A 447,319-nucleotide genomic window follows, 5' to 3' on the forward strand; every position below is an offset into this window, starting at 1 on the left:
CTGAGTATCTGTCGGTCTGTCCTCCATTAAAATCCCAGGGTGCCCAAAGGCCACGGAGCAGAGATGACACTGGGCGTGTCTTCCAAGACCTCTCATTACTTCTCCCGTTTTTAAAACCAGCTAGGGATGCCAGGTGCTGGGAACTGAAAAATCGCTCCCTCAGCCTACCCAGGTGGGAAGAGAGGCAGTCATACACAGAATTCCACCCTGAAAGTCCTGGATGAGAGAAGTCTGCGTCCGGGAGCGTCGGAGGAGAAAGAACATGGGAAATACCTGCTCTGGCCGCGCCGCACCTACGCGGGTGTCCAGGTGGGACGTGGGCAGGTGCGTGTGCGCAGTGTGTGCCTGTGTGTATTTGTGTCTGTGTGCGTATGTGTGTGCGTGCGTGCAGCGGGCTGGCTCCAGGGCAGCCGAGGACTCCTGGACCGAGCCGCGTATCTCTGCCCGTGCTGCCCTCGCCCGCCCGCTCGTCGGCTCCTTACCTGGAAGCGCCGCTTTCGCCTCCTTCAGCGGGAGCGCCGCATTGACACTGCAGATGGTGCCTGTGCCGTTGCCTCTCGCCCTCCTCTGAACGTGTGCGTGTGCGCGCGTGTGGCTGCCTCCTCCAGCCCCAGCCCCGAACGCAAATACTCCACCGAGGCACAGGGAGCCCGGGAGGAGGCAAGGAAAACCGAGGGCGAAATCAGAGCCTGCGGGGCTTGACAGCTCCTCTTGCAGTGTCCAAGGTGGGCAGAATGTCCAACAAAAAGGTCGGAAAATGTGGATCGATTCCAAGCACCGCTTTCCTCCACCCAGCCCCGGAGCCGCCGCAGCCGCCGCGGCTCTCGGGGGCTGCGGTGGCGACGCGGGGCTGCCCCCCTTCGTCCCCACCCCCGCGGGCTGAATGTCCTTGATGCCAAGCGGGCACGGCGGCGTCACTCCGCGCCGCCCATGCTCGCCCGGTCGGGCTGCTGCCCGGGCGCGGCGAGTGCGCGGTGGACCCGCCGGGGAGCGCTCTAGGCACCTCTGCGCGCCTCCCTGGGCAGCGGCGGCCGCCCCCCGGCAGCCCGCGGCCGGCCGCGCCGCTGCTGCCCCCGCCCCTGCAGGGGGACTGCCCGGGCAGTGCCGAGGGGCCGGGGCTGGGGAGCCGCGGGAGCCGCCGGCTGCTCCCCGGGGAGGCACAGGGCTGCGGCGCTGGCGGCGGCGGCCGCTGGCGCTGCGGCGGCGGAGAGCGCGGCCGCGGGCCGAGCCGGGCCTCCCGGGCGCGCCCCCGGCCCCCCGGGCGGGCTGCTCGCAAAGTTTGCAGGGGGCAGGGAGCGGGGCCGCCGCTGGCTCGGCCGCCGCCGGAGCTCCCGGGCTGCCTGCTGCCGCCGCGGCTCGCTGCTGCTGTGCATTGAAGCCCGGCCAAGCGCTGCAAAAACTCCAGCTGCCTGGCGCTCTCTGGGTCCTCCTCTCCTCCCTCCCGCCCTCCCTGCTTCCCTTCCTCCCTCCCTCCCTCGCCTCCTCCCTCCCCGCTGCCCGCCGCCTCTCCCTCTCTGGCTCGCTCTCGCTGGTTCGGAGCTCGCGGCTGACATCTAGACCGACCGAGAGCGGCCGGCAGAGGGGGCAGGGGGCGCCTTCCCCACGCTCCGCGCCCGCCGCCGCCCGCCTCGCCTGCGCTCCCCTGCACGCACGTTTGCGGACACCCCGCCTTGTCCCCTCGGCCCGCACCGAGCGACCCTGACAGTGGCGATGTGGGGCAGAGAGAAAGGCGCAAGCAGGGTAACACGGAGGCAGGGCGCACACTCGGAATGAGGCACACTCAACCTCCTCGGAAGGCGGAGATGCGGGCGCTGACGGTCGGAGGGACCCTCAGGAGTTCAGAACTCACGTACTCATTCCTAATCAGAACCCCAGGACCCCACCAACGGCACCTAAGGACGCAAGGCCGGGGTGAGAGCATGAACGGCCACGTGCCCTAGAGCTTGCTTGGTAACCTGACGTGTCTAGTCCTGTGTAGATTAAGAGGCTGACCTGGCTCCTCCCTTCTCGGAAAGCCTAGATCCCAGACCACAGCAAAAACAGACAATGCCAACATCGGAGTAGTTTCTGAAGTCCAAAGAAAGAAATCACGATGTTCCTCTGGTTTAGACAGCCGTCTGGCAGGTAGGAATGGTGCAGGATGTGAAGCGGGCAGCACTGCCTCTTACACCTCTGCCTAGATCCTCCTAGCAATGTGCCCCACCCACCAAGAGAAGCCTGAGGGATTCCCACACTCATGTACCCAACTCTATCATAACCCCCACATCCCCATCCCCACTATAGTCCCAGGGACGAGGCAGCATCATCTATGCCCACTAAGTACCTCCTCGCATGGCCAACAATCAAGGATGACCCTCTAGAGGAGCTCAGGGTTTTTGGCTCCTCCCTCACGGCTCTTCTTCAACTTTCCTTGTCTCCTTACCCAGCAACTTCCTGGGCATCACTGTCCCTACCATCAAAACATCTTCTCAGAATCTTCCTATTAGGTGGACATGATTGACAGAGGCATATTCCTACACCTTCCTGTAGGGGTTATATTTTCACAGAAATCAGAGTTGTAAACTGCGAACGCTTTGAGACGAGCTGTGAGCTGACGGCTATACAAGCCCCAAGGTGGGCAGCACAAGTGCAGGAGGCAGGACCCACCCAGATAGGGCCTTGCCAAAGCTCTGCTCTCAAGAGGTGGGTGCTTCAATGAGAAGGAGACGAGCAGAGCCAAAGCCAGGAGGAAACCAGACGATCGGTCGTTGGTTAAAGGGTACTCCGGGAGACAGAGCGGAGCCCTTTTAGCCTCTGGTCCTCTGCTGAGGATTGCGTGGCCCAGAAAGCAGCAAGGAGTTATCTTGTTAGCTTGCGTTAATACATTGATCTGGCTCCTCTCTTCTCAGACACCCTGGATCCCAGACTCTAGATAAAGCACACAATATCAGGTTAGTTTCGGAAGTCCGGAGAAACACATAACAAAATAACTCAATGCTGCTGTTTCTTGGACCTCCATCCGGGCTGAGGATGCCCAGGGCCATCTGTCTCTCTAGGCAGGACTGAGACGAGGGTGAGACTAGCAAGGTGCCCAGGATGCAAAATTTAAGGGGTGCTCGTGCCGAGGCTCCTGTAAGGCTGTCCTCACTCTGGTCCTGGCCCCTCTTCGAAGTATCTTCTCTAAAATTGCTGTCCAGGACCATCATAAGACTTTTTCAGAGGTGACAGCCCAGATAGCCCCGTGGAAAACCCTAATGGGTTACTTAAGAAATATGGTTCAATAAAAGCGGGGCGGGGAGATCCTTTCAAATGTCTGCTTTCAAATGTCTGTGTGCCACTCAGCTTTCAGGGTCTGCCATCAAAATGCTGAAAGGGAGGGGAAGTGAGAAAACAGCTCTGCCTCCATGCTCAGCCATTCTAGCATATATTTTTAATACAACTTGGTTTTTTTTTCCCTTGTAGCCTCTGGGTGTACATGCATGCATGTGTGTGTGAATATTGCCGGTGAGCCCCAGGTCCGTTTTCTGATGGATGGATGGGAAGTCAAAGACCTTCTTTTTTCAGAGGTGGCAAATAAAATGTATTTATTAGTCTTTATCTCCTGCCTAGTATGTGGTGTCATTTATTTTCCTTCAGAGAAATGAGTGCCATGTGTTGCCTGAAGAGAAATAACAGAGCCAAATGGCAGGGAAGAGGTGAGGCAAAAGCTGGCCCAACAATGGGCAGGTGAGGGCCCCAGCCGATTCTCCTATTGTTAGTGGGGCCATATGGCCAAAGGCACTTTCCTTCTTTCACCATCCATTTAATAACACAGGTGAAAGGTGTGCTGAAGAAGCGGTTATAATGTCCTTGTAAGGAAGAACAGAAAGAGTCAAATTAGCAACAGCGTGGAACTTGATTTTTTTTTTTTTAATTATGATGGCCCCTTGTATTTGCTCTCCCAAGGTTGGAGAGTGGGATGGGGTGGGATGAGTCGGGATCTAGACTGGCAGCTAGAAGACCAGGGTCCTAGTCCTGCTCTACCACCCCCCAGATCTATAATTTGGGGCAGATCACATAGTCTCAGTGACACTCTGTCTTCTCACTTGCCCCATTTATCTCTTAGAGATAGTGACATTCAGGGGAGACACCACCTATTCATGCACTTGGAAACTCAAGTGCAACACACACCTACGGGATGAGCATTGCTTCTCAGAAGAACACATCTTTTTTTAAACGGCACAGTACAATGAGGGCCAGAAGGTCCTCTGTTGTCTTGACCCTTCTCTACGAAAAGACACATTGGGAAAGACAGCCTCTGTAACGGTTCAAAGTGGGCTTCTGCATCAGGTACAAACCTTCTAGTTTTCACACCTCCCCACCCCCTGCTAGCTGATGAGGGGCGGAGAGAGACACAAGCTTGCTCCTGCTAACAGCGGGTCTGTAAGTCACCCACTCTACCCCAGGCTAGTGGGGAAGCTGGGTAGTCATTGCCTGGCCTGTGGCCACAAGAGGGAGAAGCTAAATGGCATATTATTTTGTCAAGTCCTGTTTTCCAAGGAGGCTACTTTTGCGGCAATTTGGTGGTTTATTGGGGGGTGTGAGAAGAAAAGTATTGGCTCATCTCTCACGGCTGAGTAAAAGGGCGAGATTTAATACGAGAGAGAAGAAATCCTTACGTTTTCCCTCACTTAGCTACCACCATTTTATTAGCCTAGGAACAGAGCTGCTATTTAAGTTGATAAAAGCCAGATTTGCTCGTTAAATAAATCACCAGAGCCTGGTGGTGCTACAGAGAAATTTTTTCCCCCAAGAGCTGGCCCCATGGCTGGGTTTTAGACAGACCACGGTGCGCTGAACGGAAACCGCGGGCAGTCAGCAGCTTAAAAACCTAAATTGTGGCGCCACCTGCAGGAGAGTAGAAATATCGACATTATCCCAACTCGCAGCAGAGCCTGGGAGGGAAAAGAGCCTTCTGCGGTGACACTGCGCTGGATGCGGAGGCCAGGGTTGCAGACAGAAGAAAGGGCCCCAACTCTCCCCTGACGCTTGCTTCCTGGGTGTGTCACCAGGTGTCCCCCGTACACTCCAGCAGCCTTCAATATGCCTCCTCCTGAAAGCTGCCATTTCAAGGTATCAACAGCAGCTCTCAAGATTCTCAGTTCATTCAAGCAAAGATATTCTTTCCTCTGTTTCCTAAGGGGTTAAGTAAGGCTCTAGGCCAAGGGTTAGATAAATGACTGCCTTGGAGGAGGGTGGGGGAGGAGCATCCTTGTGTCACCACAGTTCCTAATTGTAGCTTGAACTTGGTGGCTGGGTACTGTTAGCCAATCAAAGCCGTCCCAGGCTTCTCTAGCCTGTGGGTGCTAGTGAGGACACAGCAATATTAACATCTGAATTTCAACTCTCAGCCTTCTTCTGCTCATGCAAACTTGGCCTCCATTGACAACCCCCTCCTTGTCTCCTCCCATTATGTCAGATACCCGCAATGGTCGTTGTGCTTAGGAACAAGCCTGATCATGTTATCCTCCACATGTCTCGTCATGGAAGTCCACTACCCACAAGCCATTTGATGGAAGGACATTGCATTGCCTCTGCCTGCCTGTACTGCTGGAAGTGGCCAGCGCTGCTGCTCTGCTGTGGCTTCCCAGGCCACACCGGGGGGCTGGTGCCAAGGTGGGGAGGATGCCCGCCCCACTCACACACTGTGTGGATCTTGCTCATCTGGGCCCCGAAGCAGTTCTCATATCCCTCATGCTCCAGTCTTCCTCCCCAGACCCCTTCATCCACCACCCCCTCTCCAGAATTCTTCCTTGTCTTTCAGCTAACAAACCAACTTCCCTTTTCAACTGCAAGAACCAGACATTAGAGGAAGTAGAGTTGGGGGAAAAATGGGAGAGGGAATGTGACCTAACTCCACTGGCCAGAAACAGCTGAGTCCCAGCTCTGGCCAGTTCCATATCTTGCTACAACAAGAAAATGTAAACCTTTCAGCATGACCCTTCTTGGGAGTTCAGTTCCAGGAGGCACAAGGTCCCACTGTATGCCTGAATTCCAAGAACCAGATGCAGTCCATGGCTCCCACATGAAGGCTCCATCTTGCCTCTGCCTAGTTCACTTGCCAAGTAGCTTAAGAGAGTCACTTGGCCCCTCTGACTGGGATACAAAGATCACAAGGGCCTCAGGTTGTTTTCCTTGTAATGAAGATGGGTTTGTGCTGATGGGTTGAACACTCTTGTCTGGTAACGCTCATTTCCAAGATGATTGCCAGGTGGTCTGAGTATACTCTTCTAAGTGACTGTGATAGCAGCCTTCAAAATGGCCCTAAAGATCCTTGCCAACTGGTATTCATGCCCTCCTGCAGTTGCCTCCTACACTGAATCAGAGCTAACTTAGGTACCAAGAAGAATAACAGTGTGTGACTTCCAAGGCAGGGTCATAAAAGACATCACAGCTTCCAGCCTGGTCTCTTGGATCTCAGTCTGGGGGAAGTGAGCTGCTATGTGGTGAGGACCCTCAAGCAGCCTTGTGGAGAGGAACTGAAGTTTCCCACCAACAGCCAGCACAACTGGGCACCCCATGAGTGAGCCACCTTGGAAGCAGATCCTCTAGCCCCCAGTCATGTCTTCAGATGATTGCAGCTCTGAGTCTTCCAACTGAGGCCCCAGACATCGTGGAGTAGAGACAAGATCTTGTAGGAGGTGATTTGTTATGCAGCCGTAGATAACTAACGCGGTGACTTACAGAGAGGGAATCATTCCCCTGACCTCAGCCTCATTAGCCTCTTACTCTTATTATTTGAGCCCACTTGGCTTTAGAATAAGAAAGACAGAGGGGGACATGCTTGATGAATGATGTTGACCACACTGGGCAGGATTGGGCACCAGTATGAGCCCTGCCAGGAACTCCTTTCAGAGCTCCTGGGTCAAGCCTCTTAGCATATCTCCATGTGTCGAATGAAAATGAGAAAAACCAGCCAGGAGGCTAGAAAGCATCAACACACAGAACGCTTGAGTCCAGCGCCCATGCGGATGGGTGCAGTCAGTTCCAGAGTCTCAGGCTCAGAGACAGCCCACAGTGAAGCGCAGAGCGGTGCTGGATCCTGTCTATTTTAACAAGCTGTCTGGCACCTGCCTTCATGAGGAGCCTCTTGGAGGTGAGGCTGAGTGGACTCCAGTGTGAGCACCAGTCCCTATGGTACTAAAAAAGCTTCCTGCACCTGATCCTGACCCTTACCGACTGCAGGCAGGAGGGAGGTCCAAGGACTCTTCTTGTTGATAGAAGGCACAGCAAGAAGACACTGGAAACAAGAAGCTGCTGGAAGCTGATAGTGCAGTTTCCCCTCCACTCAGTGTCCTGTGAGGACTTTCTCACATCACCTTCTCTCGGGCTTCTAGGAATCTCCTCAGCCCTCAGCAGCCTCCGGAGAACTAAGCAGTGCCTAAGGGTGGTCGGCAGGGCCAAGGCATGCACAAGGGTAGGAAGAAAGGAGGAAGGGAAGAAGCAACGAGGAAGAGTAAGGAGGGAAAGAGGCACCTCTGCTGAGTCAGAGTAGCAAGAGAGCCACAGACAATGGCTCCGGGAGTTTCCGGGGACAGGGCGCAGAACCAGGGTGACCTCTTTCCCAGCAAACACGCCACCACCCTCCGCCCAATATAGTGTCGTACAGCCAGAGTAAGGGTTCCCTTCTGCCCACATCCCACCTTTAGATGATAAGAAAATGTTCGTACATACCCTTTCTAGTAGCTGTTTTTCACAAGTACTGTATTTAAGGAGTCTTGACTCATCTTTTTTGACACTAGAGTCAAGAAGGAAAGTGACTTTCTTCCCTTGCTAGGCAAACTGAGGCGAGGGGCGTTGAAGTGACATATCTCATGTTACTCAGGAATCCGAAATGTAAACCTGTTAACACCTGTCCTTTACTCCCTCCACTTCAAACTTAAGATTAATACTCTGGGCTTGGCAACAATTCTATTTTCATCCCCTCAAAGCACTGCTGTTAAAATTTTGGTACACCCATACAATAGCACACAGTGTAGATCTTAAACAAATGAAGTAAATCTATGTATTCTATGCTCTGAAAAAAAAACCAATAAAGTGCAGAACAGTGTATTTGTATATATATTTGCATATTTTTTAATATACAGAATAGTGCGTACATATCTATATAGGCTTATATATACATAGAACATTTTGGAAGGATACACAAAAATTCTACCAGCAGAAACCTCCGAGTAGGAGCCAGGGTGATATATATTTTATTGTTTAACTGTACATCTTTTGTTCTTTTTGACATTTTACCATGTGCAAGGATTACGTTCTCCATTTTTTCAAAAAGCTAGTTAAAAAGGAACAAAAAAACACTGCTGCTAAAAGCATCTTCATCACACCACTAGTTCTCTGCTCTCTCTCTTCTTGAATCCAGCCAACCACTCCTCCACCCCATCTGTATCATATTCAAGCGTTGCCTTTGTTCTAGTTTCCAACTATCTGCTCCATCTTGCTCCTCTTTTGTGGGCTGCCATGAAGGTCACACAGCAGCCTGTCTGCCTGGCATGATGGGGTGAACATCCTAGAGACTGAGTCCTCATCTCTCATTTCCTAAAGACCAGCCAGTGTCCTACTTGGCCTGAGGACCTCTGTTTGGTACTAACTGATTAGAGGGGGATCCCAGGAATGATCCAGAACATCCTTTCCATGCTAAAGCAAGTAACTTTTGATCAAATCAAAGGCAATATTCTTCTACACTAGAGTCAGTAAACTCATGGAAACTAACACCCAGAAATGATACAGGCTAAAAATATGATGATGCCAGGAAGCATTTGGAAATTAACGAGTGAAAGCTCCATATTGAGTTATTAATCTCATCAGGAACTGTGTAGGGAGAGGTGAAGAAAGACTAGAGACAGGCAAATGTCAAAGGTGACAGGCAATGCAAAAGGTGAAAATAACGTAAGTTCTGAAAAATACAAACAAATGAGCTTGGCCTAGATATTGACCATTGGTTCAGTAAAAGGTAGATGTGTGATTATTTTAAAAATGATATAGTGATCATTAGGATAAGCCTGGGCTCACAAAGAACAAACCTCGTCAGGCCCTTCTTGTTCCCTAACTCAACAGGGTGATAGGAAGGAAATGTAAGACAAAGGACATGTAAGAGAGAATATTTGAATTGCATCAAGGCATTTGATAGACTCTTTGATAAAATCCTTGTAGAACATGGATAATGTGGGCTGGATGGATTAACTGACTGAATGGTTAAATCCCAAAAGTGTTCATTAATGAATCAAGACAACCTGGAGGAAGGTTTTCCTGGGACATGCATCAGAGCTCTGTTCTCAGACTAATCCTGTTCAACAGATTTACTAATAACTTGGATAAAGATGGAAGCTATATGGTCATCAAATTTGTCTATGACTGCAATAAAAATAAATAAATATAAGTACTTATAATCTTCCTCTTTTCTAAGAAGAAAGAAACCTTTGCTTAATATTGGGCATTTTTGGTATTAATAAGACATTTTGCTGTTGACTTGGGGCACCAGGCTGAGGAATAAAAAAGGTGAGAGAAGCTTAGCTGATCTACATTTGAAAATATATGGAGCTTTCCAGAAAGAAAAAAGATTTGGTAAGAGGGAGAAGAATGGAGCAGCAGCCTGGAAGAGAAGGGGAGAGTGAGGGTGAGGGCTGCCAGGTGGGAGAAAGGCTGTGAAGATGGGGACCGTGGAGGGACATGAGCATCAGTTACAAAAAGACGGGTTTTCAGGAAGTCTTTCAGAGTGTATGATCTAATTGCTTCTTTTGATTCCTCCTCAAGAGACCATCAGTATAAAACTTTGTAATTTTTCAATGATTTGAAAAGGTTGATTTTGCATTTCTTTTGGATATTTCATCAAGTTGTGATGGATCTTAAGGCAGAATCAAGAAGACCCTGTTTTATTCAGGCTATAAGCACATGATCAAAGCCTAGCAACATAGAGTATACTATCTGTATTCAAAAATAATTTTGCATGCTGAAATTATGGGAAAATTTTAACAAAATAAAATGTACTATGGATGCAACCAAAGTCCTGTATATGGGTATGGAAAACAACTTTGCAAATGTAGGATCAGGGAGATGTGACCACATTTTTTTTTTACAGTACAAGCTAAAGTTGCCAATAAGCTATCGATGTGAATCAACGGTGAGATGCTACCAAAATCAATGGAATCACAAGCTGGATGAATAGACTATGGAGTCCCAAAGGGAGAGGTGATCATCCTGCTCTGCTTTGAGCTAGCTAGACCATACCTGGATTATTGTGTATGGTGCAAGGCCCCACACTTTAAGAGTGGCCAAGCCCAAGAGGGACTTCAAACTCCGTTATATTTGGAACAATCCAAGGAACAGGTGATGTTCAGCCTTGAGAAAGTAAGACTCAAGAGAATATGACAGCCTCAAATATTTGAAGGGCTGTCAAGGAGAAGAGTTGCTGCATTAGCTCTACACAACTTCAAGATATCAAATTAGGATCAATGACTAGAATTTATTTTATGTAGAGATATTCTGGCCCAATATAAAGAATACCTGTCTAGCAGAGCTCTCTAAAGACAGAATAGATTTCCTTGGGTGGTAGTAAGTTCTCCATTGTTTGATGTGCTCTAGCAGGAACTAGGTGATGCTTAGGTGAAAACTGGAGTTTGGATGAAATGACCTCAAATGGCTGTGAGGGTCTGAGGTTTTAGTTGTGTTATGTTTATTGTTCTATCCTCAACGGCACCATGGGCTTTCCTTTGACTCAGTAAATGTTTATTGAATTGAACTGGAATGCTTTGGGGGTAATATCTAGGGAAGATAACCAATGTCCCCCCCAAGGCCATCACTAAGGAGAGAAGTCAAGGATGAAGTCAGAAATAGTCAAGTCGAAGAGGAAGATGAAAGGAGTGAGTAGACCCAGAGCTAAATTAAGCCCTGCCTCTTCCCTGCTCTGTATTGTTCACCTCATTCACCAGATAAACCATCCTTTGCCCAGCACAGGCCTGTATGGAACCAGTTCCTTATCATTCACCCACTGGATGCTCATACAATCCAGGGTTCTGAATTTTCATTTTTTTCCTTTGGTTTTCAAACTTTCCCCCCATTTCTCAATCCCCCGAGTCCTAGTCTTTTTTTTTCCTGTGCCCAGATTGCTTCTGTCTTCCTTTCCACTATGCAGCCTCTCCCTACTCCAGAGGGCGATCCTTGCTGTTCTTCTATTCCTACCCGGTTAGCCTCAGAAACTTTCTACACTGCTAAGGGCCTGAAAACCAGGCCAGGGATCCTAGTGCCTCAGAGACAGGTTGCAGGTAATGGGCTCAATGTCACCTTGTGTCATCTCGTCCCATGGACTGTAAGGGGGCTGGACAGGCTTTTGTCCTACATCTCTCTACACTGTGGACATTCAACAAACTATAAATAATGACTGCTCTTTCATCCTCTCGTTTGTCTTAAATGACCTGAACAATGGCTTTCTCATCTCTTCCCTGGAGGAAATTATTCCATCATCAACTGCACCTCTCTGTGAAGGAATATGTGTTGGCTTCTTCTACGGGAGTTCCAGATTTTCAGTCTAAATGTCCCTTTACTATTCCTAAGTATCCCTCCTCCCTTATTACCATCAGTATCATTGATACTCTCATCATTTTCTTCTGCAAATAAAACTAAAGCATCCCATCTCTGCCTCTCCGGTGATTTCGTCAACACCTTTTGGCCATAGTCGTGATTTCCCTTCCTGACTCTTCATGCTTGCTCAGGCATAAAACTACAGGAGGAGAGAATACATCTTAAGCAAGAAAGACTGAAGTGATAATGATGGTAACAATGATAAAGACATCTTCCAAAGACCAAAACCAGATATAACAGATTTTCATGAGACTCTAAAGGTTGTCTTTTTTTTTTCAATTTCATTGTTATTGTAGAGTGAAATACGCCAGGGGGATACTTTGTGTAACTCATATCATGTTTAGAATCATCCATTTAAAAAACATTATGAAGCGCCTACCATATGTCACTATGTCACTGTGCTGTGGATCTAAGCTATTTCAGGCATAGTCCCTACCTTTAGAGGTTTTCAGGTGAAAGGAGATGAAACAATCAACTAATAAGTGCAGCAACATGTTATCGATGCTAAGATATAAGTATTCCCCAGGCAGTGGGAGATTATAAGGGAGAGAGCATCAATTCAGAAAGCAACTCTCCTTAATTCTGATCATAACACCATATTCAAATTATAACTATTCATTTTTTTATTAATAGTGTCTCTGCTATTACAATATTTTAAAATAAGGCTCATCTCAGTGATAAATAATAACAACAATAATGTATGTTACTTCTAAGTTGAAACTTTAAATTATAGAAAGTTGATGATGGTACAATATTTACCTACCACTTGCATAGAATTGCTGATTGTTTTACCTTTTAGTATCCCTTTCATAAACACTGAAATATTCCCCTGGAGAACAAAACCAAGGATTCACATGAACAAGTACTGCATAACCATTAAGTCTTTCTTTTTTAATTTTTTTTTTTAATTTTAAGGATCATATTGGCTTTATTCAGTGATTTATGAATCGGACAGCATCCAATCTAACAGATAGAAAGGAGCTCCCTGTACTTTCTTTCTTTTATTCATTTGTTATATTAACATATTCTGAGCTCCTACTATGCGCCAAGTTCTAGGGCCTGGGGATAAAGTGGAGCTGAGGACAGACTAGGTCCCTGCTCTTGTGCAGTGTGCATTGTGAATGGAGGCAAGAATGAACAAGTTAAATGAATGAACAAGATAATTTCCAGTAGTAGTTAGTTCTAGGAAAAAAATTAAAACATGGCATTGCGAGGAGAGGAAGCACACAGATTAGGAAAGATTTCCTGGAGGTGGTAACATCTGGGCTGAGGCTTGAAGGACAAGAAGGAGCTAGCCAGGTGAAGACATGGGGAGAGGAAGCGGCCAGTACAAGGGCCCTGAGGCAGGACAGAGAGGAGGAATAATACTTGCTTCCAAAGAAGGCAAGCTATGGAAACCATGAAAGGGTTGGTGTGGGCAGAACTGTGCAAGGGAAAGAAATGGAACAAGCCATTGTAAACATACAAACACACACATAGTAATACAATCGGGAAAGATAAAATGGAAAAAAGTTAGGAAAATAATGCATAGCTCTAAAAAGAACTTTGGGTCACGTGACTTCTTACACCATATGGACCAACCCTCGTTCCATAAAAGTTAGTATGTAGACTAAGGAGCAGAAGGAAACTGGCAAAGTGATGAAATAATGATGGAAGATGCTGATTAGAAATGTAGAAATCGAGGCTGTGTCAGCGAGGAAGGCTTTTGTCTGCAAATAACAAAATTCTCACCTAGCTACTTAAGTAGTAAGGACATTTAATATCTCACATGAGTAACTTGGAGGTAGGTGGTTCCTGGTCTCCTGCAGGGACTCAGTAAGGTTATCAAAGACCCAGTCTCTCTCTACTTTGTGTCTCATTCTTAGCAGTTGGTTTTTTGCCCTTAGACTCTTTTCCTCATGGCCAAAACCACTCCAAGCATCCCCTGCACACAATCATATCTAAGACCCAAATAGAAGAGAAGAAGTTCTGTGAGGGAGCTCTTCTGGAGTGACTCTCCCTTCTAACAGCAAGTGAAATCTCTCAGAATGCTCCTGTATGTCTGATTGGCCAGAACTGGGTCACGTGGCCACTCCAAGCTGCAAGGGAAGTTGGGAAAATGAGTGTCTGGCAAAGGGGAGTGGAAATACTAACACTGATTTGGATTATTCAAGATTCAAAGAGTCATTCCCTGCAGATTCCATCAACACGGAGAGCCTTGGAACAAAAGAAGGAGGGGCTAGTGGGCCGTAGGAGGGCAGGGCCATTCATGGGGGCCGGCATGGGGGTACGAGGGGAAAAGGAGAGAACACAGTGTAACGGAAAGACCCGGGATCTGGAAGCAGCAGTCGTGGGTTAGAATCCCAGCTCTGAGCAAACTATTAAAACAGTCTCAGCCACAGTTTCTTCATCTATTACACGGAAGTGACAACACCTACCTGTCAGGCAGGCTGTGAGGAGTGGAAATTGTCAGAGTGGCTTGTGAGTACCCAGTGTATCCCCAAGACTCTATGGGGATGCAGAGAAAGAGCATTATAACATCTATTTCTATTTATTTTTCTCACTCTCTTAAAATATATACAGCTGTGCATATTGTTATAATATACATAATACATTAAACAATAGCATATGTATCATACATACATAAATGTGCATATGGTGGGAGCGCTCAAAAAATTTACTGCTAAGGCTCCAGATTTTTTTAAAAAACAGTTTGGATACACTTTTTAAAGAACATAATGCATATAAAGCACTTCGCACAGGATTGGGAGTATACTGAGCCCTCAACAAAAGCTGATCCCTGAGCTGCCTTTCAGATGTGTTAGAATCATGATTTTCAATGGCAAGGGCAGGCATCTGTCACAGTCCCTCCCATCTTTACTCTCAAAATGCTGCATATCACGTGCTCTTTTGGCAACTCAAATCCCTCTCCCAGAAAACAGGATTATAAGCACCACACCACGCAAGCAGCTCCTGGGAGTCCTTATCACGTGGCTTCCCAACCTCTAGTATCTTCTCTTTCCACCTGCTGTCCATCCCTTCAGTGTTTTGGGCTTTCAATGTTTGGGAACTGTCCAATGGTGGACACTTCTGTGAAGGGGTGAACGAGGGCAAGAAGGAAGGGAAGCCAAGCCAGCCAGGGAGGGGACCCGCCAGCATGTGAGGTAAAAGGCCTCTCTGGGTGGGGAGGGTTAAAACTCAAATGGGGTCTGGGGATTTTCTGTGCTATTCATTTCTCCCCGTGAACCCTGCCTCCCATTAGCACGGACAAATGAGAAGTGCCCGTATCTCCTTCCCATTTGCCCTCATCTTCCTTTGCAGGTACTCAAGGCACTCTAGGAAGATCGTCTCTTCTCCCAACGTCACCTCTGTGGTGTGCAAGAGACAAGGATGGGAGTGGGGCACAGATAGAGAAATAGAGTCACAAGGTCACTTAGTGGCTCGGCCAGAGTACACCCAGGTGTCCTGACACTGATCCAAATCACTTTTCTCATTAAAAGCACAAAGATAAAGCCTCCTTCATAAAAATGAGGCCCATAAATATTATCCGTTACCATCAGTTATACCAGCTGGGGAAGCATCGTTCGCTTATTTAATTTAACTTTTTTTTTTCCCCAAAAAGCTTTTGGGTTTGCCTGTAAAAACCCACACTAAATTCTCACTTAACGATTTGACCGGCTCCCCTGTAGTTCCCTTTAAATGAGCTGCCAATAAAGGAATAAACTTGCTGAAGTAATAAGAAATAAGCCTCCCGAACGCTGTAGCCCTTTATGCCACTGCTGTCCAGGCTGAAGCCCCTCTCAAATGAATTGAGAGATAATGCTAATGGAATTACACATTGTGACTGGATCAGGGGCTGCCACAGGTAGATAAATACCACAGCAAGGCTAAGGCATTTAATCAAAAATAAACCCCCTACATGTCCTTTTTTTCCCTTCAGGAAAAAAAAAAAAAACACAAGAACCCGAGACCTTGGCTTGCCATGTATATTACTTCACTTGTCTTGATGCTATTATTCCAAATAATTTGGTTTAAGGGAGGTCCCACAGAAACACATCTGAAAGCAAATTAAATTAGCAAGAGTGACCCACCCATCGTATGTTTACAGTGACACAAATGACACCACGGCAAACCTCTCAGAAGATAAACTGTATGTAGATTAATTTGGGAGATGATATGGCGCTTATCTGTTTTGTTTAGCTCAATTTTAACAAGATAAAATCACCGGGCCCTGTGATCTGCCACTGGTGAAGCTGTTTACCACACAATTGACATGCAGTGTGGGCTGTTCCAGAATATAGATGAGCGTGTGGTGGCTGGCAGTCGCCTCCTTCACCCACTCACCCCTGCTCCACCCAGTTTGGGTTAGTGATGCCCACAGAGCACAGGTCTGAGCTCCTAGCTCAGACCAGGGTCCAAAAAAATATCCACATAATGGTAATTTGTCATCTTTTGGGTTTCATGATGTGTCTGATTCATTCTAAAATTAAAATTAATTTAGTGACACCTCTCTAGGTAACCAGTGACACCCTGGTGTATCAGTCAGAGCTTGTTTCTGTAAGTAACAGAAATGCATTCCGCCTCTCTTAAACAAAAATGGGACTCACTGGAAGAACATCAGGACTCACAAGAGCAAGAAGCCAGGAGTTCTGGAGGATGACCAGGAGGAGGCCCAGTAAGGCCCCCTATTGGAATGGAGCAGGCTGGTTGCTGCTGTGGCCTCCACATCGTGGCATTGCTCACTCAGGGGACAAGGCCCAGGAGCATGGGTCCGACAGGCTGAGTCTAAGACATGTGTCCACCCTGGCTCACTGGAGGTAGAAGGAGAGTCTGCCCTTTCAGTTCTGAGTGTGGGAAACAAGTACTATCTGCCTCAGAGGTGCCACACAATAGGAGACTCCCCAAGAGGGAGATCACATGCTAATAAAAAGAGGTTGAATGACGGGCACCCCAAAACTGGCAAACGACTCCTACTCTAGGGCTAAGAAAAGCATGCTTGGGATCCCTTGTTGAGTCTGAGCATCAGGTAGGAGACAGCTTACAGTAATGAAAAGAGCTCTTGATGACAAATCAGGAGACCCAGACCTAGGCCTGGGTGCCTGTACCAGCAAGTCTATTTGAGCTGAGGCAAGTCCATTTCCCTCTCACTCACTGTTGTGGGTTGAATTGTGTACCTCCAAAATTCATATGTTAAAGTCTTAACCACCAGTACCTCAGAATGTGACCTTAATTGGAAATAGGGGCATTACAAATGCAATTTGTCAAGACGAGGTCATCCTGGAGTAGAGTGGGCCCCTAATCTAATTTTACTGGTGTCCTTACAGGGGAAATTTGGACACAGACATACACACTGGGAAAATGCCATGGGCTCCACAATCGGAGTTATGTTGTCACAAGTCAAAGAACTAGCAGAAGCTAAGAGAGAGGCCTGGAATAGATCTTTCTCCAGTGCCTTCAGAGGGAGCATGGCCCTGCTGACACCTGGATCTCAGACGTCTAGCCTCCAGAACTGTGAGACAATAAATTTCTGTTAAGCCTTGCAGTTGGTGGTACTTTGTTACAGTAGCCCTAGGAAGCTAATAATGCACTCGTCTCCTATAAGGGGAATGAGTTAGACTAGGTTTGTGACTTTCAAACTGAGTCTTGACTTGATTTGAACTTCCTCAGAGTCCCAGAATTTCTTGGCAGCACTCTTTGAACACCGTGAGGCCAGGTGATCGCCAGGGTCCCTCCAGCTCTCTCTAAATTAAAGCCCTTTTCAGTTTGACACAGGAGTGCTCAATATTTTGGAGAGGATGTTCCAGGGACGTTTTCTTCTCTAGCTGTGTGGGTAGGCTAGTCCCTTAATTGGCCCATGCAGATCTCCATACCACACACATCCACCCTGATGATGGCCACCAAGCTCTAGGAGAACGAGGCTACTTCATCCAGGGGCTAGAAAGTTTGCAGATTTCTTGGTCTAGTCCAGTGACATTTCCACTCAGACACATATATCTTTTCTGGCCTTGGATCCTGGAAACTCAGTCCCAGTCTAGACCCTGGTCATCACCTCGAGTTCCACAGTGGATCCAGCCAGTCAAAATGTTCTGGGACCTACCACTGCCTTACTACATCGACCACCAGCATCCAGTGGCTGTGTCTAATGCCTCACAAAACAATAGACACCACTTTGTTTCTATCTTTAAACAGAGAAAGAAGGATCATGATGTCACAAATATTTGGGGGGGTACCAGGCACCATGCCAGCTCAATCATATACATGTCAGAAGCCTCTACATGAGATCATTACACTGTGGGGACTGACTGATTATTTATCTGTCTCCCATTCCAGACCAAGAGCTCCAGGAGAGTGGGGACTGCTGTGTTTATCAGTTTTGAATCCTCAGATCCAAGTGGATAAACTTAAGTGCTCCAGCATAAAGACTTGAATAGCTACCTTCTTCCTTTACAAGTCCATATTATTTTAAAAACTGGAAAGGGGTATGTTCACAACATCCAGATACCATGACACAGCAGAGAGGAAAACTTGTCCAGCTGTACTTGCCCAGCCTGATTCTGCTGGCACATCAGTAGATTTGTGACTCACCTGTAGAGGGAGATCTCTAAGAAACAAAGAAAAAGAGGCTGCCATTCTTTCTTCCCCCGAGTTTTGTTATAAAATTGTTTCATACATACATAAACAGTTTAAAATTACTAAAATGAACACACAGATGCCCTCTACTTGCACCTAATAATTGTTAATATTTCGGCACATTTGTAGACATCCTGAAATTTCACTTCCAGATACTTCAGCATACCTCTCTTGAGAATAAAACATTATCCTACTTAACTGCAATACCATTGTTACACATAATAAAATTAATAATAATTCCATAATATTATCTAACATCAAGTCTATATTCAATTTTTTCCATCATCCCAAGGAATGTCTTTCATAGTTTGTTTCTAATCAGGATCCAAGGGAAGTTCACACATTGCATTTGGTGGTTGTGTCTCTTCAGCCTCCTTTAATCCAGTATCGTCCTCCACTTCCTCCCTTTCATGACACTGACTTTTTGAGGAACGCAGGCTGATGGTTTTATGAAATGTTTTATGTTCTCCACCTGTCTGCTTGTTTCCCAGTGGTGGTGTTTGACTTGTCCCTCTATCCCCTGGAGGTGGCTGCCATCTTGATCTACCAGAAACTGAGTGTGGACCTAGGTTAAGAGAGAAACAGGGATGAACGCTCTTGTCTCAAGGTCCTCTGATCTGTCTCTCCCCCCAGTGCAGGCTCCATGCCAGCATCTCCAGCGTGGCCCTGCCACTGAATGTTTGGTCTGCCGAGCCACATCTCCAGGACCACTGAAAAACAATGCTGTCCCTCTTTGTACCCTCTTGCTGCTGAGGTTGGAGTGAATACAGCTGGAAACACATGCGGTGCCACAAAAGATTACAAAGATTTAAAGGTTTCTCGGTGATTTACGTCTTAATTAAGGGCTTTTATGCTTTAATTAAAAAGTTACAGAAGTTGTCTTTACTTCTGAAAAATATGTTTATGGTTGACTGCCTGAGTGAATTAAACAGTGTCAGATCCCTGGGTTGGCTCCAGGTTAGACTCCTAGAGCTCATTTTCAGGGTAGGGGGAAAGGAGGTCAGTGAGAAATGCCATTAAGAAGAGAGGCTGTAACAACTTTCATTACTTTTTGACGATCATGCAATAATTTTCCATGATAAATCATCTCATTACATCTACAAATTTGGAAGCAGAGTCTAAATGCCACAGTCCTGAAAAAAAAGAAGGAGAAAAAACAGCCCTGGGACCTGGTTTTAAAGGAATTCACCTCCTAGCTGAGTAAGCGGAATAAAAGTTTACGTTTTATCACTAATCCTTTGATTGGTTCTCAGGTCATGTTAACTATGTGTGGTGCATGATTGCACAGAGCTTTCATTTGGGTTCCACGGATTGTCTAGAGCCAACATCAGCATCCACTTCTGAACCTAGATGTGGCCCCACATTGGCTAATTGTCTTGGTCTCTTGCCCAGTTCTGTGAGCCCAGCTCAGGTATCAAGACACCTTCTTTAATTCCCTATACAGGATTATCATTCCTTGCCTTTGCATCCCAATTGGACTTGTTTTATAATTCACTTTTAATTTTTTTCTCTCCATTCTTTGAATTATGTTATTTATGCCCAGGTCAGTCTCCCCCACTACTGTGTTGTTGGCTCCTCTACAGCCTCATCACCCTAGCCCCCACCTGTAGCAGTTACTACACCATCATTTGCGTCCCACTCTACCATGAGCAGAACTGTTCCAAAATATCTAAATCTCTTGATTCCACTTTTAAAATGAAATATGACTATCTCCTTCTACTAAATTTTAAGCCCTAATAACCATAATTTGATCATCTTTTTTCTTTTCTGCTCTACTAGACCTTAGGTCAGACGTTTGAGTCAACCATACTCCCAGTTCATGACACATTCATTCATGTGTAGTCTCTCTCCATTCATTCATTCATTTTTTTTAATTCCCTTTTATTCCCCTTTCCCAATCTTGTTACCTTGATCGTTGGCTACCATTCTAAAGAAGTTAATGAGATTCTTTTGTTTATATACATTCTTACAAAGTGTGTATATTTTTGTGCACATGTAATTTTTATTTATATAAATATATAATGTCATATGTTTCATCCTGTTTCTTACTTTTTTCACTCAGTGTTATGTTTTGAAGATCTACCCATGTTGCCGTATGTACATATATCCAATCTATAACTTTTCTTTTTTTTTTTTGGTGAGGAAGATTAGCTTAGCCTTGAGCTAACATCCAATGCCAATCCTCCTCTTTGCTGAGGAAGATTGGCCCTGGGTTAACATCCATGCCCATCTTCCTCTACTTTATATGGGACACTGCCACAGCACGGCTTGACAAGCGGTAGGGTGGTGCGCGCCCGGGATCCGAACCTGCAAACCCCGGGCCAAACGTTCGCACTTAACTGCTACGCCACGGGGCCAGCCCCCAAATTTATAACTTTTAACTACTGGATAGCACTCCAATGGGATGCTTCTACCACATTTTACATTTTTCACTCCCTATTGACAGGCACCCATTTTGCTTCTAACTCCCCTTAGGGACCTATGATATATATACCCAGGAATGGAATTTTTGGGTCATAGGGTTAGCAAATATTTATGACTATGTTGTGCTATGTTGCTCTTCAGAATTTCTGAACAATATACACTCTTCCTGACAGAACGTGAAGTTTCCCATATTCCCACGGTCCCACTGAACATGACATTATCTAACTTTCAAATTCTCGTCAGTCTAATAGGTTAAAGTGGTATCTTATTTTAACTTGCATTTTAAAAGGGGATTTTGATTCTCTCTGCATGTGCTTGTTAGTGGTTGGGTTTCCTCTTCTGTAAGTTGCCTATTCATCACCTCTGTCTATATTTCATTTGGGATTCTTATCTTTTGCTTGTTGATTTGCAAGAGTTATTAATTCAGATAGCAGTCCTTTGTCAGTTTTAGACACAGTAAATATCTTCCCTCAATTGTCATCTGCCTGCTAACTGTCCATAGAGTCCTTCATCCAATAGAAATCCTGAATATTGATGAGTATAGTTAAATTCAACAATTTTTCCCTTACAGTTCATGCTTTTTAAATTTTGTTTAAGAAGTCCCTCTTTATCCTAGGTCTCAAAGGTATTCTTCTTCGTCATCTATTAACCTTATAGTTCAGCCTTTCCCATTTAGGTCTTTAATCCATCCCTAATTCATCTTTATATGTGATAGTAGAGAGGGATCTAGTGCAATCTTTCTCTGTATGGTAAGACTGACCCAAATTATTAATTAATCCGTCTTTCCTTCCATTGATTTGTCCGCCACCTTCATTGTATATTTAGCTGCCGTAGTGACACAGGAGTCTCTCTGACTTATCTACTCTGTTCCATTGATGTTTCTGTCTGTTCTCGCCCTACTACCACACTATTTTTACTGCTGTGTCTTTCTAAAATATCTGAATGTCTGATAGGATCGGTATCCCTATTCCTCCTCCTTTTCAAAGCTGATCTTTCTTTGTTGGTGCACCTTTATCCTTCAATATCAATTTTAGAGTAGGTATACTGAGTACCTTAAATCAAATGGAATTTTGATCCAAAATTACAATAAATTTATTGATTATTTTGAGAAGAATTATACTGAAATTCCATATTTAAGCATGGCAAGTATCTCCAACTTCTATGGACTTTATTACAGTATATACATACTCTTTTTATATAAAGGCCTCAGATATTTTTGATTAAGTTAATTCCTGGTTAGTTTTTGTCACTAATGAGAATATACCCTATTTTTTATATTTTACATTTTTTTATTGTTATTGTAGAAAAATGCTATTTTGTTTTAGGTAGATCTGATATCCAGAAATCTTTCATTTATTCTAATAGTCTATCTTGTATTTTCTAGGTAAATGATCATATCCTCTGCAAACAATAACATTTTTGTCTCTTATCTTCCAGACCTTTAACCTCTAATTTCTTTTTCTTTTTTTATTGTCAGACCCTGCTGGATTGTCTTAAACAGTAACAGTGATAATGGCACTTTTATCCTAGTCTCAGTCTTAAAGGAAAAGCATCCAAGTATTTTCCAATAAAGACAATGTTTACAATATGTATTTTTGGTATATAACTTTTATTACCAATTTAAGACATTTCCATTCTATTCCTAGTTTGCTAAGAATTTTGTCACAAACAGCTGTTGAACTTTATCAAATACTTTTTCTGCATCAATTGAGATAATTGTATGAATTTTATCCTTTAGTCTATTAATATGCTAAGTTACATTGATAGATTTCCTGTTGTTGAACCATCCTTGCTCTCCTGGAATAAATTCTACTTGATCATGATATATTTTAATATACTGCTGAATTTGGTTGGCTGATATTTTAGTTATTATTTTTGTACCTATGTTCATAAGTGAAATATGCCTATAGTTTGCTTTTCTTATATTGCCCTTATATCATTTTAAAATAAATATTACACTAGCCTCAGGAACCAGACTGGGCAGATTTCATTCTTTTTCTCTTTTCTAGAATAATATATATATAAGGTAGGAATTCACTGTTTCTTATAAGTTTGGTAGAATAAAACTTTAAAACTATCTGGGCCTGGATTTGGGGGGGATAAGAAGTCTCTGATTACCGTTGCAATTTCTGTGACATTTACTGGTGTTATTACCTTCTCTAATTTTTTTGCTTGTACTAATTTTGGCAAGTTATATTTCCTAACAATGTATCCATTATATGTATTGTTATATCTAGTGCTAGTCATAATATGCTTATTATTCTAATCTCTCCTTTGTCTGTAGTTATTCCTTTTTTCATTCCACATTTTAAATCTGTATTTTTCTCTTTTGTCTTGATCAATCTTTTCAAAAGTCTAACTATTTTGCCAATGATATCAAAGAATCAGCTTTTGGTTTTGTTAATCTTTTCTATTATTTTTTCTGTTCTCAACTTTTTTATTTCTTGTATTTATTATTTCATTTACTCTTGTTTCTTTCTTTCTTTTTTTTTTTGTTGCTGAGGAAGATTTGCCCTGAGCTAACATCTGCTGCCAATCTTCCTCTTTTTGTATGTGAGCCACCACCACAGCATGGCCACTGACAGACAAGTAGCGTAGGTCCGCGCCTGGGAACTGAACCTGGGCCGCTGAAGCAGAATATGCTGAACTTAACCACTAGACCACCAGGGCTGGCCCCATTCTTGTTTCTTTGGGTTAGCTCCATACTTCTTTTTTGACTTTATGTCTCCAGAGCTGAGTACATACTTAATACATAGAAGCTTTTTAATCAAATGTTTATTGAATAAATGAATGAATTTTAAATACCTTGAAGTCAGATAATATGTCTTGTCAATACTCATGGTCCCCAAAGCACCTATTACACCACCTAGCACATGAGAGCATTCTCTCAATATTCTCTCAATATTTACTGAGGGAATAGTTAGTATAAAGAAATATACCCTCCCTAAAGGGACATGTAGGACAAAGAATCTAAAGTCCTCACTAAACCCTGCCTTTGGGGATTGGTAGGGAAGGAAGGGAGTTCAAAGGAGTCAGGATGACTTTGTGCTCTTAAAAGTGGGCTGGATCCAGAGCAGCCTGTGACCCACATCTCACCACAGAGAGGAAGAGAAAGAAGACGAATATTAACTGAGAGCTCTCTATGTGCCAGGCACTGTAGCAGGCACTTTCACATACATCTCTCATTGAATCTCTTGTTCAGTTGAAAGGCAGTACAGTGCAATGGTTAAGCATAATTATTAGCGATATGATCTTGGGTGAGTAACTAACTTCTCTGAGATTCATGTAAAAAGGAGATAAAATAGTTCCTCCCTCATAGGGCTGACATAATCAAGGTATTTAGAACGGTGCCTATCACATAATAACTCTCAATAACTGTTTGGGGGCTATCATCGCTAATCATCACAATGACACTCTGAAATGGGTTTTATTATGCCGATTTTGAAAGTATGGAATATGAGAGTCAGAGGCTTAAAATAACCTTCTTAAAGTCAACTGCTAATAAGTGAAGGAACAAGGATTCAAATCTTAGTTTATCTAACTCCCCTCCATGCTCTTTGCCCCAGCCATTTTCCAGAAAGCCCGTCCTTCCCTAGATGATTGTGCTAGGCACAATTTAGCATCCCTATGAAAAAGTGCCTACTACCAGGGTCACTAGTATGGTTAGTAGTTGTGGCACTCCATGAAAATGGACTGTTGGCCTTTGAAGAGAGGCCTACTGATCATAGCCCTCCCCCCTCGGACTTCAAAATCAGCTGAGAGAGAGTTAAAGAGGGGTTAAATAGGAATAAAAATATTGGGTTTGTTTACTAGTGAAAGTAGAGGACACAGTTTAGACCCAAGATCAAAATGAGCTTCCTACTCTTTCTTCCCAAGACCCAACCTTGGTCCTCACACAGAGGGGAGGTTTGGATCTGCAGAACAAACATGTACCTAGCCACCAGGACCGTTACCAGGGACAACAAGGGCCTGTCTCCCATCTTAGCAGGGAAGAGAGGACAAGAGAGACCAGAGACATGAGAATCAGCCTCTGATGCAGATCCCACCCCATGAGGACACATGGACAAAGGATGTCAGACTCTCATCATCTCACCTGCCAGTGGAATCCCCCTTCACCCTTGGAAGAGTCAGTGAGAGGCAAAAAGAAGCTTCTTCCTGTTACTGTCAGAAAGTGTTGGTACAATTCTATGAACCAGAAGAAACATGGAGAAAGAGAATCTCTCCCCTACCCCCAACATAACCAAAAATTCCCAATATATATGCCCATCACCATTTACAATAAATCAATCAATAAAAAGTGAAGAAATCCCACAAGTACCCAGAAAAAAGCTGCTAGCTTTGAAATGAAATTCTCAAAAAATTTTCCTTCCCTTCTACTCCATGTTTTTATTTTTCTCATAGCCAGTTTGCTGGTTTCAACCTTCCTTCAGATAGCTCCTGCACGAATGCAATTGGTAGTTTAAATGTCTCAAAGAAACAGCACAGACTTCTGGGATCTTATTCTTTTTCTTGAAAAAAAAAAAAATCAAATGGACTGCAGAGAGTTAGGTGGAATTAATTCCACCCTGGGGAGAGAGGAGCCAAGCTGCTTCAGTCTCTTGGTTTATAAGGTCACCAGAATCCCTTGTCAGGAATTATTCCTCCGTAAATCACTTCTGCCTGGCTCCTCTGCGGCCCGGAGTTACAGATAATCCAGACAGTGATTGTGTCTGGTCTCCAAGCAGAAGCTTCACTGACCTCCCCTAAGAGGATTCTGGTACCAGCTTTGGCTGCAGGAAGAAGTCGGGGAGCTCAGCCCCAACACGAACCAGCTCTCTGACCACCTTCGGGCCAGGATTCAGCCTTACAGGTAAACACCTTGGGTAGAGAAGCCACTGCTCCAAGTATAGTCTCTGCTGTAGGAGAGGGGCTCCATGCCCCAGAGCCCAGCTCATCAGCATGTAGGACAGCAGGGCTACATTAGAACTAGGCAGATTGGACACCCAGCATACCAGACTCCCAGCTGTGAGGCTGCTGTCTATTGATATGTTTTCCTTGGGTGTGTTTTCATATTTTTTAGAATATATCACACCAATTAGTCCATCTTTGGCTACTAATTAATTCTGGCCTCAGTTTTGAGCCTCAGTTTCATACAGATCTAAATTAAAATCCTGCATCCGCTTCATATTAATGATGTCTTTGAGCAAATTACGTGATCTTCTGAGTCTCAGTTTCTACACCAGTATATTGGGAATGCTAATGCATATTTTGCAAAGTTGTGCTGAGGATTTAAAAGATAACATATATAAAGTGCATGGCAGACTATCTGGTTCTATTAGGCTCTGACTGGGTTCTTTGCCCAGCTGTGTCCATCATTGTGCACTGCCCTCTTCTGAGAAGTCTCCCTGTGTCTCCAGTCTGCATAGTCTCAGGGGTGGGTGTCAGGATACCTGACTCCACTGCCACTCTGTGGTCCAGGATAGGTACCTAACCCAAGCCAGGCAATACGAGTCCCTTCCTCCAAGTTTTGGCATTGGATGTGTGCTGAGAGAGTTCGGTCTCCCTGTGGATAGAGGACTGTGAACATCCACAAGCTCGGGAGCTGATGGGCACCCTGTGCTCTGCCAAGCAGCCTGGAGCAGCTAGAGAAGCTAGTCTTCAAATGGAGAGAGAGGAGGGACACATATACAGAGAGGAGAAAAGGGCAGAATGCAGATAACATTCCAACCTCTGCCTCTAGTTCATCTCTGCCCTTGGGCTCCGTGAAACTCATACCCCTGTATCCTCAGAATAAAGTTCTTTTCTTGTTAAAGTTAGTTTGAGCTGGTTTTTGTTACATGCAATATGGAAGAATCTTAATAATCTGGTAAGCAGTTGTTATTCAATAAACAGTAAACACCAACTTATATAAAACGAGAGAACTGGCCAAGTGATACCACAGAGTCACCACACTCTTACTCTCTGACTTGAAATAATTATTTACTGGAAGCTGCCCCCCCCCGCCCCCCTGCAATCTATAGCTCTTTCTACAATAACCTTGACCCACACTCATCAGTATTCAATAATTTGTTTATTTGGTGAGCTGTTTCTCTATATAGGGGCAAGGACCATGACAGACTCCCATTTCCGTGTGCTGATGGTCACATCTCTCATCCCTTTCCCCTGCACGTGACCTTGCTCACACCAGGCTCTGCCCCTCGCCAAAGTGACTTCTTGAGACCCAGCCCACGTAGTCCTGTGATTTCCTCCTGTCCCAGCCCTTGATGGCCCTTCCTTTGTTGATTCCAGCCCTGGCACTGCAAGCAGCCCAGCCTGAGCACCAGGGAGAAACGGGCACTTTTAAAAGGCAAGCTCCCCAGGTACTCGAAATAAAAATAGCTAATGTGTGGTCCCCACACCGAGCACTCCACAGGAATCACCTTTTTTAATTCCCACAACAACCTATGAGATTGACACTGCTATTATTCACATTTTACTGACAAAGGAGCTGAGGCACAGAGAGGAGAAGTAATTTATTCAAGGTCACACAGTTAGGAAATGACAGAGCTAAATCCGAATACATGTCAAGGTCCACGCACTTTACCTCTTAACCACACTAGGCTAGAATTTCAAAATAGGCTTTGATTTTTTTTATGTACTATAAAGATGAAGCTAGTCTGAGCAATGGCTATAAGAATTCAGAGATGGGATTCAATACGATAGAGTGATAGAATCATCTGAGAGGATTTGCGGACAAGGCACAACTGTAATTTGGCCCTGGAGAATGGATGGGGGACATGATGGACAGCGGAAAGGTCCAAGGCCCAGGGGTGTGACTATGCATAGAGGGCTTGTTGGGAAGTAGGCAGGTGACATTGGAAGATTTAGGCCAGTTCTGGGGACACAGGAAGCCAGGCAGAGAGTTGGGACTTGGTTTGGTCATTGCTAATACATTGAATTGTGCCCCCTCAAAGATATATTGAAGACCTAACTCCCAGCACTTCTGAATGTGACTTTATTTAGAAATAAGGTCTTTGCAGATATAATCAAGTAGGCCCTAATCTGATATGACTGGTGTCCTTATAAGAAGAGGAAAATTTGGACACAGAGAGACACATAGGAAGAACGCCATGTGAAGATGGAGGCAGAGATTCGAGTGACGCAGCTGCAAGCCCAGAAACACCAAAGATTGATGGCCACCACCGGAAGCTGGAAAGAGACAAGGAAGAATCCTCCTCTAGAACCTCCAGAGGGAGCATGGTCCTAGTGACACCTTGATTTCTAAGTTCTAGCCTCTAGAACTGTGAGACAATAAATTTCTGTAGTTTTAAGCCACCTAGTTTGCAAAGCTTTGTTATGTCAGCCTGTGAAATAATGAAGAATATATATATTGGTCTCTGCCCCTGGTTCCTGGCACAGAGCTCCTAAAACCCTTGTAATTTACTAAGTGATAGGAGCATTAGGATCATCTTTTGTTCTAATGTTTGGTCTTTGACGCTGGTTCTTGACATTGAGCTCCTAAATCTGTTGGAACTTCATGGGTGATAGGAGTGTCTTTTGTTCTAATGAGGTGACTCTTGGTGGGCTCCTGGATGGCTGCAGGATGGGGGCTGGTCAGCAGAAAGACCAAGCTGTGATTAGAAGCTTGGAACTTTCAGTCTGACTCCCCATCCTTAAGGAAGGGGAGAGGGGCTGGAGATTGAGTTAATGATCAATCCTGCCCACATGATGAAGCCTCCATAAAAATCCAAGAGGATGGGTTCAGAGACCTTCTGGGTTGCTGAACGCATGGAGGTGCTGGGAGGGTGGCACACCAAGAAAGTGCGTGGAAGCTTCATGCCCCTTCCCCATAACTCACCCTATGTAGCTCTCCATCTGGCTGCTCATCTGTATCCTCTATCATATCCTTTATAATAAACTGCTAAACATAAGTGTTTCCCTGAGTTCTGTGAGCCATTCTAGTAAATTATCGAACCCAAGGAGGCAGTCATGGGAACTCTGATTTATAACAGGTCGCTCAGAAGTACAAGTGACAATCGATTGACGTCTGAAGTGGGGGCATTCTTGTGGGACTGAGCCCCTAACTCCAGGTTGATAGTATCAGAACAGAATTAAATTGTAGGGCGCCCAGCTGGTGTCGGAGAATTTCTTGATGTGTGGAAAACTCAGAAGTGAAGTGAAGTGTGAGAGTAAAGGAAAACACATAGAGTTTTTTCTAGACACAACCCTAGGAAACTAATACAGTCGTCATCAGAGAAGCCTCTGAGGTCTCTGGGCAAGATTGGGGTAACGAGAGGGAAGCCGTGTTTTAGGAAGAGCGAGCTTAAACAGTGGAAACTACTCAGAAAGAAACTGTGTAGAAAGAAAATGGACTTTGAAGTAAAATTAGATTCAGTCCAGTCCTCTCTATACTTTCTACTGCTCCCTACAGAGCAGGGAACAAATTCTACCCTCCTTCCTTTCCTCCCCCTACCTCTCAATTGGCCGACCAAAGGCTCTGAGCAATTTGGCCCTTCTTTCTCTACTTCAGTTTCTTCACCTGCAGATATGGAGATGACGGTCCTGCCTACTCCCTGCTCAGTGCCCCCTCACAGTTGTCCCTCTTGTTCCCTCTGTCCCCAGTACTCTTTCCCCTGCACTATCTTTCTCCATAGCACCCACCACCCCACGGCCGAGGGTAGGTTGATTTGTTAGCTTACTGTCTCTCTCCACCAGAGGTTCAGCTCCTGGAGAACAGCAATGTGCTCTGTCCCCTGGTATAACCCTGCGCCCAGATTAGCAGCGAATACATGCAGGAGTTCAACAAATACTTGAAGAATATGGGAACGATGTGGTATGAAGACTAAATGAGATGATGTATGTAGAGCATCTATTCCATAGTAAGGGCTTAGTCTGTGCCAGTCCTGCCCCGTATGTCCCTGCACGTTTCCCATATTTCATGAAGAAATTGTATGCGTAATTGAGAGAACGTGTGCTCTATGCTTTGGATATCATATAAGTAAAGTTGAAGTGATACCACCGTATATATATACATTTTAAAATTTTGTTCAGTTTTTTTCTTTAAACTGGAAGATATACTCAGCCTTTTAGAAATGTTCTTTATAAGTTATGTTTCTTTGGTGAGTAACCAAAGTGGCCTGTGGTAAGGAGATCAAATGTTTCTTGCATATCTAGTAAGGTCCCTTCTCTCCAAAATGAAGGCTATCTTCCTTTCCCAGCTGGCGAGAGTGAGGCTCAGAGCCCCCAGTCACAGCCAGTTGTGCTATAACCTAACATACGCACTCCTAAAAATCACCACGATGTGCAAAAGTGCACAATAAAAACCACAGGGCCTATGAAAAAAACGGGGTTAGAGGCACAACACCCAAAAACTTCATCAGTGACACGTTACAAAAAGGAGAGAAATCTAATAAAAATGGTGGCACAATCTTACACATGTAAAACGGTTAAGGAATCCATAAACACTACAATAAATATGGTACTTTACCCTGAAAAAGTCCTGAAGTTTGCTTGTGGAAATTGACACCAGAGAGGTTGTAAAGTTATTGTGATGTGGTGGAAGGAGGGTTATCTGAAGTCGACAGAAAGTTGTAACAACAGATGTGGGTGGGTGCTGCTCATAATACACTCCACGAACTGAAGTAGCCGGTAGATATCTGAGGCGTGTGTGCATGCGTTCTATCCTACGTTGCTCAGTTTAGCCGTGTGCATTTTTCTGCATTAATCTAGTGTGTCTCACAGGCTAAATCGCACATAAGTAAATGTGAAATTCGTGTTATCCTCAAATTTTTCTCTAAGACATCAATTGTGTTGGAACAAATTTGCATTACCAAAACAAGCATTATAGCAGAATGGACTATATATCCAAACTCACATAGAGAGTTCACAGTAAGGCTGCGTGCAGTTTATGCTAAACTCTCCTGATTCGCAGGCCACGTCTCATTTTAGCCTGAGAAAAAAGAGGGAGGAGAGAGCATCTGATCTGCGGTAAAACTTTCATTAACCAGAAAGCAAATCGAACCTCGTATTTATAGAATTATCTGTCTTCAACTTTTAGAAGAAGCCAATCACAAGAAACAAGCTGATATCTGGACGTTAGCCAAATAAAATAAAGAATGTGTCCTGGAATGAGATTCACCCAGTCCCCTGAGCCTTCCACACCTGTGGTTATGTGTAATAAAAACTGGCATTTCAGAATGGGGATTCTGAATCATGATCCTGAACACTTTCTGATTCACGAAATCAGGAGTAAACAGTGTTCAGTGTTCAAACAGCTTAAGAAAGGAAAACAGACCGAAGCTTTTGAAAAAGAGTTTAACAAAGCTAACCAAAACAAGGATTTTTTATAATCCTCAGTTAACCAGAAAACTCATGCTCCGAGTATTCTGCTTTCCAGAGGCTGGCCTGCGCATGCCCACAGGAGATGTGTACGCTGAATGTGTAAGATGTATCACAGCTTCAAAACCTGGAGAAATTGCTCGAGCGGTTCAAATTATCTGGGGTGAAACTGCTCCTCTCCTCCCTTCCCCCCTCCACCAACCCTTGATGTCTTCCTGCTTCCCTGAGGGCTCCCCCCACCCAGCCAGGAGCAGCACAGAACACAGCAGAAGAGCAGCTGCAAATCTATATTGAGCAGATGAAGAATCAAGGGAAAATTTTATAGATGGAGAGATAGATAGTTCTGAAGTGTAATAACCAGGATAAGGGGATCGGAGTTTTATCTTCCTTTGATAGAAGAGCCTTAACGGGGTCCCTCACAAGCCATGAGAGCCATGATCACTGCATAAAGGCAATGTTTCCTGAGTCTATGACTTCTTCCAGCCAAGAAGTTCCAATCAGGACACTGCTCACGTTAAATAATTAGGCCTCCTGTGTTCCCTATGGAAGCTCAGAACCATTGTGTTCTGGAAAGGGAAAGGTAAATGGCATTGCATCACCACCATCATCACTATAATCATCATCATCATCATCATCACCCTCGTTATCATCACCATCATCATCATCATCATCCCAGGGGCTTTGACAGGCATCTATCAGACCCCAAGCTGGGAGCTATAATAAGCCACTTGGGCACACGTCCTACCCCCATAGTGTGCAGTACAAAGCAGAATGAAGAGTTCATTCATTCATTCATTCATTCATTTCTCAACATATTAATTCTATGGTTATTGGGTCCCCATTCTGTACTGCTTGAGGGGTACAGGTGGAATGAATAAGATGTAGTCCCTGCACTCAAGGGACACCCAGTCTAATGGCAAACGAGAAATAAATTACAAACATTATAACTTAAGTGCCATAAGAGAAAGTTGGCCCAAGATTCTAATTACTCAAGAAAGCAATAAGGTAATCATCCTCAGCCTCTTGTCACTTATCGCCCATGTCCAACTCATCACCAAGGTGGCCTAGTCTCTCTTCTCACAGTGACTTAAATCTGTCCCTCTGCCGCTGCCTTCATTCAGGCCTCCCAACACTTGCAGTAGCTGAAAAACTGGTCTCCCTGCCTTCACTCTTGCCTCTCATGGTCCGTCTTCCCCAGTGCAGCCAAACTGATCCTCCCAAAATGCAAACCTGATGGAGTCACCCACTCCACTGACTAAAGACCCTCCTCATCTCCAGGCCCACGTTCAGGGTCAGACCCCGCCTCGCTCAGCAGCTCATGTCCAACACTCTCAATTGGGCCTGATACTTGTCACCCTGCAGTGCTCACTGCTCCCTGGGAGAGCCAGGCCCTGCCACACCCCAAAGCCTTGCTCACATGTTGTCCCTTCTGCCCCCTCAGCTACCTGCCGAAATCCCCATCCTCCCTAAAGATCCAGCTCAGAGTCCACATGAGTGACCTCTCCCAAAGCCTTCCTTCTCATGCCAAGTAGGATTCATCACACTTTGATTATAGCATCTTAAAAGTTTTTTCATAATTATAGGGGCCAGCCCGGTGGCATAGTGGTTAAGTTCTCGTGCTCCCCTTCGGCCCCAGATCCCGGGCATGGACCTACACACTGCTTATCAAGCCATGCTGTGGCAGCCATCCCACACATATAAAATAGAGGAAGATGGGCACGGATGTCAGCTCAAGGTCAATCTTCCTCACGAAAAAGAGGAGGATTGGCAATGGAGGTTAGCTCAGGGCTAATCTTCCTCACCAAAAAAAAAAAAAGTTTTGTCATAATTATTTGTCTGAATATCTATCATCCTTCCTAGACTTTGAATTCCTTGAGGGCAGGGCCTGCCACCAAGTAGGGGATGCAGTAATGGTTGGTGGAAGGAATGGTGAATTACAAAGGTCCTGTTTCAAAACAGAGCCAATGGCTCTCTCAGAGTACATGAGACATGCCACAATGTGACTGTAAGCCCTGTGGTATAAAACCCCCATCCTTCCTCCACTTGAGGCTGACCACAAGAACTTGTGGTTTGTGGGGATATCTTGGAGTAAGAACAAATCTGTTCTGGGCCAGCCACAGTCCTCAGTCCCCCCACCACTCTTCTTGTGACCATCTTCATATGTAGAGGAAGGCTGGGTGGGGTCAGAGTGTGATTGGCAGCCATTACTAACAGGCTCTCGCTGTAGAAGGCCTACACATACTGCTCATTTTACTTCTGTTTACTTCATTAGATTAATAGGTATTATTATCCCTGTTTCATAGGTGAGCAAACAGCCTCTCTGGGGTTAAGTTGCCCCAGGTCACACTAGCCGTGGTAAGTACCAGAGCTGGGATGTGAACCTACGACTATCGAACTCCACAGTCTGAGCTCTTTCCATCCCTCTGGGCTGCCTCCCACTGCAGTAGGAGGGAGAAACGTGTGGCCAATAGAGGGGCAGCTTGGATATCATTGCCTCTGCATCCGTGAGCACTGGTTTTTATTTACCTTATATGGTGAAAAGAGAGCTGCCCATTTTTCCCCCACTTCTGCAGACTAACAGACGGGTGCTAATTTGGTAAGTGCAAATTGTCTGGCTTCAATTCTATCCACCATCTGCCTGCTTGAACTAGTGAAACCAGGGTGACTTGTAATGATGCCCAGTTCTCTTCACAAGGTCCTTCCATCCCTTTGGAGGAGTTTATCCTTTTCCTATTTTAAGAAAGAGCTTCACATAGCAGGGCATTTATGGCTCATGTCCAAGGAGCAGAGGAGAAAGTGATATTATGAAGCAAAGCAATCACACAGACAAAACTCTCAAACTAGATGCCGGGGGACCCGAGCGGGCCCCGTTCCTCCCAGGGAATTGCTGGGCAACAGGACACAGGTCACTGCAACACTCTGTGCCTGAGTTTCTCCTCCAGGGCACGGGCATTTGGAGTCCCCAAGAGGAAGTGGTGCTTTGCCGTTTGTGTGGCAGGCCTGCCCCTGTTGCAGCCATGCTGGTGCTTCAGGTGGGTTTTTGGAGCGACTGTCCCAACCTCCTCATCCTCATTGTCCAGAAGAAGCTCCTCAAACCCCTCATCCAAGAGTCTCCCTGCTCCCCCACCCCTGCTAAGAATAAAAAGCTGCATTTCATCTTATTCATCACAGCTAGGATACAGCTGCCCAAAGTTCCACTTCCCCGCTCTCTGCAACACCTCCCTCAACATCCGGCCCCCACCTGATTTTAAAAACTAAAGTGCAGAAATGACTTAAGGCTAAGAGAGGCAATTTACCCAGCCCAAAGCCCATCATTTAAACCTGGGCATCACTCATTCCAATCCGAAGAACTGTTTTCCATTCATTTACCTAAGGCTGTCTTCTCCTGCCAGCCTCTCCCTTCCTGGAGGGCGCATCTTTCAGGAGATAACCTCCCGTTAGGCAAAGGGTGGGTTTCCCCTTCCGTGTGACGGTACCACCTCTTGGAGAAGCAGAGGTTTGCCACTGGGGAGGTGAGTGAGCAGGAGTGTGCACGGCCCATGGCAGCAGTTCCCTGTCTGTCCCACATGGGAGCAAGGCCTCTCTGTGCACCAAGGCACCTCCCTCCCCCCTCACCTCCCTGTCCCTCCTCTCCCCGACCCCAGCCACACATCCACCCCACTCCCCCATCCCCGAGACTGGCAAATGAGCCAGTCCCACCGCCAGCAGCCAAGTTAATTTTTTAAAGTCTCTCTTTGACAAAACTAAGAGGGAAAGTCGGCTGTTTAATTTGGTGGTTTTCTTTAGCAACACTGAAATGTCTAACATCTAAATGTGTGGTGTTTGCGAACTTAAATATGTCGCCTCTGGACCAGCCATTCCTCAAGGAACATCTGCTCTCCAGAAGATCAGAAGTGAGAAACCGCAAAGTTGCATTACTTATCTTTCCTTAAAGAAATGAAAGGTGTTTTTCTCCCCCTCAAAGTAACAGCTATGTCTCCACTCCACATCAAAACTCCAGCCTTTGGCAAACATGCCTTAGCGCTTCCAAATCCAAGCTCCGGCACAGAATTTCAGACTTCAAAAGTGACAGTGCAGTGCCGGCGCTGCTCACATCCCTCAGTACCCAACCCGCGACAACTTCTGAAGGTCTCGAGGGAGGGATCAGAGGGCAAGGAGGCTACTCTATGGGCCCGCACAATAATGTACACCCAAAGGTGGGGAATTCATTAAACAACACATTGGCATGAGCCTGGAAAATGGGCTACACAAAAATCTCCCCATTAGGGAGATTCTGGCCTAGAACTTGAAAAATTGTGAAAATTGCATCTGAGGCTGGCTGACAATTTAGCACACAAGGAGACCTGTGCCAAAAGAGAAGTGCAGATGCCCGTGGTGAGAAATGAGTCCCTGAGATGTAGTAGAAAGAGCCTCTCAGGTAGAAGTCGATTCAACTGTACATTAAAGTCAACAACAGAGATTTTAACACACAGGTTCATTTGTTTATGGAAAAGGTGTCTGGAGGGAGGGAGTGCAGGGGCTCCGTGAAGCCAGTGGAGACCAAGGCTCCTTCTGTCTTTGTGCTCTGCCATCTTCAAGGTCACTTCAAGGTCACGCCATGGCTTCCATCCTCAAGGTCTTTGGTATTCCAAGATGGCTGCTTGAGCTCCTGCTATCACACTACACTCTATGTAGCAAAAAGGAAGTAAAAGAAGAGCAAAATGTCTCCAGGATACCACTGCAAGCCAAGTCAGCTCCATGTCAGCAACCTTCCCCAAAGGATGAAACATTTCTGCTGACATCTCAGTGTCCAGGACTTAGTCACATGGCCACACCTAACTGCATGGGACACTGGGAAATAGTGCCCTTTACCTGGGTGCATTGAGACACTGAAAAAAATCAGCCTTCTTCTACTGGATATGAAATGGCAACAGGCAGCCTCTGTCACACACCCAGCTTTCTCTCTATCAGAGGAATGTGTCTATCCTGACTATGTCTATATCAGGATATCTCAACCTCAGCACCAGTGACATTTTGGGCCAGATAAATCTTTTTGTTGCACGGGGGCTCTCCTGTATATCATAAGATGTTTTTCAGCATCCCTGACCTCTACCCACTAGATGCCAACAGCACCACCACAATTCCCAGCAGTGTGATGACCAAAAATGTCTCCAGACATTGTCAAATGTCCCCGGGATTGAAATCACACCTGGCTGAGAACCACTGATATATATCAAAAGGGCATTAAAATGAGATTATAGACATGATTTTCACACAGAAAGAGTATGAATTTCACACCTGTTCACCTAGGGGTAACACCACGAGAAGAAATGGAATTAATCTTTATGCTTTTTTGAAAAGCACCTTAAGAAATTTTAAGAGTCAAGTGTACTCAAAGATGCTCCCCGAGTTCCAAAGATTAAACTTAGAACAGAGAGAGGAAACTGACCCCTAGCGACTCCCCTCACCCATCCAGAGCTTGGAACTACGGAGATAATGTCCTTTGGCCTCATGCGACTCTCCTCCTCCTCCCCAGGTCTCTCCACACCAGAGTCCCTCTGCCCGGGCCCCTCCTCCTGCTCTGTACACAGCTGACTCCTCTGCTGAAATGTCACTGCCTCAAATCGAGGAAGAATCTAAGTCAACCGGCCCTCACCACTGACTGGTTCCTCTTCTGAATCCACCACATCTCAGTTCATAAGTACAGACTAATCTATTCACATCGTTATCACTCAACCCGTTAGACTATAACTTCTATTAAGGCAAGGACTATGTTTCTTTACTCACCTGTACACCAGCACCTGGCACAGCAAAGTGCCACTAAATATTTGATGAATGAATGAATGAGTGACTATGATAACAGAGGTGAGAGAGAGTGCACGTGCCGTGTATGAGGAAGCGAGCAAGGCGGTGTTGGAGAGAACTGGAGCACAGACCAGGGCAGAGGCCTCACCCAAGCTCACAATAATCAATCAGTGGCAAGTGCAATTTTCTTTCACAAGACTTAGTGTTTACAGTCAGTTATAGGCACTTATTGGGTATCTATACCTGGAGTAGACAAATAAATCAAGCATGGCCACAATGACCTATAATACAATATAGGAGATAATGCATACATATTAATAATTATAATAAAGGTAAAGTGTGCCAAAAGTGTATGCAAAATACAAAATAAGTAAAAGAAAAAAGAGTTTAACAGTTCTGTCTGTGGGCATAGGGCTTCAAAGGGCAGCATTAGAGGGAGGTTTTGCAGGATGAGTAGGAGTTGGGTAGGTAGAAGATAGGGAAACCCTCCAGGAAGAACAAACAGCTTGAATAAAGGCAGTGAGTGAGAAAGCCCAGGCTTTTCCTGAGAATGTGGTTCAGCCCAGTGCTGCCAGTAGAAATGTAATGTGAGTCACGCAGGTAATGTTAAATTTTCTAGTAACCACACTAAAAAAGTGGTTATTATAATATCATTATGTGTACACTTGAAACTAATATAATATGTTGATTGTATCTCAATAAAAAAGTAGAAACAAGGGACTGGTCCAGTGGCACAAGCGGTTAAGTGCACACCCTCCGCTGCGGCTGCCCAGGGTTCGTCGGTTCGGATCCCAGGCGTGCACCTATGCACCACTTGGCTAGCCATGCTGTGGCTGCATCCCATGTAAAGTGGAGGAAGATGGTCATGGATGTTAGCCCAGGGCCAGTTTTCCTCAGCAAAAAAAAAAAGGAGGAGGATTGTCAGATGTTAGCACAGGGCTGATCTCCTCACAAAAAAAAAAAAAAAAAAAAAAGTAGAAACAGGCAAAATTTTTAATATTATGTTTTATTTAACTCAGTATATCCAAAATATTACCATTATAACCATATGATCAATGTAACACATGATCAATACAAACAATTAGTGAGATATTTTACATTCTATTTTCCTAAGTGTTAAGAACATAGTGTGTATTTGACTGCACATCTCAATTTGGACTGGCCACATTTCAAGTCCTCAGTAGCCACAGGTGGCCAGAGGCCACAGTACTGGACCAGTCTAGTCCACTTAGGGGGAGTGGGCTTCAGCAGGCCCACCCTGGGAAGATAACGGAATGTGGCAGACAGAGATGAAGTTCAAACAGGCATATTTAATACTGTTTTCATAATGTAAGTTACCAAAACAAAGCTCAAAGGAGGGAGGGACAGAAGACTGCGGGAGCGTGGTCGAGAGCAGAGGTTATAAATGTGAGACCCACAGGGACGGCACCGAGGCAAGGCTGGGAGGTCACAGATATGGACCCCCAGCAGCGACGATTGTGGGTAATGACCTGTCCCTTCAGAGGCACCTGGCCCAACTCAGCAAATAAGAAATTTCCAAGGGACTAGTTCCAAGGGACTAGTTCAGTTTATTCAGGTCTCTTGAATGCAGGAGATGTAAATACCAAGGAGATGTAAATACCAGGGAGATTCAAGGAGGCACCTCCCACCGTGAACTGAGCAGGAGAGAAAAGCAAGCTGCAGTGAAAGAAGAAGCAGAAGTGCAGAGAGAGACTGAGTCAAGGAGCTGTGAGAAGGCTGCCTGTGTCCCACTAGCTTTCAAATTCCAGCTTCCAGACTCTTCTGAGCCTCCCTTGAAATGCTGCCCTTGGACTCCTTGAGATGTCTCTTACTCTTAAGCTAAAATCTCTCTCTCCCTCGCCCTCTCTCTTCTCTTCTAGAATGCTGGTTTCTGTTCCATGAATCTAAAGATTTAGAAGTCCTAAGATACACTATTAGTACAGGGCTTTATAACATGCACTGTTTTTTTCCTCCTGATCTGGGAGAAGGAAGAGGGAGGAAGTGGAGGGGATCCACATGAGAGGTGACATTGCCAGGATTTGACAACTGATTGAATGCGAAGTGGGTGTGAGGGAGATGGCTGAATGTTTAAGCCCAAATGGCTGGAAGACTGATGGTGTCCTTCACACAGATGGGAGGGAGATGGGAGGGGGATGGGAGGGGGATGGGAGGGGGAGCAGATCTCTAAGGGAAGGTGATGCTTCATTATGCACAGACACTGAGTTCTCGGCTTCTCTCACCTGGCTGGGACCGTGGAGACATCGTGTTCTTGACTGAGTGTGAGACACAGGAGTTGAGGCTGCTCCTGCCCATTGGCAGGCTGTCAAGAGTAGCCTGGTCTGAGTGGTCCCCCAAGGGCTCTGGATTACAGGCTTTCATCTCCTGGTCTACTGAAGGCTTTAGATACAATAGTCATTTCCAGCGTTCGCTTTCAGATCTGTCTTCTGACACTTTCTCTCCACACTTCTCCCACTGGCACCTGCCCCTTATTCCCTGTGCCAGTCTCCCCCTGCCTTGTCTTCCTTCCCTTCTTTTCATGTGCCAAAGCTGAGAGACCCTATTTTAACCAGAGGAAGAAAAACTAACAGACTCTGTCTAAGTCAGCTTCCAGCAACGCATGCACAAATACGTGCGCGCGCACACACACACACAGACGCATGCAAACACACACATACACACATACGTGCATTTTTTTCTCTCTTTCTTTCTCCCTCCCTGTGTCCCTCCTTCCCTCTCTCCCCCTCTCTCCCCCTCTCTCCCCCCTCTCTCCCCCTCTCTCCCCCTCTCTCTCTCTCTCCTTGCCCCTCTCCCCCTCTCTCTCCCTGTTTCTCTCTCTGTCTCTCTCTCTGTCTCTCTCTCTCTCTCTCCATCAGCCACACTTATCTAGTAACACTTTTCACCTAGACTGAACCTTTCAAAGATTGTCAGCCCCTCAGGGAAAGCAATGGCAGATCACATGTGGATTCCCTTGTTGCTTCCTTCCTTGGCTCTCCAGCATTCTATACCTACCACTGATCGTCACCACACACCAGCGTGCCTGCACCATGAACCATGCACCATGCTCCACGCTCAGCCAGGAATGCACATTGCCGCTTTGCAGCCCTTCTGCAAAGTGCTGCAGCTGCTTTTGTGTTTGCTGGCTATAGGCAAGAGAGGAGAAAATGTATTCAACCTAATCCTACGCTGTCTCAGCCTCTGTTCTCTAAGGACCTTTTGGATATCAATCCTAGAAGCTTCTGAGAAAAGAATCTTGATCAGGATTTCACAGCCAAGGAAACAGAGTCACCTTGGGGTTAAGGACTCCAGGTCCTATTTTCAAGGAGCCTTCAGTACTCACAGCCTAAGGGTCTTTGGGTCCTATTCTCTGGCCCAAACATAAGTGATTGCTTGCCCCATCCACAAAACTTTTCTGGAGCATCCACCCCCAGTATATGCATATTTATTTACTTATAAATTATACTCATGTATAACCACATATACATTATGCATCTTATAAATAGACATACTCATTATAATAGATATAATAGACATACTCAAAAAATAGAAATTTAAAAAGGAGAAGATAAAGAATAAGTATAACTGAAGTTCCATTATGGTCTTCCCACACCCAGTGGATCATCTCGTGCACCTCCTGGTGCACATGTCTGCTTTGAAGACACTGTGTTCGCCCATCAGTGTTCTCACGATGTAATCTCCATGGTAGACATTGCCGCTGCTCGCCAATACTCCCAGCTCCTCTTCTCATCGAGACACACAAGAGGATTGCACACCCCAGCCCCTGAAGGTAGGAGTGGCTATGAGACCTGCATGTCTAATAAATGGCTCACTTTTGCTTGAAAGCCTCAAGAAACATGATTCTCTATGTCCTCTCTTCTCTTGCTACAACAAAGCCTGAAGCCTCATGTTGAAACATGGTGTCATAAGATGGTCATCCGGAAACCCTCAAGTGGTTAAATTAGCAGACGCTGCGCAGCCATGTTGGATCTGAGGTTGGGGAGTTATTTGTTACTGCAGCACAACCTAACTTACCTTGAGTGATAGTATTTGTGAAGAACCAGATGCCATCACAGTCATGAGTTTGTCTCTGAGGGCTAGTCTCTCCCAACTCACATTGCTGAGACAGTGTTCCTTGAGAGTGACAGCCAGCCGTAGTGCCGTGGAAGGAGGACGAGCAGGGAACTGAGCACAGGGTGGAATCAAGACATGAGAAATGGTCCAGAGTCTAAAGAGCAAACCTGGATACCAAGAAGGCACCATCTGGGTAGACTTGCCCAGGAATTGATGGGCAGTCATTTGGACTTAATCCAAAGTCCATCCTGAACTCTGGACTGAAGATCTTCAAGCCAGAGAGTGAAAAATGACTCTCTATCCTGGTTTCTCCATGTCCTGTGTCTTCCTAATAGAAAGGAGTTCAATTTCAGGCCGAATACATAAATCCTTCTCTTTTAGACTACTCTTTTAGCTCCTAAGGCAGGGGATCTCTGTCTTTAAGAAAGTTTCACGGGAATTAAATTGGAAAAGTACTTATATCACTGAAGCTACCTCTCCACTGAATCTAGGACATCAACAGGCCATTTCCCAAATGCCTCCCAGACTGGCTGATACAAAGACAGCTCCTGAATTACACCATGGGCTCTCAAGAGGTTAAGAAGAGGGGGTTAGAAATTTGGAATTCTCCTTTAAACCTGATATATGGCTTAATATATTGGCCCAGCTGCCCCAACAGAGACTAAGTAATAATAACTTATACCAGATAGAATTTTCTTTTTCTTTCTCACATAACAGTCTGCAGGTCTTGGGTTGGTCCAGCAACTCTGCTGCACAATATTGTTTCTGGTTCATTCCGTCCTTCTCCCCTGCCACCTTTACCACTGAGCTTCCGTATCACGGTCTAGGATGGCTGCTCCAGCTGCCACCTCCAGGTCCCCTTTCCAGGCGATAGGAATAGGAGAAGGAGAAGGTTTAATCCCTTCATCTCAGGGGAATAAACCAGAAGTTGCACACATCGCTTCTGCTCAGATCTCATGACCAGAATTTAGTCACATGGCTGAACTTAGTTGCAAGGAAAGCTGCGAAATATAGTCTCTAGTTGGGCAGCCACTGACCAGCTAAATTTTGGAGATGCTTTTATTAAAGGAAAAAGAGGAGAAGGGACATTAGTGGACGATAGCAGCCTCTGTCTTCTTGGTGTGCTCCCTGGCCTTCTTCAGGAAGCTTTTCCTCCTACCTAGCCCATGAACTCCCATAGTACCCTGCGCTGCTGGCCATAGCATTCATGCCAGTGCACTACAAATGCCCACTTACTCTTCTCTATGTCCCAATAGGTGAAGCTTCATGAACGCAGAGGTTGTGTTCATTCTGTTTACCCTTGTAAGGCTCTGGCACTTAGTAGGTGCTCAATCAATATTTATTGACTAAGTGAATGAACAGACGATCATGTGAAAGGACAGTAAGTATGAACTCAGGACTCTTCTCTGCCTTTCCTCCCTGCTGCCCTCCCGTTCTGCCTGCTTTGCCTGCCTCTCGGCCCCTGCTTTCTCTCCTCTAGGCCAGGCTCACTCTGGCCAGACCAGTGCTTTGGGCTTTTGTGATGCACGATTGTGAGGAAAAGAGGAGGGGAGAAAAGAAGCAGAAGGCTAAGGTCGGAGGGGCGGATTTGAGTAACTGTCCTGCGTGGGAGAAGTGGCCAGGAAAGAAAAGTACGTTTAAGAAGTCTCACTGTGGACGTTGTGGCACTAAGAAATGCACGGAGAGAACAGAAATTATTTGGAAAATAAAATTGGTTAGACTGTGTTTCTACTACCCAGACACTGCCTTGTGACTAGACAAGCTGTGGCTCAGGAGGAAATGACTCAGAACACCAGGAAAATGTCAGAGAAGTATAAATCCCAGAAAACCTTCTTAACAACGATTGCTGCCTGTTTTGAATCCCTAGGAAAAATAAACAACCCTGCAAAAGATCAAAGTATATGTCAGTGATTTTCAAACTTTTTCAGGTAGTCTCTAAGCCTAGAAATCATGATGTCCTCTGTATAACCCCAAGAGATATTTATAATTTTAATTCCATTTTATAAATAAATGATTTTAGTAAGAGACAATATGATTATATCCTATGTATGAAATATAATATCACAAGCAGGCATACATGCCCAAAAAGATTAGTTGTCCAATTAAAGGTAAAAAAATCTATTTCTGAATTCTCCTGTTAATACTCATTTGCCACTGGTTCATCTTTATTGCTGTTGTCTATACTTGCTGCTATATAAGCAATATCAAAAATCAAAGGGAAAGTGAAGGGGAGAAAAACTGAAAATGGAGACAATTCTATGCATTAACTAAATGTTTTCTGTAAATTAGGAGAATCTCTCTAGGCTGTAAGTTCCACATGGGAAGCAGCAATGGCTGTCTTATTCATTGCTCTGTTTCAGTTCCTAGTACAGTGTCTGACATGTTCTAGAAATATGTGTGACCAACTCTTTCATTTTAGCTATGGAACATCTCGCTCCAACTGGAACACAGTTTGGGAACTACTGGACAACAGCAGCTCTCCTTCTCATCAGTCTTTCTCAATAAGCTCTTTTTTCTTGGTAAACGTGTTCAAGGCTACAGAGCCACATTAGCTCCCGCTGGTCCTGAAAGATTGAATGACACCCGCGATATGCCTGAGATCATAATCCCAAGCACTCCTACGATTTTGGAAGTGACCTTGGACAAGTGGCCTGCTTCTGAGAAGGATTTGTGGGAAGGTTCTTACTGTTTTGTTTAGTTTTTGTTTCTTTGTTCAAGATCTTAAAACATTAAGATAACAATAAAACATAATATATAACACTGTTATATCAAAGTCCAATATACTTGGATTTTTGTTTTCTTTTTAGTTTTTTATTTACTTAGTTTATTTCTATTATTTTTAATTAATAAGTAGTACATTAATGATGCTTTACAATGTTTAAAATCCAAACAATAAAACTAAAGTCCCCTTGATTACCACCTCAAACCCAGTGCTTTCCCGAAAAGTAACGACTTTTCCCCAGTTTGTATCCTTCTAGATCTTTCTCTACACTTTTACATATATAAGTACCTAGAGACCTTTATAGTTTTATCTTGTTCTCGTTTTTATTTCTATAAGTGGTATATTATGGTAACTTTTTTCTGTGATTTGCTTTTTTCTTTTGGAATGTGTCTTAAAGCCCTTACCACGTTCATCCATGTAAATCTGCCTTACATTTGTAACCATTCATGGTATGTTCCACAATTCAAGTGTACCGTAGCTTACCTACCTAGTCCCCTACAGTTGGACATTTAGATGGTCTTTAATCTTTTGGTTTATGTACATTGCTGGCAATCGGCATCTTATTTACGCTTCACTGTATACAGATGAGAGTGTTACTCTAGGAGAGATAGTGAGAAATGGAATTACTGTGTCAAAGGGCACGAACACTTAAGGTTTTCATAAACACTGACAAATAACTCTCCAGAGTGGCTGCACCAATTTACTCTCCCACAAGCATTGCAAGAGAAAACTCGCTTCTCTAAACTCCTGTCATCAGCTTCAAGCTTGGAAATGATTGCCAACCAGATGACTGAAAACCGTTTCCCACTCTTGTTTTATTTTGCTCTGTAGTGTTTTGAATGTGGAAGGTCAACTACATTGCTGCTATTTGGACCATTTTCCCCACTCTGCTTTATTTCCTGCCCCCTGACAAACAGGGAGACATAATCTAAGCAGATGGGAGTGGCAGAGACTGCTCGCTGCCCACCAAAGCTCTTCTTTTTGGGCACACAGTTAGACTACATTTCCCAGACTTCTTTGCAGTTAGATGGAGCCTTGGTACTGGGTTCTAGCCATGGAAACGTAAGTGGAGTGATGTGTACTACTTCCTAGACTGGCCTATAAAAACCTTCCACATGCTATCTTCCCTGCTCTTTTCCCCTCCACTGGCTTGACGCAAACAAGCATGGTGAGCCTAGAAGCCACATGTTGAAGATAGCAGAACCATGGGAGGACAGATGCGTGGGTCTTTGAATAACCACTTGGAGGAGAGATACCCACCAATCTGAACACCCTTTTTGGATTTAGTGTGAACAAGAAACAAACTTCTAGCATGTTTGAGCATTTTGTGGTTTATTACAGCAGCCACTAGTATGCTAATACAATGTAGTGAGGATTACCTCATTTAAATGATCGTGGGTGCTAAAAAAAATCAGGGAACAGGTCCCTGGGCATTTAGGGATATCTCCCAGGGCAGAATAATCCATCTTGAAAAATCTCTAAATAATTAGGAGCTAGCTGAAGGCAGAAAACCCTGGAATATTCCACAGTTTGGCTAGCAAAGGGATTTCATCCATTTTCTAGTTCCCGTCGTGGCCTAAGAAGGACCATTCACCGGGGAGATTCTAGTTGTTGGTCAGCATTTGGCCTGAGGGACTCTGTGCCCTTGGAAATATTCTGTCAGCTATCAGGGTCAATTACTACAGATGGTCTAGATGCTGCAGACTTGTTTCACACAAGTTCAAAGACTACCCAGACTGCCATCTGCTGTTAGAATGCCACCTACGAGCTTGGGGCCAGAGGTGAAGCTACCACATGTTTACCAGGTTACCCGTTGAGGTTGACTGTCTGCGGAGAAGAGAAATTGCCTTAGGTAGAGTCATACCCAACATTTCTTATGAAACACAGCAGTCCCAGCTGGGTGGCTGTCAAAGCTATTTGTGTAGTCTGTTGTCCTACAGCTATGAAAGGAAACCAACCCACTCCTTCAGGTGACTTGTCACCCACGCAGCCCCTCCCCCATTCTATATAAGAATTGAGATTAAAGTCTTCACATCCTGGTTACATTCCAATAATGGCAATAAGCAGTCTCTGCCTCTGGCTACCACTGGAGGGGAGGAAAGAGACTTTGAAAGAGGCTCACATGTGAGTCAGAGGTAAAAGTTAGAAAAGATCAAGGAGCCGGGCTCTCCAGCTCCTTGCACCAAAGCAGTAGTTTTCAAACAACCAAATAAAGCAGGAGAAGAGAAGCAAAGCTGGCTGAAGGCAGGGAGGAGGAGCCGGAGTCCCTGCTGCCTGCTCTGCCCCTCACCCATGTGAATTTCTCCCTGGGAACCTTGGGCTTCCAGAGCACAGTTTGAAAAGCACCTCTCTAAAAGCCCTTCCAGATGGCCCATCCAAATGTCTAGCAGGAAGCAACCCCCAGAGATAATAGCAGCATGCCCAAAGGTGGCAGACCAGCATTTATGGACCTGGGAATCTTTTTGGGGGGGGGGGGCAGGGGGGGAGATTGGCCCTGTGTTAATACCTGTTGCCAATCTTCCTCTTTTTCTTTTTTTCCTCCCCAAAGCCCCAGTACATTGTTGTATATCATAGTTGTAGAGTTGCAGCTCTTCTATGTGGGATACTGCCTCAGCCTGGCTTGATGAGCGGTGAGTAGGTCTGCACCCAAAATCCAAACCAGCGAACCCCGGGGCGCCGAAGCTGAATGTGCAAACTTAACGGCAATGCCACCAAGCCAGCCCCAGGACATGGGAATCTTAACTCTGGGTCATAAAGACATGAAGTCAGAGACCTTGTTGGTTTTTGCCTGTTGTATTCCCAGTACCTGGCTTAGCATCAGGCACATAGTAGGCACTTAATATCCAGGGAATGAGAGAATAAAGGAAGCTTTGTCTTCACATTGCAATCAGCAACAGTTATAGCCTATTGGCCACATAGCACTTTACAGTTTACAAAGCATTTTCCCTTATAGCGTTTCATCTGATCCTCAGAACCTACTGTGATATAGTCAAGACAGTGATTACCATCCTTTTAATAGAAACTAAATTTCAGGAGGTTAGTGACATGCTCAAAGTCACGTCACTAGCGAAGGGCAGTTGCAGGACTGGAACCACATCTTCAGGCTCCAAGTGCTAATGCGGTTTCTACTACCCTCACCACTGAGATTCTATGATGTTCCCACTATAATGGCAGTAACCATTGGTGGTGATGGTGGTATAATGTTCATTAAGATCACAGCAATGTGCAAAGCAAGTAAAGACTCCAGTCCCTGACCATAAGCACAAGCCTGTGATTAGCGCTCATGGCTGCAGGTTCTGTCTCTTCACACTGAGAAGGGTAATCCTTGCTCCACGAGCACAGATCACAGACCCCACACCAAACAGTCATCCTAAACGTTCGTGCCAGGGACCTCCAGGGGCATGAAGAGTATGGGATGAAGAGTTGGTTCCATGGCCTGGAAAATCAACTCAAACTCCAAATCCTACTTTATCTGGGAAGTCGCATCTGGGAGTTACTCAATCTTGGTAAAGGAAGCATGAGTCTGGAAACTGCAATTCTTGGGACCTGGTATAAACCATGAACTGGGTCCATATAACTCACAGGTGTCTGATTTGGTGTTTAATGACTTAAAGGTTAAACATGAGTTCCCACTTGCAAATTGTTGAGAGCTACCCTATTTAGCTTGCCACAACCTGTCCACTACTCTTAGAATCATCCTCACTATAAACCCTCAGAAGTTCACGTAACCTCTCAGTCCATCCATGAGCAAGCACGAACAGTAAGATGCATACAGAGGAGTCCATGTAAGAGAGAACAAACAGCCCAAGTCAGGGGACTTTCTACTTTTAGGTTGCCCAATATATTCTCCTCGTATAAAATAGGTAAAATAATTCCTCCTCACGAATGGCAAATGCTATGAATGCGTTTTTGCCTACAGAAAACTAAGACCTAACAATAAAGCAGTACATTTGGCCTTCGAAGTCTTTCCTTTTTTTGTTCTTCAAATTCCTGCTCTACTTACTTTTTCCAACTCAAAAGTGAGGGCTAGGCTTTGCAAGAGCCTAAAAATTTGTGATGGGGTGCAGATCAATGATTTAAGCCCAGGAGAGATGGAGGGTGCTGAATTGAGCCTCCCTGGGTTGAGGGTTGTATGACCACATAATAAGAGACCACCCCCCAGCCCAGCACAAGGGTAAAGCTTGAAGGAGCAGAGTTATAGTGATCAGGGGATCCCTAACTTTGCCTTTCTGACTTTTGTAGCCCTAAAATACAACCATCTCTCTGTCCTGCTAATGTACATAATCTGAGCTCATCTGCAATAAAACTGGCTAATTCTGCAATATTTTAAGTGGATTTTCCCTTCTCTCTGGGCATCAACTTTTCACACCATTCACATGGATCCTGCAGAGCATCTGTCCAGAGAGAACATCATGGAAGGTGGGAATGGGTTGGAAGGCAGAGAGTGTGTGGAGTTCTAGAGAGTTAGTGACCTGAGATCCCCTGGCTGCCCACCAATCAGTTGCATTTGGCGTGTGCGTGTTTGTGCCCAGCGCTGTGCTGTGTGCTGTGGGATGGATAGAGGTAAAATAATATGTGACATCAGGCAGCAAAAGTCTTGCACTCTCATTGAGGACGCCAGACACAAAGAGACTATAATAGGAACAGTACACTGGCTCATCAGCAAGTATCTACGTGTATCACATACTCAATACCAGGGTTTGCTCTAGGTACTGGAATATAGAAAAAAATCCCTGCTCTCACGGAGTTTACCCTCTAGTAGGAAATATAACTCAAGATTTGATTGTGGAGGTCAGAAAATAAGTCATCTATAATTAAGAGATCTGGGCAGGCTGAGGTAGAAGCTTCAAGAAGGCCTTCTCCCCCACTGGCCTCTCTATTCAGCTTATCCCAAACTGAATTGATCACCTCTTCTCTTATACAGTCATGCGCTGCATAACAACGTTTTGGTTAATGATGGACCGCATAGATGACAGTGGTCCCATAAGATTAGTACCACGTAGTTTAGGCGTATAGTAGACTATACTATCTAGGTTTAGGTACACTCTATGATGTCCACACAACTACAAAATTGCCTGAGGATGCATTTCTCAGAATGTATCCGCATTGTTGAGCAATGCATGACTGTATAAGAGGCCCTCTCTGTGAACCCAGTCACCACCACTATTTACCCAGCCTTACAGGCAAGAAGCCTGGAGGTACACCAGGTGGTCCTAGGTCACTTCTCCTTCCTTTCACTCATCATAGCCAATCAATCAGTATGTCATGTAGATTTTGTCTCCTAATTGCCTCCAAAATCTGTTCCTTCGTCCATATTCCCACTGCCAGAACCTAGTTCGACCCTTCCTCACTTCTTGCTTTCTGTAGAAAGGTAAGTAGTGGATACTGTCATGCAAAGTCCAGATTCCCCTTCAGTGGAAGCCTTGTGGTCTCAGCTCTGGGAATGCTGTCAGTGCCCAGCCTTCAGCTCTTAACCCCCTCAGGAGTTGCTTCAACTGCAGAGAGCTGTCTTATCCAAGGCCCATCCACTTCAGCCCAACCCAGGACAACTCTGAAGGGCTCTTCTAGCTCAAGAGCTCCCTGTGGGATCAGCTGAGGCTGTTCTTGGGCCTGCATCGCAGCACGACATTTTCCTCTGCCCACTCCCTCTTCTGTCCCCTCGTATCCACAGGTGTCAACACCAACGACCCTCCTCAATTAACAGTCTGCATGCTGGAACCCAACCTGTGATGCCCAGATTATTGCGGTGGCTCCTACCACCTTCTCTGCTTCTGCTTAAGCCTTCACCAATCCCATCTCTGAATAGCTACAAAAGTGATATTTCTGATTTTTTAAATTGCCTTTTACTTTTACCAAAGTACTACAAAGTTTATGAAATCAAATGTTACTCAAGACTCATAACGAGGAATGACATTCCCTTTCCCTCTCATCACCACCACCTTCTGGTATTTGCTTTGATATTTGTAAATAACCTGCTTATGCTTCTATTTTGTTGATGCTTTTGATTTTTAGATATTTATTGACTTCCTACTATGAAAAATGAGAGTTTAGGTCTTTTACACACACACACACTTTTCCCCTCTTCATTCTCCCAAGACTGTTATATCACAATTTTCATTGTTTTTCTTGTTTTGACTCTGTTTTTCATTCACAGGTGATCCATGTGGTGTACTATGATTACATTTCTTTTCCCACATAAGTTTTTTGTTTTCCCTAGAATAAATAATTGCCATGTTTTCTTATTTGCTGAGTTTTTACGTACCCCTCACTAATTCCTTTCCAAACCAGAATATATCTTCTCAATATATTTAAGCACATCTGGTAATCAATCCACTTAATATTTTTCTTCTTGGAGATTTCCCTCCTGAAACTCTCCCTCATCTTTATCCAATATGGACGGAAGCTATCTAATCCTGCTCGAATATCCTCATCCTTGTGGAATACATTTTCTAGTAGCTTCCTGATAAAGGGTACATGGGAGGTAATTTTTTAATACTTGCATTTCTAAAAATTTATTCTATTTTATATTAGGGTTCTCCAGGGAAACAGAATGAATAGGATACATATATATTTTTTTTCTATACATCCTGTATGTGTGTGTGTGTGTGTGTGTGTGTGTATAACACATGTATATATTTATATAAAAAGAGATTTATTACGACAGGTTGGGTCACATGAGTATGGAGGCTGAGAAGTCTCATAATCTGCTATCTGCAAGCTGGAGGCCCAGGGAAGCCAGTCCAAAAGGCCCTAGAACCAGGAATGATGTCCAAGGGCAGGAGAAGATGGATGTCCTAGCTCCAGAAAGAGCAAATTTGCCCTTCCTCTACCTTTTTGTTCTATTCAGGCCCTTAATGGATTGGAAGATGCCCATCTGCATTGGTGAGGGTGATCTTTACTCAGTCTACGGATTCAAATGCTTCTGGAAACACCTCACTCTCACACTCAGAAACAGTGCTTTACCAGCTCTCTGGGCATCCCCTAGCCCAGTCAAGTTGACACATAAAACTAACCATCACATATCCTCATACTAGCAGTAGTTTGGCTAGGTATAGAATTCTAGGTTCAAAAACAGTTTCTCTCAGAATTCTGAGGTCATGGCTTCACAGTCTTCTAACTTTTACTGTTGTTGATGAGAAGACCTATACCATGTTGACTCCTGCTCTTTTATATGCTCTCCTCTCTCCATCCCTCCCCTGTTTCTCTCTGTCTCTCTCAGCTTTCAGGCTCTTTACCTATGGCATTTTGAAAATTCATGATGTTGTGCTTTAGTGTGTCTTAGTCAGCTCAAGTTTCATAACAAAATACCATAGACTGGGCAGCTTAAACAATAGAAATGCATTTTCTCACAGTTCTGAAGGCTGGAAGTCCAAGATCAAGGTTCCTATTGAGACCTTTTTTCCTGGCTTGCAGATGGTAGATGGCCGCCTTCTCACTGTGTCCTCACACAGCCTTTCTTCAGTATGCAGGAGAGGAGGGAGGATGGGGGAGAGCACGAACTCTCTGGTGTTTCTTCCTATAAGGATTCTAATCCTATCAGAGTAGGATCCCACCCTTACGATCTCACTTAACTTTAATTACCTCCTAAAGGCCCTATATCCAAATACATTCACATTGGGGGTTAGGGCTTCAACGTAGGAATTTAGGGGACACAATCCAGTCCATAGCACACAGTCTGCAGCAGAGGACTTCAGAAGAAACCATTACCTCCGATTCTTGGTTCTTTCTGCAAACCAGTTTGCTTCTTGGTTTCTCCCCAATAACATTTTTTTCTGCAGAGTAAGTCATTTGTCATAGCCCATTGTTTTCCAGTTTCCACAATTTTGTAGACTTCTTTTGCCTTTTGTTATCTCCTTTCTTATCCTTTGTCCTTTTTTCCTCCCAACTCTTCATGGTCATTTTAGTGGGGTTTTGAGAGGGAGTAAAAATAAATGCTAGTTTGATCTGTAGGTTTACCTGGTATTCTTTGAGAGTGACATTTCTAAACTGCAACCTTTATTATGACTCTTCCCTAACTGAAACTCTTCAACTTCTCCCCATGACACACAGTAAGTACTTTCAAATTTTTCAACCAATGCACCCATAGTGGCAGAGGAGAATTAACATGTGTACTCCCAATTTTCTGGGATGTAATCCAAAGAAGTTAACCACTTGCATGCGATTTCCTTGAAATCTCAAGTTTTATTTTTTAAATATATGCAAATTTTGCCCCTATTCCATAATAGATCTGTTTGTTTTAATATAAGAATAGTATTTTAAATTATTGGCATTTAAATTGCTTTACTTTCCTTCCTTTCCCCAATCTTCACATAAAGTAGATGCTTTGGGAAGACATCCTGTTTATCTCATTGCTTTGTGTATCCATGAGACACACACCTCAATTTAAGAGGCCCAGATCTCATTCTTATTGTGTCCTCAACACCAAGCACAGTATTTGGCTTGTAGAAGATACTTAATAAGTGTCTGATGAATGAACTGAACTGAATGATCTTGAAGGAAGGGGATCATTTGGATGGGGAATAGGGAGGGGGCATGTGGCACATCAAGTAGACCATTTAGCTAAGCCAAGTTCTAAAGCGAGGAATGAAGACAGTCTGGTGAGTATGTTCTGCATGGTACCACAGGCTGGGAGCTTTTCCAAATGCTCTTATGTCTGACCTTTGAGATCTGAGGGTAGCTGTGTCCCTGGATGAGCCTTGTAATTGAGGTGTCTTCACTCTAACTTGGAACTGCACTGAACTTCCCCCTGTCCCATTCTCTCACCCACTCCTCACTCACTCCATCTTATAGCTCCTGGCAACATCAAATCTACGTCCAAGCCAATGCTAGACGCTGCATTCTTGGGAGCAGAGTTGGTCTTACCCTGAGGGGCACAGACAGATGCTTCAACTTCAAGCATTGGAGGGACAGTCACTTAACCTAAGCAATCTCACACTGAAGTCAGAAATACTTCCCCCAAATCACTGTCCTCTCAGCGTGCACAGGGCCCTGGGAGGGGTGCCACAGGAAGTCTTTAACATCCCTGAGTGAATGGATGTGAAATCAACTACTTATCTTTTAGGAGTAACAAGAGATATTAAAGGCGCTTGAAGGGGAGAAATTCCTGTTGGAGTTGGTGCAAACTTTTTCGACTTTCTAATACAGCCAACAGCCAGGTCTAGTGGTACCAAAAAAAAATAGTGCTAAATAACTTCTAGTAAGAGAAGGCAGCTATTTACAGTCCTTTTGGTTCTCCTTTCTGAGTCTTTTATTTTGGCCCTGTAATTTTAAGTGCACACTCCAGAGCATCTTCTCACATTTTTCTCCTTTCCATCGTTTTTTCTTTCTGTCCCTTCCTTTCACCAAAGCCCTGAATGACAAAGGAACATGAGAGAGATTGAACTAAGCTGTGGGAAAACACTCCAAGTTTCTTGGGTAGAATTTCTGGAATTAAAACTCTTGGTAGACAAGGAAATCATATCTTGTATGGAAATCTTTAGAAGTAATAATAAAAGAGAAAACATATTAACTCATTTAATCCTCATGACCCTACAAGGTAGGTACTATATTATTCCCATTTCACAGACCAGGAACCTGAAGCCCAGAAGTCACAAACTCGTAAATGCTGGAGCTGAGCGTGAACTTAGACTGTCTGGTTCCAGGGTTAGGCTTGTAGGGGAGGGAAAATATCTTTCTTTCCTCTACCCACCTTAGGATCTCTGCTGGGTCTCTATAACAAGACAGATTAAGAAAAGAAAAGCATACAAATTTATTTAATATAAGTTTTACATGATACAGGAGCCTTCATAAGGAAATGAAGACCTGCAGAAGTACTTAAACCTGTTTTCATGCTTGATTTGTTGGAGAGTGGAAAGTCATGGCAAACTGTGATAAGAAAAAACGATATGAGCTAAGGGTAGTCAACTGGGGGAAACTTAGCAAGGCCTGTTCTTCCGGATTCTTCTTGGCATCCCTCGGTCTTTAAAGAGAACTTCTCTGTAGGGAGAACACCTCCCACATGAGGGTCTATGACCTGCTACAGGGGACGGTCAAAGAGTCCTTCCCGCACCTGCCATTTTTCAAATTCCTTCAGTTTGAAATATTCACTATGCCAAGACGCCATATTTGGGGGTGGCGTGTCCTGAACCCCATCAGGCTCTTACCCATTATACGTCCTACCTCCTGAAGTAGAAATGTAGCATATATCTCAACAGCTCCCAGACTCTGACTTTTCATATGCCAAGAAAATTTCAAAATAATTTGGGGGAGGGTAGATCAACACAGGATTGCCAACTTTATGTTTTGCCAAATAAGCACATTAAAAATAAATCCTATTATCACTGTCATGTCATTTTTTTAAATGACTTGTGAACACCACAAAATGGGAAGAAGATAATCTCAGGATAAAAGCAGAAATCTAAACCAAATAAATTTAGACTTAAGGGAAACAGTACATACCCCTTGTTTTCTCCATTTTGCTGAAGATCAGTGAAAACTCCCAGGGACCTCCGTGACTCTTTCACAGCATTTGGAGCCAGGGATCAGCTCGCCTGACCCATTCTCTCAGGACCCAGAGCTGAGTCTCTAGCTCCTCTTGGTGTGAGGGGTCTGAGGGGGGGGCACAGACCCACAGCTTCACTCATGAGGACATTAAAAAAAGGAAAGCCTGTGCCTGGTCCTATTCAAGGCTCCCCCCATCCTAACCAGACTTTCCACATGCCCTTCAACCCAAAATACTCCCAGGCCAAGAGCAGTCAGTGTGCTGGGGTAGATGGGCGAGGAGATGAAGAGAGAAACCGAACCAGTGAAGCCAGTGTTCTGAGTGGGCTGCAGAGAGCAAAGGTCTAAAAATGAAATGGGGTAGTTAATTGCCCAAATCAGAGGAAGACAAACACAATTTGCTCAAGGTGATTGAGAAAACAGTAGGGCTGATCTTCTCATTCTTGTGCTTATTATTCCTTCCTCCATTTGAGACTGCCAAGAAGTATTCACTTAGTAATTAAATCATTCAAGGTGAGCTCCTGGTCCTGACGATTTTACATCCTAATTATGTTTCACATTTCTCCCAGCTGCTTCCCTGGCTCGGGCCCTTGTCATCTCTTTGGTCAACCATGGCAATAGCCTTGCCCAGTGTCCCCACAGCCCATCCAGCTTCCTGCAGGCCATGCTTTCTGAAATGCATGCCCTGTCATTCACCCTCCTCCCTTCAATGCCTCCTCACTTGTCACCAACGGGGTCAAGTCAATCAGGTCTGAGCTCCTGAGCACAGCACACACCGCAACTCACAGCAACAGTGCCCCAACATGCAGACAGACACACACATACACACACAAACACACACAGCAACAGTGCCCCAACACACACACACAGCAAAAGTGCCCCAACACACACACACAGCAAAAGTGCCCCAACACACAGATACATACATACACACACAGACACACACAGCAATAGTGCCCCAACACAGACTCACACAGAGACACACACACCCAGCAACAGCGCCCCAACACACAGACACACACACAGCAAAACACACAGACACACAACAGCAAAAGTGTCACAACACACAGACACACACATACAGAGCAACAGTGCCCCAACATACAGACACACACACACACACTCACCCATGCCATCCTATGCCACTCCCCACCTTACACTCAATACTCTAGAAACATAGACTTCCTTCTAGATTGCCAGACAAATAACTCAGGGCTCTGCTCAGGCTGTTCTATCTGGATTGCCATCTCCTTTTTCCACCTAATTCCTATTCACCCTTTAAGACCTCACTGAGGTCTCAGCTTCTCAAGTAACCACTCTGGGATCCTTCCTGGCCACCCGCAACACACCTCGGCCGGGGCACGTGGAGGTACGCGCGTGCCTTGGTCATGGGTCACTGTGCTACACTGAATCATGTTTCCATTGCTTCCCCCTTGGGCGCAAAGCTCTTATCATGCTTATCTTTGCACTCTCGATGCCAGCACAGCACACGGCCCAGAGCAGACGTTTAAAATAGGTTTTTTGAACCATATATTTTAATATATAGAACCAGATGAGTCATGTTCCGTGTCCCAAGAGTGTGTAAGTTAGCTGGAGAAATGACACACCCACAGGTATGAAGAGTTGTGAGACAAGCTATGGCGCTGGATTCGAGATAATCCGGAGCTGGAATGCATGGTGTAGTGTGTTCCTAGCAACTGGAAAAAGAAGAAAACAAGGTGAGTTGACACTGCTAAGAAAGTTTTCATGGTGATTGAGGAAGAACGAATGCCTAGACAATTCCTCAGCACCTCAGGACTGGCTCTTTCTGACCGCACTGCACCTTGCCCCAGGCCTCCACCAGGCTGGCCCCAAATCCCCCCTCAGCTCAGGAGGCTGCAAACCACAGCAACAGCATCAGAAGCCTCCAGCATTTACACCTGACAGCGCAAGAATTTTCTGAGCGCCAGGTTATTGAACTTGAAATAGGTAAATGAAAGACTCTTTGAATTAATGTTTCTGGCAACTTTTAAAGAGAAGAACAGCAAGTATTTATCTGCAGGCAGTGAGGATGGGATGCCCCTCTGCCAGGAGGCTGGGCGATGGAGGAGAAAGTTGTGGGGTGCTGTTAGAAGGAGTCCTTTCACCAGAACTCAGGGTGCAGAGCTTCAGGAGTGGGCATCCGCTGTGGAAAGCTCTGATGTGCAGAGGGAGATGTGAGGGAGGGCAGCCAGCATCCCTGTAATAAGGGTGGGAAACGAGTGCCGCAAACCTCTAAAGCTCAAAGCCGCAGATCTAAGACCCAGATTGGCTCAGCTTTGCATGAGAACCCCAAGCCAACTGGGGCTTCAGAACTAGAAAGCTGGGGGAGCTCCTAAGAAATGTTCCCCGAGCTGTGAGTGGAGAGGCTTCTATGAGTGCAGGGGCCTGGGAGTGGGGGACTAGGAGAAACAGGGTCAGAGCAGAGGAGAGAAAGGGTCTCTGCAAGTCAGGGAGGGGAGGTGAGGTGCTGGCAGCCTGGACTCCTAGCTCCATGGGTTGGGAGACACCCCCTTCGAGTCTGATGTTCTAGATGTGGGCTTCTGGGGAATAGGTTTTCCAGTAATCTGTGAGATTTAGAGACACTACCAAGAAACTGCACCCCAGGGGTGATAGAACTTTGCACCCAGTGGCTATTGTCCCACACCCTCGCCTCCATCCCACGGTCACTGTGCAAATGCCCAAGCGCCCTTTGTGCACGTGGGCTTCAAAGGAAGACATAGCAAGCCCGGGGGGTAGCAGCAGTTCACCTGTGAAAATCCTGCCCTGGCTGCTGCCCTTCCAGATTCACTTAAAGCCTGAAAGGGTCAGGTTTTACATGACTGCCACCCACACCTTTCCCCCACTGGACCCCAATAAGGTGGGCTTCTCTGAGCTCAGCCTAGCAACTCCCTGTGACTCACTCTCTTCCCAAAATGCAACTGGCCTCAGTCACTGAATCATTCAGGTCTCCCTCGGAGGCACCCAAGCCAGCTCTCACCTTTGGTATTTGAATAAGGTTGCAAAAACCACAGCTGGCTAAACCAAAGGATGCAAGAGGTGGTGAGGTGGGAAGAATTCTGCTCCATCCAGCAGGCCCAACACACACTCCCACCTCCCCCCACCCCCACCACCACCACCGCAGGAAGCAATCACCTCAAGCCTTCTTGGTATTATTTGATGCAAAAATAGTCCTTGGTGGAAATGCCCAGAATGATGGGATTGAGTGAGAGAGAATGCAAAGATGGATGGTTCTACAAGTCCATTCCCAAAAATCCTTTGTATCATTCTCTCAGCTTTTAGTTCCCCTTGTCTGTCTCTCTGTTTGTCTGTCTGTCTCTCTCTCTCTTTCTTTCTCTCAGGCCAAGGCCACAATCTGTATGCACAATCCTCTCTCAGTCCTGCAGGTGTAAAAAGGATGAATTACCTCCTTGATCTCGACGTGATGGCCCCTGCCCAAGCACCCCTCACCTGCTGGGTACATAATTGAAGTGTGGTCTCTGAGTCTGCGGGTGTCACGGAGGAACTGACCAAGAGACGAGAACAGGGCCCCGCGCAAACCGAGTTCTCCTTGGCCACCTTCAGCTGACAAGAATGCGATTTTCCACATCCTGCACAAGGGGAAGACCATACAAAGTTCTGAGATACCGGAAGTGCCCTTTAACCAGGAGTGAAAAATTAGCTCAGATGCCCCCAGACTTTCTTTCAGCTGCCCCTCACCCTCTGCCCCACTTCTGCCTCAGAAGATTCTAGAAGGCTGACAGTGGCCAGGCTTGTTTTCCAAGTCTGTGAGAAAACTTTGGCAGAATTAGCATTGGCTTGTCCTGTGCCTCAGTTTCCCTACCCCTGCTATGTTGTAGCTAATCTGGCAGCAAACACATAAGCAAATAAATAGAAATAAGGAAAGGACTCCTCAAAACCTGGAGTGCGAGGTCTTCCCTCATATCTGCTGCTTCCATCTCCCCCCTCCTATAGTCTGAGTACTGGGGCTCCCCCCACCCTCTTCCCAGATCCTGAACCAATCCCAACAGAGACAGGAAGCTGACAGGTGGCTCCATCTCTTTTCCCCCACTATAAAGCTTTCCACCTTGGTTCTGACTCCTAAATCCAAAAACGGATGCTAAACAGGGGTTCCCCTGGCCTCCTTCAGTCCTGGAGTCTGCCTGGAGCCCCCCAGTCAGCCGGGCTCCACTGTCCTCCACAGCAGCACTGTCTGAGTGACTAGGCCCCAACCAGGAGCAGAGACTGCATCTCGGTTCCCCCATCTCTGGCCCTCTATCAGGGGTAGCTCTCATGCCAGGTACAGCCCTGTCCCCCACTGCCTGCCCCATGGTGTCATGAGCAGATCACACTATCCTGGCAAGTCCAGGCCTGGGACAGGTGGAGACTAAATAAGATTATCTGGGTAAAACTCATACAAAGAAGACGCTGGGCATCAGGACCCATGGTTACTGAGCTATCAGAGCTCCTCTGTCTTTTAACCTGATAATGAGAAAGAAAAATAAATAAATAAAAAAATGATGTTAGGGAAGCGTTTTGAGCCAAGAGGGAGCAAGAGATGCTCTGGTGTGTGTGTAACTGGAATGTCTCAGCCATGAGGACAAATGCTTGTTGTGCACAAATAGCAATGTCTCTGAGCCTGCCTGCTTGATGAGCAGGACGTCTCAACTTTTCCAAGTCGCCAACTATTCCTAAGGTCCTAGGGGACCCAGTCTATGTGTTCAGCACTTTCCAGTTCCAGTGGGCACCCCTCCCGTGTGTTCTATGGGGTTGGCGTCCTCGGGCAGCAACCTTGCTGCACCCTGGTCCTTGTCCAAGTTCACCTCCAGGGATAGTGAGGTCAGAACTGAGTGCAGCACATGGCTCCATCCTGTGGACCTTGGACATTATCCGAGGTCGGTGAAACCAGACTAGCAACTCGCTGCTGAGATCCAGCCTCCAACCCTGGGCGCCCAGTGCAGGCTCCCCTTTCTGAATGGGCAGTGATGGTGCTTCACCCCTTAGGTGTTTTATGCTCATTTTCTATAGCAGGTAGCCTGTGCCTCAGTTTCCATTTCCACCCCAAGATGAAGATCAAACTTCACGTTCTTGAGTCTTTGCCTCTCTGCTTCCATTTTCCTGAAAACAACTCCCAACCATGCCCACCTCCTCACCGCCGTGACCCTATATCACTAACATCATTTATTTGTATAAGAAAAAGTAAGAACTCAGCCTCACCCTCAACCTCTACTACCCCCCAAACCCCCACTCCAATTACCAACAAAAAAAATGTTCCTAAAATGGACATTTATCTTTTTGAGCTTTACCCCTACATTAAGTCAATACTGCCCCCAGTTTCCCCAGCATGGGTGGGTGCTGTTCCACATAACTGAAGGAACCATTCAGAGGATCTTGCAGAACAAAAAACTAATCTTCCTAAAAATAATATTAAAGCTTTCATCTCTAACTAGGCAAAAAACTGCATGCAATTTTCAAACAACAAATTTCCTTGCTTCTACACATCAAATTGCAAAAGCCTTAGGGCCAGGACACCCAGTTTCATGTGACATTTGTGAATTTCCAGCCCGATGGCCAGTCACGGGGTGGAAAGGACCTGAGACCTGAGCTCGGGCTCCTGCCCTGGCTTATATTAGCTTTGGGCTGGGATTTGCTCAGTTTCCTCATCTGCGATTTGAGAGGATTTGGCTAGATTTCTAAGGATTGCCAAGCTCTGATGTTCTTGCATTGCACTGTCTTCCATGATGAGTGACCACAATCTATGGGAGTCTTCACACAGTGTCTGAAGCACGTATGGGAGAGCTCTGGCATTCTTTCCCAAAGCAGAAATGTGCTCGGCTCTTAAGAGAGGATCACAAAAAGTTGTCAGTGAGGCAACACACACTCATGGAGCATGTACTGAGGGCCAGACCGTGTGCTAGGTGCTGGGGGACCTATGATGATCAAAGAAAACATGGTCACTGTGGAAATAACACTCGAAGAAGTTATGGTCCTCAGAGATCCCTCAAATGGTAGGAGAGACTTAGACGAAATAAATATGTATCACCATATGTTATGGACTGAATTGTGTCTCCCCAAATGAAGTCATATGAATGAAGTTCATTCATATCTTGAAGCTCTAACCACCAATGTGACTATATTTGGAGGTAGGGCCCTTTAAATGAGGTCAAAAGGGTGGGGCCCTAATATGTGTCCTTATAAGAAGAGGAAGAGAGAGAGAGATTTCTCTCTCCGCTCACGCACAGAGGAAAGGCTATGTGAAGACACAGTAAGAAGGTAGCCATCTGCAAGCCAGGAAAAGAGGTTTCACCAGAAACTGAATTTTCCAGCACTGATATGGACTTCTAGGCCTCCAGAACCATGAGGAAATAAATCTCTGTTGTTTAAGCCACCCAGTATATCGTGTTTTATTATGGCAGCCAGAGCTGACTGATACACCATATTTCATCAAATCTAGGATGCCATTGACTTTGTGACACACCTTTATTTTATGAGCCAATAAAGAAAAAGAAACACCACCAATTAAATATAATGCTTTATTATCACTTGGAACAATTAGACTTAATGGAACATTCTTTTAGAATCATTTAAGTGGTTCTAAATGCAGCCAAAAAGGGGAATATCAGCAAAATAATTCCTAAAACTTCTTATTCAGAGTCCAACTCCTCTAAATCACTTTTCAACTCAGAGTTGAAAATGGCGCCGTGGATGGATGATGGATGAGGCAGCATTTCTTAAAAGTATGCTCCACTAATGTCTCCAAGACTCTTCCAAGCCATTGACACCCATTATGCAAGATGGATGTGGCTGCTTTCACACTTGCCCTGTGATAGACAATTCTTTCACACTAATGTCAGTAACAGAATGTAACATAGCTTCATCTACTTGTGAGTCTTTCTTTATTAGGTCCTTGTGTTAGTTTGCTAAGGCTGCCATAACAAAATGCCACAGATTGAGTGGCTTAAATAAGCGAAGTTTATTTTCTCACAGTTCTGGAGGCTAGAGGTCCAAGATCAAGGTACTGGCAGGGTTGGTTTCTCCTGAGGCCTCTCTCCTTGGCTTGTAGATGACCATTTTCTTGCTATGTCCTCACATAGCCTTTCCTCTGTGCATGCATTCCTGGTGTCTCTTCTTCTTCTCATAAAGATACCAGTCATATTGGATTAGGACCCCACTTTTATCACGTCATTTAACCTTAATCACCTCTTAGAGGCCCTATCTCCAAATAGAGTCAGATCAAGGGCTAGGGCTTCAACATACGGATTTTGAAGGGACACAAGTCAGCCCATAACAGTCTTGGAAAGCATTTGATGGTTACACTGCAAGAATATATTGAGTTAATATTATCTTTCTAATGATAAAAATTTGCTTTTCTAATATTAAATTGACAACCTTCTGTTCTGTCTCCTTGCCTTTCTGCATAAAGTTTTTGTTTCAGTGCCAAATCAGAGTGTGATCTTTCTGAAGATATTTTAAATATAAATTAAACCCAAAATATGTAATGTCAATAATGAACCTAACTCAATTGAAGTGATGACAGTATGAACAACCGTGACCAAGTCTATGCTTGCTTAGACTATGATAACAGCATCAAGACTGCTGCCTGGCCCACAACATTGCAAGACAGTTCATAATAAGAGATATCCCAATTTCAGAAATGTTAAATGTGGACAAAAGCATGTGTGTGTTAGATGAAATACAGTACAGCAAATTTAATTAGGACAGCCATAAAGTTCTCGTGCAGCTTGAGTTTTTTTAATAAATTCACTTCTAGATAATATATAAACAATTTGCAAAATGCAACAGAGAAGGAATTTACTCAAGATTTCAATGAAATTTTTAATGATTCATTGGTTCTAATTTCTTTCTTTCATTTTCTAGGTAATAAACCCTACGCTACATGGAAGGGTTATACCCAAATGTATCTAAAATGGTGTTGAATATGTCAAAAGCCAACATTTCTATAATTAAATGTAGTAAATTATGAATAAATTCTTGCCCTGTTTCATCTTGCGAATTGTTTATATCATATATAAAAGTAAATTTATTAAAATTTGAAACTGTGTAAGGACTTTAGGGCCATCGTGTACAGTATCAAGCGATTGATTATAGAGTGTTTTGAGGATGAGCAGAGCTGCCCTGAGAAAATATTTCTCAAGCTGACCCGGAAGGTGAGTTGGGTGTCATCAGGGGAGAAGGGGGTATTCCAAGGAGAAGGAGAGCATGCAGAGGCCTAGACGTTGGAGAGACCAACTGAGAAGATGGCTGATAGACTTGGAACTAAAAAAGTGACAGAGGGAGAGCATGACAGGAGGTGAGAGCAGAGACGCAGGCAGAGGCCCCATGAGTTCCGCCTTGTTGGGCCATGGTCTTTCATTGCTTCATTTTTTATAACGGCAAAAGGTTAGAAATAATGCCAATGTTTCATCAATAAAAGACTGGTTAAATAAATTATGGTCCACCCAAACAAGAATTTCTAGAGAGTTGCAAAAAAAGAAGGTAGAACTCTTTATCTATTGATATGCAGTGATCTCCAAGATATATTAAGGCTATATGCAAAACAGTGAGTATAAAGATATAATTTATGTTTTAAAAAAGAAAAATTAATTTACACTTTCTTATAGGTGCTAAGCTATTTCTGGGAAGCTCCACAAGAAACTAGAAAAGTTGGTTACCTCCAGAGATGGGCGTTCAGTGTCTGAGGATAGGGATGGAAAAGAGAATTATAATGGTCTGCCCTTTGGGATCTTTTAAGTCTTGAATCTTGCAAATGTAGTGCCTATTAAGAAGAAGAGGAAGAAGATGATGAAACAGAGGAAAGTTGTTGTAAGCGTAAGGGGAGCTCAGTGAGGACTGTGGCTATTTCCAAAAGGCTTGTATGTGGACAAATACTGGTGGGCGTCCTTCAGGTTCCTTCAGGATTCTATCTGTCTGGTATTATTCTCCAGTTATTTCACATGAGGACGCTCTTTGAGAAAGATTACAAACTCCCCAAGGGCAGGAACCTGAATGTGCTGGTTCAGAATCCCCACAGTGCCCAATACCATGCTAGACACAGCAAAGGGTATCTTAATTATAGCTGCCAGAGTGGCTGGTTCATCTCCCTCCCCACAAAATGGCCTCTGGAGTCTGCCCCAACCTGAATACAGCATTAACAAACTGAGGAACTTCTCTTCCCCTGGTTATGCCAGCCTGGTCTCAGGTTCAGAGAAATAGGCCCTTATCAGAATTGTTCTTTGTGGTTAAAACTACTCTCACAGACATCAAGAGGAAGAGTCTACAAACTGAGGGTTTCCAGTCCATTGGTGAGTTGTGGAATCAATTTAGTGGGTCCAATTAGCCTTTAAAAAAAAAAGAATGGAATAACAAAACAGATGGAATCATACGCTAGTAAGGATAAGTATTGTTTTGTGAAACTTTCTGATTTCAAATATGTATGTGGATAGTGGGTCATGAGGTAAAATATACTTCTTACTGTGGGTTGCAGCCAAAAGTTTTTGAAAACCAGTGGTCTAGAGGAGTAAGTGAGCACAAGGACTCTGGAGCCAAGCAAAGCGTGGCTCAAATCCCACTTCTACAACTTCCAGTCCCCTAGAAGGTCACTCAACCTCCTCTCATGGGTAAAATGTAGATAGTAGCAATGCATCATGGGAATACTGTAAGGTGCTTAGCACAATGGGCAACATTCAGAAATTACTATCATTCAAGAATATTACTATCACCACCAAGAAACATGCCCTTCATCTGGTCAAGCCTCCTCAGCCCGCCAGCAGACCACAGACTTGGCCATGGTCTGAGCTGAGACGAGAGCATAGGGCGGCCTGTGTTCTGAGGAAGGGCCATCTTCCTGGTTGCCTCAGAATGCTCCTGACTAGCGGCTCCTCTTCAGCTTCCCCTCCTCGACCATCTAGGCAGCAGTTGGCTCCACAGCTTCCTGCCTCTGGACCATCAAAGGGGCTGGGTGACCGGAAGGGCACGTCTCAATTCAGCAGAGAACATTACTCTGCCCTAATAGGACATTTGTTATCCTGGCCCCCTTTCAGCCTCAACGCCACGGAAATAGATGGTCCCCAGCCACTATAATTCTTTCATGGTAGATTTAAAGAGGGAGACGATGAAGAAAAAGACGGCAGTGATTTGCGGTTTGGAAGAATATATGATATGCATGTCCTTGTCCAATATTAAAGATGACGAATCAATGTCCAAGAGTGAAAGAAAGTGCTTCATACTGGGGCTTTTGAGGATAAAGCTTCCCTTCTTCTGGCTCCCAGTTTCAGCCTTTGAACAATGGGGAGGGTTTGTTCTGAGTCACCTCTTCTATTAAAAATCCCAAAGCCCTCCTCCTTCCCTCTCTCACACTTCCCAAACAACTGCCAACCCTGTGTGCCCACCCAGGGCAAAGGTAAGGACAGGTGGGTGTAGCAGCCTGAGGATGCAGGGAAACCACTAGATGCTTCCTATTGAGTTAGGACGGTGCCTGATGCCTATGGGCCAGGGAGGACCGGAATGCCCTCTCACTTATGTGTGGCTTAGCTTGCAGAGTTGAGCGTGGGCCACAAGGGTGACCCATCCATTGCTAAGGATGCCCATTGAGGGTGCACACCATGATCGGGTACCAGGTCTTCACTATCTGCTTCCTTTGCTCTCATTTCATGGTTTCTGCAAGAATACTAGGGGACAGGAGGGGACCAGAAAAAATTTTTTTGTCCATGTGCCCAAGTCTCATGAATGGAACAGAGTTTGGGTGGAGGAGGAGCTTGGTCAGTCTGGCCCATTAGTGATATCTTCATATGACTTAGCCCTAGAGAGTTCGTGGCTCTTCCAGGGAGAAAAGTACCAGGGGCCTGACAGAGGGAAGATTTCTGTGTTCTGTGAAGCTCATCACCTTAATGACCTGATGAAAGGAGGGTGACAGAGATGGATCAGAATAATACTGCAGATTACTTACTGGATCGCCATCATCATTAACAGCCTTAATTAGTCTATAATATACTGTACCTCAGCTGCAAGCACCACTGTTAGAAATGGAAACTAGGCCAGCAAGTGGGAAGACAAGGAACAGGAATGCAAAAGTCCAGGGCTCCTCAGATCTACACAGAATGCTTGCCTGACCTTGGAATTCAAGGCACTGACTCAAGCACAAAATTTAGACTTGAGTTTCTAATCAAGCCTGTGTTTCTGGAGCCTCACTCTCTTTTCACTCCCTCTTCTCTCTTTCTTGCCTCTCTGACCAGCAACTGGTCAGTTCCTACCCCTTTTACTGTCCTTGGTGATGACGCCACCCTACATGTGCGTGTCACCTTACACTTTTCCCCAGCTGTTTACACTTGTTTCTTCCTTGCAGTAGTTTTGTGGGGCTGGGAGGGGCAGGTCTTCTATCCTCATCTCACGGATGGAGGAAATTGAGACACGAGTTGTTGAATAAAAGCAAACCAGGACTAGGATCCAGGCTAGGACTAGGACCTAATTCCCAACCCATTTCCAGCTCCACAATCACACACGCACACATACACTCACATACACACATTCATACGGTCACACACTCACACACTTACACACAGATACACACTCACACACTTACACAGGCTCACTGTCACACACCCACATACACACTCACACATATACTCACCTACACACTCATACACACTCACAATCTCTCACATACTTTTATACACTCACACACACACCTTGACTGTCCTTCTGATCAAACTTGCTTTTCATTTCCCACAGTATCAAGTAATTCCTAATTATTGAGATGAGTGACTTACTTACAGATCCTACCCCTCATCCAACTCTTGCCAATGTTTCAGTGGCATAAAATATAGAATTTGGCTGTTTCCTATGGGGCCTCAGCCAAGGTCTCAGGGACATTACTAAGAGCTGTTTCTCAAGCTTCCCTCTGCCTCCACACTCTCAACAGTAACACTGCTCAACACTCCCCATGGTTCTAAATGAGGGGCCTCCCCCACACAATCCTTTTCCTATCTTTTTGGGGAATTAAAGCAGAATCATTCAAGTTTTAGCCTCTCTGTTCATTCCTCCTCGATCCTGCTCAAGAAGAGGAAATACTAATCTGGCTACTAGTGGACAAAACCTCTGTGCATTAAAATGGTCAGCCCGTGGATCTGCTTCCCCAAATCCCATAACCTCAGTCTAATCATGAGAAAACATCGGACACACTGAGGGAGATTCTACAAAAGACGTGACCAGTAGTCTTTCAGTGTCAAGATCACGAAAAATAAGGAAAGACTGAAAACTTGTCACAGAGTGGAGGAGACTAAGGAGACATGACAACCAAATGCAATGTGGAATCCTGGCTGGGCTGCTAGAACGAGAAAGGACAGGAGTAGAAGAACTGGGGACATCTAAATAAAGTCTCCTTTGGTTTATGGTATTGCACAAGTGTTCATTTGCCGTCTGACAACGGTACCCTGGGGATGTAAGAGGTTAACACTGTGGGAAGCCTGGTGAAATGTATATGGGAATTCCCTGTACTATCTTGGCAACTTTTCTGTAAACATAAAATTTTTCCAAAATAAAACGTTAATTAAAGAAAAAACAGGCCCACCCTACATCACAACAAAGCAGCATGTTACACGTTCACTCAGCCTTGCAAAGCTGATGGTTACATGTGACAAGAGCATGCCTACAGCACGTGAGTCTGAGCCTCGCCTGGCGGGGAATTGCTCATGGAGGGATGAGGGGGCATGTGCTGCAGTAATTTATTCACTGGTACTACTTATTGGGTGCAGATATGCCAAGGCCTGAATTTTAGACAAATCAGTACAGAGTTACAGCCTTCCAAATCAATGACATGTTAATAAATAGTTCATATACACACACACATATACACACACAAAGATGGCAGAAAAAGCTTTATTCTCAGATCTGTGCAACATGAGTTAGCCTAGCAAAACAAATTAACATGTTGGTTTTTAATATGTTGATAGTTGGCATATAATCCATCAGAGTTGTGTTCTTCTATTACAGCTATAAAAATAGTTTTTGAATAAGGTTCAAATCTCTTCTGCAGAGAGAGGCCTGGCGTCCCACAGAACAGTTGAGAATCGCTGGAGCAATCCTCTGACTTTACAGGTGTGCTTCCTGACAGGCTTACCCAAGGTCACACAGTAGATTGGAATGAGAGCCCAGGTCTCCTGGCTTCCTGTCCTGGGCTCTCTGTACCACAGACAGGTCAAGAGCAGGCCCAGAAATGGAGCCCTGAATCCACGGACAGCCTGGAGCATGACAGCAAAATGGGGAAGGCCAGGCTGGCTGGGGTGGCGGAGAGCATGCGGTTCCGGGGTTCATACAGATGGGGCTGAGCCTGGAAGAATATGGTGGGCAGCTCTGAAGAGGGAGTGTCAAACAGACAGCTTACTAAGGAGGGCATTGCGGTCAGCAGCAGGGTATTGGATGGTGGGGGACAGGTTGTGAGGCCCCTGATGAGTGAAAGCCCACCTGTGAGAGCATGAAGACAACTCCAGCCCCTCCCCAGCCAGGACAAGGGAGCAGAGATGCTGGCAGCTGAGCCCAGCTGCTCCATTCATGGGCTTTTGTTGAGGGACCAAGTTATCAGCTGTGGTATTATCTCTGCAAAGAGGAGGGAGAAAATATCGATGGCTGGATGTTCAGGGAAAATCACAGGCCGTGGGAGGATCACCCTGATGTTGTAAGAGGATAATCAGGGATAGGCAGACATGGGGGAAACGACACTCCAAATTCTATAAAAAATTGAATAATTCCTTGATAAATACTCCAATCGATCCAAACAAACCCTCTGTAAAAGACAGGCATGATAAAATACACACAAGCATTCAAAATCCACACCCATTGGGCTGGCCCAGTGGCCTAGCGCTTAGGCGCGCGCTCCACTTTGGCGGCCTGGGGTTCGGATCCCGGGCACGGACCAATACACCACTTGTCAAGCCATGCTGTGGCTGTGTCCCATATAAAGTGGAGGAAGATGGGCATGGATGTTAGCCCAGGACCAGTCTTCCTCAGCAAAAAAAAGGAAGATTGGTGACAGATGTTAGCTCAGGGCTAATCTTCCTCAAAAAAAAAAAAAAAAAACTACACCCATCTAAGCTTGAATCATTCCATTCCTGTGGCCCCAAGCCCCTCCTGGAAGACAAGTCAGCATTTGATTTTCTGCTATGAGCCTCCAGGCAAACGGAGAGACAGACCAACAGAGGGAATGATGCTGGAGACGGCATGCCGTGCTCCAAGATGACCGGGCCTGGAGAGCCTAGTTCTGGTGCTTCTGCTGCTTTTCAGCTGAGTGGACTCAGCTCAGTCTTTCATAGTCCCCACAAATCTGTTTCCTCATTTTTTGAAGAAGATAATCACTTTCCAACTCTAAGCCATAGCACATCACTTCCCTGTTTAAAACCCTCCAGTGGCTTCCCATTCAATTAAAATAAAATCCAAACTCCTGACCATGGCCTGCAAGTCCCCATAGGATCTGGCCACTCTCTATCTTTTTAACCTCACCTTATACTTCTTCCTCTTTCTATTCTTTTTCAGGCCTCATGAGTCTTCTCCACATCCCGCAAACAGCACCTCATCCCCAGCTGGTCCAGGACTAGAACATCAGCCTCCTGACCTTCCCCTGGCTCCCTTCCTGCCATTTACACTTCCTCGGAGAAACCTTCTCTGAGCGCCGTGCAGTTTTCGTTTCTAGATAAGCGTTCTCCATATCTCAGATTATCTTGTTTATCTGTTCACTCATTTATCGGCTGTATCCCCCCATTAGAATGTCAGCAACTTGTCTGTCTCGTTTGGGCTTTATCTTCAGTGCCTAGAACAGTGGCTGGACGATGGCAGATGCTCAATAAAGAATCATTGTACGGATAAGTGAATGGACTCTTCCCTCACCCGATGCGTCTCTGACCTCGGATACTTCTACATAAGAGACATTCCCTAGATGCGTCTTAGAGTCTGCTGGTCAAGAAGCAGAGGCTTTAACAAAACAACGCCTCGCTGAGAGTATCCCGGGCAGTGGTTTTCTGTTTCATTCTCTTCCCAATGCGTGACAGCACACCACCACGGTCTGCGAGCCACCCTGAGAGCACGCTGCTTCCCTCCAGGGACTTTCACATCCAGTGCGTCTAGTTTACAAGCCAAACGCTGAGATTATTCCTGTCCTTGGGTAAACTCTAACATTTATGTCAGATGGTCCTTCTGTCTTAGGAATTCAGGACTCAGAAGCATATTGTAAGTGTAGCCCAAGGCAAAAAGAGATTCAGAATTTCCTGCGTGGAAGAGAGGAGCTCGGCACCGCAGGCAGATATTCTTGGCTTAGTCTACTGGGTGCAGTCCTCATAAGCAAGTTGCACACACAAACTGAGCTCCAAGTCCCCGGTATTTGTGACCTCGGGCATGGCACCATCATCTTTGCTCAGATCGTTGAGAATGAGAGAAAGACACTCCTTAAAAAGAAGAATAAAGTAGAGGGACTTGCCTTACCAGATTTCAAGATTTATTATGCAGACCCATATCCTTGATCCAGAAGTGGCATCTCAGGTCACTGGGGAAAGGATGAATGTACAATAAATGGTATCAAGACAAGTGACTATCGAGGCAAGGAAGGGGAAGACAAGGGAAATAGATACATTCCTACTCTCATCTCACATAAAAATCAACTCCAGGTGGATTGAAGACAAATATGAAAGGCAAATATTAAAACAATTAGAAGGTAATAGAGGGGAGTCTTTTTATAAACTCAAGATAAAGATGGGTTTCTTAAGAAACAAAAAGAAAAAATTGATAAATATTTCCTACTCTAAAATCAAGAACTCTGTTCAAAAATAAAAAAAGAATTTTGAATTATCAAAAGATACCACGAAGTAAGTAAATCACAACCAAGAGAAAACATTTGAAAGATATTTAATCAGCAAAGGATTAGTATCCAGAACACAGAAATAATTCTTACAAGTCAATTTAGAAAAAGGCAATAACCCAATAGAGAAAGAGCAGAAGACATGAATCAGAACGTCACTAGAGAGAAATATGAAAAAACAGGACACATACAAAAAGATGATCCACCTCATTAGTGATCAGGAGAATATAAACTAGGAGCACAATGAGATAGCACAGAATACTCACCAGATTGGCAAAAATTAAGAAAATGAGGGGCCAGCCCGGTGGCATAGCTGTTAAGTTTGCGCACTCTGCTTCAATGGCCTAGGGTTTGCTGGTTCGGATCCTGAGCACGGACCTACAGACCGCTCACCAAGCCATGCTGAGGCAGTGTCCCATATAGAAGAACTAGAAGGACATACAACTAGGACATACAACTATGCACTGGGGCTTTGGGGAGAAAAAAGGAGGAAGATTGGCAACAGATGTTAGCTCAGAGCCAATCTTCCTCAAAAATAAAAAGAAGTTTATCTTAAAAAAATAGAAATCTGAGAATAACAAGTGGGGGTGAGGATGTGGAGCAACAGGAACTCTGTTGCTGGGAGTATAAGTTAATGCAATCATTTTGGAAAGCAATATGGAAACATCTTGAAAGTTAAAACTGTACTCACCATCAGTGAGTGATTATCCTCCAGGTATACATCCTAGAGAAATTCTTGCACATATGTACAAGGAGAGTGCAAGATGTTTGCAACCATAATATTATAATCAAAAGACTGAAACAACCCAAATGTCCATTAGCAAGAGAGTGAATACATAAAATGTGGTATATTCACATGAAGGGAATATTAAGTAGCAGTGAAAAATGAATGTCATACATCTACTCATAGCCACGAGGATAACCTTAGAAACAGAATGTTGAATAAAGTAAGTTCAGAGGACTATAACCAATATCTTTTAAAACTCAAAAGCAAGCAGAATGAAATACATTGTTTAATAATCACACAGACAAGGAGGTGAAACTATATTTCAAAAGTCCAGGGAATGGTAAACAAAATTGAAAACTGTGGTTATCTTTGTGGGCCAGCAGGGCCATGCAATCCGGGGGTAGAACGCAGGTGGCATCCATGGTATCAGTAAAACTCTGGTTCTTAATTTTGGTAGTGGCTTCACCATTGTGTATTTCATTACCATGCTTTATTTATTTTAATACATAGACACTACATATATTTTTGTATGTATTAAGTATTATATAATAAAAAATTTTAAGATTAAGGAAGAATATGAGGAAAAACCATTTGCGGTCCCAAATCTCATAATCTCCCCTGGAATACATTTATTTGTCCTTTGGAACACGTTGAAACTGATGAAGATCAGATGAACTGGAGTTGTAAAATCATGTTGCTCATTCATTCAACACATGTTAGGGAGCACCCACACTGTGCCTGCCCTGGGGACTCATCCCTGAGCAAGACAAGCTTGGTCCTTGCTCTTGTCTTCTGGATCTGAGAGTCCAGTGGCTAATCTGAGGCCTGGGGAGGTGAGACGCCTCCATTTTCTTTTCCACTGAGCTAATGTCCTCTGAGAAGAGGCCGTGGACAAGGGAGGAGGGCTTATGTTGGGTCTTTGAACACAGTCTCCTCTGGGGCTAGATTCTGCCTCCCAAACCACCATTAGTCTGCAACAAGACTTTCTTTGGCCACCAGACTGTCTTCACAGTAAGTTCAGCCTGTAGGCCTTTCTACACAGATAGCTGATGCCATTTGCTTGGAAGACACAGTTTGAACTCAGATGCTGGCGCTAGGGTTGAAATGTGAATGTAAATGGCTTGGAGCTGTGTTCCTCACAAGCATTGGTGTGTGTCTCACGTCCCAAGCCCTATCCTTCTCAATTACCTGATTTAAGCAACTCACCCCTAAACACTCGTTCTCCCCTGATGCGTCAGGCCTCTCAGTCCCTGCAGGCCTGCCGCTCGCTATCTGTCGGAGTCTGATAACACACAGCTAGTCCTACACGAAGGGAAGGCATGGCTGATGGCCTGACTCTACCCAAGTTGCTGCTGTCAAACCTGCCCTGGCAGCACTGACAGAACTTCTGTCCATCGTCTGTGCTGAGGAGAAAGGGTCCACCCAGCCCTCTAAGAGCCATAACATCCTCTTCGGCTAGAGGTCTCCACTTTCTTCCCCACCGAGTCTCCAGATTTCCAGGGGGTGGGGTATCATTCTGGTCTCAGGGTAAATTCGCACTCATCTAGAGAGAAAAAGAACCTGCTCGAAGCTCCACTTTTGTGTGAAAATTTAGTTATTAATCAAACTAAGAGAAGGCTGAAATATGGCTTGTCTGAGGAGAGGGTAGGAGAGGATCGTGAGCAGAGCCTGAAAGCCCACACTTCGCCTTAGAGGAGAGGGGCTCAAAAGGGGTGGCAAGCTCAGAGAGGCCCCACGACAAGAAAACCAGGCATGAGGGCCCTGGCATGATCTATCCTCCAGTGCTGTCCTATAGAACTTTCTGTGACAATGGAAATGTTCTGTATCTTTACTGTCCAATATGGTAGCCATGAGCCCTGTGCATCTTTTGAGCACTTGAAATGTAGCTGGTGTAATCAAGAAACTGAATTTCTAATTTTATTTCCTTTTAATTAATTTAAATTTGAAGGGCCACATACAGCTAGTGGCTATGTGTTAATGCATTAGACGGCAAAGCTTTACAAAAACACCTAACCAAACTAAAAAAAAGATGTTTTTAATAAAAAATAATGAGAGTTGTTAGAGGGAAACCACCACCAATGGAGGTTTCCAGAGGTTCTGAGCCAAATTCAGGGACTTTGGATGGGCAGAGCTTCAGTGGGCTATAAGAATGGGAGTTTCTACCTGAAGCTGAGGGAAAAAACCCAGACCCACCTCCAAAAGGTAATCTTTTTTTCTAGGTACCAAGAGACAGGAGGTTAAAGACAGATGTAAAGAAAGCCATCACTGTGTTATTTATAATAATCAAAACATTGGAAATAATAGTGGATCAGTTGAATAAAGACTGGTGTACACATATGATAGAATATTATACTGACATTAAAAATCATGATTTAAAACAATTTTAATGATATAAGTGAAAAAACAGAACATAAAAAACTATACACACTTCATGATCAAAATTTCCTGGAGGAAAATACTATATATATGTATGCATAGAAAAAAGCTTAGAATGAAATGTACTAAAATATCAGGAGGACTCATTTCTGGGTGGCAAAATTATGAGTATGTTACTTCCTTTTTAATAGTTTTTATATTTTTCCAAATTTTCTATAATGGTCATTTATTATTTTATGCCAAAAAAAAGTCTTTCTCAAAGCAAGCTCTAAAGAGCTTTCAATAATGTGGGAAATGCATTTTACAGACAAGCAAAAACAAAAAAAAGCAAGATATGATATGGGACATGTAGTTCTACCATAACCATATAAACCACATGTAGGGAAAAGATTGGAAGAGTTGCAACACTCTGGTGAAATTACACATTTTTCTACCATATTTCTCTTTTCTGTAGCCATCTTTTCTGCAATTATATGTGTATTATTTTCTAAAACGGGGGGAAAAAATCTAATCCATCTGGATGAGACTCCAACCACAAACGTTAAAACAAGCATCCTCAGGCCCGTTCCGCCCAATCCTGGATAGACTTGAGTGATGTCCCCTCCGCGTCTTCTGGGGGACACAGTAGGCAGGTTCCAGTCCAGCGACCTCAGTGGCCTTGTGGCACTCCCACTACCACAGTGGATGGCTACTCAGTCCCCCTTAGAGGCTGACCCTATCTCCTCCGTGCCCCTCCCACTCCATTACCACAGAGATTCGTTGAAGGAGATCAATAAATACGAAAAACAATTGATTTCCCCGCCCCACCCCCTTCTCTGAATGATTCTGTCTGCCATGTGTAACGGGAATCACTCCAGAAAGGAAGTGCTGCGGCTCCCCTGTTGGGACATTGGGCTCCCTCTCCTCTCCATTGTCTCCCTCCTTCCGCACTTTCAGCCATTTCAAGATCGGTGGCAGTGCTCTTTATCAACTTGGCGGATGCTATTGCCTCTTCGGCTTGGCTCACAGGCATCCGTGCTGGGCTCTCCCTGTCTGCTGCCTCCCCCCTGCTAAGATCCCAACGCCAGCATCCCTCTCAGAGCCAGCTGAGACTCAGGCTGCAGCTGCACCACCTCGTCCCAGGAGGACAGGAAACCATAGCAGCTGGCTCACCAGACTGGACGGTACACCCCAGAGCCTTAAGAAAGGAGAGTTCTCAGAGAGATTCACATCTCAGTGAAGAACCACCTTCCCTTCATCTCAAAACAGAGCAAGTTGGAGCTTCAAATGGACCCAAGTCTAGTGGAAAACTCACCAAAGCACTTCTCCAGGGAGCCTACTTCCACACTGTAGGCAGAATCTTGACATTTACAGGTTTAATCTTCACTATTTTGACCCAGGAAGTCCATCCTCCAATGTGATTGGCAATTTTATTAAGGCATGAATTTGGATTGTTTGTGCTATATGGTTGATATGGCCAAGCAAAGTTGAAATAAAAAATTGAATACGACTATGAAATACTCATTTGAAAAGGAAACTGAGGCACCAAGCAATGAAGATATTTGCCTAACATGCCCTTAAAGGGTCTGATTTCAGACTCATTGAGGAGCACTCAGCATGGTTAGACTAGAAGCTGATCTAGACTTATAAAAACATCATAGTTTCTTGACATAGCAGGCTCTTCAACAAAATCTCAATGGCTAGACTTCCATCCATTTGGAAAACACACACAATTTGGTTTATTCATTCGCTTAAACTACACTGCTTGCCCTTAAAACTCTCCATTCAGCCATCATTGTATTCTGTGGAATTCAAATTATTCCTATTGGGTCCTAATTACCTGCTCTCAGATCACCAAAATAGGAACAGGGACCCCGCTCCTGGTGGACATCTGCAAGTATCTGGTGACATCTCACCACTGTGACCAGATGGACCCATCCTCATCCCATTAACTTTCCTCTCTTTCTTCTTATTCCCATCCACCTCAATCTGGCCCCTTCTTAACCTTTTTTCCTAAAATTTCCTCCCATGCCATGTGTCTGTCTATGACACTGGTGAGCACTTAACTACATCTCAAGGAGGGAGGACATGCCATATGGGGCCCAAAGTAAATCCACTTATACCAGGAGCAGGCTCAGTTGGTTTTGAGAAGAGGAACACCTCACATTCTGTATGAACAGTACACATCCCATTAGAATGGAGCAAACATCCTTTCTCTGTGTGTGCTTGGGACTAGAACTCCTTAATGTTTGGCTCACCAGCCAGGTAGTAACCAGGGAGGACACTGAACAGACAGAAGACAAGGCATGCCCAGGTGGGTGGAGGAGGGTTGGGTCAGGAAGTAGGACAAGGACGGATGTTTGGTGAAGAAGCAGGAAGAGACCGGGAGAGTCAATCAGTGAGATTCATCTCAGGCACCAAGTGAAACTTTGCCAGTCCTCTGGCTGATGATCTTATTCCATCATTGCAAAGTCAGTCCTGTGGGTCAAGGTTTAAATCTGTTGAATCACAAAGGTCTTGGTGACACTTTCAGAAGAGGTCATTGTTTTATTTGGCTATGAAAGCGTCTCTGCTTCCAGGAGGCTGGTTTTGATCTAGAACAGGAGATAGTGGGCACCCTGGGCGAGGAGAGAGGCCAAAAAGCCATGTGGAGAAAGGGGAGCACCACAGTGAGGAGGGTGGCCCAGCACACAGCACCACCATGCCACCAGGTCCCCAGGTCACCCTCAACCTCTTCCTCTTCTGTTTTGATTTCTCTTTTCCCTCATCACTTCTCCTTCTCTGCCTCTTTTCCTTCTCCTGTGGATTAGTCCCCATTTCAGCCACAGTGGCTACAGGTTTCCCAACTTGTCTGCCTCATAAGTTAACCTGGGCCTGTGTCCCAAGGACTTCATGGGACAGTTTTCAACTGAGCACTCATTGAATAGTCTCTGCTTTGGCACTTTGAGTTCTTCCCTCCTTCTTTCTTTCTTTTCCTTCCTTCCTCCTTCCTCTCCTCTCTCCCTCCCTCCATTCATTTTTCCTTCAATATTTACTAGGCACCTATTTATGCACTAGGCACTGGGAGAATAAAGATAAATAATACACAAATGAAACCACCTTTCTCGTCTCATTCAAAATACACTGCAAAAGCTAAGCCCAGGCTCCGAGAGCAACAAACATATGAGTTTTCATTCTGCTGCATCCCTTGACCCCCCCCCATTCCTCCCTTCAATGAACCTTGAGCGATTAAATGAGCTCAGTTCCTTGGTTTCTCTGTTGATAAAATGGGGAAAGAAGTAAAATAGAAAATCCTGATTTTTTCTATCACAACCTTGAAGAAAATCTTCTTCATTTGTCTGTAGTGCAATGATTTGCATCCCTCCAGGAACTCATAGAAAATGAAGTGGTATTATTAAACACATCAGTGAAAGATCTTTCAAAATTCAGAGAATGTCTTTCTGTTTTGTATATTAATGCTTAGGTAAATCTACCCTAGAGATTGTGTTATAATAATATCTCATTTTAAAGTAAACTGAATCCATTATTCTTCAAGGTAACAGAGCATTTAGGTGTATGTGTGATTTTTGTTTTCTCTAACTCATAATTTAAAAAAGAGCTTTCAATAAGGACTCCCAAAAAGTTGCTTTTTTTCTAGAACTTCCACTGTCTAATAATTGTCATACTATTCAAAGTATGAGTTATACCAAGGATTTATAGATTATTTTTTGAGTTGTAGCATGTTGTGCAAGATAAATCATTAAAGTCCTGAGACCTGGGTTCTAACACCAATATTGCTATTTACTAATAGCAATTGCATAGTATTAGTATTTACATAGCAATACTGTGTCTCTTTTAGTTACAGTTCTTTTGGTTGCCAGCAACAGAAATCAACTCTAAATGATCTTTATATTTCTTAGGAAGAATTCTTTGGAAGGACACTGGAATAGCTAACGAAATTGAAGAGAGAGTTGAACAACCAAAACACATGGAGAGAAGGCACAAGGGTGGCTCCAGGCACTCAGCATCAGGAGAATGTGGAATTCCTTCCAATCATGCTGCCCTTCACAGACATAGCCTCAAGAACCCTCAGGCTCTGTTTTGAATGTCAAATGCTTAAGAAAGAGACTGATAGCTCAGCTTTAGACCAGGATCCAGAGCTCGCTGTCGCTGAGGTCTAACTCAGGAGGGGCCCACCAGAATAGGATGACAGCCAAGACACAGCCCCAGGGACCTCCCCCTATAGCAGCCATTCCCAGAGAAGAGGGACATTAGCAGGGTTGGAGCCACTCCAAGAGGCCTCTGCCAGGGTCTTTGGGCAATTAACCCAATCCCTGGGCCTCCGTTCCTTCTTCCATAAAGTCAGAAGTTGGGCTCTATGATTCCTAAGATCCCTTCTGACTTCTTTATCCTGTAGTTAAAAGTGGTGATTCCTAGTGCTTCTGGAACATGGTAATGGGCATCTTTAGATTATTTTCAATATTTCCAAAAATGTAACAGAAATTGTTTGTTGGAGATAAGTTTGCCCAGACACGCAAAAAATCATGTTTCAATTTATGGCCTAGAATTATTTCAACATAGTGGAATAGCAATGGTCATATACAGACCAAAGCTCTGATTGGCAGATAATAATAATATAAGATGGGTAAATAATCATCCTTTAATCAATGAAGCTTAATGAAGAAATGTCTTGTGAGAGTGCTCAGAAGAAAAAGCATTGGCACTCTTAATCGATGCTGTAAAAGGAAGCTTAATTTATTTCTGGGAAGTTAGAATAAATTTTCTCACACACGCCCACAACTACATATAAGAGAACTTTAGAAAAGAAGGAACTTGTGGCTGCCCCTACTCCGCCGCCAGAAGAAAAGCCCTTATACATTTAGCCATCAATATTACCACCCAAAGTGAGCAAGAAGGTAAACTTGAGCAGGAGGCCTCTGAAAGAAGAGCTTCGTGTTTCATCTCAGAAAAGCTGTCATAAATGCACTTACCCTCTTGTAAGGAACTCAGAAGGAGAACTTGAAACCTAATAGACTTGCGACCACTTTTTCTTAGTGTGTGGACATTAACAATTAAAATATGTTAAAATAACAGGCAACCATAATATATTCTTATGTCTTAATTATTCCGGATCAATTTTGGCCTAGAAAATTACACCTTCATTTGAGAAAATATACAACAGAAAAGAAGTTGATCTCCACTCAGCACCAAGTTGGATGTAAGAATACCGGGCTCTAATTAGTCCTACTCTTCCTGTGAATAGTTTTGTGTCCGTGGACCAGTCACTTCTCCTTCTGAGCTTCAGTTTCCTCCTCTGTACACTGAGAAGCTCAATACAAGGCCCTCTAAGATTCTTTCTAGTCCTTGTTTTCTGCGTTATTAAAACAGCATCTGTTGCTTGAGCTCCTTCTATGTGGCAGGCACTACTCTAGGTGATTAACATGTATTATGTCCTTTAATCCCCAACAGCATACCATTTTCACTCCAGTTTTATAGAAGAGGAAACTGATGCATAGAGAGATCAAGCTAGGGAGAAACAGAGTCAGGGGTCTGTATTCAGAAAGACAAGCTTAGCCTTATTCAATCAGGCACTGGATGTTTCCCCACATCCTCTTCCTCCAATTTCTTCAACACAATCTGAGCAGACGCTTGAATATGCACTTCTTTTCATCTCTCCCCCGACATCACCCCAATCACCTAAGTTACTTGTCTCCAAATTGCCTGCAATTTGTCTTCATCTTTCCAGAACTGAAGAGATGATGGCAATACGTCTTCCAGGTGCAGTTTCCTTGTGGACCCCCCAAACAAGGAGGTGAATTTCTTTCACGGAAGTCCCCACGACGTCCCCTACTTCAGAGTAGCAGGTCTGTCTGGATGGTGCTGTCCCAGAAGATAGGAAACCACAGAACTCAAAGATAGCCAGAGCCCCAGTGGGGATAACTGTTTAACAAATGAAGGGGTTGGAAGATAGGCCAGAGGGTTAAAGAAACTGGAATTTGTTCACTTAAACATAATAAAACTGATAAACATTGGGAGACACTTCTCCATGGGACTCTCACATTTTGCATGTCTTGTAAGCAGGGTGTAGACTGTCCTTAGTTCCAGACCACCTTTTCAAGAATATTTGCATAGCAAACAGCCCTGGAAGATAGAGATAGGGTCTTGCTTCAGAGCAAAGGGCAGGCATGTTTACTGTCTATTATAAAAGATTTGGGCCCCCTAAGCTCAGGGTTCCTCTCCTGGAATGGAACTCCCTGTGTGTAGAGATGTCATCCTGCCATCTTCATCTTGACCTGTGGGAACTGGGGCTCAGGGCACCAACACAAATATGCTGATAATGTGGTTACTGCCTTTGCTGTGAGTAATAAAGTCTTTCTTCTCTGATCTAGGAATCTCATGTCTTCTGCCAACTTGAAACAATAAAAGGCTAACTTATTAAGTTGCAAGTAGAATAAAATTTCAGACTCTCCACAATTCTTGACATTAATAGACTTGAGAACAAGTTTCAATAAAAAGAATGGTGTATATTCAAAGAGAGGTCAACAAATTTTATTTTCCCATTCTGAGAACCCAAGAATATTCTCTTAGGTTGCAGGAAAGAAAATATGGATCCAGGCTTTTAGATTGTCAAATTTGCTAATACTTGTATGGCTTGCCTAGGGCAATTTTGGACTCTCCTCTCCCAGAAGATTTTAAAAGATAGTCTGATACCTATCCACGTTGTATACAGCAGGCCAAGACACACCTGAGCGCAAAGGCACAGGCAGGCACCAGCATGGCCTTCGTATTGCAAGTAACGGCATAAAAAGCAACTCCATCTGTGCACAGGCCCTCAGCCTGGTTCTTTTCCCATATGAAATATCCACAGCATATGAAGCTGTCTTCAACGAATTAGCTCAGAGTTAGTCAACCCTAGCGCAAAGTCTCCATGATACCTGTGGATCTCCATGGATAACAGTTAGGACCCATGACCCAGTTTTTAGGACCTAATTCTGAAACAAGCCTTTTTAAGAACTGGGTCTTCCCACCGTAGCTTTAGGCCTGTTTTGGGAAGCTGCAGGTGAATTCAGAAGATCAGCAGGGTGGGAAGGTGATCTCCAGGTACCAGAAGCTTGGATGGTTCTTATCCTCTTCATTTACTCTATTCTCCTCTCTTCTCTTCTCTGTGGGATGGCTTGAGGAATGACTAGATAAGGGATTGGGAAGTCCTAATGATTCATTGTTTCCCAGATGCCAGCAGATAATGAAGGGTATGATAATGATAGCACAGAGCCCTGAGAAACATAGAAGAAAGTCTAACATGCTCACTTCCTTGCTAAACACAGAACTTCCAATGGCCACAACCTTATACACATCCTTTCTGATGAAGAACTAAAAGCATTTCATATGAAATTTTACACATATCTCCACACCATTAGCACTACTTTACGTTTGTGTGGGACTTTTCCTCTTTCAAAGCGCTGTTATCTCATTTAATTCAAACAAAACCCTATAGTCATGGCAAATATTATTAAACTCATCTTACAGATGAATAAATTGAAACTTACAGAGGTTAAAAGTGTTACTTGATGTCACAAGGTGGTTATGTGGCCAAGATGAACTGGAACCCAGCTGCCTGACTCCACATCCATGATCACTGCTATGCCATGCAGGAAGGGAATACAGGCCACAGCCAGGGGTGAGATATTGTTCCTATTTTACAGAAAGACAAGAATCAAGTGATTTGTCCAAGGTTATACATCATGTGAGTTGCAGTGGAGCCAGAACTAAAGAATCTATGCTCTTTCCCAATGACCACTTGACCTTGCCAGAATGGATGGGAACTCATCTTTAGAAGGAAAGTCATCATTGAGAGGCTGAGCTTGTGGCTCAGTTGGTCAGTGTGCTCCCCAAGTGTGGACACCAGAGACCTACATAGGCATATTTATCCTTGGTCTCTTGCAATGTAGGTTCCCATCTTTGCTACAGTGTAGTGGCAAAGACATGGGCTTTGCATCAGACCAACCAAAGTTTGAGTCCTACCTCTGCTATTTGCTCTCTGTAAGACCTGGGACAAGTGACTTCACATTTCCTGGTCCTTAGTATCTTCCTCTGTAAAACGGGATAATAATAATGAACATCTCATAGAGATATCATGAAGAAAAGCAATCTTGTACATAGAGCAATAAGTAAATTGGAGCTGGTATTACCAACCATGAGGTGGAGAGCTGGCAGATGGCAGATGTTCCAAGGGAAAAGAAGAGGGAAGGCAAATAAAATTGGGGGCACAGACAAAGAAGCTTGCCCTAAGAGTCCTGAGCCACAATGCCCAGAGCATTCTACAGAGAGCAGGGAACAGGAATGCCATCCTCAGCCCTCTGGCCATCCCTTGCTCCTGACTTACCCGGAGGATCTGGCTCAGCTTCTAGGAAATCCACAGCTCTGGGAAACAGCCACGAGTCAACCTGGTCTCTCCCGTGCCTTTGCCCCTGGGGTAGGTGTCAGATTTGCAGCACTGTCTGGCAAGCTGCAGGCCTCCAAGCCTGCTCCAGCCTCCATCACTAGAAGAAAGCTGAATTTTCTCTGTTAGCTGGAGGTCGTGGGCTGAGCCCAGGAGAGACAGGAGGCAGGGAGATGAGCCTACTGCTCTGTAAGATGCAGTGGACACTCTGCTCACCAGGGTCCAAGACATTAAAGCATGCAACCATGTCAAAGAGGTTAGGGAAAATGTTTCTACAGACACAGAAAATAGGGTCTTGATCCTTCTTCAAATCACTCCAGTTCCTGTGTCTAACACAACACTTCCATGACATTAGGAGAGAAAAGGGAGTGGAAAATAACGGTTGTTGGATCCCTTTGCTAGGAAAGGCTGGCTTGGAACTGGCAAGGTTTTATTATCAATCTGCAAGATGAGCCCAGTCCTTAAACAGATCTCTTCTTCTGGCGGCTGACCAGGCAGAGAGGAACCTTGCAAAACACAGGGGTCTCCTGATGATCTGGACGATCTTCAAACATGGGCTATAGGCACAGGAGAGTCACCAGTTGGAGGTCGGTGCTATGAACAGCACTGTGGAAGTGGGCTGCACCTTCTAGAATAATAAGGAAGAGATTTAAACTATCCTGGCACACTTGGTCCTGACCACCCCACACACACACATCACATATGAGCCTCCCAAATCGACACCATCTCTCTCAGTTTTCCCCGTCATCACTCTCTCTCACTGTTTCACTGGAGCCCCATTTGTCCACAGTCCTTCAGCAGTACCGTCCCAGATCACCAGTGTCCCTTACCCCACATCCTTCATGACCCAGTCCACATCCTGCTCTCTGGGCATTCCTTTATGAGGCTCTTCATTCATAAATGTCAGACCTAGAGAGGACTTTAGAATTCATTTGCTCCGATTTCCTCGTTTTCTAGACAGAGACACTGGGACCTAGAGAGGTAGAGTGCCTTGTCCATGGTTACCCAGCCAAACTTGAGAGAGTTGGACCTAGAACCCGAGCATCCTGGATATAAACCCAGTATTCTTCCTACCACAGCCCTGCCTCCTCTGTGAAGCCCTCATTTATGAAGCTAAGATGGGAGAACCAGCTTCTGAAAACCCATACTTCCACCAAAGCTATTCGCCTCTGCCCTGTCCTTAAGAAAAAAAAAAAATGAAGTATGATGACTGATTGCCCATCCTACGATTCTAGAAGGAAAGCTTGAGAGAACAAAAATCCCTGTTTAAAGTATTCACCTTGGCCCCCAGTACTGCATAGGCCATTAGAAACAGAAGCTGACCCCCCACATGTTTAAGTCATGCAGAGAAACTGGACAGGATCAAAAGAAAGTCACTCATATGCATAACCAAAGGGCAATAAAGTCAAGCTGAAGAGAGCTGAGTAAAGGAAATCTTTCTAGCTTTTAAGTTACATGATTCTATGACTCTTGGAATTGGGGTGATTTGGGCTGGAGAAGAGAAGACCAAAGGAGGAGAAATAAGACCTTCATAACTGACTTCAAGTTTTAAAAGAGTTATAGATGGAGGCGACCAGATGAAGATGAACCAAAAAGATGTACGTTTCTATTATGTAAGGAAGATTCAGAACAGACATCTCTGAGAACTTCCAGACTGTAAAAGCAGCAAGGCAGGAAGTCAAGAGAGAACACAGGGCAGGGCAATCAGTTGCCTTGACCTCAGAGGCTTTCTTTCAGCCCAAGGCTGCTAAGATGAGTTGGTCCTATGAGGACAGTGTTGATGGTAACAGGAAAAAAAGTGATTGTTTTAGGGTCATCATGCAGTTGACTCTACAGTCCTGCTCAAATGACCACACTAGGACCATGTGTCCCCCGGACCAAGCTCCCCCAGCTCCTCCCTGGGAGAGATAAAAAAGATGGTGAGATGGAGCATCTCCTCCTTCAAGCATGACTTTGCTGGAGGGGAGCACAGGTTTAGATCTCCTTCCACCGTGGACTTGTTAAGTCATAAGTTTAATGGGGTGAGTGGTCCGCACCAATAAGATCCAAGGTCTCAGCAGAAGATTTGGGCACACTGGCATGGCCTGTTTCCTGCATGGAAGGAGGAATTTGTGTGCAGAGGAGCTGGGAGGAGTAGGGTAGGGGGTGGGGAACACAGAAAACTCTGGAAACAGAATCTTCTCTTCTCTTTTCCTCTTTTCTCTCCCTCTCTCCCTGCTCAGTGTCCACGCTAATGAAAATAAGCCTGCACAGCTTCTTCTGCAGCCCAAGAATTCATTCAGAGCAATTTGGAGCCAACTGAAGGAACGGGAATAAATGAGCAGATACTGCAGTTCATGGCTGGCTGCTCCAAGGCTCCAGGCAGTGATTAGAGGCCCACGGTCCTTTTTACGCCCACAGCAAGGAGACGGGTGAAATTTGGTCCAGTTAAGAGCTCTAAACAGGAGGTGCGGTGGTGAGGAATAGGATGGGTAATTATATTCTGGGTTAATACCCGGGTGGTGGCCGGGTTCCCCAGACCTGAGGAACAATTAGTGATTGAGTAAAAGATTGAAACAGTGGGAGGCAGTGACGGCTTTGTTAGGCACACAGATATAAAGAGATAATGTGTCCTCGTGGGAGGAAAAACCAATTGCTACTCCTGGTAGACCTTGTCTGCCATTGGACTCTCTGTCCCAACACTAATTCACTCTCCCTAAGCAGCAGGGAAAACAAGTGTGCAAGTGTGTCACACAAACACACACTTCCCCGAAATGGCACTTACCCTCTGTCTCCCTTCCTCCCCCACCATTGCTGGGAAGCAAACAGAGATACTGAGGGCCTCCCTGGAGTGTTATGGTTCTCCTCCCCAGTAGAAAGGACGGGTTTGCGTTGGTCTCTCCATGATCTTTCACCAGCTCTTCCTCATGGTCAAGGACACAGATTTCCAAGCTGGCTGTCTAGTGTCACGGGAACATGTGTGGCTTTGGAATAGAGGTTTTTCTCTAGGCCAAGTAAATAGCTCCCTTTGGGGAGTGGAGTCCACAACCATAAACTCAGAACCAGAGAAATTGCTGAGCAGATCTAGTTGACCTTGACTGAGCATCTGCACCTCAGTGAAGCATTTAGGAAAAGACCCCTGGGATCAGTACAGAGAAGCACTCCATCTTATGAGGACACCCTACCTCCTTGGGCATTTTGCTTCCCACCACTATTCTGAGAATAAAACCAAAGATAGTGTTTTCTCTAAAACCCCCACCACACACATTTTTTGGCTTTGTAGTAGCAGCACTAAAGCTATAAAAATGAACAAGATATGGTTCCTGTTCTCAAAAAATTAAAGTCTTATAGTGAAGATATATATGTAAACATTATTTCTATCTATAACACAGAAAATCCCGTGTTGGAGATGGGTATGGGATGTCACACAAGCAAAGAAGGGTGGCACTTAATCCAGCCACAGGGCAGGTGGAGTGTCATTGTGTCATGTGAACTAAGTCTTGAAAGACAAGGACCAGGAATTAGCCAAGCAAAGAGTAGGACTGCATTGGCTGTTCTAGGCAGAGAGAACAGCACAAGCAAAGGCAAGGATGTAGAAAACTGTGTGGCTCATTTGGAGAATTACCGTTGGCCCGGTACTATTAAAACAGAAGGTATGGCACAGATAGACTTTACCCAGTCAGTAATGAGTGCCAGTGAAGGGTTTCAAATTCTGTGGGAGGGGTGGGGGAAGAGGTGGGATGTAGCCAGTTTTAAATTTTTGGAGAATGGATTTGAGGGAGAGAGACTGGAGGCAAGAAGACCAGTTAGGAAGCCACGGCAAAAGTCCAGTCCAGATGAGATGTGATGGACGTTTGACCCAGGGCAGTTGACTTTAGGGCGGAGAGAAGGGGAAGGATTTGAGAACTCCTCAGGAGAGTAGGTTGGTGCTTGAATGGATGCGGATCATGACGAAATCACAAAAACAAAGATGGCTACCAGATTCCTGGCCTGGATGAGACTGAGTGGGGATGACCAGGCAGAAGAACAGACTTGGGAGAGAAGTCTGTTCTCTCCAAATGGAGTTGGGCTCCATTTGGCCATGTGAAGCCCATGAGCTTGGGGAGTATCTTAGTGGAAAATATCCAGGAAACGTTAAGTCCAAGCCCCAGCTCTCTGTTACCATGCGGCTCGGTCACTTAGGGGAAGGCATTTAGCCTCTCTGTAAACTGGAATACTCACTTTCCTCAACTCACCTTCTGGAAATATTGTGAAGGCCAAATGTGAAAACATATTTCAGGCACTTTGGAAATAAAGCTGCTATATAAATATAAGGGATTTATACAGTCTTCACGTTGGATGTTCTAAGGTTTCCTAGTGCTGCAATTCAAACAATAAACTCATTTTGTGATAGGTCTGCTCTTTGTGACTTTTAAAGTGTGTTTGAAAGATCTAAAGTCAACAAGTGCTATTTGCTCACTTTCGACTCTTTTCCTCTTTGGTGCTGTGGAAGGGCAGGGAGGCATGTCACAGCACGTGTGCTTGAAGGCACCCCAGAGGCCCCACAGTCTGATGCCCTCACTTCACAGATGAGGACACCACCACCAGAGAGAGGAAGGGATTCACTGGAGGAACACAGGTAGTTAGTAGCAAAGCTAGGATCAGCATCCAGATCATCCAACCTTCACCAGTGTCCTCTGAAACCACAGAGGAGCCCTGCTTGGCAGAGTCGGTATCAGCAGTAACACCACAGTCAAGGCCTCCCACCTCTGCCCACTGGGCCTCCTGTGGGCCTCTGCTCTTCTAAATGAAGAAAGAGTCATTGGGATAATGGTTGTAAAGCTCTCTGAAGTTCCAAAGAGTTAGAAATAAATACATAAGGCCCATATTAATGAGTCTCTCCCTCTCCGTTTCAAGCCCAGAACATTTTCTAGATTTAAATAATGCAAGACTGAATATGGATGGAATCGGTGACTGAGAGCAGCGGGGTGGAGATGTGGAAGTGTGAATAAATTCGAGCACTGGGGCCAGAGTGGAGGCAAGAGGGAACAGGAGAAGCGCAGAAGACAAGATGAAGAGGCTTCAGGTGGGAGGGGCCTGAGGCTGGGGAACGGGAAGACAGGCCAAGCCCATAGCCCACCCAGTGTGAGCCAGGACAGGATGGTACCCAGTGAGGAAGGTGGAGGGACCAGATTTAACCAAGACCCTGAGTCCTCCAGGGCCTGGGCCCAATGTGAGGATGTGGATCCTTCAGTCCTCTAAGTGGAACCCCCAGATATAGGGGGTTCCCCGAGAGTGAGCCATGAAACCCAGCTCCCAGGAAATGATTCCCCCAAAAGAGACTACTGGTGACATCAGTGTGGGAAGCAGCACGTACTACATGGGCCTCTTGGAGATCCACATGCACGCTCGTATTTTAAAGGACCTGAGAACTCCCACTATAGACAAACCTGTTTAACTTGGCTTACACTGTTTCCCAAAGCTCCCGGACCCCAGAACCCCTTCATCCCAGACCTTACCTTGGGAAACACAACTGGAGACCACGCCCAGCACTCCTCTCTCTGTCTTCAGGTGGCCTCCTCTCCTGAGATGGCACTACATTTGCCTCTTCTATGATAGCTCTGAGTCCTGAAGTTCCAGGGGCCTTAATAACGGCTTAAGTTGTTTCAACCTGTTCCGTCAAATGTGTAGGCCACCCCAACGACTCAAAGCGAAAAGTCTAGTGTTCTAGTAAGGATTCAGACCGGAATTCAGTGTACTCCAACGCAGCAAGTACATCCTGAAGACTAAGTCCTCAGCACCGTAGTGGACCCAAGATAATTATAAAAGCAGAGTCTCTGACTTGACCGCAATCTAGCGGAACAGACAAGGCTCAAAAGCAAAACTGGCAGCTCCAGTGTCCAGATGGTATTCAAGTAGGTGCTGAAATTGGGCGTCCAGGGGGCATATTCTATAGATTCTCAGAGAAGAGACAGAGAAGTCAAGGAAATCTTGCAGAGGGCCAGGGGTGAGGTTTAAAAGGGCAGAGGAGAGAGGGTGTCAATGCAGGTGTGGAGAGAACAGGTGGGGGGTGGGGAGCTGGATGGCTGAGTGTGCGCTCCACGTGGGGCGGGTGGAGAAGAGCTGGCTGAGGAGGCTGCTCATGTACAAGCGTGTGATGGTGTCCACAAGATCCTGGATCCACTGGTGACTGAGGAGGTGGCGGGGTCCCCTGGCTTCGGGTACTGTAGCCTGGTAAGGATACCTATTCCTTTGGATTAGCTCAAGAAGAAAGACCCAACTACTTATGGATGGAGGAACAGACCTCCCTCCTGCTCTTGGGAGCCTCTGATTCTAAGGCAGTTTCTGGAAGGAGAATTGCTCGATTGAAAGCAATCAAGGGAAGATAAAGTGACCCAGTATCCAGGGCCATCCCCTGCCAACAGACCAGCTTCTCAGAATCTGGCCCCTGAAGGAAGTCACTCTTGCTTGGTAACAAAATAACACAACCATCAAGGCTCGTTTCTTTTCCACAGAGCATTCTCCAGTGAGGGCCTGGAAGTTTGTCACCTCACGGAGGGGACCAGCCGCTTCCACGATGAAGGCATTTCAAATGCAACTTGACCACAAGCCCTGCTGACCCCTCCCCACTGTCCCAGGCCAGGTGATCCAATGGACTTTCTCCATCTTCCCTCAGGGGAGCGTGGCTCCTGGAGCCCTGGCTCTCTCTCCTCGCCCACTTCTCCTCATCACCGAACAATGGCTCTCTCATTAGTCGGCCTCCTCCCTGTCCATAGGCCTTTATTACAGGAACTATGGAGTCAGCCTTCTGACAAGAAGGAAAAGAGCAATTAGAGGCTTTTGTCTCTGCCGGGCAGCCTGGCTGACATCATCTCCATTCCCCCGCATGCTGGGCTCATGGTTAACCCCCTTCTCTCCCGCTGCCTGCTGGTCAGGAAGTCAAGCCAGGGACACACAGAGAAACAGAGTAATGAGTTGCAGCCCCCATGCCCAGAGAGGTCAGGGCTCAGGGGATACTGCGAGAGAGAGGAAATGTGCCGGACAGCCCAGAATCTACAAAGAGGCCCAGATAATCACTGGGGCAACTCACTACCCCTCCTCTGCCTGGCCCGGTTCCACGGCCATCACCTCTCCTGGATTCTAGCCCAGTGGAGAAGACTGCAGGGCTGGGGCCAGTGGCTGCTGCTGCTCTCTGCTGCCCTATTCCCACAGCACGGCCCATGCAGAACCCACCCAGCCCAGTCCCAGGCCCGGCATAGTGCTGGGAAGACAGAGGCAAGATGGAAAACCCAATGGACGTTGGCTGTTCCCATGGCACCAAAATAATCACCAGATCTTAGAAGATGTCATGAATTCTCCAAGCTTTTTTGGAGTACCTACTGTGCTAGGCACTGAGGACAGAGCAGAATATAAGACAGACCCTGTCCCTGCCCCAGTCCCTGTCCTCATGGAGCCCCAGTTCATCAAAGAAGACTGACATTGAACCAGCCAGTGACTGGGTACTCAGCGCTCCCATGGAGAGGGTGGGAGGCAGGAGAGGCTCTGCTAGGGGCACCTAATCCAGTGTCACACATCAGAGACAGCTTCCTACAGAAAGTGATATTTTGGTTAAGACCACAAAGATGGGCAGAAGTTAGCTATGGGAAGTGGGTGCTGGGGTTGACGTGTGAAAAGGCCCCAGCACGGGTACGAAGATGGCATATTTGAGGAACTCTCAGGGCCCAGTGTGGCTAGAAAGTAGCAGATGAGGCCAGAGACAAAGAGACAGAGCCTGTGCCACCCAAACCTACCTTCCTCTTCCCCTCCCACCTCTCAGGGGCTGATGGAGAAGCCCCTTATGGCACATCCCAGGAGACTGTCATCCAGCTTCTGCTAAAACACTCCCAGTGAAGGAAGCACACTGTGGTCCACTTACGCACAGCTGCAGTTGGTGGAAACTTCTTCCTTAAATTAAGATGAAATATGCGTCAGGGTGGTGAATGGGAAAGAACGCAGGCCTTTGAATTCAGACAGGTGGGTTCAGATCCACTTTTAGCCACTTGCCAGCTCTGTGAGCACGTCCAAGTTGCATTAACCTCTCTGAGCATTTGTTTCCTCATCTGTGAAATGAGGAAATACTGTCTACCTTAGAGAACGGTTGAGAGGATTAAATGAAAGAACAAGTGTACAGTGCCTCGCCCAGAACTCAACAAGCATCAGACACGTTTTCTGAGCCATTGGTCCTCTCTCTCCCTCTGAAATGTGTAGCATTCATTCGAGGGGATGACCCTTCATATTTTGAAGCTTCCTTAAATCTCATCATTCCTGGTTCCTTGGACGGTTCCTCCTACCACATGGTTTCTAAGCCTTTACTATCCAGTTGCATATAGGAAGCGAAGGAGGAAGGTGTCAAAGCTACTTAGCACAGAGCTCAGGATAATTCTGTCCCTAAATGTCATCTTCACGAGGGCAGGGTTTGTCTGTCCTGTTCACTGCTCTGTCCGCAGCGTCCAGCACAACGCCCTGACCACAGTGAGCACTCAATATACACTGGAGGGAGTGACCAAAGTCTGGGCCTGATGCTCCTACTAACGCAGCTAAGGTGGTCTTCATTTTCAAAGAGGCTGTGCTGTTCTCTTGACTCATATCAGGCTAACAGACGACGAGAACCCCAGGACTTCCACACACGAGCCGCTTCTGTGGTGAGCCTCCCTCGTCCTGGCTTCATTCAGTCAGTTTTTGAACTAAAGGCAGGACTTTGATTTATCCCTCCCGCCTTTTATCTTGTTAGTTTCAGTCCATTGTTCTGGCCTGCCCAGACCTTTTTGGAATCTTCACTCTGTCATCCAGCCTATTAGCTCTCCCATCTAGCTCTGCTCCATCTATCAATTTGTTAAGCATGACTCCTATGTCTTCATGTATCTGAGGATAAAATGTCAAAGAAGACAGACACGTTGTATGGTTCTTTAGGGAAATGGACAAGCCTCCCGTCACCCAGCACTGGGGACTTCCTCGTTGACATCGGTCCATTAATCAATACATCTTGTAGACGATTGTGCAACTAGTGAGGAAGCCACCATTCAGCCCATTTTGTCCACAATGACACTATAAGAGGCACTGTCAAATCCCTGGCCCAAATAAAATCTTTGCTACAGTAATAACTATCATGTATGGGGGCCTACCAGTGCCAAGCCTACTACTCACCTACCCCTCACAACAACGCCACAGGCAGCTGCTATGCGGGGCAGGGTAATGCCAAGCAAGCTGGGCTGCCTGGGTATGAGTCCTGACTCTGCCCCTGCTGGCTGGGCAGTCTGGGACAGTGATTAGTCCCAGAGGCCATCTACTACAACAGAAATCTCAGTGGCCCCACACCATCAAGGTTTACTTCTTTCTCACATCGTAGTGTAATCACATGGGTGCCCTTCCACAGGACGGCTTGGGGCCCAGCCTTCCGACATCTAGTGGTTCCTCTTCAGAGGCCTCCACTGAATCTTCTCCATTCAGCCAACCAAAGCACAAAAAGAGGGTGAGGAAGTCCAAGGCAGGTGCAGTTCTGATGTACGTCACTCTGCCCACATTCCACTGGCCAGAACTAGTCACATGGTCTAGTCATAATCTCAATGTGCCAGAGGCTGGGGAATGTAGAGGAATGAGTTACAGATGGCAAATAGTCTGTCTCACTTACTCATCTATGACATGACACTATTCCCTGTCTCATAATGTCTGTATTAGTCACAAGTTCTCCAGAGAAACAGAACCAATAGGAGATACATATAGATATAGATAGACATAGACATAGATATAAATATAGATATATAGATAATAGATATACAGGCATACTTCATTTTATTGTGCTTAGTTTTATTGCACTTTGCAGATATTGTATTTTTTAAAAGACCCTCCACAAGCAAAAAGATTACAACTTGCTGAAGGCTCAGAGGGTGGTTAGCATTTTTTAGAAATAAAGTATTTTTTAATTAAGGTATGTACATTGTTTTTTTAGACGTAATGCCATTGCACATTTAATAGACTACAGTATAATGTAAGCATAACTTTTACATGCACTGGGTAGCCAAAAAGTTCATGTGACTTGCTTTGTTGTGATATTTGCTTTATTGCAGTGGTTTGGAACTGAACCCACAATATTTCCAAAGTATGTCTCTATAGGTACTTTAAGGAATTGCTAGTGTGATTGTGGCAACTGGTAAGTCTGAAATCTACAGGGCACGTGGCAGGCTGGAAATTCTGGCAGGAATTGATGTTGCAGACTTGAGTCTGAAGGCAGTCTGGAGGTAGAATCCCTTCCTTTTGGGGACCTCAGTCTTTTCTCTTAAGTTAAGGCCTTCGACTGATTTGATAAGGCCCACTCATATTATGGAGGGTAATCTGCTTTACTCAGTGTCTACTGATTTCAATATTAATCTCATTGATCTCAAAAAAAATACTTTCACAACAACATCTAGACTGGTGTTTGATCAAACAACTGAGCACTATAGCCAAGCCAAATTGACACATAAAATTAACCATCACAATGTCACTGTGAGAATTAAATGAGCTATCCCTAAAAACTGCATATAACTTCAGTTTGACCAGTTCCTGATACATAATCAATACTCAGTAAACTCTTGCAATTATTGTTGTCCCATTTTACAAATAAGGACATTCGGGCTCAAACAACTAAAGTAAATTGCCCAAGACCACCGCTGCCAGACTCCAGAGCCAATTTGCTTTCCACTCCTCCCCACAGCTCCCCGGGACCAGTTAGTTAGGTGCAGCTGCAGTCTCTGGGCAGAAGTGAGGACAGAGGGTAGGTATGGGGTACAAGCTAGTTGGAGGGCAGGATACATGCTGGTGGAGTGCCCAACATGTGAGCATGTCACGTGTGCTCATAAATACTTGCAAACTAAAACATAAGTGCACCTCTGACAAGACAGTGCAGACATGATACCAGAGATAGAGCTAGTTCCTCACTGGAGAAGAAGCCCAGAGAAACAGTTTTCTTTCCCGTGGTCACATATACCTCCATGTTCACCAGCATCAGTCTAGGTCAGTGCGATCTGACCTGGAAGGTTCTCAGTGGCAAGGCTGGGCTTGCTCACAAGGATCTGCTCTGCTGCATACAGGAGGCTGTCCTGCAAGCATTGGTCAAGAGTCAGCTGATGAGAGGATGGTAAAGGTGAGCCTGAGACCCCAGATTCAGTGCCCAGGCAAGTCACAACACAAGCCCACAGAAAGGCTAGCCAGTGGCCTGCAAATGCATGTGCAAATGCATCACAGCATGCAGGACCCAGCAAGAGAGTATGACTGGTGGTACATGAACCTCCTCTACAAGGGAGCAACAGAAATCCCATCTTGGGGCAGCAAGCCAGAGCACAGAAAGCAGAGAACTATGAGGGGAGTTTGAGGTTGAAGCTGTTCTCTGCTCTCTGCCGTTGCACACAGTTCTCTATCTGCCCTGCTGAGCTCTTATCCAAGCCAAGCCATTCTCACCATCTCCAGGTGCTCCCTCCAGCTGAGCAGGGAACTGGACCACAAATGAGAAGTCCTGGATCCAGGTCATCATGCCATCAATGACACTGGGGAAATCACTGGCCCATCTTGAGGCCTCAGTTTTGCTCTCTGCAACATGGGTCTAATCTCCACTAGTCCAACCAGCTGCACGCTACCCAGTTTCAGTATGTCTTTGAAAGCCATAAAGCACTATACAAAAGTGTAGCATTATCAATGGCATCACTGTTTTCAGGAAAAAGACACAAAGCAGCTCCCATCTAATAGGCCTCTCTCTCCCCTCATCCCAGCTGGTGCAGACCCTGGCAGTGATGCTCGCAGACACGGGTTCCACAGTGTTGTCTACCCATGGCCATGGCACTCAGATCGCATCTGGCTCCATCCCGGTCACCAGGCATTTCAGCCAAATGAAAGGAATTTGAGGAACAAGGCTTCAATTCATGCATCAGTGGGAGGCAAAATGATGCCTCCTGCAAAGATGTCCACGTGCTAACCCCCAGAACCTGCAATAATGTCACCTTATGTGTCAAAAGGGACTCTGCAGATGTAATTAAGGTTAAGGCCCTTAAGACGGGGAGATTATCCTAGATTACCTAGGTGGACCTGACCTTCCCATCCGAGTCCTTACAGTGGAGAACCTTTCCTGGCTGTGGTGAGAGGGAGATACGACTATAGAAGAAGGGTCAGAGAGATGCGACAACATCGGCTTTGAAGATGGAGGAAGGGAGCTAAGAGCCAAGCAATGAGGCGGCCTCTAGAAGCCAGAAAAGGCAAGGAAGCAGACCCTCCCCTAGAGCCTCCAGAAAGGGAGGCGGCCCTACGCACACCTTGATCTTAGTCTGCTGAGACCCATGTCAGACTTGTGACTTAAAATCATAAGATAATACATTCGTGTTGTTTAAGTCACTAAGTGTGTGGTTACTTGTTACACAGCAGTAGGAAACTAGTATACACACCAAGAAGAAGATGGAAGCAGCTCACATGACCTGGAGTAAAGGTCGAGGAGTAAACAGAAATGACAGGCCCCAGACAAATTCCTGACAGGCTCTGCTATCCCTCCTCTTTAAGTCATCACCGTCTAGGCTTGAGGAGTTCAGGAAAGTGGGGTAGGAGGGGGGGGAGGGAGTGATGGGGAAGTAGTTGCCAGATTAGAGTTTAGACTTTATATCCACATCTGGGTTGGCCCTACCTTCATGATCCCAGTGTGTTTCTAGTTTTTTCGTGTGTAAAATAGAAAGGAGGCTCTGAATGCCTTTCCTCCATCCATCGCCATTCTAGGAATGAAGAGCATGCCTTCTTTGCCTCCTTTTTCCTCCCTCCTTCCAGCCAGCGTCCACCCAGGGACAGTACCACGACCACGGCCTCTCCCCAGCGCCTCCTTCCCACCCCAGCCAGAGCCAGCAGCCATCCATTCTCAGCTTTTAGCCCTCTCCTTACAGCGATGAACGCCATCATTAGGAGCCTTTCATTATCAGCGGCTTGCACGCAGCTGATGTTGATTCGATAGAATCCAATTTAGCATCCCACTCTGGGCTTAGCTCCATAAGCACTTGGGTTTAGCATGTACAGGCAGTTTGATGCTGTCTTGATGGCCTTTTAAGCGGCTGAGAAAATTGCTGGCATGGCAATTTGGTGGCAGCCAGGCTCCCGACGGGTGAGGCTGGAGAAATGGGGGCAGGGGCAGCAGACCAAGGGGATGTCTCAGCCGGTGTCTGTAAGAGCAGCTAAGTGTTCGGGAATCATACATTTAAAGAGAAGAGAGAACAAACCAAACCACCAAGGTGTCTGAGGGGCTCCGCCTGGTGAGATGTCACCATGGTGCCACCTTCCGATGGGCACGGTGCTGCCTGCAAAGCCAATCAAAATTCTCATCACCCTGCGCCCACAAAGGGCATGTCGCTATTCACAAAATGCTGTCCTACGTTATCCCGTTTTTATGTTGAGCCCCCGACAGTCAAGCTAACTCCCGAGGATGTTATTACCCCCGTCTTGCAGATGCAAAACCAAGGCTCAGGTTCACGTGCCTGAGGGGAGTAGAGATGCTGGTGGCGGAGAGAGGGTGGGGCTCAAGGCACAGCGATAATTATTGAAAGAGTGCAAGACTGGGTGTCAGTTCCTGATTCCCCCAATGACCCACTGAGCCTCACCCCTGCCCCTTAACACCAAGGGAGCCGTTTACCCTATTCCTTCCTTAGAGGCTACCCAAGGGCCAATGGGGTTCAAGGGCTGCCAGTTCCTTGAATGGATCGAGTTCCTGGAGTGTAGTGGTGTGCTGGTAAATGCTCAGCCTCTGGCTCTCCAAATAAAAAAGCCCTGATTTGTAGTATTTGCCCATTTGCCTGTGTCAGTACTCCCACCATGCTAATTTCAAGATGTCACCAAACACGGACGTGGGAAGGGGTGTCCTCCACGGGCTCTGCGGGTGTGAGCAGGCTCAACCACACCGGCACCAGCAAGTCGTGATGTTATTCTGAATTTGTGCCCATTTTACAACTGAACAAACTGAGGCCCGGCGTAGTTCTGAGGCTAAAGCCTTTGCCCCCATCAATGGGCCGTGGGATGCCAAGGATGCTACGCCACACTGCCTGAGATCCAAAAGAGTCCAGCACAGGCCAGACTCAGGGACAAGGCAGACAGGCAGCCCTCGGCCATGGCCCACATGCCATGTTCAACATGTGCCTTCCGAGAAGAGAGTGAGAAGTGGGGTCGGGTGAGGGCAGGCCAGCAGCTCCCAGGGGACAGGGGAGGAGAAGGAGGAGAGCTCTTCTCTCCAGTGCAGTCTGATTTTAGTGCAGGAGGCTGAACGGCCTGTGAAGTCTTTTCTCTATTTCCTTCCCACCTGGCTCTTTTCTCTCTCCTCCTAGAGACCACAGAAAATCACTGCCTTGAAATCTCCCTCCTGAGTCTGTGTTGTATCAGAGCCTGACTCTCTCCTCTCCTCTGATGGTCTGCTAGGCCTTTTTCCTCTGAGGCCAGAGGCGGCCCTGGCGGGATGCAGCAGAAACCCCGTGTCCTGTGTCACATGCTTGGCCCCCTCTTATTTTAGCCACAGCTGCAGTGCAGAGTTTGGGGTGAGCTCCGACTCACCCCACACTGACAGTGTCCTACCTCAAGAACACACAGTCTGGCCCCTCTTTCTGCCCCCAGGGCCTTCTCTGTCCTAGTGGTTTTGACTTGCAAGCGAGCAGCAGCCTGAAGCACAGGGGAGTGGGTGCCCCCAGGGGTAATTCAACCAGCGGGGACAGAGCTGGTGGGAACTCCCCTGTCCCCCAGCCCTCAGGCAGACAACTCCAGGAGTCCTCACTGAGCTGCTCAGCAGGCCCCCGCAGGACAGAACTCCATGGCCCTCCTTCCCTCTGAGGCCTCTCCCCGATTCCCGGGGAGGAGAAACTACCTGCTCCCAACTCCTTGTCTCGGGAACTGTTTTCAGATATAAATGCAAACCCTCTGAGATGGGTACCATTATTATCCCCATTTTACAGATGAGGAAACCGAGGCTGTGTCTGCCTGACTTGGGCTAGATGGGTCACTGGTCAAGGCTGCCCATAAGGACGGTGGTTCTTGGGGATGCAACCACAGCCCACCTCCACTGAGATGGCCGGGCGGGGCGCCCCATGCCTGGGAGCTGGAATATCATCTGGCTCAAGAAGAGGCACCTTGGCCCACGGGCAGTTGTTCTCTCTGTTTATCCTTGAACCGTTCTCTTTGAAAAGAAAAACTCCTGACGTTTGACTTCATTTTTGTTTTGCTTTTATTAATATATATATAATATATATTATATATATACACATACATATATGTATATAAATATATGTAAATATATGTGTGTATATAAATATATATTAATAAAATATATGTATAAATGTATGTGTGTATGTATGTGTGTATATATATACACTATGTACGTGTGTATATATTATATATATTCAAAAGGTTGGAAAGAAATTCACTAAAATGTTAACCGTAGTTATTCCTGGATAGTGGCAGATGATATTTCTATTTTGTATGTGCCTTTCTGTCTTTTCTAATTTTTTCCACGATAAAATATTGTAAGAAGAGGCAAAAGTACTATTTTTTTTAAAAGAAAGATCAAGACTCTTTGAAGGAATTCATCGTTGACTTAAAACACTGACTGTCAGGCAGCAGGGCCCCTAGGAGGCATGAAAAACTCCGTTCCTAGCAGCAAGCTCCATCACTTCCTGGGAAACCCAAACAGGGCAGAGAAGTGAAGGCCGAGAAGACAGAAAAGGTGAAAGAGGAGGAAGGGCAGATTTACAAGTCAGACAAAGTGCCTTCCCAGGGACACACAGATGCACTGGGGCAGAGAAGGGGGCTAGCAGAAAAGGGGGACCCCACCTACTATACACGGCAGGGGCAGTGTTTACCAATTGGGTGACATTATGATTTGAGGACAGAAAGGCCTCAGATCTCAATAAGATGCCAGTAAAGGGCTCTGGAGGGAATGGGCAAGATCTTAGCCTTCACACACAGCAGTAAATACATTAGACAACATTCATCACCCTCCCATTTTGGGGGGATTGCCATTCACTCTGGAGTGTTGAGAAAAGAAGTATTTGTCCCAAGTTGGCCAATTCCCCTTTGTTTGTTAATTCCACAAATTTGAATGGGGCACCCCTGTTCCAGCCATCACGCTGTACACTCCATGAATTCAGGGACCATGATGGCCTTGCTCACCGTTGTCCTCCCACCAGCTGTCAGCACAGGGACTGGTAGGCATCCAATAAATGAATTGAATGACAGTGAATCCAACCCCCATCCCATCTCATACCAGAAGAGGTTGCTGAGCTGGATGGAAAGAAAATTAAGCAGAAGACCTGAGTGTTTGTCCCTCACCTTCCACAACCCACCTCATGACCTTTGGGAGGTGAGCTTTTTACTTTGTGATTCGATTTCCCCATAACTACCAGAGCTTTCCTTAAAAGAAAATCCAGAGATGAAATAACACATCATCTATTATAAACATTTTATTCCTTAGGATAAAGAACTGGCATAAACGGAGGGCATACATCAGTCCTGCCCTCAAATCCTAGAGCTACAGGAAGTCTAAAGTCATCAGCCATGGGGTCCAGGGGCTCTCCTAAGACTACTGAGACTAAGGAGGTGGTGTTGGGGGCTGGGAGGATGCTTGGCTGGGTGTGGATCTTTCTGCTTCTCTTCAATGGCCTCTCCTCTGGGATCTTGCTGTCTTAATGGAGGCTACATTAGCTAATCTAGTGATTCAATTAGCTCTAAATGCTCCTGGCCTGAGAAGGAGGGATGGCAAGGTGGGGATTTGCTGACTCCTATTTGCCGGAAAGGGTTTCCCAAGACAGTGGAGCTCAATTTGAATTCCCAAGTCTCCCCCGACCCTCTCCATTCATGAGCCCAGGGTCATCAACCCGAGTGAGATCACTCACGTGAAAGCACTTTGTAAGCTATTTTTATTACTCATTCTCCCTTGAGGGGAGGGCCCCCGATGCCTTCTCCAGCCACCTTCTGTCCCAGAGGTAAGGGGGCTGCCCTGGAACAGAGGGACCAGGCAGTTTTCAAGGGCAAGATCTGGTCCTAACCCTGAGGAATCCCAGCCAGTGGTTCTTCTGACTTTGCAGAATGGAAATGATCCTCTGCAGCAAAGGTCCATTCTTTCTCAGTGACAGCTCTGTTCAGTTCTGGGCCACTCTGCTCCTATTGGAAACTCTGCACCTCTCATGTAGGGACACAATCACAGGCTGCCCCTGCCATCTTCTACTGTTACCGAACCAGGTTCGTTTTGCCCACTGTCCAGAAAGCCAATCACCGAGAAGACAAGATCGCAGAGAGGGTTTAATCACAAGGCAGCCAAGTGTGGAAACGGGAGAATGAGTCTCAAATCCACTTCCCCGAAAATAGGGACTAAGGGATATTCATGGGGTAGAGGGCAAGGTGGTCTGAAATGTGGAGATATAGATGATTGAAGGTGAGGAGAGGTGAGGTAATTGATGATCTGCGCAAGCATAGTCAGACTTCACAGGATGCATGTTCACAAAATGGCAGCGTTGGCATGACCCGAGGGTGGAGTTTTTAGCCTCTTGACATCAAAAGGTCACTCATCAGATATCTGCACAGGCCCAGTTGATAGGTTGGTGGTCTCAACCAGCCTGAAGTAGACAAGGGGCTGTAATTCCTGAAAAACAGCTGAAATCTCCATTACCATGGTGACCCAGGCTTCAAGGAGATATTATCTAGTGGGAGTCAGATAGCATATTGCATAAACAGCACAGTAACAATGGGTGGGGGAACAACTAAAAGCTATAATCCGTAATTGCAAAATAGAAAAAAACTTTAGTTCCTAGCTACTTAATCATCAATGGCTAACTGTTGCCGGTGTCACTACTTCCTCTAGGGACCTTGTCTTGCTGGAGAGACCTAACTCTCAGGACAAGAACCACATCTTAGGTGTCAGTTCCCAGGTCCCAGGTCCCAGGTCCTTCCTTCTCAGTCCCCCGCAGGAAGAGCCAGGAAAAGGGAAATGTGGAAGAAGGGAGGACAGCAGAAGAGAGGACAAAATGGCACAGAGGCGAGTCTCTACCATCTCGAGGTCCTTTTTCTCTCCAGAGGAAGGTGTGCTTTTTCTAAAGTCCAGGAATTGCTACTAACTCCTGGGAAGTTGGAATTGGAAGGAGTCACTGGACCTCTTTGAGCTCAATTCCTCCCATTCCGTGTAAAATGGGAGCGTTGGATTGGAATAGCGATTCCAACTTTGACTGCACTTTGGCGTCACCTGGGAAGCCTTAAAAAGCTTCATGCCTCAGCTCCATTACACAAAGATTCTAGTTTAATTGGTCTGGCTGTGCAGTCCGGACGTGGAATTATTTTCATTTCCCTAGGCAGTAGCAGCTGGTAAACCAGCTTTCAAAATAAAAAAGCTCTGATTTGTAGCACTTGCCAATTTCCATGGTGTAAATACTCTCACTATGGCCTATTTCAAGCAACCAATAGTGTAACAACTGGCTCCAGTACACCACTGTCTCCCAGTGATACTAAATTGCAGCTAAGAGGAGAACCACTACAACTGACCCCATGAGCTACTTTATGAAGAGCCATTTACCTAGAACCAGAGAGCTCCAAGTCCCCAGAGCAGAGGTGAAAAGGAAGGATCTGGTCATAACTCACAGAGACATCCCCACCCACCCCACCTTTCTCCACCATCCCTGGAGGCCATCCTCTCATCCCATTCTCCCCACCAAGGCACTCTGCAGTGGTTTGTTGAAATAAAGGGCAAAGAAGGAAAGCAAGTTCCAGTGGCTTCCAAAGGCTGTCAAGTCCCCTTCCAGAAAGAAAGCTCTCAGTTGTTCACCTCCCGTCTTTTCCATCAGGAAAGTGTCTTCAATACTGAAAGCTGTCAGCCAGACATCTGAGAGGTCACTTTTTGGAACTTTATCCACTTTCACTGACAGTAAGACCAAGGATCATTTCCCCAGAAGACACTCAGAACCTTTGTTGGAGCCAGCGTGGGAGGAGGAGGGGGAGACAAGGGGGCCAACAGGTAGAAGGAAGACATCTGCTTCTCCTGACAATAGTGGGGTCTTGAGTGTTTTAGTTAATGCCAAGTCTAAGCCACCCTTCTTCCTTTCCTTTGAGGATGATCATCTTACTTTCAACTAAATTCAATAGCATTTGTTAAATACATTCAGGAATTCAGCTCTGGGCTAGCCATTTTCAGAATGTGGTTTTTTAAGTGGAAAATCCTGTCCTTTGAGGTGCTTAGCTAATAGAAGAGTCAAGATTCAAGGAAGAAACAAGCTTAGGAACTCTAAGTCATGTGTAAACTAGCCTAACAGCTGGATACGGGCGTTATACGTGAGCACTGGTGGAATCCAGAGTATGTTTTATAAATGTATTTTTTTATACCCCACCAATTTCCAAAAAGGACTATCAGAGGCTGAGATCCAGAAAAGGGCAAAGATCCAATCCGGCTCAAACTGGAAGTCTTCATGGAGGGGAGATTTGACACGATACATAAAGCCATCCAGCAGTCCCACGGGTAAGGCAAGCCCAGGTTGATTGGGAAGTAAGAGAACTCAACCGTCTCAGGCAATAACAAAATGGCAGATGGTCCTTGGTTTGGGCAGACGTCCTGTGCGGGGCCACCATTTAGACCTGTCAAGCCACGATCAATGGGTGGATCTGCATCCACTCGGAGAGGACATCTTTTTCTAATTTGCTCAAAAACATCCAGTTGGCCAAAAAGAGCCCCAGAATGAGTCCATTCTGCCAACAGCCCAGGGCCAAGCTTTGCCTCACCAGCGTTCAATCAGATCTGAGGCCTGAGTTACAGTCCCCTACTCCACAATGAACATGCTGAGTGAACCTGGGTAAGTTGCTCTAAGATTGAAGGATGCCCTAAAGGGGGAGGGGAGCACACACTTGGATCATAAATCAAAGAATCAATAACCACAGCGTTTGGATCTTTGGTCATTGCTGTCTTGGACTTCTCTTAGATTTAGGCCCACATTTTACATTCCCTAAGCCCACACCGGCCTGGTGGTGGTTAGATGCCTGGGGAAGTCACCATGACATACAAACTTAGATACAGAGGCTCTCTGTGTAGGTAGTTATGAGTAGATTATTTTCTCATGTATAAAAATAGAGTGAATATTTGACATCAGCCCAGGCCCCTGAACCATAGAATTGAATAATATTAAAGCTACAGGGGAGCTTAGAGATGATCAGATCATCTAATTTCACAGATGATGAAACCAAGACTAAAGAAGTAAAGTGTCTGGGTCAGGTCACACAGCTTCTAGAGGTGGACCTTCATCTTGGTGTGTCTGAGAGAGAGAGGGCATGGCATGGGCAATCACCACCATTCACAAGCCCAGGTGCTGGGCCTGAAAGGATATGACAGGAAGAAAAGGCTGAATTGCAAAAGAAATATAGAAATTGACAGTAATACTGATACAATTCAGTGGCAGATTGGGGGTGAGGAGAGGAAAAAATAGATTTTAGAATTAGGAGAGAGCCACATCAGTCAAGGGTAAAAAAAAAGAACTTGAATGATAGACAAATGGGGCAGAGAACCATGGGGGAGACGAAGTCAGCGAAGTATGAAATCAGCCCTCCTCTGGCTGTGCTTTGCAGGGCAGCCTTGAAGCATGCCTGTGGCTTGCAGGTGGAGGAGAGGGAAGGTTGGCGGTAAGTTGGGTGTCATTGGGCATGGCATCCTGTGTGTGGCCAGCACACAGCAGAGTCTGCAGGGGTGAGGGCTTTCCGGAAGGAGTGTGGCTCCCAGAGACTACGGGGTGAAACTCAGTTGGAGGATGAGAGTCTCTTCTCCACCAGCCACATGGGACAGTGTCAGCCCTTCCTCATCCTCTGCTGAGCCTCTTTCAGCCACACCCTGTCTCCCTCCTCTGACATTGTTCTTGCCTCCTGGAGTCCTGGGTTCGAGCGCCAGGTCAAGAACCCAGTGCAAAATCTGCCTCTTCCCCGTCTCCTGTTCACACACTCAGACACACACACAGACACACACACACACACACACACACAAGCGCGTGTAGGCCTGAGGGTCCACTTTGCCTTGGAATGAGGTCCTGGTGATTCCTTAGTAATGAAAACCTCTATCCTCACCCCTCCCTGTCCTCCCCTGTCCCCTCACTGCCCAGGTCTGAGAACAGACCCTCCCTGATGCTGAATCCTACTTGACAGAAGCAGCATGCAGCAAACTGGGAGTTGAAGCCTCCACTTTGGGGCAGACACTGTTCAAAAAGTGAGACGTCTCACCCATCCCTGTTGACCCACGAAAGGCTCCCTCCAGCTGCACAGCTACACACGGCTTCACCTTTCAGAGAAAGGTACAGACTTGATGAAAACTAGCGCTACAGCCCAGGAAGACTGAAGACAAAACCAGCCGGGCCTCGCTCCATGGATCACATCCCTCTCCTGGGTGTGGGGTGAGGCCCCAAGGCACAGAGAGCTCAAGGGACTAGGCAATGTCACACAGCAAGCCTGAGGCTATGCTGGGCCCAAATGGTGTTTCCCAAGTCAGTACTCTATCTCCCAGAATGAGGCCCTGCAAACTTTCTAAAGGGGCCAGCCAAGGTGGGGTTGACACACTTTTGATTTGTCAAACTGAAGGAAAAGCAGGCGGTTAGGGGGTTGTTACCTCCGTAGAAGGGGGAGCCAGGCCTGGCCAGAGATTCCCACAGTTGGTTGGCCACCTGCAAGAAACAGACAAATGAACACAAACACCCATACGCTCCCTTCGGCCCCTCTTCCCCACCCCCCAAAGAAGAGAAACGGGGGGCTCTGCCAGTGAGTTGAAAGAAGAGCTGCAAAGCATGGATATAAGAATTATCCAGGGAGCAAACTGAAAATGCAGACGCCTGGCCTCCCGGCTCCCCGGATTCTGGTTCCGTAGGCCCAGGGTAGGGTCCAGCAATTGTATTTCTAACAAACTCCCCCTGTCATCTCCAATGAGCTTGGTCCCTGGACTACAATTTGAAAAAGCCTGGCAAGAATATTATTTAAGGCAAACTTGTCAGGAGGAAAGAGGAAGATGTGAGATAAAATTTAATCATTTGTCTCCGCACCTGCTTTATTTGATTTTGGCAATAATGATGCTCCAGTTTCCAAGTCACTTCCCAACTCATCTGACCTGATCTTCCCAGCTACTCGGGGATGTAGTGCAGACACTTGAATCGTCTCAGTCCTTCCAAGAGGAAGCAGGCTTTGAAAGAAATTGAGGGGTTGCCTGGGGCCACATGTTTAGCTAAATAGTGGTGGGGACTTGAAACCAGGATAGATCCATCTCTTTTTTGACTTCACCAGGGACCCCCAAAAATGCCTGGACATGGATGGAGGTGAATTTATAAGAGTATCTCGTTTGTCCTCAGAGGCCCCAACCAGTACCATCCCTGACACCCCACAGGCATGAGCCCCAACCAGTACCGTCCCTGACACCCCACAGGTGTGAGCTAGTGGGGTGCTACTGCCCCTCCAGGCACCCTAAGTTGCCTCTGCCCCGTAGCTTCTGCTGTGATGCCATGCTGCTCTGCCCACCCCCCAAGTCAATGTCAGAGTGGCCAAGGGGCATGGGGTGAGGGAAAGAGTGGCATGTGAAAGGACATCTAAGTTTAAATCTGCCACTCTGCAACCTAATCCCTGTGTGACCTTGACCACGGTTTAACCTCTTCCAGCCTCACTTTCTTCATCAGCACTATGGGGATTATAACACAGACCTGTTAGGATTATTCTAAAGAGTGTATGTGATAGTGAGTGAAAACCCCATCCATAGAGATCTCTGTTGTGTCCCTTCCCTTCTCCCTCCTATGGGACACAATGGGGCTATCTTGGTGTTTCCCTAAAATAGGGACTGGCGTTGCCCTAAAGGAAAGAGCCAGGGACGCTGTATGCTGGACCACGCTGATTCTCTTGTTTAGGAAGGCCTTCTCCCCACTTACACCAGGACTCCTGCCCCCACTCCCCCAACAACCACCACCAAACAGGATAATTGGGAATCTGTGCCACAAGATGCCAGCTCAGCAGAGGCCCCATATATAAAAATTGTACTCGATGGCTTCTATGGAGTTTGCACTGTTCAGGCCAAAATGAAATATGAAGATTGGACAGTGGAGGATAACTGGGTGACACTGGGAGCAGTGATTGACTACAGCCCATGAGTTACATTCAATACTTATTGAGGTATAAAGATGAGGCTATGTGCCGGGGGGTTATTTCTCCTTGGGTCCTCCAGATATTGTCTCCAGTGTCACATTATGCGATGCCCTTTTTCTCTGCCCACTCCCTCCCTCTCAGGGACTGAAACAAGTTGGAAGCTGCCCAGCAGGTAAGAATCTCCTTATAGCTCTTGCTCCTGGTCTGATGGATTCGCCTGAGTGAGGGCACACTGCAGGGCATGGGTGGAGGCTGGGGAAGGTTTAGCGGGGGAGGCAGGCAACCTAGGTCCCCCATCCCTCCCCTGCCTGATTCTGGGACCCCAGGCAAGCCACTCACCATCCCTGGGCCTCAGTTTCCTCATCTACAAAATAAGAATACTACTATTTGCTTTATTTAAGTCCCAGGGATTAGCAGGTAAAAATTTCTCAATTCAGCTAATGCAGCGAAAGTTTATTGAGACACTTGGAAAAAACTAATTGGTCCCACAATGGTTCATTTTCACAATGGCTCTGAAAGAGGCTACCATCAAGGCAGGGGCAGGGCCTAGGAGAATCTTCCAAGAGGAAGCCTCTTTTTCCTCAGCGCGCTGTGGGTATGTTAAAAAGAAAGGGGACTCTTTTCTCTCCCCGCCCACCGACAGATCAGAGGTGATGATCATTAATTTCGGAGGTTTTGTTTGTTCAAAAACAAGAAGCCTTTTGCCTAATGAAGAACTCTTAATAGGTGTTGTTTTTCCTAAATTATCATATTAACCACAGATAATTAACAAGCGTATCCTTTATGCCGCAGGATACTGACAAACCCACTGAAGGCATCTCGCTGCCTATAAATCATCCAGCCATCCTTCAAGGCAGCTGTTTAATTACTCCTGCATTTGGGAGGAGCAATGTTGAGGCTCTCTCTAAATTTGGTTGCCAGTGAAAATAAAGTCAGCAACATTTCAGCTCTTTATCATCATTGTTCCATCTTAAGATCTTGCTGCTGGTTCTATTTATAATGGTGAAAAACTGGAAACAACTCAAATGTCCAGCAGTAGGGAATAGCTTGGCTAAACAAATTAAAGGGTATCAATTTAATGGGATGTCATGCAACTACCTAAAAGGCAGGACTGAAACTATGTCAATACACGGAAAACACACATTCTAAATCATGTTAAGTGGGAAAGCAACATAAAGTACTGTGTACACAGTGATTACAACTACATAAAAAGGTATATAATTATTGACAAATCACGGACAAGAATTGAGAGGGATATAAAGTGTTGTGTTTAATGCTTGTTTTCAATCTAAAGTGGATTAAGTTCATTTTTTAAAACAAAATAGAACACTGCTGGTGGCATTTGCCCAGGCTGTTCTGACTCTGGCCAGCACTGCTGAGGTTCCCATAATCTGGAGAAAAAGTGGCGCCTCAGCCTGAGGTCTGGCTATGGGAGGCTTGGAGAAGTCGGGAGTAAGAGGGGGAAGAGGGGCATCCTTGTGCTCCCACCCCACCCCCCAAAAAATACCCAGCAAAGCGTAAGCTGGGGGCTCGGCCCTGGAGGGAGGGCAAGGAAACCTTTGCTCGGGCCCTGAATTTGGTGGAGCACTTCCTTCTCAAAGTTTACAGGAACTGAATCTGTCCTTTAAAACCAACATTTCACCAGGACTTTTTTTCATTTGACACTCTCTTTTTTCCCCAAGGGTAGGAGAGAGGGAGCAGTGGAAGAAAGCAGCTGGGGGCAAAAGGAGCATCTTGGGGTGGGGGGAAGCCACACTTTGGTTAACATCTGGTGCTGAATGGCAGAGGACCTGCTAGTTGGCAGCTTGGATTCTCTGCCTGCTCTTTCCCCATGTCCGTGCACAGTCTCTTTGGCTCTCTGGGTCAGGCCACCAGAACATGCAAGGGGAAGAGAAAGAGACAGAGAACCCAAGGCCTTGGCCAGCCCAGTGGTCCCAGCACCCAGGCTCAGGTCTCCGCCTCCCTGCAGCAGTTAATTTGAAAGGAGGAAGCTCAATCACCGACCAGCAAGGCTGGGAACGCATTTCATCACCGCGACTGATGCTCGGTGAGTCGCCGAACACGTGCCCCTCTGCGGGGCAGATGGAGGATGGTGCCTTCTCCCTCCCACCACCCCTGGTGCTCGGGAGAGGTCTCCGTCTCGCTTCCCACTCACATCTGCTTGCAGCCCATTATCTCATTGGCCCTATCTATTGCTTTTCGCCTCCTACTTCTCGTTTTGAAATTTTATTTCTGGTTCTCATTAACATGTTTAAGCAGAGCTGGGGATGGAGTCCTGAGCTGACCTGAGTCACTCTGTTGTGTTCACTGCTGTCCCTTACGGTCCCTGCGTGAAGCATGTAAACCAAAGCACTGTGATGAGCTCCTTAAACCAAGAGGACCCATAAGCACGGTTACACAGAGGAGGGCCAAGTCATGACGTGCACGTTGCCCAAGTCTGAAAAGTTGTGCTGATGAGAGAGGACGGTGGGAAACCAGGTTGATGGACACTCCCTTTGATCTGAACTTGGCCATGAAAATACTCAAAGCACCTGTGTGGTACGGAAACTATTAGTATCCTCATTTTACAGAGGAAGACTCTTCAAATAACTCTTCCAGTGCCACACAGCTGGGAGGTAATGAAGCCAGGATGTGAAGCCGGGTGGACTCCAGACCCCGTGCTCTCACAGAGTGATACATTCTGCCATACTGATGACCATTACAGGAAGGAGTGAGGGTGAAGGAAGGACAAGTGAGAAGGAATGATTAAAATGAACTCAAAGACCAGTCAGGGAGAATACTGAAGTGTCAAAACTGTAAACCTCTCCTCAGCATAGAATCTAGGAAATTATTTTCTAATACCTTTTGTTCTGGTTCCATGTCCATAAAAGAAGCTTCTAAGCTACCGTTTGGTTTTCAGAAAGCACCTGTTTACTGGGGAAAATGTGCTGGAGCAAAGAACCCGGCAGGTTCTCAGGCCAGGATCATTTATCCACTTCATTTCCTCGTTGGCAATGCAGCCTCCTGGGGCTTTGGGGGAGTGAAGTGTGACCACCTCAGGCAGGACCAAGTAACCATCAGGGCATCTGCCCAACAGAACAGGGGCCAGAGACTGTCCCGAGATGCAGGTGGGCATGCCGCTAGCCAGTGGGTCCCCTAAAAGCTCATGGAGGGGAAAGATTGGATGAGTTTGCATTGTGCTTGGGAAGGAGGGTCAGGAGAAGGGGGAGGCTATTCAGTTCTTCACAGGATCATCTACCTTTGTCTTTTTCTTACCTGCCTCCTTGTCTCCAACTCAACCTACATCTTCACTTGAAACTCCATCAAGAACTTATTCTACATCATCCCCAGGCTTCAACTCCAGCTGCAGAACTGTTGCCCACCAGACCGCTCCTTCCAGCCATTCAAGTGGCTGCCCCAATGCCGTCCCCATGGGAGCCACGCAAAGGAATGTGGTGTGGACAGTATAGAGGACGAGGCATGTCTATAGTCACCAACAAGACAAAATTCTACAAATAAAAAAGAGGCTGCAAAAGAAAGAGAGAGAAGAGAAACTAAAAAGAAGGCATGTTCAGCATAATGGGATCCCATTTGCGTAAAACTTCTAATTGCTTGTGACTATATGCCCCCAAGGGAAGCCTGGAAACTGTGGTTGTGGGGGGGGGGGGGGATCTCGGAGTGACTTTGCTTTCTTTTTATCCTTCTCTGTATCATTTGAATGTTCTATAATGAACATACATTACCTCTCTAAACAGAAGATATATAAAAAGCCATAAATTTCAACTAAAACCTCCTCTCCTTGACAAAAGATTGGCCCAAGGAGAACCAACAACTTGGAAAGATTGTCGGGAAATGGTTATTTTCCATTCCGTTGGGGCTATTACACTCCCCTCCCACAAACCATGGCATTTTACACTCTTAGAAGCCTAAGGGGGTCAAGGCCAGCTTGGAGGAGAACCAGCCTGCACTTCTCCAGGTGCCTCCTGGGGGTGTCTTTATTTAGTTGCTCAGATCCAGTGTGTAGACTTTCTTCAGACTGCTAACTTACTCTAAGGAGGAATATAACATCTGTGTATTTTCTAGAAGTTTGTAAATTTTAATTAAGAGAACAGCATATATTTTAGCTAACTTCCTTTCCCTCTCAGCAGCCTCAGGAACGCTCACAGGTCGTGTTCCTCCCTGGAGGCTCTGCTGAGAAAAGGCAATATCCATCTTCCCACCCTGTCCCCACCACGCGCTGACAATGACGTTTCTCTTCACCGAAGCTGAGCTTTGGCCAGAGGTCTGAGCTTCCGTCTCTCTTCTCCGGATCTTGTGTCTCTGAACTGGACTTCTCAAAAGGTACATACATATTCCTACGTCTACTGGTCACTTCAGACTCCTTCACTCAGAAGCCCTCCCTTCTGGCACATGGTTCCTCTGCATTCCACCCAAGTTCCAGAAGGATGTATGAGTCAGAAATGTGGTCAGTTACAAGTAATAGGAAACCTGACTTACAATGGTTTAAACAAATAGGGTTTTATTTTTCTCAAACAACAAGAATTCTGAGGGTAGGTAGCTAATGACATTGACTCAGCAGCTGAATGATGTCAGGGCGAGTGGTCTCTGTAATTTTATTGACCATTGCTTTCATGGGCCCAAAATGGCTGCCCCAGCTCTAGACATCACATCTAAAGTCAAGGCAGGATGATGGGGAATTGGCAGCATGCAACCATGCTGTCTCTTTTATTAGGAAAGCAAAAGCTTTCCCAGAATACACAGAGCAGACTTCCATTTATGTCTAATTGGCCAGACTGTATCATATGGCCATTCGTGGATGCAAGGGAGACTGGGAAAGTAAATATTTAGCTTTCCTAGCCTCTAAAGTAGCATATTGGGAGGATCCATAGGGTTAGCAAACCAGCAATCTCTGTCACAGCAACCAAACTCTTTTCCTTAAGAAGCTTAACAAACAGAATAAAAACAACGAACACTTACTGAACACTTATTCTGTACCAGGGCCTTTGCTAAGTACTTTCTTTACATCTGCTGTGGTAGTAAATCCTAACAACCCATGATGCAGGTGTTACTAATATCTCTATTTTATAGATGGGAAACCTTTGGATTACGAAGGCCAGGGAACTGGCCCAAGGTTGTACAGTCGGTGTTAGAGCTTAGATTTAAATCCCTCTTAGCCAGGGGTCAACAATCCCTGTGAAGGGCCAGATAATAACTATTTTAGGGTTTGTGGACCATAAGGTCTGTTGCCACCACCCATCTCAGCTACTATCGTACAAAAGCCACCACAGCCAGTAGGGAGACAAAACAGCTGTGTTCCAATAAAACTTTATCTACGGACACTAAAATTTGAATTTCATATCATTTCACCTGCCACAAAATATTCTTTTCATTTTTTTTCCCACTGTTTACAAATGTGAAAACCATGCTTAGCTCAAGGGCCATGCAACATCAGGCCTTGAGTCGGATTTGGCCCGTGGCGTCTGAGTTTGCCAGCTCGTGCTGTTAGCTAGTGCTGTAAACGTTTTGGATTCTAAGCGCATAGCGGTTGTAATGTTTGTGCCCACCCCACCCCCTGCTTGCCTCACGCTCCTGCTTTGGTTTAGATCTTTCCATTTGGCTGCCTTCAGCTCCTGCACCCGTGTGCCTGGATCCGTGAGGACTACGCAACAGGGGCTCGCCCCGCCACATTTCACAGGAGCCTCAGTAAATGCCCTTGGATATTGGTGTTGCCCGCGATGCTGACTTTTATCACTAGGGAGAGTTGGCACTGCCCTGGCCTGCCAGACGTAGAGCAAGTACCAGAGCAATCACAGGGTGCTTAGCACTGTCCAGTTTTAGAGTTTCAGGTGATTTCCTTCTCCTCTTAACAGCAGGCACTCCACAAGCTCTCAGGAAAGGAGGAAAATAGAAATGAGAGCCCAGATTGCTTTTCTATCTTGTCTAAGTAATCTTAGGTCTCTCTTTCAACTGAACACTTAAGGACGTGTGGAGGGAGTGAGAGGAACAGTGAGGCACCCATTTGCTCTATTTCCTCCTTCCTCTCAGGCACCCACGCCCTCTAGGCGCAGCCCCACCTAATCACCTCACAGAAAGCAACGGAATTTCTCTAGGCTGTATAATAACCCCCACAGAAGGTGCGTTCCTCCACAAAAGTTGCTGCTGCTTTGAACCGCTTAGCAAACACTTCCCTTCTCTCTGTGGCTCCTCTGCCATGGCAGTGATGGGCCTGCTTGCTGAGGACTTCCAGAAGGTTCCACTGGCCAGGGAGATCATAAACGCTGGGAACAGTTTCCCTGGCTGTAGGTGCCGCCTCCTCTCCTACCCCTAAAGGCGCTGATGCGTAATTCCCTCGGGGTTGTTAAAGAAAAAACTATTCAGGACGCTTGTTAAAGAAGAGGAAAGGCCAACTTAAGACTATCACCATGTGATACGCATAGGGACCACTGCAATGGGGTTTTGCAGTGGGCAAGAGAGATTGGGCTCAACTCCCAACATAACAACAAAAAGTGGGAATTTATAGCCAAGGAGCAGGGTGGGAGTCTGTGGATGGAAAATTGCTAAGAGGAAATATCAGGGGTGAGGGGGGATTTTGGCTAAACCAACCTTACAGGATTCTTGCTGAAGGCAGTCTAGGTGATCAGACATCAGTGGGGATGGTGGGGGATGAGAAACTCGATCAGATTCCAGGGTGATCGGAATTGGAGGGTGGGGATCCTGGCTAAAATGACTTGAGCGGGATTCTTGCTAAAACTGGACAATGAGGAAACAAACATGGAAGCCCAAAAGTCAGGGCTGAATTGAGAGGAGAGTTCAGAGGAGGCTGATTAGAGCTTGTTCAAAGAGAGACTCTTCGTCAGGGCGATTGCCAAAACAGTGTTGTGATTTTAATTGAACGCTGACCTTTTGCGGCCAGTGAACATTTTAAAGCTCCCCCAGGCAATTCTAGTGCCTTGTGTAGCCTCCTCTGTAAAAATGATGGTGACCAGATCCGCTGCCCAGAATTACTGTGAGAAATAAATGAGATCATGTCTGTGACGACACTGATGCAACTGTAGCTTACAGCAGGTGCCCCGTCAATGGTCCACTCCTTCCTGCTCTAAAGTCTGTGACTCTGTAACTGAGAGAACTCTGGAGACTGTGTCTGATACCCCCACAAGCACTTTAGATTGGTTCCTGTCCATTGATTCCTCCAGCCATGAGGGGGACTGGGCAAGAGTGTAGACCAACCAGTGTCACCAGCCTCTCTCTGAGATAAACAGCTCAGTGAGCGCGGAAGGCTCACCGACAGTCACGTTGGCTTGGCACAGGGAAAATGGTAGCTTTAGTCAAAGGCTTTGGGGAGAGCTGGTTAACTGGCCCTGGTCTCAGGCTTAGAGGCTGGTCTGGTTCCTAATGTGTTGGTAACAGAGTTATGAATAGGATAAAAATGGAAACAAAGAGTTGAAGAGAGCAAACCAAGGAACCTCTCACTTTCCTTGGGCAGACAGTCTTGAGGATGAGGAAGAGAATGAACACCGAGTACATTTCTTAGATTTCCGTCCTCCCAACAACCTCTCACCCACATTCTCAAGACGCACAGCCATGGCCCAGCTTCATGCAGCACCCTTACTCCTTGAAGTAGGGCCCAGACCAGGTCTGTGGCTCTGAAGAGCAGCTCTAGAAGGGAGTCCTTGGAAAGGACTTATGTCCTTTTGGCCTTGGAGACAAAAAAGAACAGGGACAGAGTTATCTTGAAGCCTAGACAGCTTTGGTTTCATTGCACATTCATTCCAACAAGAGGATGGGTGGGCAGCACTGTCTACAGGGCAAAGGAGCACAGGTGCCCATTTTCCTGTGGTCTGTGGGGCCTGGTCATTCTTTGAGGTGATCAGATTCCTTCTCTCAAGGGACACAGCCTCACAACAAGACAAGGCCGAGGGAAACAGGACAACGTCACTTGTCTCCATTCTCCCTGTTTCCAGCCTCCACATTTAACCCCTCAGCACCTAGCTTTGGGCTCCCACATGCTTTCCAGCACAGCTTTCTGCCATCCTAATGGGTGTGAGGTACTAAAGCTTCCTTAAAAGCAGCCAGGTGTGTGTGTGTGTGTGTGTGTGTGTGTGTGTGTGTGTGTGTGCATATGATGAGATGGGTAAGAACAAGCTAGACTATGTGTTTATCACTCTTTTGAATGTTAAAATGACCTGGTATTTCTTACTCCCTGAAAGTGGCCTCCCCATAAACATTAGCAGAGGTCTAAAAGAAGTTTATGAGGTTGTTATGGGTTGAATCCTGTCCCCCAAAATTAATATGTTACAGTCTTCACACCCAGAACCTCAGAATGTGATGTAATTTGGAAATAGGAAACAGATGTAATTAGTTAAGATGAGGTCATACTGGAGTAGGGTGGGCCCTAATCCAATATGACTGGTGCCCTTATAAAAAATAATGCCATATGAAGAGACAGAGACATGCACAGAGAGAAGAGACATAAAGATACACAGGAAGAAAACAATCATCTACAAGCCAAGGAAGGTCTGAGGCTACCAGAAGCTAGAAGAAAAGCCTGGAACAGATCCTTCCCAGCACCTTCAGGGAGAGCGTGGCCCTGCCGACACCTTGATTTTGGACCTCTAACCTCCAGAACTGTGAGACAATATATTTCAGTTGTTGTAAGCCACCCAGTTTGTGGTATTTGTTACAGCAGCCCTACGAAACTAATACGGAGGCCAACAGATAAAGGTGACAGGGGGCCATACAAAAGGGGGGAATGCCTCAGCAGCACTGGGACAGGGAGGAAGTCTCTCAGCCTTGGGCTCATGTTGAAGCCATTTCCATGATATCAACCCAGGAGGCCCTTGGCATTCAAAGGCTTAGCATTCATACTTTTAACTATTCATGAACAATCCCATAACTGATGACACATGATGTGCAGTCATTTGTCATTTTGCCAAGGCACAGACTTGAATCATGCGCTCTGAGCCTGGTGCACAGACAGGGCACTTGGCTGCTGGCTTTGTTCTTCTCTGTTTGTCATCCGTGGGCAGGAACACACAGGAGGTGATAAAGCCTGTGCTTCTTTGTGGGAAGCTGGATCTGAAAAGAAAGGCTGTAGCTAGCATGGAGGAGGAAAGAGAAGAGCTCTAATCCTGGGATGGTCTAGGCCAGAAAGTAGCCTTATAAATGACCTGACTTCTATATTTATGGAATCTTCATGGATCTGAAAGAGGCACTGGATTTTTCGATTTTACTTTATTACTTTGTGAGGGTAGGAATTATATGACTTAGTGTCATTCTCAAATTTGGTAATTCACTAAGGGACGAGGCCATATACTTTAAGAATGTCAAGGGTCTAGCATATAGCAACAAGATTCCACTATATTTTCCAAACCTCCTTTTTCCTTTAGGTATCAGGCTTTCTACAGACTATAACTGCTGCTATAACCTTAAACCACTGGTGGAGTAAAGGTCATTTGTGTGGTATAATTTGGAGATATTCTGAGACGAGTCCTGCAAATAAATCACCCTCTTCCCTTTTCCCTGCCACAGCATATACCTAAGGCCTGAAATTCTGTCATTATAGACTCATTCCTTTGCATGAAGGCAGTGCCTCAACTTTAGAAAGCACCCATAGTTGGGAGAGGCCAAACTTTAGATTTCTGATAATCACGTACTCCTCAGTGTGAATGGGCTCAGCAGTGTCTTTTAAATTAACCTGACCAGAGTTGTTAAGAGGGAAAGTGGGAAGAACACTGGCATTCTGGCAGGAGGGTGCTAGAGAGTCTTTTATACTTTGCCAAGGTCAGCCCTGACTGACCTCATGCGTAAGAATAGGATGGATGAAGGCTTGTATGCCAAGTGGAAGTGTCTGATCCTCTCTCTGAGAAACTTATGTGGTTTCAGAAGAGGGAATCCCTCCAGTGACACCCAAGCATTAGAGCTGTGAATTTTTTTTTCTTTTCAAATAAACTCTCATAACCACACAAATTAGCTGTAATATAATCATCCACTGTGGAGAAAAAACTTACCAGAGATCTCTGAGTCTTGACTTCCAAGATAATGCTCATGTATGATGGGTCTCTAGAGCTCTTACTTTGATGCCCCTCAATTCCCTCTTGGTTTCCCACCTCCTTTTAGAGTTCCGTCCTTCCCTACCATCTCTGGGAAGCTTTTAAGATAACTCTAAAAAAACCGGAGCAATGTCAGTAAGGGCCATTGCACTGTTCGGTTAACAGATAACCATATCACTCTTCCCCGAGATAGCTACAAAGACAGTTTTTGAAACATTCTTGGGTTTGTGAAAATAAGATGGATTAAGTTCAACACAAAATAGACAGCCAGGGCGCGCAGCGTGAGCCATGTTGCTGAGCCTGTTGGTATAACACAACTGAGGTAGCATACCCTTAAAATTCAGGTGGTTTTGTCTGCATGTTCAAAGAGGTTTCTTTCTTTACACATTTGTGATTGACTCCAGAACCTACACCCTTTTCTAGAATCACCATTAAAACTCTTTATACTCGTCCTACAACATGGGATTCTTTGACCAACTGACATTATTTATTATTAAATGTATATATTATAGCAGCTGACATTGGTCAAGTTCTTAACTGTAGGCCAGGTACTACACTAAGGAGATAGGTACCATTATCTCCACTTTACAGCACAGAAAACCAAAGCTGAAAGAGGATAGGGGACTGGTGGTGAGGGGTGGAGTCCCAAGTTCTAACTTGGGAACTGAGCTCCACATATGTGGAAGCCACTAAGGAGACAGTCTCAGAAAGAATGGAGCTGAAGTTTGAGGGGGATAGAGAGACGAACATGATTGTGTGGTTAAGATGTATTGAGAAGGTGAAAGACCTTGAAAGCTGAGTTCACGTGTCTTGTGGCCCAAAATAGGGTGTTAACATAGGTTTTCTAGAACAAGAGTGATATGACAATTCTGCTCTCAGGGAGGATGTATTTGGTAGTAACCTGTGGACAGAGGTCTGGAGAAGTTCTCTCTTTACCTTCTAGGGCTCTTCTCCTTGTTTCCAACTGGAGATCGCATCCAGTTTGGAAAGCTGATACTCCCTGGGACAAACACTCCACCACCACATCTCTATGTAGAGTCCTCCTAGCAAAGCCTGGTGGCCCCACTCTTCCTAGAGGAACCCATAACAACATCCTTAAAGGTCAGTGGTTCCTGGGTTGTTGGGGGTCCCACGGCCATCTGCCCCTCCTCTTGGCTCACCTCTGAGGGGCAGGCAGGGTCCTGGAGGGTCAGAGCCATGTGGACCTGGCAGCAGCTTAAGTATTGCAAAGTTGATCTGACCTTGGCAAGGGGAGTAGAGCACCTTGGTTTCCTTATCCAACTTGTGTTGGTATGTCTTTTTCCACTAAACTGTGTTCCAAAAGTCTAAACTTGCATATAGGGATAGTTAATGAGAACTGAGGAGACGAGGGGCCCCAAGGGTCTCCATGAGGTCTATCACTCATGGGGCTGCACCCAAGTCCACTGAGCCCGAGGTTCCCTAAGAGGACAACCCAGTTCTCACAGCTCCCTCCACTTGGGGAACCCAGGTGCAAAGCACCCCCAAATTGTGCAGGGCCCCAAGACTAAAAACATTATGAGCCCCCTCATGTGTAATTCAAAATAAAAATAGCACTAAACCACAAGGGTAAGAAAGTCCAACCTGGGTTAGATTTTTTGCCCGGATAACTACCTCATACTATCAAATATCTACATCTTTTGTAAGAGTTTGTGTGTGTGTGTGTGCGTGGGCATGCACATACTTAGTCGGCCCTGTGGGTTACCCAGGACTGAGAGCTGTCCTCCCAGCCGCCAAGGCTTGGTTGCGTGGTTGTGTTCTCTACTCCAGAGCTCCCAGGTTTCACGGCAGACTGCTATGTCACTTTGGGAAACAGTCCATTTAGTTGGGAGAAAAATTCCCCGGGTACAGCTATTCTCAGACCCACTGAAGTCAGAGAAACCCTCTATTAATATCCTCAGCACTCTAGGATACAGAGAAGTACCTGAGGTCTCAGACACAGCCATGTTCAAGCCCAAGTGGTTAAAGCTAGTTCTGCTTTGGGGTCCAACTGACAACTCCACCACTCTGCCCCACTCCAGCCCTCTGTCAATATAGAGGGGCACAGTTCCACAGAGCCAAGCTGACACAAGGTCACTAACCCACCAATAACTTGCCTTAGGAGGAGAGAGTTTCCCACGATCTTTAAAGCTACCTTAGTTCTGAGGTGAGGGAGGCTCTCCCCCAAGACTGCTATCAAGTGTGCTTTGAGGCTTTTAGAGAGTCTGAGACCCCTGCACTAACCACCCCTTCCTCAGCAACCCTTTCCCCTGCATGGATGTACCAGATGTCTGAAATTCCACATGATCGATTCCCCCTCCCGTCCTCCCTACTTTAGGGAAGACATATTGAGTCTGACAAGAGCCCTTTAGTCTCACTCCTTAAGCCCTAAAGGCCTTGGTCTACTACACCCTTTCCACGCCTTTCCCTAACAGCATCTCATTTCTACTGCAACCCCCTGAGGAGGGCCCCAGGAGAGACGCTTGATTTTCCACGTGAGTGCTGGAACTCCATCAACTAATATTAATGAAATTTCCTATCTTCCTCTGTCAAAAATCTTTGCCCATGCACACTCACACACTCACGCACTCTCACACTCACACACATCTCTATACCCCACTCCAGCGGGAGCATTCATTTTCCCTATAATGCTCTTCCATTGTGAGTGGTGATGGGCAATAGAGATGATATAATAATAATTTTATCGTATCAATATATCATTTAGAAAACAAAAGCTCTCCCCTTCATCGGGTGATGACCAAGAGGGGAAATGCCTGTGTCTGGTCAGTAATTTATGTCTGTCACGCAGAATGGATGAGCTCTCCAGTTCAATGCACTTGTGTCTCTGTGTTTTACTGTATCCCCTATGTTTTCAGCAGTGCCCATAAAACCTCACTCTGAAGGGCTCTCCTCTGGGCAGGAAGCAGCTCCCTCCCATAGGGGTTAAGATATCAGTCAAAAGGGAAGCCAGCCTTGCCACGGCTTTGCTTTTTGGCTTTCATTTCTTTGCATGGTGGCTGATGAGGTCAGTTTCATTAGGCTGGTGTTTGCCAGGACACCTCTTTGCCTTCCTCAGCAAGCAAATATTGGGAGTTCCATTTTACAGATGGGAAAATAGAGGACCAAGAGAGTAAATTTTTTCCTCCAGCCCTTAAAGGCAAAAAAAATGTCTTCATCTTCAACTGCAATAAAGCACTGCCCTGCCTCTCTACTACTTTGTGGGTGGGATCAGAGCAGGAGAAGGTGAGCAGGGAACTGCGTCACTTCACAGTGTAGCTGCATCCGAGTCAGGAGGACAGAGCAGCTTGGCGATCTCTCCCTTCCCCAAGCCCTGTCTGATCCTGCTCTCTCCCCATGACCCATGGCCTGCCCTGCTGACAGCCCCTCCTCTCTATGACAACTCGGGACCCGGTCCCATCAGTGGCAGACACTTTGGAGCTGGCCGCGGGTGACCCTGAAACAACCATGCCCCATGCCTGGGTCTGAGTGTGTTCTTTGCTCTGGCTCGAGCCAGCTCCCTGCATCATAAAATTAGAGTGCTGGGGCCTGGGGAGGAGCAAAGGGCAGGACGCAGTCAGACATTTGGTCAATCAGCAGCGTACTGAAAAAGCAAAGAAAAAATGAGAGAAGGAATAACACCATTATTTAATGTGTGTTGAGCACTACATTAGACCCCTGAAATACAGAAACAAAACCCCAAGGGAAGTTAATTTTGTCGAAATGGTATTGACAATAAAATAGATGCTATCTTTCTCTTATTTATATGGTATCGCTACTCCTCTGTCTGCTGAATGGGCTTATATAGTTTTGCCCACATCAGACAGGGGTTTGAGCTAAAACTTCTGCATTCTCACAGCAGATGTCCACTTCTGAACAAGGGCATCCATGCGTCTACCCATTCACTCAGCTTTTTTAGGGAGCAGAGGGGATGGGCCATATATTTTATATTTTCAGGACCAAATCTTACAACTGATAAAATTTATTAGTGAATTATTTGTTGGCACCTTTTATTTTAATATATAGTACAAATTTCTTTTTATTTAACAATAATTTTTTGAGCACTTATGAAACCAGCAAACAGTTAGCCATTGATGATTAAGCAGCTAGTAATTAGGGGAGATTGGAATTGGCCACCTCAAAATATGTCTCTGCCTGAAAGACATTTTGACTCCCACCCCTACTAACTGACCAAAAAAGTTTGGGATGGGAGGCCTGCCCCCAGAACAGGCCATTACCATAGACATCTCAGGGTATCCGGGTGGGTCCTTGCGCAAAAGCCCATTCTTAGTTCTGGTTACCCTGTGTAAGAGACATTTACATTCGTAAAGGAAATCTCCATTTGTGAAGGTATCTTCTTCCCTGTACCAGGAAGAAGTGGGGGATGGCCTTATCTAGAAACTTATCAGAACAGAAGTCGAGGACTTAAATCTGCATGATAAACTTACGCATTGTTAACTATGCTTGTTGAGGCAATATGCTATCTGACTCCCACTAGGTTACTATAGATAACATCTCCCTGGAGCCTGGGTCACCATGGTAATGGGTGTTGGAGCTATTTTTTTTCAGGAATTGGAACCCCTTATCCACTTCAGGCCAGTTGAGACCACCAACCCATCAACTGGGCCCACACAGACATATGTCCGATAAGCGACCTTTTGACGTCAAGAGGTTAAACCTCCACCTTCAGGGCACGCTGATGCCACTGTTCTGTGAACAAGCATCCTACAAAGAGGCAGGAAACCTGCCTACGCATGTGCAGATCATCAATTACCTCACCTCTCCCAACATCCAATCATTTCAGACCACCTTGCCCCTGCCCCATAAATATCCCTGAGTCCCTATTTTCGGGGAAGCAGATTTGAGATTCATTCACCCGTTTCCTCACTTGGCTGCCTTGTGATTAACAAACCCCCCCCCCCCCGTTGTCTTGGTGTTTGGCTTTCTGGGCAGTGGGCAAAAATGGACCTGGCGCGGTAACGCTTACTATGTGCTCGGCACTATCCAGAGTGTCACGGGTTCCAGGACAAATAAGATCCAGTCCTGGCCCTCCAGGGATCTGACTAGTGGCCCAGGCACAGAACACAGGGGTTGAATTCATCACCTTGGCCCCATTGACCCCAACTGTCTCAACTATTCCAGAACAAAAATGGTTGGAATTGGGTTTGTCTGTTTTGCTTCTGGTTTTGTTTTGAAAAAGGTAGTCAAGCTTAGAAGGACAGCAAGCCACTCAGACAAAAAAGGCAAACCCAAATCCTGCCCTTGCATCAGCATGCACATCCCTCCTTCGACCCAGACACACATTGTCAGCTTGAATCTCTGATTGCTACAAATCTCTGGCCGTTTTCAGAACTTCCTCAAGGCTGGTCAAAGATGTACACAAATGGAAAGTTCAGTCACTTTAGAAGCCCCTCACCCTCGGTCCTTAGCAAAGAGCTTTTTCCACGGGAAGGCAAAGGGCACAGATGTTTGAGTTGAATTCACAGATTTCTTTTCATGTTAGTTAAGTTCTATGAAACACAGATTTTAGATCTTCAGTCATTCAAAATGTATTTTAGTACCTATTATTTGTTTACCTTCCTATCCTCAGTCCCCAGTACTGTGTCTATTACACAGTAGAAACTCAATAGATGTTTTTTTCAGCCTTAATTTTTCTCAAAAGAGCCTGCATACAGTGACAAATCAAATCTCGCAGGAGTGCTCTTGTGTGCAAGGCGGGCTTGGAGACATAAACGGCTAGTGCCAGGTGGTATAAATATAACAAAGGGATTATTGAGGGAACATTTACCACAAGTCAGAGCAGTAGTAGAGTGCACAGTCCCCTGGGCTCCCATCATCCCCAAAGAGGTGGGCTAAATGGCCTGGCTGGACTGGACACTGGGTAGGGAGGGTAGGATGAGCCCCAAAGCTATTAGCAGCTGTTGCTCCTCAAGCTTTGGATGACCTGACCCCTCCACTCATCCTCTTCTCCCTTCCAGAGGCAGTTTCTAAAACCGATCCATTTTGAGCTCTTTTGGTGGCTATTATCTTTTTTTTAATGCTATCACACTTTAATAAGAGCAACTGTAGCATCAATTAAATAACAGTAGTTAAACTAAAAAGAGGAAAATCAAAATTACTTTAACAGAGAGAAAACACAGGCAAATGTCTTGCTGTGGTTGGCTGCTGTGAAAGTTGAATCAAATCTGCTTGAGACCCCAGACCCCTGAGCCCCCACAGCTGAACTCTCTTCTCTCCTGGGCGACCTGATAACCCAGGGGAACCCCTGACACTCCCAGGCCCCACAGGCTCCGTGGGGAACAGCAGGAGCAGAACAGCCACTTGGGAAAGCCTGGCACAGAAAGTCGACATTAGCCAACAATGACAGTGAGCATGTTCTCTTCTTAGCTCATTGAGCTTCTCTCTGCTGACAGAGCTACCACCCGACTTCCTGGAGCACTCTCTCACAGAAGAGAGTCTGGTTTTGATAGAAGGAAGTGGTTCTTTCCAATTCTTCCTCCGTGTCTTCGGCCGTCTTCCTGTAGAGGTTGCAATTCTGATATGTGTAGTTCTTGTTTCTATGCACTTTGGGACGTCTCTTCTCTATTTCCAAGCAGTGTATTTCTTTTTCGATGGGTTTTCTCTGAATGTGCATTACATGTTCGTGATGTACTTCAAGATCCAGCTGAAGCTTCTGAATCTCACTTTCAAGCTATGCATTTTCAGACTGCAAAGATGCTTGCCCCATTTGGAGACTTTTTAATTGTCCTGTAAGCGCTTCTTTCATTTGATTTTCTTCACATATTTTTTTGGATATTTTTTGTTTTTCTCCAAGTCTTTTAAAGGACACTTTTAAGTTAACAGATCAATGAGTCTCTTCAACCTCTGACTGAGACGCTGGGAGAGCTCCATTTTCTGCTTCACTCTTTTTCTCTAATTCCAAGCTGCCATCATCCATGTGATCTTCTCTAAAGAGAGCAGGCAAACCTATGACCTCTGGCACGGTTGCAGCCAGAGATTTTAACTGGCTCTCATTCTTCTCCACGACCTATTTCATTTGTGTGCTTGTGTTTTCCAGTGTTCTTCTCTGATCCTTCAGTTTCCACACTCTTTGCTTCCGTCATTCAGTTTCTTGGGCAAGCAGTTCTAGACTCTCTTGAAGATTAGTGTTTTCATTCAAACCCTCTGTTATTTTCTTCTGGAAGTCATTCTCCATTGTTCTGAGATGCTTTTAAGGTGTGTACGTGTGTGTGTGTGTGTGTGTGTGTGTGTGTGTGTTTGCTCCAGTCGCTTGGGATTGGAGGGATTTTGATGTATCTATAGTGGCGGTGTCCGTCTTTGAAGGTGAACTATCCTCAGTCCGTGAAGCAAAAGTTTAGAGGGCTCACTTTTCTGTCCTTTTCCAAGAAAGTCTACTGAGTCCTCAAGTGAAGACTTGTTCTGATTTTTATGAAGTGCTGCCAAACCCGGCACCTGTAACTGCAAAGGATGGGCCCCACCACAGGCGGCTGGAGGACCTCACAGGCTTGAGTCGTTAGCCCAGTCTTCTCCCTGGCTCTTCCACACACTTTAACGGGAGCAGCAAACCTTTTGGCCAGCTCTTTTTCCCTCCTTCAAGTATGCCAGCTCTTTACTATAAAAACTACCGCAGCAGTACACTGCAGGATCTCCCAGGGAAACCCAGAGACCTGGGCCTGTCTCAAGCACGCAGACAGCACCAGCAGAGCACCGCACAGCGGCTCCAGGACTGGCTGGGAAGACATTTTTGTGGCGCTCAGCAGGCCCTCCATGGCTCCAAAGAGCACTGCCACTCTGCCTCTGATTGCCAGTCTCCTGCAGGCCACAACTGACCACATGGAACCCTGTGGAGTGTTCCATCTCTAATGCAAATACACACTCAGCTACCAGGACAGACCATCAGCTGAGATGGGAAAGGGCCAGCGCTGCCAGGTTCTATAAAACAATGCCCCTAAAATCGCTCTGCTGAGCGCACAAACAGAAAGTGACATCACTTATACAGAGCATTCGGGGAAGCGGAAAGGGTTGATTGTAGCCAGAGACCAGCCTGGAGCTTGGTCACTCTAGGCCCCACCCGACCCTACAGCAAACCCAGAGGATCAAAGCAGTGCCTGTCGGTGGTTATTGTCTTAATCTAAATGGTGCCTATAACTATACTTCTTGGTTTATCAATTGTAAACAATATCCATTGACTCCCCTCTGTAAAATATAAGGATTTAAACTGCCCTCCTTTAAGACCTAACTCAACTTTTGTGGTTTCATATTATTTTTTATAGATATACTTGGTTACTTTCATAACATTAAATAACATAGACTGTGCCTTCATTGCTGATTCCATCAGCTTTAGTCAGTATTTTGATTCCCCCTCATGTAAGATGGGAATGTTTATGCCCCTACCCTTCCTCCTCCCTCTGTCTTCAACCTACTTTCAGATAAACTGTCACATTAAATTGACAAGGTTAACATTCACATTCTGCAACCACAACTCATCTTCTAAGCTGCCATAGATTGACTCTAAATGTTTTTCTTTAACAGTGTTTACATTATTTTCACTATATACATATTGCTCCCTGCCCAAACACATAGGGCTACTGTATCACTTCCCTTTCTACAAATCTGAGGTTATAATCTCTAGGACACTCAAAAAAGAATGGTCCAATGAATTCCCTTTCTTATATTTCAGCAATTGCTTAAAATCATGATACTTTTTTTTTACTATTTGGATGATGACTTTCTAGTACAGCCTCTTGTTTTTCCAAGAGTTTCCAATTACATTATTTTTTTCTTTGAATAATGGGCATTTTTCATATCCTCAGGATTTTCCATTCTCTCAAGGATATCACCCACCACACAGAGTTGCCTTTTTTCTCACTCTCCCTTGCAGAGCACTCTGTTCTGCTCCATCTGGACTGGTTGTCCTCCAGATCAGTTGTCCTGCAGACTTGTGCCTGGAAGGTACTCGAGGATCCTCTTCTCTGCTCTCCTTGATTGGGCTGCTCTCCTGTCTCCTGGATCCCATCTCTTTCTCTTCCTTTGTTTATTTCCCCATGCTGCTAGGATACATCCTCAAATAATTTCCTAAGAAAGGGTATATGGAAATTAAATGTCCTTATTTTGCCCTGATATGTAATTGACAATTAAGCTCAGTAAAAAAATTAAAAAGTCAGGTCTTAGTCTCTCGGAACTTTGAAGGCATTATTATATTGTCTTCTAGCTCTGAGGGTTACAGATGAAAAGTCAGCTGCCAGTTTGAATTTAGTTCCTTTGAGGTCACTTGTTTGCTCTCTCTGAGAGATTTTAAGATCTATCATTTATCTTCAGTGCTCTAGAATTTTTGCGGAAAAGTGTCTAAGTGTTGGGTTGTGTTGTTGTTGTTTCTTCCATTTATTTTGCTGGATACTCTGAGCCTTTTAAAATTAAGGTCCTTCTTCAGCTCTGAGAAATTTTCTTCTGCTGCTCCTTTGCTAATTTCATTTTCTCTATTCTCTCTTTGATTCTTTTCCCTTTTGTGTTTGACTTCAGGATGAGTTCTCATGTCTCTTACCTTTTCTCCAATACTTCTCTTCTCTTTATAGTTCTGTTTTACATTCTGAAAGATTCCCTTGACTTTATATTCCAAGCTTGTTTTGAATTTTTTATTTTGATAATCATGATTTGTTGATCTCTAAGAACTGTTATTCTCTTTCTGCTCTCTTTTTTACTGCATCTTATCTTATTTTACAGATATAATATACTCTTGAATCTGAGTGTACAAATTATATGATTTTTTTCTGAATTAATTTCCACTGGGTCATCTTAGTCTGTCTTTATCTTAGTCTGTCTCTTTCGAGTGCTGGTTCTTCTATAATTCTTGTGATCTTTGGTTGTCTTTCCATAGTTAAAAAGGACTAAGCAGCTGATGTGGGTTTTTTCTGCATTGTGCTGGAATCCAAGGGATCTATTTCTTCACCAGGTCTCTGCCTTAGAACTTGGATTAGGAGCTCTCTGTGGGGTGTGAAGGGCACCTAGTTGCTTACTGGCTGGCAGGTTTGGCATTAGGGTGAGTGGATAAGGAGCTGACTTGACAGTCAAGCTACAGACTCCCAAATGCCAGAATGGGGAGGCTCTGTTCCGGAACACCAAATTCTGCACTAGATGCCTTAGCCTTCTCCAGAGGGCTGGTTTAAACTTAGAGATATACCTTTTATACTTTGTCTTGGAGCAGAAACCAGGTTACCTGTACCAAAGTATGGCAGGTGGACCATTCCTCCTCTACAAGCCCTATTTCTTCCTCCTGCCTCTCATTGTACCTGCTAACTCTGCGCCCAGAACCTTTTAGATTTCTAACAGGCATATGGGTTCCCACGTCCATTGCAGCCCCCTTCTATTCCTAGTTATGCCTTTTTGACTATTGCACGCATCACACCTCCCATTCATTCTATCTTCCAGAAAAATGTTGAGCTTTCTTGCCTTGTGGCAATCTTCCTCCCCAATCTCTTTGCCATGATAGACATTATTTATAGTTTCACTCCAGTGAAATCTAAGAAGTGAATGGATGAAAGCATGTGCTCAAGCCACCATCTTGAGCCAGAAGTTCTCATTAAAAATTTGTTTGAGGGGCCGGCCTAGTGGCGCAAGCGGTTAAGTGCGCGCGCTCCGCTGCGGCGGCCCGGGGTTCGCTGGTTCGGATCCCGGGCGCGCACCGAAGTACTGCTTGGTAAGCCATGCTGTGGCGGCGTCCCATATAAAGTGGAGGAAGATGGGCATCGATGTTAGCCCAGGGCCGTCTTCCTCAGCAAAAAAAGAGGAGGATTGGCGGATGTTAGCTCAGGGCTGATCTCCTCACAAAAAAAAAAAAAATTTGTTTGAATTCTACTATGAATTGGAACTATGCATGCTGTTCTATTATGTGCCAAACATTGTGTTTGACTTTAATAGGCTGCCAGTGTAAGACGTGTTGAACAAAAGATTACATTTGAGTCAGTTTTTATTAAAAGTTACAAAAGGAAATTCAAGGTGGACCTGAGAGAAATGTTTCAAAGGGTTCAAGGGCAGAGAGGCCAGGGATGGCAGTGCCCGGCACCTCCCCTGACTGCAGATGTTGTAGCGCACAAGGTTTAGAGGCTGCTCCAGCTCCTGCCGGGAGGACACAGTGGCTGTCAGTCAAGAGCAAGAGGCCATGCTCTGGGGCTCTGATCCTGGGCTCCTCACCAACAACTTTTTCTCTGTGTCAGCTCAGCTGCCAACCTTTGTACGCACCTGCTTCCCCGGCAGGGCCAGGAGAGACTCACCATCTCTCAGAAGGATGGAGGGGAGGCCGATCTCTGGACTAAGTGTGATGTGCTGGTCCACGACTGATCTGTGAGTAGCGGGATGCACAGAGCCTCTCCAGAGTATCCATTGGGACTCTAGTTGCCAAAACCAGAAACCAATTTGAGCTAGCTTAAGCAAAAAAAGATGATTTTATCAAAAGGGTCTGGGAGGAACTAATGAAATCCAGTAATCTCAGGGAGGGCATAGAGCTGAGCCTCAGGGACTATTGGGTGTTGTCCTCCTTGTCCCATCTCCCTTCCCCAGTATCTCTGCTTCCTGTTTCTCTCTTCCTCCAGGCTGGCTTTCTCTTCTCCTCCATCTCCATGGCAGAGTGTGGCTGCCCCATAGATAAGGGGTTCACATACACTGTTCACAGAGATTAACTGACTTTCCCTTAGACCGAGGGTTGGCAAACCCTCTTCTATCTGTTCTTCTGTAAAAGCCAGATAGAAAATGTTTTCAGCTTTGTGGGTCTTAGGTCTCTGGTGCAACTACTCAACTCTACATGGCCACCGCAAAAGCAGCCCCAGCCAATATGTAAATGAAAGGTGTGATTGTGTGCCAATAAAACTTTATTTACAGGCAAGTGGTGTGCAGGATTTGGCTAGTTTGCTGACCTCTGCCTTAAACATAACCCGAAATTTTCAGAAGAATCTGAATGGTTCAGCGTGGGACAGTAGTCAATCCTTTAGTCATTAACCAGACAGGCAGGGAAACACAGCAGAAACATGGCTGCTCAGAGCCAAAGCCTGGAGGTGGGGCACACAGTTCCAAGAGAAGAGAGTCTGAGAGGACACCCCAATAGGGCCCACTATACCGCATCTCATTACAGTCACAAATTGGGAATATTAATTCTTGCATCTTCCTACTTCAAGGTCATCTCATGGAACTGAGTAGCAAAACAGTCCTTGCAGTCTCTTGAGATCCTCAGAAATGAAGTCCTGTTCACAATGAGACATTCTGAAATTTCCCATAATCAAAAAGGGAAACCAATAAAGGATGTGAGGCAATTAGCCCTATAAACAACCTAGAGCTCTATAACTCAGAAAGCTTATTTAAAACTTTTATCGTTTCTTAAATGGACATTTAGGAAAAACTTTTACATTTAAACCCATAGCTCTGAAATTGAACAAAAGTAATCTTGAGCTGAGTTGGCTGAGAGATTTCCCCACTCCCTGCCCCCCACTCCCAGGGCTCCCGAGTGTGCTGTGGTGTGGTTAAGGGTTGAATTATGTGCCCAGCATGGCTATAACTCAGTCTGTGTCCTTGCCTCCTATGGTGGCCTTGTAGCTTACAGGCATGTCATAAAAAGACAGTAGTGGCTGTTAGTAGGAATGTAAAATGAGGCAGCCACTGGGGAAAGCAGTACGGTGGTTCCTCAAAAAATTAAAAGTAGAATTACCATATCATCCCGCAATTTCACTTCTGGGTATATACCCAAAAGAACTGAAAAGCAGGGTCTCAAAGAGATATTTGTACACTCATGTTCATAGCAGCATTATACACAGTAGCCAAAAGGTAGAAGCAATCTGAGTATCTATTGACAGACAAATAGATAAACAAAATGTGGTATATAGAGACAATGGAATATTATTCAGCCTTAAAAAGGAAGGAAATTCTGACACACTACATGGATGAACCTTGAGGACATTACGCTAAGTGAAATAAGCCAGTCACAAAAAGACACATACGGTATGATTCCACTTATCAGAGGTACCTAGAGTGGTCAAATTCATAGAAATAGACAATAGAATGGTGGTGACCAGAAGCTGGGGAGAGGGGAGATAGGAGTTGTTGTCTTATGGGTACAGAGGTTCAGTTTTGCAAGATGAAAAGACTTCTGGAGACTGGTTGGACAACAATGTGAATACACCTAACACTAATGGACTGTACATAGAAATGGTTAACATGGTAAATTTGATGTTATGTATATTTTACTACAATTAAAAAAAAAAAGTCTGTGGTGGGACAGGGCTGGGTTTCCATGGTCCACCAGATAAAGGCTGTGCACGGACCACAGCCACTGCCCCCAAAGGCTTCTCTGGGATGATCTTCAGCCTCTGAAGATGAAAGCAGAGTTGTGGATTTCTTGTTTCTGTTAACAGAAACCAGAGAGCAGCTATAGAAACACCCTGCTCTTGCACCTCCGTGAACCATTCCCAGAGCTTCTCCCCTGAAGGGACCCTGGAATTCTCTGCAGTAGGGAGCTGGCCTTCCCAGCAGCCCTGGGACCCAGATGCTGGAGTATCTGCAGCATCCAGAGAGCACCAAGGGAGTCGACATGGGCTCTCAGATGGGCACTGTGTTCAGGACAGCAGTTCGACAGATGACCAGACCCCAGGCGACCCATTGCAGGAGCAGAGCACCCTCCACTGACAGGGGTCTACAGGCAACCCCCCTCCATCTCCCACAGCCACACCCTGCACCTCCTCTGAGGTCAGGGCCCACGCAACCCCCAGAGCCTCTCTGTAGCCCCATGGAAGAGCCGAAAGTTTCTGCTTTTGGTGCAGGCAGACACTGCCCTAGCCATCTAGGGCCCTTCTTGCCTCTAAACTTGTCCCCTCCGAGCCCTCCTCCACACGGCCTCCTACTGGCCTCTGAACACACATCTAAGCAGGTTGCTACCATGCATTGACCTTCACTGGCCGCCTACCGCCCTCAAGACCAAACTCCCTAGCATGACCTTCAGCCTGTGTGCCTCAGTCCCTGTCTATCTCTCCAGCCACATTCCAACAGCTCCCTATCTTTGTGCTTCTAATCCCCAGGCATCTCTGCATTTTCCCAAATGTACTCCTTTGAAACCCCAATCAATAAGTCAAATCCCTTTTCCACAGAATTCAGACTGTTGGGTTGTTCTCAATGTGGCATGGTGGCCTGTCCACTCCATGTCCTGCTCACTCTCCTCGAAAGGCCTCCAGTTTGTCCACATCCTTGATACAGCAGGACACCCAGAACTGACCGTACATTTCAAGGATAACACATACGGGACAAAGAACAGCCCATAGGTTCAGAGAATGACTTTACAGGTTTGAAACATCATAACAGGACACAGACCAAGCAAAGACCATGGACCAAAATTATGGAAAGAGGGATTTAGGATGTACTGCCAAACGGGGGCTTGGAAAAGCACTAGGATAAGCTCCAGAAGAAGGTCATCTCCTTTCCTTTCCTGGAAATACCCAAGGAGAAGTCAGAAGCATACCTGGCTGGGATGGTGTGGACACAGCCTAAAGTGGGAAGATGGACAAGACATCCTCTAGGAGCTCTTCTGCCCCCTCTGCTCTTCTGCTCTTCTGAGTTATATGGTCCCTTTGCTGGGGGCCCTCCAATCCTGTCTCTATTCTGATGGCTGGAGATAGAATTGTTCTTTCAGTTTTGAGTCACTGGGGCAGAGGGCATTCTTAGAAAATAACCATCTTTTACTCTGGCCAAATTCCTAGCCTACTAAGGTACAGGGGCTAATGCCCAGGTCTGCTGGCCCTGCTGCCACATGGTGAGAACTCACCAAGATGAGGTCAGAAACCATAAGAATAGAAGGGAAGGATAGAGTTGCTAACCCTTCCCCAGATGCTCCGTGGAAGCCCAGATGAATAGAGTCTTCTCGCCAGAGTCCAGCTTCTGTGGTCAAGGGCTTGAGAAACGCAACATAACTAAAATTTCACATTCCTATAAGATTTTTCCTTCTGGTAGCCTGGTCATAGCATTCAACCTCCCTGAGCCTCAATCTCCTCTCCTGTTAAATGGAATTGATACTCAACCAGGTACATGAAAAGACTTTGCAAACTTTGAGGCATGCTATAAATATAAACTATGTTTATTCACCTCCTCTACCAGTTAAGAAACTTCTAGAATAAGGTTGATATAAAGTTAAGAACTTGATTTCAATGGCAGAAATGGTCCAAGGTAGACAGTGTAATTACTTAGAGAAGGGAAGAAAGAAGTGAGTGACCCCAGATGGGCAGAGGGTAGGAGGAATGGGGCTAGAATGACAGCTGAGGAGCCATCCACGTTCACTGCAGCATTATCCATAACAGCCAAGACATGGGAACAACCTAAGTGTCTGTCATTGGATGAATGGATAAAGAAGATGTAATATATAGATAGATGGATAGAGTTACAGAGAGAGATAAACACACACACAGTGGACTATTATTCAGCCTTAAAAAAGAAGGAGATCTTACCATTTGCAAGAACATGGAGGATGTTATGCTAAGTGAAATAAGCCAGACACAGAAAGACAAATATTGCATGATTTCACTTATATGTGAAATCTGAAAAAGTCAAATACATAGAAGAGAGTAGAAGAGTGTTCCCAGAGGCAGTGGGGTGGGCAAAATGGGGAGATGTTGGTCAAAGGGTACGAAGTGGCAGTTATGTAGGATAAATAAGCTAGAGATCTATGTGCAGTATGATGACTACAGTTAATAACACTGTATTGAATACTAGACAGTTGTGAAGAGAGTAGATTTCAGGACCCCCTAACCACACCCACAAAAAAAGTAACTATGTGAGGTGATGGATATGTTAATTAGCTTAACTGTTGTCACCATTTCACTATGTATATGTGTACCAAAACACCATGATTCACACCTTAAATATATATAATTTTTATTAAAAATAAAGACATATGTATTTTATTTTTTTAGAAAACTTTTTTTTTGGTGAGGAAGATTAGCCCTGACCTAACATCTGTTGCCAATCCTCCTCTTTTTGCTAAGGAAGATTGGCCCTGGGCTAACATCCATGCCCATTTTCCTCTACTTTATATGGGACACCTGCTACAGCATGGCTTGACAAGCGGTGCATCGGTCCGCACCCAGGATCCGAACCTGTGAACCCCAGGCCGCCGAAGTGGAGCGGGCAAACTTAACCACTACACCACAGGGCCGGCCCTGATACAGGTGTATTTTAAGAAATGCCCAGGAGAACCAAACAGTGTTAGCTGATCACAGGTCCCCATGCTGTTTGGTTCCCAGTCACCGTGAGTTGAGACCAACACTTTTGCACCATCACCAGCACAAGGCCTGGGAGCTACCACGCCCCTCAGGCCCCTGATCCAATGGCCACCACAAATGTGGGGCCCCTCTGTGAGTGGCCAGTGGGGGAACAAAGAGACAAGGGGCTGCAGCTCTTCCTATCCAGGAGTGGTACATGGCCAGGGCCAGGAACTCCTTCCCATTTACCCATTTCAAGCCATACTGCGGCCCATGCTCAGGAGGGAGATGCTGAATCAGGCTGTCAGTTCCCAGAGACAGAGTTTCCTTCCCCAGGGCCGTGGGGACTCAGGCAATTGCCAAACTCCATGGCCCCCTCTTCCCCTTAAGTGTGATAGATGGGCTGAGTTTTCCTGGCAGTTTAAACACTTTGCATTGATTTGTGTATTAGTTTGTATATTGTTTTGAGAGACCAATTTCAAGACGAGCTTTGCCTGTCGTCCATCAAAGCTCACTGGTGCTTTATCTTCATTCTGAGTTGGCTGCTCATCAGACTCCAGGCAGGCTGCCGCCAAAAGATCCCGTTGCCTGGACCTCCATCCATCACAGCTCAGGGATCACTCTGCCTCAGGTATGTTAAAACAGGTGCAGACACTGGCCGCTGGGCAACAACACCCACACTCACCCACTTTGCTCCTTGGAGAAGATCTGAGCAACTGCTCTTTGGGACTTGTAACATTTCCAGAGATGAAATGTTACAGGAACTCCACAAGCATTTTACAGATATGGAAACTGAGTCAAGCATCATGGAATAGAAATATATATAAACCACAGCTGTATCAACAGTGTTTTGAAATGGACAGAGTGGAAGCGACCATTGAGAATGGGCACTTTTCCTCTTACTTGCCAAGCATCTATGCTTAGGCACAGCTTCGATGGAGGGACATGGGGATCAAGTGTGAGGCCAATCACCCTTCTGGCAGCATCTTGCTCCCTCAAAGGGGACTGGACCCTGCCCTCCATCCATGCAGAAGGGGCCAGTTCCTTGTCCTCCAGGAACAGATGTGTGACACCTGGGATGGGTGGGCAGGGTCCCCTCTCCGGAACAGCTCACTCTCTCCTGGTTGCCAGGACTGCTTCCTACACTCCACCAGGAAGAGACAAAACCTCCAAGCATCTCCCACACACACTGTGCTTTTCCTGGTGCCTGTCGGCAGCTGCACATCCTGGAATGAGTGGCCTCTGGACATAAATGGATCTGTACTGACTGGAGCTGACAGCGAACATCAGTTCCCAGGATGGCATTACTATCTCCCTCTCTTTCTCTGTCTCTCCTCTTCCCACTGTTTCAAGGACTGGAGAGTCTTCCTGATTGTTCTGTTCCTATCTTGGATATGCACAAGGTCCCTGCCCCCCACAATAGCTCCACCCTCCAGTGTCAACAGCAAGGTGGAGACAGGAGCTGGGTGAGGCCAGGGCTCTCCTCATCCTGGAACTGTGCTTCTCGCAGGACACCAGAACACGGTGATCAGTGAAACACAGCTGGGCCTTGGCAGGTCATTTGATCTACCCCAGGAACCTCATCCAGGAGGATCTGCCAGGGGCCTGAGATGTCCTAACCGTGGAAGTATGACTGCCTTACTCAGACGGTGACTCACTCACTAATAAAAATGTGTAAGGAAAAAAATCAGTGACTTTCAGTCCATTTCTGACCCTTCGTGTCCCCATTTGCAGGACCCTACAGCCCCTCCTCTCACCTTCCCTCTGGACCTTTCTATTCTCCTCTCCTCAAAACTAATCCATTCAAAATACATTTGGCTCTCTAATACATGAAATATATGAAAAGATGCTCAGCCTCACTCAGAATAAAAGAAATACAAATTACTCTAAGATTCCATGTATCACCATCAAGGTGGCAAAAGGCCCAAATCTCATAACACGCTGTGTTGGCGATGCTGTGGGGACCCAGGCTCTCTCATTCACTAATGGGAGGAATGGGAGTGTAAACTGATAGAGTAGGATATTTTGACTTCATCTTTCTGTAATATACTAAAAAATATATTTGGTCTTTGTTCCCGGTTCCCGGCACAGAGCTCCTAAAACCCTTGGAATTTCCTGAGCGATGAGTGTTACTTTTGTTATTCATAAGGAGACACTGTCAACAATACCTGAGTTTATGCTAAAGAGGTGACTCAAGATGGGGCCCCTAGGCAGCTTCAGCAATAGGGCCTGGTCACCAAAAAGACCAAACTCATCATGATTAGAGGGTGGGGACTTTCAGCCCCAATCCCTGAACCCTGGGGGGGGGGGGGGGCTGGAGATTGAGCTATAAGAACTTGAGCAATGAGATCTGGAGAGCTTCCAGGTTGGTGGATACATTCAGGTGCTAGGAGGGTGGTTCCTGGAGAGAGTGTGAAAGCTCCCCCCTCCCACCCCACCCCCGCATTTACCTTGCCCTTCCATTTGGCTGTTCCAGAGTTGCAGCCTTTCTAACAAACCAGTAATCACAGTAAAGCATTGTTCTGAGTTCTGTGAGTCATTCTAGCAAATTATCAAATGGGGATGGGGGGGATTGTCATGGGAGTCCCCAAATTTGTAGTCAGAACGCACCCCATTTGTGGCTGGCCTCTGACGTGGGGGCAGTTTTGTGGGACCGAGCCCTTGAACCTGTGGAGTCTGACACCAACTCCAGGTAAATAGTGTCAGAATTGAATTGAACTGTTGGATACCCAGTTGGTGTCAGAGAATCAGAGAATTGGTGTTGGAAAAGATACCACACATTTGGTGTCAGAAAAAAGACATCACGCTTCCAAAATTACCAATGTGTATATCTTTGATTCACCCAGAAACTCCACGCCTAGGAATTATCTTACTGATATACTCACCAGCATGCACAATGATATAAATACATCCTTACACATTTTGGCACTGTTTGGAATAGCAAAAGAATGGAAATAGCCAAACGGCCATCTATATGGGAAGTGGTTATATTGTTGAACATGCAAGCAATTCTATATAGCTATTAAAGAAAAAAGGTTGAAGAAGCTCTCTCTGTACTGACTTAGAAAGATCTCCAAGATATCTTGTTAATTGGAAAAAAAGCAAGGTGCAGTGTTGATCGCATGCTATATCTTATGTTCAATGCAGGAGGAATAAAGAATACAGATTTGCACTGGCTACTATGTACACTTTTTTAAATCTCTGAAAGGATAAGCAAAAAACTAACACCAATGGTGACCTGCTTGAATAGGAAGATGGAACTGGGCAGAGGAGGCACAAGGGAGGGAGGGAGATTCTCTACTGTTGATGTCTGCACCAGGTGAACGTCATACCTGTTCTGCTCACAGCGGGCCAGACCTGGGAGGAACCTGAGAAATCCTATTCCACCCTCTCCCCACTTTAAAGTTAAAAATGTGGAAATTGTGGCCCAAAGGGACTCCCTGGCTCACCCAGCTCTCAGATCTAGTAGAGGATTGGTATAAGAATCTGAGTCCCGTGGCCCCAGGTCAGTGCTCTTTTGGAGACACCGCTAGACTATGTGCTCCTCTGGGGCAGGACACAGCAGGCAAAGGCCATACCCGTGAATCCCTGGACCCTAACAGAGCACCTGGCACATGCTCACTGTTTATTACAAGTTTTCTGAGTGAATGAATGTTGTGTTGTACTCCCTGTGAGCCCCAAATCTCTGGCTGAGCTTAATTAATTAATCATGGCCTGAGAGTAACAATGACTTACATCTCCCAACTATGACAGAGTCACATTTTCCCAGGGGCCACCAATGGTGGGACCTCAGGCACCTCAGCAGAGGAAACATGTCTGGTGAGGGGGGCCCTTAATACCCGTCAAGTGAGATGCCATAAGCAACTGCCCACATTGTAACTTCTTGCATTATTAGCCTATGCACAGAATAAGAAAAGGAAGAGAATGATTAGGTAAATACAGTAAATGTTTAATATACTTAATATAGCACTCAGGAGAAGATAATTTATTTATTTGCATGTAGATTGTCCAACAAAACCAATGCCCACGAGGCGTAGCTTTTGAGTTGCGGCCTCCTCCTTCTAGGCCAAAATTAGTAATTAAACTCCAAACCTTGTTGCAAGGTGGATGGCAGGTGTGCCTTCATTCAAAACCTGATAGGAGGCTTGTTAGCATCATCCTTTAACTGACTGCTACCCCGCCCAGACATACATGGTACTCACACCAGCCAGGGGCAAAAACTCAGGACTCTCCAGAACATAAACGTTCATCATCCATAATGTGTGGCAAACTCAAGTTGTGTCTGAACAGGCTGGGAGGGTTCAGAAGGAAATAAGCTAAGTAAGACGATAAACACTTTTTGGGAAAGCAGATTGAGTAAGGCCGTCAATGATGGATGAACATTCGGTAAATCAAAGCGATCTGGGGCTTACGAGGAGAGCCCTGTTGGAGAGCTTTTGGTCACAAATTAGAGGCACGTTTGGCTCCTTAGACATGGCTGGGCTGACTGCTGCAAAGGAAGTGAGGATATCAAAGCCGCCAGAGGGAGAATGGGTAAGTGAGATGAATGGAGATCAAATCCCATTATAACCAATTCCATTACAAAGAAAATTTCACCTTAACAAAAATATATCCAAGCCCCAGGCATCAGCCCATAGTAATCGTATATTGTTCAAATAACCCATTGTGAAGCATGCTGTTCTTCAGTCCTTCTAGGTAATAGTTTCTAGTTATAACAACGCCCTAGCACATCCCCACCTACCACAGGATGAATTATTTACCGTACATGAAAATACCTGCTTGCCTTTCCAAACCTCTGACTGTGGGAGGTAACTTTTGAGATGCCCTATTGGAGGTTGATGTTTTGAAAAATTGTAAGGAATTGGTCTTAATAAGAATCTTTTCCTCATCCCATAGTTTCCCATCAAACCAGCCATGTAGCTCTAGTATCATTAGGTAGACCATTAAAAATGTTAGATGATCGCCTCCAAATATGCAGAACAAAAATATTTGACAAAGCTCAACAACCACTCACGGTTTTATTTAAAAAAAATCATTAAAAAAATAAGACTAGTAACTTCCTTAATCCAATAAACAACATCTGTCAAGAACCTATAGTAAACATCCTATTGAACACTGAAATGTTTAAATCACTCCCTTAAAAATCTGGAATCAGACAAATGCCCACTATATCAGAGATGGGCAAAAGCTAAAAGGTCTGGAAAATACTGTGTGTAGACAAGAATTTGGAATAAGTAACTCTCCTACAGTGCTGATAGGAGTATAAATTGGTATAATCCCTTTGAGAGCATTTTGGCAATAACAAGTCAAGTTGAAGATATACATATTCTTTGATCCAGAAACTCCATGTGCTCAAGAAGACATGCATAAAAATACGCATTGTAGCTTTGCTTTTAATAGAAAAAGGATTGGAAACAACATACATGTCCATCAACAGAAGAATACACAAATAGTGATATATTCTTACAATAGAAAGGTACATAGTAGTTAAAATGAATCAGCTAGAGCTACATGTATCAACATGGATCCATGGCAAAAAAAAAAAACAGAAGCAAGTCTCAGAAAGATACGTGCAGGATGATACCTTTATATAAAATTTTAAAAGGATACAAGGACCTGGGAGTCCAAGGGTGGTAAATTTAGTCTCCCCAAGCAGACAGGATGCCCACATTTTTCCTTGAAACTGACTGATTTGGGGGATCACTCCAGCCCTGAATTGGGGCAGAAGCAGATTCACACTCTGTGTTTTGGATGGTACCAGTGTCTTAGTCCACTCAGACTGCCACAACAACAACAACAACATTGACTGGTTGGCTTAAATAACAAATAACAAACATTTATTTCTCACAGTTCTGGAGGCTGGCTGGGTGCCATTATGGTTGGTTTCTTGGTAAAGGCCCCTCTTCCTGTTTTACAGATAGTCATCTTCTTTTAATCTGATATGGCGGAGAGAGAAAGGGCTAGCTCTCTTCCTCTTCTTATAAGGACATTAATCCCATCATGGGGACTTTATTTTCCTGATCTAATCATCTCCCAAAGGCCCCACCTCGAAATACCTTAGACATCCAGACAGCTACCCCAGAATAGTTCCCCTCTTGTCACCACTTCTCCAGATCAACAGAAACATTAGGAGACCAAGAAAAAATTGTAGAGCCCTTGGTGACGGGGTCACATTATCTCATAGCACTCAGTAGAACCTTGGAGCTTTAAGGAAATTAAGATGATCCAATGCTTCTTCTCTGAGGTCCAGCAGGGTAAGAGGGCTTGCCCAAGGTCACACAACTAGTTAGTAAAAGAGCAAGACCCCAACTCAGGTCTCTGTCTTCAAGAACGGTGTTGTTTCTACTGCACCACAGATGTCTACAATGTATATTCATTACACAAAATCCACAAAGCTTCAGCTTGAGTCCTCTCATCCCTGTGGGGTTCCAAAAATATCAGCTCATGGTTTATGCTACTTTCAAGCTCACAGAGGGTCATTTTCAGAATGCCGTTCCCCACCCATGAGGTGGGGGTCAAGCTTACCACCATGTGCTGGGATGGTACCCAAGCACGCACAGTTATGCATGCAGCATGACAGTCTCCACATTTAGACACTGACTCATCATTTTGAATGTCACTGGGCTTGGAACAACTTGAAAGAGAAGGAAGGAAGGATAGTGACATTGCATTCTCAGGGGAGTGTGCTGATGAAGACATGCTTCTGCTAATCAAAGGCACAAATGGATGTTTCCATTCCCTCCCTCGCTGGTTGATACTCAATTATTAGTAAGACTTTGGTAGCCAAAAATTGTTTTAACAAGGGAAGGACTGAACTATAAATGCAGGAAAAATGTCTACAAACATCCCAAACTTGACTGCTTTCTGGGTGATCTTGATTTGTGAAGATCAGTGAGAAACGCAAATCAGATGTGAAAAGAAGTTAGTGGTCCACAGTAATGGAGAGAAGTTTCATAGTGATCAGTGTTGCAAAGCTGAGAGAAATCTCCAGTCGCTATCCCCCAAAAACTTACAATCTAATGCAAATTCAGAATGAACACTTGGGACAAATTTAAGACACCTTACAGAAACATACAAGTAAATGGCACTTAATTTAAAGAGAACACCACATTCTTCCGGCACTGGAGAAAACCAAAAAGGATGATCCGAGTGAGTTGGGGTTAATCAAGAACTTCCTGAAGAAATGTGAGGTTTGTGCCATGAGATTTGGAAGGAAGGAAAGGCCTGATGGTGAGAAGGCAGGAAACAGATGTCTGGGGCAGATGAATGGCTTCTGCATATGCCCAGAGGAGGGGATATGATGAGGGCAGCAAGTCTTTACATCAGCAAGATAAGGCAGTTTACATTCACTCATTTCTCTATAGACAATGACCTCGGGAAAGAGGTCAGGCAGGGATCCTCTCCGCTTTACAGAGGGAGAAACAGACTCAGTAGATTGCGTGGCTTGCCCTGGGACCTCCAGCCAACAAGCTATGGGGCTAAATCTTGAACCGAGGACTTTGCACTCCAACTATAGAGCATTTGTGGGTTCCTTTAATGATCCTAATAGTCAGAAATAGAAACACAGACAAAATGATAGCTTTTAAAAGAACCCAGTTAGGTGCAGGTATAGGGTGAGGGAATATGCTGTGTACTTCCAAAGGACTCAATAGTTACGAATTTGACGTGTTTGATTTGTGGTCAAGAGTCATGGAAAATGAATTAATGAGATTAAAGTGGCAATTTCAGTGTCTCAAGGAAGCAGGGTTAAGAACACAGCTGCAAACCCTTGTTCTTTTAGCTCACTCAGGTATACCAGTTTGCCAAAGTGTGAGGTGAGGGGGAGTAACAAAGGGAGCCTCAATACCAGAAAATGAATCTCTCAATGCATGAATTCCCACAGACGGAAAAACATCTCCAGACACCTACTCAACAATGGATTGCCCCAAGATCTATCTGCATGCAAAGATCAGCATGTTACTATCATTAATTTCAAGTTAAACTGGGCTGGACACTTAATTCATTTCCCTTGCAGCCTGGCTTCAGGAGCTTCCAGCTGAAACCCAGCCACATCTCTGCACAGAATCAACCACCTTTTAAAGAGTGTCAGGTTCAAATTTACTTAACTTTTATCCTTAATTAAAAAGGCCAGAGGAATACCTGGTAAATACTATGGGTCTAATTATGTCTGATTGCATTACGAAATGGAATCAGTGTATTCAACTTTTTACATTTTGAAATTCCAAAGTGATCCTGCACTCTCCATTGGCCACAGTTGATAGCCCTTTCCACATGGAGTGCACAAACTCTTCTCACCAGCTGGTCAGCAGCTCAACCACAAAATCAACCATTTCTTAGGCACTGCAAAAGAAGCTGTGCCTTGTGCCATAACGTTCTCTGGAGCACTGTCATCCTCTACCCTCACACACAAGCAAGGGTTCTGGGTTCCCTTCTCTCCTCATTGCCATTTTCGCCCTTGTCAGTGGTTCTCAACCTTGGCTGCACGTTGGAATCACTGGGGAGCTGTGTTACATTCAAGCTGTTGACTGTAACTAAGTGATCTTGTCCAGTGCCTAGGTTGTAAATCCCATCCATAGGCTATAGTTAGCAAATTTAATCTCCTGTCTTGAGCTGTGCCCTGAACTCCAGAATCATTCATTCAAACTGCTTATTGACTTATCCACTTGGATGTCTAAAAGGCAGAAGTTGAAAGTAGACCTCTTGATTTCTCCCCACCTTCAACATGTTTCTCTTCCAATAGTCCTCATTGTAGTAAGTAGCTCAAACCCAAAATCTAGAAGCCATCGTTATTTTCTACCTTTTCCTCATATACAACATCAAATTCATTAGCAAAGTCTTGTTTGTTCTGCAGCCAAAGTAGATCTTATATCTGTTATGGTAGGCAGCTTCCAAGATGATCCTCAAGATTCCCACTTCCAGGTATTCATACCCTTGTGTAGTTCCCTCCCACATTGTACCAGGGTTGGTCTGTATGCCCAATAACATACGGCAGAATTGATGGTATGTTACTTCAGAGATGAGGTATAAACAGGCTATGATTTCCATCTTGTGCTCCTCCCTCCTTCCCTTCCCCACCTGAGGGAGCTGCAAGCTGCAAGCTGCCATGTTGTGAATTGCCCTTGGACAGGCCCATGTGGTAGGGAACACAAGTCTCTGGTCAACAGCCAGCAACAAATTGAGCCTTCCAACAACCACATGAGTGACCTTGAAAGTGGATTCTCCAGCCCAGTAGAGCCTTGAGATGACTGCAGCCCCAGGCAAGAGCTTGAATATAACCTTATGAGAGACCCTGAGACCCAGAAACACCGAGTTAAGTCACTCCCAGATTCCTAATCCTCAGAAACTGTGTAAAACAACAAGTGTTTATTGTTTTAAGTTGCTAAATTTTGGAGTAACTAGTTACACAACAATAGATACTATACTCATCCACATTTTTGCATTCCATGGCTACTATGCGACTCCAAGCTACTTCCTTTTCTTATCTGGACTATTGCAGTAGCCTCCCAGCAGGTCTCCCTTTTTCTACTTCTGCACTCCAACAATCTGTCATCTTAATTTATATTCTTTAAATAAAATTAGTTCACACCCCTTCCTTGTTTAATATCCTTCAATGACTTCCTATTTGACTTAGAATAAAACTCAGTTCTCCACTATAGTCCTTCACAATCTGACTCCAATCTATATCTCCAACTTATTCTCATAACTCTCTTCCCATTTCATATTGTGTTCCAACCACATTGGCACTTTATTTTATAGAAGACCTTGCTTTTCTTTCATGATTAGAGGGGCTGGTGAAAGAGGGACATTTTTAATATCAGGAGAACAGGATCCTGGTAACATTGCTTAAAACAGAAATGACTTTTTGCTATGTCTCTGACAAGTATGTGTCAAGCTTGGAGGCCAAGTAGAGTAGTGTGGAAAAAGAATAGGTGCTTTTGCTTCTGGCAATATGTTGGACTAAATGAGGAAAGAACACCTTCACAGTACAGAACCATCTAATGTTTCTTTTTTTTTTTTTTGAGGAAGATTGGCCCTGAGCTAACATCTGTTGCCAATCTTCCTCTTTTTTTTCTTTTTTTTTCTCCTCAAAGCCCCAGTACATAGATGTATATCCTAGTTGTAAGTCTTCTAGTTCCTCTATGTGGGATGCCACCTCAGCTCGGCTTGATGAACGCTGCATAGGTCCACACCCAGGATCTGAACCAATGAATCCTGGACTGCCAAAGCAGAACATGCGAACTTAACTGCTATGCCACTGGGCTGGCCCCGAGAACATCTAAAAATGCTAGATAAACCAGGAAACATATTTTAAAGCATGGCTGAGCTAGGAGAAAAACAATCAGAGGAAATAAAGGTAAGGAAGTACAATTCAACAGGGATAAGTAAGCTACAGAGGCATTTTCCTTGTGAGAATCTGTGGATTTCCTGGTAGTCTAGAGCCATACATAAGAGACTAGAGAAAAAATCCTAGGTCCCAAGCAGAATGAAACTTTTATTAGCTGGAACTCCTAAAGGGTGACATCCCAGTGGTCCTACTACAAGAGGCTCAGCCTTGACCCTTAGAGCAAGAAAGTGGCAGGGAGAAAGAAGTCTCCCCTAATATTTCCCACCACAAACTAATAAATATATAAGGATTTGGGGCTGGAATTCACACCACCTGTGGGGCCAGAAGGACAACATGAAGAAAAAATGCCAAACTTAGGTTAAAGTGGTCCCAGATTGACAGTGCTCCAAACACCTGGCAGATGAAATACAAATGCTCTCTGAAGGAACAGACCCTTAACTCAGGCCTCTTGTTACTTTCACAAATGATGAACAAAATCACTAAACACATGGGAGTACAAGCCAACATGAGTAAGAGTCAACAGAAAAAATAAATTGCAGAATCAGACCCATAGAGCCTGCAGGTACTGAATTATCAGAGAAAGATTTTTAAATAAGTAGGTTTAAGACAGTTAAAGAAATAAGAGGGAATTTATAGTATTATAAAGGAGCAAAAGATTATCAAAGTTGAACATGTCTATTTTAAAGAACCAAATATAACTTCATGAAATGAAAATTATCATATATGAAATTTAAAATTCACTGGGTAGGTTAAACAGCAGGCTAGACACAGGAAAAGTGTACTTAGTTGACTGGAGGATATAGCTGAAAAATTATTCAGAATATCAGCAAAAAAAGAAAAATACAAATAAGAGATATAAGATACAGGAACAAAAGAAAGAAGAGATGCAACTTAAGTATAATTAGGGTTCCCAAAGATGTAATAGAGAGAAAGTGAAAGAAGAAATATTCAAAAAGATAATGGCTTAGAATTTTCCAGAGTTGACACCACTTCTCAGTTTAAGGGAACCTAACCAATTCCAGGCAGGACACATAATAATGAAACTATAGAAAACCGAAGTAAAAAACAAGATCTTAAAAACAGCCAGGGAAAAATGGAGGGAAAAAGCACTATCCAAGGAACAGTGATGAGACTGACAGCCAACCTCAACAGCAACAATGAAAGCCAGAAGGCAGTGGAATGAGATCTTCAAAATGCTGAGAGGAAATCACCGTCAACATAGAATTGTATTAAACATATGCATTGAAACTATATTTCAAGAACAAAGGGAAATAAAGCATTTTCAGACACACAAAGTCAAAGTTCCATATAACAGACTTTCATTAAAAGAATGTCTGATCTAAAGAATACACTTTAAGAAGGAAAATGATACCAGAAAAAAAGGACAAACACAAGAAGGACTACTGAGCAATAAGAAACGATAAATTTGTGTGTAAATAAAAATAAATGACTATATAAAATGTAAGTATCTGATGTGTGAGATGAAAATAAAATCAAGTTGAGAATTGAAAAAAAGAGAAAAAGAAAACTCTTTCAGTCATGAGATTTACTGTCTAGTGGAGAGATATTGATAATTAGCAATTAGTGCAGTTTAAAGAAAAAAAAAAAACAGATCATCCAAACAGTGACAAGTGCTACATAAAGAATTTAAAAGGGATGATGTGAGAGCCTAAGAACTGGGAACCACTTTAGACTTGGTGATGAGGGAAGGTAACATCTCAGTTGAGGTCTGAATGACAGGAAGGAGCCAGCCACATAAAGCCATGGGAAACTGCATTCCAGCAGGGAAGAGTTAATTCAAAAGTCCTGTATCTGTCTGACTCAACTTCTCTGACCCTCAGTTTCTTCATCTATAAAATGGGGATAATATTTTTCTCATATTTGTTGTGAGGCTTGAATGAGTTTTTGTATGTAAAGTACTTTAAAATCTTTGAATTGTAATATACATGGTAGTTTTACGGAGGCAGCCTAGCTTCCTGTGAAGAATACAGACTGTGGACCAGCTAGACCAAGATTTAAATTCTCGGCTTGACAATTCCTGTGTGAACGCTCTGAGACCCAGTGTCCTCATTTGTTAAATGGGAATGATGCAGTTGCCATAAGGATTAAAGGGTGGAACATTCCCACAGAGCCGATTATGGTGCCTGGCACAGAAGCAGAACTCAGTAATAACTATTAGTTTACTTCCTTTCCCTCTGCTAAAATGTTACCTTTTCTATAAAGGTTCCAGTGGCCTCCTCAATCCTCCACATCTTGACTCCAGCCAGAAGTTCTCTTTCTTCTGGCTTCCCACTGCGCTTTATCTGTATCTCTCAATGACTCTTTTCTCCCCCCATTTCTCCCAGTGGTCTGTAAAATTCATTCTGCAGACTTTATTCTATCCATCTTTACCACTCCCAGTACCTAATGCAGCATCTTTCACATCATAGGTATTTAATAAAATGTTTAAATGAGTGGAAATTGAGTATATATAAATTAGAGTTGGAATATCCCCACCACCAAGGAGCCAACTATCTCACAAAGCAGCTAATTGCATGGCTATTGGTGTTTAAAACTTCTCTCATATCAAGTCAAAATCTGCCAGTGGTAGATTTTTATACTAAAGGCCCTCAGTGAATCACATCTCTGGTATCTATATACTGATATTGCATCCTCCCCCCTTGACCTGGGCTCGGCCATATGACTCACTTTGGCCAATGGGACAAACATGATGCAAGCAGAGGCTTGATAATCCTTGTGCCCTGGGATGGCCCTCTTGGATCATTGTTATTACCATGTGAGGAAACCCAATTTCACCTCCTTGAAGAAGAAAGACCACATGGTCTGAAGGGACCCAGCTGACCCCAGAGCCTTGCCAATCCACCATCAGAGTACAGTCATATCAGCCCAGGCAAATCCAGCAGATGAACCACCCAACCAACCCACAAAATTGTGAGAAATAATAAATTATTGCATTAAACCAATACATTTTGGGGGTGGTTTGTTATATAGAAATAGATAACTGAAACACTTCCCGCTTTAACTTCTACCCTCAATCTATAAAAGCAAGTATGATCCCTCTTCCACAAGACAATCCTTCAAATGGCTAAAGCCCTCTTGGGTCTTCTCCAAGCTGAATGCCTTTAGTTCTTAAACAAATTTTCACTATCGTGAAGATTTTTCTAAAGGCCCTCTGGTTCTTTCCTCTCTTTTATAAGAGTGGGGCTCAGTAAAGAAATACATTCACCCATGCTCTGGCAGTGTACCTCTCAGAGAGACTGCAACCCCATCAGTCTAGATGCTTTGCTTCCATCCACATGGCAAAATCAGTGTTAGCATGGGTTTTTTGACATTCCCATCACGTAGTGGTGCCTGTGGCACTCAGGGGCATAAATCCCAGGCCTCTTCTCATTAACTATTGTGAACCCACATCTTCCAAATCCTGTACATGAAAACTTGACACATTTGAACCTATGCGTGGTTTCCTATCAAATTGATTATGATAGTTTGGGCCTGTTGGGGACTTTCTACACCTAAATTCTATACACCAATGGACCTCCATATCATTAAATTCAATCGTCAAGTCTCAGTCTTCATCTTACTTGATGTATCAGTAACATCTGACCTAGTTGATCACTCTGTCCTCCTGGAGATGCTTTCTTTCCTTGGCCTCACAGGAATCCCTCTCTCTTGGTTTTTGTCTTATCCCCTGGGCTGCTCCTTCATTCTTTGCTGGGTCCTTAGACTTCCCTTCTTTACCTACTGTCACTCCTTAAAGCCATCTATAGGCTGAACAACTCCCAACACTATTTCTCCAGTCCTAATGTCTCCCCCGAATTTCAGACTCCTATATCCAACTGCCTATTGAATATCTCTAATGCAGAATGGGTACCTTAAATTTAATCTATCCAAAATGGAACCCTTGGCTTTCGACTCCCACCTCTCCCCAAACTTCTTCCCCCATCCCCATAAATAGTGACTCTATTCTCAATTTTCCTGACTGCTCAGTCCAAAATCTTTGGAATAATAGACTCCCCTCTCACATTCCACATCTGATTTATCAGCAGACCCTGACAACTCTACCCTCAAAGTATCTCCAGAATCCTACCATCTTCACCACCTCCATCACTCATATCCTAATCTAAACCACCACTGTCCCCAACCTAGACTACTAGAATAACCTCCTAATTGGTCTCCCAGCTTCCACCCTTGACCCCCACAGTAGCCTGTTCTGCATATGGCAACCAGAGTAATCATTTAAGACACATGTCAATCATACTTCTCATCTGCTCAAAACCTTCTAGTGGCTTCCCATGTCACCCAGAGTAAAATCCAAAGCCATTACCACAGCCAGAATGCCCTATATGATTTGGCCTTCACTACCTCTCTGATCTCACCTCCTACAATTCTCGCCTTCACTCACTCCACCACAGTCACAACCGGCCTTCTTGTTGCACAAACATTGCAAGCCTACTCCAGCCCCTGAGTCTGCATTTGCTCTTCCCACTGCCTGACAACATCATTCTCCTGAATCTTAGTTGGTGCTCTCCTTTTTTTTCATACAGCTATCTGCTCAAAGATCACCTTATCAGAGGAGCCGCCCTTCTGTGGCCAGCTATAACCCCCATCACAAGCTGCTTGGTCTCTCTTGTTACCCACCCCCCCTTGACACATGGTCTGTCTCCCTCACTCGTATGCAAGCTCCACAAGAGCAGGGGCTGTGTTTTGTCTTTGCTGTATCCTACTGTGCTCTAGAACCAAGCCCAACCCAGCCGAGGTGTTCAATATTAGTGGAATAAATGAATTCACTATCTCTTCCAGCTTTGGACCACCCACAAATTAGATGTGCATGTCAATTACATATTTGTCTAAGAAACTGATTTTTTCACATGGTCAAAAAGATACAACCAAAAATAAGCTTGGTGGTACAAGCAATGGAAGTCATAGTCTTAAAGATGAATAATACTAGGTCTAAACTATGGAAGGCCTTGAATGACCAGCCAGAATCTAGATTGTTCACCGCAGGCAATAGGATGCCATTGAGTGTAAAATGATAGAACCTGTCTCACAAATAACTTTCATTGGGTACATTAAAAAAAAGTCCTACTTAGATCAATTTGGAAGCAACTTGACATTTTCTTTTTCTATTAACTGGCTTTTAGAACACGCTGACGAGTACGGTTCATTTTGAATGATCCTAAGTAACTCTCTGGACTATGGTAGGGACCACTGGGTCATTTGCAAACAGATGCACGTGTCTGTGAATAAATAGATTTATGCATCTGGGTCTTACAACCACACTTTACACTCTTAACAAGTGTACTTCTTATCTAACACCTGTGTACAGCTATATATAGCATATACAGAATCTTGTTTTCATATCATATATGTAGATTCTTGCCAGAGCTTTCTTCCTAGCCAGGGAGTCTCAGAAAAAAGCTAAGGGAACAGAGTGGAAGCTCTGCCACACACACCAGGCTCCCAGTGAACCCACATGTGTAACAAAGACACTGCCTGACAGCTGCCTGCTTTGACAGGTCAGGGCTAGGGAGCAGCCAAGACAACAGAAGTCTTTTCAGCGTGGACAGGCTTGGGGTTTAGAAGTAAGGGAGCAGTGGGGGCCATTCTGAGCATTTGTTCACTAACTTCTTCAAAGTCAAGGAGAAAACAGCGGTGGCTGGGGCGATGCCCTAAACACGGCCAGCCGTCCCTCCAGCCATCACGGACAGCACCAACAGGGGCTGGTGGGCGGCAGCACCAGGACTCAGAAGGGGCCTATGCAGGTAAAAGCAGAACCAGGTCTTCCTCAGTTGCTGCCACAGAGGCGGCCCTCAGCAGCCACCCACCCTGGAGGCCCTGGTGCTCGGGAACTGAAACCAAAATTGGTTCCTTAATGTAACTAGGAAGTTATTCACATTCAGTTTTCCCCTAATTAAATTGTACCTATTCTTGCCTCTAATTTTCTCACCTCCCTTCCAGAACAGCAACAATCCTTCACCCCTTGACACTCTTTTTCTCTCTCTCTCCCTCCCCTCCCCTCCTCTCCAGCTACCTGGTTTCTCTGGGTGATTCCCTCTCTGACCTCCCTTTCCCTTTTCTATCCAGTCCTTATACCTCAGCACAGATCTCTGCCCATTCCAGAAATTTCTTCCTATGATACTGGTGCCAGCTCATGTACATGATTTATCATAGAAACAATTTATACTAAGGCTAACTGTTCTGTTGATGTGCAGGCTTTAACAGTTGATAAACCTTAAGAATACTTACACACATATAATGCACACCAGTACCGACATACATGCTGAGGGAATTCAGAGAAGGGACAGGGCCACGAGGGGTTAATCGCTGAGGGCCCCTCAGAGCAGGTGGGCTTTGAATCTTCAAAGACAGATTGAGAGGCATAAGGAAGCTGGTTCTCGGATGTAGCAATGCTTCGATGTGCTATATGATGTGCTGGCGCCGGGCCCCTCCTCTGTGGATCGTGTTCAGACGAGGAGCTGCAGGATGATTTGTGGGAACTCACTTGTATCCCCATGTGGCTCCCAATATTTGTCCCCTCCCATCAGAAAAGACAAGAGGCCAGAGAGGGAAAAATCAACAGGTCTGGAGCACACGCATTTCCGTGTTGCCATGGCAACTCCCTTACCGCACACCCCCCCCTGCCTCCTCACCAAATGTTTGTCCCAGAGATACTTCCGAGAGATGGAATAAGCCCTTAGACCTCGCCCGGCCCCGGGCACACTGCCTCCCTTCCCCGCCCACACCGTCCAGGCACAGCCAGGGCCCGCTGAGAGGCGGGAGGGCACAAAGCTTCGGTTTCAGGCGAAGCTCGAGGTGATCCTCCAATTTTGATTGCCCCGGTTTCCCTCTCCTGAACAACTGAGCGGTACCTGGAGTAGCTCACAGTGTGAGCTGGCTGTGATTTCAGGAAGCTGGATGGAACAGGAAGCAATAAAACTTCCACATTTTAAAACCTGTACATGTTACAGATTTAAAAAACTGAGGTTCAGAGAAAAGAAGTAGGGGCAAACTGTGAACTGAAGCCCTATTGATCCATAGCTGATTTTGGTTCTTAACTATTAAGTAAATTAAAAAAAAAAAAAAAAAAACGCTAGTTAAAGACATTCTTTAACTAGAGAGGAGTAGACTTAACTAGGGGTGTGAACTCTAAAATAGTTACTAGAAAAACGCCTGGACAGAGACTGACCTTGATCTTCACATGCCAGAACTGAGGCTTCTGGGGGTCCTTTCAGGTTCTTTTTCTATTCCAGGTTGCTTTTATTTCAGAATCTACATGGATTGATAAAACTGTGATTTTTCTCTCCATCAGTATATCTTTAAAATCGCTAGTCAAGGATTAGTACTGCTTTTCATTGGTAAAATATATTTTTTACTTATTCCTACATTTCAAGGTAAAAACATCATTCTAGTTACAACCTTTGAGCTCAAAGGTGGCACTCCTGAGAACAGTGGCTCATCCATGACACTATAGGTGAATAGACGACAGAAGTTTGCCCCCATATCTCTCCAAACACGAGACAACTTACCCAGTTAACACACCGTCCTTAGAATAGGGCATCTTCCCAAATGGAATGCGAGTCATTCAGGCAAGAGAAGAGTCTTTAAGTTCACCCATGTAACATTTCCTCTGCTATGTTCATCCCCATTGGTGAAAGTTTGATTATTAGCGTCTGGCATTTAAGAAAACCAGTCTTGCATAATGACACTCCTCATTTCTATTCCTTCTTTCCTCTCTTTGGTGAAGCTCATTGTTGAGTTTCAGCTCAGATCTTTCATTAGCATTTCTTCTGGGGTTCCGGAGATTTTACAGGTGGTCAAGCAATTGATATACTTCTTAAACTTTTGAGCAAATAAATGCTCAGAATGCATGCAATCTTTAGTCACTACCATGCTGACAATTAAGACAACGATATCATTTTCATAGGATCTCGGGAAGCTCGTACATTCAGTGGCTACAATGAGCATGTAAAAACAGAGCCAGAATTTTCCAGTATCAAAGGCACTTTCCAGACATTTGCTCATCTTATCATAATCTTCTCAAGATCGGCTAGACTGAGCAACTCACACAGGTCTGTGTCTTAGCCATAATCCATCCCCAGTCTTTATCAGAATGCCTGGTACATCATAAACACTTAATAGACTTTGTTGAATGAAGGGATGCATTCCTTGAACCACTCAGTGGAGATTCAAACTTAGAGGTTAAGAGGTAGTTGGTAAGTATCCGAGTCTGACATAAGGACAACTCTCTGGCTGCTAATAAGTTTCCAGGCTCCTAGTAGATCGTTACCTTGTTAAAAAAAGAAAGGGAGGGGGCAACCCTAGCAGCTCTTTTGGGGGTGGGGACAATAGGAAAAATGGAGTCTGTTGTTTTGTTTACCAAGAGTTTAAATGTCCCAGTTGGAAGATCTTGGGGATTATCTGTTAGATACAGCATGGTATCACGCGAAGATGGAGCCAGAACCCCTTAGACCCAGGCCCGTTGCTCGTCTTTACTGCTGCTGCCTGCTTCACACTGTTGCTGTGAGCATCAAGAGAAAAAGCACGAGAGTTAATTTTTTGTGTCGACTTGACTAGGCTACAGCACCCGGTTGTTTGGTGAAAAAGCAGTCTAGGTGTCGTGCTGTGAAGATATTTTCAAGATGTGATTAACATGCAATTCAGTATACTTTGAGTAAAACAGATTACCCTCCATATGTGGGTGGGCCTCATCTAATCAGTTGAAACCCTTAAGAGCAAAAACTAGATTTCCTGAAGAGGAAGAGATTCTTCTCAAGATTGCAACATAGACAACTTGTCTGAGTTTTCTAGCCTGCTGAGGAATTCAGATTCAAGACTGCAACATCAACTCTTCCCTGAGTTTCCAGACTGCTGGCCTGCCCTACAGATTTCAGACTTGCCAGCCCCCGTGATCACGAGCCAGTTCCTATGTATATTTAAGTGCGTGTGTGTGTGTGTGTGCACGCATGCATGAACATGCTTTGGTTCTGTTTCTATGAAGAATCCTGATTAATATAGTAAGTCAAGCCCCCGTACAGACAGAGAAAGTACCCAAATGTTCATTCTCTTCCATGATCCTCCCTGAATCTAGCACCATCATTCTATCAAATATATGAATGCCTGCTTGCAAGATGCCAAATAGGGCAAAGACCCAGCAACATCAATGACATGCCCAAGGTCATGACCAGTCTGTAACAATATTAGGATCCAAATCCCCATCTTCTGACTCATAATCTGTTTCTTCCTCTCCTTCCTGTTACCAACCCACCTTTCCATCCCCAATTCACCCAGATGCTATCCCCACTAAAATCTAGAATCAGAGCTCCCCTCCAGCAAGAATGTACTACAGTCATTCGGGTCATAATTACACTTTAAACTTGCATATTTACTTGGGGTTTCTCCTCATCCTGGCAGCGGAAAGCACTTCAATGAGAGCCCAGCTAGCTCAGTTTGTATCCACACTCACAGCTCACATGGCCCGTCGTGCAGTGAGCTGGGCCCATTGCCAGTGGCACTGCTGTGACATCTGCCTCTAAGAGCCTGTGTCTCTAGCACTTTTTTCTTGATTTTAATGTTCAACTTGGTATGTCTGTGGTCACTCAGCTTAGTCACATGTGCCAGCATTAAAAAGACAATCAGATGGTAAAGCATTCTACCCTCCTGTGTAATTACCGACTACAAGGTTTGGGGGTGGGAGGACTCCAAGACCACCCTGAGGTTCAATAATTCACTAGCAAGACTCACAGAACTCACTGAAAGCTATTATACTCACAGTTATGGTTTATTACAGCTAAAGGATACAGATTAAAATCAGCCAAGGGAAAAAGCCCATAGGACCGAGTCCAGGAAAGTTCCACATGCAGAGCTTCCACGGAGTCATGGACAGCATTAACTGCTCCCAGCAATGATGTGTGACATACACACAAAGCACTGCCAACCAGGAAGCTCACCTGAGCCTTGGTGTGCAGAGGTTTTATTGAGGCTCTGTGGTTGACCCCTCTGGAGGTGGAGTGGATGCTCTGTGGCCCAAAGTCCCCATCATAAATCACATCGTCCAGTGTGGCTCAAGGTCCCCAGGTAAAGAAAGACACTCCTATCAAATGGGACACTCAAAGGGCCTAGAGATCACCTCCCAGTCGCTGAGGGTAAAGGCTAGACGTTTCTTTGGGTAAGCTTAATTTCTTTAATGTACACATCCCTATGTTGGGGGGTGCAACTCAACTCTGCAGTATTCTACAGCCTCCTACCACATTCCTAACTCTGATGAAAATGAAAGCTTCTTTTCTCAGAGGGGACCAAGAGAGGGACTGAGGATGCCTCCATGCTCCCCATCCCCACTGCTGATGTTAATGACATGGCAGGTCCACGTGAGGTCCACCAGGGGGTGCTGCAGTTTGCCCCTTGGCCTCCTTCACTGGGACACTCAGGCAGGGGTTAGCCCCAAATCTGGGATTTGCCCAGAATCCTTCGGCCCCAGTGAACTAGCCAACACATTTCTTTCTGCTTTTTGCAACCCCAGATCAAACAGACAGGGGCATCTTCACTTATGGAAAAATGCCTCTTCTTTCAAATGCCTAGATTACCACATTTGTTATGTCAGAAGGAATTCACCAAATTTGCAAAATCTATAGGTTACTGACATTAGGTGATGAAACCACTTAAGTTTTACAAATGAAGGCCCCAGAACTCCTTGGGGGCTTAAGCCATGCAGCCCTTTTCCCACATTGTAAGGTGGAGAATCCGGACTAAGAAGAACACAGCTGGAGGGAGGAGGACTTCAGTCACACGAGAAAAGCCGGAACTGGTGACTGACAGACAGGTGTGGCAAGGGAGGATGTGAGGGAGGCAGGTGGGTGGCGAGTGTGTGGGAGTTCAGCCCGAGAGGCCACAGGTGCAGGGATGAATAAGCAGGTAAAAGCACCGCGATCTGGTCCACCTCAGACGGTGGGCGCTGGGTGGTCCCGACAAGGCGTGTGGGCTCCTCCAGCCCCAGGCAGGCATCGGCACAGCGTCCTTGAGGAAACTTCCTTACTACATGAGGAACATGGCATTTAGGTCAGCTCACCTTCCTGGTTCCCTCCCTCCACCTCACGCCTGATTAAAACAGGACCTGTCCCAAGTCCCACCTCTCCGGGCCCTGGTCGGGAAGTAGCGAATCTGCTTTGCTACATGGCACTAAGGCGTTACAACTAATAACATTTTCCCTCTAACAAGGGCTCCAGTGACTTCACTGAGAAGAGCCCAGCGGCAGAAGAGATGCTCTAATTTCATAGGTAGTTGTCTTAGCCCAGCACCAACCCTGCCCACAGAAGCAGAGAGACTCAAAGAAGTTGGCAAGCTCGATATCTTGATGGCATGACGACCCTCCAAGAATCATACAGATGTAAAATAAACTAAAGAGATTCCACAAGTAACCTGGGTTTGCCATGTTTCAGACGTAGCAGAAGCTGATTCTAGAAGCCTGGAGAGGCCGCTTACCCCTGCCTTACCCCAGCTGTGTCCCTCTGCAGCAAATGGGCCCTTCCTCCCTCATGGTTCCCATAGAACCCCACTTGAGCAGATCCAGCCCTTGTGTCCCTCTGCCTGGCGTTACCCTGTGAAGCTTGGGGTGGGGGAAGGATCTGGTCCCTCGTCCTTTCCATCTCTGAGTCCTATATGCTCACTGGGTCACAATGGAATTGCCAGCACCCTCCTGGCGGCACCAGCCCTGGTTCTGATTCCCGAGCTGCAGGAAAAGAAGAAAGCAGGAATCCTTGCTCTCACTTCCTGACTAGGTCATAGGTCAGGTCCACTCCTGTTCTCTTCCAGAGTGGGGAGGGCATGTGGGTGACCTAGGAAAAGGCCAGGTGCAGAGCTCCAGAAATAAAATGTAAACCGTGACAATCTGTGAAGACCGGACGTTCAGGATTGAAATCTCATCTTGCCAAATACTGAAGGGGCCAGCTGATCAGGCACACCTGTCCCCAGGGGTGCCCTGACAGCTGAGCTCAGCACTGTCTCTCCCACCTGTTACCACGAAGGCAGCAACAACTAATATCCAGGGACCAGGAGGACGTGGCACGGGACTGGAAGGCACTTTACACAGGTGATTACCTTTTAAACGCTCCTTGTTAATCATCGTAACAAAGACAAGCCCAGCTGACTGGAGTCCTGTTCCTGGTTCCTGAGGCCATGCACTCAGTCCTCCTCCTCAGCCCCACCTCCAAGGTCCAGGAACCAAGACTTGACCTGGTCATAGCTAAAAATGCCATCCACATTTTCACATCAACTCCATGACCAATTTTCTGTGACCTTGAGCCATCTAACTTCTTCCCCTCCCATATCTTCTCTCTAAAATAAGAGCAAACTAACTCCCCAGAGATGTCCTATGGAGGAGTAGGCGACACGTGCCAAGAAGAGCCGGGAGCACCTGCAGACGCCGCAGGCACTATTTTTATGTCCTACCTGAAAGCAACAGTCTCTCCACGGAGTCTGCCGTGTTGGCTTTTCTGCCCATAATATTTGTGGTCGGATCATGTCTGTATTTAAACCAAACACAATATTTAAGCCACCAGAAATAAGAAAACAAAGAGGGGAAAATTCCATCACACAGTTTTTTGGGGTTTTTTTAGTCTATTCATCCAGATGGTGATAATTAGTGGGATCGCCTATCTGCACCTGCTATGGTTTACGTACACATTCCACCTATAGGAATGTGCTAGGAACTTTCTGGATGAGTCTAACGAGTGATGCTATGGGATCAGACACCACCCATAGCTCTAGGAATCACCCTTTAGTTCTTTGGTGGCATCAAGAATAGAGCTTTTAGTACTACAGGGACATGCAAAGCCAGTGACAACTTGGCCTGAAAGCCTCGGGGACTCATACCCCTGCCTTCAATAAAGTGGCTGCACACCCTGAATGTACAAACCTGGTCTGTGCAAAAGCAGCCACATTGGTCACTTGGTGTTTCTCAAAAATCCCCAGACCAGGGCCCCACTCTAGACCTACTGAAGTGAATTCTTTGGAGTAGTGCCTGAAAAAAAACATCTATTTTAAACACCCAAGTGATTCTGACACTCAGTTGACTACGGGGTCTTCTGGACTGGAAGGAACTCAAGGCTTTGAGTGGAGATGTTTCTGTTCCAGGCTTGGCGATAACCTCCTGTCCTTCTTGTGTAACTTTGGGCAAGTCACTTTCTTCTGGGCCTGTCTCTAAAATCGGGATGTTGGACTAGAGTAAGTGAATTCCTATTTGTGTCCTGGGAGCCCTAGGGCTTCCTTGGAGGCTACAGAAGTTTCTAAGGGGAAAGTGGCAGGAAGAGAGTAGTTTGGGCTCTGGGTTCCTGCCTCAAGAGTTAATCATGGGGCTGCTAAAAATCTCTTGACAATGGCCTGATGTTAAGCAAGATCAACTGGGAACATCTGCCTGGGATGTGGGAAATTGCCCCAGAAGTGGTTTAGGATGGCTTAAATGGGCATGGTTATTCTAGAAATCACACTTTTAAAAAGTTAATCCCTGAAGGAGTCAAGGATTTGGACTGTGGGATCTTGAGAGAATCATTTGATTTCTGGGAGTCATGATTTCCTCATCTTTCAAATTAAGGGGGAAACTAGACTCCATTTGTGGGTCTAACATTTTGCCATTCCAGTAGTTAGGAGGGTCTACATGGAATCCACACATTACAGTGTGAACACACCTTGGTAAGATGTTACCTGTGCCTAGAACCAGAGTGAGTCAGCTGACTTCCTGGGAAAATGATGCACAGCCTTGGGCTCATTACCATCTGCTATGGACTGAATTGTGTTCCCCCCAAATTCATATGCTGAAGCCCTAACCCCAATGTGACTATATTTGGAGATAGGATTTTAGGAAGTAATTAAGATTAAATGAGGTCATAAGAGTAGGGTTCTAATCTGATAGGATTGGTGGCCTTATAGGAAGAGTCACCAGAGAGCTCTCTCATTGAGGAAAGGCCATGAGAGGACACAGACAGAAGGCAGCCGTCTACATGCCAGGAAGGGAGTCCTCACCAGAACCTGACCATGCTGGCACCCTGATCTCAGACTTCTCACCTCCAGAAGTGTGAGAAAACAAATGTCTGTTGTTTAAGCTACCCAGTCTGTGGTATTTCGTTACGGCATCTCAAGCTGAGACACCATCACACCATGACCAGTTAGGTTCCATGGTCACGCAGCTGTGTGTGGATGTCACATTGTGCCTCACAGCAGGTACTTCATCATAAGAAAGTCATTTGCTCTTATTTAGAATGTGTGTCTTGTCTCCCACACTAAAACTCAGGCCCCTCGAGGGCCAGGAGTTTGACATCTTTTTTCTTGTCTGCAAAACTCTCACGGAGACGCCATTGTCAGACACTTCACCAGATGAAGACATGGAGACTTTGAAGTTGGCGGCTTGTGCCCAGTCCCACCACACGGAGAGGACCCTTGGCAGGAGGAGTGCCTCTAATTTCTAGGTCGGGGTGTTTGCTATTGTGCTGTTTTCCTTCCGGGCCTTGGCTCAATGAAGACCTGTTGATGGGGTGGGAGTGGGAGGGAAGCAATGGCTCCCTGGCGCTCTGGCTGCTGCTTACCCTCCAGGACAGATGGAGCCGCCATTCTCACGGCCCCCAGTTGGGCGTCCTTGTGCTGTAGGACTTCCAGCATGAATGGAGTGGGTTCCCACTGTGGACCGGGGTGAGTTGGGCACAGCAGAGCCGGTGCTTCTGTGTTTCTCTCCAGAAAGTCCTAGGGAGTGAGGATGCTGTTTGCCAGGTTAGAGAGGCCTGTGGATTCTGGAGCACCAGGCATGAGCCAAGTTGATTGATAGAACACATTATTAACAAGGTTACAATTTTTGGGTTTGTTCCTATACTAATAAACACCTTAAAATTACTTGTCTAGAGCATTTATATTTAAGCACTTTCGTAAACAATGTCATTTCCTCTTTACAACAACCGTGGGAGGAAGATCTTATCCCCGGTTTGTAGGCAAGGAAGGAGCCTCAGCTGTGATTAACCAAATTCACACAGTTTTTGAGCAGCAATGCCAAGACATGGACCGCCATGTTCTGTTCCATGTCCAGTGTTTTACTTCGTCAAGCTTTACTTTACACAGAAAGCAGTAATAGCTACCAGCTGCTCCTCAACTCAGCCCCACACCTTGTAATCCTGTGCTATTGGCTTTGGGGTGTGAAGTGAACCAGGTGAAAACATGGATGGCTCCATGGAAAGTGGTGTTTCCAAAGTGGGGTTCCAGGGAACCCTAACTCCTAGAGACATGTGAAAATGTACTTTTTTTTTTAAGTGTGGGACTGTTCTATAGTCAAGTTTGTGCAATGTTACATACAGTCTTTAATTCCTTGGAAATTATGTTAACAATTAAAGGCTCTCAAAAGTCCTGCAATAGAGAAGCTGGTGTAAATTTAATTCAGGATTTGACAACACAACTGATTTTTCTAGCAACATCTTGGTCCAAGAGAAAGTGATGCAGGATGTAGAAATATCAGTGGCTAAGACTACAGTGGACATTTGTTGACTATGCCAGAAATAAAGGATTATTGAACTAAAAGGAATTAAAACTACAATCATTGTCAAATAAACACGTTTAACTCTTCTCTTAAAACTTGTCATTATAAATACTTTAGCTAAGCCTCTTTAAAGTATTAAATCATGTCATTTTTTATGTATAAGTGTATTTTCACTTATAGGATTAGTAAACAAAACATTGCTTTTGTTTTTACTTTATCTCATATTTTCTGTATTTTCCAAGTTTACAAATAGGTATCATTTATAAACTAATACAAAACAAATAATTCAAAATAATCTACCACCCAACAGCTAAAGATTTAGGAAAAAGAGTGGACAGCAGAGGATGGAGGGAAGAGAGGGAAGACACCTCAGTGCGCGGTCTGCCAGATATAGATATAACATAACACAAGGCTTTTAAAACCATGGGATAAGGAGTGAGTTTGTAGGTATGGAAATGCTGGTTTTAGATATGCAGATTTCTGGACAGAGAAGCCCCAAGGCTCTGGGTCTGACCTCTGTGTGTCCCTGTGTGGACTAGAGACCCCGGAAGGAGGGCAGAGGCCAGGGAGATCAGAGAGGAGACACAAGAAAGAGCGGAGTCAGTTCACAAAGTGGGGAGTGGGGAGCAGGACAGCAGCATGATTGGATGCTCTGCAACACTTCCATGGTAGACAGGGAGAGCATCTGTGCAGGATCTGCTAGAAACAGAGAGAAGCCGTGGTAGTGGTAATGGAGTCCATGTGTAGCCCTTACCCCTGCTGGGCACTGTTCAAAGAGCGTTATGATTGACGCGTTTTATCCTCACAACAACCCTGTGAGGGAAGGTCTACCATCCCCATTATAGAGACGGGGAAGCTGAGGCAACTTGGGCTAAATAGCTTGCCCAAGTTCACAGAACTAGCAGATGCTGACCCAGCACCTGTCTCCCCTGAGAGATACACAGGGTACAGGACCTGGGAGGGCAGGCCCCACATGCCCTGCAAATGGAGGAAGAGAAAGGCACAGACATCCATTTAGGAACAAGGAGACTGGCTGTGGAAGCCCAGTGCAGGACGAAGAGCAGTCAGCTCTGCCTGGGAGAATGATATGGAAAATCAGAGGTGGGGTTGGAGACCCGGGGGTGGAGGGGTCCTAGTCAAATCCCTCACGTTACCTGGGAGGATGAGGCCAGGCGGGGAGTTCATTCCCAGGGCACATAGGTAGTTGGTGCTCAGCAGAGCTGCAGCCCCCACATCCCGGCCCCTGGTTCAGTGCTCCTTCCATTGCTTACATCTCCTGTCAACTCCAGGTGGGGGCCGATTCATGATGAAAGCAGAGCCTAGAGTCTGGGGGAACATCAGGAAGATATGCTCTGCGGTGGGGAGCCTGGCTCAGCCCATTGGGGGTCACAAGCGAAGTGCTGAGACAGAAAGGCCACTGAGGTTTGAGCAACAAGGAAAAAAATCCTCTTCTCTACCATGTGTTCCCCTCTCCCTCCCCAACCCGGTGAGGGACTGGACCCTGACATTGGTCTCTTCAAAGTTAAAGCATTTTGAAGGCTGAGAAACCAAAATGCAAATAAATCACCTGGCACAAACATTGGAGACCACTTAACATTCAGTATTTTTTAAAAGGCCGAGGTGTCCCGCACGGTCATGTTGCTCCCATTCAACAACCAGGAGAGGAGTGGGCAGCTGCAAAAGAGATGCTGCCAGTTCAGATCCAAAGCTGGTTCTTCAGTCTGTTGGTTCTTTAATTTCATACTTTCCATGCTCGCCTTTCCCGAAATAGCATCTCAGGTACCACGACATTCACCCCGAGGTGCCCTGGGAGGTGGGAATGGGCAGGGCACGAGGTGCAGCCTGACAGCACAAGGCTAGAAAGGGGGTCTGAGTTCTTTTCACTATTTCAAAAAGACCACACGTGTAAAAGAATGAAATTGGATCCCTTCCTCATGCCATATAAAAATCAGCTTCAAATGCATCATAGATCTAAATGTAAAAGCTAAAACTATAAACCTCTTAGAAGAAAATACAGGAGTAAGTTTTCATGACCTTGGTTTAGGCAATGGTTTCTTAGATATGACACCAAAACCACAAGCAACAAAGAAAAATTGATTTAGAAATACATTGGCCTACATAAAAATTAAAACCTTTTGTGCTGTACATGACACCAAATACAAATAAATGAAAAGGCAACCCACAGAATGGGAGAAAATATTTGAAAATCCTGCATCTTACAATGGATTTGTTTCCAGAATGTATAAAAAACTCTTACAACAACAAAAAGTAACAATTTTTAAAATGGGCAAAGATCTGAACAGATATTTATTTCTCCAAAGAAGATATACAAATGGCTAATAAGCAGACAAAAAGATGCTCAAGATTATTAGCCATCAGGGAAATGTAAATCAAAATCACAGTGTAATACCACCTTACACCAATTAGGATGGCTGTGATCAAAAAGATAGACAATAAGCATGGATGAGGATACAGAAAAATTAGAACCCTCATATACTGCTGGTAGGAATGTAAAATAGTGCAGCCACTTTGGAAAACGGTTTGGCAGTTCCACAAAATTTTAAGCACAGGTACCATAGGACCCAGCTTCTAGGTATAATTCCACTCCTAAGTATATACTCAAGAGAAATGAAAGCAAAAGTCCACACAGAAACTTACACAGCAATGTTCATAGCAGTATTATTCATAATAGCCAAAAAGAGGAAACAACCCAAATCTCCATCAACGAAATGTGGTATATTCATACAATGGATTACTATTTGAAAATAAAAAGGAATGAAGTTCTGACTCATGTGACATGGGTGAACCTTGAAAACACTGTGCTAAGCAAAAGAAGCCAGTCACAAAAGACCACATATTGTATGATTCCATTTATATGAACTGTCCAGAACTGGCAAGTCTATAGAGACAGAAAATAAATTAGTGGTTGCCAGGGGCTAAGGATTGGGGGTAAATGATGCTGATGGCCACAGGGTTTCTTTTTGGGGTGATGAAAATGTTCTAGAATTAGATTGTGGTGATGGTTTCACAACTCTGTGAATATAGTAAAAGACATTGAAATGTAAACTTGAAAGGAGTGAACAGTACGGTATATGAATTATATTTTAATAAACTTTTTTTAAAAAAAATTAATGAACTTGGTGTAACCCCCTTTTGAAACTGAATAGGCCAATTTGTATGTCAAGTTCTGTTTTTGACTGGAATCCCTCATTTTGGCAACACAGATGGTCTCATAATGGCTACAAGTTGATTAATAGAACTATCTGCTTTTCACTCAAACATTTGCGTGCTTACCTTTTGCCAGGTCTTCTGCTAACATCAGTGAAATAAAGTAATCAAGAAATGCATTAGGAAGCAAGAGTTTGACTAGACAATTCCCTAGGGCCATGATGAAGACATAGCGGGGAGAAAAAGCTCTTAGCTGGGTGGGAACATCTGAGCCCAGAAGACAGCCAGGACGTGTGGCCTCTCACCTCACCAACAGGAGCAAGGGATGGCATGATGCCTCTGAGGCCCCAGCTCAGGCCTGGGCAGAGCTTCTCAGACCGAGAAAAGGGCCAGGCCACCTGGCGTCCAGGAGTCCTCTCTTATCACCCACTGTTGCCTCTGTGATCTCCCAACCAGCTTCTGAAGTGTCCTGAGATTTTCTTCTTCTAGACAAGTGCTGTCTCCATCTCAGCAAAGGGCTACAGCTCCTGGCACTGGGGGCAGCTCCCCTCAGACTCATGGCAGCACGGCTCTCTCTCCTGCCGTGATGAACAGTGTCTTACATTTCTACGCCTGTTAATGAGCCGGAAGAAGCGGGGTAAACAGTGTGCGATGAAATTCATAGATGATGCTAATTTGGGAAGTGCAGGAAACACCAGCTCAAAGAGAGAATGCAAACAATCTGTGGAGGGCGAGGTTCGAAACCCAGGCAAACAATCATCAAGCGAAGTGTGTTGGAAAACAATGCCTGTTAATGAACATGGAACACTGCTGGCAGACAGAAGCAGCAGAAGCAAGTTCCTTGAGGCCTGGGAGGCACAAGTGTTGACTTCGGCTCATGGCAATAATCTACAGCAAATGAGACGAGGATATGCCAATGGAAAAGGCCACGCAATTTGGAGCCATTAGCTCAGCCAATCAAAGCAGAGCATGCCAACTCTTCTAGCAAAGACCTTGGTCCTATCATGATTGGAGCAAAAACCTTCCTTTTCAAAGATATTTCTATGTCTGCTGGCATTCTCCTGGGTGGCATTCACAGGACTTTTGAGAACATAAAGATTTATGGGGACTGACAAGAGGCTCTACAAATGTTGCCCACTGCAGGTTTATAGATGACGATCTGGGTCAGCTGAGCAGAGCAGAGCACAGCACAGATGATCGACATCAACAGGTCCCATAATAGGAAGACAAGCTGGCCAGGGCTGGGGGAGGGGTGTGGAGTCAAGGGTACTCACAGGAGGAGGAGTGGGCAGAAGCAGAAAAGCAGGTCTCTGGCAGGTATAGCTGGGGGGTTGAAGCAGCACAGATACGTGCCGGTGAGTTGGGGCTGGAGGAGGAATGCCAGGTGCTATGGACTTACCTGTGTCCCCCTAAAACTCATATGAAGCCTAACCCCCAATGTGGTGGTAACTGGAGATGGGCCTTTGGAAGGTAATTACAATTAGATGATTCTCATAATAGATTAGTGCTTTATAAGAAGAGAGACACAGCTGTGAGGATGTAGTGAGAAAGCAGCTATCGCCACGCCAGGAAGAGATTCCTTACTAGGAATTGAATCTGCCTTGATCTGGGACTTCCCAGTCTCCAGAACTATGAGAAATAAGTGTCTGTTGTTTAAGCCACCCAGTCTATGGTATTTTGTTATGGCGGCCTGTGCCTACTAAGACACCAGGTGTCCACAGTCAGGCAAATAGAGTTACTCATATTATGGCAAAGGACTCAGGGAACATCAACTCACAACAATTGCTGGAAAACCCTGGATCCCTCATGCACTCAACAAACATTTGAGAACCAACTATCCTCCAGACACTGATAACACAGCATGGAGCCAAAAACAGAGCCTTGCTCTCATGGGGTTTATCTTCATACGGATTTCACCATACAGCTAGCAGTTCAATAAAGGCATTTCTGTGTGCCCTTGAGCTAATGTCCTTCAAATACGTTTTCCTAAGACTTAAGTTGATATGAGGATAGACTTTAGACTATATCAACCCTTTCATGCCACTCAGATAAAATCTTATTAGGTGCCAGACACTATATGAAGCACTTCAGATTTTTAAGTCTTGTTATTACATCAGCCCCTTGGGATGATATTTTTATCCCCATTTTACAGATTATGAAAGAGACAAAGAGGCTTAAAGAACTTACCCGAGTTCACACAGGTTTTAGTTAACAGAGCCAGGACTCAACATAAGGTCTGTGTTACTCTAAAACTTTGCCATAGCCGTGTACTCATGATGTACTGTATTATGGTCATGTACGCAACATTCGGTATCCTTTCTGCAAATAAGCACCTTCCACTAGTTGGGAACCATTATTTTGAAGGCCAGAACTCTCTTCTGGTCTCCTGGTTGGTGAACTTTAGCATGAGGAGCATCTCTGGGGAGCTGTGCATCCCCAGACCTCACTCCCAGAGGGTCCGCTCCATAGGTGTCAGGTGATGCCAGGGACTCTATAATCTAAAAAGTCCCCAAGTGATTTTTTTTAGATGCATACAAGTCACATTTACTATTATTCTATATAGCAATTATTTTTGCCTATATTGTTACTTTTTAATAAATGGATGGAAGCGATTCTAATTCTTGGAAATTCAGAAAGCAAAAGTAGTTTAACTGGATTTCTTTTTTAAACATCTTTATTGGGATATAATTCAGATATAAAATTCACCCATTTAAAGTGCACAGTTCCGGGGGCCGGCCTGGTGGTGCAAGTGGTTAAGTGCGCGCGCTCTGCTGTGGTGGCCAGGGGTTCGCCAGTTCGGAACCCGGCTGTGCACCGACCCACTGCTTGGCAAGCCATGCTGTGGCGGCATCCCATACATATAAAGTGGAGGAAGATGGGCACGGATGTTAGCCCAGGGCCAGTCTTCCTCAGCAAAAAAAAAAAAAAAAAAAGAGGAGGATTGGCAGATGTTAGCACAGGGCTGATTTTCCTCACAAAAATAAATAAATAAATGAAGTGCACATTTCCATGGTTTTAGTATATTCAGAGTTGTGCAACCATTACCACAATGGGGAGGAATATTTTCTTTATACCCAAAAGAAACCCTGTTCCTTTCAGCATTCATTCCCCATTCCCCCTAAACACAACTCCTGACAATCATGAATCCACTTTCTGTCTCTATGGATTTGCCTATTCTGGACATTTCATATAAATGGAATCACACATGTGGTCTTTTATGACTGGCTTCTTTCACTTCATCTAATGTTTTCAAGGCTCATCCATATTGTAGCATGCATCAGAACTTTATTCCTTTTTATTATCAAATAATATTCCATTATATGGATAGGCCAAATTTTTTGTTTACTTATTCATCAGTTGACGGAGATTTGGGTTGTTTCCTCTTTTTGGCTATTGTGATTAATGGCCTATGAACATTCATATACCAGATTTTGTGGGGGCCTATGTTTCCATTTCTCTTGGGTATATTCCTAGGGGTGGAATTACTGGGTTATATAGTCACTCTATGTTTAACCTTTTGAGAAACTGCCAGACTCTTTTCCAAAGCAGCTGCACCTTTTCATTCCCACCAGCAGTGTATGACAGTTCTCCTTTCCCCACATCCTCGTCAATACTTGTTATTGTCATTCTTCTTGATCACAGCCATCCTCGTGGGTGTGCAGTGGTATCTCACTGTGGTTTTGATTTGCATTTCCTTAATGATAGTGATGTTGAATGTCTTTTCATGTGCCTGTTGGCCATTTATATGTCTTCTTTGGAGAAATGTCTATTCAGATCTTTTGCCCATTTCCTATGTGACTCTGATGTACCTGATTGGGGACTTCATTTAACACCGTTCTATTCCATGACTAGAGATTAAAAGTCTAACCTTGACCAAGCATTTGATGAGAAAGAGACTCAGGTGAGAGATTATGAGGATATCATTAAAAACCCAACTCCTGCTAGGAAAAAAGCTAGCCTGAAGTTGGTGCCCTCACGATGGAAGAAGTACAGGGTGTGTGAGGGTGAAAACACAGACATATCAGTTAAGAGGTTTTCAACCACAAGTAACAGCACACCCAATTCAACTACACAAATGAAAAGGAGAACTGCATCGCCTCTCACAGCAAGAAATCCAATGGCAGAACAGTTTGAGCTGACCCACTTTTTACCTCTGCTATCCCCCACGTCTTGGTTTCTGTCCTTAGGCCTGTCCCTACATGATCACAAGGTGGGCACCAAAGCTCCAGATCCCCACCCACACAGCAACACTGAAGGCCACCAGGGGAACTCAGTTCCCAGCCTCACCCGTATCCCTTTTTAATTTTCCCAGAAGCACCTAGAAAACTCCCCTCACACTTCATTGGCCAGAATTAGGTCACAAGTCCACTCCTAAACCAATCACTGACAAGGAAAGTAGAATTACTATGACAGGCTTAGGTTAATCAAGATTCATCCCTGGGGCTGGGAAGGGAAGGCAAGTTCCCCCTGAAAGACTTGGCGGCTGACACTTGAACAAACTCAAGGTTCTATCAGTCAGGAAGGATATTAACTCTTAGGTAGGCCACAGTGAACATTATTTATTACATTCTGGGGTGAGAGATTATGGAAAGGGAACTGGAAGAGACCATGACCCTTTTACATCACCCTCTACAGACTGATGGAGATTTTCCTGGAGGATATTATAGACCACCTGTAAGCTCTTTAGTGTCTAGTAATCCTCACTCTGAGGACGTTATTTATGTGGCTTCAAGGTGTCTGTAAGACAAAGCATTGGCCCAAGTTCTCCTGGCTCTAAAGGACTGTCAGGCCCAAATGGATGATACTCATAGGTGGGTGAGGGAGGAGGCCATGGACTCCTAGACTTCAGGCTCAGGTGAGGGGAACACGAGGCGGGTGGGTGGGCTGTCATCAAGTCAGGTGCAGGAGCCAGTTTGGGAGAGGTGAGGGGTAGGTGGAGGAATTGTAAATAATTAGCTGTTTTGGACAACTTGAGATTGTGTCAAAATCATCCAGGAAATTATGTACAGAGTTCTTAACATTTGATTTCTTGTTGTTGTTGTTGTTGTTGTTGATTTTCAATCTTCTAGCGACAGGAAAAGGGCAAACAGTGAAGGAAGGAGGCAAAGGCTGAGCTGGTGACACATCACGAAGCCCCATGCAGCTGCTTTGTACCCGCGTTACTGAGCAGCTCTCGCCTCCAAGCCAGTGACAAATTGCCACGGAATAGGGCCTGAAATTTCCAGCTACTTTCCTTCCAAAGTCTTTTTGCCTTAAAAGACCTTGGGAGCGCAGCAGCAATGCGGAACTAGGAGATTTATTTAGAATGGCGGGGCTCTGAGCCCTGCACCCTCCTTGCCCACCTAGGACACACTCCGGAGGCAGAAGCAGCGGGCACGCACAGCCTGGCTGTGTCTCCATCTACCGCTTCCCGGGTGGCAGGCCGAGGGAGGGAACACGAAGTAGTTAGGCAGATGTCTTGGAGCTCAGGGAAAGTAAAAAAGGAAGTAGGGAATTTGTCTGACAGACTCCAGCCAGCAAAACTAGCATCAGCCACAGACAGGAAGCTTTCCTGTTATTTTTCCTCTGCTTGAAACCTCAGCAACTTTGCACAGAGAAGATCCTGTACTGCTGCACCCAGTATGTAAGAGGAAGCGATGAAAAGAATGGGGCTTTTATTCGTTATTCATTCAACTCAACGTTTATTGAAGGCTTCTACTGTACAATGCACTGGACCAGATGCCATGGGGATTTGGAGGTTTACAATAAACAGGGGTTCCCCTACAGATCTAGTAGCAGGATGAGGCTGGTGCAGAGAAGAGACCACACAGCAAGAGCCAGACTTCTGGGGAGGACAGGTCTGGGTTGCTGTTTACTAGCTATATGACCCTTGGCAAGTTACTTAATGCCTCTAAGCCTCAGTTTCCTTATCTGTAAAATGGGAATAATAAAAGTAACTAATTTATAGGATTACTGAAATAAGAGATAAATGTATATAAAATGCTCAGTACAGTGCCTGGCTCAGAACACCCCTCAACAAATGTCAGTTACTAGGATATATTATCCAGGGAACAGAAATGACTTTGCCCTAGGGATAACCTTGAACCTGTTTAAATTTATTTCTAACCTTTTTTATTGTGAAGTATAAGACTCAGTGAAATACACAAAACAAATGTACAGCTCAATGAATTATCATAAATTAAATAGATCCATTAACCACTCAGAAAAAGAAACAGAATATTACCAGGATCCTAGAAGACCCATTTGTGTCCCTTCTAATCAGAACCCCCTCCAACCTCCAGAAAGGTAACTGCTATCCATTTATGATAACACTTCCTTGTTTTTCTTTATAGTTTTACCACATAAGCATCCATTCATAAACAGTATCGTTTATTTTGCCTTTTTAAGTTTATAAGAGTGGAATTATACAACATGTATTCTTTAGTACTTTTTTTGCTCAACGGTTTGTGAGAATCATCCATTTTTACATGCAGCCATAATTTATTCATTTGTATTATTGTATAATATTCCATACGCCTCAAAATATTTATGCTTTTACTATGATGCACATTTTGTTGTTTTTGCTCTGTGGCTATTATGAATGCTACTGAACATCCTCTAATGATGGACCTATGAATGGTTTTGCTGGGTCATCAGTTATGGATATGTGCTATCCACATATACATATGTGAATTCTCGTGTCTCCCCAAAGTTCACATGTTGAAACCTACTGCCCAAGGTGATGGTATTTGAAGGTGGGGTCTTTGGGAGGTGATTAGGTCATGAGGGTGGATTAGTACCCCTATAATAGAGACCCCAGGAAGCTCCCTCACCTCTTCTACCATGCGAAAATATAGCAAAAAGACGGCCATCTATACATGAGGAGCAGGGCTGCACCAGACACCAGCCTCCAGAACTGTGAGAAATAAATTTCTGTTTATAAGCCATCCAGTCATCTACAGTAATTTTGTTATAACTAAGACAATATGTTCAGCTTTAATAGATAACGCCAAATCATTCTCCAAATTGGTTGTACCCATTTGCACTTTCACCGGCAATGTATTGGAAGCTAGTTGCTTCACATCCTTGTCAACACTCAGTATTTTCCATCTTTTTGATTTTTGCCATTCTGGTGGATAAATGGTGGCATCTCATTGTGAATTTAACTTGCATTTCCCTAATTAGTAATGCTGTTGAGTACGTTTCATATGCTTATTGGCCATTTAGATCTTTACTTTCTGTCAAGTGCTTATTTCAGTCTCCTGCTCATTTTTCTGTTTAGTTGTCTTTTTCTTCCTGATTTGTAGTTCTTTATATAGTCTGGATACGAGCCCTTGTTGGCTGTATGCTTCACAAATATCTTCTCTCTAAGGCTTGCCTTCTCACTCTCTTCATGGCCTCTTGATGAACAGAAATTCTTAATTTTAAAGTAATCCAATTTATCAACTTTTTCTCTTATAGTGTTTTTGTATCCTGTTTAAGAAATATTTGTTTCTGCTGAGGTCATGAAGCTATTCTTCTATACTGTATTCCAGCAGCTCTAGTGTTCTACTAACTCATTTAAATGACAATCCAATTAAAATTGACTTCTGAGTACAGAATGAGGTACAGTCCAGTTTCCTTGTCGTTCCATATGAATATCCAATTGACCCAGCACCATATATATTTTTTTAAAGACCAGTCTTTCCCCTCTGACTGCATTATCACCTTGGCTATAAACCAACCATCCACCTATGCATCAGCCTGTTTCTGGACTCTCTATGCTGTTCCATTGGCCCATCTGTGTCATACTTGTTACTGGTGTAACTTTATAATGATGCTCGTAGAGCAAGTCCTCCTATCTAGCTCCTCTTCAAGAGTTTCTTACCTATTCCTTATTTTTTACAGTAAATTCCTTTTACCCTTGACAACTTTATAATTCTTTTTGATTTTGAAATAATTTCAAACTTAGAGAAAAGTTTCAAGATTAGTACAAGTAACTTTTTTCCCTAAACCATTTGAGAGTGAGCTGCTGACACAATGCCCCATCACCCCAAGTACCCCAAACAAGAACAAAAACATAACCACCACAGAGCCATCAAAATTTTTAAAAATAACATTGCCATATTACTATCATCTAACCCACAGTCCCTGTTCAAGTTCTGCCTAGTGTCCCAATGACATCTTTTATAGCAAAAGGATCCAGTCTAGGATCACGTACAGTATTCAGTTATTGTGTCTCTTTTCTTTCCTTCAATTTGGAGTAGTTGTTCAGTTTTTTCTTGGCTTTCAGGATTTTGACATTTCGGAAAGTCACAAGCGAGTTCTTTTGTATAATGTCCCTCACTATGGGTTTGTCTGATAGTTCCTCATGATTAGATTCAAGCTATATATTTTTGGTAGGAATATCACAGAAGTGACGCTGTTGTGTTTGTCTCACTGCATCCCATCAGATCTTGATTTGACCTATTACTGGAAACTTAATGTTGATCACCTGATTAAGGTGGTGTCAATTAGGTTTCTTTACTGTAAGGTTACTCTTTTTACTTTTACAATTCAAAAATGGGTAAACATCCTGTTTTTTAAAAAACTTTCACTCCTAGTCTCAACATCCATTGATGTTTCCTGATGAATTATCACCATGATGGTTGCCAAATAATGATTTTATAATTCTATCATTCCTTTTCCATTTATTAGTTTGCATGGTAGCCTAAGAAAAAAGCTTTCCCTTTTGCCCGTCTATTTATTCATTTATTTATATATCAGTATGGACTCTGCTTATGTTATTTAATGGATTACTCTCATTATTTATTTTGATGCTTAAACTGTCCCAGAGGTGGACAGTGATAGCCCCTTCAAGTTGGCTCTGCCCTTTCGATATGTTCCCATCTTGCACTTTCTTTGCCCCAGCCCTGGGGTTAGTCATTTCTTCAAGAAGTTATGGCTCCTTTTAGTGGAGGATGGTATTTAGAAACCAAGATCTGGGCACCTGGTGTGCTCATCGCTATTAGGATGTTGTTGCTCCCTGGTCCTCTCAGTGACAGAGCTAAGGAATATATGCATGAACATACATACATATATATGTACTTAATACATACATGGGTATGAATATGTACATATACACATGCACACAGGTTTATATCTATACTTATTTATGTATCTATTTATATATATTTAAAACCACAATCACATCAATATCTCCAATTCTAAACCAACACCACAGAGGTCATTTTAATTTTCTCTTTTCCATATCTGTAACTCCCTTATCTGACAGTAAGAAATCAGCCTCCCATTATCATCAATATATTTCTTTATCGGATCAGTATCCTCTGTATGTAACCATTTTCCTATTGTTACTGCCACCGTTTTTCCCCCACCAATGCAGCCACTCTCCTCCCATCGCTTAGGTTCTAACACCACACTGTAAGGTCCTCCACCACAAATGGACCCCTTCCTCATCCTGCTCAGGTATCCCACTCTGGGCCACCATCACCTCCACCTCCTGCATGGAGGCGTACCATGCATGGTCCCACCTAATGGCTTTTGGAATGAATTATTCAAGAAGGAAGACAGGCAGAGAGAAAGGAAGGCACTCAGCTGATTTTAATTATTACTAGTGAACTTTAACTTGGGACACTCCTCATGGCTGATCAGAAAATAGAAGCCATCAGAAGAGAATGACCTCATCCTCTCATGACCAAATTCACTAGCTTGCCTCATCTATATTCATGAACTCAACCTTCTCTCCTATCACAATGGATGAACTATCTGTGTTATATCTAAGACTGGATCCCCTGCCTCTTGGCCTGCTTAAGGACTTTTCACTGATCTTCTCCTCTCTTTCTGGTTATTTCCATTGGCATACAAAATGGGCTGTAATATCTCCAATCTTAAAAAGAAATCTCCCTAGAACCTCACATCTCCTCCACCTACTTCCCCCTACTTCTCCCCTTTTTAGAAAAACTTCTCAAAGTGCTGCCTCTCTTCACTGTCTCCATTTCCCAAACCTATTCTTTTCTCAACCCCGTTGTGACCAGGCTTTCATTGTCATCAGCCACCAAAACTGTGCTTGTCCAGTGGCTTTCACGTTGCCAAATCCATTGGCTAATTCTGTCTTCATCTTATTCAATCCACCAGCAGCATTTAACACAGCTGGGCATTCCCTCCTCCTTGAAACACTTTCTTTCCTTGGCCTCCAAGTGAGCCTTGGTTTGTCTTCCACCTCAATGGCCATTCTCTCATTCCTTTTGCTTGCTCCTCTCCTGAGAGCCATAGGGCTAAGTCCTGAACCCTTTTCACTCTCCACATTCACTCCCTAGGTGTGCATAATCAGTGCCAAGGCTCTATACCATCTCGACAGTGATGACTCAATCTTGTATCTAGCCCCAGCATACATCTAATGGCCTACTCAGCTTTTCTGCTAGGAATTGTAATTTATACATTAAACTTAACATGATCAAAATTGAACCCTTGATTCCTGCCCCTCACCCCAAATCTTGCTAGTGTTGTGTCTCCATCACAGTAAATGGTACCACCATTTAGCTAGTTGCTCAGGCAAATCTTGGGGTTCTTATGCTTTTCTTCTCTTTCCCTCACACCCCACATCTAATTCAACAGTCAGTCTTATTGGGCCTACTTTTATCTATAGGTATCCTAAATCCGATGACTTCTCACCTTCTCTACCGCTAACACCCTAGTTCAAGTTGCCACCTCTTACTTACATCATTGATGTAATAGTCTCCTAAGTTCTCCCTGCTTCCACTTTACCCATACTTCAGAAAATTCTTCACACGGCAGCCAGAATGATCTTTTAAAAATGTAAATCAGATCAACTGATGGCCCTGCACCAAACACTCCAATGGTTTTTTTTCTTTTCTTTCTTTTTTTATCACACTCAGAATAAACTTAAATTCTTACCACGGACAAAAAGGTCCTATGTGTTGGGACTCTGCCTACCTCTCTGAACTCATCTCCCAACACTATTTTCCTTTTTCACTATACTCAAGCCCCAAGGACCTCCGTGCTGTTCCCCTAATACACCCAACTTGTTCCTGCCTCACCATCTTTGTGCTTACCACTCCCTCAGCCTGGAATGCACTTCGGCAGATCTTCATATGCATGGTTCTCTCGCTACACTCAAGAACCTGCTCAAATATCACCTCCTTATAGACGTCTGTCTTCACTGCCTAATCTAATATAGCCTAATCTCCCCTAAAGCCTTATTCCCTCTCCCTGAACTCTTCCCTTTGCCCTGCTTTAATTTTCTGCATAGCATTTATTACTCCCTGACATTGTATTTATTGCTCATGCCCCCTAGAATGAGGTCAGGACCTTGTCCACCATGTTGATCACTGTACCCGTGATTCCTGGAACAGTGCCTGGGGCACAGAGGCATGCTCTGCTATCTGATGAATTAACACATGTATGATTCAGGCGATGCCAGTGTGACACGGTTCTGGGGCTGAAAACCACCTCTCCTATGTACAAGAGAATGTGGGAGTGGCGAGCTAAGTGGTACAAGTTGAACCATAAGGCGATGAACAAGCCACTCCTATACTGAGGAAGTTGAAGTGGTTACAAAATTCAGGACAATAACTTGTGATGTTCCTGACACAGCATCACCTTAATGGTGATTCATAACCCCTCTTCTGCTTCTATACAATAACATCTTTCTAACTTCATTGATAAATTCAGTTCCGGTGGAAGAGAAACACTTTCTGCCTTAGTTACTGAGATTTCCAAGTTCTGTGTTAAGCACCTGTGGGTGAGGAGCGTGAGCTCTTTTATTTCGGGTTCGCATTTAACATGTGGCTGCTGCAAAGGCATTTTAAGAGCACCGAGGTAACTCAAAATAAACTCCCAACAGCAGGTTAGCCAACATCCTATTTACCCTCTGCTAAAGCAGAGTTCCCAGCTTTTGCTCTGCAGCTTGAAATGAAATGACATTGCCACTTCAACTCTACGTTGAATAATATTTTCAATGACTTTGTGGTCATGCTTCCGAGATGAGGGTACACCTTACCTTAGGGAGATGCAAAGCAAAGCTAAAATGTGCATGCTGGCATTGCGTTTCTGGTTTGATGCTGACTGAGGAACATAGCCTGTGGCTATGAAATGAAGAATACAGTTTTACCCTTGTTTCTTGGACTGCACAGGCCGCAGATAATAAGCAGTTGGCCCCAGTCATCTGGCCCTGGACCCCTGTTTTATATATTCGCCAGGGATGGGCAGAGCGAGAGTGAGGACAGGCTTTCACCCTGTGCTGTGGGCATTGATGAGGCCCAGCACCAGCCTGGCCAAAGGGACGACTGCAGAGAAGGGCATTGCAGGAGACTCCCCAAATATGGTCCACTTGGGGTCCAGCTCAGGCAGGCCACTACCTGTGCCAGGACCAAGTCTGGGAAGGAAAGGTGCAGCTAGACCAGAGTGGTACCCTGCAACTTGGCCACTGACCTCAGGCTTCCACGTTTGCATTTAAAAGCCATTATGGAAATGCAATTTACTTTGAAGGCAGGGTTATATTCAAAGCAGACTGCCCTCTCAGCAAAGTGACACTGTCCACAGCCCAGTAAGGATCCTCCCAAGAGAGGCAGAAGAGGGACTATGTTGGAGGACTATGTAGGGGGACCAGAGACGTGAGGGAAGTCAAGCTTTTCTGCATGGGAAAATCTTTGAAGTGTATGGAGGCCTCCCCTAATCAAACTCACTTCAAGAGGTTTGAAGAATTTCATTAAATTGAGGCATAGCTGTTTTCCATTTAGAGTTGACTTGGTTTGAGGGAGTTTCGGGGACTAAACTTAATATATTGTTTCAATTTTCAGTTTCCAACTGCCTTAAGTGAAAGGCATAAATATAGTGACCATATTTTCTGAATCCAAATTGGGTTTAACACTCCATGGACTGTCCCCTAAAATATGGGACATATCATCATGGTCTAGAGAAGCCAGTGGGTCTATTTGGAAGGTTCAAGACAACTGATAGAAAAGTGGAAGACACTTTTGATTTGGAAGATGACTTTTGCTTTCTCCCCTAAAGCAATTCACGTCTTTTTTTAGGGGTTCTGCCAGCAATATTGAGGCTGGAGGCACCAAGAGAAAGTGGGCACACAACATGAAATACAAAATTTTATCATCTTCAAACATCAGCCTGAAGGTAGAAGAAGGTATTAGGTGGCTGGTCATTCTTCTCCCAAACTTAGGATGCAACGACTTCAGCCTTTGGAAGGCAATGGAATTGAAAGTTCCTGAAGTTACCTAGTTCTTTGGCCAAAATTCTCAGTGTAAGGGACCTTGTCAGATGAGCAAGGTGACTCTTGTTCCAGGTATGGGGGAACAAATCTACTTTGTCCTTGGTGCTTATCAATTCAATCCACCATCATTCATAAAGGAGTACTGGGGAGCAGCACCAGCTGGGCTCTCCAAGGTAGATCGGGCAGCAGTCAACCTTCTTGGTACATAAGGGCGGCCTTGAAGCTTTCCATTTCGCTGAACCTGAAAAATTACTGACTACTCCAATCTCCCCAGGTCATGAACAGGCTGGGGATGACAGTAAAATGGATATAGTTCTAGATCATCTAAATTGGAATAAAAATGACTTTCCATATTACAGTGGATTTGGAATGACCGAGGCTAGAGAATGAAAAGGAATTTATGCGAATAATGTCGAGCCCTTCTCTCCATACAGCCTTGATCACCAAGAGCCAGTGTTCCATCTTATGGATAGTAAGTGTGTCCTTATCCCCTCCATTAATTCTCCTTACATCGATTGTTTCAGTCACTGATGGCACCTTCCACATTAGGTGGGCCAAGGGAAAGAGAGCGAGCAAAAACCAAAATTCCCAACATTTTGCATCCTTTTAAGGACCCAGTGCGAGAAGAGGCTAAAACAAATGTCTATGATAAATTTAAAAATAAACCGTGGACATGAGTTATCCAGCATGTGTATTGTTCAGACTGGTGCAGGTAACAGCATCAGCACCAAGGTCTCCTGTTGTGTGGGTGGTTTGGATTGTGGGTCTCATTGGCACAAACTGGCTACACGTCCTAGGGAGACATTTCAGAATGGACACAGCCTGTCCCCAGAATAAACTCCCCGGGGCAAGTGACGGGAAACCACTTTTTTGTTCTAATGAGGATCATAAACTATATGAAAAATACAATCCAAGGCCACAGAGAACTAAATACAAATTTATTTCTCTTTTTTCAGAGAATTTAAAAAGCTTAATTTACCTGGTTTATAAATTAAGAACTGCAAATATAAGACACCACTCAATGATAAGAAGTACTAAATACATAACTAGTTTAAGATTTAGGAGGCTGGGTAAGAAAAGGAAGTATCGAAAATCACTTGCTATAATGCAGAAGAACCAGGGCAGGCTACTGGGCAATGAGAAGCTGGAGGGGAAGCGACTTGGCCCAAGAGGCAACAGCATGGAACCCAGAGCAAGAGCCCAGGATCCTGCACCCAAGACAACGCCCTCTGCACTCCCATGTTACCTCTCAGGAGGTGGGCCTGAAAGGCCGAGAAGGGTGAGAAAAATTCAAACACCCAGAAGACAACGAGGGGGAGATAAAGATGGGAGAGACCGAGAGGGAGAAGCTGAGAAATGGATGAGAACTTGGGGGAGTGAGAGAGAGAAAATGAATGAACATTAACTCCTCATTCAAAGTATTGGCTTTTCAAGAATATTAACTCAAAACAGAATAATCACAGTAAGTTACTGTTACCCTTTCAATTGTTCAACTGCTTTAATTCTTAAATCATGAGAAGGTCAGTGCCTATGGCTCCCTGAAACGGGGGAAAGACAATTATCCTATGGGTTTCTGGCAAAAGCAGTTAAATCTGTGAACTGAAAGATATCAAGCTAAGAACCACAGGTTCCCAACTCCTAAGCCAGAGAAGCTGAGGACATCTGGCTGCTTGTTCAGTTCTAAGCAAAATACCGCTTAGAGCTGCTGTAGAGGCGAGTCTCATTGGTTGACCAGCAGTTCACAAGCATCTGGCTTTTAGCAGTCCACATTTGCTAATAATAACAATTAGTCAATAATTTTTTAAACCATTGCACATTAGCAAATTTTCTGTAATAAGTTATTGACTTTTCAAAGAAAGGCCTTTGTGCTGTTTCGACCCAGCTGTCTTCTAGAAGTTCACCAGACATTTGTTTAGTGTGACAACATCTGACCAGCTTTCAAGATACTTTATTCTTCTTGGCTTCATGAGCTAAACTTTTTGTGGTTCAAGGTGTGTTCTACTTATTGGAGAAACTAACTGATGGGAACGTGTCACTCCCATGAGCCTCATATAAATCACCATGTTCTTCCCAGTACTTGTCCTAAAGTTAGCAGTGACCTGGACAGGATTGTGATGCAATCAGCAGGAAGGACTCCAAAGGTGCAGAAAAAGGCATCATCTCACCCTTATTTCTCCAAAGGTGCTGCCTTTCCCCCTTGTACCCATCATGTTTATCAGAATAATAAGTTAATAACCCGTGCTGGGAGAGAGATGTCCTGACAAGCCATCCTCCCATTCTGGTGGCCTTTAAATGCCTGACTCTTCAGTGCTGCATTTCTCTGGCAGTGACAAGACTGGCAGCCTGGGAATGTGCCAAGATCTTGGCTTTAAATCGCAAAACAAAACAGTATAGGAAGGAATCTGTGAGTTAGCTTATTTGCAAACACTACAGCAAGTCACCGCGTAAACATGTGTTTTTGTGTACCTATTATTTCTCCCAGGCAGTTACCTGGATGCCATTCTGATAGTGCCAAAATGTGCTGCTCCTCGAGTTACCAATGCTTCCTTCGTTCACACTTAAATGAAAGCAGTCTATTTTGCACCATTAAAAAAACAAAAACAAAACCAAAAACTTTCATTAAAGAGTAATCACAGAGCCTCTCAGTAATTATGGTAGGAGTGTCCCCAATGTCATTCAGAATCAACATCAGGTTTACAGGTATGTCCACAAGTGTACATGAAGATGCCATTCAAATGGAGCCAACTTGGGAATTTAGATGAATAAGAAGCCACACTTACATTTAAGCGGGTTGGTTGAAATTTTCCCAATATAAGCTATATTCCATCCCGATGTTCTCTAAGTAAAAGTTACGTGGATATTCTTTTTCCATGCCCCCAACTCCAAATACAGGTTTACTGAATACTCACACAAACCAACAACAACATACACTGGACCTGACCAAATGTACATGGAAAGCATTTTGACTCTTTGCCATTAGCCTACAAAGCAGGTTCTTCCATTTTCCCCCCAACTGACAGCTGAAGCAGCCGAGGCTGGTATGGTAAGGTGGCCTGGTTAGGCCCCACAGCAGAGCCACAGTCTGAACACAGATGCACCTGACTCCAGAGCCTGTATTCTTAATCATGTTGCTAAATTCTCTCTCTCTGTAACAAAATAAAAATAAAATAAAAATTCTACATGACAAAAGATATTTAGATGACATCATGGAGCACTGGCATTTTCTCCTCCATCTATTTCCGGGAAAGACCTTTCCATGTAGCTTCAATGTGAATACTGATTTCCAATTTACCAAAGTCCAAGAGTGAAGCACCAATCTTGGGAGTTATAACCAGAAAGTTTCAATGGAATTGGAAAGAGGAAAAACTTTTTATTTTTTATTTTTTTTTTAACATTATCATAGTATTGCAGGGTCAGAAGTTCCTAACCAAGGTTATCTAATCTAATTCTCGTCCCTGGCAGGATGACTTAAGCCATCCCAAAGAAAGGAAGGTTCAAGCAATTCGTAAAGATCTTAGTGAATCCACCCTACCTGAGAGGCAAGTTGTAAGCATCGCTTGCCTGTCTGAGGCTCTGGAAAGTGTTATGGAGCTTTTTAGAGGAACAGTACAGCACAAATGCAAATTAGTAACGATATAAATCAACGCTGTTCCCCTAAGTATAACCACCTAACCCAGAGAAAGGAACACGCGAGGCCCCAGGCTACAACGCCAGTCTTTGTCAGAAAATATATTTATTATTGATAGTGAGTGAAGTAAAGATGTCACTATTCATGATGGAGAAGAGGTTGTATAAGCCAAGGCTGCCTTTATGTTGATAAAAAATGCCTTATTTCACTTGTAATCATAAACATTATTCCAGTAAAAGAGGTACATTTTCTCTCCTTTTTGTCTTCTTACTTACATGATCACCATAATAAGTTAAAAATGAAACAGCTCTCATACAGTCAAGGGAGAAAAGAAAAAGAGAGAAACCCAACATGCCACACCCCACAGCCTAGACAATTCCACCCAACACCGCTGGCACAAGACTGAGGTTTTCTGCCCTCTCCTCTCCCCACTCCAAGTACCTTAGCCCCCAGCCCAGCCCCCAAGCTTTGTTGGAGTGCGTTCACCAAATGATGGAGCTTGATTAGAAGAGAAAATTGCACAGAAAGTACAAAAGGTGGAGAGGGCCACCTTTCTCTTTTCATCATCATGGATGGGGTTTACTGACACTGTGGCCTGCCCTTGATGGCTGATCCCTGATCTAGCCTGTGGCTTTTCAAATCGTTGCTGATCAAATTGTGATAGGCTTCTGTCGAATCTGCTCTCTGGTGCTTCTCCGTAATGGTCTTCTCTTTAAATGGATTACTTTCTCACTAGGAAAAAAAAATGTTCCACCTCTGGAATTAACGTTGAAGGAGTTTTGCTTGTTCTACAAGTTGGTTTTATCCTCCCTTCTCAAGCATGCTCTGCAAGAGAAATAGAAAACATAAGTTTTACCACCAGAAGCAGAAGACCAAAAAACGGCAGTAACAATTTAGTACTATTTGAATTGCTTTTCAAAGATCTACTTCAAAAACACATAAAGCAAGGCATATGCTTCTTGGTCTCGAAATATTACTACCTTTAACGAACACTGTTGCTTAATCATGTATAATCTCCAAATGACCCCTCACCCCACCATACCAACCCTGAATCCTAAGGGTGAGCACGGCCTGGATCGTGGGGGCTGGGGGGAGTGTGTGCGCCATCTCACTACCCTGGACAATTGGAAATGTGTGGAAGCACTTCTGGTGGCCACAGGGACTGGGGGAAAGCTACCACCAAGGTGGCAGGGGTTGGGGGTGGGGGGTGGAGTGGAGGTTAAACCCCAAAGGCTCTGGGAGGTGAAGTCAAGATTCTCTCCCAGAAACCTCTGCTCACACTAGGCAGAATGTAGATGTTCATGAGCTCATAATGCCCAGCTACAAAGATAAACATCTATTCTCAAATTGCAGAAATAGCCCCTACATTCTATTTAGTGAGTTATTTTTGTGGGTGGTGTGGGGAATGGTAGACAGGAAGAATTCTTCTATTTTCCTTCCAGTTTTATTGAGAAATAATTGACATACATCACTGTACAAGGTTTAAGGTCTACAGCATACCTTAGGTTTGATTTACATATATTGTGAAATGATTACCACAATAGGTTTAGTTAATATCCATCATCTCATATAGATATAATAAAAAGAAAAGAAAAAAAATTCTCCTTGTGATGAGAACTCTTAGGATATACTCTCAACAACTTTCCTATATATCATACAGCAGTGTTAACTATAGCCATCATGTTGTACAATACATCCCTATGACTTATTTATCTTATAACTGGAAGTTCGTGCCTTTTGACCATCTCCCTTCAATTCCCCCTCCTCCCACCTCGCCTCTGGTAACCACAAATCTGATTTCTTGTCCTATGAGTTTCGTAGAGTTTTTTAAATTTTTGTTTTTAGATTCCACATATAAATGAAGATCATATAGTATTTGTCTTTCTGTGTCTGACTTATTTCACTTAGCATAATGTCATCAAGGTCCATCCATGTTGTTGCACATGGTAGGATTTCCTTGCTTTTTCGTGGCTGAATGATATTCCCATGTGTGTGTATGTGTGTGTATCTCATAACTTCTTTATTCATTTATCCATTGATAATGCTGCTATGAATGTGGCAGTGTAGATATCTTTTCAGTTAGTGTTTTCATTTCCTTTGGATATATTCCCTGAAGAGGAATTGCTGGATCATATAGTAGCTCTGTTCTCAATTTTTTGAGAATCTTCCATACTGTTTTCCATAGTGGTTGTACCAATTTCTCCATAGTGCACAAGGATTCCTTCTTCTCCACACCCACGCCAGCATTTGTTATTTCTCGTCTTTTTGATGATGGCCATTCTAACAGGTGAGAGGTGATATCTCGTTGTAGTTTTAATTTGCACATTCCTAATGACTACTGCTATTAAGCATCTTTTCAAGTACTTGTTGGCCATTCGTATGTCTTTTTTTGGAAAAATGTCTATTCAGGTCCTTTTGCCCATTTTTTAATTGGATTTTTTTTTCCCCTATTGAGTTGTATTTCTTTATACATTTTGGATATTAGATATCCCTTATCAGATATATGGTTTGCAAATATTTCTTCCCATTCTGTAGGTTGTCTTTCTTTTGTTGTGCAGAAGCTTTTTAGTTTGATGTAGTCCCACTTATTTATTTTTTATTTTGTTGCTTGTGTTCTAGGTGTGATTTCCAAAAAATCATTACCAAGACCCATGTCAAGGAGCTTTTTTTCCTATGTTTTCTTCTAGGAGTTTCATGGTTTCAGGTCTTAAACATTTAAGTCTTTAATCTATTTCGAGTTAAATTTTGTGAGTGGCGTAAGACAGGGGTCTAGTTTCAGTCTTTCCTAGCACCATTTACTGAAAGGATTGTCTTTTCTCCATTGAGTATTCTTGGCTCCCTTTTCAAATATTAGTTGACTGTTTAAGCTTGGGTTTATTTCTGGGCTCTCGATTCTGTTCCACTGGTCTATTTGTCTGTTTTTATGCCAGTACCATACTGTTTTAATGTCTGTAGCTTTATAATATAGCTTGAAATCAGGAAATGTGATGCCTCCTGCTTTGTTCTTCTTTTGCAGGATTCCCTTGGCTATTCGAGGTCTTTCGTGGTTCTATAAATTTTAGGAATGTTTTTTCTACTTCTGTAAAAAAATGCCAGTGGGATCTTGATAAGGATTGCATTGAATCTATACATAGCTTTTGGTAGTATTGACATTTTAACAATATTAATTCTTCTAATCCATGAACACAGGATACCTTTTCATTTATTTGTGTCTTCTTTGATTTCTTTCATCAGTATCTTACAGTTTTCAGAGTAGAGATCTTTTACCTCCTTGGTCAAATTTATTCCTAAGCATTTTACTGTTTTTGGTGCTGTTGTAAATGGGATTGCTTTCTTTTTCAGAAAATTTGTTTTTAGTGTGTAGAAAGGCTATTGATTTTTTTATGTTAATTTTGTATCCTGCAACTTTACTAAATTCATTAATTAGTTCTAACAGTTCTTTGGTTGAGTCTTTAGGATTTTCTATATATAAAATCCTAGACAGGAAGAATTCTTAACTATCAGATTAAAATTCTATAGCTGGGGCATGGGGTATACTGTCTCCTTTCTTAGAAATCTTTAAGAAGACAAAAGCAATCTTTTCCCCTTTAGTTTTGAAATTACTCAGGAAGAGGAGGCTAGCTCAGGCCTAAGGTTGCCTCTAATCTGCTTATACCTTCTCCCCTCCATCCCTCATCCTTCCAGCCACTTATTCACCCAGCTCTTAACTGAGCTCCCAACTAGGTTCTCACTGCATTGAGTTGGGTGCTTTGGGATAACCAACACACACACACATGGAAAATTAAGGCATAATACAGAGTAATAATTTGTTATTTTTAAAAATATATTTGCTAAATAAATGCTAAAAATTTATTTTATTGAATAAGTAATACATACACACAATATAAAATTCAAGAACAGAAAGATATACAGGAAAAAGTCATTATTTCCTTCCTCCTATTTCCCAGTTTCTTATGTACTCTTCCAGGTAATAGCTCAAAAGAGGAGTGGTTGTGCCTAGTTCAGAAGGAGTGAACTGTCTACAGCTGGAGTGATCAGAGAAGGCTCCTCAGATGATCGTTCACTATGGAGAGAACATAGACAGAAGGATTGGGGGTGGGGTTGGGGAGGGGCAAGGGTGGGAAGCAGTGGCAAAGATTCAGAGGTAGGAACAAGCCCAATATGTATGGAGGACAGAGGAGGGAGACAGGCCTAGCCAGAGGAAAGGATGGGCACTCAGGAGGGTACCAAGGAAAAGAGTGTAAAAAGGGCCCAGAAAGAATGCCAGGCTGACATACTTCCTGTTGGCCACTGAAAAAACCTGGGAATCCAATATATGTCTTTAAATAGGAGAACGTCATTTAGGAAGGTTACCCTGACATCCTTAGCATAATGGACCCAATAGAGGAGAGTATGGAGGCTGGAACACCAGGGAGAAGGCAGATTAGAAACCAAGCAAGGGCGGGGACAAGAAATAGACAGAGCCACAAAAAGACACAGGAAGAAAAAGAGTGATGGTGAGACCTAAGGGACGGTGGATCCTCAGTGACAGGGAGAATGATGGTGTCACCAAGTGAAGCAGGTAAGTCAGTGGGAGAAGTCAGCCTGGGAATGAGGAAGATGACTTAAATTTTGGGTTTGTGAGTCTGGGATGATGGTGAGACATCCCAGAAGGAAATGTCTAGAAGGAAGTTGCAGCCTTGGGAAGAGAGATCAAAGGTCTTTAGAGATAAAGATTTAAGGTCAAAAATGAAGAAAAATGATTGAAATAAAGGCGCAGAACAGAAAGAGTAGAAGGACATATAAGTATGTTGGGTCACAGAAGCACAAGATGGATAGATGATCCTAAAGAATCCATGGTGATAGGTTCCTAAGAAGTCTATGTCCATAGGGTACAAAAGAAGAATAGATATAAAAGCAAGCAAACTAGTTTGGAGAGAATACAGATAGAAATGGTCAGAAAAGATAACGATTCAGTCAAGGAAATCAGAAAAGCTAGATGCATGTAAGAGAAAACAGGAAAGAAAAAGCAGATTAAGCGGAAGACTCCGCTCAACAGAGTTGTCTTGTGGAACCAACACTGGGATGGAGGCTTCTCTTAAAAACATCATTCATATTAGCTCTTGTTTTGTTGGAAAAATTAAAAATTGAGCACCTACCATGGAGAATCAGACCAGGAAATGTTACAGTATCATTTATCCTCACACCATTGTGACCTGATCTGTGTAAAAGTCTCTCCAACTCCAAGGACAGGAAGCTCTATAAATGCCAGATATTTAGACAACCTTGCCACAACATAACTTACTAGTACAAAAGACAAGTCACTGTAAAGCAGATCTATACTGAGCCCACCTAAGGGCAGTTAGTTACTAAAGAAAATGATCATTTTATGAATGATGCCATTTTGTACGTTATGTGTTAACTAGTTTCTTCAACATACCAACAGAAACTTGAAGCTGTTATCTGCCTGGTCAAGATTACCTGGCTGCGCCTCACTCTATAGTTTAGGTCCTTTGGTTATAGAGATAGCCATGTGACAACAAGAACCTCTTTTCAAATGCTGCAAAATAATCTGCAGTGACCACAACATAATGAGAGCAGTACTGAATGTTTCTCGAGTCTAGAGAATCTTCTTACTATTCCTCTCCCTGCAGCCTCAACCAAATCCAGAAAGGTAATTTTTCAGCCAGATTATACAATGCTGAGAATGTCAGACTCTCTTTAAGAGAGACGAGCTGGCCCCTGGCTGGTTTGAAGAACAGTGGGCCAGTCTAACATAAAGACACTAAAAGAATACTTCGGAAAAAATATAAAAGAGAAGTAACCACATTCACAAAATACCCTGCTACATGTTTTATAATTCTAATCCTCAAAGATAGCATGGCAGTTCAGCTGATTCATGGGTGACTCTTTGAAGACACAAGGGACAAGCTTGTGTCTTCCGGGACTGGTCTATACACAGGTTGTCAAACTGCACTCAGTTGTCACCGAAGGGTGCCAGAGGTGGTACAAAACTGCCTCGCTTCTGTCAGAGACATTAACAAATACAATGTCAAGTCCAATTTTAAAAAAGATGAATTAACTGGTAAAACATTCTGTGCTATTACTATATCACAAGTATGCAATAAAATCTGCTCACACTCAGACCTAAGGGCCCTTGGCTGGAGGGATCCTGAGGCCTGGTAGGGTCTATGTCATTTAGCGTCCACCTTATAGGTTCTCCTACCATCTCTGCATCAGTTCTGTAAGTAGCTGCTGTTGGGCTGAATTGCAACACTGCATAAATTTACCACTGCATAAATTAACATAGGAAATTCCCCAAAGAATCAGGGAGAAGATTTGCAAGTTATAAAAAATTGCTTCCTTCATTTAAGGAACTGCTAATACTTAATCTTAATGTGGAGAAAGAAATTCCTTGCATTTGCTCATCAATTCACGTATTTGAGCCTGCAGAAACTCCTTTTATAAACAGCTGGGTTAATTTTACCTAAAGGAGAGAACAGTTCAGACATCGACACTGCTCTTTTCCCAAGTCTCTTTCTGATTCCACCCACTGAGGAAGGAACAACTGGCAGCTCACACTGTCAGACAGAACAGTGCCCCCGGAGACCAGAGATTGTGTGTCATTTCCATTTATTAAAACCATCTTAACTGTTTTCCTCCAATACGTTTGTTACACAGTAATCTCATCAACTGAGTTTTGAATTATAGCTTTCTTGGAGGGGTTGACTATCACAGCAGTGTGTCAGCTACTGGTTGTCTCAATATATTTAAGAGAAATTATGGCAACCCTGGATTGCTAAACAATCATGACGAGAATAAAAATAGTTTTCTTTTTTCTAAAAAGATACCACTCAGAGTGCTGGTCTCTGGCTAAGCTTACCCAGAATCTCAGCAAGATTTCAAAAGACCTAATAAGGCTGGGGATGCAAGTAGGAAGGTTTACAGAGGCAAGGTTTAGGGGGGGAAACTAAAATGGGAACAGGTCCTGGGTGTACCTTTTTACTAAAGAGGGACAGGAAAAATGGAGAGTGGAAGAGAATGGAGCTGTGATGAGGAATAGGGAGTGGGAAAGACAGAATGAGAAGAGGGTGAGATAGAAGCAAAAGTAACCAATAAATTCAATTTATGAGTAGCACAAAGCGAGCTTTGCCCGTGTACCCAGTACTACCCGTGACCCCATGAAAATCTGATTAGCTAATTCATTTTGTTTTCAATATCTGTCTATTTCCCTCAGCAAGTGCTGTTCTTTATTGTTCCTACTTTGGAGGAAACAAAAGTTAACTTTTTTTATGCCTGGATCTTGTTTCATATTTTCTATGACAAACGCTCTGTGTAATATTCAAATTAAGCTACAAGTAAAACTGTTTATACAACTTGCCGCAATAAGAGACAAAACACTAACATACAGCAGTTCTAACTCTTGAAGGATAAGCACCAGAAAAGAAATACCTATTAAGAAAAATGAAAGTCTATTACCATGGTAATATTTCTTCTATTAAACCTGGATTAAAGAAAATGTCATAAAGCAACTATTACTCTCAGAAAGTGGTTTAGAAAAGGATTCCTAAGATGGAAGAGGCTGGGGTGACAAATTTAAAGTTTGGCATTTAGTTTGCTTTGATGTGACTCCAAACTCAAAGGGCCGCCCCACTTAAGCATGAGAAACCTATTATGGAACGCACATGTGTCATCCTAAGGATGAGCGGCCCAGCTGGGTGATTAATAAATGTCATCAGGTGGTGATGATAAAGAAGCCTTCAAACACAATAAAAACATGCTCCCGTAGGTCTTCCCAGAAAGTTAACCTTCTAGATTTATCTTTGTGCTCCCCGAAGGTGGCTGTCTGTGTGCATCAGAAGCAACTATGTAAGGAGACGGACCCTGATGTGGGTCAGGGGATGGGAGCAGCAGAGCCAAGGGAGGGTCTCATCACAATTGTGAGCCGGCCAGGGGACCCTGTAACTTTGGCTGAGTGCCTCTTTCCTCCCTCCCACCCATGAAAACCAGGAGTGGCTCCTCAGCCAGGAGCACCTACAGTTTCAATGGGGGCAAGAGGAGGGGAGAAGAGAACTTCTTTTTTAGGGACTCCCGCCCTCTGTCCAAGACCTCTTCTGATTTGTTCCCGAGGCTGAACTAGGAACCAGTTCCTGAGGTTAGTCTGATTAGACCTCTGCCAGATGGCTCAGACCCGGTAGGCAGTGACAGATAGTGGCAGCTCCTCATCTCCTGAAACAGGCAAAACAAAGACCCAGCAGGACCTCCGAAAGGTTGAAGGCCTTGAAGGCAGTTCAGGTCAATGGGCTCTAGAGCTATGGTTCTCAAACTCTGTGTACAGTTACCTAGGGAATGTGTTGCAAGTTCAGATGGCCAGGTCCCTCCTCAGACCTTCTGAATCAGAATCTCCAGGGATGGGGCCAGGCATGTGCATTTAAAATAAACTCCCCAGGTGATTCTGATGCTCACCCACATCTGAGACCTGATATTACAGGGAAGAGAGCACTGGGTTTGGCATCAGGAGCAGGCGATACTGATCTGGACTCTGCCCCATCTACAGATCACTGAAACTCTCTGGGTGCTCATTTTTCCAAGGGAAACGATGCAATCAGGTTACATGATCTCTAAGGTCCTTCTAGCTCCAATAGCCTATGAGTCTATTAAATCATTTGCATATAATTTATAGTGCATCTGAAAACAACGATAAAATACAGCTTGCTCTGGCACTAGGTTCTTTCAAGTATTCTTATTTCTAAAGCGACAGCTACTACTATGTTTTTAAGTATTTAAGCCCTGGTCTAACACAAATCCAAGTTATCGGGGAGACAATGTCCTTAAGAAGGCTGACAAATTCTCCCACAGTAAATTCCTCCATATACACTGATCTTAAGGTCTTCTGTTTCAGAGGTTAACTATAGACTTGGAGGCGTCATTTATATTTTCAAAATGAAGAACTGGGTGCACTAGCCTTCGGATGGAGTAACTTCATATTAGGATTTAGCCTCATTTATCAGGGTCTTGACCCCATGTTCCCCACTACAACCAGGTGACTTTTTGGTCTCCTCTAAGAGACCAGCACGAAGCATACAGGCGTAAGAGGAGGCTGCCTCATTTATATGATGTCCTAGTTTTGGTCCTTCCTTCAGCTGGACTTGCTGATTTAAACCTCTGCTATGGTTTATCAACCCCTAACTGGCCTCCATCCTCTGACTCCAGGCTCCATGCTGAACTCTGTCCTTTGGGCATCTTCTGGGTGTGGCCTTTGCCTCTCAAGGAAAGTCCTGGTCTTTCCTTGGCTCTTGATCCAGCTTCCTGCTCTGTCTCCACAATTCCTCACCACCCAAGGTCCATGGTGCATATGGTGAAAGCCATCATAGTACAAAGGGGCCTAGGGCTGGCTAGAGGTAGACAGCCTGCATTTTCTAATGCAGTTTATTAGCTGGCAGGCTACATTCTGACAAGGAGCGGTCATACAGGCATTTTTCACTTCGCTGACTTTGGAGAAACCGTGAAACCGTTTTCACCCTCTCCCAGTTCATTCTGCCACGTTGGCTTCCTCAGAGCTGTCAGGAGTACAAGCTTCAAAAAAAGTGTATGTAGTTGTGGGAGGCCAGGCAATAGGCAGACCAATCAGAAGTACAGTTATTCTTCTGAAGTGAAAGCTTCAGGCTGACAGCAAAATCTAAGAGGCAGAGGCACAAACGCTGGAGGTCCCCAGAGCAGGGGTGCTGCCTGTCCCAAATAGCTCATGTCTCTTAATTTAAAGGTGCTCACGACGTGTCTGCCTATGCACACTGCCTTGCTCTCATACACAGATACAGAATCAGTCCTAGACTAACAGAGCTGGAAGGCCCTTGTGGATCACCTAGTTCAAACCCTTTATTTACTAAAGAAGAAACTGAAGCCCAGGTCACCACGACTAGACTGGAATGTTAGCTATAGCATTTCCCATAAACCCCACCCTCCAGTGAACACACAATGTTCCCCAAGAGTCCAGACGGCTTCTGTACCTTTCCGTCAATAGCAGCAGGGCCAGGAAAAGGGCTATAATGCTTAGAATTGCTACCTCCTAAGCAGCTGGATTCTGCAAGTAAATTGAGGGGCAGTGGGGTATCCCAGGGAACAAAGGCAATGCAGATCTGACACAAAGCCCTTTCTTCATATTCCCCTTTTATAAATAAAACTTGGGCACATTTTGATCCTCTAGTGGGCAAATACTATTAGCTTCCCATTTCCCCCCTCTCTTCCATGGTCTCCTGTAAGGTAGGTGAGGCAAGACTGAATGGGAATCAGATTTTAACGGTAAAAACAGGTAATTCAATCTTGGGGAGTTTATAGAAAGCTACGAGGCTAAGCAGATATGAGAAATAAAAGACACAGAAGTCTATCAACCAATGTCTTCCTACATTTTTAAATACTGTATCTCATATAGCTAGCCAGTAGCTTTTAAGTCTTAGAAATAATAATTATAGCAATTTAATATCTCTTTACCCTTATGAAGAACACATAACTTAATATACTGGAAGTAACAGTCTAAATGTCTCATGTCAACCCATGAGGAATTGTTTAAGAATAGCTGAAGAAAGATTGATGTGAATAAGTGGATGAATAACGAAGAAAAAAAGTAAGGCTAAGGAACATCCGGAAATTTTCCTACCGGTAAAACCTATTAGTCTACGGAACAGTGCCCCAAGGGAACCAGTGAAAGCCCAATCTATGAGTCATTCAAAAGTGGATGGATTTGGCTCCTGGAATTATTCCAAGGGGAAAACTCTTGCACTGCGCCGGAAATGGACAACACGACCTAATGTGTCGTTGTTGTGTTTAGTATTTTCCACGTTAGCATGTCCAGCTGGTTCTTTGGATTTAAAGGAAACACAAGAAGGGGAGTTGACCAGTCAGAAACTGCTATAAACGACCATCAGGACCATGTATACTGCAGAAGTCTCTTCTACAACAGGCAGAGTTGGGGTCTCGAGGTTAGAGTGACTTCACAAGGGAAAAAGGAAAACATGGTATTCGAGGAGAAGTGACTACTCATGAAATACTCATATAAACCCCCAGTGGCTGCTCTGATGAGGTCTTAAAATGGGGCAGAGCTAACCTACACCTTTGCTTATGACCTTCATCATCTCACTTTCCTATGTTACCTTCAGTCTCCATCACTACTGAATTTGATCTCCACATTTTCTCCCATCACTTCATAACCACTGTTCACATTTTCTCTCACTGCTTTATTTCCGTATTAGTGGGTAATGGATGTCCTTTCACACACCCAACTCAAAAAACAAACACTATTTATTTTTAAGTTTTTTGTTTTTATGGCAAGGTATATCTTGGTCTAGCTGTTAAATTTACCGTTAGTACTTCCCTGGGCTTCAATTCTCTCAACTGTAAAATGGTGAAAATAAAACTTCTCTATTTACATTTCAGGTTGTCATAAAAAACAAGTAAGAGAATGGACATGAAATCACCTTGAAAGCTAAAGTACTATAAAAATACAAGGTATTGTTTCTTGGCTCTTGCCCATTTCAGTGTTGGCCATCTTAGGATAAAAAGGTTTTGGGGACATGAATCTTTTTAATACGACCTGGTGTTATACACTCTCTAATACTTGAAAATGAGAGTCACGAAACAATAGGCACCTGAAACATACTCGCTGAAAGTAGTAATAAATTATATTGCAAATGGGGGGCAAGAAAGTCTTTTGTGGAATCACGGGTAATAATTTGATGCTTTTGGCTGATCTGTTTAGTTGGTTTCAGCATGAAATAATACAACTGAGGAAATAAAGAAAAATACAAGATTTATTGAATACTTTATATAAATGTAATCTCCTCACAACAACACTGGAGATAACATTACCCCAATTCACAGATGAGAAAAATCAAGGCCCAAGGTCAGAGCTAGTAAAAGCAGGGCTTGGATACAAACTCAGATCTGCACAATTTGAACTCTATATTACACCATGTGGCATATTTGATTTTGTCACAGGTTAACTTTGTTTTATTCTATAAGCATATGCCATTGATCTCATGGGGTACGTGTAGACGACACAATACAAGCTAGACAGGCAGGAGAGAGTCAACACTCCAGACGCCCTTGCAGTTTGCTACTGCAGGTAATGTTACAAACCACACCATGGAAATAGGCACCGGTGTTAGATCCCAGCGTTGCAGCCATTCTTTGCACTGACTGCACCCCCACCTCAATATGGAACTAATATCAAGGTAGAAAAATCCAAGAGTCCAACTTACAGGTCCCAAGTGCTTCAGTTAGTATTAATATTGAAGGTTGGGGCTTGTTAAGAGCATATCAGAAGCTGTTTTTGACAAATAAAATGTACTAACTTAACATTAGCAACATTACTTCCACCAAAGACCTTTAAAGAAAAGAATCTCTGGCATACTACTAAGAGTTATACAAGTGCTGCGACAAGCAAGAAACAGAAAAAACCCTCAAGCCACTAGGCCTTTAAAGACAACACAGGCTTTCCATAAATCTTGATTATATTTTTCTGCTAGTGTTGCTGTTATTTTCCAGCTATCCAGACAACGCCAACCCTCCCAACAGATATTTATAGAGTGTTGGAAACTTACGCTAAGTGGTATTATTATAACTACAGCAAATTAGGCTGCAGAAAGGCATGCTGTGTTAACTCAAATGCTAGATTTGTTGGGTTAGAAGGTCAACTCTAGGGAGTTTGTCAGCAGAAAGAACTAAGATTTTCAACAATTTCCATTTCTCAGAACAACCTACATCCAACTGTTAAATCAGTTAAATGACAGGCAATTATGTGACCTGCCAGCTTCAGGCTTTATCATCAGCTTTCTAAAGTATATAAATTAGAGAAAATACATGTCCTGTGAACATCATATTATTCTGATATGAAGGATTAAGAGAAGAATATGGCTATGGTATATAAAAGCAATGGAAATTGTTTCCTAAATCCCATCTCTGGCTTCTCTTTCCCTGCCCAATTGAGTGGACTCTACCAACCAGCAGAAGATTGAACGGTGCTCGAAGGGTGGATTTTTGTTTGTCTTTTGTTTTTCTAAACGAAGCCCTCTGACTACTCGCTGTTTATGGACCTGAAGCTGCTGGTCCCTTAGCTTGTATCCTTCTTCCTTGCTGGCTTTGAGTATTGGCCCAGAAATAGGGGGCACTGACCTTGAGGACACAATTATTATAGAACAGAGGACGAAAGTTCAGAGCAACTGGAAAAAGTATTCTTTTAGTAAGAATCTTTTTTTCCTGCAAGTAAATGATTTGAATACAAGGAGAATATGCGTTCTTCCTACAACCACCTAGATGGAAGTTGATTATGACCCAATCAGCTCGTTACAGTCATTCTTGACGATGATGAGTAATTTGGTTTATAACGTTTTTTCACACACATTAGCCCTTAAGTCCTTACCACTGCGCCATGATGTTGGGCTTTCTATTCTTCTGGTGCCCCAGCAGCTTGGCTTGTACACCCACCTGTTTGGCCTGATTGACGCAGCGCATGTACTGGTTGGCCAGAGCGGAGCAGCTGAGGGTCTGCTGGACATTCTGGCGGTAACACTGGAGAATTTGGGCCTGCAGATCAGCACAGACTGGATGAAACTCATACCGCCTGAAAACAAACACAGGGACCACTGAGACAAATGGTGTTCAGTCACAATAAAGATCAAGGCTAAAGAATGTATAAACCATTAAATAAGAGTGAATGTTGCAAATGTAGAAAAAAGGTTAAGAGAAATAATTTTCTTTAATCTTTAAAGAAAGATATCATATAAGGTAAATGATTTCTGTGAAATTAGTTACATTAATTGACATCACCACAAGCCTCTCTGGACACTGTAATGTTCCCACCCAAACCCAAACCTAAATCCTGTGAACGGTGCCAATACTCTTCAGTCCAGCCAGACGCATCAGAAATCTGGGAGCCCTAACTTCTCTCTTTCATTCCCATGTCCAGTTGGTCACAAAGTTTGAGACCCTGCAGTCTGGTCCTCTTTTTCCACAGTCACTGTCATTACATTAATTCCTAATCATTTTTGTCCTGGTTTCCAGCGGTGACCTCCAAATTGGTCTCTCTGTCTCTTAACTCTCACCCTCTATTCCTACATTCCAGAAGAAGGTTCTTCCAGACGGTTCTTTCTAATACACAAATCTGAGACAGTATCTCTCCCTCCTGCTTTCTAAATAAAATACAAGGTCAACAGGCAGGTCCTTCTGAATCAAATTCTTCCCCACTCGCTAGTCTTAATTCCTCACCTTGTGCAATGCTGCAGCCTAACCAAACCACTTTCAGGGTTTGGTTCTTACATGTCTCCTTCAAATCTTTGCTCACGCTGCTCTTGATTTTGGAAGTGCTTTGCACCCAAACTCCCACCCATTCCTATATAACTGGAAAATACTTACTCATCTTTCAATTCCTGAGCTAAGTATGGAAGTGGAACCTTCTCTATACAGCTTTCACCAGCTCTCCCCATTGTGGTACAGTATATCATTCCCCTTATGGTGACTCCACTGATCCTGTATTAACTTCTTGCACCATGCACTTAGTAGTGAAAACACTATAGTCTAGCGCAATTTACTAGTCTACATTTACTAGAATACAAATCTCAAGAAGTAAGGACTATGTCTTATTTTCTTTGTGAGCTCAGCTATTGATATGAATTCCTCTTACAGAAATCATGCAATAAATTGTTGAGAATACAAACAGGTGGAGAGAAAAATTTTTTAAATTCCCTGAGCTACAATTTTACTAATTATACTTACAAATCTCCGATTTTAGTTCGATTTCTTTCAATGAATATGCAGTACCAAACAAATGCTTCCAAAAAGCTTATAATATACATTTGAAAAATGATAATAAAAAAATAAACCAAATGAATTACACAAATGAAAATGAAGTATTCTTGTTAAGATGGTAGAGGAACTTGGATTATAAGGGGTAAACACACAGAGGAAATATGTAATATTATCACTTTTAATCTAGAAATTCATGTATATTTTTCAAATTAGTTTTGCTTAATGCACAAGGTTGCCAGTCTTTCATATCAGTTCTTTTTTTGAAATTTAAATTTTGTTATTTCCATAGTAATCTTGAAATAGCATTATTTTAAATTTAATGGGTTCTAAAAAACCCCTAGAGAACACAGGAGCAATATTTCTCATCAATAAGGAAACCCCTGGGTGACAATTTGTCTCCTCATTACTTTTATCCAACACACTAAGCTAATATATATTTTGCCAGAGTAGAAACTGAAATGCAAACTATGTTAGTGGCCCCTGAGGGAATTTACTTTCTACTACCATTTAAAGAAAGCAGACATACAGGGAAAAAATAATTCCACAAATTTTACCTAACATTGCTTTTACTTTTTCATTCATTACCTTACTGCTTTACCAAATACCTAAGAACAGGATTAAATCCAATCTCAGGAGTTTTAATTCTCTTTAAGATTTCAAAGTTCAGATGTCTGCGAATCTTTCTAGACACAGATTTCCCCAATCCTCTACCATGAACATCAGCATCTAGAAGTAGTCAGCTGTGCTTCGAAGAGTAGAAGCACAGACACCAATGACTGATTATAGTAAGCCACACATGTGGATAAATATTGAATAAAATACGATTAAGCATTAGGTCAACTGAACCTAGCAAATATATGACTAATGCCTGTATTAGCTCATGGGAAATCAGGGTTACATTCTATCCTAGTGTTGAGGACCATCGTCCCTCCAATATACCTTAGATTTAAGAGCAGGGGGAAGGAAGCAGGGGGAGGGAGAGAAGACTAGAACAATTCTGACCAGATAATGTGGCCCTTCCCCATTAACATACAGGAAAAGAGTGTAAAGAATGAGCTTCCATATACTGCACATCATAGAGAAGATGCTGTTTTTTTTTCTTTTAAAAAGACTATTCACAATGGGATTCATTCATCTAATACTATGGACTCCTTAGAAAGAGGTCATTTAAGTTGTATATAAGCATTTACCCTGAGTTGAGCTATTAGTCATGCAAGTTAAAGTCCATGAGTTATTTATGATTTGAAATGTGTCAAAATATACTTTTATCACCACAAATCAATACTACTCACTTCCAGGGCCCTTGATTTCCTGACTGGTAGTCTGTTCTGTGTTTGTGTGTGTGTGTGTGTGTGTGTGTGTACACACACATGCACGCAGACATCTTCTGAAATGCTTTTTGGATACATTTCGAGGCTGTATTGATGATTAGATGGTAGAAAGGGGGAAAGAGGAGTGGAAATCAACATAATTGTCTCCCAGTTCCTGAAGCACACTGTGGTATATTTTGCTTGGATTAATCTGTACGGGCAAAGCTCTGCCTCCGTATTGATCTGCAATGCTTGTTATGCTGCCCTAATGCACTGTTTTCACTTTGGGAAAATGCTAAATGAGATTACCGCCTAACATTAGAAGGCCATAAAACACAAGCCATGGCACCCTCCATTGAGGAAAACAGTTTCAAAGACATTTCCAATATGCATTATGGTAAACCCTCCATACAGTCATTGAGTCAGCAATTGATTTTTATTGACTGCTTCCATTCCTGCTGATGGAAAAAGCCACTCTTAGGCAAAAATAACAAAAGGCAGAATTTCAAGATACCTGAGAAGGAAAATTAAATCTTAGCTGCAAAAGATATTTAAACAATTTAATTTCTTCATATGGAAAGAAGATTAAAAGAGAAAGGGTGAGGACAAAAGTTAAAAGAAAGATACACTATAAATGTGGAGAACTTGGAACAATAATATAAAAGTGAGAGATAGAACAGTTGTCCACAAACATATTTAGTAGAAAGGAATTGGCGGAAGAAAGTCGACACTTGAAAATATATATTGATCAAAAACAACTAAGGAAAAACCAGTTGAGTAGTCACTTGAAATTATTGGGGACTCTTAACAGATCCCATCATGTGTACCTCTGTCTCTACTTGTCTTTTCCTTCTTGTTCCCTTCTTCTGCCCTCATTCCCTCAAGCACTAGCAGCTGGCCCTCTGCCCTTCCTACCCACCCCCCACTCCTCCCCACAGTGGCACTTAAGGCCAAGAAGGTTGCTGAGACTATTCAACAGCAGAATTGGAGACTCAAAGATTTGAACAGAGAACAAAATCAAAAGCAGCACTTCTGGTAGGTATTCTGCAGGCGGTAAAACAATTTTTGCTAATGTTGAATGCTAATATTCACTGAACAGGCAGCTAAGAAAATATATCCAAGTATTTTTCTCATGACACTGACAGGTCCATTGTAGAAACTTTGGAAAATAATGAAAAAGAATTAAGATACACATTTAAGCTGTTTCTAATTTTTCAATGTTTAAAATAACATGGTGATAGACATAAATTATTACCATTGTTTCTGATTATTTCCTTGGGATAGTTTCCTATAAATTGAATTACTTGGTCAAAGAGAAATGAAAACATTTTGGTAAAAATGAAGCGGGGATGAGCAGTATTCAGAACGCTGCTCTAAAGACTCTATAACACATTTATAGTCGATTATCTGTTTTAGAACTATCTGTTGGTTTCGCTGCTGCCTTTCCTATGTTCATGTCTTAGAAACTTCTTTGATGTGGGTCTGAGCTTTATATTTGGAGGAAATTACTAATCCAATTTTTTAGTCCTGTTAACATAAATGGCAAGGATAATAAGGTAACTTCAGGGAAGGAAAAAAAATATGGCGACAGCTCTCTCTCACCACTCTCCACTCAGAAGGCTAAGGAAGTCATGTAATGGCAATGAGTTAGTGGCCACAATTCCTAAAGCTCTTGGGAACACAAAAATCATTCATTATGAGTGCAGGTGCACAAAAAAGGATCCTTTCCCTGTATGTGGACCAGTAAGTACCCTGAGAGACAGAGAAGAAGGAGGGAGGGAGGGAGAGAGGGGAGGGAAGAAGTAGGGAGGGGAGGAGATGGATAGAAGGATAGATATGAGACAGGCTGATGCTAAAAAGAGAATTCTGATTTTTTCACAGGTTCCAACAATGCATCCTTCATGGGATCTGCTGGTCTCAAAAAAAGATATCTACCACACTAAAAGCAGGCACACAACACAGCCGTGGAGTCAAATCTTGAGCTCTAATTCCTATGGCACAATGCAAACAGCTCCAATTTTATCTGTACTAAATGTTTCGTTAGATGTTAAGCCCAGAGTCAGGATTTCCACTTTCCTTTTACAACACAAAACTAAACCTACCAAGCAAATTGCCAATATTTAAAAATATGTAATAATTCACTCATTTTTCTTATTATTTATAATAAAGCTATCATAAAATGCAATATAAAGGAAGAAAGTTATTTCATTATCTTCTATTAAAATTTTTTTCATTTTTCATTTTACCTTAAATTATAATATCCTAATATTAGTTTTCACAATAAAATATAAACAGCCTCTAACAGTGCAAGATCTGAAAAACAACTCAATTTCAAGCTTTTCTGACATTCTTAATAACTGCTAAGCATTTTTATTAATGATGTTTCTATTTGATCTGCAATCAAATTTCCACAATTACACTCTGCAGGCCAAACATCTCCAAAAGTTGCCTGCTTGCTTTGTTTCAATTTTTCTTCATATAGACTTTGCTATATAATCTTAAAAAATAAAATGAAATAAAAACAGAAGACTTTATTTTACATGTATTTCCTAAAATGATGAATGTTAACTACTATGTTGTCTATCATCTCAACACAAAAGATGCCAGGAGGCTCCAGTGTTACCAGAGGAGGAGATACCGACCTTGATTACATCTGGTCCAGCACTTACTGCAATGAACCACTCAATCTGATAAAGCAGATCCTTACCCATAATGAGCACTGTGCTACTCAACCAACAGATTCAACTTGGTGTTGTAACAGAAACACTCATTTGGCCAGAGATACAAGACAGTGTATGGAATTCTATCCTATAAACTCAAGGCTTCCAAGAGCAGTATCTATCTGAAAATATTTAATATTTTAATTTTAATGTACTGTTGACTTTGGAAAAAGATGTCAGGATCACAACTCAGTAATCTGGATCCACGAGAGGAGAGTGATCTGCAAGGAGGAAGGGGAAAGCATTGCTAGTCTTCCCCTAGATTTTAGGATCCTGAGTAAAAGCCCTAAAATCAGGAAAATCCCAAAGACAGGACCCCTGGTCACCTATCCCAGATAAAATGAATAACGCAGCGCCTTACACATACAGGTACACCCTTCTTAGACCAATAGGCCTCACATACCTTAGTATATGAGCACAAACACACCAGAATATAAGGTCAACAAAAACTTTCCAATTTTGCAATATGTTTTTCTTCCTTATTCAGTAATATTGGGTATTTGGAAATGATGGGGGAAGTTAGGGCAAACCTAAGAGGAGAGTGGGAACTTAGTAACTTGTGACCACATGAAGGCTGGTGGGATTGGCTGGCTCTCTCTCCTCATGCTGCTCAGTGGGCAATAATACACTGTCACAGTACAGGACTCCACGAAGTCTGGTTTCTTTTCCTGAGCAGGCAGCTCTTCCTCTACTCTTCACAGAGAAGCCTCGAGGCATCTTGCCAACCTCACCAAACCCTAGGTGGGATCCTGCTATACGGGCTCACCCACCAAGGGTATGGACTTAGAAAAATGGGGCCATCTTCTGCTGCATCTCCGAAGAACAAGGGCCCCAATTCTTTTGTTTTGTAAATAATTTCTTAAAATCTGGTGACCTAGAGAGGCTAAAGGCAACAATGTCAGTAAAAAAATTTTTTCCAGAAAATTTTTCCAAGTAATCATGTCTTTGACGAGAAATATTTATACAGTTGAAAAGATCTGTCAGTCAGGCATCTGGTATAAGGCAGAAAAAACAATCAGTTGGCCGATTTTTATTTTCCACCATATCATGGTACCCTTGGCCTATCTGGGCTATGTGCTGCAAGGTTTGTATCTCTAAAAAGGGAGATAAAATAATTCTTACTTACATAAAATATATCTGTAATAAGAGGCAATAACTATACAGAGTTTGGGGACACAGAACATCTTTGATGTCAACATTAACTCAACCTGGAAGGACCCCAAATCAACTTCCAGATCACGCTTACTTTAGGATAACCAAGTACTCATGGGATGTTCCTTTCTCAAGCTCACGCAAAGTCTTCTCATTAGATGGAATTCTACAGCTAACATGTTGCACTTTAGTCTGGGTGAGCCTTAATTCAGAGAGGTATAAGCCATCCTTCCTCCTCTCCCTTTCTTTCTTAACGATGCTTGGAATATTGTTATTGCTTAATAAATGTCAAGTAATCATGCTGTAATAAGAACGGGCACTGGTGGGTTAACAATGCAGCTCTTTGCCTTAACAGTGCGGGAGACAGCAGCAGTTTATATAGAGTATCCTGGATAGACACATCACCTCCTGCTATGCAAACAGTAGGAACAAATAAGATCACAGTTCACAGAAGTGGCCCTTGGTTACAAGAATCGAAACATCTGGAGAAGTATTCGCTTTCTCCCTTTAAAAGACCTCCAAGCTGTGGAATGAGGAGATGTCCAGGGCCAAATGTTAAATTTGAATCTCCAAAGGATATATCAATGTGTGAATGAGACCAAGTAATCCTAACACACACCAAATTATTTTCATTTGAAATCTCAACAGGGCTTCAACAAAACCATTACTATTATTATTATTATTAAAGAAAAGTGTGGCATTTACTCTCGCCTGACTTTGTAAAGTAGCTTTAATTAAACAACTTAGAAAATGTTAATCTTGAACATGCACAATGCATCACCCTTGGATTTCTTTTACTTTAAATATGTGTATCTATATAACATATTGAACTTCTGCCGACACAAATTAAAAGTTATTTTACCCTCTAGGCTCTGAGTTATTTCCATTTCTCTTATCCTGCTACTTTGGAATGTTCACTAAAATTGGCCTAAGGATGGAAAATATGAGGGTTGGCTGGTTCATTCATTCTTTTATCCCTTCAGTCACTCCCACAACAAGTATATTAAGCCACAGACATTAAGCATTCATTACATGCCATCCACTTAATGATAGGTGCTGAATAAGATGTGAACCTTGACTTCAGCGAGCTCACTGTCTAGTAGCGTGAGACAGAGGTGTATACAAGGTCTTATAATGAGACCAGGAAGCAATAATGTTGCCAACTTAACGCTAAGCAAACACAGACATCTGTTTTGGATGCGACGGAAATGGAATACAGTGTTCCAGACAAGAGGACATACAACACTAGAGAATAGGAGCGAGAACTGGCTTTAGGATTCTCTCAAAACAACTTTCAAGCCAGCAGAACAATCCGTCCAGTGTACCTAGACTATAGAGAAAGACTCAGTGATGGAGAGGAAAGACCTCCTTTGACCTTGGGGACATGAATACACCCACAAGCTGGTGACCCCAAGCCTTCTGAACGCCTCTGCTTTCCCTCAGAGAAAAGGTCAGTGCTTGTGTTCATGACATTTGCTAATACAGGTTTGGTTTGGAGAGGTGGGAGTTGCTGCTTGTAGTAAGAGCTTAAAAATTCTTTGAGTCAACTAGGGAATCCACAAGGAAATAATCAGAGACCAGCAGCCCCATGTCAGACCCAGCAACAATAAGCGGATGTTGAGACAAGCTCCCCGCTGCTAACATTTGGTAGGAGGGCTCCAGTGGTAACTTTCAATTGGTGCCCAAATTACTCATCAGCCTTCATTGTTCTCCCTATTCAGGAGTGCCTTTTGTAACAACTCTTGCTTTATTACCTGATATGGCCAAGGAGGAAAAAACTGGGTAATTTGGTCCCGGATCAGTGCCCAGACTTGGAGGCAGGAGGGAGATAGAAGGAACCGGGAAGAGATGGAGAAGGTAGACAGAGAAATAGAAGAATCTACCAGAATTAGAGAGGCATCCTGGAGAAGAAAGGGAAGGTGTTATGGACCAGATTAGGTCAGATGGAGAGAAAGCAGAGGGCCTGGCTGAGCACCTCAGACAACCCATGGGGAAGGACAAGGCAAAGGGGAGACTGCATATTCTAGGCAGACAGTGGCATCTGTTTTCAAAGATAGCTTTAATTCCAAGTTCTCAAAGGGGCATTAAGCCCTTCATCACCCATTCTTGCTGCAGAAAGTCCTTAATTTCAGACCTGGATGTGGTCAATGTGGTTGTCCCCAGCATAGCCAAGGGGCAGGGCACCAGTCCTGTCAATTTAGCAGGTTTTTCTGACAGAGGATACTTGCAATGAACCTAAGATCTTCCAAACAAATTTAATGGAACACTGAACACAACCTCCCAGAGATAATCCTTCCATATTTTGAGAAATATTTATTTCATAGGCCTTATTATATCATTTTCATCGATTCAACCTAACTATTGTAATAGCACAGAATCACAGAATCTTTCAGTTGAGTAGTATGGTACCAGCAGCCTGTGCAGAAATATGGTTGAGCACACACACATTCATGTTAGGCTCCTATTTTTAGGTGCTTACAGTTTTTCAAAAAGAATTGCCCTTTGGGATGAATTTCTTATGCTCCTTCTCAGCTGAGGGGTGATTTGGGGGGTGAGAAGTTTGGTGAAATTCCATTTAAGTAACCCAAGCATAAAAATACAATCCAGTACCCCTGCCTCTTTCCTGCTGTGATCAAATTTAAGAGAGTGCTTTTAATACTAAGATAAGTCAAGAACAGCTTAATTTAAAAAATTTCAAAACTGTCACATATCTCAATGAGGGCTGTGACACACTCTAAAAAACTAGGTTAAGATGAAATTTTAAGTCTGTAGTAAGAGAGCGTGTTGCACTGCTTTAGACGATACTCTTTTTCCTACTACATTTTGAAAGCAAGATCCAAATACCAGATATGCCCAGGAAGGGATGTGTCTGGCTCCCTTAGCTGAAAAAATTGCAAATGTATTTATTTTAGTGAAAGTGAAGGAAGAAATTATCCATACTGATTTGTCCTCTAAGTGTGCGAGTGCTAGAAATGAGGGAGGGAGGGAGCAGTAGTTGGGAAGATGGGTAGAGTTAAGCTTTTTGTTTGTTTTCTATCCCTTTGGTGACTTGAAGGGGAGAATGCTCAGGTACCACCACTGGCAGAGGGAAATCCCCAAATGGGTGCAAAGGCCACAACAGTAAACCTCCAGGGACGCAGGGCTGCTAGGTAGAAAATTGCCACATGGATATCATAGTGGTGGCCACTGGGTATACACTGTGAAGAAGCAGTATAGGGTGTGTAGAAACAAAAGGAGGGAGAAAAACACACACTCGTAGAGGTCATAGGTAACACAAGGCAATATGGTGTCAAGGAAACAGTGCAGCAGTAGGCACTACAACTGTTCTGAGGAGGCAGGGATCATTTCTAGTGGGGGGTAGTCTGAGGAGTCCATGGAGGAGGGGAGATGGGATTTTAAAACACCCTGAATGAAGAGGCAGAGAAGACATTTGAGAGGGTCTCTGTGAGCCAAGGCCCAGGCTCAGTCACGCTGGGGATGTTCAGGGGACGCAGGTTGTAAGGAAGGCCTTGCAAAGGTGAGAGATGGTGCTGAAAAGGGAGGGAATGGGATACGCACAGTCTTCCAACAAAAGATAGCATGGTTAGATTCTATTCCGCAGGTGATGGCAAGCCACTGGCCTTTCCAAATGAGAGAGTAAAGTTATGAAGGTGCCCCCTTAAAAAGACTGATCTGATGTGAATAGACCAGATGGATGGAAGTGGGAACTATCTAGGTTGGGAGGCCAGTGGAGCAGTACCCACCTATGAAAATAGGCAAGAATGGAGGCACTGGAAAGCAAGAACAGAAGAATGTGGTAACTGACAGGACAAGGAGAGGAGAGAATAGAGAAGACTGGGTGATATACATGTGGCTTGGGCCTGGGGATTTACAGAATGAAGGTGCCACAGCAGTGACCCACCACGATCCACAGTGTGGAGCTGAAGCTCAGCACACGGCAGTGCTACAATCACAGACTGGGAATCTCCAGCAAGACATGGTGGGGAGTGCTCAGACAGAAGGCAGAAAGGACAGCTGAGCCCTGGGAAACAGCCTCGTGTGGGAGAGTAACAGCGAGGGAAGATGGAACAGTCAGAGAACTGAGAGTGGAGAGAAGAGCCAAGATAATGCAACGTCACAAGGCTGGGGAAACCAGAGTTTCATGAAAGAGAAGACCATCAGAAAAAATCAACACTGATGAAAGCCCATGGAATTTGATCCCTGGCATTTTGGAGAAACGATTTCAGTATAGCACATAAGGTACAGGCCAGATAGCAGGAAACTGGAAATAAGAAAATGGGCAGTAAAGAAACGGAGGCAGTGGGATTAGGTCAGTTCAATATCCTTTACTGAATGCCTATTACATACCAGGCACTGCATGTGTGTGTGTGTGTGTGTGTATGCAGGAGAGAGGGAGAGACACCCATCCCATAAGAGCTGCTTTAATGGGGTACATCTGGCAATGGTAAAAATACAAAAGTAAAGGATTAAATTTGGCTGGAGATGATTGGGAAAGGTCCTAGATGAGAAGAAAGAATTTCAGCAGGGTCTTAAAGAATGGGAAGGGCTTAGGCAGGTAGAGAAGGGACGGAAAGGCATGCCAGACAGAAAGGGGAAAGGAGGAAAGGACATGGAAGGAGAGAGAAGAAAAGGTTGGAGCTAGAGGTAGTGCCGTCACTGACAGACTTTTTTTTTTTTTTCACATTTATATGGAAATTTACATACAACCCAGAAAGCCAAAACACTTTCAGCAAGGTCATATTCTATAGGCAGATGAAGGAATTCCCATAAAGTATAGTAATGAGGAAAGGTGTGCTCAGAAACTGGGTAAATGGTGAAGGTCGTGTGAAAAAAGGTGAGTTTTCAACAGTCTTTTAAAGACAGACAAGAAGGACAGAAAGGAGGACGTGGTCCATACAGACACAGTGTGATTAAGGAGAAACACAGACTTCATGGTTAAAGCATATGAAGTCCACAGTGAAGAATATAAAAACTGAGGTTGGTGAGATGCAGGAGGAGTGGAAGGAAATTGTTTGTTTGGTGGGAAACCTCAAAAGCCAGATGAATCATCTGACAGCAATAGGAATGCTCGTGAGTAAGCCCCCTTATAAGGAAAGCAGCAGTGCGAGAAGGATTCTCCTCCTTATAGTATTAACAAGTGGCTCCAGGAGCTGGGGACGGAAGAGCAGAGACAGGAGTGTAAACCCAGAGAGAGGCTGAGCCGCCAAGCATGCAGGTATCTTAGAAGGCTTAGGGGATTCCATCCCAGGAGATGCTTAACGCCAGCAAGGGATGGGCCAGAGACTCTCCTATATTCCCCAAGCTGTACTTCCCACTACAGTACATACTTTTATACATAAAGCAAATGTATTCAAGTCAGGGACATATTTATGTGTTTACTGTAGGACTTGTCCTCACACTTACACCGTGCCTACTACTTTCAGTTTGAGCCCCTTCTTTTTGCTCTCCAAAATAGACGTGCACTAAAATTAACGGTTGATTAATGGTTAATGGAAAATGGAGAAAGCTTGGCATGAAATATATTTGAAAAATAGGAGTTTATGGATGTTGGCCAACTATAATTATTTATTAATATAAACTCATGATGTACTCAAGTTCAATTTCAATTTAAAATCACATAATATGTATATGCTGATATATGCATAAAATACATCTGAAAAAATACACAATTGGTAACAGCAGTTGCTTCCAAGGAGAAGACTTGGATAGGTGGTCATAGAGTTAAGGAGATTTACTTTTGCCTGTGATATTTAAATTTTCTGTTATGAGCATATGTTGCTTATCAAGAAATAATTCATTTTAAAGATTACACTGTCCTATTCTTTATACATATTTTGTATGCCCTGAGAAATTGCTATAAGAAAGTTTGCTTTCCCTCTAGATGCCGAGGCACCAAAACCCATCTCTATGGGTTCTGTGGCACTAAATAGAAAACTGATTGAAAACTTAAGACAACACCAAGACACCAGATATGAAATCCCACATACAAAGTCTACAAAAAGACAAAAATGTCAATTGTGGGGGCTGGCCCCAGGGCGTAGCGGTTAAGTGCGCACGCTCCGCTGCTGGCGGCCCGGGTTTGGATCCCGGGTGCGCACTGACGCACCACTTGTCAGGCCATGTGGTGGCGTCCCACATAAAGTGGAGCAGAATGGGCACGGATGTTAGCTCAGGGCCAGTCTTCCTTAGCAAAAAAAAAAAAAAAAAAAAGGAGGATTGGCATGAATGTTAGCTCAGGGCTGATCTTCCTCACACAAAAAAATAATAAAATAAAAAATAAATAAAAAGGAAACTTTAAAAAAAGGTCAATTGGGAAATAATTCAAAATGCCTTCATACACGTCAACCTTTGGCACAAGCTCTTCTGATCTGATATCTCAGCAACCTTGTGAGAAAAAAAGACAAGGAAACTACCCAAATATTTTAAGTCACAGGGCAAGCCACTGGGAGTAAAATGTAACATGAGTGTTTGAAAAAGCCTAGAAACTTTCTCCATCCATGGAATTCTTGTCTGTCAGAGAGGCTGGTCCCTTCTCTGTCTTTTCCATTGATCCCTCCCAACCTCCTTCTCTTTCTTAATTGTGAGTCATCTCCAAAGCTCAGGTCTTTGTCCCCACTATTCTTCTAGGGTTCCTGGTGAAGTTCTTCTGCCCTCTTTGGGGGTTCTCCTAGTGCTTTGTGGGTGACTGACAGGTTTTCTAGTTGCTCTCCATCAGTTAGTAGCTGTGTGATCTCAACGTTTCTTTGGGCTTCACTTCTTCATAAAATACACGGAAAGTAACCTTACCCACCTGAGCCAAGGACTAGATCTGATGGTCCTCTTATATCTTTTCTGACTCTAAGACCTCTAAACTAAGCGTCAACTGGATATTTTTAATTTATTTTATTTTCATTTTCTTATCCAAACGAAATTTTCCTTCCATTTTTTACCAATAGCAATATTGGTAGCTCATCATCATGCATTAAATTTTGGCTCTTTTGCTCTTAATACTTTATATTCAAGAAGTCATTAAGATTGTTAGTTCTTCCTTTGAAAATTCTTTCAACCCTTCCTCAGTTCCCCCTATCATCACTCTAGGCCAAGTTATCAGTTCATGCATAGACTACTGTTATTATTAGTCTCCAGATAGTCTTTGTGCCCTCAGCTGCCTCTTTTTCAAGCTCATGGACATGAATCCTACTAAATGTATGCCCTGCAAAATGCCAACCTTCCCTAGGAGTCAATCAAGATTCTTCCTTCTCCCTCTCCACCTCCGATAATTAATTTTACATCTAAAATATTTCTCATATCCCTGGCCTCCTCACAAGCTACTACTTGTGGTGCTGGGAGAAAGAGAACTCACTGAAACTTCTACTAAACCACTAATTACCTATTCTGGCCTCAAAGTGAAGGACAGATGGTGACATTTGCAAGGTTGTTTTCAAACACAATCTAAGATGAACCAGTATAATAGCCAAAGAGCACAACGACACATATTTCTAATGTCCACTTACCAAGCCATGTTATAAAATTATAAAATCATTCTCTGAATTGATTTTATTTTTCACTCATGGGTAAGAGCACTATCTATAACAGCAATAAGTTTCCATAGGAACTAAATTCATTTAAAAGGGTTTGAAGATAGAAGCTTAAAAAAAAAAGTGCTCAAACAACATGATTTTGTACACAGTGCCCTGCATCTTTGAAACTCACACAGTATTATAAATATTAACCTCTTAATTTTCTGAAAGTCCCTGGAAATGAGAAGAAAGTCTTTTTGCATTTGGGAAGTGGATGTGTTTAAGGTAGGGAACTGAGAGGGAAAAGCAGAACTTAGAAGGTGACTTGCTAACTCGTAATCTGTTATAACTCATATCTGTTACTCATAATCTCCAGCTTTTAAGCACGACTAATCACACATGGTAACACTATCTGCCAATTTTTGGAAGACAGGTACACTGTGAATTCAAGCACCTAATATTTCCCTACTTAATACCTCATAAATGAGGGATACATCTTTAAAGCACTTTATAGCTAATAAAAGTGAAAAGCTTATAAGGGATGTATAATTACACTGAACTACATGTGTGCCTATGGAATATATACACAATTACTCTTTAACTTTAAAATTCTGATATCTTTCGTTTTTGGGTTCTGATTAACTAAAATATTTAGTACTGATGTCACAGAGGTATTAAATTCCAACACATCATATAATTTCAACACCCTGTGTTACATAAATGGACTTAAGCATTTTTCAGAAGATAGACAAGATTTAGTAAACTGGCTTAACATTCTAGGCTGCTGTTAGACACTGAAATTAACAAGACCAACCATGAAGTATAGAAAACAACAACCTACTACACAAATTCTCCAAATGATTATGAGCTGCCTCATACACGAGTATTTCAGAGGTTGAATCTCAATGTTTTCCATGGAAAGGGATAATGATGTATTACTGCAAGACCAAACAATGCATTTCTCAATTCACGTCCTGGATTGGATTCACCATGCTGAGCTCCATTAGTTTTATATCTCCCTAAGGGTTCCAATTCAGCAGTATTAATCTAAGCCATTACACACAGCCCCAATCCACGAATGTCTGCTTTACAAATGTCCCTTAATACAGCTCTCCAGTTGAGTGTTTTTGTAGAAAAATCACATAATTAGGGAAACTTGAATCACTATAAATTCATAAGTATACACTAAATCCTGCCATGTTTTTACATTTCTGTGGTTAACTCACCCTCATCCTCTTTACAATGATTATTTCATGGCATCTCCAACCTCCTCAAAAATCTCACTCCTTTCATTCCCCATCCACCCTTGGCCATTTTTCTATTTTTCATTGAGAAAAACAGAAACCAAGAGATAACTCCTCATCTTCCATCTTCCATAAAACCTAGATTTGCACCTGTTCTATTGTTACTTTGGAGGAAGAGGGCCTCTTTTACAAAAAAAAATAAAAGGCAATTCCTACACATGGATCCAATTCTTACCTTCCTCCTACCCTGATTTCTAGTGGGATTTTTTCCTCCTATCTTCAATCTCTTTCTCTACTAAGTCATTTTCACTAGGATTCCAACATTCTCTCAAACGGTGCTATCCAGTAGAGCTTTCTGCAATGATGGAAATGTTCATATCTATGCAGTTCAACACAGTAGTCACAGCCACATATTGTTATTGAGCATCTGAAATGTGACTAATGAAGAGGTGATGCATTTTAAATTTTACTTAATTTTAATAAATTTAAATCTCAACAGTTACACATGGCTAGTGGCTATCACATTGTTGAAAGCACAGCTCTAGCAAATACTATCCTCACAAGAGCCATCTCCACTTTACCTTCCATCCATTCTCTTCTCTCCATACCAAAGTAGCTTTCCCTCAACCATTCAACAAAACCGCCCCTGCTAAAGTCAGATACCTCCAGGTGGTCCAATCCAGTGATTCTTAGTAGACATCTTATAGGACCAATCAGCACAGATTTGTTCGAGTAAATTACTCTGCTTTCTGGAAAGGAGTTTCCTGGCTTCTGTAACACTGCACTCTCCTGCTTTTCCTCCTAGCTCTCTAGCTTATCTTCTTCTAACTGATTTCTAAATGTGGGAGTTCCTCAGGGCCATGTCCTGGAGGTCTCTCTGCTCTTCTCTCTCTATACTCTCTCCACCATTATCTCAACCATTCTCATGGCTTTAACGCCTCTTGCGTGCTGACAGCTATCAAATTTTTATCTCTAGCCCAGCCTTCTTACAGAACTGCCTACTGCTGTGTACATTGAGGGTTTTTACAGGTACTGCGTGTTTGAACTGAATTCCCTCCTCTACTCCCAATTTGTTCTTTCTTTCCCATCTCAGTAAATGGACCCTCCAAAATCAGGGAGTCATCCTCGGGATCTCCTCTTCTCTCATTTCCAATATCCAATCTGTCACCAAGTCCTGTCAACTAAACTTTTAAAACAGATCCGGAATCGACCTGTTTCTCTCCATCTCCATTGTCATTATCGTAGTTCAAGCCACCATACCCACCGCCTGGAATATTTTAGAGGTCTCCTAAGTAGTCTCCTGGTTTCCACTCTGAGTGCCCCACCATCACCTCTACCGCAATTCATTATCAATACAACAACTAGAGGGCCCCTTTTAAATTATCTTATAACTTCCAGGTTACAACTCTAATCCTTCAAACACTTCCTACTGCTTTGGGGATAAAATTCAAAATACTAACTATGGCCTAGGAGGTCCCACAAGATGTAGCCCATGCCTCCATCTCCAGCCTCATCTCTCTCCACTATGCTTTCCTGCATGTTTCCTTTCCTAAGCTCCTTCCCTCAGGGTCTTAACATATTATGGTCTTGCGGCTTAAATGCCCTTCCTTTACAAAGCTTACCCTAACACTTACTATTTTAGCCTTCAGATCTCAGCCTAAAGAAAGGTTGTCCCTGACCCCTCAGAGTCAATTCCCACGTTACACGCTCTCATAGCCCTCAACAGCACTTTGCACAACTACAATTGTGGAGTTATTTGGGTGACTAGCCATTTCTCCCTTTATAAGCTCCAAGAGGGCAAGGCTCATGTCCGTTTAGTCTACCACAGTGTTCCCAGTGCCAGCACGACATCTGCCAACCACCACCTGCTGCTCAGACCTCTCACTGTGGGGCCCCTGGGGCACCCTCTCCGCCACTGCGTTAGCCTGTGTATATGTGTGGGCGTAAGGTGGCTGTGCTACACTGGGGAGACAAATATTCCTAACATCCAATCTGCAATCGAGAATGAGTTTTTCAATAAGGTAGTATGATCAAGGTTGGTTAGGTTCCATAACACAGTCACTGCTTATACTTTAGCTGTTGCCAAGATGGTTAACACAGGATCTGGCATCTAAAACACATATGTCCAAACCTGGGCTCTACCTTTTACTTGCTATGAAAGCTTGGGCAAGTTGCTTCGTCTCTCTAAGAGGCAGCTTTTTCATCAGCTCTCAGTGTTTAAGACTGTCGTAAAGATTAGTGAGATAATGTTTAAGCTCTCAACACAATGCCTGGCACATAGTAAGCTTTTGATAACCAGTAGCTGCTGTTATTATTATTATATTTCAACTAATAAACTTCAGTAGGTTATTCTGGGAACCTCTTAGTTATTATCTTATTTCCAAAGGAAAATGGGTTTCCACTTTCAACAGCCAACTTAAAAACTAAGTTTTAGAATACAATCCATGTGAGAGTTGGTGACTATTCACATACTTGAAGGCGCCCACGAAGTGTTCAGGTGGTGGCAACAGAAGGTTCTTGCATGTGTTTTTGATAAAGGGGTTAAAAAGCTGCACTCATGTTAAAACTAAACCTCCAGCATGGGGTATATAATTAACATAAACCTATCCTCTATCATTTCTTTCCTCGACTAAGTTCTCATAGGGAGCAACAGTCCTCCCTATGAATAAATGGAACTGTTTTTGAAGTAATTACACTTGGCACAGATTTGCCCACTGCTGGTGGCAGGGCTGCTACTTGTGACCAGGCAGTGAGGGGAACTGATGGCAAACTGCTTTAATAGTAGCAAAATCAAGTCTAAAACAAGTTGGACATTTTAAGAATAATCAACACTACACAGCTAGAGTTCTGTTACCATTAAACCAGTACTCAAACAGGCCAGAAACTGGTTTTCAGCCTCTTTCAGTGAGTTTCTCTCTCTTTAGTGTCATAAATGTCACTTTGTAAGTCAAGCTGGCAGTCCTCAGCAGGAGCCCCAGAAGTGCCAGTGTTAATTAAAAATGTCAGATAACTTTTCAGTTCATTCATGCTGTGAGATCTGTTCGCTCTACCCCACCCTCAAAAACTTTAACCACCAAAGGACATTCAGGAACAGGGAGAAATATGAGAGTAAAGATGATTTCATTTTCAAATGGTTTGAAACAGACAGGCAATGACAACATTGACTGTAATGGCCCTGCAGCCCGGTCCACCAGCAGGGACAGGGGAAAACGATGAGATAGAAGGATTCTCTTTTCTATAATACTGGATGCAAGGAAAACCCAGATCAGAAATTAAAGATGGTGTTCCCTGTGCCTGAATGAGTAGCCCTCATGAAGGATAAATGAGAACCTGGAACCCTACATATCATAAAACCACAATAGACATTTGTGGATTGATTACTGCTCAGAAGTTAATTGCATATGATTAACTTATTATGTAAAAAGCTTGTAAAATTTGAAGTGTTGCTATATATATCATTTCATATCATGGTAACAAGTATATAATGGCCGTGGCTATATAGCATCTCACGAAGTAGAAATTTTAGACTAATCTGCCTAATTTGATCAACATAAACTGCCAAGAACTGGCTGATCACAGCCAGCAGCTCCAGTCTGAGTTAAGACTGAAGAGTCTTGAAAGAGCATGATCTTAAGTACTGGCCAGCATTATAACTTCAATTTAAGTTCTGAATAACTGGTTTGATTATCTAAATTGGATACATTACTGAGATTATTTCATTATGTGTGGTTGTGATAAAAATTAAGCACTGAGGGCTTTTATTAAAACTTTTCAACATGATGATAAATCAATTAAAACATTCATTTCTATCAAATACTATCAATTTTTTACCACTTTCAGATCTCCAATATTAGCTATGGGCACCAATATTGAGCCTGAAGGAAGAACCGTTTAACATATGGAGTTTGGGGAGAGGTCATTTGACTGAAGCCGTATTTCCCTCCCTGTAAACTAAGGTTCTGCCCATGAGACGTGATTTCAGGAATGCACTGAAGGTTAATATCTCTGCTTTATTACAAATGCTAATCAAAGTGGAATGTTAATATATTCTCTTATTCATTACAAAGAAAATGGCAGAGACGATTGCACATTGAGGACATTTTACCAACAGTTGTCTCTATCCTGATTATGTCTCAGGTCCCTGCAAATGCCAGTCACAGGGTCACTAATGCTCAGGTGGCCTGAAAGTAGGGAAAAGAAATGGGTTCTCCTACCAGGAGCCATGTCAGGACAAAAGGGAACAAAGAGTCCTGTTTTCTAATATTCCATTTCACCAAACCTGCTGTAGGAGAAAAGGTGAAAAGAGAACAGAGAAAAGATATAATAATTGTACTATACAGCCTTCCTTCCTTCCTTTCTCCTCCCCTTCCCCCATACTTTCTATTTCTGGTTTAGGCACTGTCGATTAACGGGTAAACAGAGATTTTTATACATGCTTCTAAAGCAGGGGTAGCAAATATAAAGGAAAAGTGCCAACTCTCTCAATGCTTGCGCTGACGACAGACATCACTAATCAATCATGACGCTCCAGGCTGAGCCTTGACACAGCCTCAGAATCCTTCTCAACAGAACGCTGCAGGGAGGTCACTACAATGAGTTGGTCTCTGAAACCAAATTTATTTGCCTTCCTTTGCACTAAAGTCTCCCTCGGTGTTCTAGCTTTAGCGCTGGGTTTGACTCTCGTGCTTTTGCTCTCTCCTGTGGGCCTGCGGTTAAGGCCGAGTATTTTGTGATGTTGAAATTCATAAGGCCGGGCTTTCTTCCAATGAGCACTTTGCCGTACAAAACCCAAGGCTTCTGAAAGTAAGAAAGAGACCAGATAATACCCCTTTCTGACTCATTCCATATCCCTCTAAAAAGCAAGCAAAGCTAGGAAAAATCATCTGGGCTTAGCACTCTGTCTCTTTACTTTCTGAAGAAAAAAAGTGGGCCCTATCAATGTTTAAGCCTTATCTTAATGATACCTGTTTTTAAAGCTGATTTGAGGTCCAGATTCACCATTTACCCTTTTTAAAAGTATGTGTTTAAAACAGTTTCATGACAGTCACTAGATCGCCTGCATGAGCCTTTTAGGAGTACCTTCCCCATATATTAACATACTCCTTCATTTGGCTTCGAATTTGATTGCTCTATCTCTCCAGAAAGCCCTTAATGACACTATCTTGCATCCAACCATCATAATTTGGCTCCCCCCACCCCGGAGAGCAGGGCTTCCCGGGCACTGTCTTACTGCCTGCCATTGTGGGCCAAATGTGATTCTCCCCAGCTGCTGCTATGCTGTCTGCTTTATGATGGGCCCGCCTGATCACTCCGAGCCATTCCAGGAACAGAAGCCTTCCAGTCAACAAGAAGCTATTAGATGCAACCTGCTTGGGCCAGGGCCACATTCTGCTCCCAAGGATAACTCTATATGCTTCCGCCTGTATTCTTTCATTCTATGGCTTAAGAGAGGATTGTCTCCCACACTTGCACAAAGGATCTCCCTGGATAAAGAAGTTAACAGAAGATCAGAGAACGGCAAAATCTTGCCAGAATTTAATTCGATTAAATGACACATAAAAGCCTCAAAATAATTTGGAACATCAAAATGGAGGTAGGTTCAACTATGACAAGAAATGTGGCTGCCTGAAAAACACACAGAAGCCAGGAGAGACACACAGGGCATCTGTCTATACCTGGGAACCGAAAGAAAGGTGGTGATTTCTCCCGTGCATGTGTTTGTCCCTAGCCCTCCACAGTTGCTGGCTCTAAAGAAAATGCTGGTTGTAGGAGGTGGCCACATAAAGGGCAGCACTCACCTGCTTTATAGAGAGTTGAAAAGATTTATGTAATTTTTCTGGGGTCCCAGGCTTGTTTTTTTTGGCATTACCCATAATGTATTTGTCCATGGGATATACAGAGACGCCTTCTCCCACAATTATATTTGCTTAAAGGAAAACACAGCTGCCTTTCTTGCATATTAAGAAGCAACTGGAACTAGAGAGACCAAAGAAAGATTTCAAAGTGAAGGAAAAAGTTTTTACAGCATAAAAGACACTCCAAATACCAAAAAGACACTCCAACATACCAAAGTGCATTGAAACTAAAAAACCGAGGCAAAGTAATGACTATTCTCCTTGGGGACAAAAGTCGTATTGAGCAAGAAACTATAGGTGCCATTTTCCAGCAGAGCCACCTGCTACTCCTTGGAGCTACTGCAGATATTCAGGAGGCAGAATTTCAGAGTCCTTCCATCTGTGGGGTTTGTGTAGGAGAGTGCGCCTGCACGTGCGCCCTGTGGCAAAACCAATAGGTAATTGCTTGATGCTGTCACTGGGGGATAACTGAACATCAAGTCGACTACTTAATGATCCCCTGGCTGCTGCTAATGCATGCAAGGTAGTGACCCACTAGGTTAATGGGACTTGACAATCAGTACAGTTTTAATTGAGCCAGAAAAAGAAAGAGCTCTCTTATCCTTTTCCTAAAGTATATGAGTTTCCTCCTCCATGCCTTGGTTCCATCAGTGCCTTGCCTCAGAAAATGCCTATAATCATGTTTAATACAGACTCGCATAGCAGACAATAGAGACCTCACAGAGAAAGCAGGTAAGTTGGCTTTCATAAGAAGATAACTTGTTATAAAGTATTTAATTGGCTTTCTTGGCAGAGAGCTACCTGACTTGAAGATGTCATGTTTCCAAGTTCCACTAGAAAATGTTAATGAGATGTACTTCGGTTTTGGAAAATATATAAATCTGTCTACATTAACAGAAGTGAAAAACAGTCCTCAAAAATAGCAAAGAAATTTTCAAGTATCAATAATCCTTCCTTAACAAAAAGTTACACTGTACAGAAATCTGAACTGAAGGAATTCCCAATTAACGACAAATCTTAATGCAATAATTCTCCATTATATTTTGAATTTTGCTATAGTCTTATCTACTGTATTGATACTGTTAAAAGGAAAGCTCGCCTTCTCTCTGGCATGTATTGGAGATGAATTCTGGCAATTAGCTCATGTCCAACAGAAATAAGCCCTGTATTAACAGCCTGTAATGAAGACCATCAACAGCTAGATAAATCAAGCCATTAGGCTGGACAGAGATGTCACAGAGCCATAGTCTTCTAATTTCCTAAGTGAATTTATTTCAGCATGTATTTATTAAGTGCAGTACATGTGCTAGGTGCTGGGGGAGATCTATAAACAGAATAAAATACAACTCCTGCCCTCAAGGTGGTTTCATTTCAACTGGAATGAGGTCCACACACTCTAACTTGATATACGACATTGGTAATGGACCCTTCAAACTCCCAAGAGTCTGCAATTCTTACTTAGCTTTTCAGACCATGATTTCTTCTACCTTAAATTCAAGGTCCCTTCTAGATGAGAACATTCTGAGAGTCAAATTTAAAAAAGCAGGAAAAAGTTTTTGTAAGAGTTTAATTCAATTTAGTAAATAACAATATTGATTCTAATTGAGCACCTGTGCTACTGAGTACTCCTGCTGTAAAGATGGCTAAGATACAGCTCATGCCTTAAGGGGCTCTTGTTCTAGAAGGGAGAGAGGTACAGACAAATATGATACAAACTGGGTTGTAATGAGTTAAATGAACATAGAGGGAGTAATTAATTTTTTGGGCGGAGGGAGTGGGAAGTGTCAGGAAGACTTCACTAACAGAGGCAGGCCTTGACAAATGGACAAGTTTGCTAGGAGGAAGATGGTGAAGGTGTGCTGTGCTATGGAGGCAGCATGAGCAGAGCTGCAGAAGCATCAAGGTATAAGGCATGTTCTCTCTTTAACAAATGATCTCTGAGGTCCATGAGAGAGCACAGCAAAAGATGAGGCAGAGGAGGTGTCAAAGGTTATTTTCATATTGTTCTTTAATACTGTAAGTTTTGGGTGTTTGTCCCAACTTCTATATTATGATTTATTAGATATTGTCAATTATCCAGCTTTGAAGCAGAAACTTATTTCGTTTTTAATCATATGGATCAGACTGATGGATGAGTATTCTGAGATTGCAAGGCAAGCTGTTAAAAAAAAACTACTATCATTTGCTGCTACTTATCACTGCAAATCAGGATTATCCCAACACTGGGCAACCAAATAAATAAATTTGGGTGCTGAGACTGATATAAGACTGTGGCCATCATCCTTAGCCTCTGATTTTTAAATGCTGTATTCATGAAAGTAAGCTTCATTGTTTTCTTGATAATAAGCAAAGGTTGTAAATAAGCTTATAAACTACCATTACATTAATAAAGTAGCATATTATCAGTTGTGTTAGGATTCCACACAAGATTTCATTTGAAAACAGGATTCCACTCACTGCTTAAAAAAAAAAAAAAGTTTGAAAACTACCAGAGCGACTAGGAGATGAGGAGGGGGCTGCTCTTTCCAAGGTTTCTGCATTCCTTTTCACTCTCCACAGGGGTCTACATTTTTTCACACAAACAAGGTTTTACCTGTGATGAGGTTAACTTTTAAAATCCAGAATGTAGTTTACACACACACACACACACACGCGCGAGCACACACATGTAGACAAATGCACTATTTCTGAGAAAAATTACAGTCCAAATGCCAAGCAACTGACTTCAGAACAAATTTTAGGAAGAATTTGGTTCATTCATTATAGACTACCAACCTACAATTGCCTGTGACATTAAATTAATATAAATATTCTAAAGGTATGACAAGTTATTAGATGAGAACTATACCATAAACTAACAATAGCTGCATTCATCCAAGCACAGCCTCCCATATGCATTTCTAACTAAATTACGTACTTCCTAGCATGTTGAAATATAATTATTATTTTGAGTAGTGTTGCTAACTGTTGGTTAATGATTTGACAGAAAACATTTGTCTTTAAACACGTGTTTTTAGAGGCATGGTATATTCTCATTTGCAATTTTATATGCCCAGAGATTATCCTCTTGGGAAATATATATTGGACTATATGATGGGCATCAATTTAAAAACACACAAAATTCACTCAACAGAAACTTAACTATCGATGACTATAATAATTAGCTAACTATTGACTGCTTAGGATGTGCCAAGAACTTGAATGGATTGCATTTAATTCTTATATAACATCTCTGTGATTATCACATTTTACACATGTAGAAAACTAAGACTGGAGGTTAGGGGGAGTGGCGGGGGTGTAACTTGGAGAACTGAAAAGTACTTGCTAAACAAGTCTATTGCATTACGTGAAGGATATCTATCAAGATTATGCCCAGTAAAAATTTTGCTCACATGGGTATTTAGTATTTCATTATAGCTATACTGACATTATGGAAGGGAAAAATTAAGAGAAGTGCTAATAAGTTAAAAAAAAAATAGGGAAAACCAAGAACCACAAATAAGAGAAAATTAGCATATTTTCTGGTAGTTGCTATAGCAAAACCTGTAGCATATTAAACATTCCCTTTTACTTAAATCTACTTCCCAGATACTATATCATACAAAAGGGGAATTTTATGGCATCAAGTACAAATAGACGTATCATTAATAAGAATGGATCAGCTTTCTCAAGAACGTGGCCAAAGCTTAGCACTCAAATCTTTTAAAGACCTAGCCTTAATGCACTCTCTGGAGCAACAATCCTATTTTCTTTGCATCATCAGGTTCTGAGAGCTTATTTTTCATTTGTCTTGTCAGTTAGAAAAGGTGAAGATGTGTATACATTTTGGTTTTCAATTCTCCCATTAAATCAGCTTCTCAGCGCTTCAGTTTCCAAATGCTCCAAAAGAGGTATGGATTGACATTTCTGCCAAAGGACAATTTTTTGCTCTGTAGTTTTTCCCAGAGTTAATGGAAAAAGTTCTACCACTAATCTTCTCTATTCACCTCTAGGGAATTACAAACTAGCAGCAAAAACTGCAAAGGTTGTGCCAAAATGTAATATTTTTAAATTACACAAGTCAAAAAAGCTGAAATTTTTCACAAAATGTGCTTTCCTTTTCTTAAAAAAAAAAAAAAGAGTCTTGGAAAGCCAGAATTTGATTCACGCTGCAATAAAACCTCCTAGGTTAAGTAACCCGGGCCTTGCCAACTCAAACCCCACCAGATCCCTACAGAAGTTGACCCGATGTAGGGTTGAGAGTGCTTACTATATGCCCAGAATTCCACCTACATTATTCATCACCCCTTATAACAACTACATGAGGTATTACACAGACATTTCCTACACCAGCAAAAAGAAGGCCAAGATAAGCAGCCCAATGCCACATAGTTAGGAAGACTGGTCACAATTCAAATCCCATTCATGCTATGGAGGCAAAAGTACCAGTTCCAGGGTTTATGTGCAAGTTTGTTTCACTGCAGGCTTTTTTTTTTACTTGTCAAAAAAAAAAATCATTTGAAACAGAACCTGAGCACCTGTCAGTAGGGGATGGGCTCAGTAAGTTACGGCAGATCAATGCCATGGGATACTCTGCGGGTATTTAAAAGAATGAGTTGGATTTATTATGTGTTGACCGGGGGGATATTTCTATAATAAATGTAAATTTCAGAAAATACGTATGGTGTAACCTCATATTTTTTGTACAAATAAAACAAAATCTATGTTTATTAACATTTAATAGAGATAAATGTGGAAGGAAGACTATCAAACTACAACTTCACACACTTTACTTTTAAGGAGATGACCTGGAAGAAACGAGAGGAAAAAATAACATTTGCCTTGTTAGATACATACAAAAAAGTACTACCTTGATAATTTAAAAAAATACAATAGCATTTATTAATTTCATATTCTTTTCACTACACTAAGCCTCCAGGAAGGATATCAAAAGGCAAAAGTTGATCACAAAATGCAATGGGAAGGAGAAAGAATACTTCAAAGGTTCATTTAATAATACTATGACCTTCAAGTAGACTAGCAATAGAAAGTTTACCTACGATGTGAGCTAATTTTACATATCTTGGGTACATACAATCACAATTACAGATAGAAACCAAAAATCATACATCCAGACAGACCACATCTGAATAAACCACATACAACTTGCCTCTAACACATTCTTTGCAACAACACGCAGAATTTGGTACCATGTGAATTCTTAGGACACCATTCAAAGAGATCATCACTAGGAGTATTTTTAAAAGTTCACCACTATACCAGTTCAATTCAAAGACGATCCCATAACATGGATTGCAGGGACAGTGCTAAAATGAGGGACCAGAATACCGGCTTTTGGTGTCTTATCTCCTTGAGGCTTTCTCTCTAATAAAATGCTCTAAGACTCCCCCAGATATCGTTCCACGAACCAAAATTTTCCTGAACTCTCCTCTCTCCACTTTTTCAATTAAAAATTATTATTTCCTGTGTCCCGTTCTCTCAAGGCCCTGAACTTTGCTAAGAGACAATTAATACAGTAAGCTAATATGTGCTTTTTTGAATGGATATTATAATGTTAACATAACAATAATAATATTATATAGCCAATTGTGATTATAACATACACACATATATATGCACCAAATATCATACTTGTATATTTAACATAAGACATCTAGAAACAACGACCAACTCAAAAGCCGTAATTCTAATAGTGAGAATTACAGGCACCAGAGATAAGTGATAGAAAAAAATATTCCTAAGTAGGTAGAACTTTTGGTTGAATCCTCACACTCTATTAATTCTGCCTTTCAAAACACGGCATTTAAAGTTCTTCAAAGTCTGAATGCAATCTTCCTTTATGGCCTCATACTCCATCACACCTCCCTCCATGTTCTTTCCAACCATTTCTAGCATTTGATTCCCTCTTTACGGAAAGCCATTCTCCATCTTCTTACCTTAAGAACATCTCAAGGTGAGAAAACCCAAGCTTATGCTAGTCACCTCTCCATACAAACTAGATCCCCCTCCTTATTCCTACAGCATTTTGTTTGCAGCTTTATATCACCATGTACCACATTTTAGTCACTTTTGTATTAATCTGTCCCCCCCATGTATACTGCCAGTGTTTTGAGGTCAGGGATCATGTCTTCTTCATCTCTGTATTTCCAGTTTATAAAAACCACCTGGAATGTCTGAGATACTCAACAATTTTCCTTGAACAAATGTTAAAAGTTATAATTCCTGTATCAGGTTTTGACACCTCTACAGTAGAGCTAAATGATTTCAAGTATAAGACTTCTCAGGCAGGGACTCAAACTTATATTTCTGTATTTACAGTGTCCATAGAGCATGGAGCAAAGAGAAACTTGATGGATGGCTGCATTGATATTAACAAAGATTAAGTTCTCCAAAGCAAAGTTGTCACATTCATACCTTTCAAAGTAAACATATGACACTGAGCTCTTCATTGGGGGAAGAAACCAAACAAATGAGGACAGTGTGTCAGAATCCACTAACTGAAAAGAACTCCCAGGATAGGGGAGTCGATGAAATGGGTCTGCTGGCAAAATCCAATATCTCAAATTCAAAGACTTCAAAAATACCCTCAAACCAACACTCAGCTAACCAAACCCAAACCACAAACGATTTAAGTAGTGACAAAGCATTTGATTCCTGCCTCTTGTCAACCAATCAAGACATCTGCAAGATGCATTCTACACCTAGTAATGTTATTTTCTTCTTTACATTAGCGTCTTTTGTATTGGAGAAACACTATCACGAAAAGAAAAGAACTGGTTAATTATGAGTAGTACCAAATGAGCTGTAATGGAAGTGTTATGAATGTAAATCAGCGAAGCCTGATGCAGAAAACAGCAGCATCTGGGCGTGCAGCTTGCAAAGTAATGAGACTGTGATGATGCGCTGGCACCCGGCTTTGATCACTTCATCTTGTTCAAGAGCTCTGCTGGGGAAACAAAGGTGAGAGGCACTGACCTCCTTCCCACAGCTTGCATAAGCACAAAAAAACAGTAACGAATCAAGGATTGATCCCCTTCTCTCTTCTCCTTGCCAACACACCCCTTTTTCAGAACTGATGGTTTCATAGTTGGGGGCCCAGCATAAAGCAGGCTGAGCAAGTTTCTACCATATGAAGTGTCATGTCTGAACATGTCTACAGTAATTGGCAATTCATTTTTCATCATGAAAGCAGAAACAGGTGTATGCTACCTTCAAAATCCCAATCATAAACCACGCTGAATGAGCCTCTCACACAGGCAGCTTTGTTGAGATCTATGCCAGTGGCAGGCTGGTGGACTTCAGAGTCTCCATAGATGGATCTGTCTCACAAATAAATGGGTATTTGTGTAATCTCAGAAGCACAAGAGAACAAAATGAAGAGCAAATGACAGCACATAAAAAAAAAAATCCCACCACACAAGAGCAGCCTTTAGTCTTTCTTCTGTTAATACTGTAATTGGCAAACAGCTGACTTCTTTGTGCTTGTAAGATCTCTACAAAACATGTTTAACATACTGAAAAAGGAGGTTTTAGTCTCTGAAAAGGAGTATAAAGCTCGAGGTATCACTGCACAGTATTTCTTGCCAGCTTCATCTAGAAATGGTAGCTGAGGTGACTTGTGAGAGGAGCCAAGAGCAAGAACTCCCCTTAATGAGCACATCTATCAATTTTCAGGAGATGCAGTTGATTACCAGCATTTAGACACACACACTCACACAAGGAACATGGCAATTTAACCGTTGGCCACTGAATGAGAAAGCACATAAAACAGCTTAAGGCAGCCATGTGAGCAAGTTGGGGATGCTTGGCGACACTTGAACATGAGAACATGTGTGCTTTCATTTCAACATGCAGGGAAGGGCCAAGACGCAAGCTTTTACAAGTTTCCAAGCATTCTGCCAGGACTCAGTACATAGCATGCACGAGTTGCTGCCTGAGAGTATTATATTAAAAAGTGCCAGTGTTACTGTATAAATGCTTCATTTACAAATTTATTACTAGTACTGGCAGGTTGATTTCCACTTTCAGTGACCCTGTCTACAGCAGAGAGGAGCCCTGCCTAGTCTTTTTGCACCATCCTCTCACCTTCCAGCACTATATCGGACAATGCTTCGCTGCTATTCATGGGGTTTTCATGGCCAATTTCTTTGGAAGTGGGTGGCCAGGTCCTTCTTCCTAATCTGTCTTAGTCGGGAAGCTCCGCTGAAACCTGTCCACCGTGGGTGACCCTGGCATAGCTTTCAGCATCACAGCAACACTCAGCCACCACAGTCTGACAACCAACAGATGGGTGGTGTGGTTCCCTGATCGGGAAATGAACCCGGGCCGTGGCGATAAGAGCACCGAACCTTAACCACTAGACCACCTTCATTTACAAATACTAACTTCAAAATCCCTTTATCAAAAATAACTTTCAAAACGTAACCAGGCCAATCTACAAGACTCTAGGCTACCAAGGAGGAGAGTAAATAAGCAAGCATAATTTAATAAGAAAGGAAAAAACTAATTCTTAAATAAATAAATCAAATAAGACAAGGTTTACTCCTATTTCTACAGCAGTGAAACATACTGAATGAACAGCCCTGACTTTGAGATAAGGGATTCAAATTCTAATGAAAAAATATGATTATGGATAGAACTAGTTAAGACTGTGATTAAATTGAAGAAATTTATTTTACCTAGGACAAATTATAGTCAGAAGTTGGGTATTTCCAATATTCTGAGCATTTTTTCCTAATTAAAATTAATTAACAATGAATTTGTTGTTTTAAGTATAATGAACATTAAAAAAATGCACTGATCTTAAGTGTTCATATTGTAGTAAAAACTGTATATACCTGTGTAACTATAACCCAGGGACCAAATATTCTCAGTGTCTCAGAAAGTTCGCTGGTGTCTGTTTCCAATCATGTCCCCCTCTATCCTCATCAACTATTTTCTGATTTCTATCAGTATAGACTAATTTTTCCTATTTTTGAACTTGATATAAATGGAATCACACAATAGGCACTGTTTTGTGTCTGGCTTCTTTTTGCTTAACATAATGTTCTTGTTCTTGAGATTTCTCCATGTTATTACACGTATCAATAGTTTGTTTTTTAACTGCTGAATAGTATTTGACTGTATGAATATACCATTATTATTATTTTTTTTTTGTGAGGGAGATTAGCCTGAGCTAACATCCATGCTAATCCTCTTCTTTTTGCTGAGGAAGACCAGCTCTGAACTAACATCTATTGCCAATCCTCCTTTTTTTTTCTTCCCCAAAGCCCCAGTAGATAGTTGTATGTCATAGTTGCACATCCTTCTAGTTGCTGTATGTGGGACGCAGCCTCAGCATGGCTGGAGAAGCAGTGCGTCGGTGCGCACCTGGGATCCGAACCCGGGCCGCCAGTAGCGGAGCGCGTGCACTTAACCGCTAAGCCACAGGGCCGGCCCTACCATAATTTGTTTATCCATTCTCTCATTGATGACCATTTGGGGTTTGTTTTAGGTTTTGACTACTATGAATAACCTGATATGCACATATGTGTTCAAATCCTTTTGTGGATGTATATTTTCTTTTCTCTTGGGTAAATACCTAAGATTGGAATTGCTTAGTCATACAGCAAATTATGTTTAAATTTACAAGCAATTGCCGAACTTTTTTAAAGTGACTTTGCCATTTTGTACCCCCACTAACAAAGCATGAGAATTCTGGTTTCTCCACATCTTTTCAGACAATTAGTATTGTCAGCCTTTTTGATTTTCACCATTCCAACGGTTTTAATTTTCATTTCCCTGATAACTAATGATGTTATTAGCACTTTTCATGTGCTAATTGGCCGTTCTTATATCTTCCTTTGAAGTGTCTGTTCAAGTCTTTCGCCTATTTTAAAAATTTTCTTAATAGTGTCTTAAGATGAACAGAACTTTTTAATTATGATAAGGTCCAATTTATCAATCTTTCTATTTTGTTTGTTTTTGTCTTAAGAAAAACCAAAAGAGCTAGAAATAGGAATCCTTGATAGACTGAAACCATGAGAGATGATTTGGTAATTATAGACTCAAATGAGCAACAAGAAAACATGTTTAAGTACAATTATCCTGAAATTTCTGGTTTCAATTTTGGTAAAACAGTTTTACCCCCTAGGCATAGTAAAAGGGCAACCACATACATATATAAGTTAATTATCTGGCTGAAAGCAGGGAAGGTTGATAGCATTTGGAACAGGCTTACCAAACTATGGAGAGATAAAACAGGTATCACAATAAGGCTGAACCGGGGCCGGCCCCGTGGCTTAGCGGTTGAGTGCGCGTGCTCTGCTGCTGGCGGCCCAGGTTCGGATCCTGGGCACGCACAGGCGCACGGCTTCTCTGGCCATGCTGAGGCCGCATCCCACATACAGCAACTAGAAGGATGTGCAGGTATGACATACAACTATCTACTGGGGCTTTGGGGGAAAAAAAATAAATAAAATTATTAAAACAAAAAACAATAAGGCTGAACCTATGCAACTTCCCAGAGAATATCCTGAGAGTTATCATTTTTATGTGTAGGTAATTTCTTTGACACAATTTTTAACCGTGATCAAGACTTAAGATGGTTAACTCTGTAACTTTGATACAAGGAAAGAATTAAAAATCTACCTCTTAGAAGTCTTCCTGGACATTTTAAAACACGACAGGTCAGTCAGACAATAATTAACTCTAATTGGCCCTCCTACAAGCTTCACTGCTTTCTACCTGTAGCTGAGTGGCACTCAAAAAGCAAAATAATTTTTTCTTATCTTTGAAAACATCAAAGGAAAATCAACGAAGTTATTTCCAACTGGATCCTTTAAAAAGTAAATGAACCTAGCTGCACTCTGTGAGAGGAAAAAACTTAGTAGTCCTAGTTAGATATATCTTTGGGGAACTATGAGCTGTGTAGTTAGTTAATTACTCAAATAAGCAAGGATCAATAAACAAATTCCAAAATACCATGCACCCTAGAACTCAAAATGTTCTCATTTAAAGTATTATAATACAAGGAAAGAAACAAGCTATCATTTTGGCAGAATCTTCATTTACCGAACTAACAGTGTGCAATTAATATTTCATATAACTATGTAGGGTATGCTAGATTCTTAATGGATTATATTGATTAAGGAAGAAAGTTCAATGCTAATGTTCCTGTAGGAGAAAACAGAACGATTTGTTATACCATACAGAACAAATCATGAATTCAGGAGCTTATGGCCCCAATCTAAGGGCTGCAACAAGCCTGGTTTTGATAATTTACATGTAACACATAAATAGATTATATTAAAGGAAAAAGCATGCCCAGAGCAACCCAGACAAACCCTGACTGACACGGCTGGAAAAGAGAAGAGAATTCCAGGTGGAGGATTTATGATAGGATGTGGCTAATCTGGCTGTACCTTCGGTAGCTTGTGTTGCCACTTGAGGTTCCTTCATATACTATGTTGAAGAGATGAGGAATTTTCTGTAGTGATCCTCTTGACCTTGCGACCAACTGCTGATGTTCATGCAATGGCTGCAGTTTGTGTTCTCTTTTGTCAAACAGAAAATACTGTTTATGGTTCACGCCCCTGCTCCTGCCCTTTTGAGCCCTATATTCCAATCAACTTTGCCATTCCGCCCTGCCCCTTTCTGCGGACACCTTTGGATTGAGTGGAATGCTGTGAGGAACAGTCAGGAAATAGAGAAATGATGCAGATGGAAACCTAACTCCCAAGTGGTGTTAGTGTTTCTTGGCATTTACTTACTTTCTAAGAAGTCTAGAGATCCAACCCAAGAAATAAAAAGAAACTAAATAACTATCTAGACAGATTTGATTAGAAGGACTGCAATCTTCAAGGGGGGGAAAAGCATTGATTGCCTAAAGTTTCTTTACAAATCCAAATCTACATGCCCATCATAAGAAATATTGTCAAATACTGGGGTGTTCCACAGCAGGTCTCAGTTTCCTTGGAACTAATTTGTTGCTGGTGGGGTGGGGGCAGGGATGGGGGAGACAGATTCACAGCTTGAGGGGTAGCCGAGTACTCTCTATATATCCCCTGATGAGCTACAAAAGGGGCTGCCACACCATCTAGAACATACCTAAAATGGCAGCCAGTGTCTTAGAACTGAATAAAACAACACTTAAGTCCATTTTCAGATAAGGATCAATGATAATTTTTTCTTTCTTTTTTAACTTTTATACCTTCTCGGCTAGGATGCCCTAAAGAGAGTGGCAGTTACAATTTACATTTTACAGACGGAAGAGACAAGTCAAAGATGTAATAAATAACCTGCCTGAGGAAGTGGGTGTTCTAAATAACTAAGACTATGTTTTAGCCAAATGTGCACTTGCTGTTAGCTTCACATACAAAGTATATTCTTAAGCTTATAAACATTGTTCTTCAGTTTCAGAAGTGAAATCCTCCTCCAGCAACACATCCACAAACTCTAGAGGGTACATGAAATACTGTGGCAGCTGACATAGGTGAGCTGATGTTTAAAAAATAAAAGACAACAAATAAACCAAAACTTCTAAACAGGTAATAACCAAGCTTATGCACAAAGGGTACAGGTATATTTACTTTATCTGAATTTTGTCTCTTCAATTACTAACTCTCTTACTGAATAATCAAGATGTTCCTTGGCTCCAAGGACCATAGGGAATAAAATGTCACCACCACAGCTGCTATATGTCCTGCTCACAGCCCTTCAAATTAAAAAAGGGGGAAGAAAGGCCCAATACAAATGCAGAATTTAATTAGTTAGTAAAAGCCCAAATCCTTGCCTGAAGCCCTGTTCTTCCTGTAATATAGCATTCTTTTCTTCTTGTGTAAACTTTCCATTATAAAGGAGACATCTTTATAATACAATAACTCTAGTTATAATGTCACTGCTGGTAACATAACTCCTGCATTAGAAAAGGCAGCATGTACAAGTAATGTTGTTTTAATACAATTTGTGTTCAGCAGAAACCAAGTCAACTTGGTCATTTAGAATTGGATCAATGTGAATTAGTGTCTGACTGAGATAAACCATTTGATCATTTAGAAATTGATCAACGAGAATCAGAGATAAAACATTTATCATGTACATTTGGTATATGAGAGCCATTCACGCAGCACTAAAGTAGGTTATAAGTAGACATCAATAAGTGTTAGAGATGATGTGCAGGGTACCTGTCAGCTGCAGATACAAATACATGTACAACAGAATATAATTTTAATCCTTTTGATAAGGCAAGTTATTCAATAAGGCAGCTGGAGTCACTGAAAAATTGCAGGAGCTCAACTTTGGAGAAACTGGAAAGAGAAGCACAGTGAAACTGAACAGCTCAAACTTCCGAAATAAGTTTTAATTAAAAGTTTAAGCAGAAAGTTAAGTAACATAAATTTACTTGACTAAACTTCTAAAAGAGTTTTAAGACTATTAATCAGAGTAAACTTTGTACCTGCAGTACAATTAGTTCTATTAATCTAATATTTCCAAATTGAAGTCACATTGACATTCAGGCGCACTGGCTTATGCATCTAACAGAATTATAAATTTGCCAGTCAAAACCTTATTTAATTATTTTACAGGCAATTAAGCAGGATCTTTAAACACTGTTGCTTAAAACTGTCTATGATCCACATGTGTAATTACAGAGAGCATGAGGAACACCTGCTGACGCCACTGCAGCACCATGCTCAGCTTCACTGATTCATTCCTAGTACAGCTATTAAAATCACATAGGCAAAAGAGAAGCAAAACAGTACTGCCAGTCAAAGTGAAACCCTAATAAAACCAAGGACATTTTAAAGTTAAAGGATTTTACATTGAAGAAAACCTTTGAACATATAGTAATACTTACAAAATCCATTTTATCTGTCAGAGTTTTGCATAGCATTCCTCAGATACTCTCAAATCACCTAAACTTCTTCCACAGGGTAACTAATCTTTTAATACGTTATAAGGATAACCCAGGCTTCTAACATGAGCCTAAATTTATAAGTCAGGTTTCAACAACTTTGTTCAAGGATAAAAGTGAAAACCCCTTCTAAAGTCTGGCACACAAAGGAGAATTACCAGCATTCATATACGATTTCATAGAGTCATACTCCTTGACAAGTGCTTCATCTCTCACAGAAACTGAAGCCAAGTTGAAAAGTGAGACCTCTCATAAAAGCATTCCAAAAATATTTTCAATAGATCTATGTCACTTCCCATATATATATTTTCTCCTTTATAGAAGGTAGAAACCGGGCACTTCATTATCTAAAGGACAGCATGGGAATGAAATATTAATTGTCTTTAAAATGCTTTTCATTTGTTTGATATTACATTGTCTTCACAAGGTTTACATTGCCTTTAAAATATTTCACATTTCTTTGATATTCACCCTACATTTCCTTGATACTTGTTTTTATACTTTACAAACAATTTGTGAGTACATAACACTCTGGCAACAACATTTCCTTTCTGTAGGTGTGGTATACTGGCTCCAATCCACCCAAAGAGATCTGATTCTGATGCTGACCAATCCTGTCTGTATTGCTCCGACGCAGCTCTTCCTGTGCTGTCCTGTCATAGGTGCTTTATATGCTGTCTCCTGGCTGCACTGGCAGCTCCCTAAGGATAAGAACTCATCCTAATGTTTTTTTTGGGGGGTTTAACATCATCTAGATTTTGTTTGGAAATACAAACAGAAATTTATCCTAATGGTTCATAGTTTCATAACTTGAGTTGGAAACAATAATAAAATAATAATATTATAACAATACATATCATATATAATAATAAAAATAAAATCTAATATTAAGTATTAACCTTATGCTAGACCTGTGCTAAGCACTATCAATGTAACACTATTTAATATAATATTTTGCTTAATTATCTATAAGGTGGTAAATAAGGATCAATATGGGACATAATTTTCAAGAGCTATAACATGGTCCTAGCACCATATAACTAGGAACCAGCACCCTAAGTTGCTCTATTTAACAGATAATAACAAAGAGTGATAAAGGCAATATGAAGTGCTAATAATGGTTGTTTTAGTTGGATTAGGAAAATCAAAGGTATATCTTTTGAGTAAAAGGTAGAAGTAAAAAATGCTGGATTTTGCTCAGTGATTTGGGTTTCATAGCTAAAATTCTAAAGCTATTGTGGGGAAAAAAAGTTCTTGTGGGAAAATAAACAGGGCAAATTCATCTCCAAATTGTTTAATTCCAACTGAAAAAAAAGTGCATAGTATTTTTAATAATTTGATATTTATTAGGGATGCAATTATCCCACCACAGTAGAACTAACTTTGGATTTTTAAAAAGCTCTTTATTTTAAGGTTCTGTCTTCCTCTTGCTCTCCTGTGATGAACTCTAAGTTCCATGCTGGGAAGACCCGACCTGTCTCCTTCATAGCTGTGTATTCAGAACTCAGCAGAGGGCATGCCACATAGGAGTGCTATGAATGAATGACGTGCTGATAAAATAGGAAAAAAATATTCCATTAAATCTAAAGTGTTTTAATCATTTACTGACAACATTATATACTGAAGGATTGAAGTGTGAGTTAATATTAAAGCATTCCTAAAATAATTGCATTAGCTGTCCTGGCAGGATGCATCATGTGACTGGGGTTCATCATGGGCTGCCTCAAATGCTCTTAGCTTCCTTTCTCTTTACAGTGATTTTGTGTGACCCCCTATTAGGCGTATAATATTGCCCTTGAAATTGCAATTTAAAAAGCTTCCATCTCCTGTAACCAAGATGCACCCAAATGAATCCTTCCATCAGATAAAATTACCTAAATCTTCCTCAAAGTCCTTTAGAGCTTGTTACCTAAGAGGGAGTGCTGAGATCAGCTCTGTCACACAATGGAAAGAATATCATATATTAACTTGCAAAAGATTGAAGCTGTCATGATTATGTGAGCTGGCCAAATCTCTAAGGAGGAACAAGGTTCCACTGAGTGATCTCGGTGCCTTCAAAGACGGTAAGCAACTCTTACAGCCAAAGCACTATCGCTTCTTAGGTGTGCAGCTAATGAACTCACTGCAAATCAAAATACAGCTTTCTAGGAAGTTCTGTCTAGCAGGTAGTAGCTGAAAAAAATGATATAATGAAAGCCACTCTCTAAAAAACTTGCTCTTGTGTTTTCCACTGTGTGTAAAACCTGGGTTTTTGTTTGTACTGGAGTTAGCCAAACTGCAAAGTCTGAAGGCAGACTCCCCAAGACCATCCTCACAAGTGACATCATCTGCAAGCTCAAAGGGTTCCCAAAATCACGCTAAGCTTTGATAATTTAAAAGGACTCACAGAACTCACAGAAAGCTATTCAACTCAGTTACTGCTTAGTATGGAAAATAATACAGAGAATCAGCCAGAGGAAAAGATACACAGGACAAAGTCTGAGAGGGTTCCAAATGCAAAGTTTCTATTGTCCCCAGGATGCACTACCCTCCTGGTATCAATGTGTGACAATATGCACAGAGTATTATCAACCAGAGAGGCTGGTTCGGGAAGTCACCCGACTTCCATGTCCAGAGTTTCACTGGGGCCTCATTACACAGGCTTGCTTGATTACCCACGTGTTGAATTCAGTCTCTAGCACCACTTCCCACAGGTCGGGCTGACACCAGATGGCCCAAGGAGCCCATCATGAATAATAAGACAGGGGCTGGCCCGGTGGCCCAAGCTGTTAAGTGCGCGCACTCTGCTGCGGTGGCCCTGGGTTCGCCAGTTCGGATCCTGGGCATGCACCAACGCACCGCTTGTCAAGCCATGCTGCTGCGGTGTCCCTTATAAAGTGGAGGAAGATGGGCACGGATGTTAGCCCAGGGCCAGTCTTCCTCAGCGCAAAAAGAGGAGGAGGATTGGCAGATGTTAGCTCAGGGCTGATCTTCCTCACCAAAAAAAAAAAAAAAAAAAGAAGAAGAATAAGACACTATCACTCAGAAATTCCAAGGGTTTAGAGGTTATTTCCCAGGAGCTGGGTCCAAAGGCTGGACCTCTCTTTGAGAAAGGTCAAACTCTTTACTACACCAGATGAGAGTAGGATCTAATAAAGAATATCTTATAAAGATGAGAGAGAATGATGCTGCTGAGGCTTTGCTGAAAACTAAGTCTAAGGTACAGGTTCACGCTGTGTTGCAGAAGGTAAGTCATCACAACATTTACGTTTGTGCTCCACGTAGCCTCTCCCTCTCCAGTAGGCTAGCCCAGGCTGAAAGACATGGCAGCTGGGCAAGACTTCAGAAAAGAGATTCTTGTTCTCATCTAAAATTAGATTTCTCTCTATATATAAAATCCAGTTTCCACCAATTTTCCAATCCGCTATACTCATACTTCTGGTTCTTCTTTGCCTCTTCGATCCAAGTGTTACGGGCTGTACTGTATTCCCCAAAATTTGTATGTTGAAGTCCTAATGCCCAGTACTTGAAAAGTGTATTTGGACAGAGGGTTTTCAAAGAGGTAATTAAGTTAAAATGAAGTCATTAGAGTGGGCCTTAATCCAATGTGATGTATAAGAAAAGGAGATTAGGACACAGACATAGAGAAGGAAGACCATGATGTGAAGACCCAGGGAGAAGATGGCCATCTGCAAGCCAAGGAGAGAAGCCTCAGAAGAAACCAACCCTGCCAACACCTTGATCTTGAACTTCCAGCCACCAGAATTGTGAGAAAATTAATTTCTGTTGTTCAAGCCACCCAGTCTGTGGTACTTTGTTATGGCAGCACTAGCAAACTAACACACCAGTCAATCGCTAATTCATGTCTAATCTGTCAATGACTTTTTTGCATCGGTCTCTTTCTTTTCTCTTTCACTTGTAGAGACTTCTCATCTGGTACTTCCAGTTCTTGTTTCTCACGTCTCCAATCAAACCTCACATCCACTGTCAGTTAAATTAACACTCCTAAAGGAGCACAGAAATCAGGGTACGTACCTGGTCCAACACCTTCCAATGACTTCTTGTTAAATGAAGAACAACTTGTTAGCCCAGCAGCTAATGAATGACTCTACCGACCTGTCCAACTTTATCTTGCACTAGTCTCCCTGAGTCAAACCATTGATCTTGACTAATCTGTCACCCACCCACTGTGGAGCACGATTTTCCTTCTGAATACCTTTCCTTTCTACCTACTCAATATCCTTCTTCAAGCTTAAATTAAAATATCTTCTTTATGGGGCTGGCCCGGTGGCACAAGTGGTTAAGTATGCACGTTCCGCTGCGGCGGCCCGGGTTTCGCCGGTTCGGATCCTGGGTGCGCACCGACGCACTGCTTGTCAGGCCATGCTGTGGCAGCATCCCATATAAAGTGGAGGAAGATGGGCATGGATGTTAGCCCAGGGCCAGTCTTCCTCAGCGAAAAGAGGAGGATTGGCAGATGTTAGCTCAGGGCTGATCTTCCTCACAAAAAAAAAATCTTTATGATGACTTCATAGATCATTCTAGTCAGAACTGATCTCCTTTGATTTATCTTAAATTTTAATTATCTCTATAGTTATCATCCTACAATGAAGAAATGCCCAGGGTACCAAGAGACAAAAAGATTTAAAAAATGTTACTTAATCATTAGGGGGAAAGATAAAAACATAACTTTAAAATACAAATGTAGAGTACCTTTTAAAATCAAGTCTACATCCAATTCCATCTCTAAATTCTTGGGCTAGCATATTGATATTTAAGTGTGAGATCTGCGGCCCATTCTTAGAAAGTCTCTCCCAGCTGCCCCTAACGAGATAATTTACTAAGGAAGGCTGGAGGTTTTTGTCTGTTTAAATATACCGCAAACCATCTTTAAAAAAACATCTTTTTTTTAATCAACATTAAAATAACACTAATATCCATTACCAGACAAATTGCACTACAGCAGAAAGTAATAACGTTCCACCTTAGGGTTTAATCATTCTATCAAATGCTTATAAACATGTGCAAGGAAAGGTCAGAGCCCAATGCAATCTTTTAACTAAATCTGTCACAACACCTTTTTTTGCTTTGCTAATTTACACATGTGCTACTAACGGGGGTTACACAATAGAACTATTTATACACCCAGGAAAATTCTGAATGATGTCTTCTTACCTAATGTGAGAAGTGGCAGCAAAGAGAGAGTACAGGGCTATGGGTCATGGACACTTTGATCCATCAATTACGGAACATTCATTTAAACATTCCAAGGATTAATAGAGGTAGCAATTTAACACTGCCTTCATTATCAAGAGCAAGATAAAGTCTGTGATTTAAATGCTTTCAAGGTACATATGAAGAAATGAAAACAGCTTAAAGATGAGAAAGGTGGATACCCAAATCTGGACATGCCCAACACTTCACCATACAAAAGTGAATGGTTTCTAGGTTTTCATTAATAGTGATAGCAATTTTTATTTATTTTTTTATTTTTTATTTTTCGTGAGGAAGATTGGCCCTGAGCTAACACCTATTGCCAATCTTCTTCTTTGTGCTTGAGGAAGAGTGGCCCTGAGCTAAGATCTGCGCCCATCTTCCTTTTTTTGTACGTGGGTCACTGCCACAGCATGGCTTGATGAGTGGTGTAGATTTACGCCCAGGATCCAAACCCGTGAACCTGGGCCGCCAAGGGGAGCGTGCCAAACTTAACCACCATGCCACTGGGCCGGCCCCAACAGTGATAGCAATTTAACATCACCTTCATAACCCAGGAAAACCTATCTTATATATTATTCCAAATGAAAATTCTATTACTATTGCTTTCAATTTCCCCTTAGTTCATAAAATTGAGTTGCAACAAGCTTTCATCAAATGCCTTTTCTTTGCATCTGAATTCCATTACAGCAGGTAACATGGCTCCATTTCAACCACCCAACACACTTTCAAGTATTCTAGAGGGCTACATAAACTGTCTTCTGTTCAAAAAGTAATAAAGTCATACTGTCATCTTGTCAAGAAGAGTAAAATAGTTATAATACCATTAAAAACTTACTTGAACTTTGCTTCCACTTCTTCAGCAGCTTTCTGATATTGTTCAGTGGTGACTTTGTAGAACTCTGAGCTCTGTGGATAAAGATTAATAGTACAAGTTTTCACTATTCAAGAGGACAAAATGTGTACAAGACTTAGAATTACAAAAAATACACAAAATCTTGTTTCAGCCACTCAAGCAGGGGACAGATTTCTCATATAAGTGGCATGGAAACTTATAAAAATACATGTAAAGGTATCCATTTAAATAACAGTACAGTTGTTGGAATACAGGTTGTAATTACAGAGTAAATTTTCCTAACTATAATTCATCATTATTTGATCCTTCTGAGAAAATTCCTAACATATTTTTGAAAAATTACTTAGATCTCCCTTAGTTGGAATCTATCACTGCAACATCAAAAGATGCTTGAGACTGAATGAACAATGAAATTCACACATATCACATTTGCCTATTATTCCAGTGTTCTATGTAGGATATTAAATAATCATTTCTTTTTACACAGTATTTTTGTACTCAAGATGGATACTCCATGGAATAGAATGTATTCTATCACCTCAACATCACCACAAGAGCATCAACATTATAACAAATTAATCAGCAAAACAAGGGGGCAGATTTAGGTAATTTTTACATAAAAAATATTTCCACTATTACATGAATGAACAGACAAAGCAACATAAATGAAGTCGCAACAGCAAAGTAATGCCTTTCCTGGGGCAGCAAAATTATCCATTCTGGCTGGCTACTCTGAAACCTGTCTTACTGTAGGAGATGGCCTAAATGACCCCATGAACCCCCAGACTCAATGAAATATCCTGCAAAATGCATTGCAGCACAAAAGAACTCAACACAATACAGTGGTTTATTGTGCACCTTCATTCCCTAATCACTCAGGTTTCACATGCATGACTTGGGGTAGTTTATTTTTTAATAAATCATTGTTGGTTGGTGAGAAAATGAAAATGAAATCTTCTTCACACCAGTGACCCCTTTGCATTTAACAATCCGGGTTGCCCAATGACAGTCACATCCAGGTTTGTTGGATGTAGATAAAATCAATAGGTATGTGATTAGACAGCAGACTCAGGGTGACTGCAGCAATGGACAGGTCACCATTTGAGATGATGAATGGCTCTCTATCAACCTAGAGTCCCCTACGATGCTAACATTTACTATAATCTTATTTGGATTGCGATTTATCTTTCTTGCACCTGATCAATAAAGATGAACAGAACAGTTGTAAAGATCGATTGTAATTTTTTATCATTTTCAAGCACAAAAGTGCATTTCTAACATGAAGACAATATTCTAAGCGTGCTGCTTCTGTATTTTTTAAAATTGCAATTTGAGTGATCAACTGCACTAGTCCATATGCCGAGAGGCTTTAATTCATCTGTGGGTCTCAAGCTATCAAAAAGCCATTTGTCTTCTCAGATATTTTAACTTTAGGTTGTGTCACGCCTTCCTATCAGTTCCACTTATGAGATTTCTCTTTCCTTTAAAATACACACCAGTCATGACATGCTGTTTTGCAATGTTTGGTTTAAGCTTTTCTTCGAACCCTTCTAAAAAAGAGGGCAGCAAAAAGGCAGTCCCTGCCACTAACATTGATGAGAAACTCCCCATCTTACTATGATGAACTGTCAAGTGGGCATTATGTTGCTGAATTATCTAACAAAATGCTGGCAAAAAAACAACACCTTGATTAATACTTCCACTTATTGTAAGCATTGAACCTGTAACGTCTGGGCAGACAGGACTAGGTTAAAAGATCTGGTTTCTGGTTCTGTTCTGCGAAGCTGAACAGGTCCTCCAACTTCTTCCAGCCTCCTTTCCAGGGCTCCTAATCTGTGAAATACAGATGACACTAGCCCTGCTTATCTCTGCCAAAGCTGTCGTAACAAACCAAACAAGAGAGGCAAGAGAGCTCTGAATCCTGTTCAGGGTTTTTGCAGAGTAAGATCAACATTCAAATAAGATAGATTTTGGAGGAAAAGAACTAATTCGCACAATTCCATTCTGGGTACAAATTCGAAATGATCAAAAGTAAATACTACGCTTTCTAACAATAATGATGCACAAAAGCAAGAGTTCTGCCGTAATATAAATTAGTGAGCTCCCCTCTGCTTGGTAATGCCAAATGCAGGCAAAATTATTACTGATTTTGTCAAACTTTCCCCTAGGATGTTAAACAAACAAAAACAAAAAACCTGTACCTGTGTTGGCTGCAGACTTAGAATATAATTTCTCAAATTAAAGTTTTAATCTTTATTCATGCTCCATATTTCCACCTCAGTGGCCAGTTTCCCACACTGCATAGATCTTTCTAACAACAAAAGTCCCCATGAGGCAATGCCACATAACAACTAAGGGAATAAACACAAATGTGCCCAAGATCTGTATGTAGACATTATTTAATTCATTTCAGTATTTACTTATTAAATCAACAAAATTAAATCCTTATTATCCCGATAATGTTCATCTTGGGGAATTGGATCCTCAAGAAGTTTTCCATATGATATAAGAGAAAAGAAAAATAATTATAATGGAAGGTTATGAAGGCTAAGTTAGAAGTTGTGCATAGTGTTACTGGAGTTCAGGAAAGAGCAGAGATCTCTTTTGGTCTCATAAAATACTTTTAAAAATGAACCACTATTAAAAAAATTAAAACAAAATAAAAAATACCCTCAATGTGCTTGCCAGCAGGAGAATGGATAAATACTGGTATTCATACAGTGGAAATCTATACAGTGGTGAAAAAGAATGCATTAGACACACATGTGGAACAAAAAAAGCAAGTTGTAGATACGGTAGGGTACAATTTATGTCAAGTTTGGAAAAGTGCAAAATAAAGAAACAGGATTAGTAAATAGCAAATTCCATTGATTATCTCCAAGCGGTGGCAGTTTGGTGGTTGTGATGGAAGGGGACGAGAGGGGCAGAATGCCATAAAGGAACAGAAAACAGTAGGGCTTCATTGCACTGTTATATTTCTCAAAATGAGGTGTACACAGCTAGTTGTTACATTGGTTATAAATACTTTGTAATACTTACAAAAATTGTATTACTCTACTCCCTCTCCCCAAAGGAGCTAATTAACAATAACAAATAATTTAGTTTGGCTAGAACATAAAAGTATGTGTGTGGGGGGGACACATGCTGAAGAGATTGGCTAAGTCAAGATTTTATATATATTCTTGAATGCTAAGCTATTGCAGAAAGTCCACACATTACTAAATAAAAGTACTTTTTTTCTATTTTGTATTGTGAAATAATTTTAGACACAGAAAACGGGCAAAAATAGAAGGTTCCTGTATACCCTTCATCCTCCTTCCCCTCATGTCAACATCTTAGATAATCATAGTACAATTATCAAAACTAGTAAGTTAACAATGTTATACAATACTGGTAACTAGTAGTAACTAAACTACAGACTTTATTTGGATTTCTCCAGTTCTACTAATGTTCTTTTTCTCTTCCAGGATTCAATCCCAGATCCCATATTGCATTAGTTGTCATGGCACCTTAGTCTCCTCTAATCTATGACAGTTCCTCAGTCTTTCCTTGCCTTTTACGACCTTGACACTCCTGAAGAACACTGATCAGATATTTTGTAGAATGACTCACGATTTGGGTTTACCTGATGTTTTCTCATGATTAGACTGATACTATTACACATTATTGGGATGAATACCACAGAAGCAATGTTCCCTTCTCCAAACTGGACCCCAAACTGCCCCAGGAACTCCAGCTTCACACATTGCCTACCAATGTGCAATGTTCCTACTCTGAACAGGTACTCATAGGTAGGAGACATACCATAACTTTCAGAAGGGATGCTTCTGTTACCTGTCTTGTCTGGAGATGGTACTAGGTTGTATATACTGCTATTCCTGTTTACTAATTATAAATTACTCTTATTTTAATGTATCATTACAACCAAGTTTGTTGTTATTTGGTCAGCCCTACAGTTTGCAGCAGTACACACTTACATCAATTGTATTTCTGTCTGATCATTTTCTAATAGCAAAATTTTAAGACCTGTGTGGTCTGTGCTTCAAATAAGTAACATCCACATTCCTATTTCCAAAGAAGGTGGAGATTATACTATTTACGTATATAAATATGGCCATACACAAAGCAACGATATATACATATATATCCCCTCCAAACTTTGTTGATATACTAAGTCATCATACTGCATGGGGTGTGGGAGAAACAACCTGGTGAGATGACCTTCAAAAGAGAACCAAGGGGCTGGCCCCGTGGCCAAGTGGTTAAGTCCAGCACGCTCCACTTCGGTGGCCCAGGTTCGCAGGTTTGGATCCTGGGCGCGGACCTACACCACTTGTCAGTCATGCTGTGGCAGTGCAAAATAGAGGAAGATTTGCACAGATGTTAGCTCAGGGCGAATCTTCCTCAGCAAAAAAAAAAAAAAAAAAAAAACCAAGAAGAACAGGTAGAGAAAGGTGCTCATGATCTGACAAAGCGGTCTTTCAATGAATGTTCACTGCTTTGTGTAGAGCCATATTGTTTTTATGCCTGTAAGGTCCTTCAGAACCTAAAATTCAAAAAATATCTTCATTCATATTCATTCTGCTTGGTTTCCTGTTCCATCAACAGCAGGTAAAATACTTGACATGATTTGTCCAGTGAGACTGTGGATTTGTGGCAGGTAAATGTTATTTAAATCAGATATTAAAAGTCTAATTTATTATTTTCTTCCTTTAAAACAAATTTTTACTGTTTGATGTAAGCATAAAACACACTTTCCACCAAGATTTTCTTTAAGACAATAGATAGAATGACAGTATCTTTTAGATGTTTAAACACTACCAAAAATCTGATACAGGCTTGTCGTTTTTTGTCAAAGATAAGTGAAACAGGAGTCCCTAGGAGGTGAACTATCTCCAAAATAACAACATAATTCCAGATCTGGGAGATGTTTCTGTCACCTATATTAGAGGACAAGACATCATTGGAAACAAGAGGCATTTTCATTTTCTATATTAAAACATCTTCCAACCTAAGGCACTAGGGATCAATTACTACAAATACAGGCAACAAACTGAGTTGGGGAGATTGAAAGTTCCACTGTACACAATTTTTAATATATTTCATTTACAACATGAATATGTTATCCACAGCACTCTGCACTTAGGTGAGCAATTCTTAGCAGAACCGGGTGGTAGTTAAGAGCATGACTTGGGAGCCAGACTGCCGAATAATGGCTCCATCCTTTTGGAATAGAACACGTACTCCACCCCACCAGTTGCTTCACATCTGTAAACTGGGGACAGAGTAACAACAATGACCTGATAGGATTCTTTGGTGGATTAAATATGATAATTCATGCAAAGCTCTTTGAATAGTACCTGGGACTATATATAGTAAGCATTATAGGAATGTTACCTATTATTATTAAAAATTATTGAGCAGTAAAAAAAGGGTATATAGTGTTTGGTAATTTTTTTCAAAAGCCATTTTAATAAAAATTTAAATCTTTAAAAAACAAAAATCTTTTCTTCCTTAAGGCAATCATCACTGAATTTTGCTTACAGTGCTCATCTGTTCTATTCTTCTGTCCCTTAAGAAAAATGGGAAATGTGAAGACAATGGCTGAGCAGTGTTGGGAATGTTAATGGCTATGGGGGGAAAAACAAAATATATATATATAGTGTAGTGACACTAACTAGTCCATATAAAAATCAAACCAGTAATATTTTATCACCAGTGAAATCCAATTAATTATATTAAATAGCAAAAGTACTTTAACGCCAGGACTTCCTAGGGCCTTAATTCTTACTATGCATTGTATCTCCAAGATGAGAAATCCTACTCATGATGATTCTCAAAATGATTTCCTCATGGAACCTTTTAATTATGGAGCATCTTTAGGGAAAGAGAATCCCCTTAAATGGTCCAGGAAAAATGTTAGATTAAAGAAAAGTCCAACCACTATTTCAATCCTGTACTTCTTAACATGCAACTTTTCCTTTCTCAGAACAACATTTTCTTATGGGTTATTTTTAAAACTAATGTTCGATAGATAAGAAGAATAGAAATTGGCAATATTGGAAAATGATGCCAGAACTGATGATGGCTGATGGCATCACTTTTTATTAAGTGCTAACAAAAAAGAGCATGCTATTATCTTCAACTTTAAAATGTTGAGATGAACTCCTTTCAGAAAATTGTTGCTGAACCTCTCTCTTGTTCCCTCGGAGCCCTGCTGCAGATTGCAAAACTGGCCACAATTCTTGACTCTTTTCTGTATTCACGCCCATTGGTGACATGACCTCACAGCTTCTCTCATCATGAAAGAGTGGAGTCCATTTCCTCACCTCTTCAATCTGGGCTGTGCTTGTAACTTGCTCTGGCCAACAGAATGTGACAGAAGTGACAATGTGCCAGTTCCAAACGTAAGCCTCTCTTAGAAGCCTGCCCAGGTGCCATGTCAATAAGCCCAGGCTGGAGAAGAAGAGACAACAAGTCATCCCGGCTGATGCCATCCTAGACCAGCCAACTCACCACAAGCAAGCCCAGCCAACTCCACCACAAGCAAGCCCAGCCGAGACCAGAAGTGCCCAGCTGTTAGCAGCCCAAATTGGTGACCTGCAGAATCATGAGGTGGTTGTTTTAAGCCACTAAGTTTGGGGTAGTTTGTTATACAGTAAAAGCTTCCATGTTCTCACAGGCTTTTATCATAGCACTTACCATGTTGTACCAACAATATATGTCTTTGGGTGGTCTCCCCAACTAGTCCATATGATCCCTAAAAGCAAGTATATCGTCCTATTTATCATTATATTTAGAGCACTCTGCCAAGTATGCGACACGAAACTTACTGAAATAAGTTAAAGTAACACTAAACTGCATTCCAACTTTTGCTCTTACTTAAAACAGGATGGGACAGAGACAAGTCTAAAGTAAATGAAATAACATAACACAGAGAAGGAGCAACACCACCTTTATTATATGTCTCCTACAAATCGACAAACACTTTAGTCTGCTATGCCACATAAAAAGGAAATGGGTACCACTTAAGATTGTGTTCAATTGCAATAACAGCACAATAAGGGGTTTATTTGTCTCATGTAATAAGAAGTCTGGACGTTGGAACCCAGGGCTGATACAGGTGCCAAGGATATCATCAAACCACTGGGCCCTTTTCTGTATTCCTTCCAGGCACCCTGGGCATTTAGCTGTTGTCCTCATGGTCTCAAGACAGCTACAACATCTCTAGTCGCCATGCCCATGTTCTAAGGAAGGAAGATGAGGAAGGTAAAGAAGAGAGGCCTCTTTAGAGATTTCCACTCACATCTCTTTGGCCAGAATTATACATCATGCACAACCCTGGCTGCAAAAGAGACTGGGAAATTGAGTATTTTTGTTTTCTCACTTCTCGAGTAAAGAAAGAGAAGGACGGAGTTTGGAATTGGTGTTTATTGAGCCAATTTATCATACCTGTTACAGATAGTTGAACTGACAGCATAAAATCATGCACAAAACAGCATGGTTGATTTTAGATGCAAGCATTCTAATATTTCTTTCCAATCTCCTTTGAACTTCTAATTTGGAGTGGGGGGGGGGATTTACCCATCTGGTACTCTGATACTCAAGAACAAAGTTTTTAGATGGTATAAGAAGGAAATGGGAATCAACAAGAGTGGGCATCATTCCCAAGTCTTCAGGCTGGCTATAGCCCAAGTTTTTGAATGTGTGATACACTGCCATTTTCCATTTTCAGAGAGTCTCCCTTTAAAAGTATATTTTAAAATGCACATGCACAGACACACTTTATTGCTAGATTTGAAAAGTATCTATTTTCAAGTTCTAAATTAGATCAAAAGAAAACATGCACATACAGTATTCTGGCAATATTTTCTCAGGTTCTGAACCTTATTTCTGTTCTATTATAACTAATATGATCATACCTGTAGCATATGAGACAAGAACAAATCAGAAAGGTCACAAGGAAAATTTGTTAACTAGCTCTTGTCAGTTCTTTTACAAAACGCTTCATATGGAGATTTGGGCATGACTACATAACACATCATACTGAGGTACGATTTAAATTCTGGTAGCCAGACACTATTTCTCAGAGGAGAATAATACTCCTACTCACTGTCCATTCAAGGATTGTGGTAACTGCTGATGTTTAGCAAGAGTGAATAGGAGAAGGATACAAGTCTGACCTTGGATGTCAGCAAACTAGCTGAAGGTGCGGCTCTTCTCTTTCTGAACTGATCTATAATTACCGCTAACAACCGTAGGTCTCTATTCCTCCTACAACGCACCCAAGCACAAGTGTTACTCTATCTGGCTAGCTATTTCAAACAAAGGTCTAGTGTGTACAAACACCAATAAAAGCCTTCCTACTGACAATGTTCTTATTGAGCATTCCCATTGTTAAGTAGTTGGATTCAAAACAGACTTATTTACACTTTTTGTTATAACACTCACCCAGGAAATATGTTACAATATGTAATCAGCTAGAGGCAAGTACACTTCCCCCAAGTTGAGAGCCAAGCATTTGGGGACCCAATTTAATGCTACAAACGCAGCATGAATACAATTCCAGGCACAGAAGCCTTGAAACAGTTGCTTACTGAATAGCATTAGATGGCCAAAAAGAGTTCATGCTTCCTCAACCATCCTGTCTTTTTATACAATCAGACAGAATCAAGAGACTGACTTTACAATGTAACTAAATTTTTACCACAACAATTTTAAGAGCTATAAAATTAAAAAAATATATCACTAATGGTCTAAATTTAGTTGACCTTGGTTTCAGTATTTCTCCTGACAAAGCTTCTAGCAGAAAGCCTAATGGCTGGTTTAAATTTTGCCTTCTCTGTGTTCCTGTACACTCTGAAATCTGTTATAAGTGGGCAGAGGAGCAGTGAAAGGAATGTGATAATTCTCAGTGGGAAAAGTGGCCCTTGAATAGAGTAGCTGGCATCTTAAAGAACCTTTCATTATTGGCACTCCTTAAACCCATAGCCTTGATTCCATTGTCTCTGGACTCTCTCCTTTTATCCCCTTCCCTCCCCTTAATCCCCTGCTCAGGAGAATGCTGTCTAAATAAATACGCTGTGTATTTAAACAGCTTGCAAACTGCCAACACTGGTTCAGATTCATGGTATATCAGATTCAGTATTCCGTTTCTAAAAGGTACACCAAGAAATGGTTTGGGTTCTTTAAACTGAGTCTCACTTTTTAACACCTAAAATGAGGACCTTATCTTTTGGGGTGATTGTATTAATGGGACAATGTGAGTTTAGCACTGGGCATAGAGCCTGGCTTCTCCTTGTGAAAGGCAGAGGTTCCCGATCACAGTACCACTCCCACCAACAACCCTTGGCTCCCCAGCCAAGCCAAGAGAGCCTGGATCTCCATCAGTTATCTACACAACTGCACAAACCTGAAGAATGATCATCAAAGGGGTGGATTTAAACTGTCTCTCCATTTTTCTAACATTGAGTAATGCTATTTGTTTTGTGTAAGTGATAAACTCAAAAGGCTAGGCTAGGTATTCATCTTAAGTACCCCTAAATTTATGCTAATAACTATTTGTGTACGTCTGTTAAGTGTATCTTAATTATTCTCAGCCCTATTTTTTTCAAATCCATATCACCAGTGATCAATAATAAATTACTAATTTAGCAGTTTTTAATGAAGCAGAAATTCTGACTATTAAGTTCTATAGGAAAGACAAATGAAGATTCCCTGTGGAAAAGATTATCAGTAGCTTATCCCAACATCTTTCCCTCCTCCTTAGATAACCCGAGTTTTAAGCTAGACATATGGTCAAGTAAACTAAAATTTTCAGCTTGCTTCTACTTAGGCTGAGCTGTAAGAGAACTGCTGTGTGGGACTTCCAGGTAGGCTGCTTAAAGGGAGCTGAGCTCAGGTGGCAGGGAATCTTTTCAGCCCTTTTGCCTTTTCTCTTTTTTCCAGTCTGCAATGTAGATGTGATGGCCAGAGCTCCAGCAGCCGTCCTGGAACATAAGCTGACCTTAAAGAGGAAAACCCTATGCCAGGATGCTGGATTAAATAGGAGCTGCCTGGGTCTCTGATGACACTGAAGCCACCACGCCAGCCCTAGACTGCCCACGTCTAGACTTTTATTAAATAAGAAAAACAAATTTCTTTCTAATTTAAGCCATTCCATTTGCATGATATAGAGAGTCAAATTAACCAGGAATAGACCTTCCTTCAGCGCTGATATGTTTACTTCTTCTAAATCTCATGAATAACTTTAATAAAGTCAGATGCAATGACACACTAGGAGCATCTTTTTTCTTTGCAGTAATGCTTTACTTCCACTTGTCAGAAATCTGTTTCCTTCTGCCCCTCTCCTTTTCTGACAAAGAACAGGAAAAATTTAAAAATTTTAAGGCCATGTTGAACTCTAGCATCAAATCTTACCATCTCTAAGAAGCCACATTTCACGAAAACCCTATTATTTCCTGGGCAGCTTGGCAAAATTAATAAACTGCTTTTGTACTTTCTCTTTCATTCCATCTTGACTATTTCTTCTACAAAGAAACAGAACTATTCAGAGCTTCTTCTGGCATTTCTATTTTATTCTAAGCACTTTAGAAACTTCACTAATTAGAGTCTCAGGTTTTTTCTTGATTTAGTTTTCTAATTAGAATAGGAATCCTAGAGTCATCAACAGCCTTGCCACTACACAAGTTATATTAGTTATATATTAGTTATATTATCTCATGCCTCAGTTTCTTCATCTGAGCAATTGAAATAAACAACTGCACCAAACACTCACTCGGCATTCTAAGTTTCCTTTCATTTGTTCATTTCTTCATTCTACAACTTCTGAAGGTCTGTGCCAGACACTAGACCAGGAACTTGGAACATAAGGGTGAAAGAACAAGATGCTTGGCCCCGTTTTTATGGAGATTATGGTATACTAGAAGAGACAGACATAAATTTAAAAATCACACAAATAAATGTATAATTAATAAAGAATTACAGTGCCATAGGATCACTGTACGGAATCTTTTATCTCTAGGAAGTGGTTTTTCTAATGACTCTCTAAAGCCCTGTATTTCTCTGAAGTACCTCACTCTCTCTCACATTCAGTTCTTAAATCAGTTGTGTTTTCATTTCCTTTCAATTTCTCTAGCTTTTTCTGTCAGACATTTCAAATTTCCTATCAGAGTTCTCTCCACTTGTAAAACTTTAGTCGCAGCCCTTTAGAAATAAGGAAGATCTATTTGTGTTGATATGGATGGAAAGGGGTCCAAGTAGTACGGAAAACAGAAAATTGTAAAATAATTTCAATAGTATATTTCATAAAACGATAAGTATACGTACATGTACACAAACACCCAGAAATGTTCTGCAAGGAACAGCTGTTATCCCTAGAGAGGGGACGTGAGGAGGATATATTTTTCCTTCTTATTTAATAGTCTTCTGAACAATTTAAGTTTTTACCACGGCTTGTATCATTTTTATAAGAAAATGAATTATGCCTTAATCTCCAACAGGCATTACATCTAAATTCATATCATACAAAAAAGTAAAGTTATGTAGATATTACTAGAAAAGTGACTCTCACCCTTTCCTGCCCACAGCTCCCATTAACCACGCTTATTTACAAGTTCCCATTTATCTTAAATATCAGGTACTAATTTTTCTCACTGTTATTCTTTTCTATAATAACGTCAATAAAAGGTCTTCAATCTTTCTGTTGTTTATGGCTCTTCTACCTGAGGTAAAACAGTATCACCCTTCTACGCTCACCTTTTAAAAGACTTCTATATTACACACCTGAGACCCTTCTGCTCCTGACACGGTTGTGCGTCTCACCGTATCTTCTACAATGGTGAGACAAAGCAATTTCACAGTTATAAAAGGGTTATCACAAGAATTTACCATGACGTCTTGCAAGACCTGTTAGTAACTCTTACATTACTGCATGTTACCAGCACAGGAACCTCTCATTCTCTTGAGGGCTGTCTATTGTGACAGCCATTCTCAAGGTCGTAAGTCTTACTTGTGAAGTGCTCAATGAGGTGATGCTACATGCACGTTTAACAGCACACCCACTGGATGGCTCTGCACAAAAAGTGTCGCATTTGTCTTGCCAACACATTTCAGGCTGGTGTTCCATTTTACCCTAGCTGGTCTTATACCAGAGACTCACGTCTCCTGTGGAAAGGAACTCTATAAACCTAACAAACTCTTCTGCACTTGCTCAGCACATACACTGACGTGCATGCATGCACACAGTGTCCTCTTGAAAACTGTGGGCTAAACAGAAAGCTGTAAACAATATTCTTTACTGTAGAGAAGCAGGCAAACATTAGCTCTTTTATCACCAACTCTCTTTAGTTCTTCATTCACAATTTTACACAAAGAATCTGAAGGATTTACACAGATGCTCACTTTGATGATATTAGTTTACCCATTTCACCTCCTTTTCCAGCCCTCCAAGAGGCCAATCTAAAATTCACTCACTCAAAAGCACTTATTGTTGAAGAGCTAATATGGGCTGGGCCCACGGTGGGCCCTAGGGATGGGAGGATGAAGACATTGTTAAAGGCTAGTGGGAAGAGAAACATAAGCAACACTCATCCGAGGACACAAAGATAACTGCCTTCAGTTTTGTGGTCCTTTAGCCTCCAAGAGCTCCATGTTACAACGCAAATGCCATGGAAGCTAGCAAGCTCTGTCATCCAACCCAGCACTCCTCAAACTTGTAAGATCCACTCTATTGACTGAAAATGTGGTTATATTAATCATAGAAATAATCATAGAAATCATAGAACAGAAAACACAAATTTTAAAGATTTTCATAGAGATTAGAAGACCTTCTGAGATTATTTCCTGGGAATCCACATTGAGAAACTCTAAGCTAATCCATTTATTACCCTTTGGCTTATTATCAGTTAACTTCCTAATAGGGACTCATAACCAAACACGTGGGAGCAAGACTAATGCTTCCAAAGGCAAAAGATAAGTGTGTAGAGTAAAAAAAAATGAAACCTACAAGGAAGAAGCGTCAGGGAAGAAAGGGGTCCCGAAAGAAGAAGTTGGAGGCCAAGACAAAGTTTGCCTTTCTCCCACTTGTGCCCAGCACCTGAAGTTTTAAAATACGATAGAGGCCAACACCAATAACTCATTCTGATCCAGAAAACCTACTTAAAAAAAGCTTTCCTGAAAACTGAGCAAACCTTTGAACTCTTTTACAGACATGACATAGCTGATCTCTTTGCTCCTCGGCGCCAGCTGAGCATCAACTCTGAACGGACTCAAATCTATTTGTTCAGAGGTAATACCTTTCCAGCACCACGGAAAATAAGCCGCTCCCGTAAAGGGAGAGCGCCACAGACAAGCTCAGAATCCCAGACCGTGCACAGTTCCCAGGTGAGTGAGATGGTGAAAACATTCTGACTGACCTCTGCAGAGTTAGAGCTGAAAGCCTTAACAAGGGTGCTCCAAAGATGCAGATATGGCAAAGCATTCTTAAGCTTCAGAAGATAATTTCATCACTATGCTTAGAAAACTGTGTGTGTCACCTCTGAGATTTACTCATGAAGAGCTAGGGTGCTCACCCTTTTAACACCTATATTGAATAGTCCTGCATGTGGTGCAGGTGAGGGGCATGGAATTACCATCCACGACAGTTTCTCATTTGTGGATCTACCTTTGTCCCTGGCATTGTGCACCATCAGAGGTCTAGGAGAAAAACTATGTAAAACCCAACTAAAGCCAAAATTGCAGAAACAATTTTATTATTTTCTAAGTAAAACTTTCACCTAAGAGAAAATGCCATTCTTCAAAATCTCTTGATTGGAAAAAAGGTCTAGAGTACAGGGATTTGGTACATATGTTTCCCTGAAAGTAGCATTTGATAGGTTATAGAAAATTTGTGAGACCAAGATTGGTAAAATCATTTCATTTTACCATTATCAAATTGGCTGTTTTGTTTGCTTTTTGTTTTGTTCTGTTTACACAGATGTATCAAGTGTTAATGAATATATGAGGAAAGAGGCTCTCATAATTTGCTGGTGAGAGTATAAATTGGTACAATTTATGGCAACACGTTTCAAATGCCTTTGACTCAGTTTCATTTCTAGAAATATTTCTAGAAATATCTGAAATAATCATGGGTGTGTATAAAAATTTAGCTAAAATTTTTTCCTCACAGAGTTTATTATATTGAAAAATGAAAAGCAACTTAAGTATTCAACTACAGAGGACAGCTAAAATAAGTAATAGATCATCCATACAATGCAAAGATAGGAGTCGTTTAGGCTTTTTTTCCTCTCCTGAAGAGGGAAAAGGAGAGAAGAAATATTTAAATTCCTTTAAGCTTTAGTCCTTGGTGAATCCATTTAAGAATGACAGTTACACAACAGTTTCTTATAATGTTCTAAACTGTACCAGCTCTCCTCCAAAACCAAAAAAATAAAAACAAAAACCTGGCAGTTCCATAAGCTACAAATGTACCCAGCCATGAGCCAATACAGATAATACAGTACGGATTAATTTTAAAAGAAGGAGAAAATCTATTTTAAATTATGACGGTTAAAACCCTATTTATTGTTAGTGTCTAGGAAATTCTTCTGCCATTTGTTAAGTGGGTCAATGTTCATTTTTTATTCACTCATATTTACGGACACCCATCTCCTAAGAGCAAGGCACTAGTAACTAAGGGGACTATTTTTTCTAAAAGTAGTTATGCGAGTCCAGTGCTTACAATCTATGGGAATGTGATAGTCATATGAAAAAGTCCCTGGAAAGAGCAGAGGCTCTGGGGATTCCACCTTTACAAGTGATCTTGAAACTGTTGGGAGGCTGGTGGATATCTGGACTCTCCACCAGCAAATATGGTTAGGAAACAATGATTTATCTCAATTGATTTTTTGGGGGGAAAAAACAGCCAAGGAGGAAGTTAAGGTGGGAGGCTATTGTCATCATTTTATCTACAGGAATGGTATGTTTAACCAAGGTTACACATTTGCTTGATGTCCCATGGGCAGTAAGTGCTAGAACCAAATCAGCCCAGGTCTTATGCTCTAAGTCCAGGGCTGTAAGGCCTTAGGTCTTGAGACTTTAAAATAGTGTAGTTTTATACTCTGTACAGTACTTGACAAATTCATGATTTTCTTTGACCACGGAGGTATTATATTTAACAGTCACAAAAGAATGAACCGCAATACCCAAGCAAAATAAGATCCAATGCAGACGAAACACCTATCTCAAGTTTAATTTCCTTTCATCGATTTTGAGCCCAAACTCAGATGTGAATAATGACTGTGACATGGTTCTCTCAAATGCTGGCAATGTGCACAAAGCTACTCAGGTGAAGAGAAGAGTCAGTCTTCATTTAAGGGTTAAAATCTCAGATATGAAATGGAGAAAGATTTCAAAAGAGCCAAAGGGATCACCTATCCATTTCAAAGACATGTTTATCTTTTTGTATTTCAAAGGAAGGGCCTTTTGAAAGATTTGGCATAGAAATATGCATGTGAATAGAAGCACATTGAAAAGTCTTAGCTTTCAGGTATAATGGCTCTCCCTTAGAAAGCACTGTGCAGGATTCCCGAGTCTCTAAGGCGCATTCGTATGCTGCCAAGTACACCCAGGGCCCTGTAGTATGGCCTCTGCCCAGCTTTTATCTGATGACTCATTAACATTTCCGTGCATTATGGCCCTAAACCCTACTACTACTGAAAAGTTTCACTCTACTGCAGAAATGCATTCACTCATGTGGTACTAAAACAGGCCAGAATGTGTCTTACTTGTAAAAGAAAAAAAAAGAGAGAGAGAGAGAGAGAGGCGGGATGGAGAAGAAAAGATAATTATGGAAGACCCAGTAAGCAAATTTGATAGTCTTCTTCTAGAAATATTCATGAAAATCTGTCCCTGAAAACTGCTGGTATTTAGTAGCCAATCTTTTCCACATGACTTTTCTGAGAAATGTTCTTAGAGAGATCCTGCAAAGGAGTGATAATAAAATGCATCTCATCAAATGATCTTTAGGTCTGGCATGGAGTCTTTCTCTCACATCTTCAATGTGGATTGCGACTCCTTCTTCCAAGGCCTCATTTACTCCATCTTAATCACACTGTGCCTTCTGCCTAGTGCAAGTCCTTCCAACAAGACCTGTAAGCAAGAACGCAGCCATCCACCAGCGACAAAGCAGACTGTATTCTGTTAGTTTCCACAAAGGCACACCCTGGGGATTTAGAGAGTTGAGGTCTACAAAAGTGCTTTATAGAATAGCATATTCACTCCACAGGAAAGAAGTTCTTGTGAAACCCCTGTGATCTGAATACATCTCAGGGGAAAGAGACTAGATCTTTACTTTTGAAAAAGGTCTTTATTAAAAAGACAAATGTGAAATATAAATGTAATCTGGGGTAAGCAATGTGAATTAGGCCTTGAAATGATTCTTTTTCCTAGTGCACATTCACAGAAATTACAGAGCAAGGGAAGTCTGCAATAACCAAGCTGTGCTTGAATCGAGGCTTATTGCTCAGTGTGACCCAGATGTAACCAGATTAAATCCATCAGCAGCTAGATGTAAACGGCCTTGTGCTAGGCTTACTTTCAACAGGCATTCTCTTTGCCTGGTGAAAGCCCTCTCTCCAACTAGAGGCCAAGTTATTAAGAAATTGTTTGTCATCTTAGATTGGATGGATCATTTGTTTCCCTGAATTCTTTTTCTCATCATTTACTCATTACACACCTCCTCCTGATAGAAGTAGACATTTATTAGCTTCTGCATTTATTGCATTGGCAAACAGAAACATTCTGCCACATTTCCTGGGGGTTCACTCATTTATCTATTGGATAAGAGACTGCAGTTTTCTACAGGGAAGAAAAATTAAAATATCAGTCAGGTTGACAGCTGGGAAAATGAGGGTCTCTCTGTGACAAGAAGCTTTCTTGAGCTTTGGTTTAGTGAGGAGCTGCAATGTTATTTCAGCAAACCACCACTTCATATATAACTAAAATTGTGGGCTATTAGCTGGCGAACTAATATTGCAAATGAATGACACACATGGTACACCGTAAAGCATCTGAGATGCAAAGCTAATTGCTATTTTAAATAGAAAATGTGACAAAATGCTTTTAAAGATCTATTTCTATAAGAAGCTGAGCAGCCGAGGAGAGAACACTGTCTTATTAAAACAGACAGTGGAGCTAGAATCATAGACTTGCAAGTTGTAAGGGACCTAACAGGTTGTTGAATCCTTTCGCAGAAATCTTTACAGCATCCCTGACAAATGATCACTCTCATTCTGCCTAAAACACTGATGGTGACGGGGAGACCGGCATATCCCACAAGGCAGTTTATTTTAGAGCTGAAGACCTCTAGTCGACAGGGGTCACTTCCCAAGGCTGGCCTGACTCCTTGTGACCCTGAGCAAGCCATTCAACCTCTCTGAGTCTCAAGGTCCTTGTTTTAAAAATTAGGCTGCCCCTATGTTGAAAGAATCAGAGTTGAAGGAGAAGGAAGTCATTTAGAGGCTCAACTATCTCATTCCAGCCAAAAGACTATTTGGTCCAGAGGGCAATGGGATCCCCTCACTGTCTTCTGAGGCAGTGTCACTCCATACACAGAGCCAGCATGCTTGTCTATAATTCTCTATGTGGAGACGCAAGTCATTCCAATCAGGAGGTTGGAGCTCATTTAGAGTCCATCTGTCTTCAATACTTTTTTCCTCCTTCCTCTTTGGCTTCACTTCCCTTGAACCAACTTTTGTTATACACTTTTCATTCTTAACAAAAAGCAGAAGCAATAATGCACAGAAAGTTGTGTTGAGGCTGTCAGCCACTAACACAACCCCTCAAGCGGCTGGCCTATCCCAGCCCTGCCTTGATCTTCCTAATTCTCTGATATCAACTTTCTGGGGTTTAGTCCCCAGTTCAACAAAGCTTGAATAGCCTAGTATTGTGCCAGTGCTGATTATACAAACAAAAATCGGTTTTTAATCTTTTGCCCACTTAGAGTTAGTACATTAGAGAACTCCAGCCTTCCTGATACAATACTGCCTAAAATAGTGTTCAAGTCCCATTGAATCATTTTGGGGATAATAAAAAGTATAAATGCTAGTAAGAATATTACCTTTACAAATCTGTATCATCTTTTAGCTAAGTGTTCAGCTAAACTGTTAGAAAAAATTGTCATTTTTTCTAAATAACTCCTAAATCTGACCTCAGAGCTGCCTGGGTAGCCAGACTGCCCTGTAGGATATTTAGACTCAACACTGATCAGTTCAATCATTACCCTGAAGCCTCAGTTTACCATCTAGAAGAGATCCTCTTCATCACTATGAAAGCCTTAGTTTTCAGTGACCTCAATGGAAGGAAGTGATGCAGCAACGTACTCAATAACTTCACTAAAAGCCCCCTTAAATGTTCAACCACAGCTTAGAAGCCTGTGGAACACAGCAATATAACTTTCCAAAGATTAATTCATGTTCTGTCTCCCAACATAGTTAATGTCAACATAAAGCCAGAGGACACTTCGTTAAAAAAAAAAAAAATTATAGCTGAGCTACAATGACTTAGATGCTCGAGTTTCCCTTATTTGTACTATCTTTTACATAACCAGCTTGGCTAAAAAGCAATATAGATTCTTTAGGGATGGTTCACAGGTTAACAACCCCTACAGATTCCATTACACAACATGGGATGAAAAATAAGATTTTTCAATTTAGTTAAATCACTTACTTTATACAAGTAAAAGTCTTTCTGGGACTTCCTTACAGAGATAAAGTAAAATCTTTCAAATGCTTCACTATATATAAGGAGCTATAGGAGAGGGCCATAAAAATCTATACCACACAATCTCTGTCCTCAACTAATATAGAATCTGCCAGGGAGTTTAGATGTGTTAATAGTAATATTTAACATTTATTAACACAAACCTATATGCCAGGCACTATGCTGTGTGCTTTATATGGATTATCTAATTTAAACCTTACAATAACACCATTAGGTTGGTACTATTATCTCCACTTTCCAGAGGAGGAAATTGAGGTCCAAAAAAGTTGAGTAATTAACAGATCATTTGAGCTTGTCAGTGGCACAGCCAGGATTGAATCCAAGCAGCCTGGCCCCAGAGATAATATTCTTAACGGCTGTACTATAGTGATTTCCAAATAGCAACATAAAAACTTAAATACCTATGAAAAGAGATCGCACGTAAACAGAACGATCAGAAGACTTCATGTAGGAGGTGGCATTTAGCCTCTAATTAAATCCCATTACCTTGCCTCAATAGACTATTATTTAAGTTATTATATTTAAAAAAATTTCTAATTATTTATTTTACTTAGCTTAAAAAAGGGAGGAGGGGTGATAAGTCTATTGTAATTACAAACAAAAGCAGATATAGGTGCTAAGAGGCTGTGATGCCTGTATGGGTATCTAGACACTGTTTCTAAATCTCTACGTCACAAACTGAAGCCAAATAACGGAAGAAACATCATAGAAACATCATAGAGGGGAACGGGGTAACAAATTGATGAACATGTGACCTTTCTGACACAGCAATTATAAAGGACAAAACTTATTTTCACCCTATACAAATGAAATTAAAATGAACTCCTAAGCTGCATATTACGAATTAAACTTATTTGAATTAAATTTTGACTGCTCAAAGACGTTGCTTATAGAAAACTCTCTTAATAATCTTTTCCTTTTTTCTAGTCCAAATTCTCATTTCCTCCATGATGATGGAGAAATACTTCCCTGAATAAATTAGCACAAGTCCTCTGTTATCTGGCACCATCCAATATAGTCCTGCACCATCCTATCCAGTGTTCCTCTGCCAGACTTTGTCCTCCCCAGAGTTAACCACCCTGAACCCAGTTCAGACAACAGGGCTTGGTTCCAAGTCCTCTTCTCTTCTGCACCTACCTTTGATCTCTAAGGGAGCTCCTCCAGTCTCATGGCTTTAAAATTCCCCCCACAGGCTGACAACTCCCAAATTTATACACCCAGCCAAGCCCTTGCGCCTATGACTCCACACTCACTAGTCTAAACATTTTGTTGACAACTCACCTGGCTATCACAAAGGCATCCCAAATTTAAATGGATAAAACACAATTTGTGACTTGCACCCCCATAGTCATTTCCTTGCTTCAATGAGCCAACTTATTCCTTTTGGTCTTCCTAGGCTCAGTAAACAGTTCTACCTTTTACCCAGAGGCTGAAGCCAGAAACACAGGAATCACCCTTCTTTCTTTCTTTTCTCTTTCCTCATTTTATTTCTAGTCCATCACATCAAGGGCTCTCAGCTCCCTACTCTCAGGTCATACTTTCCTCCTTTCTTCTTCTTTAACAGGTAGTTTACGGTTTGGGATTTTATTATAAGGGCAATGGGGAAGCAACAAAGGGTTTTAAGCAAACAAATTATATAATCTGACTCAAGTTCTTAAAAGATCACTGTAGCTCTTGGTTGGAGAATAGTCAGTGGTGGTGGGTGGGGCTGAGAATGGAAGTAGGAGACAAATGATTACAAGAGTTTAGATGAGAGATGATAGAGGCTTGGTCTATGCTGGCAATAGAATTAGAAAATAGACAAAATTGAGCTGTGTTTTGGAGGTAGAAATCAACAGAACTTTCTGATGAATTGAAAGGAGAAGGGAGAGAATGTGAGAATCAAAACTATGTCTTGGATTTTTAGCTTCAATCATTGAATAGACAACGGTGCCACTTCCCGAGAAGGAAGAAAACTGGAAGAAGCCGGAGAGGGGGCTGGGGGGAGGGGGGGTGGTGTGTGTGTGTGCGCGTGTGCATGCGTGTGCGTGTGAAGGGAGTGAGATCCTACTTGCTTGCCTCTGCCTTTCCCAAACTTCTGTGTAGACTGTTCTTGTTCTTCCTCTTAACTGTTTCATTCTCAGAACACCTCCTCTAAAACAGCACTTCTCCAATCTATTTTCTTTCACAGTATTCATGTTTCTTTAATCGTACTTTTCATAATCTAATTATTTTGGCTAATTTTGTCTTTGTTAATTGTCTTCCATTCACTGGACTATGATCTCGAAGAGGGAAGGAATATGCCCTCCATGTTTATTCCTGTTTCGTGTGCCTAGCACAGGTCCCGTCACATAGCTGAAACTCAACAAATCTTTGCTCTATCATTCATCCTCAGCAATTTCTAGGGGGAAAAAAAAAGATGCGTAAAGGAAGGCTTGGCAAACTTTTTCCATAAAGGGCCAGATAGTAAATATTTTAAGCTTTGCGGGCCATACGGTCTCTCGTGACTACTCAACTCTGTTTTAGTGTGAAAGTAGCCACAGAGAATATGCAAACAAATGAGCATGGCTGAGTTCCCATAAAACTATTTATGGAGACTGAAATTTGAATTTCATATAAATTTTGTGTGTCATGAAATTATTCTTTTGATTTCTTTCCAACCATTTAAAAATGTAAAAAGCATTCTTAGTATGTGGGCCATAGTATGCTAACCCTTGGTCTATCTAAAATTCGAGCATCTGGTCTCAAGGAATGGGAAGGTGAGGCAATGTTAAACTAAATGATTGGTATAACTTTCACTAAAGAATTTATCATACTGTAAACCAACCCCTGTATTTACATATCCATTACCCTCCCGCTAGCCTACTGGCTCCTTAAGAAAAAGGAATGATGTCCATGAATCTTGTCACCCAGCATTTAATGTCTCTTGAATGAAAGGTGGGAGGGAGGGAAGGAATAGCAGAAATGTATCCCAGTCTGAAAGAAACACAAAGCTTATTTTCTCTTGATTCTGGTACTATCTGGCCATGTTGAGAAATACATCAATTTCAAAAGATGAGTGGCAATATTATAAACCTAAACTTCAAACTACAATAATGACTCAACAAACTAAAGACCCTAAAAAGAATATAAGAAGTTCTGAAAACTCTCGTATTATTCTGTAGATATCCTGCTCAGAACAAATACTATTTTCAAATACAAAGTCAGCAATACCTCTATTAATTACAAGGATGTGTCCCAATTATATACCTCTGTCATTATCACTGCATTATCTACAGTCAGAAATGGTAAGACAGACCATTAAAATGAATTTTAATTTATCAGATAAAAGGGGTTACAGTACAAAGATGCCTTTAAATACCTAATAAAATTATACGAAATGGAATGGAAAGCAATATCATTTAACTGAGTGTCTTAAGAAAAATATCACAGGAAGGGGAAAAAGAGAGTGATGACCCATGCTAGGAGAGTGAACATGTCCCCCCCCAAAGCTCCAGGACGGTCACTTTAACACTGACGGTTGTGCCCAACTACTGCAGTTTCAGCAGACTCTCCACGGCAAAGAAACCTTTGGGGAGTCCAACCCTTTCCTGTTTTAATGATAGGGAGGACGTCAGAGGGCAGTGGGGGCACTAGGAACCCTAAAAGTGAAGACGGTAATTCCTTCTAAGGTGAAAGAGAAAAAACAAACCAACCAACCAACCCAAAACTGGAGACTCAGTACAAAGACAGGTGCAAATGGTAGCTCCGAAAGCAGGAAAGGGAACATGGAGGTGGTGAAAACAGGTCTGCCAACCTTGCGGACAGGCTAACAATGTCCAATCTATGGACGCGGTTAGAGGAGGAATTTCTGACCATCTAATATTAAAACATCTATGTGGATAATCTACATACGGTTTAGCTTCGGTAGGGGGACTCTGAGTCAAAGAGGTCCACTTAGCTCCTTTGTGTCTATAACTCAATCCCATCCCAACTCTAACCTCCCATGAGTCTGTGTAGTATAGAGGTTGAGAATGTGGGCTTAGATTGCCAGGGTTCAAATCCTGGCTCCACCACTCACTATCTCTGAGACCTCAGATAAAGTACACACCATTACTCTGGCTCACTTTCCTTGTCTGTAAAATGAGGATAACAGTCCTAAACAGCCAGAAACAGTAAATGAAATAACGCGTATAAAGTGCGCAGCACAGTGCTGGCAAATCGTGAGCTCACAATAAATGTTGCCACTCTTCGTTTCAAATAGTTAGGTAGGATTATTCAGGTTGACTTGGATTGTGGGGTGAGAGAGTATTGAGGAAAGGAGTGCAAGGTCACAGGGAGACTCAGGGGCACATTTGCACTCGATAAGGAACTTAAAAAAATACTTCAGTATTTGCTTACCAGATCCACAGTGCCTATTTACTATTCCTGTAGGAGAACAAGGGTTAGAATCACTCTTGAAATCAGAGTGCCATTTGAACTCGACACAGAAGTGATCTGCTAACAAAGCGCAGACCACAATAAGCACCGTCTGCCAGGCCTGGAAAGACACATATTGTACTTGAGAAGCAAACCTGGCACTTTCTGAAAAGATAGTGAAGAATCCACTACAGCAATAAATGGCATGGAATCAAGGCAAGAGATCTGGGCAAATGGCGTTCAGCAGGACTTGCCAGAAGGCTCTTCCCCGATAGGCATGGCTCATGCCAGGTGTTCAAGTCCCTGCTCAAGTGGCACCTAACCAGAGGCCTCCCTATAATAAAATAGCATCTCCATCCGTCCGCCTAACGCACTGTCATTTTCTCTCTCTTATTTTATGAGTTATTTTTCTTCATAAAGCTCATCATCACTTGACATAAAATAATTTGATGCTGACTGTCTTATATTAACAGAGTGTTAACTCTATGAAAACAGGAATTTGTGTCTGTTTTCCTCTCTTCTATATCCCCAGGGCCTAAAATGGATCTTGCCACACGGTACACTCTAAATAAATATTAAACAAATGATGGAGCCTGGTAAGCAGCTCATGGTGACAAATAAAGCAAAGAAAATAAAAAGACGTTCAGCAAAAGTTCTAAATTGTTGGTAATAAAGGTACTAAAATGCTTGTTTTAAAAAAGTAATAAAAATATTGTCAGTTAAAGCAGTAATTACTTTTCAAAAGTTTACAAAAATCCAAGCAAATTATAAAAGTATTCTAAATCACAGATGGGACTAAGAAATTGGAGGACAGTCATCAAATCACTCTTGAAATGAACAAAACTGACTGAGGAACATACAGGGTAGGTTTAATATTATTTACTAAAGAACCGTTACAACCATTAACATCATCAACCTCCATATTTATCATTGCACCAATTCTATATATATTTTAGAATTTTTATTTCACTTGTTAACTGAAATCAGCAAACATTTCTCTCTCCCTTAAAATGTGCAGAGATAAAGTTACTACTAAAAATACGTTAAATAAAAGTCAATATTTAAGTTCCTTAAAATATTTACCATGAACACAGAGTATTTTATCTCCACTACTGATTTTAGGATAAAGGAACAATGAGAACTATAGAGCATAAAGAGTAACTACCAATACCCTGTTTTCCTATGTGGATAAACTTTAAGAGCTATAATTTTCTCAAAAGAAAAATGATTTTCTTCAGATAACAGGAAGATCCAGAAAGTACATTATATAAAATAGGCTATGGGAAATTTTTTAAACTGCAGTGTGGGTGTTCAAGGTGGCGAGTTAGCAGGCTTTTTACCATATTTTGTACAACAGAGAAAATGAGAAAGAAAAAACAACTTACAACAGTTGCTTATGCTTTTAAACTGTAGCATATTCAAATAAAAAAAGGCATTAATCTGGAATTGAGAAACTGGGTTTAATCCTTATAATTCCCATAATTTCTATTGTTAACAACTGAATACTTCAGTCATTAAAATATACTTTCAAAAACACAAGACCTGAACTTATAAAAGATAATTTAAGATGCCGAACCAATATTAGTTGGGCTTTTGGTTTGTTTTTTGAGGCAGAAGCAGTAAAGACACCAGGAAGTTACGGGAGAAATACAAAAATGAATTTAAATGAATTTAAATTACATGAGAAAGACATTAGAGGTTCATACAGATAGATTTTTTTGAAAGGTTACTGTTTGGTGATTTTGTTTTTTAGACTGAAGTATTTAATCATTTGATTTTATAAAAATTCTCTAATCTCAGAAAGCCTTTCGAGCAATCTAGTCAAAAAAGGTACATTCTTACGGAAGGTAACACCACATACTGTGATTTTTTTACACACTAAGAGAATTGTAAAACTCTTAGTTTTACAATTAAAAGGACTTTGATGATTTTGCTCTTTGGTGAGCACTTTTAATAGATTCTTGCATAAGCTGCACAAAATGATGAGGCATGCCAGAATAAAGTCTGACCCAGTGCATTTTTCTGTAGAAATGAAATCTACAATATTGATATCAACATCCCACTGCCATTTTCCTGAAGCCATAACCCCAACAGAAATGTTTCTGCCTCTCAGGAATACAACCCAAAATAAAAGCCTCATTTTTTAAAACAAGACCCTTATACCCAGGAATATTCTTAACTGTGAAATCCATCATTAGAAGACGAGTGTCTGTCAAGGAATCACCCCTCTGATTCTTCACTGCATGTCTCCTTGCTCTTGCCCCAACACAACCCAGGACCTGTCCTCATCCATACTTTCATGCTTTCTCTTCTTTATCACCCATTCCATTTTAATGGATAATAGAGAAGGTGAAAAAAAAAAAAAACCTCATTCTGTACTTACTAGTTAAATTAAAAAACTCTGGCAGACTGACCCAAAAATCAGGATGAAAAACTGAATCCTTGTTCTGCATTGATATCCTAAGTCAGAGACTTCCAATGGAAAATTAAAACAAAACACACACACACAGACAAAAAAAACCAGACACGTGCTCACAGCACATTATTAAATGGGTCCCTGTATAATACTTCTTCCAGATTCTACAGTCTCCTCCATCCCTACTTAGGCTCCTCACATCCCAGGAACTTCCTTCAAGCTATACCCCCTAAACTTCACAACCCCACATCTCCAGAACCTAGTCTTTTTGTCTTGGTGTTTTTAGACCCTGGTCCTGAGGAGGTGGACTCCAATATTACAATATCTCAAGGTTTAATAAACAGAACATTTTTTAACCTGGAGAAGTGAAAGTTCAACCAGTTCTGTTTTGTTGTGTTTTTTTTTTAAATTTCCCACCCATCTGCTGGGCTTATATGCATTCACCTAGATGGACAAAGATTCTAACCAGTCTCTGCTCAAAAGATGAAGGATGAAAAAGAGACATAAGCTGAAGTACACTAAAGTGACCAGATTACCATCTCTGATATTTAGTCTGCCAAGTTTGAAGGGAAATACATACAAGAAAAATCCCATTTTATCTAATAAAATGAAGTATATTAAAGAGCCCTGAAAATCTGAAACATTATGTAGGCCTAATGGTAGCATTTTCATTATTTCTATATTACAAAAGAGTTCCACAATTGAGCCAATGATTCCATTCCTTCTGGCAAAATTCAATATAACATTTCAATATAACAAAATAATGGGTAAATGTTTTTTTCTAGGGTTTTTTTTTCCCCAACAAGTTACCTCAAAGAGCGTGTAATTATCAACCTCTTAGATGGTGGAGACTGATGATGATAGCTGATGTTATCCTAATTTAACATCCATACAAATAAATTCACATATTTATTTCATCGCCACACCCTCAAGAAGTATGTTACAAAAGCCACATTACAGATGAAGGCTCTGAGGGTGAAATGGGTTACATGGTGTTTCCACAGACAAATAGCCAATAAGTAGGAAGTCTAACATTTGAATCCATATCCCCTTGTTGTTAACGTCATATTTATGTTGAGGTCTTCTGAGGCCAGGGCCGCAAGCCTTTGATGCATTCCAGAATCATCTAAGCCCATCCTCCCTAACATTCTGAAGTCTGGGGTTATTAAATATCTCAGGTAATTACGAAGTGACCAAGAGACAAGCCTTTGGGAATTACTGCTTTACAACATTGTGGGTATGTAGAAACTAGCAACTGGAACAAATCAGCAGGTTAGCTGTCGTTTCTTTTGACAGAACAAATCAAGTGAGTTCTACTGAAAATTTCTTTCATTCAGTACAGCAATTAATTAAAAAACTACTGCATGACTGCTTTGTACCATGGTATCAACAAAGCTAGTGAATGTCATTGTTTGAGTTTCATAAAACCTAAGGGATGGTACCCAAGTGTTCGTTATATTTCAATCACCTCTGCAATATTTGGGATGACCACCCCAATGCAAATCAGTTCTAGGAAACTAAATAAACAAATACTCATTCACTGACTTAGAAACTATTTGATGAGACAATAAAACGACTAGGTAAACACTGCCACCACTCCCTTCACTGACTACATAAAACCAATTTTTAAACCTCCAGGTTTCTGTTTCCCTGTCTGAAAAAGTATACCTCTATACCGAATGAATGTTCAAGTTCCAAGGAGCAGTCAACTTTTATGTGTCTATAAAATATTCCATTTCACTAATATAGCATCCAGGCTGTTGTGTTAATACTGGTTTTAATCACCAGTGAGCACAGGCTTAAAACATCAGCAATCTTGTTTTGTTGCCTGGCAAGGCTTGAAATACAGAATTTCATCATAATCACTGTTTCCATTTGGCTACTTCTAGAGTAATATTCATTCAAAAACTATCTTTTGCATAATTACTCTTAAATAGCTAGAGTATAACCGATATTTCTGTAAATGTAGTTACTTTATATAACTTGTGCCTCTATTTAGACTAAAATATTTACCCTTTTGTCTTTCTGGCATTATTCTTTTGGGAACCAAGTTCAGGGTCAAATCCAAATAATATACAATATAATTTTTAATGTACCCAACAGAGAAATGGCTGTCTCTGTCTTTAATTACATGCTACTGAATTTTAACAAATAGTTCTAGGAATGTCTGCCAAATTTCTACAATTTAGAGCAACTACATCACAAGAGAATAGACAGTTCACAATTTATTATGCATTATTTTTCCTGAAGCACAGAAACACTCATTGTAGTTCTAGTTACATTTTCATTTTAATAATAGTTAGATAAACAGAAAAACAGACCTTCTCAACACGTGGACTGCCCACCCAAGGAGATAACCTAAGGATCTTAACTCTCAGCCTTGAACTACTCTTCTCTCATGTATCTCTTCTCTCATGTATCACAGGTACCTACCATGCAGATACCTGGGGACATAGTAGGTGGTCACCACCACCCAATAATGGGATGTCTAACACAGGGCAGAGGAATGTACACACAGAGAGACAGCAAGCTTGGGGATTTCCTGGTAAGCAACACTGAAGCAGCAGACGGAAAGCCATCACGGGAGGTTAAACACAGGAATGACTCAAGGGTAGTTGACTGAGTGGTGTATTTCTGAGATTTATTAATTACTCAGGTTCATTCTGAGTATATAGGATAGGAGGAATATCTCTGGCCTTTGGCCTTAAATTAGAGAAAGGAAACTGACAGTAAACTCCTATTTATGTGACTATAATCTAAACGTGCAGGAAGTTTATGCCCTAATATTGCATATGCATACAATCTAAGCAGCAGGCTAATACGCAGGCTGGGCCGGCTATGGATATAGTGGTTCAAGAGCTACATCCGAGACCTACTAGAAATGATTCTGCAAAGAGGGCTAAGGTAAAGGAATATGGTGGGGGCAAAAGTGCCCAAGTGGCAGTGGGAGCTAGAAGAGGATCATTCTCGACACCACATCCCCTTCTCTTGGTGTTGCCATCACACTAAGTCTCACCATTACCTTGGCTGATCTGGCTTGGCTTGTAACTTTGATTTCCGGTTATTTCTCCCCAGGGATTTCTCGGACCACCTTCTTTTCTCTCCATCCCCTCAGAGGAATAAGGTCCAATCCACAGATCCTTTACTGTTTCCTTACTTTCAGCACCTCTCCTATCAATTTAGCCTGTGTACTTTGCCTTACGATAGCTATCATCTGATCATGCCCTATAATGAAATTAGTGTAATTTCTCTCTACTGTGGAACACAATCCACTATTAAGTAAGACTACTGGTATTTAGCTTCCAAAGAAGTCAAGTACAAAAATTGCGAAGGGAAACTCGGCCGAGAATCTGTTACTTCACTCTTGGGGCTCTAAACAAAACATGTCATGCTTATTTCCACCAAAAATCTTCTTAAAATGGGGGAAGGGGAGTGCAACTGCCTAATAAATATAAGGCCAGAAAGCTTCATGGGAGTATTACAGTCTACCACTGGTCACACAGAAGGAGAGGCTGTTAGTGAGGAAGAAGAGAGAGGCCTGGCTGCACTGGCTGGGTAGTGAGGAAGAAGAGAGAGGCCTGGCTGCACTGGCTGGGAAACTCAGGGCAAGTTACAAGCCCCAGCAACAAAATCAGCAACTGACTGGGTGATAGAGAGAGAAAATACCTTCCCCTAAAGGTTTGTGCTGGGGTTAAAATGATGGTCCTATATCATTTCATACACTGTCTGGATTATAATAATCCTTCAATAGATGGTAGCTGTTTCAATGATAACACTGAGGATACTGACAACAATATATTTCTTGGCCAATATCAAGGATGTCCACAGTGTAAAGTACCCAGGAGCACTGTCACCCAAAGCTAAGTTTTAGGATAATACATGAAGTTGGGCATTCGATTTAGGACAGGGCTTGTGGATGACATTGATTACTTCCCCACTAAAGTCATATAAAAGTAATGGATAAGAACATCACTTAGGTAATATGATTTAATTTACTTTAAAAGTTTGTTCAAAAAGTAGTATCTGCACTGATGATGTTGAAGTTTCTGTAAATAAGATATGCAGTTGCATTAATATCAGTAGCTGGCATGACTCAACCAGAAGGACTCTCACCCTGAATCTCTGCAAAAGCCTGTAGAATAAGGTGTAACACGAGGTAAGGGGCACACTGAGCAACCCAGAAGATGCATATCTAAATTACCTGGGCTGTTTTCGAGATCAAAGCTTTTCACCTGCTGAAAACTCCTTTATTCAACAAAGATTTGTAAAGCATCTATGCGTCAGGCACTGTTCCAGGGCTGGGGATACAGCAGTGAACAGACAAGGTTCCTGCTCTCACAGATCTTCTGCGAAAACTACAAGTGGTGAGGACACAGTGCTGTGACCACACTATCCCCTGAACTCTTGTTCTTAACTGTCTCCGAAGGCAAATAAAATTCCAGAGCACGTGGTTGTTGACCTTCATTCAACTTAACTCATCAGATGCAAAGACCTCACTCTCTGACCTATGCAAGCAAACCTTACTGCTTCCTCGCCAAATAATAGTCAATCCTATAAACTCTTTCTGAAGGGTCACAGAAAACTTGAGGCTCTGAAGGAATGGAAGGTGTCGATACATCTTTTTTGCTTATTCCTCCAGCTCTATCTAGATCTTGGTAAACACTTGTGGGATGATTTTTAAGGATCCACAGTAATAATTAAATATTTATTTAATTTGATTACCATCCTACTTCATTTTATGAAAGGGAAGAAAATTCCTACTTGGACCCTAGATCCTTGGTGGCATTCTGCTGAGCCCCTGTGCCTGATTCCTCATATAAAGCTGTACAACTCTTGGGTTAATGGGTGTGATTCTGGGTCCTGAGGTGGGCCCAGTGAAACCCTACTACCCATCACCCCCAATTGTGAGAGCCTGGAATAATGCAAGCTTGAATGAGGAATGGGAATGTAAATATAAAACTGAGATATTATGGGTATAGTTTCCTAAAAGACTCTTAGAGAGACCAGAGATTATGAAGAGAATAAAGAGTGAGAATAAGAGTCCCACTCTAGGGGCCGCCCGGTGGCACAGGCAGTTAAGTGCATGTGCTGCACTTCGGCGGCCCGGGCATGCACCGACACACTGCTTGTCAAGCCATGCTGTGGTGACGTCCCATATAAAGTAGAGGAAGATGGGCACGGATGTTAGCTCAGGACCAATCTTCCTCAGCAAAAAAAGAAGAGGATTGGCATCAGATGTTAGCTCAGGGCTGATCTTCTTCACAAAAAAAAAAAAAAAAAAAAAAGAGTCCCACTCCAGACGACCTTTAGAATCCTTAGGCCTCTTTCTCATCTGTCTACCCTTTTGCAACACAGGGCAAGGGAAGGCAATTCCAGGATGGTTGCAGGTCCTCAGAAGCCCTCAAATTAGGTACTCTATTAATGAAATCCTATGGCTTCTTGACCTCTGCATCCTAGGATAGAAATCAGGAAGGACTCAAAAAACGTAGGTACTGGCATTATGCAGTGCACAGCAAATCTCAGATGGTGTGCTGGGATAAGTTAATGTTCCTTGAAAAAAGATTCTATGGTTTGAGTATAATGCTAAAACATGGCATGCAGTATCCTCATCTTGGAAGCTCTGAATGTATATAAACTCTGAGAAGGCCTACAGTAAAGAAATCTGTTGAGCTTAGTAAAACCTAACATTCCTCTAAATTATTTGGCCATCCCCCTCCTTAACACACACATTAATTTAAAAACTTATCTAGGGCCGGCCCCGTGGCTTAGCGGTTAAGTGCGCGCGCTCCCCTGCTGGTGGCCCGGGTTCGGATTCCGGGCGCGCACCAACGCACTGCTTCTCCGGCCATGCTGAGGCCGCGTCCCACATACAGCAACTGGAAGGCTGTGCAACTATGACATACAACTATCTACTGGGGCTTTGGGGGGAGGGGGGGAATTAAAAAAAAAAAAACTTATCTAGTGCCTTTTATGTGCTAGGTACTATCATGGTGCTCAAAGGGGAAATAGTTCTGGTCTTCATGGAACTTACATATTTAATATTTATTTTCAAAGAGAGCTATTTGAGGCAACCAGTTCATTGCGTCTTTATCTGAGCATTTAACCTGATGGATCTCTCCAACCCACTAAATTCCCCTCTAAATCCCACAATCTTTAGACCTTTCAGGGACAAAAGTAGCCACTACTCCTCACGAAACACTTCTGCTCTGGAAATTAACAGTCTAGCATAGCCCCCATGGGTCCACTGTAGCAATTAGAGCTCTGTAACAGATGCCAACAGGTATTTGTACCATTTGTATTTATCACTATATCTATGTACAGTGCCTGGCTCACTGGAGGAGATTAATAAATGTGTTTTTGAGTGAACGGTGAATGCCAATGACTCCCTCTAGCCTCCCAAAATTCTAATAAGAATGACCAAGGTCAAAATCTGATCTTAGTCTCCGTGGCCCTACTGGATTTGGGTTCCTTTCACTAAATGCTGACCTACTGTACAAACGTGCTTTACATGTCAAATTCAGATGTGGACACTTCTTATTTGATGATGCTATGAGCTAATAATATTTGCAAATGTTTTAATGAACACATATATCTTTCTAACTGAAGCTAATGTGTTGAAATGTAATCCCTTATAGAGATACAGCTGGCTCATGGTTTGAACATAAAACTCGGATTGAAGAGCATTTTCTAACAAGAGCCCTGCAATTTCCTTTAAAAAAAATTAATATTCATGCATTTTAATTTTTCAGTCAGTAAAATAGGGAAATAAGCATTGGCTGGTCAGCCTAAATGGAGTACATTTGAAATTTATAAATAAGCAAATATCAAGAAGCAAAACAATCACTAATTATAAAACTGAATGCAAAGAAAAATCAAGAAATTTAGCCCATTTCCAATCACATACACAGGAAACACACAATGACTTCCTGGCTGCAATACTCTTATCAATAGCAAGAAAAGATCCCAAAGAAAGGAAAGGGGGTATTAATTGTTTTTCAAATAAAACAGCCTGCTGAGCCTCCCCAGACAAAATGAACAGAATCTTTAAAAGTAGAATTAATTTTCCATGGATTTCATAACACTTTAGTTCTTACCTTGTCCTTACACAATCAAGTGGCATACTGTTTTAAAAAACTGGCATGGTAAACAGAACCTAATTATTTTACTGTATAGTCTTTCACAAGGTAAAGGAAATGTGAAAAGCTGAGAAAGTATGCAACCCATATTGCTGGCATCTTAGCACATATGATCATTACAAGCACTCACAAAAAGGCCATACTGGGCTTTAAAGCTGAACTGTACACTATCTCTTTCTCAGAGTCCTGGGGCTATCACTGCAAAGCACAGTGGTCCATTCTAAGCTCTGCACAGAGAAAAGGAAGAGATCATTAAATTATAATTTCCATGCACAATTGATACAAGTATTTCCTACCAACAGGATTAATATGAAAGCAAGATCCCAGAGAGGATGGCAGTTTAGTGTCTTGTAAATTTGATTTCACTGAAAGCCCTGACACATCATAATAGTGAAATCCTATTTACTGTAGCAAGCAGGATGGATAATGCTATTTAATACCTGGTGTACTGTGTGCCATCAGCTCATAGCTTTGTACTCCATGTTCTCATCTTACCTTAAGGTTAATACTTCTTGACAGCCTACATGATAAATAGAGCCCCAAATTAAGTGCTGATCCCGTGATTTGCAAATCTTTCCTCTAAAGTTAGGCACAGAAAAACTGGCTCCAGTTAAGGGGATCATTTTAACGGGATGTACTTTTAACAGCTCACCCTAGAAAAAAATCTCATATCCCTAAAGCCAGATTAAAAAAGCATTTCAAGGTTACCCAAACCACATTTCCCATTAGAAAATTCAGAGAGGTTAAGAGAAAAGCCAATGCGTTTAGAGGACTTGTTGAATAATGAATTAAGGATAAGACCCCCATATCCACTATACTGTATTGACTTTTTTTTCCCTAGAGAACAGAATAGAAAAACAAGGCCATCCTGCTTGCTACTTTTGGAATATCTGCAATAATAAACTTCCTTTAGGGAGGCAGGTAAGAGTGCAAAAGGGTTCAGTCTTCAAACCTAAGTTATAAATGTCAACTATATTAACAAAAGATATGGTGATATTGGGCCTTATTAATTTCTCTATCTAACAGGTAACATCTGAGTGCATTTATTTGAACTATCATTACTTGTTAATGATAAAAAATTGAGAACAACTCAAGGTACACGCTGCAAACCACATTCCTGAAACCTCTGTCATTTGTAACGGCATTACAATTAAAAGTGACATTGGCTTCTATTGCCTTTAATGTCCAAACTCCTGGACCAGAGAATCTTGTCTATTTCTGTAACTCTCGGTCACTACTGAAACCACAGGGAATCTGCCTTGATTTCAAGATGAATGAGGAAGCCAGTACAAAATTTCCAAGTGTCAAAGCAATACTAATCTCTCTAGGTTGACAAATGCAAACTAGCATAACCGAGACATATCTACCACAAAGTTATGCTTCTAACTATTGTTAATTTTGCTATATCACATTGCATGGCCAAAGCATACATAATAGTTTAGTGTATATGAGCTACCCATATGACCCAGAATCATTGACAACTGTTTAGAAAGCACCTGAGGGGCAAAATATCAAAGGGTTTTTTATCCCATAAATTGAGTTTATTAAGTTATCTCCCTACCCCCAAAAAGATTGTTCATGTTTTAGTGTCTCAGATGTTATGGTCTAACTGTGATTCTATCCTGTATTAATCCCTTGAAAAGGCTGACCCAGCTTCACTAAACGAAATATTTTTACAACAGACTTCATCTGGTAGTAAAAATGCATAATAATTTCTTCCCATAAGAAGCACACTGGGCTGACAATAATCTGTTCTGTTGTCATTTCTCTTTATTATCATTGTTGGCATTATTTTTCCCCCAAGCTTTGCACAGAGGAATACAGAAACGAAGGTACTAATTGACAAAGAAGAAGTAAAGCAATCAAAAAAGCCAATTAATCATACAGATGAGCCCGACACTTTATGACACAACAGAAGATATGCCACCCACTATAAGTAAAAGGCTTTTAAAAATTGCTCATTTGATGTAAGCATGACCTTAGAATTTAATTAGCAATTCTCTCCACAGGTGATGAACTAGTAAAGTACTTTTCTTCTCAATGACAATTTATTTTTCACCATTTTCTTGCATTATTCTCTTTTGCCCAGCTTGTACAATTCCCTCTCCTTCTTAATTGTATGGAATTGACTGCAGTGTGTATGCAAATAGCTGCTGACACCCAGAGGAGCCTGTAAACTGAAAGCAATACATGCCCACTATCCTGTTGATCTGAACATGGTAACCATATCTAACTAAGCTCTCTAATCTCCTTCAGCTCCTCAAGCCACCAGGGCTTTTAGAGCTCTCTTCATGCTGCACCAAACCCCACCATTCTCATGAATGCCAGGAACAAAGTGGATTCAGTAGAGTAAATCAATTCAAGTTCATAATTGAGAAGTCAGACATGCAAGACACACTAATCACCAAAGAACTCACGTCTCCAAGATGTCCCGGGGAGAAAGGGATCCTTCATCCTGGAAGATCCCAGGGAGAATCTGGACTTCGCCCTCTTACTACTACGACTTTGGTCCTTCCTTTCACTTCCCTCCCATACGGCTAACAGACTACTGGAAAATACACATTTTCCAGAAGAACATGCAGACATCTAGACTCTTAACGAAATAACCATCGAAACAGTTTATTGAAAGTAACAAAGTTTGGGCCGCCCCCCTGGCATAGCGGTTAAGTGCGCGCACTCCGCTGCTGGCGGCCCAGGTTCGGATCCCGGGCGCACACCGACGCACCACTTCTCTGGCCATGCTGTGGTAGTGACCCACATAAAGTGGAGGAAGATGGGCACGGATGTTAGCTCAGGGCCAGTCTTCCTCGGCAAAAAGAGGTGGACTGGCATGGATGTTAGCTCAGGGCTGATCTTCCTCGCAAAAAAAAAAAAAAAAAAAGTAACAAAGTTTGTTTTCTTTCCTGTAGCAATGCTATGAACCTATGAACAAATGCCTCAAAAACATTTCTCAACGGCTTGATTGACGATGAATTTCTTACTTCAAAGTAAAAGAAGCACAACTAGATATTAAAATAACTCTTAGGGGTATCCTGCTATAGTTGCTAGGTAATAAGACCTTATTTATTCCCTTTTGGTCAAATTTTCCCAGGAAGTGCCAAATCCTGGAGAGAAAGTTATGCAGTTTGAATGCTTAACACTTCAGGGTTATGAAGTACCATTAATCAAATTTTAACGTCTGGACCTTAAAAGTTGTACTAGAAGCCAGAAAGAGCTAACTTATCACTCAAGGAACTAACAAAACAATCAGCAGGATTTAACTACTTAAGTGCAGAACTGATGAACATTAAAGATAGTACTGGATAATGGCTTAAAGTTCAGGTGTTGGAGCTGGCTCAAATCCAGATCACATTTCGGCTGCACATTCTTGGGCAAGTTACTTGAACTGCTAGGACCTCCATCTAAACAACAAGGTTGACAGCCTCATAGGGCCATTTGTGAGAATAAAAAGACATAATCCATGCCAAGTGCCCAGCACAACGTAAATACTCAATAGATGTTACTGTGAGATACTATGATGATGATGATGCTATAAGTAACATCAAGATATTCAAACAAAATTGATTTTCTCACAGATTTAAATTATGAAAAGACTAGTGAAGAAGATACTATGTGTTTTGTGGATATTTAAAAACTGTACACTAGTTGCTTAGAAATAACTTTATGGTCTAAGCTTAGTAAATCTAGGATACATTCACTGAACTCTTACTATGTGAGTTGTGGAAAATACAGAAATAAGAAAATAACCTTTGCCCTCGAGGAGTTTACAAGATAAACACAGATAACAAACTACAATTATCATAAATGTGACATCATAAAGAGAGGTGTATAAAGCACCATGGAGAATTCCCTGAGGGACTTGGGTAAGGCTTCTTAAAAACATTTAAGAACCTTCTCTTTGAAGCTGCCCCGGGGGTTCCTCTCATCAAATCACCAATCAGGAATTAATACTCTCCAAGTCTCTAACATCAACAACTAGCAATCAATACTCAAGTCTCATTCAGTTAAGCCACACACCTAAATGTGACCCTTCTAATGTTCTTAAAATATAAAGGTTTATTTCACATCTATGTCAATGTTGTTTGACAAAGCTGGAAATATTTACAATGAAATAAGGACTTGAAAAAATTTTCAAATGGCTTTGACCTTCCTTCTCAGTAGAGCTGCTGCTTTGGAATACTGGTTCTAAGACGGGTGAAATTGGTGTCCAGTTGAATAATACATTACTCCCCACGAGTTAGTGAAAGAAGAAAATTATCTCAGACTCCTGGTGACCTAGCCAATATAAATACCTGGGAAGAGAAACTTCTATTCACACAGAGAACATCTAATTGATAAACAGTTTATTGAAACAGATCCAAGAAGCAAACCAAGCTGCGTTACAGAACTGAACGTGTTTCACATGCTCAGGAGACTTGGGTTTATAGTCTCAAAAGAAATTGGCCTCAAGGCAATAACAATGAATAGTTCAAGTAATAAGATGATGAGTCACTAAAAAATGATAATGTATATAATTACTGTTTGTTAATCTTGTTGATTGGCAGATGGTAAGGTGATCTTAGAAATCATCCTTGGAATGATTCTGTAAAAGACTCGATGTCCCCTCTCTAGTAGTGATATACCACCTGGTATCTAGTTTATGGTTTCATCACTTCACTTGGTTATAATAGAGAAAGATATGTACTTATCTCCACTTTTAAATCACAGGCAACCTGGATTTCATAGTAAGTGAAATGATTCTGCAAGTTATCATAATATTATAATCATTATTTTTTCTTACATTATGCAAATTGGATTCAGCACTTTCACATCTTCTAACACAACATGTGTAGAATTCCTAATAGAAATGGTTAGAGACACTGGACTTTTCACTGTCATCACAAGAAAAACCCCTTTTATAATTTTTTGCATTAAGTCTAGAAAATGCTTCATCATTGGAGACCTAAATGCCTCTCAAATATTCCTAGATGAAACCCAATTGGACAAAATTCAATTTAGGTACTTTAGGAATGGCAGTAATATACAAAAACAGGATTGTACAGAAATAGGCAGAAGACACCAGGAAGTTGAATAATACTAAAGTAATTTTATGATTATTAGTATCTTATACAGAATGAAAAGTAAATAAATATTCTTTAATGGCAACAGCTTATATTTGTTAAGTTCTTTCCAATTTTCAAGGGGCTTTTGAATGTATCATCTTATCTGGTCCCCCCAATAACTCACAAAGGTGAGCAAGGAACAGAGTATTATTTCTATTTTATAGATGAAGAACCAGAGACCACAAGAGATTAGGTGAATTGTCATATAACTTGATGACAAAGCCATGCCGTCTGACTCCTAGTCCAGCATTCTTTCTATACACATTATTAAATGGAGTTATGAAGTACTAACTAATAGTAGTGTGATTATTCCACCTCAGAATTCTTCTAAGCCCACTGGTGCTTCTCAGCTTTCAGTTAAAATTCCAAAATAACACCACTTTCCAGTCTTATCATCAAAAAAGGAAAAAAATACATATTTTCCCTATATACAAAGACAGTAATCACAATGATCTAATATCATCATACTATATCCATCTGATCTTCCACCACTTCTTTTAACCTGAGGCCAAAAACAATAGTCAGCTGGTGAACAGACTAGTTTAATCTGCCAAGAATAAATCCTCTCAGCCCCTCACCCCCAACACTGCATTGTCTCCAGCAAATTGGTGGATCTATGACAAATGGGTAAATATTTTTCAGTGCTTTTCATTGTACCCAACAGTGATCAATGGCGAATTCACCTGGCATAGTAACATCTGATGGCAAAGAAAACAATCGCTGGGTGCTGGGGGAAATCGCCTCCAAAACTTTCACTCATTCATTTTATTCAGCTAACGTTTACTAACTCCGTCAGGTACAGTGCTCTGGAAGGACAGAAGTAAAATGAGAGCTACTGTTTATTTGAGTGGCTGCTCTGTGCTGGACACTATTATAAGGAGCTTCATGAGAACTAGCTCATTCAACAAATTAGCAAGGTGAGTACTATTACATTCTCATTTTATAGCTGAGGAAACAAAGTTTAAGTAAGACGCTCCAAGATACTGAGAGGTAAATGCCAGCTCAGGGACTTGAATCCAAGCCAACCGATGTCACAGCCCATGCTCTAAAATAGGGTTCTGCAGACTACAACTCATGGGTCAAATCCAGCCCGCCACCTGTTTTTACACAGCCCTAAGAATGGTTTTAGGTTTTTCAGTGGTTGGGGGGTCGGGGGGGATCAAAAGAAGAGTATTTCAAGACATGAAAATTATATGAAATTCAAACTTCAGTGTTCATAAACTGGAACACAGTCACACTTGCTCAGTGACATATTGGCTATGGCTGCTTTCACGTTAAAATGGCAGAATTGAGTAGTTACAACACAAATCATACATGGCCTGCAAAGTCTAAATTGTTTACTATCTAGCCCTTTACAGAAAAATTTGCTGACTTCTGCTCTAAGTCATTCCACTTTAGGCTTATTTAACATCTTTACTTAGAAGTCTTAAGAAATACCCCAAACTTAACATATCCAAAATCAAATTCCCGATTGCCTCTACTATGCACATCCAGATCCATATTTTAATAGTCTTCCCCTATGGAAAATCCATCCTTCCACTTGTAAAAGCCATAGACCTAGGGTATCTTTGAGTTCTTTCTTTGACTCATGTTCAAAACTATTAGCTAACCTGGTTAGCTCTGCCTTTGAAATACCCAACCACATTTCACCCCCTCCAGAGCTACCAACCATGGCCCAAGCCCTTACTACGCCTTTTCTGAATTATTGCCATTACCTCTTACTAAGTCTCTCTTGCTTCGGCTCTTGCTCAAGACAGCAGCTAGAACGCTCTCCTGCTCACAAACCCTCTGGCCTTTCCAAACATGCCAAGCACACTCCTGTTTCAGGGCTCTGCTGCTGGCTTGTTTCCCCATTACTGCAGAACTCTTCCCAAATGCTGTCCTATTTGACAAGCCCTCCCTCTCCACCCAACTCCAAGCCTACCCTCCTGGGCCCTCGGACCCCCTTTTCTCTGCTTCATTGTTCACCATATTATCACAACCTGCCATACAGTATATATATGCTGGGTTTTAATTGATTTTAAGCTCCATGAGAGCAGAAGTTTAGTTCAGTTTTTTCCCTAGTATGTCTCTGGCACTAGACCAGAGTCTGACATATATTAGGTGCTTAGATATCTGCTGCATGAATAAGAAAACAGTCTCTACATTTTAGAAGCCCTCAGTCCACTGACATACAGAGACAGATGAACATGTTTAACATAAATAATTGTACTGAATGGGGCTTAATCATGTATTTATTTTATCTACTTCTTTATTAAATATCCAATTCTGAACAAATCAAACTTTGGGGGTCTCAATCAGAGAAGAGAGAGTTAGCTTTGTAACCTCAAGGTCTATGTATGAAATTATTCTAGACAAATCTACTTTATTGAACAGGGGCACTGATCAGGTGCTCAAACTCCCATTCTTAATTTCAGCCTTAATTCCCTCCTTTGCACTTCTGTCAAATTCCAGGTCCATGTTGACTAGAGGTAGGTACTGCCTCTACTCCTCCTCCTAACTCTTCTCCCTAAGTCCTACTATTCAGTTTCTGACCACCACTCTTGAAAAAGACATTCGTTTCTTAGCCACAAATGCAGTGAAACTGAGTTTTCACAAAGACAATATAGCCTTTAAATACATTTCTAAGAACGTACTCAAGTTTAGTCAATGTTTGCGAGAGTTAAGAGTAGCACTCTACAGTTTGACCTGGAGGCAATGCAGTTTCTAAATATGTAAGGAAAAATATTTGGGGGAGTTTCTGAGTGGTAAAATGCATCTAGGAACCAATGACACAACCATACCCCAAACTACGAAAGTAGGAATGACATTCCCTTTGAGAATGATCTCCCTGCTTGGCTTCTTCACTTCCTGGCCACTTTTTATGTAGGAAAAGCAGTTACAGTTCTAATTTATTGATTTTTGAATAAATATATGGGAAAGCTGCAGATGTGGTAATAGAAGAGAGTCAGTGACAGGAAACAGTCATACCCTCTCCTCCAGTCTAGCCAGCTGCTCCTTGTAGAACGCATCCTGCTTCTTTATCACTCGATCTTTCTCTTCCAGCTGCTTAGCCTAAAAAAAGAAATGAAGAATATACAATATCAAGAAAAAGCAGCAACAGCAAAGCAAAAGTCAAGTATAAACTGCATTAGAAATAAGTATACAAGGCTGAAGATTTTTGCAATCTATTAGGTCTCTGCCATAGAAAAACATTAATAAGATGATGATTGCTGTATTTAAATGTAAGGAATGAGTCTACATTGTGTTTTTTTTTTTTTTTACTGTAACAGCTGTGTCCTACTTTGTCCAAATGTATTTGGAAATGCCAGAATACAGCACAGACAGACAGTTTTATTTAACTTCTCTTTCAAAGAGTAATTTCAAGGATTAATATTTTGCATAACAAAACTTTGATTTTATTCTGGGCATAAGATACATGGTTACTAACCTTTTTTCTTAAAGAACAACAACAAAAAAGCTTATACAACTTTTTGTACATAAACCTTATATTTGAGATCCCTTAAATTACCCACTGAAACCTGCATATAAATACACGTATTGGTCTACTTTTTTTATAAAGTCATCTTTGGAGGAAGGGGCAAAAACAACTGTAATTGTTTATTTGAGTAATTAAAAATAATTAATAATAAAAATAAAAGTAATTTAAAAACTCTTAGGTATCCCACTTCTAATTTACAAGATCTTTCTTTACAAAATTAAAAAACAAGTAATAAAGTATTTTTGATTCTTGACAAAGATAATGACAAAGATAGTTACTTATGAATATTTTTCAAGATTAGTAAAAAAAAATGTATTTCTCAAGGCAAAAATGCTTCATTTCTATCTTGATTCTTATGTTTAAGTGACACTTATCTCTGAGGGAACAGACCTCCTGATATCACCGCAAGCTAAAAAAGTTTGTAACATATTTTTTGTTCAGTGAATTCTGAATACATGCTTGACTAGGAATTTTAAGAAATAAAGCAAGCATATATTTTGGCATTCCCATCCTTGTGCCATGCACCATGTTTTTCACAAGGTCATCAAGCGTCACCTGACTCATCCTGTATAAGGGTGACTGTTCACTATCTGCTTAGCTTGGGTGAACCATCTGCACATTTGTAGGTCGCTGTTTTGCTATACTTACCTTGACTTCAATGTCCTGCAGCATGTTAAAAACAAACAAACAGTTATTCAACAATATAAGGACTGTTTTTTTCTAATGTGACAGAGCAATCTGATGGATAATATTTATCTAAAATGCAAACCAAAGAAGGCAACATAAGAGGACTTGCTTAACTTGTGTCAGATTTAAATGTCACCATGCTGTTACAGTTTGAACAGAAGATTTCAATGAAAAGTTCATGCTACTTGAAAGCATATGGATAAATAAAAACAAGTACAATACTAAGATTAGATAAAAATACCTTCATATGCAAGTACATAATCTATGGCTCCTTGGTACAACACAGTAAAAACCTCACTAGTCTGTCAGGTACATAAAGGAAAAAGTAAATGGAGAAAGAATTTTTAACATAGCTACGTGCGAAGAAAATGTGCATGACTATATGATTTAAAGAGAAAAGAATTTCTAAATTCAACACAAAACCCCAAAATATAAAGCATATGCAGTTATGAGACCCTTCACAAAAGTAAAAATACATTAAATCAAATGAATAAGCAAATAACAAAAAGAAATTCCAACGTGTAACTGTGAGTGTTATTAACATATAGAGCACTTAGAAAATAAGCCCTTCACCTCACCCCTCCCTCCCAAAAAAAGCCAAAAGAAAAATACACAAATGACATGAACTGACAATTCACACAAAAAGATACAAATAATAAACACATGAAAAAAAATCCAATCCCATAAGAAATCAAACATGAAAATTGAAATAATGAAGTTCCATTATTTACCTATCAAATTGACAAAAATATAAAATGATAATAATATTGGCAAGGATACAGGAAAACAGGTTCTTCTATATACTCTTGGTCAGAATGAAAATTGGTATAACCATTTTTAAGTCAATTTGACAGGACGTAATAAGTTTTAAAAATGTATATATGCACTGAGATCTAAACACTCTACTTCTAGGACTTTTCTTAAGTAATTATAGCAAATATGCAAAGATGTCTCTGATGTGGTTGTTTAGAACTGCAAAGAAACAAAACCAAAAACCAATCTAATGATTACATAAAAATATACTAAGTTAAAAAAGAAACAGACTATAACCAGGAAGGACACTGTGATCTCTTTTTTTGTGGGAAAGAAAAGAAAAAGGCCAGGAGGATATTCAACAAAATGTCAACAGAGGTTACAGCAGTGTGGTAGGCTTATGGGTGTTTTCTAATTATTTTTGTTTCTTTGTATTTTCCAAATTAAAAATAAATATATTTTGCAGTCAAGGGACAAAGGAGGGAATTTTTTCAGGTGCGGGAACTATTCTGCTTCTTGATTATGGCGTTGGGTTGCACAATTCCATGTATTTGTCAAAACTCATAGAACTATATATCACAAAGAATAAATTTAACTAAATGTTTTAAAGTGAATACAAATTAAGCATCCTAAAATTTATGAAAATAACTACACGTAAATATATGGATTATGTGTGTGTATATAACTTTACTAGTTAATCCACTTATCATTTGGCCGATTTTACTTCCAGGCATTTAATCCCAGGAAATATTATGAAAAGCACATAAGGATTTATATCTAAGAAAATGAAGCCAGCATTATTTAAAGTAACAGAAAGATGGGAACAACAGAGGTTTGTGTAAATAAGATATGGTCCAAGAATAGAACATTGATTATAAAGATTTTAATCCAGCCATAATGATCAAACATTAAGAGCCATTAAAAAATGTTTTAATAGAATAATTTTTTAAAAACTGAAATATTAAATGGGGAAAAAAACATGTCACAAAATAACATGTACAGTAAGTTCCTAATTTTGGTTAAGGAAGGCAGGGGTGAGGGCAAAGGCTGAATGGTTCTGTAGACATGGAAAGAGTACACAGTATGCTAAGATGTTAACAGTTGATATGATGTGCATGGTGGGATATTTTCCTTATTTGGACTGTTCTCTGTTTTCCAAATTTTTTACAATGAACAGTTACTACTTCTGTAAAATAATATAAAATATAAAAATATTTTTAAACATTAATATCACACACATTTATCCCTATATGATGGAAACTTAATATGGCACAGAAGATAAAAGAGTGAACTATTAAGCAATTAACAACCAAAAAATTTTCTTTTAACAACTTGAAAAGTTCTTTATAGCATGGAAATTATTTTAACTACTAAATCCTTAATGTATTACCACTTGATTCTCTCTCCCATTCAATGTATGACATTAAGAACCTTTGTTCTTAAACACTTGCACTAAATAATGTTCCTTTTGTTCACGCATAGTTGCACAGTGAGATTTTTTAAAATGCAAAGAAAATGCAATGGATATTCTATTACAACTATTTAGAAAACGGTAAGATAATTCAATACTACAATAATTCAATACACCAACCATCAAATTTAATTTTGAGGAGCTGATTACAACCTAAATAAAGAATATACAGAAATATCCTCATTCACTTTTCTGAGATGGAATGCTTGAAAATTTTTAAAGCAACATGCCAAAAGCCCAGATATGCACACTGAAGTGGCACTACCTCCAAAGATGGGAAAACACCACTCTACAGGCTAATCACGTCACAACCCTTTCCCTAGATGGTCAACAGAATCAACAGCTTGAGATCCACTGGGGAGAATAAGAAAGCAAGAAACATGGCCACAGCGCCTTAATGGCACACTGCTTTGAAACAGTTAATGTGATGCTGGGAGGGAAAGTCACACAATATGAATCCTGAAACTTAAATAAGCCTGGAATACACTGACTAAGCTAATAGCTGCCGAGGATGGAGAGTCACATTCAACTTAAGAAAAAGCAGTAAACCAAATGCAAGGAAATAAAACATCTATGTATATATAACTCCCTAATAGATAGAGAATCACTGTAAATGAGCAAATAAAAACAAAGAGGATTACAACATTATTTATCGTTACAGTAGAATTATTTCTTAGGAAAAAAGGAATATAAAAAGCTCTCCCCCATCTCCGGTTTACTATTCCTCCCACTATAAGAAATGTGCACTGATTAGTTTTCAGATCCTGTGAGATCTGGGATAACGTGATTGGGCTTGAAAACATGAAAGTGCCTAAGTGGATCATTATGGAAAACCAGAGCGTCCCACACACAAGAGACACAAAGAAAATAAGGAAATCAAGTTTTCTTTTAAGAAACCCAACACGTAAATGTTTTGATGTTTTCACTCAGTGTTGGTAGCTAGATTCAAAATGAAGTATACATGTGTTTATTTCCTTAAAGGCTTGCCTCTTTTCAGAAAGGACTTGAAGGTACTTCCAATAAAGGATACAATAAAGTCAACAGAAGAAGAAACTGGGGTTATGGATACGACATATTGTGCTGGTAGGAACTTTACCTTCCCACGTAGGTTCCCAGGTAAATCTTCATAAGAAAAACTTTTTGGCATAACAGCTCAGCCCTCTTAGGCCTGGTTGCTCCTGAGGACTGAGGTATGGCACAGTGTGCATGGCACTGGGAACACAGTGACATCACAATCATTTAGCTCAGAGGTAGTACTGTTAATCATACATCAAGCACAGGGCATGTTAAGGAAAGATTCTGTGCTCTGAGAAAGCATGCACATTTTAAATGACAAAGTTCCTTGAAATGCCAATTTTAATAGCTCAAGGTAGAAAACAAAGCAGGTATCTGCTCTGTTTTCCATGGGATGATATTATAAAGCCAGAGATTACTAGGATTGAGAAACGGCCAACAACTGTAAATCAATCTAAATAGGAAATGTAGGGATTTCTTATCACTCTAAATCCTATAACAAATCTGAAACACACATATAATGGACTGGGAAAGATTTAGTCATTCACAATGATATGGATAATCTGTGGTAGGCAAAATCAATCCCTATCTATCTATCTATCTATCTATCTATGTATCTATGTATCTATTATCTATCTGTCTAACAACGCACATAGACAAATAAGAGCAGGGAAAAGAGCTTTATTCCTTGTCAGAATTACACATGAAGCACAATATATAGGAACCTAATGAAATTACATGCTGATGTAAACCAGAGAGAAAGAACTGAAATATCCAAGGGGGCTGAACAATAAACTTATAAGGTAATATTACATTAGGAGCTGTAGAACATGATCACTGTGAATATCAATTAGCTGTAATAAACTAATTAAAGTAGCCATGTATTCAATTAGCTGAATACTAGACTTTTGTTATAAATGAGAAATTACATAGTGTTCACTGAGCCTTTATCAAGTGGCATTAATAAACAAAGAATCATACTCAAAGCTCTGTTTTCTAAACCACACCAGAGGGTGACCTTCAAAAGGGTAACTCGTCCAGGTGAACTTAAATGATACCCAACCTATTATCAACTTGAGCATACTTTTCAACCACTGCTTTAGAGGCATAAGCAATAAGCAAGCCCAGCTTGAAACGTTAAACTATACTTATGTCCACTAACACAGTAAGTTGAATACAGACCAAGAGGTGAAACACAAAGACCACTCTTCAGTAGACTTCTTAATCCTAAGTCTGGAACTCACACCCACACCCCCAGGATTTAATCAAGTCCATTTGTTCTTGTCTGTTTTGTCTTCCCAAGAAGAGCTTCAAGAACCCTGGTCTATACTTTAGCTTTTTCATACTGACAACACACTGGAAACAGCCTACTGAATATGTCCTTTGCCATTTGAGGACATATCTGCATATTTTCTTGAAAAAAGAAAGCAGAGGCAGATAAATGGCTTTTGAAATTAAAAAGTAAAGCCAACAATGAATGAAGAGAGGAGGTTGTTAGGTACATAAATTTAGAACAGAAAGCAACCTAGTGATGTTTTGCTTTAAATTTTTCCAGAAGTTGTCTCATAACATTTGCACAGAACATGGTATTCGACAAAAGAAGAAAAATTAAGTGCTAAATGAAATCAGAAACAATTTTACAAACTTTCTTCTATTGCTTTAGAGAGGTGGAAAAAAATCTTTTTTTCTTATCACTATGACATACTAGGAAACCGACTTGATGGCGGTCAGATGGCGGTCAGGAGACCCAGATGCCCATTCTAGCTTTGCTGAACCACCTGTGACCATGCACTGAGTCACCCCAGCCCCCATCCATGCTCCAAAACCACTGTCAAACATTACTTCTTTCACGTAGCTTTTGCCAAGTCATACCTCTGCTGCCTCTCCCACTTTGGCATCTAATAAAACTTTTCAACATGTCTTTTATGGCACCTGTTTTTTGACTTTGCCTTGTATTATAGATGTGAACATACCCACTGTCTCTCTCCTCAACTGTAAACTCACTGAGACAGGAAGAGAGATTTACTCCCTTCTGTCTGTATCTTTGGCTTGACTTAGGTCTGCACCTTCCACAAAGGAAACACTCAGGACATGGTAGGTAAAACGAAACAAAGTGCATCGAGGGGAAGAGTTTGTAGGAAGTAAGTAGACACAGCTTCTGGGAAGCAAATCTGTCACAGCATCAGCGATTTACTTCAAAATACTACAGCATATACAGTGTGATATTATGTGTCCTACTTTAAGTTAAGCTCTGAACTGGGTGCTGCCAGCATGTTACTCAAGAATGCATAAGCCAGGAGCAATCAGCAAGTATTCTCATTGGAAGCTCAAAAAGTAGAGGCGGTTCTACAAGCGCTTCACTCATCCATGTCTTGATCAATAATGATGTTCTGTTAGCACTGTGACTGTTGGAATGACATTTTTATTAGTGACAATGGTTTATTACCTACCATGGTAAGTGTTAGATATAGGTTCTTACTAGTAAAATGAAAACTACCAGAAAGATATTAGGGTTAGCTAACATTATAAAGATACTCTGATATCTGCTGCGTGAACAGGTTATGAGCAAATGAGAGGTAATGACAATGAGGCTTGCGGCTTTAACTTTAGAGGTAGTGCCTCAGGCTTGATCCCTAAACAGTCCTATATCCAGACACTGGTTTAACACAAAGAGTCTACCTTCAGCACTACTAACATTTGGGCCACATAATTCTTTGCTGTGGAGAGCTGTTCTGTGCAGTGTAGAATGTAGCACACTTGGCCTCTTTGACGCCAGTAGCACCACCTTCTACTCTGAGTTGTGACAACCAAAAATGCTTCCAGAGATGGCCAAATGTCCCCTGGGAGGCAAAACTGCCCCCAGTTTTGAACCATTGGTTTAAGAGGATTGTTGGTCGTCTGAGGCCAACTATAAGCAGCACCGTCTGCCTCAGGTGAACCTTTCCTGCAAAGAAAGCACTTAAAAGAACAGAGAACTGTGACTTCTTTAAGTTTTACAGAACAGGTTATACGAATCATTTTGTACCGGCTTGCTAATTAATTTTTGTTCAATAAATGTCTGTGTGCGTTGGAGAACCAGGCTGGAGACTTGCTCGCATTATAAGCTGGTAGCAGCATTGCACTGCAAAGGTATAAGGTATAAAAGCAACGAGAGTGGCTCACACACGTGTAAAGTAATGAATCATATCCCAGTGAGAGAGGAAATTGGAAACTGTAATTCACTGTTTTTTGAACTAAGTAGGAGAAGCATAAAACAGGTACATAAGTTCTATCTTTTCTATGGCTCCCTGTAAAAACAGCATCAATGTCCATAGAACATATAAGATTTTGAATCCATGTAACTGACGTTCAGTTCAGGCAGAACTGATATTCAGTTGACATGAACAGGTACTGATTGTTTAACATTTGTTCTGCTTGGGCAGTGACAATGTCAGACCCGTTGTTAAATATTTTATATATCATTGCTGAGAACAGGCATATTGTGATTCCACTATAATTTACAAGTTTCATGTTACACAGTAATGAGATATTTCAACATGAAATTTCAACATGAAAAGTGCTGAAACATATCACCTCATCAGCTCAGTGTTACATATTCTGTGCTCCTCTCCCAACATCCATTTTAAAAAAAGAACGCCCATCACAATACCCAGTAATGAGAAACATTAAATAAACGCTGAATCGAAAGTGAAATGAACTGTTAGGGTTTCGGAGTTCTCCAATGAGCAGCTTTGTCTTCTCTAATGACACAGGTTTCAGCTACCACATGTTTACGGAAGACAGAGTGAACGCAAACAGGCGTCAGGTCCAAAAGGAAAGACCATGTTGAATCAAATTCAACAACTGAATAAAAGACAAAGTTCCAGAAGACCATGTTCTGTAAAATAAGTAAGGACTCTATGTCAAAGAATCATTAGTAAGCTTAGAAACTTTAAGGATAAGAATTATACAGTCACACGTTGTTTAACGACAGAGATACATTCTGAGAAATGTGTTGTTAGGTGATTTTGTCACTGTGTGAACATCACACAGTATACTTACACAAACCTAGATGGTTTAGCCTACTACACACCTCGGCTCTACGGTGCTAATCTTATGGGCCCACCATTGTAGACATGGTCCGTCACTGACAGAAATGTCATTAGTGGCACATGACTGTAATTGAAAGAGAAAAAGCAGTAAAAAGGGCCACATATGTGATTACGTGGACTTAGAGCAGGAAGAAGCTTTTATTATCAAATTCAGTTGCAGAATAGATTAGTGTTATAAACCATTGAATGTTACCATTACATGTAAAAGCAGAGTGGTCTCAACTCTAGACCACAGCCAATACAGTACAGAGTGGAAAGGAGCACTAAGCATTTGGAATTATGTAACTTAAGGAGCAATTATACTAAAATGTTTCTATCTTCTTATTCCATATTGTGGGGAATGATACTTCCATTTCCAGGCTCTTATATATAATCTTGTTTTACCATGGAGATTAACAATCTCAGAAGCACTCTAACAGAGAGATGCTAAACTGCACTGTCTGTGCCAAGGTATTTGGTGTCACTGATCTGACAAATAAACTGGACATCAACATGGAGACAATTACTGCACAACTTCCAAATTCCTTTTCTTTGTATTAACTTGTATTTGTTCAATTTAAATTTAGACTTAATGTTCACACTATTGGGACCAATTGGCCAGAGTCAATCTCTTTTCTTGCAATCTATTTCACATTCAGAGCTGGAGAAAACATCCAAAGATCATCCAGCTCATTTTATAAGAAGTGAGGCTCCAAGTTCCTTGCTGACTAAGGGAATTCTTTAAGGTCAGGGAGAGGGTTGGTTCTGGGATCCCTGCCTCTTGACAGTAGTGCACTTCCCATCACTCTCTGACCTTATTTCTTTTCCTGTTGACTTAACTTTAAGGGAAGACAAAGCAAAAATGACTAACCAAACATTTATAGTTATTTTCAACACTCCTTAACATAAAGAGATTTTTAAAGATTTCCTGCAACAGTTAACACAGAACATTCTAAAACTGTCTTCAAAATCACCTATGTACCATGTCAGTTCAGACCCTCTGGGATACAGATACTGAGATACAATCAGAAGTACAAGAGATATATTAGGGGGAAAGATAAAGGAGAAAAGGAGCAGGAGAAGGCAGAGAGCCCCCAACTGTGCTGTAGCTCTGACACCTGTGACAAGAGACAAGGAAGGAGACAAGAGTGCAGCTCTGAGAAAACCACGGCCAAGCTGATGGGGAGCCCCAGAGCAGAGGTTGCCCATAAGAGGAATCCTGTGTTAAGTACAATGGCCCAGTTCTAGTACCCCTGCCTTGTACTGTCAGCCTGGAGAGAGCATGGCCTGGGAGCAAACACTGCGGTGGATACCAAAGCTGCAGCTTCCTGCTAACCGCATCCTTTGCAGCAGGGTCTCTCCTAAGGAGAGAGCTGAAGGGCGCACTCCCATAGGTGCCACATAATCTGATTTGCTAATTAACACAAAACAAATGACCATAACAACACACTTTGAGCAGGTCTTCAACTTCAACTTCCAGTTCAAACAGAAAGTAAACCAGCAAACCAAGAATGAGATCATATCTGTTTGTATATATCAATCCCATTTAGAATTGCTTCACTTACGTAGGGCGGGCTGAGTAAATCCACTTGGACCTATGGAATACAACTTGATCCAGAAGTGCTGTGTAGTCGAAAAAGCAGCAAAACAGATATCTGACAATTAAAGCTTTAATTCCAGTTTGGCTACTAATTCATGATCTTGTGCAAGTTACTTAACCTTTTGGGGTCTGTTTTCTTCTTTGTAAATTTAAGGGGATGGACTAAATAAAACCTAAGATCCCTCTAACATTCACCTTTTATGCATTACATTTACCACAACATTTCTTCTATTATTCATTTTGAATCTACTCTATAGCTAGGCCAGAGGAAATTCAATAAATGTGTATGTTTTGCTGCCAAATTGCTAGGATGCTACAAGCACACATTAAAAACACTCGGAAATAACCACGTATATGTGACACCTGGTTGCCAGGGGCAGACACTGCATGGCAGCAGCGATGCTCCCTCTCTGCCTGACTTGGCACCAATGGTGGGTTTGCAACTGCTGGAGAAGTGACAGGGCCTTGGTTTACTCTGTCGCTTAGCAATATTCACAGGGCTGCTTTCTGAACCTAACACCACCCTGCAGATCCAAATACGTAAGACTGAGGGTGACATGGGCCCTTTCTACAACAAGTTCAACTCACTGCTACTAACCAAATCACACAAACTCTTATTTTCTGCCTAAAATTGACTAAGGTCACAAGATAACAACGTTCTCATCTCACTCATAGTGCCTTGAAGAGGACAGTGCAGTGGAATTACATCATATGCGCATTTAGCTTATGCAGATTCAACTCTTCAGGTTGAAGGGGGAGAGAGAAAAATTTACGTGGTGTGCAGGATTCCACCTACTCCGCGAGGGAGCCTGGGACAGCTCTGTTCTCAGCCCGTCTCATTTCCCCCATGCCCTCATAGAGAGGGCATCTCTTCCCAGTGAATGGAATTCTAGTGGTTCAAGATATATAGTTTTCATTCACACATCCTTAAATGAAAGCCAACATTTCACCTAGTGCTCAACTAAAGAAATCTACTGACCCAATAATGAAAGAAAAACTAGCAGTGCTGGACTCTTAAGAATAAACCAGAACAAAAGAAATCTTTGCCTCACATACTGATTTTATTTTTTTTCCCAGCTTTATCGAGGTATAATTGACAAATAAAACTCAAGCGCGCCCAGGATCTGAACTAGCGAACCCCGGGCCGCCGCAGCAGAGCGCGCGCACTCAACCGATTGCGCCACCGGGCCGGCCCAAGTAGTACAGTTTTACACCCACCTTTTCTATTTTTATTTTGTACAGTTAAGGAAACAGTTGCAGACAGGAGACTTTCCTAAAATCCCCAGCTGGAAGAGCTGTCTAGTGAATACAGAATCTCTGACTCTTCCCACGAGAGCTCACCAGGCAGATCCTTCTCTATGTTTGGACCCAACAATAAAAAGCAACCTTGTGATTTTGATTTGGTTTTGCCTGCTGGGAAGTCAGAGTATTATTAACTATTTGACATGATATCCTGTGTGCTTTATGGTTATGGCTATCATTTTAGTTATATATTATCTTTCTGGCTTAAAAATCATCCTCCTGTGAGTATGATTTTCATTCATCCATCATTTGATCAGATGCTCCTAGCAACTGCTCAGACTGAGGAGCTAAGTGATCAGATTCCAGCCCAGAGGAAACTGACCCCCACCCTCAAGCCTCTTACACCAAGTGTAAGTTTACTGCAAATAAAAGGATGATCTTAATGACAAACCATGAATGACATTTCATGCCATATTTATCAGCTATCAAAAATACTCAGATGAAAGGAGAAAGAATCATATACATTTGAGGCAGGAATGTACCTTAGAAACCAAGGTCCTCAGGTGTTAAAGATCTAATCCGAGGCCAGCTCTACTTTCATAAGATCACAAAGCTAGTTAGTCATGAGTTAAGAATAGAACACAGGTTATCTTGACTCACATTTTAAAGTTGGCATACTAAACAACACCTCAGATATTCTTAAAAACCTGCCTATGACTAAGAAAAGAGAATGCAAAACTAAAATTCTTATTATTCCAAATATAATGTCACCTACCCCCACCCCCCAAAACACACACGCACACTAAAAAGCCTGCATTTGCATGGGTGATAATCTACCAAGTTTCTAAGATGCCATGCCTTTCCAGGGCGTTTACTATCTGAGATGAGCACTGTAGAAGTGGACAAAGATATTACAGACCACAAATCAAAGAGCTGCATGAAAATATATTCAATGAAAGTAATAGATATGTTAAGCATAAATATCAAGATGTGTAACTCAATTAGTATGGTAAAAGAAATATTTTGCTGAAAGCTCCGGTTTGGTCCTTTAAAAATTTACAATATTAGCCAGCTATGCTATTTTTTTAAATGTTGAATGCTTTGTGATCCTTGCCATTTGTCACCTAGCACAGAATATTCCAGGCTACAGTAAAGAATTAGTGCTTTTTTTCTAACTGAACTAAAAAGACAGCCTGTTTGCTTTGAAAAATGGCTACCACCTGCTATTAATCTGAAGCTGAAAACAAGGAGTATAATGACATTTAGCAAGTTAATACCCCCTCCACCACTTTCCTGAAAGAACATAAGTGACATTGCATAATCTTCTCAAAAATAAAAAAAAAAATTCTAAGAAATAGGTTTATATTTTACTACTAATAAACTACAAATGACATATGAGATTATTAAAACCAGACACTGTGCCCCTGCAGTGTGACAAGCCTGGTTTAAGTGCTGAAGGAATTCCCTCCCAAGTCCCCCTATCTTTTTCCTTTATTCTTTTTGTCTGGTGTCACATGAACCCAAGCAGTAACGATGACATGATCAAGGAAGAGCTGACAACGGGCTGAATATTTGTAAAAAGACTGCTTAGCTGGTCTTTGCAGCAAGCTATCTTTTGTCCTATCAGAGCCTTCTGTCACCTGAGGTAAGCTGCAACCTCAAGAGATGAAATGCAACATAAAACTGTTAATTGATCTATTCTCCAAATAGTACCTGGGACACTTTGGAGAACTTTTCCAATTTGGTTGGTAGAATGACCTGGCCACCAATTTACTCAGCTCTAACTAAGCATATAGCCATCATTAAGCAGACTACACAACTCATGACAGTCCATTAATGACTCTGGAGCATTCCGAATGTGTCTCTCCCTGCCCAGAATAAACCAGACCTTATACACATGCTAACATTGAATTTAAATGCCAAAATAATTTACCCATCTGAAGAACAAAATAAACTTAATGTACCTATTCATTTATTCAACAAGCACTCAATGAAACCTATTTTATGAAGATTCTCCGACACTGTGTTAGACATGGTAGAATACAATAAATAACTAGCCAACTGCATCTCTCTCAATGACCATAAACCACAGTTTAGAGCTATAAAACTAGCAACAATCCATTCCTGTCGACAAATGCTGTGTTTTTCAAGAAATTACAAATTGGGATGGAGGGCAGTGCACAGGTTGTATAAACAACCAACTATAATAAAAGATAATATATGATAAGGATAGTGAATGCTGCAAGGGAAATAAAGGATCTGATCAGCTGGACTGGAACTTGAAAGCTGGATGAGTAGGATTTAGATGGTCAGAGACAGAGTCTAAGGCCACTGCAAGAAAGGGGACAAGAAACAGAGGGACAGAAGAGGGAAGACGCGAGGCCTCAGCGAGTATATCAGTTGAAGAGGGAATTACAGTAAGAGGGCCAGAAAGTAAGTGGGAACTGTGCTGCAGGAAGACTTAACTGTCTGTCTAAGAGGTCTGGACTTCAACCTGTAGGCCATGCGGGGGCCTCCAAAGGTTTTTGAGTGCAATGAAAACGGTATTTTAGGAAGATTAATCTTGGTGTATAGGATGGATTAGAAAGAAGGGAGAATACCAGTGGGGAAACCATTAAGGGGGCTATTGAAAGGATCCAGGCGTGAGATAACAGGGGCTACATGTGCTGAATGGCAGTTCTGTTTCCACCAGCACTTTCTCATTACCATCTAAAGTAAGTGTATAAATTCTAGTGAGAGGACAGTGAGCTACAAAACCGAAAAAACCAACCATGCTCCAAAACACAGGGGAGGTGTGCAAGAATTAACACAATGCATACCACTAGCCATGCCAGGGAAAATCTCCAAAGAAAAATAACCACTGAAACCATGTAATTTGAAGATAGGGCACTGATACATGTAAGATATCAAACACTCTATTGTAAAATAAAATCAAAGAGGAAAGCATAACTAATGAAAGAGGAGGAAGATTGGGATATATCATGAGGTATGGGAATTATTTCCTTTTTTTATTGAGGTATAACTGACATATAACATTATAAAAGTTTCAGGGGTACAACACAAAGATCCAATATTTGTATATATTGTGAAATGATCACCACAATAAGTCTAGTTAACATCCATCATCATACATAGTTACAAATTTTTTTTCTTGTGATGAAGAACTTGTAAGATCTACTCTTAGCAACTTTCAAATATACAATACAGTATTATTAACTATAGTGACCACAGGAATTGTTTTCTTTAACCACTAGTGTCAGTCTGATTGAAAATCTGGTGTTAAAGAGAATTATGCTGCCATCACATGGGAAAACATAACTGGGAGTTTTCCCTATGTCCAGTTTAACACAAGTACAAATGTCCTTCCATCGGAGAGTTCAAATTTGCTATAGTCTAACACTAAATTTTAAGTCCTTTATCCTAAACAAATGACTACTATATAAAATCTCCACCTTAGAAAAATCATGATATAAATCTTATACAGATATACAGAAGATGTAAGTTTTAAAATATCTTAATTTTAATATTTGTTCCAATATTTCACTGAGATGTTGTTTAGTATGCCACCTTTAAGATATGAGTCAAGATAACCTGTATTTCATTCTTAACTCGTGATTTAACTAGGTTTCAGGTCTTAAAAGCATCCGTTAACATCTAAGGACTTTGGTTTCTAGGATATGGTTGAAAAGTTAAAACTTTAGACTCTCCTCCAATGGAGGGATCAATCTTTTCAATACATGGCTAAGATGCCCCAAGAAGTGGGTCAGAAGCATAAGCCCTTGTCCTGAGTGCCGGATCCAGGCCAGGCTGGCTCCTTTAAGCTTCTGTGGACACTTCAACAAAAGGGAAGACAGACCAAAGGGATAGATCCCTGAACTCAGGAATTTGGAGAGAGCCACTTCAAATAACAAAGATTAATAAAAATTAATAGTTGAATAGTACTTCAGTTTATAAAGTTCTTTCATATTCATTATATCATTTAATTTAATTCTCAAAACAATGCCAGGACTACATTAAATTCCCAAAGCTATACCTAGAATACTGCATAGCATAGGAATAGTAAAATAAACAAACCCTGCCAAAATTATCACCCCATTTTATAGCAGAGCACAATAAGGGTCAGAAAGTGAAATGAGTCAGTCAAGTCACTGGACAATACATGGTCCAGATTTTTTTTTTTTATCAACTCCTCTTTCATTATTACACATCCACTTTTATCACTTTCTCTGCAAAGCCATGCCAAGGCTCTATTGACCATTCCTTTGTATAAACGCGCAGGGCACTTGCAGCCTACAGCACACAATTCACTCAGCAATAGTTACAAAGAAAACTCCTACGTACGAGGCAGTGTACAAAGTGCTGCTGCTTAGGGGTGTTATTAGTCAGGTTTCTCCAGAGAAACAGAACCAATAGGCTATATACACAGAATTATATATAAAAGGAGATTTAGGGGCCGGCCCCGTGGCTTAGCGGTTAAGTGCGTGCGCTCCGCTACTGGCGGCCCGGGTTCGGATCCCGGGCACGCATCGACACACGGCTTCTCCGGCCATGCTGAGGCGGTGTCCCACATACAGCAACTAGAAGGATGTGCAACTATGACATACAACTATCTGCTGGGGCTTTGGGGGGGAAAAAAAAAGGAGGAGGATTGGCAATACATGTTAGCTCAGAGCCGGTCTTCCTCAGCAAAAAGAGGAGGATTGGCATGGATGTTAGCTCAGGGCTGATCTTCCTCACACAATCAATCAATCAATCAATCAATCAATAAAAATAAATTAAAAAAAAAGATAAGAGGAGATTTATCACAGAAATTGGCTCACACAGTTATGGAAGCTGCAAAGTCCCACGATCTGCTGTCGGCAAGCTGGAGAACCAGGAAAGCCAGTGGGGTAACACCAGTTAGAGGCAGTGGTGTAAGTCCTGGAGTCCAAAGGCCCAAGAACCAGGAGCTGCAACGTTCGAGGGCAGAAGATGGACATTCCAGCTCAAGGAGAGAGAGAGAATTCGCCCTTCCTTCACCTTTTGGTTCCAGTAGGGAGCCCAATGGATTGGATGATGCCCACCCACACTGATGAGGGCAGATATCTTTACTCAGTCTACTGATTCAAATGTTAATCTCTTCCCAAAACACCCTCACAGACACACCCAGGAAATAATGTTTTACCAGCTCTCTGGGCATTCCTTAGTCTAGTCAAGTTGACACATAAAATTAACCATCACAGGGCAGGAGCAAGGATAAGAAAATAATTAGATACAGGTTTTCCTATGAAAAACTTGCATCAAGAAATAAGACAAGCATATAAATAACTATAAAAATAAATGTAAAATTTGCAGACTGTGAACTCCTCAAGGGCAGGGAGTATGTCTTTTGATGCTGTATGACCAGAGCCTAGCAAGTCCATAACAGAAGCTCCATAGAGGCTTGGTGGGTGGATGGATGACTGGTAAGATTTCCTCTGGAATCTAAATTTGTCCACATTGTTCAGGTTCCTGACAGACACACGGAAGTTTAGCTAAATGTATGCTCTTTATTCCTCAACTTTCCAATACTTACCAATTTTTAGGATTTTGAGGATTGAATTTTTGACAGAAAAAGTATAGTTCTCATGTCCCCCTTTGTAGATCCATCTCCCAATCTGATACTGTGCAATTCTAAGCATCATTTTCTCCATTTGTCTTGTACCAAGAGACAGGTCTGGGTATTTCCATTTCTCTTGATCCAACCTGACCCCCTCTACTTTATCGCACTGAATATCGTAGTGCATTCTAGACCAGTGAAGGGCTAGCAATTACGTGGTTCCAAGACACTCTACAGGATGGCAGATAGAAGCAAGCGTGTCACCATCCCTTATTCCCATGCCCACGGTAGACATTACTCAGCCATCAACACCCTTTACTCACTGAGTCTGAATGGGGCTACACAATCCTCCTCCACCCAGTGCTCTAGGCAGGCATCACTAATCAACTGGAGTTGGCTGAGAGTTTCCCAGACTACTATCTTGGTTGTCAGACATGGTATGGATGAAAGAAGAGTGACTCAACTAGGAGAAAAAATGAACAAAAAACTAAGAGGAGTAAAGGAGAATAACTAAGGGGCTGCAGATGCAATCATAGATCAGGCCCACAAAGACGCATAGACCATGCTAAGTCATAAAGAATCAAAAGTTAAAAAGGGCATGGAGAAAACAGACATAAAAGCTGGAGGAGATGAGAGTTCTACAAATACAGAGCAATGATTCAGCAGTCTTAGGAGGCATGCCCAGTATCTAAATGAACACATCAAAGCTGAAGCAGGTAGAAAGAAAGCAGCTCACACTCTGGGAATCAGGGACTGACAGGGACAATATGGGAAGGGATCCCAGCCCAGCAAGTGGCCAGAAGATGACTTGCCACCCCCATCCAAACAGAACTAGGAGCCACCCCAGAGCATCACTGAAGTACCTGTCAATGTCACCTGCAGGCACAGAGCAGCAAAGACTACTTTCAGATCTTATGGGGAGAAAGGACAAGGGCTATTTATGTGGTGTCCTAATGTGCCCAGCAACCATCAGAATGCAAATGGGTCAATGCAAACACTGACAAGAGAACCCTAGAAAGGCCCAAGGAATCCAAAGGCGTGGGCAACTCAAATTATTTTCATTTTCCTTCTTCCCATAAAAGTCCTGTGAGAAACCAAAAGTGTATTGTAGAAGTGAATAAAAACCAATGTGGGAAAATACAAGTTGTGTGTGCTGTTGGGTATAAAACTTATCTTGGCTCATGCCAACTGCAGCCTACTTGCACCTTCCAGACAAACTCTTGCTCCCCCCAACCCCCAATGATTTAGTGCCTTTGGATTCACTTCACAGGGCTGATTTTTGGCTCTCCATAACCCTCCTTTTCTAAACTGCCCCCACCTCCCTCACCCCAAGCAGGTTAAATTTTTAAAACTTTAAACTACCCAGCAGAACACTTTTGGCTTGAGTGAGTTTACTTATAAACCTAATCTGAGCAAAATAACTGAAAATACATGTAATGTGAATAAATTGATAATTGAACATTAATGTGTCCTCCCACGTCCTTTTTATTCCCTCTTCTCCCTTCAGTTGCTAGCTTTTCATCTTTAGCTTCTCTTATCTTTGTTAATAAACGTCAATTACATCAGCCAAACTAGAAACTTGTCCTATGCATAACTCTTCTTCATCCTCTATATACAACTAATCACAATATCCTATCAATTAGTATTTCATGTACCACCTCCAGGATTTTTGTTTTGTTAATTTACCACCATTTAAGACCTACTGCTATCTACCTGATACTTTTCTTTAAATTAGTTCACTTTTAAAAGTTGAATAATTATAAGAGAAAACTTTATATAACTATCATAATTGGAAAACCAGATTCAACTCTCATAAATAGAAGATAACATTGGGAAAACACAATGAAAAGAATTTCTGGTTGGAACCTGTTGCCTAACCCAAGGTTCTCAGCTGAGACATGCTCCCTTCTCTTTGTTAAAAAGGTAGATTAACAATGCCGAGTAGTTAAAAACAAAGTAGTACCAATGATCTTGGCAGTAAAGTGCAGGGATTAACTATATGCAATCCAAAACTGGAACTCTTGGGCTGGAATTTTAGGTCCTCTACCTACTAGTTATGTTGTAGTGGGCAAGTTACTTTAACCCCTCTGTGCATTAGCTTCCTCATCTATGAAATGGGAATATTAACAGTACCTCCTTCCTAAAGTTGTTATGAGATTGCATGGGTTAATATTTGCAAAACGCTCAAATCTTTACTACACTTTTGTTAAACAAAGAGCATAACCACCATGATGACACCACTAGGTTCTGCTGAAGAGCACATGAGCAGAGTAATAAAGCAAGTGTCACAACAAATTAGATTGTCTATGACGTGATGAAAATTCCAGAACATTGATCTGGAATCCAGAACATCAAGACCCCAGCTGTGTCAAGGACACATGCCAAAGGAGGCCAGAGAACGAGAACAGGGAGATTCCAACCAAAGTAAAGGGAATGCACCTTGCATCTCCACTGCTTCGACTCTAGGCCAGAGATTTGGCCACTCTCCAAGTTCAACAACCTTTGGTAACTGTACTAGGTATGCCAATGACGACAAAACCCTACTTCAAGGATCTAGAAATCTAATGAGGGACAAACAGATGATTTTTAAAAATCACAATGTAATACGATGATAAAGGTGACATGGGACTTCAGAGAAGAGGGAAATTATGCCTATGGGGTCAGAAAAGGCTTCACCAGGAGAGGTCAACTTTGAGATGGGTGAGCAGCTATTCATCCACCAGACGAGAGAAAGGACACTTGGGGCTCAGGGAACAGGACGCATGAAGCCCTGAGGGTGGAAGAGCGGACAGCAGTCAAAGATGGGCCACACCTGTGAGCACCTGAGCAGTTTCCTCTACGCTATCTACGCCAAGAAAGAAAATCCTCATGTATACAACTCCTTGCACAAGAGAGGTGTGCTGATGTGGACGCAATGCTTTCCTGCCACGTCATGCCCAGGCTGAACAAACGTGGAGAATGAATGACAACAGAATCTGCAGAGGGACATCCTAGTGAGCTGAGGCCAGGCGGCCAGTAGCACAGGAAGGGGAGAAAGAGTAAAGACAGCCTGAAAGATAACTGAGAACAATGTGACATCACTAGGATCTACTTGGAAGCAACCACAGAGCGAGATCACGCTGGTGAGCAGCAAACCAAGCCAAACGGGTGTTTCTGAACAATGTATTTAGAATGATGTCTCGGGGCCAGCCCCGTGGCTTAGCAGTTAAGTGCGCGCGCTCCGCTGCTGGCGGCCCGGGTTCAGATCCCTGGCACGCACCGACGCACCGCTTGTCCGGCCATGCTGAGGCCGCATCCCACATACAGCAGTTAGAAGGATGTGCAGCTATGACATACAACAATCTACTGGGGCTTTGGGGGGAAAAAATAAATAAATAAAATCTTTAGAATGATGTCTGGATGAAAATCAGGGCTTTAAACAGCAAAAAGCTCTCTAACTTCTAGTTAATTTAGGATAAGGCATCCAATCAAAGAAAGGGGTTATGCAGGTCAGTTTACTTGAACTGGATTTCTACTCACGTCTCCAATATCCAGAAATGAGATTACAGCCTCCATCATCTAGGGCTGGGCATACAATTGTGTTCATCCCAGGTGCTCCCGAAATTAGTACTATCATGTGTGTAATCGATAGGAAATATATTTTCCCACAGAATGGGAAAAGCAATTATTAAACTTAAAAAGTATGACCTGGTTTATTTATTGTGATAGATATGTCCCAAGATTCAACGAAATATAAAAACACTGTCCTTTTCCAGATAACAGCCTTCAAATGTTCTGTACCAGTGAAGCCTGAAAGCAAGAGAAAGGGGTGCAGCTATGCCAAACCCAGGGCACCCTACTTGACAAAGATGTATGTGTGAGTGTGTGCTGGGGTGGGGGGAACACGGACCTTAAAATGATATATATCAGATTACTTAAATACATCAATTTAGAAACAAGAAGGAGGAAGCCTTCACTGGCGATGCCAAAAGAGAGAAGAGAAAGATAAATTCAACAAAAAGACACTCTGAAGTCCTATATATCTCACAGGCTTTCAAGGGCATCCATGGGGAGAGAGGGACAAGGAACCAAAGCTAAGGTAAGGTGGCGTGGACTTCAGGTAAGACAGGTGGCATGAGCAAGCTTCTGGGAAACGTGAGATGAGGAAAGGGACAATTCTGACAAAACTTCAACCAGATCGAGCCATGTTTAGCAGGCAGAAGCAAGGAGCAGGAAGCCTGAGAAAGTACTGGAATTGGCATGTTGGGGGCAGATGGGGATGCTCCCTCATTCTCTTTCCTCTAGTGTTTTCTTTTGGACTCTTTGCCATATTCTTTCCCTCCCTTATCTATCTTTCCATTCACCAGAATTTCTTTCTTCTCTAGTCTTTTTCTCTTTGTTCATCTCTTCTTCCTCATTTTTACTTCCTCACTTTTCTTCTTGCCCTTAATGAGCTAAAATGTGTGTGATGCGTTAGAGTTTGTTGTTGTTGTTGTTTTGTTTTGAAGTTCAAAAGAGGTCAAGTTGAATAGTTCCTTTTTCTGACTCTAAAAACCCCTAAGCATTAGTCCTACCCCTACCACCTTATTTGTGGTCTGATTTTTTTTTTTTCCTCCAGAAAATTAGTAGCACTTTGGAGGAAAAAATTCCTTATTCCTGATTCAGCAAATACATTCTTTGTTCTCTTAATCTTTGCTCATATTGCTGCCTCGCCAATTTCTTCTCTAATTTTTGATTTTGTGAGCACGGGGAACAAAGCACACCAAGGATACAATAGAGTTGGCCCATGTAATATTGTGGTGCTTTGTGGTGAGTTATAAATAACTAATTTTTCCCCAGAAGTAAAATGTTTTTCTCTGTTAAGTCAAAATTAGCACTGTCGTTCTGGAACCTTAGACTGCAAAATTAACACATATGGGTGATAGTCCAGTGAATCCCTGAGCCGCCTCCTGAAAGTAGATTTCTAAGTGTCTCTTGTCTATTGATTACCTACTTTTCTAATTATTTCCCAATGATCCAGTTCTTATCCCTGAATTTCACATACTTCTAACTTTTAAATTCATTATCTCTTCTTCACTCTTCATCCTGACCAGTTTATTGCTGTCTGGATCTACCATTAAAGTGTTCTTTCGGAGAATTAGGAATAACAACTAAATCACTCAGTAGGAAGAGAGATAAACTGACATAAGTGAAACTTTGTTGAGAAGCCTCTTTCTACCTAAATACATTGTTTCATATCACCATTCTTTTATCTTTTTCTAGAATGAAAAGAAGATGGTAGGAAATTATTTACAATTAAGTTTAAGTATATAATTTATTTTGAGTGCATTCAAATGTTACAGGCTGCATCCAAATTTGTGATTCCACTGTTGCTAAAAAAAAAAAAAAAGAGTAAAATCAATACATATAACTGTAGAATTTAGTACTTGGTTGGCTAGTTTATTATTCTCAATCTGGACAGAATCTAAAACTGTTCTATACAATCCCACAGAGAAGATTAACCAATAGACTTTCCTTCTACCAGAACTAGTTCCCATCTTTAAACTAAATCCCTCCCGTTGAAATTGAATCCTTAAAAAAAATTAATCCCATACTCAGATGTAGCTAGAAAAGAGCCAGTCATAATCCTCTATATCATACCTCTACACATACTAGGAGAAGGTAATCCCCTCAACCTTCTCCTATTTTAACTAAATACCTGTATTATACAGCAAAATATTTCTTTATCCAACTTTTCAACTGCAATGTGGATCTTTTCTATATGTTACTCAAACTCTACATCCCTCTCAGTTCTTTTAAATTCTATGAACCTTAGTTTTTTCATCTAAAAAAATGGAGCTAGTGATACCTGCCCTATTACTTCTCTTTTAAGAATCAAATTAAATCATATATGTACCAAAAAGCATTTTTAAGAAGTAAAAGCAACATACTCGTTCCAAGTAGGTACGTGAGCAAAGAGAGGAAAGAGGACCAGAATGCAGAGAAGACGTAAGAACAACATGGTTAACATTTAAGTCACGCTTTGTCTCTATTTCCTGTACTAACTAAAGTTAATTCATCCTGTGACAACATCCAGGTTTGATTCTAAGAAAGACTAGCTTAGTGATTCATAACAAGTTAAGATCTTACCAACCACCATATTCAAAAAAATTTATTGCATTCAAAAATCTTGAGTTGGCTGCTGGCAGGGGCATGGTAAAGTGAGGGAGGCAAGGACAGTGAATCTCAGATCTAGCATTTACTAGCTTTAGGACTTTGGGGAAATTACACAGGTTATCTAAGCCTTACATCCCCACCACTAAAATGAAGATAATAATCAGACCCTCCTCAAATGAGCTGCTGTGAGGATTAAATCTGAGCACAGTGTGTGAGGAAGCACTCAGATCACTCATTTGGGAAGCACTCAGATACAATGAGGACCAGCAAATGATACATTTAAAACACAAAGTGAAAAACAAAAGATACGTATGTACTTTATATATCAAGTTGCAATAATATATCAAAATACAAATTCTTTGCCAATTCTCTAAGAATGAGCTCTTTTCTTCGAGTATGGCTATGATAAATTCCCTGTAATCTTCATAATGGATTATCTACAATTTCAACTGGTTTCTTTAAAGGTGAGTGAGAACTAAAGACCCTTACAGAGTAATCAGAGTGCAGGATCCCTAGATTCCCCCCTAATCTGTCCCACAGTTCCTTCACCAATACCTATACCTAATTCAACAGCAAGATTTTAGTAAATCACCTTTACAAGTCTTTTCAAAGCATTCACCTTATTTTTCATACAAATACCAACAGATGACATGACATTTAATTAAATTATGCAATAGCAATAACAACTGATATAAATAGGTTTGCAAACAAACACAACTGACTCTTGGTAAGAATCCAACTTAACTGACGGTTCCTACACAGAAGTGTCAGAAAGTCTATTAGTGATAAGCACCAATGAGCCATGGACATCAAAGCACAAGTTTCATGAGGGAATAGAAGTTGTTTATGCTACCAAGTGGATTCTGTGGAAGTCAGATAAGAGTTATACTATATGTGATTCATCATCATCAACATCACCTTTCGTTTCATTCTAATCCCATATATTTAGGTTTGTTCTTGGAAGATCCCACATAAACTGTTTACCCTTTGTTGACCAAACAATACCCTAAAACAAGTTGATCTAATCCCCTTCCAGAAAGCTGTAAAACAAACTTTCAAGTTGGCCAAATCCAGCCACGTTTTCAAGATTAGTCTGCAGTAATTCTAGCTTGCAGGAGGCAGAGACAGGGAAGATCTAAGAATATTAAATGCAAGGTATATTACTACTTAGCTCACCTTATTCACATACCTCTATGAACAACAAATGAGAGCATTCTGTGCACACTACGCTCTGCGTGGCCCACGTGTACCCTACTGGATGAGCAAAGATGTTTTGGTTCAGCTTTGACAAATTATGTTCTATGCGACCTAAACTGTTAACTCCAAAGAATTAACCTTCTAAAACTGGCACTTCTCAAAGATGTAGAGCCACAATCTGATGTGTCACACAGCTATGAGGAGGAAGACAAGTACTCTGATACTAATAAACGACTGAAGATTCTGACTGATGTACATGTTTCACAACCAGAGAATATTCAAGGTTATCCCTGTGATAAGCTGCTCTCATTCCTTGGACTTCTGGGATGTTTTCTTAAGTGAGAGAGAAAGGGGTAGAGCTACAGCTACCATACTAGGAATACACATAGTCATCAACCTCCTTATATATTCCTTTATTTATAATACGGGTATATCCATAGAGCAGTGTTATATTTATGAATATATAGAGAGCAGGAATTGTCATTCTAACACTGGGGTCAGTAAACTATGACCCAAGGGCCAAATCTTGTGTACCACCCGTTTTGGAAATAAAGTTTTATTGGAACACAGCCCCATCCATTCATTCATGTATTATCCATGGCTGTTTTCATGCTACAATGACAGAGTTAAGTAGTTTTAAGAGAAACTCTATGGTATGCAAAGCCTAAAATATTTACCACTTGGTAATATTTACCTTCATAGAAAAAGTTTATTGACCCCTGCTCGAATAGAAAATGTGGTGCCTTAACCAAAAGACCTAGAAAACCTAGTCTTCCTCAATACTTTGGGGAAGAAAATGAATAGCTATACAAAGAAAATGCTTATCTGACACGCAAGTCCTACCAAAAAGCAGAAAAACAGGCGATTTAAATATAGTACTAATTTTCTGAATGACCAAACACACACAATGAAGATCAACAAGTTCTCTCAACTTATTATTATTAAATACAAGAAATATGAGTCATAAATAGAGAGGATATTGTTTCCTAAGTTGTGTTTTATTGTTTGTTTACTTGCTTGTTGTCATGAAAAAGAGAAGCAGAAACAGTCATGGAGTTCCAGGATGTTGGCAGGTGCTTTTGTATGTTTTAGAGGCAAGTTGTTTATAATGCTCAATACGGCTGCCCAACAAATGGCCCATCTGACACAAGTTCAAGTGGTTGGCACTTTGCTCAGAATCACAAGCTTGCAATGTCCCAAAATCAGATTATAATCATTGTTGACTTGTTTCATTGTTTTATGCATCAACATTTTTAAAATGTTCTCGGGTTTAAAAAAAAAAAAAAAAGCTATTCACAGATTACCTTTTTAAAAATCTGGCCCTGTAGTTTATAATGAAAATAGCTTTTCAAATCATATATCCAAGCTTCTTTGTTGAATGCTTATAAGAAAGATCATCCTCAACATGATTTCTTTTGTGCCCACTTACCCACACTTACTGGCCGGGGAAGAAGTAATAGGTGCCGCTTGGGCTAACACAGCATCTGCATGTCATATCCTCCCCTGGGCTCCCTCGGAGAGAGGTGATCCCACCTACTACTCCCAGTTTCTCATGACACATCACCACCATGGAGAAGCAAAAACCACGTAAGTCATTAAATGGAGAACAAAAAGGAGGAAATACTCATAGATGTAAACTGAACAATAATTTAGCTTTAATATTATATTTGAGTAAATTATGATTCCAATTTTTAAAAGATCTGAGGGTCTTTATATACACAAGCAAAAAGCTAAACTGTACTCATAATGACACTCTAATTTTATAAAATTCTTCCCTACCAAAGAATTCAAACCAATTATATATTCCTGAAATATACTTAACCACTACTTTCCTCCAGGCTCTGCAATTTCATATAAGAAATGTAATAAAACCAAGTAAACTCCAAGTACTAGGGCAAGTTTCAGTACTCACCCCTCGAAACAGCTCTTTTCCAAGGTAATAGTAATAATATACAAGTCTCTGCATATTAGGCTCATCCTAAGGATAAATAGTAAATAAACCAAATACTTGCTTGAAGGAGGTGTCAAAAATCTCAATTTATAGATAAACAAACCGAAATTAAGAAGAGTTTGAGACCTTTACTAAACATAAAACAAAAAAATATGACACATATACAAATAAATTGTACAAAAAAGGCTTGTATATAAGTCATCTTCCAAAGACTAAATTCGAAGGCAAGTGTTTGCAATTCTGAAGGTATCTTTCCATCAGAAAATGGTCCTAAAGCAGTTGCAAAGCCTAAAGGGGACTTCTTATCCATCTCAGAGGTTGATGACACTGGGCTAGTGAGAGGTCTAATTTCCCTACAGAACATATGACTTTCACAGACACAGAATTTTACACTATTAAAGGACTTGAGAAATCCTTCCTTTCAAGCCACGTCTGTGTTCAGAGGAGAAAACAAAGGTCCAGCAAGAATAAATGACTGCCAAGGACCCACAGCTAGAAAAAAGATACAGGAATCTGGACAAAGAAGCGCTGCCTCACTTCTGCATCTTTTCCTTGATGAGTATAACTGAGCTAGACTTGATTGGCTTTCTTTAGCTCACAAAGAGAATGCAGAACGTAAAGGGAAAAACCTGTTGTCAACGTGGTAGGCAAGAATTAGGAAAGTGGAAAAGGAGGAAATGGCTTAAGGTGGGTATGGGTGGGCACATGAAACTGCCTGAGATGGTCAAGAGGCGCCCTGAGCATGAACGCAAAGACAAAGGGTGGGTACAGTGTGGGCCCTATACCCTTAAGAAGAAAGAAAGAGGTTGGCCAAATCTCTCCTGACTCCACAATCTGTTCACAGACATTAAATGTGACCTCTCCCAAACAAAACTACTAATATTAACACTAAGTACCTCTGCTCATTAATCATCAGTATTTGGTTCACCTCCTCCAAAGCATAAACACTAAAGAGAGCACCACGTAGTTTTAGAAAATTGCCACAACCCATTGATGTGAGTCCATGCCAGGTCCATATCCCATATTCTGCTTACTCATTAAAAGAGGTCTCAATACTACAGCCCGGCTTCTCTTCTTCTCAATACTAAAGAGGGGAAAAAAATAGCAAACTTTACTAGCAGGTACTATTGATATATTTAAACTTTGATCAAATGTCTGTTATGGCTTTGAAAGACATTAAGTCATATTTTCACTTGAGCATGAAATTATTCTGATTATTTGAGTTTGCTATCCAAGTGAGTTTTATTTTTAGAGAGTTTTATTCACTTTCAGGGTTTTAGCCACAGTTGAGATTCTCAACCTTATAGGTCCACTTATAAATATCTACCCTGTGTTTTAAGCATGGAGCAATCTACCGGCAAAGCAACTACTTCCCAGTTTTCTAAATCATATCCCTCAGCCAATAATGAGGAAACATCATTCCAAATAGTCTTGCTTCATCAAACCTACCCCATCCATGATTATGCTGTTATTGGATAAACATGCTAAGGTGTATCTTATACAGAGTTTACATGTAAACCTTCACGCGGAAATTTATTCATTCCCACACAAGGCAGAATCTAAAAATAGTCAAGAAAGAAAAGCAAAATGAAAAAACCATTTAGAATATGAATTCAAGACAATCAGAATAACGTCTTGTTCAAATGAGAACAAAACATATACCTTTCAAACACGTCATAACAGACATTGTCAGAACAATGTCATAACAGACAGTCAATCAAAGTTCAAATACACCAATAGAATCTTCTAATAAATTTGTCGTGTTGTTTAGTTACTAAAAAAATTTACAGTAATAATCCTTTTTGAAAGTTCAGTTGATATTTTAGTTGATTTTAAATGTCTATGTGTTTCAACATAGTTAGACAGAGTGTGGCTATAAATCCATTTATAGACAGATTTATGTGTGGACACTCCAAACTCACTTTTTCCATACGGACAGAATAGACAGAAATAAATATGTAAAATATTCAGAGAGAAGAAAAAAAAAATTTAATTATTCCATTTATGCAATGGCCAGATTTCTGGCCAAGTGCAACCAGCTAGAATATAGTATTGACTTCGAATAAATTTTTTTTTTAATTCCTAGCAACAGGGGTGTCAGGGTCTATAAACCTGACTCTACACAAGGGTTTCACATACCTTCAGATCCTCACCCATAAATTTCATGTAAAGCAAGACAAAATCTTACAAGTTCTACATCCAAATACACAAATTTTTTCAAATATGCCTTGTCAATGAGAGAGAAACTGGAAAATAGAACCCACTCACCAATCAGAAACATTTTTAGCCTTTAGTCTCTGAAAAATTTATTTAAACACTTTTGCCACCCAAAGGTAAAAAAGAAATGGATACACAGGAATCAACTTGATTTAGGAAAGGACCAGGAGTAATTAAGCACAAAAATACATAGATGAATTGTTTAAATATTTATTAGTTCTATGTAATAAGCGAATGAGTACTAGACTTCTAAAGAATAGTGCATTCATTTGTAAACAACACTGATAAACTGTGCAATTCATCATAACCCTAAGAATAACATTTGGCTTATAAATCTTGGAGGAGATACTCAATGCAACTGAAGGAGAATGGGACTTGGACCATAAGTGGAGAAATAAGGGATGGGAGCAAAAGAAATTTTGGTGTTTAGATGAGAGTAAGATCAGTGATAGCGGTGAGATTAGGTGACAATAATGAGACTCGGGGAAAGAGGCCTGGTTTAAAGGAAATACAGCATACATCATAAGGAAATTCTTAGGACTAAGAATAATCAGACAGTAAGCCTACTTTAAGGCTACTTTAAGGCTCTGGTCTAACATTACCCAACCATGGTCTCACAATAACACTACAACATAAATACATGATTCACAGAATGAAGTACAAATCAGGGTGTTCAAAAATAGCTCAGTTGTTTTTAGTTTATAAATCTGTCAATGTCTCACAGTTATTTAAAATGCAATTCATTGCTCCTGGTTTTAAATATTAGTAACGATTGATCTTGCCTCATCTCAGCATACCAATACTTTGAAACAACTCAGAGTTCATTGCTTCAAAGGGACATACTGTTTCTGGTCATAGTAAGGGACTGAAATTCTTTTTTTTTTTTTAACCTCTCAAAAATAAAAGCCAAGCAAGTATGGAATATTCAAAATTCATATGACACTAGAGTTCAAACTCTAGTGTATTCAAACTCTAGAGTATTTTTGAATAGGAATCTTTAAAGGACTCAACTTGATTTAAATAGAAACAAGTAATATTTCAACACAAATACATTCCTTTGAGATGTGTATCTTTGGGATATGCATTGCAAAGCATATGAAATACCAAATTTCCAGCTCTCTCACTTTTTTAAAACACTCACACACACAGCACGTAGTAATACCCAGCCATCTGAGTGCCACATGCCTTGAGAAGATCTAAGGCTGCAACAAATTAAACTAGATCCTATTTCTTCAAGGTCCAGAACTGAAAAGAACTGCTGAACACTTGTGGTGAACCTGTATCCCTTTGATCTCCATTGTAACAAAAAAGCAAGATGACACGCTCAAATGAAAAATCATTTATAATGGATGAAAGAAGGGCTATTTTTCTTTGAATTTGTCTGTTTGGAAGGGAGAAAGGTAGGGGAGTTTTGAGGAGAAAAATAAATTCTCAAAACACAAAACAGTCCGTATGAGATAATAATACCAATAATGGAGTGGAGGGGATAGCAGAGTAGGAAAAAAGGACGTGGGAAAAATCACTTCAGTCTCCATTAGAAAGGAGAGACATTCTTATCTTTTAAAGAATGGGCAGGAGACAATTTCTTAAATTTAAGTAAGGCTAATTTTTAAAAAACCTGATTATACGGCAAAGTTGCAAGTGCAAACCACAAGTACACCACAGATTAGCCCCGTACTATTGTGACTCTAGAATTCATTTCCAAATGACTAAATTTCATTACTGCTTTTCAGCAACAATTTACTACTTTATAAGATACAAATATTGGGAGTAACAAATTCGTCTACTTGCTATCTTTAAACATTAAAATTGAACTTAATTAAATGTATTATTCACAGGGGACATAGTTCCTCTATTTACACATTCAGGATGGTAATGTGAAGTTTTTACTGAGTTTGTTTTATTTACAGAAAATTTTTAAAAGATCAGTGGCTGATATTTTTCACCTATGGCACAACCCACCAGCACCTAGCCATACTAACGAGCTATTTTAACATCAACACTCCTTTTTTTTAAACCAAGAAGGATAACTCAACCAAGACCAAAGCTTTGGTAAGCTGAACCATGACTTATTATTTTAAGAACTGGTATATATAAAAGCTGAATAGTAGAAGTTCTATAGTAGAAGAACTTTAGCCCTGGAGTTAGCTGTAGTTAATTCTAATCCTGTAACCCTGAAGAAGTCATTTAGTTATTTAATATTTGTGCAGACTCAGATCTGTGCAATGTTCAGCAAACATCCAGTGCACACTTATGTGTTTCAGACATGATAAAAGGTGTTGGAGAAACAGATGAATGCGCCACATTGCCCTTGTCCACTAAGAGCTCACTGTCTACTGAGGAAGTGGAACAGGAACAGAGAGGAAGGACGACAAACTTCAGAGTGGATGGAGAACGTTAACAAAAATGTTCCCAAAAGATGGGGCTCAAGAAAGAGTTACGTGGAAAAGATGTAGACAGATATTCACAGGCAAAGGCATTAAAGCGTGGAGGGCTGGCAGCATGAAAGAGCACAGTAGGTTCAGCAACCTACCGATGGTTCAGAGCAGTGGAGTCTAAGCTGTACTTAGAAATATGGCCAGAGACGAGGCAGCAAAAGCAAGCATGGGCAGACTATGAAGATGGGCCCTCAGTACCACACTGAAGCTCCAGCTTTACCTGAAGACTAAGGCAGGCCACTGTAAGATTTCTTGCATGGGAGTGACACATCAGAGTTTCATTTGAGATAAACCACTCCAGAGGTGATGTGGAACGCAGAGGCCAGTAGACTAGTCGAGACATGCTCGAAGCACTACAGGCTAAGAGTCGCGAAGGCCAGAACAATGTCTCCGGCAGCAGGTTTGGATTCCAGAGTTATAAGGAATTGGAATCAGCAGGGTTTGGAAAAGGAGAGAAGGACAGCACAGAGGATAGCTGATTTCTGATGTGGATGGTGGTCTCACTAAGAAAGAGAACACCAGTTTCTGATGAAGTTAGGAGGTGGGAAGAGAAGATTGGTTAAGTGTTACATGTTAAAAAATACAGCCTAGGAATAAAGATTCTGGGATTGTTGGTTCACAGCTGATGGCTAGAGTCATGAATGTGGATGAGACTGTCTATGGAGAGCATAGAGGTTGAAAGGAAGAATGCCTATTTCAGGGGAATCTGTGACAAGCAAATGAGATGATGCATGTGAATGCGTTCTGTAGGCTGTACCTTTGATACATAGGTATTTTTCTTTTAACAAGACATCAGTGTCCATCCGCTTATCAAGAATCTCTACTGATTTGTCTTTTTATGAACAGCTCTATATGGGATACAAGTGCAATAATCAGAATCCAAAGAATGACAGAACTTTAAGGAGTAAACTTTATTCAAACATATCTTTACACAGATTACATATAAACCCATGACTCCTGGATTAGAACCACATATAGTTAAGAGCCCACTATAACAAAGCCTGTGAAACAGATGATAGGTCATTCCCCAAAATGCAGTATAAACAGTGGTTTCATGGGAAATCATAAATGTTCTGCAAATTACTGATGCTTCTGGCCCCGTCCTCAGCTGCCTTTATTAACCACAATGAAGAGAAATGGCAGCGTTCCTTCTCTTTTAATATACACACCAAGTCTCTGGAGCCGTTGTATTCATTTCTAACTTCTCACCAGCCATCAACCAGCTCTGCTCCTACCCAGATTGGTAGATAATAAACAATCTACACATATCTGTAAATGCAGGCAAAGCTGGTAATTTGACAAAATATGTAACAAACTTCAGACCTTCCAAGTTTACAATATTGAACCTTGCCCATGCCATTTATAATAGTGTTTAACTGTTGCCAAGTTGGATGGAAGCAATTGGTTAAAAACAGCTTGAACTTATAAAACAAGTATTATTTTTCAAAAAATGAAAGACTGTTAAAATAGCTCTATCACTTACATATCAAACTATTTTAAATTGGCAATCTTTAATTTAAGGCTATTCTTGGAACTGGGTGTCCATTTCTACTGTCAGAAAGTCAGAATAGATTTCAGAAACACTGGAAGAACTCAACCTTAAGACTCCAAAGTAGGTTTCAGCGAGAAAAAATTAATCTGATGGAAAACAAATCTGTGAGACATATTAAAGACTTCATTCTAACTTTTTTAACAAGTCCCATCTTTCCTAAGAAGTATCTTAATGTACCCCTGAAGTCCAGGATATCCATACCCTGAAGGACCTTCTAACATACTCATGTGTTCATATAACAAATGCATTGATTAATACAGTTGAGAAAAGGGCCCATAAGGCAACCTCAGTCTCCTTCTCTCTCAGTAGCACAGAACCTAGTCAGGTTCCAGAAGAGGCCTACCAAGTCCCAGTGAAAGACTAGGCTGCGGTCTTTAGTTGGAGGTCTGAGGAGAAAGGAATCCTGCTAAGGGAGGAGGGCAGACCCAGGCAAGAAGGAAGACCTGTCACATGATATCAGGGATAAACGGTAAAAACTAAAAGAAGTCCAGCAGAGCTGTGTGAAAGCTGAAGTTTGGGTAGATGTGCCAGGTAAGAGGTACCAACATCTGATTAGCAATGACGATGCACCTAGTGAGGACACCGGACTGGGAACTCCATCACATCCGTCTAATCTGACTTATTCACCTTGGGTTGCCTCAGTCCCCTATTCTGAAGAATAAATTGACTCAGCATTTACACAGAGGAACGCAGAATCTCAGTAAATCCTATAACTGAGAAAATGGAGGCCATTAGGATGCAAATTTCTCTCTCTCCTGCTTAAATTTCCTCAAATCATCCTTCCTTTCCTTCTTCTCTCACTCTGAAGAGGAAGGGTTCTCCTTTCCCTTCCAAAGACCCTCATTTCTACCCTTGAACGTATTCCCTCCCAAAATTTTCTGAAATTTTGCTCTATCAATTTATTACCACCTCTTACCTGCATTTTCCATCTTTCTCTTGCCATTGGATTTTTTTCTCCAACTCTCAAACACATTTATCTCTTTAAAGAAAACCTCCTGCAAAACTGCTTCTTCTTCAAGGTGCATATTTGTTATCATCTTTCTTGCAAAGATTGAAGTCTTGACAGAATAATAACTACCTCAGGTTTTTCCTTTTCCCCTTCTTTAACCATCTGAAATCTGGGTTCTGATTCCAGTGCTGTTTCTTTATGCACATTATGTAAGGTAGCTACTGATCAATAATTGCCTAATTCAATGGCCTCTCATGGGTGCTCATCCCACTGGCCCTCTCTGGAAACTTCACCTCTGACAGACCACCCCACTTCTTGAAACTCTCTTTTCTGCTGGCTGCCTGACAGTCCTCAGTCTCTCCATGCCTTGCTGATGGCTCCTCTGTAGTCTCCTCCGCAACTCTTCCTCCATCTGCTGCTTAAAGGTGAGTATTTCCCAAAATTCTGCCTTTCCTCTCTTTTGTCTTCTCTCCACATTCTATTCTTTGGAGATCTCACCCATTCCCAGATCTTTATCTCTTTGAGAAAGATTTCCAGAATTCTCTCCACCCTTGGCCGCCCTCCCCAGTTCCAGACCTGTGTGTCCAATTTATTTAATGAACAGATCTACATGGATGTCTTAGAGGTACTTCAAACATAGCAATCTATAACACAGCTTGTCATTAACCCAATCTAAAGCTGTCACTATCCTGCTAGTTACTGAGCTTCACACTGCAGTAACTTTTTACTTCCTGGCAGGGGCCATGCCCAGGTCTATGGTGGGCCCAATGACACAGTAAGAAGGAGGACACAGGACTAAGCATAGGAAGGCTTTCCTCTTGTGGTATGAGGTAGATGCTGGAGGGCTAAGAGGGGCCCTTCCTCAGCTTCATATAGGAAAAGCAGAGAACCTCTAGTTCTGACTGCCACTAATATGGCAGATTACTTCCTCCGTGACTGCTATAATGACCACAGAACTTTAGGTTTGCTCATGAGGAACTAAAGGTGGCAAGAGGAAGACCCACCCAATCACTTGGGTCTTTAACTCATTAGATACCCTTAGAATTGCTCATTTGCTGGTTCAGTAATAAACCAACGTTTATTAAACTGAAATCTGAAACTGAAATGTGATTCCTGCCAGTCTTCAAAGCCAGAGTAATCTTTATGGTATGGCCCAGCTCACTTCTCCTTTCTGACCTCCCACTTCTAATTCTACTCTAACTTCAGCAATGTCTACCATATATAATCTCCCCCTTTGAATTCCACCGAACAATCCCCTAATTCAAAGTGCTTCCTCTTGTTGGGAACCCTGCACCACATTCCTAACAGATTTCACCCTTTTTTCTCTCTTATCCTTTAACCCATCCTCAAAATGGCCACCAGAGTGGCACTTTGGCTGCTCCCTGCCTCCCAAGCCTGTCAACCATTACTTACCCTCCCTTACCCAGCACCCTAAGACCTAACCACATTCATTTACTCAACGTCCTGAAACGGAACCTATGTTCACCCATCTCCGTACCTTTTTGTTCCAACTGTTCTCTCAGTTTGGAGGGTAAATATCCTTCACATCCCTATGCCTCTCCTTTTTTAAAGTTCCAGCTCAGATACTCACTCTTCTAAGAAATTGTGGCAGGTTCTCTCCTCATTCACCCCTATGGCCCAATCCCATCTCCAGAGCCTGAATTACTCACTCAGCTCTTTAGCACTCTGTGTTCCTATCTGTGCATGTGTCAATCTTCTGAACTAGAATTTATGACTGAGAGAGTCTGAGTCATCTTTGTTGCCCCCAAAGCACTAACATAACACTCATCACGTAGAGGGCAGGATACTATTGTGGGAAAACATTAGACTAGGGGTCATAAGGACTGGTTCAAGTCATGACTCAGTCACATACGTGGTAGCAGTGATTTCTATCAAGTTACTTAACTTTTTTTTTTTTTTTTGCTGAGTGAGATTAGCCCTGAGCTAACATCTGTTGCCAATCTTCCTTCTTTTTTGCTTGACAAAGATTAGCCCTGAGCTAATCTGTGCCAATCTTCCTCTATTTTCTATGTGGGTTGCTGCCACAGCATGGCCAACGAGTGGTGTAGGTCTGCGCCTGGGATCTGAACCGGTGAACCTGGGCCGCCAAAGTGGAGCACACCGAACTCAACCACTAGGCCATGGGGCCAACCCCTCAAGTTACTTAATTTGTAATTCTCAGTCCACTCATCAATAAAATGTAAAATAGTAATTCTTAACTTTGGGATATTCAAAGAACCAAGTGAGATGGTATATATGGAAGTTCTCTTGCAAACCAGTATAATGCAAATAAATGTAAGACAGTATTATCAGAATATTTTACACAATGTTTGTTGATAAAGATTGACTCAAACTTGTCTTTCTACAAAAGACATGCTGCTATAAATGATTAAGTGCTAGCTATAGAAATTAGATGAGACAAAAATGTCAAAGAGGTTTGCTCACTAGTAATATTTGATCTCTTTAAGATCACTGCATTGTTTTATTATACTGGAATGTAATATGCTAATCAAAGTATTAAAATTAGATTTTAAAATACAATATTTTGTAGCCTTCTGTAACTTTAGGCATTAATTTGAATAAACAGTCATTATATTACACTGAAATGCCTAAATGCTCAGTTATATCTTCAACATAAATGTCAATTACATGAAAAGCTCTTAACAAAGAACTTGTATCTTTTTTTTCTTATGCTTCACCAATGACACAACAATCTACATTCTCACTGACCAATGTAAATGAGCTTGGAAATTTCAAATTCTGGAAGAAGAATATTTTCAATGCTACCCTCCCCTATCCCTTAACTCCCCTGTCCCTTTAACCCCTTCCCCCCCCACACACACATGCACATTTAACACCATGTCTGCATTACTTCTGAAAAGAAGAAACCCACTGTGCAGCAGGCAGTGTGAAATATAATGCAGCTTTACACGGCATTATGAAAGCAAGAAAACAGCCAGCTGTGAGGTAGAAATAGAACAAAATTTTGAGTTGCAAACCCAAGGGACCTTCAGGTAACATTAAAAGTGCTCCTTAATGATGAATAGCTGATTTTCGTTCAGATTCACTATGAACACTGTAGCATATATTTAACATTTTAATTTTAGTTTCAAAAGTAATAAACCTGTTGGTCAGACAGAAGCTTGGCAGTCACAGTGGCTGATCTATCAATCAATCCAACATGGCTGGGCTCCACCAGCAGCCCCTGACACCAATTAGGAAACTGAAATAGTGAACTGCTGCTACCAGGTTACAGTTTTGCCAATTAGAGCACATCCTGGGTGAGAGCGACCAACGAACACTGGAACCCAGGGTCAGAAAAGAGAGGTGAAAAGCACCTCATGTAATGTGACATGAAAAAGAAAGATTGCAGGAGGGACACAGAAAAGAAGCAAGACAGTCTGGAATCAAACAGTACATTTTATTGTTCGCTTGTCAAAGACATGCAGACACTAAGACAAAGCAAAAGCAAGCTGCTTCCCTTGGTCTCTATCCTGGAAGGAACTACTTATTGGCCTCCGCAACTTGGGAGCCAATCGCTGTCATATGCGACCACTGAACCTGCCATCTCCAGCTGTTTCCTTTTAGTCAGCATTCACAAGTTAAGCCAGCTCATACAGGGTCTGAACGTCAAAGACAGACCACCGATAGACACACATCAAAGTGCTGGAAGGACAATATTTCAAATCAGGTTCATTATTAGCACGCAACCCTTTTCTGCTAAAATTTCTCTTTTTCACATCCTACAAAATTTTAGGGACCTCCTTTCAATTTTTCCACCTGAGTTTCTCTTCCCAACCATGGCTTATAGCCCTGGCTTATCAAACTTCATAAAATCTAAGGACCTCAAAACCTTTCCCTTGGGTCCCTTCATCTAACCTCTGTTTCCTGCCTCAGAATACCTTCTCTCAATTCCATTTAATCTTCTGGCTTTGAGGGACTCCCAGCTGATCTTTTCTGCTCTGTGTCATCTGAAAAAGCCAAAGGCAAAAGCAAGGCTGACACAAAAACCTTCCAGGGTTTTTGGTATGGAAGTTTGGGACTACAGGTGTCATTTTCAGAAACAGACAGAAACCTAGGTCTTGATCAGTTTCATAAATGGTAAGCAGATTCTGGTCTGAGTTAGATGACAATGACAGGCTAAAATGGCCTAAACTTTAAAAGAAACTGTTATTTTTCAAATGCAAAAATGCTATTATTCATTTACCAACTGAGTCACATTTGTGGCAACATCTTTTCCACAGGATCTGATGTCAACCTCACTGCAGTGACTCAAATTCAACTCTCGTAGCTCTCTGTTCTGCTGCCGTCAGTTCTGCCATAGTCCTCTAAGAATGGGACCAAGCAAGGCTGATGGTATACTCAGCATGCTGTACACACACACATCTGCCCCAGAAGGGTGTATTTCAGTGACTGACATTTAAAACATCAGTCAGACAAACACTGTATGATCTCACTCATATGTGGAATATAAACCAACACATGGACAGAGAAAACTGGACTGTGGTTACCCGGGAAGTGGGGGTGGGGGGTGGGCACAAGGGGTGAAGGGAGTCATATATGGGGTGATGGACAAACAAAAATGTACAACCCAAAATTTCACAATGTTAGAAACCATTAAAATATCAATAAAAAAAAAAAAAAAAAAAAACATCAGTCAGAATTTATCCTAAGTAGCTTCCAAATGTTCTAGGGCCCTGACAACATAAAGATTATTTTCCTCTAGAGTGGAGATTGTCAACCTTGGCTGCCCTTTTAAATCACCTGGGAGCTTTGAAAAATGCTATGGCCTAGGTCCCAGCCTGCAGAGATACTGATTTCATTGGTTTGGAGTGGTGTCTGAAAATCAAGTCTCTTTTTTTTTTTAAAGATCTCTAGTTCAACTTGGCCCACACCTGGGTCTGCAGGTACCTCCCTCTAAAGGTACCAGAAGTCAAAACACGCCACAGCTGAGCCAGTGATCACACATAATCTAACGGTTTATTACGCACTCAGGCACATGGTGAGGGGAATCCCTGGGCAAGGGGGCTACAGGCAAAAGGGCTCTCATGTTGGAGGGAGGGGGACACAAAAAATGCCTGGTGCTGGGATATACATATAGGACTGGAGTGCATCAGTGGGACTTCTGAATAATGCTGGGAGAGGACTAATTTCAGGTGCTCCACTTGGGCTGGGGGAGGGAGGAGTCAAAAGGGCAGGACAGGTTCCTTCGCATGGACGTACTGGGCGTAGCAGGGGCACCTGATGATTTCCACCCTGGTAGATGCTTTACGGTTTGGCCAAATGTCATTTCACTGGAGTGACTTATCGTGTCTAACTCTATTTCTCTACAGTAGCTAAGTAGAGATCCACTACTCTAGCTGTACTTCTCAAACTTTAATTTGCATAAGGATTCACCTGGGGATCTTGTTAAAATGCAGATCCTGCTTCAGTAGGTCCAAGCTGGGCCAGAGAGTCTGCACTTTTGACAAGCTTCCAAGTGCTACCAATGCCACTGCTCCACAAACCACATCAGTCCTATTCTTCACAACATTCTCCCCTTGAGTTACAGGCCTCTCACAAATGAAAATCCTACGGTGGTCTTGGGCTTACACATTCTGCATCTCTTTGGAGGATTATGTAGGTCCTGGGGAAACTAACAACCTTGAGTGTGGGGCCCACATAAGCGGAGAAAATGCTGCAGTCTCTAACAAATCTCTAACATCTTACTCCACATTATTGTTCCCTATATACTTACTGCATTTGGAAAATAAATAAGTAAATAAATAAAGCTTTCTGCTTATTTTATTGTCTGTCTTCCCTACTAGAATAAACACTCAAAGAGAGCAGTGACTGATGTATGCCACGTTCCCCATTGTAACCCTAGAGCCTTCCAGCACAGAGCAGGCACTCAAATTTGCTAGCTCAAGGAGGGACTGATGAGATGACATGGAGACCTCACGTCAAGATGGTGCTAAGTTACCCCAGTCCTGTGCTACCAGTTCATTCCAGGCAAAGACAAGCAGGGCAATAACTTCAGTTTAGTCTTCTGGCCAATACTCATGTAGGTCTGCCTGGCAAGAGGCACAAGATGACAAAGACAAGAGACCATGCTGCATCTTCTCAATTCTATTTAAAACACATTTGGTACAGTGTGTTCAACACCACATGAGACAAAATGGAAGAGGCATAACTGAGGGGAGAACATTCCTCTACTTCAGTTTCCTTCAATTGCCATAATGAACCTGCCTGGCATAGAAGAACTTCAGAAAGAAAGTGAGGCAGCTTCTGGAAACTCAAGTTCTGAAGATAACTCTGTAATCTAAACTCCATGGGAGCCCCAAAGGATCATGGTGAAATAGCAAAGGAGAAATTCTCTGGGCCTTGGAAAAAGTATTAATCCATCCTCAGAATTCAATCACTCACAAATGCCTACTGGCAAAACTATTCAAGGTCTCACAAAATTAGAAAACTGACAAAATTAGAAGTGCAAGTCCCCGAGGCAGCATATAAGCAAGAGTAAAACCAGTGGAACGGAGATTTCACTGACCAACACAAACCCCACAGGCCGGCAATGATTTTCAAACTATAGGTTGCTACCTACTAGTGGACAGTGAAATCATTTTAGTAGGTCACAACCAGCATTTTTTAAATGAAAATAGAATAAAATAGAACATAGGAGGGCAGAAAATAGAATAAATTACAAGCAGTATTCTTTCTTATGTTTTAATTAATATATGTGTGTGCATTGGGTCATAATATAAAATGTATTATTGTGGGTTGTAATTTTTAAAAAAATTCTAAATACCCATCCTACCAAGAAGGGATATATTTCATATAGTGATTCACCTGAGTAAGTAATGCTCACAATTCAACTAAGAGTACACATTTATACTAAAGAGGTGGTATGGCATAGTAGCCCAGAGCATGGGTCTGGAGCCAAATTGACTGCCTAGTGACTCTGGGTAAATTACTTAACCTCTCTAAGCCTCAGTTATTCCTATCACAGGGACAATAATATTACCATCTCATGCTATAACAATTTAATAAAATGTATGTGGAATTCTTGGCATAGTGCCTGGCATGAGTAAGCGCTCAATAAAATACTCAGCATTACTACCACTGCTTAAATGCAGGTCTGATGTGTTTCTTTTATATTATTTCAATGGTAAAATACTAAAGAAGAGGGGTTAAGATAATTCTCATGTGAGCAAAACATTGCAGCTGCTACATAAGAACTGAGAAACTCATCTAATTCCGGAAGAATCCGTTTGAAATAAAGAGCTTGCCCTTGCAAAAGGGCAAGATGGAAGAGCCACGTACTCACAGAAATGCCGCAAAGTTAAGGCACTCTGAGGAAAGAGAGCACAGGTCAACAAAGGCACAAATTAAATTTTCCCACCAGGATACCTGATTGCCTTCCAACAACTTGCTCTTCTTTTAAACTGCCACTAGGAGTTCTGACTCTGCCCTGTAAAAGTAAGGAGGACCTTAAGTTTGCCCTGTTTCCAGTCTTCTTCAAACTGTGAGGAACCACACGCTGTGTTCTTAAGAACCAATTATTAATTAGAAGCCCTGGAAAGCTGGACAGTGCTCGTGATTATTAAATCCAGTGTCAAAAAGGGATGTGGATAATGACTATATTTGTTTCTCCAACTGGTCTCGAGAAAACATGCTAAAGTTATTCTTGACACAAGTGTCACCACTCGTAAAGTGCTCAATTTGCTGGCATCTCATCAATGGCACGCTTGAAACTCCTAGTGCTTGCTGTTAAACTAACAGTTTATGTTAGGCTAAACACAGTTTGGTAGCCATTGTCGGGAAAATTGGAGTTGCTCAGGCACGGCAGCAGCTACCGATGTTATTTGTTTGGAAGCCTTGTGATTTAGTGAATCACTAGCAATTGTTAAGCAAGTAATTAAACTATAAAGCCAAGACCTGTGATTTTCAGTCTTTTCAAAGCAATAATCATCAAAATTCCAAGTACCATTTAACAGATTCCCTTCTAAACATGCTGGCAACATTTATGTTGTTGTCATTCATCCAGTTGTATAGATTATAAAAACTAGATTATGGTCTTTATAGAAATTATATGCTGCTCAACTACTCTGCTAAATGTGAGAGGTTTAAAGGAAAAACTCACAAAAATTATTAAATGAGAACTGGACATAGAAAGATTTGCATTTGCTCATGTATATGGCTATTTTAGGTTTAATAACAATTCAGAAAGTCCTATTTTTAGGACTGAAATACTAAAATAACCGGACTATTGTTCTTACAACCTTCTCCAAACAGAAGAATGCATTATATAAATTTCACAATTCCTCTAAGTGCCTTTAAAATTACAAGCAATTTAGTCTATGATTCATGTACCATACTAAGTGCATGCAATTTTTTTTTACTTTGCATCTCAATTATATCTTAATATTATGGGGGCTGAAATGCATTAAATAAATCATATTTCATAGACTCCTGGTAAAGTAATAATACTTACATGCATTTTAGAAGAAACTGGCCTGCATTATAAATGAATTCTTAATGTCATTACCTGTCTTTCCACACTGACTGAAATATTAGGCAGCAGTGCCTACTTCAAGCTACTGATGAAAGCTTTTAGCAACCCTTATGCTTATTCTGCAGCTGGCAATTAGCTGGGTTAGTTAATATAATCCAATGTTTACAAACAGCAATTTACCCAATATATAAACCAGCTCTTATAATTAGTGAAACATTGTTACTGATTAAGATTTAATATGGTGGCTGTTATTTCTGTACTAAGCTACATAAAGAGACTCACTGATCTTTTATTTGTCAAAGGATATCTCCTTTTCAAAGTACCTTACTACTATGAGGTGTTTTACTTACAAACATACTGCTGTTAAGAAAATTAAATCATTACAAATCTGTATTACTTAAAAAGCATATATCACTGGTGTTATAAAACGGCAGGAATAAAAGAATCCTAGCAAGTACCTTCAACTTAAGAAGGTTTATAATATTTTACAGAGACTTGCCAAACACAGCTATTTATCTTTCCAATTATTATATATTAAATAATTGTACCTTTCATTTACATCACTTCCTAACAACTTACAAGGCACTGTCAAACATTATCTCATAAAATGTTCCCGATTATTTTGTGAAGTAGGTCTCAGAAACATACATGTCGAATGGAAACAGGAATGCCAGAATGCTGTCCCCATAGGCCACAGTCCGGAGTGACAGGGTTCCTCCACTGTCTTCTCACGCAGTATCTTGAAGGTGTCCCCCCAAGCCCCTGGCCAGAAGTGAGGGACTAGGAAAGGAGAAGGCTCTCTAGGCCAAAAGTTTAGATCTCTTTGCTCTGGGGAGAAGAGAGCAAGAATGTCCCAAAAAGGAGCTGGAGCTGTGAGGACTACACAGCCACTGTCCTCACTGGGTGTGGAGAGTGAGTGCGTGCGTGTGTGTGTATGCATGAGTGTGTGGTGGGGGGGCTGTGGGAAGCTGGGTAGCAGCAGGCAGTCCTGGGCAGATCCCATTTTGGATTTCTCACAAAAGAAACCGAGTATTTGCTAAGGTGGTGGAGAGAATACAATAACCAAACGTACCAGCCCCTAACATGAGTATTCACAAAAAGAAGATGGCTTTACACGGTTTCAAATACTAAGAACTGTTCAGTCACTCTTTGAAACATTAAGGAGTCCTTTGAACAAACAGGAAGATTTGGAGAGGAGGAATGAAGAGGGTATATTCAAGCACCAAAGTCAAGAATCTGGGAAGAAACCTTGAAATCTCATAAACTAGGAAGAAAAAAAAAAAAACTGAAAGAAGTATAGGAACAAATGAGTGTGTGGTATCCCCATTTATACTAATTGTCATCATAATTTCTTCTATGGTTCAAATTGATTAATTCAAACTTCTTTTCCCCAGAGCCCATCAACTAGTAAGCAGTCCCTATGGACATATTCTCTTTTGAGGAAAACTATTAAACACACAGCTCCATAAATGTATCACATGGAAAATTACCTCCTCTAAGGAGCTAGCTATCTAAGAGGTGTGAGTGATAGAAAGCAAAAACATAATACATTTGTCACTCCCATTAGCGATATTAGTGCTAATGAGAAAGTACATGAACAAGCACATACACCTCTTAATTTGAATGTGTTACAAATAAAAACTAGATTAGTCACAGCTACTCAGATTAAATTTTAGCACTTAACGCTGAAATACTACATGAGGCAATGGTTATAGTGACTGTGCAGCACAATTTCAGCTATTTAATAACAGTTTTCAAACCATTTAACACCTCTCGGCACACAGAAGCTAGATGTGTACGCATGTGCATTAGTCAGGCGGTTCAAGATTCTAGGTGTAACTCAGTTATCAATGGCATCCCTGGGAAATAAAGTGCTCCATTTACCTGCATTTTCTATATAACTGAGGCTTACCCTTCACGCTTCCTAAGTCCCTGATTAAATCTGTAGCCATCTGTAAGGGAAATCTTTCCTCAGAGTATTTCATTTCCCTGTATCCTTACCGGCAATTGGATAGACAGTAGTGAAGTGCTTCAGAGTTTTTCGCTTTGTTTTATGGATGAATCAAGGCCATCATTAGGAACATTCATCACTGAAGTACTTTAATACAGTTCCTACTTTTTATATTTTGTCTCTTCCTTCAATGTCAGGCTTTTAGCAGTCATTTCTCCCACAATTACTGGGAAAGCTTCTAATTTACAGACTTGACTATTCACTCCAGTCTAAGAGTTTGTTGTATCTTCCACGAACTGAGGGGGGAATAAGCAACTTGTTAAGAATTATATTCAATAGGTGTTAATAAGGCTAGGTATGGCTGCATAAGGAGAAAAGTGCATAGTTTTATTATTCTCATTATTACTCAGAAATGGAATGAGTATGGTACTGTTGCATTCACCCTGTCAGTTTCCATTTTTAGTAGATGACAGCAGGGGAAATCGTAGACTCCAGACTCCACATCCAAGATCCAAGTTCCAGTATAACCAAAGAAGCCACTTCTCGATGGCCAATGTCCTCTCAAAATTACTTTAAAGTGGATGCTTCTCAATTTTACAGGTGCCTTGTTTTAAGGCACACCTGTTTTATCCAATCTTACACATGATTCTACCTGCTAAGGCATTATGATCTGTGTGTTCAAATGTACCAAAAAGGTTACGGTGGGGCAGCAGTTCTTTGAATTCTGTCCTCAAGTTTGTGACTGTATCCAACATAAGAAGCAGCCAAGGTCACTACTTATGACAACAGTTCTTGGATTCGTAGTCATCTTTGAAGACCGTATTTAAAACGAGGCACTGGAGTTCTTACAGCTTCATGCAAGGCTAGTTCCCTGCAAGGCTGCAGTTACTGCCTAGGCATCCATATCTATGCTCCATTCCCAAGGCCATCCTCAGCTATGCTCCACTGATACTCTCCCTGCTGCTCAGCATAATCACACTGCAGCTCACAACAATGGCCTTCCTTGTCCTCTTCAAAACATCCCCTCTAAGACCATCAGCCACTCACTGGAACAGCTACTCCTAGGCTGCAGTCCTACAGGCTCTGCTCCCCTAAATAGATTTATAACTTGAGATTCCAGCTCTTCAACCACAGCCTTCTTATTTCCTATCTTTCTACCAACCTTAACAACCTATAATTGTCAAACCTTCCACCTTTATCAATCAATTGCCCACTTCCTGGTGATGGGTTCCCTACGTCGCTGGAGACACCAAAAATGAGGAACTCAATCCTGTTCTTTTCAATGCCACCATTTCCCCTGCTTTTCCAACTGCTCTTCTGCCAAACCCCTGTGATAGGTGGGTGATCAGACAGGGCAGAAATCTAGCCAGGGAGGCATGAGATGTTTATAAAAAGAAGAGAACAAGGTGGGAGATAGCTAACAACAGCTCTTGCCTTCCCATGTCCAGCTGTGGAAATCTGCATGTAGATTTGCCAATCCTTGTTACCAATGTCAAAAATAACTATGGGAATAGGTAACTATAGGAATTTAATATGAGAATAGTAATCACAGTTTACAAAGTACTTTCCCATATATTATCTCCCTGAATTCTCAAAACAACTCTCTGAACTACCTATGCTCATTTGAAAGATGAAGAAACAGACTCAGAAAGACTGGATTGTGGCCAAAATAATATATTTAAGAAGATGGCGAGTAAGGGAGCAAAACACCTTGAGTCATGTGACTTGCTGAAGCATCCTGTCTGGATCCCTATACAAGTCCAGGCCTATAACTTGTTGGCTGTGACCACTCAGGAGGCATACACCTCTTTCCAATGAGAAGGAGAGCCTGGGAGAGGGAAAAGGTGGGAAGTAACCCAAGGCAGGAGAAGAGGGGAATACTGTTACATTCATTAAGAAAATCCTTATAGTAACTAGTTTATCATCCTTGATACAGACGAGAACAAGGGTTGATATAAATTATTTAGGATGTGTAACAGTTTAATGGAGTATAAAACTGATTCCTTTTTTCACAGTTAGTAAAAGTTGTGAGGTTCTTAATGTTGTCATATCCAGAATGAACCTGTATCCTACTCATCCAGACTTTTGACAGAAGCATCAATTTTCTAAATTGTTCTCTAACCACTACAAGTTAAGAAAGAAAGAAAATTACTCATAGTGTTAATAATTGCAATTCTCTGAAGATACTAAAGAACCCACTATAATTTCACATCATTGAAGCCTGTGGCTTTATACATCCAAAGAATTTTCAGACAGTTTCTCCTGTGCGTTTTTAATATTAAAAGAAGATATCTATATGAAATACATTGAAGAGCTAAAGATGATATGATGGGATCTAGACTGGTATTATAGACTTGAAAATGCTATATGACAACATCCATAAAACATGAGGAGAGAAAAACAGGACAAAAATGCCCTCTGAAAGAGCAAACAAGTAATTCTCTTTGTTCATAAGGAAAACAGGAAGAGTAAGCTAAACGCAATTCACAGGTAAACTTCAATAAATAACAAACTAATATTATTTATTAATAGCAAAATCCACACTGCATGTGCTGTCTACCACTAGGCACCTGACTGGCTGCAAGGGTTACAAAACATCCAACCATGCACGAGTAACAATGCGTGTGGCAGCAAATAAAGAGATGGGACTCAAGCAAACAAGGTGAAAAGAAAAGAGAAAGGATAAACAATGAGCATGAATATTTATATATTTATATATATATTATTCCTTTAAGGAATAAACCACCTGGTATATCTAAAGTAATACTAGAAGCACAAAAAGTTCTATTTACACATACATTCCAAATACTGTATAAAGGTATTTCCAAGCACAAAGAATAACAAAGGGACTTGAGTATTAAAATGCTTAATGAAAGGAAATTAAAGTTCATTTTGAAAAATAGATGCATCTTATCAGTAAAAAAAAAAAATTTGAAAATTTACAGTCACGACTGGGAAATTGCCTTGACAAATATTTTTTCAAAATGTAAATCTACAATAATTTAAATGATGCGGTATGGGTTCAAGAATTGGTAAATCTACCAAATGAACAGAATTCAAAGGCCAGAGACAACTACAATTCTACATTAGAACTCAGTATAAACTAGCTAAGATACCTCTAAGGAGAATGGATAAATTATTTATTAAAAAAACTGATATTGGCAAAACTGGCTAGAACTAGGAAGTGAGATAACATATGCCAAAATAAACACAAGATTAAATAAAAATTTCATTTTTAAACCAAAAACATAAAAGTAGAAATAAAATTGACTATTTAAATAAATCTTACAGAAGGACAAACCTTTCTAGGCATATAATTACTATAAAAAGACTGATAGGTTTGACTATCTAAAAATTAAAACTTACACATGTAAAAAATGGGAGACAAAAAATATTTTAAAACAATACTGGAAAACAAAAAAAGTTATGAATGGGCAATTCAAATTAGCCTTGTATGCATGTGTGTCTCTGTCTCTCTCTCCATCTAAGAATCATAAATAGAAATAAGATCCTCTTTTTCATTTTCAAATTGATGAATGATCAAAGAAATTATAATAACCAACACTGGTAAGTGAGCAAGGAACTTGGCATACTCACGTATTGCTAGAATGAGTATAAACTGGTACAAACTGAGAGAAAAGTGTGTAAGTGTGTGTGCATGTGTGTGTTAAAATATACTCTTTCACCCAACAAATTTGCTTCTAGAAATTTATCAAAAAACAGAAAATTAGGGGCTGGCCCCATGACCTAGTGGTTAAGTTCAGCACACTCCGCTTCAGCAGCCCAGGTTCGTTTCCCAGGCACGGACCTACACTACTCGTCAGCGGCCATGCTGTGGTGGCGACCCACAAACAAAATAGAGGAAGATTGGCACAGATGTTAGCTCAGGGCAAATCTTCCTCAGCAAAAAACAAAAAGAAGTTATGGATCAGCAAAGATGTAGCCAAGAGGATATTCTTCTTCCTAGCATTATTGATAATATTGAAAAAGTAGAAACAATATAACCATCCAAAACTAGAGAAATGATCAAATATCCAAACTATACGTTCATAAGACTACCATAGAAGAGTATTAGTGAGGAAAAAATATTCAAAATATCCTGTTGCATTAAAAAAGATTCTAAAATGGTAGCACAATACGAGCCCACATTTGTACCTCCTCCACCCTACCTACACACTCCCAAAAAGTATATATATGTATGGTAAAAACAGAAATCATACATAACAAAATATTAACAGTAGTCATCAGGAGTGGTAGGATTACAGATGTTTTATATTTTCAATATACTGGTACAAATTTTTCTACAATAAACATTTGCTTTTGTTTTATTTTAATGTGACTGTCTGCATGTTACATAATTGTTTTTCCAAAATGGAAGCCTAATCTAAACTTTCTTCATTGCTCTCATTTCTTATCAGGACATAAAGAACTTCTTCATTGACTTCATAGGCAGTTACTGTAACTGAATTCTCTTAGCCTGTAAAAATTTATCAGTTGATTTATTTGGTTTCCATGTACACAGTCTGCAAATAATGGAAATTTTACTTCCTCTTTTCCATTTTTTTCTCTTGTCTAATGGCGTTGATTAGTACCACCAGAATAATATAAATATAGTCATGTGCCACATAACGATGTTTTGGTCAATGACAGATCACATACACAATGATGGTCCCATAAGATTATAATGGACCTGAAAACTTCCTATTGCCTAGTGACGTCGTAGCTGTCATAATATCAGAGCAAGAGAAAAGGAAACTGCAGGAGGAGAAAAAGAAGAAGAACCCTCAAGAAAATTCACAGTGAAGAGTTTAGCAGAAGCTTTTGCAGACCTCAACAAGCTCCTTAAAGAGTCTGAAGACATGGACCCCAATATCAAAAGGTTTTCATAAAGAGAGAAGAATGTTCGTGGTAAATTATCTGCTTACAAGCAAATCTATGATGAAAAAAAGAAACAAACCAAGCAAACCACCATGGACATATTTCTGAAAAGAGTGACACCTCCTTAAGAGCCTCAGGCAGGTCCTTCAGGAGGTATTCCAGAAGAAGCATCGTTGTCATAGGAGATGACAGCTCCATGCGTATTACTGCCCCTCAAGACCTTCCAGTGGGACAAGATGTGGAGGTAGAAGACAGCAATATTGGTCATCCTGACCCTGTGTAGGCCTAGGCTAATGTGTGTGTTTATGTCTTAACTTTTATTTTATTTTTTTAATTTTTTTGTGAGGAACATCAGCCCTGAGCTAACATCTGCCAATCCCCCTCTTTTTGCTGAGGAAGACTGACCCTGGGCTGACACCCATGCCCATCCTCCTCCACCTTATATGGGACACCGACACAGCATGGCTCGACAAGCGGTGCACCGGCGCATGCCCGGGATCCAAACCGGTGAACCCCGGGCCGCTGCAGCAGAGCGCACACACCCAACCGCTTGCGCCATCGGGCCGGCCCTGTGTCTTAGTTTTTAACAAGAAAGTTTAAAAAGTAAAAAAAAATAAAAATTTTAAAAACAAAGAAGCTTACAGAATAAGACTATAGAAAAAATTATTTTTGTACAGCTGTACAATGTGTTTGTGTTTTAAGCAAAGTGTTATTACAAAAGAATCAAAATGTTAAAAAAAAATTTTGTTTATAAAGTAAAAAAGTTACAGTAAGCTAAAGTTAATTCATTATTGAAGAAAGAAAAATATTTTGTATAGATTTAGTGTAGCCTAAGTGTACAGTGTTGATAAAGTCTACAGTAGTGTACAGTGATGTCCTAGGCCTTCACGTTCGCTCACCACTCACGCACTGCCTCCCCGGAGCAACGTCCAGTCCTGCAAGCTCCATTCATGCTAAGTACCCAATACAGGTGTACCATTTTTTATCTTTTAGACCATATTTTTACTGTACCTTTTCTATGTTTAGATACACAAATACCATTGTAAGTATTCAGTACAGTAACATGCTGTACAGGTTTGTAGCCTAGGAGCAAGAGGCTCTACCACATAGCCTAGGTGTGTAGTAGGCTATACCACCTAGGTTTGTGTAAGTACACTCTATGATGTTCACGCAACGACGAAATAGCCTAACAATGCATTTCTCAGAACGTATCCCCCTCATTAAGTGATGCATGACTGTAATGGACTTCCTACTCTGTTTCTGACTTGAATGGGAATGTTTTCTTTTAAATCACCCTTAAGAATCATGATGGCTTCTTGGGTTTTCATTTTTTAAAAAACCAACTTATAGAAAAGTTCATCTTAAGATAGAGCTGCCTAAAATTAAAAGAATCAAATATATGCAAAAATGTCAAAATAATCTGAAATAATACTATTCAAATAAGGCATGGTATTCCAGAACTCTCTTTTTTGTGATAAAGGAATATAACACATAGATTAAATTTCTTTAATACTGTGTGTACATTTATACACACACATACACATCTCTCTCTCTACACATATATATACAGACACACATAGCAATGGGATTGTCAAGCATCAAAGTGAGTTCCTATTTTCTACTAAAAGTTAAGATAATTTATATGTGATTAAATAACCCCAAACTTCTTTACTTTAAAAGTGATATATAGGATGCAAAAGGGAAAAGACCAAAGAAATGTCCAAAGATCCATTTAATAATTATAAACTGGATAAAAACTAGACAACATTATTACATCCAACATAAAAAAATCATGCTGACGATTACTATATCTGGTCTTGATAAGATATGCTCAGTTAACAAAAGAGAATAATTTAATTTAACTAAAAATTTTAGTTCATCTTTTTTTGGGGGGGGAAGACAACAATGAGAAATGCAAGATTATCTCAATATCTTTGGAACGTATCTGATTTGGTGAAAATAAGCACCAAACAGTGCCTGGCACAGAGCAAGCACTCAATAAATATATGTTGAATAAAAATCCATCCATTGTACACTACTAGGGCTGGAACATGACTTGGAACTCTTGTGACCTCGCTCACTTTGGCTGAGAGGCTAAGCTGAGTTGAAATTGGACTCTCATGTCATTTGGGGCTTCATTCAATTGGAAACGGGAATATTAAGTCTTCTATTGTTACAGGTCATTGAGAGTTAACTCCAGGATTTTCTATGCAAAAATGATTAGTCTCATATTCCAATTTTATAAATATACAGAGTAAAAACTGAGTTCCAAAGTATTAGGATTCTCTTTTAATGCAAACTTGCATCTCTATTACTGAGCTTATAGCGTGATATATATATTTTTTCATCAAATACCCATTATTTACAAGACAGACCACTCTGTTAAAATACTAAAAAATCTAATGAACGTTGTTATGTAAAGTACACTTTTTTAAAGTAAATAGACAAAAGGATATCCTAATAAAATAACTTTCTTATATGTATGGCTAATCACTATAATTAAATTAACGCTTTAAATTTACTATGTATTACTCTAGTTGAAGGCATAATTTTATTAATCAAACACTAAATGAAATAAACCACGTAACACAAATAACCAGAAACAGAAGGTACTTTACTTCAGTATCTAAGCAGCTCACCTATTTGGCTTTTGTACTAATTTCTTTTCCTTCCTTCCTTCTCCTCCTTCCTTCTCCTTTCCTCCTTCGTTCTTTCCATCCTTCCTTCCTATCTTCCCCGCTCCCCACCAAAGAAAATTCAATAGCATCTTCATTTTCTTTTAAAATTTTAAACAAAAAGTTTGGGGAAAGAAAACAAAAACTCTGATGGCCACTAAAAATGCAAAAAAAAAAAAAAAAAAGTTTCTAAATTATAGCCCTAAGAAATGAGATATCGCTCAAACTCAAAAGAAATACAGAAATGAGAACCACAAGTTTTTTAAGTTTAAATAAATATCATTGTTTTACATTTAATCAATATAAAAAGACTCAAATGTTTAGTGTAATTAAACACCTCAATTTATCTTTGAAAGTTATACTTTTCAAGCAATGTAAGTTGATAGTGCACTAAATATACCACTTATTTGATGATACTATAATAATATCATTGCATTTGATAATATGGATCTACATGATGATTATCTTTAAGATAAGTATAAAAACCTAGCTGCCGATTTTCAAATGTTAAACTCCACAGGAAAAAAAAATCTATCAGGTAGCCAATTTATATAATTAAACATTGAGTGAAGTTTGATTTCCTCCTGTGTGTGTAAGTTTAATTAGTGTATTTCAAATATGATACACAGATATCACTAAAAACTCCCAAAGGACTATCATCATAAAATAAAACTGTGACAACGATCCCACAGGCAGTCACAAGACAGCCATTGGGAAAAACCGGTAGGGGCAAACACAAAAATAAATGAATGAATAAATAATACACAAACAATTTTGTACAAACATACCCATCAGCCTGAGAGTTCCTATTCTGGAACTTCTTGGTCAGTCTTCCAAAAACTTAAGACACCTGGTCTCATTCCTTTGCAGGCACTCCTTGGATCTAACTGAAAATGTTATTACAGTTTCACTGCCAAACAGCCCGACTCCAAATGACTTCTGGCTGTTCCCAGAAATCAAATCTATTCTCAGCTGATGAAGATTTACCACCTTGTAGGATATTCAAAGGAATGTGCTTGTTAAGGCAATTCTTGAAAGAAGGGAAAGCAAGAGGGGAGGAAAAAGGGAGAGGAAGATGGAGAAGGAGAGGGAGGGAGAGATAGACAGAGGTTAGAGGGGAGAGACTTTGAGAAAGGGCACCTCTAGCAGAGTAAATATAACAGCTTCCCAAAGAGACTCCTTTAGAAGGAAGAACACTTGATGAGTGATTTTGGTTTATTTTTAAACAATTCTCATTAAATTATAGTCATACTTCTGCAGGCATCAATTAGTTGACAGTAGAGACTCTTTTGTGTTACTATGACCAACAATGATATCCAAATTCAAGGGAAAATTTTTCTATGGAAAATCAGCCACTAATGTTCAAATAACATATGTCTACTCCACATAATATATAAATGGCTTTCTTCCTCCATTACACAACTGACAATTGACTTTCTCACAGCTAAAACTTTAAAATGGCAAAACAGATTTTGAAGACATTTTCTGTAATTAAAAACGGCTGCTTAGATGCTGAAAGAGAATTTCTCAAGAATAATGCTGCTTTTCACTTTTCTCTTGAAAGATTCAAATGAAAGAGAAATGTGTTGAAATCAAGTAATTAGAATTCCATTTGGTCCATCACCCCCTTTCAAAATTTATTTAAAGATTCTAGATTTTACTGACAACTTTTTATCTCCACAATATCTAGGAAAATAATAGTATTTAGTGTTTTCAAATGAATATATGTAATCAAAAAGTCAATACATAATCGCAAAGGAGTTGTCAAGAAATGTTAAATATCTGAAGACTTTTTTAAATTGGCTTTACATCAGAAAGCTCAAACATCAGTTTTGAAGACTGTAATTCTGGCAGACTGGTAACTCTTCACAATATCCATCTCACCTCTATCTACAATAAAGCCTCTGGTGTTCAGCAGGGCTCATTATCAGCTGAGGAGGAAAAAAAAGACACCTCCTAGCTTCCTTTGATGCTGGGTGTGGACAGGTAACTAAGTTCTGACCAACAGAACGTGAGGGAAAGTGAGACGTGCACCTTCCAGGACTCATCCTAAAACAGAGGGGATATATTCCTAACCTCCACTCATCCTCTCACTGTGTCTTGCTGTCTGGAATAATGACATGAAAACAAGCTTCCCTGGACCCTATGGATGAGGACTAATCATAAACACGTACTAATATAAAGTTTAAAACTGTGAGTTCCGTCTCTTAATGAGCCTGTATTTGTCTAAGTAGTATAACAATAATTCTTATAGAATGCAAAAATGTATGTCTTCTAGAAATGGATAACTTTCCCCAACTCAGCCAACTGATTCTAAATTTTAAATAGTCTAATTTAAAAAAACATTTAGAACAATGAATAAATGACCTCAAAGAGTGTCAACAAATCTAAAAAAAGATACTCGGAACCTAGAGTTAATCAAATATGTCTTAAGATCTTTGAAAATCAAATTATTTGACTCCCAAGCACCAAGAAAAGGATATAAAAAAATACAGTCTCTCCAAAAAGGTACTAGAAGTGTTGTGTGGAAATTTTAATATTGGAGAGGCTACAAAAATTATGTCAGAGGAGCACAGAATAACTAAAACAACATTTGATAAAAGGAGTTAAAAGACAGACAAAGGTCAGAAGCCCTGGCCCCTCCAAAGGTCAGCTATATAAACTTGACCATACATATGGGCTTTCCTCTTGGAGGTTCTCAGTTTGGTTTTGGGAAGTGGGTAATATGTGTCCCACCTACTTCACAGTGCTGTTGTAGCCATTAAGTATGAAAAAATACATATAAATAGATCTAAAAAAAGAGAGGGTCCTTTATAAACATAAGGAATTATTATTCAAAAAGCTACGTATACATGCTAAAATACACATTGACTTTCATGTTTAAAAAGTTTTGGGGTTTTTTTGTCTTTTTGTTTTTTTTAAATATGTTACTGTAAATGCATTCATATTTTAAAATGTAATAAAGGTCTCCTCTCACCTACCCTTGACATTTCAGGAAAAAAATGGCTTAATTTGCTTCTCTGAAGATTTGCCCCTCACAACCAAATAAATAACAAGCCTAATATTTACCAGTATTATGTAAAAATGACATATACCCGACAAAACATTTTTCATCTTATGAGAAAAACACTGATTCCACGATTGATCATAAAACAGACTGTGAAAAACAACCAATGGACAGTCCAAACACAGGCCAGGAGAAGGCCTATGGTGGGGTTCAGGGTGCTAAGAAACCCTACAATTTTTTAAACTAAAATTTTTATTAAAAAATAAGTTTTTTAATTAACTATTTTAGAATGCCTGAAAAAATAATTCCCAGATAGTACATTAAATGCTGTCAGTTGTGTTATACTTTATAGTATGTTGCTATGTGGTTTCTCGATTTTATCAAAATTACATCTGAGAGAATGAAAACCATTTGTCTACATTTAAAATTCCTCATCTCTACAACTCAATATTTTTCCTTGATGCATTCTAAATGCCCTAGTAGAAATTATTTTGAAAAGAAACCATTAAAGGTATGCTAATGACTCTGAATTGTGACAGATGCTGTGGAAACAGGCCTGTTGGCTGAGGCACAGCACCATTAACTATCTATCATAAAGTACTCTGGACTTGCTCATTTATTACTGCTGCGTTGCTCAAGGGGGGAGAAAAACAGCAAGAGTTTCTCTTTCTGAGGCAAAAATCATAAGGCACTCACTTATTCTAATGTCATGATCCCCACTGTTTATCTGCATGATAATTAGGAAAATCAGAAGTAGTGAAATATTGTTTTAACGACGTGATTAGAATTAAACCGTTGGAAAGGGCAAGGAGAAAGTTCCACATGCTGGCTGACTGGTGGGTCTCCAACACTAGACACTAACTCAGGCAAAACAAGGCCTATTTCCTAGAAACAAATCAAGGGGTGGAATTCCTAGCCTCACAGAGGGGTGCAGGGGGAAGAAGAGAAGAATTTAGAAAGAGGGAATGGAAACACATCATTACTCTGAGAATTTTCTGTCTACAACCTGTTAGCAATATTTGTTGATCACCCATTTTGAGGAGAAACACTTATCCAGCCACTGTGGGAATCGAGAAATATAGCGTGGCATTTTTACAAAGTGACTGCACGTACATTACCTCAATGGACCCTGCCAAGAAAGCTATGAAGAAAAACTGTTCATTTTGGAAGAGAAGAAACTGAAGCTCAGATAAAAGTGAGGTGACTGGCTGAAATCACAAGCTCATTAGCTGAAGAGCCCAGAAGTCAGGTCTTCTGTCTCTAAGGCCAGAGCTCGTTTCTCAAAGACCAAATAAGAATGAAGTGGCATAAAGAGGGGAGGGACAAGAGGAAAGAAGGGTGGAGATAGTGTCTTTAAATCCTAACAAAAGTATGAAGAATATGATTGTTACATAACATGTTTAATACATGTTTTATAATCATATAACATGGAGGAAGCTTGAAAATGTATATGGGCATCAAGGCCTTGGCATACCCATGAACAACCTTGCTAGGCTCACACTGAAGCTGTTCCAACCACAGGGCTGCCAAGCACCAGTAAGAGAAGGACGATGCTTTGCTTTTCTCGTACCCTCCATCACTTTTTCACAATGAGAGTTAAGTATCAGAGTCATACATTCTAACAATACACATGCCCAGATCCCAGCCTGTAAGTCCCAGTCCACTGGGGCATTTGTATTTTTTAATAGCTTGACAGGGGACTCTGGTGACCAGCCAAGCTTAGGAACCTCCATCCTAGAATCACAGCTCTTCCTTTTGCACCTGCACCCACAGTTGATAGAGAAAAAGAGCTTGGCACAAAATTCACAGCTTTAAAAGTCAGCTACAGATTTTACAAGAGCAAGTGAAGGACAGGAAGCATAGCAAAGAAATAAACAATAAACCATCCTGTCCAGGAAGGTAACATCAAGCTTAAGGAATTTTTAACTACAGAAAGGAAAGCACTCAAGACAGCCCTAAACAGATGGATGAGAAATTCACTTTCATAGAAAATACAATAAACTTGTGCCATATAGTTTGCTGAGCACAGGTGTCTGACAAAAGGTGATACAATACCCTCGTAAGTTTGTACTAACAATTTGCCATTGGAGTCCAAATTATAGACTGTAGTAAAACCAAATGCTCATTACCCACAAAAAGATTCTACGTGTCCACCTTTACAATAGGAGTTGGCCTCTAGGCACTTAAAGAATAATGATAACAGGGGAGACGGCACTAAAATATTGCTCCTTTACAAAGACCTTTAAAGTGTTCTAAAGAAGTCTCTTATAGCTGTCTATAAAGCACCAGTCAATGTATCCATTATTTACTTACTTTAGAACCATGTGGTAATAAACTCAATATTATATTCAATATCTCACTTCATTATACCAATAGCTGCCTACTGTGGCCAGTGACAAGGACTGTTTAAATGGCAAGTGCTTCATTTATATGTAAAAGCCCATGAACTAATGTCATCTAGACTCTTCATCAAGGAAATTCGTCAGTGACACCTAGTCTATAAAAGAACCTTACAGAGTCTTCCACATAACTTCTAGCAGCCTTACTAAGTGATTATAACCTTCTCAAATGCTTTGAGTTTATTATATTGCTGGGAAGTGTTCGGGTTAAATGAAGACTCTGAAGATACCACCCACAGCATGTAGGAACAGGGCCCTGTCACCTGCCTGCCTCAGGGGAGGCTGCACTGCTCACCCCCAGCTAGGTTCTTCTGTCCACTTAGATGGATCACCTAGGAACCACAGCTCTACCAGCTTCCTGACTGCTCATGGAGGACCCCCTCAGTCACGCTCCACCTAACAGAACAGCCCTGTCATTTGGTTGACCACAGCAGCCCAGAATGGACCCAAATTGCCATTATACCAAGATTTGGACTACCAGACAACCCAAAGGAACCCCTTCACAGCTAAATCTCCCTGGCACCAACCTCTGCCTATTTAGACCGATTTTCTTCTCTCTGCCAGCTATCCTGGAGGCTCCAGCAGGCCTGCTCACCTTCTGATACCTACTGTGGACAGCATACATTCCATTCAGTAAGCATTATCAAGCTCCTACTGAGTGTAAATCCCTGTGTGGAAATGGAAGCATAAATGCATGGTTCTTTTCTGCCCCTCCCACTCCTACAATGAAATTCACATTGCTAAAACGGGAGATGAATACACACTTGACCAGACTATACTTTACTCAAACAGAGAGTAAAGGTCATAGCTAGGGTGACTACATGTCCTGGTTTCCCTGGAACGTCCCAGTTTATGTGTGTCGTCCTCGTATAATTAATTAATAGTGCCTCCTTTCACTTTCCCTGTTTGGATGATAAAATACAGGGTCACCTAGTCATAAAAGAGTTACGAACAAAGGGTTTTGGAAATATGGAAAGGTTGTGATTATCTCTAAATTAGGAAATCAGGAAGGCTTTATGAAGGAGATATTGAGGCTGTGCTCTGAAAGGAAAGGCAAAATTTAAATGAGGGGGCTGAGAGGTGGGTGGAAAAGTAGGGAAGGACATTCCAAGCAGAAGGACCAGCAGGAGGAGGGCAGAAGAAGCAGGGTATGTCTGCCATCTGCTCCTGAAGCAATTATCAGCCTAACTCCTGTTATTTTGTAAGTGGCAGTCTCTATTATGGCTACTCTAGGCTTCTTGAGAACAAGGACTATGCTCAATCTTCTGTTTCCCCAGCTCCCGACACAGCACTTGGTACCGAGGAGGTGCACAAAACCCACCAGTTAATAACCGTGTGTTGCTATACAACTGAATGAATCAGGCCGTGGCAACATTATGTCACCTATGTCACATTACACAGCTCTGCCGTTTCAAGAGGAAGATTATGGCCACGATATTAGCCCTTTTTGCTGGCCCTGAAGTTTAGGAGAATATGTAGGAGATGGCCCGAGACAGCAGAATCCATATTTCTGCAGAGACAGGGTCAGAGATTACTGTGAGGCAACCATCCAGAGACGAATTATTGAGAAGTGGTAGAGAAGTGAGAGCAAGCAACAATGCCAACACGGTGCCACTTTAGGCCTCAACTGTGCCACCTCAACAAAAAAGGGACTCTATCAGGCTCAGAGACAAGAGGAGCCCACAGCTGCAGGTCCAACTGCTCAAAGGGCATAGCTCCCAACATGATACAAAGCCCTGCGTGGAAAAGTCACAAGGGTGGCAGCAGTCCTTAAAAGAAAAGACTGAGGTCCCCCAAGGAAGAAGGACTTCTGCTTCCAGACTGCCACATCAACTCTTCTCTGGTTTCCAGTCTGCTACCCTGCGCTGAAGATTTTTGACTTGCCAGTCCCCACAATTACATGAGCCAATTCCTTAAAATCAATCAATCAATCAATCAATCTCTCTCTCTCTCTCTGTATGTATGTATATATGTACATACATGTACACACACATCCTATCAGTCTACTTCTCTGGAGAACTCTAATACAGATTTATTTAATATCAAGCCTAGTATTTGTATAGTGTTGTCAGTTTTAAAGATGTTTTCAAAAACACTATCATCTGACCCAATTATCAAAATTGTTCAAACTCAAATATAAAAGTAAAAATGCCCTGAATAATTATAAAGCATTCCATAGGTATAAGGTAGCACAAAACTATAACCCAGAGATTGAGTCAGAGCATTAAATACTGAGGTAACTATTCCTATTCCTTTAGGGTTAACTCCTCTTTCTCCTTGATCTATAACTATTTCAGACATCAACATTAAGCATGACACGGGGGCCGGCTCGGTGGCGCAGCAGTTAAGTGCACACGCTCCGCTTTGACCCGGGGTTTGCAGGTTTAGATCCCGGGCCCGCACCGACACACCGTCTGTCAGCCCATGCTGTGGCAGCGTCCCATATGAAGTAGAGGAAGATGGGCAGGGGCGTTAGCTTGGGGCCAATCTTCCTCAGCACAAAAAGAGGAGGATTGGCATTGGATGTTAGCTCAGGGCTGATCTTCCTCACAAAAAAAAAAAAAAAATTAAGCATGACATATATCAATTTCTCCTACTAAAAGGTGAACTCCATTAGGGCAGGGATTTTTTTTTTTGTATGTTTTGATGTATCCCCAGCATAAAGACCACAGTGCCCAGCATATAGTAGGCTCTAAATAAATAATTCTTAAATAGAAATATAAATGAAATACACAAACAAACACACAGATATACATACGAGAAAAAAGCAAGAAGAAAAAGTTTGCTCTTGCTAAATTAATGGGCATTGGTTACAATGAGTGAGCTATGTTTTAAATTATAAGATCTTTATTATAATTCCACATAAGTATATTATAATCTCATTTAATCATACAATGAGGCCTATCAACCATCTTTATTCTCTGTATTCGATGACCATATTTCTGCCTCTCTGTTTCAAGGTAAGAGCAGAAAGAAGCCAGGGACATTTACTCACTATACCTCAGTTGTAATAGTGGCCTTGAAAATATCTGATAAATAATATGGGCCTTTTTCCCATTATTTAAGAGAGATTACGGCATAAGGCACCAGTTTCACTGTCTAGGAAGTTATAACATTAATCTTTGCCCAGCTACTTAAGACTCTCAGGTGAGAAGGTAGGTAAGTGGTAGAAAGGGCAGCTGAGAAAACACTAACAGAGGAGATGTGTTATACAAAGATACACATACATCCCCACAGCTCTGGTGAAGAGCTATCTATTCAAATGCCCTCTGTGCGTCTGGCTTACGCAGCAGGAAGGCTGCCCCATCCTCCATGGGGCTTCTAACCCCAAGCCAGCCCAAACTTGTAGAAAGATCCCTGGCCTTCTTGTTCTCTGGCCTGCAATCCTTGGAGCCTATTTGAAATCACCACCGAAGAGGATGAAAAACATCCTAGACAGGGAACCTAAATGGGGAACCTAGAGATTCAGGTGCTGATGCTCGCTCTGTCACTTTATCTCTAAACCCAGGCCTCTTGCTTCACAAAGGGGAGGAGGTAGTTAGGGAGGGTGATTTCTACCATCTCTTCAAGTTCTAACAAGAAGTACAGTGATTATGCCAGAAGATTTTGCCTCCATCTACACCAAGGCTGAGTGCCCACCAAGACAGAGGAAAGGAAAGAAGGAGCTAGAGCCCCAAACAGCAGGTTCTGAGCAAAACTATGAAATGGGCCACAGCACTCTGACTTGGTGAGGCTCTCGCATCACGGGGCATGCCTTCCAGAGCACACCCTTCTCAATTCCCTGCATTCAATCGGGTTTTGAAGAAGAGAAGCCCAACATGGCACAGGGGTTATTCCTGAAAACAGCTTCAGGCCACCTGTCAAAAGGTCCTGGGTTAGGAATTAGTTACTTTGGTGAACTTAGTATTGCACATTTAGAAGCCTAGTGTGTTAACAGGCTCAGAAGTTTACAGAGACTTAGCAATCAACTAAAAGGCCAAATATCACTTTAAAATAAAGAATTATGTCCGCCAAGAACAGCCAGGTGGGACCTCCAGCCAAGACATGCTCTTTCTGCAGGCCGTCTACGTGGAAAGACAAATCATAACTGGAGGGTTATTTGATAAGCTTTATGACCTGAGAGCGTGCTGGCATGAGACTAACGGAGCTTGCTACAAGCATCTGCACAAGAAGAGGCAGGCATCCATCAGGGCCAGACAACTGTCAGACCAGGGCTGGGGTGGGACGGATGCAAAAACTGCTTGTCTTTTTTAATCTTTTCTTCTCTATATAAAACTCTTTAAAATAATAATTCATAAGTGAAGATGTCTATTTTTTACTATCTATAAGTAAATAAATTAATACTTAATTCAGGGAATCAGGTAAACACAGAAAAGTGTTTTAAAAACACAAGAAAAAAATTTTTTTAAAACCATAATCCTATACCAAGCTTTCTGTCTGTGCAGATACACAGATAGTAAAGAGCATGCTGATTTTTATTCTACTTAACATCATATTATAAACAAATCCTATCATATTAAATAATCTTCTTAAAACTTGAAAGACTGAAAAACAAAGATAGACACTCTTTTTTTGGACATGTTAACATATTCAATTAGTGACAGGCAAGTCTTGCTCTGGACTCACTCACTCAGAGTATGTTTTGAAATTGATCATAAGACAACTATTTCTCCTTCTTTTTTGTTTTTTTTGGGGGGGAGGAAGATCAGCCCTGAGCTAACATCCATGCCAACCCTCCTCTTTTTGCTGAGGAAGACTGGCCCTGGGCTAACATCTGTGCCCATTTTCCTCCACTTTATATGGGACGCCGCCACAGCATGGCGTGACAAGCGGCACATCGGTGCACGCCCGGGATGCGAACACGGAGTGCGCACACTTAACCGCTACGCCATGCGGCCGGCCCCTCCCTTATCTCTAAGTTACTGGAAAGGAAACGTCTTACTGCAGTCCACAAGCACAGAAAAGACCTCCAAAATGAAAGTGCCCTGTCCAGTTAGAACCTTTAGGCCTTATAAAATCTCCACAGTGACAAGGTAGCAATCAGACAAACTAATATCTCATCATAATAACCAGGAGCAGAGGAGAGGTGTACCCCTCTTTCTCAAATATCAACTAGCATCCTTTTCATCCAGACAACAGATGTGTGTATCAATGGTGGTCTTGCCAAATTAAACACCTCAGCACTTTCCCCTTTAATTCTATCTTGAGAGAGAGGGAAATAAGAATTTCAGGCCAAATTGAGAAGAGGATAACGCCATGTCAAATCAGTGAAAAATATATTTTGAAAAGTATATTGACCTGGCAGTAGCATCAGCTCACATCATTACTCGACCCACATGCAGGACAAGCTCCAAGCCCCAAATTAGGCTATGCTCACATGCTAGAAGCTTTTTCAACCTCCTGCAAATGTATATACTACAAATCTGGAGAAACAGCTCCCAAAGGCTTGCATCCAACAGTAGACACCATAAGAACATTGCTTAATATACAGTTGCCTGTTACTTGCTGTGTCCCGTCTTCAGTGATATGGGGACAGAAATGTCTTTTGTACAGCTTCTTTAGGATGGCAGACATTAATAAAAACGCATGGATGGATTTACAGCTGGCATGGATCAATTTCTAGTTATTTTACAATTATTGATTAGGGAACTCAAACAGGCTTTGCTTCTTGCCAGACAAAAAGCTAACCTCCCCCCTTTCATAAATCTTGAGAAAAAGCCACAGAAACATGAAAACTGACGTATTCTGGAAACAGAGCATGCCAAGACAAGATTATAACCAACTCAAAGCTGAGAATCCAGTAACAAATGTATCTCCAGAATAGAGCTTGAGAAAAGTGCCATCTTGGCAAGTCCCTCTCACTCACAGCAGCAACCTTTGTTGCAATCGCAACTGATGGGAGGCTTTTTCACTTCAAGTAAAAGATTTCTGTCAGGGTGAACACATTTTAATCCACCGCATGCATTTGTACCATGTCATTTACAAGGACAAAACCTGACTACTTCAAGAGTCTGCTTTTGTTGTGTCATTCTACAGGCCCAATGTACATGTTCCCAAGGCTCACAGGAAAAAAATACTCAAAGAGAGGAGAAGAAAGGGCGGGGGAAGCAATATTATAATATACATGCAGAGCACATGTATAGCTCTAGATATATCTTGGAAATGGTAATCTACAAGATGGAGGGACATAGCTAAAATATGCTGTATTCTGTTATTTAGAACTTGTTCTTTTTGATGCCTTCAGGGCTGGAACTCAGTCAATTTCTTTTTAATATATTGAGTTCTCAAGCAGTAAAAGTTTGAAGTGCCAATACATTCTCCTGTCACCCGTGCATGACAGGAAATGATGGGAACATTCTAAAGATGCCACTGTCCACATGCTGCAAATTTAACATGTGTGTGGGGTGGGGTGTCAGGAAAGAAAACTACGTCACAAACGCGCAAGGTAGAAATCTAACGGTCATATTAAAAAATTAATAAATGATTTTAATGAGTTGAAGAAATAAATGCAAAATAAATGGAAAATAAAGTAAGCATTTAAAAAGACGAAACTTTGGACTTAGAGGTAGCACAAGGGTATTTAATCCATTATAATAGAGAAATTTAATAGTCTTTTTTCATATGTGAGGAAGATTAGCCCTGAGCTAACATCTGTTGCCAATCCTCCTCTCTTTGCTGAGGAAGATTGCCCCTGGGCTAACATCCTCTCCCATCTTCCTCTACTTTATATGTGGGATGCCTGCCACAGCATGGCTTGATAAGCCGTGCACAGGTCTGCACCCGGGATCTGAACCTGCAAACCCCGGGCTGCCAAAGCAGAGCACGCAAACTTAATCACTACGCCACTGGGCTGGCCCCCTAACAGTCATTTTTTAAAGGCATAAAGTAGCACAATTTCTGTGTCTTTTAATTTGATTGTATACATATTAAATGATATGAATTTTTTACTTTGCTAACAAAGTCTGAGTTTTCATTCTAAGCCAACAAACACATATTAGCAGAAAGATCCCATCCTCTTATATGCAAGAAAAGGACCCCTCTCATTTTGACCCTTTCAATACGGTGATTGCTAACAGCATTTATACCTCTGCCTACCACTAAACCACGTCTACTAAGTTTTCAATAACAAAAATCCAATTTAACCAAGAAAATAAAGGTTTTCGACTTTACCCATTTTTCTTTTTTTAAATGGAGTTTTTTTAATAACCAAAGAAAATTAAATAGATGTGACTCCCGGAATTGGTAACCTATTCATAAAACAAAATTACTTTATGAAAAGTCAATTTATAAGTATAGAACTTTGCATTCTCTAGAACTACTGTATTTATGTATTTATTCATCAAGGTAACAGACCTGAAAGAAAAGTACATTAACAACCTTGTCCCCATTTTAAACAGATACAAACAAAGGGTATAAAGAAAAAAAAGCAATTTGCCTAAAATTCCATGGAGCAGTATATGGGGTGGGGGGGGGGGGCGGTAAGGGGGCAAAGAGAAGGCTATTTCAGATAAAATTATTGCTCAAAAAACTCTGTAGTAAAATAAGAATTTATTCTCATACAGTTTTTAATGATATAACTTGGGTGCCTGCTACATTAAGAAGACACAGGATTGATACAGATGCTGGTGAAAGCATTTAAGTTGTTTTAGTTTTGGTTCGTGAAAAGAAAATATCCAAAATAATTGCTTCCTCACCCACAATACAAAATATTAATCTCTAAGTGTGAGTGAAACTCTTCACCTCTCTTTATTTTGACTGTTCTACTTCCACCTTTCTATAACTCGAGCAATGACAGCAAGAATTCCTAAATTGAAGTTAACACAGTATTCGTCTTGATCCTGTTGTTTGCAAACTATGTTTAAAACGTTTTAAGACGTGATAATTGAGTGCGATATATGATCCTAGAATGTATCCTGTTCCAGGATGAAAAACTGCTATAAAAGAACATTATTGGAATCTGGATTAGAGATTAAAATATTGCATCAACGCTAAATTTCTTGACTTTGACAACTGTACTTGGTTATGTAAGAAACACACACTAATTTTTAAGGGGTAAAAGTATTAAGGGACAAAGTGTCCCGATGTCTGCAACCCATGCTCAAATGGTTCAGAAAATATGCGTGTGCGCGTCCGCACCTGCATGCATGCGCATATAGAAAGAGAATGATAAAGCAAGTATGGTAAACGTTCAAAAATAGATGAATCTAAGTCAAGTTCTTTGTTCTTACTGTTCTCTAAGCTAAAAATTAATTCAGAGTAAAAAATTTAAGAAATAAATCTTAAAATTGTAATTTCCTATAGTGTCTAAAAAAAGTCTTTACTACATGCAATACAAATAAAGTACACGCACGCACATAATCTAGCAACGTTTACACTCAGCTTTTAATTTTATAATAGTAGCCTTACGGTAAAAATTAGTTACCAGCTCTTTCCTATCATACTACCAGGGCTGTGAAGAAAGAGTTTACTTTTAGGAAATAAACTAATTTTTCTACTACATCAGTTAAACTGCTGTCAGTAAGAATTATTCTGGGGATTACTAAACTTAATTGAAAAATACATTAACGGTTATATAACCACATCCCACATTTGTTTCATTTTTTTTTTTTTGACTTAACAAATCTCCAAAAAGGTCAATGACATAGTTTTCAAAATTCTGTTCAGAGCTTGACTTTACAAGAAAAACCCATGGAATACCTCCACTTTAAATTTCTCTGAAATTTCAAAGAAAACACAAAACAAAATTGATTGAATTCACTGCATGAGTAAAGTAGACATTGCTAACATGTATTACATTTACTCTGAAAAATAATCTATTGCAGCAAACCCATCTTTATGCTCCTCAACAAGCACCCTGACAAATTAATGCATCTTTATTATCCAAAGTAGAAAAATAATCAAATCATCTCTTACCTCCTCTGCAAATAAAGAGTTTATGTTGCCCATAAAAAAAGGAGTTTCCGGGGGGCCGGCCCAGTGGCGCAAGCGGTTAAGTGCCCGCACTCCGCTGCGGCGGCACGGGGTTCCCCAGTTCGGATCCCAGGCACACACCAATGCACCGCTTGGCAAGCCATGCTGTGGCGGCGTCCTATATAAAGTGGAGGAAGATGGGCATGGATGTTAACCCAGGGCCAGTCTTCCTCAGCAAAAAAAGAGGAGGATTGGCAGATGATAGCACAGGGCTGATCTTCCTCACACACACACACAAAAAAGGAAAGTTTCTGCCTTTATATATTGGTGTTCTTCTGGGCAAGGGAATGGATATTTGCCACAAACCAGGTCCTTTTCTATCTATATCAACCATCTCTCCCAAAATATAACAGATCATAGCTAACATTTTTTTTAATAAGTACATTCAAAAATGACCTTATAAAAGTATTAAATAACTCTTCGTTTAACCAGTATCCTCTGCAATGTAGAGATTCACATGTGAGCATTTTTTTTGAATGCTGAAATTCACAATTTGAAGTGCCAAAACTTTTTCAATTCAAAGTAGTTTAGATGGAAAGTTTAGTTCTAACATGTACTGCTCCATTCCTTGTTCTTAAACAGATTATTCTTAATCCCTGGTAGTGTTACAATTATGAATACATTATTTCACTAAGCGATAACACACAAGGTCTACCAGAGTGGCTAGGGCAGCCTGCCTCTATGCTGAGTAGGACCATCATGCTATGATATTTCTTTATTTCCTATATGTGCTGATCATATGCATGATTTTTTGATGCCTTTTTTATTTATGTCTGCAGTGATTTCTGCTTTGTCTATGTGCCTGGGCCTAAAAGTCCCCTCACCCTTTCTAATACAGTGGGTCCAATCCACTACAAGTCAAAAACCTACTACTGTCATGTGCCACATGATGTCTCAGTCAACAACAAACTGTATATATGACGGTGGTCTTATAAGATTAGTATCATATACCCTAGGTGTGTAGTGGGCTATATCATCTAGGTTTGTGTAAGTACATTCCATGATGTTTGCACAACGAAATCACCTAACGATGCGTTTCTCAGAACATATTCCTGTTGTTAAGCAACATACGACTGTATTAATAACTAAATTTGCTAAACGGTACCCCAAATAAGATCACTTAGGCAGTGAGGATCAGATCTGCTGTGCAACCTTTAGGTTCACAGTCTCTTTGAACATTTGTTTTATCATCTAGAACAGGAATGATAGATGTCCTAGCTGTATCAAGCATTTATTAACACTAAATAAGATACTGGACTTGAAAGCTCTTGGTTAAATGAAAAGTAATAAAAAAAAATAAATTGTTTTTGTTGTGATGCTGATTATTAATAAAGCTCATGAGCATTAAGGTCCTACCTAGAAACACTTTCTGATTCCTTCTGGTTTCGGAGCAGTGGTTTTATGCGATCAGCTAGCTGTGTTCCTAAGAATCAGACAGGCTAAGGAAACTATAAAAGGATTAATGTTTAATGTCTAAGCAGAAAAATATATAAGTAGGTTTAAAATCTCTAATAAAACTGGCCCTGTGACACTGACTGGTGTTCTTTCTTATCAAGAGAATATTAAACACAAACCTGGAATTAAATTTACAGTCAGGGTTTGAAACAAGTAAAAGATATTTAGATACATAGCTAAGTATGGAACTTTGTAATCATTTGTCATAAAAGATGGAAGAATGGGGAGAAGTTAGCTAGAAAACTCCTCTAAACTTTTAATCTCATCAACAAATTTCTACGACAATGAAGACATCTGATAAGTTTACCACAAGTAATCATAAATTATTGGTGCTGATCATTCCATTATATTTTTTTGAAAATAGCTTGGTGCTGTCTGAGTAAATCACATTCTGCCTGGGGCTATGTAGCTTACCTCGAATTATTTCAGAATCATCTAAAATGACTCATTTTTCTATTAAAATGATGAATGAGCTAAATGAGGTATGTAATAAATACTGCAGGTTTGTAAACAGATTCCTGCTCTCTAGAGAATGGAGGCCTTACTTCATTTGGTAATTCTGCCCCTCAGTATTTTCAGGAGAAGTCATCCTTAAAATACAGTTAGTAAAGAAAAGAGTCACATTGGAACAAAATGGTGAATGTCTTTACGGTTAAGGGAATAACCCCAGGCTAGATGAAAACAAACCCTCCTACCCACCAAAACAGGGCACAGTTCAAAACATCAAGAAACACAGAAAAAGCATCAGTCAGTCCCATTTGGGAATCATATCTAAGCAATAAAAGCAGGAATACATACAAGAAATAAATACAGAGCTGTTCAAGAATGTTCAACATTGTGAGGAATTTAATGTCCAATAAACAAAAACGAAGATCTCACGGCACATGGTATGTCACATAGTGAACATTACTGCTATTCAATTTACTACTGAATTCACTAAACCACAGGTCCACACACAATAGGTTGAAAGCAATTCTCCAAGGCTATATCAGAATTGACAGTTGTGAGACTTGCCATGAAGACAAACTGGAGAGATTGCTGTTGAATCTCAAAAAGGAGCCCATTTGCCTTACAGTCTCATTCAAAGCATGATGCGGGAAACTCTTATTTGGGATTTGTAAGGACTGACAGACTTCATTATGCTTATGTTAAACTTTTAATTTGTTACAGGTTAAAGCAAACACTGAGGGCCACATTTCTTAACCTCTTCAGTAGGAAACGAGATTATGTCATCAGTTCAATAAAATTCCAAGGCCTTAATGACAGTTCATTTCAGACTAGGCAGTGAAGCAAATAAGTTAACAATAAATGTCAGGTCATTATAAAGAGATGGAATTATAACCAGCTCTTTGCACTTTAGTTACCTGTGGGTTTTTACTCAGTGCTGTCCATACCTCACCTTGACACTCATAATGACCCAACTGAGGGGATGTCAATAAGCTATTTATGGCAGAGCTACCACATAGGACACCACTCGACAAGAGTTGCCCTGAGCCAACCGGTTTGCAAGCAACTTGATGCATTTTTTTAAAGTACATTTAGAATGAAAATATGACAACACATTCTAAGCAGAGTTGCTCCTCATAGCTGTCTTTAAATATGACTAGTTATTGGCAAGAACATCAAGAGCATTATACTCAACTGAGCTATTTTCTTCTCTAATCTCTTTGTCAACAAGGTCACGCAGTCTGAGATAGTTCCTTGGAAAAAAGCAACACAAGCAAATTGCAGTCACCTCTACATTGTGTTCACTGGACGGACTCACCAACCTTGACAGTGAGATTTAATCTCTACTACTAGAAGAATGCTCAGCCAGTCTCTCCTCCAGGCCCCTCAGTATCTACTCAGCATGATATCAAGCTTCTCTAAGGCTATCTGGTAATGTTAAGATCCTTAGTATTTCTGCAAGGCTGGATAAGGAGGGGGTTTGACAATGTGCATTTGAAAAATACATTCATCTGGTTTTACAATGTGCATTTGAAAAATACATTCATCTGGTTAAGTTTTCAGTATACAAGCAATACTGAAATCTGTACGAGCAGTCCTGTTCTCTCTCTGGGCTCCTAACATAAAGGCTAGGCTGGCAAACTGAGACAAAACATACTTCTCTTCTACTGCAGCAGCAAACAAACCTACCTGAAGCCGCCTTGCCACTCTATGGAGTATCTGACTAACAGTCTCTTCACAGGACTGTGTGCATTCCAGCTGACAATAATAATGCTGCTTTAACACATCCAGGAAGTAAGGACCACACATGATAACAAAGAACATAAACGGAGAAGATGGGATACCAATGCTTCGTCCTGGAAACTATCATGGGCTGCTGAACCCAAACACACAGGAAGCAAAATGATCCAGTGTGCCTCCACGCCCACCTGTTCTGAGGGATGCTGCCCTTTCTATTTCCTGGTAAGACAGTAACTGAGCAAGAGGTAGAAAGAATGGAACTTGCAGATGGATCCCAGGTCCTATTCTCACCAATAACATTGACGAAAATATCTTATACGTTAAAGGGCTTAAATCCCTCAAACAAAAAGTAGAAATTCAATATTTAAATATTCCAAAAGCAAAAGCTCAAAATCATTAACTTCATTTTGGGCACTGAAAGCAAGTTAATTATCCATGCATGTCGAAACAACTGGGGCTTAGTGTCTATTGCAAGAAAACCAGCACAAAGCATATATAACCAGAGGGTACTTGTTAATAGAGGTTATAATCAAAGTATTAAATTACACCCAAAATACAGCAAAAATTTTTAAAAGGTATCTTTAAGTGCCCAATAAAAGAATCCAGGATAAGTGTTGCTACACTGCAACTTCATTCACGTGGTTAATTTTAATGATAGTAAAAGCCCCCAAGTGATCGCTCTCATTGTTCTTTTACACAGAACTTTTGAGCATGAACCATGTTGATCATTTCAAAATTACAACTCCAATTGCTTCCTTTGCCCTTGGGCAGAAACTCACTCACATTTGGGCAGCAGTGGTCTTCTTATCTACTTCCTTTAATTTAGCCATTTTCCTCCAAACCCCAAATTCAAAACCTTTTTCTCTTTTACCATGAAATTTCAACTGTCACAGTTTGAAGTACAAACAAAACACTGAACTGAAAAGCACATAGCACAAAATTAATCAATTCTTCTTCTTGATTGCTTCACTGGTGCATTTCAGACAAAAAGGAAACTGGGGATGAAAAGTGACATTTTGGTGAAACAGTCGCTTAAATTTGCAAAAACTAAATATTTGCATTCGCCTACCCTACTTATTCAGTGTTCTTTTTTCTAAACACTATGAGGTTTTACAAATTCAAAAATTTTAAGTAGAAAAAAAAATCCAAGGTAAGAATGACCTTCCCCACAAACACTACACTTGACTGGAGAGACTCTTTGAGGAAAAGCAATCAGATGTAATTCACCTTTGCATTCCCAGCAACTAACAGTGCCTTGCTCATAGTAGGTGTACAATAAATCTGTGATGGAGGGTAATGCAGAAAGGGACCAAAATATCTAATAATCTAATGATCTCATCTAGAGTCTAACGAAATAATTAGTGCAATATCTGAGGCTAGTACCTTCCCCAATTCCACACTGAGGTCACACTTCACAAAAAACACTTAACCCAGAACATTTTTTAATTGATAGGTACTTTTTCTATTTAAAATGATACAGAGTTTCTAATACTAAAAACCTTGGAGCTACCCTAGATGCTTCTCTCAACCCTTCAAACCTAAAATCCTACTAATACTATCTTCTAAATATTTCTCACATCTCTTCTTTTCTCTCCATCCCTGCTAGCACTGTCTTAATTCAGGCACCACCTGTTTTGACTTGGATTCATGTCAAGCTTTCTAACTGGTCTCTGTTTCCAGTCACTTCCTCCTCTAGTCTGTCCTTCGCACTTCACTATAATCAGCTATCAAAATGCTCATCTAACCATTTCATTTCTTCCCTTCAAACTCTCGTATGTATATTGTCCAGGGTTCTTTGGGTTGCATACATGGTCCTCATGATCTTAGCCCTGCCAACTTCTTCTGTCTGCCTCATCCCTCAACACTCCTTGCCCTATGCTTCCAACTCAGCAACTCCTTGAAGTGTCCCACTGTCATGCTTCCACGCTTTTGCCTGCAGTATCATAGGTTGGACTATTCCCACTTCTCAATCATATGCGCGGTTTCTACTCACACTTTAAGATGCAGCTCAGGTGCCACTTCCCTAGGAAATCTTTTCTATTCTTCCCCACTCTCTCTCCTCCCCTTTCCAGGGCTTGAGTAGATTCAATTATTCATTTATTCAATCAGCAAGTATTTATTGACTGTATACTCTTTGCTAGGTACTGGAATATATTAGGCACTCAAAAGTGTGTTGAACAAATGAATGGAGAGATAGCAATGAGTTAAAAGAAAGTCCCTGCTTTCAGAAAAGTGAGAAATCTCACAAGAATATAACTAGCATGGTGCTGTAACAGATTTAGCACTTTTTAACATTATTTTTAATGTATCTGTCTCCCACATTACACCGTGAACTCCTTAAAGACAGGATTTTGTCTTTTTCAATTATATATCTTTAGTATTTAGCACAGTGCTCTTCACACAGTACGTGCTCAATAAAACATCTGTCCAAAGAGTGAAGGAAACTATTTCAAGCTTCAGAATATTTAAGTAAGTATTTCCTTGAGTAAGTAAGTTGGGACTTCTTTTCACGTTTAGATTTAAAAAGAAAAAAGAAAATACTACATAATTCTGTGGTAATAACAAGAAATGACTCATGTTAGATCAGCATAATTCAATAAGATAGAAAAAAGAATGAATCAACTTTTAATTTGCATTTTAAAAAGAAATCAAATATAACTGCAAAGTCAAAAAAACACAACTCTTGCAAGGCAAACCAGGCTCAAACCAGGCTCAAAATGAAAAGACAACCCACGAGCTGGGAGAAGATATTTGCAAATCATACATGTGACAAGGGGTTAATCTCCATAATATATAAATAACTCATATAACTCAACAACAAAAAAACAAATAACCCAATCAAAAAATGGGCAGAGGATATGAACAGAGATTTTTCCAAGGAAGATATACAGATGGCCAACAGGGATATGAAAAGACGATCACTAATCATCAGGGAAATGCAAATCAAAACTACATTAAGATATCACCTTACACCCATGAAAATGGCTACACTGACCAAGACAAAAAACAACAAATGTTGGAGAGGATGTGGAGAAAGGGGAACCTTATCACTGCTGGTGGGAATGCAAACTGGTGCAGCCACTATGGAAAACAGTATGGTGATTCCTCAAAAATTAAAAAATAGAAATACCTTATGATCCAGCTATCCCACCATCGGCTATTTATCCAAAGAACTTCAAATCAACAATCCAAAGAGGCTTATGCACCCCTATGTTCATTGCAGCACTATTCACGATAGCCAAGAAGTGGAAGCAACCCAAGTGTCCATCAACAAAGGACTGGATAAAGAAGATGTGGTATATATATACAATAGAATACTACTCAGCCATAAAAAAAAGACAAAATCGTCCCATTTGCAACAACATGGATGGACCTGGAAGGTATTATGTTAAGCGAAATATGCCAGACAGAGAAAGACAAATACTGTATGACTTCACTCATATGTGGAATATAAACTAACACACGGATAGAGAGAACAGTTTGGTGGTTACCAGAGGGAAAGGAGTTGGGGGGTGGGCACAAGGGGTGAAGGGGCACATTTATATGGTGACTGACAAATAATAATGTGCAACTGGAATCTCACAATGTTATAAACTATTGACATCAACTTAAAATTGTAGTCAAAATAACGTCAACATACATAACATGTATTTTTGTCCTCAGAAGACATGTTTATTAAAAATACAAAAACATATGGAAAAAAACTCCCACAACTCTCTACTCTTTAATTTAAAAAAAATCTAATGACAGAGTAAACATCAGATTTGTATGTACAAGATAGTAAAGATATACAAAATGTCGAGTCGCGTTAATTTTACAGGTTTCCGGTACTGTTGTTTTAATCAGTCTTCATTCTTTACAGAGGTGCTTTCCTGCTCCTAAGAATCATATCTTTAATGTGAATTATATTTAACATTTTCATGTGGGTAAAACTGTCAGTGAACTGCCTCTCCAAAACCTCTGGGTGAAATCAGCTGATTAAAATATTGGTACCAGTCAGTAAGAGCTGGAGTGAGGGGCTGGTACACTCTTCCTGAATCTAGAGCAGAACTACCAGCTTCTCCAGCTACAGCAGTTCTTCCAAAGGGGAAAGTTTTGATCTGATCCTATTTTAAAACTTCAACAACAGGGCCATCGTGACTTTGCCCTTAAAAGAGCTTCAATAAAGCTGGCTGCTACAACAACTGTGGGAAGAAAAGCCTGGACTCACATCTAAGCAGACAGCAATCTAATTGTCAACTGTTAGTGGGCGGAGGAAGATGGGGAGGGGGGGAGGAGTTAGTTTTATTTCACAGTACCAACATCACATCAGGTTTTTTTTTCCCCTAGTTCTCCTGAAAAGATAGCTTTCTAATTACTTCAAATGTGTGAAACCCAACCTTTACTTTCTTGCTGGCTGCAACATTTGGGCTCTAAATAAAGAGGAACAAATCAATGTTTGGCCATCACTCAGAGTTCCACGTATTAGGGTTAAGAACGGGAGCAATGGGGGCCCAGCCGTCACAGCAGAACAACGCTAACACTCTTGGGGTAACTGTCACATGAATCACGGGTTCTGAGGATGCCTGCTTCCCCAGTTCAAGGGACTAAGGGACAACAGTAGGCTTTGAAGTCACGCTCCACACCACACGTTTTACAAGGTGGTGGGATGCAAAATCTGGAAACCTGGACTGTACACATGGCGGGGAAAGTCAGAAAGAAATATATACCTCCAAACATTAATTATAGGTGCAATAATTATAGGTGCTGATTTTCTTAGTAATTTTTCTAATTTTTAATTGTGGTAAAATATATATAACAAAATTTACCATCTTAACCATTTAGAAGTATGTTCAGGAGTATCAAGTACATTCACGTTGTTGTGCAACCAATCTCCAGAACTCTTCATCTTGCAAAACTGAAACTCCATACCCATTAAAAACCTCTCCACTCCTCTCTCCTCCGGCCCCTGGCAATCACTCTCTACTTTCTGTCTCTATGAATCTGACTACTCTAGACACCTCATATAAGCTGAATCATATAGTATTTGTCTTTTTGTGACTGGCTTATTTCATTTAGCATAATGCCCTCAACGTTCATCTATGTTGCTGCATGTGTCAAAATTTCCTTCCTTTTTAAGGCTGAAGAACATTCCATTATATGTATATACCACATTTTTGTTTATGCATTCATCTACTGATGTACCCTTGGGTTGCTTCCACCTTTTGGCTACTGTGAATAATGCTGCTATGAACATGGGTGTACAAGTATCTCTTCTAGACTCTGCTTTCAATTCTTTTGGATAAATACTCAGAAGTAGGATTGCTGAATCATAGGGTAATTCTATTTTTAATATTTTGAGGAACCACCATACTGTTTTCCATAGTGGCTGTACCATTTTGCATCCCCACAACATCTTCGCCAATACTTATTGTCTGTTTTCTTGACAGTAGCCATCCTAATGGGTATGAGGTGGTTCCTTAGTAATTTTTCCATTTTCCAAAGTTTCTATAATATCCCTGTATTATTTTAATAGTTAGAGGAAACTTCAGTGAAATACATTCCACCATTAAAAGTGATCATACAGATATATATTTGTTGGTATAGAAAGACCTTTACCATATAATCTAAATTGTTTAAATGTGAAGGTTATTGTAAGAGTTATACAAGACTATGTAAACTATTATCTATGTTTAGGGAAATACATATACACACATTAACATAAATGTTTTATACAGACTTAGTGGAATGTGAAAGGAACATAAAAATAATAAACCAGAATGTTAACAGAAATTATCTCTGGATAATGGTAATTTAAGTGACCTTAATATTTTTATATTTATTTTCTGATCTTTACACAGCAAATATGAATGTCTCCTATAATAGTGAATAACAACAATAAAAGGGATAATTTGGTAAGTAAGTTAGGAGTCACCAGGTACCTAAATTGCTGTAGGCAGCCATGTTGCTGTGGCCATGAACTAGCACTCAAATGTCTGAGAACACTCAAGCCAGGACAGGATCCTCTGAATCAGCTATCATCCTATTGTATAAATTCTACTTTTATTCCCTAAGGGCTTTGGTGGCTCTATTTGGCCAATATTATGATGGATGCTGAAATTCAGGAGTTGTGAGTACGGTAATCCGCCATCTATACCCTACAACCCCAGAATCAGTAAAGAAGAGACCTACAAAGCAAAATGTACAATGCCAGTTTCTTATGCTTAACCTGCTAAACAAAAAAATATTGACAGGAAACAGATAAGATTTATAAGGTACAAAGAAAAAATGGGCTGAAGATATCCTGTTCCAATCAAACTACATTACATAATATTTTAGTTACTGTTAATTAAGAAATTTTTTTATACTTTCCCATTTTTTGTGAAAACACTCCTTTTTATGCCTTGTCATAAGCATGTGTGTTTGATGAGTTTTTTGAAAAATCCCAATCTTGCCTGTCTCCCTGAACTAAGAGAACAGGACATTATGTCCAAATTTAGGCACAGAGAGGTAGAGAAGAGTGCTTCAAGGATAACAGGCAAAGCTGGGGCATGAAGAAAAACGCCAACCAAGGGTTCTTCTGCCCACTAAAAACTTGCTTGCTCCCCTACCTTCCTCAAACATAAGCACTATTAACTCTCTCCACTCCATCCTTGACCTTCAGTTGGAAGTGGAAATGATTCTTCAACACACTGGCTTGATGTACTTTCAACTTCCTCAAAAACCTTTCAAGACCAGGAGTACATAAGATGTCATCAATTACTCAACACCTAATGTCTTTAATCCTGAACTTATGCCCTTTTCACAACAAATGGCTTTCCTGCCACATCTCTAGGCCTGAGTTCCATTCAATGTGTGTGTCCTCATGATGGCACCAGCCAGTTCCTTGACATTTCTTTCTTGGTCCATCAACTCTGTTCTGGCTTCACTATCTACCCATTCAGCCTGGTCACTGGATTAGTCACTAAAGAAATAGATTCAATACACATTGGCTTCCTTTTTCTCGATTGGTATCTGGTTAGCCTCTCAAAGAAATGACCAAGAGAAAGAATAGGAGAGCAGAAACTGACCATTTTCTTATAAATTTTTAATGATTCCCAATTGCCTGCTGAACTAGAGACATCCTTCTTAGTTTTGCATTCCAAGTTCTCCACTATATAGTCACATTTTACCTCTCCAATGAGTTCCCAACTATACTCCAATGAGCACTAAAGGATCCGAGAAGTTACACGTGGGTTTTTTGGAAGGCTAAAGTGGGAGTGAGTAGTCAGGACCCCAGGCTTCATCCAGAGCAGCTCCACTTTTATCTAACCATGAGAAATCGCTTAATAAATTATGTTGCACACAGAAAACAGATTATTCAGCCTTTAAAAACTACATTTCAGGGGCTAGCCCGGTGGCATAGTGGTTAAGTTCACATGCTCTGCTTCAGCAGTCTGGGTTCATAGGTTCGGATCCCAGGCATGGACCTACGGACCTACATACCACTCATCAAGCCATGCTGTGGTGGCAACTCACATACAAAATAGAGGAAGACTGGCACAGATGTTAGCTCAGGGCCAATCTTCCTCACCAAAAACAAAAAAACTACATTTCAGAGGAACATCTGATGATATAAGAAAATGTTTATGATGCTAAACACTATATACAGCATTATCCAAATTCTTAAATATGTAATAGACCTAGGAATAAAAACTGTCTACAGGGAAACACACCCCACTGTAAACCGTGGTTAAGTGAGAATGACAGATTTATGGGTGCCTTTTAAATTTTCTTCTTTCTATTAATAAGCATTTTTAAACATGTTCATGCAATCTTTAAAATTTTTTTCAAATATTTTCTTTAAAAAATATACTTTTCTTAAAAAAGATGGTGTCCCCAAGTCCTTGCTCTATGTTTTCCCCTTTCTAAAGCCCAGAAAGTGATTGATCAAACCTTACTCACCTTTGCTGGAGACTTCCCAAACTAACATCTGGTGCTTGCCAGTAAGGAGAGAAACAGGCGAGGCTGCTCACCCCAGAGGTTTCAAATACAATGAAATCAAAGGCGAGTAGAGGGGAAAGCAAAGAAACGACACCCCTTCAGGCGAGATGCCTGCGCCTGTGTCTCGTGTTGATCTTTACTTAATAATTCTCAAGTTATCTGCCTTAAAGTCCCTGGTGGTTAATCTTAGCAAACTGTCAACCACTGGTAAAAGGCAAAAATCAAGAAAGTCTACGCAAAGAGAACATGAATTTTATCAACACTCAAGAGTTGGCAAGGAGCACTTAGCTTCCCCCCAACATCGGAGATTTCCTGGTAGACAAGACATTTCCACTACATCTTTACTACTCACCAGATGCTTGGCCTTCGCGCGTTCCTCCTCACTTGATATCCTCTCTCGGAGAATAGCTCTGGTTAACTGCTCGTTGGCAAAAGCCCTCTCTTGATCCAGTTCGTTGCTTTGCTTTAGTCTGAAAAGACAAGAAAGGTCTAACTTAGAAAAAAAGATTTCACTAGTTGCCATGATTTCTTTTTAATGAAATACTTAAATAAAAAGATAGAAACAGATAGCCACAGCCACAGTGTTAATAGCTGAAATCATCTTGGTCTAAAATTTATCAAAAGCAGATATATTTTCTAGTAAATCCCCATGCAGCCTCTACCCAAGCATTTAAAATAACAGAATTCAAATACATAGAGAAGCTTATCAGTTTGACGGCTAAACTAGTTTTACATCTTATGTAAAATTGAAATCTGCCCACCTAAAAATTCCATCCTTGGTGCCTCCAACTGCCCTCTGGAGATATAAGTAATAAATCTAATTAACAAGCCATCTACGAGACAAATATTTGAAGGTAATCATTGTCATCCCCTCGGAATTGACTCAACTCAACTGTTATTGAATACACACCAGGCAGTGTGCGAGGCACTGATGACACAGTGCTGAACAAGAAGGACACGTCCCTGTCCTTGTGGATCTGACATTACAGCAGGGAACTGAAGTCACAATTAAGATGTCTTTCCTCCTAGTGAACTGCTCCCATTTTCCAACAATCCTCATATGCAAAAATGGTCAGACTTTTCAAAAGCAGGGCTCCTCATTTCTGGAATAACTTCAACTTGTCCCTTAGCTCCAAACTAAAGGTAACACTGCAGACATGGTCTAGCAAAATGAGACAGCAGAACTTCACCTCCCAAGATCTGCACACAATACTTATTCTATTAACGAAGCATCCAATTGCATTAGGTCTATCAATAACCTCATCACACAATTAGAGCATATTAAGTTACAATCCACTAAAACCTCTCATTGTGCTTGGAAAAGATAAATTACTTTGGCACTGATTTTTACCATAGTGCCTGGCACATAAAGGTATTCAGTAATCACTGAACCAAAGTACCTTTCGGTCTAATCTCAGGGACAAAGATTTTCTGATTGCCTTTTCTTCTTTGAGAGAATAACCCCTCTATACCATCATATCCCCAAAGGTATAGGCAATGCTTTAAAAAGAAGAGGTTAAATTGTTATGTTGGTATAAGTGAAATTCTGAGTGAAATCCACTTTGTAAGTGGGAATGATGAGCACCAAAATGAACTCAGTAACAATCTATCGAATTTTACTTTTAAAAAGATTCTTGAAAAGAACTAAAGAAAATAAAAATTTTGTTACTATTTTTAAATTGCTACATCATCCCCATACTCTGTAATTCTCAGAAATTAATTATAACAGATAAAATCACCTTGTAAAATATATCCCGAAGTTATAATGGTTTCCCCCTAAAAATTAAACCTGTGTGTTTTTGTGTCTTGAATAAAGATGAATAATAAAAACAAATTAAAACCTGCACTTTGAAATTCTCTAATGCAAAAGTAACCTCTAGGAAATTTTTCCTTAAGCAATAAGCACAATTATGCTTATACAAACCAAATTTCTCTATATTATTTCACAATAAATTCAGCAACATCAATATCAACACATGTATAATTGTAAGAGAACAGCAATAATTAGCAGTCATGTCTCTTCCCTAGAGCAGCAGTTCTACAAGTATGGTCCACAAACCAGCAGCAGCAGCAGCAGCCCTGGGAACTTGATAGAAATGCATTTTCAGACACCACCCCACACCTACTGGATCAGAGAAACTCTGGAGGAGTGCCCAGCAAACTGCCTTTTAATAAGCCCTCCAGATGATTCTGATGCACACTAAAAGTCTGAGAGCCACAGCCCTCATTTGCCAAAATATACTGTTACCCAAATAAATCCTGGAGGTATGTAAAATGACAGTAACGTAAAAAATGAAGTGGTCCACACAAAGGATACTGTGCTGATAACTGCTGAGGTAACTGTAGCAGATTACAGGCCTGTGCAGTGAAAGCATTTTTACCAGCATATCAACTGCAAGTAACACATATTACCTATTTTACAAGTGAGGTGGAAACGAAAATAAAATAATAAAAATTATTATCATTTATGGATCACCTACTATACGCCAAGCACTGTGCCAGGCACTTTACATACACCTATACAATTATTATAAAAATTACATTATTAGTTCATGAACATAAAATGAATTCTATACAACTAGATTTTCTCATATCTACCACATTTAGTGTATCAAACTTTAGAGTACTGTTTATCTTAACAATAACCACAGTTTTTTTGAGTTTACTTGCGTATGGTATAAATTTTAATTACAAATGGAGTTAAAAGTGGCTTCACTTTAAGAAATATCATAAGGTTTTGGCAAGTTAATGAAAAAGAAGCAAAAATATGAGCACAAAAGCCTTCAATGTTATGATAGAAATAAAGGTTATTCAGCTTGCAGTACTTGGAACAGATGCACAAATTCTGGAGTTGGACTCCTGGGTCCAAATCAAGGCTCCACCACTTACTAGCTGAGTAAGTACCCCAGTTAACCTCTGGGGTCCTGTTGTTCTCATGAGTAGAGTGGATTGGTGTAATACCCACCTTACAGGGTTCTCATACACAAACCACTTAGCACAATACCCGTAACATAATAAGCACTCAACACGTTAGGTAAGTATCAGTAATAATAGTGCTCACTATGGCGTCAGTGATTTTCTTAAAAGAAGAAGAAAATCTCCAAATTCACTAAATACACTGTGACCACAAATAGGTTTGTTGTCTCTGCCTTTTTTCCAGTTTTTCATCAGTAAGAAGTTCTGTTTTCGGGCCAGCCCAGCGGCATAGCGGTTAAGTTCGCGCGTTCCACTTTGGTGGCCCGGGGTTCGCTGGTTCAGATCCTGGGTGCGGACCTACTCAATCAAGCCCTGCTGAGGCAGCGTCCCACATAGAAGAGCTACAACTCTACAACTATGATACACAACTACGTACTGGGGCTTTGGAGAGAAAAAAGAAAAAGAGGAAGACTGACAACAGATATGAGCGCAGGGCCAATCCTCCTCAAAAAGAAAAGAACAAAAAAAATAAAAAGATCTGCTTTATTTTTATCTTCAAGGACTTCTAAAATCAAAAATTGACTATGCTGACTCCAGTAGCCCTTCCTTTCAAGCGTTCTCCTATTGCTTTCCCACTTGCCTGTAAGCTCCACAACGGCAAGGACGGGATCTGCTTTTGTTCAGTGCCACATCTCCAATGCTCTTAAGAGGGCCTGCCACCCAGTTAGTGCTCACCAAATACTGCAGAATGCATGCATGCATGAATGAACGGCATATTTCCAACCACAGACAAAAAGAAATGGAACACAAGTTGCAGAAAACAGAAGACTGAGGGATTTTAGAAACAACTAGAGAGACAAACTGAACCCTACAAGGGCTGAGCCACCATTTCATAAGTGTCACGAGTATGATATAATCCCAGACTACACTAAATCACCTAAAACAGAAGGGTGTTCTATATTCCACAAGATTTCAGAGCCTCCGGATATTAACACCTAACTGTGCACAACTCTTGGCTGCAGAGAGATTGGGAGTGGTGCAAACTGACTAAAAAGAAAATTATTTTCCTTTCTTAATAAATTCTTACATTTACTTTCATTTATCCTTATAAACATTTACCCTTCTCAAATAGTTTATTCTAAAGGAATGTCTGAAAATAAAATGGAAAGAAAAGTTCTGTGCAGTTTCTGTTTATGAAACAGAGTTTTGTATCTTCAGGAAATTTGGCAATAGGACCCAGAACAAATTCTCATTCTCTATTAGCACTTAATTGTACAATCTAATAAACCTCAGTTTCCTCAGCTTTAAAACATGAAAGTTCAACTATATAACCTTAAGGTTCCTTGCAGTTAAAAATTTTACAAACATACTATTTCCCATTCCATAAAAACTCTTGAGAACAGTGGTAGCAGCGGATAAGTGAAACAAAGGAGTGTTATCTCCAAATTTTATAATTTTCACTCGGTGGGCACTTAGATTTCTAGTCTCATCCTTAGAGTTTCCTACTACTTGATTAAAAACTCTATACTAGGGGCCGGCCCGGTGGCGCAAGCGGTTAAGTGCGCGCGCTCCGCTGCGGCGGCCCGGGGTTCGCTGGTTCGGATCCCGGGCACGCACCGACGCACTGCTTGGTAAGCCATGCTGTGGCGGCGTCCCATATGGAGTGGAGGAAGATGGGCACCGATGTTAGCCCAGGGCCGTCTTCCTCAGCAAAAAAAAAAAAGAGGAGGATTGGCGGATGTTAGCTCAGGGCTGATCGCCTCACAAAAAAAAAAAAAAAAAAAAAAACTCTATACTAGATAAGAGTAAATGGGATTCCCAAGTTCTGATTACTCAGGATAAAATGGCGAGCAAAAGAGACACAGTCCTGCCCCCATGAAGCTTAAACTCTGATAAACGCATTATAAGTGAAGTTACTCTAAAGCTATATGGGTGGGAGCTGATATTTGAATTGAAATCTACAGGATATTAACTGAGCAACATGGGGAAAGAGAACGTGTCACAGTGGAAACATCAGACAGACCCAAAGACACTGAGAAAAGATTTTCTTTAGGTAGAGCTCTGTGACTGCTGTTTCAGATACAAAGGCTGGCAGATGTAGGGTCACTGAGGGAGCTCTCGTAAAACACATGTGCGCACACACACATACACACAAAAAAATCAATATTAATAAAATTTAGTGCAAGGCCTTGGAAGGGTGCCTGAAGCTTAAAATCATCTTTGCAACTGCAGAAAAAAATTTAGATAATTTTAGAAGAAAGTTTTACTTTCTTTCAAATTATTTGGGAAGGCAGAGTTTCAGATAAATGCTGTAACTAACAGACGTTTCATTTTGCCCAGTGCCTTTATAAGTAAAAGTAACAGATCAGAGATTTCTAAATTGTATTACAACACATTTCCCCAAGTCTCCCCTGCACAAAATTCATTTACAGCAACATTTTCTTCTAACAAACTTCCTCTTTCACTGATTCATTTAAATCAGTTAACAAACTACAACTACCTGCAAAGAAAACTTGCTTATATTCTCAGAAGCTCCCATTTCTTTTCAGAGCTTCCTCTCTGGTGCATCTTTTAATTTTTTTTGTGTGTGTGTGTGAGGAAGATTGTCCCTGAACTGACATCTGTGTCAATCTTCCTCTATTTTTTGTATACGGGAAGCTACCATGGCTTGATTAGCTGTGTAAAGGTCTGCACCCAGGATCCAAACCCACGAATCGTGGGCCGCCAAAGCAGAACGTGCGAACGTAATCACTATGTCACTGGCCTGGCCCCCTGGTGCCTTGTTTTTATATTCCAGCAAGCTACTCTATTCCACAGCCATCTGTGAAAGGTAGATGTCTGTGTGATCAACCAATTGTTCTTTTATTTTGAGCAGATCAAGATGACCCTGCTGCCTTCTGTGCTTCCCTGAATGCTACTGGCCCAATGGTGGAGCTGTACATAAAAAGCCAGGTTGTTTTGTAAACACTCCACAAAAGAAAGAGGAGAGAAGCTCACTGCCAGTGGAAGGCAGCACTTTACTTTAAAGGTCCCTGTTAGGTGAAAAGAAGGCCTGAGATAAAATAAGTCTTTCATTATTAACTTAGGTTTCCAAAGATTTAAGAATTATCTCACAATGAAACTGAACATACCAAGTATCTTGGAGAATACATTCCCCTTTTTTATTTACTGGCATTTCCCATTTATTATTTCAGATCTCTTGGTCTAATATTATTCTACATTAAGCCCCTGATTTAAGTTTCATTTAAATTTCCTTCTTTTAAATACGTATCTCTCCTCATTTAAATTCTCTAGAGTTTTAAGCAAAGAAGTAGGAGTTTAGTGTAAACTTTTCTTATTTGCATTAAGTAATTGGATAGCTTGCCTAAGCTTAATGAAACAAATACCAGTCAGCTCTGCCCTTATACCTCAAGCCCTAGCAACTTAGCTCTTTTTCTCCGTATATTCTCAGTCAGGTGAGAGATTTAAGATACACCAGCAAAATGAATTTCTAAAAACCAGTCAAATCTCCTGTAATGAATATCATTACAACACGTCCTTTTAAATGGAAAAATAATAATAATAAACTACTCGTACACATTCAGCTCTCATAGATATCTGATACATAAAATCTAACTCTATATATTTCAGTTTCTGTATAAAAACCAGCCAATATTATTTTATTCCAAAGAACCTTAAAGGTTGTAAGAAAATGGGAAGGGCATTTTAAAGACCACTTTAGCTAGGCATTTTTTATATATTGAACTCTGTTAGTCTCCATGAAGGAGGCATTACTATCTCCCTTTTTCTATATAAGAAAAACCGAGCTGTGGAAAAGCACAGAGGAGACACGAAAAGAGACTTGAAATGACCTGGTCTGATTTCATGCCTCCTAAACCCTGCAAAGAGTAAGCCCCCTAACAGGAACCAGTTTCCGTTACATTACTCAGCTTTGTGGTCATAAAAGGACAGTTTTTAAACCCTGTATTATTCATAATTATTTTAAAAGAAGCTCATTTTTTATTTGTTTTCACTATATCAACTCAGAGTTTGCTGGAGTCAAAATTATTACCAGCCCTTTCCCAAAGTGGTTTGGCTTCCAATGACCCTAAATGTGTCTCTGAACCTGTATACTGCTCATTTGGGCATTCACAAATACTCAAATTTATCTTCATGCAGGCTGACACATACGTAATTCTATACAATTCTAGCTCAGAAAATTACTTTATAATTTACTATACAAGGCCCTTATATTACTGAGGGAAAGCTGATAAGAACCTCAGGTAATGGGTGAGAATAAATGGGAAACTGAGATTGTTAGAGATAAAGTGATTTGATGAAATGATTTATTTAAAGTTGAACCATGACCATTATACACAGACAATACCTGCAAAGCACTGCAACATACTTGACTCAGACAGACTGTTTCAAACGCTGGAAGAGAAAAATGAGCGACTACAACCTCAAAGGTCATTTTTAATGCTAATGATAAATTTTATTTTAATGCATCATACTTTGTCAGAATATGCTGAACTAGCACTCAAAATACTGTTTACTATTCATTTTTTAAACAGAAAAGCTGAGCTGAGTAATTCAATGAACTAATTATTAGACTATTAAAAATAATGACAGAAGAAGTATACAGCTTTCTATTAGTAAGACTTTACAAAAATAAAACTACACAGCAAGCTGAATCTCACCTCAAATTATATCAAACACTGGAAGGAATGTATGTGCATTGAGATTCCAAAATAAATACATGAAGATGAATGTACATTAATATAGCCAAGTTATATGCACATATAATATCTACATGTATACATAACATCTATTTGTATCGATATGTAATGGCTGTATGTGTAACAGATAAACAGTTAGCATTTACTAATGCTTACTTTGTACCAGGTACAGTTCTAAGCACCTGACAGGTAGGTGTAACTCATTTGATCCTCATAACAGCCCTATCGAATCGATTACTGCATTTCAGATGAGGAAGCTGAAACACAGAGAAGCTGTGTAAAACCAAGGCTTAAGGAAGTTATAAGCCATTTGCCCAAGGTCACAAAGCCAGTGAGATGCGCAGCCAGGCAGCCTGACTTCGGAGCCTGCATTCTTACAGAAGATACACACACACACACACACACACACACACACACACGAATATTTAGACTGTGAGCCGTGGGGGCAAGAACTTTGCCTTATGGACTACCGTAACCCAGACACTAAACAGTGCTTGGCTCTTGGCAGGCATTCAATAAATATTTTTGAAAAAGAGTGAATACAGAGTATGAGCATAGTTTAATATTATGGAACATAGGTACCTTTACATAATGGTAATTTAGCAATAAATAGCACTGTCTTGGAAAGTTGAGTGACTGCAATCTAGCAACCATATAGTAAATCAGTATTATTTAACCAGCAGTATGACCTGGTTCTGAATATAACCAAGAGGACACTCAATTTGGTCTTTCATGCTGCTATGTAAATATCATTTAAAATGTCATTCAGAATTTAACAATCAAGGCTTCCTTTCTTTCCATAAGAACATTTAAAAAAGTGATTTTGTTTTAATTCACACTAAAATTTAGTCACCACCTGGACATTTTCATTTGAAAATGAAGCATTTTCAAGCTTCAAAATGACGCTGGAGGAAAAACACTCAGCCCATGACTGGAAGCCTACAACTATTACTAGGGATTACCCATAGCCATAATCCTAAATGTTTTTCACCTCCCCCTTTTCTAGACGATCGCCTCCCATTTACATGCTGCCTGTTACTCTGTACCTAGAGTCTCTATTTCAGTTTTCACTTGGGAACAAGTTCTACCTGTCCTGGATTTTCTGGAACCATTTTCTTATCAAATACATTCTCTTACTGTACTGAAAAATACATTTACATTTGAAAAGAACTCTGATCTTTGTCACCATAACCCTGGCCCATGCACCACCCTCCTAGGAATTCACAATTAAACTCCCCAGGAGGAAGCTACACAACACCCAGAAGCACGCTTGCCTTCCCTCTACTAGAAGGACCCATGGCCGCTTCTTTATCTGGCTTGCACTGACTATTTAGAGGCATCTTGAACCAAAATAACCAACTTTTTATTGTAAAGTATATCAATTGTCATAATAATCAAAATACAACTGAACAATGGTGGGAGTGGGGAGGTAGAGACACACAGCATTAAGTATAGACACACCTGTGCCATATGAGCAGGGCTTGAAAATAAACTGTTTTATAGAAGTAGTGAAAGGAAATGCCCATGCATGACCTGTTACTATTAAAGTCTTGTTTAGAAAGTATTTACACCCCTCCCCTTGCTAACATTCATTGGATGGGTGCTGCAGCTGTTTATTTACTAAGATGCTGGAGGAGGACAACCACACAGTCAGTTGGAGGAAAAAGGAACTAGAGGTCAAATGCAGGTATCTCTGGGGCAAAGCCCTTTCATTGGCCCAGGTGGGCAAGCTTATCAACTCCTCCGGCAAGCACTGGGCAGTTTGAGCCAGGGACAGTGTGAGATGGCTTCCTCTTGAAGACAGGGAACTAGGACAATATTCCTGATTCAGCGACCTGAGAAGCACGGGTGGGCTCTCATAAAGAGGACTCTGAGCTATAAAGAAATGATAGCATCTTCGTACCCTTACGTGTACAAAACATACATCAAGCCTTTTACAGTGTTTTGCACTTATGTTTCTTTTTCATAAAGGACACATTTTTGCCAGGACACATATTTTGAAATTATGTCCTTGGTAAGTTGGTAAGTCTTGAGGAACTTTTGGCCAGAGAGAGAGAGAGAGAAGACATTACCATTTTCCATTCTAAGACTTGTAGAGGAAAAGAATCAATACTTCTCTTCTTCTTTTCTATTTTAAAGGACTTTCAAGCTTGAACCAAACTGCAACCTCTCACCCTCCACCCGCATTATGCCGCTCAAAGAGACACACACCACTGAACTCACTCCATCTCTTTTTATGGTAGATGCTTTAATGGTAAAGCTTAGCAGATTCCTCTGCCAAGCCCAGAGTGAACATTTTTAAGGAAAGAACGATTACACCAAGTCCTTTGCTATTTTTTTTAAATCAAGTAGTCTTTGAATTTCTAATCATTTTTGATTCATATATTGAGCTGCTAATTTGATTGATGCATAAAGGTTAATGACTGTTGTCTTTATAAATTGTGCTTGTTATCATTACTTAATTGTGCTTCTTCATTCTGCTTAGTGCTTATAACCTTCAATTGTACCTTTTCTCGTTTTTCTTTTTGTTTGGTACAGCTTTGCCAATCCATTAATTTTTAACCTTTATTAAGGTTAAAACAAATTACTTTGTTTTAAGTGTATGTCATATAAATAATACATAGCTCTTGGTCTGTGTGTGTTTTAACATAACCTGGTAGCCTTGATCTTGAACCAGCTAATTATGGCCAGTCACAATTATTAAAAGTTTATCAACAGATACCCTTAATTTTATTTCTTCCATTTTATATTATGTTTACTATTAATTTTACTTTGCTGTTATCTCTTTTTTCCCTTTCCTTGTTTTCCTGGTTATATCAAGTTATAATACATTCTCTTCTCCTCTCAAAGACCTATGGTATTTTTCTATACAATTAGTGGTCATTTCCTTCTTGAACATTCACAAACACTTTTTTCCCTACTATTGTTTAAAAGCACCGTTCCTACTATTTTCTCAACCAGTACCCTCTACAAACTCAGTAAGATGAAATCATTTTAATACTTTGACTTTTCTCCCCAACCCAATTCTTAACTAAGAGTTCAGTGCTTTTAAATTCATACAATTCTTAGGTTTTCTCTTCAAGGATTTCTCTTTGATTTCAAGAATCCTTATTAGTACCTTTATTAGATGTTCCCAGGCTATCGTTCATGTACACAATGCAAAGACTGATCCTCATGAGTTCTTCCTCTCCTCTTCACCGTTCTCTATATTGAGATCTCTGTTGTAGTTAATCTGTACCTTGGTTAGCATTCTCTTTTAAGCATTTTCCTATTATGGACTACTGCGTCAGATAATTAGCTGACTCGCAGCTTCACACCCCTCCCTCTTCTATCCTCTCTTTTATGATGTGGGAGCTGGGAGTCTCTAAACCACATATCTGCTTTGCAGCTGGGTCCCTGTTAGGCTCTGCCAATAGAGGGTGCCAGAGGGAGACTTAAAGGCTGGAGGACGGAAGAGGAACTCTCCAGTCTACGCCTTTCAGCATCACTCAGGCCTCACTGCTTCACACACACACACACACCCCCCACTCCAGCAGCAGTTTAATCCAGATTGCAGTTTGCCCACACTCGCAAAATCAACCTCATTGCACCCCACTCTAGAGACACCAGCCCTACCCACCAGCAGGCTCCTCAGAAATCTAAGTCCCAGACCCACTGGTCTCTCCTCCAAACCCAGAGATAGGAGCACCACCAGCCACCAGGTGCCCCCCTCAGAGGTCTGAGCTGCAGTTCTCCAGAGCTCCTCCTCCAAGCTTCAATGTTTTAACAATTCCTACTGCCTCCTGCCAGTACTACCTAAGGACACTTTAGAGCTGTGCTGTCCAATACAGCTGATATGAGCCACATGTGGCTACTGAGCCCACGAAATGCAGCTTGTCCAAACTGAGATGTGCTGTCAGTATAAAATACTGGATTTTTAATATTTAGTATGAAAATAAGAATGTAATACATCTCGTTAATAAAATTTTCAGTGATTACATGTTAAAATGATAACATTTGGGATATATTGGGAAAAACTAAATATCTTAATTACTTTCACCGATTTCTTTTTACTTTTTTTGATGTGGCTACTAGAAAATTTTTAATTACATAGATGGCACACATTATATTTCAAACAGCACTGCCTTAGAGTTGTTTTTTATTTTTCTCATTTTTGTTTTTGCCTTTTCAGCTCTTAAACATCTCATTAACAATTCTTATATTAAATTCTCTTTGTAAAAATAACTGATGAGTTTTGTCTTCTTAATGGATTCTGACTGCTAGCTATTAGCATTAATAAATTCTCTAAATCCTTGCATATCCGCAAGTCTCTTTCTCACCCTGACAGGTAAATGAGAGCTCAACACAGAATTCTGGGGTTCAGTCCTTTTTCTCAGGAATCCCTAGATGTCACTCCACCTCCTAACTTCCAGTTGGGCAGAAGAAAAGCCTAAACCCAGACTGATCCCATTTCCTTTACAAATTAGTGGTTCTTTCTGCCAGAAAGCTTGTAAGATTTTCTCTTTATCCGCAGAGTTCAGAAACGTTAGCAGTCTGTGACTAGGTATGCATCTTTTCTCATCAGTCCCTCCTAGGATAAAGTGAGGCCTTTCAATTCGCAGACTCCAGTCTTTCTTCAACTCAGTGAAATGGTTTATATCATTTAATTATCACAATTCCTCCATCCCTTCCCTTTATCTCCGTATAGAATTTAGTCTATTTCATCAAATATAACCTGCATGGGGTTACTTTCCTCATCCTTCAATATCTAGGATATCAAGATGCAGCTTAAAATCGATGTGTCTTACAATCAAGTGGCAATCACTGCCAGTGCTACAAACATCAAAGGCACCCCTGAAATATTCCAACAGCTCTTGCTAGAAGCACCTTTTCTGAGTGCTCTTCTCATTTGTCTTTCTCTCTGGCTGCTGCGTCCAGTAGGTGCCTTCTTGTCATCTGCCTACTCACCAGGGCTCAGGCCCAGCTGCTGGGCTATATTAAGTGGAGATATCCGATCAATGGTGAGAAAGCAAGCAGTCTCTGCCCCTGTGGCCCAGTGGGATACCACCAGCTGAGAAGTTTTCAGCCCCCTGTCAAGGGAACCAGGCGAAAGTCTTCCGTATCCCACCTCCTATCCACCCAGGCCAGTTGACAGGGACACGGAAACCAAAAGGCTCTCTCAGGAACATTCAGATAGACTGAGGCCAACTCTGGTGATCCGTGTGCTATGCCAAAAGTAACTCATTGGCTCACACCCATCCATCAGTGGCTCTTCTAAGAAAAAGCAGCTGGGAATTAGACTGCAACTGAAATGAGTGGAGATGCTTTCAAGCCTCCAACTCCCTAGAATCCTCTCCACTTTTAAAATTTCTATTATATCTTTAATTTTTTTTAACATTAAAGGGTTAGTTAGAGCATCTTAGGGCAGAGTTAAGAGATAAAAAGTGCTGGATAGGGCAATCTAGGGCACTGTATGTTAATTCTTACAGAAATAATTTCCCCATATCATCTTTTCTCTGTAAGCTGCATTTTTGCAAAAAGAAATCTTGAGGTATAACACAGCCCCCTCCACGTCCTACAAGCACTGTTAAGTCTTTCTAGACATATATATGGCGAAAACTGTTAACAGCAAAACACAATCAAGTAAGAGCAATTTTACACAGTGACAGAAGGACATGGGCCAGTTTTGCAGCTCGCTGATAATAATCAGGCATAACTGAAGGACAAGTCTTAAGGAATCAAGGAATAGACAGATTGCCTATATTGCAGAGCTCTGCTCTGATTAATATTACACAGTAGTAAGTTCAAGATTAAACTCCATGGCAAGCACCTATTCTATAATGCTGGCAAAATACACAGCCAATTGCTGTAAAGGTCAGCCTATCTGAGACAAGAGTGACATCCTCTTTGGAAAGCTGAAGAGCTGAATGAAGTTGTATGTGAAACAGAGGGACAAGCCCCCTCCAAAGGAGTATATGCTGCAAAACCAATTTTCCTTTCAAAAAACTATCTGAAACTCACTCCGACAAAAGGATAAATAGCCTCTTAAGAATCAAATTTTACATCATTGAGCACAGCCACAATCGTTATTATTAGCTAGTTAGACACAGGCTTTAGAAAAGAACCTCCATCGGTCTCACTTCTGAATAGACATGGCCCTATATTTTTTACCTCCACTCCTCTGTAACCTCAAAAGAAATATCAAGGGTTGAAGGGGCCTTATCCATGAAACCAAGCTCATCTTTCAGTTAGAAGTCACCTTGGTCTGCAAAGGAAGTACAACAGACAACATCAGCACCCACCTCACCTGCTCCACAATGCGTTCTCCCTAGATAACAGCAATCAATTTTCATGCCTCTCTGACACTATTCATCAGCTAAAAATTCATTCCTTGGCAGATGTTTTATTTCTAGTATTCCCTATGAAATCATGCTAAAGAAAAAACAAATTCTAATAAAAACACGTTGATTTGAAAGCCACTAAGCAGTATACTGGATTTCATTTTATTTTAATTTTTCAACTTAAACATAAAATGAAATGGCAGAAACATGTATCGAAAGTAAAAAATGTGAAATTCTGTATGGTTTTACCTACTATCATTTTAGGGTAACTCCCGTTCATTCCCTTACTTGATATTTTCCATCTCTGACTCAAAAGTTAAATCATACACATACTTTAAGAAGAAAGAATTACCATTCAGAATTCACATCAACGACAAAAATAAAACAAACAAATGGAGTCGCCTGAAATGAAAACACATTAAAAAGTACTTTTGGTGAATTTAATATGTAGACCATAGCGTGGGAACAAGGCATCAGCCCGAGGGAGACAGAGCGTGACATCTAGGCCTCGCTCTTGAGGAGTCTACCATAATACAATTCCTACTCACTCTAACAAAAGGCATTCAGACCCATGTAGTCCTCTTGCTCTCTATTCCAGTTAATTTGTTATTTTTAGTATTGAAGATTTTAACATACAACTTATGCCATTTAAATAAAAAAAATGCATAATATTCAACTAACAGTATTATAATAGCTACCATTTGTGGAGCACCTCCTTACGCCAGGTATTTTAACAGGTGTTTTACATACATTATTTCATTTAACGCTCACAAAAATCCAGCAGAGCAGTGGGTATTCACCTTTCACAGCTAAAGAAACCAAAGCTGAGAGAAGTTAAATAAATTGCTCAAAATCACACAGGAAAATACGTGGTGGAATTTGTATTCTAGATTTATGACTCCAAAAACCATGTGCTAGTTAGTCACTATACTGTACGATCTTGATTGTGTGAACACAAATGCTTAGCTAAAGCCCCTCAAAGAAAAATGTTCGGTGCTCGGGTCCAAATATTAATGTACACACATCTAGTTCTCCCTCCCCCAACAAAGCCCTCCGTCTTCCATCCATCTGTGCAGGGCAAGCCTGCCACTCACTTGGCCCTCAGGCAACTGCAAAAGCAAACATTGGTACTGATATCACACGGCAACAAGTGGCTAAGAGATGATCCAGAATGTGCTTCCCTTCTTTTTTCATTCACAGACTCCTGAGGTTGAGAAATAGGGCTTTAGGGCTATTCCAAAGGTATAAATCTGCATGTTAAATTACATTAAGTGAGGAAGCATAAACTAAAGATTACAGTCACATTGATTACGACTACAAAACACCGTGTATAACGCTACATGAAAATTAAAAGAGGTTTGTGTTAGGTCTTTTTCCCTTCAGAGTTACTAGGACTGAGAAGGTAATAAATTAATGTTTAAGTTGCTTTGTAAAGGTACAAATACCTACGCAGCCCCCCAAATTTAGTAGTTACAGAGGTGGTGACCGCCCAAACCCCTTCACCAGCCCACAATGTAATTCTAAGTGAGAAGGAAAAGGAATCTAACACTGGAGTGAGGCGGGAGTGTGCTCACCAGGTTTTTGAAATGGACCATTTACTATGGGGGCAGCCTCTCAAGAAGAAAAACGCTGCGGCGTGGTAAGCAAAGCAATGGGAAGGAACTGGAAGATTAACTACAGTTAAAAACATATTGGGCATACCGCCTACATGTTACACAAAGGTTTAATAACATAAAAACTTCAAAATGACCAGGTAAACCACATCTACTTATTCAAATAACACTGTTTCCATGATGTTAACAACTATTTCTAAATTTCAAATGTAGGATAGGCCTGAGGAACTGAAGCTTTTTAATTATGCAATATTAGTCACTGACATAGTACTCCCATCCCATGCAGCACGAACCATGTTAGCTCAACTAACAAAATGAATAATTTAACTCTCAGCCAGCAGGAATTCACTATGCCACCTTCCTTATTTACTTCACAATACCCATTTCTATCACGTTTGAAATAACAGCTGTAGGTGTTCAAGATGAGCCCACTGGCTACGTACACAGTTTCTAACTCACATATCACAGGAAAATTAATCCATCCTCCGTTCAAATAAATCTAAGTAATCAAGGGTGTTTTAAAATCAACCTACACTCTCTTATTCATCTCCTTCATTAAATTCTAACCCATTAAATGTCAATAATCACTAACGGATAATATAATCAATATAATCATAGTGCAGATAAAGCTCATAAGCTGTGTTATTGCCACTGTAGAAAAAAAACAATGTATCTCCTCATCAGTGGTGTATTTTCACACCTTTTGCTATTTGAATTTTCCTTATTGCACCAGTAAAACGATTTATTTTCTTTTTTTAAGAAGAAACAATTTTAGACACAAAAATGCTTCTATCATTTTCCTTCATGGCAAGAATTTTATGGCTTCCACTGTAACTAACAGGGTTGTGAAAAGCAGCAAGAAACCTGATTCCTTCACAGCAATCCAGAACAAATTTTGTCACAGAGACCAAGGCTTGAACTCGATCACTCTCGTACACTCTGCCGAATATCAGAAGTTTCCCAGTTACTCCACAGTTCACAGGAGGCCTATCTAGCTTCAATTTTGCAGAGATGATAGCCGTCACGGAGATTTGAAAAATGGTCCCTGAAACAGATATTGCAGTTTTATAAGCAGCTAGAATTGTACTAACTCATATTCAACTCCTAGTTAAAATAATTTTAAAGATAAATAAATACTGTCAAGGAAGAAAAATTTCAGGGATAACTATAAATTTCATTAAGATGTATAGCAGATGTTATGTGGAAGATGAATATTCATTCCATCTGGTTTCTACTGCCATCCATTTTATCTTTACAGAGATTTCCAAATATCCCAACTCAAAATGCTTACATTGTACAAAAATTCAACTACAACACATTTGTGGTGCAAACAGTTTGTCATTTTTTGCTTAGTTCAACATGACTAAGTTTGTTAATGTATTTTGACAGACTTGCATAACATCCTAAAATGTTTTGAACAATACAGTTTAGGCCGCGATGCAATATTAATGAGTGAATAATGTTCTTGAATATAAGGTTTAATATTTAATGATTCAGAGCGCTGCCTGGATTTGATGCAGAAGAAAAATGTGGTTTGGAATCACTGCATTTATCAGGGGACCTGAAAAAAAGACTACAGACTCCAGGCAAACCTTTAACCTAAACTTTGAGCTGGGGTCTCAGGTGTGAAATTGATGCTCCGCCAACTGAATTTCTAGTGCTTATCAGTACTCACAACATCCCACCATTTATCGTGTCACTCATCAGAATTCTTAAATTACTAAAAGCTCACATGTCTGTGCCAAGAGGTGAAAATAAAGGAGAGTTAGTGTAAAAATAACATGGGGTAGTCTACATTCAAATACATTTAAGAATCAAATCTGCCAGTTGCATCAACATGTCAATTTGATTATTCCTCTTTTTAAAAATATGTGAAACTGTAATAAAGTAGCAAGTTCAGATCAAATAACAACTTATCTCCATATAGAAACTTATCTTCTATAAAGGGAAGTATCTAACCTAAAGTATCACACAGCAAAATTGGTTCAATGTGTCAATCCAATCCAATGAATGGGTAATCTGCACATATTACTGGATTTGCCCCATTTGCAAACAATCCTATGTCTTAAAAATAAGCATAAGAAGAGCAACAAGAGCAGGATTTATTGCAGTCAGTTAGGTAATTCCCAGAACCACAGAGCTGTGAAGAAAGGACTGTAAAGCACTCCTAACTGGAATGTTAATATTTCAGTAGTTTTAAAATAAAACAGTAATCAAAGGATGAAAATGAGGCCCAATTTCCATATTTATCTGCATTTATAGTTCACAACAGCCATGTCAATAACCACTAAAACATAACCTAGAGTTAGAACATCCAGATCTAAGACCCTACTCTGCCACACACTGAATTTATCAGTATAACCTCTCTGAGCTGTTTTCTCATCAGAAGATGGGTATAGTTAACAACCTACGTCAAACACATGTTGTAGAATCAAATTATATTGTTAAGCAAACAAAAAGCAAACAATGTGAGAAAACAAAACAAAAAAAATCTGCATAACATTTACTGAGCACCTACAATGCACAAAGCACTTCACTTACATTAATTATCACTGTGGTGGTTAGAATAACCAGAGCAGGCAATGGCAATTTCTATGTTGCCTCATTTAGTCTCTATAATAAAGAAGGAAAATAAGTACAAAAATAATAGGAGAATGAAAACAAATATAGGGGGTGAAATTTTTTCTAATATCTAAACTTCCATTAATGTCATATTTTGATAGTTTACAAAGTATCTTCTTAATTTTGGAAAAAAAGACAAATTAGCAGTGATAATGATCAATTTGATATAAAATGTTTTAACTATTGATTAAAATAATTATTGAGCATTTATTATGTGCTTAGAATAGTGTACAAAGCATTATGTTTTAAAAAAATATCAGTGATTCTACCATCAACCACAGTATCATTCCTTCCTTTATATCATGACAATTAAATAACGCTATTAAGTTCACTCTATTCCATTTTTTCCAGATCAGCAATTATACCAACAATTATTTCAAAAAGAAACAAAACTGCTTTAAGATGTATACTGTAGAAAACTTGAAAAGTTTGCCAATGATAGGTAATAGTCGCAGGTCACTATAAGATCTTAATTACCACCATAGTCAGTGAGAGTCCATTTTTTCTGTTAAACCATTTAAAAGAACTGATGCCACCAATTCAATGAAAATTAATTAATTCCTCCTAAGCACTACTCCTGATACTCCTGCAGGTAATGATGGTGTCTCTTTAAGGGAGCACAGATTCAGTAATTAGACTTTTCTCAAGTGTGAATAACTGACAGAAAAAAGCAGATAGATATTCACTCCAATCCAAAAATCTATATTAAATTACAGTAGCTTTTACGATTATTCTCTAATTTACAACATACTTAGGGGCAGAACAGTATGCTTAGAAAAATGACAGGAAGAATACATAAGAAATTGTTAATGATGGTTACCTCTAGGGGTGAGTTGGGATACTGGGCTTAGCTTTTTTAACTTTTGTGATGTTGCCATTTTTATGCAAATGTATTACATTTAAATAAAACCAAATATGTCAGAGCAGCATTGACTAACAGAAATATGATACAAACTACAAATGCAATTTTAAATTTTCCAGCAGCCACATTAAAAAAGTAAAAAGAATCAGGTCAAAATAATTTTAACAAGATATTTTATTTAGCCCAATACATCCAAAATATTATCATTTCCACATGTAATCAATACAAAAAATTATTAAAGGGATATTTTATATTCCTTTCATACTGAGTCTTTGAAATCTGGTATTTTATACTGAGAGCAGACCTCAGTTCGGACCAACCACTTTTCAAGTGCTTAATAACCACCTGTGGCCGAAGGACAGCACAGGGCTATGGTAAGTCTCAAAGGCATGTCTGGGCACAAAGGTATTTTTCTTCCTAAATTTCAAAGCAATAAGAGGTGCTCCTTAAAACTTCTCTCTCCTCAGTTCTCAGCTCACGGAACACTACTATATCACTGTTGATTTCTAAGATCTTTATTAAGGTTCTGCTTTTGATGGTATCTTCCTCACCAAAGAATAATTCAATTTCCCTCTGCAAGGCCATATTTAGCCTGCTATTTGATGCCCTCAATCTTTGCATGTTATTTACCCTCCTTGGTGTATAAATGAGAATTCTTAAAATTACCTATTTGTGTGCAATGCCACTGACTGTCTTCATTTCAGGGCTTTAGCTACATGAGCAGAGGCGGCCACTGCTAATCACCCGGATCTCCTTTCAGACGGTCTTTAAAAAGCCAAACACAATCGTATCCCTTTCCCTCACATGTAACACTGCAATATTCCAGCAGCAGAGACCCGTGGACTCTACAGAGGGTCTCCCAGCCCTTGAAAATAAAAAGGCGAACACACCAATACACAAGAATCAACCATTTAGCATCAATATCAATTTTAAAACTTGTATTAACTAAAAGGAATATTTTTCAAACTGAAAGCCAAATCGATATTTAAAAAATAAATCACTTACTAATGTGATAAGGAAAAAAAATGCCAACTCATTTCTCCAACCTAGCCCTTTGGAACCACAGACGGGCTTACCCTTGGAGAAAGATAATCAATGGCTTGTGCAAAGGAGAAAAAGTTCACCTAGCTTCACTTAGCTTGTTTTTCCTGCATTTTCACCAACAGAGATTTTTATACTCCTTAGAAATAATAAAGACAAGAGGAAATGAGAAAGGGCACATGTAGACGACAGCAGGCAGAGGTTTTTCACTCTATACAACTAGAGAACAATAAATTCTCTGAAATGGATGGATGGATGGATGGATAAGATAATCACATATATGGAGCATTTACTCTGATTCACTGTGCTGTGCTACGAACTTTACATGGAATGTCCCATTTAATCTTCAAAATAACCCCGAAGATAACCATGAGGTTGGTGGTGTTATTGTCCTCCATCTTACAGATGAGGAAACTGACCCCTGAAGAAGTTAAGTAATTCACTATGTGGTCTAATAACTAGTAACCTGTAAAGCTGGAATTCAACCCCAAGCAGTCTGACCCCTAAGACCACTCTCTTAACCATCACACTCTCCGGCTCTTCAGTTCAAAGAGAGCAACGAGCTCTCGGTAAGGATAAGCATTTTGTATTGAAAGCTCAATGTGTGCCAGGCTCTCTACACACATTATCTAATCTAACCTTCATTTAAAAACAAGCTTATCAGGCAGGTATTAACCTAATTTCATAACTGAGGAAAGTGAGGCACAGAAGGTTAAGTCACCTACTCAAGATCACAGATGACTAAGAGGCAAAGCTACCATTCAAATCAGATCTCTAACTCCCAAAGACGTAACTTTTGGCCCCAGGTTTTTTTCCTCGTAATTTAGGTGGATTTGTTATTACTATAACGGTAGAAACCCATGATAATTAGGATTTTCTACTACTAAAATAATTTTATTTGCAGGACATAACAGTTCACCAAGAGCATTCTTATACAGAGATAACCTGGTTGAAGGTAAGCACTACAAAAAGAAGACCACTCATATAAGAAGATTATTAGAGGCTACAACACTGCTTCAATTTCTAATTCACTTTTAGCTTGCTTGAGTAAAATTAGCTCAGAATGGGAGTACTATTTAATAGGGACACATTTACAAATTCTTTCTTTTCAAATATCTAGAGAAGCCTTATTAAAACTGCTCTTCCATTTAATGTCACACAATAATGACGCCTCCTGAAATCTTCACATACAGCACACTCATATCAGCAATAAAGGCTGCAATGATATTAACTCACCATTCGTTTAAATAGAGATTCAGCAAGAATAAAAATGAAAATGAGTGACAGTGTTATACGGGTTCATTACAGTTTCCAGGGATAAAAGAAATGGCTAAGTCATTGAAAAATAAAACACGTATTTGAATTTCTAGGAGTTGCAGTATGTATATATGTCTGGGAGTATGCAAATAGGTTGAAAAAAGATGTTAACTAATGAGGTCGATTCAGATATTTGAAAAAATAAATTCTAAAAGCATTAAGGATCTATCTATAAGTTAAAATTAATCAAGATGAACCTCAGAAAGCAGTTTCTCAGGTAAGATAAATGTTTCAAAGACAACATGCAACACGATTTGCAGAAAATTACTAGTAGAACTTGAACCTCCCACTATCGCCGGTTCTTAAAATTTCCTGTTAAGACCCATGTTTACAGGGCTAAAGGAGTACAGAATTGGCAAAGGCTCTTAAAATAACTGGAGACGTGCTTGCTTTAAAAATCTGCTTCAAATGGTAAATTAACCTCCCTGGATTTGGGTCAGCCCCATGGGAAGACAAGATAAATCATTATTTTTTAAAGCAAGGTTAAGAATAACAAATACGAGGGGCCAGTCTGGTGGCACTGCGGTTAAGTGCGTCTGCTCCGCTACGGTGGCCCGGAGCCCGAATCCCACCTGGGATTCGCAGGTTCGGATCCCAGGCGTGCACCAACGCACCGCTTGTCAAGCCATGCTGTGGCAGTGTCCCATATAAAGTAGAGGAAGATGGGCACGGATGTTAGCCCAGGGCCAATCTTCCTCAGAAAAAAGAGGAGGATTGGCATCGGATGTTAGCTCAGGGCTGATCTTCCTCACAAAAAAAGAAAAACAAAAGAATAACTAATACGACCACCAAGCTTTTATTTTTATCTGTTCAAGCACACAAAAGTATCTCACAAATGGTGGTTAAATACCTCACATGACTCAAAAATGTGATAACTGAAGAAATGATAATTTTGTCACTGTCCTTCATATATGACAGTGAAAAAGTACCATGTGGCTATAAGGACCAATTTTACTTCCTTCCTTACTATGACAAAGTACCACAATTTACAGTTGTCAAGGTCAAATTTACAAAGTATTCCGTTTTACATTTGCAGAGGCTTGAGGCTTCAACTCAAGATCCTGCCCATAGTAATTTGCCAGCTTTGCTGGGCTAATCTTCAGCCCACCTGTTTTACTACCACCAACATACCTGCTTAGAAAAAAACAGATGAATAAGGACATATGACATCATCTTTACAAATCAAATCCTAACTCTAAGTCTTTTTAAACTTCAGGTCATAATCACTGGAGAGTCCTGATGAAAATAACTTCCATTAGAAAATCAACACTTAGAATTTTGGACCTGAAAGATACCTTAAAGATTTAATATGAGAATTAATTTCCTGCAGAGAAAATAGTACAAATAAAACCATACTCATCAACTTTTACATAAATCTATCAATCAGTCTATCCATCTGTTATGGACTGAATTATGTCCCCCTAAAATTCATATGTTGAAGCCCTAACCCCTAGTATCTTAGAATGTGACTACATTTGGAAATAGAGCCTTTAAAGAGAAAATTCAGGTTAAATCCGGTCATAAAGGTGGGGCCCTAATCTAATATGGCTTGTGTCTTCAGAGGAAGAGACACCAGGGATGCACTTACACAGAAAAAAAAAGGCCATGTGAGGAGACAAAGAGAAGGCAGCCATCAGCAAGCCCATGAAACAGGCCTCAGCGGAAACCAAACCTGTCAACAATCCAAGTTGGACTTCCAGCCTCCAGAACTGTGAGAAAATAAATTTCTGTTGTTTCAGCCACCCAGTCTGTGGCATTTTGTTATGGCAACCCTAGTAAAGTAAACTAATACACCATCTCCTGAAGGAGAACACCAGAGTGGCTTCAGAGTTCTAGAAAGGGAGGACTGATTGCATTGCAAAGGCGGGCCATGAAAGCAAAAGGAAAGTTTCAGAAAAGCTAGCTTCTAAGTAAGGATAAAATGGATATGGAACCAAGATTTAAAATGGTATCCAGCCTAGAGGTCAGGTTAACTAATCCCCTGGTAGAACATGAATTATAATGCACGTCCAAAAAGAGAATGAGAACAGACAATAACTGCACACAGTGGAATAATTAAGTAGCAGATATAAGACAACAGGAGTAAAAAGGCAATGTGAAAGAGGAATGGTTTCTAGACCTGGGGCAGGAAGGGGGAGGGAGCAAAAGAAACTTTTGTTAAATAACACAATACTTTGTCATGAAGAAAATTTTCAAATGCAGATATGTACTTTTTACTTTGGTTCGGTGGTCTATGGATCTAATCACTATGATACAGCAAACTGAAGAAAGTCTGTTTAGGGTTCTTCTGGTTTAACATTTGCATCAAACCTCACTGTCACATTTGTAATAAGGAGGGAGTTTATTCAAGAGATTAATAGTCACAGTAGAAGTAGCTGTGGTTATAACAATCATTATTGTTTTCAATTATTATTAAAAATAGCATTATTATAAAAGTTTGCAGGGTCTGTGCAACTTAAATATATTATTTGATCTTCACACACTAGGAGGGAAGTAGGATTTATTGCTTTCATAACCGTTTCCATTTTCTTCAAGATAAAGAAATTCTGTGATTTTGCTTGCTCAAACCTTGCTCAAACAGTTAATAAGAGGAGAAGGCAGAACTAGAACTCTGGTTTTCTGATTCCCAATTCTGGGTTGTTTTTGTCTAAAAACATACACACACGCACACACTGAAATCTCTTCCACCTCTCAATTCCACCTGTGTTCATTATATTAATCAACATTGTGTGGCGTGAGGGTGAAGCGCATGCATCTCTCCAGGCTCACACTCACTCCAGGGTGAACCTGAACAATGAACTAGTCTTGTGGATCTGCTATTAGTCTGGAATCTAGAAAATTTCCAGGAAAAAATATTATATTTTTAGAACAGTACGATGAAAACCTCTAATATAAAATAACTGTGCTAATTACAAAACAAATTTAAAAATGAAGTCATTATAGAGAATCAAGCAACAAAAAATTAACAAAAGCATAAGTTATGTGATTTTTTTAAGCCTATAGGGTAGTCATGCACTTCACTTGCCACAGATTTTTCATTTCAATCTTCAAATTTATTTGATTTTCCATTTTTTTTTTGTAGCAAGCAAAAAGCAAACACCACCTTATCCTTCAAAAGATGAAAGTACGGTCAAATTCAACATTTAACAAATGTTTATGTAGTACATACTGTGTGCAGGGCATTGTTTTATTTATAAAGCTGGAAATATCTCAAAGCTGGTTTATTTCTTCCACTGACACTTGCTCTTACAACACAATCACACATTCATAGATACAGCATGGTGGCGATCGGTTAACTAAATCACATTTAGGCCGGATCTGCTGTAGCAATTTTGGAAATATCACTGAGCTCCCTCCAGGGCACTGGAGCCCACCACCTGTATACTGTCTCTCATTATTGTATGTCTCTTGTATCTCATCAGCTGTACAAAGGTCTCAGGGACAGGTTGTTATATCTACAGTCAGCTAAGAAGAGAACTTTATTCAAGTTGAGTTACATTTTTTAAAAACTACATTGACTTAACAATAATCCAAAATGATCTAGCAAATATTTACTAGGTGCCCAAACTCTAGTAACGAGAAGCAACAAAAAAGACTATTCCATCCCACTAGAACCAGCCATCTAAAAGTAATAAAAATACTAGCCAAATAAACAGATAAGTTAAGGCACAGTCATGTGGGCATAACGCAACATAATAGTTTTATCACTATGTTCTCAAAATTTGCAAAAGTGAGACAACAGCAGGGACTCATAATTGGTAGTGAGCTAAACAGCACAATTTCTGGAAGGTAATTTGACAATAATAATATTTTGTATAACCTTTGACCCAGTAATTCCACTTCTAGGAATTTATCCTAAGGAAATACCAGATATGTATAAATTTAATAACAAGGATATTCAAAGCAGTGTGCTCATAATAAACATTTTGAACCATTTATTTGGAAGCCTAAATATCTAGTAGTGAACTACCATGAAATCATACAATGACAAAACATAGTCATAATATATCTTAAGAGTAAAAATAAAGCAGCTCAGAAAAACAACAGGGACAATGTGATACCACTTCTGCTATATTTCTCCCTTACGTGTATCACTGTGTACCAAAATATTTACAATGATTTTGGGTGAATATTGGAATTATAGCGATTTTCATTTTCTCCATTCTGTTTAGATGCATTTCTCTAATTTTCTATACAGTGTACATTATTTTGGTAATTAGAAAAAAACACTTCTTATTACTCTCTCATGCCTTAACATTTTCGTCTTTATAGATATTCTTAGGTACTAGGGAAGATATTACAGGTGAAGTGATGACAGAACACAGAAAAGCAGACCAGGCTACAACAAAGAACCAAATATGGGACAAGGTAAGAGAAACAAGCAGAGACAGACTCTAGAAGCAGTCGGGACAGGGTCAGTGCTCAGGAACCAACTCCCCTTACCCAGTGCCTGAGTGGCCACCAGAAGTGGGCAGAGCAGATGGCCACATCATGGCTACTGCTGACCCCAGACCCCTGCAGCATTTACAACTCGAGGGCGGGGGAAACTAGCTGCTCTCTGGACCTCCTTAGGGACCTCAAGCTCCATCTCTGCTGAGTCCTCTCCCTGCAATGTTATAATACATGTCTCCCAATCTTCTGATTCTTTTAGCTTCTTGATTAATTTATTTGCCCTTTCAAAATGTCCTCTAATTCATTACAGCCTTCCTGGAATTGCTGTCTGGCTTCTCAACATGTGATATCAGATAGCCCGTAAACAACAGGACTATTATATTAAAACCGTGAATTAGATCCAAGCATCCTATCTCTCCCCGAGCCTATTAACTTGATGTTCTACAGGTTGAATCTCATTTAATTTGCCATTTAGAGAATAACATTTCCAGGTGTATCTTTCAAGTCCTTCCTGCTGTTCTGGATACCTCTTAATATCTGTTATGCTGGGAAAAATCATCTGAATAAGGTAAGAAAATTAATCCTGTTTTTTTCCTAATGGAAAAAACCGGAGGAGATGAGCACACAGTGCAATCAATTCATGGCTGGGTGACACCTTTCAGAGGATGGCCTTCCTAAGTGAAGCCCCACATGGTGAAAAGCAATGAATATTTCTGTCTTTCACAAATGAAAGATTGTGTGATCAAAAGGATCAGGTAAGGAGATTTCCTATTCTTCAACATTTTGCCATTAGCTATACAGTAAAAGACAGCTGTCTTTATGCATAGAACTGTCACCAGATATTCCCAGACTTGGCAGATTAGACTACCGATGGTTTGCAGGACTGGAGAAAAAAAAAAAAAATCAATCAAATTGAGACCTTTTTGCTTTTTTGTCTTCTATACACATGCAGAAAAGCAAGAAATTCTAATGGCGGGGGGGGGGGGCAAACTTACATCACAGCAAGGCCAAGCATATTTTCAATAAAGATAAAAAAAAAATCGCTTTGCCAATTTCATAACATCTCTGTCTTAAACTGTGTAAGATGATATATGTTAAATACATAAAGATAACACTAGTCAGCCATAAAAAATGCCTGAGACAAATTTAAATGACCGCCATAATAAAGAATTTGATCTTTTCTTTTTGTATTCTCCCTAGACTTATGTCAGTAAACTAGAATAAACATGTTATTAAAAGAGAATCAATAGAAGGCTTTAAAATATACAGTACCACAAAAGGTCAAGCCCTGGTATCGATTTTAATATAACATTTTTTGTACAGCTTCCCAAAGGGTTCTTTTCTAATATTGTTCTTCATCTTTCTCTCACTTTGTTCCCTGACTGGTGAATTCCTCGTTCTTGTCTGTGGAAAGCTGTCTAAAGCTGAGTTTGCTGAGCGTTTTGTCATTCCTATGACAAACTGCTGGAAAATGAAAAAACAAAAAAATCAACCAAAAAAAAAAAAAACCAACATTTAAAGGTAGCAGGAGAATAGATACAAGAGTACGTGAAGCATAAAACAACATTCATCTTGCAAAATGCACAGGAACACTGAAACTCAGAGCAATCTTGCCATCAAGGGCCAGCCTGGGCTTTTCCCTCCGCTGGTGCCTTAAACAGCCACTGATTGCGAGGAAAGCAGATTAAGGGAAGAGATGATTTCTCAGGTTTCAACAAAAAACTCTCACCAAACCAGGTAAAGGATACAAATTTTCAAGATACAAATCCACGTGGCTCAGGGCTCCTCTTGACCTTTGTCGGGGGAGAGGGAGGACCCCCTCCGCCCTTTCCCGTAAGGTTCTCCTGGCTGGCCAAATCAACAAGACAGCTTAGCAGGAGAAAACAATACCACGTTTAATAACATGCATACATGGGAGAAGGCAGGGACACTGCGTTTCTCAACACAATAGCAGAAATTCTCATCTTAAATATCATTTTCAGCCAATGACAAAGGAGGATGTTGGGGGTGGGGGAGTCAGTCACAGGAGATTGCCACTAAAGCACAGTAAACAAGAGTAAGGTTTATTATGCAGCCCCAAGGCCTCACCTTCCACATTGATAAGTCACTAGAAATGAGCTCACCCCCCCTTTTTCTCAATACAGAGAGGGAGATACCTTTACAAAGGGAGACTTCCCTTGTAAATGATTGTCTGACAGCTCCTCGCAGGGCCATCCAAAGAATGTGGCCAGAGAGACAGGACTCCCGATAAGATGGGCTTGTTGGTGCCTTTTCTATTGTAACCTCTATCCTAAATTATCTTTTATAGCAGTCATGATAATAACCCCTTCCTAAAACAGATTTTTTGGTTTTAAATTCTTTAGGCAGTTTGGGAGGGGAAACTCAAATATTTTTCCTGAGCTCTCTGAGTCCTTATTGTCTTCAGCTCGAAATAATCCGCATACCAGAGTGGTGCTTCCTGGGGCAGCTTGCCCTGAGCACCATCACCTTAAAGCACCAAATGTTCAAAGGAAAACAGGAACACCTGCAACAGGGCTCATGGGTACTAACTGGAGGTACATGACCAGAGCCACAGACCTCCCGACTTCCGTCCCAACATTCAAGGCTCACAGACTTAGATAACTAACACCTTCTGGGTCAGTCTCATACAAATATGAATGCATGACACAGTATATATTTTACATGTAGTTACAAATTGTAAATATGTTTTTAGACGCCAATAAAAAGCCCAAAGTCCAGATAATATTCTCATGTCAGTTTTTCACTTTTAGACAATGCTAAGCAACTGTCTCAGGACAGGATGAAAAAGTAGATCCAGGGGCAGACCCCATGGCCTAGTGGTTAAGTTCAGTGCGTTCCGCTTTGGCAGCCCGGGTTCAGTTTCCAGGCACGGACCTACACCACTCGTCAGTGGCCATGCTGTGGTGGTGACTCACATACAAAATAGAGGAAGACTAGAACAGACGTTAGCTCCAGACAAATCTTCCTCAAGCAAAAAGAGGAAGATTGGCAACAGATATTAGCTCAGGGCCAATCTTCCTCAGCAAAAAAAAAAAAAAAAAAAGTAGACCCATCATTTTTGCATAAGTCACCTGAAACCAAAGAAACTCCTGCCTCTGGAGTTAAAAATGCAGTCCCCATATCAAACAATGAAAGCCAATTAAGCCTACTACAAGGGAAGACATGAATTGCAGTTGTTTCCTAAGACCCAAGAAAACTTAAAGAGGAAGTGTTCAGAAAGAAGCTTGGGTAACAGAGAATTGGATTCGAATCCTGATGCTACCTTTTGTCAGTAGCACAGCCTTGAGCAAGGTACTCAGCCTCTCTGAGCTCAGTTCAGATTGTAAAATAAACCCAGAGAGCAGAGCTACCACATCCATTTGCTCCCCAGTTTGGTGTGGGAGCTCACCAGCCTTGGATCCCGGGGGAATGTGGGGGGCAGCATTGTACAGGCTACCACAGAGGCTAAGGCAGGCCTCACCAGAAGGCTCTCAGGGAGTTCAGAGCTAATGTATACAAATATACCAGCACAGCACCTTCCTAAACAGTAGGCAGTCATTAAATGGTAGCTACTGTTGTCATATGATGATTCTCCTGCCTCTTTTTCCTTTTGGACAAATTCTATTCCATTTTAATTTATTTAGCCACAACCATAAAATATTATTGTAATTTAGTAAGGCACTCTTGTTGACACTTAGGATACGACACACCATGAGTTTTGCCCTCCTAGACCTTTATATTCCAGCGGTGGAGACAATCAATAAACAGATACAGTGCTACGAAGAAACAAAGTAAAGAAAGGACAGCTAGAGCGAGAGGACAGGGAAGAAAGAACATGTAGATAAAGCAATCTTATTTGAGAAGAACTCCGAGTAGTAAGAGGGAGCCAGCCACGCAAAATACAGAACACACGCATTCTAGGCAAAGAGCTGCAGGCACAGACAGCTTGGCAGCTGAGGCAGCTGAAACATTCAATGAGAGGGAGGTAAGAGATGAGGTCTGAGCGTGTCAGTATCTGAAGGGAAGCAGAGGGCTAGAAGGTCAAGGGGAAGGTTTGGGCTTTATACTAAAGCTAATGAAAAGCCATTCGAGAAGTTTAAGCAAAGAAACGGCCATGTTTCAAAATACGTTTTTTCAAGCACATTAACACTGCTCTGTGAAGAGTGGAATCTGGGAGACGAGAGTGGCTCCCTGCAGGAGACTGTAATAACACAAGTGAGAAATGGCAACAGCTTAGACCAGAGTTTCTCAGCCTCAGCACTACTGACATCTGCTGTGGGGGCTGTCCTGTGCATTGCAGGATATTTAGCAGCATCCCTGGCCTCTATTTGCCAGATGCCAGCAGCACCCTCCAACTTGTGACAATCTTAAAGGTCTCCAGACATGGTCAAATGTCCCATGAGGGGAGGCGGGGCAACCTCTCCCTCAATTGAGAACCACTGACTTAGGGATGGAAATGGTGAGAGGTAACGGATTTGCAATACATTTTAAAAGCAGAGACACCAGGACTAATTAATCGGAAGGGGGAAAGGAGAGACATAAAGGCAAGAAAAAGGGAGCATGAATAATCAGTAATCAAAATTCTGATGTTAAGCTCAATTTTTGTTAGACTAACATCCAAGTTTTCAGTAGTCTAAAGGAAGTGCTTTCTCAATCAGACCCACCTGGGGCTGTACAAATAACGTAAGTTACAGAAACTCACTTGGACAATAGGGTGAGCTCCTTTTCTTTAAGTCTATAAAAACTGAATTGTACAGTTGACAGGTATATTCATAAAGAAAGGCACAATTTCCAACATTTTACAGCAAAATCTACAGAAATATTAATTTTCACTCACTATTTGACAGTATTTTGACAGTTTTATTTCAAAATATATTCATATGAATTAAACAAAAACACCAAAAAAGTCCCTTCATTTGTGAATTCTGTTCAAAACTAAATTCCTTATTTAATGAGTTCCACAATCAAGGCAAAATTGACTATACTAAAACCTAAAAAATGTAAATCTTCAGTAAATCACATCAAAAGAGCCTCAGATAGAGCCTTCAGACTAACATATGATAGGTAACATCACTGTTGGACCAGAAAATAATTTAGCCTCTGAGACACAGTCTAGGAGAGTGATGATGAGTATGGCTTCAGATTGCAGACTGTCTGGGTTCAAATCCCAACTCCTCTATTTTCTGGGAATGTGACTGCAAGCAAGTGAATTTCTCTGTTTCAAGACCTCATCTAGAAAGTGAGGGTACCAGCAGATCAGAACTTGGCTCATAGGGTTGCTGTGAGGATGAAATGATCAATATGCGCAAAGTGTTCGGACCAATGCTTGGAACAAAGGAAGTGTTCAAAAACTGTTAGCTATTACTATTACAAATTATTACTTAATATTATATATTATTACTATTATTAGTATTACTTTTCTTAGATAAAGTCTTCTTACCTGGCATATATGATCACTTCGAAAGTCTACTCAAGATCTGTACATATTGTACATAGGAAGAGGACCACAGTACATGACTGGGTAGGGGGAAAAAAGCATGTTATACAATATTATTACTTCTATTTCATTTTGTTTAAAAACTATATAAAATACTGTTAAGAACACATTTGCCCTAGGGTATGAATATGTGAGTGCTTTTATGGGGAGATGAGCAGAGCAGGAGAGGAAAGGGGAAACATGACTAACTTTTCATACTTCTGTATCATCTGAATTTCTTCAATAATGGATATTTCTTTCGTAAATTTTTTTTTTAACAAATCACTATTATCCACGTTTTCAGTAGTTGGAGGAAGGATCTTTGTAAGACAAACCCACCTGGTTCTGTAGAAATAATAAAAATTACAGAAAGCCTGTTGGGTAATGACTTATCAACTAATGGACATTTCCCATATTAAATTAGTGGTTTCAGTTGACTTTTTTTGATTTTGTTTTAATTTGGTTTGGTTTTAATCCATCAACCCATCAGGAAAGCAAAATTGTAATTTATGGACTTTTAAGAGATTTTTGTTTTAATTTAAACTACATTTATAAAATGGCACCAGGAAATAAGTGATTTAAAAGATTGGTTCTAAGAAGTTGTGAAGGAACTCGAATTTAAATCATTAATTGAAACATTTACACGGTTAATCTCCATTTTTATACTTTAGAGTTGACACCAAAATCACACTAAAATCATTTTAATGGGATAACCTGAAAAAATTTCCAAATGAAATGGTTTAAGCCTGGAGGAGCTACGTGTGTATATTTACGTGTAAGGAAGCAATTATAAAAAGTATATAACTAATAAATTGCCCCTGTGCTTGCTGCACATATTTCAATGGAGGAATTCCATATTCTAGTTCCAAAGGCAAATTGCCCCAGCAGCTAATTTTTTAATTGATTTAAAAACATAAGTTTGTAGACTAAATGTGATGACTTAAAAAATACCTTGGCGATCATACAAAAGGCAAATAAACAGTAACAACGAATACTACAAACCAAAAACCCAACACATCAAGCAACAGAACCAACACAAAATAATAGAATGAGTCCAAGTCTTCTATTAAAAAAAAAAAGAAAAAACCTCTAAGGACAGATACATAAGGAGAAATGCAAAATGATTTCCACTTCACAATCATCTATTAAAGTAAATGCTGCACTTTTTGAATGCCTCCTGACTCTGGAGGGAAGGTGACAAATTCCCAGACCATGGAAGGGCCCAAGTTGCTCCCCTGACCTCGGCAGAATGCTGTGAGCACACCTGTGCCTCACTGACCAGAAGCAGACGCGCATCTCTAGCGTTCAGGAGGCAGGCTGCCATCTGCTTCCACATACCCGCCCCCTGCTGTGCTATTAAGAACAACGTCCCAATCTCAGGTTAACAAGAAATTCAAATTGCCACTGAAAATGTGCACACAAACAAGCATTTAATAGTAAGTTAGAGCCTACATAAATAAAGAATATTAACTTTAAACACAAATTCTCAAAAGATTTTGGTCCTAAGATAAAGGAAGTTTAAAAAATATCACCCTGAGCAGCTGCCCAGATCTAATAACCAGGAGCACACAACAGAGGTCATTTTCAAGAGATCTTTTATTTACTAATGGTTTAGGGGTGAAAATCCAAGTAAATGCTTGTTAGTCTTCCCACAATTATAAATGAAAAACTTCAAAGAAAGTATTCCCTGTACACACGGAAAGGTAGTACTGCTGGGTGGTGAAGTGCATGAACTCGACAGAGACTTGGGTTCAAATCCCTGACCCACCACTTACCAGACATGACCTTGGGCAAGTTTCTTTACCTCTCAGTTTCCTCATTTATAAAGTGGGGATAACAGAGATGTTGTGAGGATGAACTGAATTAAAATATATAAAGTGTTCAGAACAGTACCGAGCACACAGTAAATACAAGATAACGTATTTTTATTTTTTCATTTTATTTGGGTATATGGGTCCTGTACTCTGAAATGGTTTTCATTAATAGATAATGGGTTTTCGTAACAGATAATGTGACCCCAGTGTGCATATTCTATGTGGATGTCATATAAACTGTGAGGAAAGTTTTCATCCAAGACAAATGATACCTGCTTCTGGGTAAGAATGGGATGCACGGGGATATGGGTTCTCTCAATAAAATATTTAAGAGAAACTTAAGAAGAGCTACTCTCTTTTGAACAGTTTTCTGCAACCAGGAAAGGGGGGGGGGAGTTATTACTTAAACATGAAAATGTGCCAATGTTTGGAAATATTATAATGCTGAGCTAAAATTTACATCTGATTTACAATTATATTGCCCACACTCCTTTTCAGCTCAAGGTTCTATTGCCACAGCTGTTAAAGTCAGGAGAGGAAAGGAGGACCCTCTCTGTATATTTCTCTACTGTCTCCAGAGTGAACTGCCCCAGAAGATCTCACATTCTTCTACACTCTTACTAACACAGCATTCATCACCAGCAGAATCAGCAGATGGCTTCCAGAAGGCCCAGGACTGAGGGCTCAGCCAAGGCAAGGCCCAGCCTACATGGACCACTGTCCATAAATATGGACTTCTGGACTCAAGGAAATGGACATCAGGCCACTGCCCACCCATCTTCTAAAACGGAAACAGAACTGAGTCTATACAACTAATGTTATTTGGACTAGAAAAGTATACTCACAAAAAAATTGTTCAAATCTGAGAGAAAATGAGCCTGACCAGAAGCTTCCCAAACTAAGCCCTAATTAACAGTAGGACCTGCAAGGATGATTCCCAGGTCTCTAGGAAGTAAAAAGGGGAAAAACAGGCTGACAAGCTCAGCCTAATCCTAGCCATAACCAGATGGCACTTAAATCAGCTTTCTATAGGGGTTCCATGTTGGATTTCCTTTGAATAAATGTTTACAGGATGATGCGAGACAATAGGATTCCCTCACCTCAGGAGCAGACAGTGTAGGGCTATGGGGCAGTCCAATTTAGGTCCTGGTTCTACAGATGGCTAAAAAACTTTACATATGTCTATCTCAGTCATCTGTTTTTATAAAACAATAATACTACTGACAATAAACATTAATAGTTTATATAAGGAATAATAAATGATTTATAGAGTACATTACAACCCCCACTCCCCCCTAGATTGTTCTGGGTAATGGAAAAACTTCAGCAAGGAGCACTCCAACTACAGAACACTCAGAAACCAACTCCTAGAAACTTCCAAATGCAGAAACCAACTTTGGCACAAATTAGTTCAAACACTATGCTTCAAGAGAGAAAACGCTGTAATTACTGTCAAAAGAAACATCTGAACAAGAAGTGGTTGAACATCACTGCTGCTATTACAACCAATGAAAAACTCACAGATTTCTACGGTATGCTTGATTGATTCTGGTTTTCTAGGTTTAATATTCCTACCATGTAAAAACAGCTTCTTAAACAGAATTCAGGGTAGGATTCTACAACAGCATAGCATCAAGAAAGAAAATTGGATTTGGAAAAAGAAGTAAAGAGATGTGAATAAAACACAGACTAGATAATCCAACCTTCTATAACTGTTGGTTTATAGGAAGCAGTTGTCTCTACTAAAAATAGAAAAGTGCCACTTGAAGAAAAAAGATGAAAATAGCAAATGGCACAAGATTCCAATACCTAGTACATACACAGCACTTTCAATCATCTTCCTGTGAAAAGTATCAGGTGGCTAGGATATGATCATCCTGTTACATTCAGAACTGGTCAGGTCTTTGACTACTTTTAAGCATAATGGAATAGAAAAGTACAGGTATAAAACAACAGCAATGCAATATGCATTTTTAAGAAAACAGGACTTCAGTGGGGTTAATAAGAAAATTAATCTGACATATTGGGATTTTTAAACTACAGAAGAGTCTCTTAAATGTTAGAGCATATAAAGGAATATTTTGCAGATAATGCCAACAAACTCTACACTACCCCTATTGGAGCCAGACACTGGGAAATATGCTCACACCACAGCAGTGCTACAGGGTGTGGACATCAGGTGTGTGTCACTGAAGAATTATAACCTAAATTTCTGTAATCACCTTCTTTATAAATATCTGTAAATTAGAAGTGACATTCATTTGGCTGTGACAGTTGTGAGTGCCACAAGAAAATACTGACTGCTAACTGATCTTTTAAGGTCACTTGAAAACTACACTTTTGTGATAAGCCATTGATAAATATTAGTTATCAATAGTAGTTGTTCCCTGAAAATTTTATTTAATTACTGTATACCTAGAGATTACATGCAAGTTGAAGGTATGTAATTTCATAACTGTGTAATTTGTGTCTACAACTGGAAAACAGTGTTAAATGCTACACTAATTTAAAACAAAGATTTATAAGACAACTATCTATAGTCTCTGATTAATGTCTGATTTTAAAGGCATAGTTTATTTTTTGTTTTTATTTTTAATATAATGTAGAATATATATGCATATGTATATAGATAAGACTGCCCTTTCTAGAAGATTATCAAGATTTTCCCGCCTTAGTGATTCATTCAACTGAACAAACATTTGTGAGAGTTTACTGTTGTGAAAGGCACCAGGATAGGTAGACAATTTCTCATATCATGTATTTTCAATGTGACGCTAACCCATAAAAAGCTGTTTATCTCTAAGGGATTCTTTCCTCCTTCCTTTTTCAAAAGGTTTTTCTTCTAAAGGCATAAAATATCTAATAATAAAATTGAGATGAATTATTATGTATAATGAATTTAAACAGAAGGTACCATCCCTATGAATTTCACCTTTACTATGAGAAACTAAAAAGTACAACCAAGTTTTAAGCCCTTATTTGAAGCTATAAATGGAAAAATAAATGAACTGTGCTATACTCTAACTGACCCAGATACCTGATGAAATTTCTGACTACTTCAGATAAACCACTTATTAAACCAAATTAGTTAAGTCTCACAAATCTAATGTAATTTTCCAAGTATTTAAAAATAAGGTAAAATCTCAAGCGACGTCCATCTAAAAACAGCAAGCAAGTAATCTTGGCTGATGTATAGCTAGTTACATCATGTAGCTATTCCCTTTCTTCTTGGTTTCTTGAGGAAAGGTTATTAAAACTGAAACACTTTCACTCGCCTTTATAGGTAAAGAGGTGAAATTCAAATGCCAAAGGTCAGAAGTCAGAAGTAGTCACATTTTTCTTGCTGTCTGAGACTGACTTTTGGAGTTAGGGTGCAGCAGAAAAGTAAATCACATTTTAAAAGTCTATACGCAAACTGCAGCACATTATGTCCCTGCTATATTGGCCTGCTTATAGTCACAACACAACATGGGCAGCTATAATCTAGAACACGCAATAGAGTTATCAGAGCAGAAACAGACTCTGACATGGGCATTTATTTTACTCTGGGCTCCCCATACACCAAACAACTGTTCCATCCATTAAATGCTGTGATAAGCAAAACTGTGATTCCAAATTAGATCCAACAGTTTCAGTGTGTGGACTAATACTATGTCAGTGATTTTTTGACATGATTTTGTTAACTAAGCAAATTACTCAAGATTCTCATAAAACAGAATCAGATGTAAGATAAACTGAATGGAGATTCCAGATGTAAATGTTTTTTAGAAATGACAACACATACAATCATGGTGCTTGCAATGAGCTGCGTGTCACTGTGGCCCTAATAGAAACCTTCTCTAAAGCAACATTAATTGTGCCATATCTGCATATTAGATTTAAAGGAGTGGAGGTTTAAAGGAGTTCAGGTAAATTTTAAATAGCCTAATGAAATATCTTCAGTTTACATGATTTCTGAATGGGTCTAAATGTGTGTGGCACCACCAGTCAGAGACACTGTAAAAAGGTAAGAGTTAGGGCAGAAACTCGAGAAGTTATTTTCAATCTAATAGATGTTACGGTCTAGGGTGTATATGGACTGTATTGATGAAATACAATACTAGGACCATATTTTTCCACATTTTCACATGCCTGAAAGCATTTTACAATTGCTGTCTGCCAGGCAGCAGTCCTGCACAGTTGTCATTGCTTGCTCATAAGCATCAAAATTTGCAAAACTAGTGTCAGTAGCCTGGAAAAATACCAGGAACAACACAGTGGAGCAATCTTTTAAGGAATGCTGTGTTGCCAAGGTTTTCATGGCACAGAATATGACATTGTGTGGAAAAACAAGAACATAAGACCCTGAGTCAAAATGTGATTCAGAAGAAATTAGATCCAATGTGGACAGGTTTTAAGAATACCTTACCCCTGGTTTTCTCACTATCAGCACTATTGACATTTTGAGCCAGATAATTCTTTGTTTGGGGCAGGGGCCAGGGGTGGGAGCTGTTCTGTGCATTAGAGAATGCTTAGCAGCACCCCTGGTCTCTACTCACTAGCTGCCAATAACACCTGACAAGTTGTGACAGCCAAAAATGTCTCCAGACATTGTCAGATATCCCCTGGGAACCAAAATCTCCCCCAGTTGAGAACCACTGTCTTAACCTAATTATTTTGCTTACATTTTCCCTCTTATGAATACACAAGTGAAATCTTTTTAAAAATTCAAAGTAAGTCTTACCGAGCTCTTTCAATAAGAAAATTCTAAGAGAGAAACTATTGTGTTATAATTTGCAACAATTTTTTTCTTGGTGGTACATCAAATACAATGTTTCTTAAAATCAATGGCATCTTCAATTCAATGAAATTCAGCCACCCACCTTTCCCCTTTGTTATGGAACCCTCACCCTGATTTCCTTTGGGGCATTACTTCTTCCCCACTGTGCACAGTTTCAGTAGTATCCAGTTCTTCCCCAGCTAGTGGTTCTCTAGCCTCCCTATTGATTCTTTTGAGCTACCCAATGCTTCTCAAAATGTCCTTGCTTCCTAAGTTAGCCAGAGTTAAGTTTCAGTCTTTCAACCAAAAATAAAAACCTAACTGAAACATGGTCCTTATTTAAGCTAGCCTGACAGAAGACACTGCAGAATATTTCCCTGCCACAAAGTTCACCAGCCTGTTAAAAATATTACTGCTTCTCGTTATCACTCACCACAGACGTAGAGTGGGGGTACAGATGAAACAAGAATTGTTGAAACAGTGTGATGGGTCATGGGGATTCACTGTAGTCTTCTCTCTTTTTGAATGTGCTTAAAAATGTCCATAATAAAAAGGTTAAGCAACGAAAATTAAATATTCTATGAAGAAAAATATCACAATTGAAATGGTTTCCAAATTCTCTTTGCACAAGTTTGATTCCTTATGTGGATGTGTGCCTTTGTCCCGATCTCAAGTGCTTAAGAACTTGCTTACATTTATGTGTGCATCTGGGGTGAAAAGAGAAGATTTGGTAAGCAAGGCATGAACACGTGACAGTACAATGGCAGAGGAACAATTTTCTAAAACAGCTCACATGGCTTTATTCAATTAAGGCAACATATACAATAATGTACAAACGCTTTGTGACTCCAAAAAGTTGCTTTTAAAAGACTGCACATAAAACTTTCTTAATGCTTTTTCTAAAGTTTCTCCTCTGGGAGAAAGAAGAAGAAAAAAATAGCTATTGATTCTTCTAAGAACTATCATACAGATGAACACACACTTTTTGCCAAGATTTGACAGCTGGAAGTTTTCATGAAGAAGGCTTCAAATAAAACATTTTTTTAAAAGAAAAAATAATAAAAAGGCTGTACTCCCCTTTGCTCTCCTTAAAGGTGACAGAAAATAAATTCTTTATCAATAGTCATTTGTCCAGGTTACAGCTAGGCTGCCAAGCCCAGTCCACATGAGATATGAAATTGGCTCTCACAGGCACCTTTTATTCATCTCATCTGCCCTTTACCTTTCACAGACCAAGGCAGAGCAAATGGGAGTTGAATAATGAAGGAAAAAAAAAAAATCACCACAATGAGAGTTATTGTAACAAAAAGCCTGCACCATATGGGCAGAAAGTAAGGCAAAAAATCCTACATGAAGTATAAGCAAAGTAAATATGAGAGTCTAACTAAAAAATCCTTATTAAAATAAAATTCAATTGAAAATAATAAAATTTCAAAGACAAGAAATTCTACCATAACATATTGATTTTCCTTGCTTCTTAATATAAATGGCCTGGAATTTTTTGAATATTTAAACTTCGCTATCTAATTATATACTCTATCAACCTAACCCAATTAAATAATTATAAAGTGCTGTGTGGGAAACTATTGAAATATACGCACGACCCTTTTAGCAGTATAATTACATCTTGATTTTTAAATCCTAAGCCGTGTACTTTCTCTATTTCCTAAGAAAATGGTGGTCTTAATCTAAAACTCATGTCCTATTTCATAGGTTTCAAGCAAATCGGCGATAGCTTGGCACTTCATCAAAAGAGAAGAAATATTAGAGAACATTTTTCAAACCCCTCACTTTAGAGATGAAATATTTAAGGCCCAAAGAGGTTAAATTATCGGTTGAAGGTCCTGTGGCCACTAGGGCTAGAATCGAACTCAAAGATTCTTTACATTTAGCTCTCTCAAGCAAAATAGGTAAGCAGTCCAAAACAAAAACAAACACATACTAAGCATCTACAGGCGGTAGGCACGTGCTTAGTGCTCGCAGCAGAAAGACATTCACAGGATCATATAACAACAATGCTCTGTGCTATATGCAAATTTCAGAAGTAGCACAGATGGGAAGCACTTGACTCTATCTTGGATTAAAATGTATTCACATATTTTTATGAATAAGTATATACTTTAAGTCTTTAAAAAGTAGTGCTTTTACCAAAAAAAATATTATTTATGCTGTTTTGAACGTTGCTTTTTTTCCAGTTTATAGCTTTTCAACATCTTTTTGAATCAGTACATAAGGATCTAATTGACTGTCTATATTCCATTGCAGGCATGAACCATAATTCATTCATCCAGTCCCCCATGATGGGCATCTGGATTGCTTCCAGTGTTCTACTATTACAAAAACACTTCAGTGAACGTTCTTTTAGCTGTTTTTAGTAGTATTAATAATAACAACCACAATATAGAAGGATGTACAGAGGAATAAAATGTCTAAGAGCAGTTATCTCTGTGGAATGGAATTATGGAGGATTTTGATTTTTTAACCTTACATATTTCTGTAATGTCTTTAGTTTTTTTAAGTGAGTATATTACTAATTAGTGCTCTGGGTTAATACGAGCACTATGTATAACATACGACATTCATTGTTAGCTACAATATTGTTAACCTTAGTAGCCATAGTAGACAATATAATTTTCAATCATAAACACATTCATTGAACAAAACTAGCCTAAGAAATGCCAAGAGAATCCTCAAGAAATACTTCTCACATATTGAGAGAAGAGGGCTCAGTATTCATGCAACTAAGAACCACACAAGAGATATACTGGTCATTCACAATCAAGTTTGGAAAGAAGGCAACATAGGGCTTTAACAAGCATGATCCAAAACTGAAAGTGGCCAAGTTCATATGTTCAGCACATTCTGAAATTCAGCCAAACACAGATAATGAGTTCTTTTACAATCATTCCTCCCTAACGATATTTGATAATATGACAAGTCACCAAAATCTCTCTCAGATACTATAAAACTCACCGTTTCTGATTTTCAGATTCTTTCTTGGCTTGCTCCAATGCCAGCTCCTCAGCCACTCTTCTTTTCAATTCTTCATCAGAAACTAAAACCAATAAAGAGCAGAAGGAGATAAAATAAGTGACTTCTTAAAAACAAAAGCAAGAAAATAGGAAAGCAAAGCTAAGATGAGATCTTAATGGGCAAAGTCCTGCCCGCTGGTCAGTGTCTCCTTGGAACTACCTAAGCACTGTGGAAAAGACCAATTAGTCACTTCAGGAGTAATTTAATCAAGAGGTCCCTGGTGACCTAGAAATTTCCACAACTGCCAAAATTTATAATAAACTCAAGGAGCTGCTTACTGCCCAGTGGGGACTGAGCATTAAGTACAAATTCTTTAAAATGATGTCATATCATTAAAGTCTGACAACTGCATATGAGGGCAGGAGAGGCTATAAGGAAGGGACTTCAGAGAGGAAAAGGACACCAAAGCATTCTCATTTCGATAATTAAACATTTAAAAAATCATTTATTACAAAAAGAAAATCAATTGTATTTACATTCATTTTTCCAAGATTTATGAAAAAAGACATTTAAGAAAATTTTGAAACATATGTTTTGGAATACATGTCATTCAAATCCAAGCGCCAACAACTGGAAAGAGACACAGAACAGTGCTGAGAACGCGGCTGGAGCTCTGGAGCTTTGTAAATACGTGGTGACTTGATTTGAAACATCTGGTCTTTCCAATTACAAAATTTTGTAGGATATGTTTTGTAAAGATTCTTACAGCTATGATAGCAAATGAGACAAATTTTACATACTCCTTAAGAGCCTTCCAAGGAAATAAGCAGAGACTATTTCCTCTTCACTGGAAACCCACTACCAAAATTATGACCAAGAAAGCAGCAGAAACACTTGGAAGGATCTAGGAATACACACAAGACCTAACAATTATGAAGCTATTAGATGAAAAACTAGACAGTACTGTCTCTGCTCTGCAATGACACTGTAAGTGCCTTGCCTCAGGGCATGTGCAAAAAATGAATTACAATAGGATATGCAAAACAATTTTTTTAATTTAGCTGACATTGCATAATAACAAGTGAAGATACATGAAAGGTTATAAGGATGTGTTCTCTTAGTTGTGGACTTTCAGAAAACAACAGCGTCAAAGGACATCATCAAGAAAGTGAAAAGACAACCCACAGAATGGGAGAAAATACTGGCAAATCACATAGCTGATAAGGGACTTGTATCCAGAATATACAAAGAACTCTTATGACAAAACAATAAAAAGACAACAAACTTAAAAATGGGCAAAGGATATAAATGGATATTTCTCTAAAGAAGATATAACAAATGGCCAATAAGCACATGCAAAATTGCTCAACAGCATTTGCCATTAAGGAAATGCAAATCAAAACCACAACAGTAATACAATTCAAACCCACTATAATCAAAAATAACAATAACAAGTGTTGGTGAGAACGTGGAAAAATCAGAACCTTCCTACATTGCTGGTGGCAATGTAAAATGATGCAGCCACTGTAGAAAATAGTTTGGCAGTTCCTCAAAATGCTAAACAGAGTTACCATATGACCTGGCAATTCCACTCTTAGGAACTGTATATACTCAAGAGAATTGAAAACATATGTCTACACAAAAACTTGTACATGAATATTTACAGCAGCATTATTCATAATATCCCAAAAGGGAAGACAAGCTAAAGCCCATCAACTGATGAGTAGATAAACAAATGTAGTATATCCATTCTGTGTGATATTCAGCCATAAAAAGTTATGAAGTACGACACATGCTACAACAAGGATGAATCTTGAAAACATTATGCTAAGTGAAAGAAGCCAGACACAAAAAGTCATATATTGTATGCTTCCACTGATGTGAAATGTCTAGAAAAGGCAAATCCATAGACACAGAAAGTAGATTAGTGGTTGCCTGGGGTGGGAGGAAGGGGAAAATGGCACAGTGACAGCTAAGGAGGTGGGGGGATTTCTTTATGTGGTGTTGAAAATGTTCTAAAATTAGACTGCGAGATGGTTGCAGAACTGTAAATATACTAAAAAGCCAGTGAACTGCACACTTTAAATGAGTGAATTTTATGATACATTAAATGTATCTCAATAAAGCTGTAAAAAAGAAAGACAAGAGAAAGAATATAATATAGGGGTCCAGCCCCGTGGTGTAGTGGTTAAGTGAGCGTGTTCCGCTGCTGGCGGCCCAGGTTCAGATCCCAGGCGCGCACCGATGCACCGCTTGTCAGGCCATGCTGTGGCGGCGTCCCATATAAAGTGGAGGAAGACAGGCACAGATGTTAGCCCAGGGCCAGTCTTCCTCAGCAAAAAGAGAAGAGGATTGGCATAGATGTTAGCTCAGGGCTGATCTTCTTCACAAAAAAAAAAAAAAAAAGAATGTAATATAAAAAAAGAGTAACTGACAAGGAAGCAGAGAAAGGCATAAACACTAGCTGAGGTCTCATCTCAGCTTGGCCATCAACAATCTGGGGGACCTTGGGGAAGTTACTCCCCTCTCTGGGCAGCAGTGTTCTCAAAAGACCATTCTTAAATGGATGTTCTCTAGGGTCCCTTTGAACCACATACTACACTGCTGTTTGGCTTCTCTCCTACTTCGTAGTCTACAGCATGAGAAAGATACAAGTTTCTGCTTTGAAAAGGTCAGAGAAAATCAAGAAAAAAACTAGAACAGAGAATTCTGTTTGCATTCAGACAAATCTTAAGATTTTTTCAATATTAATGGTTTAAAACAATACAAATACCAGCAGAGAAATTACAGACAGTAATAGCTCAGCAAAGAGTCTGAATAGTCTTTGTTTTTCTATTACCTAGACTTTGGCTAAGTCAGTTAACCTGAGTTTTGGTTTCCTCATCCAAAAACAGGACTGGGTGGGTTACATGGGTGTCAGCTAGCTATGACGTTCTAGACTACGCATTCCACAAGGTGATGATTTTCACATTTTCATCAACTTCTCATAAACAACAAAACAACCTGACACTACATTGTTTTCACGTTGTTCACAGCTGCTAGTTTTATTGGTAGCAAAAATTGAAACAAATATTTAACCCAATTAGTACTACCTGATCAAACTATACTCTGAAGTTTAACATGCCAGTTAGGATCAACACCCAGTCAGGCTCTATGCGTGAAATCACGCCACTTTCCCTCGATTGTTTCAATTACCACAGCAAAATTTTTCTCTGGCAAAATTCAATCAAATTCTCAATCACAATTTCACTGAATTTCATTCAGTCAATTAAAACTAGGCTTCTGTAAGACCTCTGTATACCAGGTCTAAATAACAAGCAATGAGATCAGTTTTCTAAGTGAGTTGCTAAAATGGTCTCATATCTTCATAGAGCATTTGATGCCTCTTACATAGGGGCTTCCTAAGGGGAAAAGCCAAAACCAGCTGTGAGCTTTTTATTATGTGATCAACCTGGAACAGAAGGGTAAGGACTCCATCACCAAATGGTGACCAGCTGGGAGGTTGGGAAGGAAGCCACGCAGGAGAACTGCAGAGAGGAAATGTAGCTCCGGGGCTTGTCTTCTCTCTCTACACCCTCCGGCCTATCCCCCTCAGCCCTGCCACCTGCCATGGGGTGGGGTGAGAAACAGATACAGGTAACTGGTGGTTATCATTGAGATAGGCCATGAGGGGAGAGAGAAAGGTGGGAGGAGGGAAGCACCAGCAATGAAAAAGGCAGGAAACTCCCAAGGCCACTGAAGAGACGCCCAAGGGACCAACTGATTGACAGCATTTTTGGTCAGTAAAGGGACCAAAGCACAGCTGTCTTTCTAATGCCCTTGCTATTTCTGGAAAAGAAAAAAAAATTACAACTTTTGGGTCTCAAGTCCAAGGTCACAGCTGAAAAAGTAATTACCTTAGCTACAATCAAGAATTTAAAACAACAAAAGATAAAACATGACCTAGCATAGTCTAAAATCTCAAATTGCAAATCAAAGCCCAGGCAGGAAAATAAACCAATGTAGAAATGGGTTTTGAGCAAATCTAAGTTTTATGTTATTTGTTTTTAAATCAATAGAATATAGAAAGCAACAGGAAACAATATATTTCTTCTGTTAGGTCTGATCCAAAGTGCGTAAGGGAAAAAGATATACCATTTAGAGACCACTATTTAAAATGGCCTTTCTGAAAACACTCTTTTCAGCTCTCAGGATCTGAACATTTTCTCAAATAAAACTGTTATTAAACTAAAAGGTCAGTGTTTCAGGATGGGCTACTTTAAAGAGAAGCACAGGAAAGGCCAACTCTGCCTATTAGCACAGTGAGTTTCCAAGCAGATCTTCAGGGGCTGGCAAAGTTTGTGAAATGAGAAGTAAAAAAGAAAAATGTTCAAGCCATACAAATCAGATTTGCCATGAAATCTGCAGAACTATTTCAAGCTCAGTAAGAATGGTTCCATAGCTTTTACATGCATACACACTTTCCTTTTAAAATGTGTCAAGACATAGGATTTTTTCTTCACAAACTTATACCCTATACTGTTTAAAATCTCGGAAACCAGTTTAATTTCTTTCTCAATGGCAAATGTATCTTTATGAACACAAACACTGGCATTTTTGACAATTAGTGATAGATGATAGGACACTGACCATAAAACATGTGAGAAAAAGTCAAGCGTTGCAATTGCTTGGTTACAGCAAGTCTGGCCCTAAACCCTTGATTTGTAACTATTATTGAAAATAATACTTGAATAGTTGAAAGCAGCTCATGATTCCTAACAAATTTTTGTTTGTTTTTAGTAAACAACATTCTAAACAAATGTTTTGGTTAGTCCAAAGATTCTTCTTTACTAAATGCCTAGCAATCTTTTCCTTCTCTTAGCCACAATCTAAATTTCTAGGCAGTCAGATTCTAAGATTCTTAGAATTTCTAATTTCTTATTCTTAGATTCTTATTCTAATTCTTATTTCTAATTCTTAGAATTTCTAATTTTTAAGAAATTCCAAGATACCTAACCTTATACTTGACTCTAGTATTCTTAGGAACTGTGAATACCATGGTCTTAATCCTTGGAGCAAGTGTAGCATAAATTCATTACACCCCACCTGTCTTCTACGTTATACGACTTATGTTCAAATTCTGTTTTCAGAAACTGGTTAAACTAGGGGGAGTGGGGGAGAGGGACAGGGAGACACTGTAATACATTTAACACAGTTCCTTGAATGGCGAACAGAAATGACTCCAAAAGATGGAATGACTGTATGAATGTCTCATCATCTATGAAAAACAAAAGCTTGAAAATGCAACCATGATTTGAGACTTCCACAGACTCCCTGGACCTCAGCGGACATACCAATTCCCTTCATTTTCTCTGCATAATCCTTATACTATAATTCCCTCCCTAATTACAGTATTTCTTAAACAATCACTGTAAGTTACTTAATAAAAATGATGGCTTGCCTCAGAAAAATGTCAGGTCCTTTGGGATTTTTCCTTTTCTCCACTCTCTTTCTGGTTTTCCCATTTGCTGATACAGGTCATGTCCAATTTTATAAAGCCTATTACTTTCATATGCTAGTTTAAAAACACCGAAGAGAAACTACAAAGATCTGCTATAAGAAGAAAATAAATGCATGTAATTGCATAACACGAGCAGCAGATTTTAGAAAAAGACTCAGCCTGCCAGGATTGAGATAGTTGAGCCAAAGCTTAAACAAAAAGATATAGCCAAATTAAATTTTCAGCTCCACAGAAATATCCATTAATCTTATGATTTCAATAAATTCATTAATATAAAAAGGGCACTGATTGTTTTAAAAATAATAATGCAAGCATCCATGCAATCAATGAAACACAACACACAGTATATTAGAACCAAATGACTCACAGCATGGGTTGCAGGATAAATCCTGTCCTGCTCCTTATCTTATAAAAGGTACAGGGTTTGATTGGAAGAAGAGTCGGACGAACACTAGGATAAATCTCAGGGGTTAGAAAGAAACATTAACAGTTTGCCATTACCCATTTGTGGCAAATGGCAAACCTGATTTAAACACACACACACACACACACACACACACACACTCACACCACAGAGTATAAGTATGACGTTCAGCTGACAGTTAACATTCACTATCACCTAAGGATAATGTATCTTAAGACTGCCATCAAAAAAATGTCATCAGTCTAGATACCCAGCAACGTTAACTGAAGCTACTTACACATTAAACTTAATGACAATGTTGGGGCCGGCCCCGTGGCTTAGCGGTTAAGTGCGCGCACTCCGCTACTGGTGGCCCGGGTTCGGATCTTGGGCGTGCACCGACGCACCGCTTCTCCGGCCATGCTGAGGCGGCGTCCCACATACAGCAACTAGAAGGATGTGCAACTATGACATACAACTATCTACTGGGGCTTTGGGGGGAAAAAAAGGAGGAATGGCAATAGATGTTAGCTCAGGGCCGGTCTTCCTCAGCAAAAAGAGGAGGATTAGCATGGATGTTAGCTCAGGGCTGATCTTCCTCACAAAAAAAATAAATAAATAAATTTAATGAGTGTTAGAATGAAAATCCTTAACTGCACATTCATAACCATATATATTGAATCAGAAGGCAGTGTTACAAAGAGTTTGGCAACCTAAGCATTAACAGCATCAAGTTAATGGTTTATTTTGCAGTATTATTGTTCCATCAGGATTTATATACCTTCGTAAATTTCTAATTTGAATGGCATAATATGCAAATAATGTCCACCTTCTTGTTTGCTTCATAATAAGTACTCATGGAAATCAGCTCCATGTTCCACTCTACGTGAAAACAAACATCAATACCGGGCTGTAGAAGCTGTGTAGCAATAGACAAGGTCATCATTCATATTCTACAGTTCCCACATTTTTAAGTACACAATTCATAAAACCAGTATTGAGAATCAGATACATCTAGTATTTCATGTCTTAATATCCTGAATAATAGTTGCAAGACTTCACAAAACCTTTAGGAAAATAAGATCTATAATTTAAATTAAAAAATAATAATTACCTCTGGATATTGCTTTTTGATGCATAGCTTAATTTTTTTTTTTTGCTTGTTTCACAAAGGGGTGTACTTTGTTCACTGGGGATAAAACTATAAATTAAACAGCATTAAATCTCCAACCTCAAATGAAGGACCAAAACCACCCAAACCTGTTTCCGTTCCATTCCAATAGTCCTGAGTGTGGCTGTACTCAGGTTTCTTCAGCAAGACTCGTGGAAGGCACAGAGGACCAAGCAGGAAATAGAGGGGGTTCCCATCTAGTCCTGGCTTTGCCACAATTAGTTTTTGTGCTTTTGCTCAAAAACACATCATTGCTTTAGGCCATGGCTGATCTCATCTGTAAAATGAGGGCCCAAACTGGAAAATCTCCAACATCCTGTCATCCCCTGACACAGCTGTGTTAAAGGGGAGACTAATGGGACCGAATTCATGCTTGAGCCTCCACTTCCCCTAAAAGCCCCCTAAAATGAAAGTAAAGGAATAAAATGGTGTGTTGGCAACATACGCTGTCAGCTGTTTTCCTCTAAGTGACACTTTGCTCATTTGGAGAAGCTATCAGATACCCACTCAGCAAACTACAGAAACAGCCTTTAGACTTGACAGACAAAGCAATAATAAAGGGGAGGCATGGGGAGGAAGGCCAGGGCGGGCGGTACAGGGGGCCATACCATGCAGGGTTTGCTAGGCACACAGCAGATGTTCAATAAAAATGTGTTAACTGTTTGATTTGTGAAGTCAAATATCAGTCATTAGGTAAAATAAGTCACCAACTTTTGGGGTAGCTTGGGGAAGATTTCGAGGAAACATAACACACACGCTGTCAAATCACATACTATCTAAGTAAAAAGTGTGACTGCTACTCAAAAAAGAACTTCAAGCCAAGTCCCCTTCCCCCCAGCTCTCCGCACCACTGCCACCACTATCACCACGTTTCTGCTCCTGGATCCTCCTGTACAGAAAATCTGGGGCCACCACTACCAACAGTATATTGTTTATAAAGGAGACAAGGATGGGTATTCATTATAAACTTACCGTACTGGCTATAAAGGTTTCAGTTTCAATGTTTAAGCTCAGTTTTCTGTTCTCTGGTCAGCCACATGACATTATTTTTGTTTGTTTTTAATTATTTTCTCCTAAATCAAGTAACCTCTAGGAATAACACAAACTAAAGAAATCAATTCACTAGGTAGTAAACCCAGGTAGACTTAATCCTATGCTAGGCTTTATAAGAGATGAAGATATGTGGTCTCTACCATTAAGGAGATTATAATCTGAGTTAGTAAAATTGTGCTATTGGGGTTTGGTATTAAGGAAATTTAGCAAGGTCAGCTGTAGTCATGGAGTACTTCATGAAGGAGGTGGAACATGAGCAAGAGCCTACATTAGGTAGATGGAAAGGAAACCAAACAAAGCTTGTTTGTAAGAAAAAATAGAAAGGTAAATTATGGTCAATTGTGAGGAGCCTTGGAAACTAGGCAGGAGTTTGGATAAGAAATGTTAAGAAATAGGGCATTATGGACAGTTGTTAAAATGGAAATAATGCAATGAAACAGGGTGTTACAGGAAATTTAATCCAGCAAAGGTTTTTAGACAAACTGGATGGAGAATGCATAAGGCAATGAGTGGTTCTCAAAGTGTAGGCTCATCCCGCCTCCCAAGAAGCAGCATCATCTGGAACTTGTTAAGAGATGAAATTATATTTCAGCCCCACCCCAGAGCTATAAATCAAAAACCCTGAGGGTGAGGTCCAGCAATCTGTGTTAATAAGCCCTCCAGGTGATCCTGATGCTCCTTCAAATTTGAGACAATGGCATTAGGTGATGAGGACCTGAACTAGGATACTGGCCATAAAAATGCAGTCGAAGATAAAAGAGCTTTCATGGGAAAAACTGATCATCTGTGACTGACTGAGAGATGAAAGAGAAAGAAGTCAAAGGGGCACCCAGATGCCAGAAAATTAATACCCATGATGGTCAATTAAGTAAAGGAGGAGAGGCTGTTTGGGGAAGAAAGATAATGAGTTCAGTTTCAGACATATTCAATTGAAAGTAACGGTAGAATCACCACATGGAATTGTAGGCAATTAGATGTTTGAACCTGAAATTCAGATTTGATTTGAAACTTGGCTGGAAATGCTGATTTGGGAATGACTATCACAGATCTGAGCTCAGTGAATTCTCCTGGAAAAAATATGTGTAAAGAGAAACTAGTAGAAGGCTACGGAATAGGTCTTAAAAATTCATCAGATGAAGGAGGGGAGAGAGAGAAGAACATCATTAGGGACAAAGAAGAAATGGAAAGGAAAGGAAGAAATGAACCAAGACACCATGTGCAGAAATGATAAACAGATTTCACCTCATGAGCCAATTCTGATCAACTGGCAGTAGCTGCCCGGGGTGCTGTGCGGAGGAGGACTCGAAAGCCAAGTCCAGGCTCAGTGAACCCTGGGCATGGGAGGAAGATCTGGCAGCATGGCTTACAATCACCCACCATCCCATGGAGTGCATGGAAATCAGGTTGTGTGGGCATCAGAGTTAGTGGGAGGAGAGCAATGAAAGGCAGCAATTATAGGTTTAGAAACGAAACAAGAAGGAACAAGGTGGAAAAATTATAAATAAAAGATGACTTTTACCAATACTGGAGATCCGTGCATGTTTGAAGGGCAGCCATAATCAATAATTCGTAACTAAATTATAAGAGACTGATGAATGCTAGTTGTTGTTTCTCAAAAGTAATTTGAAGAATATAATGTATACATTACTCATAAAGATCTGGGTGTTTCATGTACAGTAACATAGACCAACAAACATTTATATGTTATATTCTAGTCCACTTTCCTAATTAACACCCTGATGCAAGGTTCAGAGCACATTTTTTTAAAGTATATTTTATAACAGTGAAACAGAGTGGAGACGCCTGCTTTCATGTACTAAAAAGCTTTAATGAAGGCTAATGTCCTTACCTAAATAATTTGCTTTGGTGAATAGAAAGTCAAATACCACTCCAATACTTAGATTCATAAATCAATCTCCCCTCTTCCTATTGTTATGAACTAGTGTTTGCTTTTTAGCAATAAAAACTGTATTTTATCCAAAAATAAATTTTTTTATCCAAAACTTCATTAATCACTAATAAAATTCCTGAATTCAACTAAGATATTTAGTTCTTTAAATTCTGACCAACACTATTTTCTAAGAGAACCTTTAAATTTATCTTTGCATTTAATCAAAGCCCAAGGAAAGCAAAAGACTCAGCAGTCTGAAAATAAAACCTACCTTCTAATGCACCTAACTTTCTAAGGCCTGGGAAATGTCAACTAACCCCAATCTCATGACTTTTCTTCTTTCGAAGGAAAATAAAATGCGTGACCCAATTACGGCCCTTTTCACAGGGAAGAAAACTAGAGTCCTATTTCTAGACAGTGGCCCACTACTCCTACTTTCTCTAGACAGTAGGAATAGTGGGAGGACCACATAGTCAGACTTCCGGGCTTCAGTGGCTTCATCTACAGCCCAGTAAGGGTGAGATGCCAAAAAGGACCTATTTAACACACTAGCTAACCACTGCAGAACAATGGCCTCTCCTGGAAAGTTTAAAATAAAGCAATTCAGATTTTACACCCAGGCTTTAATTCATATTTTATTTATGGGACTTCAAATATATTAAAACTGTGAGACAGCATAATACATACTGGTATAATATTTTTCATTAAGCTATAGTGCAATATCCTGAGCTTTGTTTTTTTATTTAATTCACATCATGATAATGAGATCAGCCTCTTTATTGAAGTTAGATTATATCTATAACCCTTTTATTTTTCCCTCATCAAAAGTAACAAATCTCCACTTATTGTGGAGAAAATAGCATTTCAACATAGTCGTAAGTACTCATAATCCCTAATAAGGCAAAAATAATTCTCTGTGAAGCATTATGGAAGAAGCTCTGTGAATTAGCTGATCACAACTGATTTCACCACCTTTAAAACACAAGACAGCACAAGGATTTCAAGACCAAAGCCTTTGTCCTGTCTTTAATTTAAATGCAGGAACGTACTTAATCTTTTTTCTAAAAATAAAATAAATTATCAACAGTAAAGTTAGGCTGAACAGAAGATAACCGTAAGAACAATTATAATGATTATATTCCTAATGATTCACAAATTTCCTTAATACCAGTGTTATACAGAGGAAGGTAGTGGAACACTTTCTCATCTTTAAAAAGAGCATTTCATTTTTGTAACTTACACCATGTGCTATGTAAGGTTTCGGGATGTAAATCCTTTGGAGTACCTGGGACTACACCAGATAGCAACGAAAAAAGGTGCTTCCGTTCAGACCAGTGGTTTTCATCCTTAGGCCCAATGCTGCCATTTTATAGCACATATTTTCTAATACTCCCTCTACTATCCTGAAAATAAATAGATGATAACCCAACACAAAATTTTTTAATCAATATAATACCTTAAGTGTAATATTCAAAAAAGAAATAAAAAGAAACTAATTTATAATAAAATAATGGCTTTTCACTATGTAAATGCTCAAATCTAACCACGCTAGAAGATATAATAAAAGAGTCTGAATCTTGAGCTTGTGCTAAATCACCACAAATGCAATAGCGATAGCTATTGCTACATAGCAGTTGCATTCCCGGAAAATTCAGTAGATCTTAAAACCACACAAAACATACTTCCTGCTTATATATAAAACAATTAAGTTCTGGGCTGGGTAAGCAGGTTTTCAACTGCATGAATTTCCAGTGGGACATTCAAAAATCAAAGGCACAGGACAATTCCTCAAGGGGCGGAAATATCCCAGGCATTGCAAGACATCCAGATCCCTGCCCACACCACTAAACACCAGTTCCCCCACAAATTTCTAAAATGCATCCCTGGAAGCAGTATTGCACCAGCACTGAGCACCATTGTTTTAGACTGGGCTAAAATATTCACCCCGATACAAGACAAAACATTGGAAACCTAGCCACTTTATAGCTTGTGTGACCATTGACAGTTACAAATAATGCACTGATAGTAATACGGATTTTTCAAACATAGAGAAAAATCTGAAGATGATAGCAAAATGCCTTCCGCCAATGAGATCTCTGCCTCAAGGTGCCCAGGTACTACTAGCTTCCTCTGTCTCCATCCTCACCCAAATCGCACTTGCCCAGTCCACTCACACAGAGCATCTTGATTCTCCTTAGGGTATCCAAAACCATTTTCTGCTAATCATCAATTTGTCTATTTTTTTCTCTCCTGATACCTCAAGATGTGTCCTAGAAGGATGAGGGCTCCATTAGGAATCCAGTGGAGATGGAAAGGTGCAGCCTAAAGACTCCAGCTCACTATTACGATATCTCAAGAATGCACACAAATAGAGGATGACACCCAGCTACTCACAGACTACTCTGATGTTTTCATTATTAAGCATTCACAGACATTTTCAGATTAATGCCTTTAAGAGAATAATTTCCCAAACATAAATTTATTTCAAGCTGACACACTTCCCCCCACTCTGTCTGTTCTGGATAGTTCTTGGCCAATTAAAACTATACATTTCACAGGGGACAATATCAGAATTAACACTGAACGAACAATTCAATAAGGCCATATCATTTTTATATTTAAGCAAAATAAGAAAAGGATTTAAAGTTACTCACTCTAAATTAATTTATAATAATTCAGAGATTTCTTTTTGAAATTAAGGAAGTGAAGGGTTTAGTAAGGAATAGTTTCTCTATAAACACCAAAAATAAATTAGCTTTCATTACAGCAAATAATATGAAACTATCTAGAATAAAATGTAGAAAGGCAGAAAAAGTGAGTACAATCTAAACACACGATGTTTTAAAAGAAATGCATTTATGTCATTTTTAAGCACCTTCAGCAATTGGATCCAGTCTTTAAAAAAGTGTTATCAGGTAGAGGCCCCTAGGAACTGTTATAATGAAACTAATGATTAGAATATCAACTTATTCTCTGTAAATAATAACTTCCAATGTACATGACAATTTAATAAAATAATTTGCTAAGTAATTTGAGATTTCCTCTCAGGGAATTTTCTTACCAAATCCTCCCTCACTTCCACCCCATTCCCCTCCTACCTGGTAGTGTAAGTAAACATAAATCTTCTCTAACTTCACGACAAATTGTAAATTAAATGAATCCAAGTTAATTAGATTTTACTGCATGTTTTAACACTTTTAAATGGCCTTAAATATTTTATCTCAATTACATAGTTTATAGAGAATTTAACAGTGAGAAATTAATCTAATAAGACATATATTTTATATAAAAATATCTTTAAAACAATAGTATAAAATGTTTAGATTTAAATTTATATGCATCTGAAACATGGCTGTGAAATAATGAGAACGGTATAACATGCCACACATGAAAGACTTTCATTTTACAGTCATAACCATCGTGTAGTGTGTGCGTGTGTGTGTGTGTACACCATAGGATTGTGAAATACAGAAGCACAGCATATTTGATTTCTCTTAAATAGAAAAACAGAGCTCAATGAGAAGCAGAGCAAAGCAATTTTAATTAAAGAATCAGGTTGAAAGAGACCTGTGTTCTCTTCCTGACTCTACCCTCTGTGACTTAAATTCTTATCTATAAATTACTGACGAAGTTTCTCTTGAAGATGAAATGAAGTGAACTGAGGAGGTATTTTAAAGCAAAAGATGAACATCATTACAAAGCCAGAATGAAATCTATTCAACTGAAGAACCACCAGCATTTCACTTAAAATTCCTGACAGAGCCAGCCCTGATGGCCTAGCGGTTCAAGTTCAGCGCTCTCAACACTTCGGCAGCCCAGGTTCATTTCCCAGTCGCGGAACCACACTACCTGCCTGTCAGTTGCCGTGCTGTGGTGGCAGCTCACATAGAACTAAAAAGACTTACAATTAAGACATAACACTGTGTACTGGAGCTTTGGGGAGAAGAAGAAAAAAAAGAGGAAGATTGGCAACAGATGTTACCTCAGGGAGACTGCTTCCCGGGGGAAAAAAAAAACCTGACTGATAATGTATGACATTTTATTGAACCAATACTATATTTTGCAAGAGATTATTTTAAACCATGTATTCTTCAGGGTGTCAACATGGTAGGATTTACAATTTTTTCAACCTACAGAAAAGACTATGTAACAAAAACAATTTGTGGTGCATCTTTCATGAGGATTTAGGATCTGGCCTGACGTTGAGGTCCAATTACATAAGTATTTTAGCTTCTCAACCTCTGAACTAGGTTCACATAGTTATTGAAAATAAATTTGATCTGACAGCAACAAGAATTAATTTGAATCTCTTTCATTGTCTTTGAACACTGCTAAGGTCATAAATTAGGATGAATGATGAGAAAACTAAAGGGTAAAGTAAAATTGATGTTGTTGATCAAGTATTGTCTAAAAATTCATTTTCATGGCCGATTTAAATGACTATTAAAGCTTCCTCCTAGAAACATGAAAGCTGGTAGCAAAGAAAAAGATTTAGACAAGGAGGTAGAGCAACATATATTTTTATATATAAAACAATGAAAAACTAGAAGCAAACTAAACATCCAAAAACAGGGAAATGGTCAAATAGTAATACAGTAGAGCCCTATTATGAAATACTGTGCTAATATTAAGAAACATACTTTAAAGAATATTAATCTATAAAAAATTCTCACCATTACATGAAAAGGACAAGAAACTAAACTGAACATACTGTTTGGTCTTTATTTTGTCTTGTATGTGATATGTCCAGTAAAAAAAAAAGCATAAGGAAACCATCACAAAGAAATATATGCACACATATGGTCTGGGATGACATATACAAAATGATAATAATGATTATCTTTTAATTTGGGAGGATGGATCATTTTTCTTTCCCTCTTTATACTTAATTATATTTTTTACCAAAAACACATTTTTACTATCATAATCATTTAAAAAGTTATTTTTAAACAATGCATGAATAAATAGGCAATAAATTCCAGTCTTTAAAAAACACCTTTATCAATTCAATCATGAACATCAAATGTACAAATTTATCAGTTTAGCTCATGGACGTTCAAACTACACACATCAAAAGAGAGTTAGCTAGGATTAAAGTGTCTAAAAGTGAGCACCACAAGATTCAAGAAAACAAAATTGCTTTTTGTTTTTTCCTTTTACCCCATAGCCACCCTGCCTACACCCCATTATAACAGACTATGTATTCTTAAAAGGCAAATTACCCAAGGAAAGTACAATCATACACCATTATTATAATGTCTGGGGGAGCAGAATTTATAGCACACAGTTTCTTATTATGCTATCTAGAGGCATACCACATAACAAGGGCTATTTGCTGAAGAGTTCTTCTGTATTGAAAATGATGAGATTCAAAGTGTCAAAAAAAGAATATTCGACGGCCATATTAAATATAGGTAGAAATAGGGAGAATCTTAGGGAGCCAAATATTCTCTTTTCAGTTTTTCAAGTAGCATTTAATTTTTTTGTCTTCCATTTAGATTTTTCAATTGATAACACCAATGGTCCTAGTAAGACGAACAATATATGTTACCAAGGACGGCTGATGAAAAATTCTTAGTCACTGACTTCAGCAACCAGCTGAGGTTAAGCTAAGTCAGATAAATGGAATGAAAGATAACCACTAATAGGATTTTCTACATCATGCAACAAATATCCCGAAACATAATGATAGTCGACCTCCATGGAGATCACTTCCTACGTGGAGCAGTCACTGCTACAAAGAGTCACTATATTTTGGGATGTTCCAGAAAATCACTCTAAAAATTGTCCATTTTGACTGTGAAATAGACACAGAGACCTATTTATTTTATTCCACACAGGCACAGGCTAAAAAAATATGTAACTTCAACTATAAATTTAAACTGTATTATATCTATCATTATATTCTTTGCTGCCACCAGCAAAATAAAACATTTAATGTCCTTTGCTTGCTGATTAGATTTATACTTAGTAGGAAATACATATCAAAATGTAACCTTGCTTCCTCAAAATGGAATCTGACAACTTCTCACCAGGGTTTCTGGCCTGAAGCATCTTTAGTGAAAGCTATTATTCAATGTACCAAGTTTTCATTTTTTTAAAGTTGCTTAGTACATGCACACACTGCTGTCACTGGCTAAGACAAAAAGGTTTTAAACACCTATTTGTGGGACTTGTATCTCAATAACAAGTATCCACACCATCACTGTTCACAAAGCTTTCAAGACAGGGGAGCAATGACAAATGACAGGAGACTGTACCAGATACTCTAGCTTTAGCTTGAGTTTCATCTGCATCTTATTTATTTGGGTTTAAAGGAAAATCAAACTAAATTATTCATTCCTTACAGTAGCAGAGGACTCCTCAGATACTGTGTATGCAGGTTGGATATAAACTGAAAATATCAAGTCTTTTCAATTTTTCATCCATGCCAATAAATCAGGAGTAACTAAAATCCAAAACAGGAATTCAGACAGGTGAGAAAGTGAAGTCTGTGTAACCAAACTATTCCTACATAACTCAGCTCTAGAACTTGTGTCTCAGGGTGGCCACATGTTCAGTACTTACAGTCCTGGCTAAACCCTTTTCTACTCTCACCTGGGCATCCCAAGACTAACACAGCACAGGCTGCCACATGGGGCAATTTTTGGTTGGGCACATGGCCAATCAGAATAAAGACAACATTTGCCAGCCTCGCTTGAGGTTGTGTAGCCTTGTGACTAGGTTCTGGCTAACAGTATGTGAGAGGCCGTGGTGTATGCAGCATCTAAGTCATTCCCATGGCACAGGCTGGAGGACAGCTCGGAGCCACTTTGGATCACCTGGATAAAGAAAACACCCAAGGGATGCAGAGCAATAAGACAGAATGACACTTGGTCCCAATACTAACAAGGAATCATCAAATTACCCCAAATGTTATATAAGAGAAAAATAAAATTCCAATTTTTTAAGCCACTGTTACTTAGGTCCCCATTAGACAGTGGAACCTATCTTCTACCCCACAGATCCTGATAAAACATGGCAAAAATTCAAAGTTCTAATCCACCCTTTCTCAAACCTAGAAGAATCAAAAACAGTCTCAGAAACATGCACACTTAGGAAAAGAAGTGAAGACGCTAAAAAATCAGCTATGTTGAGTATACTTGGAGAGCTGGAAGAGACCTGAGGGCAGAAGCCTACACTTGCCCCAGCACAATCTCCCCATCCAGATACTCATAGTAAGAGGACATTGGAAAATCAGAGGTAAGTTTGTCCAAACCCGGGTAAGTAAGACATTTAAGCAAGTTACTCAATCTCTTTAGAAGAGCCTCAGTTTCATTATTTCTAAAATAAGAGTGGTGAATTAGATCACCTCTAATGTTCCTTTCAGTTAACATAATTCTAAAACTGTGATTCCCTACCCATGTCATCACAGCAGAGCAGCCAAGAATGTCAGCTCTGGAATCAGACTGCTGAGATCTAAAACCCTGCTCTGCTATTTGTTATATGTGCATCTTTGATCATTAATTTCCCTTGTGACTCAGTTTCCTCACCTGTAAAATGGATATAATAAAAGTAACCACGTTAATAAGATTGGTGTGAGAATTATATCACCTTCTGACATATACCAATACCTCATCAGATTACATTTTAGCTCCCATAAACCTACTTTACCCAAAACCCTATACAAGTAGTCCTCAAATTTCAAACAACTACCAATTTATAGATTACTCATCAAAATGACTAAATTACATTTTCTACCCTGGCAACTCTGCAAGGCTCCATCCTGCCATCTACTTCCTATTTAACAGTAGTCTAACATAATCATACCACCTACCCACTAATGATTCATTAACTTTCCGTTACCTTTCTAGCAAGCTAAACCTTTATGAGAAAATATTCCAGCTATCCCAAAGTTTGTTGAGAACCAAACTAGCTGAAGCAATGCTCTTAAATTTTTTCCTTCTCTCTTCTCACGCAGCATTCTACACAACAGCAGCAAGGATATAACACAAATCCTCCTAAATCCTCCTTTTTTACAGATTTTCTTTTATTGCAAATTCACTAAGCAGAATTTGAAATGAAAGGATTAAGTCACAAGTTCATCCTCCCCATCTCCACCCTCTCCAATCATATGCACAAAACTCGAATGTGATCCTCCTATCCTGGATGTTCCATGTAGGAACCCCACTTCCACTAGTCTATGTTCTGCTGTTACACTTCGGGAATTCCTAAGGTCCAAAACAAACAACTGCACTATTTCAACACTCCCTGTGATATGCTCACAGTCCCTAAGAGAACTTCAACTACCAGCTAAAAAATAAACATTAGTTTAGGTCTCAAACAGTCTGCTTGGTCATAAGTTAGGTAAAATATTAATACATTAGAGCTGCTGGTGATGTTTTTAGCATTAGTGTTAAAATTCTGTAAAATAATTATTTTAAGCATGCCATGACAGATTTGCTGCATTCTTAAGAAATGCAAATTACATCCAGGGGCCCTTTTTCCCCAATATAGCATGTCCAATTTTATGAAAGATGTATATGGAGAACTATAATCCACTTAAACATATTTACTTAATAGCAAGCTTGGTTGAAACATTTTTTTTAATGAGCAATATTTGTACTTTTACAATCTTAAAAATGCTTCTCTTACTCACGCTGCGGTAATATTTCTGCTTTTCCCTAAGATTTTCTCAAACTATCTGAGGTTTCCCTTTGAGTATCCACAATTACTGTAGCTTTAAACATCCTTGCTGCACAGGACAGATTTCCAAAGGCTCAACACCAAGAGAACACCCTTTGAGGGAGTCTTATATGGCTTGCTACCTCCAGACAACCACGGCAACCTTTTTTAGTCAAACCATCCTTATTAACCCAGAAAGAAGGAGGGATCTTGGCATCCCAGTTTGATGATACTCATCGTTATAGTCAACTCTGCAATAACACAGGGGACCAAGCAGGCCAATATACTGCTGAAGTCATTCAAAGCTAGCTGCTATCTGTGCCAACGTGGACACGTGTCCATACAATCACTCCCTGTTGCAGAAACCAAGAAGATGTTTCATTTCCTTTCCCAAAGCTCTTCTCCCTCTACACATTCCAACAGACAACTGCATTTCTCAACGCGTCTAGAAGTGCAAATCCTCTCATAACAATAAGGTCTTAAGAACCCTTCAGTAATTTTTTAAAGAATCTGTAATTTGTATGTTACATGATAAAGTGATTTTAAAACGTTCGATTTTAAATTACTAATACTATTAAGATCATGACCAAGTCTATTATAATAATCTTTTTATGGCATTTACAATATATCAAGATAAAATTACAACTTGTTCTAGTCTTTAATTATGAAAAGAAATGTTCAAAAATGATATTATATTATGTTTGGTTTGGGGACCAATAGTATTTTAAATATAATATCAAAAATAAACAAAAACCTTTCATGACCTAATGCTCAGAATTCTTACATTTTGCACTTACATAAATTAAATTTTTTAAAATGGTTAAAGTAAATTAAATGGTTTAATTTTAGACCTTTTGTATCTTATTTCTAAATGACAAGAGAAGAGAGATTTCAGGGTGCTATTTGTAAATGCAAATACATGTTGGGGAAGATAGTTTTTATTCTCAATAAATTAAAAGCAAAACTGAACACAATAATCATATTTTTTTCTTTTTAACATTAAGTACTAATATATTAGACACACTTCAACGTGGTATATGAGAATTTTTATCAAGTGACTACAGCTAACTAATCTAGTGAAAAGCATCCTAGAGCTAATTTTCAGAACTATCATCATTTTTATGATGTTCATTAACCTGCTTTCATCATCAGTGTCCCGTATGTTTCCAGATTTTAACCAATAATCCATTATGGGCATAAATTAATGCTACATGAATAAATTAAGTACTACTACGAATAAAAATTTTAAACTGCATAAATATCTAATCACAGTGGCAGGTAGGAGTATATGTGAGAAGCCAACTGTGTGATAAAGTCAGACAGAGACTGAAGCCCATTTGCCTGATCTCCACTAACAATCACAAAATTCATTAGACACGCAAACGACATTTAAATAATTGTTCCACCGGTTGATTTGTTAATACAAATTAAAATATCCTCCATTAGAGCTTGTAACAGCATGTGCTCTCCAGAACATTGTCATTCGAGTCCCCAGTTGGAAATACTGCTTTAGAACGGTACAAAATACCAACCTACGCACACATGGATTCTTTCAAACTTTCCCTGTAATTGGACAAACGCTCATGTTTTCAGGTTTCAAAAGTTTCCTAATGGAGACGTAGCAAAATTAAAGTTAACGGGGAGGCTTATACAAAATAAGTCATTATAAAAGAACAGGTTTTATAAACCTCTAGAAGAAAAAAATGTACTATCCAACCTGTAAGCCAAACTTAGAATGGTTTGTCCTCAGATAATCAGGAGTTAATAATATTCTCCAGCCCTACTGTAAGCAAAAGTCTGCTATAAAAATTCAGGCCAAAAGCCTTTGCAAACTACTTGCATGAAGTACAAGTTAGACTGTAAGTGTTGGTCGTGATTAGAAAAATAGCAAATTAGAGGTTGGAAAGAGTAGATGGAGAGAATATATACGGCAGAAGAGAAGTCCGGTAGGTGTGTTTGCAGGCCCCACTTGGGAGAATCACGGAAGCACACACAGCTCTCGAGCTTCCTGCCTAGGAGGGAGATGAGGCTGAAGAGTAGGGCTGTGTGAAGGTGCTCCACAAGGCTTGCAGCTCTGATTCGTGAAGCTGGCCTGGGTAAAGCAAAGCCACAAACTTCCTGTATACTGGGGGGCTTCCCGTACACAGGTGTATACACCTTGTTGACTGGTAAATGTGCTAAGGGGCTTTTTCTCTCTACCTAAAGTTTTTGCTGTCAACACCATCCAAATTATTTAGTATCTCTGGAGCTACAACTGAGTCAGACAGAGGGGCCTGAACAGTTAAGAAGAAAGAGCCTACCCATTCCCCACCTAAGGGAGGAAATACAATGTTTTTAAGTGGTTACCTCCTATTTAACCAACAAAAGAACTGGCAGAATTAGACTTTAGGTAAGGACAGAAGCAACTACAATACACTTAAGCTGTCAAGTGTGACAACTCATGAAAAGGTTCAGACTTACCAGGTAAAAAGCCATAAAACAAATCTTTTTAGGCTTACATCATGTGCTGGAGAACCATGCCATTTCAATGCTCTTTAACATTCTATTTCAGGTCCTCTCTGTACCTGATGAACCAGTCATCACCAACAGAGAACTGAAACTCTCTATGACAGTCAGTCACCCTCATTAAAACAAATCGACCAAAAGGAGCTGAAATACAGAAGGCCAAAGCTTTTTAATGAAGAAAATACCAAACCCCAATATCATCTTTTTACCTCTGGGGGAGAGGTAGGTAGAGAACTGACTAGAATCCTAAGAAACACAAATTATTTACAATTAGAGGTTCTAACCACTGTAAAATAAAGCAAACTTCAATTTTTACTCTCAAGAACCTCACAACATACGGATGTTTAAATTATTTTTCCTTTTTTTATGAGGCCTTATACCATTAGCATATGTTTTTGGTTTTGTAATTTGTTTATTCAACCTTTATGAAATGCCTAATATATGCCAAGACCAGCAGGTGACGCAACTGTACACTGGCATGAGAGACAATATGGCCTAATGCAGGAGTTCTTAACCTGGGACCTTAAGAGGCCTGCAAACTTGGATAGGAAAAAATCACATCTTCATTTTCACTAACTTCTAGATTAAAGTAAGCATTTCCTTCAATTATGAATGATGGCCTAAAACGTATTAGTCACAGTACCTGTGATTTTGTCACCAAAAGAAATCAGGTATTTTCAAAACATATTACAATAGTTTCAGACATTTCAAAATATAACATATCCAACACCAGCTCTTTTTATTTAATGTGCTAATAAGTATGCGTATTACCTTATTACAAATTTGTGGGGTTTTTAGTATTTTGAAAATGTTATTATAATTGGTTTCCTTTGTAATGCTATATATTTTATGTATTTAACAACAATATTCTGAGAATGAATCCATTGGCTTCACCAGAATGCCAAACATGGCACAAAAAAGGTTAAGAACTTCTGACCCAGTAGAGTGCACAGGTCTGCAGTGAAGACCCAAGCTAAAATCCAGGTGCTGTTACCTGTGGCCTAAAGGAAGTCATTTAACCCTCAGGGCTTCAGTTTCTTCATTTGCGAATACTCCTAAGGGTTGTTGGGATGTGATGATGTGTAAAGACCACGAATCAAATTTTAAATGATGCCAGATAATGGTAAAGAGCCCAGAGTTACTAGCATATCTAGGTCAATATGACTTCTGTAAAGGATTTAACCAAAAAAATGTTTTAGGGTAAAAGCAGAGGTAAAAACAGGACATTTCACAGTTTTATAATCCTAACCCTATAAAAACATCCTGTCCTCAGATAACTTTAAAAAGATAATCCAGAATAATCAAAATGACAATTAAGATATGAACCAAATTCAGAAAGCCACAGCTCATTATTTTACATGATTATCTAAATTTTTGTCACTCAAGAAAAGTTACCCTACCTGAGTTGAATCCACAAGAGAAATACTGAGTTATATTCAAGACACAAATGTAGTTTATCCTCAAGCAAATATCAGTCTCATTACCTTATGTTTACCACAGAGTATAACACACTTATAAGTTAACGTTGGAAAGCTTTTTTGTTCAAATATATTTTACACATTTTAACAATCATAGATCTAATTAAAAATAGAAAAAAATCCAGTTCATTTGTGATGTCTGAATTTAAAATAGCAAACGAATTGCCTAAATTATGAAAATACTACCTCAACTAATGCAGGCAAAAATAAAATCTTTAATCTAGTGGGTATCACTTGGATCCAGTGAGAGATACCCACTCAGAACCAACAGGTGAACAACTACCTTCGGGAGATAGCAGCCATGAGCTGTGGGGATAAACTCAGAGGGGAAAAGAAAGCAATTTGTACTTGCCAATATTCTAACATTGGGCTGGGAAAATAATATGTATGCATAACTTTAAATGCCAACAAAGCAGGGGCCGGCCCGGTGGCGCAAGCGGTTAAGTGCGCACGGTTAAGTGCGCACGGTTAAGTGCGCACGCTCCACTGCGGTGGCCCGGGGTTCGCCGGTTAGGATCCCAGGCAAACACCAACGCACCGCTTGGCAAGCCATGCTGTGGTGGCGTCCCATATAAAGTGTAGGAAGATGGGCATGGATGTTAGCCCACAGCCAGTCTTCCTCAGCAAAAAGAGGAGGATTGGCAGATGTTAGCTCAGGTCTGATCTTCCTCACCAAAAAAAAAAAAAAAATGCCAACAAAGCAACAACAATTTTAATCTATCACTGAGAACAACTTAAAACAATAAGATAACTATGCAAAACCGGGTGTGGTAAGTACCGATTAAGAAGTGATCACAGTTCCATAGGGATGATCAGGGAAAGCTTCCTGGAAGAGGCAAGATTTTACTGATTTTAAAGATGAATCTGGCCTAATGGGGAGAGGCTGACAAGTAAGGGAAAGGTAAAGAGGCAGGATTCCCAGGAATCATAAGGGCTAGTTTAGAAAGCAACAGGAGGAGACCTCCTTTCTGAATTCAGTCAATAAAATAGCTACTCTCAGGGCTGGCCTGGTGGCCTAGTGGTTAAGTTCGCGCACTCCTCTTCAGCGGCCCGGGGTTCACATGTTCGGATCCCGGATGCAGACCTACATACCACTTATCAAGCCTTGTTGTGGCAGGGGTCCCACATATAAAGCAGAGGAAGATGGGCACAGATTTTAGCCCAGGGCCAATCTTCCTCAGCAAAAAAAGAGGAGGATTGGCAACAGATGTTAGCTCAGGGCTAATCCTTCTCACCAAAAAAAAAAAAAAAAATAGCTACTCACAGATCACTGGGAACTCACTATCAAAGGGTAAATGTAGGAAACTGTCCCCTAAAAAATCATTTAAAACCTCTCAGATTCAATAATAATAGAGTATTTAGAGAAAAGCAACAATATAGAAACACGTATGCAAATACTCCCCAAGCAGGCCTCAAAATATATATAAATTCACAAAGTGAGAGAGCACTTCAGGATGTCTGAACGCAGGAACCAGAGTCAGGACATTTTGCAAGTTTCTGCCAAGAGAGCGGAATTTTTTTTAAATATGCACATATCTGCTCTAAAGCCACATAAAATAAATGTGTTGATTTAAAGTAATGGACACTTGATAATTTAGCAATAATTTTTCAATTTCCTAACTTTTTATTTTGAAATCATTTCAAACTTACAGAAAAGCTGCAAGAATACTACAAACAAATCCACATGTACCCTTCACCCAGATTTTCCAATTAACATTTTACCAGATATATTTGATCATTCTCTCTCTCTCGACACACACACACTCACCTTATTTTCTTCTGAAACATGTGACAGTAAGTTGCAAACATGATGCCCTTTACCCCTAAATATTCCAGTGTGATTTCCAAAACACAAGGATAATCTGTTATATAACTACATGAACTATGATCAAAATTAAGAAATTAACAGTCATATACACTACTATAATCTACAGGCCTTATTCTCTTTCAACAATTGTCCATACATATCTTTTAAAGAAAAAAAAAACCTGATTCAGATCCAATCCAGGATCATACACATTTAGTTATCATATTTCTTTAGACACATGATTTAATTTATTGAAGGCAAATTTAAACTTAATAAATAAAGGGGAGTTAGTGCCCAGCAATTTACCCTCCTTAATTTTTCAGTTCTGTTTACACACTCTATTAAGGTGGTCTTCCACGTTTAAAAAATAAAAAGAGAGGCTTAAGTACATGAAATATAGTAAATGCTTTATGGCCCAGAGAGACCCACAAAACTATGCTGTCTTGTTAGCAGTGTTTATGCCCATTTCTCATTTAACCATCACTATCTTGAGAGCAACAAGCCTCATTCATCTTTGTCTCCCTCCTAATTTACACATAACTATGAATGGTTAAAGGACAAAGTAAGTTTGATGTTTGAAAGACGTTTCAACAGGACACAGGGCTATCTTTTCAGATTAAACTCTCCATTAAGATTCTCCATGAAGGAGAAAAGGGAATTATACATTAAAATGATTAGAGAATAGCAGTATCTAAATGTGAAACAATATCCTTAACTGTGATGTTAACCATTTAGAATAAAGAAAAATACCCCACATTCCACACCTCCACTATTAACCTCTGGACAGTGACCGCTTGGTCTAAGTCTCTTTCACAGCTCACCAACTGCTGCCATATTCCCTTGATTCTGAGACGCACATTTACTCACATTTTAGCAGCCCTGATATGCACAGCATCTTAATGTTGCTGTGGGCCAGGTGGCACTCATAACACAGTTCATGACGCTGTCTACGTAAGATCAAGAAAACAATAGCATCAAAACATGCAGAGTGAGTGTCAGCAGCTTGGGAGAAAACTCTAGTCGATAGTAAAGCCTTCTTTTGAGAAATACTACATCACTAGCACTCTTAATGGCATAGAGGGTAAGAGCGTAGGGAAATACAATGACATGGACGGCTCAGAGTCAGAAAGTGATTCAAAGACTTGGACTCTGAACGTTAATAAGTTTCAAGAATATCATAACCAATTCGTCTCACTTCAATTTTCCTTTTTAATCTATGTTCTTCCAACAAATATAAAATGAACATTCTAATGGATAAGAAAGTATTTTATCATAGCTTAATTGCCAAGGTTATTTCTTAGTGGAACATAAAATAATGGTATATCTTATAACTAATGGCAGCTTAGGTTCAATAAAACAGTATTTCAAGCACAGAGGAGGAGGCTGTGCTACATTCTTAAAGAGCTCCTTCAGAAAGAGACCATAGAGCCGGCCCCGTGGCTTAGCGGTTAAGTGCACACGCTCTGCTACTGGCGGCCCGGGTTCGGATCCCAGGCACACACCGACGCACCGCTTCTCCGGCCATGCTGAGGCCGCGTCCCACATACAGCAACTAGAAGGATGTGCAACTATGACATACAACTATCTACTGTGGCCTTGGGGGGGGGGCGGGGAGGAGGAGGATTGGCAATAGATGTTAGCTCAGAGCCGGTCTTCCTCAGCAAAAAGAGGAGGATTAGCATGGATGTTAGCCCAGGGCTGATCTTCCTCACAAAAAAAAATAAAAAATAAATAAAATAAAACTGTTAAAAAAAAAAAAAAAGAAAAGAAAAGAAAGAGACCATAGCCAAGCTGGAAAGCCAAACGACCTACACCTGCCAGCTTTAAACTTCTCCAGACACTGACAAGGTTCTTGCAGGCCAGCAGGCACTGCAACATTCAAGCAGCCACTTCCTGAGGCTGCATCTCAGAAGGAGAAATCTCTCTCTCCAATATAACGTGCTCCTGGCTCATAACAGGGCAGGCAAACCACAGGGCAAACAGCATGACACACATACCTCCACAAACCAAAACACAGCTGATACGTTAAATTTAGACCTACCAACCCTGACGGTACCCTTTTAATTACTATTTTTTCCCTAATTCTCTGGAGTGGTTTTTTTAAACCTAGAAGCTGCCAAGGGCATTTTTTGTTGTTGTTGGCCAAGTTATTCTGAGCATCATATCCAAATAATGAAACATAAATAAATTATTTTAAAGCAAGAGATCTTTAAAAATGCATATTCTTACACCTTGATCATTTTTATGTATTTTTATCTTATTTTAAATTTTTATATTATATCTAGGCATATACACACACTCATATGTATATAAATGAATGAAAGTATACATCAGACTGCATGGAGACAAACTTCAAAAAAGACAATTCCCACTTACAAGTCTTCACAGACATAAACAAATAAGCTCATAATTATAATATATCTACATATAACTATATAACTATGACTCCAGTGGTAAATATATATAGATGCAAACTTGATCATTGGTTCAAAAAGTGTTTTGCCCAGGTAACAGTGTTGGTATACAAAGATAACTGAAAATGATTCTTATCTAAAAAGCTCACAATCTACCCAAGGAAACTTAGAGATAAGAGTCCATCCCACTATTTGACAGCTAAGAACGCCAAAGTCCTGAGAAATAAAGAAACTTACCCAAGGTAACATGGCTAGTTGGTAATAAGGTTGAGATAGAAGTCAGATCTTCTCATTTCCAATCAGCAATCCATTAACACACTAATTTAAATAGTCCCTATTTATTAAACAATGTTTTAGGGATTAGGTTACCCTGAGGTAACTAGTACCAATTTTATAGATGAGGAAACCACTGTGATTGGCCCATGGTAATTCAAGACTGGCTGGTCCCAAAGGCAAGCTCCCCCTCACTGCACCACACTGCCTCTACCCAACTCTGCAACAAAAGACTTTAACAGGCTCTGACCCTCCCTGAAAAATGGCCTGACACAGCATGAAATTAGTCCCATGTACATGTGCTAAATTCTCCCTCCTACTTCAAGTTTAATGGGGAGAAATGCAATAGTTAATACTCTTGAAAAGAAAAACAAAAAAAAAGCCACCACTATCACACTTGGAAAAATGGACAAACAAAAACCAACCAAAATTATATAAACTATTATAAATTATTACAACCCCTTCACTTCACTGTCCAGTCATGCCAGCCCTGGGCACAACAGCAAACAAGAGGAAATCTGCCTTTGACATTAGCTTGTACTGCAAGGAACCTTCGGTGACTACTAATTTAACTGTTAAAATGTCCATACTAATGTATCCACGGTTAACATGTTATTTTCATAGGTGATGAATACACACACATTTGTGTGGTTTTGGTGCATACAAATATTTGGTTTTGTTTCAGTCAGAACTACATAGAGACAATATCTGAACCCAAATGTTGGAATCCAAAGTGAGGCATTCCAAGCCCTCTCCTAAGGCATAAAGAAACCTTGGACAGAGTAGCCAACCTTGACTGTGAGCTATGAGAAGGTGCCACATGTTAGTGGTGCCAAAGCTCATCCTAAATCCATCATTAAAAAGCGAACTGGTATTTGGGTTTCCAAGTTAATGAAAAACCCATTATAAGCCTGAAATTATTCCAACAACATTATTTTCAGCTGCACTCACGCTTTCTTTGGGAAAATGCATTCTGAGCCCCTTTGTCTAATAATAGGGGAATGCCCAAGAAGAAGCAGTGTCTTTAGCATGTAGCCTCCATCACTCTTGGGCATCACAAATTAGAGAAAGCTGAGGTTCAGAGAGGTTCGACACATTGCCCCCAGGTCACACACACAGTAAGGGGCAGAGCTGAAGTTCCAGACTCAGTCATGTCAGGACTTCAATATCCATGCTCCTTCCACCAAACCATAGTGCTGAGCACTTATTTATTTTATTTTATTTTTTTTTTTTTTGTGAGGAAGATCAGCCCTGAGCTAACATCTGTGCTAATCCTCCTCTTTTTGCTGAGGAAGACCGGCTCTGAGCTAACATCTATTGCCAATCCTCCTCCTTTTTTTTTCCCCAAAGCCCCAGTAGATAGTTGTATGTCATAGCTGCACACCCTTCTAGTTGCTCTATGTGGGACGCGGCCTCAGCATGGCCGGAGAAGCGGTGCGTCGGTGCACTGCCCGGGATCCGAACCCGGGCTGCCAGCAGCGGAGCGCGCGCACTTAACCGCTAAGCCACGGGGCCGGCCCTGAGCACTTACTTAATAAGCATCTGAGCAACTCTTGGGCCACGCACAGAGGGACAGGGGGCGTATCTGGGACAAGTGGGAAAATCTCTCACCAAATCCTGGGGCCTCTGGCTCTCCCTGGTCTAGTTAAGCCCTCCCATTCATACTTGGAAAGACCTACTGGTCCAGCCCCAGGCTGAAGCACTGAGTAACACTCTGCCAGCTGCAGGATTAGTAAAGAGAAATCAAATGCAATGCTTTTGCTCTTACAGAGACTCTGAAGAAACCCTAACAACAATCAGATCCATGGTGAAGAACCACCCACTGCCACTATTCACGTTAAATCAGGGTCAAGTAGATCACATCAGCCTCCCCAAAACATTAATCTGAAGCCTACCATTTTTTAAGATAGTTGGCAATCATATGAAAAGAAAAATGCACACACAATAATGGTAAATGTCCTCAACGATTACATTTGGTGATACAGTTTCAGGAAATAACTGTTTTATTTAAGTTATTCGATGATGATTTCACTGAAGATTTCTTGTGAATAGACTATGTGCTGAACATCTTTTGGCTATGATCTTTGTTATTTTTCAAGAGGGCTAAATTTTGCATGAATGCACACACCAGAATAGGTGCTCCTGCTGTTTCATTGACACACAAACTACTAGTTCCTACAATGGGGGAGAAAAAAGAAAACCACATTAAACAGTTTATCTAAGAGCACATGTTTTATTTATACGTATGGCGTCATAACTGCCTTAGTATAAAATAGACTTTAAAAATAAAGTACCCAGCTGGCCCTGTGGCGCAAGCAGTTAAGTGCGCGTGCTCCACTGCGGTGGCCCGGGGTTCGCCAGCTCGGATCCCGGGCACGCACCGAGGCACCGCTTGTCAGGCCATGCTGTGGCGGCATCCCATATAAAGTAGAGGAAGATGGGCACGGATGTTAGCCCAGGGCCAGTCTTCCTCAGCAAAAAAAGAGGAGGATTGGCATTGGATATTAGCTCAGGGCTGGTCCTCCTCACACACACAAAAAATAAAGTACCCATTAATAAGAAATACAAGAGCAACTGGCTAAAAAACAAACTATATCTACCTCTCTTATTCTGAAGGAAACAGAAAAACAGCACAATTCCTTCTATTTCTGTGAATGCTATATTTCTCTCTATTAAGATAAAGCAATGCATTACTCCCTAAAGACAAACTTCTTCAAAAACTTGAAAAATAAAAACATACTGTTCAAATATATCCAACAATGCTACTCTGCTGATACTAAAATAACTTACTGCAGTTCTCCTTTGACAGAGAATGAGGTCACTGCATAGGCACGTCAGAAGTTCCCTCTCACTCTCCAGAGCATCTCTGAAAGGGGTACTGAATTCCCAAAGCGCTACTTCATCTACATTCTACTGAGCTCCAACTCAAAATTTTAAAATGGAATAATAAATATTATATGCAAGCCCCAAAGCATATATTGTAAACATGGGAACAGGAAAAATATATACATTTGGAGATACTTTTGAAAAATCTCTCAAGATTTCCAAAGTATTTTAACAGCTTTATTGAGATAAAAGGTATATACTATAAAATTCGCCCATATAAAGAGCACAGTTCACTGGTTTTTAGTATACTTACAGAGTTGTGCAACTATCAGCAGTCACTCCCCATCCTTGCCACTCGCACCCCCACCACCCCTGACCCTAGGCAGTCATTAATCCACTTTCTGTCTCTATGGATTTGCTCATACTGGACATTTCATAAAAATGGGATCATACAATATGTAGTCTTTGGTGACTGGCTTCTTTCATTGAACACAATGTTTTTGTGGTCAAAAGTATTCTGAAGAAGCTGGGGATGCTCAGGGGTCCTTGCATTCATTCATTCCATTGCGAAGTGTTTCCTGAGTACCTTCTACAGGTGAGGCAGGTGCCATATGGGTCACAATGGGACCCAGGGCTTTCAGGTGTGAATTCTGCCCTCAAGGAACTTACTGCAGAGTAAAGATACTAACATAGCTACAATTAAGTAACTTCTTTTTTTAATGTCGAAAGTAACGGCTGCCAAGAGAAAAATATAGACAAAATGTGAGTTCAGAGGAAGGCAAGGTAAACAGGATCAAGAAAAGTTCTGACAAAGTAACCTTTGAGTTGATCACATATGCGCACACACACACTTCTACTCAGGGGTGATTCAACTACAGCCTTTCCATTTCCTATTTGAAGAAACTGGGGTTCATATCCCCTGGAACCCTGTTTCTGAAAGCACGCAATCACAGTACATCACTGCCAGCGAAGCAGAGGTGGTGATTTCAGCCGGCCCTTGCAGCCTCCATCCTGGGTCTGGTTACTCGGTACAAACTATGCCTCCTGAGGTACATCAGAAATAATGCTACAGGCTTGAGTACCACAGAAGCCTCTGTGACAGTTCAACTAACAGAATTTTACTTGGATGGAGAGAAGAGGGCAGTTCTCAATCAAAATATAATAACATGACCTTAAAAGGTTTCAGTTCAATGGATAAAGAAGCTGTGGTATATATACACAATGGAATACTACTCAGCCATAAGAAAGGATGAAATCCAGGCATTTGTGACAACATGGATGGACTTGAGGGTATTATGCAAAGTGAAATAAGTCAGAGGGAGAAGGTCAAATACTGTATGATTTCCTTCATTAAGTAGTAGATAATAACAACAATAGACAAACACATAGAGACAGAGATTGGATTGGTGGTTACCAGAGGGGAAATGGGGAGGGAGGAGGGTGAAAGGGATAATTCTGTACATGTGTGTGGTGATGGGCTGTAATTAGTATTTTGGTGGTGAACATGATGTAATCTATGCAGAAATAGAAGTATAATGATGTACACCTGAAATTTTTACAATGTTATAAACCAATGTTACTGCAATAAACAAAAAATTTAAAAAAAAAAAGGTTTCAGTTCAAAGTCCTTTAAGCAATAATGAGCAATAAAAATGAGCAATTAAAAAATCACTGTTTTAAAAAGTTTTACTTCGTCATTTTTGCAAATATCAATTTTTGCAAAAAGATGAATATGGGTTATGACAGAATGGCTATGTGTATAATGTTTAAGGACTCGAGAAAAAGAATTAGAGGAAGCAATTTATCATTTACATGTTTATCAGGCTGGATAAAAAATTATTTTTTAATTATACAGTCCATGTTTTCCTTAAAGATTTTTTATTAAAAAACTAATAAAATATGTCAAAGGTCAAAAAATAATCATGAAAAGAGGATTGTAACTTCCCATAATCTTATAATAATCACTCAAAAATTTCTGAGAAGGAATATTAAAGCAACCGTTTCAGAAAAGTTTTATAAAGATGTCACAAAAGCAGTTTAGGGGCTCAATCTCAGGAGATTCTCAGAGAAGTCAACATGTTATTTAGAAAAATTGAAGAAACACACTGTGCCCCTGGGTGTCTGTGCTGCCCACAAAGTCAGACACAAGCTGCTTAGCCAGCCTCGCTTTCCTCTAGAGAAAAAGAAGACAGACCCCATCGGCCTTGTTCAGGCGAGCACGCACACACAGAGCCAAAGCCACCTCTTCCTGCTAAAAGCACAAGTTTCAAGAAGGGAAATAAGCTGAGGGCTCTCAGAGGTATTTTGTTAAAATAATTGTATTTTGTTTAAAAAATTTGTTTAAATAATTATAAGGACGATATTCAAAATCCATAACCTAGCTGGTTGCATTAATAAAACAATAAAAAGGTTTTGGGGGGAACTGTCAATCTTAAATACTGCTTTAACATTTTTTTTTTAAATCAAATCTATCCGAATTACAGTAATTGATTTTCATATCATTCCTCTGGTCCATCCTCAAAAATGACATACAACAATCAATATTTTATTTTTTAAAGTCATGAGATGACCATTATTGTCAACAAGACTAATTATATCTGAAGAGTTTAGTGTAACTAGCCAATAAAATGCAGGGCAAAACCAATCTTATATAGTTATATGCATTATCATTACTGTGTAGCACATGGTAATAAGGTGAAAATGGGATGCACTGGGTAAATACCCATATGAGCTAAGCCAAATTCTCAGAGTTTTTCTTTTATCATTGTTAGTTAGTGCTCAGCTATTTAGGTGTGCTTGAACACACAGTGGGGCCAGCTCCCTAGTCACCCAGTCCTCCCCACACTGGCCTGAGGGGACACAAACACTGGGTCTTCCTTTCAATCTCTACCCAGAAGCCAAACTAAACCTCAACGTTCCTGAGCTTCCAAACACCAAAAACCCTAGGCTTCAAAGAGCTGGCCCCGGGGCCTTGGCAAAGTGAGTGAGAGCAGAGAGACCATCCTTTCAGGAAGAAAAAAGTGATGATAGTTGGGTCAGAACTTAAAATCCAGCCGAACGGAAGAAGAAATGGTGAAGAAGAGCTCTACTCTCAAGGGTCTCAGAGTTCTGATAACAGAAAGAAAGTAGGGGGTCTTCCTGGAGGAGGCAGCCAGAGCTAAGGACCTGCTTTTCTAAGTCAGAGACCTAGGCCCAGATGCTCTACCCTAACCTAACCTAAAATTCCAAGGCAAAGGGCCTAATGTTAGATTAACTTTGACCTAAAGGAGAAGGAAAGTAAGGAGGGTACCAGGAACTGAAAATGGAGAATCCTAGAGGAGAAAATCCCAACTCGCTTCAGCCCTCCCCAAAACTTGGCAAAGTCTATGCAGATTATTTCTTTTCTAAACTAAATTAGTAAGTAGGAGTAGGACATGATTCTCCACATTAATATTTCCATCTCAGGGCCCCACTCCCCAACCACTACCTCCACCAACTTCTACTTTTCAAAAGATCGTGTCCAAGAAAGCGCCTCCTACAATAGCGTTTCACTGGATTTGCTATAGTTCAGACCTGAAACTGGCAAGCACTGTATGGACATCATCCTGAGCCTGGTGAAGGCCCTCACACCCATGCCCAGTGGAACAAATGTAAGAGAAAGCTCCCTTTTCCTCCTTGTCTCTAGCTGACACATGCACTTACGCACATCAGGCTTCACGACCTGATCTGCTTTAGCTTGTTCATTCCGCAAACATTTACTAAGCACCTAACATTATAACATAGTCACCATGGTTGAGGGTACAGAAGATAAGTAACAAACATTCCCTGCCCTCAGAGGCTCGGAATCTAGTTGGAAAGACAGACAAGGAAACGTGTCATTACAATATAATAAAGCATATACTATCAATACTGTAAACTTAGTGATACAAGAAAAGGAGATTCTTCTTCAAAAAGGTATCAATTTGGGAAGTCTGTACTGAGACAACAGGGAAACAGCTCTCCTCAACCCTCTGAGACTTTCTTTTATCCCACTTTGCCTAATCACTTGACCTCAATAGGTCAATGTTCACTGACAGCAAAGACAGACCTACAACTGCTTTCACCTCGGCAAAGAGAGGGCAGCACCAAGGCAAGCGGAAGTGCAGAAAGTACCCCAAAAGGAGGTCCTGAGAGGACGAATGAGTAAATAAAAGCTGTGGACTCTGAGGGAGAGGGGTAGTGAAATGGGCACTTACAGCACTTGTGCTAAGTGCGGTGGCAGGAGAAGCACATGGAGGGTGCTCTGGGACCACAGACATGGAGTCAGGAAAACTTCCCAGGATAAGTGACTTCTAGGCAGCTATCCGAACAATGAGAAAGAATTAGCCAGATGAAAGACAGGTAGGAGGGAGGTGGGGCTGGGGCTGGGGCTGGGGCAGACAGTTGGAGAAACAGTGTTCAGACAGAAGAGCACAACACAAAGATCCGAAAAGGACAAGCTCAAGGACACCCAAGGATTTCAGCGTGACTAGACAGAGTTCAACACAAGAGGGGGGTCTGGGAGACGATGCGGGAGATTAAAGCAGGAGACAGACTGCGCACGGCCTTGCTGGCTACGTACAAGAAATTTAGACTTGATCCTATGAGGAAGGGGAGCCCGTCAAGTTTTAAACACGACTGCTTTCGAGCTCTGGAAAGATTACTAGGGCTACAGTGAGAACAGACTGGGGAACGCAAGCCTGAAGGCAGGACCTCAAGGAAGAGACTTAGAACAACGCAGGAGAGAGATGAATTGATAGCGGCCAGACTCGGGCAATGACACCAGGGATGGGAGAAACTGTACAACTTGAAACCAGAGAAAGGAAAACGCAGAGCAAGGCTCTGCTGCTGCTCTACAAAAACAGAGCACGGCCCGTGTGTCCCCCTCTCAGGACTATAGCAACAACAGGGGTGGACCAGCAAAAAAATAAAGAAAAGAGCAAGGGACCATGAAGCGAGGAGCAGAGCAGCAACACTCGCTTATTTGACAAAGTCAAGTCAGTCCCGCAAACAAAGTCAATACACACGGGCTTTCAGCAGCCATCTCCCTCCCCACCATACAATCTGTGAGATGTTCTAACCACCTTATGCCTTTAACTAAGGAGACAGTTATCACTACTACCCTGTAATTAATTCAAGCTCCAATCATTTGATGCTGCCTAATTAAAACCCATATTTCAACTAACCACTCAGTCAGGGGAACCACGGCATGCAGAACAATACTGTCTTAAGCATGCCACAGCAATTCTATGAAAAAGTTCCAAGAGCCTTACTATAATGATCCGCATGGGTTCCCGACCCTTTTCAAGGAACACTCAAGCACCCTGACAGCTGTCAACAAAGTGTCAAGTAGCCCTGGGGGCAGAACAGCTTTAAAAAGGGGACTTAAAAGCACTTGCTGTTCCCTGATAGCACTGATTTGGCCTAATGCAGAGCACTGTATGTGTAATTCTGAATAAACCAGGGCGAGAGGAAAGGGTAAAGGAAAGAAATAAAACGTTGTGTCAGACCTTACTTTTTTAAATGTTTTTTTACAAGGAAAAACATCATCATCAACAACCACCACCTACTATTTGGTTGACAGCTGGAAGTGTCAATGGATTGATTGTGAATACCTCTGCTTGCAGTAGGAAAATGTACATCTGAAACTCCCTTGAGCAATTTATTTTAAGAGATCTGGACCATCCAGATGATGCCCTCAAAGTCTATCAAATTCCAAGAAAGGCAAAAGATTGTTAATCAAGTGTTTATTTTACAACTGGCATATTAAATTTAAATCAAAAATACTATTTTTATGTATTGTATGTCTTATACTTTATAATCCATTAGAGCTGCTTATATAACCAATGTCTGATATTTTATTTTATAAACCTCGAAGCATTATTATAAAATTTATATTTTATAGTCGTTTTCTCTTTGTGGTTTATGATATATTGTTGGTGACAGCCATGATTTACTTGATTGTTATGCCCAATAACAACACTTGTTCTATGAGAAAATACAATCCACTATCCCACAACTCACTTTAGTGTCCAGAATTTACAGCAGCATAAAATAGGGAGTTTCTTTAATACAGCTTCTCTCTTTTCCCCATGGTCACTGAAGTTCCTTCCATCCAGCTCCTGAGTACCATGACTCCACAGCATTACTAAATTCCTAATGCACAGTATGCAACGCACCTAACCAAACAGCTGCTCCTTCTAGTAACTTAGGAATCTAGTGACATAGGGAATTTCCGGCCCACTTGATTTCATACCACTTGGAAGCACTAACTTAATTAAATTATGCTACGATAGTCACAGGACAGGGGCCTCTGAAGACTTAATAAGCAGCAGCTCAGGCCACTGTTCAATCAGTTAACCAGGAAATCAAACAGCAGGAGTTCCAAGTCACAGGAAAGTACTGGAAGGTGTGACTCACTGACATTTCAGAACCTACTCAGCTTCTCTCTCTAATTCCTTTCCTCTAGTGCTACAGCTTTTTCTTTTCCGTGTGATTCACCTTTCACCATCCCAAAATACCATGAAATATAAACTGTATTGTCAATGATTTGCTGTTCCAGTTTTAAAAATTTTCTATGCTCGCTTCTCAATTTTAAAATAAAGTAAGCTTAAATTTGTGGTGGTTTGTCAAGAATAAATACAACACAAAGAGTGATGAATCAAATGGCACAGAGGAAAGTGCCCAGAAGAAAGGATTGCCACTAACCAGCCATGTAGCCTTAGTCACCAAATCCACCCCAGTCCTCTTCCCTTGCCACTTGTACCTCATCCGTGTTAAGGGCTGTCTTCTCTATCTCCGATTTCCAACTCATCCCGCATGTTATCCTTTCAAGAACCCACTTGTATCATTTCACCTTCCCTGCTCAGAAATCGTCTGTTGTATCCAACATTGCCTCAAGCGGCTGAGGGCAATTTTTTTTTCCTTTATTTTTTTGCTATACGGCCAATTAAGGACAAATAAAAATGCTTATGGGACTGCTTATTTTTTCATAAAAATGAAAATGGTTTTATTTAGTACTATGGTGGAAAAAAAATATTCTTACCATTCAGATTTGTTTTTTAAATATAAAAATATCAATGAGAAAATCAGTGCTGCATTTTTAGCCATAAATGTTATTAATATCTGAGTATATTTGAAAAGCAGCAACTAATGCAACTTTCTAAACTTGCATCCTACAATTAAATGGAACTGCTCAGTAGCCAGTAGGCCCTACAGGATAAAGTTAAACTCCTTAACTTCCCCAACCTTCCCACCATGAGACCCCTACATGAAACCTTTATCTCAATTAATCCAGTCTGTGTACTGACTCTACCAGGAACACCTTCAGTACCAACACCCTCATCCCTCTTATCTTCAAGGTTTGGCTGAAGTCCACTTCCTCTGATGGCCTGCCTGCCCAAGCTCTTGACCTTCCTTCTCTGAATTCCTAAAGCACTTTCTATACCTTATACATTCTATGGCACTCACATATTCATTCACCTACTCCAAAATATTAACTGAGCAGGTGAACCGTACTAAACTAGCACTTATTCTCTATACTCTAATGTTAAATATGCTTTGACCAAACTAATAGTTCCTTTAAGTCAAAGATCGCTGCCATGCTAATACTTGTTGACTGATGGAACTAACAATATGAGCTCAACTATCCATTAAATGTAGACTGTTCATGGATTTCTTTTTGAGAATGGAATATACTGAGTAGAGAATATGATTTAAATCAATAATGTATACATTTCTTCCTTTTAGGAACTGTCAGGCAAATTATCTATCACAGCACACACACAAAAGTGCAGAGTTGAGACAACGGCATCAACAAAGTTTCATATATTAAAAGTCAGAAACCTAGGGGCTGGCCCGGTGGCGCAAGCGGTTGGGTGTGCATGCTCACTGCGGCAGCCCAGGGTTCGCCGGTTCAGATCCCGGGTGCGCACTGACGCACTGCTTGGCAGACCATGCTGTGGCAGCGTCCCATGTAAAGTGGAGGAAGATGAGCATGAATGTTAGCCCAGGGCCAGTCTTCCTCAGCCAAAAAAAAAAAAAAAAAAAGAGGAGGATGAGCAGATGTTAGCACAGGGCTGATCTCCTCACACACACACAAAAAAGTCGGAAACCTAGAGATTGCAGCTCCCTTCAGTTCTTGTAACTCAAGTCAAAGGAACAAGCACAGCTTGTTTACCATGAACTCTCCCTACAGAGTTATGTCTAAATGAGCCTTAAAGAGCTTGTTTAAAAATAACTAGGAGGGCCAGATTCTGGGAGAAAAATACATAGAACATATAGATGAATCTATTTCCCTAAATTGGCTGTTTAGTTTGGGCTGTGCTATTTCCTGCTTAAATTGGTTTCCTGCAATTTTTTAAGGCTGCCAAATACTTAGTGATCTCAGTGATGTACTTAACGCGAATCGGCAAATCTTTCTTATTTTTCACAATGACAAGAAATTTACAGAAACTTGCACAGTGAGGATAATAATGAAAGTGAGTTCATTCGTCTTTTTTTCCAGATTCATCATTTCCATCAGGTTGCTAGTGGCGTACGAAACTAACAAATAGCCTCCTAATACCATTTCCTGTCTGGGTTTTTCTATTGATCTGGGGACAGAGTTTCCTCAGCATTAGGTAGGATCAAACATGAGAGGTCTGACCTCACTCTGAGCCAGAAAAACTAAAGGATCAGGGTGGAAAGGAAAAAATCAATATCCAACATTGATTTTTAAAATCAAAAGATGCAAGATGTTAATGAAAAGGTAAGTTTATAACTATGTGCAATGGTATCCCCTTAGGTCAGCCTTAAAAGAAAAAAAATCCCTGGTGTAAAAGCAAACCAATGTAGTTGAGATAACACATAACACAGCAAAGAAGTTGAGGCAGCAAGGACACAGTTAAGTTCTTTACAGCACATTCATTTATTAAAGTGGTATTACAATCTGCTGTGTGTCATATGGTATATTATTTTGCCTGAACAGCTTTACATGTAAATACTTATTGCAACAAGTCATTGATCTGGTTCAAGGTGTGGCAAAAAATGGTTTCAGTAAAGTCTTTAGAGGAACTCACTTTCTTACAGCATAAATTATATTCTCAAAACTATATATATGACAAAACTTAGCTCCTATATACAGAATCCTAGGGCTCTCAGTCCATCAAATATGCTGCCCTATATTCACACATATGAAGAGCCTAGGCCTGGTATGAATTAGAGTCCTGTGAGGAAGAAAACACTTTAATAAATATTAAAAATTCAACTCACATTTAATACATAATTTACTTGACAATGAAACATGTAGAAAAGGCTGGTGATATTTTTATAAATTTTTGTAGACTTCAAAAATTATTTCATGACACATCTAAATTACAAATCTTAAGCAATCGATTATTCAGTACTAAAACCTCCAAATGAAACAAGCACAGAAGAGAACATAAACTTTGAGTCCTACTTTTATAAACATATTTTTTAAATTTTAAGAAGAATAAATCTTTGTTAATTTGCACAGTCATAATCTAATTGCATTCCTAACCTAAAGGCAAGATCACTTCAAAATAGCATGTCGAATCTTCATTCTGTTCTTGGGTTGGGTTGGAATGGGTAGGTGAAATATTATACTCAAAGAGCCTGCGCTATTAGCCATGTTGAGCCTTTTTCACATCATGGTGCAAGCAGAAAAAGTAAGTCTTTATATGGCACATGAGGGTACACAGGTACTCCTCAGAGTCAAAGGAATCAATACCTCCAGTACACTCATAACACACAGTTAGGAAGCTGTGCTAAAAACTGAGGTGAAGATATCATACCTCAGGGAAATAGTCCCTGAAGTTTCCATTTACCCACAATCCTGAGGGAGCTGGGATGTGGAAAAGGCAGGAAACAAGATTCACAAACAGAGACAGCCATTTAGCTCCATAACCTCAGTCACCACATCATTAAAACCATCTGATGAAGCTCGCAATGCCAAGCACAGATATAGTCTAGACTAGAGCTTTGCAAGAGAACTTTCTGCGATGATGAAAAAGTCCTATATGTATACTGTCCAACATGTAGCCACTAGCCACATGTGGTTACTGAGCACTGAAAGGTGACTAGTGCAACTAAGGAGCTGAAATTTTTATTTTATTTCATTTTAATTAATTTTAATTTAAATCTTAATTGCCACATGTGACTATTAGCTACCATTTAGAGAGCGTAGTTCTAGCCTGACCACCAAAACACAAGTAGCATTCAAAGAGCTTTCAGTATCCAGGCTGGTCAGGGACCAAAGACTTCATAAATCAAGTCAAACCTAGAAATGGGAAAGGATGGGTCCCTCAGCACAGCCAGAGCTTATCCCAATGTCAGTGTCATGTTCTGCAGGTCACACCATGAGCATTTATACAAAGTCTCCCCACTCACACCCACTCTCTCAAAGGATCAGTTTAATAAACCAACCCAAGAAGGAAACCACTTTCTCTCCTTCAACTCACTATTGAATGAGAGTGAATAAGGGAAAAGGCTAGCAGAACCAACAATCACTTAAAGATAGAAGGTTCTTTCCTAAACTCTAGCAAAACATCACTAATAAGTAGCTCCTGCCCTCCAACTAGTTTCTGTCACATTCCTTCTACAAATGAAGCAAGGTGTCATTCAAATTATAATAAAACAGAGTGGTTAACAGCATTTGCTCTGCAGTCAAACAGATTTGAATTCAACTATCACCTCCACGGCTTACCAGCTGTGTGACTTTGGGCAAGATAATTAATCACTTCAAGTCTCAGTTTCCTTCTACATAAAATGGGTTAATAACAGTACCTTCCTCAGAGAGTTATAAGGATTAAATGAGATGAGACATATAAAGGATTTAGCAGAGTACCTGGCACATAATAAACATTATTTAAGTGTTATTTATCACTATTTCATCATTATTTCATCATCTTCATCATCATCATCATCATCTTAACACATCTTAACATCATCTCCTTAACACAGTAGGTAGAAAAGAAATCTACCTAGAACAAATCACATTTTAGATCAAATTCCAATTTTAAAAATATGCACATATCAAAAGATGTTGGAAAAGCAGAAAGGGACCAGTCATTGTGTGCCCTAGAGGCCTAGGAAAGCCCTTCAAATTATATTCTATGTACCATGGAGATCCACCACTGGGATGTGACATGAACTGATTTATTTTTTTTAAAGATTGCTGAGGCCTCCGTGCGCACAGGAAAGCATGAGGGGACAAGAGTAGAAGTTGGGAGTCAGTTAAGAGGCTTCTGCAGACGACAAGGTAAGAAATGCTAATTATCTGGATTGGAGCTACATCGGTGAAGATGGATGTGAAAGGAACATATTCAGACATGCTTTGGAGATGGAGTTGACAAGACTAGCTAATGGCCTAACATAAGGGGTAAGGAAAAGCAGAAACAAGGAGGAATTCCAGGTTTCAGGTTTGACTACCTGTGCCAATTACTTGAAGATGGAGAGGAGAAGCAACTCTGGAGAAGAATGATAATGTTTATTTTGGTTATGTTAAGCTGAAGACCTCTAAGTGGAGATTTCAAGTAGGGAGTTGTCTAAGTCGAGGGAGATGTCAGGGCTAGACATACAATTTTAGGAGCCACAGGCATCTACATAATGATTCAAAAGGCATACAATTAGATGAGATTACTTGGTGGAAATCAGCAAAGATGACTAGACTAAGGACGCAAGTAAGGTGGAAGGAAAACCAAGGGTGTGGCCCAGAAGCCAAAGAAAGGATTTCCAGCAAGGAGGGAGTAGTCACTTTCTATCTAACATTAATGAAATGTGAACTGTTTTTAACGCTCTTACCAAACAAGAAGTTTCAAAAGGACAAGAACTATTTCTTATTCCTCTTGGTACCTTTTGCTCGAAACATATCAGAAGTTCAATTCATGGTTACTGACTTAATGATTAGTAACAGGGTCACAACTGCCCCCAAGTGAATGGCATTTGGGCAGCATCTCATCTTTCTCAATGTGTTTCACAGTCAGTAGCCAGATATACCACACAATAACCCTTTCTAATAAACATAGAAAATTCTCATTTAGTCCAAAATTAATCATGCCAACTATTTTCTCACTGCCTTTTCACTAATAAACAGCACCCATCCATTAAATTGGGCAGCAACAAGAACAGTCCCAGACAGGTGCTCAATAAATACTAGTGGACGAATAGATGGATGGCATAGGGGAGAGGAAAGGAAAGAGAAATAGTCTTGTATCCAGAAGGATCCACAGATAATATAAGGCTTAACAATTCCCTATGGATTTCACTTAACACCCTATTTTCATCAATATTTAAGACTGTGAAGAAATAAACTGTTTATAAACTTGGAAGAAATCTATTAGAAAATAAAGTCATTGGAGACATTTCACAATTTAGAAACAGTAAATCAATATTTTCTAAGCTCAATGTTCTTTTTAAAAATATTTACTCCTAAATTTCTAATATTCCTATAAATAATTTTACGATTTTACACAAAAAGATATGGAGTAAACTGCCAAAACCTAACAGAAGGTTCAGGAGCTGGATGACAAAAAAATTTTCCAAAGATTGTTTGAAAGTAGATTCATTCTACTTTTAGTGCAAAACGTTTTAAAAGAAACCCTGGTACTGATTTCTAATATTCCCTATAAAAGTCGACATCGAAATAAAAAAAGACAGAAGTGCAGAAGAATTTGACTATCGAGTGAACTTTTACCACTTATAATATTTCTACTAAAAACTCTAAAATTAAAATTCCAAAATACCTGAGGCACCATAAGCACCAGAATGCCGCTGAGACTTTGAGCCAGATGGAGAGGTTTCCTTCATACGATCAATCACATTTTCTGAAAGCTGAAAAAACGTCAAAACAAAATCAATTATAAAAGAACAAGAAAGAAAACTACAATAGCTTCCAAGTAATTTAGCCATCTATATCAATATGTATAATGAAAGGCCTAAACAAATTAGGCTAAAGCTAATAGCCGTAAAACCAAAAGCAAGTGAGAACATCTTTAAGTTTTCAGGATGTGCCCCACAGCACCACTTCTTTAGTTCTTCTAATGCACTGCTAATTGCTCATTATAAATAACTCTTCTCCTCATTTCATACTGTGCACTAAATTGTAATCTCTGAGAAAACGGAAGCCCTCAGAACTCCTTCAACTTTCCCTAATCCTACAAATAAATTTACTTATGGAACAGGCCTCAGCTCCTTCCTTCCCTCCAGTCCCAAAGGAAAGGGGATCCCTCCCTCTCTCCCGCTCAAGGCTAACCACAATCGCTCTTTCAACAGATTTTATTATGCACCAACTCTGCGCCAGGAACTAGGCTAGACTCTGGGTATTCAACAGTCATCAAATTGCTTAAGGTGGAGTAGAAGAAACAGACAATCATCAGGCATTAAAATATAACGTGAAGGGTGCTACTTCAGTCAGCCAGCCTGTAATGGAAGTACGCAGAAAGCAAAATTGGCAGGGCATCTAGCCAGGTTTTGGGAGGGGGGCTGAGCAGGATGAATAGGAGTTAGGAAGAGAAGGAGTAGGCTAAGAATACTCCAAGAAGAGGGAAACACATGAAGGTACAGATGAGAAACAAGGCTTGCCACCAGCAGACACCAAGTGGAGATATCAAGCAGACAGCCGGCAACAGGGCGGAGGCTCTGAGGAACATCCAGGACTGGCAATTTGAGTCATCAGCCCCCCACTACTATCATATCATCCTTTTTTATTTCTTTATAGCACCTACCACTATCTGATGCTTTCTCGTTTACTGTCTGCCTTTCACACTAGAAAGCTCCATGAAAGCAAAGATTTGGCCGTCCTGTCTATTATTATACCCCTAAAGCCTCAATGAGCCTGGTTAATTGAATAAACGGTTAAATAAATGAATGAAACAATATGAATGAATAAAAGAAAGGATGAAGCAGGAAGCTGGGGAAGGGGCTTAGTGAAAGAGAAGGTGCAGAGGGAAATAAGGTTTTGAAGACTCTTAGTCAATCCTTCAAGTTAAAGAGTTTGAACTTGATCCTGAGGGCAACTGGGCACTACTGAAGGATTTTGAGCAGGGTAACGACACAGATTTACATTTTAGAAAGGTCACTCTGGCTACAGTCTAGGGAACAGATTGGAGGGGGACAAGAACAGAAGAAGGAGGACCCCTGACGGAGGCTAAGGGCCAATTAAGAAGCTATCAAGGGCCGGCCCTGTGGCTTAGTGGTTAAGTGTGCGCGCTCCGCTGCTGGCGGCCCGGGTTCGGATCCCGGGCGCGCACTGACACACCGCTTCTCCGGCCATGCTGAGGCCGCGTCCCACATACAGCAACTAGAAGGATGTGCAGCTATGACATACAACTATCTACTGGGGCTTTGGGGGGAAAAAAATAAATAAATAAAATTAAAAAAAAAAAAAAAAGAAGCTATCAAGCATATGTCCACACTAAGACTTTCCCAGGAACGTTCATAGCAGCACTACTCATAACAGCAAGAGTGGAAACAAAACAACGCCTACCTACTGGTGAATGGATAAAGAAAACGTCATACACCCATATAATGGAATACAATTCAGCAACAAAAAGAAATGAAGTTCTGATACGTGCTACAACATGGATAGACCTAAAAAACAATTAAGTGAACGAAGCCAGGCACAAAAGGCCACATACTGTATAATTCTGTTTATATGAAATGCCCGGAAAAGGCAACTCTATATAGACAGAAAGTAGATAAGTGGTTGCCTAAGGCTGGGATGGAATGGAGATTAACTATAAATAAGCACAAGAGATCTTATTGGGGTGATGAAAACGTTCTAAAACTGGATTGTGGGGCCGCTACGCGCACGATCCGCTGCTGGCCGCCCAGGTTCGGATCCGGAAGCGCACCGATGTACTGCTTGTCAGGCCAGGCTGTGGCAGCGGCCCACATAAAGTGGAGGAAGATCGGCACGGATGTTAGCTCAGGGCCAGTCTTCCTTAGCAAAAAAGAGGAGGATTGGCATGGATGTTAGCTCAGGGCTGATCTTCCTCACAAAAAATTAAAAATAAATAAATAAAACTGGATTGTGGTGATGGTTACACAACTCGGTAAATTTATTAGATAAAGCAGACGAATTTTACAGTATGTAAATTACACAAGACGATTGCTTAAAAAAATTATTATAGTAATCCAGGGAGAACACATTCAAAATATATTTAGGATTTAAAATAGCTAATTCACTGAGTGATATTATGTGCCAGGCACTACATTAAACTAAGCGCTTTACTCATTTAACCCTTCACGATCCTATGAGATAGATTCTTTTATTATCTCCATTGTATAGATAAGCAAACCAAAGCATGGCCAGATTCAGTAACTTGCCCTGGAGTATACAGTTCATCAGTAACGGAGCCAGGATGCAAAACCAGGAAGTCTGAGTCTCAAGGTCACACTCAGACACACCCCTTCTCTACCCAACTCAGTGTCGCACTGGATGTGGAAGTGAAGCAGAAGTCTTCAAGAAGGATGCCCAGGTTTCCAGGTCAAGTACCTGGGTGATCTCCCTCCTGTATCTTCAAGAACATTCTTCCAATTTCCACTTCCTTAATTTACCACTGTCTGGCTTGTAGCCCAACACAGCAATGAAAAGTGTTCTGGTGAAAGTCACCAATGGCCAAATAAATAAACTTTTATATTTATATTTATATAAATAAATAAATATCTTTTATATTTAAAAAGCACCTAATTTATATGGCTTCCCATTAGCATCTAACACTTTTGGTCACTCCCCTCTTCCGGAAACCTCTCCCTTGTCTTTTCTGACATCCCACTGTCCTGTATGTCTTAGGACTCTGACACGTCTTCTCTTGTGCAGGCTTTCCCTCCCCTGCCTACCCTTAAACGCTAAAGGGCCCCATATTACGGGGAGAATAATGCCTTATTCTCTCCTCACTCTATGTGTGCTCATTGGTACTCTCATTCACTCCCTTGATTTTTAACTGCTGCTGATAAATTAATGAATTCTAAATCCATTATCTCCATCCCAAGACCTATACCCCAAAAGCCAGACCTAAACACTGAATTGCCTAATGGACATCTCCCCTTGGACAGCCACAAGCATCTCAAACTCAACGTGTCCCAAAATGAATTCATGTTCCAAAAATCTATTCTTCTTGCTTTCCTTATCTCATTAATGATACCACTTCCATCCAGCTTCCTGAATCAGAACATAGGATGGTCCTCGACTCTTCCCTCTCCCTCATTCTCTTAGCCATGACTTCCTCAATCCTTGAATATTTAATGAATTCATCTTCTCTTCTTTCATCCCATTTCCCCTGCCCTAATTCATGGCATCATCAATAATCTTCCTAAAATGCAAATCTGATTATGGTACCTCCCTGCTTCAAATCCTTCAATAGCTACCTTCTGTTGACAGGAAAGTCCAAATTCTTTAGCATGGCATTCAGGACTTCCTCATCATTTGGCCATGGCCTCGCTCTCCAACCTCAACTTCCACAGCTTTCCCTAAATACGTCACACCCTGCTCTCCACACATTCTGGCTACTTGTTTGTTGCCACCTCTTTCCCTCTACACTTGCCTGGCTTGCCTTCTCCCCTGGCCCCTTGGGAGGGAATCACCTTTCAAAATCTAGTTCAAACATCCTAAAGCCTTCTCTGCCCAAACCAGATCCCCATTCCATTCCAACTCTGCCTACTCAAAGCTACTCTTCCTTGTGCCCCATCACATCTTGCACAAATCCCCAATACAGCACTCCCACGATAGAACAAGTATTTGACTTTCTGCCTTTCCACAAAATTGTGAGTTCCTATATGTGGGTGAGTCATTCAATCAACACGTTTAGGCCAAGCACTAATTGAGGCCCTTGTGGGATAGATACCTCAGTGAACAAAACAATTTGTACCCAAACAGTTACTTATCTCTCAGGACCCAAACTAGAATGCAGGTTTGACGGTAAAAGGAAAGACTACAGCTCAATGTACGATCTTGGAATGAAAAACCCACAACTCCTTTCTTGGGAGACAGGTGGAAGTTAGAAAGGAGAGTGCCATCTTCTTTCTATTTGAAGATGCCAGGGCCAGCTGCATCTTTTCTGACAACTGACAGCCACGGAGATTGTTGCTGAAACTCATCTGCAAAGCTGATACCCTCTTAGGAAAAACCCCTTAGGATTGACTCCAATCCTCTCAATTTACAGGTAAGAAAAAAGAGATCCTGAATAACATCCAGTTACTGGTAGCATCAGGACCACAAGCAGTAACCCCAATCTCTAGTCCAGTGCTTTCTCTACTATTAAAGAACACACTCCTTCAATCTCATGCAATAAAATAAAAGTATATCACTTCCTCTGAAGGAGATAAAATGATCCTTATGAAGTTTTAGAATCTTAAAGATATTTTTATTGACATATAATGTATATGAAGTTCATTCAATATATAATGTAATATACTACATCATACTTAATATACTATATTAATATAGTATGCTATAACATACTACGTATATTTTATATTACATACCATATACTATCATATATACTAAGTATTATACACCATTATTTACAATATATACTATGTCACAGATCTAATATAATTTGTGTTTAAAGTTAATGTATAAAGCTAATTTTGACATATAGTTTTACATTTTAATTTCTATTTCCATATTTCAGGCCAAAGTCAAAGAACTACAACTACACTAAATATATATTCTACCTAATCAGAAAGTGAATGTGTTGCTAAAAATCAAGTGTCAACTATAAACCTTCACATGTATTAGAGACAGGCCCTCTTTACTTCTCAATACCACTTTATCTACTTCTCATCAAAATTCATACTTTATCATTCTTTTTTGCTACTTTCAAAATGAATACTACAAAAAGTCCTTCCAATCCCTAAAGCAGCCTCAAAAGTATCATTCTGTGAAAGTAAAATAAACAGCTGGCCCAGAACAGAGGAAAAAGCACTGGCCACCTACTAGCTATATAACCCTACGGAAGTCAACTCAATGGGCCTCACTTTGCTCATTTGAAAATTGAAAATAACACGGACTCCTGCAGTGATAGGGAGGATTAGAGGTGCATCATAAACTACAACGTGCTCCACAAATATTTGGTAAAGTTATTACCAATTCAGCTCCAGCCTTGGGGACTTAACTGACCATTTCATCTTGGTTCACTCTCATCCACTAGCCTGAGTTTGTAGTGAGCTGCTTCTCTACATGGTGCATAAGGACTAGGCCTACAGCTGTCCCAGGAGCAGCTGCCTCAGTCCTGGTGTGAACATGTACAGAGCTCATTTATTCCTATCTGTGCCCCTTGAGTAGTAAAAGTGTAATGTCTCTTTCAATCTAATTACTAATTGTTTCTTGTTAACTTTTTACTTATTTTTATGGCTTCTCTGATGCCTCAAAACTTGCTACTTAACGTCAATTTTTAACATCAGTTCAAAACATTTCCCAACACGGTCTTTGGTTGCATTTCAGCAAATTTATAAGCGTGGTATCCAAAGGAGCACAATTCATTTTTTGCATTGGCAAACATATGGTAGAGCTGCCTTATTGAGAGTTAACTTCCTTCTTTTGTCTTTACCATCAGTCATAAGTGTATCCCGAGGCCCTTCCAAGGGAGCTCCCATAGCAGCCTCCAGTTGTGATTCTGCTTACTCCAAGCATGATATAACCCACCCCAGTCCATTCACGGGGATGCTGATACAAGGCAAGAGCCGTGCTGTTATCCTTTGTATCTCAAGTTAATACCCGCTGAGCTGACCTTCCAGCTGCAGTAGTAAATTCAGACCTGCACACTCACCTGATCTCCTCTGTGAACCAGGGAAGTCACTTGTGAAGCAGCTGACAAGATTTAGATGCTGGCCAGGATTATACACACAATCTGGAGCTGTAGAACAACTCTTCTATGGGACGCAAACTGACTCAAAAAGGGGTCAAAGGCACCACATACGCTTGCGCAAGAGCTGGACAGGCAGCCTCTGTATAAGGAGCAACTTCTTCAGGAAACATCTTTCCTCAAACAGGTACATCTTTTGAAAAGCTTTTTTCCTATTTCCTTTTTTCTTATCTATACCTACTATACCTGGTTTCTAGACATCTCTGGAATCTCCATCAAGGCAAATACCAAGTGTAATTTACAGAAATTATTTGTAGCAAAGAATGGTGAAATAACTCCCCCCACACACACACATTAATGCTAGAATCACATCCTGAGGTCCATGGACTGAGAAGTCTATGAATTAATTCCTCAATTGTATGCAAAATTGTGTGGTTATTGCACTGTTCTTGGCAGAGTCCATAGCACAGACCTACAGTACTCTATGCACTAAAAGAAGTTAAGAACCACTGTTCTAATATAAGGGAGAACCAAGAGAAGAGAGCCTGCCAACATGGAGAATTCAGTCCACTGACTTTGATTATCCACCCTAATTTCTATTGGTCCTAAAGACAAATGTAAGTAAACAGCGCTTGCCAAGTTTTGGTTTGTACTACTCACCACACCAACATGTGCTCCAGGGACAAGGAAAAGATGCGTGTCATCTTCTACAGTCTTCCCACTCATCTCCTCCCACCCACCTTGGTGGGTCTTATCTAAAATTAGCACCAATACACCACCCACCAACCCAGAATCCAGTATTTTCTCAGCAACAGGAGACTGGGTGAGATGGACACAGAGAAAGTATTCTCTACCTCCAAGGAACACAGTAAAAGGAAAAGGAGAACTCTTAAGTCGCCCTTCTCTAAGAGGTCCAGTTAGGAACCACGTGCGACAGAAACAAACCAGACCCTCACCTCCATATTAGTTTTTCTCATCACCTTCCAGATGTGTCTTATCAAATTGATTAAAAGACTCAGACCCATTTTTCTCACTTGATCTTCCTTCCACGTAGCACAGGTCATTTTCTGTGAGAGTACTTGTTTGCTTTTCAACTACCATTTTAAGATATAGGCTCCAAAAACTGTCATTATTATTTGGAATAAATCACTCCCAAAGACTTACTTAAGGGCATGAGGGGGTGGGGGGGCATGCCATACAAATACATAAAACGTAGTTTTTAGCTTATGTTTGTAGTTTGTCACTTGTATTTCTTTGCAATTGTTATTACTGGAAAACATGAACTTCTGTCTGTATAAAATTCTAGAAAGCTTCACGTGGTACTATGCCCAGGAGATTCATGGACTCTAACGTGGAAAGGGCCAGTCACCTACCAGTTAACCAAATGACCTGACAACATTTCTCAACGCTCCAATGACTGACTGGATTTGTAGCCTCTGTTCATGTACCCTCTCCAGGATCCTCAACAACATCTCACATTAAACAATCGCTTCATTCACGGGCTCTCAACTGCCAATACTTCCCGAAGCGCTAGTTGTGTTCCATACAATATCCACACTACCATCACTGGCCCCTATGAATTTCAGCTTGCAACTTCAAGGCCAGTTGCAGAGATTTATGCCTGGAAAGCATGATAAATATTACTTTGAAAATGATACTCATTGAAGTTGACATCTGCTCTAAAGGAGTTCACTCACAGCTTTGATGTTTCAGATAAACTTGTGAAAGACTGCGTGGAAGGCACACTTTCTAAGCAGGCACAGCAGGTGCTCAGAAAAATCCTATTAAGCACATGTAACATGAGTAATGAAAATGCTTGGTCTTTCTATCACTAGGAATTTATTTCAGACTTGGAGAGGAGGGCAAGGCAAGAGGGTGGCCTTTCATCTAACCCATGAGTTGTTTCAGATTTGAAGTTGAAATCAGGTGTAAGAATATGGGTGATTTTATGGAAGTGGGGGAAAGCTATCCATTGCTAGGGATAAAGGAAAAACCAAGACCCTATAAATACCATGAAAATAATACTCGGTAGGTGAGAAGAAACTTTAAACTTAAAATTGTAAGTAGCTCCTTTAATTGCTAGCTGTCAAGGATCTCAGCAAGAAAAATCTAGGAAAACATCATCTATTAATAAACACAGCCTAGTTACCCAATGCCTTATGCTGCTTACTAAAAGGTACTCTTTATATATTAGGATAAATAAAGACGAAATTACTATCCTTATCAGTGGAGCATAGAATTGGGTTTTCCAGCAGTGACTGAGTCTGTTGAATTGTTGATACACTCTCATTTCTTATGAGTGATGACATAAATGTTAGACAATTGAGCAAACTGGGAAAGTTTTCTTCAGCCTAGTTGAACTAACCTGTCTGCAATTCAACACTGAAGTTTAGGCCTCATCAGCACCATGTTTTAACCAACTGAACTAAAAACAGTGGCTCACTCATGATACTGAGATTGTTGTTTATCCTTCCCCATGCCTCAGAGAGAAATAAGATGACTGTTTCGAGCTTAGAAAAACATAAAGAATAGCTGGAAAACATCTAAAAAACACCTAGAAAAAAATCACAAGGACAATCAGTTGCAGAACTCAGGACTCCCACTTCCCAGTCCACACCCCTTTAGCACATTGTGACTGTGGGAGCACATATACTCTTATTTTCACATAATTATTTTAAGTTCATGTAAGTTTACATATCCTCTCCCTTGAAGAGCTACTACTCATGTAAGTACTAAACACTGTCAAAGTACTAGACACTGTGCTAGATGCTTACATACACTATGTCAAATTCTCACAAGCCGTGCTTGATACGTATTAGAAGTAAGCTGTATGCAGATATACTGAACAAGGAAATACAATCAAGTGACTTGTCCAGGGCCACACAGCTAGTATGAGGCAGAGCTAGGACCAAACCCAGGTCTGCCTGGTTCTAAAGCACATGCTCTTTCCACTACCCTATACAGTATTTCCAAAGAATCGTAGAATATTAGATGTGGAAGGAACTGTATCATAATAATAGCTGCCTCTTATTAAAAATCTACAATGTACCATGTGCTTTAAATATCTGACCTCATCTTCTTACCACAATCAAGAGAAGTGATGGTATTCCCCTTCATGGATAAGAAAATACAATCAGAGAAGTGACTTGTCAAAGGCTGCTGGCTAATAAACATCTAATCTGAGATTTAAACTGAGGTCTGTTTAACCCCAAATTGATGCTCTTTTGACCATGACCTCAAGGAAATGAGAATGACCTCCGAGTACTCAACAATTCAACAGCATGCCAGTTTTAGAAGAAACAACAATGGGCTGAGTATGGCTACAAAAAACTTAAGTGCCACTAGCCTCACAGAATTTAGAATTGGGAAAGGTCAGAAATCTTAGAGATGTACTCATACCCCATAATTTTGCAGATGAGAAAACTTAAGCTCAAAGAGATTGCAAAACATCCTTGAAAAAGAAGGATTTGAAGCAAGGAGGAGAACCTTGCAAGGGCATTCCAGGTGAAGGGTACATACTGGAGAAAAGCAAAGCACAGACGTCAAAATTAGCATGGCTTGTGCTTGAACTGTAACAATATACATAAACTGCACCCTACGAGAAAGAAAAAAAGTAAAGAATGCTTTCATCAAGTTGAATGGATAAAGGACATAGCTTATTTTTTATAAAAAGTTTTGAAAAAGCTTTTTTAGACAATCTCTCCATTTAATCTAATAACTATCCCTATTGTCATACTTATCCTATTCAGCCTTTTCTAATATTTGGTATGAATCTCTGTGCTGTAGTCAAATTCTCTTTTAATTTTCTCTGCTGTCATCTAAGGCATGAGGACACAGATTTACACATTTTTCTAGCCAGTGTCTTCTCACCCAGAACTTATTTTGCTTTTTCTTACTTTTCTTTCTTTTTCACCTTCTGGTGTGGAACACACAAAGCCTAAAGGCAAGACTAAACAAATCTCTGCATAAAACTCAGAGTTTATAGTAATTTTTATCTTACTCCAAAGAGTAGCAACTAAACCACAACAACCCAAAGAACGCAGCCTCAGATGTTTTATTACAAAATGCAGTACTATCATTAATCAATATAAGAAATGCTGGTCACAGACCAAAAATTGAGTTCAACAGTCTGAGTTTCTATAGAGAAAACTTTAATAAATTCTTCTAAAGATAACAGTTTCAGAGGAAAAAGTTTTTAAACACTTTAAATGTTTAAGAAGTTTTATTTTCTAGTAACAAATGCTAAAAATAATTTACAGATTTAATTTACTTTTGTGAGCGTGTAGTAACACAAAAAGAAAAATGTAAAATATTATAACACTTTCTGAAGTCAAACTGCTTTATTTGCTAGGTTCAGGCATCGTACTTCCAAAAATGTGAGGCTCCAAATTCAAGTGCAGCAGACAGTGTGTTAATGAAGTAAGTGTTGGTACACTGAAAACCTGGAGAAAAATCAAGTTTTCAGTTTATGCATCAAGCACATGCAGGGAGCATTTAAAAAGTCTCTAGCATGTCTCGTTCACAACTGACTGTATTACTTCTATTGGTCTGAAAAATTACAATTCTATCTCAAGCCTTATTAGGTTGGCAGACACTAGTGCTGAAGCAAGTGGGCCTAGTCCAAAACTCAGGCGTGGCAGGCCCCAGAGGTGGTGCCTGGGAAAGACGAGATGTCAAGTGAAGGAAGGAGAAGGCAGAAGCCGCCAGAGGCAGGCCAGAAAAGTCTACAGGGTGGGTGTGCGTGTGTGTGTGCTAGGGAAACGGGTGGTATCTGACGGAGAGCACTAAATAGCAGAGAGCAAATAGGAGTTCCTTAAAATGCCAATTCACCCCAAGAGAGGTGATGTGGGCAGTGCAAAAGCAGGGTCTGGGTCCCTACCCATTCACAGATGGGTACAGTGAGGCAGAGGTTTCAAATAAAGTCCCACAACTAGTGAGCAATACAGTCAAGACTAGCCTGTGAGCCCTTGGAGAGTCTAAATCAACCCGGCATCCCCCACTCGCCCCAGCACAGTGCTCAGCATTTGGCACACGAACAGGAAATCTTTCTGAATGAACGTCCCACATCTTGAAACTTCAAGCTTCTCTGCAGAGAACTCGGCTTCGGGCCGAACAACACTGGGGGCCGGGACGAGGGAAATCAGGCTGAGGGGGCCCCAGCAAGGTCGGAGGTTTGGGGTCCAAGACCGAGTGCTGGCCCTCCGCCCGCCCACTGTCACTCACCCGGATGCCCTTCACCACGGTGATGTTCTCATTCTCGTCCGCCTCGAAGGTGACCCGGCGGGTGCTGGCGGTCCCGCCCATGGCTTCTGCTGCTGCTCCCGCAGAGACCTAGCGCGGAGCCACGAGCACTTCAGGCCCCACGCGCAAACACGCGCGTGGACGTGCACGAACTCTTTCCTTGCACGGCGGGAGCAAGGCCACGACCCCAAGAAGCAAGGAGAAGGCGCGGATCCTGAGCTCCCGCCTCCTCCGGTCACGCTCCACAACAAAAATGCCTCCGGTTGGTCGGAGATACGAACAGCACGCCTCTACCCGGCAGAGGCCCCCGGATTGGTTGGCCCAGACCCGGATGCTATGGCAACAGGTGGTGTTTGACATGGTTTCCGGAGCCCCTGGGTATAGTGGGAATTGTAGTCTCCATCTCGCGCGATGGGTGCTGGGACATTCTTCCTTTAATCCGGAGAGCGCAAGGAGAGCTTGGAGAGCGCAAGGAGAGCTTGGCATTTCGGGAGTTGTGGTCTTGACTGCCCCAAAGGTTACTAACTGGGCAAGTTTCACTGAAGTTCACTCATCTAACGGAACAGGCTTTGAAGAAAGTGTTCTAGAAATTTAGGCTAGTGAGTTAAAAGATACAATATTTTTCGTAAAGGAACTCACAGTTTAATAAAGGAGATGCACTCTCCTAATGGAGCCATTCCTAGACTCCTATAAACAAATCCCCGAGGCAAAATTTAGCATTTCTTTGTTTTAGTCTTAGCCATTAAAAAACAGCAACAACAAAAAAACACCCTGCATTTGGCCTATGGCTTTATCTCATAGACTATTTACTGTTTTATGTCTTTTTGTAAAGTAAAATTTTAAATATTACGGTTTTCAAATCTGCATTTGAAAAAATTATTTGCACCAAGCAAGCAGAGCATTCACTTTCTTGGGTCTCCTTCACTTCAGTTACATAAGCTAGTTAGGGCATCATACGATCAGGCAGAGGAAAGTTATGTGATTGTCAAAGACGGCATAAATTAGTGGAGGAATTAAAACTACCTCAGACAAAGTTGAGAGGATCTATTTTGGAAAGTTTCTAGTTCAGTATTTCACCTTTACAAGACCAATAAATAATTTTTAAGTTATCTACATACACATGTAAAAATTATTTTTTGCTAAATATTCTGTGACTTGTAAGTTTAGTCATATGACCTTAGTCTTAGAGAGGCATATGTATTCTCTTTTTAAATTAGGTTAATGACGGTACTGTCTTCAGGTAGTCTCTTTCAACAGTAACAGCAGCCAGTCACAATACAGTGTGGCATCCTCTTATTCCAAAGGTATCCACAAAAAAGCAGTAACATTTTTGAGCTCCAATTATATGCTAATTTATTATTGTAGGGATCTTTAAGGCAGAGATTATATCTTTTTCATCTCTGTATCCCTGGTCACTTTGTACATGTTCTCAAGTTGTGTAATATGTTTTAACCTTCCTTCTACAGAGAACTAAAAATCTCAGGAATTATGTCTTTCATTTCTTTGGGACCTCTCCTCCACAAACATAGCCTCCTCACTTATTACCCCAATATGTAGCATGTATTGGAGGTTCTAATAATCTAATCTAAAACAGATGCTCAATAAATTCTTACCAAAATAGCTAATTACAAAGAAAGAGTTTCTTGGACAGAGTAGAGAGATGAAGGAACCACTAATTATCTTGAATATATTTCTCTCTTTAGAATATTAAATAAGTTATTTCGACCAAATAAAGATGATGGAGGCTAATCATGAGAAGGTAGTGTGGTATCTTCACTGTTTCTGTTACAAAAACATGTAAGTGGTCTTATCAGGCAATCTAAAAATACTTTAGATATGCAATGCAGTATTTTTAACTATAGTGGATCTTGAAAATCCTCATCACGAGGAAAAGAAAATTGTAACTATGTATGGGGACAGATGTTAGCTAAATTTATTGTGGTGATCATTTTGCAATATATACAAATATTGAATCATTATGTTGTACACATGAAACTAATATAATGTTGTATGTCAATTATACCTCAATTATAAAAATACTTTGCAACTCATAATCCATTCCAACCAGCAACATTACAAAGAAACCTTCTGAATTTAAATTAAAAAAAAAAAGATACATCTTATTCTTGGAAAGATACCTACTATAACAATGTTGTTCTATCCATATCAACTTAAAGGCCAGGCCGTGACTATAGCCTTTTCTAAAGAAAATTTCTTGAGCTACCCAGAACCTGTGGTCTCTCTTTCTCTCTGGCCACAGCTAATTAGTGATCATCTCACGCAAAGGCAGCAATTGTTAGCCAGAGGCCTATGATCTAGAATGCAAAGCTTTGCCCAAACAAAAATAATAGATAACGCTTGAGCTAATCAGATTCTCTATGTCTCTTTCCCTTTTCTCTATCTGTGTTTAAGCGTGAAACTGCAGAACATACAAAAAGAGAGCAAAGAGAGAAGCTATGATATTGAGTCAGAACCTTGAGTCATTATTGCAAACTAAAGAGAAGTGGAAGCAGAAACTGTAAGAAGAGTAAAAGACATCCATATTGGAAAAGAAGTAGAACTATCTCTATTCATAGATGATATCACATTATAAGTAGAAAAATCCCAAGAAATCCACTAAAAAAACTATTAGAATTAATTTTAAAAAAAGGTTCAGCAAGGTTGCAGGATACAAGGTCAGCATATATAAATCATTTGTATTTCTATACACTAGCAATTAACAAGACAAAATTAAGAAAGCAATTTCATTTATAATAGCATAAAAAACAACTCACATGTCCATTAACTGATGACTGGATAAACAAATGTGGTATATCCAGACAGTGGAATATTATTCGGCAATAAAAAGGAATGGAGTACTGACATGTGCTATAATATGGATGAACCTCAAGAATATTATTTCAAGTGAAAGAAGCCAGACACAAAAGACCATGTGTTGTATGATTCTATTTCAATAAAATGTCCAGAATAGACAAATCTATAGAAAATGAAAGTAGATTAGGCTTGCCAGGGCCAGGGAGTGGGTAAGATAGGGAGTAACTTCCAGTTGGTACAAAGTTTCTTTTTTGGGGGGGTGATAAAAATATTCTAAAAATAGATTATGGTGATGGTTGCACAAGTCAGTCAATATACTAACTCTCATTGAATTTTACACTTAAAAAGGATGAACTTTATGATATGTAAATTGCACATCAATAAAGCTGTTAAAGGATGTGTAGCTATCCAAGCTCAATAGAAATTTATCGTTCAATAAAGTCCAAAATAGGGAGTTTTTCAAAGGAAAAAGAAAGAAAAGAAAAGAAACTGTGGGACGCTTCACACTACTGAAAAATAAGCCAATCCACAG

At 41.0% G+C, this 447,319-nt stretch overlaps 1 protein-coding gene across 1 annotated transcript; it reads right to left on the reverse strand.

Moving 5' to 3' along the window:
- Window positions 1-176,603: 176,603 nt before the first annotated feature.
- CHCHD3 (coiled-coil-helix-coiled-coil-helix domain containing 3) lies at window positions 176,604-444,172 on the reverse strand. The gene is made up of 8 exons (XM_058530204.1): window positions 443,956-444,172; window positions 432,670-432,757; window positions 389,945-390,026; window positions 349,474-349,591; window positions 271,779-271,862; window positions 231,001-231,071; window positions 189,976-190,111; window positions 176,604-177,342 (listed from the first exon to the last, which is right to left on the reverse strand). The coding sequence occupies exons 1-8, from the start codon at window positions 444,034-444,036 to the stop codon at window positions 177,319-177,321; spliced, it is 684 nt and encodes a 227-aa protein (XP_058386187.1). The 5' UTR covers window positions 444,037-444,172; the 3' UTR covers window positions 176,604-177,318.
- Window positions 444,173-447,319: the final 3,147 nt, after the last annotated feature.

Source organism: Diceros bicornis, chromosome 3, assembly GCF_020826845.1.
Source record: "Diceros bicornis minor isolate mBicDic1 chromosome 3, mDicBic1.mat.cur, whole genome shotgun sequence".
Classification (NCBI taxonomy): Eukaryota; Metazoa; Chordata; class Mammalia; order Perissodactyla; family Rhinocerotidae; genus Diceros; species Diceros bicornis.

Bases quoted from the DNA above. Each gene is read 5' to 3' on its own strand.
- CHCHD3 (XM_058530204.1), bottom strand. From the start codon at position 444,036: ATGGGCGGGACCGCCAGCACCCGCCGGGTCACCTTCGAGGCGGACGAG. The intron at 231,072-271,778 runs GTATGACTGTTT...CTTTATCCACAG, and splicing joins TGGCTAGACTGGAGGAGAGG to AGCTCAGAGTTCTACAAAGT. The intron at 190,112-231,000 runs GTAAGTTTTTAA...GTTTGTTTTCAG, and splicing joins GAAGTGGAAGCAAAGTTCAA to GCGGTATGAGTTTCATCCAG.